Here is a 519,750-nt window from a genome sequence, read left to right as displayed (position 1 = left end):
GTCCCACTATTGGTACAACCATACGTCCAAATTCAAATTAAACGATAACTCCCACCACTGATACAGCAATACGACCAAATTCAAATGCAACGATCGGTCCCACTATTGGTACAACCATACGTCCAAATTCAAATTAAACGATAACTCCCACCACTGATACAGCAATACGACCAAATTCAAATGCAACGATCGGTCCCACTATTGGTACAACCATACGTCCAAATTCAAATTAAACGATAACTCCCACCACTGACACAGCAATACGACCAAATTCAAATACAACGATCGGTCCCACTATTGGTACAACCATACGTCCAAATTCAAATTAAACGATAACTCCCACCACTGATACAGCAATACGACCAAATTCAAATACAACGATCGGTCCCACTATTGGTACAACCATACGTCCAAATTCAAATTAAACGATAACTCCCACCACTGATACAGCAATACGACCAAATTCAAATGCAACGATCGGTCCCACTATTGGTACAACCATACGTCCAAATTCAAATTAAACGATAACTCCCACCACTGATACAGCAATACGTCCAAATTCAAATACAACGATCGGTCCCACTATTGGTACAACCATACGTCCAAATTCAAATTAAACGATAACTCCCACCACTGATACAGCAATACGTCCAAATTCAAATACAACGATCGGTCCCACTATTGGTACAACCATACGTCCAAATTCAAATTAAACGATAACTCCCACCACTGATACAGCAATACGTCCAAATTCAAATGCAACGATCGGTCCCACTATTGGTACAACCATACGTCCAAATTCAAATTAAACGATAACTCCCACCACTGATACAGCAATACGACCAAATTCAAATGCAACGATCGGTCCCACTATTGGTACAACCATACGTCCAAATTCAAATTAAACGATAACTCCCACCACTGATACAGCAATACGACCAACTTCAAATGCAACGATCGGTCCCACTATTGGTACAACCATACGTCCAAATTCAAATTAAACGATAACTCCCACCACTGATACAGCAATACGACCAAATTCAAATGCAACGATCGGTCCCACTATTGGTACAACCATACGTCCAAATTCAAATTAAACGATAACTCCCACCACTGATACAGCAATACGTCCAAATTCAAATACAACGATCGGTCCCACTATTGGTACAACCATACGTCCAAATTCAAATTAAACGATAACTCCCACCACTGATACAGCAATACGACCAAATTCAAATGCAACGATCGGTCCCACTATTGGTACAACCATACGTCCAAATTCAAATTAAACGATAACTCCCACCACTGATACAGCAATGAGTCCAAATTCAAATACAACGATCGGTCCCACTATTGGTACAACCATACGTCCAAATTCAAATTAAACGATAACTCCCACCACTGATACAGCAATACGTCCAAATTCAAATACAACGATCGGTCCCACTATTGGTACAACCATACGTCCAAATTCAAATTAAACGATAACTCCCACCACTGATACAGCAATACGACCAACTTCAAATGCAACGATCGGTCCCACTATTGGTACAACCATACGTCCAAATTCAAATTAAACGATAACTCCCACCACTGATACAGCAATACGACCAAATTCAAATGCAACGATCGGTCCCACTATTGGTACAACCATACGTCCAAATTCAAATTAAACGATAACTCCCACCACTGATACAGCAATACGTCCAAATTCAAATACAACGATCGGTCCCACTATTGGTACAACCATACGTCCAAATTCAAATTAAACGATAACTCCCACCACTGATACAGCAATACGACCAAATTCAAATGCAACGATCGGTCCCACTATTGGTACAACCATACGTCCAAATTCAAATTAAACGATAACTCCCACCACTGATACAGCAATACGACCAAATTCAAATGCAACGATCGGTCCCACTATTGGTACAACCATACGTCCAAATTCAAATTAAACGATAACTCCCACCACTGATACAGCAATACGACCAAATTCAAATGCAACGATCGGTCCCACTATTGGTACAACCATACGTCCAAATTCAAATTAAACGATAACTCCCACCACTGATACAGCAATACGACCAAATTCAAATGCAACGATCGGTCCCACTATTGGTACAACCATACGTCCAAATTCAAATTAAACGATAACTCCCACCACTGATACAGCAATACGACCAAATTCAAATGCAACGATCGGTCCCACTATTGGTACAACCATACGTCCAAATTCAAATTAAACGATAACTCCCACCACTGATACAGCAATACGACCAAATTCAAATGCAACGATCGGTCCCACTATTGGTACAACCATACGTCCAAATTCAAATGCAACGATAGGTCCCACTTCTGATACAACAATACGACCAACTTCAAATGCAACGATAACTCCCACTATTGTTACAACAATGCGACCAACTTCAAATGCAACGATAACTCCCACCACTGATACAGCAATACGACCAACTTCAAATGCAACGATAACTCCCACTATTGTTACAACAATGCGACCAACTTCAAATGCAACGATAACTCCCACTTCTGATACAACAATACGACCAACTTCAAATGCAACGATAACTCCCACCACTGATACAGCAATACGACCAACTTCAAATGCAACGATAACTCCCACTATTGTTACAACAATGCGACCAACTTCAAATGCAACGATAACTCCCACTTCTGATACAACAATACGACCAACTTCAAATGCAACGATAACTCCCACCACTGATACAGCAATACGACCAACTTTAAATGTAACAATAAGTCCCACTTCTGATACAACGATACGACCACAGTTAAATACAACGATAAGTCCAACTTCACATACAACAATCAATCCTACTTCGAATGCAACACTGATCTCAAGAAAAGGACGATTTATAGGTAGGCTATTTTTTCTATAAAATAATATGTGATATTATGATCTTTACAGATGAAATGTTATTTTGCAGTGCAAAGAACATATTAGAAATCAGGGCCCACGTCAGCGGGGAGTGGGGTGGCCATGCACCCTTCACTTTTTTGCGAAGCAATTATTTTAAATGCTGTAAATAAGGGGTAAGAAGCCTTGACCCCTTACTTTTTGGCCTTGGCTACCTCCCCAACTCTTAAATTTGTGGCACGGGCCCTGAAAATACACATTCGATCTCTAATGTTATCGACATTTTTACTGCAATACGCTAAGTTCATCAAATTTTCATGATGTCTCTTTATCTAATGACCAACGAGTTGTTGATAAGTTTCTACGAGTTGTTTCTGATGGAAATTCTTTCTTGAAGATTGTATTATTTACAAATTATTGTTTACAAAAGGAAAAGGAATCACCTGGATAAATATCCTTGCTAAAAATACTAATCCAGCACACTTCATAGCTATTGCTTAAATGTCTGCCACAAGTACTTTGATCACCCAGCAATTTGCGTTACATTTTATATATTTTATTCCTTTTCCGAAAAAATACTAATTCTGACCCCTTCCCCCTAGAACAATGTTGATAATTTAGAGAAATATCATAAAAGAAGCGCAAAAGAAAGTGCTTTCCAAAATCCTAACCCGTTTGATAGTAAACCAACATTGTTCTGTAGGGGAGAGGGGGATGATTGATTTTAACCTTGGAAACTGACGTGACGTCAGTTTACCAAAACTTTTGTAGACACCGCCGAGCAGAGGGGGCTGAGGAGGCTTAAGCCCCCCACTTTTTGCAAAAAATGCCAATTATTAAGTAATAAACTACCAGTAAAGGCTCTTTTTATTTGGTCTTAGCCCCCCCTCCATTTTTTAGACCCCCTACTTTTCTCAATGCTCCGCGGTGCCTGTTTGGCAGGGCGTGAACACAATGTCATTTGGGATATCCAATGTGGGAAGTGTCGCTAGACATACAAGTTTATAAAATAGGTATCAAATATTTCATATTATAGCTTAAACATTTCCCTTGCAATATCTACTGTTTAAAATTAATTATTGCGTAAAAATGTGACACAATCAATTAAATCTTACATAATCCGTTTTCAGATTTCATATCATGCGATTTCGAGTGTGGATTTTGTAACTGGAAGCCAAACAAAACAGACAGATTTAGACTAGATTGGACAAGACAGACTGGAAGTATGATGTCATACTATGCAGGGCCAATATTTGACCATACTACGGCTAAAAGTAAGCAATTAGCAACCTACAATGCATTTTAAACCTTTTCAGCCGACGTTTACCGTAAAGCGATAAACCAAAGCGTCAGTTAAAGCATTGAACCATCCATCATTGTTACCTAAATTTTATTTATACCAAGAAACCACATCCAGCATCCTTTCTAGCGATTCTTAGGAACTTTCGAACGAATTCTAATCTTAGAGGGCTTGTCAAGTAGTCTGTTTAAAGGGAAATGAGTGTAGATAACTCACAATTATTAGAAACTTTGAAGTCCTGTCAATCTTCTTTCTTCATTTGGGAAGAAAGCATTGACTTCACTTTAAATGTGGCAAATTGAAGGGACCATATCTAAATAGTCGATGGTTCTAGCATTTCGCCTTGTCTTGGAGAAATTAATCTTTTCAGGTGGTTACTATGCATCTTTTTAGGTGGTTATTATGCATTCACGGAAGCCTCCTTTCCAAGGCTAATGAATCACAACGCAACACTCTCCTCCCCTGCGATGCAATCAGATGGAAAGCCTAGATGCATTGATTTCTACTATCACATGATATCTAATGGCAAAGGTTCCCTAAACATCACTGTCGAATATGGTGGCATTAAGCAGATAGTCTTCAACGCAACTAGTAGCAGCGCTAATGGCTGGAACCGAGGGCAAGCAGTACTTGATATACCCTCCGGCTTTAACTTCACGGTTGGTATTAAACTTGATGTGAACTTTTTTCAGACATCTAGTCCATGGATTGTACGTTGCTCTCTAGAATTGAATAATTTTAAGCACCAAAGCACTGGTTCCCTTAATATCTAAATCAACTGCATCTATCTTCAACTTAAAAGGCAACCACCTGAACAAGAATACATTGATATCTAAAAGCAAAGTGAAAAATCTTCATAGCTGTTACTGTATTACTATGATGGAAGGACAAACAATTTGTTTACTTGTTATTGGCTTGCACTTTGACAATACATACAGCTCGAAACTTCCTTGAATGCAAGATTTCTTAAAATATTTCTGTAATTCTTTCTAACCACACGAGCCGTGAAAATAATACACCCTTCTATTAAGTTGAAGATGTGTGTACTTCGTAAAACTGGCCTTTTATTTGAAAAAAGACAGATGTCTTAAGGGCGCAGCCTTCTTACTCCCATTCATTCTCTTCAGCACGTTCATGGCACGGTTCTTTAAATTAAAGAGTATTGCTGAAAATATACCGATTTTTAGCATTTGTGATTAATGGGTATTGATTTCTTAATAGTGAATGATAATAGAAACATTTATACAGGGAAAGCCTTGTCAGAACCACATGTACTGTTATTTTCGAACAATGACATAGGTATATTTTCATATAATTTTGATCGTTTTTTATATCATTTCATTTAACTGGTTGCCAACGTCATATTTTCTTCGTTGTAATTGACATTAATACAACTTATGGCACATTGATATGCAGGTTCACTTCAAGAATATCCGATCAAAATTCTGGACTGGGGACGTAGCTGTTGACGACATACGCGTTTGGAATGCATCGTGTCCAAGGAAACCAGCAAGTACTCCATGTAAGTTTGACGCATCCATGTTTTCTCCTCTTGGCACCTTTTAACGCGAGGAGTTTTGTAGGAAAAAGGTGTAAGAAAAAGGCAAGTACAACTTGCCACGTCTTGGGGTATAAGATCATATCTTTTTAACATCATAAGATTTTATACGCAAAGCCTTATGCAATATACTCCTATTTTTCATACAAAACTTTACTTTAAAACCTGAGGCAAAATACTTTGCTAGCTTGGAAAATATTCAACCTTTCTGAATCAAGAGAATTCAAAGCAAGCATGAATATATGAAAAAATACGCTTCAGCTTCATAAAAGCGTATAGTGCTGACTTATTTTGCCTAAAATATTTAAAATTTTCTGCCACTTGACTTCAGATTACTGCTTGTAAGGTTTTTCATTCTCTGGAGCTAGTTGTTACGATTTCTTGTTAGCAGTTTGTGGAGAAAGTATAAATTAGCATATTGCTAAAACTAAACTGCACAACTGCTTGATTAAGCTCTCGCCAAAGAGGGGTTTAAGGGTGCGGAACCCAACCCCCAACACTTTGTCCTTCTGCACATTAAGGATTGTTGATGGGTAAAAGGAGCAATTTTTGTACTCTTCCTGTGACCTTTTTGCAACAATTGTGCAAAATTCGATTCGACCTTTAGTTACGAAGACAAGATCTGGTCGATAGGAGTCGCCTGTGATTAAAAAAGGTGATAGAAATGAAGGCAGGTCGGCGTAAAGTGAGCTGTTTCTAAGTGTTGAAAGAGTTTTAGCCAAATATAGAAGTACAGAATCATGTCTCCAGGCATACCTACCATGTTCAAGATAATTCTTGCAGCTAGAGACTATGTGCTGTAATGATTCTGATGGGAGACAGAAAGAGCAGGCAGATGACTGAGTAATTGACCATTTGCAGAGGTTTTTCCTAGTGGCAAGAGTGTTGTTTAGGTATTTTATGGTAAAGTTGTAAATGTTTTTCGGTAACTTTTGCTGGACACTAGACCAAAGTTGATTAGTTCCCTTAGAAGCAAATTTTAAGATGCACGAGATATTAAATCCTTAAGATGTAAGAACGTTTTCAATGCGGTTTTCGTGTTCACTTTGGATGGATTTGAGAACTTGTTTGCGATAAACGTCATATTGTATGTAATAATAATAATAATAATAATAATAATAATAATAATAATAATAATAATGTTGTATTGTTGGTTCCTACTTATGTAATGATTAGTTCTTTAATACCATTAGTGATTCATAGATCGTTTTCAACATTAATCAATTTTTATTAAACAACTATTTTATGGGGTATTCAACGGCTCCCTGATCGTTGGGATAAGAAAACACCAACGTTTACCCAACATTTATCTCTTATTTTTCGTTTCAGATTGAGTTCCATGCAACAATGAAGGCAGGGTATCGTCGCCACTGTCGTAGTGTGTTCATTAATAGAATTTCCTTCAGAGAGGGTATTTGTGGCAACGTTTGAGAAAGAAATCGACTTTACAATGCACCAGATGACGTCATTACAATGCATCAGATGACGTCATTACAATTTTTTAAATTTTTTACTGCAATGATCTTTTTTAATTGTTTAAATTAACATTTTTTAGTATTTTAATTATACGTGAGCTCGTTAATGCTTTTTTACTGCTTAACTGAATTTTCAGGCCTGAACAGTTGTTGTCTTTGCATGTTTTTCTAACAATTTATCCATACCATGCTGACAGAAAAGTGGCTATAATATCACTTTCAAGAAAATTTTGATTTCGAATTGTTTTGGAATCGTTTAATAACAGCTTTAACCGCTGTGAAGGCATATATTCTTGGTTATTTCCTGGTTATGTTACTTCGATGGTAACACACACCAATTGATACGTATGGAGGCAAGTAAATTTAGTTAGACAGGACTGCCTCTTAGATTCAATCTCTTTGTTTTTCGACAAGTTGGTGAAAATATGAACATACAATTAGAGTTATATCTTCCTAGACAGTTTGTTTCCTTTGCAAAAAGTACTCGGAACACCCAGCAATTTGTGTCTCATTCCTTTTCCAAAAAGAGTTACTACTTCCACCCCCTGCTCCCTAGAACAATGTTCATAGTTTAGACAAATATCATAAAAGAAGGTTATTCACAATTCCCTTAGAGAGGCTCTTCCTATTTGACCTTACAAACTGACGTTAGTGTTACAAGACTTTTGGCAAGCATTGTAATTTTCTTGCGTATGTCTAGATTCATGAAGGTTAACAATTGTGGATTTCCCTTAAAGGTAGTCTGTCCCCTATTGTGTTCAATTTTATTTTCACGGGAGTGAAATTCACGCACCGCTGAGCTTGATCGATAATTTAACGATTTAAACCAATCAGAGATAACTTTGATTCCAGAGCTTTTGAATCAAATGGCTGTGTTCCCGTTGTAGTGAAGATGTGGCTAGAAAAATTTGGTTCCCTGCTTGGTTTCTGCGACAGATATGTCAAAAGGAAAAACAAATGCTTTCATTATTATCATTCAATTCCAGTAATTAAATCTTCTTTCCATTTTCGATAGCCTTTTTCTTGCAGTTTCAAATGTCGTCCACTACCACAGCTAGGCCAGCCAAAGCGAGCAGTGTAATCCGTTAAGGCAGGATAAGCTATTGTTCACTTTAGCCAATCATTGAGGGGACAGATTGCCTGTAAGCATGCTTTCTCGTCCCAATAGTTTTTACTCGAGAGAAATAAATATTGTTATTGCATGCCATGTTCATTGTTTTCAATAACCATAGTTGAGTTGTATGCAATACTTTTGTGACTCTTGGGGATTTGATATAAGAAGAGTGCTTGTTTTTACTTCCCTAAAGGGCTAACGAAGTTCAAAGCTATAAACACGTAAACACTGCTAGCCGCGCCATTTTGCAGCAAGGCTTGTCCAGTGTGAAACATGGCACAGCTTAGGCGCACAAAAATGCCATTGGTGGCATTCAGTGCTATCTTAGCCTGTTTATGCTTGCAATGCTTTGGCATTCCGTTAGAAGAGAACACACTTAAAGAGTTAGGTAAAAACTTCGACAATAATGAACTTCGACAAGGTTAGTATTCTTTGTTTTTTTAGTATTCTCTGCGATATCAATAAAGTAAATGTAAACACTGCATTTGCTGTCCGTCAAATGACCAGCCTTTGTGATATGGCTGTTTTATCGACGAAAAATTTATCAGGCATAGTTTTAAAGTGATTTATTCGCTTTTAGCCGTGGTTCATGATTTTGAACCAGTGAGAGTTTGAGTTCGTTGTTGATGCTTGAATGATTTTGCAATCTTGGGGATGTAAATTTTATTGGTCGAAAGGAACTTGTCAATCAAGAACCTACCAATCAGCAGCACCTTTTGCCTGAACATCTGGTACCTGACATGTGCAAGATGATTTGGCCATATTAGGTGCTAGTCGTGCTATTGACTAAATTTGCGCTTCCGCTGCTTCTTAGCTGACTTCCAAACCAACATTTGCTGGATTTTTATTTCACTTTAATCGTAAGGCTTTCGCGATAAGAATAAATGACAGATTAAATGATAATTACTAAAGCTTCGAAATTTGAGGCGGAAAATGCAAGGGCATTTCTTGTGACTAGGACCATGGCACCTTCTGTGACTAGGCCCATTGATGCTAACTAACCCCTAGTCTGAGAATTTTATCAGGCGTATCAAACAAATCATTATATCTTTCTCTGGTAACTCGCTGTTTTTTATTTTTTTCAGAAGAAACAATTTGCTTTTAGTTAATCAAGTTGTTGAGAAAGATATGGGGAGAAAATAATTTTATCATAAATTAGCGGATAAATTAGCGGATAAGAATAAATGACAGATGACATATTGTAATTTGTCACTAGTGCGACAGCTTTGGAACTTCTTATCCTCGAAATAGGGTATTTAATAGGAGATTTAAGAGCACAGTAAATATGCTTTGTTTTAGCCGCTTACTGGTCCGAAGATATAGAGAACAGAAATGAAGATGACGAAGAAGTTGAAACGCTGTCCATAGATGATTCACATTCTGATAAAGGTATTGCTAAATCAACTTTTTAGCTTTGTAATGATCATGTAATGATATAAGAGAACTAGCTTAATTAAGAGAAATAAGCAACCGTTTGTTTTTCCGAATAGACAAAAGCAACCGCTCTGTAGTTTGTCGAATTATAAGATTCTTATGATGATAATAATAACGATCAGTTTTTCGTACCCAAAGCGTAAATCGATAAGAAACGAAACTGTGGAACAAGGAATGTCTTTTGATTTGAGGAATAACCTATGATGATTTAAAAAGGTTGAATTTCAGTAAGTTGTACTGTGCTTCGTGAAAATGCAAAAATGGATTCCGTTTTTATAATAATAATAATAATAATAGATATATTTATACAGGGTGAAACCTTTTCAGTGCCAGAGGCACTGTTATCAATGAGGGCCCTGTTATAAATAAAATTATTTACATGGTTAAAAATGAAAATTAATTACAAGTTAAAAATGAAAAGTTAAAAAATGAAAGTAATAAAGGGTAAAAATCGTTTTTAGCAAACAAGTTGCTGAGGAAATGTTCTTTTAATCGATTCTTGAATTGAACAATCGATGTTAATTGGCGGATGTCAATTGGGATGTCGTTGAAGCAGGAAGGGCCTTGGAAACGAAATGACGTTGCATGTATCCTTAGGAAATACATGCAACGGAGGAGGAGGCATTTTATATAGGTGGAAGCAAGCCTGTTTATTCCGTAAAAATGATGAAACTTGCTAGTCTGTACTGTCTCCTCCCTGTTCAAAAGGGAAGTTTTAAAGGCATTGTGTCCTTAAGAATCTTGCTGATCAACCCAGTTCCTATTGGGCGAACTTTAGAGTAACGAAGTGATGACGTCATAAAAATCTATTTTTAGATTTTCTGAATTTTGATCCCAGAACCTGAAAGAGCATCATGAAATACTTCTAAATATGCAAATCAGTTAAAGGCATTACGAATTAGGTGAGACATGGCCACTTGAGCACAGGCTCTTGCCCCATCAAACCTCTGTGATTTGGTCTCGGTACACAATAGCAGTAATCCGTTTGCAAACTTGAAATCTTTCATTGGCCATATCTCGCCCACTTTGGAACATATCTAACTAATTTTGCACAATTAGAGGTATTTTATGCCATTCTTTTAGATTATGCGGCCAAATTTTAGAAATTCTAAAATTAGATTTTTGGTGACGTCACACTTCGGTACTCAATGCAATAGGTAATTGTTCCATTCCGTTTTTTAACATCAGACCCCGATTTTCCTAGACGACACAAAAACGTAAACTATGAACACAGATCCAGTGCAATAAACACTAATTTTACTTTATTCAGACTTAGAAGAAGAGGTTTCTGCGATCGAGATGTCGAGAAGGAATTCAATGCGTCAAGGTAATGTTAAGCAACAACATTAAATCAATATCAAAGTATTTCTCTTCCTAGATATATTTCATAATTTTTAGAAAGATGGCCTTGAAATATTTCTCTTGGTAAAACATCTATTGAATCCATTAAAACTTATCTTAAAATGGAAGACTGTCTTTCGGCATATGGTCACTGTTGAGAAGACTGGTCTGTGTTTCAAATGCTTTATGGGAAAACTGGTCTGACCTCATCCCTGATGCAACGGTCTAGTCTCGATTTCGACATCTCTCTTGGGCTATTATCAACACAACCGCCCCATTTTGATAGAATGTGCTGGCTTAGTGTTATAGTTAGCTTAAAGTGTTATTTCTATATTTCAAAAGCACAACAGTCGTAAGGGCTCTGACAACTTGCTAGTGACAACCAGAGGCGAAGCCGAGAAAATTGCTTGGAGGGTTGAAGAGGTGATTTTTGCCAACAAAAAGGGCGTGTCTCACTTGTTAAGGGTTTTGTCAAAAGAAAAGTACTCTTACGTGCTACTTTTATGCGTTTATGTCTTAAAGCTCATGCTCCAGTGCCATACTTTGAAAGTTCAACTACACAGAAATGTTAATATGCTACAATTTTTGCAAAAAGTTTACGGAGTGTGAACAAAAATGTCATCTTTTACCCGGCAAAAATCCTTATGAGTAATACTGGGGGTGAGTAATACATACGATGAATAAAATACTGGGGGTACCACACCTACCACCACCCATAGCCCCTTTTGGCTACGCCCCTTGTGACAACTTGTTAGTATAACGCACAAGACACTTAATGACGTTATCACTTCAAAGATGCTTTTCAGTGCAATTTGTAGTTAAAATTTCCTTTCTTATTAATGCACTGCATGTTGGTAGTTTCTAAAGCCTTTCATTCTTTCAGGTAGCTGTTCGTCCCATCCATGCCGTAACAATGGCACCTGCATGAATTCTGCTAATGGACACATTTGCAGCTGCAGCAATGGATACACTGGCTTGCACTGTGAACAAGGTAGGGAGTATACATTTTTTAAGCGTAATTAATTTTTATTCCCCAGTCTCTCATTCAGTGGCACATGCTGCTTCTGGAAAATGCGGAGCTTGGGAGCTTCGCTACAGGCAAATTTTTGTATCTTTGTCCGTTATAGTCGCGAAAAAGGGGAAATTCTCTTTTGAACATAATGTACGCATCAAGCATCTTCTTTTAACTTTACATTTTCGGTGAACCGGCAAAATTCGGCCTAATTACAAAACATACATGCATAAAGCAACCCTGATGTCTTTCCTTTGGTGCAAGAGCCTCGGAAATAGCAAAAATAAAGTTAAAAGAAAAAAAGAGGCTTTGGTAGCCAGGATGCTTTTTGTCCAACCCTTGAACAGAGACTGTTGGCTTTGGTGACAGTTGGCATATTTCAGAATAATCAACATAACCCTTGAAGCAAATTAACCTATCAGTCCAGGAACTTTTTTTATCTAATTCTCATTCTTCAAAAGGGGCGCACAATTTCCAAAAAAGGGGTGCCAGACTTGCTTCAACTCGTTGAGGGAGGGGCAACTGCCCCTAGTTGACCCCCCCCCTTAAATCCGCTACTGGCTCAGATAGGACATTTGAAAAACCAGCTGATAATGAATACACCTTCAAAAGGGACTGTGTCCTTTCACAGAATGTGAAGTCTTCTTGTTGCATTCTTGTTGTTGCATAGCAACAATGTTGCAATAACACATTGTTGCTACAACAAGGAACTACTAGTTTTAGTAACAATAAAGTTTTACAAAATTAAGGTCTTTATACTATAATGTCATTTGTAGATTCCAAAAAGCCAGAGTGTCACGCCCATTACCTTTCTACGCTGCAGTAGCGTGCCCCGTCATAGCCTGTGCTCCAGACCCCTACTTTCAAGTTAGGGGTCTGGAACACAGACTAGCCCCGTCACTGATTCATTGTGCCAAATGTTGATGAAAGGGACCGTTTGATAAAGATTGCTTGTTTAGACTAAAATAGCAACCAATACACAATATGCATCTTCCAGCAGTGTTTGTGCTTTTGTACACTACTAAGCATTACTGTCCTGAAAATACAATTTATTACATTTTAGTTGTCGAGCACTGCTCATCGGATGCCTGTCTCAATGGGGGAACCTGCGTGAACCAAAGAGATGGATTCAGTTGTGTTTGTCCTCATGGCTACACTGGCCGCTACTGCTCTCAAGGTGTGTTTAGAAAAGTTTGATGTTTATAAAGATAATACAAAATCAAAACCGCTGAATGAAGCTGCTTGAACTGGGAAAATGTGTCAAGATTTTGCATATTTGTATTTCCTTGAATAAACACCAGGCAATCCTCTAATAGATACCCTCATAAAAGGGATTGTAATTTAGGGTTTTCTGTAATAATGTAAAATTTACAAGCAAATACATTCATGAAGAGAATTTTCATTCTACTCTGCTTACCTCTAGCGATTTTTGAAAACTTCCTGATTCTCCCCTGTCTGATGTTCCACTGCATACTGCTTCCTAAATGCATCTATAAGCATGTTCATAAAACTTATGAAGATTCTGAGAAGACTAGTCAATGCATTTTTGCGAACGATTTGAGTTAGTTGGTGAAATAATGAAATAACCTATGTATGTTAGCAAGTCTCTTCGTTTATGCTGTGCCTATATCATGCAAATCGTCTATAAGTAATTCTTATCATAGCCAGTATTGATCGATAAAAATTACTAAGCTTTTATGTTTATAACTTTTTCGTCATCCCGTTGAAGAAGCGTTGCACAATAACTAGTTCAGAAAAAGGTATACTCGCGTTTTCAATATTTAGTCCTAATGCCAGGAGCTGCACAATAAAACAACAAATTTCTTCATAACAGTTGCAACGAATCCGACTCCAACTCCAGATACGACTCCAGCTACTTGGAAAGACTCAATTGTAAACACAGTAGTGTCGACTACAAAACAAACGATGGATCCAAATCCGAATACAACAGTAGGTCCAACTCTTGGCTCAACATTGCAACCAAATCAAAATACAACGATTAGCACCAATCTTGGTACAACAATGCGACCAACTTCAAATACAACGATTGGTCCCACTCCTGATACAACAATACGACCAACTTCAAATACAACGATAGGTCCCATAGTTGGTACAACAATACGACCAAATTCAAATAAAACGATCGGTCCCACTTCTGATACAACAATACGACCAACTTCAAATACAACGATCGGTCCCACTTCTGATACAACAATACATCCAACTTCAAATACAACGATAGGTCCCATAGTTGGTACAACAATACGACCAAATTCAAATAAAACGATAACTCCCACCACTGATACAGCAATACGACCAACTTTAAATGTAACAATAAGTCCCACTTCTGATACAACGATACGACCACAGTTAAATACAACGATAAGTCCAACTTCACATACAACAATCAATCCTACTTCGAATGCAACACTGATCTCAAGTAAAGGACGATTTGTAGGTAGGCTATTTTTTCTATAAAATAATATTTGATATTATGATCTTTACAGATGAAATGCTACTTTGCTTTGCAGTGCAAAGAACATATTAGAAATCAGGGCCCACGCCAGCGGGGAGTGGGGTGGCCATGCACCCTTCACTTTTTTGCGAAGCAAGTAGTTTTAATGCTGTAGAATAAGGGGTAAGAAGCCTTGACCCCCTACTTTTTAGCCATGGCCTCCCTCCCCCACTTTCAAATTTGTGGCGCGGGCCCTGATAATACACATTCAATTTTTTATGTTTACTGCGATACGCTAAGTTCATCAAATTTTCAAGATGTCTCTTAATCTAATGACCAACGAGTTGATGATAAGTTTTTACGAGTTGTTTCTGATGGAAATTCTTTCTTGAAGATCGTATTATTTACAAATTATTGTTTACAGAAGGAAAAGGAATCACTTGGATAAATATCCTTAATAAAAATACTAATCCAGCACTCTTCATAGCTATTGCTAAAATGTCTGCCACAAGTACTTTGAACACCCAGGAATTTGCGTTACATTTTATATGTTTTATTCCTTTTCCGAAAAAATACTAATTCTGACCCCTTCCCCCTAGAATAATGTCGATAATTTAGAGAAATATCATAATGGAAGCGCAAAAGAAAGTGCTTCCAAAATCCTAACCCGTTTCATAGTAAACCAACATTGTTCCGTGGGGGAAAGGGGGATGATTGATTTTAACCTTGGAAACTGACGTGACGTCAGTTTTCCAAAACTTTTGCAGGCACCGCCGAGCAGAGGGGCTGAGGGGGCTTAAGCCCCCCCTTTTTTGCAAAAAATGCCAATTATTGAATAATAAACTACCAGTAAAGCCTCCTTTTATTTGGTTTTAGCCCCCCCCCCTCCATTTTTTTAGACCCTCTATTTTTCTCAACGCTCCGCGGTGCCTGTTTGGCAGGGCGTGAACACAATGTCATTTGGGATATCCAATGTGGGAAGTGTCGCTAGATTATAAAATAGGTATCAACTATTTCATATTATAGCTTTAACATTTCCCTTGCAATATCTACTGTTTAAAATTAATTATTGCGTAAAAATGTGACACAATCAATTAAATCTTACATAATCCGTTTTCAGATTTTATATCATGCGATTTCGAGTGTGGATTTTGTAACTGGAAGCCAAACAAAACAGACAGATTTAGACTAGATTGGACAAGACAGACTGGAAGTATGATGTCATACTATGCAGGGCCAATATTTGACCATACTACGGCTAAAAGTAAGCAATTAGCAACCTACAATGCATTTTAAACGTTTTCTGCCGACGTTTACCGTAAAGCGATAAACCAAAGGGTCAATTAAATCATTGAACCATCCATCATTGTTACCTAAATTTCATTTATACCAAGAAACCTCATCCAGCATCCTTTCTAGCGATTCTTAGGAACTTTCGAACGAATTCTAATCTTAAAGGGCTTGTCAAGTAATCTGTTTAAAGGGAAATGAGGGTAGATAACTCACAATTATAAGAAACTTTGAAGTCCTGCCAATTATCTTTCTTCATTTGAAAAGAAAGCATTGACTTCACTTTAAATGTGGCAAATTGAAGGGACCATATCTAAATAGTCGAGGGTTTTAGCATTTCTGCTTGTCTCGGAGAAATTAATCTTTTCAGGTGGTTACTATGCATCTTTTTAGGTGGTTATTATGCATTCACGGAAGCCTCCTTTCCAAGGCTAATGAATCACAACGCAACACTCTCCTCCCCTGCGATGCAATCAGACGGAAAGCCTAGATGCATTGATTTCTACTACCACATGATATCTAATGGCAAAGGTTCCCTAAACATCACTGTCGAATATAGTGGCATTAAGCAGATAGTCTTCAACGCAACTAGTAGCAGCGCTAATGGCTGGAACCGAGGGCAAGCAGTACTTGATATACCCTCAGGCATTAACTTCACGGTTGGTATAAAACTTGATGTGAACTTTTCTCAGTCATCTAGTCCATGGATTGTACGTTGCTCTCTAGAATTGAATAATTTCAAGCACCAAAGCACTGGTTCCCTTAATATCTAAATCAATTGCATCTATCTTCAACTTAAAAGGCAACTACCTGAACAAGAATACATTGATATCTAAAAGCAAAATAAAAAATCTTCATAGCTGTTACAGTATTACTATGATGGAAGGACAAACAATTTGTTCACTTGTTATTGGCTTGCACTTTGACAATACATACAGCTCGAAAATTCCTTGAATGCGAGATTTCTTAAAAGATTTCTGTAATTCTTTCTAACCACAAGATGTGTGTACTTCGTAAAACTGGCCTTTTAGTTGAAAAAAGACAGGTGTTTTAAGGGCGCAGCCTTCTTACTACCATTCATTCTCTTCAGCACGTTCATGGCACGGTTCCTTAAATATACCGATTTTTCGCATTTGTGATTAATGGGTATTAATTTCTTAATAGTGAATGATAAGGGAAACATTTATACAGGGTAAGCCTTGTCAGTACCACATGTACTGTTATCTTCGAACACTGACATAGGTATATTTTCATATGATTTTGATCGATTTTGGTTGCAATTGACATTGATACAACTTATGGCACATTGATATGCAGGCTCACTTCAAGAATATCCGATCAAAATTCTGGACTGGGGACGTAGCGGTTGACGACATACGCGTCTGGAATGGATCGTGTCCAAAGAAACCAGCAAGTACTCCATGTAAGTTTGCATTTTCTTTGACACATCCATGTTTTCTCCTCTTGGCACCTTTTAACGTGAGGATAAGATATTTAAAATTTTCTGCCTTTTGACTTCAGATTACTGCTTTTAAAGTTTTTCATTCTCTGGAGCTAGTTGTTACGACTTCTTGTTAGCAGTTTGTGTAGAAAATATAAATTAGCATATTACTAAAACTAAACTGCATAACTGCTTGATTAAGCTCTTTTCCCACAAGCAAGGGCGTCTCCAAAGAGGGGTTTAAGGGTGCGGTACCCCCCAAAACTTATCCATCGGCACATTAAGGATTGTTGCCGGGTAAAAGAAGCGATATTTTTACTCTTCCTGTAACTTTTTTGCAACAATTGAGACGTATTACATTTCTGTAGTAATTGAACATTCTAAATATGGCACTAGAAAAAAAAACTTTGAAACAGAGGCGCATGAAAGCAGCATAGAACAGTATCTATTTTAACCGCGCCCTTAAAGAATGAGATACGCCCTTTTTTTGCCGGCAAAAGACACTTTTTTATTTCTGCAACAAATTTGTTTAGCTTTGCTATCACCCCTGCCAACAAGCACTTGCTCACATTAATGTTTTTTCAATTTGTTGCTCGTATTCTAATTCAAAATAAGGATATGAACTTACGCAAATATGCCTTTTTGTGAAATAGTATCTTCTAGACTGTGCAATTTATAAACATTTTGGCTAGAATACATCCATAAATAGTAACAAAGCTTTTTATCATGTAAATGACCATTTCGCAAAATAAACTTGCCGAGATATACTTACGACATATATATGCTTGCAGTTTAACCGTAATTTGAACTGGCCAACCATGTGTCGAGAAACATTTAATTTTTGAACAGTTTGCTAGATTACTGTTCATTTTCAAAACAGCTGTATTAGCTTGCCCCATTGAAAAGAGAGCAAAGTTTTGTGAGTGGAAGCAGGCTACAAATGATAGCGGCAACTGGAAACTGAAGAGTCCCTATAACCGGGGGTATAGGAAATCAAACAATTTTGACGACACAGAAGAGGATAGCAGAAGGGGTTATGGGCGGCATCGGCCCATCAAAGGGCCGAGAAGAGCGCTCTCTGGCAAAGAAGGTAAGTTCCAACCTACAGGGGTTTAGTGGAAGTAGCCTTTTGCAGTCTGAACCTAGGAGCTATGTGGTTGGTAGTGGTAGCGGAGTAATGGTCAGTGCTTTTAAATAAAATTTAGGGATCTTGCGCGAAATATAACAGGGTCAGCTCAGCCTCCCTGAGCCCCATCAGCACTACCCCCACTAGACGGCTGATTGTCTCACTTCTTATTTCATATTATAAAGGGGCTTCGTAAAGCTCACCCCTGCCAGTCGCAATTACGGTGTATTGTTGTGTTATGTCATAGGTAGGACTTGGATCAAAATATTGGAGGTATGCAACTAACAGTTTCTTAATTTGACAGTTTTGTCAACTTAAAATGTCCTATATAGAAAATATAGAAAATGAAGAACGCAAGTAATTGCCTTCCTTTTCAATTAGCAGTTAGATCAAGAACCATGTTTTACCACGATGTTCATGTGCTAGCATGTTCTAGAATGCATACTCCAACAATCCAGTATTTCAAAACTCTAACAATTTGCCATTCCATATTTTTCATGTTTCAAGACAGCTTTAAATTCATTCTGTGTCTAGCTTAAACTGCCTCTTTAATTTTCTCCTCCGTATTATCTCTTTGTAGATTCCTTTGCATATTTTCGAGGTAGAAAATTTGCCAACACAGAGAAAGCAGTTCTTATAAGCAAAGTCATATCTTCCTTTGGTTCGACTTGCTTGCGTTTCTTTGCGCACATGTCTGGACAGCATGTAGGCAAACTTATAGTCAGCAAAGTGGATACCAAAGGTAGAACTGAGTTGTTGAAGATGGCTGGCAGCCAAAAAAAACGATGGTTTCAAGTAGATGTTAACTTATCCGCCGGAAAAGACTTTCAGGTTTTTCTTCATAATTGGCCTAACTGGTTCTTTAATATTGTACTCCATTTGTGACAGCAGGAGCAGGCTTGACACTTTGATTTCAGTTTTGAACCTCCTAAAACTAACTTGTTCTTCAACTTCGGGTATACACATCAAGAATAGTAGTTTATCGTTGTTCTACTTTCTGAGCAACAATTGATCTATCGAAAGCATAATATTTATAGATGTGTCACTTTTGCTGTGATGAAGCCCCGTATGCCGGGGCGAAATATTAGGCATAACTGATTGTTGTTCATTCTGTGTGTTTGTTGTTGTTCATTATCGCCGCGCTGTGATGTTACTTCTTTTCTACATTTTATCGATTTTTCGCCGCAAAATTTCCATCGGAGTCCGTCGAGCAGCTTTCTATCCTGGCCTTTCCTTCATTCATACATAATGTTTATACGCGGCGAAACGTGTGCCGTCAACAGAAACTCCAACGCAAGTTGAAAAGTGGCAGGACCAAGTGAAAATTTTTAAAACTGATAGCAAAAATTTCACAAATAGCTCTTTTGTCAAGGAAGTTATTTTGTTTGAAGTGGCATTTATTGCTTTAAAAGCTGGTGATGTGAACAAACAGTATTCCATCGACTGAGCAAATGATTGCCTTCCCCCCCCCCTCAATTCGAATGAGCCTCCTCCCTGGAAGGGTGTTTAGTCTACAAGTGATTATAATCTTCCCTTCTACTGGATCTTTTCAAAGTAACACATTGAGCTCTAATGATTGCTTTTTATTTGCATTGTTTATTTGGATTTTGATCTGTGATTCAAATTTTCAGTCTCAATTTGTTTTAGGTTGAAATCGCAGCATTTCAGGGAAAAAGAGCAACGATCGCAATTGATGACGTAGACGTAAGCCCAGGGACTTGCCGTGTTCCTAAACGTACGTAGTCCAGTATATAATTTCATATTCAATCCTTGGCTTGGTATAAGTGAATACCTTCAATACGTAAGAAATACGCCTGTTATTCTGTTCGAGAGGATGGTTTGCTTAGCCTGTGTCCCAGACCCCTAACTTGAAAGTAGAGATAGGGCTCTTGGACACAGGCTAGGTTTGCTATGCAGTGGGTGAAGGAAGTGCTTGTAAATAAGAAAACTTTTCATAACGAGGTCAGGTGGCCAGCTCATTACTCGCCAGTTCAGCCGGTACACCTCATCACGCTAGCCACGTGACCACTTACATGATGACAGGCTGTTTATTTTGTGGGGCAAAACGCTTTGAGGGAGGCCCAATGCTTGGGTCCCTTCTTACCCAAAGCAATACACCCCGAATACGCTTGATATGGACTTAAAATACATAAAATTTTCTTACTATATTTATACATTTTTTATTCTTATAAGAACAATTTTATAAGAACACGAGCTTCAAAACTGGTCAAAAGTTAAGAACAAATTTAGAACAAGCTGAGGCTGAGCTTCTGCAAAATGCAATTTTGAACAACGTTTTTTCTCAAAATCGAAGATATTTAGCCATGTGTGAGTGCTTTCTCGGTGAATATTCAAACCTGTTGGCAAATGAAGATTGTCTCATACATTTTGTTGGCAAATGAGGCCTGGCTACCTCCCTAGAGCGAACAAGTTAGCACTCGCATCATCAAATTAAGAACAAATTAAGAACAACTCAGCCTCAGATTTTCCAAAAAATTAAGAACAATCAGCCTGAACTTAAATCTACTGGTTCTTATAAAAAAGAGTGTAGTAAGACTATATGTATACTGTTAATATAAATGTTTGTCAAGCATCGTTAAACTTTTTCCGATGTTATTTTATCGTATTGTTTGCTACCTAGCTTCCGAAGGTAGTTTTAAGGCGGACACTGAAAAGGAATGCTTATCGTGCAATATCCTGGTACTTTCTTTCGATGTTACCACACCTTGTGAGCCCTACGCCTGGAATTATAGAGATATGGCGACTCTTTTCACTTAAATTGGCAACCCTTTGATCTTTAGTCAGCGACCTTTAACCACTGAATCATCCTCGCACAAAAGCTTAGGACTGGGACCCAGTTGTTTTGAGAGTCGTAGACTCTTACTCATCCTTATTCTGAAAATGTTAAGTTGTTCCTTATTTGGCAAAGTAAAGGTGTCTAGTGTCTAGAAGGAAGTACATTTTTCCGTTGAAATGTCAAAACATCTGTTACACTGCTTGCCAGACAAATCTTTAATAATGTAGCCAGCTAAACATTAGTATATATTTGCAATAACGAAAACGACTAGTTATATTGAGAAAAAGCTCTGATATGTTTTTTTTCGTTGTCCTCTGAATTATTGCACAAGTAAGTTAATTGTTCCTTTTTATTATTTTCTTTAATGACATTTGAATAATAGAGCTGTTTTATATTAACTATAAATCTCTCGTTCTTGTTAGGCCTGTTTTCTTGCGATTTTGAAGCTGGATCGTGTGGTTTGATGCAAGACGACATGGATGATTGTGACTGGAATATAACCACGACAAATAAAGGTTATTCTTTTCTTGAGTTTTTTTGAAAGAATTATTTGCCAAATTTTAAAAGGCAATAGTGCTGAATAAAGATATATAGAATTGTCCTTTTAGACTAAAAGAATTGTCCTGAAAGACTAAAAGGTGAAGGTGCCGGACTTGCTAATGCCCTTGTTTCTGAATGATCTTGGTAATGGTATAGACCACTGAAAAGGAAAAATATCACGACGAGGGCACAACAATGAAATAAAGTTTCTTTCTAGAAGAAGCTTTGCGCCCTCGTTGCAGTTTTACCCTGCCGCAGTGGTTGCCAGCTGCTGCAAAGAGCTTTAAAGAACATAAAAAGCTGCGAAGAACATGAAAAGGAATTTCGAGAACGCCTCCTTTCTCAGTCCATTAGAATTCGCATTTTAGAAAATCATGTCTTTAAAGTTTATCTGTTATTCGTTCTATTTGCGTGATTGTAGGCAAAGCTTTGCAATGGGACATTGATAGATGTCATCATGATCATGGAATTAAAAGAGAAATACACGACAGTATTGCATTATTAAGTAAGGAGCTGCATGTACCAAAGCCTGGAGGATGCTTGACTATTGATTACCACCTTGGAATGCATGACACTTGTGAACTAAAAGTAAGGCTTCTAGATAGCTCTCAGTCTTGGGAAGGGATGCATTATCCTCGACAGAAAGAGCGAATTTACTACAGAAAGTCAAAGAGTAATCGTGGAAAGATGCAAAGAGCCTTTATTACAATTCCACCTCCTCGAGGAGGATGTCCGTTAAGAAAGGTTAGTAGACGGTAGCCACTTCATTCTAAAATCCTATTCTTGCAATCTATTGCAAAAATTTTTGGTCCATTATAAAGATACCTAAACACGGGGGTAATAAACGGAAAAGCCAACATTTGCCTTTGAAATATATTGACCAGTTTTTTTCCATTTGCTCTCATTCTCTACTGGCTGCCCTCTGAAGGGTTTTGCATAACCTGAAAAATGACATCAAGTGTCTTAGCTTTGTGTCATATGCACTAGGTGCCTAGATCTCCTCCCCTTGAGGTAAATGTTGGGTGAGATAACGACAAACTTAGTGGATATGCACACAGGCTCAACCATTTCTTTTAAAATATTGATTTGGGAGGAGAGCATGTTGTCCTCAGCTCAAACATTTGGAAATAAGTTAGGATTGAGTTTAAACATGTCGCTATTATGCTTACAAAACTCGACACTTTTTAACATAACCTTAATCTTATTGGAAATTACTTTGAAATCTTATTGAATATGCCCTTTTATATTTTTTCCTCGGGCTCTTTCTTAGGTTTCCCTTGCACTATAAAAAGGATCATCATCTAATAATCAGAAATAAGTTCTTCGAATATATTTGAACTGAGAGACACTAGAATCCCGAAGGACACTTCTTAACTTCAATTTCTTGTACACAAAAATATTTACAAATGAAATTGCTTTGCAACCATTCGACTATTTTTGAAATAATATTCATAGAACTCTACGAAATATCTATTCTAGGAAAATTGCATTGTACCAATATTGGATAGTTTACCAGTTAATGTAGTTAAACTAGCAAATTCAGATGAATTTTTCAGTTCGTGTAAAACATTTCTCTTAGCTAATATTATGACCTTGGTGTCGTTAAATGAAATCATGATGATTATGATGCAGGCACCGCGGAGCGTTGAGAAAAGTGGGGTGTCTAAAAAAGTGGGGGCTAAAACCGAATAAAAAATGGCCTTTCTTGTGATCCGTTGGTAATTTTGTGCATTCTTGGCAAAAAGTGGGGGGGGGGGAGTAAAGCCCTCCCCAAGCCCCCTTCTCCACAGTGCCTGTGATGACAAGGCTTTCCTTTCAATTAATATTCAGTTTAGTAAGAATGTAACTGTTTTTATCTTTTGTAGATCGAAATCGAAGCTGAGCTAATTGATGGATATCATCGTCATTGTCATCAAGTGAATATTGACAAGATCATATTCCGTGACTCAATTTGTGGTAAAAAATAAAATAGATATGAACAGATGTTTTTTACTTTCTTAAAATCATTGAATAATGTTAATGAATATATAAATTATCAAATTAATTTTTGTAAACCTGTGGAATTTGTCTGTTATTTATGTATGATTTATGCAATAAGATGAACCAAGACTTAGCTTGTCTTCTTTTCTATCTGTAAATTCTTGCGACAGAATAGAAGTTTAACTTTTAAGACCTAGGTATGACCCGTTTACTGTCAAGCAAAGAGATCACAAAAATCGGCGACACGTCGATGACAAAAAATGTAGTTTTATTTTCAATTTCCTCCGAGTATGGATAATGATTTTGAAGCCTCGACTTTCGGTCAAGGAAGAAAACTATTATGGACAATAGTTGTGGAAATAACTGTAAAGATAATTATGAGCAGCTTTTGGTGAAGGGTTTTGCAAACATAATGGGTTTTTGAGCAGCTTTCGTTGGGAATTTAGGGGTTCGGGAATATTTCCGTACATCCTAAATCACAGTCAAAGAAAGGTGCAGTAGCCTTTTTATTTGAGAATGGGAATATGCATCTTCTATATAGGTCTTCTAGAATACTGAAGTTAATTAATAATTTCAATGTTATTTGCAATCTTGGTCTACCAACTTTATTATATTTGTCATAATTCAACGGCCGCTGCTAAATAAGCTTTTTATCAATTTGGTAGCCGCTACTTTCTATTAAGGTCAAAGCTGCTATTTTCTCAAGAATCGGAAATAAACATGAGAGAAAAGTCGCCTTACTTTACTTCTAATAATTATCTACTGTTAACTGTTGTCTCTTCAAATCAAAACACGCAATGACGAAATTCAAAGACAGCATTATGCGTAAACCTCGTACGTGCACATTTTGATCTCGATTTGGTAAACAGGAAAATTTTACTGACTTCTTTTATGCTTCAAATGTGTTGCAAATGTGTTTTTTGTTTGAGGCGATATGGAAGTGAGCTGAGCAAAGTTCAAAGAATTTATAAGGTACGTGTATGCAGCAGATTGCGGATTTTGCTTGCATCCCTGCGGGGAAAGTGATAAAATCTTTTGGTTCCCTTCCCTGCCACAATATAATTAACCTTGTGTAAACCATGTTTTATTTTGCTACATTGGGGAATCGGTATGAAAATCAGATTTTTGAACGCAGGTGCCAAAAGGAATTTTTATATCTGTTCTTATTCTTGCTCGAAGGACTTTTCTGATTAATTTGTGTTTCAAATTCAAGGTAAGCTAAGGAAAAGGCTTGGGGCAATTTACTTCCCATTTGTTTTGTTGTTGATTCTTGTTGTCTTGGAGCACATGCGCATTGGCAAAAGTCATAGGAGCCAATAGGGGGGTAGGGCATTCAGACCCATGGGGTTTTTAGAGGGTACTTCGGCCTACCATTGACTGAGTATTTTTAATGCAGAATAGATTTTATAATGCAGGGTCAAAATGCAGATACATGTACAAGGCGAATTTACAAATAATACAACTCTGAAAAATTCTACTTGTGTGCCATATGATAGGTAAATGGTGGTTTGCATGATGGAAAGCATGCCTGAAATCACCCTGTATGTGTTGGATCTGATTGATTACCATATTCTGCAAAAAGGTCCAAGTAACATCAAACGTGTTTAAGCAAAACAGTTCAGAGCAATGATGCATAAAGAAATTTTACACCAAATCCACAATGTCTTAATTAAATAAAAACTTAGCAGCCTGGTATTATGCCTTTGTCAATTTGGTCGAATTTTTTCATCCCTGCAAAACATGAAATGCTATTTGCTGCTCATATTCTATTTAGTAATTATTTTTGTTGAAAGATTTTTAATCTTAATAGTTATAAACTTTTTTCTAGCAAAAGCCTTGGCAAATTGAATATTCTAGACCTATTTCTAGAGCCTTATTCTAGACAGTAAAAATGGAAGATGGTATGCAGTTATTTGATTGTATTGTGATATGTGTTATTTCTAGCTGTTTGTTTCTTTTCTTATTTGTTTTCTATACATGAAGATGTATTGTTAGACTATTCATGTTAGCAACTTTCTGGATAACAATAAAGTGTTGATGTTTTTATGGAATTCCTATTTCTTTCTTTTTGGCAAATTTTTAGAGAGCATTTCTGGCTAAAAGTAAGCTTTCAAATAAAGGCACCTTGGATGCAGTTTTTCCTTTGGCATCTTCTTAGAAGCTCTCGCACAACTTGCATGCTTTGCAGTAGCTGTTTTTTCATGGAGGAGAAATGTGCTGTATTTTTGCACAGTACAATATTGGGTCAGTTTTAAAATTATAGTTGCAAAGCATACCGGTGTGCAAGAGCCTTTAGCATCTAGATTGTATAGAGAATGTATTGCTGGTTTTTATTTGGATTAACTCTTTTTGCATGTTTTTTCTGTATTAGTGTAATATTTTTAATTTTAATCCAGTGAGTCTGCTGTCAGATCAAGAAGATTCAGATGAGCAGAAACGCTCATCCAACGGAGAGCACACTGAAAGAATATTCCCATCACATAGAAATGGAAGGTGAGAAGAAGAACTGAATTCAAATATATTGATACCACACCTATCATAGTATTTGACTGAGACAAGAAAAAATTGATCAAATCTAAATTTGTTTGCTCAGAGCAGTCCTTTTCGTTTAGCGCGTGCGATCGCACCCGCACACGCCTGCACACGCGCAAGTTAAATTGCGCGTGCTTTTGACCACACGCGCAAACAGGTGTTTTTGCAGTTTTCTGTTAAAGGGCCTCTCCAGCCAAATTTTGCACTTGCATTTTATTGGCAATTTTTATAAAGAAGTTGAGCCTGCTGATCACGAATTCGTTATTTGTTTTTCGATATTTGTTTACAGTTTGTGAGATATAAGCTCTTGCATTTCGATAATTTAATTGAATTAACCGACAAAAATTTTTGGTTTGGTGACACTGTGACGCAATTTTGACGTCACAGTGTATTTCGGATAGTCTCGCCTCAAACCGAATCGAACGACGGCGATTCGCAAATTGAACATTGCAAGTGATGGTACGTTCAGTTCTGTTCCGCCAGCTTTTAGTTTGAGCATTTCAGACACCAATTCTGAAGCCTTTAGTTGTTCATCGTTTCTGGAGAACAACTGAAGTGAGAATTTCGATTAATGATACGCGAGGGAAGAGCTGGAATAGGAACTGGAACTGGATGCAGTTATCAACGCGTGACCATGAGTCCTTCACGCTTCGGTGGAAGATATACGAAATTCATGGCGAACGAGAGCCGCACATTGTGACGTCAGAATGTCACCAAACTGATTCGGCTTGTGTCGTTTTTTTCTCTCGGAAAGGTGCAACTTTAAAGCCTTACAACTTCTAAACTAATTGGAATTTTTCAAAAACAATGACTTTGTCATAATACACGCACCAGATTTTGACCACAATATGATTTTTCCAATTTTCGGGAGTGATGTTTGGCTTTTGACTGAGTGCTCCATTCAACTTAGCGTCTCGTCTTTCAGCTAAGTCGCCATTAGCATGTTAAGTGTAAAAACTGATTTCCTGTCAAAACGTAATTAGGCCCTGAAAGCAAGTAGCTGTTGGAAACAATTTTTACTTGCTCTTGTAACTTTGGAGAGTTACGACGACTTTTAAAAGATGGCTGCTAAGGGCAACAAAATCTGTTATGTATTGATTAATTGAGTTTTGCTCTTGCACGTATTCGAGTGGCTTTTTCCTTCTTGCTCCTTTTACCAATTTTATCAGGTTTGTACTTCAAATTTTCTTACAAGTGCGATCGCACGCGCAAATTTGTTTACATGTGCGATTTGCCACACACGCGTAATTTTGCTCACGAAAAGGACTGTCAGAGGTTAAGATATTGCAAGGGTTTGCTCAGAGGTTAAGGTCACAGACAACAAATCCAAGGTTTTGTGATATGGAGTGAACAGAGTGTCTTTAATTCCAGATGAACAAATTATGAGGTGTGGTCATATGAGAGAAAGGACCATGACACTACTTGATAAGCATAGCCTAAACCTTCACTCCAAAGCAACATTTGCAACTACAAATATTGTCACTAGCAAATCTTATTTTATCTTACTGTAATTTTTTAAGCTTATGCAGTCAAGGAACAAAGTCTTATAGAACCATTGGGCTAGGATGATTTTTGGGAGCAGGTTTGTCAATTTCCTGCAGGGTTATGACATGATATATTTGACCTAAATAGCTATTGATATCAATGCTGCATCTGAAAGGATAATCATTGTATATCTTTGCTCTATGCAATATTTCCACTTTACAACACCAGGGTTTGTCAAACTTTCATTTTTGCAAACCTTTTTTCTGAGTCTTTACAGGTTTATGACTTCTTTTCTCCAGCATTAAAATGATGTATTTCAGAGGAGAAATTCAAGAAATTTGCATGGTGTTGTGTTATCACATTTAGATTGTGGAAAATTTAGCCCTTAGTATTTTTGATAATCTATTTTACTATTTATAGGATTGGTTGTCTGTTGCCTTTGGCATCATTTATGGCTGCTCTTGGAGGTATCCTTTTTGGATATGATATTGGTGAGTTATTTCTGACCTAAAGTAGATCTGCATTTCAAGAATTTTTCTTCAGTATTGGCTAACTAGAATTCATTGGAATTTTATTGACAGTAAGCTATTTTATATGAATTTATTTGCTTGTTTCAGGCCGATAGTTTTTCCTCTGATGGGCTTGTCTCTGATGAGCTTGTCTCTGCAGCAACAAAAATTGTTTCCACAGGCAGTGCTTAAAATATGATTAAAACATAATATTTGAAGTTCGTGTTTGAGTAATACCCAAATTTGATTCTTTTTTAAATCAAAAGGGGATAAGAAACATTAGTTACTAAAGGGCTTTATTTTGCAACCCAGGGTTTGATCCAGAACTTCTTGAAGTTCTATGGCTAGTTTACAAAGAAAAGGCTTATAATAACAACCCTCATTATGTAATGTTACATTTGCTTTCCTCATATCAGCCTCTAGAAAGTAAAAGATGAACCCCATTGAAATGTTATATGTAGAGTAGTGCATGAAAAAGATACCACTTGTCCTGTTCTGACACTATGCAGATATAGAATTTGGGTTTTAACCTTTCTTGGCTTGTGTTACTATATAGCTTTACCAGTGTTTCCATCATATATCGTTTTGCTGCTTTGTGGAAAAAGTGGTTTGTTTGAATAGGTAACAGCTGCAGCTTTCTCAGTTTACAAGGAAGTCTGAAGAGACAAGGATTTAGATGATACCAGTCCTCACATCTATCTCACATAGCCTCAAATTTTTAGACATGTTCCCTTTGGCTGCCTGTTCATTCTGTAAAAAAGATGTCAGTAAGAAAACCTCAAATGTCACATGTTTCAAATCGACAGAGCCTAGCATAACAAAATTTTCCTGATTTAAGAAGTTTTACTTCTCATGCTCATTGTTTTTCCTGTTTCATTGTGAAAACCACCTCTTGCAGATGCAATTTTTCTAAAGGGTCAATTCTCTATTCAATGCCTAGGGCTATTATAAAATCTATACTTCTTTAAGACTGAGAGAATCTTCTCAAATTGTGGCATTTGTAAACTGTTTAGGCAAGGAAGGCACTCAATTTTTAGTGTTCGTCTATGTTTATTGTCTGCTAGAGGAACATTTGGAAGTGGGGTTGTTAATGCCCTTCAGAGGGCTAATCAGGAGCAAAGATACAAGGGGGGGGGTGAAAATAAACAGAGGAGCAGTTCAGTGGAGGATTTACAGTACCCTGTCAATCAATGAAAGCATCTTGTCTAATATCATTTTCCATCTCAGGGATAATATCTGGTGCGTTGCTGCAGCTCAGGGAATATTTCCATGTCAACTGTCACCAGCAGGAGATGATTGTCACTTCACTGATTATTGGTGGCCTCATTGCTTCTTTAGTTGGAGGTAGTGCTTATCTAATGTTTCGTTGCATAATTAATTATCATTTTGATTATGCATATTTAATAATGCATATATAATTATTCATTATCAACATGAATCATCATATGATGGATAAATTGAATCATAAAAGGAATCAATATATCATAAAGATGCAAACCTTTGTTTATTAATATAAGTTATAAGTTATTGTGAACTGACCATTTTGTAATTATTGATCAAATAATTCTACTCTCTTCAGACTTTGCCTTTATAAAAAGTAACGGTTAAAGTAAAAGCTCCATTCTTTTTTTTTGTTCAAAATTTTATTCAATTAGCAGTAATAGGTGGAAAAACTATGTGCATGCGATAAAGAAGTAGACAAATAGAAAAAAAATACGATTTCTCATTTGTAATTTGCTGGAAGGCCGTTCTTAGGTATGGAAGTACAATCAAAATTACAAAGAAAGGGAATCAAGAGTCTTGCGACCAGGGGTTATGAAATTTCGACTCGTTTAACATTCCGGCCACAAAATTAGCATTAGTATTTCACTTAGTAAATCAATTTTTCGGCCATTCTTTTCGAAATGAAATGATTAACAGCATCTGAACAAGTTTCTTTTATTATCCCCTTTGCAATTGCGCGTTTTTGTGGAAGAATTCCGAGATAATGATTCTCTCAAGAGAAAGACGAGGAATGTAGAAAGAATGAAAGTGAAGAAACGACAAGTGAAAATATAATATAACTCAAAGTTGTTTTTCCTAGGTCAAATAGTGGACCACTTTGGAAGAAGAAGAGCTATAATTTTGAACTCCTTATTTTTCACTGTTGGGGCGATGGTATTAGCATTCTCAAAAGCATACTCAACACTGGTATGTCCATGGCTATTTCATTGCTGTTGAAGGCAAAGACTTTATCGTTTATTTCCAAATTACTATACCCATTGAGATAAACTCGTGAGGGACCCCGCCCTTATTGAGCCAAAACAGTATACGTTCTATGAAAAGTTCCACTTATTCTGCCAGCAAATTATAATTTAGACTTTTTGTCTCTGGTATTTTCTCGACTTGTATTCGAAACTTAACAGAACATAAGTAATCACTGTTCAATAAACATTTATTCGTTCTTGAACTACTATTTGAAATTCATAAACCATTAAACATTACTTAGTTGTTAAAACACATTCAAAGTTTTACGTTCTTTCTTTACGTGATTTGTATGAGTTTAACCTACTCGTGGATGTGTAGATAAGAACGACTCTGAGCTGCCCATGCTTAATGCGAACTAGCCTAACATAAGATTACTGTATTAGATTAGTAACGTAGCATAAGATTACTGTGTTAGATTTGTAACCTAACATAAGATTATTGTGTTAGATTTGTAACGTAATATAAGATTACTGTATTTTTATCCTGATCAGATAATCGGAAGGTTGATGTTGGGCTTTGCTGTTTCTCTGTCTGCCATTGGTGAATGCATTTACATTTCAGAGATTGCACCACCGGTAAGAATTCGTTATCGAAATAACCTCTTCCCCTATCTTCGTTTTGAGTTGACTAATCGCCTTTGAACAGCCAGCCCTAACTCCTGTCACAGCCTGTAACAATATTGCTGGGTTGAAGCCACGGACCGAGATACCGGGGACCAAAAAACTTAAATTGCACAAGTAAAATGCTTCTATTTTGTAAATATTGCTGTTGTCATACTTATTTATCAGTCTTTGGTTGAAGCTTGTTAATCAATCTTGTATCTCAGTCTTTGGTTGAAGCTTAGCTGGCAAAGAAAATGTGTACAACCTCCCACACTATCTTCCGAATACAACCTCTACATCCGAGGCCTTGTAGCCAACAGCAGAAGGACGAGGCTGCAGTTTTACCAGGGGTGGCTCAACAATTCGAAATAAAACTATTTTCTAACAAAGGGTTAATGTAATTCGCAGAATAATTGGATGTCGATAACTGACGAATAAGGGCAGCAATAGGGTCCCTTTGATAGAGAATCATGACTGAAAGAATGATGAAAGCAAAGCAACAAGAATTTGATAAGTGAAATAAAAGTGCCCCTCGAATGAGCCATTTTTCTAAAACGAACGAAAACATGTCTCCAGGGTGCTGATTCAAGGGATTTGTTTAAGTTCAGTATGATGCAATTTATTTATGCGTTTTCGAGGCATTCCGTCACACTATACTTATCAGGGACAGAAATCCATTTGTCAGTTTTGGGTTAGGGCAAAACAAGCAACTTTACTTACAAAGGACAAAATTTACCGACAAAAACGCTGAAATGGGGTTTTGACTGACAATGAAGCAAAAAATGGGGCCCTCGCCCCCTCACAAGGCCAAAATTTCCGAAATTTCTTTCCCTGATACTTAACACCCACGCAAATGCGGGAAATGAATGACTTTCATCTTTTGTATTTAAGGCTCGACGGGGGTTACTTGTAAGCCTGAACGAACTTGGCATTGTTGTTGGGATTCTTCTTGCCTACTTGGTCAACTTTCTTCTGATCCAAAAGGAAAATGGATGGTAAGTATACATTTGCCAACAAAACCTGCTATTTGTTTACTCTTTATCCAAAACAGCTACTCAGAGATCAAATTGAATTTCGTGACATTTCGAAATTAACTCAAAAATCTAATTTATGCAGTCGTATCTACGCGAAAATCTTATGTAAAAATCGGCTTTCAGCTGTCCTTGACGCAAAAATCTTACCTGCTCAACTTTTCTATTCGTCATGTTCTTCCGCAAAATTCTTAACGTAGAAAGTTTGAAGTTTATATCGCCTTGGGTAAAGCATTAAAGTAATCAGCTTATTGAAGTAATCACAAGGTGTTTTTATTTTGCATTCATATAAAAATTCAAAATTTTGATTCATTTTTTTTGCTTGCTTCAGGATACCTCGGCGATTTTAATGAAGCTAATGATAGAGGCCTCTTTCTCCTCAATAAACATATCTTTGTTTTCAAATAGGCGCATTATGTTTGGTCTCTCAGCTATACCTGCGCTGCTCCAGGGCCTGGGTATGATGTTTCTCCCGTCAAGCCCAAGATGGCTGGTATCAATGCAAAACATACAGGAGGCAAGGATTTCAAATTTCTTTTTTTAGAAATTTATATTTTGAAGGGCAGGACTGAATGACAATGTTTGAAATCTTGAGAATGAGATGGGCTGTGATTGTAATTAATGTGAAAATATTTGAAAATTGATTTTATCTTCCAAACAATCTTTTGGTGGTACAAAACTTGAAAATGGCTTTGAAAAAGCAAACATTTGAGTAAACTAAAGCTTTTCGTCTGACACTCTTCAGAGTTTAAAACGTCAGAACATAGATCGAAAACTCTACGCTAGGAAATATATATACCCAGATTAGATAGACTAAAATAAACAGACTATTGTGACACAACTCTGAGTTTCATGTGTAAACAATCATCAGGTGTATAAAAGAACACAAGCTAACGGCAAGCAAGATATAACGGTGAAAACGAATAATCGAACACAATCAAACGAAGTTAATTGTGCAGAGTGATAAATCATAACAACTACATTCTAAGATCGAAAATTGCTAATCAAAAGTTTGTTTTGGTGTCTACATTGGCTTATAAATTCTGTTCTATTATTAAGTATTTTATTGTCCCCTAAAGATTGAATTATATAAAATTTTTCTGTCAGGCATAATTTACAAAAGTTGCTTCTAGCTGTGCTTTTTATTTTTTTTATTCTTTTTATTCTGTGTTTTTATACCCAGATTATATATTTCTTTATACATGAGAACTGAGAAGGGTTTTTACCCAATTACTTATTTCAGCTTCCTTCATTTGCCCCAAGAACTTTCCTTACCCCTGTTCATTGTTACCCCCGGACACAGATTCGTGTTTTGTAGTAAAATATATAAATAGTCCTTGCAGTGATTATTTAAACCAAAAAATATTAGAATCTGTAATCAGTGTACAAAACCTGTACCTATTTATTTATTTTGTCGTTGCTTCGTAGATTTTACTCTTCTCCCTTGCAGTGTTGATCGAACCGATCTCTACTTACTCGTTTTTTCTTGACAGCTTTTTCGGGGCTGCTTGTATCCACTGTCAGGGTTAATGCCCCAAGATATTGCCATTACAAAGCTTTCTGTCAACAAATATTTCATTTCAAAAATTTTAGGCCAGACTTGTGGTTGCTAAACTTTGGCCTAGCTGTGATGTAGACCATGAAATACAACGCATGAAGGCTTCTTTGAAAACTGAAAAGGTAACATAAAAACTTCGTCCTTCTAAATACTCTTATTCAAGGACGTGAAGCTCAGAATTGCCTTCTAGAACATTTCTTTTCTACATAATTAAGTGCGTACTGCTCTATACGGCAAAAATCACTTTAGAACATACCAATAAACAGAATCTTCATTAAATAACTCTTCATTTAATAACTCTTCATTAAATTTCTTTATCCTTGAGATCTGGAGGGTTGTTGATACTAAAATCATTGCTCGCTGCTATCAATTTTTTGATGCTGAATTTTGTATCTTTTATGGTAGGAGTACAAAATAACAGATCTTTTTAGCAAGAAAGAAAACATGAGGCTGCGAATGGTCATAGGGTGTGGAGTGGTGTTTTTCCAGCAGGTATGAATTACAGTAAATCCCTGCATATACGAACCTACAAAAATAAGAACCTAGAGGCTGTTTTCCTAAATTATGCACCTTGTAATAAAGAACCTGTTTCAGTGTGATAAAATTTAAAAGGTTCTTATCCCAAGGGCAAAAAATAGGGTTTTCAAAGGTCCTTATTTACTCCCAGATTTTTAAAGATGAGGTAGAATCACAATCGGTAAAAAAATGTTCAGTTGTGCATTTTCAGCATTTTATACACTTTAGCGAAAGAGAACTTTAAAATCACTTTGACTTTTTAACATAATTATATATAGCAAAATCCAATATGCTGAAAAATGAAATAAAAGCATTAGAATTCATAATTTTCAATTCCTGAGGAGGTATGAGATCATCTCCAGATCCATCCACTGTCATAGGCAGCCAGTGTGCTCAAATGTCTTCCTGTAAATATCTTTGTAATGTTGCATTAATAACATTGCCAAAAGGAAAAAACAGGGTTGAATGCATCTCTTGATAATGAATCCTAAAATTTTAGATAAGGATCCTGCGAATAAGAGCCTTCATACCCTGAAATTAATCCAAGTACCTTTCCAATAAGAACCTACTTCAGCCTGAACCTCAAAAAAGTAGGTTCTTATATGCGGGGATTTACTGTACCAACAGTACTAGTTTTTAGCTTGGAATTTCAGTCTTAAAATTGAAGTTGAGGTCCTAAACGTTTCATCAGCATTAATGTATGTTGGGCGGTACAACTTAAAACAGAAAATGTAAATCTAGGATCTGTGCTTATTGGAAAACAGATTTTACACAAGTAAATAGTTAGTTATGAATTCAAATCAAAGTCATTGTATTTTGCAACCGTTCTCAAAACCTAATTCTCACTTCAGATTGTTATCTATCAACAACCTATGCACCATATTTATTGGCTACACCCTTTTGTCCAGTTCAGTGTTCCTGTTTGTCCAATATCATGTAATTTTTAAGAGGGGAAGGGATCGATGTAAGATCTGTCCTTCTTGTATTCCGAGTTGGTGCTGAATAAATTTGTCAGCAGTGAAAAAATTGTAACTAGATAAAGCTGAGAAACGACAACTGCGAAACATATCTCCAAACTCTTTTCCTGTTATTTCAATAACCATTTAAAATTGTTTGTTCGAAGCTTTTTGTGCCAACCTTTCTTGTTGGTAGCAGTTAAACCGTATCGTGTACCATAACCAGCCATTTTGACAAACTTTTGTTTTACAGATAACTGGCCAGCCTACCGTTTTGTATTATGCTCCTGCGGTGTTTCAGTCACTTGGTTTCAAATCTAGCTCCTCCGCAACGCTGGCAACTGTTGGTCTTGGGGTTGTCAAGGTACTATTTTTACTATATCAAGTTCTACCATACAACTAACACTACATAGGAAATTTAGAACAAGATTTCATCTAGCTACAATCGTGCAAAGTTTGTATTATTGGATTTTCACGCAAGATGTCTATTTAGCCTGTAAAAGGCACGCTATTTGGTGTACAGTCCACTGCTGATCGCATTAAAGCTAATACTTGAAGTAGCAGCTTAGAATCGTTCTGTTCTATACATCAAGTAGCGTGCACAGCTCTGCTTATACGGCAACGAACACTTTGTAACAGACTGGTAAACAGTAATTTTCATTAGCTTAGAAGATTTACCTAGCAAACCAAGAAAAGTTGAATTAAGGAAACCATATTTATTTTTTTATTCATTTCGTTCGAAAAATCAAACTTGAATTACAAAAAGTCAATCATCTTTATCTGGCAGGGTTTTGAAAAAATAACAATATTTTTCAGAATTCTCTTCCAGATGAACACCAGTGTGAGCCTAGATTCACCTCACAGTTTCTGATTTCCATTTAAAGTACTTCAACAATGAGATTAGATTGGTACTTGTTTTAAGCAGGATAATTTTGCTCATTGTAAACGAAATGTATCCTTAAAGACTGGCGCTCGAGAAAAATGCAATTTAAAAGAATTAATAACCCTGACGTTTGATAAAAAATGCCAGGCAATCTGCATGACCAATCACTTGCAAACATTCTGCATAGACTAATTTCCTTCTGTCTAGACTTTTAGCATAGGAAGGCAATTTTAAACATAACTTTATATATTTTCCAGGCTTTAAAAACTTTAAGGCTTTGCTACCTCTCTTTTAGGTTGTTTTTACGACTTTCACTCTAATCAACGTCGATAAACTTGGTGAGCAATTTTTTTAGCCTGATGATAACATTTCAGGTGATGGTTTAACAGCTTTTATATCATCTCAAAAAGCCAACATAGGGCTGAGTAAATGCTGCGAAGCCAGGGAGCATTAGACTTACTCCGTGAGCCTCTGTTTTGCTACAGCCTCACTTCACAGACGCTACAAGAGAGGCTGTTTCAGAGTAGGGAGCATTACCTTGCATCCTGTAAAACGAACAACTTTCACAATATTAACTTTTTGAGTTATGCAAGTCAAAGAATATCACCTACTTGTTAGCTTAGCTTGTATTGTCCTAGTTTGCAAGGATTATCATTTTGTTCTTTGTTTAATGTTAATTTTATGCTTCCAAAACTGACTCTGTGTATATTACAGAAATAGGTCGAAAAATAGAGACTTAAAAAACTGAACTGAAACATTGTCTTACTGTTTCTGCAAGAGGATCCAGCCGACTATGGTGATTAGCTCTACCCATTTGTCAACGAATGCTCAGCCCATGCACCTCAGTAAATAACATCCTATTATTTGCTTATGTTTTTTATATTAAAATTTTCCTTCTATCGGTTGCTCGTAAAGCATTCCACTTTTTATATTCATAGGTCGTCGCCTTCTTCTTCTCCTGGGTGTCGGAATAATGACAGTGAGTTTGATGACCCTCAGTTGTGTCACCATCTCAGTCCATGATTTACAGACTCGGAATCCATGTGACAAAAAAGTTATTGGTGCGGGACATACCTACATCAGTGACCCAGCGTATGACCTCAAAAATCACTGCCATGACGTAAAAACTAAAAACTCAACTAATACTACAACGTTGACAAGGGACAGTGTTAAAAACCTCAGCCTTCGCTCCGTAAAAAGTACAGGTATCCCCAGGCCTAAAAGCAAAATGGTAAAGCTGCTAAACTGCACAATGAAGCATAAACATTTTTCGGCCAAGGAATCGAAGGAGCTACATCACCACTCACCAGCTTTGAAGTATGTCTGTCTCATATCGCTAATGGTTTTTGTTGCCGGCTATGCAATTGGATATGGGCCAAGTAAGTATATACTATCGCTGTTTAATTTGCTTGTGAGACGGGTAAGTGTACAATGATGGGTATGTTTAGAAACCTTACTGATAATGCTCTTTGTACGAATGTGACGGCGTTTCCTCTCTCTGGGTAGCGGCGATTAAATTTTTACTTTGCTATAGGTACATCTGTTGCTGGACGGAGCTACCCATCAACAAACTCATTTTCGCTGAAATTCATTGAAATATCTATATATTAAAAAAAGAACAATTCAGTACAAGTAAAATGTGAAGAAACAACATTGAGTTCTCATCAAATCACCAAAGCCAACTAATAACCAAACAAGTAGTAGATGACTATTCATCTTTAATGATTTTTCTTATAATATTGATCAGGCTATGAGAAACCCTTTTTGGTATTGTATTTAGCTTGGCTATTAATTATTTGACCTGCCTCAATTTGAATCTTAAGTATGATTGTCATAAATAGCAGGATTGATTTAGTATTTTAGTTGATCGAAGGCAACATTTGTTGTTTTTGTCAACCTCGTCTTCGTACCGTAAACGCTTCAATACGAGGTATACACATCCGTAAATTATTCGTGCAAAAAAAGTTGCATTATGTATTGACACTTCAAATGCCCCTAAATGAAAGCGCACTGTGATCTATAAACCTCATTTCAACCAGCCTGAGATAATTCATTTTGATTACTGGACTTTATTTAGGCTGGGCCAAACGCTTCCTGTTTCATGTGTTTGTTCTTTGACATGGATAGCATACCTTCCTCAAGAACATTCGGTCTGGAAAATATCAATTGCAATGTTAATATTTGTTTTCCAGTGTCCTGGCTGATTCTTACTGAAATATTTCCTGTTGGTGTAAAAGGCAGAGCAGTGGCAGCAGCGACAGTATTCAATTGGGGAACAAATATTCTTATATCGATGACGTTCTTGGAAGTGATAGGTATGTCTAGGAACCTTACTGATAATGCTCTTTGTACGAATATGACGGCCTTTTCCTCTCTCTGGGTAGCGGCGATGCAATTTGTACTTTCCCATAGGCAAGAGTACATCTCTTGCTGGACGGAGCTACCCATCATGCAACTCATTTTCAGATTCATTGAAATATCTATATGTTAAAGAAAAGAACAAATCAGTACAAGTAAAATGTGAAGAAACAACATTAAGTTTTCATCTGTCCATGACGTAGGTACAGCTGGATGTAAACGCCCTAACACTCCAAAGGCCGTATGGACTTTATTTTTTCTTGTAGTTAATGGAGCTGTAGTTTCCTATCACAGGCATAATGAAACACTTATATGTAATGCTGATAACGGAGCCTCCCCTCTCCTCCCCAACACCTCGCTCCAACTACCTTGATTCATGATCCAAGTATCCAGTACTGGTAGAAAATAAACTTTTATTGTTTTTTCCCTTTTGATAATTTAATTCAGTGGCGGACACCTGGGGGCGATGGGGGACAATATTTTGGAGGACAATGGTATTTTGTTCTAAAAAAGATGGGAAAATGTGACGTCATCTTATCAAAACAGTAGCCTTGCCCTCCCTCCCCAATATTTAACCATTTGTCCGCCCGTGATTTATTTCTAAAAGAAGGTTTATCAATGACTTTCATGGTTTTTATACTCAAGTGAATTTAGGCCAATTCGCCAACGGTTACGGTTCTGCTCAGCTTGTGTTTTTTTTGTTTTTACAGGCTCACTAGGACCCTCCATCACATTTATGATTTATTCAGTTCTCGGTTTCTTTGCAATGATCTTCGTTTATGGATTCGTTCCCGAGACGAAATGCAGAAGCCTTGAGCAAATATCTGACGAACTCAGTAAGAGGTAAGTGTTTGTTCAACGACGCTTATTTGGATGGCCAGTAGGTTTTGACACTGGGGTGATGTTCGAAGAAAGCAGCGAAAACTTCCTACTTTCCCGTTACTTTGCTGAAAGGAATATCCTGCGTTAAAACGCGGGTTTCTTCATGTCCCATCTGACTATATCCCACCAGTCAGCTGTTCAGAGTTAAGAATAGGCTTTTCATCCCGTTTATGATCGAGTAAGCAATGCGAATAAGCCATACATTGCCGATTGGATACGTAACAACAGGTCTTTTGTATAGTCCAACCAATGTTAAATTTAAATGGCCAGCGAAATTCGTCGGGACGTACTGCCTTTTAAGCCTTTCGTTGAACTTCAAGATTAAAGGTAAAAACAGTGCCATTTCGCTACATAATCTGAGGTCAGCAATTAACGTGGGAATGATGTTAAATAAATGGGAGGGGGTCATGGCCAAGTCTAAAGTTAAATAAACGGGAGTCTGAAGAAAAAGTATCGTTGAAATTTGATATTTTAGTCGGAAATTTTCGTCGATGGAACAGGGAGGTTGGAATAAGGAATGGGGGTTGTAAAAAATCTTAAAGTTGTTAACGGAGGCCTGTTTTTTACCGATCTCGGAGCACTTCAAGTACTCATTGCCTTATATAATGCTTATAATCTTTGTTTTCGAATGCAGATCAAGCTTCTGTCTTGGCAAAACACATTGCTTTCAGAGACCATCTCGCGGTCATCTCAGTATAATCGAGGATGCAGAACAGATTGATACACGAATGTGAGTGATCGATGTTCAAGTTGGTGGTACAACATGCAGCTTGTACTTTCATAGCAAGCACTCGCAGATTTGAGTTAGCCAGTTGGTTGGTCAAATGTGCCAATTGTTATCATCAAAAATGATAAGCAGTCAAAGTATTAGATGAAACATGCGACACAAAAGTTCCTAGATTTGCTATCTAAGTTACCTGTGCGAACTTAATAGTTGTCCTGAGATAGCCATGCCTTGCAGTTTGCTAGATTATCTGTCACAGTATTTGGTGCAGCAAAAGTTTCTAGATAGCTGTATCTTGCATCTTAGCAGACTTGTTGTTGCTCATGCGAGAGATAACCGTGCTTTGCAGTTTCATAGACTTGCTGTTGTTCAAGGTATATGTGTAAACTTGGAGGAGCGTATTTCACCAAAACTATATCTTGCATCTAAGTTTACCTTGCATCTTGGATGATTATTTGCTGTCCAAGTAATTGGATGACCCATTCCGAGGGGCAAATAACTCCACGAAAATCTCGTTCCCCTTTGGTTGCAATCCTTTTGTTTTAACTAAAGTCCATCCAATTGCAATTTGTCCTCCCTTTCTATACTTTCTGCATCACATACCATTAGAAGAGAGACCAACAAGGATCCTTTTTTGGGGACATTTACCTGAATTTTTATCAAGTTTATTGGGTCGTATCGATTATCCGGTGTAAGATTTAATGCAATAGTTACAGTGTTGTTCGCTAGAGAGCATCGTTTGACAAATAGTCGTTTTTTATACACCAATACAATGCAGTCTGGTTGCCATTTGGATTTGAGTAAAGAGCTAGAATTTTCAGGCTTCAGCTGATAGGCAGGAGTTCCTTTGTTGCCTAATTTCTATTCTGTGGTTGCATGTCAAAGAAAAAGGCTACCCGATGTTTTGTAATAGAAGACGACCTGAGACAACGACCTCGAGTTTATAATGAAATTTCAAGTAGTAGAAGGTAGACTGCAGTCTCCTTACCACAATTTTTAAGATTTTAGAAAAGATTGTAAAGTTTTTAGGGTTGTTTTTTTCAGCTTTTGGACTGTAAAAGGCCAGTATAATGGGGTTACCTTTCATCACAGTTTTAGTTTAAATAGGGATGGATTTACATTACATTCAATTATCAGATAAGAAAAGATGTACAGATTGGGGTTTTAGTTAGTATTTTCATAGACGTAGGAACAGGGAGCACAGGGGTAAAGACTTTCCAGAAATAGAACTAAAATACCTATTTGCAGTTCACGGAGATGCCCTTTTTGCCTACGTATGCCCTCTATGTTTTGAAATGCTTCCTACGTGTATGGGTATTTTGTATATATGTAGATGAGCTGTAAAGTTGTTTTGTATTTCACAGCTATGAGAATGTTGGTTTCCATTCTTGTTGTTGTTTTGAGAATTCTTTCTTTCCAAGCTCATTTGACACCTAATTTAATGCAATCGTTTATTCTAACGCTCTCAGTTAGAGTTTTTTGGTGTCAGATATATCTAAATACATCTTATATACGAAGATACAGAGGCTTCTTTGCCGAAGTGTAATAAGGCTTGAGTAGTGAGAGATCAACAGCGAGAGATAGCGTGCAACTCATAATGAGAATCATTATGAACTGACTAATGATTCTGAACAGCGATTGCAATATATACAAGCAGGAAGAATATCAAAGCATGATTAACATAATTTAGTATCTAGGTTCCAGTCTTATTGCAAGGGCCGGGGGAGGGAAGGGGGTAACTTCAATATGCACTTGTACGAAATTTTTTGGGGTATCATTTTTTAAGAAGAAAACAGATGTTGGGGTATAGATTTAGGTAAAATCAAACATAGTCATAAATTTTAGGGTTGATTTTAAGCATGACGTTAAATTTTGGGAAATCATTTTTATAAGAAAGGTAATATGTTTTCATTTACTTGATTGATTTGTTGGATTTTTGCAAATTTTAATGAAATTCAAGGGTACGCATTTCATATTTTATTTAATTTCTGGGATAGGGCTTTTAGATAATTTATAAATTTTAGAGTATGTTTTCATATTTCAAAAAGGCACAGCCCCGTCCTCTGCCAATTGAAAATTATATTATGCACACATATATAATTAACTATTAAATAAATTACATTAAATAAATGAATAATTAAACAATTAAATCGGGTGCATTTGGTCGTAGTACATAGTAAACTAAAACTAAAGCAAATCTGTTTGCATTAAAAGCTGTCAACACCTAAGTAAAAGAGTGAAATTGTTAGAGTTGTCTTAAGTCATCAGACAGATGTAGGGCTATGACCTATAACCTAAGTTATTTTGGTACCCCTGTGTACTTACGTCAAACTTATTATTAGCTTTTATCGCGTATGTTCAAATGAGTAATGTGAATCCCAGTATTCAAATTATTAGATTATTCTTTTACAACGTTCAAGTCAAAGACATGTAACTTTTAAGTGATATTTATCGTTATATTCCGTTAAGTTTGTCTTGTCGAACCTGCGTTTGTAAATAATATCGATTCATTATGACGAAATAAGAGTTTCACAAACATCTTTTTCTAGAAATAAACTTGACCGGTTTATATCAATTTTATTTTATTTCAAGCATTTACACGCCCAGTTAATCGAAAACACTGCTTAACAGGGGTCGATGTTGAGCTTTCAATAAAATCAAATAAAAAGGAAATTTTTTAAAAGCTAAGATAATATTTACAATATATAATTACCAAATACAGAATTAGATAAAGCTTGACTGAGGAGGGCGCCTTTCAGTTCAAAAGAGGGAGCTTGTTTAAAGGCAATTTATTCTAATTCTTTCAAACCCTGAGACGGTGTAGCTTCATGATCAACACATATGTTCATCTTTGGAACAGGGACATCGACAGTCAATGTGTGCAAGTTCATATTTAAGTCAAGTTCAGGATTGTTCTTATATAGGTTAGGAAAAAACAGGCGTACGACCTGGTAATGTTTTGTACGTAATAGTAGCTGTTTCATTCTTTGGCATATAGAAAATTGTAGGCCAATTAAGACACTTGATCATTTTTATAATAATCACCAATCACAGCTGCTTTGATGACTTTTCTAGCAGCTCTGTCTTACAGCTTTGGTAAAGTTTGCAATCCTGTCTCGCTGCAGCCTCCCCTTAGGAACAGCATTGACGGAAATGAGGCTCTAGAAGGGCATGACACATTTTCTTAGCGTGCCAATTTCAGTGCCATCACTAGCAAATGATGGGGACTCGGCTTTTTTGTCAGAAATCATTCTTTAGTTTTGTTGAGAACCTACAGCGATTGCTTGTGCCTTCATAACATCTTCTCTGGAACTATTCCTTTAACCGATCAAGGTAACTATAGATCACTGATGTCTTTCGCAGAATATGTAATGTAACTCTTGCATCATCAGTTTACATCAAGTTGCATTTCAGGATAGACCCTGGGAGATCGTTTCTATAACTTAGAAAAATAAGTGGACCAAGACATGAGCCTTGTGGCACATCATACTCTAATCTTTGAGAATTAAAGGATACAACGCCTTGGAAGATTGAGGCCTATGTTGCAGATAGGATCGAATAAAGGATGGCCATGCCCGAAAATTTCACATTTCTACAGGTTTTCAAGTAAAATTTGATGATCAATCGTATCAAATGCTTGTGGTAGATCAATAAATTCAAACGCAGTGTATTTCCCGTTATTCATATCAACACACCAATCGTCAGATTTTTTTGGCAAGCAGGTAAATACAGAGTACAAACTCATGAAGTCAGACTCATAAACGGAAAAGTTCCCGGTTGATAAGAATGGCTTCATTCTAAACTTACCTCCAATGCCAACAGAATCCGTAGTCATTTTGTGCGGCAGCAAAATTTATTTATAAGCATGAATAATTGATTATTCTGGTTGTATAAACTGGAAATTTTGCAACGTTATTCTGCTTTAGCAGGTCAGAACTAAATTTCAAATTTCTATAATTGTGTGTGACCTCTCTAGGTAAAACTGGTTTGCCCAGTTCTGCCTGCAATTTTTTATAGCAGTCTCAGCGACTGAGACTGTAATTTCGTACCTCTGCGGAGGATATGCGTAAATTGCATATGTCTGCGCAATCTTCATCGAAGTCTTTTCATTTAAAATTAGAAGCAGTTTTGGAAGTCTGTCCGATTGATAGTTCTTCTCAAGCTTCTTTTGGTGACCTATAACGGCTTCACCATTTCAGCAAGGCCGCAGAAAGTAAGAAGGCGGGTCACAGAAACTGGTCGTGTAAGTAGTAATTGTTTAAAGGACCTGACGACGCTTTTTTCTTCACGTTATTTTTGCTTCCGATAGGGCCTAAAAACACGTGCAAGTTGGCAGGGGTCTGTTTGTTCAATGTCGAAAGCAACGAAGGTCTAAGGCCAAGACATTTGTTAAACCGAATTTAAGAAACTTGTCCAAAGAAATGTTATAAACTCCTATTTTTCTCTTATTTTGTTATCTTTAGTCAATGTGCAAATATTATACTATCATAATAGGGCATCGACATGCGCGGAAGGAGGTCCCTAATTTCAAACAAGGTGCCAAGAGTATCAAAATCTTTTCAGGATCAAGCATTTTTAGTTGTTTATCCAAAATTCCTCTCTGTGCTCTAAACGTAACATGAGCTGTTCCTTTTCACTACCGATTTTACTCAGTTTTTCATTCATGACGAGTCTAGCATCTTCAGTGAAGTTATTGGTGGAGTTATTAAGTGTTGACAGGCTAGAAATAGAATGGTTGAAGTGGATTTAATGGCATCGTTATGTTAGCTATTTATTTGTAGATTTATTTATTTGTGTCTCTGATTTGCCAACATGTTATGGTTTACATTTCATTTCATTGCATAAGGTATATATATGACAAATTTATTTTTGCAATATAGGAAATTTGATAAATTGATTGCCGTAAAGCATTGTAGTTTCTAGGCCATATTTGCAATGATGGTTACCAGTGTTTGTGTTGCTTCGGTCGGTTGGAGCATTTTCCATTCCATTTGTTCTCTTGAAACATTGCCAACCTTTGTAATTTAATGTTGACTAAAAGAGGATTGAGGGAGAAAAAAGGAGAAAAGCTTGGATAAAGCAAACATATTAGCTAAAAGCTTTTTCGTCTGACACTCCTCAGAGCATAAAACGTCAGAATAAAGGCCGGAAAACTTGCGATCTGCTCCTTAGTATAAGATAAAATGACGTCTTCTGGATAGTCGTTGTCCAGAAAGATTGTTTTGAGTTTTTTCAGTTCAGCGTGTAGTTTAGATTTCAAGCAGATAATAAGTGCCCTTTGTACTAAAGTTTTGACAAGGTTGACTTTGCGTTGTTTTGGGCAAAATGAATTCCAGATTATGTACTGACCGGCAAAAGTGGGCTTGCGATATACACTGGTAAGAAATCCAGTGTTAGACTCTCGACCAAAACATCCAAAAATGGCTTCCTTTTCAAACCTTAACTAGAGGGCTGAGTGTAGGCTATTAAGGTGTTTTAGAAAGATATCACACTCAGCCTCTGTTTTGAAAATGGTATATGTGTCATCCACATACCGAAAATAGACACCTGGCTTTTGATCGCAGTCAAACAAACGTTCTTCATGAAAGCCAACAAAGATATTGGCCAAGGCAGGTCCCAGACAGCTACCCATAGCAACACCATCCTTTTATTGGTACATTTCATTGTTAAAACTGAATTCAACTGAACGTGTTGCAGTTTCCATCAGTTCAATGAATACTTCCTCTGGGAATGGTGGGCTATTAAGCTCGCTCTGCTACAAAGCGCCGGCACATATTTTGATGGTTTCACTCAAAGATCATTTGTGAAAAGACTACTAATGTTGAAAGAACACATAAAAGATATTTCGTTTTTTATGTTCAAGTTTTGCATAAACTCAGCAAACGTAGAAGAATCCTTGATGCAATGTTTTAAATATTTTTGAAGAACAGGGTCCAAAACTTCAGAAAGCCACTTAGCCAGTTTGTGTTGTGCTGAGCCAATCATAGACAAGATAGGTCTAAGTGGGACACTCGGCTTGTGTATTTTAGGGAGGCCATACATTTGTGGTCGTTTAGAGCCCGTGGGTCTTACATATTGTAAATTTCTGTAGCCAACACTTTTGAGTTGACCAGTTCCAACAAACATTTTTGGAGTTTAAGCTCTAGTTTGGCCATTTTGTCATGTGTTTGGACATCACCCAATTTAGCAAATTTTTCTTTGTCATGGAGAATTAGCTCCATTTTTCTGATGTAGTCCTTTTTGTTCAAAATCACCACTCCAGACTCTTTATCAGGTTTTGTAATAAAGATGTCATTGTTAGCACGTAGAGATTTTAGTGCTTGGAAATGTTCTCTATGCAGAAGAAAATCAGAGTGGTCAATGGGAGAGCCGCTATACGCATATGCCAAATCGCTTAGTCGGATCGTAATTTGTTGAATTCCAAAGGGTTAAAAATCTCATGTTTAGCAAGTTGAGCGTGTAAAATTTCGAATTCAGCAAAGAGTTCCTCTCTGTTGATTGTTTGGGGTGGGATAAAAAATTCAAGTCCATTACCTAAAACAAATGTTTCAGTATCAGAAAGAGAATAATCCGATAAATTGAAAATATGTTTTTTGGTATCGCTCAACATGCCACCGAAACGTTGCCTCACTTGCATACCAATATTCCTATTGTGTTTTTCTGTAGTATGTTTTAGTGTCCGCTGGTCAATTTCAGAAATGTAGCGGCAAAGTCGAAAATTGTCAAGGAATGTAAGAAATGGAGGTGTTTTAGACCATTGGCGTGTATACAGGTGTTTTTAGTTCAGAACATTGGTTTTTGCTTTCTGAATCTCATCTTGGAGAAAAGCGTGCTCAATGGTTGGGCTTTGTCTTACACCAGACTTGGAAATACGAGCGGTGATAAACTTTGGCACAACGCGGTTAAAGATAAAGATAAAGAGAACCTGGCCGTCCTCAGCTTACCTCTTAACTTCACCAGTTGGTTGAGATCCTCAATCTCCTGTTGTCGGTCTAGACCTGTAGGTCTAGAAACATTGTTGAAACAAGTGATTTTGCCACTGGTCAACATCTTTTAGACAACCCAGATTGTGCAAAACTCTATAATGATGACATGTTTCGGATAATTGGCAGAGCTCGGTCGTCCTTTCATCTAGCAGTTTTGGAATCGATCTACATACAAATGACAAAGCCGCCATTGTGTAGACAGAAGGAGTTCGTTTTCTCTCTTGGACTCCAGTGGTAATTTTTCTTTAGGCATGTGGCACTGATTGGTCAACTATACCGGTCTTGTGCTTGCCTTTTATTGATTGGCCTATTTGGATCCACAACTGGGTATATTTCTTTCATCGTGTTCTTTCGGAACTTTATTCTGACATTTTATGCTCTGAGGAGTGTCAGACGAAAAAGCTTTTAGTTAATATGTTGTGAAATGTTTGCTTTTTTCAAAGCCATTTTCAAGTTATGTACCACCAAAAAAGGAGAAAAGCTTGGATAAAGCACTCCAAACTGACACAATTAGCCCTACCCAAAGCCATTTGATGCACACAACTGAGTCAAAGAACAAACAAGTTTGTTTTTATGGGCATAGAAGGTAAAAACTAAGAAACCAATGTGTGAATGAAATTGTGAAATCCAAAGTGGAAAAATGAGAAAAAAGGAGATAAGGAGTAGTCATTATCACCTGGTTACAGCCTCAAAACGAGATGGGGGGGGGGGGGGTGGGGGTGGTTGTGTGTGCCCCTTGTATGTTTTGAGCAATTAGCTTGAAAATGGGTAGAAGATGATAAAAAAGCAACTCATTAGCCAGAAACCCAATAGAGACATTTCAGGGCTTTAACTCGGTTGACCTTTGAGGTTAGGCATTCTAGTAAGAGCTATAACCAGTCTGGTGTTATATCAAGGAAATTGATTTTTTCTCTAGATTGTTGAGCTCCAAATTTGATTGTTTTGTGCACGTTATTGGTATAAGTAAGGAATTTAGTGAGGGAAACTTCATCTTATTGCCATATCATGAAAATATCATCGATAAATTGTTTCCAGAGTAGAGGTTTCTCCCCTTTTGGGGCTGTAGAAAGGATATTTTGTTCATTAACGGACATAAAGATGTTTTCAAAGTTTGGGGCAAAAGGGGTACCCATGACAGTGCCATGTGACTGTAAATATGGCTTTACATTGAAGGAGAAATAATTTCCTTTTAATACAAATTCAAACATTTTTTATAGGTGTGTGGTTGGTAGGGGTAGTTCAGTGGCATAAAAATCAGTTAACACCATTATGTAGAGTAGAATGCCCTCATCCTGTGGTTTATTGGTATAAAGGGATTTAACATCCAGGGTATACAGAATGACACCAGGTGGAAAATTCTGTCTCTCTCTGAATATAATTTGGAGAAAATGATTGGTATCTTTGACATATGAGGGTATAGGTTAAACAATTTGTTTTAAGAGATGGTCCAGAAATTGGGGAGTCTCTCAGTGGGCAAACCGCACCCTGAGATTATTGGTCTGCCCGGTGTGAGGTTTGTGTATTTTAGGTAAAAGGTAGAATTCTGGGGTGCAGGGATGGTGGCTTGGTTCAAGGAAATCATAGAATTGCTGTGTGAAGATTTCTACTTAGGAGGTGTGTTAAGAACATTGTAATCATCAGGGTAGATAGCAGCTGTGTTCCATCACGGTCTAGTTTATGGTAGTGGAGAGGGTTGGACAGCTGATTGTTAGCTTCCTCAAGGTAAGTCTCCAGACCATAAAACAATGGCTCCCCCCTTTTTCAGCGGGTTTGATGATTAGGTCTTTGTGGGTGCGTAAGGTTTTTATGCTATCAGTTTCTATTCGGGTGAGGTTATTGGGTGTGTGGTTAGCAGCTGATCTTTTGATATTGTTGATATGAACAGAGATTTGATCAAAATATTGTTGTAATTGGGGGGAAACATCATCAGGGGGAGACATCATCAGGGGGGACCCAAAATGATTTCTTTCTAAAGGGTTGGATGGGCTGGGGGCTGGGGGGGGGGGGGCTGAGTCCCCAATTATTATCAAACTGCAGTATATTTCCTTTATAACAGTGTACTACTAATAATGATAATAATGATAATAGTGATACCAATTCTCCATTTCGGAGCAATTACTACTTACCACAATTGCAGTGAGGGTAGTAATACGGGTTGGTTATTGTTGTTTTTTTTCCCGAAATTGCAAAATTGTTCCACACATTTGTTTATGTTAATAACTAACTTTCGATTATTTTCCTGTAAGCTACCTATTTTTGGCAGATCGTTTTTGCAAATAGCGGCATTCCCACTTGTGCTCCACATGTTCTCCACACCTTCTGCATAAAGCATTTTCATGCTTTCCCTTGTAATTTGTCTTCCATTCGGTCATTTTTAATTTTAGTTTTAGTAGTTTTGCACCTTCATTCATCATTGTGTACTGAATGGGAAGCAGTACAACTCTTAGCCAACCACCCCCCACCCCCAATCCCCCCAATATTGTGAGAGGTTTCCCTCGAAGAATCAAGATGCATAAAAAGACGCTCTTGTTACGCTTTTGCCATCTCGGCAACAACTCCTTTTTCATGTAAAATAACTCACTTAAATGATAATATACAAACAAAAGATGATCAAGGGCTAAGAAAATGTGATAGGTTCATTCATTTAATTAAACACGAAAACAAGACAATGGATGCTAAATTGTCCAATCATATTAAAGGAGGCTATTCCTGTTACAATATGAATTTTTTTCCTGATGGCACTGATTGTAACAGCATTTGTGCTACATGGCAACATCATTGCTATGTTTAAACAATTAATAAGACAGAAATGGAAAACATTTTGAAATTGCATGAGTAAGAACAGAAGTAAGAAGACACTCTTTACGCTACAATGCCTGCCAAATGTCTTGGAACACTGACATCAATTTCCAAGGTCAAAATCAATCATCCCACTCTCCCCTACAGAACAATGTTGGTTTACTATCAAACGGGTTAAGATTTTAGGAAGTAATTTCTTTTGCGCTTCTTTTATGATATTTCTCTAAATCATCAACATTGTTTTAGGGGGAAGGGGGCGGAAGTAGCAATTTTTTTCATGAAAGGAATCAAAGATATCAAATGCAGCGTAAATTGCTGGGTGCTCCAATTACCTTTGGCAGGCATTGTACAGAGGATATTCATCAAAAACTGCTCTTCCAACTGATATTACAATTTGAAAACAAGTTTTTGGTGGTACAAAATTTAAAATGTCCTTGATAAAAAGCAATCATCAAACTGTGTAATTTTAAATGTGAGCTGTAACACATATATTTTAAATTGTCTGGTATTTCCTTTGCTAGAGCTAAAGAAGATGCAAAAGCTGGAAAACCGAATTAATTCAATCTTGTTTTCAAAACAATCAGGCCAAGCTGCAAAATTCTTTATTGGTGGCCACTTTTTTGCCACTGGAATTCCAGAAGAGTATTCTTATGTTAGAACCTCTGACCTCACTAAGGAATTTTCTGAATAATGTATGTATTATCCACCAAAGTGCTGTCAAATTGTTAATATTTCAATTTTTCCTCTGAACAGGGCCTGGCCGCGGCAGGCCTCATCATTCTTTCATTTGACGTTCCCTGGAGTGGTGCAGACGAAGTTAGCTGACACTAGCTTTCCCTCAGAAACAGGTATGGAAGTAGAAATTTTGTGTATAGAATAAATTGTTTCTATATTTTGTTGCAGGTAAACATATCATGCAACACTTTAATCTTGATTTGCCTACCCACCCCCGCCTTGGCACACAACTAGGCAAGACAAAGTGCAAATTTTGTCATATAGGCACAAGAAGGATCATTGCAACCCAAGTAGGGACTTTACCAGACCAACTTTTTCTAGACCAGTTTTTGGTGTAGAATTCGAATTTGGATGTTGATTGGGCTGGAGAAGACACTTTTCCGAGATACAGGGGGTTTTGTCCAAAAACTGGGATGCAGCCTGTGAACGAGCTAGCAATGGACACCCGAGCAACTTTTTCGAGACTAGCAGTGAGTGCAGAATTAAAAGCTAATGTTGATCGGGTGGGAGATGATGCTTTGTCCAAAAACTGGGATAAAGCCTCCTGAATATAATATGAATAGATCAAGTTGTATTTCTTATCCATGTTTAGCAAAAATATCATCTACAGTGGACCTAGAGTAGCACTGCTATCAGCACTTGGGCAATTGGCTTAGGGAGAGGGATGAAATTAGTTAATCAGTTTGACCTGTGATTTGTCTCACAACGTTCTAAACTGAAGCCATAACAGACTTATATAAATTTGCTTATTTTGTACATATTATAAATTTAAGATGATAAGCTGCCATGTCTGCCATGTCTTTATCATCTTCATCATAATCTGACTATAGTTCTTAATCATAGGATATAGGATCTTAATCAATAGTTCTTCTTTTATTTCTGGATGTGGCTATTCTATCTGGTCTCTAAAAGCTCCCAACATAGTTGGAGCATTGGATGTGCTTCCTTATGTTGAAACTGTGTGGAGGCATAAAGATGGAACTGCAGATTTTTGTCCGTTGCCAATGTTCTTTGAAAAGGCTTTCCTCTTGCATCATTCACAGTATCAAGTCATTTACCCTACACATCCATCAAATGTACTTCTCAAAATCTTTGAAAACATTGGCACTTGGCTCAAGACTGTAAAAACTAATCAGCAAAAACTTTTTTTTAAGGATATCAAGGGCCAATTAAAATAATCAATCATGAAGTTTATAGTCGGAAAAGATACAGTTGTTGAAACCATCGCAGATGACATGAAACCAATAGATATTATCAACGCAAAGGTCAATTCGATTGGCAGAGAGGTTGGTAGAAGTGGTATTATATTAATTTAATTGATGAAGAATGGTATCACAAGTTGTTTTAGTCTAATATCTTTATATATTTACAGGATAATTCCAACTCAGGCTTTCATTGTGACTTATGAATTATAGATATAAAAAAAATCCTTAGAGATGAAAGTAAGTTGTGTCCTATAGACATATCCCTGCAGTATTATTCTACTTTCTGAATAACAATAATATCTCCTAGGACAAAGATGATGCTTTCTTCATCGGTGACCTCGGTGATATCATCAATAAGATCAAGAAATTCAAGCAACACCTACCCAATGTTGAGCCATTCTATGGTAAGACACCTTTTAGGAAACTTCATGTCAACTTTTCATCTTTGTTTTTTCAAAGTATATGAAATTGCACCTTTTATGAAATTGCATGTGTAAAGGCAACAGGATTTTCAAAGACAATTAATAGAGAGTGCGGGAAAATGACCGCACTCTCTATTAATATTAATTGCATGTCGACTTTTCATCTTTTTTGCCAAAGTGTATGTTACTCAGGTCCTATCCAGTATTGAGGGACCAAAGTATTGGATAAAACTGCAATCAATATATAAATGTTTGAGTAGATATGCTCACCAACCTGATTTTTGTTATGAAAAGTAACTTCAAGTCTCGATTTAAGTAATATGAAATATTTGTTACAGACCTGTCAACTTAAAATTTTCCAAACATGGATATTTTCTATCACCAGAACTGATTGATTTGTAGAAAAAACATACCTATAAAACTTTGCACTAGGCAAAAATTTGTTATTTGTTATTTCCTAAACACTAACAAAATGTTTGTCAGAAAAAAATCATTGTATAATCATTTTTATAGTAAAAATACCACTGCTTAAGGAAAAGGGAGAAACAGGGAGAGGTTTTACAAAACCTGGAGACTGAGAGGTAGCAAGAAAAACCTGGAGTATACCCGCAAAACTTGGAGAGTTGACATGGCTGTTGTTATGAAAATGTTTGTTTAAATGATTTTTCATATGATGCTTGATGCTGTATAGGCCTAGCTGTGCATGTTGATGTATAGAACTTGACAGTCACATGACAGTGACAGTCAAGTGTGATGTTTAATCAAGTATCAGGGTTGTTAATATGCTAATAGTACATGCTTTCTTGTTTGCAGCTGTGAAATGCAACAATGAGCCTGCTGTGCTAAACCTTCTTAGTAACAATGGGCTTGGATTTGACTGTGCAAGTAAAGTTGAGATCCAGACAATGTTGAACCTTGGCGTATCACCAGATCGCATCATTTTTGCCAACCCCTGTAAGCAGACATCACACATCAAGTATGCAGCATCAAACAATGTCAGCATGATGACTTTTGATAATGAGCAAGAACTACATAAGATCAAAGCAAACTACCCGCATGCTCAGCTTGTTATACGGATTCAAGTAGATGATTCAAAATCTCTTTGCCAAGTAAGTAATGAAGTCACTACCTAAAAGTCAAAATCACTGGGTCAAAGTCAAAATCATTTTGCTAAGATAAAAGTCACTTTGGCAAAATCAAAATCACTTTGCCAAGGTCAAAATCAATTTTGCCAAGGTCAAAATCAATTCGCAAAGGTCAAAATAACTTTGCCAAAGACAAAATCAATTTTGCCTAGGTCAAAATCAATTCGCAAAGGTCAAAATAACTTTGCCAAAGTCAAAATCAATTTTGCCAAGGTCAAATCACTTTGCCTAGGTCAAAATCAATTCGCAAAGGTCAAAATAACTTTGCCAAGTTCAAGATCTCTTTGCAATCACCAAAATCACTTTGTGAAAGACAAAATCACTTTGCAAAAGATACATTCACTCTGCAAAGGTCAAGATCTTTTTGCAATCACCAAAATCACTTTACAAAAGTCAGAATCACTTTGCAAAAGAGAAAATCACTCTGCAAAGGTCAAGATCTTTTTGCAATCACCAAAATCACTTTACAAAGGTCAGAATCACTTTGCCAAGGTCAAGATTTCTTTACAAAGTCAAAATCACTTTTCAAAAGTCAAAATCACTTTGCAAAAGTCAAAATAACTTTGCCAAGCTCAAGATCTCTTTGCAATCACCAAAATCACTTTGTATAAGTCAGAATCACTTTGCAAAAGACCAAATCACTCTGCAAAGGTCAAGATCTCTTTTCAATCACCAAAATCACTTTGCAAAAATCAAAATCACTTTGCAATGCATATTTATTGTTTTGGTAGGCATATGCATCAAATGTCTGGCAACTGAAACTTTCAAGTTGAAACACGTTGCTAGTTTTTTGTTTGGGTATTCAAAAATCTGGTTTGGAACCCACCTGGACCAAAGTTACTATTGGTTCTGGTATCTGGCTTTGATTTTTTAATGATGCTCTCTGTAATTCTCTAATGCTAAAAATTTCTTCTCATCGCATAGATGTTGCACAATTACTGATCACTGTAAACATTTCTGGAATAAAAGTCTACAAAAATCCCCCAAATTTTTATCTTATAGCTTAGTGCCTGGAAAATGACTTATTGATGTAGATAGAATGAGCAAAGAGCTTCTTATTTTGTAAACTACTTACACAACAATGGGGAAACAGGTTTTGCCTGCAAACTGACACTCAGTTGCCTTGATGAGGGTGTTTTGCCAAGATTTATCAAAAGGCTCATTAATATGATACATGGGGCGGCTAGGCGTTCAGTTATAGAGCGAACAGACGGCATCAGAAAAAAATTATCAAGCCAGTGTACTTAGAGCAGTGAAGATTCTCTATTTGTTTTTATCCAACAAAAGCATGTCACACAGGAAGACCCCAAGTTATCTGAAATTAAGAATTTATCTTGTGTTTAGATATTTGGGTTTTTGTGTTAAATGATATGAGCCGAGTATCAATCATTACAACCTGCACATATACAGCCTATACCTTGATATTTTTAGTTGGGTGTCAAGTTTGGTGTTCCACAAGGGAAGACAAGACCTCTCTTGGAGGCTGCTAAAAGACTCCAGCTGAATGTTATTGGTGTCAGGTAAGCGTCAGGTTGCCGTCAGCAACACTTTGGACTGGTTGGAACATTTTAATGAGGCACCAACGCAAAATTTCGACCCCTGAAAATTGCAAAAAGATTTTGTTTAAATTAAATGGGGACAAAGGTTCTACCGAAAAATGGTTTTACATGCTTTATATCCCATACATGTTGTGTGAAATTAGCAACAGAAACTAGTACGATTGATATCCGACAATAATCGTGGAAGCTCTTGGGCGATGGGCTGCTCACGTCGATGAAATTGAAAAAGGTTTATATAAACAAGAAATAATTGAATCAGTCAAAAATAAAGTTTCGAACTGCTCCCAACTGGCCACTTCTAGGCCTACTAGGCATTAGATGCTATACTTTCCTGTTACAATGGTATTCAAACCTATGTTTAATAGAATTATATTACTCGCTAACCTGAACTGGTAAGAGCTTGTCAAGAATAGAAAATGTTTTTCCACATTCCTTATTTCTGCGACATGTTCGTTCAATATTGATTTGCTTTCAATTTTCAGCGAGCGCTCAAATCTTCTGGTATCAGCCTCTAGACAACCCGCACTCGCAGGCACTCGTACCCTTGCTTTGCTTCAACTTTCTTCCCCTAAATTGATCCTCTTTTCGGTATTTCAGACATCATTGAGCCTTTTTGTGATAGTGTTTGTTTTTCACATAACAAACTAGAACGACAAAACTTTTTTTTGGCGATGCCAATGTTTTTTGCGTTAATGCCTCTTTAAAATACGGTAAGTGGGGAAGAACGATATAGGCAGCCATCTTTAGGATTTATTGTCATGTTTAAAGCGGTTCCTCTTTTATATCTTTTTAGTTTTATTAAAATAATTATAATAATAATAGGTATAGGCCTGGCCATGATTTCACGTTGTTTGAAATTAGCAACAGAAAATAGTACAATTGTTGCTTTGCCAACTTGCCAACTTGTTGCTACCATTTTGGTTCCCCATAGTTCGCACACGTCACGTGATAGACCACGCATTCTAGCGCTACTATTTCTATGGGTATAGGCCTGGCCATAAGTCTTCTAACAGGAAGCAGTAAACAGCTCTCCTTGCAATATCCAGGTGGGCTTTTTGAAGGTTGATAAGAATAGAAGCAAAGGAAAATTGATTTCGAGAAGAGCAATTTTCTTTTCAAAGCAATTTAGAAGAGCAATCTGTAGCCCCTTCAGCATTTGAGGAGAGCTTGGAGGGGAGCAAGAGCTTTGGCTCTCTTCAAATGGCCAAGCCTGATTAGGTATAAAATGGCTAATGCTCTGTGTGAACAATCATCTTCACCGTGGAACTTAAGAAGTATAGTGCCACTATGATAGTGGCCAACATGTTATTCCTGCAGATTTTACTTTTTAAGGCATCTGCTTCTTGCTTCTGAACTGAATTTCTGCTAATCATGCTCACATTTGACTGACTGACCATTCTCTCATAGTTTTCACGTTGGTAGTGGCTGTTATGACTCAGAAGCTTTTTACTATGCTGTTAAGGCTGCAAGAAATGTGTTCAATGAGGGGGTGAGTGTTTTATGCTCAATAGCAAGCATTCCAGCCACGATTATATTTTGAGTAGCCTAAATTGGAAGTGTCACAATGTACTGGAAATATCCTTTCCGCTACAATATTTTATATGATTGTTTATTTAGCGAACACTTTTTACAACCGAAGAGAACGCCAGCGGTGTATTTACTTTCTGGTTTCTGGGATCCTTTCGAATTAGTTCATGCCCCCTCGGTAGCAGATTTGCTTCGAAGCTATAGTAAGCTCCCCCCTCCTAATTGTTTCCTGTTTAAGATAACTATAATATATTCGTCTTCAAAGATTTTTAGTAGCTTCTCAAATAAATCGTTTAGGAATCACTTGGTTTCAATTTCACATTGTTGGATATTGGAGGTGGCTTCCCTGGTGACAATGCTGCTGCGATTTCATTCGAAGAGGTAAAACATTTCTTATATTTTTAATTTGGTGAAACAGAAAAGATTTGAGCATAAGCATAGATTTAATCAAAATTATTTCTTCAAAAGCGAAATTTTCTCATATGAGAGTAGCAGCTTGATGATTAGCTGTCTATTGAACTAACATTGTTGAACTAATACTGTTTGTATCAAGATTGTTGCCTACCAGTCTGTTATTTCATATTATACAGTCCTCGGTGCTCCTTTAGGCATACCTGTATACACTTTAGCTTGAAAAACAGGACGATTCCAGATTGCAACTCCGAGTTTTACTCCTAATGCGATCAAACAAGAGCGTGTACTGTTCATGTCTACAGTAGGAAAATTAGCTGCTATAATTTTGTTTAAAAATTTATAAGTAAACTGATATTGGATCTCCCCTCTGTTACTCCACCTGTATCTTTATGTGTTTGCAATTACGAATGTGTATCTCCCACCCCCTATGTTATGGCCCCAGGTTAGTCATAGTTGATGCTCTCCGGGGTTTGGTTAATGTAAAGTGGCGTGTAGTTAATGGTATTTTAGTAACTTGCCATTTAACATTTAGAAATGTATAAAAACTCCCTCTATGCCTGAGTGACGTAATGCTTGATTCTGTTATTGCTTCAACAGTCTGCTGACCAGCTGAACCGTGCTTTTGCCAAATATTTCCCAGCCAACTGCGGAGTGAGAATCATTGCTGAGCCAGGAAGGTTTTATGTCTCCTCTGCCTACACCATTGTCTGCAATATAACATCGGTTAGGTCCATCACTGGTGAAAATTCATCCGAAAAGAGTAACCAGAAGGAGGTGGGCTCTTATTTAAGTTCTTATCTTTTCTCAAAAGGTTTATTGGTTCTGGATCCGGATATCCGGATAATCCGGATAGGTTCTGGATGTCATATACTTAGAAGAGCGCTCCCTAACCCTAGGCGACCTGTAATTCGTTAATGCAAGCAAAATAACTCCTCGAGGTGTATGACACAAGGTTAATCAGATTATCCTGACCCGATTCTTCAGTTTTGTCAGGTGTATTATTTGAACTTTAAGCTCTCGTCTTAGCATCACTGGTATGCAAATTAACTGATTTTCTGTCTTAATCTTTATGCGGGGATGTTTGCGGAAAATGTTAGGAAACGAAGTTTTAACATTTAGACTTCCTCTCGTATTTAATGAAGTGCTTCAACTTTCCATATAAACGAGATTTCCTTATATTTTCCCTTCCTGAAATTCGAAACTTCCTTTCACGCATATTTGGGGGAAAGCGTTGGAAACAACGTAAAATTTTTGTGAAATGCTTGTCCAACTCAGCTACAGAATGCTATAGCATTTAGCATGACCTAACCTTTACAATAAAATGCCCCCCCCCCCCGTAGACCTTTTGCAAAGCAGCACAATTTTTGTGTTGAACAATTAGATTATGCGATTCGAAAAAACACCAATTATGACAGAACACAGAATATATTTGACAAAACTTTCATAACATCATAAGTACTATTTGTTATCACTGGCAAACAGTGAGCCCACTACACCGCCCTCCGCAAAACCCCAGTGCAAATTAGCTTTGGAAAGACAAGAACGATGCTAACCTCAATGACGGAATGACGGAATGTATCAACGCGCCTACGCAGAGGTCACATGATTTGAATGTTACTAAGGTTCCTACGAAATGAAGTACCAAAATCAGTCGCACTCCTACGCGAGATAAACTGGCAATCCTGTGACAATCGCTGAATAGGGGGAGCCTGAAGGTCAAGAGGATCGAGACCCCCCTTTTGAAACAATATATCATCATTTGTCGATTGGAGCGTAGCGATGCCGTGTAAACAGAAGTAAATCCATTTCTGAATGAACGAGTATTTAAACTGGATAAAAACACTTCAAGTTACAAAATTTGTTTATAAATGTGTGTCCAGTGATACAAGATGATTCTGTTATCACGTAATTCTGTAATTTTCGTATCAGTTTTGGTCAGTGAATCAGAAACCAAATGAATCCGGTGTGAAGTGAACAGCTTTCTATGTTTAATGTTTTTTATGTTTGTTTTCCTTGCAGGGTTTCATGTACTATGTTAATGACGGTGTCTACGGGTCTTTCAACTGTATTCTTTTTGACCACAATTCTCCTGTTCCAGAGCCTCTTGAAGTGAGTCTCCATTCAATTTTTTTTTCTCTTTGGTTTTTTCAATAAGCAACTGTAGATGTTTTTGATGCCACCATTGTATGTAGTTGTCGTGACTTTTTGATAATTTCTTTTAGATTTCCCTTGCGTTGAGTGGATTATTAACGATACTAAAGTAATTTATCAAGTGGCCATATCTTGTTGGAATGCACTGCAGTTTTTGAAAGGTTAATTTACTTACTCGGGAATGAAATACCAATGCAATATAAAGGGCATAAAGCTCCCCCAAAAAAACTGCCATACACATCAGAAGGTCAGTCATGAGGCTACGTTCCCACATCACCGAGAGCGAGTTGGGCCGTTGGTGCATCGGCGCAATTCGCTCAACCTACCATAAAGAGGTTACTAAGGGAAGTTACACAATAACCCTCAAATATGATTGATAATTGGGAGGGAATGGACAGGAAACGCCTCTTTTTTCCACTAATAGCCGATGCACCAGTACTACCTAATAGCATCAACAAACGCTAAACGGCATAAAAGATGCCTAAAGGTATGAAAAGTTGTAACGATGCCGTAGAAGAAACTCAACACGCAAAGTTATACTGAAAAGGCATTTCATATAAAGAAACAAAATAGGGGAGGGAAGGCTGGGAAAATAAACAGCCTATTTGTATTGAGGCATCACCAAGCAAGGTGGGACCCACGCTTTGCCAAAACCTTAAATACCCCTAGATTAACCAAGGGATGAAAACGCCACGAAACACACATCTTACCCTAGTTATACAAATCAAGTTCTCAGGAGGCCGAAAGACTCCCCGCATTGCCAATAGACTAGTAGAGTAGATACAAGAAAAACGCGAGGAAGCGCGGCACAAGAAAACATAACGAATAAGTAATAACAAAAATAACTTCATTTAATCATCATTTAAATGAAAACAAGTGTAAAATCGTGGGCAAAAATGAGCGCCAGTATGCTTTGCATTTCTGCACGGGTTTGTGTTTCTACAAAAGAGTTCTCAAATGATTACGTCATACAAATCTACTTTTAGATTTATTTAAAATCAGATCCCATAACCTGAAAGAGTATTATAAAATACCGCTAAAATGTGCAATATCAGTTAAATGTGTTACGAATTGATTGAAATATGGCCTTCCCTAAAACGAGTTTAGCAAAACGACCAATGTTATCCTCGCGATCAAAGGACAACGAATGAAAAGGGAAGAGTTCCGAGTCTCCTTCTGCCTTTAAAAAGGAAGAATTAGCTTCTATATATTCTACATAATGGTGGCATGTATAACAAGGTTAGGATTGACTACACATGTATAACAAGGTTAGGATTGACTACACGGATTTGGCATGCCACAACAACTGCAGCTAAAATGGGTCGGGAAAAATTTTTATTGGTATGCCATCAAGTGGAATTTTTTCTATACGGATAACACCCACAATGTCTGCGAAATAACAATTTCGGTCCAACATCAATCTGCTTAGGAAATATCCTCTTTTGTGTTACTCTTTCAAAAATAAGTGAATGAATATATAATGCAACGCAAAATGCTGTAAGGTAAAGTATTTGTGGCAGGCATATATCTGTATTGTTCTACGTTTTAAAATTCTGATTGACTTCTACCATAAAGAAATGTGGTTTTAGAAGTAAATATCAAAACCAAATCGAATAAATGTTCACTAAGTATGTATTAAGCAAATGAACATTTATTAAAAAAGCAAGAGCTTATAGGTTGTTTACGTCAATTCTATATAATCAATGGGTTTCTTAGAGTTTCCTGTAAAATTGCAATAAACTTGCCATGAAATGTTGCTATGACCCTGTGTGCATATCAATGTTGACCAATTTGTTAACATTCATGAGCAATGTACCTTATTTGATTTTAATATACCTTATTTTAAACGTAAGCCCGTTTAAATTCGATGTTTTTGCATCTAGCCTTCTGAGGGAAGAAAACTGTTCCCATCAAGTATATGGGGACCAACCTGCGATTCAATGGATTGTATTAACAAGCGCACAATGCTTCCAGAAGTGAGTAGCCTTGCCTTTCTTTAGGAGCATGTTCACTCGCAAACATGTGCTTGTCTCCAACTTTAACCGCCAAGCATTTTCCATGGGCCTTTTCTCCATCATTTTGCTATTAGAAAGTAGACATTTGCAGTCTGTGTAATTTAATGTCGATTTGAGAAATAAATATAAGGTTTTTTTGTACCCCCAACTGTTATTTTCTTCAAAGAATCAAACATTAATTTCTACAAAGATAATTTTGCAAATATAATAAAGAGCTTCCATTGTGATGCTACGAAATTTAAAGTGTGCCTCCGTCCAGCGGTCTCGTGGTCACGCACTTATTCCAGCCCTGGAAAGAAGTCGTTGCATATTGTCGATGTTGAGGTTTCAGTGGCACAGCTTGTAACAATTGAGACATCCAGTTGGAGTGCAATGAAGAATGCATTTGAGAAGAAAACATGCCTGGAGCATTTTTAAAGCATTTTCTCTCCTTATACTCTAAGAGCTATTTTCAGAGTTTTAGAGTTCCTACTATAACCTTGATATACAACAGATTCAACTGATTTTGAAAATTTAGGAATATTTTGTGGTGTTTTCATGTTATGTTGTAAGAATTCTATTATTCTGAAAACCGATTTTTTGATGACATAACTTAACAATTCTTTGTCAATCGGGATAGATTTTTATCTTGAAAAGGTCACCAGAATATCATTATATTAATTCATTGTTTGCCATAGATGGAAGTCGGTGACTGGATATACTTTGTCAACATGGGTGCTTACACCTTATCTGCTGCTTCCACCTTTAATGGATTCATGAAGCCTCGTGTTCATTACGTAGTTGGTGAAATGCATAGCCCAGTACTTCGTCAGTACTATCGGCCGTTGAAAGAAAACCGAGGGCACGAATGCTTCATTTTGGAGGATAAACACAAGCTTGATCACGTAATTAAGTCAACAGAAAACATTTTTCTCATTTAAACAAACTGAACTGTGAGTGCGTGCCTAAATTTTCTCTATTTATGATAATCTTTTAAAATCCCTTGTGGTTTGGGTTAATTGAGATGGCGATTGCTCAAGAGAAAAAAACGGATGCTATCAAAATGACATTGACGATAAAAACAACCTCAAGATAGATAATAAAGGCCCAAATAGGCAAACGATATTTTTCGCTGAACGATCCTATTTGCCTTCTCTTGTACTGCAAAACGAATCACTGTTTCAATAATACCTTCTCTCGACATAGGGATTTCATTGTCTTTTCTTCACATAGATTGTTATCTGATAACTGAGCAAGTGCTATCGCTACTCAATCAGCCAAGCTTTGGAATGCTCCTATTCTTGTCCTTCAATTTTAAAGCCATCCTAAGTTTCAACATCCAGTAAGACTTTCATTTCGCAAGGTTTGGCAGTTAGCTTATGATTCTTGGTGATGATACTTTGCTAACTGGTAACCGTGTAATTGTTGTGCTTGTATTTGCATATCCTATATTTTGGATCAATAGTGTCGTTATAAAATGTGCCTGAAGATTCAGCACGATTGAAACTGTTGTCTCTTGAGTTTTTTCTTCTGAATTTTACGTGGATGAATGCGATGATGCTTTCTCGATTTTCCCCGTTTCTCTCCATCGTCAATTACAACTAGTCTTTTGATACGGAAAAATTTCAACAAGCAAAAGGCTATGCCTTTTCGTGGAGAAATTGGACCCTGGCGATTTTGTGCCATGGCAGAGGCAGTGTAAATGTCGTGCTATCGTTGGACTTGTGGTTGGATTGTTAATCAGACTGATAGTTGGACTGGTAGTTGGACTGATACTTGGACCTGATATTTGGACCTGATATTTGGACTGATATTTGGACTAATAGTTGGACTGATAATTGGACTAATAGTTGGACTGATAGTTGGACTGACAATTGGACTGATAGTTGGACTGACAATTGGACTGATAGTTAGACCGATAATTGGAATGATAATTAGACTGAGAGTTGGGCTGATAATCGGACTGATAATTGGGCTGAAAGTTGGACTGATAATTGGAATGATAGTTCGACTGATAATTGGACCTGATATTTGGACTGATAATCGGACTGATAATTGGGCTGAAAGTTGGCCTAATAATTGGAATGATAGTTGGCCTGATTATTGGACTGACCGGGGTAAATTGAGGAAGATGCCCGCTTTTCTTCGTGGCCCAGCCGATTATTGTTTTCAAAGCTTGCAGGATGAACAAAAGGATACCTATTCCACCCATCTTCGTCAACTTATTTGTCCATTTGTTCACCAAGAACGCTTTTTCCGTATGACCCAACAAAGACCCCGCTGTTTTCCTTTGAAAGCTGTAAGAGGTCTAATGCCGACCCTGACCTGGCAGATGAAGCAAAACAGGCCTAACTGGGCCCCCAGTTCATCGGCGGTCTGCCAACCGATCGTACCTTTGTGACTGCTAGAGCGCATTTCGCGTTTTGTCCCGACGCTTTTCACTGGCCATTTAAATTTACAATTGGCTGGACTATATAATAGAGACATTGCTACGTATCCAATCGGTTAATTCTCAATGTTTTCTCGATTATAAACGCGCTGCAAAGCCTGTTGTCAACTCTGAATGGTTAACTGACGGGACATAGTGTTTTTTGGCATTCTTCTCTACAATCAGCTATGCAACCACCGTATCCCGTGAGATGCAAATGCATGCGTTGCTAGTAATTGCGAACATTCACTTTCGGTATTCGGCTGCTTTGTGCTGCTTTGTTGTGCTGCTACGAGCCCTTCCCAAAAACTCGTAAGTATCTTTTCTATTTTTAATAAATTTTTTACAAATGCATAACCCTCACAGAAACTCTGTTCAAATAAATTTTCCTTGTAGGTAAGATAGACGATATTCATTTATGTTATCCACACGGCAAGTAAGAAGTACGCTGAAGGGGGTATTCAATTCTTGGAGAGAGATTCTCTAACTGAACTGAAGAGCTCAAGTCATTTGCATGTTACAATAAAAATCAGCAAATTTTGTGAATCATGAATAACAAGTTGACGGATGCCGATATGCCGAATGTCGAGTCACGGGTTTGTGGTTTTCCGAATGGTTTATTGACAAATGGCAGAATGCCGAAAGAGTGGAATGGTAGCAGTGGTGTAGTGCTATCAGAATAACAAGGGGGGCTCTTGCACAAAATGTTGCAAAAAACTATAGCAAAAGTAGAAATTTGCCAATTATTGGCATTTGCCCCCCCTGAGCCCCCTAGCTCTGCACCCCTGAATGGTAGATGCATGATCGCAAACCATGAAATGACTGATTGCAGAATGATAGATGATCGAATGACAAAATGATGTTTTACAGCGAAAATTGGCATTTGGAATTCACAAAATGAAGTTTGACACATCAGCGAATTACGCAATGGCATCTGGGGTTCGCTAAATTTTCTATTGCGTGAATGTAAAACTTCGGGATGCTGCATTTGCCGGATTCATGAAATGCAGTTCATGCATTCAAGATTTCGATTGCTTTTTTTGTCAAAAATGACACTCTTCATTTTCACGCAACAAATGATGATGAATGGCGCGAATCTCTCGCATAGAACGCTCAGAACGCACAGGCTGATGGATAACATTGCCAAATAATCAATTTCGATGAATTCAGATCAAGATAAAAAGTAAGAAAACAAACTGGTTATGATTCCAAGGTTCTCTCAATCAGTCATATCAGTGAAGCAACAATTTATATTCAAGCAAACGACTACTAAACGATATCCATAGTATATTCATGAAACATATTTAACCTTAATTCTGTACACGCGTTCGTGTTCCAATCGATAAATCAAACAATCTACATTCAAGCTATCCCTCAATCAAATCCATCCTCCCCGAATGCCTCGACGAATGCCCTTTATATACAACCCGGAAATAAACAAAACAATTCTTATTATTAACAGCGTGTCCTCCGCAGAGTCTTCATGTTTTCTAACACAGGCCACAGCGTGCCCATAAGTGCAAAAAATGGAAAAAACCATCTTAGCTAAGAATTATAGACTGATAGTGGCTGGGGGCTCGGTTTTTGAGGTTTAAAAAAATTTGGTTTTGAGGGTCTGGGCTGAATTTCCTTATTTGGTCATATTAAGCAAAATAACTGTTTCGACCAAAACTTGGCAAAAAATTATCGCCTGAAAGTGGTTAAGGGCTCGTTTGAAGCAGAATTTAAGGCTCTGGATGGTTAAGAAAAAACCTTTCAAAAAAACCTTTTAATTCTTCTCTACAATCAGCTACGTCACTACGGGATCCCATGAGAGGCGAGCGCATGCGCTTGGTAATTGCGAACATTTGTTTTTGGCATTCGGCTGCGTTTTTCTGTGTTCTTTTCGCAAAGACTTGTAAGTACAATTTCCTTATTATGTGTATATTTTTTACAAAAAATAGCCGTCTTTTTCAAGATTATTGACATTCTTTTCAGCTAAACTTTTCCTTGTAGGTAAAATGGAAGATAATAACCCGTAGACTTACCCTCAAGAAAATGAGGTTGAGATTAGTAGTGCAAATCAAATTAAGTCTCCCACGACTGCAAATTTAAACCAAACTCTTTCAGACATAAATTCAAATTTGAGCTGCATGTTAAGAATACTCATTAAGCTTGCATTGACGGATCCAGATGAACCCTTATGTAGTTTCTCGATCGCCCAACGGGCGTGAATTTTAGTCCACCGGACAAACTGACTTTTTCTCTACCCGGAGTTAGAAAAACTGTCCACCGGACATAAAGAGCAATCTTCCTCCACCGGAGTTTCCTAGACTGAGCCCACCGAGGATAGCGATAGTTTTCCCTCTCCCACTCGACTCTCTAGGGGTAAGCGCCCTCTAGGTCTTGCCTTATCATCTAAACATTCCAAGAAAGTGTGTTTCTCTGGAAATGGTAATTATGATGATGAGCTAAGTTTGCATGCACCAAGTGATGATGAATGTGCCATCTCCCTCTCTGATGCGGTTAACGACCTTTTATCGAACGAAAATCGAAGAAAGCCAACAGTCAACGAAAAGTCACTACGTGATAAGCTTGCCCAAGCACTCGAAACTCCATCAGATGTTGCTGATAATGTCGACCCCAAACTAGCCTCTTTATTAAACTCGCGTTGGGGTAAGGCTCTCCCTTCAGAGAAACTTTCTCCTATACTTGAGAAATATAACCGCCCTGAGAACTGCACAAACCTTTTTTCTATTAAGGTAAACAAAGAGGCATGGCAAAATTTGTCTGTGGATGAAAAACAACACGATCTTCGCTTGGCTAACTTGCAACAAACGTTTAAAAAAGTTGCCATTATTGTTTTACAAAACACTGACTATCTCCTTAGCTCAAAAGATTCTGATAGAGCAAGCATTGACAAACACGTTGCGAGTTCAGTTGATGCTCTTGCAAACCTTGGTCATGCCACAGCAAAAATTCCAACCCTAAGGCGTACTTCTATGAAACCAGCCCTAAAACAAGACTACCAGTCTCTTTGTACCAACCTCTCAGATTTACCGCAAAGCCCTTTTCTCTTTGGTGACGATTTCGGTAAAATTGTTAAAGACGTTAAAGAAGCAACAAAGATTGGTAAAGTTTTTAAACCAAACCCTAGATCAAATTTTCATTCTTCACCCTCAACATGGGGACATTTTACCCGCTCATACCCTACCAGGGCACCGATAAACAGCCAACCTTTTCAACAGCGTGATTTTTTATGGTCGGGCCATCAACGTCCTCCGTTCAGGAGAAAGCCCTACAAGAAACAATACTCCCAGAACCATCAAAACCAAACACAACACTGCCGAGAGAAACAGTCCTGAAAACATTAACAAATACTTTAACTGTAAGTGAATTTTTCCCTTTTCTACCAATGTTAACCAATCTTCTTAGTTGCGAATGTACAAACTTTAAAGCTGGCAGGGTTGCAACATTCATTTCTCAATGGAGACAATTACCTAGAGACAATGAAATACTCTCTTCTATTTCTGGGGTTCACATTGAATGTGACACGACCCCTGCTCAGGTAGCTTATAAGCCCACAAATTTCAGTGCAACTGAAAATAAATTATCGAAGCAGAAATTTTATCTCTCCTCTCCAAAGGTGTCTTGGAGAAGGCTATGTCTGAACCTCGTGAAATGGTCTCATCAATATTCTTAGTCCCTTAACCTGACGGAACATACCGTATGATTTTAAACTTGAAACAATTTAATACCAATGTTATCTATAGACATTTCAAAATGGATTCACTTAACGTTATACGAATTTGATATCACAAAACTGCTTCATGTCGTCAATAGACTTAAAAGATGCCTATTAGAGCATTTCTGTTGCTAAACCACATCGCAAGTTTCAGAGGTTTCATTTTGATGCTCAATTATACCAATATACGTGTTTGCCAAATGGCTTATCAAGTTGCCCACGTATATTTAACAAACTTCTTAAACCTGCACTAACCTATTTGCATACACAAGGCCACGTCATCGCTGCTTACTTAGATGATATCTATATCCAGGGTAACACCTTTGATGAATGCACAAAGCACTTACTGATACCATTGAGGTTTTCACAAGACTTGGTTTCGTCATTCATCCAGCGAAATCTGTGTTTCTGCCATCTAAGGAGAGTAAAATGCTTGGTTTCATCTTGAATTCTGAATCAATGTCTGTTACCCCTTCTCAGGATAAGAAAGATTCCATGCAATTGCTATGTAATCCTCCAGCGAACGTTCTTTTCAACACGATCTCTACTGCACAAATTTTAGGGAAAATAGTATCCCTATTTCCAGGTACCTTACATTGACCTTTATACTATAGGCTGATTGAACATAAAATTTATTAATTTATTAATGATTTTGTCGATTTTGAGAAAACATTGATATTTCAGAAAAGAAATTAAAAGGCACAGAAGTTACAGTTCTAAAAACAATTAAGAAATTCTGCGATTGACACTCTTTTTTACCAATTATCCATACAACATAAATCACAATCAATAATAATATATGTAATGATAATGATAAGTAATTTGTTTACAGTTGGCGTACTAGATGAAAGTCTAACAGCTATAAAGAAGCTAATTAAGGCCAACTATCTATGAAGAATCAGTAAAAAACGAATCTATGGTTCAATGGTAAAAAATGTTTAAGGTATTAATATTCTATATAAAATCTTACCCATCAATAAATATTTTACATAATCTACAGTCACATTCTACAGGGTGTGCTCTTAATTCGCTTTTAAATTATGCTAATGACTGGGACTCTCTGATACCGTAAGAGAGATTTTGCCACAACTTTTGACCTAAATATCTCACCGTCTCTATACCATAAGAATCTTGTCCTGGCCTTTGGAAAACCAAGAGTATTTTTATTTCGCCAATCATACTGTACATTTCTTGCTTCAAAAATCCACGCTGAAGGGGAATCAAAAATCAAGACATTGAAAAGCTCATGAATAAGGAAGTGATACTGAAAATTGCCAGGGATTCAGAAAGGTGCCATGTTGCGCGAAAGGTTGAGAGACAATGGCAATTAAGAAGAGACCTGATCAAGAAGGGAGATTTTGAAAAACTTGTGATATATTGTGATATATTCCTGTCAAAGATGCTCTCAAAGTTTGGAACGACTGATATTAGAGAACTCCTGACTATTTGTCGCCTTATAAAGTTTCTGCATGCGCACACAGTTTCTGCATACGCACGCAGAGAATTTCAATTCATTTTTGTCCCTGAGAAAAGGTTGATCTTGTAGACTTCGTAAGCAAGAGATAAAAGACGTCTTTTTGGGAGATTGCTTAATATATATAAGCATACAATCAAATCATATGCGCAGGCACATAACGTCATATAGTAATGGTAATAATAATAATAATAATTACTACATATCTGAAAAATTTTAACAAGAGGGAAATTCGCCAGAATGACGTGTTAAACTCATTCCTTTTTAATAGGGTATATCTGGCATCTGTTTAACATATTTTTTATGAGGTCTTGCCTACTTTGCTGTTTGAGAATCTTGAGAAGTTAGGGGCCTACAAAAATCAAAACGTGCGCTTCCTCCTCGCTGATGAAAATAAAAAACAAAGAAATTTACATTTTCCCTCAGTGGCTAATAAGAAATATTTATGTTATAAATTTGTATTGCTGTTCTCTTTTTGTTTCGCTTTATGTGTTTTTAATTTTTTTTGCCAAAATATAAAGCTATTTCAGATGGATTAAATCTATCTTACTACTAACATGATGGAATCAGCCAAAGATTTTGAAAAGGCAATCCAAGAAGCCGTGTGTAGAGCTATTGCAAGCCAAATGAAGATTCATAGCGATGCTGTGGAAAAGAAAATCTCAGATGCACTTACGACCCGTATAATGGAAATTGATACTAAAATAGAGAAGATGAGAGATGATCAAGAGAAAATAGAGAACAAAGTTTGATCATTTGATGGTTATTTTAGCAATCTCTGGAAAGAATATAACAAGATCGTTAAGGAGCACGAAGAGTTCCAAAAACAAGTCAAAGAAGGCCAGAGGAAAATCGAAGCTGCCCAGCAAAAATCGATGATCTCGAACAATACGGGCGTAAAACGATGGTTGAGATAAATGGCTTTCCCAGATTAGCAGAGGAAAATCCACTTACTCAGGAAAATCGCCTATCAGTAAATTAAAGGGCAGGAATCAGTGTAGAGTTTGCCTCGAGAAAGAAAAAGGATCAGTTCATAGACGCCAAAAAGAAATTGAGAAATGTTACCATCAAGGATTTCGGATTTAATTTAAAGGACAATGCTCAAGGTCAAGGTAAGATTTTCATCAACGAAAGTCTTACAGCAAAGCGTGAGTCGTTGATAAGGGAGCTTAAACTTAAAGACTCATTGCTAACAATGAGCCATTGCGCTACGCAAGCATCCCATAAGACAGTCTGAAATCAATTTTGATTAATCTGTAGAAGTTTACTGCCATTGTTTGGATCGTCGCCACGCTGGCAAAGGCTCATTGTTAGCAATGAGTCTTTAAGAAAGATGAACGTGGGTTCAAAACTATTTTCATTCACCGTAATGAAAATAGTCGCCCTATTCGCATTAAGGCCCCGTTTCCACGAGAGAAAAAGGAACGGATCCAAAAGATCCGGACCTTTTGGGTACGATATGGGTACGATCCACAAGCGTTTACACGAGATCGGATCCTAAACTATAAAGCGTTTACACGGGAACGGACCAAAATCGAATCTCCCGTTTAAAGCATGCGCAATGACAAGGTAATTGTTAATTTTCATTTTGGCGCGAGAATATCTTAGATGACATCATTTGCAAGCAACGATAAGCGTTCATTTTTACATTGACATAGGAGGAGACAGCTTTGTTGATGAAAATAGTTATGGATTATAATGCTGCTAAAATGCAGAATGGAGAACACTGGGGGACTGTTATGTCGAAATACGAAGACATTTTACTTAAATTTATTGAGACCTATCCAGAAACAGCAACAGAGGACTTTCCAAATAGCCAGGATAAAGAAAAAATTACAAGAGAAAAGGTGAAAAGAAAATAAAACAAGATGAAGACAGTTTCTTTGTTGTATGATGAGTGCTGCGTACAATTGAAATAGCCTCTATTGACCCCAGCAACAGTCTCGTTTTACTGCTGTGCCTTTGCGGATCCGTATCTTCCTGTCTACACGGCGCCGATGAAGGTACGGATCCAAATGGATTCGCTTTCGAATCGTACCCAAAAAGGTACGGATCTCTCCCAGAAAAGATACGGATCCTACCGTGCCCGTGTAAACGCAAGGCCTATCGTAGCCAATTTGGGTACGGATCTATGTGGATCCGTTCCCGTGTAAACGGGGCCTAAGACTATCCTTGATTTGAATAAAATTAATGAGTAATAATTTTAATTTTATCTGTCCGAATCCGAAATGTTTAAGAATCGTTAATGACGATCACCCTTCTATCTGTTGCGATTTATGCGATTCCTGGTTTCATTTCAAATGTTCCTCATTAACAAAGAAACCGATTTCAATCATTTTTGTTGGATAAAAGTCTTTAAAGCCATTGAGTCATGATAAAATGGATTGGGTATACCCTAAGTGCCAAAATCCGCTGAGTCATGATTTTCATGACTGCGATGCTATCGGTTGACCTGGAACTGGTCACATGAACTCACCTCGTACTGATTGACAAAACAATTTTCATCAATAGCAAGTTGTCAACAACGGATGCAAGTATCACGTGAAACAGCAGCGATCACGCCGAACCAAATGCCTATAGAGAAGGCCTATTTACCATGACTCAATGCCTTTAATGGTTTTGTTCTTTTTATTTAAAAAATTCGCTCCCTTTCCAATCCAATACAAACAATAGTTTGTTAAAATTGCTTCATGACTCAGCATGTTGGCCAGTCAAAAGTGGTAAAGCTTTTAATACTCTTAATATTTCAGACTTTAAACGGAATTGCTCTGTCTGCAACAAGAAGGTTCGTGACGTTGTTAATATTGGAGTTGTCATCAATGCTATTTCCATTTGCCATGTTAGTCTCTAAATGAATTGCTTGACCTAACTTTCAATTCAAATTTCACACGCCCCTGTCAAAATTCTTGCATTGACGTCAATGACTATCAACTTCTGGAAAAGTTAGAATTATGCAAATTAAATCTTTCCGAACATAATGGACGGCATGGTAACGACATAGATAATCATGTAAATTTTCATAACAATTTTGATTACTATTCAAATCATAAGTTTCATAAACTTATTAAGAATAATAGCTTATCTGGCAAGGATAGGTTCAGTATTATACACACCAATATATCCTCATTATTAGAAAATTTTGAAAGGCTGGAGAGCCTACTACTTGACCTAAGTTTAAACTTTGACATAGTAGCCCTAAGTGAAACGTGACATTTTAAATCTAAGGATGCCCGTTTTAAGAATCTCAATGTCCCTGGTTTCCATTCGTATATTGGACTTCAAGGCGGTAGTAAAAATGGTGGGTGTGGCTTTTTTATTAAAGACAGCTTAAACTTTCATAATAGAAATGACTTAACAAAGTCCTTTAAATCTGAGAAATGTGAATTTGAGGCGAAATGGGTTGAAATTGATAACGAAAAAGGCACTAATGTTAAGTATACCACAGTTCTCTCAGGAGTTATATATAATCATCCTCGTAGAGACCCAGCACAGTTTTTAGATTATCTTAACGTTACTCTAAAAAATTAATGAAAGAAAACAAGCTAATCATAGTTTCTGGAGATTTCAATCTTGATTTACTTGCATACGATAAATGGTCTACTGTAGAAAAGGATTGGTAATTTAATTTCCCAAATTTCAGACCACATGCCAAACTTTCTTATACTTAAAGGTAATGTGTCCATATAAAAGGACTGCGTATACCCAACATGTCAAGTAACATCAAAATAACGGTTTGCGATTGGTTAGTATTCTTGCGATGCAAAACTGCTCACATGAAAAGCTAACCTCGCAGCAGGATAGATAAACAGAACGACTGTAATGGCTGGGACGATGACATGAAAAATCACATGTTTCTGAAAACTCCCGCAGAGTTACTTGCTTTAGCTGGACACATTACCTTTAATAAAAAAGCAAGTAAAAGTAGACGTATACCACAGTTTGAACGAGATTTTAAGAAATTTAATATAAAGGATTATATTTCAGATATTAACTCAACAGATCTTTTGCCCCGTAATTTGACAGACCTAGACGGAAAGTTTCAGCATTTCTAAGACAACATTCTTAACTCTATTAACAAACATGCCCCCCTGAAAAAGATCTCAAATAGGCAAGCAAAACTTCGAAAAAAACCATGGATTACAAGTGGAATATTGAAATCTATTTCTATAAAAAATAAACTATACAAACGCTTTTTAAAGTCAAAAGACAAATTTTGGTATCAACGCTATAAATATTACAGGGATATGCTGAATCGCTTAATAAAGAATTATTGTAATTACTTCCAGGATTATTTCGAAAACTGCAAAAATAATGACAAGAAAACGTGGAATGGAATTAACGATTTATTAGGGAAAATGTCCAAGACAAAGTCATCTAACATTGTAATCAAAATAGGGAACAATATTATAAATAACCAAAAAACAGTTGCTAATAATTTCAATGATTTTTTACAATTAGAAAAATCCTAGGCCGCTGATTGGTAGAAACGTATCAGCTGTGAGCCTGTAACAACAACCATGCTTTTTTCATTCCAACAACTCAAGGAACTCAAACGATCGTATATTATTATCAATCTACCGGCTTATGAATTCGTTTGGTTTTAGAGATGGGAAAAGCAAAGTTTAAAGTTTCAAATGCTTATCGTGGCCGCCGAAGGCGTTCTTACAGAAAGTCTTCTGTTAGTAACTTGTTAGAAACTGCACAAGTTCCAAACCATATCGCTGGGCCTAACCCTTCGTCACAAGCGTCTGACAAGCCACATACATCAACCAGCGCTAAAAAGCTTGACTTTTTTGGAATATCACTAGATGTTAATGAGGAATGTAAAAGTCTTGACGATGATTGCTATTTTATTGTGCAAAAGAGCTCAATGTGCAAATTGATAGCGACAGTGCTTTGTCCAAAATGTTTCTCTTCTGGACTACGATTCGTCGTCACTGACAACAATGTATGTGGGTTTGCTGTAAAATGTGTTGTCATCTGTGATACTTGTGAGGATGTTATCATTGAACAGTACATGTGTGAGAGAATCGGTTCTGTTGCAACTTCACGTGTTCCATTTGAAATTAATACAAGGGCAGTTGTAGCCTTTAGAGGGATTGGATGTGGCCAGTCTGCAATGCAAAGCTGGTGTGGGACAATGAACATGCCAAATTGCTTGAGTCACACTGCCTATCAAACTGTTCAGTCAAAATTGAATGTGGCTACCAAGGAGACCTTCCTTGAAGTTAGCAAAACCGTGCAGCAGGCCATTGTCAAATCGTATGAGGAAGTTGGTGTCAAACCTGATTGTGAAGGCATACTAGAAATTGGTGTTTCTTATGATGGGAGCTGGCACAAAAGAGGACATTCTTCACACACAGGAATTGGTGTTGTTATTGACCTGCTTACAGGATTACCCATTGATTTTGAGGTGCTATCAAACTTTTGCCTCCAGTGCCAACTTGCTCCTTCTAGTGAGGATGAAAACTTTGATGATTGGCTACAAAAGCATTCTGAACATTGCTCAAAAAACTATGCAGGGTCTGCCAATTCTATGGAAATGGAGTGTGCCAGAAGGATTTGGGAACGATCAGAACAACAACACAAGCTCAGGTACACAACGATTTTATCAGATGGTGATAGCAAAACCTATGACAATCTTGTGCAAAAGAAAGTGTATGGTGATGCCATCCAAATTAATAAGGAAGAGTGTGTCAATCATGTGGCAAAGAGAATGGGAACAGCTTTAAATAACTTAGTCGCCCAAAGCAAGGCACAAAAACTTTCTATTTCTGGGAGAGGAAAGTTAACAAAAGATAAAATAATAAAAATACAGAATTATTATGGGCGGGCGATAAAGGACAATGCATCAGATGTGGCTCTCATGAAGAAACGAATTTTTGCTATCCTTTATCATTTGAGCTCCACCGATGAAATGCCAAAACATGTGCACTGCCCAGCAGGAGAAAAATCATGGTGTTTTTGGCAAAGGGCCCTTGCTAAAGGTGAAGCTCCAAGCAAGCACAAGGACCATGAAACACTGCCTCCTGAGATTGGGACTAAAATGGTTCCTATTTTTCAGAGACTTACAGATGAAAAACTTCTGAGTAGATGCTCTTCAAATAGAACCCAAAACAATAATGAATCACTGCATAATTTGATTTGGTCATTCTGTCCAAAGAGAATTTTTGTAGGGAGAATGACGGTGGAAAATGCAGTTTGCATGGCAATTTTGCAGTTCTCAATGGGCTCAACATTTAAAGAGGTCCTTTATAAAGTGCTAGTTTTGCCCCTGGTAGACATCTGCAAGATTTTTCCAGAAGAAAAGATCAGAAAAGGTTGCTGAAGTCTGATAAGGCTTCATGAAAAGATACAAAAAAGAAGCGCAAGCAGCGAAAATATCAAAAATCAAAGGCAGAACAGAAAAATATTGTCAAAGAAGGAGAAACATATAAAGCTGGCTCATTTGAGTAAAACATTGACTGTATTTAGTCATAAATGAGTGTTTAAAGAATAGTTTAAAACAATTTTTAAGTCTTATGATAGACATTTTACCAAACAATATGTTTAATCGTTGTTTTTCTAGCATTGTGATTTTCGTTAAACGGTATAATCAATAATAAGAATTAAACGTAGAAAATGATTACAAAATGTGGCAAACTGCATACCAATTTGATCCTTAGAAGCAGTAGAATGCAAGTATCTATGCTATAAACATGGATATAGTGCCTGTAACTTTGACATAAACAGGAAAAAAGGAAGACAACATCTGAAAATTGGCTCATTTCTCTTCAATGCCTAAAAAAATTTTATAAACTACCAATATTCAGTTTTAAAGTAGATACTTGCATTCTACAGAGTATGACCTTTAAAATGATGTATATATAAGTAACTTTTGAACTTCTTTTCTACCCCTAATTTTATTGCCAAGCTAATTGGTATGTTGTCTATTGTTTCAGCGTTTCCATGGTGACTAATTAAAGTTTCCAGATTTTGAAGCTGAATTAATAATCTACGCATTGAATTTTACTTTGTCACCAAAAATCACACAAATATGATATAAAATGAAGATTTTAGGTTTTCGCCTTGCGCCCTACCTTAAAGCCAGCTCCCCACTTGAGGTAACGAATTATCGCCCAATATCACTTCTTCCAATTTTTAACAAAGTGATTGAAAAACTGATGTTTGTGCGAGTTAGTACCTTGTTAGAGTCACGCAAAATTATTTTTAATCATCAATTCGGTTTTCAGAGAAACAAATCTACAATCCTTGCAATCTTAGATGTTTATGCAAAAATTGTTGATGCGGTTGAAAGCAAAAAATATTCATGTTGTATTTTCCTTGATTTCGCAAAAGCTTTTGATACTGTTGATCATGAAATTCTTCTTAAAAAATGGTATCAGGGGTATTGCCCTGGACTGGTTTCGCTCTCATCTCAAAGACAACTCAAAGAGTCTTCGTTGGGGGTGAACTTTTAAATAGTTTAAATATCACTTACGTTGTACCTCAAGGTAGTGTTTTAGGCCCCCTTCTATTTCTTTATTACATTTATGATATACCTAAATCATAACAAGGTTTCGATTTTCACCTCTTGCTGATGATACAAGCCTTTTTATGTCACATGAAAAATTGGAAACTCTTGAATCTGAAGCTAATAATGAGTTAGTTAAAATCTCTGATTGGCTGATTGCCAATAAGCTATCTCTGGATACAAAAAAATCTAATTTCTTAACTATTCCTCCACAAAAAAAGATGCTAAATCGAAAAATGGATATTTTCATAAACAATGAAAAACTAACTGAAGCACAGACTGTCAAATATCTAGGTGTTTTGATCGATAATAAATTAGCCTGGAAGGCTCATATTCAGCAGTCTAATTTAAAAATATCTAAAAGCATTGGTATATTAGCTTGCAAAAGGCACCATGCACCTAAAAAAATGTTTAAACATATATAATGCATTTACACAGCCACACGTTAAATATGGTATAAATAATTGGGGAGGGACCTACAAGACTGCTTTAGATCCTGTAAGAAAGAGCATGTAGCATGCTGTAAGGTTGATTACATTTTAGCCAAGAACAGATCACAGTCAACCTCTTTTTAACGAACTAAAACCTCTATGTCTTAATGACTGCTATAAAACAGAATGTGCCAAATTTATGCATGATTTTATTAATAATAAACTAGATAAAATCTTCTGTAATCTCTTCCAGCTAACAAAAAAAAACATAATATTTTAACTAGACAAACAACTTCTGACTTATTTGTACAGCCTGCGATAAGAACTAATATCAAGCATCAAAGTATTTTAAACAATGCAGTTAAAATCTGGAACAATATACCTTTTGATATAAGGCAATCTAATAATAAACGTACCTTTTCGAAGAAATATAAAGCATGGCTCCTAAACAACAGTGCTCGATCGGCTGATATTCATATTTGTATATAGTCTTTATTTAAAAATCCTTCTCAAATCCTTTGTAATAAACATCTGTATTTTGGCCTATTCGTTTTTGATCTTAATTTTAATTTTGAATAATAAACTAGCAAGTACCCTGATTTCCCAAACCTAATTCTATTATTTCCATTTTCATTAGTTCAATTTTGCTTAGTTTAATATTCTTATTTTATCTAATCTTATTTTCTTAGCTGTTGTTGTTATGTTACTATTAACATAGTTTGTTTCATTTATATCGCAAATTGTTGTTAAATTGTGTAAATGGCACTTGGCTCGATAGCTCTTCTGACTTTTTTCCAAGTGGCCTAAGCTTGCCTAATTAATATAAAATCGTATTATCAGCATATTGTAATTAGGGGTTCGAATAGAGTACCGAAGTGTGACGTCATCAAAAATCTATTTTTAGAATTTCTTAAATTTGGCCGCATAATCTAAAAGAACCGCATAAAATACCTCTCAATGTGCAAAATTAGTTAGATATGTTCCAAATTGGGCGAGATATGGCCAATGAAAGACTTCAAGTTTGCTAACGGATTACTGTTATTCTGGCCTGGTTCATAAAGTTATGAACCAAGACCAAATTATGGGGCAAAAGCCTGTGCTCCAGCGGCCAATTCGTAATGCCTTTAACTGATTTTGCATTTTTAGAGGTATTTCATGATGCTCTTTTAAGTTCTGGGATCAATATTCAGAAATTCTAATAATAGATTTTTATGACGTCATCACTTCGGTACTCTGTTATCAATATGAAATGAAATATGAAATGAAATGAAATGCAAACTAGAAACTATTTTACCACCAACAAATCAAAACTTTGAAAGCAATCTGTTGAAAGTAATCTACGATACTGTAAGCCATGTTTTGTTTGAAGGTAGCCATTACTTGATAGATCAAAATGCCGAGGATTGAGTTGGCTAAAAAGGAGATTCTCCTACTTGCTTCATTTGCCATCTCTACTGTGAATCCTACTGCATAAATTATAGAAAACAAGGTGCGACAGTCGAATAACATTATCGGATTGCGCTGACATCGCTTTTCTATTGGACCAGGTTAATTTTGAGTGATGTGAGCGCATGTGCCACTGGTAATTGCGAACATTCACCACTGACATTCGGCTGCGTTTTTTGTGTGAGCCCTTCGTTTGTAAGTACCTTTTCTTTTTTTGTATTACACTCATTTTTTTATGAGAAACAAAGGTCGAAATTGAGTACTCCAGTTTCTTAATGTTCTGGAAATTTCAAAACTCGTTGTTTCTTAAGAGTTTCTTACTTATGATGTCATGAATTTTATGTTTGGGGTTCCTTATATTTAATATTTCATGCTGGGAAGACATTTTTCGCAGAAGTTACATTTGATCTTCAGTATTCATTTGTAATGGATTGCGTCACAGATTCACACTACTCTGCTATGAGAACGGAGTCGTTTGAAAACGCTAATGAAAAGGGATACTTTCGAATACGCTCCGTATTGAATACGCTCCGTTTTCAGTGTGTACACCAAAAACGGAGACATTTGTATACGCTAACATCGGTAACAAATTACGTGCTTTGTAGCGTACTAAATCTAAAAAATTTTGAAATTGAGAATTCACAATGGACTTGTAGCTGTTACAACAAATTTTTTCACGATTCACTTTTATTTAATTTCATTTATAATGACGCCAATTTGTTGAGGATTCGTGAACGCCTCTTTCCAAAAATGAAGCCACCAACAGCGTTTTTGTTGGAATAGTGTGAACTCCTATCGTATTCACAGCGTATTCATATGAAAACGGATTAGTGTGAACGGACATCGTTTTCATCAACGAAAACGGAGCGAAACGAATACGGATTAGTGTCGACGTAGCTGCCTCCCGCCGGGCCGTATGTCTAATTTGCAATAATTAGTAACAATCGCATGGCACATCCAACAGGCTTATTGATCTTTAAAGGGCCTCTCCAGCCAAATTTTGCACTTGCATTTTAAGCTTTAAGCTTAATGATCTTTAAGCTTTAAATGACTTGAATCAGATTACACTGTGTTTTACGTTGACATAAACAATAAAAAGTCCTTTTTATAGTTTTGAGTACCACGACAGTCGTTTTCCCGCGCGTATTCTTCAACAGGGAAAAAGTTCACTGGACAATGTTCAGTCGTTTTGCCACCACCAATATTTTCTTGATGTCCATACTCTAAACAATTGAGCAATGTCCAGTGCGTGACCAATGTAAATGTCCAGTCGTTTTGCCGGGTCTTTAGTATGCCCCGCCATATGGGACAAAAGTCTATTATTCAAAATATATTGTGAGATTATAAATATATTGTTTAAATCTAATATAAATCTGTTGTACAATTCATATCGACTTTATTTCTCCTTACCTAAAGTGTGTCCACTTGACATTTATAAATTGTTGTCGGAAATTTCAGATATGTAAGGTCTGAATTTGTTTGCAATTATATAAGGTCTGAATTTGTCTGAATCTTCAGATTAGCTTAAAATGTATTTTAGAATATTTCTTGCAATCATCTAAAACTTTTTACTATTTCTTTGCATTCTTTTGCTACTTTTGATTATTCTTCAAATTGAATTCATTACTTTATGAGGCCCCCTAGACTTTGAGACCTTGGGCAATTTGCCCCTTTGCCCCCCCCCCCCCCCCTCTTGCCGGCCCTGTTCTCAATTAACTAATTTTTTTAAACCCAGTCCAGTAGCTGCTGTGCTGTTGTGTCAAATGGACCTGTTGAAGGACGTTACTCACTTGGAAGTTGTTTCTGACGACTTTCACATGAGCAAATTCATCGATGATCAAGCAAAATTATTCCAAAATGAGGTACGCGTTTTTTTAAAAGTTATGAAAATTTATTGGAATTTTCCAAGCGATATCCACTAATTTACTGAGGCAGAGTGCCTACCTAGGCTGAATGCCTAACTTCAAATCTTTACTGGCCATCTGTAAAACCTCTTAAAAGGGGGCTTTACCTACGTGAATTCGGTGTAGGCAGAAATGCTCAAAAATACGGCAACGGCGGATAAAATCAAAATTCTTCTTTTTATGGCAATGATACGACTAACGGCTAACAACAAGTTCGACAAATAACGACACGGCTTCAACAGGCACGACAAAACTAGCGACAGAGCTCCAAGCAGTACGACAAAACTTTCGACAAGACTACTCCTAACTTATGAAACAACCCTTTATATACCCTAAGCAAACCCTAAAATAATAATTACGTAATACAAAAAACATATTTACAGACGCTGATGCAATCACAGCACAATGATGCAATTGTCACGTCGTTACACATCTCTCACGCGATTGGAACTCGGAAATGATACCATATTTGTTACCCTGTGTTTTGGCGCTCTCGAACCCAGAGTAAATTTTTTTGTTAGAAAGCTTCAGAGAAGCTAGCAGTTGAATGTGAATGGTTGCCTATTGTTTCTGGCATGGAATTGCATTACATTATTAAATTCGAATTGGCGACTTCAGATGTCTTTTATTCGCGACCCTCGCAGCATTCTAGCAGATTATTAAGCGTTGCATATTGTGTGTGAGCGAACCATGAAAACGAGGCTACGATATTGATAGGTGTGGCAAATTGGAACTTATTATTATTATCTAAACGCTAGCGCACAGACGTATCTACACACTATTGAAAACATTCATTCGAACAAACTCTTGCGAAACGTCGTTGTATTGACATTCTCACGAAGATTAAATCTTATTCGAATCATTCTTGCTGTACTGTTTCTCTGATGATTTTATGGTATTTCTAAAGACAACCAGGTGATTTCTTTCCATATTTCTCTCGTTCGTCAAACTATCAAACTATTTATCTTACATTTATTCTGAATATATACAGTCCTCTAGAACTTAACTCTTGCGAACCACTCTGTGGTACTTTTTACCCTACAGCGTTTACGCTCTTTATGTTTATGTTTACGCTTGAATCTGATTCTAAGTGGGGTTTCTTAAATGGTCCATGAACCTCGACGGATTTCGCTGTTTACTTAGTTTGACGCTCTTTTCTTAGTTACAAATTGTTGTCTTTATCTTTTGGATTTTTATTACTCGTTGCATAAATCTGATGTCATGCCATGAACTATGAACTATGTCGCAAGAGGGTGAAGCAACGGACACTTCCGTACCTGAATTAATTCAACGCCCTAAACGAAGTAGAATTAGAGCTGGTTATCGTGCGCACACTAGTAAACTCTTAAACGATGCCAGGGACGAAATATATAGCGAAAGTCCTTCAATTTTGGTTCTTCAAAAACTATCAGTTTTCTTAAAGGAAAAATCGAACATTCTTAGGAAAATTGACGAAGAGGTGTTTCTTGAAACGAAGGACGATGATATCGAAAACGAAGTGATTCAATGCGAAGAAATTCAATCTGATATCTCCGGTTTATTAGTAGAAATTGAAGATAAACTGTCAGGTCTGAAACTTGAAAATGGAAGCCAATCAAATTCGGAAATATCTCGGCCAAACATATCTACTTCTACCAACTCTTCGTATGTTGATTCTGCAGCGAAATTACCAAAACTAGAGCTTCCTAAATTTTATGGAGATCCGAAGAAATGGATTGAATGGTGGGACTCTTTCGAAATTGTCCATAAAAGTGATGCTCTCTCACCGGCTAACAAATTCAGACATTTAAAGTCGTTGTTAGATGGTCCCGCTGCAAAATCTATATCAGGCATTCAAGTTACTGGCTCAAATTATGGTGAAGCTATTGAAATTCTGCAAAATCGTTTTGCGAACCGACAAATTATCATTAATGCTCACATGGAAAGTTTAATAAATCTGCCCCAAGTTTCATCGGAACGGGATCTCAAAAACTTGCGAAAACTGTATGATGAATTAGAAGTAAACATTCGAAGTTTGAAGTCATTAAAAGTAAATCTTAACGAATACGGAGCTCTTCTTATGCCCATGCTCATGAGTAAAATTCCTGAAAGTATAACTCTATTAGTTACAAAAGCTACCCAAAAAGACGATTGGAAAGTAGAAACAGTCTTAGAAATTTTGAAGTCTGAGCTTGAGGCAAGAGAACAATGTGGTCAATTAACCTCGCAGAAATCCAATGTTGCACAAAAAGAGGGCAGTTCAAGAAGTCGAAATTCTCATTTCTATGGAAATACTCATACAACCTCGGCACTTTTGAATAATGGTGCACAAATTACTTGCTCATTTTGCAAAAGTTCGCATTCTTCTGCTAAATGTAACGTAATTACGGATACCCGAGCGCGAAAGGAAATTCTGAAAAAGCAAGGTCGTTGCTTTGTTTGTCTAAAGAAAGGACATTTGTCCAGATATTGCCCCAGTAACATTCGCTGTTTTAATTGCCAGCAGAGACACCATCTTAGTGTTTGCGAAAACAAAGCACTCTTTCCGCCGCGCGCTAATGAAAGCCAAGGTGCAATATCGGCTAATCCGATAATTCCAACACAATCTAGCGCAGCACATCAGCAAAGAAGAACAGGAGATGTTGGCCAGGCAACAACTACAATGTTTGTTGACTGCAAAAATGCGGTTCTTTTACAGACAGCCAAGGCCTATATTTCAAGGGCCGAAAACCCCGGGCAAAGGACCGTCGCGCGTTTGATTTTTGACTCTGGAAGTCAACGGTCATACATATCGAAGAGGCTGAAGGACTTTCTAGCCCTTCCCAGTATTTCTCAAGAAACTCTCACGATAAATGGGTTTGGGTCCGACAGAGGAAATCTACAAACTTGCGATATTACGCAATTCTGTGTAACAAGTCCTTATAACGACCTTAATATGTATGTCAATGCTTATGTTGTACCCATTGTTTGTTCTCCACTGAAAAGCCAACCAATAAATTTTGCTGCCAGCAATTATCGACATCTTGAGGGGCTACCTCTAGCAGATTTTCCCGCCGAAAACAACGAGCAACTGGAGGTTGACGTGCTTATAGGCTCTGATTTTTATTGGCATTTTATGCAAGGTGGTTCGATACGGGGGGAGCCAGGATCTCCAATAGCACTAGAATCTACCCTGGGATGGATTTTGTCAGGACCTGTAGCTCAGTGCCCAGACATTTCGGCAACACACGCCAATTTCGTCCAATCAACTCATGTTCTGAATGTTATGCAAGATCAAACTTCCATTGAGGAGCAAGTTTCCAAATTTTGGACCTTGGAAAGTTTCGGAATATTAAAAAACGAATTGTCTGTTTACGAAGATTTCGAAGACGAAATTGAATTTTCAGAAGGCCGATATCAGGTTAAACTTCCTTGGAAAAAAGACCACCCAACTCTTCCCGACAATTTCGAGCTTTGCCAAAAACGTCTCATTGGGCTTTATTCTAAACTGAAAAAGAATAGAAAACTCTTGAACGATTATGATTCCATTATAAATGATCAAGAAAAGAGGGGTATTATTGAAAGAGTTGATTCTCATTTTGTTGGTGGAGTTGGAAAAACGCACTATATCCCTCATCACCCAGTTATTAGGGAGGATAAAGAAACCACCAAAGTGCGTTTGGTTTATGATGCCTCTGCGAAGGATAAAACTGGTGTTTCGTTAAATCAATGTCTTTACCCTGGACCGTGTTTGCTTAAAACTGTCGCTGAAATTATTGCAAGGTTTCGTCTAAACCCAATCGCTTTAACGTCAGATATTGAAAAAGCGTTCCATATGGTGTCAGTTCACCCATCTGATAGGGACGTTCTTCGTTTTCTCTGGGTAGACAGTTTAGATGACGAGCAGCCAAAAATTATTACTTACAGATTTTCTCGTGTTGTTTTTGGGATTACATGCTCACCGTTTCTGCTAAATGCAACCTTGAAAAAGCACATTGAAAGCTATTCTACAGATTACCCTGAGGTGTGTAATAAACTTCTTAATTCGCTTTATGCTGATGACGTAAACTCCGGAGGACATTCTATCGAAGAAGTTTTAAATCTTTATGAAATATCTAAAAACCTCATGCTTGAAGGAGGTTTTCGACTCCGAAAATGGCAGTCAAACTCTAAAGAAGTTAGGGACAAAATCGAAGATTTTGAATCCAATTCTAGCGAATGCATAGAAAACATTTTACCTACAACAGAAGAAAACCAATCTTTTGCGAAGTCAAGTTTATCTATGGAAGAAATTGATAACAAATCAAAATGTGTAAAGGTCTTAGGGCTAAACTGGGATCTCGAAGAGGATGTCTTTGAGTTCAAGCTGTCAGAACTTGCAAAGTTCGCTGCCGAATTGATTCCTACCAAGCGCAATGTATTGAGGCTAGTTGCAAAGGTATTCGATCCTCAAGGTTTCATTTCACCTGTGACTACTCCTCTGAAGGTGTTTTTACAGAAACTCTTTAAGGCAAAATTGTCTTGGGATGAAACATTACCTGAAGCACTTGACAAAGAATGGAAATTTCTCATCTCCAAATTAGATAAAGTAGAAACTATTTTTGTACCAAGGTACTATTTTGGTTCCATCGATGGGAAACCTGACCTCGTCGAACTTTTCGGCTTTTGCGATAGTTCTGAAAGTGCTTATGTAGCGTCGGTATATGCTAAGATAACTGTCAACGGAAAAAGTCACGTGAGCTTGGTTATGTCTAAATCAAGGGTAGCACCTTTATCTAAAACAACCATTCCAAGACTAGAGCTGCTAGCTTGTCTAACTCTTGCACGATTAATCGATTCTGTGGAAAATTCACTAAGTCCTGTTGTTAAAACTAAAGTGGTCAAATGTTGGACAGATTCGATTTCAGCACTCTATTGGATATTAGGAGAAGGAAAGGAATGGAAGATATTTGTTGAAAACCGTGTCCAAGAAATCAGAAAATTGGTCAATCCTAACCTCTGGTCACACTGCCCAGGAAAGGAAAATCCTGCAGATGTTCCTACTCGCAATTATGACGTCACGAAACTGCAAATGAATGATCTTTGGTGGTCAGGTCCAGAATGGTTAAAAGAAGATCCTGGAAATTGGCCTAACGTTGATCGTCAAGATGAAATGCCGCAGGAATGTCAAGAGGAAATCCGTAAAAATAATGTCTCACAGGAGAAGTCCAGCACGGTTTTGCTAGCTGATGCTGTGCAGAAAAATTCGTTGAGAAATGTAATCAAGTTAGAGAATTTCAGCAGCATTTCACGCCTCTATCGCGTTACTTCATACGTACTGCGTTTCCTTCATAACTGCAGAAAGAAAAGTCAAAAATTCGATGGAGAGCTTTCAGCTGAAGAGATGGCGAAGGCAGAATTGTTTTGGATCAAAGAAGTTCAAAATGATATTTCTAAACACGAGAACAAGCAGTTTGAACGACAACTAGGTATTTTCAAGGACGAAGTCGGAATTATTCGTTGCGGAGGTCGTCTTAGTAATGCAGACATTCCTTTTGAAAGCAAATTCCCAGCACTACTTCCCAGAGAAAATCATCTTACAAAGTTAGTGATACAGGATTGTCACAAGCATGTCTTTCACGGTGGCGTGAAGGAAACTCTTTTAGAATTACGTAGTCACTTTTGGATAGTAAAGGGACGTCAAGTTGTCAAGAAAGTTATCGGCAAGTGTACTCTCTGTAAAAGGTTACAAGGAATGTCCTATGGAAATCCTAAAACCGCGAACTTACCGAGCTTCAGAGTGGAAGATTCTTTCCCATTTACTTCAGTCGGAGTTGATTTTGCCGGCCCGTTGTATGTCAAGAGTGATCAGAAGCAGATGAAGAAGGTATACATCACGCTCTTCACATGTGCTACTTCTCGCGCTGTACACCTTGAACTAGTCGACGAATTATCAGCTGATGCGTTTCTAATGTGTTTTCGTCGATTTGCTGCACGTAGAGGCATACCGTCTCTAGTCGTATCAGACAACGCTATGACATTTAAATCTGCATCAAAGAGGCTCGTGAAACTATTTCAACTACCAGAATTAAGGAAATTTTTCGCAGAACGAAGAATCAGTTGGATGTATAATCTACCCAAGGCCCCTTGGTGGGGTGGGTTTTTTGAGAGATTGGTCAAAAGTACAAAATCGTGTCTGAAGAAGGTTGTAGGATCTGCAAAGTTAAATCGTAATGAGTTGAACACTGTTCTTGTCGAGATAGAAGCTGTCCTAAATTCGCGTCCTTTGACTCATTTGTATCCTGAAGATATCTCTGAGCCTTTAACACCATCACATCTACTTATGGGTAGACGTCTCATTTCCTTGCCTTATTCGGTAGCGAGAGATTCTGAAGATCAACAAGAATGGGGAACGAAAGAGAACCTAACTAAAAGAATAAAATATCTCTTGTTAACTCTCGAGCACTTTAAAGTACGTTGGAAGAAAGAATATTTATCAGAACTTCGCGAGCATCATCGCAATCTCAAACGCGATGAACATCGATCTTCCATACATCAAGGTGATATAGTCACCGTGCACAACGAAAATAAGTCTAATCGCCTATTCTGGAATCTCGGAAGAATCAAATCGTTGATTTTTGGAAGAGACAATGAAATTCGTGGTGCAAATGTACAACTGTCAAACGGAAACGTTATAGCTCGACCGTTACAGAAATTATTTCCACTCGAAGTGACATGCTCTGAACCTTTAGTTCCGTTACAAAGTCACGACATGAACAATTCTCTAAGGACACGACCCCTTCGAACAGCAGCAGTTGTTGGTGCGGAGAAGAGACGTTTAATTGACCAGTATTTAACTGGCCAAGGGGGGAGTGTGAGCGAACCATGAAAACGAGGCTACGATATTGATAGGTGTGGCAAATTGGAACTTATTATTATTATCTAAACGCTAGCGCACAGACGTATCTACACACTATTGAAAACATTCATTCGAACAAACTCTTGCGAAACGTCGTTGTATTGACATTCTCACGAAGATTAAATCTTATTCGAATCATTCTTGCTGTACTGTTTCTCTGATGATTTTATGGTATTTCTAAAGACAACCAGGTGATTTCTTTCCATATTTCTCTCGTTCGTCAAACTATCAAACTATTTATCTTACATTTATTCTGAATATATACAGTCCTCTAGAACTTAACTCTTGCGAACCACTCTGTGGTACTTTTTACCCTACAGCGTTTACGCTCTTTATGTTTATGTTTACGCTTGAATCTGATTCTAAGTGGGGTTTCTTAAATGTGACTTAATTTATGCTGTTCTAGAGCGGTCAGACCACTGTGTCGCGTGATCTTGTGACGTAAAGTGGTGGACATGTGACCTTGTGACGTAAGGGGAGGACACGAAGAAATGTTTTGATGTATTTGATGATGTATTTGATGATGGGTTTGATAAGGGTCATGCCAGGTAGCAATCGTGCAAATTGTGATAAAAGCATGAAACTTGGTAAAAATACAGAATTCGATATGTGCAACAAGATAGAATATAGATCCATTTTGGGAAAAAACCCTCGTACTATTTTTAGACTGGGGTTCTTGTGTCCAGTACTCAGAAGCCTTACTGGGTAAAATCATTAAGCCTTGGGAACCTCCTGGCAGAAGACCGGAAGTCATGTCCATCAGATTTAAAAAATTCGAATGTCGAAATTTTGCTGACCGTGCATTTTTCATGCTTCCAGTAAAGCGACTTCTGGTCAACCACCAGAATGTTTCCAAGGCTTAAAATGATCATTGGCCTTTGTTTTTATGATTTAAACTCTCATCGAGTTTGAAAAAACAGTTGGAGCAGTGGCGTAGCGTCCGGGTATTCAAGGTATTCAATGAATACCCTGAGATTTCTCAGAAAAAATATATTTATACAACGTTAAGTTATAATAACTTAAAATGCTTCGGGGCTATTGATTCTTGTTGAATTCGTTGCCTTCGATATAGTTCATTTTGTACAAGTACAAAATATCACGAAATTCATGGAAACAATAACGCTGTGAAGCATAGAGAAGCTGGGAGATCTTTGAAGCTAATTTTGAAGATTCGTATGTATGGAGATCGGTCATGAATACGCAGTGAATACCCTAGACGGTACTTCGACCAATCAAAATGCTCCTTTCCATGAATATTATTTACTGTTAATCAGCTAAAACAATGGTCCTGTACGCTGAGAAATATGCAGCATACAGCCTCAAAGCTGGTTCAAAATAGTCTCGCTTTGAGATCGATATAAACAGCTAATGGACGTCAGACCTGTTGGAGTGATGGATCTTCATCGAAAACAGTAAATATGGCAATGTCCGTATTACTGTTTAATAGTCATTCTCTCATTTGACCCCTAATCTGCCAACAGTGAAAGTGGAATGGAAAAGTAGGCTTCTACATAATACTACACTCAGATCTGTGCCCTTGAAATGCCAATTTTGTTATTGCTTGTCATTATGTGATAGAACAAGTAAATGCAGATAGGCTTGGATAATATCCTTATGCATTCATGGTGCATTCAGTTATATTTTTGGCCTATTTTGTTTGCATTATTCGAGCGCATTTATTTGCATTATTGTGCAGTCTCATCTCCTTACCTTCGATCCTTTCAAACATTAACTTGTATTGAAAAGATCACGATTATTCCTTGAAGAAAAAGTCTAGATTGCATGCCACAAACAATTTACGACTTATGTAATGCCCTTTGTGAATAATTTCTAAACTTTTGAAAGCCCTTTTGTATTAAGGTATCAGAGTAGGTGTTTACAGTTACTTCCTCTTTACATCAGATTCAACAACAACTATTGGGACATATTTCGACGAGTATATTTTTACTGACTTTCAATGATATGTTTTGATTTGAATTACTTGTGATGAAATGGTTAGTGGTAATTTGATGCAATAAATGAGTTTAAAGAGTGTATTTGCGTTGGGTTCTTTAGTATCGTTTTCATCTTGATCATAGTAATGCCCTGACAGTGTAGTACTTGCCAAACGAACCAAAAAGAAAATTAGATAAAATGTCAATAGCTAGTCCTTTTAATCTTCCTATTATCCCCTGTTTTCACCAAGCCCCCACCGAGCCACACCCTGCCTCACCCTTTTCTTTAATATAGAATACCCAGTTAAAAAAGTCACGCTACGCCACTGAGTTGGAGTGGACCAAATTCTCTTTACGGTTGCGTGTTTGTGGCTTTCCATAATATTGCCTTATAGTTTGATCTTTTGCGTAACTTATAATTGCTTTTAGCATTACTTATTGGCGCCATACTGGTCAATCCAAATCAAAGATATGGTCAAATCAAAGATGTGGTCAGAAACAACATTTTCAAGATAAGAATAACTTTTCGGTGAATGTTAGCTCCAGATAAAGAAATTGAAGAATGAACAATATCTTTCTGAATATTATTACCAGCAAATCAATCTTGCATCTTAAATGGCTTACAAAACAGTGGTTTAGTGGTCTTAGGAAGAATTCCTAGTAAGTGTATGTGGAACAAGCAATTTAGATATATAAACATGTTTATGATGTTATTTGATGTTCTCGTCTATTTCGTTGAGATAATATAAGCCAAAAGTATTTGCGGTAGATTTTATGCTATTGGTATTTTTCTTACGCGTAAAGTATGAAAAGCCTTTTAAACCCAGGTGTAATATGGTTGGTATCTTAACAGGTCTACAGATCAATAGTCACTTGAGTCAATGCTTGAGATCAATAGTCTCTTCTATCTTTAAGTATTTGTAATTACAAACATGCATTTTTTCCTCTCTATGTTTTGGCCCCGGAGTAAACAGAGTTAATGCTGCCCGGGGCATCATCTTTGTAGTGTATGTAAAGTAGCTTGTTATGTATCTTTTTGGAATATATAAAAAGTCAATGCTGTTATCAAGTAGATAATTCTCACACAACATTTAAAGAGGTATTCAGTTATTTTGTTATTCCACATTTCATACTTGAAACCAAAGTTTTTTGATATTTAAAGACTCAAAAACCTAAATATTTATATTTTCATTCCGAAAATCTCAATTATCTCATATTTCAAATACCCCTTATAGGGCCTCACATGTCCCAAACACTTCCTCGTCGCTCCATCTTGAGTCTGATGACATTCCTGAAGAGCTGTCGTGCAAATCGCAAGCTATAATTCTAACTACAACCGAATTCCCTCCGTTCGATTCAGTATACCACAATGTTGTTTTCGTTTCCACGCTTGGGATCGGGGCACGTGTCCACGACTTTACGTCAGCGCCTGAAACTCGTCTCCAGACCTCTCCGCCACGGAAATGGAGAAATTTCACACTTCTCGTGGTTAATGCGGCAAAACGAAAAGAAAAACACAGGTTTCGTTCCGATATTAAAAATCAGCACGATGAAAACTACTTTTCAACCGGTTTTCATTTTTCACTTCATTTCCCCTTTAAGATTGAGAAATTCTAAGAAAGATTATAAAATCGCCACATTTCTATTGGCTTCGTGTCTTTGTTTTAAGGGTCAAGGGGACGTTCTCAAACTGTGGCCTTGTGCCTTGTCGGCGTTATTATTGTTGCCAACATCTAACAACCCCCATTCTTTGTGCCTCCAAAATTCATTCAGTGTTGAATTAATTTCTTGATCTTTCAAAGATTCTAAAATGAAATATTCAACATATGTTTATGAAAAATTCAAGGCAATATTTAAAAATGTTATATTACGGTATAGATGGATACTCCCCAAGAATATCCAAGGCGTCCCAGCCCTTGTTGACGCTTCTTTGTTAAAAACTAGTGTGCCCCCTGGTTTATACCACCTTGACTCCCCTCCTCTTAAATGGCTACGGTCAAGCAAGGACCGCGGAGCAAACTACAGATTAAGGGGGCTAAAAGGTTTTAGGGGCGAAACATGCTAAAAGTCAAGAGCAGGCGATTTTTGGTATGATTTTAAGTACATTTTAGAAATCATCGGGAGCTGCTAAAGCCCCCGTAGGCCCCCGCTCCCGCGGTCCATGTGGTCAAATTACACTTTATTTTGACGCAGAAAGGTCACTTAGGCTTAGTCATTGTTCTAAAAAATACATGCGTTTTATTTTGGCTTATTGTTTGAAATTGCGCAAAGAAAGGAAAATTCCCGACTCTACGTTGCTGCCGTTTTATCAATGTTAAAAATGTGGCTACAAACCTCATTAATTGAAGTGCATGAAAAGAAAAGTTGGGTAGTACAATTGTTTCAATTTTCACGACGAAGGTACCTCTGTATTTCCCTGATTTCTTCTTTTTTGCTTCTTCTGGCTTTCCCTTTCAATTCCCTGCCATTTTTTATATTATTTTTTTTATGATTCTTTTCTTTTTTAAAAAAAGCATCTACAAATCTTTTCTTTTTTCCACACAGGGCAATGACGAACCCTTTTACGTTGGAAATGTTGGCAAAATACTTGAAAGAATTGCGTTTTTTAGAAAGTTTCTTCCAAATGTACAGCCATTCTTTGGTGGGTAATTGTTCATTACTTCAATTGCGAGCGTGCTTTTCAATCTGCTTGAAATTTAAATTGATTACAATTCATCACCTGCCACTGATAAATATTTTTTATTTCATTTAGCTGTAAAATGTGTTCCAGAGCGGCTCGTCTTAAAGTTGTTGAGTCATTATGGCCTCGGATTCGACTGTGCCAGTAAAAGTGAGATGGAGGCCGTATTAAACTTGGGTGTGTCACCAGATCGCATCATTTTTGCGCATACCGTCAAAATGGCATCGCATTTACGTTATGCAGCCGAGAACAAAGTTGCTATGATGACGTTTGACTGTGAAGATGAACTGCAGAAAATCAAAAAAATTTACCCGGATGCGGAACTGTTAATACGGATCCGTGTCGATGACTCGAAATCCCGGTACCAGGTAATTTGGTTCCCGAGATTCCCTAGATTTTGTTATTGTTATCGTTATTGATTTATTTACTGTGGGTATAAACAATTTACAGCTAGAATAAATACAATTTAGGACTGGATATTTATACTAGAAAATACTACCATAAGTGTTCCTGTCTGCTACATTGATTGCGTGGGAAAATCTAGCATTTTCTAGCCGCGCCCTCGCCATAACTTCCTTAAAACTGTACCCGCACCAGATATTTTATAAAATTGATTGCCGTGAATTCTCGATTAAGCCCCCGTGGGGCTTATTTATTTCAGATATTTTTGGATGGTGGGCTATTCGAGGGAAGCTTATACTATAATAGGTCTAGTTGTGCCTATTACTTTGAGTAGTCGTCAGAGCGAAGAGCAAACAGAAATATCGTGCGACTCGTAGTGAGAATATAAACTGACTAATCATTCTTAATTAAACAAAGGTTATATATAAGTGAAAGCGAGGTTAGCATAATGTCATGTGATATACAGTACTGCTACAATACGAGGGGGGGGGGGGGGGGCTTATACAATTATAGTAGACACCAAGAAGACATTATTAAAAGTTCTCGTTAATTTCAGAAGGAATTTCGTTATTAACATTTAATTAATGTATTAACAAAATTATGAATTTTGTGGTAATGCAATAAAACGCCAAAGGCAACCTCAGATGGCAACAATAAAAAAGTGAAGGGGGATTATTCGAGGATTTACGGTAGCAGTGGGGGCTTATTCGAGGGGGGCTTATTGACAATTTGTAGTTCTAGGGTGGAGCTTATTCGAAGGGGGGCTTTTCAAGGGGGGGGCAATTGGAGGATTTTCAGTATGTGTATAGGGTGTAAATCAATTAATCATTTCAATGAATCAGGCAATCAATCAATCAGAATCTTTATAAATGTATGAAAATGTTAGCTCAACAATAAATTGTTCAGTGTGTTTTTTGAATACGTTGGACAATGTATTGCGCATATATTTAATTTTTTTGCACGCATAATTTTTTCAGTTTGGGAAAAAGTTTGGAGTTGCTGCGGAAGACACCGAGGCATTACTCAAGTTAGCAAAGAAAAACAATCAGAATGTCATTGGTGTGAGGTACTCATAAAGAAAATGTATATTTTAAATCAACATAACTTTTTGAAAGAATATATTTCCTCTTTAATCGCAGTTGTTTGATACTAGATATTGGCTTTTGATTTATTAGTTATAATTTACTCTTCAGAAGACGGGCTTGGTAGGGTGACCATCAAATTTACACCCTCCATAACCAAAGCAATGTTGTGAGGATAGCAGTTTTCTGTTCTTTCTCGAGTTGGCACCCCCATTTTCCATGTGATCTTTACAATAATCGAATTGTAAAGATTTAGAGCGCAATTATCTTCTTTCTCTCTCAGCTTTACCCCCAAGTTAAGTAAAGTATTTACATATACAATAAAGTAAAGTATTGCGAGTATTTCTGGGCTCTGGCACCAAGATTATCTCAGCCTAAAAAACAAAGAAGGAACAATTTTTAAAATGCATTTAAAGTCTTAAACTACGACATTTTGCTTTTAATTTCACCAATCTGTTGTTTTTGTTGTTATCTCACAAATATCTCCGCCACTTTTTCTTAAAATACAATCTCTCAGATCAACCACAAAGTCCATTTTCATTTTGCGCAATGGAAATCACAAACTGACAAAGTCCATTTTCATTTTTAGTTTCCACGTTGGCAGTGATTGTGCCCATCCAACAATGTTTCGTAATGCCGTCAAAGCAGCAAGAACAGTTTTTGATGAAGCGGTATTTTTCTATTATTATGTGAAACAGTTACATCTTGACAAATAGGGGTACAAGGGATACGGATCAAGAGATAAGGGAGAAATAGATGATCATAGGGTGCTTGGAGACAGCAGGACTGGGAGCACAGGGGTTGTGGGTGAAATAAGAAAGGGAAACAGAAGGAGTAGGAAGAGTAGAGACAAACACCATTTAGTAATACAAAGATGTGGCTGAAAGATTGTCCTCAGTGAACAAATGTGCACAAGACGTGCCAAGGGTCTAATAAATTAAGTTTGAAAAGTAAAGAATATGTCCAACAAGTTGAAGTCTTAGAGTGTTTTCTTATGTAAAAATATCTCTATTCAAATCTTGTCTTTAATATATGTTTTTCGTAAGGCATACCTTCGTCGTTGAAAAAAGCCAACATTTACTAAAATTTTTGCTAACTTTTAAGGAAAACATGGGACTCAAGTTTTCAATTCTTGACATTGGTGGTGGCTTTCCTGGTGTAAAAAAGAAAGATAATCTTTTCAAAGAGGTACGTTACAGTATTAACTACATTCTACATTTAACAGAACACAAATTGTTTTATACACGTTTGGCTCAACATATTCCTTCCTTACATAAGCAACTGAGTCAAAAACTCTTTTTTTCCAAGATCGCAAATACTCTCCAGCAAGCACTTGCTGAGCATTTCCCACCATCTTTTGGTGTCAAAATTATTGCTGAACCTGGAAGATTCTACGTACAATCAGCGTTCACACTTGTGTCCCGAGTGTCTGCTGTTAAACATACTCCTGAAGTGAATGAAAATAAGACAGAAAACCAGGTAAGCTCCAAGAACCCTTTAAAGTTACATAATAAGAGTTTAAAATCTCAACAGATGCATTTCCATGATGTGAAAAACATACTTTCGTTATACCCTCTCCTTTCATCATGATTCGATGCTTTTAACCTTGATAAAGCGGCTTAACGTTACGTTTTCCATAAAAGCACGTGCGTATCCTTTACGTCATCAAAGAATTTGTTCGCCTTCCAGAACTTTGCATATTATCTCAATGATGGGCTTCATGGATCATTCTTCTACTATGACCCAGATCTTCCACCAAGGCCATTAAAGGTAAGAGCAAAAAAATCTGTAGGGAAATTTGACACAAGGTACAATTTTACCAAAGTAGGCTCTTGATTTTGGATTTAGTACCAACAAGAAATCTCGAAATCATTGGCTTTTGTAGAAAGTGCCATCCAAGTGAGGGTGCCAGGACAGAAAAGGCGCTGATATTAAAGAGTGTGACTGATAAGCTCCTCTAGTTAGCGTTTGCCTTTTTTCCTCTTCCTCATCTGACGTGTTGTGGGTGTGCCTATTGCGTCATTATTGGCCTATTCTAAATCAAGCAAAACTTCATAATGATCTCCTGCTATATCTCAATCCTTTTTTCCTTTAATCATTCTTTTTCGTCGCTGCATCCGACATTTAAAGGTAAATTCCCTCTAGAGTTACAGTCAATTAATCCCCACAAAGATTGATGAACAGTCTCTCCAAAAAACTTCATGCAAATTTTTTAGAGGCACTGCCATTCTGTGGCACAGCCATTCTGTGGCACAGCTGCTCTGCATACCAGAGTATATTTATAAAAAAGATATGGTTATTCGGAATATTACAGAAGTACATTTGTAGAAACAGACAAGCTATTCCATTCAGGGTTGGAAATTTGTCCGAAATATTATTACATTCTATATGACATATTGCTCCACGATTTATCAACGATACTTGATGCTTCTTAGTTTAGTCTGTGACATTTTGTAAAAAGGTACTTGCACTTTTAGTAAGCGATGCTTGCTTTAAGTTGCCAATCGCAACTCATATGAACTTTTGAGATAGAAGGAACTATAAGCCATTGGGGAGGGGGTTTATAAAAGTTTTATGATCTTGCTTCCATCGCTTTCAAGTCAATCACTTTTTAAACTAATGACTTTTTGGATTCAGTCTATCTTTAATACTTTTTCAGAGCAAGAAAGAGGAAACCTTGCATTTGTCTACTTTGTGGGGGCCAACATGTAGTCAACTGGACTTTATCGGTGAAGGATTTCGACTGCCAAAGGTAGGTTTTTTTAAATTGATTGCGTTCCTCAACAGTGGTGGCGCGAGCTACTGCAACTTGGCTCAGACGAACTAGGGTTACAGGTTAAACAGGTTTCATAAAGCAATTTATATTGTCTTTGTGAGTAGATCGGTTACAAAATTGGCATCCAAGTAATGTTTTTCATCACTAACAATCGATAGTACTGCTCGACCTGATAGTCATAAATAAGCATCATTTAGCAATAGTCGTAAATTAGTATGATTAATTATTTCAACTAAAGGGTTAGGGTTAGGGTTAGGTTTAGGGCTAGAGTTAGGAGTTAGGTAAACTAATTACGTCATCAGGCCGAGCAGTATGGAAACTAGACAATTCCATCGATAGCAAATTTTCAAAAACAAAGCTATGCAGCCTCAGGTTGATAAAGAGACTTATGAATAAAGTTTTTCGTTGGTTGGATGTTTGCCTTGCTTGGAAAGATGCTAGATGCTAAAAATTCATTCATATGTATTTTAATTCCTTCCTTGCAGATGGACAGTGGTGATTTGCTCATTTTTGAGGATATGGGGGCCTATAGTTTCTCGTGTGTCACCAATTTTAACGGCTATGGAGAAATCAAGATTGTTTATATCATCGCTGAGTCTGATGTCCAAAATTTAAAGAATGATTGTCTAAGACATATTTCATCAAGGAATATGAAAAAAGATACTTTTGAAAATATGCTGGAAAAGTTTACTTCAGAATCAAAGTAACAGGTACTGTTTTTTATCGATGTTGATGTGGGTGCTGATATTCAGTGATCACCTTTCATTAAGTATATTTCAATTTTACAATCCTTTACTTGATTTAAATATTCCTAGATTGTAAAAGAACAAAATTTTTGTCGAAAATATTGATATTTCCATTATTTTCGACGGCCTTTTCATCAATTATCAAGCAAATGGTGTATTATCCTGCTGTATCTCGACCTTGTTAGATAACAAAAAATTACTGATATCACTATGATATTAAAGTATATTTATGGTTGATGGTTTAGTGATAATCGGACTGAAGTTTCGTAATAGCAGAAATTTCAATATTATAAGCTTCATCAATTTTCTAGAGCAACATTTAGTACAATATTATCTTAAGAATTACTCTGGCAGTATTATTTGCCATACTAGCTTAGGATATTGATGCTCATTTTTAATAATCGAGAACCGCTACAATATTGAAAGAATAAATTCATCCGACTCTACCTAATCGATACGTGGTTTCAATTTTCGTGGAGTATTGCCAATACTTCACAGAAAGTCTTTTTCAAGCTTCTACTAACTTTTCCCAGAAAGATATTTGCAAAATTGTCATTGTACTTTTGCTGATTTGATTTCACTTCTTGTTTTTTAAATAATAATTATATTTGATTATAATTAAATTTTTTCAAAAGGAAATACGATTCTTAGCATATTGACATTATATTCATATGTCCGTCAGTACGATTATCTTTGATGCGACTTTCAACACTCTAACTCTATATTGATGATTTTTCTTTAATATACCAGCTATATATAAATAAAAATTTGTAATTATTTGCTGAATATATATATATATAAAATCAAAGAAAACACTTTCGTAAGACGTTTCGCTTTCGCTTCATCAGCAATAACTTTACAAAATCAGAGGAGCCTACTTATCAACCTAAATTACAATAGAACACTACAATACAATAGAAACCTAAGGGGCACCTGCCTAATACAATACATATTGTCAAATGTGTTAGAACGCAAACTGTTATGGGGAACTGGGAGAGAAGTGAAAAGAAAGGTAGAAGAAAGAATGTGATGGAGATGCTGGTGTTGGCTGTCTCACAAGAGATAGATGAAAGCCATAAAAGCAAAAAACAAAATAATGAGAAGATGAGCTATAAACAAAGAGCCGACATTAAAAATTAAAAATATATAAAAAAAAACTTTTAAAAATTTAAAACTGTAGAAGAATATATAAATGTCCTATGTATCTACCTGCCTAGTATTGAGACCCTTCGGAGAGAAAGTATTCAAGCGATATTGCCAAAAACTTTCTCTCCTCCTATCATTACCTGTTAACCTATCTATGACCTTAACACTTATGTCATTCAGGAACCCCTGATGTCTTTCCTCAGAAAAATGTCTGAAAAATTCCATCTGGGGCACTGAAGACCCTAAATTAAACACACGCCTTGTAATTATTAAACCTAAGCCTAAAAGGCGTGCATGTGCTACCTACATACTGGACTCCACAGACATTGCACTCAATTAAGTACACAACATTGGACGAGTCACAGTTAAACGAATAGTTGATCTTATATTCTTTACCTGTAGTGCTAGACTTAAAATTATCGCTGTTAGACATGACTTTACACACTTGACATCTGGACTTCTTACAACACGAACTTCCCCTGTTATTGTGTCCCTTCTCCCTCCCACTTGTAAGCCTAGCCCTCACCAAAATATCCTTAAGATTCTTACACCTCCTAAAAGCAACTACTGGTGGCACAGGAAACACCTCCTTGTGCTCTTCTGAACCAGTGAGCAAGGTATGGTGTTTCCTGGCAATGTTCCCCAAACCATTAAGTGTCGGATGGTATGTAGTCACGAGTGGAACCCTGTCAGCCCTCCCTTCGTTGGTTTTCCTACTTCCCGCATTTTCCAGAAGAGTCATCCTATCTAGCCTACGTACCCTATCTATTTGTTGATTAACAAGGGACTCTTCATACCCCCTATCCTTAAGCCATCCAGCGAGTTTACCTACATGTTCCTTAAACTGGCGATCATCTGAGCAAATCCTACGATACCTAAGAGCCTCACTATAGGGAGTCGCCTTCTTTGTATGCCAAGGGTGACAAGACTTCTTATGTAAGAACTGATGGGTAAGAACAGTTGGCTTACAAAATAAGTCGGTCATAAGGACTCCCCCCTCTCCTACTTTTACCGTGACATCTAAGAAACTAATAGATTCTGTAGAATGTTCACTGGTAAACTTAACTGTGTCGTGGCAACTGTTGAGATGGTCAATGAATAACTTCAGCCTATCCTCCCCGTGTGTCCAGATAAAGAAAATATCATCGATAAATCTCATCCAGACAAGGGACTTGTCGGCGAAGGTATCCATCAACCTCTCCTCTAACCTAGTCATAAAAAGATTGGCATAGGCCGGAGCGAACTTCGTGCCTATAGCCGTACCTAACTTCTGCTTATAAAACCTATCATTAAATTCAAAATAGTTATTCTCCAATACTAAGGAAGCGAGCCCAGCTAATGTGTCAGTAGCCACGCCTGGATTTTCCCGTCTATCCAGCGCCTCCCTTACGGCCTCTAAACCTTCCCCGTGTGGAATGCTAGGATAGAGTCCCACAACATCAACAGTGCATAAAATTGCCCCTTCTGGTATAGTTCCTATATTTCCTATCCTAGATAAAAAATGGTTAGTATCTTTAACATAATACTTACTGTGGCTAACCAACGGGTTGATGTGGTAGTCTAGATATTCTGAAACATGTTCGGTTAATGTACCACAATTTGAAATGACTGGACGCCCCTTAACATTACTAAGACCCTTATGAATCTTAGGCAACAAATAAAATCTACCTAACCTAGGATTGTTTACTTCTAAATAGCAAGCCACTTCATCTAACGCCGGGTCCGCCTCCCTTATTTCTTTTAACTTATCATTTATGGTCTTACCCAGTTTTACAGAGGGATCCACCTCAACCTCTTCATATACCTGCTTATCGTCTAATTGTCGGTTAGCCTCCATTATATAGTCCCCCCGATCCCAAATTACAACCGCTGAACCCTTATCTGCTTCTTTTCTAATTATGTCCTTATCCTTAGTCCTTAAATGGACTATCCGTCTAATTTGATTAGAAAACTAGAGTGAATGCAGTTGCAGATTCAAAAAGAAATTTCAGAGATATGGGCGGAGCTTCGAAAACCCTTTTTTAGACCACACCTTTCACTTTGGCGGGAAATCTGAACGGTGACAAAAATTTCTATACGGTGAAAGTAGGGTCGAAGCCTCTATGTACACCAGCTTTTAACTTAACACCACTTTGCAGATTAATCGAGTTTGATATATCTTGTATATTTAATGTTTATACGAGTTTCCAGTGTTCTCTGGTGACCAAAATGAAAGTCGATGCACCCCTAAACTCTCTCCAGACTATTGCTTTTTCGTTGTCCTCTTATCAGTTTGCGGACATATTCCCCCTGTTCCTTAGAATCTCTCTATACGATGCCAGCAATAAGTGCTAAAGATGCTAATGCCTTGACAATCATGTGTCTTAATTTTTTTTTACGAAATATAAGTGTGCCCCATTGATGACACTGTGAAAAGCAAAAATTTTCTTACCCATTTGATTGGTGGGGGTATGTCTTTAAAAGTACTTTCTTTCACACAAGGGATTTCTTGACAAATGAAATCTAACGTCATTGTTTCTAATGAAAGCCTCCCAGATGACTGCGAACAAGTGACAATTGAATATCCCAGATGACTGCGAGGAGCAGAAGGATGCATTTTTAACTAAAAAGTGGGAATTTGGCATTTTTAATGTCTCTTGAGAGTATTATTCACCAACAGATGTCTAACATCGTTTAATGAGTGACTGAATGCTACGCAAAATGGATAGCTGTTTGTGCAAGATCCTAGCAAAGGGTAGAGTTGAAGAAAGTAAACACTGATGCAGACCCAAAATGGTGGCTTCAAAGGGAGGGCATGGCCGCTGCATTCTCTTTGGGAGGCATACTATATAATGATTGTTAATAAACATCTTCCTACTTGATGGCCCCTCTATTTTGAAGCTCGTGGTGTGGCCTTTCACATAAATATGTTTTCAAAATGGCCAGCAACTACGCAACAACGCACTACAAGTAAGTCTAGGCTTGATGTTTATTGAATTGGGTGTTATTTCAAAAGTCGCAGTCCTTCGTTGGTATTATTGTATAAATTGTATTTTGGGTTTATTGACATCCTTGCGATTATGTGCTAGAGGAATGGAGACATCCTCGGTAGCTTTGAACATGCTTTTAGATTTTCACGCCTATTTGATTGGTTGGAGGGGAGGGGGGGGGGGGGTATATGATTTCTTGACAAATGAAATCTAACGTCATTGTTTCTGATGAAAGCCTCAGTGACCATTGAATATCACAGATGACTACGAGGAGGAGGAGAAGGATGCATTCTTAACTGAAAAGTGGGAAATTTGGCATTTTTAGTGTCTCTTGGGAGTATTATTCACCAACAGAGGTCTAACTTCGTTTAATGAGTGAATGAAAGAAAAAGTTTATCAGTTTGCAGAGACAGACTTTCCTACTTCAATTGAAGAACGAGCAAATGAAAGACCATCGAGACTGGAAGATTGAAACGTGTCAAACATCAACTAAGAATTGAAAACGGGATCCTAACCCAGGGCCGCTGGAGCCAGGGGGCCACGGGGGCACAGGCCCCCCTGTTTGCGAAAAGTATAAACAAGTGCCCCTTTTCGAAAAATATATTGCGTGTATTTTTAACTGCCAGATATTCTGCCTTTAGAAACTAAGTAAAATAACATAACTTTGGACGTTGTTGGAGGACCATTCACTGAAAATTCCTTAAATTTTTACTTGGTCTTGATGCAAGAAGCGCAAGCTCCTGTGATGAACAATATAAACTGCGAAGGAGACTGCCAGTTTCGCGAGAAAATTTATCTAGTATGTCTTCAGCAACAAACGCATTAGTGAAATGTCCGATCAAGTCCCCGGCGTCAGTTGGTCCAATGTATATCGTGTGTGTTCTTGAAAGTAAAAACTGCACCCCTATCTCTGATTCTGGGTTCAGTAAAGTGTACTCTATTATGTGCCTTTGCCAAAATTGTGTAACTTATTTTACTGAGAATATTTAAGCTTGAGCAGGAATTTTTGTTAAAATCAAATTTAGTGAACTCTACTTTTCACTGAGCATGTTAGAGCCATTCTTTTTCTTAAACTTATGTCTAGGCAAGTTAAAAAGCAGAGTTCACTAAATTTGCTTTTAACAATAATCCTTTATGGTTCTTGACATATATTTCAACAAAATCAGACATCTGTAAAACTTTAGCTGCGACATATTGCTTGCTTCACAACATTGTGTTCGATGTTTTTTATGAAGAAATGAAAAAGTTATGTCCCTGCAATGATTACATGCTAACAAAGACTTAAAAAAGACTTAAATTTCTTATCTAGGATTAGAACAATATACAAGACTAGACGTACTGCAAAATTTGTTGTACTTCAATATGCCATTGATTTACCCAAAAAATTATCTACAACATCATATCAGTAAATTCCTGCCCTTTTGTGCTTCCTCTGACTGATTAAGAATGCAATCCTATTTTCAAGATTCTATGTCCCTGAATTCTAGCTTTTTTCAAATTTTCGGAACTCACATATTATACGTTTGACCAACTGACTGAGCCACCCAGATCAATTTTAAGGAGAGTTAAAAACTTGTTTCGTTCATAAGACTGATGAGATAAACCTAATCAATGTTACAAATTGAATTTGCTATGCTAGTGAAGAATGTATCCGCACCTTCAGCCGATTGTGTGAAGATGACTTATCCATAAAATTTGTAGCTTTTGAAAAATATTCCATGGAGGCGAACAAATTTGTGTTTAAATGGGGATGGGAGGGTGCGAATACCAAGGGGGACTAAATTTTTAAATATATAAGTAAGAAAATTAAAATCATTATTCGAATGAGGCTGAAATTTTGTTTAGAAAGAGATAGGGACTGGAACTCGCTTTGAAGTACATAGAGACTAAGAATTCAAAACTTCCATTCAGTTCATATTTTTGGTTGGATTCGTTGGTATGTTGCAATAGATCTGAACATTTGTTGAGTATAATGCGCCTGCCACAAGTATGAAAGAAGGATGTGTGCCTCCTTCTTACCCAGGACCAAGTTCAATTACAATGCAAATTATAAAGAAAATAAGTACAGCGTATTGTAATAGAAGTATAAATCATACATGGAAGATCGATTTACAAGCTCAAAAAACTTTGAGGGCCATGAGATGGGAAGCTATAAAATTAATCAAAATTAAGAGTGCGTGGTCTCTAAATGGAGTACATAGCCATGTCTGCTTTCAGCAAAGATAAATTTCACTATATCCAACGTATGTAATTATTTTTATAAATGACTAAATTACTGTGAGGTCTGTACCATTTTTGGCACTTACTAAGGTTTCGGGAAAAAAATATTCGTGCCCTTTTTTTTCGTTTTGCCCCCCCCCCCCCCTGCTCAAACCTGCGTCCCGTGGCCCTGTAACCTGGTCGATCAGTTCTCCCACCATCTTTGCGAAGCCTAGTTGTCACCGAACACCACAACACGGCAAATTTTGGAATCGATCAAATGTACAGTTTACTCAAAACCAGGTTTTATTGGCCTAACATGTATGGCTATATTCGACAATTCACTTTAGGCTATGAAACATGCCAGCAAACAAAATGTGACACACGTCCCCTCAAAGCACCATTGATCCCAATGTTTGTTCCAAGCGCCTCTATGCAATTTATCTTTGTTGATTTACCATTCGTCCCTAAAGACACAAGTGGGTATCAGAACGTTTTTTCAAAATACATCCAAGCAATTTCTCTCAAAGACCAGACGGCCCACCCAAACCATCACCGACGCCTTGAAAAACAACGGATTTACATTCATGGTTCACCATATTATCTATCTATTAACCGACCAAGGTTCAAACGTTGATGGCCAGATTATGGCAGAGATTTGTAACATATTTGCAGTGCCTAATTTAGTGTGGTCTTGTACATTAATAGTGGTTTTGAAAGTCCAAACTGTAGTCTTGAAATCAGGAATTAGTAAGAGGATTCCCTTGAAATTGAAACGAGGTTTTTCGAATCTTTTCATTGAACCTTGCTTTGCCACTTGAATAGCTAAAGGATTCCCGGAATATTGTTTTCAGATTAACATAACGTCTGGAGTTGAATTAGCCAATATTTCAAATGACTCAAATATAGCAGTCCACCATTTACTGATGAGCAAGTCAGTATTTAATATGATTCTGTGAAAAGGCCACGGGCTATTTAATATCTACAAACTATTCAATATCTGCCATGAGTCTGCCTCGTTCCAATAGTTAGCCTTGTAGCCTCCTTTGAGATAATCTCAATATGGCCTATTGAATCTATCCTTGGAATGCTGAATGACTGCAGTAGTTCAGTTATTATGAAATTTAAATTCTATTTGACTATTTCCTTACATATTTAAAATGCTAAACTGGTTAAAGAAAACTGACGAAAGTGAAGAAAAGAAAAGGCTTTGTTCTAGTATAAATGAGGAAGTGCCTGAGAAGAAAACTGGGAATACATTATATTATAAAACATTATAAAACGGGGGGGGGGATAGAAAGTTAGCACCCAGAAGGACTGGGACGTGGAGAGTAATCCAAAAACGTCCAAATGGAGCAAATTTCGAGATCGAAAATACTCATGGTGAAAAGAAAGTTGTCCATCATGACAGGATAACACCAGTGCTGGAAAACGGGTTTAAGAACGAGCCGGTCATAAGAGAGCAAACGTCACTGAGTGAGGAAAGTGAGGGTTCATACATAGATTACTCAGATAGTGACAGTGATCCATCTATCAGTGACGGTGATCAGGATGAAGCTGAAATCGAAAATCAATCCACATCTGAAAAAGAAAATGAAGAAATAAATCGTGAAGTTCGCCGACGGCGTCAGAGACATGCCAGATATCTTCCAGACAGTATCCATTGGGGATCTTTGAAACTTTAACGACATTACCGTAGTACATTTGTTTATTCCCCCGTGATATTATTTAGAAGGGGGAAAATATAGGGCAGTTACCCCCGTCCCTAGTACTTGCCCTTGTACGTAGGATTTCGGTTAGGGGCTTCATTCTGTGGCAGTACTCGTATGATCCAAACCTTAACTCCTATTCGAATAGAGTAACACCCTTACACAGCTGGTTGAAAGAAAACCTTTCAAAAAACATTTCAATTTTTGGCAATCAGTAAATGTTTCAATTTTAACAGATGATGCAGTACACTCTTTTTTTATAAGAACCAGTAAATTTGAGTTCAGGCTGATTGTTTTTAATTTTTCCGAAAATCTGAGGCTGGATTGTTCTTATTTTGTTCTTAAATTTTATAGGGTATAAGCAGTTCGATTTCTAGCTTTTCGTTCTGGGGAGGTGTTCAGGCCTCTTTTGCCAACAAAGTGCGTAGAGACAAACTCAATTTGCCGCCATGTTTTATTATTCACCTAAAAAGCACCCACACATGGCTAAAAATCCTCGTTTCTGAGATAAAACGTTGTTCAAAATTTCATTTTACAGTAGCTTAGCCTCAGCTTGTTCTTAATTTGTTCTTAAATTTTGGCCCATTTTGAGGCTCGTGTTCTTATAAAATTGTTCTTATAAAAAAAAGCGTGTAATGCAGGGGGGTGCAATATGCAAACATATTTTATAAGGAAATTTGCAAAGTCTTTGTACACGAGTTCCTTATCTGTTTGGGTAAGTTCTGTGTAGCATGTGCTTCCCGGAACTGATTGTTATTGTATGTAATTTAATAATGTCATCGTCTCTATCTGAATCTTTGTACTCTGTTGTTTGTACCTTATGTCTGTTGTTCTGTCTTGATGTGTTGATTAACAAACTGTGATGTTGTATAGAATGATTAGATCTAAATTGTAAAGTTCAGTCAGTGCTTCCACTTTTAAGGAAATTTCCTCAGATTAAGGAAATTTTGTCCGTTTAAGGAAATTTTTAAGGAAATCGATATTTTGAGGAAATTTTAAGGAAATTTTAAATTTCATTTTTTATTTTAATTTTTTGTGATTCCTCGCTGTTGGATTGTCAGAACAGCTTTGTTAAATCGATTTGAAATGTGAAATTCCTTATGCACTGCTGTGCATAAGGAATTTCACCTTATTCTCACCTTATGCACCTTATTCTCAGATAATCCCTTTGGACTGCTGTGTTGTTGGCGTAGGTCAGCTACTGCTAACTATTTTTATCAGTCCACCATTCTTTGGTTAAAAAATGGTGGAGTTAAGCGAGTAGAAATGAAACGTAATTATGTTGAAGCGAAGGTAAAGCCTTCCAAAAAGTAATATGAACAAAAGTTTCATTATTCATGGCTTAGCAATCCCTACATTTAAGCAATGGTTGAAGAAGATAACTAATGACAGTGGCAAATTTCAACCTTAGTGCCAAGTGGGTAAGATGAAAGTATGCTGCTCTAAAGCAGCTCTAGCCATATATCAAGACCCTGCCCATAAAGAGGTTATGGCAAGGTCAGCAACACTGGAAACAACAAACAAGAAAATTGATTCCATGCCTGGCCCGAATGACAAGAAAGCCGCAAGGATGGAACTTAAAATTGCTAGTTTCATTGCAGAAAAAAATTTGCCTATCAATATATCCCAAGGATAAGACATTAGGCAGAGCCTAACTTGGAAAACAGAAGACAACAAACCTTATACGTCAAGTTCTATTTTTTAAGAGAAGGTTCTCCAAAGCTACAAGGTAACACGATCTCCTTGATCATTGACGAGAAAAAAGATCGATCTACACAAAGTCAGCTAGCAATTCTTGGTACATATTTTGATACTGAAAAATATCAGATGCACAGCATACTTATAGACATGAACTATAAGCTTATAGCTGAAATGAAGCTTCAATTTAACGAAAATCGCTATGTTCACTCTAAATTAAGTTTCGAACTTTCAAGAAAATATCCGAGGAAATTTCAAATTACGTCTGAGGAAATCTGAGGAAATTTCAGCCTCGTTTAAGGAAACCCGCATTGTCATTTTTGGAAGCACTGAGTTCAGTTGTTGGATTGAATATGACATGAACATATGAACTTGTATTTGTCTTCCTCGCTACATCTGTACAGTTGTGAGAATTAAATATTATGAGTTAATTTTTCTGTTATGGCAAATGTTATCCATTTCCATTCACGTATGAAAATTCATTGATAATGTTGTCGATTTTGAGAAAACATTGATGTTTCAGAAAAGAAATTAAAAGGCACAGAAGTTACAGTTCTAAAAACAATTAAGGAATTCTGCGATTGGCACTCGTTTTTACCAATCATCCATACAACATAAATCACAATCAATAATAATATATGTAATGATAATGATAAGTAGTTTGTTTACAGTTGGCGTACTAGATGAAAGTCTAACAGCTACATTAAGCTAATTAAGGCCAACTATCTATGAAGAATCAGTAAAAAACGAATCTATGGTTCAATGGTAAAAAATGTTTAAGGTATTAATATTCTATATAAAATCTTACCCATCAATAAATATTTTACATAATCTACAGTCACATTCTACAGGGTGTGCTCTTAATTCGCTTTTAAATTATGCTAATGATTGGGACTCTCTGATACCGTAAGAGAGATTTTGCCACAACTTTTGACCTAAATATCTCACCGTCTCTATTAATATTCTATATAAAATCTTACCCATCAATAAATATTTTACATAATCTACAGTCACATTCTACAGGGTGTGCTCTTAATTATTTTTTAAATGTTGCCAATGATTGGGACTCTCTGATACCGTAAGAGAGATTTTGCCACAGCTTTTGACCTAAATATCTCACAGTTTCTATACCATAAGAATCTTGTCTTGGCTTTTGGAATGCCAAGAGTATTTTTATCTCACAGATCATAATGTAAATTTTTTGCTTCAAAAATCCACGCTAAAGGGGAATCAAAAATCAAGACATTGAAAAGCCCATGAATAAGGAAGTGATACTGAAAATTGCCAGGGATTCAGAAAGGTGCCATGTTGCGCGAAAGGTTGTGATACAATGGCAATTAAGAAGAGACCTGATCAAGAAAAGGGATTCTGAAAAACTTGAAGCATGAAGAGCAAAAGTGTCCCAGATTCCAACAACATCACAGGAGAGTTTGAATGTGTCTGTAGATGTGTGTACAAGAACACATGCTGTTCTTGGTTGTTCGAAAAAACGACTCAGTGACAACGCTGGATGTAAAACAGAAAAAGGTATTTTAGATCGTCTCCTGAAGAATATTGAAGAGTTTGGGGAGCAGAAAAAAGTAACTCCTCGGGGTCTCTTGGAAAAACTCATCGATCGATCACAGGAAAAGTGGGAAAAGATGGAGCCAACTGAAACCATAATGAAGAATTATATTCCTGTCAAAGATGCTCTCAAAGTTTGGAACGACTGATATTAGAGAACTCCTGACTATTTGTTGCCTTAAAAAGCAACTGAAGGAGTACTTGAAGGGCTGACAGATTCGTATATTTAAACACGACCCTCTGGAAAAACAGCATTATATATAGTAATTATATTTTTCTTTAAATTCAATTTATGTATTTATTCTTAGTCAAGATTGTATTAGGGTAGCTGAAAGGTTGTTTCCTGTGAATCATTCTATGAGCTCCCTTCACATCTTCGGCAATTCCTGCAACAAGAACGTCGCGAGCATCATGGTTGCCACCGAGGCGGCATCATGGTTGCCACCGAAGGAGCAGTAAATTTTCGAATTTTTAAGGCTTCTAGTTTCCTGGAAAATGCACTCTTTCAAGCACAAATTGAACAGCAGATGAAAACAGCTGGTACAATTTCGCCGTGGTCTTGAGAAATACCATTTTGTCAGTTACTTCTGAAGCTAGGTAACAAGTGTAAATGGACTGTCAAGATTGTCAGGAAACATAACACGCCAAGCGGTACCAAACAATTTTGTAAAGTCACTTGAAGCAAGCGAGGACGCTTGTCCTTGAAGGGGAGAGTTATGTGAAAGGACAGAATTTCGTTAAGGAAATTTTTGCTTGTTTGCTGTTTGAATTTCATTTGCCTGATTGACTTTTGTTCGCATCTTGGCCAATTTCCATGTACATCCTGTCTTGCGATCAGCTCCTTTGTTCTGTTTTGTATAACTGTCCTAATTATCTTTATTGCTGTTGAGTAAAATATTTGTTGGCTTTTGTGAGTAATTCAGTCGTTGAATTTAGTCGTTAGAGTTTAGACGTGACTTCAGATGTTCCGATAGCCGTTGTTATTTCGAGAAGTTTAAAACATAACAGTTTTGCCGAAGTGATCCGTTTAGTCGTTGTTGAATTGGATGAAACTATAAGAACCGTCGAGCCAAGAAATCAGAACACGCTTATTGAATTTTGTACTTTCTTTCACTGCTGAATCTGCGAACACAAGCCTGTAAAACCCTCGTAAACTCGTGGTTTTACACAAGCAGCACTGGTTGTCAATTTAGATCCCTCTTTCCTTTTTAGCATGCCTTTTGAATGTTAAAAAAACTGGAGCTCATAGTGAATTGCAGTTGACGTTTCTACTGATAAACCTTAGGGGAAATGGGCACAAGACACAATTTTACCTAAAGAGGGCCTGGATTTTTCGATTTAGTGCCAACAAGAAATCTTCAAATCTTCAAATGTTTACCTTCATTCATATCAAGGAATATCATAATTAACCAACGGAACAACCACCGTTGCTTGATCCTTTATTGATTTTATGACATAAAGGTCTCTAGAATACCTGAAACGTTTTCATTATTATCATTGTTATCAGGGCCTCCGTCGAAGGGGGGCCGGGGGGGCCTTGGCCCCCCTCAACTTTTTTGCAAAACAATAGAGTTTTTTTCAAAATCTTTTACTATGGGTGTTTATTTTTTCCTTGCCCCCCCCCCCCCCACTTTTCAACTTTTGTCGGAGCCCATGGTTATTATAACCCTCTTGCAATGGATTTTAAAATTAGAACGTGTAGACAGACAGTCATTGCCTATTTCACAATCTTCAATTGCCTTTTTATAGAGGCAGTCATGTGGGACCTCGTGTCAAAGGGGAGTGTCACACAAGTGGCTCAGCGTCGACAGGCCTGTGGAGTTACAGGTAAAGGGGGAAGCAATAAACAGGGTGCATAAAATTAAGTAGCTAGGAGTAACGGTCGACGAAACCCTGACATGGAACCAACGGTACAAAAATCTAAACGTAAAATAAAAGATGGGTTGTCTTTGAATTGCAAACTAGAAACTATTTTACCCCAACAAACCAAAACTTTGTCTACAGGTGCAGCCGCTTAGCAGTTGAATTGTGCATTTTATGATACAAGCATGAAAGTTTGTACACGTACACGATTTGACATGCTGAATAAGATGAGATGCATACCCCAATTGAAAAATGCCCCCAAAAGCTATTTTTAGACAGGGGTAACTCTATTCAGTCCTCCGTCGGATCATCCTCCATATCTTATAAACTATGCAAGTTTTAAACCCGAAACTTAGCATTCCATGATACTGTAATCAAGTTTTGTTTGAAGGTAATTGAGAAGGAGATTCTCCTACTTGCTTCCTTTGCAATCTCTACTGTGAATCCTACTGCATAAATTATAAAAAGACAAAGGGGCGACAGTCGAATAACTTTATCCGGCTGCGCTGATATCGCTTTTCTATTGGACCAGGTTAATTTTGAGTGATGTGAGCGCATGTGCCACTGGTAATTGCGAACATTCACCACTGGCATTCGGTTGCGTTTTTTGTGTGAGCCCTTCGTATGTAAGTACCTTTTTTTCTTTGTATTACATTCGTTATTTTTATAAAGAAACAAAGGTCGACATTGAGTACTCCAGTTTCTCAATATTCTGGAAATTTCAATACTCGTTGTTTCTTAAGAGTTTCTTACTTATGATGTCATGAACTTTATGTTTGGGTTTCCTTATATTCAATTTTTCATGCTGGGAAGACATTTTTCGCAAATGTTACATTTGATTTTAAGCCCAATCTCCAGTGAGAAAAATGCGAAATGCGAAAAAGTTCGCGCGAAATACGTCTTAGGCATGCGCAGTAAACTTTTGCTGGGATTTCTCGCGAAGAATTTCTCTGCGAAAAAAAGTTAAAATGAGTTTAACTTTTTCGCTTTTCGCTTGCGAAATCCTTCAACAGCCAATCATATTCCGTATTCTTTTGTCACGCTTCCAAACTTTACATTCCAACGTCGTGAGGTCAACAAAAGCATTCAAAGGAATTTGTCGCGTGAAGTATTTCGCAGCGAAATTTCGCAAGACTTTTTCTCACTGGAGATTGGGCTTTAGAGCCTCTTCTTCTCTTTTACTCGACGACACTGGTAACGTGTTTTGAGAAACCAAGCGAAATTAGCGTTTTTTTTCTGCAATACTTTGGTCCCGTTCACACTGCTGCGTACGGATCACTTTTGATACGGATCAAGAGTGATACGGAGCAAGAGTGATACGGATCAAGAGTGATACGGAGCAAGAGTGATACGGATCAAGAGTGATACGGATCAAGAGTGATACGGAGCAAGAGTGATACGGAGCAAGAGTGATACGGATCAAGAGTGATACGGAGCAAGAGTGATACGGATCAAGAGTTATACGTATCAAGAGTGATACGAATCAAGAGTGATACGGAGCAAGAGTGATACGGATCAAGAGTGATACGGAGCAAGAGTGATACGGATCAAGAGTGATACGGAGCAAGAGTGATACGGAGCAAGAGTGATACGGAGCAAGAGTGATACGGAGCATGAGTGATACGGATCAAGAGTGATACGGAGCAAGAGTGATACGGAGCAAGAGTGATACGGAGCAAGAGTGATACGGAGCAAGAGTGATACGGATCAAGAGTGATACGGAGCAAGAGTGATACGGAGCAAGAGTGATACGGAGCAAGAGTGATACGGATCAAGAGTGATACGGATCAAGAGTGATACGGATCAAGAGTGATACGGATCAAGAGTGAAACGGATAGGTTGTGTTTACTCCGCATCGGATCACTTGTGCTACTATTAACACATATGTTTCATTCTACAATGATCCGTCCGCTGTGTGCTAAAGAAAAATGTGTAAAAAGTTATTTCAATTGCTGATTTTAAAAGACAAGTTCTATACCTCACGAGACAAGAAAGACAATTAATTACATTAAGTCTCATCAAAATTATAATTTATTGCTAGATTTTGGTTTACTATATTCTATTCATTTGTAGTCAGGGGCGGATTCAGGGTGTCGCACAGGTCGCACGGTAGACCGTCAGATTTTCAGAATTTAGTTTTAGTCTTCAGTCATTGAAATAAGGCAATCGTGTTTACCACAATCTTTTATTTTCCTCCTTACAAATAATACATTTTGCTCTCTTTACATAATAAACGCAGGACCGAACTTGGTCGATCTCACACGCAATGCCACAATTTAATTCAATATAGAAGAAATTCAAAGACAATCATAGACCGTAAACAGTATGATTTTTAAACATGTCGCCCGTGCCGCACAAATATGCAGGGCTCTCGGTTATGCAAATATTTTACCAAATCTCACCAATCAAAATTCAAGTTATCACATATTTGTGCGGCACGAAAAGTCTGTAAACACTATGTTAGATTACGATTGCTGGCAAGGGAAGAAAGTGGACGAGGTTGTAAGTTGTGAAAGGGAGGATTCCCAATTTTCTTTATCTATACGGAAGAGGTGCACAGGAAGTGTACACTTCTGAATCTCAAGATATTTTGTTTCAACTGCGTGTTCGATTTGCTGGAAAATGTGGAAAACCTTTTAAAGAGAAAAATGTTTGACTGAACAACTTGAACGTTTCAGGGCCTCAGTCCTAATTGCTCTAGTTCGGGGGGACTGGGCCCCCATCATGGCTCCGCTCTTGACCACGAGGGAGGCCCCCTAGACCGCCTGCTGGGCAGTGTTAATGTGCGACCGTCAACTTTTATTCAGTATCCGCCCCTGTATGTGATGGATTGCTCTTTAAGACCTATCACTCATACTTGTAGTTCTAGCTCTTGACTTCCTCAGTAAGATTCCACGTTCATTACTTGTATTAGCATAGCAATACTCTTTAAGACCAATTTATACTGTCAATGTAGGTTGACAAAAAAGGACAAAAAGTCCCTTTTTATTGTTTGAGTACCAAGACAGTCGTTTCTTAAAGTTGATAGTCAATTGCATGCTAAAATGAACGTCCGATATCAAAGGATGATTTGGCGTTTCCCATTATTAATAAGATATCCATATAAGGACATGGCGGTAATCAGACGCTACGTGACAAATTATTATTCAAAATATATTGTGAGATTATAAATATATTGTTTAAATCTAATATAAATCTGTTGTACAATTCCTATCGACTTAATTTCTCCTTACCTAAAGTGTGTCCACTTGACATTTATAAATTGTTGTCGGAAATTTCAAATATGTAAGGTCTGAATTTGTTTGCAAATATATTAGGTCTGAATTTGTCTCAATCTTTAGATTAGCTTAAAATGCATTTCAGAATATTTTTCGCAGTCATTTCTTGCAATCTTCGAAAACCTTTTACTATTTCCATGCAATCTTTTGCTACTTTTGATTACTTCCATTTTTCAAATTGAATTCATTACTTTATGAGGCCCCCTAGACCCCGAGGCCTTGGGGAAATTTGCCCCCTTGCCCCCCTCTTGGCGACCCGGTTCTCAATTAACTAGTTTTTTGAAACCCAGATCTCAAGCATTGTGCTGTTGTGTCAGATGGACCTGTTGAAGGACGTTACTCACTTGGAAGTTGTTTCTGACGACTTTCACATGAACAAGTTCATCGATGATCAAGCAAAATTATTCCAAAATGAGGTACGCTTTTTTTAAATGTTATGAAAATTTATTGGAAATTTCCGACCGATATCCACTAATTTACTGAGGCTGAATGCTTAACTTCAAATCTTTTCTGGTCATCTCTCACGCGATTGGAACTCGGAAATGATACCATATCCTATTTGTTACCTTGGGTTTTGACGCTCTCGAACCCAGGGTAAATTTGTTTGTTAGAAAGCTTCAGAGAAGCTAGCCGTTGCATGTGAATGGTTGCCTATTGTTTTTGGCGTGGAACTGCATTAAATTCGATTTGGCGACTTCAGATGTCTTTAATTCGCGACCCTCGCAGCATTCTAGCAGATTATTAAGCGTTGTATATTGTGACTTATTTTATGCTGTTCTCTAAAGGGGAAATGAAGTGGACAACGATTTCTTGTGCAATAATAAAGGTTCCCGTGCTGATTTTAAAACCGTTTGGATTTTTTATTATGTTGTTTGCGTAGTTTTTGAGTTATTAAATTTTTAAAGGTCGAAATTTGCCCTCACCGATGGCTGAGCGAGAACGCGGGCAGACCACTGTTTCACGTGACCTTGTGACATAAAGGGGTGGACACGAAGAAATGTTTTGATGTATTTGATGATGGGTTTGATAAGGGCCATGACAGGTAGCAATCGTGCAAATTGTGATAAAAGCATGAAATTTGGTGAAAATACAGACTTCGATATGCGCAACAAGATAGAATATATATATATTTTGGGAAAAAAACCCTCGTACTATTTTTAGACTGGGGTACTTGTGTCCAGTACTCAGTAGCCTTACTGTAAGGCCCTATAAGGGGTATTTGAAATATGAAATGATTGAGATTTTCGGGATGAAAATATAAATATTTAGGTTTTTGAGTCTTTAAATATGAAATAACTTTGGTTTCCAGTATGAAATGTGGAATAACAAAATAACTGAATACCTCTTTAAATGTTGTGTGAGAATTATCTAATTGATAACAGCATTGACAATTTATACATTGCAAAAAGTTACATAACAAGCTACTTTACATACACTACAATGGCGATGCCCCGGGCAGCATTAACTCTGTCTACTCCGGGGCCATAACATAGAGAGGAAAAAATGCATGTTTGTAATTACAAATACTTAAAGATAAAAGAGACTATTGATCTCAAGCATTGACTCAATGACTATTGATCTGTAGACCTGTTAAGATACCAACCATATTACACCTGGGTTTAAAAGGCTTTTCATACTTTACGTTTAACAAAAATACCAATAGCATAAAATCTACCGCAAATACTTTTGGCTGATATTATCTCAACGAAATAGACGAAAATACCAGATAGCATCATACAAATGTTTTTATCTACATTGCTTTATTAGGTTATTCTTATCTTGAAAATTTTGTTTTTGACCATACCTTTGATTTCAGTATGGCGCCAATAAGTAATGCTAAGTAAAAGTGATTATGCACGGCAATATTATGAAAAGCCACAAACACGCAACTGCAAATAGAATTTGGCCCACTGTAACTGTTTTTTTAAACTTGATGAAAGTTTAAATCATAAAAATAAATGCCACTGATCATTTTAAGCCTTAGAAACATACGGAATCTATTTGACTTTTTATGCATCCATTCTTTACACATTTTCAATGTTTGTGGCTGCAAAAATTGGTTTTGAAGACTTGGTCCATTTTGTATGTAAGTCGGTCCAACTTTTCAGAATGGAAGAATGAAGGCAGAATGGAACATTTGACAATTTCAAAATACTTTGCTTTGTTAATTTTGAAATATGAAATAATTGCAAGATATCACTATGAAATTTGAAATGACATCTTCCCCCTTATAGGGCCTCTACTGTGGTAAAATCCTTTCTTTTAGCTAAAAAGCCAAGAAACAAGGCAAACATAAACAATTTGACTTGCTGAATAAGACAAAAGTGGTCCCCACCCTAAGAAATATCCCTTGTGCTGTTCAGAATACCCCTTGTGTTCCCTGGCTTCTTTCTTTCTTGCTTCTTCTCGCTTTCTTTTTCAATTCCCTGCCATTCTTTATATTTTTGCTATGACTTTTTCCTTCTTTCATAAAAGCATTTACAAATTTTTCCTTTTTCCACACAGGGCAACGACGAGCCATTTTACGTTGGAAATGTTAGCGAAATACTTGAAAGAATTGCGTCTTTCAAGAAGTTTCTTCCAAATGTACAGCCATTCTATGGTGGGTAACTGTTCATTACTTCAAATCAATTGCGAGCGTGCTTTTACTTTTTTAGTTCCATCCGCTCAAAATTGATATTAATTACAATTCATCGCCTGCCACTGATAAATTTTTTATTTCATTCAGCTGTAAAATGTGTTCCAGCGCGGCTCGTCTTAAAGTTGTTGAGTCATTATGGCCTCGGATTCGACTGTGCCAGTAAAAGTGAGATGGAGGCCGTACTTAGCTTGGGTGTGTCGCCAGATCGCATCATTTTTGCGCATACCGTCAAAATGGCATCGCATTTACGTTATGCAGCCGAGAACAAAGTTGCTATGATGACGTTTGACTGTGAAGATGAACTGCATAAAATCAAAAAAATTTACCCGGATGCGGAACTGTTAATACGGATCCGTGTCGATGACTCGAAATCCCGGTTCAAGGTAATTAGGTTCCCGAGATTCCCTAGATTTTGTTATTGTTATCGTTATTGATTTATTTACAGTGGGTATAAACAATTTACACCTAGAATAAATACAATTTTGGACTGGATATTTATACTAGAAAATACTACCACAAGTGTTCCTGTCTGCTACATTGATTGCGTGGGAAAATCTAGCATTTTCTAGCCGCGCCCTCGTCATAACTTTTTCAAAGCTGTACCCGCACCAGATATTTTATAAAATTGATTCAACCTCAGATGGCAACGATAAACGAATCAAGGAGGGCTAATTCGACGATTAACAGTAGCAGTGGGGCTTTTTCGAGGAGGGGGTGCTTATTAACAATTTTCAGTTCTAGGGTGGAGCCTTTTTCAAAGGGGTACTTTTTCAAGGGGGGGGGGCGATCGAGGATTTACGGTATGTGCATAGGGCATAAATCAATTAATTATTTCAACGAATCAGGCAATCAATCAATCAGAATCTTTATAAATGTATGAAAATGTTTAGCTAAACAATAAATTGTTCAGTGTGTTTTTTGAATACGTTGGACAATGTATTGCGCATATATTTAATTTTTTTGCACAAATAATTTTTTCAGCTTGGGAAAAAGTTTGGAGTTGCTGCGGAAGACTCCGAGGCACTACTCAAGTTAGCAAAGAAAAACAATCAGAATGTCATTGGTGTGAGGTACTCATAAAGAAATGTATATTTTAAAGTGCATTTCACCTAATTTGGGATAGAGATTAAACCAACTGAAACAACTGCGCTGAGTTCAAATATCAAATTTAAAAAGCGTTTTGAGCAACGCAAGCCCTCGAAAAAGGCCCCCAAAGTCTCTGATTTTTGCCTCCAATCCGCGCATTTTATAGAGGTCTAGGCTTTAGTCTTTCATGACGTAGAAACCAGAACGTCTTTCGAAACCTTGCGAATTAGATTATGGCCGACTCTGATTCCGAAGCATCCAACATCTCGTCAAATCCTAGTTTCTTTACGGATCACGAATAAGTGGATGAAAGTTTAGATTATGAGCATGCGGGGACTGAAAACGTCGAAGCTGGGTGCTTAGAAGCTTACGCTGATGAACCAATGGCTGATGTGGAGTGGATGCAGAAATAGGAAATATGCTTATTTAGGCCCGTCTAGGACTATGTTATCGACTAAATCCGTTTTTAGGGACTAAAGTAAATTCATTCCGGATGATTTCTGGTTGTGAGAGAACAGGCTCGACTTCATATGACTCAGATCAGGGTAGGTCAGGTCTGACTGATTGCAAATAAAAATAAGCTGATAGGAATGCGGAGGGAGGAAAATATTGAAGGCTGATTGCAAAGAAAGCAAACTGATGAATGAATAAATCGCATAAACTTCATTGACGATCCTTGTATGCTTATTATGTCCATCCACATCTCTAAATATACCATTGAATATTCTCAGTACGTTTTACTTTGGTTCTGGTTTCTACGTCACAAAAAAGACTATGACCCAGTCCCCTTTTTGGCGCGGTTTGGTGCTCGCCAGACAGGGCAAATGCCACTTTTGCGCGCATACAACGGGAAAAGCAAAAGAAATAGCAAACTATCAATTCGATTTTCGTAAACAGCGCATCATAGTAAGGGATCGCAAAGTTTGCAATTTAGGTGATATACACTTTTAATCAACATACCTTTTTTGAAAGGATATTTCTGCTCTTTCATCGCAGTTGTTTTATACTAGATATTGGCTTTTGATAAATTAGTTATAATTTACTCTTCAGAAGACGGGCTTGGTAAGGTGACCATCAAATTTACACCCTCCATAACCAAAGCAATGTTGTGAGGATAGCATTTTTCCGTTTTTTCTCTAGTTGGTACCCCTTTTTTCCAAGTGGTCTTTACAACAATCGAATTGTAAAGATTTAGAGCGCAATTATCTTCTTTCTCTCTCAGCTTTACCCCCAAGTTAAATATTCAATAAAGTAAAGTATTGCGAGTATTTCTGGGCTCTGGCACCAAGAGTATCTCAGCCTAAAAAACAAAGAAGGAACAATTTTTAAAATGCATTTAAAGTCTTGAACAACGACATTTTGCTTTTAATTTCACCAATCTGTTGTTTTTGTTGTTATCCTATAAATATCTCCGCCACTTTTTCTTAAAATACACTCTTTCAGATCAACCACAAAGTCCATTTTCATTTTGCGCAATGGAAATCACAAAGTGACGAAGTCCATTTTCATTTTTAGTTTCCACGTTGGCAGTGATTGTGCCCATCCAACAATGTTTCGTAATGCCGTCAAAGCAGCAAGAACAGTTTTTGATGAAGCGGTATTTTTCTATTATTATGTGAAACAGTTACATATTGACAAATAGGGGTACAAGGGATACGGATCAAGAGATAAGGGAGAAATAGATGATCATAGGGTGCTTGGAGACAGCAGAACTGGGAGCACAAGGGTTGTGGGTTAAATAAGAAAGGGAAACAAAAGGAGAAGGAAGAGTAGAGACAAACACCATTTAGTAATACAAAGATGTGGCTGAAAGATTGTCCTCAGTGAACAAATGTGCACAAGACGTGCCAAGGGTCTAATAAATTAAGTTTGAAAAGTAAAGAATATGTCCAACAAGTTGAGGTCTGGGGCTGAATATATCCCCCTGGAGTGCAGGGGAGGGGATGCATGGGGTTGTTGCGATGCCCGTGTATCGTATCATGTTTAAGAGACTACCTTTTCACCTGACTATTGTTGAAAAGATAGTACCCCTGAGTCCTTCGTGCCCAGATCCTTGCGATAATTAGTGATCGACAAACTGGTTTGGAGAAAACAATTACAGTACATCGTTTTAGTGTAGCAAATCTAGTCTTTAATATATGTTTTTCGTAAAGCATACATTGGTCGTTGAAAAAAGCCAACATTTACTAAAATTTTTGCTAACTTTTAAGGAAAACATGGGACTCAAGTTTTCAATTCTCGACATTGGTGGTGGCTTTCCTGGTGTAAAAAAGAAAGATAATCTTTTCAAAGAGGTACGTTATGGTATTAACTACATTCTACATTCAATAGACCACAAATTGTTTTATACACGTTTGGCTTAACATCAGTGGCGTAGCTAGCCAAATAGCAGTGGTCATGCCCTCCCCTCAAATTTGAAAAAATATGGGTGTGGCCAAATTTTACCACGCCCAATTTTTTAGTTGATGATTTCCTTTTGAAAATTTTAATTTTAAGGCTTGTGACTTATAAAAAAAAATTTGATTAACTTTTGGAATTAGCTTTTCTTATTTCATGGCAATCATCTTGTTACACCATGAAATGACCTTTATCTTATAGCTGTGACACTGTTTTGGTTTGTTGGTAATTTATACAGACAATGTTCTGACAATTTCAAAACAGAACTGTACAAAAGACATTAAAAACGTTAGTTTAGTATAGTAGATAAACTTAGTTTAAATAAAAAATTGTGTTGTTCTTCTAATTTTCTTTCAATTTGCAGGCTGAAATACATTTGTAAATTTTAGAGATAAGCTAATATTTGTAAATGAAACAATAAATCACATGAAACTGAATGGGAGCTTTTTGGTCATCTTTTCCACAAATAGTCTTATTATCAATCTATTGAAGGTATTTTAAAGCCATCACGATTAACTAACTACTCCAATAGAACTGATAGATGAATAAAACAAATTGGCAAATTAATATGCAATGTAAATATTGATATGAAATATAGGAAGCTAAAATAATGGATAGGCCTAGTTGCAAAATGTTTTCTGCAAAGTTAGACTTAATAGAAAAATACCTTGCAAAATAAGTTTAGCTTAACAAAAACATTGATGTTTCCACATATAATAGTGGTAAATATCCACATGATTGGATTGCCCTTACCAAATCTAGCAAACAAGAGTTTCAAATGGAATAATTTGATCTTGTAAATTATCAAATACATGAAAAGTTATAATAAAGAAATAAAACTGTTTAACTAACAAGATCATCAACATGCTTGACTTGTCTCTGGTCAATTTATTTCAACAGCTATAAGTAGTAAAAAGGTACTTTCAACTACAAGTGAAGTCAGTAGAGCTTGAGTTTGACTTTGTAAAAACAGTGTTATTGCATATGATAATAAACAAAAAATTGAAGAATAACTTTAAGCAAGTTTTGGCATTCCCTATCCATTAACTACAATCTTATTGGCCTAATCATAATATGGTAACGATGCTTTTAAAGGGCTTAACAGTTTCTGAATATGCTGCTAAATGTCTGGAAAGTTTAAGCTCTCAAATCTGTTGGTTTGGAAAATAACACTGCTTTCTCCTCCATCCATCTCCAGTGAACAGCACCAAAATTTGGCATTCATTAAATCAAGAAGATTCTCTGCAAATGTTCAACTAGTAACAATTGATTACTGAAAAGCCTGAGAGTTTGGTTTGGTTGCATAAAATGATCCTGCTCGCTGATTTTATGTCCAAAAATGGCCTTTCGTGCCTGTCACTTCTCCACATAGTGCAACACCATTAAGGCTGAAAAACCCTGTCATTGCCATAAAATGTTTAGGAGATTAACACGAGTTGTGGCTGCTTGGCAATAAGCTATTCCTTGCCTTTTACTTACAGAGAATTACCTCCCAGCTCGTGGATCTAGGCATAGCAGCGCCGCCATCGATGCCTCGCATTCGCCTTCACGAAATAACACAGGACTACAGGACGGTTCTGATGATTATAATGATGGTCATGCCTTCTCGAAATGGCATGACTAGCCTTTGTTCTCTCCTGCGTCACTCCTATTGTTAGGCATGACCAAACATAGGGAACCAGCGTTATGGGCATGACTAAAACACAGGGTTTGGTCATGCTCATAGTTATGGGCATGACTAAATTGGAAACCCTCTGTTTTAGTCATGCCCGACAATGGAAGGGCGCCTTCGGAGGGCTCCATATTCTTGCGTGGAACCATAGGGCTCCAAAGGCGAATGGCCTGAGCTATTTCATCATGAGAATAGGACTATATTCTTATGAAAATATAATTTTTTGAAAAACGTTATCTCTGGAAATAGATGGTCATGCCCGGCATGACAAGCATGACCGCTAGCTACGCCACTGCTTAACATACTCTTTCCTTACATAAGCAACTGAGTCAAAAACGCTCCTTAACTGTAGCACTGAAAGTAAAATGATTATTTCATTTGTGCGTATAAAGTTTGTTCTTTATATATACTATTTGAAATATTTATTTTGATGTTTAACAAGTTGCTTAATTTTGTTACAGAGAGTGTTTTCACATTCTCGCATGCATATTGCTGTTCACTTTCCTCGAACGCTATAACTTGATTGCTATATGCAGGGCATTTGACGAAGGGGGCCAGAGATTCCACTTTTTTTCAAAACAACAGAGCTTTTTAAAAATTATGTTGTTATGATTATTAAAATCTCCCTTGCCCCCCTCCCCCTCCAATTTTCCAACCTGCGTTGGAACCCATGATATGCATGCTGCTTTGGCTTGTTATTAGAATGATACACATGTAGACGATATTCAGTTTATTTCACCATAGTCAATAGGACAAAATCTGGCCTGGAAGACTGTTCTGTTATTTTGTTCTCAAAGCGAACTTGGAAAAACATCTGTTCTTGTCATGTGACCCAAGGTATGGGACAAGATGAAACTTTACCTCAAAATGGCTGACGCAGAAGGTGGCACGCATTTGAACGATATTTTTGATGATATTTTAAAAGAAGGAAATTGTTGATTCCTTGTTCCTCTATTGAACAAAATTACTAACTGAATTGTGGACTATTTTCCTTTATACCTTTGTCTAAGATTTTGTTTCTTTTTGCAGAAAAGTGGAGGGAATGCTCCTTTCGCCCCCCTCCCTCCGCTCGTCTTCCCCCCTTCCGCAAGCCCTGACTGCAAAATTTAAACTGGTCATCCTGTATTATCACCTAAGAATATATTGAAAACACCCAAAACTGAACGGCAGTCGTACACGAGCAAAGAATAGGAACAAAAGGCAACCAGACCAGGACTTTTTCTAGTGACTATGATTCCATCAAGACTCAGCCCTCTACAAAACCATGGACTTGTTCTTTTTGATATTATGATACACAATTTTTTTCCAAGATCGCAAATACTCTCCAGCAAGCACTTGCTGAGCATTTCCCACCATCTTTTGGTGTCAAAATTATTGCTGAACCTGGAAGATTCTACGTACAATCAGCGTTCACACTTGTGTCCCGAGTGTCGGCTGTTAAACATACTCCTGAAGTGAATGGAAATAAGACAGAAAACCAGGTAAGCTCCAAGAACCCTTTAAAGATACATAATAAGAGTTAAAAATCTCAACAGATGCATTTCCATGATGTGAAAAACAAGCTTTCGTTATACCCTCACCTTTCATCATGATTCGATGCTTTTAACCTTAATATAGCAGCTTAACGTTACGTTTTCCATCAAAACACCTGCGTATCCGTTACGTCATCAAAGAATTTGTTCGCCTTCCAGAACTTTGTATATTATCTCAATGATGGCATACATGGATCATTCTTCTACTATGACCCAGACCTTCCACCAAGGCCATTAAAGGTAAGAGCAATAAAACTGTTTGAACACCGTGATACCTGTGTGAAATGGCTGTGAAAAATGCAAACATTTTATCCTTCTGCGCCAAATGAAACTGCTTTTGTGTAGACAGATGTGTTTGTTTTCAGCGTTAGTTCCAGTGCAAGAATTTCTGTAGGCATGCTGTACTGATTGGAAAACTAACTTAAAATTGCTTTGAAAAAAGCAAACGTTTTTGAAGATGTTACTGTTGTTGCTTCTAATGCCAGTTAAACAGAACTACTAATTGTCAATTGACCCTCTTTTCATCTTGGAATTTCTTTTTTGAATGTAAAAAAGGTCTGGAGCTCATTGTGAATTTCAGTTCTTCTGAGAAACTGTAGGGAAATTTGACACATGGTACAATTTTACCAAAGGAGGCTCTTGATTTTGGATTTAGTACCAACAAGAAATCTCGAAGTCATTGGCTTTTGTAGAAAGTACCATCCAAGTGAGGGTGCCAGGACAGAAAAGGCGCTGATATCAGAGAGTGTGACTGATAAGCTCCTCCAGTTAGCGTTTGCTTTTTTTCCTCTTCCTCATCTGACGTGCTGTGGGTGTGTCTATTGCGTCATTATTGGCTTGTTCTAGACCAAGCAAAACTTCATAATGATCTCCTGCTATATCTCAATGCTTATTATTGTTATCCTTCTTTTTCGTCCTTGCATCCGACATTGTAAAGCTAAATTCCCTTTAGAGTTACCGTCATAAAGTCCCCACAAAGATTGGTGAACAGTCTCTCCAAAAAAACTTCATGCAAATTTTTTAGAGGCACTGATGGATGAGATTCATTGGTGGCAATGCCACATCACTGAACTTTGCAAGAAACTTTCTAAGACTACCTGACCATTTACTGCTTCCTATTAAGCACAGTCATTCTGTGGCACAGCTGCTCTGCATACCAGAGTATATTTACAAAAAAGATATGGTTATTCGAAATATTATTACATTCTATATGAAATATTGCTCCACGATTTATCAACGATACTTGATGCTTCTTAGTTTAGTCTGTCACACTTAGCGATGTAAGCGATGCTTGCTTTAATTTGTCAATCGCAACTTCAATGAACTTTTGAGTTAGAAGGAATTATAAGCCATTGGGGAGGGGGTTTATAAAAGTTTTATGATCTTGCTTCCATCGCTTTCAAGTTATCACTTTTTAAACAAATAACTTTTTGGATTCAGTCTTTGTTTAATACCTTTTCAGAGCAAGAAAGAGGAAACCTTGCATTTGTCTACTTTGTGGGGGCCAACATGTAGTCAAACGGACTTGATCGGTGAAGGATTTCGACTGCCAAAGGTAGGTTTTTTAAATTTGATTGAATTCTACCCGAGGAGTAAATCACTCTAAGAAAATCTCGCACACCTTTTGTGAAAATCCTATTGTTTCTTCCTGAAGTTTGCCATTCTAAAGAGAGCATACCTAATATGAAGGTGTATTGATAACCACTTTTTTGGTGATAAAATGATTTTATGCAGTGTTAGACAGTGAAAGTGTCCTATGATAAAACGTTTGATTGTAATGGCCAGCAAACTTTACGTATTAAAATGAATATCTAAAGAATGATAACAAATGCTAGCCTGAATATACCTGACTGGAAAATAAAGAGCGTTGTCAGCAAAAATTTCCCGTGTATCCCTCTTCATCAAAATACCCCGAAAACACCCTATCTTCATCAAAATGTGTAGTGACAAGTTCTCCTTAAACAACCCAGATTTAGACAACCCAGATTGTGCAAAACTCTATAATGACGACATGTTTCGGATAATTGGCAGAGCCCGGTCGTCCTTCCATCTAGCAGTTTTGGAGTCGATCTATATAAAAACGAAAAAGCCGCCAGTGTGTAGACAGAAAGAGTTTGTTTTCTCTCTTGGACTCCATTGGTAATTTTTCTTTAGGCTCGCGGCACTGATTGGTCAACTTTACCGGTCTTGTGCTTGCGTTTTTCTGATTGGCCTATTTCGATCCACAACTGGGTTTTTATTTTCTATCGTGTTCTTTCGGAACCTTATTCTAACGTTTTATGCTCTGAGGAGTGTCAGACAAAAAAGCTTTTAGTATGTCGTAAAATGTTTGCTTTTTTCAAAGCCATTCTCCTTAAAATTATGTCAGGACAATTGATTGTTTTGATGTCATCATTTAATAACACTACTGCCTGGATGGGGCTGTGGCTCCTATTCAGCGTGAGTTGGAGCATTCGGGAACATATATCGGTGTTCAACTTGGCTCAGACGAACTAGGGGTAACAGTTTAAACAGGTTAAACAGGTTTCATAAAGCACTTTATATTGTCTTTGTGAGTAGATCGGTTACAAAATTGGCATCCAAGTAATGTTTTCCATCACTAACAATCGATGGAATTGTCTAGTTTCCATACTGCTCAACCTGATAGTCATAAATAAGCATGATTAATAGTCGTAAATTAGTATGATTAATTATTTCAACTAAAGGGTTAGGGTAAGGTTAAGGGTTAGGGTTAGGGTTAGGGTTACGGTTAGGTTTAGGATTAGGTTTAGGTTTAGTGTTAGGGTTAGGTTTATGGAAAACTAATTACGTCATCAGGTCGAGCAGTATGGAAACTAGGCGATTCCATCGATAGCAAATTTTCAAAAGCAAAGCGATTCAGCCTCAGGTTTATAAAGAGACTTATGAATAAAGTATTTCGTTGGTTGGATGTTGGCCTTGCATGGAAAGATGCTAGATGCTAAAAAATCATTCATATGTATTTTAATTCCTTCCTTGCAGATGGACAGTGGTGATTTGCTCATTTTTGAGGATATGGGGGCCTATAGTTTCTCGTGTGTCACCAATTTTAACGGCTATGGAGAAATCAAGATTGTTTATATCATCTCTGAGTCTGATGTCCAAAATTTAAGAAATGGTTGTCTTAGACATATTTCATCAAGGAATATGAAAAAAGATGCCTTTGAAAATATGCTGGAAAAGTTTACTTCAGAATCAATGTAACAGGTACTGTTTTTTATTGATGTTAATGTGGGTGCTGATATTCAGTGATCACCTTTCATTAAGTATATTTCAATTTTATAATCCTGTATTATCTACCGATTTAGAGTATAATTTTATGAAAATTAACTCATATCAGACTATATATCCTTAAGGACGTTATTAACCGTATTTACGATTCTATGCCAATACCTTAGTTAGAGAGTGACACTAAATGGGTACCATATATCCTCAAATAAGCCCTTTGGGTTGGGGCTAATTCATAAAGGGGGGAGAGGGCGTGGTTATGAAAATCTTCTCTAAGTTTCCATACAAGTAGCTCGCTTGGAAGCATTTTCAATTTTTTTAAGTTCATTTCATTCGAAATTTTTCTTGATTTAAATATTCCTAGATTGTAAAAGTAAAGTACATATCAAAGAACAAAATTTTTATCGAGAATATTGATATTTCTATTCTTTTCGACGGCCTCTTCGTCAATTATCAAGCAAATGGTGTATTTTCCTGTTTCATCTCGACTTTCTATATAGATATTCAGAAAATGGTTTATGGTTTTCTTAATGGCTTTTCTTCGGCAGTTTTACTATCATAGTGTCATTATATCCTGTCGCTTCCGTGAAAGCTGTGACTTAATTTCATGGTGCTCCTTCGCATGACCCACAATACCATCGTGCTCCTCTCGGTTATAAATAAAGTCTTTAATGAATTTTCTTCTTAAGGGATTCTCTTTTCGTTTCAAGACATTATTATTGCCAATGAAAACATTTCGGTCATGAGCACATTTTGCGTAATAAATTTTTCAAAAAGCACTTCTTGTCCTATTTCATCAACTATTTTTCAATAGCATTGTTCACCGCATAGCTTGCGACAAACAAATGGTTTAGAGAAAACCATCGATTAATTTCTTCCAACATAGATAGGAAGAAATATTCAACAATAGGCAATATTTGCGCATTAAGTTTCTTACAAGGCACAAATTGCCGAGAAAATCTCGTGGACTCCGACACAGGTTGGAAAGTGGGGACGGGGAGGGGGCAAGGGAGAATTTTGCACCCACAACAAACGATTTTGGAAAAATGCTCTATTTTTAAAATTGTTAAATTTTTTAAAATTGTTAAAATTTTTAAAATTAAAATTGTGCCTCGTGTCCATTTCTCCTAAAGTTTCTCAGTAGAAGCATCAACTGCAATTCACTATGAGCTCCAGATTTTTCTTAACATTCATAAGGCATGCTAAGATGGAGAGAGGGATCTAAATTTAAAAGTAACTGACAACCTGGTATTTTTCGAGACCACGGCGAAATTGTTGATTTTATCTGCTGTAAAAAGTTTTGCAAAAAGACAATAATTTTCAATAGGATTTGGAGGATAGCTTTAGTGAAATCTGCCTAAAAGAGTGCATTTTCCAGGGAACTAGAAGCATCACAATTCGAAAATTTCCTGCCCCTTCGGCGGCAACCATGGTGCCGCCTCAGGTAGTAACTATATATTTTGCCCGTCCCGATATAGAGATTTGACAAGACTATTAGAAAAGTCGGTCATTATCATACAGAGTTAGATTGACAAAATGTATTGCAGAGGTTTGTGACACCAGCTAAAAAGTTTCAGGCAATAATTTTTTAATCAGGTAAATTTGCATTACACAGGCCCCCCCCCCAACGAGGCTTGCCTCGCGACGGCCCTGCCTACTAAATGGGGCAAATCGAATTTTTTTCTGTCGGCAATTTGACACATCCAGCGTCGGCAGTTACGGAGAATATAAACTTCGGCACCTCGAAGGTTTGTCTCTAGCGCCACCCCTGAATTTTCTACCCAGCTATTAGCTATAGGCTATTAGCCTAAAGCGTTTACCTTTCTACAGGTACAAACAGCACAAATCGTCATCAAGCCCGTTTTGCATCATTTAACACCCATCAAACCCTGCTTCTTCATTGTCAAGACAGGAATTATCTCTTACCAGCCATTTTCTTTCGGAGAAACGAAGTATCTTTGAATTGATAATGCTAGGCATGGGAGCTAGTAGAAGGGAATGCACACCCAAAACTCCCACGTCTCCCACTTCTGTATTTTACTGAATTCAAGAAATCTTAAGAACTCAGATATTCATAAGGTAACTTTGCTGGCCACTGCCTTCTTTGATATTGTAAATAGGCAAATGAATTCGAATTTGGCGTCCAAATATTTCGTTTTTTGAAATTCTTCGTATTGGCATCTACTGATAAGATACACAGAGCGCGCGCTTCAGAGTTGATTTGCTGTTCATTTCAAATTCAATATCACAACCCCTGTTCCCCCAATTAACAGTACTTTCCCATGTAAATATCTTAACAAAAGTGTGTTCCTTTGTCCCAATCAATTTGCTAATCGTGAATTCAATATCACATAGTTAATGGGATTTATTACTTCTCAATGAAAAGAAACAGGAAGAAACAATTAACAGAGAGTTGAGGAGTTTCCAAAATTACAACATCACGATATAGGGCCTACCGGTTTTCTCGTACAATGGTGCAACCCCCGGATAATCTGTATGATTGCAAGGAAGTAAATGGTGATATTTTGCGATACCAAATGACGCGAGGGGGTTCTAATACTTCCCTGTACCGAAGTCTCCCTTCTGACGACCTAGAGACACATTTACTTTGATGCTGATGATGGGAACTGCCAAGACAACCTTACCTGCATCTACCAAGGTATTTAGCAGTTTTTTGCATTAACTCTCATTTTATGAAATTGCATACAAGTTAATATATTGAAATATTATTCATTAAACAAACTTTGGGTAAAACAGAATGTGTTTGCAGACTTGCTTCTGATCGTAGTTGCAAACCCAAACACGACACATTCTGCAAACACATTCTGCTGCAAGTTGACTGATAGACCCATTTCCTAAGATGCGAGCAGCAGTTTTTTGCACTAGTTGATCAAATAATTTCAGGCATTCAAACTGTAAGGAAGATTTTCAACAAAGTTTTGAGGGTCGTGCGGAAGGATCGGTGTTCCTATGTTCTATTTTAAACTTATCACTTGTTCCAATGCTCCAAAGTTCCTTTAAAGATGTTCACTGTTGAAATCCCTTTCACAGGCACCGCGGAGCAGGAGGGCTGGGGGGTTTAGCCTCCCCCACTTTTTGCCAAAAATGCAAATAATTAGCCAATGAATCGCCAACCAAGCCTCTTTTTATTTGGTTTCAGCCCCCGCCCATTTTTCTCAACGCTCCGCGGTACCTGTTTTCTCATTGCAAAGTGAATTCCATTTACAAAAAGATAGTTCAAGACTGTTGTATTTTCAATTAGGACCATTTTTCGCGCTTGTGGATTCCGTCAAACTAAAAATGGAAATTGCCAGATGGCATAGATACCATCGACGAGAACGTCACAATGCATAAAAGCTGAAACCTTGATATTCGTAGCCTGCGCGCAGTCTTTGCTGGACTGGACATAAGGGAAATATATTCCTCGTTCAGCAACAGCAACAGCAACAGCAGCAACAAAAGACTGCGCGCAGGCCACGATATTCTTAGTAAGAGACACACCAGTTTCTACAAAACGCTACTCTTTACAATTATATTTGTACCGTTGCTATGTAGGAGTATTGGTCATTGATCGGGCTTAATTGATAAGATGATCTTGATATTTGCTCTAGTCTAATTTGATTAGAAAACTAAAGCGAATGCAGTTCAGTTGCAGATTCAAAGAGAAATTTCAGAGATATGGGCGGAGCTTCGAAAACCCTTTTTTAGACCACACCCTTCACTTTGGCGGGAAATCTGAACGGTGACAAAAATTGCTTTACGGTGAAAGTAGGCTCGAAACCTCTATGTACACCAGCTTTTAACTTAACACCACTTTGCAGATTAATCTAGTTTGATATATCTTGTATATTTAATGTTTATACGAGTTTTCAGTGTTCTCTGGTGACCAAAATGAAAATCGATGTACCCCTGTACTCTCTCCAGACTTGCTTTTTTGTTGTCCCCTTAACAGTTTGAGGACATATTCCCCCTGTTCCTCAGAACCTCTCTGTACGATGCCAGCAATAAGTGCTAAAATATTAAAAGCCGTGGCAAACATGTGTCCTCAAAATGCTTCTTACGAAAAATAAATGTGTACCATTGATGAAATTGTGAAAAGCAAAAAATTTAACGCCCATGAGATTGGTGGGGTATGCTTTTTGAAGTAGTTTCTTCCACAAAAGGGATTTTTTGACAAATGAAATCTAACGTCATTGTTTCTAATGAAAGCCTCAGTGACCATTGAATATCCCAGATGATTACGAGAAGGAGGAGAAGAGTGCATTTTTAACTAAAAAGCGGGAAATTCGGCATTTTTTAGTATTTCTTGGGAGTATTGTTCACCAACAGAAGTCTAACATCGTTTAATGAGTGACTGAATGCTACGCGAAATGGATAGCTGTTTGTGCAAGATCCTACCAAAGAGTAGAGTTGAAAAAAGTAAACACTGATGCAGACCCAAAATGGTGGCTTCAAAGGGAGGGCATGGCCGCTGCATTCTCTTTGGGAGGCATACTTCATAATGATTGTTAATAAACATCTTCCTACTTGATGGCCCCTCTATTTTGAAGCTCGTGGTGTGGCCTTTCACATAAATATGTTTTCAAAATTGCCAGCAACTACGCAACAACGCACTACAAGTAAGTCTAGGCTTGATGTTTATTCAATTGGATGTTATTGGTAAAATTCGCAGTCCTTCGTTGGTATTATTGTATAAATTGTATTTTGGGTTTATTGACATCCTTGCGATGGTTTGCTAGATGAATGGAAACATCCTCGGTAGCTTTGAACACGATTTTAGATTTTTCTCAAAGGCATTTCAACTAAGGATCACATCCAGTTGATAAAATGCAGGCCTGTTATAGCCGGTGGACTAAATCCTGTCTTTATGGAGGGAGTCCTCTATGGAGCATGAACTCTTATTCGCAGCTACCAGCCATTTTTAAGGGAAAATACTCAATAGGCTTTGTTTATATTTATCTCTCAGTGTTAACGAAATTGTTAAACCACCCTATGCAATGGTCATCCAAGTCCCATAATGGTTTTACCAGTTCAAGATGCCTAAATCCCGATTCCGAGTGCGGAGAAAAGGAAATCCCATTCCCCAGTTTACTCCAGAAACCCCCGACAGGCGGACTGGCCTATCACTTGATCGTTCCATGAAAAATTTGTAGCTGCGACAGGCTTTGATGCCCTTCTAATGTTGCAAGTAATTTTGAATTCTGTAGCACAGGTAGAAAAACAAACTGCGCATGCTCTGAATAAGACCTAGTGGCCAAAAGACTGGTTATCTTTCGAGTTAACTGGTTATCTTTCGAGTTATAGGCAATAACAATCCCAATGGACATGTCCATGCAGCAGCCATTAGCTCTTTCTTTGCCCATTATTTTCTCCTTCGCAGTTGCGATTCGTCCGCGCAGTAGTACGAGTGCCTTATGGATTTGGGAAAGTCTATTCGCTTTAGACCTAAACTTTTTTTTAAAAGAAGACACCTTATAAGAACACTGAGGCTCGATTTCCCTAAAAATAAGAAAAAGCTAGAACATGCTCAGCTTCAGATGAGAAATTTAAAAAAAACAGTTCGCATTTTGAAATTTATGTCATGTCAACAGAACAAAACTATGCAATTTATAAGAAGTCAATGCTTCATTCTTAAACTTTACCCAGTAAAACGTCTTAGAAATCATATACACTATGTAACTTCTGAAATATTTGCAAAAAATCACTCTTAAAATAAGAACAATTTAAAGAACATTTGAGCCTAAAATTATCAAAATGTTAAGAACATCGAGGCTCGGCAAAAACTACCTGGTTCTTATTAAAAAAGGGTGTATCGAAACAGTTTTGTTTTCCTAGTCATTGTTTCAAACCCATACTCTATTTAGTATATTTCTGTATTCCTAATAACGGTGCTTTTCATTACAACACAGTGTTTAAAAAATGATGAAATTGTTATCCCATTCAACTTCCCCTAAATTTCATTAGCACTCAAACGAAAAAAAATTATAAACCCTTGCAGACGTATCCTTGTTTTTCAAACTCCGTAAATCCTGTAAAAGCATTACAGCATATCTGTGGTCTGCTGGAGTTGAAAATTCAAAATTTTATTTTATTTCTAGGATTAAATGTTTGTTTTTGTTCCTCTGTCTCAGCTTGTAAAAATATTATTGTCTATAGCTCATTGAGTTTTCTCAGGTCATGGAGTTTTCAAGACCGAGGTTGCAAAAACCTTGGAAATTCAATTCAAAAGCCAAAGCTCATTTGATGCAGAATAAGACCAAACGTTTTAGTAGAAATAACTTTGGAATAACAGCTCCAATTACAGGAACAAACTGTTGCATCATTCATATTTTCAAGTCTTCGTCCTTTTCATTTTATTCAAAAGTTTCTTTGGCAATTTCTTTAGCAACATCCGTCCTAGATCTGACCCCGCTGATACCAACAACATGCAGAAGACAGGACATATATTTTGCTGACTGTCTTTCGGCCTTTGCACAGGATAGTCGAGAGACGATTTTAGGAATTTATCTGGTCCATATTTTCTGAGTCAAGAAACTTGTTTGTTGCTCGAGAGCCAATCACCAATTGTTTGACCTAAGCCAATCAGAGTGTACTTCACCGCTGCAATCTTTAGCGCGAGTACAGGTGAGATTTGGTTTATCGAATCAGAAGCTGAGCTTGCCTTTGCAGCGGTACAGCTAGCCAGAGTTGTAAATAAATAAATATTGATAAATCTCTATTTCGGAGTAGTTACATTTACCCAAGTGTACTGGGGAAGTAACGCAGGTAGTGTTATGATCTTTAGTTTATAAGTTTGTCCACACCTTTTTGTATAATTCTAAATACTTTTGGATTATTTTTTGTCATGTTCGTAAGATTAGGCAAGTTTTTATTTTCAAATAGGGAGCATTCCCGCAAATGATCACTTGAGGTCTTTTAAATCTTTTTTTAATTTGAAAGTACCTATGCAATTGTTTACAGTGGACCTTTGCGATTGTTTTTTGTAACCAATGAAATGAAATTAGACAATCACTGATTCGGAAATTCGAAAGGCGAGGGACCCTGGCTCGAATCCTATCGGGGTTGGGCAACTCAAACGCTCTTTCTTTCGCTGGTAAATTTAGTTTATTCTTTGCGAGTCTTTTTCTTAGAATACTTTTTCGGAACCCCCTATTCAAAATCAGTGATACCGATTTTATTCAAAAAAATTTGCGTTTCCAACACAAAAGGGCGTGGCATCTCTTTCTGACAACATTTGCATAGGTCAGAATCCAGGCTGGATCCGCGCCTGAGTGTAGTCCCTCCCTATAACTTTTGTGACTGATTACAACGGCCCAAGTATGGGGGCGAAAATTTAAGATAGGCTTGCTAAGTTTCCCCGACAGGCATTTCAGAATCTTATTTTTCAGGATTTAAGTATTAAACCCTAAAACGAAAGTAAATTGTAAAACATTCTGTATAGGTACAAGCGAGGGTCCCCTGCAAGCGAAGCGAGCAGAAAATTTTTGCGACCACGCTTTTTAGAATAGCTAAAATGCATTTCAGAATATTTCTTACAGTCGTTTGCTTGCAGTCTTGTAAAACGTTTTAATTTTGTCTGAAATTTCAATCCCCTTCCCCTGAGGTACTTATTTTATTGCAAATTTGCACCTTTCTCAGACACCAACTTTGCCCCCTCTTGCCCCCCTCGCTACGCTACTGCTCTAGTTTAGCTGGGTAGAGAAACGAATGCAATCCAGCTAGCATGTGAATACAGTATTTCCCTTAGCTAGGCAAAGATGTTGACTTTGCAGTTGCGTCATGTTTGCTGGGTGGTTCTAAAATATCTTAGCTATTTCTTTCTTTATGCTTGTTTCTCGAATCAAGCCAAATAGATGCCCCCCCCCCCCCTGACTACCCTTTTTAGAAATAAGGGTGGGATTAAACTATCCATGAAGAGCCTACCAAAAAGGCTACAACCTCATAAAATTGTTTGAAATGAATAGCAAAGGTGGACATGGAATTTTCAACCTTGGGGCTTATTTCACTATTTCAAATCCATCAATCTATTCAAAACTGAATGCAGCACGTACAACAAAATTTGGAATAGCTCTGTGAATTGGCATCACCCGGGAGGAAATTGAAAATGATGTTTTGGATTTAAAATGTACTCGCAGCAGACTTTGGGCATTCTGTTGTGCTATTTATGGGTACACATGGAAGAATAACCTCGCAGTGCCATGGGATCGCGGCCTCTTTATCAAGCAGTTGATTACTTTGTAGTCCTCTTTAGAAATCCTTTTTCTCAGCAGCAAAGCTTCTCAGAGTAAACTTTCTATATCGTAAGGTCACCAAAGCTTTTGCTTCTGATATGCCGAATTCAATGATATTTTTGTAACTCTGTTTCTATGTACGAAATTGAATTTGCGGCTAAAAAAGCAAAACCAATATCGCCTATTTCGCACATTAAAGTGGCCCAAAGGGCTGGTTTGAATTTCTATGGGAATATGTATAGCTTTTCATGCGAGTGTCATTCTATGAACTAATATTTACCATCTTTATGTAACATTAAGTAAAAAATCTACGAACAGAATGCAAAAAAAATTGGCTGCATATCACGGACTGAGCCTAATAGCGGACTGGTAAGGACACTGGAATGCTACCGTATTCCAGATCAACAACAACATGTGCACTCAGGGGGCATTCATTCCATTATATCAATCATACCATCACGTGTCCAATCACACCAGTCTGATCAGCAGCAGGAATGGCTAGGTATTGTGGAGCAGGGAGGCAATGGAGTAGGCTTAAGCTCCTAAATTTTTGCCAAGATAGTAAAGAATTAAAAAAAATGAACTATCACTCTGGCCTCCTTTTATTCAATTATGACACCCCCATTTTCTCAACACTCTACTGTGCCTGTCCCTAGGAAAGTGATGCATATTTGGCTCTTGGATGAGTCTCTTAATAGAAGCTGTTTGATTTTAACGATTAAGCCCCCTTTTCGTTTCCGTATTATATGGAATTGATGTCTTTCTTTGAAATGCTGATAGCAAAATATTATGGATCTAAGTCAATTTTTCCAACAAACAAGACTTGTTTGAGCCCCCTGGCCTTTGGTGTCAGTTTCATAACGTTCTCAGGATTAAAAGAAAGTGACTGAGTTCCATTCTCCTTCGCATCTCTCCTCCGAAAAGCGCCCTAATACCCAGGGTAACGAGGCCTTTAAAACAAACCCAGGTTAGTTAATGAAACGATCAGTTAGAAGTTGCCTATGGGAAAATTGAGCCTGTATTGGTCCATTGGGAGGGCAAATGGAGGTATTTATCCCACGCATCACGTTTTGTTGCATAGGCCAAAATAGCAATAATCTATTGATATAAGATATTGCTTCAATTACGAAAAACCTAATGGCTTTTGTTCTAGATCTATTACTGTAGCTATGACTGTTGCTTTTTCAAACCAAGAGTTTAACTCCACGTTAACAACTGGTTAATTGGTTTTACTCAAATTTGAATACATACCTCAACAAATTAGAAATTACAGAAAATATAACTCTAGAGAAAGGCTATTTGACATGGTATATCTATTTGCTTCTCTAAATGTCTACAAACCGTTTAATATACGTTTGGACTAATTTTACTGTGTATATCCCATAAAATGTCAACGTTCAGAAGTATTTTTTTGTAGATTTGCCAACGCTATACAAATTGCGAAAAAACATAAAAAGCAAGATAATTTTGTCAATTTTGAAATTTTTCCATGATACTCGAAAGTATACTTCTCCATACTGTTTAAAGTTATTGTAATTGAAAAAGCAAAAGGGGCAAATAATGGTGCCAATAGCAAATGCCAAGGAGAAAATACCCTTGCAAATGTCGTAGAGAACTCAATAGTGGATCTTAAACCATTTCCAAAGGTCTTTATTGTCACAGTTGAGGGTACCCAATAGGACCCCTTGATTCCCGATTAGAGATACCAATAACCATAAAATAGATGGAATTAGCTTGGGAGTGATAGAGCACGGAGCTAGCCAAGTTGGAAAAGGAACAAAAAGGGTCCCCAGTCAAGAAGAACTGCTTCTTCTTAGGATCTGTTACAGTAAACTAACAAAAGTTCCATAAGAGTAAACTTTCCAAAATTGTTTCAACCTTTTTATTGCAAAACAGTGGGGGGGCTATAGCCTCTGCTAGTCCAATGGCTGCGCGGTGCCTGCCCGAATCCCGCTCATAAACTTTGCCTATTTGATTCCCAACTCCAAAAATGACGATTCCCCGAACATCATATTGGGTACCCCCACTCTTACCAAAAGCTCTTTAAATGCATTTGACATACATAAGCATAGCGAATCCGAAATTAGCCTGGGCCAGATTGATCAGAGCAGGCGCACAGGAAAGGAATTGAAAACTGCTCACGTGAAACGACTGCGCGCTACTCCAGGTTTTCACCAATTTGCAGAAAGGCGAAAACTGTTCACGTGTTTTTCTCTGTGCGAAATTTGATTGGTCAACCGCTCGTGGTCGAGTGGCTGTAAGGCACTTATACCTGTGTCAAATGCCTTTAATGTCACTGTTACCCAAAGTTTTGAAAAAGCCTTCATGACGGCATTATGATCAGAGGGTTGCAGAAATCTTTTACTTTAATTTTCAAATTCTGGCGGCAGTCTCACACGTTTTTTGCAAGAGCGACTTGCCCCACCACTTGAAGGGGATTTATGAATAAGAAAAATTATCACTCGAGAAAGCAATTTTATGGGGCGAAGTGCAAGAATTAAACTTTACTGAAAGATTGGGGTGGCATACCCCTTTTACCCCCATTTTGTTCGGATGCTGATAATTTTCAAGAACAAATTCATCAATTAGCTCATTTCTTACACAACTGAGCAAATGATCTGTTCAATGAAACCTGTGTAGAAAGCGGTATTTCTATGACAAGGCGCTCCATTCTTAAAGTGCTAAAGCTCAATACGGACCGATTTCTAAAGCCTGACACCTTTATCTGAAACGCAAATTGTGCAGCAAGGCTATGAATTCTACAAGGTTCCGTGAATCACAGTTTACGCTTTACCAAAGGGATCATCATGGTCGTTAGCTCACCTCTTCAAACTTAGATTTTGTGTTTTTAGGTCGTGCACATGAGAAGGTTACGAACTTATGGAAGAGAAAATCTGAGAATGCAAAAATTTCAAGATTATCAGAAGAATTAACTGGACGAACAAAATTACAAATAAAGAAATAAGGCAACAAGGTATGAAGAAACTATTCAATAATTGGTAAAAGCATATTATATTTATTGTCACGCAACATGAACTGCAGAAAATTCGAACACAAATGGGAAGTCTGAATAAGCAAATGAATGGATAAAATGTCCTATTCAAACGGTTTAAAGACTTTATCTATTAAAGGCAGGATCCAATAGGTAAGGTTGAAATCTCTGAATTTCTGAAGTCTTATGCTGTGTCTGTTTGATTCAGTTATATTGGACAATAGCTTTGAATTTTGCCATTCTTCCAAAATGGTATTTAATCTCTCTCAAAAACAGGAAATTCTACTAAAGGGGATCTAAAACCACTTCCAAGTTCATAACTTTCTATTCTTCATAGGCAAAAATGACGGCATTACATAGTATTGATCATAAAGTCTAACATTCTTTGCATAATAGATCTTTATTTTATTGTTTGACTTACAAATTTCTCTTTGTTTTGCTACTAGAGTTGATCTGGCAAATTTTCCAACTTCAAAACGAAACGATCAGTACTATCTTTGTAGTAAACAAGTATTAGATTATTGAAATAGTTTTGAAAACCGATAAAATATCTATGAGAACATTGCTTTAAATATATATGTAAGCCGACGTAAACTTTTCAATGATCATGTTTTCTTCAAGCAAAATTTCGCTTGCTGCTATGGACTAAAATCTATAAAACGGCTCAAACTTCCTTCGTTTTTATCTAGAATAAATATTTGAGTCCTTTTTCAATCATACATATTTTTTTATCTGAGTCTTTTTCATGTTGACAAAAGTATAAAATTTTCGTAAAATTCTTTTAATTCGACCGCATGATAATGTTTCCCAAATCCCTCCTAAATTTTTCTTTATATCTGTTGTTATTAATCTGAGTACTAAGTACCATGAACTCTGAAATAATTCCACCTAAACGAACAAGTGGCCCTCCCGACAATAAATCACAAACAATAGCAACGATTAAAAAGTATTACTTTTAGAAAATTAAAAAGGGGCCTCGGCTCATTAGCCGTTTGCACCGTTCAACCTCTCTTTTCCTCCTTTTTTAGGAATCTTCCAATAAAGTCTATATTTGTGTATACTTTCAGTCTCTCTCTCTCTCTCTCTTTGGTAGGTTTTTATACTATAACCAATGTCAACATATGATCATGTTAACAATGTTGTCTTGGATCTGCCTTTTCCAACTGCCTAACTCCTATAGTAACACTAGCTTCTTACACTTAATCTTACAATGCCTGCTAAAAGCACTTGCAACATCCAGTGATTTTTGTCAGGTTTCTATGTTTTTCATTCCTTTTCCCGAAGGCTGCTACTTTCTCCAAACCCATAGTCAATAGGAGAAGCAAACCCAAGTCATAGGAGAAACAAAGTCCAGAAAAGTTGCCAATCTTCCTCCGGCCAGGCATATCTTATTACAAAACCTTCCTTATTTTTAATGTGTTTTAAATTGGCGTTATCTGGAAATTGAGGGTACTCATCTAGTTTTAACCCCTTTTCCTGCAACTCTGTTTTTCCAAAACATTTTTAAAAATTATATTTTGTTTTCTATTATAGATATTTTTACAACAGATAAAAAGAAACTCCTTATGTCAATTAACAAAAACGGCGTGTCATAATTTAGATATATAAATTATGAAAAATTTTGGGCCTAAATTTTACGATGCAAAGCAGTTTTGTAACTAACTTAATATTAACAAACAGGAGGTTTATGAAAAATTATTATTTTTTAATTTTTGCCTGACTGTATTTTGAAAGCCCAAAGGCATTGGGATTTTTTATTTTTCCTTAAGTCTCCAAATATTCGGTCACCTTCATCAATTTTCTTTTGTTTCTACAACCTTCCTCCGACCAGTGGCCGTGGGGCCGTAATGTTTTCCTGACTCTGATGAGAAAGCGTACTCTCTAACTTTCTTCTCTTTGTTATAGTACCAACATTTTTCTAAGGGGGAGAAATGAATAGTTGAATTTACTGCTGAAACTGATGTTACTGTTCCAAGAATTTTGAAAGCGATTATATTTTATACAACGACCTTAAAATCAATAATCACAGAATTGCATGCGGGCACAACAACAACTATTCGATTCAATGGATTTACGCACTTGTAGTGCTATGAAATACCTGTTACATATAGAAAGCACTTTAGCTATGGTGATGACAACGTGAATCGCTAACAAGCGTCTTTATAACCTTTTAATTACAACAATAATAGTATAGACCTTATGATGACATAGACAAGGTGTGATTAACTATTGTTAAATGAGGAATGAGAATCAGATAGACACAAATTAAACGATTTTATTAACCAAGGTTGTTGAATAATGGAGTTCGGGTCCATGAATTGCAGTCGTATATTTCTTTAGCCTACAAAATGACGCTGGCAGCTTGTTTGAATGCACTAGCAAAACTCTTTACCTTCACTCTTGTTTGGTTGGCGAAAATGACGCAATGACGCAAAGACCGCCAACGGAGGCCTGAATATACAGGTGTACGGGGCAGCATGGTTACAGAGGCACCCGGGGCCTTAAAAGATGAACTGAGACAGGGCCCCCTTTGCGTACTACAAGGAAATCCCACCCAAGGATGTAGAGCATGTTAAAAACAATAGCACGTTGTAAAAATGACATTTTTCATAAACAAGGGGGAGGGCTGAGTTGTAAAAACGAAAGTTGAAGAGCTTTAATACTTTTCGAACTTGGTGAGTTGAACTTGGATATAAATATCGTTTGGAGCGCTTATAGTTCGGGACCCTTAATTAATTAACGAAGATGCTCTAAATGTATGGGGGTGTGGCTGTTGCTTCTTGGTAATGGGCTGGCGATGAAAAAGCTGTTATCGTGTTACATTTGAACATCTCTTCCTTGAGCTTCTGTTGGAGTTTTGGAAAATTTTTCGCTGAACACAGATTGTATGCATGGTTGCTATCTTGATGTCACTGTACTTGGAATATGTTCCTTTCACTGCCTCTCTCCTCTAAGACTCTGCGAAAGGAGTCGTCTACCGGTAAAATATAACAATATAGGAATCAGAAAACTCGTAAAATAAATTGATTTTTCAGTGTACATCGACCAGGGGTGCGATGCTGGAAAAAGCAAAGCAAGAAACTGTCTCGAAGAATAAAGGGATAAGTGAAAATCCACCAGCTTTTGGAATTAGCAAGAGGGGACGGAATCCCTTTCCAGCCCTATATAATCAATTAACACCTCTAACTTACAGCTAGTCTCCGCGATCCTTTTTTACCTCAAAATTGCATCGTGTGAATGAAACTCAAGCCCAGGGATCTGGTGTCGAAAAGAAACACGGAGAGCTCTCGGCAAAATAAAAAAATAAAAAATTTGAGACAGACAGGAGAGCTCAGCCCCTTTACCCCGCTAGCACTACAGCTCTGCCTAAATCTGGGATGCTGTTCTGTGAAATCTTCTCCTTATTGGTCCATCGCAGAGCCTCTTACCAAGGGTGTCAAGAGTGGCTAAGTACTTGTGTTATTAGTGGGATTTCGAAAACAAAGGAATTTGATCAGAATTTAATACGCTGGTTTAAACAACACAACTTTTCCTCCATCACAACCTGTATTTGCCCTAATAATTTGCATATTCTGATCCAGCTAAATTTTCTTTTATTTCGTCTTTATCGCATTACATTGTTTGCCTTCCTCTTCTTAAGTTAACGCACTTTACAATGAATCAACAGGCAACAATAAGTGTTCACAGCACATCCATACATAATTTCCTTCCCAGGTTATTTCTCTTCAATTCAAATTCACTAAGGCTTGTGGGCATTCATATTCCTTCGCCGGGCGATTTCCGGCTTTGTCGTGAACATACAGCCTTTGTTGCCGGTCGTTTTATTGTCCATTCGAAACTGCGCTGTATGTACGCCAGATAATAGGAGTTAGAGAGTCGGAGTGAATGAAATCAGTTCCAGCTTTGAGTGATTTTGGTGTTGTTTCAGAGTCTGTTATTGATGTCCCGATCATACAAAAAGGTTGGACAACATTTTGAAGGAGAATAGGATTTATACAAAGCAGGTATGGTTGATGTCAATCTTTTGTAGACCTTTACTTGATTTAACTTATTTTTTATGATCGTATCTTCTATTCAGTGCCCTCCAGTCTCCTGTATGTCATGGAGCTAGAAATTTGCCGAAAACGACATCATTTTTCTGACAGAGGCTCTTATTCTTACTGTTCTTTTGTAAATCCTTAAAAGTTTCTAAATCCTTTTGCTCGACTGAAGATCTCTCCGCAAAGTGACAATTATTTTATTGGCTCATGTACTCTTGTTTATATACCCACTGACAGAGATCTCGTAAGGAAAGCTAGAAAAAATCTGCTTGAACTTTTGAATTAAGAAAAAGAAGAGACAACGATAAGGGCTAAGCCCCATTGGTTTGAACCGTTGAATGCTTGAGTAAAGACCGTTGGATTTGGACTCAACCTTTTTTAGGGTTTGTCCTTATTAAAGCTATGGTTTCAAGGGTAGAATACAGGGCCTCCTACGAAGGGGGGGGGGCGGGGGGCCCTGGCCCCTCCACTTTTTTGCAAAACAATAGAGCTTTTTAAAAATTCTTATGTTTTGATTGTTAAAATCTCCCTTGCCCCCCCCCCCCTTTCCAACTTGCATCGGAGCCCATGGAATAAGCTTGAACGTGCTATTTAACTAGAAATGGAAACTTACAAACTCTGCTCGAAGTCTCATGATTATTAACTTAGGTGTTTTGTTAAAAAATCATCAATGTCGGACACTGCCTTTATCTACCCTCTGATTTGTTCAGGCGTAAACAGTAACATCCTTGCTTTCCGTTTTTCGTACGATTACGTCATGGCAGGTTCTCCTTTGAGAATCCAGCAGACAGCCCGGTTATTGTTGATATTTCCTTTTTTTGCAAGATTGACAGCAACACGTCTATAAAGGCTTTTCCACCGAACTCGATTGAAAATTTCTTTTTCTTTGAATCCCCTTTTTAACTTCAGACCAATAGAATATTAAGCCAGAAACCTTTATTTCTTTACTACCCCATAATTCTTTCGATCAGAAACAAAGGCACCCTGCCTCTCAAAACTTTGGAAAGCGCTTCACATCGAGCTCAAAGTGTCCGACAATGATCCAGTTTTTAAAACTGAAAGGAACCCTCATAATTCTTAGAAACAACCTTATACCATTTTACTGTCTTAGAGGTATCCAACTGAATAATCTGCTTCTCAACTAAATTTTCCTTCCAAAAGCTTATTTCTTATCTTTCGTCTTTGCCAAAAGCTTAATACATATTTTAATCAGGTTTGGTTACTCCGATTTTGTAAAGGCAGTATAGTTGTAGTTTTATGCATCGAAATTAGCGTCGAAGCTGCTGATTTTTGGGGAAACGAACCTGTATTTGTTCGAAGGACCGTTGGTTTTCAAAATTTGAATCAAATGCACATGCACAGTTAAAATCAATGGCGTTGATTTCACATCGCAAAATGTATTGTGCTGTAGGAGCATTCATGGCTCTTATGGGCATAAGACAGTATCGAATCAGAAGACGGTGAAAGTTTGAAGAAAAGGGTGTCATGAGACATTTGAGGAAGAAATACCTGGTTGTACTAATGTGCCCTATCGTCAAAACTGCTGACAAAATGCTGATTTGAATAGAGCTGTTTTGTGATTTGATTGGTTTAGCCAAAGCTATTTCTACGCTGATTGGCTAAGTTAAGACCAGAGTAAGCCCACATTGAACATGCTACTAGCTCGGACACGTATTCTGTGAGGGTTTTACATCGAAACCCTCTTAATTGTAGTAACTGATTTACTAATTTTTAAAAGAGGTTAAAAAGTTGGAATTTTTTACTGCGGAAACTGAGAGGCAAAGGGGCAAATTAAATGTAAAATTGTGCACCTTTTTAGAGATGACATGAAATTTAAATCGAGTTGCTTGAAACCCTATCCAAAATTATTGGCGGAAATTAAGGTTCTTGTTTTGGGAGGTCGGTAAGGGGCTCAAACCTAAAGTTTACCATCAAGACCAAAGACTTTTCATGAAATCAGGTGTTTGAAAACCCAAATTTCCAAAATGGATGCACAATGGTTGGACTTGAGCCCTCCAAAGGCCTTCCTTATGTCTGCCACCGTCTCGCATGGTTCTGAAGTGTCCGGAGGTATTTTTTTGCTTACTTTACAAATGATTAATCGGGCAAAATAGTCTAACGGAAAAGCTATTCTTGTCTCAAAGAACGATTCAGAATCCGGATGTTCGCTTTTCTATTTATCTTTCCAAGTCTTCAACGTCCGAATCAAATCAGAAGAGTCAAATCAAAATATATTCCCTTTAGCCAAATAGCGTTCACCTTCCCAACAACCAAACCATTCAATTCTCCCTTCAAAGTCAATAAAATCATGACATAACTTGTTTGTGATACTTCGAATTTTGTCTTTAAAGGCTTACTCTCACGAAAATTAGCCGTGAAGACTCTGGTCAAATTCCTTACAAAAGCTTGATCAAAACTACGATAAAAATCTTTCTCAGGCTAACACTGTGGGAACTTGCTAGAAGACTAAATAATGTGAACTAAATAAAACCTGAAATTTTAAATGATTCTTAAATCCATAATTGAATTTGTTTTTTAAAAGCGATAAAAAACAAGTGGAAGATACGATTTGTCCTCTTGTTTCCATTGTCTGGAACCATAACCAGACAATTTCTTTCAGGAAAACTTTTGGATATTCGACCAGGAATGAATAATGGCCCAATGCAATCATCTGTCCGGAAATGTCCAATTTTCTTTTAAGCGTTTTCGGAAACAATCATACATCATTTCTATCTTCTTTTGAAATATCATATATTCCTTACCTCATATATTCCTTACCTCGGCGTCTTGTCTATCTGGATGTTACCCTGGGTACCAGAGCCTCATGAATCCAGGGAGATGCGGCTGCGGTGGCAAAGAATGAGTGGGATGCGGAGAATGGGAAGGAAACATTTTTTTGTGTGACTAGTTCTTTGTTTCTGGTACCCAGAGCAGCTGAATTTCAGCCGATTCCTGCATTTTGAATATATTTTTGGAGGGATAATGCATCGGCTGTGACAATGTCATCAAAATTGTATGAAATCAAATACCAACTTAGTATTGTCACTTTTGTAAGAGATAGCACAAACTTTGTAGCATTTTCTACGTCGGCAACTAGAATGATTGTGGTATGAAACGAGTCCAAAATGAAGTAAACCCGGTATCGTAAACGGGGCCTGAAACAGACAAACTTGTTTTCAGAATTGTGCATATTATTTCCTGCTGCAGATAATAAAAGAAGAATAGAATGGCATTGAATGGACTGAATATGACGTCAATGGGACCGAAATCAAGACATTTAGAACAATGTACAAAAATATTCTTTGGGAATCTACAATACGTTGCCTTCATAAGTGGATTTCGTTTGAGAGTATCAGCCAGTTTCTCTTTAGGTAATCCAGACAGGAAAATATAATGAGTAACAGAGATGAGTAAAGATTAAGGAAACAGGCCCGGAGATATCCTCAATTTCTTGGTATGTGTCCTAAGGGCCATTGAAAAAATCGACTGTAAACCGTTATTCCGTTAGAAACGGAGAGATTCTTAGATATATTGCTTTCATTAGTGGAATTGCTGGAAACTGTCGAAGCTGCTAGTATTAAGGCAGTAATACATTGTTATATTATTTGATCCAATTGACAAATGAAAATATTTTTCCTGAAGTACATGGGATTCCTCGATATTGTATACACAATAGGCCCCGGAGGACATTAGATAGATAATAAATGTAATACCTTTGCCATTCAGGATTAAAAGTCTGATGAGAGCAAACCCTGCAACACACTGCAATTAAGGTGAACGAACATAGTTTGACCATTACTGGGAAACTGCAGACCTCCCCCATTCCCCAACCCACCTAAAGATAAAACTATAAATATCAATTAGGTTCCTTGCCGTTTTAGTACATTTCCAAAGTGTACGTTGCTACTTTTGTCACAGAAAATTGCTAGATATATTTGCATTTTTAAAGCCTGAAAATTATCAACATTTTACAGATCAAAATACGTTTGATTGTTTTGGAAAGTAACGCATGCAAGATTTTAGGCACATCTTGACCAGTTGTACTTGCCTTGACTACGGCATGCTGAAATGGTTCCGATTGACCACACACCTTTTGTAATATAAACTACCCAAATTTTCCTTAATGTTATATGTCTGCAAAGGTTGTGAACACCACAGAATAAAAAATACGTATTTCCTATTCTGTGTGAATACCTACGACGGTGCACGTGATCTAGCATTGGAAACAATGATACTTTCCAGTCGTTGTTCAGTTGTCAAATATTTGATGGCATCGCAACTCTTTCTACATAAGACCTGCTTTTGTCAACTTTCTGTTTGCTTGATTCCGATTACAGTGACTCTTTGCTTTCCCACCCCTTCGCAAACAAATGCTTAATTCATATTTTAATTAGTAAATATGTAAATCAACATTTTAATTTCCTCCAGTTCTAAGTAATTTCTTATTAAAAACATTGATACAGCAGTATGCAGACGTAGGCATTGATGCATTCAGATTCTTCAGAGGTTGGAACAAAACTAATCCTTAAATAAAAGTGCAAGATAAGCCTATTGATTACAGGCCTGGCATACTGTTTTTCTTCGGCTTTTGTGGAATTGAAGTTATTAGATTCTCTGCATTCACGAGTAATATTTTCCACGCAATTTTGGTAAGACATAGGAGCAAAGCTGCAGCCGGAGGGGCTAAAGGTGTAAAATTACACAACTTTCTCCCAATGGATGCAAATACCCAGTTCTTAAACTATAACGACAAGATAGCATTGATTGTGTGATACTAATCATGAGGAAATATGCCTTTTTTAACAAGAGAAGGATCTTCTCGACGAACACTGCTCAAAAGTTTGTAATGACTGAGCAGCTAAATAGGTATCATATCAAAGGGGTGTTAAGCAAAAAGTAACAAGCTTAGCCTGATAACCAGCCCATTATTCTAAAGGAATAATGGGCTGGTTATCAGGCTACAGCAAGCTATGCTCTTGGACCATAAGAGAAGGGCAAAAATATTGTTGAAATAGTTTTCTGCAAACTTTCTTTTTCAATTATTTCTTTCCTCGCTAGTCCATTCGTTTTATATGTTTTTGTGTTCTCTTTGCTGCTCCTCCCCCCCCCTCCCCCCTTCCACCTTTGTGTTCCTATTTAAAGTTCCGCTTGTCATAACTCCTTTTCCTTTTCTTTCTATTATTTCTTTTTCATCTATTTCAACGATTGCCTTTCTTTTCTATTTTCATTTCTTTTTTGTTCATTCTTCCTATAATTTTCTTGCAATTTCTTTTCCAATTCTCTGAATTATCCTCTTAAGTCTGGTAAACTAAAAATTTTTTTTCTCTAACTCATAATTAAATTTTTGCTGCATTGTCTTAACAAAACACTTTTTAGACCTATTCGATTTTAATTACTGCGTCATGAATAAAAACTGTTGTACAAGAAGAATTTTTATGAAAGTATGAAGAATCTTTATTTAAGTTCCTTCCATATCTTCCTGCCAATTAATTATCTGGTACCATGCTTCTGAAATCTACCGCACTCGAGCTTAACACGCCTTCATTCTCATCATACCTTTGTTTTTGTAAACTTAATTGGCATAAATCCCATTTACATACGACTATATTCTTGACTTTCTTGTTAACAAATATTGCTAGCACTTTTCTTTATATCATTTGCCGATAACTTTGTATTACTTTTATAACAATGCTTTGGGGACACAAAGGCAAACACGAATCTTTATAAACACTTGAAACTTAAATCTTTGCGACGATTCAACATGGAAGTTACTTTGCTTTTAAGCATATGCTTGCGTGATACATGCTGACGATGACCCTTCGGAATTAGCGCCAAAATAATCTCTTCCCACACGAGCCTAGCGCGTAACGCTAGCGAATTCTATTTGCTGCCACAGTCTAACAGGATATTAAAAACAGAGAGCAGCGCTCACTTGTCGAACTAGGCTTATCCAACTGACCTTGTTTTGCAGAAAAAACAATCCATGGCGTCAGAACGGAGAGTTGGTTTGCTTAATCGGCAAACGAGATTGTCACGAGCGAATTCTCATTACGGAGTCGTTGCAAACGGGCAGTTTCCGAGTCGCAGACAGCTTGAAGCAAGTATCAGCAGCTGCAAACCGACCGTTGTCGTTCAAAGCTTTGTTCTGCCAGAAAAGAAGCATAGCAAGGTATGTTTGATTCCTTTTCTCTTGCGTTATAGTGACTGTTAACAGAATTCAATGTTTAAATTTCGTCAGTTAACTATGTCCGAATGCGCACCATCATGTCACCATTCGGCAGCAGACGGTACCCGAATAAAAGCCGCTTTGGATATTCATATATTTTCTTGTTAAGGCGTAAAATAGCAATTTTAGAGGCCAAAAGTTAAAAGACCCTTGAAAAAATATAACCTAATGTTGTCGTACTTTTGAAAAAACGACTTTTAAAAAATTGTGTACTTTGAAAAAATTCAGAAAGTGCCAAATTTGTGCTTTGTTGGTGGATATTTCCAAATGGGATTCTGTCTCTACTTCAGGGTTATAAGGCACTTTCGTGCTTTTGTTAAATGTTTATATTTTGTCATGATGTTTACTGTTCGAAATTGCTGCTCCACTTTCCCTGAACCATTGAGCAAGCTGCCAATGTTTTTTAATGTTTCCTAACTGTGCAATGTAGTTTTACGTTGGCCTTAGTGAAGAACTTGTTCGCACAAGCGTAAACGTAGATTTGCTTCGGCTTTGAGCAGGATTGTAAGAAGGGCACCATTTGGTGCAAGATTCTGTAGATTGCGCAGTACAAAACTCTAGGCCGATACTTTATGTTACAATCATCAGAAGAGTAACGTTGGTGTAGCGGATGCTTAGTGTTTAGGAGGAAGGGATCTTGCCCGAATTGTTTAACTTTGTTGAGATGGAATTGCCCAAATCGAGTTTGAAATGCGATAAATTTTTCTTTATAAGGGGGCGGCAGCCTTCCTAGCCTCTACATCTCCTAGGTTCCTAAAGAGTAACATCTCTTTTTGTTAGCGTGCTCTTCGATCGATTATCACAATTATTACTTGCGTGATATATGAAGTCTATCAACTACTTGCATTTTGCATTCACAAGATTTCGAGATAATTTCTTCCTGCTAGCATATAAAAGAAATAATCATAAGTCGTTTTTTTATTCTGGCTTTTTCATACGTCTTTTCTGCGATAAAGACGTTACGTCTTTTCTGCGATAAAACTGTCAGACCTTGATGAAATATTTTACTTTTCTGCCGTAATGTCTAGTACTCTTTTTCATTCAAATGCTTTTACTTAGGATTCGTGTTTTATGTTTATGCTCATATCTACTGAAAAATCTCTGTGCACTCCAAATCTCAGATATCTGGTCGCTTTAATCTATTTTTAAACTCAGACACTTTATTTTTTGAGATATTTGTCGAGATGAAGCGAAGGACCTCTATTTCCTCTCTATTTTCCTCTTGTGTCGGCATCATCAAATTAATATCAAAGTTTATACAAGAAGAAACATTTAAAATTTGCCTGAATTTCATAGTCAAAATATTTACCATAAAGCCTTCTTTAACTTCAAGCCATGAATTTTGTGACGTAAATATTATCAATAAGAGATTAAAAAACAATCTTCGTGTTTTGAGTATTGATATTTCTGAACTAAACAACTTTATTTCAAAATATTTCATTATTCTTAAGATATTTTGACTAGGATCATACAAGATTGCTTCTGCAACATAAATAATTTGCAACAAACTCTGCGATAAAAAATGACTTTTCTGACAGTGCGCTCGATTGGTCAAATTTGGTCAATGATTGGCAGATTTATTTCAACCAATCAGATTCCTTAAATATACTAGCTTGAGTGCTGAACAATGTAATAGAATAAAACTAGGAATTTAAGTAAAATTGCGCTTGGCAATATCAACAGTTTTATTAACATAAGTTTTTCTAATGTTAATAAATTTATAGAGTTTTTATAGTATAATTTTTACTTAAATTATTACATTTTGCAATGATGCGTAACGCTTCGTGGAACATTTGGATATCAAAATTGACAAATTTGCTATAAAGCTGATTTATCTTCAATACGAATATGAATAAAGGCTTTTCATCTCATCCCTAATACAACTACTTCAAATTTAAATCTATGTAAAGCTATGAAGACAAGAGTCAGATATTCAATATTGCTCTATTTTTCATTTCATTTCATATATAAAATATTCATACATGATGAATCGTTTCAGTATATACAATTAAACCTGTACAGTAAACTGCTTTCCAAACGAGTTCTGTACGAGTATGAAGGGAGGGGCAGCTTAAATCTATAGAAGGTTTCCAATGATGGCATTAAGATGTTTGTAATTATGGTAGCATGAGGTCACAATCTTTTAAAAGTCATTCTTAAATTTCTGGTGGTAATTTACAATTTCACAAAATTTGTAATGAGTCTCGTATCATGTTTTTGCTATGATTAATCTATGCAACTGGTTGCCTTGGACTTTTTCCAGACTTGCGTCATCGTTGGTGTACAGTTTTTGATAATTCAAAAAACCACACCAATTTTTGATGAATTGTATCTTTTCAATGCCAATCATATTGGCGACATTTTCATGCTTGTACATCAGTTTTCATCCAGCTTGTATAACCATGGCCTCGTCATCATTTTCATTTTTGAATCAGATCTACAGGTGGTTTGGCCACAACATTGCATACACAACGAGTATGTTGTCTGCATTGTAAACATTCTTTGGAAAATAACCAGTAGTGAATACAAACTGATATTCTTGTGCTGGGAAAAACGCGATAGACATTCAATCGCTTGAACGTGTTTCCCACAAACCAATAGTTACACCAACGTGATAGATATGTTGTTATGAAATGTTAATACTGTGCTTATATGCCTAGTCTGCGATAAAGGAAAGTCGATTTATCTTCCCATGAGTCTTGAATGCATTAAGAAGTTACTACCTGGATACTAAGTAAGAAACTACGTCAGTGTCTTTCCAAAAGATGTTTCAGGTATAAGGGTTTGAATCATGAAGGCCGAAAGGGGACTAGGCCTAAGCTCCTCTAAACTTTTCGAGATGATAGACTCTGTCTTTGAGTTAATCCCGAAACCTTGCGATCTACTTAATTATCATTTAGTGTCTCTACAGTAACAGATATATGTTATTCTAACTTGTATTTTGTAGGGGTCTGTCCTTTACGGATTCCTTTATGGATTTAAAGTTGGCCTAAGCTGCCTATAGGTATGCTTCATGCACGTGCCACTAGATTAAAAGCAACCACAGACAGTTGTGCCCAGTGGCTAGCTTGTCTCCAATCTGCCGCTGCAAATTTATAAAGGAAACAAGAAACACGGATACGGGAGATTTCTAACATAGCTAACAGACATGAATGCCCTTTAAAAGGCTTTTAATATTTTGCATACGTGGCTACAGGTCCGTCGGAACCGGGGGGGGGCTGGAGGGCTGGAGCCCCCCAATAATTGTCAAACTGTAGTATGTTTCCTTTATAACGGTGTACTAAATGAGAAGGAAAACAATGGACAGCTCCCCCTCCCCCCTCAATATGAATTTCTCTCCGACGGCACTGGACTAGGGAAATAGATAGAACAAAATTTGCTGGCTAAGGAAAGCAGCCTTCAAAAATTTTTTTTGCATCATGGCAGGAAATGAAGACTTATACATCTGAAGTCAATGTGATAAAGCCTTCGATATCTTGATTGAAGTACCTATTTATTAGGTCCTCGTTATTCTTACACACTTGCAGTGGGTAGCCAAACTCTTCCACAGTTCATTGACAGTCTCTTACTTGCATGTGTGAATACTTACACACTAAACTAAAGCACAGAATGTGACTAAAGCTACCATCTTCAGGCACCGCGGTGCGTTGAGAAAAGTGGGGGGTCTAAGAAAACCAGGATGGCTAAAACCGTATAAAAAGAGGCTTTACTGGTAGTTTATTACTTAATCGTTAGCATTTTTTGCAAAAAATGGTGGGCTAAAGCCCCCCAGCCCCCCCCCCCCCTGCTCCGTGGTGCCTGATCTTTATGCATCGCATACAAAATTTTAGCACGGCAAAAGGTTAATAGAAATTTCACATGAGCTGTTTGCTCAGAAGTTTCAGTTACTGAGCATTTTGTTGACAAGTTGGCTTTATAACCGTCCTTCAACGGCAATCGTCAAAACTGCACACTTAGTAAGCGTGTTTGCAAAAGAGGCTTGTTTTGTAAAAGAGGCTTCCTTGCAAAAGTTCATTATAAGATTTAAAAGTATCAGAATAATAAAGAATCGGCACATTCAAAGATAAGCCCAAGCATAAATACGTATCAACATCAGGGTGTAGTGCTAGGGGTTTCAGGGGGCTGAGCCCCTTGTTGTTTCCGAAAATTGGCAAATCTCTATTTTTGCTTTTTTTCGCAACATTTTACGCAAGACCAACCCTTGGTATTTTGATAGCACTACATCACTGACATTTATAATGTTATTTCTACCAGGACGTGTTATAATACCAGACAACGTATTGTTGCAAACCTTATCTTCAGAAATGAGATTTGCTGTCCCACAAGCAATTGTTATGACCATGATATTGATAAATGAGACAATGACACTCGTCTAGATCCATTATCATTTCTCGTGGTCTTGGGAAACCTCTTTATGTCTGACCTTGAAACGATCTCATTAACTATTGCAACAGATGATGAAAAAATTAATTCAATAGACTCCAATTGAGATACAGTTATTTTTGTTTGATTTATCTCTAATTAGGCAAAAAGATAAGAAACTATAAAGTTCGATTCCACGTGTTGTTTTATCTCTCTGCTTTATTGCAAGATAACACAAATAATTGCCTTTTTTGGAAACCAATTTATTCATAATGAAAAAAATGGTCTCCTTAGTTAATTCAAATCGCCGTTGTTATCACGAAGTTTTAAAGAAAAGTTAGTTTATTAATTGGTTTTAATGAAAAGGGAAAACCGACAAAGGAATAAAGGGTAGATAAAACAGAAAAAAATAAGCCAAGAAGGAATCTTGTAGAGCTCCATATATGCTTGTATTTCACACCTTTTTTCTTCCGTACCTTTCATACAATAAAATTGCTAGAACACAGCTATTGCGATGAACTATTCAAACAACACGGATAGCCTGCTCTGCATATTTAGTGCGACCTCTCGGCCTCATCCCCATTTTGAACAGCAGCGATATCGAAATTGAAGTTGTTTGGGGGCGGTGGCTGTTTATGTTGCTATAAGGTCAGTACTTCGGCTGTCCGGGATTATCTAGTCTCCTTTAAGAAGGACTTTGCGAAAGATATACGGTGTCAAAGACACCTCTTTAAAGCAGTAGCAGAGACGTGTTGACCTCTGTTTCTCTTGTCGGTTTGCACAAATCTTTCTAACCTGTCTGACCTTTTAATTGCCCCAAAACCATGTAGTATTGCTTGGGCTTCCTTTAAATACTAATGCACTGTACTTCAAAAGGCTATAATCTCACCCAGGCCATAATCACACGCTGCCGACTTCTCCACTGACAATGAACCATCGTACTTCTCCCTTTAAGTTTCCTATCACGCATGCATGGATTCTGCGATAACTCGTTATCATTTGACGAGATATTTCCTTTATTCGTCATAAGCTAGTTAGTTGTTATTATCGGCTTATGTCACAATCTTGAAGTGTTCCTAAGAAGTGGCAACCGTGAAATTCAAAGAAAATTGAACAAAGATGAACGGAACATTTATCGGATGTGCCACTATATAACATTTGGTAGCCATCAATTTTTCTCGATTGATGGTCATCCTAGCATTGTCTTTTGAGCCATTAGTATAACAAGTTACACGCGACAAGTTAGTTACAAAAAGCCAGTCTGTTTTTCAAGGCAGTAAAAAGCAGAGTAGAATGTGCAGCAGCAACAACAGGTCTGTAGTGTCTCATTTCTTACACCTTAAGAAATTACTGTCTACTGTTGATTTGTTTTCTAATAGAAGACATCTATGCCAGGTCATCTCTCGTGATCCAGCTGTCTTCGTGCCTGATCAGACTTGGAGAAAACTACAAATTCCTCTAACGCTTTTAATTTTCTGGCTAATTTTATTGAATGGAGTTGCATCTTTTGCACTCTTTTACCTATACATTTTCTGCTCAACCACTTTAATTTGAATTTTTCTGTACTCCGCAGCTGCCTAATTTGTCAATTCATTAACCTCACTAGCACTTCTTTCCAAGCTGAGTGAAAATTTGTAGACTCAAAGAAGGTGGGATTCCTAAGACAGAGATGACTATCGTCCCTTCTTCTGCGAGTTTAAAATATTCTTACACCGAGGAAGCGCTCTTGTCAGGTCTATAGGGCTGGGAAAGGTTTCTTTTTTTTGTAAAATGACCTCAAAGAGGACCATGTAGAATAAAGTAGTTTACATAAGACATTGCTGCAGATCTCCCATAACACTTTCCAGTTTTCTCGAAGCTTTCTATAAGTTAAAACATGATCTTTCTAAATTCAGTAACAAACAACAACTAGAAATGCCTCTCTACATCCTCAAACATTTCCCCCTCCCCCTCCACCTTCCCCCTCACCAAGTTCTCGGCAGGATTGATTTTGTACTTCGTCTAAATTCGAGGATTACATTAAACTTTGCGACGTGGATTCTCCTATAATTTTGGAACTGTTTTTACATAACTAGAAGTTACTCGTGGGCGTTTCCTATGGATGAAATTAGCGTTCCCTGTTGGTAAAAAGGCGTTTTCTAACAGTGAAAAAGGCGTAGCCTAAACCGTTTCACTTCTTACCCCCTCCTACAGTCATCTTTGAAAAATAACCCTCAACACATGTTCCTAGCGCAACCTTTGAAAGCTACCCTCAACATGACGTGGATCTAAAAAGCCTGTAAACCTGATAAGAACGATTTGAAACGAAAACAGATTAGATGTAAGCCATGTGGGTTCATAAACAGAGTGACAGCGTACGTAGACGCATTCAATAAGAGTATTAGCCACAAGCGTATACAAACCCGCCTCTTTTGAGTATAAGGCTCATGCCTCGTTGTCATTAGTGGCCATGATTGAATCATTTACAATATCAGTTTCTTTCTTTTAACTGTATTTGTTTTATTGGTTTTCAATACCAAATTCACGGTACCTGAGTTGGATTAACAAACATAGGCGTGTTGGGGATAAGTCGTCTTTCAGAAGTCATATACTGAATTACTCCCACGAAATTATTACAATTACCGGTTTTCCTGCTTCAACCAGCAACAACAATCCTTGCCAAAAGTCTTGGTACACCAAGCTAAAATTTCGCAAAACTTAAGTAGCATCCCCCTCTCCTCCTTGAAACAATGTTGAATAACAACAGTTTCAAATCTTGAAATCCGTCCAATGTCACTTTATCAGCTAGGGTAAGTAATAGGTATCTCAACCATCATTGTTTTTGGGGGGAGGGGGGATATTTCTGTACCTTACGGCCGGAAACCTTTATTTTTTCAAAATCTTTCATTGGTCGCAGGGTGTTCCGAGGATTTTTGCCAAGAATTGAAGCTTTTCGGATCTTTCTTTCTAAAAGAAGAATTAGAAGAATTCTGTGGTTGCCATTTCTGTTTTCTCTATTTCCGACAGCACTCCAATGCATTGTAATAGGGAATAGTCATAAATAAGCATGATTAATAGTCATAAATTAGTATGATTAATTATTTCAAGTAAAGGGTTGGGTAAGGGTTAGGGTTAGGGTTAGGTTTAGGGTCAGCTTTAGGTTTAGGGTTAGGGTTAGGTTTAGGGTAAACTAATTACGTCATCAGTTCGAGAAGTATGGAACCTAGACTGCTCCTTGTAATAGCTTTCGTAACATCACGTAGCCTCACTTTTGTTTTTTAGCAGAATCAATGACATGAAAAGCACAGCTTCTCCTTAAATTGCGTCGTTTAAACTATTTTTGATATCCTTTTACTTCTGTTTGTTAACATCATTTGATCTGATACAAGCATACCTTAAACCCCTGTCTCATGTAACTTGACATCATATACCATTCTCTTGCATCGAGAAACTTTACACAAATTTATGCAATATTGTCCCAAGAAAAGTTTTTAAAGATTCAATGACGATCAATGTAAGGTTAGAAAGGCTCGTTCTTCTGCTGAAACTGTTTCCAAAGCTTCTGTTGTTTTCATTCACAAGCATCATGTCTTATGTTTGAAGTAAACAAGAATGCTAAACAAGTTTACCAAAATGGCTTAAAAGTAGCCATCAAAAAATTAAGCGTTCTGTGTCTTCGTCTCCTTAGATTTCGGCGCTTGGTTTGCTTATAATTGTCTTTATTTCGTTCTAAGAAAAGTTGTAACTTCATTATTTAAATGTTGAAACCAGGAATAGAATAATGAGGTCATCACTCTGTTCAAATGTTTAGATTTATGTCATCAGCAGTGAATTTAGATAGATTCTCCATTTATTTTTATCCTACAATATTTTAAAGCTTAAAAAGATGCTTGCTCTGTTTGTTTGTTTTTATAACTTCTGAGCAAATCTGTGAGAGCTTCAATCTTTTCAAAAATCCTCCTAGCCGCATTCATTTTCTTAACCCCTGTCTATAAAACACGCCTACCATATTGTCTAAAAATCAACAATCACTGGCTGGCAAGTCAAATGAGCACTGGCCTACAAGTTAAATACAGACCCCGTAAGCATCATTTCAGATAACAAGGGCAATTAAGAACCTGCTATTGTCTGTCTTCTTTACTTCTTTCTGTGGATTTGAATCCTTACCTTGGTTTTTCTCAAACCACCCTCAAATAAACCATTCATGGTTGAAATAATCATAATGCGGATCAGACAGTCTGCAGTTTGGTTGTTTATAGAATCGATGCCTTGATAGTTTTTCCAGATCAATCTTATCAAAACATAACGAACGGGTTGGTTTTAAATCGTTTGTACCAGTGTGGAGTATTGTCGTTTTGGCCACTAAGGAAGTAAACACTGGCGAATGCTCTCTTTAATCTCCTTATGCTTTCAGTTGGCTGATTCTGTTTGAACAAGTATGTTTTCCTTAAGATTTTCTTGCAAAATATTTATCCACGTTGCTGTAGCATCTGTCAGATATGCAGTGAATAGAATATCGCTCATGAAAACTGTTTTCATTTCAAGCAGCTTTATCTAGACCACTCATAGGTAAATGCCAAATAGTCATTAACACAATTTACTCAAGATTAGAATGTTCGCATATTCTTGATATGTGCACTTTTCTTATTATAAGAATGTTTTTATAAGAATATTAAGGTTCGAAATTGGTGATGTTTAAGAATGAATTGAGACTGATAGTTGACTCGGAGTTTTATCAACCGTTTGATTTTTTCTATCTGAGATTTTAAAGGGAAAAGACCCTAACAAACAACAAAGAATTCAGTGACTACTACGCAAAATGTTTGAGGTACACAAATCAAGATTGTATTAGTAAATCTACGTCGTATTATGAAGTTCTATTGTTTTATATAAGGGCTAGTATGCTTCATTTCCTAAAGTCTCTTCAAGATGAAAATAGACAAAAGTAGAATAAACATTTATCTGTTCTTGCCAGATTTGCATGCTGGGTAGATTAAGAAAGCTTCAAGAATAATTTTTGACTTAAAGTCACGAAACTTTAAAATACATTATGGTTCTGCAAAATTTCAGATATTTGTATAGAGAACAGTTTCTTTAAGAAATGAATCCACCCCTGAATTTTCTATTATTCCAAAACGCAAGCGATTTTCTAACACTGCAACCAAATGAAAGCAAAAGGGACTTCCTCGTGGTAGCAAGATCAACTATAAATTTTGGTGTCCTTCTAACATGGCAGACTGTTTCTTTTCAACCGCGTTGACATTTATGATTCAATAAGATTGACTAGAAAAGTATAAGCTAATCTGTATAGAATCAACTAAAAAAGATTTGATTTGGCAAATGTTGCAAAAAGGTGATAAATCTGAATTGACAGTGAATTCTTTTAACGTTTTCTTCCATCAGCACGTGATATTAATTTTTGCAAACCTTTATGTTATTGTCAGGCATTCTAAAACCTATACAGGAACAAATGACATTTCTGAAAATGATATTCTGATATATCTCCAAGCAGTCAAAATATTGCATTAGCTTCAATCCTTGACAAAAGTCCTTGGAACACCCTGCGACCAATGTAAGATTTTGAAGAAATAAAGGTTTCCGGCCTTAAGATACAGAAATATCTCCCCTCCCCCCAAAAATAATGTCGGTTGAAATACCTATTACTTACCCTAGCTGATAAAGTGACACTTGACGAATTTCAAGCTTTGAAACTGTTGTTATTCAACATTGTTTCAAGGGGGAGAGGGGGATTCTACTGAAGTTATGCGAAATTTTAGCTTGGTGACCAAGACTTTTGGCAAGGATAGCTTGGCTTTACATGAAGATGAGTAAAAGAAGAAGCTAGTAAAAACCCATTTAAGATTTGCTTTGCCTTTATTTTCATAAGGCCATAACACTTCTAGATTGATCACACCATGGGATACCAGTAGTTCTAGCATCATACCGATCAAGTTTTTATCATAAGCTCACAAGTTTACGTTGCCTTGCACTTGTTGTGTGATGTTTACAAAAGTACTTTGAAAGAAATTGAAAATGTCTTGGTGAAGATAATCGCAAAGATTAGAGTATTTTGACGAAAATTTGTCTAAGATTTAGAGATCATTTATAAAAGCTGGTATACTGGTGATACCTGAGTGAACTATTCCTTAGGTATGTATTCATCTTGTGCGTATATTAATGTTTTGTTCTTATTTTCGTTTGCTTTTTATTTGCGCTGCATTTGAAGATGGCGTCAAGACATTTTGCACTCTGATGTCAAGACATGATCTCATAGAACTCGATTTGTGGGATCTCTGTATATCAGGCGCCAATCAAACTTCGAACCCGGGTATGAAATATAAATTATGCACGCACGTTTCTTGAGGTTAGAGTCACTGCATAGTTTCAAACAATTGAGACGCTCCGATCAATTTTAGCAGACCATATATTATTCATGAGATTATTCAGGCTTATCTTCTCTCTTTAAATTGTGCCATTTCTTCCTTTACGTACACTCTATGATCGCGATCTGCGCATCCTCGTCTCTATAGCTTAAGTTCTCCTTAATAAATCTGCTCAATTAGCCTTCTTGTCTACTCAAGAACACTGAGTTGGTATCTTTGCAGATACAAGAAGTTGCATAGAAAGATTTCCAGGTATTTATTAGCTGCTATGTATTTCTTTATGAATAATAGATATGTGGTAAATTTTTGTAATTAGTGTTAAGTTGTTGTATATCGGTATTCTTTTATCGGTAATCTAAGACGTAAGTACATTTAGGTAGCATTAATAAAATTAATAAGCAATTGCGTATGTTATAGATGTTCAATTGCTATAAATTTCTCTTTTTCGGAGATCCGTTATTAAGTGGTACAATCACTTCCTAAAGTATTGGAACATTAACGTAAATTTTCAGAGGTAAATTCAGCCATCTCCCACTTTTCCTAGGAACAATGTTGATTTACTATAGAAAAAATAAAGGGTTATGAAATACGCTCTCTCTCGTTGCATGTGTGATAATTTTCCATGCTTTCAACATTGTTCTGAAGGGGAAAGGAGGACGGAAGAAGTAGCACTCGGGAAAAAAATGAAAAATAAAAAAGCACAACACAAAGTGTTAGATGTTCCAGATAATTTTGGCAATGATTATACATAAACAGACATGGAGTTCAGGAGAAAAAAATTCAAAGCTGCGTTCAACATGTACTGTCATTGCAATAAATCTAGAAAGGGTTGGGCGGGGCAGTTAGTTCAAGGCGAAAAAACTTCCACATATTTTCTCATAACCAAATTTTAGACCCTGTTTACAATGTGACAGCAAAATAGAACTGTTCCGTTTGGATCCGTTCGCCAACTGATACGGATATGCATTGCGTTGACAAGAGAACGGCTTGATCCTATCAGGTTTGGATCCGCTACAAAAGCGTTGGACCCGACTAACAGTAGTTCTCGTGTCAACAGCCAACAGTCATATCCAAACAGATCGGATACGAATTACAACAAATGGGAAGCTTTATGAAGTGACTCACGGAAAAGGACGCTTTACCTTCTCTCGTCGTTTTAAAGGGCACGTTGTGAAAAGAGCGCCATAGTTTTTTTAATGTGGATCTACAATGATCCTTAAAAGCGGGCACAAATGCAGTCCGAACGGAACCGGGCCACTCCACTCTTGTAGACAGGCTCACGAAGGCAAACTTTTTATTAGGAATCGTTTTTGCGTTGAGAAAAAGGATAAGATATCGTGAAATATGAAAAAGAGAATTTATATCGACACGCAATGCTATCTTTTAATTTGCCAAACACTACGTTATCTTTAAATGCTGCCAAGCCTTACTTTTTTCTTGATAAAATTGACAGATAATGCCTTATCTTGGAATTCTGAAAACAATCAGAAATGTTATGCTAATTCAACTATATCTAACCTGTCCTTGAACAAACAATATTTTTCAAATTTGACCATACTCTGTCTCTCTGATGGCTGTACATTCTGCAAAACTGTTTCGAGCGAAACTTCATTAGTTTCGAATCCAAAGCAGAATTAGACTTATACAAGCACTTCCTCTACAAACATGGATTAACCTGGTTTCTACTGGCATGAATGTGCTGTTTCTCTTGTAATGAAGAGAACTGAGTGCAAGAAGTCATCGACATAAAATAAAGGTACTCTTCCAACATAACCAAGTAGTCACTTTAATCCCTTTATAACTCTTTGCAGCTCTGTACTCAATAGTGGCTGGTTTTGTTATCCCAGGGTGCAAATTCTTTGTTTTTCGACGGACCAGGCTTTTTTTACATTGGTCACACCCATGTTTGAATTTCTTTACGGCAGCAGTGAGCGTTTTTAGTAAAAGAGAATTTAATGCTTGAAGTCTTCACAACAAGCTTTGTTTTAATTATATCTATATCTTTTAGCTATAAAGAATTTGTCAAAATGACAGTCTCTGTGACAGCTTATAAATGAACAAGCACGCATCTGGACTATTAAAAGCAGTCTTTCACCAACATCCATCTTTTATACTTGCTTGAGACTAAATTGCCATAGCAATATTGGTATTTTATCAGTTAGATTTCTCTGAGTTTTCCGATTTTCAACATTTTTTAAAAGGATGGTAAATCTAAGGGATCTTTTTAGCTATATCTTGTCTTTTTGCATTGATCTTCTCATGGCAGATCTTCATGCTTCAAGGTTGCCCATTTTATGCCTTGGTTTCTATTAATTAATATCGTTAGTCTAAAATGATCGCTGTTTGGTTTTTTTCTATAACGGACCATCTGCAAGAAATCAAAGAGGATTTCAATTAAGGACCGTTTGTCATATAGAATACGGCTGTAAAAGACAAAAAGCCAAGGTTGCTCGATTTATAAATTGATATCGGCTACCTTTGAGTTCATTTAGACATTGTCTGTGGACAACCGATCGCCTAACAGTACGGCTACTTTTAAATGAGCCTAAGAATCTGAAATTAAGTTTTGTGTCATTTTTATTGGTGTCTTGTGGAAGAAACGTGGCTTTTGGAATCCTTTGTTGCGCAAATTGGCAAAATTGCTTATATCTCTGATCTCTAAAGCCCGAAAGAAACCGTTGGTATTGTTTATATACTGGATGAATTGGTTTTCCTAAACTCTCGATCGTTCAATGACTGTTGTTGTAAATCAGCTAAACGTTAGCGTATCTCAGTAGGGTTGCCTGTCCTTATTCAATCCTTGTTAGGCGAATTTTGGATTTTTAGCGTCCTTCTAGAAACCTGAAGGTGCTTGGGTTTTCAGCAGGTTTTCCAGATTTGGCTTAAGACGAGCTGACGAATTCTGTGTGCGGGCAGTAGCTGTTCCTTGAAAAGGCGCGATAACAAGACCACTTTTGGAGAGCATTTAATGATTCTTTCAATCTTTTCTTCAATTTTACACTTTGAATAACCCTCTTTGCTCATCTGAATATGTTTTCTCCATTCGCTTTCTCTGACAGGGCATCAATTCATACGAAGACAAAAGATATGTTAATAGACATCGCGTATTGCTGAAAATTTTTCTGTCGAAAATTTTGCGGTCTAGAACTATGATCGACATCTTAATAGATTTTCCAAGTTAACTGTTTTTTTCCATTTAAGAAGTAAAATTTTGGAAGCGGCTTTTTAGTACATTTCATGTGATTATCTTCTTGACAATGAGGCTGGCAACAGCCTCGCAGTGAAGGGCACCTAGAAACATAGTGTAGGAATATTGCTCCTAGGTCATTCTCACAAAAGTGATAATATTGTTTTCATAGTATGTTCGATAAACTTCTCAGTCGTTTGTAAACACCCTGATTAACAAAGTCTTGCCTAATACTATTAAGTTGTCTCAAAGACAATTTAAATAGTACGGTAAGAAGCTGCTGAAGATTAGTGTCCACACACAGGTCAGAATTACAAGCAATGTTGTCTAATGATTGGATGAGAGCAACTAGCTATCAATGTATTTTTCTTTTTCGAGGCGGTGCGCTATGACAAAAGGAATTTTTCATCACAAGTGATTTACCATTCCATGCTTACAAAATTGATTTCCTCTCATATAGCGATTTTCGTTATATCATAAGGTGTAAAAATAGAAGATATTTATCTGGCTCAAATTATAGCCATGTCGGTATGAAATTCATAAAAGGGATCCTAAATGGAACAAAGTCGTATTGATTGAAATTTCCTTGCACCAAAACAGCATTTCCTGCCTTGCAAAATAAAATAAAGAGGGTTTTCTAGCAGCCTTGTTTTCACAAAATGAATGTAAGAAAAAGGTTTTTAGTTTTGCATCTTCTACCTTCGAAAAAATTGTCTTTTAAGGACAAACACCAAATGTTATTTTTATGATCGAGATACATAAATCAACTCTATGCAACTTCTCTAAGTAAAAAACTACGAAAAGCTATTGCAGTTTCTAGAAGTTTATAGTAAGTTAAAATATTTAAAACTGTTGAAGTAAACAAAAGTTGCTGCTATCTGGGTGACTGTCAATGGGACGGGTAAAAGCTTGCTTTCATGAGTAAAAATGTTGGAGTTTAAGTAAAAATTTCTTTGAGGGACCACATTTATAATGTACAGTGTTACTTTTTGCGTTTGCCGATGTATTTTCATCTCCTATTATTTTTAAATTCGGGGTATCTTTATATGTTGCAGTTCTTTGTCCTGCGAATGATGCTCCAATTAGTTGTGAGAATTTATCAGATGTTAATAGCTCCATTAACCTATTGCGTACAATGAAAAGCTTAGATTCTCAAGATGTTGTGGAATTAAAGAAATATTTTATTAGATTGGCTGTGATTGTGAAAATTTTATGCCTTTAGGGCTTCTGACTATCTAAACAGTGCTATTGAATTTTCGTCCATGTTCTGGATCGTTTACATAAGCAAACAAGGATCTAAAAATACGATATTTGATAAAAATAGTGTTAATATCCATTTGAAACTGTGTTCCAATGTTGATTTCTCTTTCAAAAATTCTTATTTGACAATTTTAAAATGAACCATAAGTTAGAAAAACTAGCAATACTTCTTAAAAATTATCTTTATGAAACGGGGGATCAGAAAGGGTTGCATATGAGTCTTGGATTTAAATGCTACATGGATGACATTTTCAAGTTGGTACGTGTAAGATGAGCTGAAGCCACAATTTTTGGAATTAATTTCACTTTTGGACTGTATTGGTGCAAAACTGCATTTCACTCTCTTCTCAGCCCATTGAGAAAGCAAATAAAAACTTATCGTTATAGTTCTTATCGTTATGATTCAATAAAACAGCTAAACAGTGAACCGTTGGTCATGAAAACATGCAGAGAGGTGAACTCTTTCTTCCTTTGCAAGAAAAGAAGAGCCGTGTATCTTTTCTGTAGAATAAGTTACAGTATCATGTTTTTGTTACGTTAACAAAGGATGGATTTGTAGAAAAGAATCAATGCGCTAGTCGCCAAAAGAATAGCATCTTGATAGCAGCATCAACCTAGATTTGTTTATTTGTCTAAATTTAAAAGACCTCTATTATTATATTTGATAATTGCTTTTGCTATTGAAATCGAAGCGTGCTAGGCCATGTACAGCTGGATCGTCCATTCAGTTGATACTGCCACGAATACAATAAACAAGAATAAGAAAGAATGTTTCAGTTTGCTGCAAGTGTTCTGCTTACGAGTTTGCTAGGTGAATACTGTCTCAATATAGTTGCCATTGGCAGCCTAAAGACACAACAAATTATCAGTAACAAACAAGAAGAGTCAATTTATAGCCCGTCTTAATGACAGCGGAAATCGTAAAGATACTTTCCTTTCATTAGGCACAGAAACCATGCTTGTAAAATCAAAGCAATTGCACAAAGGAAATATTTCTAAGGCAAACAAGGCTCACTGATCTTGAGCTTGCGTCTCTTTGGAGATTCGTTTGCGATTAAATACATTCCTACTGACCGTAGACACCACTTCTTAATATCTATAAAGTTTTGGCATAATTTTATAGGTTTTAGTGAGAAATTGAGGTTGTAAAAGAGCCATTGATCATCCCTTTCTGACCAACCCTGTTCCATAAAGATAATTTTTAAGAAGCATTGCTAGTTTTTCTATCTTATGATTCATTTTAAAATTATCAAATAAGAATTTTTGAAAGAGAAATCAACATTGGAACACAGTTTCAAATGGATATTAACACTATTTTTATCAAATATCGTATTTATAGATCATTGTTTGTTTATGTAAACGATCCAGAACATGGACGAAAATTCAATAGCACTGTTTAGATAGTCAGAAGCCCTAAAGGTATAAAATTCTCACAATCACAGCCATATTTCTTTAATCCCACTACATCTTGAGAATCTAAGCTTTTCATTGTACGCAATAGGTCAATGGAGCTATTAACATCTGATAAATTCTCACAACTAATTGAAGCATCATTCGCAGGACAAAGAACTGCAACATATAAAGATACCCCGAATTTAAAAATAATATGAGATGAAAATACATCGGCAAACGCAAAAAGTAACACTGTACATTATAATGTGGACCCTTAAAGAAATTTTTACTTGAACTCCAACATTTTGACTCACGAAAGCAAGCTTTTAGCCGTCGCATTAATAGTCACCCAGATACATACCTCGTAGAAAAATACAAAGAGACAACGTATGCCATAAAACATCCACGTTTTGGGCCTAATCCTACGCAACAACATTCGAATCAATATGAAGCACAAGTTTAGACATGGCCGTAAAAGGAGTACCATACCGTATTTCATAATTCACTTCCTTTAATGCCATTCCCAGTTGGACTGGAAAACCACTTAAATTCTTCTTTAAAAATTTCTAGGAAAGGGGTATCAGCCACCCCCCTGGCCTCAACAATTGAGATTTTTCCAACTAATTTTTTGCACTAGTAAGCTATGATATAAGATTTCCTGGTAGGGGTAAAGAGATTTTAAGGAAACAATTTCTGCTTGTTGTTTGAATTTAAAATTGTTAATGATTTGCCATTCTGGTAGACAGTGCAAAAAATTATGTTTAAGACCCTGAAATGTTTTACTATAACCTTCTTAATTTTGTGTTTAAGAGGCAACAAATACTTTATGGTTTAGGAAGTACGATTATTTCTAAAGGTCACTACAACTAAACCAAGTTATTCTGTAGCAATGGATCCCACCAACATATCGCAAGCTTTATTTTGAATGATTGATGTCAATCATTCTTTTCATCTTCTTATCTTTTTCTCTCCTATTTTTTATCTATTGTCTTTCCACCCCTAAATGAGAGACTCCACCTAACTGAGATAGATTCAACAGCAAGTCTTAGAAACGTCCGTATTGTATCACGACACAGACAAAAATTTTCTACCTAAAACTGGTTATACCATAGAGCCGATCCCGTCTGTCTCAAGCTTAAAACATACAAAGATCCTTTATAACTATCTATATATTTATCAACAAATTCACATCTGATAAGCTATCAAAACTCACACCTGATACGCTTTAAAACTTTATTCTCAATATCAAATTCAAAGCTTTAAAAATTTTGTGCATGAATCATATCGTTTTATTGAACCAACACAATCTCTATAACCATAGACAAGGTATTCGATTCAGCGGATGCTCCATTGAATTTGACTACAGCGATATCGCCATGTCAATCAAGAGGGTTTGCTATAATATTATTTAGGATATTGCTGGTGACAAAGCTTTTTCAAGTGGTCTGTTTAAACCCACTCCTGCAAAACAAGACTGAGCTGCATTTAAAGTGATTTTAATTGCTTTTTTGCGGATCCCTAGGCGGAGATGCGCTTCTTGAAATTATACACAGAAGCATCAATTTCAAACTTTAAAGTGATATACAAAATAGCTGGCGCGACAAATTGATTGAACTTGAATAGATTTATTCCATTTTAATTGCTTTAATAAACATATACTGGTTATTGGGTGGGCATTTGTTGATGTTTCATGAATCCAAAATAAAATCCGACAGGTTCAACGCGCCGTCTTCAAAGCTTTCCCCCACAATGCCGATTGTCTTTCATCAATACAAACACATTTCCCATCCCAAGAGCATAACCACGTGACACGTCTGTCAACCGTATTTACCCAGTGATTTAGTTGTCATTTCATGCTGTGTGCGTTTTGATTAGACCACTGCGCTTGTTATATTGACACGTGCGCAAGGAATAATGCATTGCGGTTTGAAATTTGTAAATTCACTTGAAGCAAAGTGTTTCCGAGACAAAATATTACGTAGATGATTAGTTCAAAGGCACCTTTCGACACTTGTTACCATGCACGTTTCAATTTTGCTTTGAAAAGCAACATCACTTTGTAATTTCCTGTCTATTATGTGGCTGTAACCATAGCTAGCATTTCTACAACCATTCCAAGCATAAAAGTAACTTTTGTGTAATGGAACCCCAAGATGCTTTAGAGTCACTTAAAAATTTAGATCCAAAGTGACGCATGCTTTTTGAAGATTTACTTAAAACTGTAACTTGTTTCTGTGTCGTCTTCTGCAAACTGTGTGTTGCTACTTAACTTAAAAAGCTACTTCATGTTTTCTTCTTAAGAAGCTGTACAGATAAATTTTTGCTTTTTTTACTAAAACTCCGCAACTTTCTTTCCTTAACTTTCTTAAAGCTCTGTAAAGAACTTGTCGATCCTCCGTGCAAAACATGTGCAGTTTATTTATTTATATCAAATCTCTGCAAATCATTTCAGTTTTTCTTCTGCCAATGATGTGCAAATGCATATTCTTTACAAAAGCATTGCAACTTGTCTCTTTTCGCATCTTCTTACAAAGCTTTTCAAATAATTCTGATTTTTACTCCACAAATGCTCAGTAACTTATTTTTCTTCAATATCTCAAATCTCTGTGACAAACTATTCGATAACTCTTACTAAAGATCCACCAAGTGTTTCTTTTTCTAAATATCTGCAAATGATTTTTCATTCCTTTATGCTGAAGCTCTGCAAATGAGTACAGGTTTCTTCACCAGAAGCGGATTAAAGCAAAATGCTGATAATATTCAGCGTTATTTTTTGCAGAACATAATCTCATGGAGTTAGAGTTCCATCAAATTCTTTCACAAATCTTGCACGGTTTTTATCGATGGTATTTATAATTAAACTTTTATAAGGTTTTCTTAAGATTATTTTGACATAGCCGAGCAATATTTTTTGCTGAGCCAAAAACCTAGCTTCAAGGAACCCAGTGCTTGCTCGTTGCGCATGAGCAAATCTATATTATTATGAGATTGTTGAGATGCCAAACATCTTGTGTCTCTAAGAACATTTCTCGTTGCTACAAATAAGCAAAATTTTACAAAATGCTTTGATATTTTATAAAACTTCAACATTTCAAGAATTACAGATCCTATCAATAGATAACTTGATTTCAGATATAACATGTTTATTCATAGATGATTTAATTATTATCGATATATGCCCAATCTTCTGTGGAAAGTGGCTTTTTGCATATTTCGTTTGAATCTTTCATATTTCGTTAAAATTTTTCTTGCAAATAGGCTACTGCAAAAGGTGCATAGTTATCCAGTATAGAATTCATTGCATTATATTCACACAAGTTCCACTTTTGCATTTTGCTTTAAAGAATATTTCTTAGCAGATCAGCACCGTTCTAATGCAGAAAAATTTCTTCAAAAAACGTCAACGGTAAGCTGCAATTATAGACCTTTATGTAAGATATTTTAATACTTTTTATAACTTATAGAAACATCGTAGCCAGCTCGCTTGAAACTGAATTCCTAGGACGTTAATAAGCAGCTGCTGTATAGATTATCTCTCAATTTAAGATTCTTTATGTGTATTAACCATTGCAGCAAGATATTTTTTGCATCAGACCTTCACCGTCTACTGTGCAACAATAACGTTGTACTGTGTTAATTCTAGAGCGGTCCTGCGATATCAAAGGAATATTTAATCAGTACTTATCACCGTGCGGAACGGGTAAGGACCGCTTCTTCCCTTCAGCGCTCGATCGCCAGCCGCGCGCACAGTTATCGGCAAGCCTTTCATGTGGCTTAGCAGCACACTGTCATTCCCAGTAAGCACAAAAACTCCTTGAAGCAGCTCAGCAGCCACAAAGAATTTTTTCACCTTAATGCGAAAGACGCGCGCTAGCGTCGTCCACTAATCCCTTCGAGAATTTTCTTCCATAACTCTTAAAAAATCAAAGAACATTCAATCGGTTGTAACATTGTCTAAACGCTTTTTGTGGTTTTTTTTGTTATTACGGAACAAGACAAAAGAAACATTTCGTCTGAGATCAAAGTGAATACATTATGACTATATTCTGTCCATGGTTCTTAAGACTTCACAGCATTGAATACAAGATCGGTGTGATTTGCTTTATGTAGCTTTTGCGGTTCCCTTCTTCAAACAAAGACCCAAGAATGATGAAAATTATTTACAAATGAATATACTTTCGCTATTGCCTGCGCCTCTCTTAAGAGGTAACAAGTACTTTTGTGCGATTATACTTCAGCTCTTCTTCAAATTTGCAAACTTAAATACATTACTTAGTACAGGAAAGCTCCGGTAGAAATGCTTTGCTTACCATGAGATGGATATTGGAATATCGGAACACAGGGAGTCAGAACAGGAGTTCTGTAGGCCGATGCAGCCAGATTTGAAATCTTCTAGGATAAAAAGTAAATAAGCATCAGTCGGATTTGCTGCTTGAGATTCTCATGCTGTCACTGACCAGTCCCATCGGAAGCTATTTTGATAAAAAAGTTTTTCACTCTGGAAGGCCAGTGCCCCTAGGCTGCCCCGAGTGCCCTTAAGCGCAACTACCAATTGCTTTTGATGTCATGAAAGTATTTTCTTATAATTTTATTCTTGAGAACTGTCGTTTTCTTTATGCTTTTGCAAAAAGCGCCTCTGGCTCAAATACTGCAAATGACGTCACTTGGTATATTTTCTAACGTTGCTTTATCGTAGCTGCATGCAAAAGAGCCATTTGTGACAAATATGTTTCCTGTGGTTTATGTGCCTTAAGGAAAGCCTTAAAGTAGCTGGAAGTGAATTTAAAAAAGGACGTAATCATAAAGGGTCTTTCAATCGAGTTCAAGTGCAAACGAGTATGAAGTCCCTATATTATGCAAATGAATAAAGATAGCTCAAAAATGAACCCTGATCAGACATTGGGAAGCTCTCCGCTTGTCTCAGTCATAAAACCCATGCTAATTTTGTGATAGCGTTACACATTGAAAGCGTTATCGTGATGTCTAACTCTTGAGTTCTCCTAATGTTAGCTTTTTACGAAAGTCTAGCCGCAATGAAATTACGTAATGCGCCCAGCGTTTAGTCTTGAAACCTCAATACTCCGCTATTGTCGGCAGCCGCGCACGTTCCAACACAGCGTGTGCGAATCTAGCAGTCCTTGTGGAAATATGCGCAAAAATGTACGGGTTGCGCAACTCGCAGATTGAGTTTCAATCCAGACCCCTAGGAGCTTTCATTTCATATATAATTGAACCAACAGGTGAGATGGTCGCAGTCTAGCGATACCTGCATCTTCATATAGACGCCTGCATATAATCGCTCACCGACAATCGAGTCTTGGAACACTGGTAAATGTAGTGTGTCTTGTATGAATACATATATAAAGCACCGTACTGGGCAAGGAAGCTATTAAAGCATAGTTTAGCGAATTCTCTTGGAACTTACAACGCAAATACTGGTTACCAGAAAACTGATTTATCGAACTTCGCAGATTTCATATAAGAGGTAGATTTGAGATTTCATTTAAGAGGAAGACGTTCGACTTATTCAGAGTGTTTCTTATATCAGACAGGTATGAACAATTTTAATCGTTAATACTTATGCTTTGTTAATCTAAATTTTTACTCGCTTTATAACATTTACATTAGCTAATTTTTTGTTAACTATGGTAAATATGCAGCAAATTAATTTGTGTGCTGTTGATCTTGATGATTTTGATATTATCAGGCAGAAAAATGAGTTTGTGCGAATGTTATTAAATCAAAATTCAGACTTGCGATGTTACTGTAAACATTGCAAATTTTGACTGAACGATGAATCTAGTTTTTGTGCAGATTCGAGCAATTCAAGCGAAACTATTGCTTCAGTTTGAATTTGAAGGAACATTTCTATTTGAAAGAACATCTTTGCCGTTTCCGTATTCCCATTTGGAACTATATTTTTTCTCGCGACTAAATGCAAAAACATTTCTGTGATAGTCGTTGTTTTGGAATGAAATTAAAACTTTATAATTTCATATTCCTTGCTAAGATATATCCGACCCTGCATAATCGCAGCAGTGGCGTTTACCCTTGTATTCAACGTGCAAAGACAATTGTTAGTGTATGTTCTCCACGAGTGTTTTTCTGCAGCTGGCTACAATATAAACACTCGACATCAACAGTTGCATTATTCAAAATTCTCGGATTAGACGGCTAATTCCTTCAAGCATTCGTGAGAACAATGGCTTTCTATAAAGTTGGCAAATATACAAGGACTTCACTATTAATCTTGTAACACTGGTTAGTTTTACGACAATGATTTTCTGTTTTGCCAAGACAAAATAAGACATGATTCATACTTAATCCTTAAAGATAAGAAATTCTCCAATTTATTGCCTTAAAAAGCCAATTCAGTCAAAGGATAACCTGCTAATTTAAGAATGTCTAGTAATACCAAAGCTTACAAAAAGCCAACAAAGTCTGATAAAATTTGAACGATTTCAAAACTCAATACTTGCTTGGTAAAGATGTTTAACCATCAAGCATTTTTTTCGTCGACCACTTGGCTAAGTAAGTTCTGCAAAAGAATTAAAGTTGCTCGTTGCAAGAAGATGTTAGCTTACACCGTGAAAGGGATCAATTTATGATAACACCCTCTAAAGATTTTATGCTTTTTCTTCGCAATATTTTTTCTTGAAATCTGGTTGCTTGGAGTCCATATTAGAACAATCTTTTTCTGCATTCATTCCCCAAGACTTTCCTCAACGGTTATTTCAATCTGATCTATTTTATATCTCTGCTTCAGTCACCTTCTTTTACTGTTAAGAACAAATACTTTTACCAAGATTTCAATACGTGAAATCTTGAGTTAAATTTCGGTTTTGAAGAGACTGCAGAATGTCTTTTTTAATCAGTTGTTGTGTCATGCCGTGCCACCTGATGAATTTTTCAATAAAAACGCTAGCATAGAATGGAGTATAGAAATCTGCATGATTTTATGAAATGTAGGTCTTTTGTATTCGTGACAGAAACATTTATTCGAAAAGATCTCAGAAAATTGAAGTATGTTCTAACCCGCTATGTTGTGTAGATTACGTCACAAACAGGTGCAACCTCTCTTGACAAGACATATCTAAAATGCAAGCGCGTGAACCCGCTTCAGACAAAACCAAACACCCACCCCCACTTCTTTACAAGCATTGTTAATGTCATTATCTTCACTTGAAAATCGTAATTTATGAAATATTAAATATCTTCAAATATTGCCGATAAAAATTTGCTTGGAAACATAACATAGTTGCTTTGTTTGCAGTTATATTGAAGCTTGAAAAGTTGCTGCCAAGGAATGTTTGCTTAGCAATCAATGAAAGCAGGACTTGAACTAAGTTTTGCAGACCACCAGGAATATCTTAATAATGTTTAAATTGCTTGCATATTCCGTAAAGCTCGTGGGAAAAGACGTTTTGTTAGCTTTAAGACCCGTAGTCACATCAGTGGTGTGTGTTCTCTACAAACTGGCTTGGACCAAAAATCTGGATACTCCCAAGTTAGGATCAAGGCCCTGGAAAGTCTTCTTCCAGGGTCCTTAATAAAGGTTTCTTCTCCATAGTTGGTTAAGGCATTCACACGTTATGAAAGGCAATCACTTTAGTAGGACATGTGGATGCAAGGGAGAAGCACGCAGCTTGTATAAAGGTGTGAGTTTAGTCCCCTCCTGCAACTTCTTCTGAGATTTTTGTTTCGTCTAGATTGGGCTTAATATACGGAACAAGTTGGTAAAGCTTGTAAATACATCTTGATGAAGCTTTTTTCGTGCAGCTACAAGATTCTGCCATTCTTTCTGGTTCAGCACTATTTTGAACATTAACTGTGATTCAGCAGATATATGGTCTTGAATGTTTTTATGTTCTTTGGAATATATTTGACACTCTGCATCTGGTCTTATTTTAAATCTTCGCTAGCACATCGTCAGCACCTCTAAATTTTTTCTACTCAAAGAATCATTGCATTTGCTATTTCGCAGATAGTGCCATCATCCATTTCGTCTTCAAAATTGAATTTTGAAACAGCATTTTATTATTGCCAAGGATGTTTGACAAAACTTTTTACTAACTTTTCACTCTTTTTTAAGTGTATCTACAGTCAATAGATATTTGCCTATCTAAGTTCTCCACAAGCAGAACAAGGTTAAGAACGATGCCAAACTGACCTGTTGTCCAATTCATGCATAGTAACTACATAATAGCATCAATCAATCTTTCTATTACAAAATTGAACAAATTTAGATAGGCTTTAAACCACCACTATAAATTCATTCATTTTTAAAGCAGAAATTAATACTTTTGAGCTCTAGGTTCCTTTATTACACCAAAATCTAATCTAAACCAGTTTTTGCACAGGTCGATTAGAGTTGTAAAATATATCAAACCTAGTTTTATGCCTGTGTTGTATCAACACTAGAAAGTATTCTGTATGGTCCAGGTCATACCATCAACTATATTTACAGCATAAAACTGGTATTTCCAATGACCTGACTATTTCTGCATTGGCTTCCGCTTCTTGCTTCTCCTATCTTTATCTCAGCGCGTCACCTAGACAAACGGCGCCAAAAGAAAAGCTTCTATTCCAAGACAAAAAGATATGCAATGCCTCTCCTTGCTTACATCAAATGTAGCATTGTGGAGTCAGTAGATACTGATTAATTGGAAGCCGCAGTACGTATTGTGATTAAGCAACAAGTATTCATTATCAAGGATTAGCACCTCAATTAGATCATTCCTAATACCAGTAGTTATCAGATAACATTGACCGTGCTTGAAATGAGTGTGGTGTTTCTACAAAACACTATCTGAATATAAAATGCACAGTGCAAACATTCCACATGACGGCACAAGCATCTGAAAGCTTCGTAATCCTTTGTTGGCACTTATATGTAAGAGTATTTTGCAAGTATGTTTGCCACTCGAAAGCTGATTGACTCAGTCCTGTCTTTAGTGATTGCTTCACATTACATGTGGCTGTTCTGCCTGCTTTAAGAGATATGCCTACAAAGCATTGTGGACAGTTATTCCTTGAAACTAAGATACGAGGAAATATTACATTGTGTTCAATGAGTTGACAGAATTTTCTGTACAGGGACTCAAGTTTTAAGAGAATCTTCTTGTAATGAAGCATTAACTACTTTTTCCTTAAATCAAGCAAGAGTTTGCAAACAGCGTTATTCTTAAACTGTTTAAGAATGCTTGAAAGAATACTGTAAAGAAGAATATTCTAAAGGATATGTTTAGGTGTGTAAAAAGCCAATTTTAGAGTAATCCTCTAGATGCTGCATAATTGCACATGAGAATGCCTTGAATTCTAGCAAGTCAGAAGAAACCAGAAACCTCAAAGGTTTAAATGAGTAAACAGATTTCCTCGAAGGTTTAAATGAGTTTCTCAAAGGTTTACATTTCATGAAAAAACAATTATCGTAAGTTTTTGTTCAAGAAACGAAGTATGAATCTGCTAAGCGCCCAAGTCTGATACGTTCATTAGCTTGCTATAAAGCTTATATTTTGAAATCCAAAAATTAGAGAGTAGCCATAACACTGGAAAATAAAGGTTTTATCTATAAGAATACTTCACAGCTTGATAAAGACATATAAGATCAATTACAAAAGTTTAACACTATAGCTATGGATATTTTAGAAAGACGTGTCTCTGGGAACAATATGAATTTGCTGTTTGAGTCAATCTCTACAAAGGAATATGTTTCAAGCCATATTGATAGGCTTTATAAATGTAAACAAAAGGAGCAACTCTTGTCCAATTTGTTCAGTTATCAACCACAGACAATTGCTGGAGTCCGATTTCTGTTTAGTACCACCACAGCTGCCTCCACATTGAAATACGAAAACAAACATACAATCGCCTTGGGTTATCACTTTTAACTGAATTTCAGTCCATTGGATCATTGCCACAATTACATTACCAAACTTGATGCGACTAACGGTATAAGATATGATTCGTGCAAACAACAGAGGACTGCGTCAAGATAACCGAAGGATTCAAAGTGAAACATTTAATATAATTTAACAAGCATTGAAGCTTGCTGATAAATTTCAATCAGATATTGACGCATCCGGTTTGTCAGAAATGAAACTGCTGACGAATGAATATAGTTTGTTCTGGTTGGTTAGCTATTGTGGTTGTATGATCGTTCAAAGTTTTATGTACTGAATGCCATGAAAGAACATGCAGTTTGTTATAGTTGTCTTATCTAACAATATCGCTACGGTTTAAAATGAAGATGTGGCTACAATGATGTGGCTACAACGAGGTTACCCCGCAGAGATATGAAATAATACGTCATATTTTTAGTATATTCACTTGTCTGGTGATGCTCTTTAAGTGAAACGATAGAGGATCAAGGACCTTAGTTTTCTGCTTGCAGCTGAAGCATTTCCTTCCAGGGCCCTTGGTTTCTGTATAAAATCAAAAATGCCAGCTTTATTTGTTGATAATGGAAGGTTTATCTTCTTGAGGAAGATAAACACTTTTAAAGCACTTGGTTTTAAGTCGATGGGTGACCTTAGTCAATAACCCGTATGCTCTTGTCGTTTTATGACATCGTAGAATCTATCATTGTTACTACAGCAGTTTATAAGCAACAAATTGCAAGAAAAGCCACAACCCGATCTTGTGAATTGCGTTTGACAATCACTTTAGTTCTTCCTGAATATGTCGATTCAATTTGTTCTAGCTGATCATGTCACGAACAGCAAACTGCCTTTGCGGTTTTATAATCGAAGAATCGCCTCGGTCTACCATATTTGCGCAGCTAACGTCATTGCGTTGGCAGGGTTTTCACCAGTTGCCAAGACAATGTATTTAAAGACCAACAATTCTTTCTCAATTGTAAGGTATGACCACCTGGTTTAAGGGTATTCAATTCAAATTTTCTCAGATTCTCTCACCTGAGGGCAAGAATTGCACCCAACTTGTAAAGAAAATTTTACAAAAGCGAACTAAGGCAATTGATGTTTGTTATTCATAGTAGAATGAGTAACGAGGTCGTTGATGGTTGAATGTTTACTGAGTTAAGTATATTTCCATTTTTAGGTCAAATTAGGCAGCGTGGAGGCAAAGGAAGTTTGCACAGTTGAGATGTCTGTAGAGGAGAGCTTGCAATTTTTCGACAACACAGTTGCTGCTTTGGATAGACATCCTAATAAACAAAACTATGAATCGGAGAGCGATCTTATATCCGAATTCGGTTACGGTTCCGGATACACGGAGTTGTCTGCAACAAGTGATGGTGAAGATCACCAAGCAAAGCAGTACGGGCCGGGAAACAGGCGGCGGAAATCAAGGCAGAACCGCAACCAGAGGCTGCAAAATGACCCAATTTTGGGTGATCTTGAATCGGATAGTACTAACGACGGACAACTATTCGGCAGTGAAATGACACCGCGCGTCAGAACGCGCACAAATTCCGGTCAGAGAAGGCAACGTGAGCGGCGAAGGCAACGAAGACAAAATGTCAGTAGGAATTCCTGGACGGATTCTGGGCTGTCACTTTCAAAGACAGACTCGCAACGAAGCAGTCACAGCGACATGTCTCCGATTAAGCGTGGGCGATCAAAAACAACTACTGCGTGCGTGAATCAAATTTCTGAAGTTTGTGCTCGAAATGTGAGAGAGGATGCTAGAGAAGAAACTCCGCAGAATAAAATATCGAGCGAGCAGGCAAAGGCTTCAACAGATAGCGGTGTCTCTTCGCCCGGACCGCTCCTCGACTCACCTGTGCGTAGGGTTGATAACTGTGGAGAAGAAGTCAGGGTTACAAGACAAGCAGGTGATGTACCGCACGAACCAGCCAGTCGGAAGAGCGACAGAAAAGAGCGAAATAGCCAAAAAATTTCATACGAACCACCTTCACATGAAGCAAAAGAGGAGCCACTGGCAAGTAGCTCTTTAGTTAATAGTTTGGACTCATCTTCAAAGAGCCTAGATAAACTTATGTTTGATATTAAGCCAACTAATTGGAAAGGCGTGGTAAATGGTACCTACACGCCAAAGGAGAAAGAGATCTTACACCAGGTTTTCCAAAACGCACAGAATTCTTCTCAAGTTGCTGAAAAGAGCACGTCTTCACCGCGTGATAGCAAGGCATCAAAGTTCCCTCTACCGGCACACCTCGATTACCCGTTCTGCATGTATCGTCAAGATGAAAAGAAAGCCAAAAAATCAAATGGCTTGATAAAAGGTTTGAGAAAGCTCAAGGCAGGAATAACAAACAAAAGAAATTCAGCTGCTTCTGGAAGCATATCGTGCGGTGAGAATTCGCCTCGCTCTGCAACTGATTCTGAAGAAATGCCACCATCAAGACCCGTAGACAAGAAAAAAAGCCTTTTAAAGCGAATTTTCAAGCAGAGTGGTGAATCGAAAGCAAGACGATCAAGCGCATTTCGTCGTGACAGGTATGGCAGTACACGGTCGTTTTCAGGGTCCGTCAGCCAACTTTTCTCGCGCGGCAACCGGGCTCGTTCCCAGTCAGTTGAAAACTTGAAGAACTGTATCCGGCGCGGTAGAGATTCTTTTATGAAGAGGTCAAATAGCTCAGTTTCATTGAACGCTAAAATGACAAGATCTTCAAGTGTAAGTTCGCTGATGGGAAGACGAAATGGGTTTACAAGGCAAGGCTCGATGGTGTCGATTGCCGGGAATTATTCACGTACAAACACTGCGTCAGCTTTCCGCCGATCAGATAGTGTGCGCTCTTTACATGGCGGCTACGATATTGCGACTCGTGTAATGCAAGCACGGGAAATGCACGATAGCTATTATGCCAGAGAAGATGATGGCCTACAAATGATGTCACATCAAACAGACTATAACATTCCAATCCGTGGCGGATGGAGGCCTGCATCTCGAATCTCTCGGAGAGAGCAAGACTTTTATGATGCATCGTCATATTACGATGAAAACGAGTTCCACAATTGCAATGACTGCTATGCGAGCGAGGAACCGTGTCCTCATTGGTACGATGAAACTTATTACGATGACAGTATATGTTACAATGACTATTACGAGCCCTCTTTCGATCATCATCATCATGACCCAAATAACATCTATTATTCACGCGTTACACTAGCAAATATGGACAATCGCCCTGTGAGACAGCATTTGCAGAGATATCCTAGCTACTCATCGATGTACAATCCGCGCGGACGACCGCAAAGTCAAATTTCAAGTTACTACTCACCCGCGAATAGTAGAAGAGACGAGAGGATGGTTATCGCACCACTGAGTGTGCAAGTAACTCACGAGCGCGTCGCCGCCAGGCGCCACCTCTCGACGACTGTTCCCGTGTGTGATACAATGGTATGAAAGAACCACGGAATTCACGAATAAATTATGTCCATCAAGATGAGATTTTCAATTGTCATCAAGAATGATATTTCCAAAATTTGAAACTTAAAATGAACGCTTTCAACAACTTGTCGATTTACCCTTAAATCCATGTATCTAAAATTTTAGTTTAAATTGTTAGCGAGAAGAATATTTATTGTTCTTGCGTCTGTACCATATTTAATACTGTAAATTGTCTAAATAAAAGTCTACAAGATGAAAGGTAAATCTTTTAGCCCCTTAAATATCCATTGCAATTTGTCCAAAAAAATACTCTTAAGTGGTTAAAATTTTTAGAATTTATGCTGAACAAATTTTTAGTTTTCAAAAGGAGAAATAATATTTAGCATGGAAAACATTTTTCTCAAGATAGAAAGTTTTGCAGGGAAAACTCTCCTCCAAATTCTCTATTTAATCCCTAACAACCAAAAACTCTCTATTTAGTAATCGTATTTCCTTTTGTGTTTTTGCCTTTGTTGACTTTTCGTTTGACTTTTTGGATTATAATGTAACTTCGGTAATAACAATAAAATTTCTAAAATCTAATTTTGGTGTCTTGTCATTACATTTCTAGTCTTCGGAAATCTTGAATTCTCTGCAAATTTATATTGAATTTTAATTTATTAATCTTTAAACTTTAAAAAATTGAATTGGTAAATTATGATTTTAACCAAGCAGAATTTTTTGTTACTAGAATGTACAAATTTTGTTTGTTCAAAAATACAGTTTTGAAAACTTTGCTGTCTTTATGATACCTATACTACGTATGGTGCCGTATTTATGATACCTATGCTAGTGGTGCCGTGGAGGAGGACTAAGGGGGGCTCAGTCCCCCCCCTTGTTACCAAGTGATTTCATATTTGGTTGGACGAATTCTGTGTTGGTAACCCTCTATTATAACGTAGATTTCTCATGAGTGAGCAAATTTTTATCAGTCTATTATTGTCATCGAATAATTTAAATGGTTTTTACACACAACGAAGAGTCTTTAACACAAATGCAAGTATTTTGGGTGTGGTAAGGGTGTGGTCAAGAGTGTGGCCTCTTGAATTTGCCTACAGCCCACCTTCATAACTTTTTAGAAAGGCACCTCTGCCCAGACTGGACCATTTATACTAGGATTTATGATGACAGACATTTTCCCCAATTCCAAAATTGCTTTATAGCTGTTTTTTTGCAATTAAACAAGTATCTTTGATATAATCACGAAATGGATGAAAAGATTGTGAAAAGATTGAAAGAAGTTCAGTTTTCTGCAGCACATTCAAGTCGACTCAAAATTCTTCTGCAAAATCTGAAGAAGACTTTCTTCTATTGTTTATTGCAAATTATCAAGGCTTTGTTCAAGGTTTTTTCATCAGAATTTGATATCGTCGAAAAATTTTTAGTGACTTACGCTTCAGGAAATCAAGAACATTCTATATTTGACTCTAATGAAATAATATTCAACAAAATATATCTAATGAAATAATATTTAACAAAAATGAAATATTCAAACAGTAGTAATAATCTTTAAACAAGGGTGTAATGAGGTTTTTTCCAACAAACGGTTATAACCAAGTTCACGTAAAAGAATAGAGTATAATAGAACTATTCATAATCTAATTGAAAAACAAAACAATATTCACAGACCATCAAATAAACTGAAGTCTTATTAGGGTGCCCTTGTAAACAGGCCTTTTTTTAAAGAAGCAACTCAATTTTCTATTTAATATTTAATAATGCAAAATTTATTGCAATTTTGGAGTTTTTAGCTTATACGATTATATTTTTATAAATTATACGTAGTTTGTGCAGAAAACTTGCAGCCAGTAGAATTTTTGACTTGCTCCACCCTCGAAATTCAAAAAAAATTTTCTTCTCCACATTTCAAGATTTAGAATTAAAACACTTTGAATATGAAAAAGCTTCAAAATTTACTCTAAAAATTGACTTATTAAGCGATCTAAAACAAATTGGTAAGTTTAAAAACATTCTAAATTTCCTTCTTTCAGGGGTTAGCACCGTATATTCTTTCTTCGTGAAAATCTTTCAGATCTCTTTGAACAACTTAGGGATTTCGTGAATAAACGATTTCGTTTCATCAAAAGTGAAGCAGCCTGTGTAGATATCTGTCAGGATTGATTTTTCCTAGATTTGAGTTTTCTTTTCTAGATATAATGGGATAGGAAAAAAGTTGCCCTGTCTTGTTTTCGAAGCATTTTGAGTTGGGATGATTTAAGGTTTCAGTGTATTCTTTGAAGGGAAAATTGACAAAATTGGTTATACTTTTTTACTGTTTTTAGACTTTTTTAGACTGTTTTTATTGTTCATGGAAGTGAAATCTCTCGTTGTTAGGAAATTTTTCTTGAAATGAATTGTTGTTAACGGACTTGTGCTAGCCTGAGAAATTTCTAACTTGTTCAAATAGACAACTTAGCAGCCTGTTAGGCAGAAAAAACTTGTGAAAATTCTGACTTGCTCAAAAAAGACATCTACCCAGTAGAAAGTGGGCGGGTATTTTGCAAACAGCCTATTAAGGTTGGCAAGAAAAAATGTGAATATTCACGGGTATGAATCGAAAAATTGCAACTCAATTGTCAAAGCGCCAGTAGTGTTGCCAGGTTGCTCTATTTCACTAGGCCATGATCTGTTAAAAACATCATCTCAATTCAAATTTTAATACCTTTGGAGAAAACACATGGTGCTTTTTCACGCTTTGTTGAATGAAGATAGACAAGAACACAATTGGAGGCGTTCCGTTATCATTAAAAACAATAGAACAGGTGGGTCAACGGACAGAGGTGATCAATAGGCCATAGGTGATAAGGCGGTCGATTCAGCCATCATGTTATTGCCTCCTTGATCCACTTTTATATCTTTATTTACATATGACTAAATCAAGCTCGTAATAACACAAGAATGCATAGATTTATGATCCTATTGTCCCGGTAATTAAGCAAGTAAATAAGCTATTCAAAACACAGATTTTTAAGTCACGCTCCCTTTTGTTCACGAGATACCAAGATTGTTTGAGCAATGATTTGCCCAGGAAAATTTGACGCCATATTTCCTGCCATATCTCTGCTTTAGCAGAATGGACAGCTTGATTTGTCATTGAATGGGCAGCAAGACAGCACGAGCCGTTCTTTCAACATAAAGAATAGCCCTAAAACATTGAAAAGATTTAATCTTTGCACAGCATGGTAAATGAACTGATAGTCCATGTTCTGGCTCCAATGTGAGCACTTTAAAAAACTACTGAAAGTAATAAACAAATTTATAACAAGCCATCATTTCACAGAAAAATACCTACTGACTAACTGATTTTCAAAGGATTTGACTTATTCATAATAATTCAACATTTATATGCATCTAATCGATTTACTTTAAAATTGACGATGTTATCTGTTGATCATGTTATTGATGATCAACAGAAAAACTATTTAATCTCCAAACTGTCAAGCAACCTCCATTCGTACCACATGCTACATATTCTGTGGTAGAAAACAAACTTGGACTAACCCAAAGCTACTACTTGTTATTATTTTTTCTTGATCTTTTTTTATTACTATGATTGTAATAGTTTCATTTTGAGACAACCGGCTAGAGTCAGTTACAAATTACCTATGCAATATAGAGATTTGCAATTGTAGTTTTAACTGGAATTCAAAATGAAAGGTTTCCATTAGTATATTTTACATAATAAATATTTTATATGTTGATTCTAAATTATTGTTACAAACCATGTAATTGGAGACGAGGATGAATTTTGAAGGTAGTAGAATTTCAAGAGGCAGAGATGAAAAGTCACGAGACAATGGAATTCAGTTCCAAAAGCCTTTGTTGTATTAGCCAACTTCTAATGCGACATATGCCCTTTGAGTATTTACTACTGTAATTAATAAATATCTTTTGTTAAAAATGGAAGTTTAGTGAAGTGAGCTGAGTTACCAAAAATTCCAGTTACGAACTGCATTATTTATTTGTAGAACAACTTTGCAGTTTATTTTACAATGAAATAATTTACTCTACGAGCACGGATTATGGCTTCTCAGAATGAGGTCGATAGTTTGATGCGCCCAGAAATTCTGAAAGAGCTGCAGGGCAGGGAGCAGAACACAAAAAATAGGTCAAATAGCAAATTGAAGAAAATTGCCTAATTTTCCCCGAGGACCCTGCTCTGACATCACTTGATGAAGCATTCAGAACCCAGTGACTTGTGCCAAAAGAATACACCAATGAAATACACATTAAAGTTTCCTTCTTCGCTTCTCTTCTACTTATGCTTCCATTTTCGAATGGCAATCAAACTACACTATCTTTAAAAAATTACGTCTGCAATAGTGTCTCAAAAAGATGTTTGTGGTTTGGAGGGTGCGACTTTGACAATAAGCAAAGTCAACTTTAACAGAATATTTAAATAAATTTTGAAATATCTATAATATTAACTGCATTTACAAATATCTCGTGATTTAAATACCAGTGCATTCAATAACATATCGAATCATCATGAACCATATCTTGAAATATCATTCTCGCTTTTACCCCAGTGGTATCTACTAGTAAGGCTTTTTGCTACTTTAAGAGATAGGTCCTGCAAAACAAAACAAAGTCTTGTAATCAACCTATTTAACTAGATGCAGCAAGAGGAGTTCTTTCTAATTAAACTACAGAAGAAGAACAAATATTGGCATACATTCAACTCTCTCAGATTCCCACAATAATTGTACACCCGGCGTTTTGCAAAGAAATTGAACCGTCTCCTATGTTGCCCATGTAAGGCAATGGTAGGTAATCTGTTTTACAAAGAAAATGCTATTTGAAATTACAAATACAATGGAATAACAAGGACACTTCTAATCCTGCATAAGCTGTTGTTTAAGCTCTTAAACCAATTAATTTTTACCTCCGATTTCATGGTTTTTCTAAAATAATCGATATTAGCTAGAACCTGTGCCAAACTCCCACACATTCCCACAGTCATCACGAGAAGTATTCCTCAATGAACCGCTTGCTGCAGAGATTGATGCATGAACCAAAGAGTGGGCAGTGCTGCTAGGCAGGAAACCTGCCGCCTCTTTTATTGTTCCGCAAGCCTACACTTTTAAATGCCTATTCTTCTATCAATTGCTTCAAGCAATCTGTGTAATGAGTTGTTTTTAAAAAACACTACTTTGTGGTATTGGTATATTGTATACTTGATTGATTCTCTGAATCTTGGCTTAAATACCCAAATTGATATACCTTAATGGCTGTAATAAAAAGATGCATTGTTTGTGTGGCAGGTTATGATAACGGAGAAAAACACTTTCTTAGGAAGAAGAATTCATAATGATGAAAGATATTTGCTTGTTAAATGTGTATGAAGGCTTCTGAGAATTATTGCATGAAAATGGACTCAATTTGCAGCACCTGCTTTAAGCAAATTGTTCTTACTTTGATAAGAAATATTTTGCTTTATGAGATCTATGAGAGTTGATCTACAAAAGGAAATCCATAATAGTTCCCTCAAGTAAGGCTGTAGTTTGCTCGCAGCAAAGCAGCAAATAACACTTCTTTGTTGTATAAATAAGTGGTCGAAATATTTGTTATGCATATGCATATGAATGATAGAACCAAGTGACAGTTGGGAATTTTGTAAGCCGGACTGGTTACAAATGTTATTGCAGCTGTTGAAGGGTCGATAGCGAAAGGACAGGGTTGCATCCTGAACAGAAAAACTTCAAATTTCACCCTTTTATTGAAATCAATTTTGAGAACTTCAGACAGAAACTCCATGTTTCATTTCCTATATGTTGCTTATTCCTTGCAAAACTATAGCTTTACATACCGCTATTTATAGGAATTGTGAATTGGGGGATTTCGGTTTCCGAGCCCCACCCCTCCACTTTTCATAAACATGATTCCAGAAGCTTGACCTGGAAGCCATAAAGGTCTTGGTAGGGTAGATAGATTTGTTGCAATTTTACGTAATTAACTGATAAATACTTGAATTAGATAAATGATGAGATAAATGCTTGAAATGTAGTAGTCAGATGATTTCTAGAAGTTTGAAATTACTACGACTTTTAGATGATATTCTTTATGATATAAGAATTGTCTGTGCCTTCAGCTAGTGTTACAGTGAAAGGAAAGTATAAATATATCTTTGAAAAGACAGGTCTTTTGATTATAACTCGGTAAATGTAGCAGTTGCTCCTTTCACTAGTCTTTATTTGAAATTAACAGGGAGCATGCGTTTTATCTTGCCACCTATTGTCGTTCAACAGCCAAAATATTGTCCAGTCGATGCATCATTTAGAATTGCAATCCTTTTAGTCTTTGGACAAGGCTATATAATCGCATGAATTGTTGGATGTCCTATCCATTGCCTAGTACCAGTGAAAAATGATATCAAAAGCGCTAGCTTTTCTTCATTATGTTTGTTAGCTGACTGGCTCCAGCTTAGTAAGGCCTTACAAATTTTAAACAAGGAAAGTAAACACAGCCATCCTACCTCTTGAAGGCAAAAGAAGTTGAAGAAGAAGGAATTTGGTAACCAAAACAAGTGCTCGTTTGTGAAGATGCACAATCTGTTGTGTTTTGTTTACATAAATTTTCAATAGATTTGTAAACATTTGACCAGTACATAATTTATTAAAGAAGTGGATGCTTGCACGCAACCAGCGACCTTTTTGCTTAGAAATATGCTTGATCAGCTTTGGTCATTTAAAGCCATCTTGATTCAGACTTTTTGTAATGAAGAGGCTTAGACGTCCTGAAAAATCAACAGATGTAAACAATGAAAACTTTACATTGCACTAGCTCTATTCTTGTTTTGCTAGACACCTTTGAAGACAAATGTTGTTTAGAAAAACCAGTCATTCAGAGTATCATAGACATTTTCCAATGAAACTTATTCGAGTTTGATTTACAGAACCCAATAATTCCGGTACATTTTTTGATTATAATATTCCTGTTTCACTTTCATGATTGGTTGAAAAACGTCACTGGTTTGCTAAAAAGTATTTGTTGGTTAATCAAGAAAACTCTTGAGAAATTATATTTTTATTTTGACACATAATACTAGTATGGATTTACTTATGGTCTAAAAATACATCATAAGGTAAGGATTTTGTGGTAGTGTTTTAGGTGTCCCTGCGCAGCCTAAACCCTGAGAGTCCCGCCTCTTTTTGAATTTTCCAAGATGGAAGACCGTTCTCCAACGTACGAAGAATTGTTGCATTCCTCACGTTATGATGGATGCTAGAATATATTTTTTCAAAAAGGATTTATCTCTGTATTCGTGGTAAGTTTTAAATATGAGTTTTTCTAGATTTTTGAGCTAGCATCGATAAGGTAGAATTCTGTATGCAGCAGTAGTTGCGTTTTTAGCACTGACACTTCTTAGGCCTTAGGCCTGAAATCGTTATGATGCTCAGCAGAGTCATATGCAGTTTGCAAAGAGCATCTTTCTTACGAAAGTTAAAATTTGGTAGACAGGAAAAACAGATTTGAGCTGTTTTAAATTCACGAGAGTGTTTTAAAACTCTGTTTTGAGAGCCGATATCTGTTAATGCTGCGAAGTCAACCTTGCTACTGTGTCCCATTTAAATTCATTTCAGGTATAATACCGAATAAGATTTTTCATCGAATCCAGTTTGATATGAATCACCATGTAATTTTGAATCTTTGTTATTTCTGATAAAAATTATTCTGCTTAACATATATTCTTGGAAATTATTAAGATTCTAAAGAACGGAACATAGGTGTTGTGCAACAAAAGACAAAATTTCTTAAGCTCAATCATATAAATTTAAATCATTTCAAACATAGCCTTTCAGTCGAACCCTTAATTTGATTTTTGTGAAAAATCGTGGTGACAAGTCTTCTTAATTGCATTTAATACCGTATCTTGTTCCACTAAATATTTGTCGCATTTAAAAATCAACAAAATAAACAAATTCTTTAAAAACAACAGTTGTATTTACAAATTCACAAAAATTACTATTCAACTCTGGCTATTCAAAATCAATTTCGTTTTATATTACTGTCTTTCAACAAAGTCACGAACTGTCTCTTAACTTTGTGATTCTTCTTGTGAAAGCTGATCTTTCCTCGCTAACGTTTATACTGAGAGGTGGTACTAGTTGTTGCTCTGTAACATAATCCTCATTTTTCAAATGAAAACTCAAATCTGCAGACTGTTCGCAGGGGCAAATCTGGTCGCAACAATCACACGAACACATTCTACACGAGTAGCAGTAATCAATGACATCGAGAAACGTCACATCTTCGCTTTGTTGGTCCACGAATTTTGCTTTTGGTTCTTCATAGAAGAAATCAAGTCCCTGCGTATGCAGAGCGTTGAAGCTTACTGATCTTCTTGCACGTTGGATATTGTCACTTTGCTCGTAATGCGAAAACAAACTGCCTCGTCGTCCGAATAACGAGGAGTAGCTGCTTGCGCGTTGAATTTTCTTATTGCCTTTTTTTGACAGAGAAAACTTTTTCTTTGGTGTTTTCACAGCTGAAGAGCGTCGGTTTTTCAGAAATGGACTCAGCGAACGTGAGCGGTTTCTTGTTTTTGATCTTTTTTTTAATTTCGATGATACCTCTCTGCAGCTGTCCATTGAGTAACGAGAATCCGTTTTCTCCGTTTTCGAATCTTGTTTTTCTGACGAAAACTTTCGGATTCCTCCGACAAATTTTCGGAAAAACTGACCAATCGTCTGTTTTGCTTTTGCGTGTCTTCTTTTCCACCCGTTTGATGAGATATCCCGGCCAATGTCCGAAAGTTCTTTCGTTGTTTCGTGAGAATTTTCGGGGTTTTTCAGTAGTTTTTGTAATATATCCAGTTCCTCGGCAGTGTAAAGCTCAGGATCGAATACTTGTTCGTTCAATTCTGCAGCGTCCTTCAATTCGCCGTTAAAACTCATACGCTGTATGGTTTCAGAAAGTTCTGCAATTTTCTTTTCAATCATCTGGTCATCGGTTTGTTTCGAAAATTCAGAATAACAGGAATCTATATTATTATCGTTTTTAAGCTTTTGGCTATCACCAAAAGACAGACTGCTGAATCTGCTGTTGTCAGAGTCAGATTTATCGCAACAGTATCCAGAATCTGACCATGATCCATTCCGAGTTTTACAAGCACCCGATTCTGATTTACCCATCTCGTACTGAAATCCACAAAATTTGCTGTCATAGATCGAACCGAAAACATCGTCAGCTGAATTTTCGTGCTCCTCTTCGTTGAAAGAATAAGAGCTTGAAATAGTGGATGATTCGTAGTTATTTTTTAATGAATAAGAATGACAAGGAGGTTTTAGCGGTTCGCAAAATCGCCTTTCATCCGGCTTTCCTAAGTTGCATTCAGTGAAAAATGAAGCTGGAAAAGTTCCAGTCTTTATTCTGCAGCCATTGGTACAATCAAGCTCTGTCCTGAAGCCGCACTTCTGAAGATCATGTCCGCATGTATGATAGGGGCTAGTTTCGCATGTTATGGAATGTCCTGAATCCATGACTTCTCTCGAACAACTACCAGTCAACACTGTCTGTAACCAGTTCTTGAACGCGATTTCCTTTCGACTGCTATCTGATGAATTTCCGTCCTGTTTTTCACTGTTATCAGTGCAGCTATCTCTTGGAAATGCACGATTACTTCTGCTAATCGCGTTTTCTTTGTTTAGCATCTGCTTGTAACTTGTTAATGTCTCGTCCAGAAATTGCAAGGTGTCTTCACACTCGTATGCTTTTGAGAGTCCTCGATTTGTTCTCATTGTCTTGTAGAACTGAAATGTGATAGAGAAAAAGCTTTTTAAAGGTGGCAGGGAAGTCAGCGGGCTGGAAAATCTGATTAAGTTAAACAATCATGTAATGAGTTTGGCGATAAGGCGCTGCTGGTCTGGGAAATACGAAGTGGGATGAATACAAGTGTAATAACAGCAACATAATTAGCTGTGAATAGAAATGTATTGAAGAAGTATGTATTCTTTTTTATTGGCTAGCCTGAAACCACGCTGAATATAAACTGAGTCACCTTTTGGCTATCATCCAAGGACTCATTCTTATTTGAGCAAAAAGCCTCAAATCTAAGTGAATAATTTTCTCCCTTTGTAAGCTTTCCTAATGTTTCATAGTATACTAGGATCAATCAGATATCTTACAAGACATAGAGATTACAGTACGTAATTATATCCTGATTTTAATTGAGACGTTCCTTCCTTGCGAGACGGCAAACATAATAATCATAAGTAGTGTAAGACAGGATCTTCAGAGCTGGTTAGATCATATCATTAGTAGCTGAATAAATGAAACGAATATATGTTTTGGCCTGCTCAGTTTGTTACTTCTTGTGTAAATGAAGTTTGATTAGCTCTTTTTGGTAGTAAATCCACAATGTTAGAAATAACAAAAGTCATTATCGTGGCGGAAAATCATTAGGGTTTTTTTATGAATAAGAATATTCTAAATTTTTTCCAGCCTCGATATTCTTAAGGATTTTTCTTTTTAAGCCTTTATATATTCTTAAAGTATTATCATTTTTTCAAATCTGTTATGCATAAGTTATGTCAATTTGCAGAATTACTTTATGTAAGTGTAAGATAATCCCAGCCGTATGTTGAATTTTTAAAGGATAATCGTGACAAACTGATTATACGAATTTGTTTGTGTGTGCAATTGGAAATAATAATATGGATGATTCCAGTAATCTTAATGGTTATGATTGAAGCGATTAGTATTTGTGATTCACATGATCATAATATTGATTGGTTGCTCTTGCTGTTATTTTGCAAAAAGCAATGAAAGATAGACCCAACGAAGCTATGATGTCATGATATAGGGATGGTAATAACAATAATAGTAATTATACCGTATTATGTACTAGGAGCATATTGCAAGGAGTTTCATTAATTAAACCACGTACAATTGTATACAACACAGTAGAGAGCATGACTCATCAGTCTATCAGTCGATTTCCATATGTAACCCAGTAAGAAGGCAGCTTTTCAAAACACACTGTACTACAGCTTCCACACGCGCCTCAGACTGGATCGACTAATGGCGCTTATACCTTGCAAAAACCGTCTACCAAAAACAATATGTAAAGCTCCCCAGTTCAATAATTAAGTTATCATTCGTATAATATGGTTTTAAGTCTCTTTTTTGAATGGAAGGCAGGTTTGGGCAGGACTTTTACCTTCATTTGTTTCCATGGTGGGCTCGATCTAATAACGGGAGGTGCAGTGTTACGGGATTAACACGGACTAAATTTAATAAGATCTTCCCTAATGTCAAATAGGCCATACAAAAGCTAAAAGTTATCTAAGTTTTATTGTTCAACATTATTTCAGCTGCTTATTGGGAATGTTTATTCAAAATTAACGATGAAGGATGCAAAAAACGTTTAGATTGAAACCCCTTCCGTAAACTGTCGGTAAACAAACTGAGAAGTTGACTCAATCGTAGCGTTCGAAAGTGTGACGTCACATGAAAATCTAATTTTAGAATTTTGTTATATTTCACTTTGTATCATGTTATGTTTCTGTGCTCTTAAAAGGCACCTCTTTAGCACGTGGTATTTAGAAATTTCAGCACAGGAATTAACAGCCAAAATAAAAAAATTAGTTCCATTCTCCAGCTCAGTTTTCTATAGAGAAGAGTGTAGTATCAGTGGCGTAGCGCAGTTTAGGGCACCCAAGCTCGATTCGATAACCAAATAATTAGGACTTCGCTCAACTTATTTTCAAAAACTTTAAAGCTCTCCGGCTGAAGCTTTTATAGCTCGGTTCCCTCTCGTTAACGAGAACAATTATCATTTTACATCTTTTGCGTTTGAAATTTTCTACACCCTTGGATGGGGCATTCTTGCAGACTGTAAAAAGGGGTCCCAGGCCTCAGTGTTTTCCTTACGGCTCTAGATGCCTCCGTTTTGCCGCTGTGTAGTATCATAGTTTAAAGCTTCCTGTCAGATCTGTTTTTTTACAGAAGGTTGCATGCTCCTTGTAATAAAAACGATTGGTTTGTGGCATCTGTTCCCGTTATTTACCCGCATCTAGTATAGGACTATACACAAAGGCACAGAATTTGTAAACCATTTCAACAAATACAGCATGTTCTCCTCCTATCCCGGCACCGTTTGATTACTTTTACACATTGCTACAATTGGTGATTATGCTTTTCGGGTTGCGTGTTTATCTCGCTGAATCGTGTGCACGAGCCCTCCCATTTCTGACGCATTGCCTTTGTAAACAGTAAGAAGTGATCGTGAATATAACTTTGCAAATAGAGCATTTTGCATTAAAGATGCTCTTGTGTTTTGATTGGAAATACCAGCAAAAAACAAAGCTGTTTGACGTAAAGCATCTTGAAAATCGTCGTATATTTGCGTTAAGGCGTATTCAATTCCCGTTTGTATATTTAACACCAGATGGCTTTGATTCTAAGAAACGTTGAGTGCGTTCGTTCGTTCGTACATGTCTAATAAAGAGTTTAAGATAAAGAAGTTTGACTCTGCGATTTCATGAAAAATTAAAGAAGAAAGGGAACCTCACATTGAAAAAAGGGAGCGGTGTCTGGTGCAGTGGATGGCCCCCTGAAAGACTAGATTTTGCGGAAAATTTCGGAGAATCTGTTGTTGTCGTGATTTAAGGAAGTTTTGAAAGAAGAGAGACTCGTTTTCAATATTGCAGTTCAAGCAGGAAATTTTTTTCTTTTGTAATTCTTCAGGGTGTTCAAGATACCTTGAGAAATTTAAGAAGGTCAAATTTGCAAGACTTCCTAATCCTATGCTTTAAAATTTAATGTTTATAGAAAAGAAATGTTCTTCATACTTTTTAGCTTCTATAGGTCTCTAGGTTCTCTGGGATTTCACGCCAATACAAATTTAGTGTGATACATATAACACATGATTCGTTTCAGATTATACTCAATATTTCCCATGTCTCAATATTTGCTTGGTAGCAATAATACCCAAGTCCTAAACGCAATACCAACATTAAGTTCCACGTTTTAAAAAGCAGTATCTTCTTTATAATGCTTGTATTTAGCCCAGAGTCCAGAAAAGTTGTTAACCTTCCTCCAGACATAAACATCCCAAAAGGCAAACCTTCCTCACAAATCAATAAAAAGTGGGCGTGGCTTGGGTGTGTCATAGAAGCTTCTATTGTTTTTCATCGACCTTCCTCCGGTCAGTGGCCGTGCGGCCGTAATGTTTTCCTGACTCTGATTTAGCCATGTCCAAATGCCAGCTCCATCGAGACCTTTGCTCCTCCCCACCTTTTTGCAAAGTAAAAGAGCTCATTTGCAAAATCTTCTGTTAAAAATCCTTAATTTTCCCTTGGCAAACCTACTTTCCGACTTGCGTCTTAGCCTACGCTTCAGATCTCTATATCTCCCAAGGCTTTAAATACTTGGTGATATCAACGTTCTCTGAATAGTGTTTTTGACGTCATTGCAAAGAAAAATTCACCCGGACAAACGCTCAGGGGATTGAAAAAAGTATCAGTCGTGGAAAACCCCGGTTTCAGGAAGCTGTTCATTTCCAGTTATAGTCAAGTCAAGTCAATTGTAAAGTCAAGAACTGCAAAAGGTTACCAACCAAAAAGAGTCGGGAATTCGAAAAATGCTAGCTCAGACGTTTTGTTACCATTTGCTTTGTTGAAGCAGAAACGATCTTCTTTATACTTCTAGAGATCCCTCATGTAATATACTGTAATTGATAGTATGATATTAGTGTATTATTTAGTATGAAAGGCCTATAGGAGACTCAGAATTGCCTTGAGTAGTGAATAATAACGGATGTTCTTGACCCCGTAATGAATTTTTTCCGAAGGGCAAATGAGTCTTATTAAAATCGGAAACATTTCAATAAGCTAAAGAATTTTGAGGGAATTTTTTTTAAATCTTTATGATATACGAGATTTTTATGGAGTGATTTTCCTCTTGAGTTTTTAAATTTTTACGTCATGATACAGCCAAACAGACATAACATATGAATAACAAAAGAGCTAATGTTTAAAATATGTGTATGCTAATCCAATAGATGGTTTCTCAAAGGCCTTGAGAAGTTATCTTTGAAACGATAACAACAGACACCGCGCAGCCATTGAGCTAGCAGTGGCTATAGCCCCCCCCCCCTCCCCCCTCGCATTTTTGCACTAAACGCTTTTCTATAAGGAACCTACCTTGAGGCCTAGTTCCAAAAGTTCCTTATTCGTAGACCTCAAATCATCAAATTGTAGTACCAAAAAATCCTTAATAGTTCCTTAATTTGTTTTGACTAAATAAGCCTTTACACTTAATAGAGAGAGGGGCGAGACAGCATATGCCGAGATTACTCAATGAAGCACTTGACACACGAATAGCAGACAATCTATGCAAGTATTGGCTGCAATGAATGCAACCAGCTTTTAGTTCTTGATACTTGCAGTTTTAAAAAATTTTCAAATCGAGAAGTTTCTTAGAGATTTCGTTTTCAGTAGTATAAGTTTTTTAAATATTTCGGCCTTCTACATGCAGGTTCCTTATAAAGTGGTTCCTTATAAAAAAAGCGTGTAATAGGTTAAAAATTTTAGAAAGGTTATTCTAACGCAACTTTGGAAGCTTTATCCTAGGGGATTTTAAGTAGTAGCGTAATTCTTGGCTGGAAATCCTTTTTTGTTCATTTACTAGGTGTTTTGTCTTGTTAAATGACATGATGCACCCGGTTAGCATGGTGTTTTATTATCCTCAAGCTAACTTTATCTTATTTCATAGTTATTGATATCTTTTCTGAATCAGACTGTTTATAAATAATCAGTGTAAATAAGCAAGTACTCCCTAAGAGGGGCGTTTTCCGGTGTACTAGAGGGCGTTTTCCGGTGTACTAAAAAATTTGGTTCCTCTCTTTTTAGTCCCCCCCCCCCCACTTTTAGACTGGTGTGCGGTGCCTGGATAAAATCTACATAAATTTGAAAACATTTTAGCATGAACAGTTGCTTATGTGAGTATCAGGTTGCTTGAAATTTTCCATAGAATGGTGATGATGAGGTTCTGCTTTCCTACAAAGCAGTGGTGCGGAGAATGAGGCTTGGGGGCTCAGCCTCCCTTGTTAATTTTAGTTAGTGTTTGTCTTTACTCTGTTTACTTCTAACTATAGCATTGAAATATTCCATGTGCCCCCTCCTTGGCTGTCTTAGATGCACCTTCAAACGTTTTTAAACTAAAATGAATGGAAGACTTTTACTGACGGTTGCATACAAAAGAATTTTTTTTAGAATGGAGAGGAAAATGAAGCTGGTAATCCTTTTCTTTGTTGTGCAGATCTAAAGTTGGCTTCACAGACAAGCTTAAACTTTTAAATCTTGTGCTTAGACTAGCCTCACACATGGAATCCTCCAAGAGCTTCAGTTCAATTCTAAGTGCCTGACCTGATTTCACCAGAAAACAGAAGAAAAAAGGTCGCCTTTGAAAGCCATAACAATCAAATTGTAATTGGATACAGCAAAAACAAACTGCATGTTATCAAAAACGAAATTTTTAGGCCGACTAATGCTCACTAATGAAGTTTGTCTACACATGAAAAGCATGGAAACATCTGCAGCCTTTAATTGGCTTAGATTGAAGACATTTAGCTTATCACATACAAACTTTTTCAAGTCACTAAGCCCCCGTGCTGTGCTTCTAATAGTATTACTGAGCGCCTCATTTCCTCATATTTTCAGGAGGAAAGCTAAATTGTAATCTCAAAAGTAATTCTCATTTATTTTTTCTTGACTATATTCATAGTTAGAAAATTAAAGTTGATATAAAGATTTGAATATATCAATGCAATTATTGCTGAAGCATTCATCCGATGAGTGAAGTCATGTACCGTTGTCCCTCAAGCCTCCATTCTTTCTCTGTGGTCATTTGAGAACTCCTTCTTCAAAAAGGTTTCCGCATAATATTGACTGTAATGTGAATACAATTTTTATTTCAAGAATAGGTTTTCAAATTTAACAAGGATTATGATGCTCATTTAGCTGACTCATCTGCTCTTCTGCTTTCTTACTTCACTTTTACTTCAGCTCGGATGATGTTGTTTCTAAAAGTCTAAAGATGTTGTGTCTAAATCTGACGTCATCTTTGCAACACTTTTTTGGCTGTGGAGATTTCATCCACACATTTCATCCACCCATTTCTTTTTGCAATACTTATTACTCAGGGGCGAAAACAAACTGTACCTGATAAACCCCAACGTATTGCTGAGAGTGAAATCTGCTCTCACTTTTTGCAAAATCTGTCATTTGCCCTAGTCTCTGTTAAAGCGAACCATTTCGTGTCAAAAACTGATGATAATCGATAACCAAAATGTTACGCTTTGTGTTTGTTGAATGGTTTTAGCAAACTTGTTATGTTAAATGAAATGAACAAAAGCAAAGACCTGCTCCTATGTGTAATCAAACAATTCGTGAAGGAATATATGATTAAGTGTGTGCGTTGATTATGATCGCAGTGGTTTCTGTAAGCAATCTTATCACGAATGTTTGTTACGTCACGTGGATATGTACACTTGAAATCTTCATCAAAATGTAACAAAATTTACCTAGTTGCTTTGTAGTTTCTAGCATGCTATAGATTTCAGTACAAGAAAGGCTTAATTGTCATGGAACTATGGCAGGTACCAATAAGGGAGATCATAGTTAGTTAGTTAGTTAGAAATACTGATGGTAACCGTTAGCTTTTCATGACTTTTTAACATAAGTATTCATTTATTCATCCAAAGCATGTTATATCAAGCTAAAAATTGATTCATGAACATATAAACTCCATTACTATTTGATTCTTGTATGATGGCGTTGCTTTCAAAATTGTTGTTCTTCATTGTTGCATGTCCGGATTTATTTAACCCGGTACATAGAAAATCAGATGAAACCGCAACTTTTTGTCAGGAACACATAAAACACTTAAATCATTATTATTTTGACAGAGAAAACCTCATTGCGATTAAAGTATTTTTTTTCCTGCTATTTTTCCATGAATATTTGACTAATCTAATGTTCCTAGATATTTTTCTTTTCCAAAGTTGTAAAAAATATGAGCTTCTGTGGTTTTTTCTTCCAGATCATTTGCCGAAAACAACAATGCTAGGCTCCGTGAAGTCCAGTATATGCATCATAACGAGGTTTGCAATTCAAGAGTTTATATTTTTAAGCAATGAATACATTCTGATTGTTACATTGAAAAGCATGGTAGTACTGTGTACCTAGAACCTGCAGATAACGACTGCATATAGCTTTTCGTGCTCAATCGACAGAGGCAATTGCTGTTGTAGTTTTTGGTGAGTTACAAGAATGTCAAGGACACCTCTATTCTATCAATTAGAAAAGATTTGATCCAAGATCAAAGAAACTAAAGAAAAAAATTCAAAAATTTGCATTTTTATGCCTTGGAGAAAATTTTGTTTTCGCTTGGTGAAAAGTAAAAAGAGCTTTGGCTTGCACTGTTAGTTATATATTATACTGAAGTCCAGCCTGGATATTGTGATCTATCGGTAACAAAAAATAAGAAATTCCCAGTTAGCCGGTAGAAATCACCAAACCAGACTAAAATTGTTCGAAAAGATCGTCAACATACCTTCGTTTCTATGCGTTGAATCACAAGTACTTCAGCTTCTTTCTCCGCCAGTACCTTAACTCATTCCAAGAAGCAACCCCTTTCGCAACTGAAAATCTGTCTGCACGTTATTCAACTCCGTTGCTCTCTTGCTTATTCCCACGACTGAATCCACACGAAGTATGAGAAAGCAGGTCTTTTATCTGTCCTCTGTGATCCCTGTGCCATCTGTCGCTCGACAAATTTCGGTATCACAGCGCCGCGCACTTAATTATTCATGCGAATCCCGGCTAGACGGAGCCAGCATTTTGCATGTCGTCGCTCATAGGTCCTTCGAAAACAATGCATTCTACCGGTAAAATAAAGTAGACTCTGGGCAAGCGCCGTGCCTGTTCATTTTGATACTTGCAGTATGGAAGTCACAAGGTTGTGTCCAGTTCTCTTGTTTTTTCTGTAATCCCCTAATAGACTCATGCAGAGCCTCGTTGTCGCTTCTTGTTCTCCATTTCAATGTCGCACGGAAATCGAATTGAAAATAGCTATAGGTGGTAGTCTGTGTTCTGTAAATTGACTTACAAACGAAACAACTAGTCTATCAATTTCACTTTCCCTGGTAATCGATGCAAATTTGACTATTGTAGTGTCCTAAGTAACAGGTTGCAACCCACTGTCACGAATCTATTGCCTGATTCCCCGGCATCGACTATGAGGGAAATAGTTTATTGATGATAATTTTTCATCTATTTCTTTGAATGGAAACGATTAATATCGTATTAATGCTTGGGTCACGTGTTAACACAACTCCTCTCAGTTTTTTATATCAATATCAGTAAAATCACTTTGCAGAGGAAAATGTGTAATCGAAAAGGTTTTTTGAGATTACATTTGAGAAAATGTGCTATCATCAATTTTTTTTTCTTATTAGATTCTTAAACTAAGAAAATGCAAAATCAGCGAGGGTATTGTAGAGAACCATGAATTAAAAATGTAACAAGAGTTTTACAGTTTAGGTAAAATATTCTTAACGATGGTTTACGGATATAAACCAATGCATTGAAGTATCCTGCCACAGTTTCTATTAGAAATCAACTCTTAAACTTTTAGTCCTAGCTACATTGAAAACATATTTCAACTTTATTTGCTTACTTCATGTAAACTCGATACAACTTATGCGCTATTACTAGGTCTGTCTTACTCAAGGCTTGCGATACTTAAAATTAACAAGACATTTAAGGAAATATTTCTTCTTTCTTCTACCTGTGTGTATTTGAACCACAAAGATTCACAAATAACAGAAACAGAAAAACTACCCACAACAGCATTAGCGACAACAACAACAGCAGCAGCAACAACAACAGCAACAACAAAAAACAACTTTAAATCGATGTAGCCTACTTGACGCGGGCAGTAACATACGCAAATGTTCAGCTAAAAATGAATATAATTGGATAAATCTTTAGGGCTTGTAAAAATGGTCGCTTTACCTGTTGATGAAAAGCACAAGCACGGTTTTCTACTATAGCTAGCATAAGTGTTTTGTAACAGCCTTTCTATTTCTTGCAAGAGACACTTGTCTTTGTATCGAGAAATAAGTGATTTATTGGTGCATTTCTTAGGGATGATAACTTTAGGTTTCTGTCTTACACCTCATTCCGGGCACTTCTATTTTACACTGGGTGCCAGCTTGTCTCTACTGGCATTACACGGGTCCCAAATAAAAATATTTCAACTAAAATGGGTTGTCTTATCTATATTTTCTCTTGTTTATTTTCTGCCAAGACTTAAAAATCTTCACTATTGAGAGTATCAAATGCAGACTCTCGAAGCAAAAGCATGTGAAAAATCAAACACAACCTTCCATATCTTCTTTATAATTAACTAAAGTTGCAACTGGAGAGATTTTAACCTTGAAAAAGGTTTCAACATTTAGTTAAAACATGGGAACTTATTTGTAGCAATTTTGACAAGACTGCGATAGATCTAAAGTCACAACGGACGCTTAATGGAAAATGCGAGGTCACTTAGTCCACCACTGGAAATAATGATAAGTAAATTGGTGCCAAACGGGAGAGTTGAAATCAGCGACGGGGTTCTATTGAGCCCTTCCGTGGCTTCTTTTTCAACAATTGTCTATCAATCTTACATTTCTCAAATCTTTAGAGTTTTTCAAGAGCGACATCACAAAAAAATTTTTTTTAGAATTTAGAATTCACATCTTTAGAATTCTTGGCGTTTGACCACATAACCTAATGAAAAGCATGAAAAACTTCTGAATATGCATAATCAGTTGAAGTATGTTATAAATCGAGTGAGATATGACCATTGAAAGATTTGAAGATTTGAAGTTATAAAAGAGGCCAAATTACAAAGGGTTTGATGGGGCAAGAGCCTGCGCTCATCTGGCCATATCTCTGCCAATTCGTAACAGCTTTAACTGATTCTTAGGGCTACTTTATGATGCTTTTTCATGTTATGGGAACAAAATTAAAATTTCTAAAATAAGACTTTTGTGGCGTCGTCACTTAAGGGGTATAACTTACAGCCAAATTTTAGTCATTTTCAAATAAGATTCTTTGTCGTAAACTTCTGACAAGGATTGATGTCTTCATAAAAAGATGCAATTGGGGAGAGAGAATAGGGAGCACTTTCTATTGGATTATCTAACCTGTTTAGAGAAATCCTTCTTTAAGCCATGTCTCTACACAGTTATTCTTTCAAAATGTTTTATTTTATATTCTTTTTATTCTACTTGTAATATTATAATTCCAATGTAGGTACTCTTTGATTTATGCATTTTCAGTTCAAGCATTATTGAATCTAAGAATAAAAACTGAACTAAAGCAATAACCCCATAAATCCTTACCCATTGGAAAGGGCCTGTGCTAATGCGGCCATTTTTTGCCAATTTTTAACACATTCAACTAAATTTGAACTTTTGTAAGCATTTCATTATGCTCTTTCAGGTTATGGGATCGAAATTTAGAAATCTAAAAGTGCATTTTCATGACGCCTTACTTAAGAACTCTTTTTAGAAACTGAATCTATCAATCTAAATTTATCTTATCTATTTTGAACTTCAAATGCAAACGAAAACATTTAATGTGAAGGGAGTGCGTTTAGGTAAAATCAAGGGAGAACATCCCCAGTTTGTAGTAAGCTACAAAAAACCCCAACGATTGCTATTCATTTCCATTTTGCCACATTAATCAGAGCGTTCTCGCCATTTGCTAAGAAGCATCGTCTCTTCACAAAGTCTTTGTTTTGGCATTGCCGGATAATGAAATCAACGTATTTATTAGTGCATTTCGTGACGTCCAACTTAATGAGGCTAAAGCCGACACGAGGCCAATAACCATCGGTCATTTCTCACATATTCACTTTTAATAGACAGTCGGCAATTGTATTTCAATAAGAAAACATATATCCTGTCTCCTAATTTCAATTGTAGGTTTCTAGCAAAGTTCCTTGCTTAAAAATACTGCAATGGTCATTTAATACAGATTAGCTTATGGAGAGGCAAATTGGCGGCGGTATGCCTTCAAAGGAATAAGCATAGAGTAGATCGCGTTCGACGCCATGTGGTCACAATTAATAAAATAACCCTTGCATTTTTCACATAAATATCGACTGCGTAGGACTAATTTATATGAAAAATCAAAGCTCTCAATCTGATAATTTGGAGGGGATGAGGTCAATCTATTGGATATTCATTTGCCTTAGAATTTATGTTCGATTTTTCGCTATCTACGATAACTAAGTCTCGTCATATTTTTAATGCTTTATGCTCACTCTTCAATGTTTTATCTTCATCTAAAGACAAATGTCAAATATTGACTTAATTCAGATATAGAATATTAAAACGAAAAGACTATAGGCGTGTATGACAATCTTGGCTGCCCGGGCACCGAAAAGACCAAAATAAACCACTATCTACTTTTGTTTTTCACTCCTTGTTTTTTTTTCAGCTAACAAAATTGAGGCTCTGGTAGCCATCCTGAAATTTGACTTTAAGAATTCTTTACAACGTAGAAATATCATTAAGCAGAGAACAGAAAGGTGATTATCATTTCCGAAGGGACATAACACTCCACGAAAATCTTGTACGCCTTTAGCAAACCTTTTGTCTCGAGAAAAATCCCCTGGAAATACCAAAAAATTATATTGTTCTAATAAATCTCGTACGCTGTTTAGAAAGAGTGATACACCTATCGATCATTCCTAAGGTAAAGCAGTCATCTTTGAAAACGTTCCTTGGAAAACAGTGAAAAAGGGTGGGGTCAGGGTGTGGCAACGAAAATCAAATTGTTTCCAGTATCCTTCGCAACGCTCCTCGCCCGCATGACTTCCAATTTTCCAGATTCTGCTATTCAGAATTTCCTTTCATCTTCTTGAATATGCTTTCATTGTTTTGCCTGTTACCGGGATATTAACCACTGGATAAAATAGTTCCCAATTTTAAAGATGATAAAGAAAAATTTCTGAATTCTCATACTTTAATTTAACTTGTGGCCTTTGTTTACAATACATATACAACATAAGTTATGTGGGATTTATGTTTTGCGATGGGAATTTAAATTGTTTGGTTTTGATTAGTTTTGTTTTAGACAGATAATCCATAAACTTTAATTACAGACATATTTCCTTTATAGCTGTTCTTGATGCAAAAGAAAATCATGATGAAACTAAATCTTGTATCTATATGATTTTTGATGATATTTTTTTCAAAAAGCTTGACAACAGAGTCCTATTCTATTTCCTAGTAAGCAAACATTTCTATGGCTTTGTGGTTGATAAAATTATCTTTTCTAAAACATTTGTAAACAATGCCTAATTAGACACGCCCTTTTGTTGAAGTTGTAGCTATGTCTGCTTCCTCTGCGAACGCCTTGACGCCCCTGAAGCAAATACATTGAATGTGAAGGCAGAACTTCCTTGTTTTCACTAGCCAACCTTTCCTAAAGTTGTTATTGAAAGCTGTACTTCGTTTGATGTCTTATGTCAATATTTATTGATTTTTAAGAGGTGAAATAGGAACCAGGCTTTTACTTGAAATAACGCCCTTGGAACGGAATTATTTTTCAAATTTAGTTATTATGGACAATTAAATAAGCTTGAAGTGAGACTTTGTCATTGAATATAGATGATTCTAAATAAATGTTTTGTATATTGTCCTTCTCGATGGGATAGAAAACCATCCTTCGATAAAAATATTAGCGGAGAAAATATTTTCACTACTTTTGAGCGCTTTTTATATGATTTGCATATGAATATTGAAGACGCAACAGTTAACTGTGGCACAATGCAGCATAATTTAAAAATTGTTACTATCCAGCAAGAAAACATAATATTAAATCAGGCTTTATTATACTATAAATTGTTATTAGCATCTTGCAATCAGCATTATTCAAATTGTGTAACCACCCCGCAAGAAAAAATTATATAAATTTGTCCTTTATAGTACAAAAAAAATTTGTATCTTCCAATCAGCATAATTGAAATATTGTAACTATCTCACAACACATTAATTACAACGTTATTTAAATAGTGCAACTATCCCACAAGAAAAAGATATATAAATTTGTGCTTTATTGTACGAAAAAATTTTGTAAGTATCTTCCAATCAGCATAATTGAAATATTGTAACTACCTCACACGAACACGCTATTTGCAATTTTGCTTTATGGTACAATAGTATTTTTCGCAGTTGCCTAAAATACAGCAAAATTGAAGTATTGTAGCTATTCCACAAGAAAGCATTATATACAATCGTACTTTATTGGACAATATAATATTTTCAAATATCCTTCAATACAGCATTACTGTAATATTGTATTATTCTAAAAAAAAGCAACATAATGGGTTATTGTAATCATCACAAAACAACATTCAATATTTCAACTATCACACATGCATTGAGTTACTATAGATATCAGACAATAAAACATTATTGTAGTGTTGTAATATTGGCAAACTCTTTATTGTAACTATCACCCAAATATCTGAAATATCATTGCTATATTATTGTAGCTATCCAACAAATTTATTATTACAATATCATCTTACAATTCCTCTGATTATAACTACGGAAAAATGACACGATTCTTGCCCCCAACCCTCCCCCACCCCCCCACCCCCCCCCCGAAACAACCCTTCTCTCAGAAGGGATTGACAAAAAATAAAATAGATTTGTCTATCAGGTTTTGGACACGATATTGTACTCTACTTTTGCTGATAGTGGCTAAAATGATTCACTTTGTTATCAGGCATTGCATAATTCTGTGGCATCAAGGGTTCTTTGTTAACCTACTTTGAGGTTTTGAAAAAAAGCTTTTTTTCAATTTCTCGCTTCTTTCGGAAGTATGACTCACCTTGTTGGTTTATACGTCCGATTGATGCATTCTTACGGTGGTCGAGGATAGGTTTAATAGCTTTTAGACTTCGAATCAATGATAAAGGATATAGATTTATTATAAAGGCTCGTTCTGAAACACCCAACAATTCAAGACTTTAATTTTCATTTCCTTTCTCAAATCATAAAATATTTATTCTACAACTCCACTCCCAATCTTTTCATTATTTTGACAGTTAAGGTAGATATCATACTATTCGGATAAGAAAAATATGCTTCTTAAATATTTATCACACATGCCAAAAAGCAACATGTTTCTTTAAATATCACAACACAAAATAACAATCAAAAGTCGACTGTTTCTTCTTTCTTTTTTATTTTCTGTATAAAGCTATATGTACAGCTCTATTTAGCAAAACTAATTTCTATTAATAACTTTTACATCCTTATCGATCTGTTTCAAGTTTGACTGAATAAAAATTTCCAAACGTTTTTGAATTCACTAAGATTATATGGCTTCTAGAAACATTCTTTCTTAAGAAAATCTCCAACAAAGAATCGAGAGAGCCAAAAAATTACATAAAACTCTTATAACCAGACTCTTATGACTCTAATAGTCAAATAACGTTACAAGATATCCTCGTTTTCTGTTTTATCTGATGGTGATTAAAGCCATAAGCTAATAGCGAGATGTTTGCTAGGATTAAAGAGACTTCGAATATTTCCCATGGATTAAAGAGCGTCATTGAACATAATCCATATAGTGATTGATAGCGAAATACTCCAAGTGGACGCGACAATATCTAAGTGCTCATAACTTCTTAGAATCGACTCTGATATCAGAGTAATCGCAGGAATTTCAAAGTCAATAAACCAAAAAATGACAATCTATTGTACCCCTTTTGCTGTTGATGTTAACATATTTTACTTATTTTTCGGAAAATGCGCTTCCAGAATGAAGATATTAATAATAACATAAAACTGAATTTGACATGCTTGATACTTTTATTAATTTTTTTTGGGAAGGTGAATTTGCTATTGGCAGTTGTCTTGAAGAATCTTTATCTACCATATTCTAAAAGCCTCGATTCCGTAGCTTTCAGTGCCATGAGATAATAAAAACAGTAGTATATTGATTCACTGTTTAGCACGTAAATAGGCTTTTTATCAATAGCTACTAATAACAGTATTTGATATTCAAGTCATTACCATACATGTTTATTCATCATTCTGTTGAACTTTGCTTCCAATGCTTTAGCTGAAGTTTTTGCGTTTATTTTACAAACTTTCATTAGATATATGCCTAAAATGGTGAAATTTTGTTTCCGATGTTTATGTTTATTTTACAAACTTTTATTTCACATATGCTCAAAATATCATCATTTCTCGTTGCTCGTTTAATGCTTCCCCATAAAATAGAGTTATTCGCTTTCTATATTTTTCAATTAGATTAAGTTTTGATTTGTTTTTTTTTCGTAGTCTCTTTTTCTTTAACGAGCATGCTTTCACAGTTTCTTGTTTATTTTCTTTCTCTCGTCCCTTTGGTTATTACCTTTTGTACTTAGCAGGTGAACTCAAATCTTAATTAAAAACCTATGATTTTCATTCATTAATATAATACCTAGAAGCTGTCTGTGACCTTTTCTCGTAGTTTTATCAATGTTCATTATATAACATTCAGAATATCGTCGCTAATTATTACGTTGAGTCAAATACTGCATTGCGCCGTTTTCATGGAGGAAAACAGACGCACCGAAGGAGCAAATAAATGAAAACATTTTAGAAGCCGAGCCAGCAGCTACGTGATTAATTTTCACGCGTGACTGCTTGCAAATATAGCAGTTTCTACACCATGTAATGAACAAATGGTTAATTGTCTTCTGGAAACAGGTACAGGTTGCTCAAAGCGGTTCTCAGTAGAGCGGTAAACTGATGAAATCTTAAAAATCCATGTTTAAAATTTTTCAATTTTGCTCGATGATATCTCAAAGCAAATAATATTAGCAAAAATCTGTTGCTGTTCAAGTTGAAACAAGTTCATAAATTTTGAAACCGACACCAACATACATAATTTGATATTAAAGAGGGTCGTTCGTTTGTAACTTAGTTGGATGGGTTCAACTGTTTTAACATTAAGGACTTCTTTATAAAGTTAATTTAGGCTAAAATTTGGTTCAAATGATATGGTTCAAATTAGCCAACTCTAGATATTGATTTATGATTTCATGGCTTAGGTGATTTATTACGTTAATTACAGCTAAATGGGAATCCCCCTTAACAGGCAATTTCAAAAAATTGGCAAAAATTATTTTACTGCTGTCGAAACCGAATTAAAGCAACCTTGAAAAAACGGACACTTTTCTTCGATGAACGAAAACTATGTTCCCACAAGTTTTGCTTAGCACTTAGGTTAAATATGAAAGATTTATTTAGGGATCAGGACATATTGAGACTATCAAGTATCCATCTTTAAGTAATAACCAACAATGTCTTTCTTATATACGCAAAATATTGTGTCACGGCAAACTCTCTTATATTCCTGAGAAATTTAAAACTTTACACCTCCATAGAGCTCTTAGGTAATGACGTCATCAAAATATTTGATAATTTTTCATTTGGACTGCCTAACCTAAATGGCATCATGAAATACTTCTAAGTGCACAAAATCAACCAAATTTGTCGTAAATTGGTTGAGATGTGGCCACACGAGCGCAGGCTTTTTCTGAACCATATGACTGCTATTTCATCTTCACGTATCAAGCCAGCATAACAGTATTTCTCTAGCAAATTTCTAATCTTTTAATTGCCATATCTGACCCAATTTTTATCATATTGAACCGACTTTCACATTTTCAGAGTTATTTCGAGGTGTTCTTTTAAGAAATGTGGTCAAAAACAGATCTCTTTATGATGTCACATAGAACAACACATGAAACAGCAAATATTTTAACGTTACAGGTCTCAGCATTGATTTCTAAACTTGATTACTGTTAATGAGCAGGGCGGAGACAAAATGCGTTACTTTATTCAGAGCTTAGGACATGTTTATTCTGAACATGGGAGCAAACAACTAGCATTTCACGCTATTTTTGCTGCATTGGAAATTTCCAATGAACGTGGAATAGTGATTCCTTGAAATGTTTGTTTCGACCACCAACTGAGAAGCACTATGTATAAACCTATGTGAGTCAGAACATGACTGCAATGCAGGTGGCGCGATTGCCCTACCATGAATGCAAAGACATTGCCAATAAACTAGTCTAGACTTATGCAGAATCGATATCATGTCTTCGAGCATACGTGAGCGCATGTTTGTATAAGCCAGGGGAATTTCCCAATGTGCTTCTACTTCTTCATACAAATATTTTCGTTTGCTATCTAGTAATGGAGATTTTCAATACTCTGTTGCTTCAACGATGTTTGATAGATAACAAAGCTGATTCGAAACACAATCAGTGCGTTTCATTGTCACATCCTTATCATTCCAGTTTTCCTAAGTACCTGAGCTGCTTACGTTTCTCGACTTTTCTAGCTTGTTTGCAATTCAAAGCTTACTAAAATTATACCACAGACCTCTCGAAACTGACATTTTCTTTTAATTGAATAACTCCTGACGTAAATTTGATGCATTAATTCAAAGGCTAACAAGGAACTAATTCGTTTTCTACGTTAAATTTAGGGCTTGAATTTTTTGAATACATTATTGAGTGGATACATTTAATTTTTTTTTTGGTCACTGCCTGAATAATTTCTTAATTTATTTTTACCTTCATCCCGGACACCTATTTCGAATGCTGAAGTTCTAATCGAAACATAACTGTCTGGTTGTCATTTTCTTTATGGTCATCAACCTTTCAGTCCTAAGTGCTGCTCCTACGATATCTGAGCAGCTTCTTTTTTCTACAATCGGAGTACAATATCTTGCCTTTGATAGTTCGCAGGGAAAATTGGTTTTACATGGGAATGAGTTTTAAACTTACGCTAACTTCCTACTACACTGTTTGGTTGAATTCGAAATAGGAATGTCGCAATGGTTGGCAAAGGAGACACATGCCCCCTCAATTCTTTGAAAAATGCTCCTCCTCTTAGAAGTGCCCACTTTTGAACTTTTGAAAAAGCGTCCTTTTCTGAAAAGCGCTGTACTTACCTATCTATGCCCCTCGAACTTTAAGGTAAAATTATTCAATTTCTCTGAAATTAATGGCTTACCAACATTCGTACAGCGTGTGATAGCTATACAGAAACGCTATACAGAAACGCTATACAGAAACGCTATACAGAAACGCTATACAGAAACGCTATACAGAAACGCTATACAGAAACATTCTAGTCTAGATGAGAAAAGAAGGCAGAATCAGTTTAAAAAAGCTCTCACGGAGGATGCCTGTAGGACTCTTGGCTGTCTTTTGGATTGACTTGGTCCAAAAACCTTTTTCTGGAAAAGATTTTATCAAGAGCATCCGGGTTGGCAGCCAGCATGGCCATAAAAGCGCAATCTTTCCAAGATCTGACATGCGTTTCCTCTGAAAATACCACTTTACCTTAGGCGAGCCGTGTTTTAAAGGGAATCCAGACATATCTTAGTATACAAAGCATTAAATGATTTAAATCGAAGTTTAAAGGGATTTGCTATCGCCTTTTTTGATACTCTACCAGCTCCCCCTGTTATTTGTAGAAATAATTTTTCCAAACTTTTAGGTAATCCTCTATTTGACCAAAAACTGCCCCTTTTGCGTGTCCCGTTATTTCAAAATGATGCCCCCTTTCTGTTGTGCTCAAGAATGCTGCCCCAAAAGAACGAGCTTTTGTAAATTGTATTGTAGATAGGTTTTAAAACATGGAAGAGCGCGCGTGTCTCAAAGAAGCATTCACCATTTATGAAAATTGATTTTTCTTTCCTTATCATTTTTTCAATTTTTTTTCGTTGATCTGGGCAATGAATCTTTCGACACGGGGTTCAACACGTTTACTGTCCTAAGCCCTAATTAATACTAGACAAAAAGCCCTAATTAATACTAGACAAAAAGGGATTTTACCCAATTACACTCGTCCTTGTTTACTTCTTGGTTTGCCACGATAGAAATTGCTTCGATAACTACATATACTTGATGTTCTGGTTATCAAATATATAAAGCTTTGCCTTAGCAGTTTCTTGGCAAGACTATTACCAAGAGGAACATTTTTATTCTTTATTCGTATAAACGTGAACAAAAAGTCACCACAGATTGCCTAATTTGATCCTTTCTTAAGCTGCTAAACCAGAAACTATGTGGTAAAGTTTCATTTCTTGGTTCTGGTTTCAAACAGGTGTCATAATCTTTGGTGACGATAAGATGATCCTTTTCACTGAAAATGTGATCGATTTATCAGTAAAACACGCTGCGAAATCTTGCTCATTTTCCTCTACGTCAACGGCGAGTCACAGCTAATTAAAATTTTGTTTTTGAGTTTCACACAAGCCATTCTTCGAAAAAAGCGCTGTTTATTTTCTATACTACTATTTTCTAGTTCCTCAATCAGGCAAAAGTTTGTGCTGTAAAGAAAAAATCGTTTCATCGTATTAAATTACTGCCTTTGATCATAACTGAGATTTAGAGGAATAGATTAAGCGACCAATGCAAGCTTACATTAATACTAACACTTTAACATTAGAAATCAATTAATGTGACAAACTTTTACAAAGCTTCCTTAAAGCAAGGCACGATAGTATAAATTTCTTACTTTTGTTGATGAATTCAAGCAATTTATTTGACAAAATTTCGCTCAGGCCAAGACAACCAGAAGATAGTTATACATTGTTATACATTAAAGGATTCTTGTCTAAACCTACTACAAAACAATTTCATTCTCATCTAGACACAGGTTACTATATTTTTGTGGCTAACGCTAAAATGCAATTATTTGAAATGTTAAGAATGACAATGTTTACAAACCTTTGCCCATCTTTTTTTTATTAGCCTTGCTTAAGTAAGTTTAAGACAAAAACATGCAAGCATGCTTTCAACAATACGCTGAGACCCCAAACAGCTAGTGACAACATTGTGAAATATAAAAGGCAGACAAAACTAAAGATATTTCTATATCTGAAACTTTTATTGAGAACAAAGACACGAAACTTTTTTAAGAGTTAGACACTTTGTTATCTTTAAGTAATTTAAACTTTTTCTCACATCAGAGTATACAATGAATCTATTCGAATAGAACAATTTTGTTGGAAAGTTGTGAATAAATGCCTACGGAATATCTTTATAGTAAGCTGGACAAATTAATCATCCCTGGGTATAATTTCTCATGACTTAATCGTTGTTTTCTTAATTTCCCATGTTTAAATTTCCCATTCAAATGTCTATTCAAGTGATGATAAAAAACATGAATTTTAAAAAGTCAGCCATTATAATCATAGTTAATTCTTCAGATGGTACAATTTTGATGAATTTCGACAAAGACGCAACACTTTCAAAAATCTTTTGACAAATCTGATGTCAATATGATGTTTGAGGGGATACAGCCAGTGTAAGAAATAATGGGGGCTTTTGGGGCCTCAATCCCCCGCCAAATAGGGGCTATCCTTGTGCTTCAGCTACGCCTCAGTATTTAGTGATCTTTTTTATTGTTTCTTTGTAACAGTTATGGATGTACTCTGAACAAATTATTTTTAATTTTTATTTGATTATAGCCAGCTGATTATTTTCATTCTTCTGAACGTTTATATAATTTTTTGCTTATTTAATAATTGGTCGATTTTCATGTTTAATTATTTTATTATTTTCTTCATATCCTCCGGATTGTATCTTTTATCTTCTTGTGAATAGCTGAAAGCACACATTTATTTTTTTATTTAAATAGGAATATTGTTCATAAGAATGTTCACAGTCAGAATCACAAAATTTTTGAAAATATTATAAGTATATTGCTAAGCCTCACTTCGATATTGGCGTCGCATTTTCAACAGTTGCCTGTTTTGCAATGTTCGTAACAGAGAATTACAAAAAGCAAAAAATGTATTACAAATATCGAGGCTGGAGAAAATTTATAGTTTTCTTATGAGTAAAATAGGTATAGTTGTAATTGGCGCATTGCCCCTTTGTCGTACCCTCTTTGCTTTCGACCATAGTCCCCGCATACTGAAGACATGTGGCCGTTCGCTACATTTGACTACCAAAGACTGTTAATAACTGCCATATTATTTTATAACATATTTGCTAGCTATGTTGAGAAATTTGAGACCACGAAAAAAGTCAAATTCCATTTTTCTGGTAGATGATAATATATCTAGACAAAGTGGTAGATGATAATATAATATATCTTTTGTCTAGATCTTATATTCGATTTTGTCTCGTTGTATTTTGGTACTAGAATATTATCATTTCAGACAACCAAATATATAATCTCATTAACGAAATTCCTTTAGAGTTTGGTGATGTTTTAAAAATTCTTTTCAAATACATTTTGGAGCCGATGAATATCCCAGGTTTCCTGTTCAATCGCAGGTCCACTGATTCACAGTGGCATCGAATAAACCGTCAACTAATTTAAATCCGAAGACTCAGTTTGCTTGAGTGAGATTCATGGCTGTGTAATCTGGATTAAGAGCATAATACATTCATACAAAAATGTAACTGAACCTCTCATTGAATGTATGGCAAAGATTAGTTGCGGTTATCTGGATCAAGGACATGACCGAGCCTCTTTTTCATCGATGATTAGTCCTTATAATCTAGATTAGGAAATGGGAGTTTCTTCTAAAACGGTTTTGTATGACCAGTACAATCGAAACGATCTCCCTGGACTAGAAACTCTACATTAATACTAGCGGGTGCACATATCACATCGATACTTTGATTTGAAATATATGACAAACTTTTAGGCCTATGTTTACCATTTCTGGAATATCAAATCTTTTTTCTTGCTGAACAAAAGAGGTGAACACGTACTCATTTCAGATATTCCCTTTCCTCTGACTAATATGTTGCCATTTCATAACTTTTTTTGCCGAGGTATAATACTTATTCAAACCCTTTTAACTGGCATGTTTAACGAAAGTAGATCTAGTCGATCTAGACAGCGTTTAAAAGTCATAACCGATTTGAAAGCTCTATAAACGAAAATTATATCAATAAAAGTTAATCTTTGCTTTTATTTTTAACAGTGTAATCACCCGCTTATACTTGCGTAGAAGTAAGGGTTGGGAGATCAATTATGTGAAAATTCAATAAAGTTTTGCTTCGTTTTTTTGTCCCTGATTCATTCATGCCTGTCATAACTCTATTTTGAACTCTCAACAGATATTTTTCGCGAAATAGTATTTCACAGAAAGGTATTCAAATAAACGTTATGTCAAGATATAGTTGACATTAATACACTGGCGAAATATGTTAACTTAGAAAATCGGCGTAATGAAAATCACCGTACTACCTTAAAGTTGCATGTTGCTCCTAAACTTCAACTTGTGATTTTCACCCTTTTGAGTGTGATTGTGAATCTTGATTATGATTATGAATCTTAATTACTATTGTTGAGCCATGATTAATCCTGATTAAATGATATTAAATGATAAAATACCTCCATTTCCGCTGAGTACTTGGGCGCGTCTCTCTTCCCTACGCAATCATTTTCAATGAGCACTACCAATTCATACGATGAATAGATAGATGTTCCTTTCATGTTTTTGCATCACCTCTTATAAATGCGGTACAATTACCTACAATGCCTGCCGAAAGTCATGCAACACTGACATCAATTTCCAAGGTCAAAATCAATTATCCCCCTCTCCCCTACAGAACAATGTTGGTTTACCATCAAAGGGGTTAGGATTTTAGGAAGCACTTTCTTTTGCGCTTCTTTTATAGTATTTCTCTAAATCATCAACATTTTTTTGGGGGGAAGGGGGCGGAAGTAGCAATTTTTTTCATGAAAGGAATGAAAGATATCAAATACAGCGTAAATTGGTGGGTGTTCCAAGTACTTTTGGCAGGCATTGTAGCATATTGGCGTTGGAGATAAGGAGATGCAGACAGATATGCTTTTTGATACGATGTTTTTCAATATGTGACATTTTGACGTAGAAACTACAAGTGAACAGTCTGCTCAAATAGTTTTTCATTATGTTCTTCAACTACTCAAAAAATTAGTTTTCCTCCGATTTCTCGTAAGACTCCCTTGATTCAGAGCAATAGGTCTCACAAAAGCGAATGCCGAAAAATTTTTCATTTTTTATATAGGTTAGAAAAAGCTCACTCAAAATTTTGGATTTGGGCAAGATAATATCATGGAATACTTTCCTATTACTAGTATTGCAGAATTGTAAAATGCCTCGAAATAACATCTTGTTCTGTATTAAATACTATCATATGGTGTCTATATTGCTAACAGTCCCGATATCCCCATTTGCGAGTCCTTCTGATTGTAATAACAGAATAAAGAATTAAGCATAACTCCACTTTTCTTTGTATACCACTTTTATCAGAAAATTGATATATATTAAAGCAACTAATTGTGCAATGCTCTATCAACACAACTAATATTTGAATTTACTCAAAACAGTAATAAATTAATACTATACGATAAATAATACCAATAAATTACGAGTATTTTATGATATTGATTAGTAATGCAGTTCCGTATCATCAACAAGAGTCATTGGATCTTTTCTAAATTTCTCAAATATTTCAAAAAATGTTTCGTTTTCTTCTCGATTGTTCGATCGCACTTGTCGAGCGCTGTTAGCCCGAAACAATTTCACTCTTTCTTTGCAGTTTCTTTTATTTTGTGCATCAGACGCCCGACGTGGCATTTTGTCCTTTTTGCTCGAATATTCCATACGGGCTTTTTCAATTTCTTCAACAACAGAGAAGCTGCTTGCCGACAAGCAGCAGTTACTCGTCGATCGCTGTATTTCATCCCTGATCATAGCATGAAGCGGTGAGTTCCCCGACGGTCTTCTTATTGCCCGGTCACCATTCACCTCTCGGAATGGCAAGCCGTGTTTCTTTTCCAACCCACTTTGCCTACGGTTCATTCTAGGGCTTTGTAATGAAGATTTTTGACTGGAACATTCGACAAACCGCCTGATGAAGTTCGGAAATTTGGAGGATCCCTTATTATTGTTGATTTTCTCCTTTTCTGCGTCCACGACTTCATTGTTTTGATTTCGACTAAATATTTTCGGCTTTTTAAGTCTGAGACGCTGTAGTTTGCCGTTCTTTTTTGCCGTTCTCCGACGCCCGTCGCAAGAACACTGTCCATCGTCGTCCGCTTTCAGTATTACAAACTTCAGGATCTCTCGCTCTTCTGGAGTATATGATGCCCATTCGGCACACAGGCTCTGTTCATTCAAACTCTGCCTAACATCATTCCTCTTGCGCCTTTTCAGCGTTGTTTCATGCGACAGCGATCGTTGAAGGGATGGGTGCCGTCTCCTGTTGTCCGGTGGCAAAGCGCTGTCCGTTTTATCATTCTCCGTATCCTCAATTGGATCTTCTATCATAGAAAAGCATCGAACTCGTCTGTCCGATCCAGATGTTCTTCTTAAACGACTAAAGATGTCCTTAATCAAAACATCAGTTGGTAAAACTGCGTCTTCCTCAATTAAGTCTCCCGCTGAAAATGTAGCATCCATCTTGGTTGATATACTGACTGATCTGGCTGATGTTCACGCGTCTCTTGGTTTTATCAGTCACCAATGGTATTCTTGGAATGGTTGTGGTATTGGCTCGGACCAACTTTGAGTGACCTCTAAACCCGGCTTTTGTCTGTAGAAAACGATTTAATCACATACAGTCTTATTACTACAAAAGCCTAACGCAGACACTGTTCACAAGGTCCGCGTATCAAATGTATGAACCATAATGACGTCAAAAACTATAATGAATTAGAAAATATCCTGCGTTATCGTGCCCTTACGTGTCTTTTCATTGTACTGTACAATTGCCGTAGCTTGAAATAACTCTGAGACAGCACAAATTTCATAAAGCCTGCTTGTGAAATTTCTCTTATCTATTGAAGAGGAGGTAGTTACGTCAATTTTCTGTTAACTTGTAACTTTAAAAGATAATGAAACGTTACTTAGGGCTATTGCTCATTAAAGGCCACTTTCATAACGGAAAATGATTGGTTCTCTTGCAGGAACAGGTAAATAAAGATGTCGATAAAACTAAAGAAAGGGGTTAAGCGTTAAAAAAGCCAAGGACAGCTATCGCCATTCCATTCAATGCTAGAACTTTTTGTGCAATTTTCATTCAGTGCCCGCAAATTCGTGAGGTATAAGAGCTGAAAATTCTTGAAAACAGTACCGGGAGTTCTTCAAAGCGAAATTGTTTGTATAAAACCAGAAGTTAATCTTTACGTGCGGAGTACGGAAATTCGAACTGGCTCTATCGGCACGTGCTTTAATCATGATGTATGAATCCCATAATGCATCACTCTATATGTCAGGATTTAACAGTTTTACAGGTTGCAAATAATTCAGAAATGTTTCAGTAAACAGTCGTATTCATAAGTCTATATGGCGAGGGGCTTGGAGATCTGCAATGCCCCCCTCCCCCTCCCTTAGATCAAAATATAACTTACATACAAGTAGTCTGGAATTTGTGTTGCTTGTATAAGTTCTCTGTGCAAGGCTTTGAAAGTCTAATGAAACTTGGTTACGAAGAAAAATCGTTCCATTACAAATTTTCAATGCTGAAACTCACCTGTGTTAGCGACGACAGCAGTATCGACAAAGATTTCGTCCTCCTTTGTGGCAAATCGACAGAGTAGGTGCTATGACTGCAAGTCGTCTGATGTATTTAGAACGTCGAATAACATAACAAGGCTAGCTGACATTCAAGCTGTTTGTGGCTGATGTAATCACTGGGCCCGTTGCCTATTAATATACTGTATGAAAGACAAAAGGGCCAGTATAATGAAATAAATCTAATACAGAATAGCTTTGAATATTGATTTCAAAGCAAAAATAAAAACCTTGTAATATTTTAAGGCAAGCTAATAAACTCAAATCTTTTGAATTCTAAATTGCATTGCCAAATCAGTGGGAAGGCAATACGAGTGCCAGCCCATGCGTAGGACGGGCTGTACACCATTACAATAACTGCACCCATCCTGCTGATTGGCAATCATTGATTGTCGCCAATCAGGAATGCCTTTGTACAGTCACTTAAAAATGCGGGAAAAACAGGTTTTGGTCTTCCTACGCAGAGGCACATCCTGGAGAAGTAGTAAACACCCCGCAAAGCTGCTTCCTGCCTTGTGAAAAATGCCCTTATATAGTGTTCTCTTCCTCGTTATTGTTCTTTTTTATTTTGTTGCTAACATTTCACAGTTTTCGTCATCTTTGGTCATATTCGATTTGAATGTTCCTTTCAGGAGCCATAGTCTATTGACTATGAAGGAGCCAATTTCAAAAACCATTCTTACATAGATAAAGAACTACCCAGAACCTGGGAAATAAGGAGGAACGAAATTGTTTCTCTTCCCAGTCTTCTAGACTCTGGTCCTAGGAAGGTAGCTTGAACAGGCATTGGAAAAGTTCTCGGGGGCTAAATAAGAACTCAGCGTACGTTAACCACGACCAATTTCTAAGAATTGGTTGCTTCCCTACGTCCATGGCTCCATAAAAAGCTTTTCACTTATCGACCTTCCAAGAGTCCGATTTTTTTATATATATCTATGGCAAAATATCCGTGCAGTGAGTGATATAACACTTTGATACTATATATTCAATTCTGTTTGTTTCTTCAGCTTTGACTGCCTCAGAAGTTTTATTAAAAGGGGACCGAACTCGAGGATGTCTTATTACTCGTAGTTATCATTGTAATTAATTGTTACAATAATCTTGGTCACTTTAGCTTTCACATGACAAGAAATTCTATGAAAATTTTGCTCCCCATAGACGAGGGCATTTCCGTAGAAAGTGAGCTCCACTTGTTTTGTGGGGCTTTTGGTATCACTGATGGTTTCGTGGAATTCGCTTGTCTGATATAGCTGAATTCAGCATAATTCTTTCATACATTGAGTTAACCACACAAGTCTATGCATATGTGGTTTAGAATGAAAAATGTGGTAAGACTTGGCACATTGCCTTGCCTACCCTATAATCAATGCACGTGGCAAAATATTCGATTCAAATGGTATGTGGCTTCCTTTCCTTTTGTTGTCTACACATTTTTGAACAAAATTTTACTTTGTACCCTTTCTGCTAGTGCCCAGACTCGCAAATCTATTTGCATTGGAGTTGCTTTGCAGCAAATGTAGAAATTATATAAGGTTCCTCATTATATAAGCTTCAAAGATAAAATTTTTGACAGAAAATAAAAGTAGCTGGTTTTAAGCTTCAAGATTTTGATATGAAAAGATTCTGAAGAAAAAAATAAATTAATTAAATTTTAGTTGCAAAACAAGATTTTTATCACATAGGAGACTTTTTTATATTCTTTCAATACTTTAATGGACTTCTGATAATAATGAGAACATTTTACAAGAATTCATAGGTACAGAAAAAGATAAATTTGGTGAAGTAATGTTATCTTTTCTTTGTAGACTTAAATTTATATTTTTTTTGAAAGTTTAGCGATTTTAGCAATTTCAGAAAGTAGAGAGCAGAAATTTAAACTGTGTAACTGTAATGATTACCTAATAATATCTAATAAAACATAGCAGCTTATTGCGTCCTATGATATCAGAAAAATCCATCAAATTATGTTAGTCGCGTGTGGTACTTTATTGAGTATTAAGAATATTTCACAGTCTTAATTATTTTTGTGCTTATCATTCACCAATTATTTTGTCCCTATAAATTTTTTTATTTTTACAAACAAACTTCAATCAAAATTTCAAATAAAATTAAGTACTCATTTCTTTGTTATTCAATTTTTAGATGTCACTTTACTTTTAACTTAATTTGAGACTTTATTTTCCTTTGGAACTATAATTTTTAAATAATTTTTAAAATAAAGCTTCTCGTCTATATTAAGTATTCTAGAATTCTGACTCCAGAATTTAAGAGAACATCGCATTATACCTCCAAATTTGCAAAATCAGTTGAATCTGCTGCAAATGGACTGAGAATTGCCACATAAGCATGAGCCTTTTCGGCTTTCTCCATCAAATCACCGAAATTTGCCCTGGTTCTAAAACTTATGAACAGGGCAAAAACAACAGTAATTCGTTAGCTAAACTTGTATCTTTTGCTGACCATATATCAGACAATACGAATATTTAAACAGGATAAAACGTCAACATAAGTATTGCTGTTTTCAATACTTGTCCTGCTTAACGAAAAGGAAAGAAATATTAAAAGCCTAATTTACAATTTCATAACTATGAATAAATAACGTGTTAAAAGTATATGATTAATATTAAAAGCCTAGTTTATCAAAGCTACTTCATTTCAAAAATAGATCCAGTTTTTCCTTAAAAACCTTTTTCGGCAGTTCTTATGTTTATAGGTAAATTGTTGTATAACTTTGTCCTCACGTAATAAAATCCCTTTAGCGCATATTCAGTTTTGATCCGTGGCAAAGTGGCTTAGCATTTGTTGTTTCTTGTGGTCTTGATGTGTTCATGCGTTGTGATGTGACTCTGCAAGGCATCACATATATCATTATTGTTATGCACCAGGACACAAGCTCGTTATATATTCAATTTTTTGGCGTTATTTTGTGTCATGGAGTTAGAATTCACAAAATTGTTTATGTCTTTTGATATATTTTTTGAAGTTTGAAACTTTTGTATGGGTCCTTTATCTGTTCGAGTAACGTGTCATTATTACTATCTTCCACATTATAAGCATATTTAAGACTTTTTGGATGAAACTTGTCGCGCTAACTTTTCAACGAAGATTTACACTACGCTTTTCCTTTTCTGGCTCCGAACCGAAAGAGATTAGATAAACATACAAAGTGCCTCGAACTGAAATAAGAAGAAGTTAAGTTCTACCATAGTTTTGATAGTGTTCGCAAGTGTGACAACACAAAGAATATATATTTAGAAGCTTTGACTTTTTGTATAATTTGTATAATTTGATTTGAAAAAAGCCTTTACACATGTGGCACTACCATAGCAAATTTGTTTTTTATTACTTTCGTTTCACATATTAAGAAGTATTCTATTATGCTCTTTAAGACTATGTGATCTAACTTTTTTTTTACATTGCAATAAAATTACAATACAAATTTACTAGTTACACTACCTACAAAATACTTAATGACATTACAAGGACGATGCCACTGGGTGCAAAATACTATGACTACTCCGTGGCATCGCAAAAAACTAAGACAACTTACATATGAATTACCAAAAGAAAAAAAACAAAGAACACTACAGTCTCTCTCTCAAATTAGATATCAGGCGAAAATGTTAGCGAAAAGCAGCAGGCAAGGTGTTTGCTGCAGTTTAAGTAATTTTGCGTTATCACAGATCTCACCTCATATATAATTTGAGACAGACTTTACATATTATAGTTAACTAAATATTACTATAAATATAACTAAAAAATAATCTAACTTTGAAAATTCTAAACAAGAGATTTTTGTTACGTAATCACTTTTGAACTCTATTTGGATAATATGAACAAATTTTGAAGAGAAAAGGAAATGCTGAATCAGATCGAATATTGTGTCAATCTTGAATTAGAGCAAAAAAGATTGTTAGCCACACCTTTCATATGTTTTGTTATCAGAGTGTTTTTCAAGTCTGCCTTTCTGGTCCATGCATTTGTCTAGGTCTCGTGCTAGAATTTTGCCATCTTTGCATTTATCTACTGACTACATCATCGTGTCGATCTTTTACCAGGGAGGTAAAACGCTACTGTTACTTACGTCATGAAGCACGACGCCGAAAAGAAGAGGTTGGGGCTCTTACCTGTTTTCATGGATACAAATTAAACACGGAATTTTGTTTATGATACTTTGATTAGTTTTGCATAAATGTTTATTGTAATTTTGTGACAAATCTTTCCTGCCACCGATGAAGGCCTTAGCTACAAAGTTAGTTTATAAAGTAATAAATACTTTCCACGCATTGAGAGAGTCCTACCCACAACATCATCACACACACTTAATATTCCATACAAATGCGCCAACAATGCGACACTGCAACTTGAAGCAAAAAACAGTTTACTTGATTTTATAAAGTGTCCGTTCTAACTTTGCTGAAATTTTTAACATTTTCAGAATTTGACAAATAAGTTAGCGATTTAAATACGTGCTTTTAAGAAATACTTTTTTAAATTAAGTTCAGTTTAGGAATTAACGTTTAATTGCAGGTTTGCGACCATTTTCTCTTTCTATCAATCTTATATGAGAAGGCATCGATTATGATACTGCCTATGTGTCTCTCTTTACAACCAAAGATCTGGGAGAGTTGTGGATACAGCCAGGGCCATCAAGAGCCTCCTTGGGTTTCTGGTTAAAACTTAAGCCTATCCCAACAAGGCATTCGAGGGCCATCTCGAGCTCACTTTTAGCTTTGAATGTGATTAACAATGTATTGTCGATAGGAAGACTGCATACAGACAGTTTCACACACGATATTTGTTTACATTCCACTAATAAGTTACAATACATACGACAGACAGACAACACTACTAACAAAAACTACTATACAACAATATAGGAAACGATACCCCGGATACCAAAAGACTGTGGCTACCCCCGGGGCCATTAAATAAAGTTAAAACTATAATCAATTGACTGTCTTAAACCATATGTCACAAGACTTTTTGCGATCAGAAATGGATAGGGGTGCAGACAGCACAAAAATATTAAATGATATAAGACCATATTCAAAATAGGCCTTGTGCACTGTAACTTTTTCATACACACTTGGAAATACATAAACTTTACTTCATCCCTCCAGCTGATACTCGTAGGATTTTCAGTGAATTTTTGAATGAAGTTAAAGTTTTTGGAAGATTAAGATGCCAGCTTCATTTGCTATTCACTCGATCTTTTTATAGTAAATGTTAAAGGTAACTCTGGGTCACTGACCATCGTAACCCCTTATCAGCTAAACACGGTAGGTGTCCTTCAAATTTGAAGGCCCAAGCAATCTCATGTTTATATTTTTGCAGGCTATGAAATCTTAAGCATAAGCTCAAATGAACTGATTCTTTTTAGTACAAACCTTTCGATTACCAGGTATCCATGCATCCGAAATTCTAAGCATTTCAACCCGTTTTTGGTGAAACCTAAAGAATTCTAATTTATATTAATCGTATGTATCTTAGTGAGTGTGGTTTTAGGATTATAATAAAGGCTAAACTTGAATTCCCATTCAATAGTAGCAACTTTTGAAAACCGTGCCAAAGTATTTTGATCTTATCATCATCTTATCTAGTTTCATTTCTGTTCTTCAATTTCAAAGAAGACCCGTCCTGTATCCTTCAAATGTCATCGATCTGGGATGTTCTGTACTTCTCGAAGATGTTATCGTCCATTTAAGATGTTATCTCCTTGAACCAATTTCCGTTAAACTACGCTACGAATTCAATTCAAACGTTGAAAAAATTTTCTCTTTGGCAGATGATACAAAATTTTATCGTTTCTCTTTCAATCATTGTCCAAAACAGCATTAGTTACAGCTCTTGAACACCAATCTTACATTATTTGCTTCATTTTTATTGCCAATGTTCATAGTGGTGAAAAGGTTTGAGGCAGGGCCTTGGGCAGCAAATGACGTCACTGTCATAATTTCTGAGAGCATTGATCTGACCATGATATATTTTGAAGTTAAAACATATTTCTTTTGTTCATTAATCAATAGACTGACGTTTTTTAAGAACTGTGCAACCACCATCAGTGTAAATTCATTATAAGAGACAAACCCAAACAAAATAGCTATAGGAAATGACATTTCTTCCAGCTCCCCCTCTTCCTGTGACGAGTCTTTCTTAAGTGGTTCTTTATTTAGCAGTCATATTCCACCACCAACGGAACATTGCTTGCAAGAAAACTTGCAGGCATCTAATAACAATACACATCTTGGTGTTAATTAAGTAACCCCTTCTGCCGTCACTGGTGAGTTTCCTTGTAGTGACAATTTTCCATAGAGTGGTGAACCTTGCCCATTCTTGACTTGAGGATTTACGAAGACAGAAAACTGATCCTTCTACCCATCTACAAAGTGTTTTACTGTCCAACCAAGAATCGTGACACCCCCATATTCCTTTCAGGTCCTTGATTCACCCTCCAATGTCATTTGATATTTTGCTGTGCCTTAAGTATTTTCATATCAATTCAACAGTGTCTTTATTGCCAAACCACATCCTTAATGCTTCAAAAGATTGAAATTCTTCATAAACAATTACTTATTCTCCACTATATCATGCTTTCAATTAAAACCTAATTTAGATTCGCATAAAGATACCTCATCGTTTAAGAATTTCATTCAAAAAATCAACGGACACCTCCACAAAAGAACGACTTTCTAACGCCTGCCATGTTCGCTCATCTTACATAGAAGAAACTATGTTCTGAAGCTTGGAGCATTCTTTGTTAGAAAAAAGAGGCTTTGTTCATGTGTTAAGATTTGTTAAAGTATCTTCTAAAGCCCCGGCAAAACGACTGGCATTTGGTTTTGACGTCTTAAAATCAATAAAAATTTTCATAAGCAAAGCTGCCTCTTCATCCGGCCAAACAAAATTTGTCCGCTTTTCTTTCGCACTTTTATTACCACAGTGGCATTTGTAGTTCCTTCGGTTGCCATTTTGAAAAAGTAATTAAGCACGCTTCTGCGCATGCTTCAAAATGAAAGTTCCGTTCTTTTTTCTGTAGTGTAAACGGGGTCCTACATTGGCCATGCACTGGACATTGTTCACTTTGTTCAGTGTGTGGACATCAAGTTTTGGTGGTGGCAAAACGACTGAACATTGTCCAGTGAACGTTTGCACTGTGGTAGGATGCGCGCGGGAAAACTGCGTCTGAAGAAGAGTTAGGCCTGCTAGGTTTATCACAACCACCGTACTCGTGCTCTCTGCCATCGCCTTTCTCATTGGAACTAAAGCTAACCTTTTCAGAAGACTCGTCGTTACTAATGAAATGCTTTTTTCTGCTCTCCGTCGAATTGAATATTAATGTTGTATTTGAATATGGGATATAAATTAACGCCAAATCCTGTGTTTGAATATGGGAGTTATAGTTGCGACAGTGTTCAGTAGAGTGGCAAAACGACTGGACATTTCTCTACAACATCTTTGAACAGAAACAATTTAATCCTGTCCACTGAACATTTTCGACAGACTTCAAAATCGACTCAACAACACTCAACACCATTGAACAAGACTGAACAAGGTGGAAAAACGGCGCAACATTTACGCTGGACATTTGTCCAGTGCATGTTCAGCGAAAATGTCCAGTCGTTTTGCCGGGGCTTAATCAACAGTTCATCTCCAAAAATGCAGCAAAAATGTATACAGTTGCAATATTTGAATTATGTACACATGACGATGCCACCATATGCAACTTTATTAGAATACTGCAAAAAAATGTGGGATTAGACCGTCTTTGCATTCTTGAACTTCAAAAATTCTCACCTAACGTTATGAAGACTAGACTTTAATGTTTGCTTAGAGACTTTGTTTAGAGGTTACTCTGGTGGTCTATTTTGCATTTTTTGACGAGATATGGTATCTGAATAAACCCTTTGGCGCAACTATGTACAGTTAAAAAGTAATTTTTTATTTACTTAGGGCCGAAGGACGAGAAACTGATAGAAGATCCATAGAAAGGAAATATAAGATGTAGAAGAGATCCATGAATCTGCTTGGTTCCAGTCTCACTCCCTTGTGCTCAGAGTAGCCACCAGTTCTGTAACTCTGTAAGTAAACTTGCATTACATTTGTGACATTATGTGTTTGGGGATTCATTATGGTCTTTTATATCTTTATATTTAGTTTTATATTGTTTTTTTTCATTATTTTGTTATAAAAAGGAATCGTAAACTTAATATGTTTAAAACAAAACGAAACCTTTCAAGGGGATATTATTACTGACATTTTGAGCATGCTAGATTGAGAGTATAAGTAAAAATTCATCCGCGCCAATAACTTGAGAGCTTCGGTGAACGGGCCTCCTATCAATTTTCTAGAGGGAGTTAAATCAACTTTTTAAGCTTATTATGCGAAATAGCTCTTCGGAGATTAGAAAACCTTGTAAATTGATGGATAGAAATGCATCAACTGGTACTTTATAAATGGAACAGGGCGTCTCTTGTTTATTTCTTAATCTAGAATCTTTAGTTACCCCTAGGAAAATTAAATTTTGGTGTCTATTCTAAAAATATAGGTGTGCCAAGTAAAAACTGTCAATTCGTTTTTTATGTGGTAGCTTTAATTTCCAACCTGGAATTTAATGTCAATTCCATCGCGGTGTGGTCTAAATCCTCGTGATATTTTGAAATACTTAAACTAAACGAAAAGAATAGAATCTAAATCTTCTAGATTAAGAGAAATTACGCAGGATTATGCTGATCATTATTATAATGCCAACAAGATTCAGCCGATCCTACGACAAGCAAGATTAGTTTTCAGCAATCAAAATTTTCATTAAGATTTCCTGATGGTCATTATTTTGCGATTTGATTTAATTTTCATGCGTTTACTCCTTGCTAATCATAATTCTTCAAATGACATTTGGATTTCGATTTTTTTGAATTTTTGTCATGAGAAGGAAAAAGAACAGCACAGTGAAACGAAGTACTAAGTTTTGCTCGCGGTTGATCTATTTCTTCTCTGAAGGCATGTTACTTACGAAAATTATAGCTTAGGACAATGATGGTGCCAAACCTTCGAACAGTCTTGGCCGGAGGCAAAATGAAGGTTATTTAGGCCACGCCTTTTTTACTGTAAATTTTACGTGAAGTTTGATCTACAACGAGATAAAGTTATTTGAGAAGAGTAATGCTTTAAATCGATTCCATTTTCAAGCAAACATTTTACAACATACTTAAAGCTTTTTCGTCTGACACTCCTCAGAGCATAAAACGTCAGAATAGGTTCCGAAAAAACACGATGGAAAAATATATACCCTGTTGTGGATCGAAATAGGCCAATCAGAAAAACGCAAGCACAAGATCGGTATAGTTGACCAATCAGTGCCGCGAGCCTAAAGAAAAATTACCAATGGAGTCCAAGAGAGAAAACGAACTCCTTTTGTCTACACAATGGCGGCTTTTTCGTTTTTATGTAGATTGACTCCAAAACTGCTAGATGGAAGGACGACCGGGCTCTGCCAATTATCCGAAACATGTCGTCATTATAGAGTTTTGCACAATCTGGGTTGTCTAAAAGATGTTGACCAATGGCAGAATCACTTGTTTTAACAGTGTTTCTAGACCTACAAGATCGAGGAGGCTGTTCTCTTTGAGGGGCAGTTTTGTTTCGTATGTTGGAAGGAACATGCTGTTTTATATGGAGTCCATTTAATGTCAAAGGAACATGTGTTCTTTTGACATTAGTAGTCTTTTCACAAATGTTCCTTTGAGTGAGACCATCAAAACATGTGCCGACGCTTTGTACCGGAGCGAGCTTAATAGCCCACCATTCCCAGAGGAAGTATTCATTGAACTGATGGAAACTGCGACACGTTCAGTTGAATTCAGTTTTAACAATGAAATGTACCAACAAAAGGATGGTGTCGCTATGGGTAGCCCTCTTGGACCTGCCTTGGCCAATATCTTTGTTGGCTTTCATGAAGAGCGTTTGTTCGACTACGACCAAAAGCCAGGTGTCTATTTTCGGTATGTGGATGACACATATACCATTTTCAAAACAGAGGCTGAGTGTGATATTTTTCTAAAACACCTAAATAGCCTACACCCAGCCCTCCAGTTTACGTTTGAAAAGGAAGAAAATGATTCCTTACCATTTTTAGATGTTTTGGTCGAAAGTCTAGCACTGGATTTCTTACCAGTGTATATCGCAAGCCTACTTTTACCGGTCAGTACATACGCTGGAATTCATTTTGCCCAAAACAACGCAAAGTCAACCTTGTCAAAACATTAGTACATAGGGCACTTATGATCTGCTCGAAATCTAAACTGCACGCTGAACTGGAAAAACTCAAAACGATCTTCTTGGACAACGGCTATCCTTAAGACGTCATTTTATCTTATACTTAGGAGAAGATCGCAAGTTTTTCGGCTGTTCAAAAGTTTGGTCCGCAAAAGTGCCCAGTTTATTTGAAACTACCATGGATTGGTAACACTTCCTTGCGATTCGAGAGTCAGATTAGGCAAGCCATAACCAATTGTTTCTTTGCTGTCAATCCTCGGATTGTTTACAGCACTAGGAGAGCCCTTCCATCCATTCAAAAGGATTGCATTCCTACCAAACAAAAAAGTTCCGTCATTTATGAATTTACGTGCCAGTGTGATTCTGGCTACGTAGGGCGCACAACCCAAAGATTGGGGGATAGGATAAAACAGCATGTTCCTTCCAACATACGAAACAAAACTGCCCCTCAAAGAGAACAGCCTCCTCGATCTTGTAGGTCTAGAAACACTGTTAAAACAAGTGATTCTGCCATTGGTCAACATCTTTTAGACAACCCAGATTGTGCAAAACTCTATAATGACGACATGTTTCGGATAATTGGCAGAGCCCGGTCGTCCTTCCATCTAGCAGTTTTGGAGTCAATCTACATAAAAACGAAAAAGCCGCCATTGTGTAGACAAAAGGAGTTCGTTTTCTCTCTTGGACTCCATTGGTAATTTTTCTTTAGGCTCGCGGCACTGATTGGTCAACTATACCGATCTTGTGCTTGCGTTTTTCTGATTGGCCTATTTCGATCCACAACAGGGTATATATTTTTCCATCGTGTTTTTTCGGAACCTATTCTGACGTTTTATGCTCTGAGGAGTGTCAGACGAAAAAGCTTTAAGTATGTTGTAAAATGTTTGCTTTTTTCAAAGCCATTTTCAAGCAAACGCTATCCCCTCGTATCATTGTGAAGAGCAGAAGAAGCAAATCTTTCTGTTGGCACAAGTCAGGAATTTTGTCATAATGTCGACAGATTTCAAAACGCCTAAATGAGAAGACGTCTTGCATGTGATGCCGTTTTGGCGCACTATATATTCTAAAGAGTTGCCTGATGATCGTATCAAGCTTGAAACTCGGAGTAGCAACTTAGAACCGTCTTGCTCTATACACCAAATAGCGTGTACAGCTCTGCCTATACGGTATCGACCACTTAATGACAGACCCGTTAACAGTAACTTGCATTAAATTCTCAAGTAAATGTTTAATTACGGCCACATCACACTATATTTGGGTCAGGTGAAAATGAAGGCACAAAAATTGACCAATTGCTTGACCAGTGCATTCTGTTTAGCTTATTTCAGACGCAAAGAGTAGAAAATAGACATGAAATCATTGTTTATATGAAGTTCCATTTCATCCCATTGATATGCCAAAATCTCATCAAAATTAAACTATTTCCTATTCATTACTTCATAAAAATATAAAAATATGCAAATAATTGTTTCTTAAAACCAGCGTCAAAATACTATTTGCCAAGATATTCCTTTGAATCTACATTGTCCAGCCTCCATCAATTATATATTTTTGCCCTGTTACAAATTCTGCCTCATCTGTTGCTAAGTAAACAGCCAAAGCAGCAATTTCCTCTGGTTTTCCTAATCTGCCACTCTTCTGACGCGTCTCAATGTATTGCTTCTTAACTGCAGCAGCATCCCCAGTGGCTGCAAATCTTTCATTTAATGATGGTGTGTCTATTGTCCCTTCAAAGAAAAAATTCTTGCTTAAGACAGAACCTTCAAACATATGCCAGAGCTTGACTGGCACACTAGTGCTACAAGGAATCCACAGATGATGTGTAAGTATACCTCTATGAGCATGCAGAACTTTAGACCAAAAAAGTCAGTTGACAGATAACATCAGGCACCGCAGAGCGTTGAGAAAAGTGGGGGGTCTAAAAAGTGGGGGGGGCTAAAACCGTATAAAAAGAGGCTTTTCTGATAGTTTGATACTTAATATTTGGCATTTTTTGCAAAAAGTGGGGGAGGGGGGTTTTAGCCCCCCCCCAGCCCCCCTGCTCCACGGTGCCTGAACATGCAGATAACATTTCAAATTCTGTCTATTACAAAACATGTGAAAGTCAAAGTAAACAGAAGTTTGATTGCTATATGATCCTATAGAGTATGAAACCCAGAGTAGCAACTTAGAACTGTTCTGTTCTACATGGCAAATAGCTTGGACAGCTGTACCTATGGTCCCGAGTACTTTATCACAGACAAGTAAACAGTTATTTTCAGTTTCAGAATATTGATTATACAACATCCATTTTATGTAAGCTTTCCTGCATTCTTGCAAGGCATTATATCGTTTTGTCATTCATCTCTGTTTCTATCATAATGTGTCATATTTTTTATTGGTTAGAAGAAATGATCTGGTTTGTATCTGCAAAAAATTGGTAAAAATCTTGGTATTTCCAGACCAGTAGAGTATTTCTAAAACAAGAATAGTTTATACCTGGGCAAATGCAGTTTACTCTGATGCCATCCTTAACAAAGTCAGCAGCCATACTTTTTGTTAAGCCTATAACAGCCCCCTTGGTTGAACTATAAATGCATCTGTTTGGCACAGCACTGTGACTGGATGCAACTGATGCCATGTTTATGATAACACCATTCTTGGCCGCTAGCATCTTTGGTAAAAAGACTTGGCATGTGTGGAACATGCTCTTAACATTGACGTCAAATATTTTGTCCCATTGTTGTTCGGTACTCTCTAGGATGCTTCCTGCATAGACCATCCCCGCAACATTTAATAAGACATCAACCTTTGGCAAAGTTGCTGCAAGTTTTTCAATGTCAGCTCTGTTTGTGACATCCAGCGTGTGTGTCTCAATACCTTAAAATTTAGAAAGATAGATTTTACCAAGATAAAATAAGAGAACTAAGATAGCCCTCGATTACGATTGTCTCGAAGCCTAACTAAAACCCCTCGATTTACCTCCCTTTTTGCATCCCCATTCTCGGTGGGACAAGTTCTGTTGTCCAAAACAAGACCACCTTTGACAAGAGCAAGCCATGACGAGGCGAATGAGTCATTGCTCTTACATTTCTATCATGTTTTAATAAGGTTGCTAGCTATTTCCCTTCACCAATTTCTGTGTTTTGTATGGTTTTGTATGGTTTTGAATGTCCTTTTCAGGGGTGAAGTGACCAATTCATGGTCTGTTTTTGGCATCAAATTTGATTGTTCTCAGCTATGCATGTTGGTAGAACCCATTGTTTGAGCGTTTTAATAATAGTTCAAATATAGATTACTTTGTCACTTCGCCTCCAAAAAGGGCTTGCAAAACACGGTGTTGGTGAAGGAAAAGTAGTTAGAAACCGCACTAAAGCATGATAGAGATGTAAGAGCAACGGCTCATTCGCCTCGTCAAGGCTTGCTCTAGTCAAAGGTGGTCTTGTTTTAGACAACACAGTCTATTCTACTAAGAATTGGGATGCGAAAAAGAAGGTAAATTGAAGGATTTTATTTAGGCTATCTTAGTTCTCTTATTTTATCTTGATTTAACATCATAGAATGAGTATTTTTAGAAAAACCAAAACTTGACTGTGCTAAATTTTGTTTAATATATAGTGATCCATGTCAAATAGTAGTTCACAAAATCTTTCTAGTCCCCTTTTGAAATTTCCATTCATCTATCAAGCCATTGTCAGATGCGACCTGCAAAGAAGAGGTGTTTGAATTGTTAGCAAAGACACTCACATATACTTTCTGGTGAGTTGCTTGTAGATAAAAATTAATATAAACAAAGGAAAAATTTATTTCAAGGAGAGCAACTTGCTTCATAGAGCAATCTGTAGCTTCCCTCGAGCATTTGAGAAGAGCCTGAAGGGGAGCAAGAGCTATGGCTCTTGTCAAATGGCAGGGCCTGCTATAGCCTAAGTCATAAAGGCATTTCAGCATGGCTATACTATGGACTGTGCATCATAATTTTTCATTTTAACAACTTGCAACAAAACTCATTCTAAATGATGAAAAAAATTCCAAATTTCCTGAATTTACAGTCATTTTCCTTGCCTGTCCTACAACATTAGGATATTGGAGAGCCTTATAAGTGAATGACCCGAGTTAAAAGAGGGGACGCTTTTATCAATTATCACCACAGCTTGTGCTGTCATGCCTGAATTCCAGTGGACTGAATGTTATTTGTAGAACTGGCATTTCAACTGAGGCAAATCACTCTGAGATTAAAGAATAAATTTTTTGATGTCCTACTCTGTGTCTTGTCTTGTCATGATTTTAGTGCATGAACATGACTTGACATGTTGGGTCAGGTGCAGAAAATCCTGGTTGCAACAAATTGATATCCATCCATATCCTTTCTATCCAAGGAATTTCTACTGGGTGGCAAATATAACACAATATTACCAACATAATATAACATAATTACACTGGTGTATTACATAATGTAACTATCCTTCTTTGCTTGGGCGTGTTTCACTAGAGATGTGTAAATGTTCTTAAAAACTTTACGAAACCTCCTGGCATTATTTGTAATAATCTATAAACTGCCTGGCTAAAATGATATTTTATCAATGATATCAATGATATTATTTGCTAGGTTGTGAGCCGTGCAGTCAAGAAGTTTAGGGGGTCTGGGGCTACAAAGAAAGACATGGTTTCCTGCAAGCTAAGAGAACAGAAATTTCTTGCAGTCATTTCTTGTAATTGTTTAAAGTTGTACATTTCAAAGGCATACATTTTAACATTTGATTAACTGCGATTCCCCCTTGAAGCCTTTGCCACCCAGTGAGTGAAAATCTCAGCTGAATAAGTGGCAAAATTGTTTCACTGGGTGGCAAAAATGCTGCCTAGTTAATGTGTTGAAAAAGGCTATGCATCTAACTAAGGTGTACATTTGAGCATACACATCATGCCAGATGCTGTAAAGTTTGATCTTTCCAGTAAATGGGTCCCCACATAATAATTTTCATCCTTCTTTCTACCTGCATTAAAACGAAATCTGCCACAAAGTCAGAGTTACATAGAATAGGCATAGTTAAGTCCTGTCATAAAAAACAAAGAAAGCTTTTGCTACAAATTCCAAGCACGATTTTTCACTAAACTTTCATATTCTCCAAATTTGAATTTTTTTATTTCTAGTCTTCCCATTGCAGATGACCTACTTATAACCTATTTGTACAGTCTGGTCCAGCATACTTACAATTGTACTTATATAATTTTGGATAGGCTCATAGCCTGTAGCAAAATCATACAGGGACCACACACACCACACCACATGAATGCCGCCTTTTAACACTTATGCAGCTAAAGATATGTGTGATTTTAAAATATTAGATATGGTACTCTTTCAAATACCGTAGAATGAAAAGCATAACTCTGAATAATGGAGTACACAAGGAAAGGGACAGTAATGTGCAGGGGGAGTTTGAAGGCGTCTTCCTGTCTGGGCGTGCTTTGACTACGATTTACAAACAACTGACCCGCGATTCCATTCAACTCCTTGATCTTTTCTCCATTCATATCAGATGCAATAACTCTTGCACCTTCTTTGGCAAATCTTTCAGCGCATGCCCTGCCAATGCCCTGAGCTGCGGCGGTGATGAACACAACTTTTGACGTTAATCGCCCAGCCATTTTAATTTTGCCTTCCCGTCTGAAAACCGCTCCGAGACCAGCCTCGTTCCTACATTTTATAGAAAAGAAAATTATAGAAAATTGGAAAATTGACACAGTTCTCCAGGAAAATATTTTCGAAGATAAATTGTTTAAAGTATGAAATGGCTAAATTTTTTGGGTTTGTTTCCTATGGGGATTCTATATTTTAAGAGAACCTGATATCTTTAAAGATTTGTTTTCTTCTAAGCTTGCTTATTTACTTCTCGAAGCATATGACTTTTTTCTTGGCGGCCTCGAAATGATGTATCCTAAATTTTCGGACACGAAAGTTGTTAACCTTGAAAATGGCGTGCTGTTATGACGTTGGGCGCGCATATTGTAAAAAGTTTTCGAGATAATACCGGCTGGAAGAAAAGTAAAGAGCTAGTTTAAGCTCAAAATCTGAATTGCAAAAATGTCAAGGCACAGAAATGTAAGAAATATGCGTTATGAAGACGGTAAGAGATGATTTGTTTTCACATTTTGATGATTGCGCGGCGAAAAGTTGCTGTTATAATTAGCAAAACTTTTATCATGAAGAATATTTAAAAGCTGGAAATCTTACGGATATTGCGATTATCGAAAAAAGGGAGTTATTTAAATAGAAATTGTATGTCACCGTTGAAAATCATAAGCTATTTAAAATTTCTAGACTGGAAACTTTATCGCGCGCCCGCAATATATTGCCTGCGTACCAAAAATTTATTTCCGCGCGATTACATTATTAACACTACAAATTTCTAAATGTGCGTGATTCCAGGCGCCCAGTCACAAACTCTCAAAATAAACTTGTCCGCGCAAGGAAGAAAGTTAAAAGTCTGCGAAGATTTTATGTTTAGATGACGTCATCCTGGACATTTTCTGGTAACGAAACATCTGTATTGGTTTCTACCTATTATGTATGTAATCTTGTTTTAGTCAAAAGCTACTTGACTCATGATGAGCCAATAGCAGCAACAGCCATTCCAAGATGGGATTTTTGTCTTGTGCAGAGATAAACCCCCAGCGCACATCAACTATCAACCATGGTTGCAGCTGCGCAATTTCTATTAAAATCATTCATCCAGCTGTTTTTCTCTGAAATGTATAACCAAACGTTACATATTTTTTTTGTAATTAGTCTCAGCCGCACAAAACTTTTATCTGTGCTATTTGGAAATGCCCAATTTTAATGGACATGAAACAGATCCCCTGCACGTCTTTCAAAAATTCCAATCTGGCAGCCATTAGGCTCTAGGGGGGACAAGCAAAAAAATTTTAGGCCATTCCCTTGTTACCACCAAAAAACTTCCTGTTTCCAATAAGGAAGACCAATTTTATCTGAAGTGAACACCCATGACTAACTTTTGGTTACCTAATGCCAGGTGCACACAAGAAATTTTAGCTGAGCTAAATATCACAGAAGGGAGAAAAAAATGTATGACTTGTCTTGATAAGGAGAAAACTGAATATTCTGTCTTCTTCCTAGCTGCCATCATCTTTCTGATCTTGTTTTTTATACAATTCCCTAATCATGGATTAATGCAATTTTTTAGGTACTTTGAAAAGGCAAATATTTAATAGATTCTTCTAACACTTTTCAGCACATAAAGTTGATTACATATTAATCAATATCCTTAGTTAAGAAAATGAAAACCTAGTTGTGGATTGAAATGAGCTAATCAGAAATAATATCCCTAAACTGTTTCTTTGTGACGGCACACTTTTTATATGCAAAAGTTATTTTTCATTCTTATGTAGCTTGGTTCTTGTTTAGATTGATCTAAATCTTAATCAGTTTTTAAAAGAACCACAGAGACCATGTTTTGGCTATAATTTTATTTATCTTGTATTATCTTTTTTTTCTTGAATCAGATTTTGTCTTCTTCATTGTTGAGCATATTGTATATATTGATGTAGTGGAACCTTAAGATGATAAAAAACTGAACTGTATAAATACAATAAAAATGTTCTTGCTGCAACCACTAAGTCTAGATAACACAAATGTCGCAAGCTTTAAAGATCTTTAATATGAAAATTCTGAACTAAATGTTATATATAATAATTGATATTTGAAATTCTTATTTTTTACTTTTTTACTTACTCAATTTCTTATAGTTCTAGAACCTATCTATAATTTGTTTTCATGCACTTGCCTTATATATATCTAAGTTAATTTTCCCTCCAGAACTGTCTTCTGATGAATATGGCATGTCATATGATGATTTAAAGAATTATGCCATTTCACCAGCTACAGGTTTGTTCTTTCTTTTCTACACTATAAATGAGATTGATAAACATGTACTCAAGTACCATGTAATTAGCACACTGAAAAAACCCCAATCTTCTATATCCTGATATCTCTGGTTATTTCCTTAATGTAATTGGTGACTTTGTCTACCTCTTTGTAGAAGGTTTTTTTCTAAAGAGTGAGATTTATTGAAGTGACAAAAAAAATTGTAGTAGTAAATGCAACTTTTAGTTTGAACATTTTCAATGATATCAAGCAGTCTTTGTATTGTAATATGGAAATAGGCCATGTGTGGCATTTGGCACATTTTGATTACTTTTTGTGTGCCATAGGAACGGCTTTTTTATCTGTATTTTCTCATTCCTGTTGTCAAGAACTATAGGATGCTGTTTTCAAAGAGACCTTTTGTGCCCAAAACTGAACAAAAACCAAGGAGATTGACTGAGAAACTTTTATTGTTCTTCATTAAAGATGTTGAGTCATCTTCTAAAGATGTATAGTTTAACTTAGTCTTTTATCTGCCATTAATATCCTGAGGATGCTGAATGCTCTCTCTAATGAAGAATTGGAGCCAGTGTTTTGAGAAAGAACCAGGCGTTGATTGCAGGCTACTTCCCCTTGGTATAATAGCTGTGAAGCATTCTTGTTGAACTACTTTGTGACAACCTTGTTAAAGCCCATTTGGGAATACTTTAACATCTTGGAAAACGACAGAGCTGCCTTTGAATTTAGTAACTTGGATTTACTGCTGCTTCAGAAATCTTCAAAACATAAGTAATTTGTAAGAAATTTTATGGCAAATTCTTGTTTTGTGCTTGCAGTGATTTGCATGCCTTGGACAATTTTGGCATGTGGGAGCATGCACCTTATATTACAAAGACTGCAAATGAAACTCAATATGCCCCAACTTAAATTGTCTTTGTATGTCATTTATTTTTTAAATGCATAATGATTCTCACTTTTTCAGAGGCAATGTTCACATACAGTAGATCAAGAAATGAAGACCACACATTGTCTTCATTTATGGATGACTCTACAACCAAAGAAGAAGATGACGACACAGATCAAGATGACAATGATGACCTTCTCGAAGATTCAACATCTAATTTCAAAATGCCGCAGCTTGATGACGTTAGTGCAGGTAATGCCTGTTAACTGTAAATTTGAATCATCTTCTTCTATTTCTGGATTATTTATTTTCACTTTAAACACCTGTTTGCAAGTCTATGTATATGGGCTTGTTTGTTTGTTAGATAAAATTAAATGCGAGTGACAAAATTTAGATTGTGACAAGATAAGCTGTTGGAGAGACATTTGTAAGCAAAAAAGCTTGATTAAGTACATTAGCCAGTTCCTTTCCTTGGGACCAGTTCATAACCTTGTTGCTGTCACTTGGCACCAGGCAAATTTTGTGTGATTATTTTTATAAAGAATAGGTTGAGAAAGAAACTTCGACTATGCATTTTTTATAACATGTCTTTCAGCACCTTTTTAACATTTTAACCAGGAGGGCAACTTCCCTCCAGTCCCTTTGACCTTCATTTGTTTTTGACAATAGAATATTGACCCCATTTGATAAGAAAAAAATTTGAGACCCTGCCTGAAGTTGACATCCTTCAGAAAAGGTTATGTTGTTTTTCAAAACTTGGGTTTGTCATGAAAAGTTACACTGCCTGCAGACATTGACTTTTTAACTTTTGCTTGAAGGAGTATGGACATAGAGTAAAAATGTCACACATGACATGTAGTTAAATTGTGCAATGTCGAGTTTCAGCTTGGGTTTTGGTAAAATCATAAGGTTGGAGCTATAATTGCTTTGTGACCTTTTTGATTCAAGTGAGATTGAGTTTTACTGTGTGCTTAACTTACTGCTATTTTATTGTACTTAAAGGCAATCAAAAGATATGAAAGTGGCTTAGGCCATATATAAATCAAAATTAGCCAATCAAGAAGCACCAAGTGAAGTTACACACACTGGTCTTTATCAATGTTCGATTGCAAGATATATTGAGTATCTGTTGATTACTTTGTCAAGGTTGATTGCAGAGGTTGTGTTAAAATTGTATTTAATTTTCTTGTATTCAAGAGCCAGTTCAAAAGTTCTACTTTCTTATTCAAGTTTGCCTAACTGGCACAGATTAAATCCTGCTCTTTGGTGCCACTGTTTTACTGAGAATGTATTGTTCTTTTCTTCTAGCCAAGTTACAATCTGGTCTTGAAGCACTTGAAGGAATATTGGGTGATAATTGTCACCAGCCAACTGCAGTTAATGCTCTGATGAAGTTCAACTATGATGTAGAGAAGGCTCTTGATGATATCTTAAGCAGAGGTAATAAATTTCTCTCTTATTGAAAGCAGTGTAGGAGAAGCGTGGCTTTCACACATCGAAGGGGCGCGAGGAAGTGCATTTAAAGTACAATAGATTTAAATACAACACTCGAACCGTATTTGCTGTGTTTCCTTAGGAAAGTTTCAACAGCAAATGAACATATTTCAACAGCATATGAACTCACCTTGTACTGATTCACAAAACAGTTTCTATTAATAGCAAGTTGTCAACAATGAATGCCAATATCACATGGGACTGCAGATCACACCGAAAACAAATAACCCTCTAGAAGGAAGGCCTATTCACCATGTCTCAATGCCTTTAAAGTTCAGGCATCTAATTTTCCAGTTTGAATAAAATTACTGTGATGAAATGTTTGAAGCTTTTAAAATATTCCGAAAGAGTTATTAAAACCAGGTAATAGAGAAGAGTGGGAAGGTTTTCAATAACCTACCCATTGACTTGCAAACTGAAGCATCATTTTTGAGATTCAAAGCATCCAGCAAGGACACAAACTTTGATTTTTAGTCATTTTCTTGTAATTTTAATCCTGTAAATATTTCAGCTTTTATCTGGGTAAATTTTTAACCTTTACGTTTGTAAACTTTACTTTGTAACATACAGGTCTTTGGTAACAAACAGTAATTTACTTACTGAACAAATTAACCTGTATGAATATCAAAGATTATTATTATTATTATGCACGTAAAAGAATAAACCGTTGCAAAATATGTGCATTTGTGATTGAGGTCTTCCATGACCAACCTTTTAGTTTTTAACACAATGAATATTTCCTGCTTATTGTTTATGGAATCTACCACTTCTGCTTCCTCGCTTTGAAGCAATTTGATAAATATCGTCCAACTTTTAAGATAACAACGTGTTTTCTTAAATTTTCCTGTTTAGTGAACTAATATATACTGTTCAATTTCCATTCACTTAAGTCGTTCTTTGTGATTTCGGTAGAGGACCCTTTGCTGTAAACTGTTGTTTTGAATTTTCACTGATCAGAAGTTGTCTTTTCATCAGGTGGACGTCAGACATTGAGTTCAGGCCCTTCATCAAGTACAAAGAAAAAAGGTGAGCATGATAGGAAGTTGCAAGCAATCATTTTATTTGATAGAATTCCAAGGCTTTGAAACTGGCTTTGAAAAAAAGGAAACTCGTCTGACACTCTTTAGAGTATAAAACATCAGAACATAGATCGCAAACTCTACAATAGGAAATGTTTAGACCAAGTTATAGAGTGAAAAGAGAGAAAAGGGATAGTACCGATAAAATCCATCAAAACATCACTTTTTGGATTATATTCCCGAAACTTTATTTCTTCAAGTATAAAAATTCTGTAGTAAAACTTTTTACCTTGCCTATAAGTAATTGGTTGCCTTCCGTTTCTTTTCATAATGGCTTTGTCTCTTCTCATCATTGGCACCGAATAAGGTAAGATTTAACAATTTCTATTATAAATAATGACACGTGTCAATCAGTATCATCTCCCTTTAAGGCTAAGCGCTCGCTGAAGGCAAATAACAAAGCTTTTAACAATAATTTTCACAAAAGTATGCCAGAAAGTAGCATAGGCACAAAGTCGGCTGCCCTAACAAGGGGCCAGTTAGGGAAGCTTGCGAATGGTTACATAATGAACCGTCCCATTGATTGTGAAGTAATTGCACTTGCGGCAGATGCATCACTCTTAACCTCGTTGAAAAACTGGAAACTAGAAAACGGCAAGTCAATTCTAACCACACCAGGGTCTGCAGGTAACGAAAAACTGGTTCAAATGCCAAAGTTAATGAAATCAACCCTCAGTTCGTTGGCAACGTTGGATGCAAAGGAAGCCGGAGGATTGAACATTGGCATTCAACAGTCCCCAAGCGAGTGCAAAGGATCATCACTAGAGAGTTTAAAGTCTTCCCCACAGCTTTTGAAGCAGTCCTTAAGTTCACTGGTTTTGGGACAGAATATTGAAACGAAGGGGAATGGTTCTGTCGCAGGATTAGCAACATCTTCAGAAAATGTGAATTCGACTCAGACAGAAAGTCTCTTAAAGCCACAGCGACCCGAGTGTGTTTTACAACCATCTCTCAAAACCTTGAACGACATAAGTTGTAGTAATGCTGGAAGTATCAGGACGCCACCAGTTAATAGCTTAGGTTCCTCTCATGCAAGTAGCCAAGGTCTTGAAAGTCTTATGAGAGCTTCACTTAGTAAGCTGGGCGATTCAAAACAAGCAAAAGAAACTTCTTCTCTATCTTCCCTTATGACGGCGCAAGAACCAGCGTCAAGGGATCTCAGCAGTTTGATGAAATCCTCATTAAAATCCCTCGGGGCCGCGCAGTTAGGAAAGGCACAAGGATCCGATAACCATGGGAGTTTGATATCAAGTCCCAATGCTGTTGCTACTGAAAGAAAATCACATGAAATAACAGGAAATTTACAGTTATTGAACAATTCAAGCTTGATTGGAGGTGAGCTGGAACATATCAAGGGTCATTGTAAAACCCCAATCACCGTGGGAAAGCTGGGAGACAAATTGGGGGAAAATCAGCACAAATTGAGCAATTTTCCTAATTATATGTCTGGAGAATCCCTGAGAGGAAGCCAAAGTGCGTTTAAAAGCAACAATACAGCCTCTTTTAGATCGGAAGATTCGCAAAAGACTAATTCACATGATTTAAATGCGCTCATGAAAACATCTTTAGGCACATTAGGGGCCCCGACATTGCTAGATACCGTAAAGGTAAAACAAGGACCTGTGTCCCTAAACAAAGATCGAGCGGACGCTACTGAAGGATCGCATGGAACCTCTTCATTAGAGTCTAGTAGAAGCATGACGGTACAGAAAGGGAGCAGCCCATCGCTAAGTGAGCTTGCCTCAAATGATCTACAGTCGTTTGGATCCAGACAGGCGAAAACATCAGGTATTTTCCCTTTGAAAAATGGTTTAATTGCTGGCAAAGAAGCTAAAGGTAGGGATATGATTGACGAGCTCATTCTACAGGATCCCTCTAAAAAACAGCAAAATGATGTATGTATGAGCAGCCTTCAGAATGACGTCACAAATGTAAATACCATTTCAGCAGCTTCTGAATCAAAAAGAGATTCATCACTAGAGACTGACGCTCAAACCATCCAATCGCAAACGAGCGTACCAAAGCCACCGCCAGGTCTAACAAGACAAGCATTATCCGCAAAGCAAGCGAATGCGTTGATTGACTCGTCAGGTCCAACAAATGCAATAGAACAGCCCATGGACTGGGATATGACGCTTCCACTTTCACTTGAGAATTCGGTTAAAAAACTCACTAATTGCCACCAGATACATTTACACACACAGGATTCGACACAATGTTTTAGCGATCATTCTAAAAATTTTCATGCAAACTCACCTACGGAAGAAAATTTACCACTAATCAAGAGATTTGGTCTAAAGCGACAATCAAGTGCGTTCGGCAAAGCCCTGGGCTCGCAATGTGCGCCTTCAAGCAAAATACCAAGAGTAGATAAAACAGTAACTTTGTTTACATTACCCTATGTTAATGATTTGAAATCGATCTTCAGAGACACACAGAAGCCTTCGTTCTTTAATTTTTCCACTCCGTCTCCGGATGATATTGTCAGATCAAAGCAGAATAACGCTTTTAAGGCTAAAGGTAGCATGGGGTTTGGATCACAGAGAAAGGCATATCCTGTCGTGTCTTGAAATGCAGGCTGAAATGCTTGTTTCTTTGGTAAACACCGCTGTGTCGTAATAAACAATTGCTGTGCTCCAAGAAGTGTTTTCTCAAGGTTTAACGGAAAATTTTAACTTAACTAAGGTTCGTTTGCTGGCGTGCATCAAAGGTAGGAAAGTTGTCATTAGATATGAAAGCACTGAAGTCTGGCTAATTCCGTGTTCTTTCCATTCAACTATTCGTTTTGCAACAAACAGTTTCTTCAACAAAGCCGTAAGATCTGAAGTTTCAAAATGCTTTGTGCCCGTCTTAACGTCATTTTGATGAAGACAAATACTAAATGCAATGAAGCTGTCGAATAAAAGCTTTACAATCATCGCATGTGTATTTCGAGGAAACCGTTTTTTCTGTTAATTTAAGTTAGCACATACATTGACTTTTTATCATTGTCATTTCAATATTTTTGTTCTTTTGCTTTTATATTTGTAAAAGATGTTAAAACTTGTCATTTTACAGAAGCTGTAAATAGTTGTGCAAAAATGTAACATAAGCTAAGTTGTATTACTTGCCTTCCCAACCCTGTAATTTAATTGAAAAATTGGAGTTATGTACTTGGTTGCTCTATATCGCATGTTTATCTGATGTGCAAATAACCAACAAAAAAACTGTGGGGCATCACTGTGGATCTTATGCAGGAGCCGAACTGTTCCGAAAAGCTAAAAAAACGAACACGATTTTTATAAACCATTGGTATTGAGATGAGGCGGGTCCATTCTATGCTTTATTTATGTGTCTGGATCATAGAATATTCAACCATTAATATTTGTTCAAGTTTACCATAAAGAACCGTTAGCAACTAAGGGTAAGATGGTCCTTAGAATATTTTACTATTATCAATCATAAGACTGAAGGTGGTATTCTCTCCTCATTTGGACCCTTATTTTTGGGCTGTCGGTGCGCCAATCGCAAAGACGGCCATAAATAAAACTCCAACCGTTTTTGAAGACGGTTGAGAAAAAGAAACAATGGCCGACTTCTTCCACCGACTAGCAACACCTCGTTCATGCAAAAATTGCAAGCCATTGGGCCATTATCTAATGCACAAAGAAAACAAGTAGAAGGTTAACATTGTATTAAAAAACCGGAAAGTACTAAGACATGGGTTAGGCCGGCAAGGTTGCAAGAAAGAACCTTTGCTCTCCACAGTCCAATTTCAGGTTGTCTTGCAACGTGTGAGGAAGAAACATATGCCAGCATAAAGTTTATGTACTCAAGGCCAATGCAGAATTGCACGCTTGTTGCCTTGGCTGTATAAAAGACACAATGTAATGCATACTCGATCACTGCTACAATAATCACAAACCCTACAATCATGCTATATGTGCCGAAACAAAAGGCACCGAAAAGGCGTGACCCTGTAACATATTATACGTGATTAAATTTCATGATAAACAAGTAAGGGTTGGCTTTTAATGCTAAATATGTACCCCCAACATATGTAGATTTGAAGGCTTTTGTGTACTCTCGGGGTTGACATAAAGGGACGTTCGTTTAGCCATTTCATTTTATATATAACAAATTACACGGCAACCTAAGGTCAGCACCCTCATTGTCAACAAGTTTTCGATATATGGCGATTTTCTTCCGATCATACTAAAGAACTACTGTAAATACGTATTTTTGGTCCTTTTCTTCCGTTTTATCATCCCCTGTTAGAAATCCCCTCATCCAATCAATACCCTTCGTCTATTTCAGCGAATAAGCCCTCTGTTCTGAACGGTCTTCTATAAACACTGTATAGATAAACTACAACGGAAATTAGAACACTAACATTGTCATTACTTTTCAAGAGAATTCCTCACAGCATAAAATCTGAGGCACTTTAGATAATAAATAAATATTAAATATAAATTAGAAATATTTTTCCAGTAACATATTTCTGGTAGACTTCTGTGAGTACCAAAGTGAATCCTGACATGGTTGAACTGCCTTTATTTGATGCCTCAGTTGTAGACATGAGCTTATTGAGGGGGAGGCGTAGGGGGAGGCATAGGGGGGAGGTGTAGTATTGGTCTTCCCCGAACATTATTGCTTCATTTGGTTAAAACTGCCCGAATGGGCGTGAATTTCTTATAATTTTGCCTGATTTTGCGGGGTGGTTGCTGCAGCCTCCAGCCGCTTGTCTGCTACGCCTATGGTTGTAGAGAGGAATACCGTAAAAGCTCTATTAATCCCCGGGAGGCTTATTTATTTTTTCAGTCCCGGAGGGGGGCTTATGAGAGAGAGGGGGCTTGTTAATAATTCGAAGTAAAGAATGTTATAAAAATTTTTCTTATAAAAATGTCATACAAATGTTCTCAAAAAAACTTTCCCAGAAGCTTCAAAAGTTTCTTAAGATTTAATTAATTTTAATGTCCACATCTTGTCAGTAGTTACCAGGATCATTTAAGACCCCTGGAATATCTCCTAAACTAATTTCGACTAAATTCTAAGGCGCACAAGTAAGTCGCTACATGGGCTGTAATTAATGCACATGATAAGATCATCACACCCGCATGTTTCCCACTAAATGCGCATGTTTCCTGTGTTTAGCAACAATGACTAAGGAGGGGGGTGTGTTAATAGAGAGGGGGGCTTAATAAGCTCTGTTACAAAGCCTGTTGTCAGTTTAAACAGCCATCAATTGAAGTTACAGCCATGCAATCAAGCATACAAGAAGACTGAAACTTGAGTACACTTTTGGTTATGACTATCCGTGTGGTAAAATCAGTGCACAAAAGAATTCGCTTGTTACAGTTCTTGATGTTAGCGGAAAGTCAGGGTTGTTTGTCTTACCTATTTTATTTTAATTATTAATATTTTCATTCCAGGACTTCCCTGAATTTGTGAAATTTGTTCTTCTATTTACTAAACCCATTCCTACCACATGCTTTTTATTGGTTTGGAATATTCTTGCGATTCTAGCATGGAAGATGCCTTTCCTTTTTTCCCCTGAAAATCTCAAGCCATTTTCTTTTATGTATTTTCGATTTGAAGTAAGAGGGTACAGATTTTTGTTGTTAGAAGGGTGAGTGGGGTTCTTTGGGGAGGTGTTATTTGACTACATACAACACTCTCTTACACAGCATCTTTGGTGTTGGGGCCACTTCTCTTGTGACGGTGCAAAATATACTAGCGGGTTCACACCACTCCCCCTCCCGCCCCTCTTTTCTCTAATTGGAGGGTCATGTTAGGGTAGTGTGGAGAGTGGTGTGTTGAAAATTCGAATATATTTATAATAATTCGAATTTCGAATTACTAATTCCAACATTCTCAAAGGTTGCCCTAAGTTTCCACCAAAGCTCTTTGTTTTTGAATTCTCAAGGCCCACTCTTCTCCATTTTTTGGTACACTTTACTCCTTGTTTTTGTTTCTTCCATAAAACAGCTCTGGAATTGATTTACTTCTTTCCCTAATCGAAACACCAACTTTAGACATCCAATTTTTTATACAGGAAAACACCCAGCCCTTGAAGAAAGTTGAATTTGTAGCGGCAAGAAAATGCCGAGCCAAATGTAACGTAGGACGGCAACTTCTCGAGATTTTTTCAAAGACCAAATTAAGAGCGTCTTGTGATCTTACTGATAAGTGATTTTTTTATGATCGTTGAGAAAGTTTGAAATTAGACTGATAACGTTAATATCTTGGCCCACCGTCCCTGTCTGTGATGCAATGATTTTTCAAAGATGGTGGCCATATTTACCGTAACTTTCGCTTGGCCAGAATTTCAGTTATCCAAGTAATACAGACGACAGATTTATCAACAATTTTATTATAGGACAGGGGAAGCTTCTTCTTCGTGAAGAACGCTTCCTTGCAAAAAAGCCGTGCTGATGTCGAAAGTGGGCAGTTAGGTGTGTGAGAGGTTTCCCTCGGAGAATCGAGATGCATAAAAAGACGCTCTTGTTACGCTTTTGCCATCTCGTCAACAACTCCCTTTTCATGTAAAATAACTCACTATATAATAATATACAAACAAGGCTAAGAAAATGTGATAGGTTCATTCATTTAATTACACACGAAAACGAGACTTCGGATACTAAATTGTCCAATCATATTAGAGAAGGCTATTCCTGTTACAGGTGGGGGGGAGGGGCGTAGGTGTTTCACTGTCGAATGCCAACCTCTTTAAGGGTTAACAATGCTGTTTTCTTGTCTATTGCAATCAAGTCCTTCGTTTCAGATACGAAAACTAGAAGTGATTATGGCGATAAATGGGATAGAGTTTCAGAACTCCCTGTTGGTGGTTTAACTTTGAATTACCACTACGACAACGTGTTACCATCAAAGCCAGCGCCTGGAAACGATTCGTACAAGAGGTCAATAAGCCTGTATGTATACTTGAATTGTGTCTTGCAATTGTGCATCTTCCATAGATCAATACTTATTGCTTTTTATTTAAGATGAAGGAACAAAATATAAGAAATTCATGTGTTGGAACTTATTAGACTTAAATACCACCGTTGATACCTTTATTGGAAATAACTCCCTGTTTTCAATCCTCATTACCACGATTTTTCAATGTAGCAGTTTTATGTTCCTTCTAGTTATCATATAGACTATTCAGCGTTAACAAGTTTTACCGGGGTTACTCAAAAAAACTACTAGTATCATGCCCGTATCCGAGTTACTAAGCTTTTTATAAGCAATTAAAAGCCTCAGCCACTTGTCATTGCCTATCCTGGGTTTCCGAATTTAAAAGGGTCATTTTAGGTTATTACCAATGTCATCAACTTTTCATAGTTACTGAGCTTTTCTATGTTAATTAAAAGCTACTGCTATTTGTGATGGCCTACTTTGGGTTGCCGAGTTTACCATAGTAATGAGAGGTTACTACCAGTGTCATAGCCTTTCCTGGATTACTAAGCTTTTCTAGGTTAGTTAAAAGTTACTGCTATTTGTGATGGCCTACTCTGGGTTGCCGAGTTTACCATAGTGATGAGAGGTTACTACCAGTGTCATAGCCTTTCCTGGATTACTAAGCTTTTCTAGGTTAGTTTAAAGTTACTGCTATTTGTGATGGCCTACCCTGGAATGCCGAAAGTTACCAGGGTAATTTAAGATTGTTACCAGTGTCATGGCATTTTCTGGTACACTTAAAGCTATTGCCATTTGTCATTGATAGTTCTGGGTTGCCAGGTTTACCAGGGTAAATTGAGGTTACTACTTGTGTCATCAACTTTTCTGGGTTACTAAGCTTTTCAAGGGTAGCTAAAAGTTACTGCTACTGGTTGAAGTTTTTTACCAGGGTAATTTGAGGTTACTATCAGTTACTATAGCGTAATTTGGACTACCAATATTTGCTTTCCTTAGTTAACTTTACAGAGCAACTTTTCTATAAGTTACTTTTTGTTATCATGGCGTTGAAATCAAAGTGTGTCTGTTTGTTTTGTTTTGCTTACGACATATGATGATGCTCTAACTGGAAGTCAAAGAAAAATTAAAGGCTTTTGACTTGCTTTATTTGTTTATATTTAGCAGCTTTTTTATCCTTGAAATCGTCGATGTAAATGTCTCATTGGAACCGTTAGCTGATATTCGTTTTATGATTGCTTTTTCGAATTCTTTCTACGAGCTTGAAACGACAAAAAGGAATAATGTCGTTTCGAATTTCGGGGTGTAATCGATTGATTCATAACTATGGTTGATTCAACTTTCGTTGCATTCGTCAATTTATTTGTTATTGCAAGCGGATACCAATTCAACTGTAACGATACTTTTAGACCAGCGTCTCCGAAATCGCGAAGGAAATTTAGCTCTACAGATTCGCCTCAAAACAAGGCAACAAATTTACTCGAAGTCAAAGAGAAGTCGCCCACTGACTTCTACTCACAAGCCGAGGATCGACGTTCAGCACCATCTTCAGTGACAACAACGCCAGTTGCAAGCAGAAGAACGCCAGTAAAGGCGAGAGACGTAAGTAATTTGTAAACTGAATTATTTTACTCTATAGAGGTGATACCCAAAAAGTAATGTAGCAGGACTGTGTTGCCTACTGTATAATCTGTCCATTTATTTTCAACAGATTTAACTCCTTTCCCACTTTTTGTACGAAAGTCGCACTTTGTTACCCTAAACACCTTTAAATAAAAGCAGATTGACCCGGCACAGTGCTTCGTCATGAATAATGCGATTAAATTTTTTAAAAGCCCAGAACTCCGCAATTTCATGAAAATCCGTAGATATGTTTGGTTGGTTTGCATCAACCTTTAAATACAGAATAAACATATATGTTGCTTATCTAAGAACAGCAGTAAAAGGGGAACAACTATCCTGGCAGAATTGTTACCAGCATGGGCACCACTGCAAATACGAAAACCTTCCCTAGAAAGTTTCTGTATGAAAATTTCCTAGCATGAAAAATTTAATAAAGAAACCTGAATGTAAAAATAAATGACATCATTATCAAGAAACTCTTAAGAAATTCTTAAAACGACGATTTTGTGGAATAAAGTTCCCAAAATATTTTATGTAACTTCAGGCACGACATAAGAACGCCTGGAAATTCTTTAAAATTTCTAGTATCTTTTGTCAAAATCCGATTATATGCAATCATAAATGGGTGCTTCTGCTCTTGATATTCAGATTCTGTAATTCCGGACTGGTTTATAGACAAGATTAGGACTTATGCTTTGCTATTCACTCTTTCTGTAGACTATGAATATTGAAGAAGAATATAAGAAAAGACAGGATGGCAAGGATCTTCTCAATCTGGTTGTCATAGGTATGTTTTAATATGGGTATAGCATAGACCTAGGCATCTTACGGCCGGCGGGTCACATCCGGGCCTTTCGACGTTTCTATCCGGCCCGAATGAGGATGTGGACAGTCAGAACATGAATTTTTGTAGGAGTACTTTCTCACTTTACCTACACCACAATTCTATATATATTTTAAAGATATTTACTCCATTAATCTGGTTACCAGTGGCAGTTGAAATAAAATATAATTTATTGCATTTCACATTGGGAGAATACGAAGATTGCACATAATAAGGTTCTCGATGGTTCAGCTCTAAAACACATTTCAGATTTCTGCTGTGGTCTCCTTTTCAGCATTAATTGCCAATCCCCGGTGTAATGGGTGCTAAATGTTTCTGGGAGGGGGGCGTTAGTATAGATCTTCCCGAATATTATTGCTTCATTGAGATAAATCTCTATCCGAATGGAGCATAAAATGCGAGAAATTTTTACTGATGAATTGGATACAGCCCTGTCAATCCCGATGTCTCTTACGCCTATTGTTTTCACCCGGCTTATGACAAGAAACTTTTATCAAACTGCCTTTAGTATTTGCTCCAAATTGAAAATTTTTTAAATACGATGTACGATAGTGCATGTACTGTCGTATTAACCTTGCTGTACATTGCAAAACTTTGCCAAATGCGAATATGATTTCAATTCTGTATAACCTACTTTGAAGCCAGGCCTAATTTCATGGCTCGGTCGTAACCAGTTTTATGGAAATATTTTGTAATAATAGTTTTATGTAAAAAATTCAAAATTGTGCTTTGATAAAACAGCTGCAACAATACCCCCGAGTAGATAACTTGCATCTTTTAGACTAAAACTAGAAAGATCCATAAAAGATGCACTTCATATTACGGACTATTATCATATTATTATATATCATATTATCACATATCATATTACCATAAATCCTGTTATCATATATAATTTTATCATATATCTATCATATGTCATTTTATCATATATCATTTTATCATATTACATTCAGCCTCATCGGTATCCTCTTTGAATTTTCGAAAGTCGATGTGATGTGACAAAACTTGTACAAGTAATTCTCCAAAGGACTCTCCTTAGAGCTTTTAGTAATTATGTCTCCTTAAGCACCCGGTACCCAGGGGAGTCACACGAACCTTTTATCTACGGGGAGGCCCATCTGCAGTTTTCAAATGTCTCCTAAAAGTATCAAAAAATATATTCAACAGACCAAAAACTATCAGCTAAAAAGTGTTGAAATTTCAAAAGTGTTGAAAACCCAGAAATTTCTAAATAGTCATGATTATTTAGACCGCTTCCTATAATAATATGTTAGTTTGTTCCCTTTTCAGGTACCCAAATCAGGTACACATTCACAAGGAAAATTCTTTCCCGTTATTATTAGATAGACACCCCTGTATATGAGAAGTTCCAGTGATCCTCCTGGGGTCAGGTACAATGAGGTTCCACTTTTCTTGAAGTCGATCAGAACGAAATGAGTTTTATTTTCGGGGGAGGAAGGTTGTTTGTTTTGTTCTTCCTCTACTAAACACACTGCCTCTTCATTGGCTACTCAACATTTTTCTTTAGTCCTCGCCTCCATCTTACAATGTTCTGTTCTATTCTTTTGTGGAGTTTTGCATTCTGATTGTATCGTACAGGGCATGTTGATGCTGGAAAGAGTACTTTGATGGGACATATTCTGTTTCGACTTGGCAACGTAACGAAGAAGGCAATGCATAAGTATCCTTTCGTGAAATCAATATGTTCAGGTGTTAGCGTAAATAGAATGAAATTAATCTACATGAAGGCTAAGAAAAATAATCAAGGGTTAGGAGCGTGCAAAGTAAATGTTGTGTAATTCAATTCATGAAACTAGAAAATTGTCAAAAGGGGGGACGCCGTCTCTTCGTTAATTGCAACGAAGAAGCAATAAACGGTAGTGAAGCTACGGCTTTGATCACCGGATTTATTTTTTATGGCATTGAAACACAGAACAAGAATTTAAACAAACAGAATTATTTGAAAGGATGGAGAAAGTAGATTTTGACGTACTCTCATTACTGAAATATTCATGAGTTCTTGGAATTCGCCACAGGGAAACCAGCGTGACACTTCAATGTTCTCAGCATGATCAACAATGTTGTTTTCTGATGAAGCGTGACCAAAACAACGCTAAAAGAAGGTTAAATTGCGGAAGTAGAACATAATAAAACCACACATAATTGTAAATGACGGGAGCGCAAAGTATGCAATAACATTTTGTTTAAATACATTTTATTTTCACATCTTGGTATGCAGCCCCAGTGGCGCAATGGACTAGCGCGTTGGACTTCTAATTCAAAGGTTGTGGGTTCGACTCCCATCTGGGGTGGTCGCTGCATGATTTTTACTCTTATAATTAAATTCGAGTTTACAGGTTTTATATCAGTATTTTAGATTCTACTTTCTTTTTTAATACTTTAACTGGTTGAAAAGAATTTTTTGGACCTAAAAGTTAGCTCTAAAATAAGAATGTTTAGTGTGTTTGTTTACCTCCCAGCTTTATGTTTTTTTCAAAGGATGGAAAGCCAAGAACTCACACTTTAATCTTTCCGATTGATAAAGGTTTATATTAAGCTATTTATAATCATGTTGATATTATTTTAATTTGTATAATATTATGTTTTTTATCTTATATTGAGTTATGTTTCCTTACGTTGTCTTATTTTATGTTACCACCGTACATTATATTTTGTTATATTAAATCATACAATATTATATACTATTATATGTTATTATATTACATCACATTATATTTTACTATATTATGTTATGTTATATTATAATTATTATTATTGTTATTATTATTATTATTATATTATACTATATCATATAATATGATAATTATTTCGTATTATTTCATATCATATATACTTTATTTTTATTCAATATCATATCATAGTATAACATGAACTGTTAATTGTAATGTTGTGATGTCCATTTTTTAGATATGTAAATCTCGAAACCCAAATAGCAGTGCTATACTATCATTTCTAGCTAATTAACAGAGGCTACTTGGGAGGAAAACCTATGTTATCCTTTAACATTTAAAACAGAAACGAAATGGAGTCGAAGAAGGCTGGCAAAGGTTCATTCGCATATGCTTGGGTTCTGGATGAAACTGAAGAGGAAAGAACGAGGTATTTTGTATGAGGAAACTTTATGATCAATCACAGCTGGGCAGAACAAAATTCTCAAAAAGGCCTTGATTGACAGAGTTTCCTCAATTAAGTTTATTATCATATTTGAATTATATATATATGTTTTTTGACTTTTTTTCCACATGTTAATCGTTATCAACTTTTCATACGCTGATGAATGTTTCTGTTTCTAAAAAAAATGTACATAGATAATTAGGACAGTGTTGTTCCTCTCTTTACGCTCAACCTCATGACAAAATGCTGCATTGCCAAACCAAGCAGAACAGCGTTTTTTATATGCATATGCAATAATCGTTTTTTAAAAAATGGCTATTTTATATTCTTTCAGGGGTATAACAATGGATGTCGCCATGACGACATTTGAAACCAAGACAAAATCAATAACGTTGATGGATGCACCTGGTCATAGGGATTTTATACCGAACATGATACAAGGGACGGCACAGGTTTGTTCTTATCATGACACTCTATAGAAAGATTCTCTTAGGAGATAGTTAACCAGTGGCGTAGCGCAGTTTAGGGCACCTTAGTTTGATAACCAAGGGCCCCCGACCAAGATGGGCCCCAAAATTATTTCTGTATCCATGTTTTTAAGACTTGAGCTCAAGTTCATCTCATTTTCAACATTGTTTACTGTTTTGTAATATGCAAGATGTCTAAAACTAGATGGATTTTAAATTGTTTTCGTCTCTTTCTTAGTTCTAAGGCTACAGATAATATATATTTGGACTACAGACCATAATGTATAGTATGTTAATCTATGCTGCTTAGTCATGTTTAATAATAGGTCTTTTTGCATAAGTATACCCCGTTGACATTAACAGTGCGATTTTTGTTGATTCCTTTTCAGGCTGATGTTGCTATACTGGTTGTTGATGCAAGTGTTGGGGAATTTGAGTCAGGCTTTGAGCAGGGTGGCCAGACGCGAGAGCACGCGCTTCTTGCACGTTCACTTGGAGTCAGTCAGATTGTTGTTGCAGTCAATAAAATGGACAATGTATGTTACACAATTAAAATAACTATAATTTCACCATTCTTTCATTCTCCGTTCACTCCTCATTCCGTACCTTTACTTCCATATTTTCTTTCTTTCTATTATTCTTCCTGTGTATCATAAAATATTTCTTTCCTTTTGCACTACGTCATCTCTTTATTTTCACGCTGGTGTTGTTCTATCAAACATTGTTTTGTGTATAACCTTCATCTGCACTCTCCACAGGTTGGTTGGTCTTCAGAACGATACCAAGACATCGTAGGGAAATTGAAAACGTTTCTGAAGCAGGCTGGCTTCAAGGTATAACTTGAATATATTAATCTGTCTGATTCATCAAAGTATTTACTCTTTCTATCAATGCAGAGCTCTCTAATCGGGCATTTTCTAAAAACTTTTTTTAGCAAAATGCGCCACAGCCTGTCTCTATACGCGCCAGACAATCAAAGTAAACACAGCGTCCGTGGTCCCAGTAAAACATGTTATTCCATTGGTCCATGGATGCCCAACCTATTAATACCAGTCTAAGCACTTTCAGCTTTCTGATAGCCCGGACGTCTTGCCAGTGCCCTTGGGCAGTGAATAATGGCTTTATAGCGAGGCACTGGAAAAATCTGAGCTGTTTGAAGTGATATTATTCGCTGAAAGATGTTATCATTTGCATCATTTGATCATGCTCATTCATTCTCTATACACAGGACAGTGATGTGGCGTATATTCCATGCAGCGGCATGACAGGTGAAAATCTCATTGAGAAGGCAAAAGAAGCCAAGCTGACGAGTTGGTATAACGGTGCATGCTTAACAGAACAAATTGGTACGAAACGAGTATTACCTATTAAGATTTATTCCATTTTTTTCAATCCTTTCCATGTTAAAAATTCACAACATACAATTTTCAGTTTGAATTACATTATTGATCAGAGTAAAACGTCAAAACAGCAGACACTAGGCACATACTATATAATTTTACAACGAGTTTGCACGTAAGAATCTTGTATGTGGGCTAATCGAGGAGAAAGCGCCCCTTTGTTTAAACTATATTTTTATATTGTGTTGTTTGCTATCTAGCTTGTGAAGGTAGTTTTTAGGACACTGAGAAGCTTATGCTTATCGAGCAGTGCCTCTCGAGATAACACCTCGTAATTGCTACACCTGCAATTACCGAGATTTGGCGACTCTCCTTTCTCTGAGGAAAAGTTTTGTCATGTTTTGGAAAGTTTTGAAAAGGACTCAAGCCACGAACCCTTGGGTCTGTAGTCAATGCCCCAACGGCTGAGCCATCCTCTCGCCCACTATGCAGTCAATTAGAGAAGAACTTCCTTTTTGTGTTTTTAGGGGAAAAGTAAAGGTTTTTCTGTAGGTCAGTCTCTCAGATTCACAAATTTGAGAAACGTCTCTTAAAGATCATAGTAATTTATTTTAAGACAGAGCAACCCAGCTGACCGTAATTTAAAAACATAAGTACTCATTTTGGATTGATATTTCAACCTTGATTAAATATAATCTCGCCTTCGTTTAAAAGAGTGTTGATAGGTAAGGTTTGGGATTTTTATTTTCAGGATTAATAACAACATCATTTATATTGTTTTGCAGACAAATTCAAGCCTCCTGATAGACCTATGGATAAGCCTTTTCGCTTGTGTGTTTCTGATGTGTATAAAGGTGGGTTATTTCATCATATGTGTCCGCAATGAGGTGTTCGATGATCGAGATACCAGTTAGCACTCTCGATCAATTTTTGTCAAGCACAACATGCTTGATTTTGTTCCATAGTATTAAAGCATTTATGTTACGAGGGTCACTCCGAAATTATTGAGATTTTCAAAATTCGCGCCAAATCCAACGTTATAAAACAGGTTTCCTTAAACTTACACATTTATAAGCGTTGTTTGCAAATTCTTGTCCATTTCCACTCAAAGATATCTTTTTAACAAACTTTTAAAAGAGGGGACTCTCGCTGTAAATTTCATTTTCGAAATGGAGCTTGAAAGACGCGATTTTCGCGCAATGATATATTACGATTTTAAAAAGGGATTAAAACAAGAGGAGTGTCTACAACAACTAGTTGCAACTTTTGAAGATCGTGCACCATCAAGGGCAACTGTTTTTCGATGGTTTGCAGAATTTAAACAAGGGAGGGAGAGTCTGAAAGACGACCCCCACCCGGGAAGACCACCAACGGCTGTGGTCCCAGAAACTATAGCTGCTGTAGAAAAGCTACTCAAAGAAGATGGCCGATTGACCTATGAAGTGATGCAGGAAAAAGTTGGCATTGGATCGACAGCATTAAATAAAATTTTGCATGATCATCTTGAAGTAAGAAAGGTTGCAGCTCGCTGGGTACCCCATTGCTTAACAGAGGCACAGAAAGAGCATCGGGTAAACTGGTGCCAATTTATGCTTGAAAAGTTTGATAGTGGAAGGTCCAAACGTGTGTATGACATCGTCACAGGTGATGAAAGTTGGATTTACCAATTTGACTCAGAAACGAAACGCCAGTCGTCAGTCTGGATCTTTCCGGGGGAGCACCCACCACAAAAATTCAAGCGCTCCAGAAGCGTCGGCAAAAAGATGGTCGCTTCTTTTTTTGGAAAAACGGGCCACGTGGCAACGATTCCTCTTGATGATCGCCGCACAGTTAACGTGGATTGGTATGTAAACCAGTGCATACCGAAAGTGCTAGATGCATGGCGAGAAAAACGTCCGAAAACTGGTTTGCGCGGGATCCTATGGCACCATGACAACGCATCAGCTCACACTGCAGCATTGACAGTTGACTTTCTGCACGAAAATTCCATTCAGTTAGTCACCCACCCACCATATTCACCCGACTTGGCACCTTGTGACTTTTTCCTTTTCCCTACCATCAAAGAAAAACTGCGTGGAACGAAATTTGATAGTCCGGATGAAGCCGTAGACGCGTTTAAAGAGGCGATTTCGGACCTTCCTGGTGACAAATGGACAAATTGTTTTTCTATTTGGTTTAATAGAATGAAACTTTGCGTAGATGCTAATGGAGAGTATTTTGAAAAGCTGTAAAAATTTGAGCCTATTCTCATAAGCCGTTTTTGAAAATCTCAATAATTTCGGAGTGACCCTCGTACCTGAAACAAGAGAAAACAAAACTTGGTGAGTGAAAGAACACTTTTTAAACTGCGAAAATTATTTTCATTTCCAAAGTTCTCAACATGCCATTGATTGAACAAGGCTTATTCGTCAAGCTATAATGATAGTAATTAAACATTCTGTCCGGAATTTGAATTTATTTGTGTAAAGTATCATTACATTTTGTTTCCAAAAGTCTTTGATATTGTATATTTGTGATATTTCTTTTAAAAAGCATGGCTGATCTGTCCAGTAGTATGTTCATGAATTTCGTCGCCACCAAACCAATATCCTGCTGACGATTTTTCTTCCCACTGCAAAATCAATAAAAAACTGATCGAGCTTTATGATTTTAGGTCAAAGTGGTGCATTCATTGTTGCTGGAAAAGTTGAGGCAGGCCATGTGCAGAATGGAGACAAAGTACTGTTAATGCCGGCTGGTGAACAAGGATCTATCAAAGGTACTCGGCCCCATCTTTGGTACTTTGTGCCTTAAAAGAAAATGACTTTATTTAAAGCTGGCGATAGTATTACGCGCAGGGTAAGGTAAATGTGATAGTCTGCCATTAGCCAAAGGCTACTCTACAGATTTTTAACGATACCCCCTGGGCGCTTTGCTCAACAACATACCCCCTGGGCGCTTTGCTCAACAGCATACCCCCTGGGCGCTTTGCTCAATAGCATACCCCCTGGGCGCTGTTGAGTATTGGATCATTAGTCCGTCCTACGCCTGAACCATTCCAGAAAAGAACCTGGCACGCCCCCGAATAAAAAAATCCATGCGCACGAAGAATACTTCGCAGTCTGGGGCTAATGAACATACATGTATGAGCTATGTAGACATGACCATACATACACTGCGCTGCAATCAGTAAATGCCCTGCCTATGACAAATATGAATGGCAATTAAAGTTTGAGGAGCAACATTCTTTAGGATATGTTGATGTATTTTAAGTTAACCTTCATCAAAGCTTTTTTCCAGCTGTTCAACAGTTGTTCGATTCTGCACCGAATCTTTTTGGGTCCATTGGTCTGTTTTATATATATTTTCTTAATCTGTTTTGTTATGGTTAAGGTTTAGGCAACGCAGTTGCTGTAACGCTAGATCTAAACACAGCTTTTTGTCATGCTTTATTATTGATTCTAGCCCTAGCTGTGCGGGAAACATCCGTGAAATGGGCTGCCGTTGGTGATCACGTGACTATGACAGTAACTGGTGTTGATGTTGCACACGTGAGGTACTTGGTATTAGATATACATGCTCTATTTGTTTGTATTTGATAGTAATCTGTTTACAGACCGTTTTCCGAAATTTGCGGTTCATGAATTTCAAGTCCTAATTTTCTATCAAACGAAAGATTGCCCCGTGGACACCTCTAATAAATAGTGGATGTTTCTTATTAGTACGTGGATCTTAGATTCTGAAACTGCAATAACACGAATATCCCGAATACATCTTTAGCAATTCAGACGGAATAATTCCGTCACACACTAGCTTATACCGGACCATAGGCTATCATGACGGGCTGTAGCGGGTCAGCTCGGTGTGTAGTCCATAGAACCGCATCGTGGCCGGTCAAACCTAACCCTGCCATAGCCTTAGGTTTGACTTTAAATTTCGAGTAAAACGAATTTTATCTCCTCCACAGTGTTGGAAGTGTCTTGTGTGATCCGTATATCCCAATTAAAGCTGCTTCACGGTTCACTGCTCGGATCGTTGTATTTAATGTGGAAATGCCAATAATTAAAGGATTTATGGTACGTACTTGCATTTTACTGGTACATTAGAATAACTGCAATTTGCGCACCTCAACTAATATGGTATCCCTTAGAATTCACAAACCATTGCATTACATGACCAACTTCAGCATTTTCTTTTTCCCCTAATATATGATCAAATTCAAATTGATTGCTTTTACACGGTCCTCGTAAAAGCAATGTATCCGTCTAAATATAAGAAACGCATAAACCTTGTCTCAAACTGCTGATAAATTCCTGATCTATACCATCAGACCCTTGCTTGTGATAGGCCTTGCGGTGGTGATAAGTGTGACTGATCACGTGAAGCGTATGTTCAAAGGAGGGCTAGCTAGCATAACTGATCACGAGAAACTCATTAGAAAAGTTCGCGAGCATAACTCATCCAGGGGTGGACAATTTCGGTAAAAAGGTGTTCCCCCGATGAAAGACCACTTTAAGTGGTCTCCCGCAGATTGCATGTGGTCTCCCAAAACGGAACTCTGATGACAGGGGTTGACATTCCCTTTAGAAAATTTGGTCACCCGGCGGTTACCCTGTGAAACGATAAGCGGTCTCCCGCAGATAAAACCGGTCCTGGGGGCGCGAGGATCGAATTGTCCACCCACCCCTGCTGATCACATGAAGCTCAGAAGAAAGGTGAACATACATAACTGATCAAAGGAAAATGACATCAGAGCCCAACACCACAGCGATGCTGCTCGTTTTATATGGATACATTTACCTAGAGGCTCTTCTTTTCCGCTAGGAAGCAAATAATCCGGACCCTCCTGTTATAACAGATTCAAGAATACTCACCCATAATTTATGCTCTGGTCCATAAGTATAAGGTCCCCTAAAATATAAGCACCCCTAAAACGGCAATAAACGTTAATAAATCTTTGATACCCTCTCTGGACGTTACCTGCGTCTGTATGGTCTGAAGAGTATCAGACAACAAGTATATAGGTATGTTTTGTTTCAGCTCTTTATACTCAAAGATAATCAGTTTTGATGCAAGTGCCTTTAAATTTACTTTTAGGTTGTATTTCACTGTCAAAGTCTTGGTGAAACAGCGACTATCACAAAGCTTGTCAGCACTCTTAATAAAAATACTGGAGAAATTGCACAAAAACGTCCACGGTTAGTTTCTTTATCTCCTTGCCCTTTTTGAGGTTAGACTTGGCTGATTTGATTTGTCAAAGGGTAGCAGATAATATTTTCAGTATATTGAAATGGTTTAGTATCTATATCGTTACTTTCTCGGTACGGGTACATTCTATATGCATTTGTTCTTCGACCCATTTTTCCTCAGATTTCTGTGTCTGCTTGTTTCTACCGTAAGTGCCTACGTAATACTTTACTCTTTGTTCAAGAATACTTGAAGGACATCCAAGCTTCCAGGCTTGTTTAGGCAAATAAGACTAGTAACATTTAATCGTGACCTTAGAAAAAGTCGATTGAATCATATTTCGTCAATAAAGAATTTCGTATTGCAACACTAATTGCAACACTGTTTTCCTTATGAAACACTAATTAATCCCTACACATCAATCAAATAACTTTTCATTCCAATGTATGGTTTTCAGTTCTACTATATGCTTCCTCGTAGGTTTCTTGGAAAGCACGCAAATGCCATCATACAGCTTCAAACTGCTCGGCCAGTTTGTGTTGAGTTATACAAAGACAATAAAGTTTTAGGTAGATTTATGCTTCGTTATGGAGGTAAAACCATAGCTGCTGGAGTTATAACAGAGGTGTGTTTGCCAAACTGCGTTTTTGATTGTTTCTCGAATTACCCTGTGTACCAGAATCTAAGAGAACAAAGTTAGTAAGAACAAGGCAGAAAAATTGCAACTTTCCTTACCCATTCCCATCGCAATTTCCCTCCCCTGTTCTTATTTCCTTTGTCTCCCTGGTACTCTGGTACCCAGGCCAATCTTGAAAGTAATCTTAATAATAATCATTACCATCATTTCAGCACCATATATTATTCATTGTCAGCTTTTTTATTCGTCGCCATCGTCGTCATAACCATGATCGTAATCACTAATCATCACGATCACCGCCATAACAATTACAATCATTATTTTGAATCATCAATGTCATCATCAATCATAATCGTCCCCGTCACCTAAATGATTACTAAAACCATCTAATAATCAAATCATCAAATCATTCAATCATTAATCAAATTATTCATGCTCACGTTTTATTTTGAAACACACAAGTTTTGTAAATCGTTATCCTTTAAAATGTGAAGTGTGAATTCTAAGTTTGAATGCTGCATCTAAGAGTATTTTTGAGTTAATCTGGTTTTAGTTTGATTTAATCAGCATTTCATTTTTTATGTTATATCTTAAGTCGTTATAGTTTTATGTCAACAACTTTTCTTTGTTTTTCAGATACGAAGGTCCTAAATACAAAATTATACGCTGTTTGGCAATGGATTCAAGAAAAGTATCAATCTTTAGACGTATTTTGAAATAATATCATTTATATTTTTTCTTCAAAACAACTAACTTAATTCGGATACATGAAAATACGCAGTTTGGATTGATAATTTCCTATTTCATTTTATCATATTTTGCTTGGCTTTTTTGTTGGTAATATTTTAACGCTTTTCCATTATATTTAATTCAACTGGTTGGAAAAGATCAGAAGCTGAATAAGATAAAGCTTTATTTACATAGAAAATGGATGATCCCTTGCTAAGTCATTCGTTATTTTTCACTTGTTTTGCAGGAAATTCTTTATTTTAATCAAGAAAACGGGTGATAGTACCCAGAATAACGCCCTTTTGAAAAGTTTGCAAATCGAGTAACAGCTATTGGACTTGATCGATGGCAACCCCTAGGTACTCCAGGTCTTCGCTTTGCTCCTTCGTCTTTAATTTAGATAGTTTTGATTCATTAGTATTTTGTTAAAGATAGTAACATGTATTTGTCACTTTTTAAGAATTGACCTTTTGCCTTTTAAGAATTGTTTCTTCGCCATTAAATCTGGTAGCACGAGAATCGTTGCAGAATTCCTCTCTTGACATTTTTGCTTTATGTAACAGGTCACACCTTGATGAGATTTTTGTAACTTAGATTTCTTTAGTCCCTTTGCCTTTTGCCTTTTAAGAATTGTTTCTTCGCTATTAAATCTGGTAGCATGAGAATCGTTGCAGAATTCCCCTCTTGACATTTTTGCTTTATGTAACAGGTCACACCTTGATTAAATTTTTGTAACTTAGAAATACTTTAGTCCAAGATTCCTTTAGCCCTTTTGACTTTCAGCAAAAATGTTGTGGTGTTTTTTCCTCATTACCTGAGACTTTAAGGACATCGCTAATTTGCCTTTATTATCAAATTATTCATGTACCTCTTATAATCAATCACTCGCTGTGTTTGACCTGAAAGTTGGTACACCTTTATATTTTTATAATTCGAAAAATGACCTTTTTCCAACACCTCAGTATAATAATTACATTTCTTTATTAGAATTCTCCCTTAATATTTATTTCACTCTATCATCGTAAGATAGACAAAATATCTTCATTCACAATCCACTGCAAAATAATTTTTCTGATGCATTATCTATTGTGCAATACCACCATTGTTTCTCAATGCTTGCTCCCTTAAGCAAGATAGCTTTCGGTTGTTTGATTTTTCCCAGTAATTAAAAGAATTTTGCATTTAATATGCATACATTCTAAGATTTTCGTTTACCTCAATGAACGCTTTGCATGATATGGTTTTATTTCTTGTAATGAGCTAAGCAAGTGTTGTATTGCATCAGTTTTGAATGGGACCATTTTTGCAACCCCCCTCCCTGACTTCTTTGTTTTCCATCTTACTGATATAGTTCATACCTTGAAAGAAAAAGATGGAATACTCCCAAAATCGATCTTAGTTTCTTCATCAGTTTTGAATGAGGCCAGTTTTGCAACCCCCCCCCCCCCGTCTTCTTTGTTTGTTACTTTACTGTAACTAGCTCATACCTTGAAAGAAAAAGATGGAATACTCCCAAAATCGATCTTAGTTTCTTCATCAGTTTTGAATGAGGCCAGTTTTGCAACCCCCCTCCCCCCCGTCTTCTTTGCTTGTTACTTTACTGTAACTAGCTCATACCTTGAAAGAAAAAGATGGGATACTACCAAAATTGATCTTAATTTCTTCCAAGGACAATTAGAAAATGACTTAGCAGAGACAAAAATAACACCTTAGTTATAGGAACGTTTTTATATTCTATTCCTTTTTTCCCAGTTCTGTTGTCCTATTGTATACAAGAGAAGGTGGTATTTGCAGTAAACTCAGGACCTGAATGGGTACTGCCTATTCCTTTGTTTAGGAAGAGTTTACTCCAGACAAGAAACGTTTAATTGTATCCATTCCACTTCACTTAAGCTTGAGATGCCCGATATAATTAATGCGTCAAAACAATTTATTTTGGTCATTTGATATTTAATACCAAGACAATATATACAAAGGATTTCTTACGTGTTTTTGAATTAAATGCTTAAGAATGACTTAAGCTTCTCCTTGATTACGTATCTCATTAGTATTTTGTAAAATTCCCTGGTCGTTTACTCTGCATCCAATGATGGGAGTCCCGTGTTTGGTGTTATAACCATATACTATCCAAACAGGGATTCGGAAGGCGTTTTGCAAAAGGAGCCATTAATCGAAGTATTCCTGGATGATGAATCTCTTTCTAAGGTTGGTTCCAGAGGGGAAAGCCTCATATTTGTAGACTCTGGGAACTCTAGATTTCCCCTGGATCAAGAACTCTGATTCCCAATATTTTATCAATCATTGCATTTTTTTATTAGACTTTGCATTGGAGTGGCAATTCGCTGAAAATGCCTTCCAAACCCCAGTATGGATAAAATTTGGAATATCTCATCATTATCTTCTGGTACTCAAGTAATTCGGGATATAGATAATCTGAGAGTCAATCCAATGTCAAACTGCTAATATTCTCCAACGAGGCTGGCCTCATCTATTTCCAGCATATGATGCATTACCCATAGTTGCTGATTATTTTCCAGTTCTGTTTCTGCCCTTTTCTCTGATCTGTTCTATCTGTTCTGTTCTGATCAGCTCTGCAGTCTTCGAATCTTTGAATTGGAAAGAAGCTTTAGTCCTAAATGTTTCGTCCAAAACCGATAAATTATGTTGATTCTTAAAGAGTTTAAGCTTACAAGTGTCCATTAGATGAATGAAATCATAGATCATAAAATCTTTGTAATTTGTATCTTAGAAATCTCTAATCTTACCGTAGAAAGGATAGAATTTTTCGAGAGGGGTTTCAGCATATTTCATATAGGAACTAAAGTATTTTAGTTAGAACCAAAAATATTTTTATAATTTTGGAGGGGCGCGGTTCCCTTAGTGCAGTGGTAGATATGACTCTGCTGTAGTGAAGGGCCGGAATACTTCTTTGCAAATTTTAATTTTCTCTAAATGTCACCCCTTAACGGGAAAGAAAAGCAAAATCTTGTCTAGAGTGATATGATCAAAATTGATACAATACATTTCTGCAAGGGGTCACAAAACGCAACAACAGCCTGACCTAAAATGACTCTGTGGAGGAGAGGGTGCAATGAATTTTTCAGCGCTCCAAAAATGGCGGCAAATATGGATTTCCTTTCGTTTGCATTTTCATTTGTGGTGTTAGCTGGTGGTGTTATTGGATATTTGAAAGCTGGTAAGCCTCTGTATATTTGATTAATTCCCCTGATTTTAATTACCTCGACCTTATATGTTTTGCTGGTTTATTTTACCATCCCAGATTAGCTCGCTTTAGCTCAGCTTTTCATTCATGTGATGCCTATTTAATTTGTTTTCAGAAGCTCCATACTTGCCAGCGTATAAGATGTTTAATCCTAGAGGATTATCATGTTTAATCCTGCTATTCTACTTCCCTGTTTAATTGCTTCCAAGGGCTTTTTTATCGATCTTTGCCCCTTTTCACTGGAGAACCAAGATGGCCTGCCTGGAATTTTTTTATGGAAGTTTTAATAAATTCGTTCTTCGAATAATGGCTTTCTAGTTATGTATAGTTGGTTCTATGCAAACAGCTAAGTATCAGTCAAAAATGAATTCTATACTTAAATTTTTGTACCAATTTTTATTTCTGACTGAATGTAATTTAGTCCACACTCGGTATAGTTGAAAAGTTAACTGAGAGATGAAATAGGCGATAGTAAGGAGCCAAAATGGATTCCGAGGCAGTTGCACTCCTGGGAAATTTTTGTAAAATTTCGAGTGCCCTCCTGCACACCTGAAGATGGGTGTGGGTTGGGCGTGATTTGGGTGTAGCTCAAATTAAAACGTTTTTTGAAATATGGCAAAACTAGTTTCTAAATTTGCTTGCAACTGAGATTGAAGGAAAGTGTGCAGTTGCACATGGGGGAGCATTGAAAAATGAGGCCACCTTTGTGTGAAGCAAGCAGAAAATTTTTATAAACACATTCTCTAGATTAGCTTGAAATTGCTTTTAACTATTTTTAAGCATACTTTTGTTACATTTGATGAATTCAATTATTTGTGGGGCTCCCTTGACCTTGAGGCATTTTACCCCCTGCCTTTTTGTGGTTGCCCTGCTTAGTGACCCTTTAGAATGATCATTTTTTTGCTTTTATAAATATTATATCTAAAACTATTCCTTTAATTGCCAAGCCTTGAGGGATTTTATTAACAGCCACATATGGAGTGGTAGGTAAGCATTGTACATTTCTCAATAATTGAATTTCCCTAAGATGTAAAATTGACGTAAACAGAAAATACGCCAGAAATAATATGCACATAGTAAAAAATTGCTGGGAAATTTTGCTCACACTCTGAAGTGCACATATGTCACAAATGCACCCTTGTCACTTGTCACAAATGCACCCTTGCACTCCAGGATAATAGTTTTTACATTCCTGAGATCTCGTGGAAAGCTGCTGTGAAGTCCAAGGGGGTTTTAGGTATCTGGAATCAGCAATAGGTCATTCTATCCAAAGTGTCCTTAAGTATGTTTTCAAAAGTTTGCTATTTGTTTCTTGCTGTGATCTCAACTTTATTACTTAGTCCAGTTTAAAATGTTAAATCATACAACACATGAGAAGATCAGTCTAGAAACATTTCTGGGAATTAACAAAGTGGTAAAATTTAAGCTTTCCATCTGCAACAAGTGAGAAAGTTTTCAACAAGTGTGGTTTTTTATCATTGGTTAAAAAATATACACCGTGTTGAAATCCAGTTAGAGCCAGTTGAGTAAATTGCAAACAATCAAGAAATCAAGAAAACAAAGTTATAAGACTATATATATCATTTGAAATTTTATTCGTCTGAAATCCTCTTCTGGAACTGTCAACTTTAAGAACATATATAACAGATTACCCTATGATAATAAATTCAAATTGCAAATTTGTACTATATATAACCTGTAAATTTTTATTGCGGGTATTAATTTTAAGGACCCTGCACATTTTTATTAATGGTGTTGTCAAGGTGTGTGAAAAATCAAATTTTCAGATACAATATTCTTTATTACCTTTAATTCTCAGTACAAAATTACAATCAAATTTTCAGATACAAAATTTAAATTCTTTGGGGTCAAACAGTAGTAAGGCCAACAGTGTTTGTTCTAACATTGAGTCAATTGATCTTGAGTTTTAAATTTCTTTTAATTTATTCAATGGGAGTTTCTGGATTCAAATGCTCAAATTCAATTTTTGCCATTGCTTAGAAAAAATATTTCCTATACTGCTGCATAACATTTACCTAGATCATAATCATAACAGCATGATTATCACCCCAAAAAGCTGATATAATTACTGTTTATTTCAGGAAGTACAATGTCCTTGATGTCTGGAATTGTCTTTGGACTGATTCTTGCATTGGGTGCCAGCCAGACTTCACACAATCCAAAAAATGTCTGGATCTCTCTGGGTAAACTTTTCTTATTCACATTTACAAATTCTTTATTTATTGTTCGTTGCTAAGAACTCCTTCAAACCCCCCCCCCCCCTCCCTCCTCTCAGAAAAGCAACTACCCTTCTTCTATACGCCAAATGTACTTAAGCCTAAGTTTCTTTCTGTTCTATTAAGACTTGACAGCAGAATAACCCTGAACATCTTTCAATTGGATAACGTAAGACTGAAACCACAACTGTTAATGATTTTGATCTCAGTACTCGAGTTATTTTTACAAAGAATGCTATGGTCAACAAAGGCTTTTTTCAGGCTGGTAATTTCTACTGGCTTTCTTATATCCACTGGGTTTTTTGGCTTCCTTTATATTTGCAATTGCCAAGATGATTATGTACTGACATTACTCTAGAACTAAAAGTCTGCTGAAATATTTTATTGTAATAAATTTATATTGAAATATTTCTTAATCTATTGTAATAAGAAAAACCACCTCGAATTGCACCAAAAAACATTTGAACAATCTTGTTGATTTGACTGTACATTTTTAGTTGGTAGAAATTGTTGTAACCAGGCAAAATGGTGACGAGAATCCAATGTTATGAGATAAATTTTTAAAATAAATCAAATAAAACGAATAATAATATTTTGCCCCAGCATACATAGCTTTATCAGAGTAAAAATCTATTTTTCTACTTTTTTCTGGCATTTCTTAATTATTTTAACTGGCATATCTTAATTTCTGGCATTAAACTTATTTGGTGAGCTTGTAAAAAGTCTTTTCTACATAATTTGGTTTGGCAAAATTTGGTTCAAAAGAGTTCAAAAGTATGACATCGTCAAAATATATTTTTAGTGTTTTTTTAATATTGACTACATAAGCTAAAAGATTACCAGAAGTACATCATAAGTGAGCAAAATATGTTGAATATGCCATAAATTAGATGAGATAGGGCCAATTAAACATTTGTAGTTTGATAATGGATCATGTTATGTTGGCTCTACTTTTGAAGTTATGAATAGAGACCAAATCATCAAGGTTTGATGAGGAAAGAACCTGTGCTCATGTGACCATATCTCAGTCTTGACAGATTTAAATGATTTTGCATATTAAATTGTATTTAAAGATGCTCTCCCAGGCTACAAGATTCAAATCTGAAAATTCTAAAAATAAACTTTTGTGACATCTTCTCTTAAAAACTCCATTGACAATGCTCCATAATTTTTGACACAACCATTCTTCTAAAGGGCTATTTGGTTGATAAGAACAAGATTGGGTCAATGTGTTAACTTTGAGTATATTATACATTTTAAAAAAAAGTCCAAAACCTCATAGCTACCATACTTGTACAAATAAATTTTCTAAAAAAACTGGCTGCAAGAGCAAAAAAAGGAATTACCAAACAGAAAATGTATTCAGGTTCATAGAATGCACAGCAACTTTCATTATTGCAATTTTGTTGCCGTCTAGTTGAAGTTTTATTTCTAGTTCCAAATGAAAGAACCTTATATCTCAAATGAAAGCTCCTCAATTCTGGATATTTGAAAAACTTGCTAATACACACATCTACTAATTGGCAACCAATCATGAAAAAATTACCTTTTGTTACCAGACATCTCAATGGCGAGATATAGATACCCAAATTTCATGTTTGAAGCAAGACAAGACATGTTTGAAGGTAAACATTGAAAAACTGAAATGAATACATGAGCAAAGCTTTTCAAATATTTATTCTAGCAATTATAGAGAATCTTCTCTATTATACTATTTTAAACAATGTAAATATAACGAAATAAAGTTTAAAAGAACAATAAAATACCGAGTCAAACTTAAAAGCATGTATTATCATTTAGTGTTTGTTTCATGGACACAAGTCAGTTTTCGTTGATAATGCGTTTAGCTGTCTCGATAATTTTGTCTCCAATATTTTCATTTTTGTTAATGAAAACAAATTCCACGTGATTTTTGATTGACGGATCATCGTCCTTCGAATAATCTTCCATTATCATCTTCATCGTTTCGTAAAAAACAATGGTCTGGCTGTTCCTTTCTTCCTCAGACATACCAACCTTCTTGTGGCTGCACATTTCTCTCAGGACATTAAGCGGCGTTGCGTATTCAATAGCGGCGTAAAAAGGACCTTCGTCAGAATCCACGCGGTAACACGAATGCACGTACTTTCTTTGCCGTATCCCACCGACATTTTCCCTGACTGGTTCAAGGTTCTCTGAATAGGAAATTCGCTTGTCGGCTTTGCTTATATCGTGGTGAATGGAACAATCGGCCGGGACCAGTATCAGCAGCTTGTCCAGTATACTGTCCTTGTTTTGGCTGCTTATTGTGTTATGTATGAATTTGGGCAAGACCTTTTTTAAGTAGCCGAAGTAGAAACCCCATCCTAGGCCTACCGCTGGGTTCCGTGCCCGTGCACGAAAGAACCAGGTTAAGTGAGAGACCAATGCAACCACGAGTGGCAGCTCCAATTTTGCCAAAGTGCTCACCGCTGCAGAAAGCAATCCGAATGAAATGCTGAGTATAAGATCCCTTGTAAGATTTTTTCTGTTGAACTCACAGTTTAAAGCAGTTTTTAACAATGCCCCTTTACGCCCTTTAAAAAGCAGCACATTTTGAAGCACGATTAAAACTCTAGAAAACAACACATACCCGGCAATTCCAGCAGTTCCTAACAACACCAATCTCAATTGGATTTCCATAATGACCGAGGAGAATTTGAGCACTTCTGTGATCACCTATGATTTGTCTTGGATGCTGTTGAAATCCTGTTCATATACAGTAAGATGTTTATAAAAGGGGATGTCCCGATTCCAGGGAAACTACTGAAAGTGTGTAAATAAGGGAAAGGCCACAATACTAGAAACTACTGAAAGCTTGACAATATTAGTTTCGTTTTACCAGCATGATATGATTTGTTTTCAATGAAAATGCGAGCGCTGGTAAATTCCCTGATTTATATTTTACAATAGATTCAAAAGTACTCTTAAAAAGTGAATAGCCTAATTTCTTTTTCATAATAAGTGGTTGACTTGCCCAAGTATCAGTTATTAGTCAAAGAAAAAGCAATAGATTTGAGAAAAAAGAACAAATTTGTAGTTTTTTCTTTGATCAATAACTGAGATTTGGGCAAGTCAAGATAAGTGGGGAAACCCATCAGATGCTGGGGGAAACCCCTCTTTTTTCCTAATTAAAAGGTGATCTCCCTGCACCTGTCTGGATATAACAGTTGGCAAAACGACTTGTTACGCGGGGAAAACTCTATATTTATTCCTACTTTGGTGCTTTCCAGATTTTTTAAAATCGACCCATTCACAATATCTCTAAATATAACTGCTTCTTACTGACTTCGGTTTGGTCCAAATTCTTTTTATAAAAATAATGTTTATAAGAATATTCAGGCTCAAAATCATCCCATCCGTAAGAACACAGTTTCACGTGTTTCTGTGTAGCTTTTTATTTAAACAGTAGTTTGTAATTGGGATTTAACTTGTGTTCAGAGGCGGACCCAGAGCAAACTTGAAGGAGGGGCAGTTGGTAGTGGGGGCGCTGAAAAAATTTAAAAATAGCTGACGAGAGTACGCTGTAAACAACAATTTCAGACCCATTTTCGGAATAAACAACATAGCTTTGAGGTAATCCTCGAAGCAAATTAACCTGTCGGTCTCAGATACTATTTCACCTGATTCTCATCCTTCAAAAGGGGCGCACAATTGCCAAAAAAGGGGCGCCAGACTTGCTTCAACTCGTCGAGGGAGGAGCAGCTGCCCCTAGTTGCCCCCCCCCTCCTTAAATCCGCCACTGCTTGTGTTCCATGTCTCACTGGAGTCATATTTATTATTGATTTGATGGAAATGAATCTTGTAGTTTTCTATACCGCTCGAGCCTAACTGCTCTTCACAGCACAACACGGGTCTTTGACTTCTTGAAAGTCAGTTTCAGAACTCTTTCTTCTGGAATTTTTACGAAGGAGTTTCCAATGTCAATTTGCATTCAAAGAATTCGTATATTTTGATATTTCCGTCCTTTTTCGGTGATTAACTTTTCTTGTTTTGCTCATGCCATCTCATTCATTGGCTCCAGTGTGTGCATCAGTCTGGCGGGTGTTCCCCCTTTTCCACGAATTCAAATCTTGGATTAAAATGAGGCCGCTTCGTCGTCCTTTTGTGCACTGTGCTATTATATAAAATCGCATACGGCCAAAAATTAAGACTCAAACCGCTACAGCATTTCTGTTCAAGATGATTTTGGCGATTTCTTACTGCTTATTTCAAGCATTGCTCCTGAATTTCTTCTCTGGCCTTCTTCTTGCTGTTGTCATGGACTACTCAAGGTGTAAGGGCAGTATGTCCTTCTTAGGCCGACATCAAAGTTTGAAACTTCTATTGATGCCAATCAATGTTTGGATGGAAAGAGTGCAAGATATTATCAATAGAATCGATAGAAAATGCTTGTTTTTTGTCACCTTCAAGTCCATGATTGATATTTTGGTACACTTAAACAACAATCCCACGATGAATTCACATTTCGGACAGACATGCCTTGCCCTGACCCCAATAAATACAATATTGTCACTCATGCTTATCGGCAGTGATATAGAAGCTGATATTGCTATGGGTGCTGCCTGGGGCTTTTACAGATATCTAAAAGTGACAGGAGAATTTTTAGAGGAGAGCATCAACCAGTCGAGGTACAGTTTCAAGCTGAACTTGTTGCCAAAAAGATTTATTCTGATTCCTTCCAATGGAAATGTCAGGGAAACTTTGACAGAGATGGATAAAAGGATTGAATTCACCGAGAACACAGCCTCTCTGAAACTTGATTCAAATGGTACAAAATTGAGACCTTATTTTCAAAGTGTGCACCAGATTTCTCCTGAATTTGGTGAGTTCGATGAATTCTACTGTATCATTGAACAGGCTGCGAGTGCCAAATCCGTGCACGACCTTGCTCTAAAAGGATTTCTTTCAAAAAATGCAACAAAGAGAACAATGAGATGGTTTTACGATATATTGCAAATGTATCTTGATTCAGACATTGCTACCAGAACTAAATTTGAATTGATTTTCTTCAGTGGAAATGACTGTGATGTTGTCAACTCCATAGTAGAAAGAAGGACTCTCTGTTTGAATAACAAGTCTCTATGAAGTTTATTTTGTTAGTTATTTAGGAACTTGACAACCATATTCAGAATCATCATCTTTGCAATTCCTTTAAAAATGCTTAGCTCTGGTATCTCATTATACCAAATGGTTGTCTATCAAAAAGGTGTTTTGGATATGTACTGCACAAAGACTTGAATCTGGCTCACCATGCCTTATGGACCACGTGAGAGAAAAGAATTTAAGGCAATAGAAACTGCTAAATCTCAGAAGAAATGTTTGAACAGATATAAAGAGCTAGTATGGCTAATCAGCTGTTTTTTTCTTTCAAAATTAATAACTACCCCTTATCAATTAGTGTATTATTCTTCAATTTTGAAGGCCTTTGTGATGTGCCTTTAGGATTTCCCACCTTTTCAATTTACCCCCTTCTGCATTTCTCTTTTGTTTCAAATTTGAAAAAATCTTCTGTATTCATATTCCGTTAAGCCCACCAATCTCCTTTGAGATGCTGTGCTTTAGACAAGTTTTTCCCAAATTTTCAAATTGTGTTGGTTTTTCCTACACAAATCCTTCAGTCACCCCAGTTCATGTCTCTTTAAGGCTCAAGGTTTTTCTGCTTCTCAAACAACTGTAAACTGATAAATATTTATACCAAGTTTATTAGGCATCCCCAACTGCTGTTCATTATAAGTTTTATGCACTAGAAAACAATACAGCTGGACTTTTCTCTGTTTTTGAGCATGGAGGTTGCCATATGTTATCAGAGAACAAAAAGAGCTTTTTTGCTTTTTAACACTTATTCTCATTTGTGTTTCTGAGAATTCTTTTATAACTTTGCATTTTGATAATCATGTATAACTTTTGTTTAATTTTTTCATATTTTCACATTATCAAAAGTAACATGATAAATTCTACATAAGAGCTTTTTGTGTACCCTCTATGAGCTGTATTAATTTGTACTCTATGGCTTTAGTCCTCCATTTTTTGAGTTACTTGAGGATGTCAAACAATTTCACAAAGTAGTGTGAAAACATGCTCACCGACTCGTTATTATCTATCTTCTTACTGGTGTTAATGTTTGCAGATCTCAGGGGTTTTGCCAGTCAGAAAAGCTTGAGTGGACAGGATATAGAAGGATTAAACAACATCCCTCAAATTTCAAGAAGTAGCTGAAAACCCCTTTGTTACCAATTCGATTGAATTTCAATACTTTAGAAACAATGTATTCATCAAAGCCGAAACAAAGAAACGCAAGGTTCCTTCTTAAACATTTGTCGTATCGAAATCTCTGGAGTTTGACACGATTACGCTTTGGCTGGTTATAAGGAGCCCCGTTATTGCAAACTTTAAAGTACCTTTCCTAAAACTAGTCCATAGTGACGAAGGCTTGCCAAGGCAACAAGAGAAAGAGAAAGACCAAAGAGAGAATGATTTTGTATGACTGATTAGACACAATAGGTGAAATCAAAGTATTTTTTTCTTCAACCCAGACCATCTTTTGGCCACACCCAATTTTCACATCCAGACAAGTTTGAGCATTTTCTGTAAGAATTGGTTATCATTTTTGTTGAAATTATCCCATCGCTCATTTTCCTCTTAAGAGTTTAGAAACATTCACTAACGCCATGGGTAAATGGAAACCATTTTAAATTCAGTCTAAACGCGATAAGAAAATAATGAGAGGGTTGAAATTTTTGGAAAGTATTTTTTGTGACCGTGGATCCATGATTTTGAAACTTCCTTTACACTTGTCATGGGCGTTCGCAATTGGTACAATCCGCGTTCCCTGCAGCTTTTTCATGCAACAGTTTTTGAAATGCTGGTACTAGAGGGACACATTTACCTTGACAATAATTGCCAAACTGTCCTCTTTGCAGCTGCATCTGTGATTCTCTGCGTCGTAATGGGTATGCGATTCTTCAAGACAGGCAAAGTTATGCCAGCTGGTATGGTATTTTTCCTCAGGTATGTTTTATTTCCATAATATCATTTGTTTCTACTCACATAATATTATCAGTTTATCATTAGTATCATCATCAGCATTTGAATCATCCATAATCATCATAATCATCATGACATAAACACCATCAAGCATCAGTATAATCATAATATGCAAGCAATCTTTTGGTGGTACAAATCTTAAAAGTGGCTTTGAAAAAAGCAAACATTTGAGTATACTGAAGCTTTTCGTCTGGCACAGTATAAAACGTCAGAACATCAAACGTCAGATTGAACACTTTACTCTAGTATAGGGAATATATTTACTCATCACCATAACACAAAAAAGAATCTTTGTCAGTCAAGCATCATCAATCATAACCGTCGCCATGATCGTCACAATCGCCATGATCGTCGCAATCGCCATGATCGTCACAATCACCATGATCATAACCGTCGCCATGATCGTCACAATCGCCATGATCGTCATAATCGCCATGATCATAACCGTCGCCATGATCATAACCGTCGCCATGATCGTCACAATCGCCATGATCATAACCGTCGCCATGATCGTCACAATCGCCATGATCGTCACAATCGCCATGATCATAACCGTCGCCATGATCGTCACAATCGCCATGATCGTCATAATCGCCATGATCATAACCGTCGCCATGGTCGTCACAATCGCCATGATCGTCACAATCGCCATGATCATAACCGTCGCCATGATCGTCACAATCGCCATGATCGTCACAATCGCCATGATCATAACCGTTGCCATGATCGTCGCAATCGCCATGATCGTCACAATCGCCATGATTGTCACAATCGCCATGATCGTCACAATCGCCATGATCGTCACAATCGCCATGATCGTCGCAATCGCCATGATCGTCACAATCGCCATGATCGTGGCGATCATCATGATCGTATTATTCCTTGTTCTGTTCAGACATTGATTATTCCCCTCTTCTGTACCAATAATCAGCATATCGAGTAATTTGGTGATATTTTGTCACATCTGCCTGTGCATAAACCCCTTTTATATACTTCATCCTTTTTGAGTATAAAGATCTTCATCAGTCCCATCAACGCTCTAAGTTTTTCTTCCTTTGTCCTATGTTCTTTCATTGTTTTTGATGAGTGGTTTCTTTGTTCCAGCATTGGCTCGATTTTAAGGCATGCCTACAACTATTACCACTGACTGATTAACGAAACCGCATAGAATTCCTCGTATGTAAGTTTTGATATTTCAATAAAATCTCTAACGACATGTCCTTTAATTTTGTACAATCTGCCTTTCATAGTATGTTTGTTCACTGTCAGTCGTCTCCCTTTGCGCTTTAATTTTACTACATACAGGATATCGAGTGAAAAGTAAGCGAAACCATGGAGCATGATCAAAAGTTCTGGTTCGTGCAACAGAAGTATCCAGTTGTTGTAGTCCAATAAATTTTTATACAAATTTTGGGCCACACAACACATTGCATCAGTCAACCTAAATTTCGATTATTCAAAGAAATCGTTTCATATAAGCCAGCTTACAATGAACTAAATGCGTACTGCCAACGTTTTCAGCTCCTTGTCCGTCGGTCATTTCTGGTAGGCGTTGGCATGCGCCCTATACAGAGCTCTAGAGTCGATGCTGGCATTAGCGTTTTCCCGTTGACGTTTGCGTCTTGAACTTGACGTTTTGACTATGACGACTTGACGTTTGCGTCTTGACCTTGACGTCTTGTCCATGACGTCTTGCCATTGAGATCTTGATGCTGAAGTTTTGACGTTGGCATTTTGACGTTTGCGTTTGACGTTGAAAATCTGAAAATCCGGATGTATGTCTTAGCTGGGCGTGAACTTTGCTCTTCTCGTCTGATTTGCCAATAATTCTCACAAATTTCAATACTTCTTATGAGAAGTTGTTATATGCCGTAGCACCAAACCATCGGCTGCATGGGGGCGCTGGATTCAAATATCAGAAAGATTTAATAGAACAGAAAATGAAAATCTATGTTTGTTAGAAATAATATTTGATTGCGATTGATAGAAATAATTTTCATCAAAATCAATTTATACATTGAGACAAAAAGTATAAATTCAATTCAATTGAAGAATGTTTCAATTCGGTACATTAAACTCATGATCGTAATGTTTGCAGCTCTCAGCATAACATGTCACTTTTACATTGTGACAAAAGTAGCTGCCGTTGCTACTCCACAGTTATTGTCTTTTTGAGACATCAAGACGTAGCCATCATTTCCCCAATATGTGGACCAAGAGTTCTTTATCAGCCAGTACGGCTCCCCATTCAGCACTCCGTATCCGACAGCAAGAACCGCGTGGTCCAGCGAGTCGGGAGTGTTACCTGAAATACAACTATCTGAATTTTACCGCGCGTCATTATTATTAACGTACATTTGTCTGTGATTTATGAATAGATCTGTCATCTGCAACAACGTTACAACTTTCCCACTTTGTATGCCTGCTTTTGGAATGCTCTTTTGATAATAGATAAAAGAGCCATCTTCTTGTCGGTTCTTATTGGCTGCCCGTCAAACCCATTTAAACGACTAGCTTTATAGAGCACCCACGCTCCTCAAATATACAGTGACAAGAACATGGGACGTGCTTTCCTTATAACTTTATCTTGGTGAACTACTGTAAACCCTTATATTGCCCCCTTCCGCTTCGTATAAGCCCCTACGCAATATGCCCCCGCCTTGTTAGTATACTTATATGCCTCAATCCTAGAATAACCCCCTTGAAACGGTAGAAGATGGCTTTTTTGCCTGATTGTTCTTTTCATGGAAACAACACATTCACATTAAGATTCAAAGCGATACTACCTAACCCTGGAACCAAAGCAAAACTTGATCAGCTGTTTAAAGACACATATGTTAGAAATTCGAATTCTCGACATGCGTAACGTCTATAATGCTTTTTAGTAGATTTAAATTTCCTAAGTAGTTTTTGAATTTGAAAAAAAATCTAAATAGTAGCATATCCTTTTCTAGAGCGGACCCATATATTGTTATGTATTACCTTTGATACAGAAAAGATGTTAGTTATCATATTTAAAGATCGACATATTTGTGTTTTATTAAAATAAGTAAAGGGACCTGGATCTCTTTCATGTTTTGTTCATCTTTTGATGAAATGAAACCTGTTACGTTTATAATGGGGGTCAAAAATAAATTGCAAATGGTAAAAATAAATTGTTAAGGGTAAATGATTGTTAGGATTTCTATACGTGAAAAAGATAATGGAAAAAAATAATCGTAATGGAAAGTATTAGCTACGTACCGCACTTTGGCTCGTAATAAACGCCGTGTGAATAGAAAGATAGTGATAAATGAGAGGCGTCAATTCCAACTGATACTGGCCCTTTCATTGCTATCGCCTCTTTCAATTGGTTCATGTCCCCGGAAGTGATGTTTACGTATCCAGTCAGCTTTGCACCAATCACAACTTCTTTATTGTTGAAATGACAATACCCATTCTAGAAAAAGATATGAATCTTCTGTTTCAATCAAACACAATGCGGCAAATTTCTATCTACGAGGTTTTATTTTTGACAGATTTTTAGACACTGTTAGAAACTTTGAACATATAATCCGTACATGTGTTCTTTGAATTTTGTGACATTTTTGCTTAATTGCTGTTCTGTGAGGGTGTTTATTCCTGTGCCCTATTGACCCTAGCAAGGATACTGAATACATGATTCTGATACATGATTCTAAGATCTGACCTCCTAATCATCCTTTGGATAATGGGAATTATCTGCTCCCATAATCCTTTGCAAAATCAGTATACCAAGAGTACTGTAGTTACTTTATCTCAAAAGCTTACGACTATGATTATTTTTAAATTCTGTACAACCGATTTACGCTGTTGACGTGATAATGTATCTACTCTATAGTTATATAAAGTATGGCTGATAGTATTAAAGACCAACTGTCAACCAGAAAAAATCTCTATAATTTACAGGGTCTTCTCTCGTTTTTCATCTTGTTTGTCTGTGTCAGAAAATAATTTTGCGTAGCGTCACTCTGTTTACAAACAAACGTAGAATGCATCCTGCCGTTTGACCACGTGACAAATTTCGATTTCTCCTATGCGGTGGTTCATTTCTGTTTTCATTATGGGTAAGTCGGATTTTTCAAAAGTGGGGCAATTTCTTCTGATCCTAAGAAATCTGAGTTATGCACGTATGACAGTATGCATGTGCTTTTCACTAATTTCCATGTTATGTTAGATTCTGCATACCTCCGCAGGTACTTTTGATCAGCAACACCCCTTTTGGAAGACACTTACCGCTCCAAGGTAGCCGCCATAACTGTCCTCTGTCGCTAAACCACCGTGCTTCATAATCCACTGGTACGATCTGAAGTCTTCACCCCCGTCACATCCATTATTCCCAAAGCCCCATGAGCAATCGACAAGATTTTGTTGAGACAACCGCACCAGTTTTCCAGTCTAGAATAAAAATTATATTAGTTTGACACATGCGGCATCGTGCTGTTTGAGTTTTGGGTTGAAGGCAAAAGTCTGAATTTTTTAATATTATAGAGGTGTATACGATTTGTAGGAGTCGATAAACAACCTTTTTGCCTAAACAATAATTTAAAATATTTACAACCTGGTCGAATAACTTCATTGCTTGGGGAACATTGAGATTTCAATCCCCTCTTTTTCTGTCAGGTTTTTCATTCCCATGATTGATTTCATATCTAATTCTATATTCCCTGTATGCAGCAAACTAAACAAGCATTTTTGAGAATCTCTTGGTCTTAACATTGTCACAGTTCTTTGTCTAGTGGCTCAGTGGTTAAAGCGCTTGCTGGATCATCGTAGTTCATCGAGAATAAACTTCTTTTCTATTGACTATGACGGAACGTGGTGACTTCGAATCTAGCTAGGGAAGTTAGAAGCAGCAAAGGATGGAATTGGCAACCCTGCCTACAATCGTCCACAAAAATTGCGAGACTGCTTTTCATTCCCACCTCGCAATAATGTCAAAGTCTGTTTGGCGTATTTTACCAAAAAGAAAACCTATCGAAATTAGATAAAACAACATTAATTTTGGAGTCAAAGTTTCCCATTATGTGTCAGTCAAAGGTATTACCTTTAGAAATAGAGCACCTTCTATTGTCCCTGTTGTTCCAAAACTCCAACATGAGCCGCAAACAGCTTGGTCCTTCACAGGTGTAACGGCCCCTACGGGTTGAAAAAACTGAATATTTAAATGCCATAATTCAAAATACCTAAGACGCAATTAGAAAGGGTCTGGTGAATCAATCAATTATCTATTTTTGTAGATAATCTCCCAAGGTCCTGACTAATGGTCTGTTATTTCTATCAGTTTCAACAAGGCAAAAAACACAAAACCGATAGCTTCTCTCTCCGTCGCAAGGATGAGAAAAGCTTTGAAAAGGGGTGTCCTCTGAGTATCCATCCTTCTTCTTACGTATGTTATCGTACCAAGTGGTTCTATAGCCCATTTGAAAATGCTATCAGCGATTGCAGAACACATTGTTATCCATCCTGTGCACATCTTTCTAAAAATGTATCATTAAGCCCCGTTCAAACGCTCTCGACTTTTCACTCGACTACTCTAGATTTTTGTCGAGAGTAAAAGTCGAGAGCGTTTGAACACCTTGTTGAGAGCAGTCGAGCGAAGTCGAGAGCAGTCGAAAGCAGTCGAGCGAAGTTTGAACACGTTTAAAAAAGTCGAGCGGAGTCACACAACATTCCTATTGTTCAAGGTGTTGTTCAGCGTTGTCGAGAGCGTTTGAACACCTTGCTCAACAAAGTCGAGCGTGCGCATGCGTTCTTCTGATTTTCTGATTTTGCCCGCCAAAACACAAAACAGCGAAGTTCGTATTGTTGCAATCGAAATAGAGGACGAATCATTCACAGTTTACAGCATTGTCTTTCTGCCTTCTCAAGAATTCGGTTTAGGAGAAAGTGACAGTGAAAATGGCGATGACAGTCTGGAGGATCTTGACGAGAGCGCAAAAACTGTCCTCCTCCAGCTGTTGTACAAATCAAAAAGAAAAACGAAAGCCTCTTGCGAAATCCGGAAGAAATCACCAAAGACTGAGTCGAAAGGGAAAAATGGACTCACGAAGAAATGGACTCAACGAAGCGCCAAGTTGTCAGTATGCTTTCACAGCATCTTGCCACTTCGCAGGAGGGATTTTATAATCAAACAGAAATCGAGTGAAAAGTCGAGAGCGTTTGAACACCCCCCGCTCGACTACACTCAACACTGCTCGACAACGCTCAACAAAAATCGAGAGTAGTCGAGTGAAAGTCGAGGGCGTTTGAACAAGGCTTTAGCTATGAAATGATTAGCCTAGTTAAGTCTCTTGAAAAAACGGCTGTTCTTTCATAAATTTATCAAAGACTCAATTTTTAAAATAAAATTCAGCACATTTTACACGTTTACTTTTTGTGGGAAGTGGTAAAAACATGCAAAAAAGGCCTAAATCTTGCTACGAGGCACGTTTGTTGTGATATGAATATGACAACAAACGTTCTTGAATTCTCATTGGCTAATGAGGTATGGAGAATGTTGATCGCTCAGCCAACCAAGATTTGATCCATTCAAGAGAATAACCTCATATGATAATATTCATTATCTGTTATGCTGATTCTCGTATCCAGTGCTAGGCAGAACATTACGAAGCTTTTATTAAAATAGCAGACATTCAAAGAGAAAGAATTTTAACGCACATGAATGTTTGTTTTTTTGTCGACAGTTCTGGTATATCAAGATGCTTGTTCTTGCCCCTGCTATAGGAAACTGGTCGCAATTGGACTAGAAAGCGTGATGGTCTGTCTCATTGAGGAAACCAATAAAGACGAAAGAAACTGACGTGCCACACGAAAACCCGACCCTTTTTCTGAAAAGGTTGTCAGAACTTAGCGTTTATGTACCGAGGAAGAATAAACACAATTCTGTGCTCTGCTTGTGCACTGACCTTTGCAAATGCCTCGTTTGCAAAAAGAAAGAACTTACCACGCAGCCTCCAGTTCATTGTTTCTGGGATTTCATGAGGCTTCAGTACTGGCTTGAATTCTTTGCCCCCGTTGTATTTGCCATCAGATTTCTTTTTCCCACGCAACTTGCGCAGTTCATTGGGGGTTTGATCAGCGAGGTGGTTGACTTTTACTTTGTAGGTTAGTCCTTTACGGTTTGTGGAATGAATGAACCTTGAAGAAAAATCCCAGAAACAAATGGTGATCATACGGTAAAAAAGGGGAAGATGTCGATGAAAAGAAGAAGAATCGATTTGCCATGCCCAAACCAAACCTTTTTGGTTTTTTTTTCAGAGAAAGCAGTTCGAGTCTAACTTCTCCATACTTATGCAGCCATCCACTAAAATTGCTCTTTTGAAAAAGTAATAGTGAAAGCAATTGGCCTGCTAGCAACGCAGGGTTACTGAAACTTCCTTCCCCCTACAATCATATTATCAAGTGTGCTTACAAAGCCAAATTTTCTCTAGGCCCCCTAGAATTTTTATCTTTTGCCGTATGTCCCTGGTATGTTGCTTCTTTGCCCCTTTTTGATAAGAGCTTTGGAATAAATTGTAAGTGTTGCTTTTTTACATTCGCTTGTTTACAAAAAACACTGCTAACACATTTTGTCTGTCAAAAATAGATCAAATATTTAACTTTCTGTGCATCTCTTTCTACTTGTACATACACTGTTCTATAAACTAGCATAGTTGAATGAAGTCAGGGATAGCTAGTTTCCAACTCGCTACTCCTTATAGTCAATGATATTCAAATATTCATGAAATTTGATAAAAAGAGAAATACCTTTAGATAGTGACCTCTTCTTTGTTGATGTGGTATAGATCACGTGACCAGTACTTACCGATGTTATTACTCAAATAATATTGCTAAATAACCATATTCGAAAGTAGCTCACCTCAGATTGTGCCTGAAAATGTGCAATCTTTTATGATATTCATCGATTCCCTGGTTTATATAATCCTTCTTGTATTTTGTTGTGAAATCGCTGAACATAGGATGCAGATGCTCATCGTTGGTTGGATGAATGAATTCTTGCATCGGATTGACTACAATGTTTGCCTCGTGACCCGGTCCAGGGAAACCCCCGCACTCGATATCTAAAATGATGCAGTCACAAAAAACGCTCTGGAATAGCTATTGTTACCGCTAGGTGCAAGCTGAAATCTACTGCTATAGGCAGGTTAACTACAATAAAACCTCCAAACAACGGAGGACTAAGAGCAAAGTCCATATAAAGTGACTAAGTATTATGCAAAAAAACTAGTTACAAGATAACCACAGGTTTTCCTTCCCTGCACATTTGTTCTCGTCCTGTGGCGTTGTTATGGTAATGATTTTCTATTTGGTAACGATATCGTGCTTTTTGTGGCGCCTGCCCCTTCCATTCGTCGTTACCCAAAACCTGGAAAGGTCCAACATGGAACAAGTCAGGGAATATTTTATTGAATTTCTTCAGGTCAAGGAAAAGTCAGGGAAACTTTTCAGGCAATCTGCCTTTTTGGATTAATAAACGTTTTTTATCTTTATCAAGGTCAATTTTTTATCTGTGCTGTGACCTATCTTCATAGGCAAGATTTATGATAAAAAGGGCATAGAAGCAGCAAATCATTTGTTGTTGGAAAAACATGGAGGGGGCATGTGCTCCCAAACCCCTTCCGAAACCCCCTCCCAAACCTTCTCCCAAATCCTATGCCATTTTCTATTGAATTTGGAGAAAAACCGGTACTTCCTTACTCTTTACGAACACTGGTTAATTATTATGTATGTAAGTATGGACTATGACATGAGCAAACGCACCTTTGATCGGAACATCGAACACCGTATCATTGTATTCAGTCATGTAGGAATCATACGTTATCTTATAATCATCATAATGTGAGCCGTATAGCGAATCGAAGCCAAGCATCTCATAGTAGACTGGAGATCGTGCAGTTTTCGTGACGTATACAGTATACGTGTTCACTTTGCTGCCCATCTCGTTGACCAGACGCCAGCTTTCCACGTACTGTCCTTTGTAACTAACCATGCCTGTGAACTAGATGAAAAATGGAAATAGGAAAGCGTCACGACACAACACAGGTACAACAGTGCCCTTGGTCTGTTGCGATAAACAGTAGAAAAGGGTAATGAGCGGGAGGCGCACTAGCGTAGCCACTCTGGTTTTATTTGGAGGGCAAAGGCAGCTTGAGTGAGGGGAAAATTGGAGTCCACACCTTTTGAAACGCCGGAAAATGCTCTTTTTTAAAAAAAATTTGCCATTGGGGGGGGGCGTCCCGTTCGCTACGGCACTTGGGAAGAGGGGTATTAAGGCTCTGGCACACAGAGTATCAGAACAATCAACAGCTTTAAAGGAGGAACTAATCAAGACTGCACGTTACGTTTAGGGAGAACAAGTTAAGAAATCCAGATGTCAAAATGGTATACTGAGTGGCCAGTTTTTTTGGTAGGCCTATTAAAATGAATTTCTAGAGAAATCATGTTGGATCATTTGTGTCATGAAGTTTTAAGGCAAATTTATCTTAAATCTTTGGAGTATTTGGCTTTATTTCATGTCAATTCTGAAAAATTTGCAGTTAAATATAAAGTGGCCCCATCTATAACACATAATTGGAATATTTTTCGGCATATGACCACGGACCGTTTTCACCCGACTGCATGGCACCATGCAAGTCTATGAACAGTAGAGAGATATACAGTACAAACCTCATGTATTATGAGACTAGAAATGTATTACCCCTGCCTTTAAACCCCAGCCCACTGTCCCCCGGCTCATAATCTTGTGGGTATCTCGATTTAGTGTGGTACACCCCTCCTTCTGTTCGTATGAAGAGATAGCAAAATTTGATGCTAGCAGTTAGTGATATTCAATCAAAGTTTCCAAACTTGCCTTCGTTTTTACAAACCTGAAAGTTGCCTGTATCTGGTAGCGATGCTTGTGGCGTTACTTTTCCTTCCTTTGTTCCATTTATTTGAAAACATGACTTCTTGTTGACTACTTTTTCGTCTGTCATTGGTGATAGTTTGAAAATCTGTCCGAAGTCTCCTTTGTCACTTCTCTGTATAACGGCATCCATTCCTGGAATTTATTCATAAATTGTATATACTATCTCCCTGTGACAGTTGATACACTAAGATGCCTAATAAACCTCGTCCATCCAACCCCCCTTTTTCCCCGCTTAATAATTTCTGCCTAGGGCCGGTGCAATATGCGTTTTGGTACCCTATGCAAAAGTGTAACATTGTGAAACGCAATGTGTTTCAAATCAAGTGATTTCATCGTAGTGCGATATTATGACAAATTATAATTAATAAATAGAACACAATGCTTTTTTTTGTTTAAAATTTCACACTTTTTAATCAAGAAAACTTTGGAGTCGCCATTAATGTTGTACTTTTTTGCATAAACTTAACAAGGGAAATCACAGCACCGCTTCTTGTTAGTACCTCCTTGTTAGAAATAGTTCGATTGTTCTTTACATTCTGAACATTATGAATCAGAACATTTGTGTTCCCAGACCAGGTCGCATGCTAAATTCCACCATTTGTTTCAGTTCCCTGTCTTTTAAAAGTTTAGGTACGTTTTTGTATAAGCAAAATTGTTATGCGTTTCTGTACCAGGACCGTTTTGCATGCTAAATTCCACCATTCGTTTTGGTACCCTATTGTTTAAGTGCTTGGGTACGATTTTGCATAACCAAAATTGCCATGCGTTTGAGTACCCGGACCGAAATGAATAAGGTTACCGAAACGCATATGACACCGGCGCCACCATTTCTAAACCTAAGGGGCCAGCAGTGTAAAGAAATTATTCCTAGCCCCCGTTGTTCCAAAAATGTTTGCTGATGTCGTTTTACTGTTGATTTAGGCTTAGTGTATTCGTTTGTAAACTACAGGTCTATCTGTATATAAATTAGTGCTCATTTAAAACTTTAAAAGCGTGGGGGTCATCGCATGGCCCCCTTTGCGCGGGCCTTGCTGTGACATTTGCCATTCTTAGTTGCCTGTAGTAGACGCCTCTACCCTGCTTATTGATTTTTTAAAAATTTCCAACTCCTTCGCTTTAATAGGGGTGCCCCCCTTTTATTACTTATTTAGGCATTGACCTTGGAGTTTCACCTGAAAAATTTTTTTTCACAAGTTCTATATATCTTGTTATGGCTCTAAAACTTTTCTTCTATCAAGGCCTCTGACGACGGGGGCTGGGGGCATGCCCCTACTTTTTTGCAAAACAATATAGTTTTTTCAAAATTTTCAAAATTTTTAAAAACTTTTCAACCTGTTTCGGAGCCCATGTTTATTGTCAATTGATGCTCTCCTTTGCCTTTTGCATCTTTAAAACATAGCAACTTTCTTAACACAATCCCGTCCTTGAGATTCCGATCCCCTGTCTTTAACCCTCTCTATTGGGCAGGTTAGATAAAGCTGTTGCCCCTTGAGGAGAAATTACCAACCATGTGATCCTGTTATTTTATCAAAGCCATTATTATTCAAAGAGATTTCTGAGCATTATCAAATTACCATGAATATATGCTGAACAATTCTTAGGACAGGGATACGATTTGCATTCGTGAGGCAAATGACTCCATTAAAATCTTTGGTGGAAATCTCACTGTTGTATTTGTAAAGCCCTAGAAATCCTTTCTTTCGTGGAAATCTTTCCTATGCTACTTGCAAAAGTGAATTGCCCTTCGTTTGCAACGTAACACACATGGCAGAATACACCCAAAGCGTACTTATGAACCTGTTTGCTCGATTATGATTCCTGTCAATTCTCAAATACCCTATGTTTTTTATGAATTAAGATTGATACCTCCATAAAAGTCTATCCTGCTTCGGTTTTTGACTCCATCAAACCATGCCGCAAATGGCTCCTCAATCTGTGCATACGGCAGCCTTAGAACACCTGTCACTGCATACCTGACACCCCAGAATGGAGGAGTTAGGGGTGCATTATCCTCAGTTCTGGTAGGCACCCCAAAAACTGACGATGCCTGAGCAATGAGCAAAACAAACCAAATTTTTGGCATCTTCGTCGCTTCAGCTTGTCGCATTTCTATCATGGCTGACTATCAGTCAAAAGTATTGTTTTCTTGATAAACACATGAGGTGGTCATGTGATTCTCGAGGTATAGACACTTCCGGGTTAGGACCTTTCGTGCAGAACTATTGAATTGTGATTTAATGACGTCATACCTCGCAATAATTTTTAACTTTGAACACATATCCAGAAAGTGGATCATGAAATGCTACTTATTGTGCAAATCCAGCTAAATCCTTTACAAATGTGTTTTTCATCATACCTTCCACACTCCCACCACTCTGCTTCCACCTAGCGAAATAAATTTTAATTTGTTATTAACACTCTTTGTTCTACACTCTTTTTTGTAAGAGCACAACCCCATAATTGGTCAACAGAAGTTCAGAACAAATAAGAACAAGCTGAGGCTGAGCTACTATAAAATGTAATTTTGAACAATGTCAATGTTTCATTTCAAAAACGAAACGTTTTTTGCCATCTAGGGGTGCCATCGGTGAATTTTCAAACTTGTCGGCAAATAGGGGATGTCTCACTCGCTTTGTTGGCAACAAGGCCTGAACACCTCACTAGAGTGCAATAGCTAGCAATTACACTGTCTACTATCGAATAATTAAGGGGGAAAATTAAGAACAATCTAGCCACGGATTTTCGAAAAAATTGATATATACGGGTGTATGGATTCATGCATACTTGGCAAGCTACGGCAGAGTTGGCGCCAGAAATTATCCGACAGAGGGGCTGGAGCTTCCGACAGGGGGCTAAAATGACTAAAATAAGCAGTTTTCGTACGTTATTTTGTCAAATTTGCTCCGACAATAACCTAAAATTTCCTCCGTTGGGGAGGCTAGATGCTTCCGACGAAGGGGCTATAGCCCCCCTAGCCCTCCCCTGGCGCCACCACTGAGCTACGGTGGTATCCTTCCGTAAGATTTTGCTTGTAAAACATTAATTTTGTGTTTAAAACGGTGATTAAACAATACGAAAGCCACTTTTTAGGTCATTGGCTGAATATTTTTCCTCAAAACAAATGCTCAATGCGAGTGTAAAACTGCTGGCACGTGACTCGGTATGAACACCACACGATGAAAAACAGCACTGTTTACGATACCTTGTATACCAGAGCCGCATAAATTCGAGCGTGGAAATTAGAAGATACGAGTGGAAAATGGGGGAATGTTCGAAATTGCGCTGCTCTGGTACCTAGGTACCCGGAGTTCCTGAGCGTCAAGTGGGGGCGATGAGGAAACATGGCGTTGAGGGAGAGTGCAGAGGAAGAGAGGAGAGATCATTCTCCGTTGTAATACTTTTTTTTGCGTGGTTACCAGAATCTGCGTGGGCTACTGCATCAGGGCAAGATGCATTATGCCAAACGCTGCGTCACATGACGACAACATCAAATCATTCTCACAACTGCTTTGAAGATGAATATAACTTTGAGGAGGAAAATTTGGGATTATACCCACGCATGCGCAAATACAAAAGTAACATGAAATGTTTCAGGTAGTCTACAATCTTTTTGTGTTCCTCTTCCGTTCAGACGTTCATCTTCCGTTTTTATTGAAGGAAACCACTTTATTTTGGACAAGAATCGAAAATAATGAGCCCACGCAGAAAAATTGGAAATGTGAAGTTTCAATTTATCTGCGTGGCCTACCTCATCTGCCCCTTGTCTAAGTCTACAACTTGTCACTGTTCTTAATGCTTCAAATCGATGAGAACTATCGTATTATCAACGTTTTTGATGAAAAATTGCTATATTTTGGACAAGAATCGAAAATAATGAGCCCACGCAGAAAAATTGGAAATGTGAAGTTTCAATTTATCTGCGTGGCCTACCTTATCTGCCCCCTGTCTAAGTCTACAACTTGTCACTGTTCTTAATGCTTCAAATCGATGAGAACTATCGTATTATCAACGTTTTTGATAAAAAGTTGCTATATTTTGGACAAGAATCGAAAATAATGAGCCCACGCAGAAAAATTGGAAATGTGAAGTTTCAATTTATCTGCGTGGCCTACCTCATCTGCCCCTTGTCTAAGTCTACAACTTGTCACTGTTCTTAATGCTTCAAATCGATGAGAACTATCGTATTATCAACGTTTTTGATGAAAAATTGCTATATTTTGGACAAGAATCGAAAATAATGAGCCCACGCAGAAAAATTGGAAATGTGAAGTTTCAATTTATCTGCGTGGCCTACCTTATCTGCCCCCTGTCTAAGTCTACAACTTGTCACTGTTCTTAATGCTTCAAATCGATGAGAACTATCGTATTATCAACGTTTTTGATAAAAAGTTGCTATATTTTGGACAAGAATCGAAAATAATGAGCCCACGCAGAAAAATTGGAAATGTGAAGTTTCAATTTATCTGCGTGGCCTACCTCATCTGCCCCTTGTCTAAGTCTACAACTTGTCACTGTTCTTAATGCTTCAAATCGATGAGAACTATCCTATTATCAATGTTTTTGATAAAAAGTTGCTATATTTTGGACAAGAATCGAAAATAATGAGCCCACGCAGAAAAATTGGAAATGTAAAGTTTCAATTTATCTGCGTGGCCTACCTTACCTGCCCCCTGTCTAAGTCTTCAAGTTGTCACTGTTCTTAATGCTTCAAATCGATAAGAACTATCGTATCATCAACGTTTTTGATAAAAAGTTGCTATATTTTGGACAAGAATCGAAAATAATGAGCCCACGCAGAAAAATTGGAAATGTGAAGTTTCAATTTATCTGCGTGGCCTACCTTATCTGCCCCCTGTCTAAGTCTACAAGTTGTCACTGTTCTTAATGCTTCAAATCGATGAGAACTATCCTATTATCAATGTTTTTGATAAAAAGTTGCTATATATTGGACAAGAATCGAAAATAATGAGCCCACGCAGAAAAATTGGAAATGTAAAGTTTCAATTTATCTGCGTGGCCTACCTTACCTGCCCCCTGTCTAAGTCTTCAAGTTGTCACTGTTCTTAATGCTTCAAATCGATAAGAACTATCGTATCATCAACGTTTTTGATAAAAAGTTGCTATATTTTGGACAAGAATCGAAAATAATGAGCCCACGCAGAAAAATTGGAAATGTGAAGTTTCAATTTATCTGCGTGGCCTACCTCATCTGCCCCTTGTCCAAGTCTACAACTTGTCACTGTTCTTAATGCTTCAAATCGATGAGAACTATCCTATTATCAATGTTTTTGATAAAAAGTTGCTATATTTTGGACAAGAATCGAAAATAAAGAGCCCACGCAGAAAAATTGGAAATGTGAAGTTTCAATTTATCTGCGTGGCCTACCTTATCTGCCCCCCTGTCTAAGTCTACAAGTTGTCACTGTTCTTAATGCTTCAAATCGATGAGAACTATCGTATTATCAACGATTTTGATAAAAAATTGCTATATTTTGGACAAGAATCGAAAATAATGAGCCCACGCAGGAAAATTGGAAATGTGAAGTTTCAATTTATCTGCGTGGCCTACCTTATCTGCCCCTTGTCCAAGTCTACAACTTGTCACTGTTCTTAATGCTTCAAATCGATGAGAACTATCGTATTATCAACGTTTTTGATAAAAAGTTGCTATATTTTGGAAAAGAATCGAAAATAATGAGCCCACGCAGAAAAATTGGAAATGTGAAGTTTCAATTTATCTGCGTGGCCTACCTCATCTGCCCCTTGTCTAAGTCTACAACTTGTCACTGTTCTTAATGCTTCAAATCGATGAGAACTATCCTATTATCAATGTTTTTGATAAAAAGTTGCTATATTTTGGACAAGAATCGAAAATAATGAGCCCACGCAGAAAAATTGGAAATGTAAAGTTTCAATTTATCTGCGTGGCCTACCTTACCTGCCCCCTGTCTAAGTCTTCAAGTTGTCACTGTTCTTAATGCTTCAAATCGATAAGAACTATCGTATCATCAACGTTTTTGATAAAAAGTTGCTATATTTTGGACAAGAATCGAAAATAATGAGCCCACGCAGAAAAATTGGAAATGTGAAGTTTCAATTTATCTGCGTGGCCTACCTTATCTGCCCCCTGTCTAAGTCTACAAGTTGTCACTGTTCTTAATGCTTCAAATCGATGAGAACTATCCTATTATCAATGTTTTTGATAAAAAGTTGCTATATATTGGACAAGAATCGAAAATAATGAGCCCACGCAGAAAAATTGGAAATGTAAAGTTTCAATTTATCTGCGTGGCCTACCTTACCTGCCCCCTGTCTAAGTCTTCAAGTTGTCACTGTTCTTAATGCTTCAAATCGATAAGAACTATCGTATCATCAACGTTTTTGATAAAAAGTTGCTATATTTTGGACAAGAATCGAAAATAATGAGCCCACGCAGAAAAATTGGAAATGTGAAGTTTCAATTTATCTGCGTGGCCTACCTCATCTGCCCCTTGTCCAAGTCTACAACTTGTCACTGTTCTTAATGCTTCAAATCGATGAGAACTATCCTATTATCAATGTTTTTGATAAAAAGTTGCTATATTTTGGACAAGAATCGAAAATAAAGAGCCCACGCAGAAAAATTGGAAATGTGAAGTTTCAATTTATCTGCGTGGCCTACCTTATCTGCCCCCCTGTCTAAGTCTACAAGTTGTCACTGTTCTTAATGCTTCAAATCGATGAGAACTATCGTATTATCAACGATTTTGATAAAAAATTGCTATATTTTGGACAAGAATCGAAAATAATGAGCCCACGCAGGAAAATTGGAAATGTGAAGTTTCAATTTATCTGCGTGGCCTACCTTATCTGCCCCTTGTCCAAGTCTACAACTTGTCACTGTTCTTAATGCTTCAAATCGATGAGAACTATCGTATTATCAACGTTTTTGATGAAAAATTGCTATATTTTGGACAAGAATCGAAAATAATGAGCCCACGCAGAAAAATTGGAAATGTGAAGTTTCAATTTATCTGCGTGGCCTACCTCATCTGCCCCTTGTCCAAGTCTACAACTTGTCACTGTTCTTAATGCTTCAAATCGATGAGAACTATCCTATTATCAATGTTTTTGATAAAAAGTTGCTATATTTTGGACAAGAATCGAAAATAAAGAGCCCACGCAGAAAAATTGGAAATGTGAAGTTTCAATTTATCTGCGTGGCCTACCTTATCTGCCCCCCTGTCTAAGTCTACAAGTTGTCACTGTTCTTAATGCTTCAAATCGATGAGAACTATCGTATTATCAACGATTTTGATAAAAAATTGCTATATTTTGGACAAGAATCGAAAATAATGAGCCCACGCAGGAAAATTGGAAATGTGAAGTTTCAATTTATCTGCGTGGCCTACCTTATCTGCCCCCTGTCTAAGTCTACAAGTTGTCACTGTTCTTAATGCTTCAAATCGATGAGAACTATCGTATTATCAACGTTTTTGATAAAAAGTTGCTATATTTTGGACAAGAATCGAAAATAATGAGCCCACGCAGGAAAATTGGAAATGTGAAGTTTCAATTTATCTGCGTGGCCTACCTTATCTGCCCCCTGTCTAAGTCTACAAGTTGTCACTGTTCTTAATGCTTCAAATCGATGAGAACTATCGTATTATCAACGTTTTTGATAAAAAGTTGCTATATTTTGGAAAAGAATCGAAAATAATGAGCCCACGCAGAAAAATTGGAAATGTGAAGTTTCAATTTATCTGCGTGGCCTACCTTATCTGCCCCCCTGTCTAAGTCTACAACTTGTCACTGTTCTTAATGCTTCAAATCGATGAGAACTATCATATTATCAACGTTTTTGATGAAAAATTGCTATATTTTGGACAAGAATCGAAAATAATGAGCCCACTCAGGAAAATTGGAAATGTGAAGTTTCAATTTATCTGCGTGGCCTACCTTATCTGCCCCCCTGTCTAAGTCTAAAACTTGTCACTGTTCTTAATGCTTCAAATCGATGAGAACTATCGTATTATCAACGTTTTTGATAAAAAATTGCTATATTTTGGACAAGAATCGAAATTAATGAGCCCACGCAGAAAAATTGGAAATGTAAAGTTTCAATTTATCTGCGTGGCCTACCTTACCTGCCCCCTGTCTAAGTCTACAAGTTGTCACTGTTCTTAATGCTTCAAATCCATGAGAACTATACTATTATCAATGTTTTTGATAAAAAGTTGCTATATTTTAGACAAAAATCGAGAATAATGAGCCCACGCAGAAAAATTGGAAATGTGAAGTTTCAATTTATCTGCGTGGCCTACCTTATCTGCCCCCTGTCTAAGTCTACAAGTTGTCACTGTTCTTAATGCTTCAAATCGATGAGAACTATCGTATTATCAACGTTTTTGATAAAAAGTTGCTATATTTTGGAAAAGAATCGAAAATAATGAGCCCACGCAGAAAAATTGGAAATGTGAAGTTTCAATTTATCTGCGTGGCCTACCTTATCTGCCCCCCTGTCTAAGTCTACAACTTGTCACTGTTCTTAATGCTTCAAATCGATGAGAACTATCATATTATCAACGTTTTTGATGAAAAATTGCTATATTTTGGACAAGAATCGAAAATAATGAGCCCACGCAGGAAAATTGGAAATGTGAAGTTTCAATTTATCTGCGTGGCCTACCTTACCTGCCCCCCTGTCTAAGTCTAAAACTTGTCACTGTTCTTAATGCTTCAAATCGATGAGAACTATCATATTATCAACGTTTTTGATAAAAAGTTGTTATATTTTGGACAAGAATCGAAAATAATGAGCCCACGCAGAAAAATTGGAAATGTAAAATTTCAATTTTATCTGCGTGGCCTACCTTACCTGCCCCCCTGTCTAAGTCTAAAACTTGTCACTGTTCTTAATGCTTCAAATCGATGAGAACTATCATATTATCAACGTTTTTGATAAAAAGTTGTTATATTTTGGACAAGAATCGAAATTAATGATCCCACTCAGAAAAATTGGAAATGTGAAGTTTCAATTTATCTGCGTGGCCTATCTTATCTGTATTGATTGGGGCTTTTTAATTTCAGTAGTCAGCTTTTGCCATATTTTTTGGTTAATAAATCTAATGGTCTCAGTACCATGTGTTGTTGCACTTCTCTGTACCTCTCTGTACCAGTGCTGTTCTTCCACTGGGTAAAATAACGTTGCTGTTTGCTCGAAATTCATATTTTAGGTTTCTAGTAACAAAGACATCCACTATAAATGCCGGATTCAGGTTATTGACAGTTTTATGTATCCCAGCCAAGAATAGCTGTAAATCTATTTGGTGAAGAGACACTGATTCTGTTTTATTAAATAAGGACTCTTTCTGTTATAGTAAGTAATTGATCAAAATTGGAAGTGCTATCTTTGCATATGATTTGAAGAGCACATTCATGAATCTTGTTTACCGTAAAAGCTCAATTAAGCCCCCTCTCTATTTAGCCCCCCTTTCTAATGAACCAATCTTTTAGGCAGAAATTTGAAATAAGCCCCCACTCTCTATTAAGCCCCCCCCCCCCCCCCAATTTTTATACAAGAAAGACTACAGAGTAAAGTGCAATGATTTAGTGATAGCTTATGATGTATTTCGTCGTAATATTGCCAATTTTTTAATTTCATGTGTTTGAGAGTGATATTGATTCTTTTAAAGCATTACCAGATGATGATGTTTTGCAGGAAGATATTGCTGATTTGATTATTTATTCAGACGAAGATGAGGAAAGACTCAAAATTTCATTGAATTCCATGATTTAAGGATTAGATTTCTGCCACTGTTCTGTTATACATTTTCGTTTTTAGACATAAACCAGAAAGCTACAGAAAAATAAAAATCATTATTGTATCCTTGATCTTGTTTTTTGATATTAGCCCCCCTCCCTCCCCAATAAGCCCCACTCTCTATTAAGCCCCCCCCCTAGGACCCCGAAAATTAAATAAGCCCCCGGGGGCTTAATAGAGCTTTTACGGTATTTCATTATTTGAATTACTACCATAGAACATCCACAGAAGTAGGCAATAACTAAAATTAGACATTATGAGGGAGTTCATTGCTAGAACTAGTTGAGGTGCAGCCATTAATGTTGATATGCGATTTACAGCAAGAAGTTTTTGACTGGCCTTTTTGCAGAGGTTTGCAGGGATTGGAAGCTTAACATTTTGTCGAAGGTTATTCTAAGAAGTGTTTATTTGGTACTCTCTTTTATCAGATTTATACAGAGACCCCTTTATCTTTTTTCCGAATATTAGAAGATGTCATTTTTCTTCGTTCATTTTCATGTAACTATCCTCAAACCATTGTGATAACAAGCAAGCGTTTCTTTCGAGTGATTCTAATATTACGTGCAGATCGGATCCACAAAGAAAGATAGTAGTATCATCCACATAATTACATAGAAAGTAGAGAGTAGGACAAAGAACTACAAAGTATATGGTTGCAAATCCCTATTCTAAGCGTAGAAAGGTGTAAAGGTTTTCGAGATTGGGATTGGTTAACTCACATTGTATTCTTTGTTGTACCTTTTAGTGCAAACCGTCTCCATTCCACACCCTTACTATACATCATGGGCACATGCTCTGCACTTTGTTTCCCCATTTTTGCTGCTATATGCATAACCAAAAATTACACTTGAAATGCTTAGGTGCCTTACGAACTGAGCAAAGAGAGCAGGGAATGACTTTTTGAAGCCATGTTCTAAAATTTCTCCATGCAATCTGCTTTTAGAAACATCAAAACAACCAACTCGCAACCAGGGCCACCAAGTAGGGAAACAGGGGAAATCGCCTTTGAGGGTTTCGGGGGCCTCAAAAAGTAAAACATTTCATTTCCAAAATGCAATAAATCAAATACTAATTACAAAAGAAGCGATAAAAAAAGGTACGCCAAAAAAGAACAACGTTTTAAACGATGGCAAGAAAATGACTGCAATAAATGTTCGGAAATGTATTTTAAGACAATCGAAAGCGCGTGGTAGCAAAAATTTAGCAAAAATCCTGCCCTCTATCCCTAGGGCCTCTAGCTCCTTTCGGCGGCACAGCTCACAACAATTCCAAAACATATCTATGAAATTATTGCTCTATATCAGGGCTTGTAAAAACAATCTTTTCAATATCTTTGGCATTTTATAGAAACTTTGCTAGGATGCCCCTTAATGCAGGCGTCCACCACTCTAGTGATGGAATCTTCGTCCTTGTATGCACAAAAAGATATGAAACAATACACTTTTATAAGAATACCTAATTTTTTGATGAGCTTCAATATTCTTTAATTTTTTTATTATGAGCCTAAGATTATTCCTAAATTAATTTTAAGCGAAATAAGGTATAACTGGATTGCATTATAGTTTTAAGGACTTCAAGACCAGATACGTCTTTTCAAGACATAAATACGTCTATTTCAAGACAGCGTGAAACACAGACTTGTTTTGCTTTCCAAAAGACTCAAAAAAACAAAAAATTTAATTTTTGGTGAAGTTTGAGCCTTGTGCTCTTCTTAGATTATTCTTAAATTTCAGAGATTTTTAGCCTCAATGTTCTTATAGACTTTATTCTTATAACAAAAAGTGTATACACCATATCTGTACTGAGACCTGTTCCTGCTCTTTTGACGCATTACTATAATGACAAACATGATCCAAGTTGTATCACTGCGTAAGACTGTTTGGTGGTGCCAAGTGCAATAAGGCTGCGTTTGACATTACGCTGATGTAAAGTGGCCCACTAAGACTAAAAACAGTTTTAATCATTGCACAAAACCGTCTCAATGCTGCTACCCTGGGTACCAAAGCCACAAAATTTGAGCGCTTAACTAGAGACCCATTTTAAGGAACGTCCTCCGCTTATACACTCGTATCTTCTAATTTCCGCGCTCGAATTTATGTTGCTCTGGTACCAGTGTACAATACTGCACAAAGTGGTAATTACTACACCTTAATATTACCATTTTTTTATGATAGTTGGAAGGTAATTTTTTTGAGCAACTTCTACCTAGTAGTATTTTTTTAATTTTATTATGTAAATCTTTAAATTGGCCCCTCCCTCTTTTGGTAGTTTGTTAATTATAGTAAGAGCAAATTGAAGAGAAGGGCTTAAACAAGGGTGGGAAAAAAAAGAATCATCTGAAAATTGAAATTAATTAGCCCATTATCAAAGGCTCTTTTAGTTTTTCAATTCACTATGAGAATTGAACATTTCTAAAAAATCGATGTTTACATCAATGTCAAAAGCATTTTGGAATTTCTTTTTATTTATTTACCTTCATTTCTCCAAATATGTTCAATTTATCATGGATAAGAATCCGCATAATACGATTAGGGGCTTATTCAATGGCAGGGGCCATCGCGACCACGCCTTTAAGCTTAGCTTGCATTTATTTATTTATTTTAAACCTTTTACATTTCCAGGCGTAATTTTGTTTCTTTTAACAAATCCTGATTTAAATTGAAATTTATTACTTAATAAGACACCAGTCTTTAGTTTAGCTTAGGATACATTTCAGAAATTTTCTTACAGTAATTTTCTTGCAATTGTTTAAAAAATTTACCTTTGCATTTGTTATGTTTGTTGATTCCTTTCTTAAAAAAGAACTACATTATGAAACATTACAAACAGGGACGCCGGAGAATGGGGCGTGAGGGTCAACCGCCCCTGTTGCCTTTTGATAGGAGGGGCAAGAGGGGCCAGCGTGCCCATTTGATTAAAGTACCCTTGAAACCGCCCCATTGTAAAAATCAGAGAGATTCCGTTGAAATTCTGATTGCAGTGCTCAATTCATGACGACATTTCTCAAAACTTGTAAAATAAATCCTTATGCCAAAGTTAGCCAAATTTCAAGATACGAACAGAAGATTGAAATAAAATGTCAGTTAGTAGTTAGTAGGAGGAATGAGTAGAAGCTGAAAATTATTTTCAAAGGCCCTTTACTCAAGCTTGTCCCCTTGCTCTTAAGTCGTTCTAATTCCAGTGTCCATGATAACAGACCTTGAGAACCTGGGACAAAACTGCTCCTGCTCCCCCTTGCAGCCATTTTAGAAGTCGGAATCAAATTTGAGGACCTTAGAGATGCCTTTTATAAATTTCTTGAAATAAAATTATAATTTAGAAAAAGTGTATATCAGCATTTTTCTCCGTGAGGTCTTATACTTAATTACTCTCCCTAAGAAATCAAATCAAGTCATAGTATTTACAACGCACAAAGAGATGTTATTTTCCAAAATATTGATTTCCAAAATTATTTTATCTCGTTAGTTTATTTTACTAATTTGTGGCCGAATGTATGTGCTATCAATCTTGGACTAAAATGTTGTATCTTTCTTTTCTTTCTCGATTAAAAACCTTTGGGGGATTGAAAAAAATTTTAATCCAGGGCGAGAGCTTTTTTGAAGAGAACCTCTGTTGTAAGATTTTATGACATTATGCAAGGTACAGGCGCCAAAATAGCTTTCGCATGGGCTGCATGCAGAGCGCCCTCTGTTATGCAAATTAGATGATCCAGACGCAAAAAAAGATTTGGAGTGGGCCCACGCAGATTTGGTTGCCACGCAAATTCTAGTATCACACCGTAGCTTGCAAGTTTCCGAAATATTACACTGCAACGCAACGAGACTGAACAACAACAAACACACATAAATCAGTTATGGCTAATATTTTGCCCCGGCATACGGGGCTTTACAGAGCAAAAGTAAACAAACTAAACAATTACAAATTTTTCTGAAATATGTTCTGTATATATTTTATCCGGAAATCTACCAAAAATACCATGCAAAACTAATACTCAGAGGTCTTAGAAAAAATTAATAACATTAAGTTGTGGAAAATCAATTTTAAGAAGACCCGAGCCTCAAATTACCAAAAAATCAAGAACTTCGAGCCTCTGCAAAAGTTTTCTGGATCATATAGAAAAACGAGTGTTAGAGAACATATTACAATTTAAGAAACGTAAAACTTGACAGAACGGTAATTTGATTTATAACCCTACATAATAGACAGGAAATTTTGCAAAACCATCTAGCAAACTGCCTTAACGAATTTGTTAAAGTTTGAATCATGAAAGTAAAAGCCACTGATCATTTCAAGTCTTGGGTACATTCCGGCAAATGACCGGAAGAAATATTTTAGAAAGCGTTATAAATTTTGATCTTCGAAGTTTTCAAATCTGATTTTATCAGAAAGAGCTTGCAAAATTGAGTAAAAATACTTGTTTCCTGCCGTATTATATTATTATTATTATTGAAACCGTCACAAAGAACTACTTTTATTAGACATTGGTACTTGTACCCAGGCTACTGTTGGGTATCGCAGTATAACCTTACAACTATGCACGTTTTACCACTGAAACTTTGTTTTTGAAGGACAGTTCGTATATTTGTGATTGTCTTCCTATGTTTCCATCAGCGATCATAACCAATGAAAAGTTAAGGCACGCCATTCAAACCAACAAGCACATATTTTGGTCGACGAGACATGTCCGTGCTTGTTGGCACGTTAAACTAATTTCTGCATGGAAAACAGTTGATTCTGCGCGCAGGCTAGACTTTGTCCCTCTGTTTCACCATCTCAAGGTCAGGCATTACAACAAACGAGGGGTGAATCACTGCTAAAAATCTCGTACACCTTTCACAAATTACCAAAAAAAATCTCTAGAATCTCTTAAAAATTGCTGAAATCTTGAAATCTTCAAAATAAATCATGAAATCTAAGAAACCTTATCAAAATCTTAAAATTACTGAAAAAATATTGGATCCTTGAAAAGAAATCTTATAATCTAGAAAAGAAATTTTGAAATCTCAAAATGTTTTGGCAGTGTCTGAAAGATTCTGCCAAATACTGGAATATTCGAAACTTATTTGAAACGAATCTTTGAAAAAATCTTTGCAGTTTTTAAATTAATGTCTCACATCAAGCACCTTTGCTTCTGTTCACCTGTCCAAAAATAGCTAGCCTCGATCTGACTCTGAAACTCGATGTATTGTCACCAAAATGATGACGTCACAAAATTATTTTCAAATTTCTTAATCTTGACTGTAACTCCCAAAAAAGCATTATGAAATACCTCTCAATGTACAAAATCAGTTGAATATGTTACAAATTGGCTGAGACATGGCCATATGAGCACAGGCTTTTTCCAACAACACAAACTTAATTTTGTCTTGGTTCATAACTTTATGAACCAGGCCATAATAACAGCAATCTGTTTGCAAACTTGCAATCTTTCATTGGCCATATCTCGCCCGATTTTGAACATAATTTTGTATATTGAGAGAAATTTGTGCCGTTCTGAATTAAGAAGTTTTACAAATTGTTTTTCGATATCAGCTACAAAACTTCCAACACCAACATAAACAAGTTCTTTTTTCAGCATCAAGTATTGAATCCCCCCCCCCTCCGGGGGGTTGGGTTAATCAAATTATGACAGTAACCATTTTAAAGCAGCAGTTTCATCCTTGCTAGAAATTCGTTTCTGTTTGGTGCAAAGGTTCCGAAAAAATCTATTGCAGAATGAACAATTATCTTACTGTGCACTGTTGGGTAAGAAACTGTCATCTGGATATCATAGTTGTCATAATCAACTTCCTAAATCGCAGAACTTTCATCTAAAAGCCAAAAATCTTTAAGATCTTGCTTTTAACAATGAAATGTCAGATTCAAAAAAATCCCGAAATCTCATGAAAAATCCCAAAATCTTCTGCCTCAGCATAATCGAAGAAGAAGTGACATCGTACGATAGGCCTTGCATGAGTACTGATATGACCAGGGGCGGACGCAGAAAAAATCATGACGATGGCACAAGAAAAGTGGGGCCCCGGGAAATTTTTTTTGGGTGACCACGCCCTCTGGTCTTTCGGAAACGCCCAGTCTGAGCACACAGAGACCGGTATAGCTTTTATACCCAAAATAGTTACATTTAGCGCAAAGCTGTCACCGCTTCTGTCGTTTTATCATTAAATAATACTGGCTCTATGTTTACAACTTGCAAACAAATAACGATGCAAACTGATGTAGGCTAGTCACTGGACGCACTTAAATACACTCTTTTTTTTTATAAGAACCAGTAAATTTAAGTTCAGGCTGACTGTTCTTAATTTTTTCGAAAATCTGAGGCTGGATTGTTCTTAATTTGTTCTTGAATTAAGAGGGTGTAAGCAGCGCTATTGCTAGCTTTTTCGCTCTAAGGAGGTGTTCAGGTCTCAATTGCCAACAAAGTGAGTGAGACAGCCTTAATTTGCTGACAAATTTGAATATTCACCGAAAAAGCACCCACACATCGCTAAAAATCCTCGATTTTGAGAAAAAACGTTGTTCAAAATTGCATTTTGCAGAAGCTCAGCCTCAGCTTGTTTTTAATTTGTTCTAAACTTTTGACCAGTTTTAAGGCTCGTGTTCTTATAAAATTGTTCTTATAAAAAAGAGTATATCTTGTTATTCTATCTTGTTTGCGGATTTGTTAACTGGAAGATGATGTCATCCCCCGCTCCCCCTACTGAACGCTAGTTGCTTGCAAGGGGCCTACGATCTGGATGCGTTTCCACGAAATTATACAATGAAGGTTTGGGCCAACACAACAGCTCCTTCTGTGAATCAGTGCGGAAACCATTTGAACTTGTCATACAATTACTTCTAGCAATGTTTCCCTTTTACTTATATGTGAGTGTTACGCTTTTTGTGCCACGGGAAGTTTCGCAGTCGTGTCTTTGCGCTTCATTTCATTGCAGCTGCCTTTCTGCGCGGTTTTGCGGCTTTTGGACCTCTTATAATAGAGTTCAAAAATGATGACAGCACGAAAATTGAGTTACGACTTGGCAAAAATATGACCACATTTGCATTGGCTCTTTCCCATCAAACCTCTGTACTTTGGTCTCTGTTCATAACTTTATGACTTTAGACATATTTGGCCAATTTTGCGTATTTGAAAGTATTTCATAGTGATCTTTTATGTTATGTTATGTTAAAATTCAACAATTCTAAAAGTAGGTTTTTGCTGACATCTTACTTCAGAACTCTATAGGTCCCTCTGTATTGGACCATAGTCTATAGAAACGCTTCTATTGACTATGATTGGACGTAGTTGGTTCGGCTGCTTCGAGTATCTCATCTGTTCATATCCAGATCATGGGACATCACGATTGTGAACAAAATTGAAGTTTCTTTATCAGTCGAGGTCAGGTTTATCCTTTTTTCTGCTTTTTCGCTATTATTTAACTGCAAACAAAGATACAATCAGCACCTCTCTAAAAATTAAGCACGAGATTTTCATGAGCAGTTTACTTTTCTGTGCAAATCAAGAAGGATATCGAAAAATCAAAAACGAATCTTTTGTCGTGTAAAAGTTTAGGGTACCTAGTTGTAATCTTCAAACTTGTGAAACATGCAAAAACAAATAAATTTTTCCTTTTTTCTCCAACACGACATTTACTTCAGATGCGTGGTAAAGCTCCGGTCTTGTGTCCTTAAATAAGAGAATAAACATCGAGGAAACAACGTACGTTCATTTAGGCGGTGACAAGGAAACACAATTGTAATTGTATCAAGAATATACCCATAAATCCATCATATCAAAAGTTCAGGGTATCTGAAATTTCGGTAAATTCGAAGTAGGAGGTAAGTTTTCTATACAGAGTAAAAACAGCACTGGGCCAAGAACAATACCTTGAGGTACACCATAAAAGATGGTTAGTTTTCAGATGTCTTTGCAAAGTCTACTAAGATACAGCATGACATTTTTCTTTCGACTTCTTTCGGTTGCATGTGTATTTGATTTATGTTTTAGAAACGAAACTGGTGTTTCGTAAGAATAATAGTTTTTTGAGAAAGTTAATTATTCTACTAAACACTATTTTTTCAAATCCTTTGCTGGTTGCGTTTAATGCAGACTTCGCCTTGAACAACGTTTTCTTCTTATAAAATGCCACAGTTGTTAAGCAAACGCTTGTTGCAAAATATTATAGGTTATTTGGCTGGAACAAGTCTTATAAACGAGAAAATGCCGATGTGTCAAGACACTGTGGTCTAGAGACAAAAGGCCAGAAAACCTGCCTATACACGAATCTCATACACTGATCTTGTTTACCGTAAAAGACAAATATCTTATTTAAGCCATGAAACCACAGTTCAAGACCCGAAATGACATTAATCATTAGTCCTACCCAGATAAACGAATTTCTTCCTGGTAATTTAGAAAAAACTTCCTAGTGCATTACTATAGATAGCTTGTGACTGGTTACCAAAGCCGTAGTTTTTCACAACTTGTTTATGTGACGCTTCTCAGAACAGAAAATGAATACTGGGCATATACTTCTGTGCTGCATTCTTCTTCAGGCACTGGCCTACACGCGAAGCATGGATGGAAATCAAGATCTGGGTTCCTTAGGTAATGAGAAACACTTTCTTGTTTAACACTCTCCTTTAGCTTTTCGTTACTATATATAAGAATGAATCAAAGATATCATGAATTATGAATAGATAGTGAGAACTGCAGAAATCTTTCTGGTTGACGTGTGTTTTACCCAGCAGTACGCGAGTCCTTTCCAAGAAACTTCAAGTTTATTACAAGGATCTATAGCGAATAAGGAGAATCTGCATTATTAAGGAGAATCTTCAATAATAGAAGAGCCTTAATGCCAAACTTGCAATTGCATATTATGTTAGATATTTTATTCAAACTTAGGATTTTTATCATAAACTGTACTTTGTATTCATTTTATAGAAACTTGTTTGATGTATTTTGTTTAGAAAGTTGGCCTTAATCAGCTTATATTTACGAGAACAAACTGCCAACTTTAAATCAAAGAATTAACAGTAAAAAATATGCATTAATAAGAAGAATCTGCAGTAATAAGGAGAATATGCAGTTACAAGGAGGGACCTGCATGAATAACTATATCTTTCCAACAATCATCAAGTTTGTTGAAATTTTTAGTGCGAGAATGAAGTACAAAAAAGTCCGGTGCCAAAAGTGTCGGTGGTTTGATTTTCGGTGCAAAAGATTTCGCTGAATAAAGAAATGAAACACTTTATGTAAGTTATTTCTATCTTCAACATAAAAGTACCTGGAACCAGGCGCGGATACAGAAAAAATGGGATTAGGAGTTCTGATCGATTGTGGGTTAAAAATTGAGGCATCGAAATTGAAAGTGCTGGAACGTTAGAAAGAAAGGATAAAGATAAATTATGAAGAGACAAATAAGAACTCAGATTTCTAAGATGTAGATGACAAAAGAGAAGAAAGTGAAGATGAGCTAGATATCTTATTTGTTGGTGATGAAGGAGAGCCAAAAACTGCTAATTGATTTTTATTGGAAGTAAGTTTTTTGCTAGTTAGGAAATCCATCGGTGTAAAGCGAGATTTTTCTAGCGTTTGTAAATTTTGGTAAAAAAAATTCTGTTTCAAACAGATTTGTTGGGATTAACTTTCGATTGTCGTTCTTCACCGAAAATAAATTCCACTGAAATTTTTATTACATAAAATGGAAAAAAACTACGTTGATCTAAAACGGCCAAAGCACTAGCTTTATTCACGGGACAGTTGTATATTTCAATTTATCACTGGTCACTTTTAAACTTTCATGGCAAACGGTGCCGTGAAGTGAAGACATAACATAATGTTGAAGACAAGAAACCACTGCAAGACACAGAGAACAAACAACCACGAACACAAGTAAACTAATGGTAGCAATATCACGTCCCGGCATATGGGTGAGACACGTCCACAGCTTTAGAGAATGAGACATGTCGTTTTTGTCGGCAAAAGTCATTATTGTTCCCCTCCAAAAACTTTTTGGCTTCGCCCGCTTGTAGATAATGCTATACCCTTTTCTACACCCGTATATGCAAAGTCTTAATTCAAGACATGGATAAGTCGCATTGGATAGTATACTCTCGTTAAGTGGGACACTCAAGAAACCAAGCAAAAGTGTACTACTTGGCGGGCGTCCTACTTATCCCAATACTTGAAAAGGGCAAGCATGTTCAAGGGACCAGGGAAATATGTACTACATTGCAGGCGTCCTACTTATCCGGGGTCCCACTTAACGAGAGTGTACTGCATTGAAAAGAGATTATTAGAAGTTAGTTTTATTCAGAAATTTATTCTCAATTATAGGTTCTCCTGACTCTGACCTGGATAAACCACTGCAAGCTACAATGGAACAGCGTTTCAAGAATATGGAGATGACAGTGCGCAGGTTTGAGGCAGCTTTCGATGGATTGACAAAGGTCATCAGTATGAAGAAAGTCGACATCCAAAGTCGTGTTCGAGTGCTTGAGAAGAAGGTCGCTCAATTATCGAAAACACCATGGATGATGAAGAGGTTCACATACGAGTTTCCAACGTTGACGAAATCTCCACTGTCCGCAGCTAATTCTAACAGCTACCGAATACCAGCTGCTTTGTTGCCAAAGAATACAAACGCTGTTATCGTTGCTATCAAGTGTTCCAGTTGGAGAGAAAGGGGGTTGTCTCCAACGATGTCCATAACCTTGCAACAGAAAGGCAACACAGATGCAGGCAAAACAACACTGGATGCACCCATGAATGACTTCTACTACGAAATATTGATGCCTTGGGATGGCTCCTATGGTAACACAATTGATATCATGGTCAACGGTAACTCCCCGAATATCTACTCGATTCGATTGGTGGGTTACATCGCATAAGGAACTTATTTGACGAACAATTTCAATTTTTCTTGTCCTAATATTTCATAGAAGAAGGGCCTAAATTTTGGGGATATTTTGTTAAAAAGATGTGTACGAGAAATTGGAAATCTGGCGTTCCATTTACTTGGCATTATCTTCATACTTGCTTTTTTGCGTGATTAAAATTCAAATGTCTATTCAAGTAATCTTGCTTATTGATAAAGACTTCTCTTTTGGCTGCGGGAGTAGCCATAGATGCAGGGCCATCGCTACTAGAGGCATAGGGGTGTAACAAACTTCCAGAAATCACAAGTATTTTTGGAGCTTCATCGGTGAATATTTTCGAACTTGTCGGTAAATACTAGATGCCACGCTAATTATTTTGGCAAATACGACCGGGATACCCTCTTAGGCAAATTAACGAGCGATAGCCCTGCATATATGCATGAGGTTGGCTTGAATCATGGAAATGGTTTGAATAGATAAATACAGTAGGAGCAGCACATGCAAAGATGTATAAGGGGTAATTTAGGGGCAGAAAGGCATAACTCTCTAAGAGTTGCTGCTACGAACACATTGTCCGATGCAAAGGGAGCGTAGATTATGAAGAACTGAATAAAGGGTACAGGACCCGTGAACAAAGGTGACATGATAGAGCGCATGGTTCGATCGTATTCATGGTATGGTTCTTGCTCGAGTTTGTCCACCCTAGCCGACATCTACAGCTACGTGGTTGGGGGGGGGGGGAGGGGCAGGGAATTAAAGATATAGCTTTCTGACAAATTATTCCAAGTTTTAAGAGGGCTATAGGTACTCTGCTTCCTTGGCCACTGTGTTCCTGAACCCGGAGTAAAGCCTTTGTCGTCCATGGTGAATGACTATTTATATGCACAGGGCCCGCACCCCTGATCCTAAACTGGAGGGACCGCAATGTGAAAATGTTTCCTCTTACCCCCTCTAGCCTTAATTATGGCAAACATTTTTCTGACAATATATCTACATAAACTATCTATATAAACTTTAATTAGCGTATTTATTTGGTTATAAGCCGCGGCTTATAACTATTTTTGGCACCAAGGCCGTAGCGAGGCAATCCTTGTTGGGGCGAGAAGGGGGGGGGGGGTGTGTGGTCTACAAATTTGCCCGATTAAAACATATTTGCCTGAAATTCTTTAGTTGCTGTCGCATACCTCTGCAATGCATGTTGTCAATCTAACTCTGTATATAATTCGTAACTTTCATTTTTATATGATAATAACGGACTTTCCTAATAGTTTTGTCAAACCTGCACACCGGGATGGGGAGAGGATATAATTACCATGGTTGCCGCCGAAGGAGGAGAAAGTGTTCGTATTTTGATGCTTCCAGTTCCCTGGAAAATGCACTCTTTTGATAAAATTTTACTAAAGCAATCCTCCTAGTCCTATTGAAAAATTCTTTAATTTTTGCAAACAAATTGAGCAACTGGTACAATTCACCGTGGTCTTGAAAAATACCATGTTGACAGTTACTTCTAAAGCTAGGTAACAAGCAGCACTGGTTATCAATTTAGATCGCTCTTTCCATCTTAGCAAGCCTTTTGAATAATAAAAAAATCTGGAGCTCATAGTGAATTGCAGTTGATGCTTCTACCGAGAAACTTTAGGGGTAATGGACACAAGACACCATTTTACCTAAAGAGGGCATGAATTTTTAGATTTAGTGCCAACAAGAAGTCCTCAAACTTCAAATTATTAGTTTGTTTACCTTTATTCGTATCAAGGAATATCATATTTAACCAACGGAGCAACTACCTTTGCTTGATCGTTTATTGATTTTTATGACATGAAGGTCTCTGAAATACCTAAAGTGTTTCTTCCACCGAACGGATTTTACCTGAAATTTCCTATTGAGATACTATTGGGAGGGGGTGTGACACAGTTTTTGCAGATATAAAAAGTCAATCTAGCAAATGACTCTCTCCCAAGGAAGTCCTATTGACATATTCTCATTGAAATGTTCCACCTAACAATCCTCAGCCTGGCCTAATACTTTAAGAAAAAAAGGTAACCACTTGAAAGGAATCCAATCTTATTTTAATAGTGACCAATCGTGCCCCACTTTAGGTAAATGAAAATTACCACTGTTTCCATGAAAAGTCGCCACCTAAATAAATTTAATACAACGAAAATGATTTGTGCCCGAAATCCCCGACCCGGACCTCTTCGAAGGAGCAAAAAATTTTATTCTGAAAGTGAGGTTAGGAGGCTTCCATCTAACAAATCAAGGAAAACAGATGTTTATCGCCGCAAATTTTGTTGCAGCAATGAGGAAAAAAATTGTTAGCTGTGACTGATGATTCCTGAATTAAACCAATAGAATGGCTACTCAGAGTGTCTGTTCCTGCTTTGGTAATTTGAGGCCGAGATATAAAAGGCTTGTCGACAAAATATATCCGTCAGACCCACAAATGGGCCTAGTCAACTCGAACATGGCGAAGCTAACATTTTACACACTTTCAGCTCCAGAGAAGCTTGACAGAATCGGCGATTACATTTACTCAAAGCTAAATAATTATCTCTATCGCAGGAAGACATCGTAAGTTATTCCGTTTACAGTTAATGCTGTCTAAGTCTACCTTGTGCATTGCGTCTTCGTTTTTGTCTCGCCAGCCCTGTGAATTGTTAGAGTGTTTGAAGGGTAGAATCGATGAGATCCAAATCTGAATAGCAATAAGTAATTCACATGTTCAGATGGACTATGTGCTACAAATATTAGTCTGGTAATACCTGGTGCGTGGAGAGATAGTGGGAATTAAACAACAAAAATATTTAAGAATGCCAGCAGATAATTGTTCATGAAGCTTCAGACCAACAATTTTTTTTAAATTTACACCTGAATGCTTTCAATCTTCATGAATAAGCTCCAAAAATGCTACAAAAGTTGTAATGGAGTAAGGGTTGGCATGACAATGTGGTAGAGCAATTCTTTTTCACTTCATTGACAGATGTTTGATTCAAGGTTACACAATGTTTGTTTCAAAATTATTTCAAAGAGCGTTTCCTCCTTTTCCAGAAGTTTGCATGTTATTGAAATGGCAACCCATCATTTTTAGGGGCTATGTTTTAAGGCAAGAACCCCCACTTTATGGGAACTGTGCGCTACTATGCTCGTGGCCCTATTATGCAGTCCAGGATGGAGTCCATCTATTCTTTCAGTGCTCACTCTTTCACCTTGCTCACTCTTTCACAAGAACCCTGTCACCAACAGCTCATCAACCTTCACAGATCTTTTAAACTTTGAAATGCTCTACTATCTTCCTGTTTCCCAGACTCCAATAACCTGTGTTTATCAAAACTAAAATCAACAAACTTGACTTTTCCTGATTCCTTTCTTCTCTTTAATCCAAGGCTTTCCTCTTAGCTCATTAAAAAAATCTAGGGTCAAATTGAAACTCATCTTTAGAAATACCTTGCCCAAAGAAAGAGAATTGCTACTATGCATTTATTTTCTGCCATGAGTAGGTTACTACCCTGGCGTGTATTACAAAATATCATAAAAGACCTGACTGTTTGAGGCGGGCGATCTCCCGCGTGAATCTCCACACTCGCCTCGGGCTAGCGCTCACCTCAATGTGAGTTCGCACATTAACCACCCGCCTTGGTCTTCCTTTCATTTCTCAACACCTCTTGAAGTAAAACTAAAAGATTGATAGGAACTTGATCCTCTATGTTTTGACTTCGAAATAACATTAATTACCTTTCAATCTCTCAGGAAGTCATCTGCTCCTGTAAACTGGTGAACTACTTTACAAGTAACGCGGAAAAAAAACAAACCTTTTGTAAATGCAATAGGGAAGAGAATCCTTCAAATGGTTTCATTTTCACCAGAATGCTATTTCGAAGGCCAATTGAAATTTCATTTGACAGGGTTGCCTCTAAGGTATTCATAATATTCCTAACACATGAAACCCAAATATTTTCAACATGGTGAGCAACCAGAAAGATCGACTGTTGACCTAAGAACTTACGTTGAAAAATACGACAAAGAAGCTGTACTTTGAAGAAAAAATGAGGAGATAGATGGAAAGAAGGTGGTGACGTTTGTTTGGTGCAAACTTGGTGCTAAATAACTTTAAGTAGTTTATGAACAGCTGTGGTTTCTTATAACTGGCCATAATGTTAATTAAAGCATACAGGAGATCCCCCACTGAAAGATATAACTTTTTAAGGACCAGTGAGAAACTGTCATTTCTCGAAATCTTTTAATCTTAAAACTTCCAGTAGTAGCTGAATTTATTAGTTTCACTTAATAAAATATGTGATGTTCCTGTGATAACGAGCTCGGAAATAACAAGCCTTCATGTACTTGAACATCAAAATGACAGTTTTCCAATGAATGCTAGTTTGTACTAATGTTATAACAAAATCACACTATCTGATTATTTACTTTTGATTCTATTGAAATCTTGTTAGTGAGAATGTTGTTTATTTATATACCTTTATTGACGATTTTCAAGAGACTAAAAATTGCCTGCCTGACTTTATTGAGGAGAGTGATGTACCGCTTGCCTGCTAAAATGCTCACGGCCAGGCCTGTAGGCATGCTATATGGTTTTGAGTTAAGGGATATCAGCAACACAATCTTGTTGTTTTAAGCAATCTTGTTCAATGATGATATTTTTCAGCATTTGTGTTCAATGATCATATTTTCCAGCATTTGTGTTCAATGATTATATTTTCCAGCATTTGTTCTCTGCATTTGGTTTGTGATTCACTTCTGGCCAGACAAAAACTGATTTGGTATTTAGGAATTAAGTTGGTATTAGCATTTTCAGTTTACTCCATCCTGATAAATGTGATTCTTTTGATTGCACCTTAGGTTTGTTCTAATTTCAATACAAGCAATGGATCATTTGCTTTTGGCATGCAGATCTTCAAGTCTTAACATGTTTGTTGAAAGTTTTCTTAGGATGGTCAACACTTTGCTAGAATCTTCACAGCCAGACCTTCAAATTGCAGCAACATCATCAGTAAGTTAACATGTCTTAAATTTTTATTGTTTCATTAGTTACAGCTTGGTCTATTTTAAAATCCGTGTTTCTTTACAAGACCAGAATCGGCATACCTAAACAGTGCATCATCTTTATAAATTTCTTTTGCATAAATGCTTTGCAGGCTCAGCAGCTCCTTACTGTTTAGTTTGGATGAGAGAGCTGGAGTCTAGCTACAAAACATATTCATCTGTGCTTTTTCACCCCTTAAATAATCATGTTATCAAGTTAAATTTATTTTGCTGTTGTTAACTCAAGTTAAATAACTACTTTATTGTTTCAAGTTTACATATACAAATATATATGGGTAACCAAATTCTCTCTAGTTCACAAAGTTTGCAAACATTGAAGAGGACACTCCATCATACCACAGACGTTATGACTTTTTTGTTTCAAAGTTCAGTGAAATGTGCTGGAGCAGTCATCAAAATGAGGCAATCAGAAAAAGGTACGCATATACTTTTAAATGCTGACTTTATAGGAAATAACTAATTTACCAAAATGCTGATCTGTTCTAGAGAGCTTCAAAGCATTGGCATGTGTTTTGCTTTAATTTTCAACAACTCCTTCTCTTTGATATCACTTCATTTATCAGTTTCCTTCAAATTATGTGATATGAAATTTACTACTGATTTTAATGTGCATTTCTGCATATTGCTTACTTAATTAAAAAATGTATATATTCAAACTACTAGAAATTGCTAATCTTTGTGTGCTTGTTATTCAGATAAGTGAATGTGAATGGCTATAGTAAAAAGCTATGTGATCTCCAAATGTGTCCTCTTATATCAAAATATTGATTTTTACATTGTTGAACAGCATTTCTTGATGCAGATCAGAGGCAGATCCAGACTACAGCAACCTATGCAGAAGCATAAGTCAGATTTTCACAACAACAAAATAAAATAGAAACTGTCAAAAATTTTAATCAATAGTTTCTTTGGCAAATTCTTCAGCAACGTCCGGCCTAGATCTGCCCCCGTTGATACCAACAACATGCAGAAGACAGCAGGGTATATACTTTGCTGACTACCTCTCTGCCTCTGCACAGAATAGTCGAGTGGCGATTTTAGGCATTTATCTGGTCCGTATTTTCTGAATCCAATCTCCTCGAGAGCCAATCACCGCTTGCTTGACCTCTGCAAACGTCTTGCAAGCCAATCAGAGTGTACTTCACCTCTGCAATCTTTGGCGGGAGCATAGGTGAGATTTGATTTAGCAAATCAGAAGCTGAGCTTGCCTCTGCAGCGGCACAGCCAACCAATAGGAATCAGAGTTGACCTATGCAATTGTTGACAGTGGACCTATGCAATTGTTTGTTACAGCCAATGAAATGGCAATTGACAATCGCTGCTTCACCCCCTGCTAATCTGCTAAGGAAGGAACGTGTGTTCTGTTGTCTTGTGATATTATCACTGTGTTTGAAAAGTGGAGGGCCCTGGTTCGAATCCTACCGGAGTAGGTTTTCTCAATACCTTTTTTCTTCTAATTGCAGATAAATTTAATCTTCTCTTTGTGAGTTGTTTCCTTAGAATTTCTTTCTTGAATCCCCTATTCAATATCAGAGATACTAATTTTATTGAGAAAAGTTTGGGCGTTTCCAACACAAAAGGGCGTGGCTTCTCTTTCTAACAACCTTTGCATTGCATAGGTCAGAATTCAGGCTGGATCCGCGCCTGCAGATTTCATTCAATCTTTTGTTTTGGCACTAAATCTGAATCTCTGAATGGAAGTGTTCTGGTCCTTGGCTTCTATTGTCCTTACCATTTATCTTTGATTTAATGCCAAGCACTTGAATCAATTTCAGACTTTTGCAAGGGAGGCATGGGCTTGTTTTAAAAGTTAGCAATTTTGCAAAACACTTCACGCTTTGGTATCTTTGTCTTTGATTGGCAGGGTGCTTTTTCAAGAGAGGGGCCCTTATTTAATTTAAAGTCATTTGCACGGGTGCACCTAATTGATGATAATTGAAGCATAAATTGTAAAGGCAAAGTATGACTATTGTATGTGTCCTTTGGTTTTAGTTTAAAAGCATCAGGTATCAAAGGATTACAGGGCGTTGTTCGCAAAACTGTGAAGGATGAGCTCCAGGTATGTGGTTCTAAAACACTGTCATACAAAATTTGTGATATGTACTTGCGTTGTGAACAATAATTCCACCTTAAAGATATGTTGCATTTTAAATCACTTCCCTCTGCCCTTTTTTACTTTTGTATAGAACTTTGAGAGTAAACTTTGTTTTTAAAAATGAGTGTTATCAAGATTCCTTTATTTTAGGTAAATATATGGGATGATATTCACATGTGTAAGATTATACCATCACTGATGTACAATATTGATGTCAAAGCTGGTCGGTAAGTAGCAGTAAATAATTGGTAACAGGCCTAGTTTAGTCTAGCAGACCTCTTTTAATTAACTACGCTCCAGGTTGGTTGTTCGAAAGCAAATGGTCTCGTTTCATTTCATAGCCACATTGGGGTAAACATACACAACCTAAGCAAGTTATATTTTGGAGTTGAAGAGCCTGTGTCGTGAATAACTCACTCTTCAGGGGATGTAGTGATATTTCAACAACAGGCATGTAGTATTTACAGACGCCAAAATTGACAAATTATCCAAAGTTCGAATAGGAACGAGGTTAATGGAAACGAGAATAATTCTGGTACGTATTTTATAACCTCTGGTTTATAGCTTCTGATTAGGTACCCGATTTGAGTTTTTCAATCCACTTTGAAGCTTTTAAACCTATCGGCTGCAAGATGCTGTTCATCTCACAAACTTAGGAAATTAAAAAATTAAATATGCTCTTTCGCCATTAAAATCCACATATTTTCACAAAATCCACAAAATCCATGAGGACTAAACTCCACATTTTTTCACGACAGGAACAAAATTTGCGATAGCATCTTTTTGATAAACACCCAAAAGTGGATGCCTTAGTTTTACCAAAAATTACCAATGCTCCACCTTTTAAGTGCCGTCCTCTTTTTGACCCCTCCATTTCTTAAGGGCCACCTTCTTTAGGCTCTCAATTTTTTAGGCGCCGCCCTCTTTTAAGTTCCTCAGTCTTTTGAGCACTGCCTTATTTTTTGTTCCTTCATCCTTCAAGCGCCGCTATCTTTTTAGCTTCTCCCTCTTTTTGGCGTCTCCCTCTTTCGAACATCCTCTGTGAGATGCAGCCTTTGTCGAATATTCCGTATTTTAGGCAAAGAAAGCTGACCGGCAGTGTGGAGGCATTGTCGAACTCGAGAGATGAATGTCAGCACGACCCAGAATACTTGGCAGAATCGTGTTTGAGGGAAATTTTCAGCCGGGCAACATTCGGAAACATCACTGCTGCGCTGAAGCCAATGTTTGAGTAAGTTTCATTTGAACGACATTGATTGATTAATATATATTGATTATAATTTGAAAGAGAAGAAGGATTACAGAAAACGAGGGGGGTTCCCTGGATTTTTATAAGCTGATGTATTTAAGTATAAAGATAAGAATAATTGCTGAAAATTTTGTATCATCTGATATGCAAAATGCTATTGAAAATCAGGTCAAAGTTCTAATAACAGTTATTTTGAATTTTTTAATAATTTAATTGACTTATGATAATACTCGAATTTTTAACAGTTTTTTTTCTTTTTTTATATTATATAAAATTTTTTACAATACATGCTTACGTCTACATCCTACTACTCTTCCTAATTACTTTAAAAAGTGTACACAATGATGTACTATACTAGAGGGACGGGACCACAGGGAGCAAAAGACAATGACTATCCTGTGGCCATTAACATAAAAAGTATATAACAAGTAACAGCTAAATGAAACAATTACAGACACCTACAAATACTATTAATTACTGATAACTACTAGAATCCGTTTCACATTGGATGTTCGTTCAGCATATGAGAGGGGTGCTGGAGAACAGGAACCACGGGCGACGGAACAAAAGACAGCAGCCACTGATCCCTCTCTAGGGTCCTCATTGCCCAGCAAACTGTACATGCGCTGCCAGGTCAAGGTTCCAGATTCTACGATATTGATGGTCTGATATGCTTCTGATTTGTTTTAAAACGAATTATGATCCATGTGCCTAACATCAGATGTGAAACGGACTCACAAAAGAAACGGGATTTTTAACAGTTCATTTTCTCTAAGTGAACAAATCTTTCATACCCAGAACTCACTGGTTTTTGTTTTAGGTACCTGGATACAAGAGAAATGTGGATTCCAAATGACTTTGCATCGCATTGCTTTGTTCTTGTAATGTACTCAATTCAGGTAACTATTGCAAAAACTACAAGTTTATTTGCTACAAAACTCATTTACAAAAATAGTTCAGTCATGTTAACAGCTTTAATGAGATTATTTGTATTTTTTATCCGGTGACATTTGTAATGCTTCAAAACACGGTATTTTTGCGCAGGCAAACATTCTAGTGATGAGCTGTCAAAGAGATGCGTAGTGAAGATTTCTTTTAGTCCCAGCGCAAGCCATTCATCATCATAGAAAGTCTTACCACCCCCCATTCAGTCTTCCCCCCAATACGCTTTGTTTTACTGGATATTGAGGCGAAGCTAATTGGAGACCACGATGTCAGTTGAAGTCAAAAGTATTTTTAAATTGTCTTTTCTCTGACAAACCTGCATCCTTGTATCCTAGTCTCTCATTAATACTCGCATCTACATTATTCATCTTTTTTGTCATCCCAGCCTCTTTGCCATTCAAGCCTCTTTATTATTCTTGCTTCACCTATAACCCCCTCTTACTTTGCAGTCCCAAAAGTAACCCTAACTCGTATTTCTTCACCGTTAAAGATAGAATAATTTGTTTCGTATCTTTTTTTTTGCACCAGCATTCAACTTTCCAAAAATAAATGTTGATTGTTATTTTGTTAAAAATAAATGGCTTGAAACACCTTCGAGAGCGTGGGTTAAAACATCTTCATCACAAAGCCCATCTTGTGAGATATTTTTTCTCTTTGCAGAATCAATATTCGTATAAAGTTATTGAAAGCTTGCTGCATCATCTCGACGACAAATCGGAGTGGGATCCCAACATGAAAGCCAGTATTATCGAAGTATTGTCAGCTGTTGTTAGCGTCCCTAGTGGTGGTTCTATTGGTAAGGAAATGCTTGTAGCGCATACAGTTTCTAAGGGATTTTATTCATATACAGCGAATTTTTCCTATAGGACATATCCTAGTAACTGACACCTCCAGACAGCGGCCAAATGTAAGGAACGGACACCACCAAACAGCGGACACTTCCGAAAACGGACACCTCAAAACAGTGGGCACTTCAAAACAGCAAAAATCTTAAAATAACGGGCAAATGAATGCTTTCGAGAATACAAAAATCCCCAAAAAATCTCCCCTGTGATCAGTGCCTGTGATATTTTTTCTATTTATTTTAAAAACTTGGAATAACTATTTACCTAAATTATTGCCCACGAAGTACTAAACAACCTTACACGGACGGAATATCTCATGACATCCCCTTGGAATTGTACCTGAATCTGATTATAGCTAATATTATCACATGAAAAATTTAAATGCGATCAGTTAAGGAATTTAATGCCAAACTCTGCACTCTGGGTTCTGGATATCTGCAATAGCAATCGCAACCAAGTATATTTGATTTTATTTTTTTAACCAATGCCTTAGCATTTCTTTAAGATTTTTCGCAACAATGGCTTATTTTTTTGCATAATTTTTTCTGCTTCATACTTTTCTTGTTGAGAACATTTAATACAATTCATATGTAAATTCTCAGGACCCTCTGTTCTTGAAGTTTTCAATACGTTGCTGAAACATTTGGAAATTTCAGTGGATCATGAACTCGATTCAAATAGCCAACGAAAGGTATGCTCTTTTGGTTGTTCTTTATTTCTAAAACGTTCCATGGCATCAGAAGTTTAATGTATCGCAAGCACGTACTTCTCGTAGTCAACATAACAAAGGGCGGGAATGGCCCAACAAGAACATCTCAGGTTACCACATAAACAAATTCTTGGTTCTCTGGTTTTTTCATAATTGTCTGTCTCCTGTTTATTCTTATTCCATGCACTTACTTTGCTGCTTTTTTGGTTCCACAAGAACTATAGAATTCGGTTTTTGAAATTCAAAAATGTAAAAGAGTGCAAAAATCTACAAAAAGTTTTATACAGCAGATGTTTCAGTTAACAAAACGATTCTAGCCAACATAACCAATAACAAGTAATGTTTAACATAGCTAACAAAAAACAATAAATATGAAGCGAAACAAAAGAATAACGGTACTTAGGAAGATTAGAAGCAGTTTTACATTAAAATGACAAAGATTTCCACAAAACTATCTCAGCTTGCAAACTGCAAAAAGACTCACAATGCCTGCCAAAAGTACTTGGAACACCCACTAATTTACGCTGCATTTGATATCTTTTATCCCTTTAATGAAAAAAATTGCTACTTCCGCCCCCTTCCCCCTCAAACAATGTTGATGATTTAGAGAAATATCATAAAAGAAGCGCAAAAGAAAGTGCGTCCTAAAATCCTAGCCCGTTTGATAGTAAACCAACATTGTTCTGTAAGGGAGAGGGGGATGATTGGTTTTGACCTTTGAAATTGATGTCAGTGTTCCAAGACTTTTGGCAGGCATTGCATCTACCCGATGTTGGAGTCCACCCGATGTTCTCTCATCTCTAGCCCTCTTAACACATAATATTGACATTAACGATATTGAATGGGTTTTCAATTTGGGACTACCGAGTTGCATAAATCTTCTGCAGTTCTACAAAGCATTTTAGTGAATCAACTCTTTGAAATGGCCGAGATGAGAAAGGATATTTGGCTGGTGTAATAACGAATTTTTCTCCTTCTAGGATGGGAGAGAACAGTTGATCAAAGCTGCTATTATCAGGACTGCAGGTAAGAAATACTAATGCTTCTAATGTATCTTGGAGTACTAATGCTTCTTTGTTGTTAAGATGTTTCCTCTTGCAAGTACAAATGTTTTCTTCTTGTTGGAAAAAACAGAAAATCCAATTATTTGTCTGTGTGTGCAAATGTGATTCACTTTGTGTAATCGTAAACAACTTCTGTCTAAGAATATTGATTCACACCAAACGGTTTTCTGCAAAAATAGGCAATAGTTTAGTCCTGAAAGCTTTTCCCGATGTTTAAGTCTTTGTGACTTGACAACCCGTTTGCATTTGCCTGCTAGTTCTGGCCTCACAGATAACCATTATTTGAAAGTCCTATCATGGGCAGCCATTAACGGTCATTAAGCATCAAAGGCGGTAATTTTTCAGCATCTTTTCACGCAGAATGGAAAGCCACTTTAGTGTTTTTAATTTTTAGGGGATTTTTCACATGCCCTTCCTGGGTACCAACGCGTCGAGGTGATGACATTCATAGCTGCAAAAATACCAGGTCTAAATGCACCAGAGTCAACAAGGAAGAGTTTGTGCATTGGATCAAACGAAGACCTGATGCTCAATAAAACGTGAGTAATTTCAGCATTCGATGAAATAGAACTTGAATAACTTAAACATACAAAACAGATTCTCCTAGGCTATAGATTCTTAAACTCTAGTTTTTCACAAGATGGTATTAAGATTTCAGGTCCTAAATGCAACAGATAGGAAATGTTTAGCTCTGATCAAACGATCCAACATTTCACCCAACATTTCGCCCAACATGTTGGATCGCTTGACCGGGGCTTTATGGTTCTCCCATTATGTTCCACAGATAGGCGATAAACTCATACTTTGCTCAATCGATTCAACATAAAAAAGCCGGCATGCTTCGAAGTATAGCGATTTTTGTAGAAAAACAGATTATTTTCAACATTTCATTTTGTAAATCTTAGCGGAGAGCTAAATTCAGGGGCTCTCTTATCAAAAACTTGAAATGAATGGAAATGCAAAGAAAATCCACTGCTATCAATAGATTCTTTAAAATCGATTTTGAGATTTCAGTTTGAAGTGGGTGAGCTTTTGAAGAAAAAAAACGGCATCATCGTTATTTCAAACGTTTGTTCTGAGTTAGGTTGAGGTGCATGTTGGTAACAAAGTATTATCTAAAAATATTAACAAACATTTTGTTTTTCTTAGAGATGAAAGCATTTCTGTTCATCAGACACAGATGTTCAGAGTTCTTCTCGCGGTAGGTACAACATAAAAACAAGTTAAGCATCAGAATATTTAAGTTTTTAATTAAAGTTTCATGTATTATATTCGTTTACTTTGATATTAGTGTTTATACTGGAATAAGGATGATTTTTCAGACAGTCGATATTAAATTTGTTTATGTTGCTATGTACCTGGACGGGCGCAATAGGTTTATAAACGGTTGAGCCTATGACCCAATTGACTTTTAGCAATTTATTCAATAGATAGTACGCAAGCTCTGAGTTTAGTCAAACGAATCCTCAAAATGCGATTATAAAATAAGTGTTTGGTCATTTCCTGTTACTGCAGGTTGCAGAGAAGCACATCAACATGCCGTTTCAGTCCACACTTCCAGCTAGCTTTCTGGATTTTCTTCTAAGAGGTTTCGTGCAAGCAGATCAAGGTAAGTTTCTGGATGACTGTTTGTATTCCATTTGTAAAAATATGAAATGTCTTTCTGAGTCGTTAAGAAAAGTGTTCATGACCTTACTTCTATCTTTTTTATTTGATTTCTATTTTACTGAATCAATTCCCATCCAGCTTATTCTAGTTACCAGCCCTTTTTATCACCAAATTTATAACCGAAAATGTGAATGCATTCCTACAAGAGAGTTTAAGCTGAATTACAATGACTTGTTGCTATGCGTTATCTGAGCACAACAATGTGTAACTGGCCTTGGAACCTGGCAGTAAAATTATTCATGGTCCTACTAATGAAAGTTGACCCGCACATTATCACCTGCACAATGTTATCAACCTGACGAGCAATCAAGCTTAATAGCATGTTTTCTTAACTCTGCAAAGAAAAAGCATTTAAGATTGTTTTTGAATAGTTTGATTTGCTGTTGAATTAATTCATATTAAATTAAACTAATTGCTTTGATTCGTAGTTTAATGTTACATAAGTAATCTATGTATCTTATACTTACCAGTAAAAAAAGTATCATTAGTGTAAAGAGTGATTTATTTCTTTTTTAGATGTTCGACTTTTTGCTCTAAAAGTATTTGCAAACCTTCTTGATCGTCAGAACAATTCCCAAAAAATTGACAAATTAATGTGAGTTGTCTTAATAGAACCTCTTTTGATGTTCGTTTCGTTGTCTTTTTCTCGATTCTTTAGTTTTTCATGCTTATTTTATGCAATTATTTGGTTTATCAGTGTTGCATTTTACGTGGCTTTTAGATTAACGTCAAAACAAACATATACACGAATGAAGATTGATAATGGCCTATTGGAATTTTCTTAAGACAGAAATACGGTCAAGCCTGTTGAAAATTTTGTGAGCGACTGATAGCATAAGACTGCAAGGACTGAACTGGCACTTTAAACCTTAGTTTAATGTTCATTTTCAAGATCTACATTGACTTTTATCGTTTTTTGTACATTAACATTCTAGCTTTTCTAAATAGTCAAAGCTACACCCTAAGATAATCTAAGGATACGCCTTAGGATTATTGTATTTGTTTCTTTGTTTTATTTGTTTCTTTGCTTTTCTTGATAAGCGTTCTCCGTCTATATTCTTACCTGAGTTAATTCTGCTATCTTTGAGTAATTTGGTGCCAAATCCACTTCATACCCTTCTCCTATTTCAAATGGTTTTATACTTTAGATCACCAATAAATTTATTCAGTACTGACATACTCCAGTGAATTTGTCTGCCTTATGTTGTTCTTAACACTTTCAACAGCGACAAGGTTGCTGATGCTGAAACAGAACTGGAATTTTCAATCGAAAGATGCACAAAGAAAGACTCTGTTTTCATTCGCAAGGTATTACCTTAATTTCGCGGTTAAGTTAGTAATCCATCGCTGTATTTATCTGGATCACAACTGTAGCGTTTATGTTTTAAAACGAGTTGTAGCTTTTTTGATTAATCCAGGGGGCATCTTATTTTGATTGTATAGAGAAAGACTTGCAGGTCTTTCTTTCTGCAGAGCATTGGATTTCTTTTTAATTTAGGCCGGTATTTAATATGATTCCAGGTTTTCTGTTATGTATTAACAAGTACTTTGTCCATTCTATTTAAGTCGAAGCCTACTACATGCTATACTGTTAGCCTACTACTAGTCGGACCTAAGCATGCTAATATTTTATATTTTTAAGCAGCACTTGCCCAAGGAAAAAGTTAGGAAAGTGTTTGTGATTGTCTTCTGATTTTATACTTTTGATTGTGACTATATTTCTATTTTCATTTCAAAAACTAGCTGTTTCAAAATTAATAGTTATATTTAAGCTTTCAATTTTTACTAGCAAAATTTTCGATCAAAGGCACAATGGAAGGTCGACGCTTTTTCTTAAAATCACAATTAAACGTCTTTGTTTATAAAAAGTGTTGAAAATTGTTCTGCTTTCTGACCAACGATTCAATTCAGCAAGTCACCTTGTTTTGATGTTTTTTGTATCCATCCATTCAACTAAAAACAGGAAAGTTTCTCTGAAAGTAGGAGTTTCTAGCTAAAGATCTATTTTGAAAATTGAACTCATTATTTTAGGTTTGCTATTACAATTTTCCCTCCGTTTTCTAGAACTCACAACAGACATACTTCTACTTGTACCAAACAGCCAAAGCGATCTCTAACACATATGTCAATTACCGTGTTATATCGAAAATCATATGTTTATTGGCTCTGGAGTTTGGGGAAGCTGAAGTTATTGTCGAACTGGCTGGATTCGTTTTCGGACTACAAGTAAGAGCTGATTTTTGTATATTGCTTTTCAGAATAAAGAATATTGCGCCCAACTCAAGATATTCTAATACAACATATAGTCTTTTGTCTTTATTTACCTTTTCCCTTTGTCTTAATCATTTGTTTCTTGCTTGCTACATCATGCTATTTTGTAGTCACCGTCTTGTTTTTATCTGCCTTTCCTCCACTTCCATTTATTTCTTGTTAACAAATGATTATGTTTTCTGTTTTGTTTCTGCCATGCCATTCTTTTCTTATTCTACCCTTCTTTCGTAATTTTTTCTTCGTTCTTTCCATCTTTCACTAATTTTTCTTATTAATTTGACTAATAGCCTTCTAAATAACTGGTTTATAACCTTCGTTGTACATGATATATTTCAAACGCTGCTCTTAGCAAAACTTTTACCAAATTGTTTTTAATAATTAATTTGAAAGTGAAATTGTGAGATTGATTTTTTAACAGAAGATTTTTTTTGTCTATATCTTACCCTCATGTTAAATGTTCCATAATTTTTCCTATTGATTAAGACCAACGATCCTTTTAATTATCCCTAAATAATAACTTATTGTTTAAAATTTTTTGATAAATCATTCTCTACCTAGGATTTAGCTAAGAAAGAAGACACTAATCAGACGATGGGACAAAAAATCTGCATCCACTCTACTGTTTCCATGGCACTTAGAGTAATCTGCGATCTTACTGCAATTGGTGATTTAAGACAGCATTTCTTGCAGGTATATTCATTTTCATATACTTTTATGTAATATTATATTATATCTATTTCATATACTTTTATCATACACATGGTGTGATTTTATGTATCTTTTGCTCCAAGGAGAAAAGCAGGAACGGGATGTGCTCCTGCCGTCATGTTCAAGGCACCCAGGATAACAAATACTTTCTGCATTTTATAAACAGACACAAAAATACCCAATAATTACAATTTTTAGTATGGCAATATTTCTATGAATCATTTTACAGCTATTTCTATACGTCAATAACTTTTGTAAGAACAGTGCACCTGTATGAATTATCAGCCAGCAGAGGAACCCAAAGATTTTGTTGTTTTAGCAAGAGAATACTGTAAGAAAATACATGGAGAATAAATTGTGGTTAGTTGCTGCTGTAGGTTTTAATTCATAGCCAATGTCAAACTTTGTGTTTCCTACTTCAAAGATATAGGCCATTACACGGCATTTCAGTAACTGCCGAATCGATGACATCGAATTATTTCCAACAGGATGGGATACAATGAACAGCTTAAAATATAAGATGTTTCTCATAGAAAGTCCTTTTTCCGTCAAGGTTTTCTTTCTTTTTCAAGGTTATGGCTCGAAGGAAAGAACATTATCCATTCTTGTTACCAAGCAACGCTCTAAGTGTTGAACTTAGCCTCGATTCTACGCACAAACTATCCGACTTTGCGTATTTTGACCGCCATCTTGTTATCAACACACTAAAGATGAGTGGATACGATACAAGTCCTATCGATATACCGTATAACCCATCGCCTATACCAGGTTCGTGTGCTTGGTGATTTTATTTCATGTAATAAGTATATATACACATAAAAGTTCGTTTTAATGTTTACGCGGATGATCGGCACATCCAATGACCGGCTAAAGCTAGTTCTACCCAATGACTGGGTCATGCTTTTGTTCTCAACCTTCTCACTAACGGTTGAGATTTTCTGGCAATACTTTTTCTTGCTTTTCTTGGTTTTTCTTGACCTGTTTCATTGTCCTTAAGGTGTTTTCTTAGATAAGAGAAGTTACGAGCATGCAGACATGTTTTCATCCCTTGGTCGTCTTCAATGACTTTGTGTTTGTCGTGACATTTGACATCTATTGAATGAAATGATCTAAGGAAAACTAATCTTTTTCTTTATGACGGACAAAATTGTCCATCGAGTTTTTTGTTACCTCCTAAGAATTTATGACCAGTAATTTTATAACCCTTTATAAACGATCTGCTGAAATGCATTTTCAGACATTTTTTTAGAGACAAGCTGTTAAAAAATTAAATAGTAATTTTTTTCTTAGCTCGCACATCATCCGTGGCTTCTCTTGCTGATACTCTCCCAATGCTGCGACATGAATCATCTGGAAGTTTCCCTTCTATTCCTGCCAAGGTAATATAGTTTTCTTACAAAAAGTTACACTGAAGGACCAACAATTGGAGCTTTCAAGAGAACAAAACACCGAATTATCAAAAACGCGAATTGTTAATGGCTAACACTGTTGCCCAACGCCACAGAGAGCAGACATGTATTGGTTCAAAGCCTCCAAACCTTTCAAGCTGTCAAGCAACAAGAGAAATTAATAAGAATTAAATTTAGGGGCCAAGAAGTCATAGGTACCTTAAAAATTAGTATTTGCTCCAAATAGATAAAGTCATAAGTATAACAAAGTCAAATTATAGTTTTCTCACAGTGGCAAGAAGAATGATTAGTATTGTTTCTTTCTCTCTAAGTTTCAAATGTTGTACAGGTTTTTTTTTTCAAGCGATTAAAAACTAACACAATAGAATATGCCATTCATACCCAAAAAAGACACATGGTCACCGAGTTCTGGCTATGAATGGTACTAAAATATACAACATTAAATTATACTTACTAACAAAAAGAAATGAACACAATAATTAGAAAGATTAAAAAGTACCATAGTAGCCTCAGTAATAACGCTATTTTCTATCACATTACAACAGGGGTTTCCATATAGAAAAGATTGTACAGGAGCTGCTTCAAATCTCAGAAGAAAACTTTGTAGACTTGTTCTTGGTATTTGAGATCTTAGGAGAGCTGATCGCCGATTGGTGAATAAACAGGAGATATAACGCTTAAATAAGATGCTATGTAGATAAGATGATAATAGAAATAACAGAAGCCTGTGGGCTGCTAATAGGTCTTCTGGTTTCAGAACGTAATTCCCGCTTCGATATCAAATGTATGTCTTCCGAAAGTTTGCGTAAAATATTTATATTTAGTGTTAATTACATTTATTTTGTTTCTTATTCTAGATTGAGACTAAAAAGATTACATATGAGGATCTGAAAAACACTTTAAGTGAGTAGCAGTGCTTTTATTTCTATTTCATCTCAGTTGCATGAGATTTGAATTGCAAAGCTGAAAGAGTATCTTTAAATATAAAAGGTGTACGCATCTTATTTGCAGCTTTTTTTATCTGAAATATCTGGAGAAAACAAACAATTTTCATAAAATTATGGGTTTTTTCTCCTTCCTCTCATGCCAAAATTAGATGTAGACTTCTTATAATCGATTTCTGTATGCATCAAATATCAACATTGATTCGCGGGACAACTAGAAGGAGGAGAGGTGTATCTGGCTTTTTCTGAAATACTTCAAAATTTCTGTCTGTGAAATACTTTTTATCTCAAAAACTTTATGTTCCTATCTTTCCTCTTTCTTAAATATCTTTCTTGAAATAAGCATAAAAACACCAACAGTAATGCTCAGTAGCCTGCACCCTTGTCCTGCCTCTTGATTTGTACAAACGGTAATCATTGCAGCCTGGCGACGTCCATTGGTGTAAATGAGAACATAAAACTAATGTGAAAAGTCTCAAATGTGGCTATCTAAATCAATGTCTTGCTCTGTAGCGTCGTACAGAAATGTAATTTTATCTCAGTCCAAAACAAACCAGTGCCCTCTCAGCACCAAGTTCAGGCTACTTATTATAAATCAGAAAATCTGCAGTTATTAAACGACCTTAGGCCTCGAACAATGGACAGAGTGTGAATACGGGATGACACAAATAGGCTACTTGATGCCATGTCATCCTTTTCACAACATTTTGAACTTTTCTTGTACATACAAAAGGTTTCTCATTCTATCTTCAGACAATTTATGCGAAATGTGGTTTCCACAACCATCCCTATTTTATCCAGCATTATACAATGCAATCCTTTTAACAGGACGCGATGAAAACAAAAAGCCTCCGACAGCATTGAATTTCAATAAAGCCACCTTCGAAGAGATTGCAACTCATTCAGACAGAATTGTGAGAAATATATTAATTTATTATTGACTGCTTTGAAGTTTTATCTTGTTTTCTTAAAAAATCTGATAATATTGTCAGTATTATTGATATTTTTATCGCTAATGAAAATTAGCATACTCTATTTGGTAGAGTCTTAACATTAGTATTTCAGTTAGCTTTCATTGTAGATACAATAGCCATTCTTTCTTATTTAACTATCAGACCTTTTTTAAAACGTCAAAACAAACGAATTTAGAAAAGAGTTCAGTCGAATCTCGTTAAGTCGTACCCCGGATATGTCGCTTTTTTCTTAAATCGGCTTGATTTTTAATTTCCATTGGATTTTTCTACATTACCGTAAATCCTCGAATTAGCCCCCTGGGGGCTTATTTATTTTTGATATTTTTGGATGGGGGCTTATTCGAGGGGGGGTCTTATACAAGGGGGGGGGGCTTATAAAATTATTGTAGACATTAAGAAGACATTATTAAAAGACCTCGTTTATTTTAATAGAAAGTTCTTTATGAGCATTTAATTAATTACTACCAAAAGTGTGAATTTGTTGTGGTAATTCAATAAAACGCCATAGGCAACCTCAGATAGCAAAAATCATCAAATTGAGGGGTCCAATTTGAGAATTTACGGTAGCAGTGGGAGCTTATTCGAGGGGGGGACTTATTGACAATTTGTAGTTCTAGGGTGGGGGCTTATTCAAAGGGGGGGGGGGCAATTCGAGGATTTACGGTATTCAATTAAAATGTCGTATTCCGGATAAGTCATACAATCGCTAAGTCAGATCATTTCCTCATCCTTTTGATGGTCTGACTTAATGGAATTCAACGGTACCAGAAAATATTGTGGCAGAAGGACCTAAGGCGGAGTTTTTGCTGTATAATTTTATTCTTAGTTCTTAAATCATGGTTTGGAGAGGTAAATCATGGTAAATGATGATACTTTCTTTTAAAACAATGCTTCTTATAGCGTAATTGATCAATTTTTTTGGATTTGTCTTACTAGCATAGCGACAGTCAAACAAAAATTGCAAGAGTTTTGGAAACAGTGTGCAGGTGAGTATTATTTGAAATATTTTGATTTCGATTGGGCTTATATTTACTTAAACCTACTAGGAAAAATGCACCTGTTTTTAGAAAAAAATCTTTATTCTTAATTCCTTAGAAGGCATGTTTACGTTTGGGTACAGTTATTAACGTATTTTGTAACTTACGCTTACCAGAAATCTCGGCTGAGTTAAAGGCAATATTTTTAAAACCGGCCTAATATCGTACTGCATGAAAATACAAAACACAATCGATTTCTCAAGACAGCTGCCACTAAGCATGCCGTTTGCGCAAGAGCCTTTAATAAAGTGTTTCCAACAGGCAAAATGAGAACATTTTCTAAAGTTTACTTTTAGGTAGTATGGTTGAAGGAGACTTTTTGCTGATTTGAAAACCCTATCAAAGCCTTACTTTTTTTTAAGATTATATTTAAGTATTGTAGAAATTTCAATACTTGATGTTACCACCGATTTCTTGCAGAAGAGTCTCTGGATTTCGCAAATAGGCTACGAGGATTTCTTATAAACCATTTCTTATAGTAAATAATTATGCCATAAATGGTTAATTGTTGAAGTATGATTTTTTTAATCGACATAAGATTTAATCGATTAAATTTTAGTTCTTTGCTAATTTCGATTAATTAACGGGTCTGAAAAAATTGTCCTGGGATTTAAATTCTTTGCTAATTTTTAACCGAAATGCAAAGTTTGGCAGATTTCACACAATTTAGATTTGAGAAAGCCTGTTGTTAGTTGCGAGTCAGGTATAAAATGGCATCAAAAGTAAGAAACCCATCTTATACATACAATGCCGTTTATTGTAAAAGAGATGTTTTGTTGTGAAAATAGCATTCTAATAGCATAGCTAAAAAATCATACTGGCGATATGTTACACAAAAGAAAGATTCCTTCTCGATCCTTTTTTTAAACAGATTCATTTCTTTTTTTACACAGGAACACTGGACCAAGGAAACCTGATCTTGGAAATGACTTGTTTACAATAAAATTACCGAGCCTGTACATTTATTAGCCTATTTGGTAGAAAACTTAGTTTTTAGCTTATTGTATAAAGACTGGTGAAAAGTTTGTGACAGTATTCAATATAATATTATGTTTTGGTTTGCTGTCATAAATGTTGGACCGTATAGAAATAGAGATACAAATTTTAATTTAATGCTTTATATCATGTAATTGATTTTAATTTAAATAGTCGACTATGAATTGCAGTCATTTGCAATATTGAATCTCAGTCTATGTTTCTAAATGCATTTCTTATCTCTTTTTACAATGTTAATCTTCCAATAAATAAAATCCATAATCCATAAACAGATGCTTTGTTCATATGTTTATTCTTCAACTAGCGAGACTGTGTGCAACGAAATATTTTCAATCAAAATATACAACTACTTCAAAATCGGTTACAACTGTTTCAATTTCAGCGCAAGACTCTACATAGTAATGTAGGCCAAGATGTGATATATAGAGCTTGCACAGTGTGTATAATTACGCTATCTCTCACGAACACCAACAAGATCCCGTTTCAACGATAAGGTATAGAATAAAATTGTTACAACAATGTATTGCACTTACACGGAGACATTGATGAATTCAGGCTAACATGACGACACCCACCAATATTGCATTAAGTAAAATAAGACCTTGCCATATTTTGTGTTGATTGACAAGGAAGCCGGTTTTAAAGAACAGAATTGCTTCTCTCTTGATTCATGCTTAGAATAGGGTCTAAAATGTTAAAACAAAGAAATTAGCAATGTGAACATCGAGACTAGATATTAGCAATAAGCAATGTGAAAGTATGGATAAACCGTATGGATAAACCCAGAACCACTTGGAAGTGCATATGGAGATATGTCAGTAATAACTGCAATTTTCTTTTTACTTTTTTTGAATAAACCTCCTGTGTTATTGGCCTTATTTTCTGGATTAAAGGACGAGTACAAAATCTCATTTACTGGTTACAATTGTTCGCCAAAATGCTGTCATTTGAACGAAAATGCCAAGAAAGACATTCAAAAAACTCATTCGTTTACCATGGAAGTCTCGAATGCCATTTTGTTTCTCTCAAATGAGATAAGGTAAACAAATTCGTCAGCACAGAGCATTAGGACTGTTGACACGCATTCACTTGACTATGTTTTGCATACAGTAAAATAAATATAAGCAAAAGAGACTTCTCTCGTGTATTGTCAGAATGTTCGATTTAGAAGTACTTATAAAAATCAATGCAACGCAAGCCCCAGGCCTGAAATGAAAATCGATCTTTCTCGAACATAAATACTTTTGTGTGAAAAGTTTTGTCATATTGTTTGCTGACATTATTGATTTCTGTGTTTTCTTGCTCTTAGAAAGAGCTTCAAAAGACACGCAATAGTCGAACCTCTGTAGTCCAAATGAGTGCCAAGCAAGGTGAATTTTCAATCTGTGCACAAATGGAATTGGGTGACCAGGCTGCTTGACAACATTTTTCATCCATTAAATTGTTATCAGTGTTTATAAGAATATAATGGTGGGGAGTAGTGTTATCTCCGTAATTACTGAGATAGTCAGCCCGAAAGGGAAATTTGGCGGAGAAAAGGTCTTCTGCGGGCAGCGAAATTTCACAGCCTGCCTACGCTTCTAACTTTCGCCCCAAGATTAAAAGAAGCAACGAAATTCTAAACATCTAAAATTCAAAGTTAATGCAAACAGTCAGCTCCATTTCCCACATTAGAATTTTAAAGACATCGCCTTTTTGATACATCTGTTATTGCTCATTTTTCTAATACATCTTTTATTGCTCGTGATTTTACCAGCTATCTAATCAATTCTTGCAGTTGATCCCCATGTTATAATGAGACTATACATTACTTAAATGGGAAGTACGTTTAAATATTTATGTTATGCCATGTTGATACAATTAAAACTTTTTAGTCTACAGCTACAGCAACAACATTTCCATAAACTGGCCTGGGTCCTAGTTGTTGTTTATACGTCTCTATGGCGCGGATACCAATTGTGGCGAAGAAATGTTCATTTGGAGAAAAGTTATAAATCATTTCATTATAGAAGCTGATTTTTCATATTGAAGGAAACCCTTGATACAGTTTATTAATATCGCTTATTAGTTGCTTCAGTGGTGGACTTTCCTGTTTGCAAATTTAAAAGATGCATGCACGAGATTAGGCCACCTTAAGCATATCTTCGCGTTGACAACTGGAATTAAACAAATACGATCGCTCATTCTTGCTAGTACAGAGGAAAATAGATATTAGAGGCGTCCCTACTTTGCTATCGCCTCTCGGAATAGCCTGCAGTACAAAAATTTGGAAAGATGGGCCTAGAAAGAGGTTTGTTTACTATATCCTATTCTGTGTTTTCATGCTTATGTAGATAGATTCCAAAACTGTTAAATGAAACGATGATCGGGGTCTACCAATATTCCAAAAAACCGCGCTATTATGTAGACAGAAGGAGTTCATTTTCACCTTAGGACTTCATTGGTGCCTATATCATATTCACGAATATGGTATTTCTATTCATAACACAGAGGCCTATCGCAATGCAACATGATTTCAGTAACAGAAAGGATAAATGGATAAACGAATCAGTGAACATTAACCAATGGAATATTATTAAATTTAATTACTGTTCTAGTTGCAAGCTTCTGAAAAAATGTAGAAAACTGATACACTCAACTTCTGATAGCATATACCATGAAAGCATACAACATTTTGAGAATTGTGTAAATAGAACTCTGTTTCAGTCCTATATGATTTTCATTGCATATTGGTGTTGATTTTCAAAATGTGTTCTAGCATGATGATCTAACAAGGCAAGAATCTAGGGTGATTGATTCCTTCATTCAGTGTGCAGCAATAACAATTATTCTAGCAAAAGCTTCTTGCTTCATTTAGTTTAACTTTTTGTTTTATATATAATCTCTCTAAAAGGTCTAGGTGATGTTAAAGATGAGCTGCAGATGTTCATAGAGTCACAGAAAAGAAAAGTGGACAGTGATAAAAGAGAGTTGATGAAAGCTCAAGATGCACTAAGTCCAAGAGACAACCAGGTTACAATAAGCATTTCTTACTGTCCAATTTGTAATTTTCACCCTGCTTGCTGAAAGCAAGTGACCCTTCAATGGGTCTCCTAAATAGATTTCTTATAGATGACACACATATCACATCCATTTTAAACCTGTGGTCACTTAGAGTTCCTTGCAAGTAGCATTGAACGTACCACAAGTGACAGAGCATGAAATCAATTCAGGTTTTTCAATGGAGACAATTGAAGGGATCCAAGTGATTTAATGCAAGTCTTTCTTGCACATTGATTTGATTTAATTAAATGACGCTTTAACAATTTCACTGCTCATAACTGTTTATTGAACAATCTAACAGCTTTATGTCTATGATGTTCATTGCTGTATCAGAATTATTGATTATTTTTTACAGCCTAGTAGAATTTCAGACAATGCATCACAACAAGGTCACAAGTTCAGGTACTTTTTATCCATTTATTAACATAAAATAATTTATTTCAAGCTGTTTTTTAAGGATATGTATCATGGAGGATAAATCAATCTCTGTTTTCAGACAGAACACAAGCTGAAATATAATATTGAGCATGTTTAGTTTAAAGAACTTCAATTATTCAATTATTTAGTTTAAAGAACAGTAATGTTTCCATAGAGTGTAAGCTAAAAAATCCATTTTTCTGTTCAGCCTTTTTATTTTCTAGCAACAAGTCTGCAGATGCAGAAGCTGGTATGTAACTGCTTCACAATTTGCATACAGATAACAGATTCAAATTTATGATTAGAATTATTTTATCTAAGTGTGCTGTATTTCAGAGAAAATTGTGTCATGTTTAGTTTCAAGTTTTTTTTATTTTCAGTTTCTTTCTTTTTTCCAAGAAATGCTAAAATTTAGCATAACACATGAAATAGGACACATTAGGGTAAAAACATGTCAAATGTAATCATTATCTCCTTAGTTCCCAAAATTATTGGGAATACTGAACTGCAACCAGTTGTAGGATTTATTATGTTAGATGTGGTTCCACTTGCCTGTTATATATCTTTTGTACTATATTTTAAAGCATAAGACATCTGATCATGATAGTGCATTGTTTGTAGTACTATTGGACTGGAGATAAAGGAGGTGAAATGTTTCCTAACTAGCATATGTTTCTCACAATAATGATGACGTTATGCTAAAAACAGGGACAGAAATTGTGGGGTTGTAGGAGGGCAGGGCAGATCCCCTTTTAGCTTTTGCTGATTTAGCAGTTTAAACATAGTTTTATTGCTTTTGTGGGTAAATTTTGTCATTAGTTGGCAAATTTGCTTGGTTTTGGAGCAGAATGAAAAACATTGCTGCCTTTACCTGAAAAACTGAATTTCCACCTCTGCCAAAAAGATAGGTTGCTTAGTTGTTAAGGCATAATCAACAAAATTCAGCTAAAGTTACTTTAGCTAAAAACTGATACTGATAGTTGCATATTCAAGAGCTCCAGATATGTGAATCGCAATAAATTGTCAAATGAAAGAGAACATTAAAGCAATGTTCTTTTTTCTTGGCAGTCTTGCAGCCTTCTTTGAAGGCTAGATAGAGTCATCAGGCCCAATGATATGCAGATATTTGAAATTGTGCACATAAAGTTACTAACAACAATAAGACACTGCTTGTAAAAATTTTATAAGCTCACTAGGAATATCTACCTTGTGTGCATCTAAAAATACTCCAATGTTATGTTTTTACATAAACTGATATACAAATTGATTTTAGACTATCAATCTGGTTTACCGCTTGGACAATATGAACTTAGAAAAAAGGCCATGAGAGATGAGAGAGTCAGGGATTACAAGAAATATGCTGCTGAGGTGATACATATTTCTTTTGTCCATGCTAATTACATTTTGAAATCATATTTTTTGATTTGAAATCATAGTATTGATTTGAAATCATAGTATTGATTTGAAATCATAGTATTGATTTGAAATCATAGTATTTTGTGCTCAGTCTTTTCGATAGATTTCTGCAAATAGATAAACTCTTGTGTCATTATTACCAATTTTTTATTTTGCTAGACAATCTAAAGAAAAAAGGTTTGAATACCTCATGAACATCCAGTCTATATAATTTTGATTGACAAGCTTCCAATATATCAAAGCTTTAAGCTATTTGTCTATTGTGTAGATGGACTTTTGTTCGACTATACTTTGATAGAAAAATTTCATTGTCTGTTAAAGAAGTTTTCATTGATAATCCATGCTTCTATATATGATATTCCTGCTACATATATACATGAAATTTTTAAAATCTTTACAGAAAGAGTTACGGAGGACTGGGAAAATAGATCCATCTCTTTTGGAAGGTGCCAGTCCTAGAGCAGGCAACAGAAAGGTAGGTTTTGTTGCCATTTTTATGATTATATCAATTTATAATTATTCTGTGTTAAGAAATCTGGCACTCTTGAAAATTACTTGAAGATAAATGGTCAGATTATAATAATTAGATGAATGGGTTAGATATTACCAGATCTATTACATAGACCCATTAGAATACAGACTGACACTGTTGTCTTTAGTATTTAACAAGTTGGTACTTTTGTACTCTATATCTTCAGTAACAGTTGATATTCTGATTGGGTTTTTTGATTGCTTCTGTTTTCATAAAAATTTTTTAGTTATGCTTACTCAATTTTGTAGGCAAGAGATGAAACTTCCAGGCGGAGTGAAGGTCTGTATTTTTTTGCTTTGTGTTCTACTATTTGAGACAACCGATTCATACTTTGTGCAATATTCAATTTAAGCGTGTTTAGCATCAATATTGTCTTGCCGTCCTTGTTCATTAAAAGAAAAATTATCAGGGTCTGTCTGAAAGCACTCTTGTTTTTTATTAGAAAACCTTTTGTTGGCTCGTTTGACTTCAGTGCTACCTATCGCCTATTTTAAAATCCGCAAATTACACGATCGCCCCTCCTATATTCTATTAATGGATTGACATGTGCAGACCCCCCTCCCTTGTCATGATGGTTTCCCATGGCATACACTTCCACTCTAATAGGTGTTATGACCTGTAGTAACAACTAGTAATTCACGTGTATGTAGGCCATCTTTTAATCCCTCACAAAATACAGATGTGGGGAACTGGGTCTAGTAAATAATGATACTTAGAATAATAGGATATGACATCTCCCTTTCTGACATCTCCATATGACCTCATGGTTGTTACTACAGGTCATAACAATAGGCACTTTTCATTTGTATGTGTGACATACAAGAGTGACTTTTGTACTTTTTTTACTCTCAACAACATTTTGGTGAAAGATTCTCCTTATGTCACATCTATTCTAAATTACTGCTTCCCTCTTAGTCACCACTCCTGATATTGTGGATGCGTATGCTGCTCTTCTGAGAAAAAAGCGTGCCGAAGAAAGGGCATACAGGTATGCGAAGTTTCTTTATTTTATCAACTGCAATTTATCGCACTGCAGAAGCATTTTGTTGCCTTATTGTGTAAAGTAAAGTACACATGAAGTCACATTTTCAAAATGTTGCACTTGCTTTTGAACGACAACCAGGGCTACTCTTGTTTTGAGCGACAATCAGAACAAATCTTTGATTAGCTTAGAGATTTTAATTCTCAATATCATATTGACCAATCAGAACTCTAGAATTTGACAACAAACGTGTCATCCTACTAGATTTCGAAAGCCTATTCTATACGTTCATTGTTTTGTGTGTTGGTATAAACAGGGCCTAGATCTAGCTGCAATGCACGTTTTATCCGATTCTTGAACTATGATTGGTTAATACGATCTGGAAAATGTAAGTTTTTGAGCCAGTCAAAGATTTAGAACTTATGCTTATGTAGAGTTGATGAAATACGCATGGAATAAGTCAACCTTATGAGCATACAGTCAACACATTTCTATATGCATCACTGAACTACCCTGGGGATTAGTAAATATTATTTGTATGTTAGTTATTACTTGTTATCGCTTCAACTATTGCTTTTGTTTTTAGAGAGAATTATGACGATCCAGAAGTGACAAATGACAGGCAAGTTTTAACCCGTTGTAATTTGTATACGGCAATTCTTTTAATACACCTTTCATTGCTTGCGTATTTGCTATGTCTTTTTAGTTGCTTGATTATTGCCAAACGAGGTTGTCTTTCATCCAGATATTTTAAAATCTTTCAAATTAAAATAAAAATGCCAGGGTTATTAAGAGTCAATATTTTTCTTAACTCTTGGCAAACGTTTGACAACAATAACAGTCATTAGTATTTTCTGATGCTCAACTATTCAAAATTTTAGGTACTCCTTTTTTAAACATCTTTTGGACGTTTCATGGTCTAAAAAATATCAGCCCTTTAACTTTAAATATATCACTGAAGCGTTTAAATAATGAAAATATCACTGAAACAAGTGACAAAGTAAATATTTTTGTAGCAAGAGGCTTAAAGATGTAATTTTTAAAACTTTGCAACTATTTGATTTTCTACTACAGGAGGGTGCGATTCGACGATTCGGAAAATGAAACTTACAGTTCAAGGTATGACGTGTTACAACTCAAATTACAACGCCTGATCAGGTTTGCGCAATTTTAGGGCAAACAATTAGGCTGTTTAAGACACCATTTTCTTGTTGACGAAGAACGATTCCAAAAAGTTAAAACTTGATCATCAAAATGCTGCATTTTCTATCTATTAATTTCAGTAGATAAAGTGATTATGTCCTGTTATTGAGCTAGGCTGTTTTCAGCTTAGAATGGAAAGGTTATCAAATATAGAAAATTGCATGGACACAATCTTTCTGATGTAATCTCAAGCAGTATACACTATACAGTGTCAGATGCGATCCATAAAGATATTTATCTTTCAAAGATAAACAGTGATCAACTAGGTGTTGTAATAAGAAAATGTGCAATAGAAAAAATTGGTTAAGGGCACGTTTTAGTGGTTGATGACCTTAGGGACATATTACGGTGTCTTTAGTTATAAATTCTGATGCATGATGCACTCGACAAGAGTATTCTCCCCCAAATATGATGTCTCATAAGTGCCCCTTGACGAGTATGTATTTTCATCTTTTTCTTGCGCTCACCATTCTTATCAACTCCTGTTATGTCTTAAATATGTTATTTTATTTCATGATATACGTAGATATAATTTATTTTTATCAACTTTTATAAGTATGTTATTTTTATTTTTTCTCTTTGCTGCAGACCCCCGCCTAATATTAACGACGAAGAACTGTTCCAATGGGTAAGGATTTATGGAGTGATTGCTTATAGAGTTCAGATTTTATTTTCAAGTGCAATACAGCACAGTCAGTATAACGTTGTCACTATAAACCCTAAAACATAAAACCTATTGTACTAACAGTACTAAGAGTACCAGCATTGACATTAGGATATTTCTACAAAACAGACTAAAAACACAGATGAAAAGAACCAAAAAATATTACTGTATAGAGGCATGTCTTAGGGGACGATCTATCTAAATAGTTAAGATTATCGATAAGAACAAGTATTGCGAATTTATTCGAAACAACTTTCCCTGCAAAAAGTATGTGTATTACTCTATCTTCAATGAACGTTTTTGCAGAATTAGCAATTTTCGGCTGTTGATTGTATCCGTTAGTTGAAAATTGAACTTTCCGTGTTTCTAAAGCCAGAGAACAACTTTTACTGAAAAGTACATTATACCCATAGGATATCAAGTTTACTGTCTTGAATGTTATATTTCACCCCAATTTTGTTTTTATGGCACAAAAGCTGGTCCAATCAATTTGCGATGCAATTAAAATGATACAGTCACGTGGTTTTGGGACAAGTATAGTTACAGGGTTGAATTTGACTGCATCTAATTGACTTTTTAAATTTTTCATAACACAAATTTGACAGTGGAGGACGAATAATCAATCTATAGAGCTAAAGTTTTTCACGCATTTATTGCCATTTGTGTATATCGAAGCAATGTACTCGACAAATTTAATTCTATTGCTTCTTGTTTATATCACAAATCGAGTAATTTGTTGTTCCATTTCGCTTATTTCAGGCCAGGGAAAAAGCAAAATCGGGTCGTCGTCAACACAGCGCTGGAAATGTTAAGTGAGTCAAAATTTTGATGCTTTTTGTGTTCATGGCCTAGCAATTAATTAACGATCAGAAAATGTTACTGTTTGCCAAGATGTTAAAGAGTTTTCGATGTGTTATACAGGGCTGTACACACAGGTAGGTGAGATTCAACTTGACCTAGAAACATGGTTTAGAAACATTGGAAATAAATTTGGTTTTTTCAAACCATACATTTCGATCTTGCCAGCTGTATTTTCAATTCTGAGATGAGTCTACCGCAGCATGGCCTTTTCACGGATTTTGCCGGACAAAATACCAATGTTCTACACCTTTCAGAAAAGAACCAGTGAAATTCACAAAAAACAAGATTTCCTTTTGAGCTGCATTTCGAATTTCTCAATTACCAACACTAAAGAAAATTAAATATGATCAATGAATCTTGAGCAGAAAAGCTCTTGAAAAAATTTATTGTTAATGATTTTTTTATCTTATTATTTTCTGCTATTTTTCACCTTCCTCTCTCTCTTTTTTCGACAACTTCCCCCCTTATTTTCATTCCATACAAACATCAAAAAATTGAAGTTACCTTCACCTTAAAAATATTTTCTCTCTTTTATGATTTATCATTATTAATTTATAAAATCTGCACCATAAACATCTTACCCATCATTGTCTTTTGATATTAGTAGAACCCATCAAATAAAATTATGAAATAAGTTTTTCTTTGCCTTATAATTCTTACTTTAATTTAAAGCGTGAAAACTTTCTCATTAAGTAAAACATCTTACCAATGATTGACTTTTGTCATTTATGCAACCTATCTGATTTTGTTTCTATTGATCTTCTTTCATTCAGTATATGAACTTTTCTGCAGTCAAAATTTTGCGATCCTTTCATTCCAAGATTCTGATTCAAATGTCGCGAGTTTTGAGTTTAAGCAAGTTTTATAGAAAATCATCTGATTGTGACGTAAAATTGATGAATTGCGTCACAATAGGATTGTGGATATGGCTTTTGTACAGCGCTTTTTTAGCTGTGGAATATCAAAGTGTATTTAAAGACTATCTCTCCTGTCTAGTTTTGTGGTCTTTGATAACGATTTTTTCCACGTTTGCTACTTCCAATAACAAACTCCATATATTTCCAATGGATCTGCAATACTTCGATTCTAACAATTTTTCCATATTTGCTAATTATGATAACAAACTCCATACATTTCCAATGGATCTGCAATACTTTGATTATAACGAATTTTCCACATTTACTACTTCCAATAACAAACTCCATACATTTCCAATGGATCTGCAATACTTCGATAATAACCAATTTTCCACATTTGCTACTTCCAATAACAAACTCCATACATTTCCAATGGATCTGCAATACTACCATTATAACGATTTAATCCACATTTGCTCCTTCCAATAACAAACTCAATACATTTCCAATGGTTCTGCAATACTTCGATTATAACGATTTTTCCACATATGCTACTTCCAATAACAAACTCCATACATTTCCAATGGATCTGCAATACTTCGATTATAACGATTTTTCCACATATGCTACTTCCAATAACAAACTCAATACATTTCCAATGGATCTGCAATACTTCGATTATAACGATTTTTGCACATTTGCTACTTGCAATAACAAACTCCATAAATTTCCAATGGATCTGCAATACTTCGATTATAACGATTTTTGCACATTTGCTACTTCCAATAGCAAACTCCATACATTTCCAATGGATCTGCAATACTACGATGGTAACGATTTTTCCACATTTGCTACTTCCAATAACAAACTCCATACATTTCCAATGGATCTGCAATACTACGATGGTAACGATTTTTGCACATGTGCTACTTCCAATAACAAACTCCATACATTTCCAATGGATCTGCAATACTTCGAATATAACAATTTTTGCACATTTGCTCCTTCCAATAACAAACTCCATAAATTTCCAATGGATCTGCAATACTTCGATTATAACGATTTTTGCACATTTGCTCCTTCCAATAACAAACTCCATAACTTTCCAATGGCTCTGCAATACTTCGATTATAACGATTTTTGCACATTTGCTCCTTCCAATAACAAACTCCATACATTTCCAATGGATCTGCAATACCACGATTATAACGAATTTTCCATATTTGCTCCTTCCAATAACAAACTCCATAAATTTCCAATGGATCTGCAATACTTCGATTATAACGATTTTTGCAAATTTGCTCCTTCCAATAACAAACTCCATAACTTTCCAATGGCTCTGCAATACTTTGCTTATAACGATTTTTGCACATTTGCTACTTCAAATAACATACTCCATACATTTCCAATGGATCTGCAATACTTCGATTATAACAATTTTTGCACATTTGCTCCTTCCAATAACAAACTCCATAAATTTCCAATGGATCTGCAATACTACGATGGTAACGATTTTTCCACATTTGCTACTTCCAATAACAAACTCCATACATTTCCAATGGATCTGCAATACTACGATGGTAACGATTTTTGCACATGTGCTACTTCCAATAACAAACTCCATACATTTCCAATGGATCTGCAATACTTCGATTATAACAATTTTTGCACATTTGCTCCTTCCAATAACAAACTCCATAAATTTCCAATGGATCTGCAATACTTCGATTATAACGATTTTTGCAAATTTGCTCCTTCCAATAACAAACTCCATAACTTTCCAATGGCTCTGCAATACTTTGATTATAACGATTTTTGCACATTTGCTACTTCAAATAACATACTCCATACATTTCCAATGGATCTGTAATATTTCGGTTATAACGAATTTTCCATATTTGCTACTTCCAATAACAAACTCCATACATTTCCAATGGATCCGTAATATTTCGATTATAACAACTTTTCCACGTTTGCTACTTCCAATAACAAACTCCATACATTTTCAATGGATCTGCAATTCTTCGATTCTAACGAATTTTTCATATTTGCTACTTCCAATAACAAACTCCATACATTTCCAATGGATCTGCAATACTTCGATTATAACAACTTTTTCCACATTTGCTACTTCCAATAACAAACTCCATACATTCCCCATTGATCTGCAATACTTCGATTATAACGAATTTTCCATATTTTCTACTTCCAATAACAAACTCCATACATTTCCAATGGATCTGCAATACTTCGATTATAACGATTTTTGCACATTTGCTCCTTCCAATAACAAACTCCATACATTTCCAATGGATCTGCAATACTTCGATTATAACGATTTTTGCACATTTGCTCCTTCCAATAACAAACTCCATAACTTTCCAATGGCTCTGCAATACTTCGATTATAACGATTTTTGCACATTTGCTCCTTCCAATAACAAACTCCATACATTTCCAATGGATCTGCAATACCACGATTATAACGAATTTTCCATATTTGCTACTTCAAATAACATACTCCATACATTTCCAATGGATCTGTAATATTTCGATTATAACGAATTTTCCATATTTGCTACTTCCAATAACAAACTCCATACATTTCCAATGGATCTGTAATATTTCGATTATAACAACTTTTCCACGTTTGCTACTTCCAATAACAAACTCCATACATTTCCAATGGATCTGCAATTCTTCGATTCTAACGAATTTTCCATATTTGCTACTTCCAATAACAAACTCCATACATTTCCAATGGATCTGCAATACTTCGATTATAACAACTTTTTCCACATTTGCTTCTTCCAATAACAAACTCCATACATTTCCAATTGATCTGCAATACTTCGATTATAACGAATTTTCCATATTTGCTACTTCCAATAACAAACTCCATACATTTCCAATTGATCTGCAATACTACGATTATAACGAATTTTCCATCTTTGCTACTTCCAATAACATACTCCATACATTTCCAATGGCTCTGCAATACTTCGATTATAACGATTTTTGCACATTTGCTCCTTCCAATAACAAACTCCCTACATTTCCAATGGATCTGCAATACCACGATTATAACGAATTTTCCATATTTGCTACTTCAAATAACATACTCCATACATTTCCAATGGATCTGTAATATTTCGGTTATAACGAATTTTCCATATTTGCTACTTCCAATAACAAACTCCATACATTTCCAATGGATCTGTAATATTTCGATTATAACAACTTTTCCACGTTTGCTACTTCCAATAACAAACTCCATACATTTCCAATGGATCTGCAATTCTTCGATTCTAACGAATTTTCCATATTTGCTACTTCCAATAACAAACTCCATACATTTCCAATGGATCTGCAATACTTCGATTATAACAACTTTTTCCACATTTGCTACTTCCAATAACAAACTCCATACATTTCCAATTGATCTGCAATACTTCGATTCTAACGAATTTTCCATATTTGCTACTTCCAATAACAAACTCCATACATTTCCAATGGATCTGCAATTCTTCGATTCTAACGAATTTTCCATATTTGCTACTTCCAATAACAAACTCCATACATTTCCAAAGGATCTGCAATACTTCGATTATAACAACTTTTTCCACATTTGCTACTTCCAATAACAAACTCCATACATTTCCAATGGATCTGCAATTCTTCGATTCTAACGAATTTTCCATATTTGCTCCTTCCAATAACAAACTCCATAACTTTCCAATGGCTCTGCAATACTTCGATTATAACGATTTTTGCACATTTGCTCCTTCCAATAACAAACTCCATACATTTCCAATGGATCTGCAATACCACGATTATAACGAATTTTCCATATTTGCTACTTCAAATAACATACTCCATACATTTCCAATGGATCTGTAATATTTCGATTATAACGAATTTTCCATATTTGCTACTTCCAATAACAAACTCCATAACTTTCCAATGGCTCTGCAATACTTCGATTATAACGATTTTTGCACATTTGCTCCTTCCAATAACAAACTCCATACATTTCCAATGGATATGCAATACCACGATTATAACGAATTTTCCATATTTGCTACTTCAAATAACATACTCCATACATTTCCAATGGATCTGTAATATTTCGATTATAACGAATTTTCCATATTTGCTAGTTCCAATAACAAACTCCATACATTTCCAATGGATCTGTAATATTTCGATTATAACAACTTTTCCACGTTTGCTACTTCCAATAACAAACTCCATACATTTCCAATGGATCTGCAATTCTTCGATTCTAACGAATTTTCCATATTTGCTACTTCCAATAACAAACTCCATACATTTCCAATGGATCTGCAATACTTCGATTATAACAACTTTTTCCACATTTGCTTCTTCCAATAACAAACTCCATACATTTTCAATTGATCTGCAATACTTCGATTATAACGAGTTTTCCATATTTGCTACTTCCAATAACAAACTCCATACATTTCCAATGGATCTGCAATACTACGATTATAACGAATTTTCCATCTTTGCTACTTCCAATAACATACTCCATACATTTCCAATGGACCTGCAATACCACGATTATAACGAATTTTTTAATATTTGCTACTTCCAATAACATACTCCATACATTTCCAATGGATCTGCAATACCACGATTATAACGAATTTTCCATATTTGCTACTTCCAATAACATACTCCATACATTTCCAATGGATCTGCAACACCACGATTATAACGAATTTTCCACATTTGCTACTTCCAATAACAAACTCCATACATTTCCAATGGATCTGCAATACCACGATTATAACGATTTTTCCATATTTGCTACTTCCAATAACATACTCCATACATTTCCAATGGATCTGCAATACCACGATTAGAACGAATTTTCCACATTTGCTACTTCCAATAACATACTCCATACATTTCCAATGGATCTGCAATACCACGGTTATAACGAATTTTCCAAAATTGCTACTTCAAATAACAAACTCCATACATTTCCAATGGATCTGCAATACCACGATTATAACGAATTTTCCATATTTGCTACTTCCAATAACATACTCCATACATTTCCAATGGATCTGCAATACCACGATTATAACGAATTTTCCACATTTGCTACTTCCAATAACAAACTCCATACATTTCCAATGGATCTGCAATACCACGATTATAACGAATTTTCCATATTTGCTACTTCCAATAACATACTCCATACATTTCCAATTGATCTGCAATACTTCGATTCTAACGAATTTTCCATATTTGCTACTTCCAATAACATACTCCATACATTTCCAATGGATCTGCAATACCACGATTATAAAGAATTTTCCACATTTGCTACTTCCAATAACAAACTCCATACATTTCCAATGGATCTGCAATACCACGATTATAACGAATTTTCCATATTTGCTACTTCCAATAACATACTCTATACATTTCCAATTGATCTGCAATACTTCGATTATAACGAATTTTCCATATTTGCTACTTCCAATAACAAACTCCATACATTTCCAATGGATCTGCAATACCACGATTATAACGAATTTTCCACATTTGCTACTTCCAATAACAAACTCCATTCATTTCCAGTGGATCTGCAATACCACGATTATAACGAATTTTCCATATTTGCTACTTCCAATAACATACTCCATACATTTCCAATTGATCTGCAATACTTCGATTATAACGAATTTTCCATATTTGCTACTTCCAATAACATACTCCATACATTTCCAATTGATCTGCAATACTTCGATTATAACGAATTTTCCATATTTGCTACTTCCAATAACATACTCCATACATTTCCAATTGATCTGCAATACTTCGATTATAACGAATTTTCCATATTTGCTACTTCCAATAACAAACTCCATACATTTCCAATGGATCTGCAATACCACGATTATAACGAATTTTCCACATTTGCTACTTCCAATAACAAACTCCATTCATTTCCAGTGGATCTGCAATACCATGATTATAACGAATTTTCCATATTTGCTACTTCCAATAACATACTCCATACATTTCCAATTGATCTGCAATACTTCGATTATAACGAATTTTCCATATTTGCTACTTCCAATAACAAACTCCATACATTTCCAATGGATCTGCAATACCACGATTATAACGAATTTTCCACATTTGCTACTTCCAATAACAAACTCCATTCATTTCCAGTGGATCTGCAATACCACGATTATAACGAATTTTCCATATTTGCTACTTCCAATAACATACTCCATACATTTCCAATTGATCTGCAATACTTCGATTATAACGAATTTTCCATATTTGCTACTTCCAATAACAAACTCCATACATTTCCAATGGATCTGCAATACCACGATTATAACGAATTTTCCACATTTGCTACTTCCAATAACAAACTCCATTCATTTCCAGTGGATCTGCAATACCACGATTATAACGAATTTTCCATCTTTGCTACATCCAATAACATACTCCATACATTTCCAATTGATCTGCAATACTTCGATTATAACGAATTTTCCATATTTGCTACTTCAAATAACATACTCCATACATTTCCAATGGATCTGTAATATTTCGATTATAACGAATTTTCCATATTTGCTACTTCCAATAACAAACTCCATACATTTCCAATGGATCTGCAATACTTCGATTATAACAACTTTTTCCACATTTGCTTCTTCCAATAACAAACTCCATACATTTCCAATAGATCTGCAATACTTCGATTATAACCAATTTTCCATATTTGCTACTTCCAATAACAAACTCCATACATTTCCAATGGATCTGCAATACCACGATTATAACGAATTTTCCATATTTGCTACTTCCAATAACATACTCCATACATTTCCAATGGATCTGCAATACCACGATTATAACGAATTTTCCACATTTGCTACTTCCAATAACAAACTCCATACATTTCCAATGGATCTGCAATACCACGATTATAACGAATTTTCCATATTTGCTACTTCCAATAACATACTCCATACATTTCCAATGGATCTGTAATATTTCGATTATAACAACTTTTCCACGTTTGCTACTTTCAATAACAAACTCCATACATTTCCAATGGATCTGCAATTCTTTGATTCTAACGAATTTTCCATATTTGCTACTTCCAATAACATACTCCATACATTTCCAATGGATCTGTAATATTTCGATTATAACAACTTTTCCACGTTTGCTACTTTCAATAACAAACTCCATACATTTCCAATGGATCTGCAATTCTTTGATTCTAACGAATTTTCCATATTTGCTACTTCCGATAACAAACTCCATACATTTCCAATGGATCTGCAATACTTCGATTATAACAACTTTTTCCACATTTGCTACTTCCAATAACAAACTCCATACATTTCCAATTGATCTGCAATACTTCGATTATAACGAATTTTCCATATTTGCTACTTCCAATAACAAACTCCATACATTTGCAATGGATCTGCAATACTTCGATTATAACGATTTTTGCACATTTGCTCCTTCCAATAACAAACTCCATAAATTTCCAATGGATCTGCAATACTTCGATTATAACCAATTTTCCATATTTGCTACTTCCAATAACAAACTCCATACATTTCCAATGGATCTGCAATACCACGATTATAACGAATTTTCCATATTTGCTACTTCCAATAACATACTCCATACATTTCCAATGGATCTGCAATACCACGATTATAACGAATTTTCCACATTTGCTACTTCCAATAACAAACTCCATACATTTCCAATTGATCTGCAATACTTCGATTATAACGAATTTTCCATATTTGCTACTTCCAATAACAAACTCCATACATTTCCAATGGATCTGCAATACCACGATTATAACGAATTTTCCACATTTGCTACTTCCAATAACAAACTCCATTCATTTCCAGTGGATCTGCAATACCACGATTATAACGAATTTTCCATCTTTGCTACATCCAATAACATACTCCATACATTTCCAATTGATCTGCAATACTTCGATTATAACGAATTTTCCATATTTGCTACTTCAAATAACATACTCCATACATTTCCAATGGATCTGTAATATTTCGATTATAACGAATTTTCCATATTTGCTACTTCCAATAACAAACTCCATACATTTCCAATGGATCTGCAATACTTCGATTATAACAACTTTTTCCACATTTGCTTCTTCCAATAACAAACTCCATACATTTCCAATAGATCTGCAATACTTCGATTATAACCAATTTTCCATATTTGCTACTTCCAATAACAAACTCCATACATTTCCAATGGATCTGCAATACCACGATTATAACGAATTTTCCATATTTGCTACTTCCAATAACATACTCCATACATTTCCAATGGATCTGCAATACCACGATTATAACGAATTTTCCACATTTGCTACTTCCAATAACAAACTCCATACATTTCCAATGGATCTGCAATACCACGATTATAACGAATTTTCCATATTTGCTACTTCCAATAACATACTCCATACATTTCCAATGGATCTGTAATATTTCGATTATAACAACTTTTCCACGTTTGCTACTTTCAATAACAAACTCCATACATTTCCAATGGATCTGCAATTCTTTGATTCTAACGAATTTTCCATATTTGCTACTTCCAATAACATACTCCATACATTTCCAATGGATCTGTAATATTTCGATTATAACAACTTTTCCACGTTTGCTACTTTCAATAACAAACTCCATACATTTCCAATGGATCTGCAATTCTTTGATTCTAACGAATTTTCCATATTTGCTACTTCCGATAACAAACTCCATACATTTCCAATGGATCTGCAATACTTCGATTATAACAACTTTTTCCACATTTGCTACTTCCAATAACAAACTCCATACATTTCCAATTGATCTGCAATACTTCGATTATAACGAATTTTCCATATTTGCTACTTCCAATAACAAACTCCATACATTTGCAATGGATCTGCAATACTTCGATTATAACGATTTTTGCACATTTGCTCCTTCCAATAACAAACTCCATAAATTTCCAATGGATCTGCAATACTTCGATTATAACGAATTTTCCATCTTTGCTACTTCCAATAACATACTCCATACATTTCCAATGGATCTGCAATACCACGATTACAACGAATTTTTTTATATTTGCTACTTCCAATAACATACTCCATACATTTCCAATGGATCTGCAATACCACGATTATAACGAATTTTCCATATTTGCTACTTCCAATAACATACTCCATACATTTCCAATGCATCTGCAATACCACGATCATAACGAATTTTCCACATTTGCTACTTCCAATAACAAACTCCATACATTTCCAGTGGATCTGCAATACCACGATTATAACGAATTTTCCATATTTGCTACTTCCAATAACATACTCCATACATTTCCAATGGATCTGCAATACTTCGATTCTAACGATTTTTCCATATTTGCTACTTCCAATAACATACTCCATACATTTCCAATGGATCTGCAATACCACGATTAGAACGAATTTTCCACATTTGCTACTTCCAATAACATACTCCATACATTTCCAATGGATCTGCAATACCACGATTATAACGAATTTTCCATATTTGCTACTTCCAATAACAAACTCCATACATTTCCAATGGATCTGCAATACTTCGATTCTAACGATTTTTCCATATTTGCTACTTCCAATAACAATCTCCATTACGCCAATATTTCAAACATTTTAATTCATCTTTTAGAGAATTTGAATTTTGATATTTCTTCAATCTTCTCTTGTGCTTTTTAAAACATAGATTTTTTGTAATCTTCGTTACTGGATTAAATTTAGTTATAAAATAAGTTTTTCTTTGCCTTGTGATTCTTACTTCAATTTAATGTGAGAAAACTTTCTCATTAAGTAAAAGATCTTGCCAATCATTGACTTTTGCCATTTATGGAACCCATCTGATTTTGTTTCTATTGATGTTCTTGCAGTCAGTATATAAACTTTTCTGCAGTCAAAATCTTGCGATCCTTTTATTCCAAGATTCTGATTCAAATGTCGCGAGTTTTGAGTTTAAGCAAATTTTAAAGAAAATCATCTGATTGTGACGTAAAATTGATGAATTGCGTCACAATAGGATTGTTGATATGGCTTTTGTACAGCGCTTTTTTTCCATGGATTATCAAAGTGTATTTAAAGAGTATCTCTCCTGTCTAATTTTGTGGTGTTTGATTACGATCATTGAAATGCCAGTATGATATGGGGCAACTAATTGCTTCTTACTGGCCTCATTGCCATTATATAGCTGCAATACTTTATGGACAATACAGTACAACGCAATTGACTGCAATAAATTATTTCTTCTTTGCTGTGCATAACCATAGTTATCAAACCGACATATTTCCGATTTCATTGCAATAATACGATTATAACGAATTTTCCATCTTTGCTACTTCCAATAACATACTCCATACATTTCCAATTGATCTGCAATACTTCGATTATAACGATTTTTCCACATTTGCTACTTCTAATAACAAACTCCATATATTTCCAATGGATCTGCAACACTTCGATTATAACAACTTTTCCACGTTTGCTACTTCCAATAACAAACTCCATATATTTCCAATGGTTCTGCAATACCACGATTATAACGAATTTTCCACATTTGCTACTTCCAATAACAAAGTCCATACATTTCCAATTGATCTGCAATACTTCGATTATAACGAATTTTCCACATTTGCTACTTCCAATAACAAACTCAATAAATTTCCAATTGATCTGCAATACTTCGATTATAACGATTTTTTCCAAATTTGCTACTTCCAATAACAAACTCCATACATTTCCAATTGATCTGCAATACTTCGATTATAACGATTTTTGCACATTTGGTACTTCCAATAATAAACTCCATACATTTCCAATTGATCTGCAATACTTCGATTATAACGAATTTTCCACATTTGCTACTTCCAATAACAAACTCAATAAATATCCAATTGATCTGCAATACTTCGATTATAACGATTTTTTCCAAATTTGCTACTTCCAATAACAAACTCCATACATTTCCAATTGATCTGCAATACTTCGATTATAACGATTTTTGCACATTTGGTACTTCCAATAATAAACTCCATACATTTCCAATTGATCTGCAATACTTCGATTATAACGAATTTTCCACATTTGCTACTTCCAATAACAAACTCAATACATTTCCAATTGATCTGCAATACTTCGATTATAACGAATTTTCCACATTTGCTACTTCCAATAATAAACTCCATACATTTCCAATTGATCTCCAATACTTCGATTATAACGAATTTTCCACATTTGCTACTTCCAATAACAAACTCAATACATTTCCAATTGATCTGCAATACTTCGATTATAACGAATTTTCCACATTTGCTACTTCCAATAACAAACTCAATACATTTCCAATTGATCTGCAATACTACGATTATAACGAATTTTCCATCTTTGCTACTTCCAATAACATACTCCATACATTTCCAATGGCTCTGCAATACTTCGATTATAACGATTTTTGCACATTTGCTCCTTCCAATAACAAACTCCATACATTTCCAATGGATCTGCAATACCACGATTATAACGAATTTTCCATATTTGCTACTTCAAATAACATACTCCATACATTTCCAATGGATCTGTAATATTTCGGTTATAACGAATTTTCCATATTTGCTACTTCCAATAACAAACTCCATACATTTCCAATGGATCTGTAATATTTCGATTATAACAACTTTTCCACGTTTGCTACTTCCAATAACAAACTCCATACATTTCCAATGGTTCTGCAATTCTTCGATTCGAACGAATTTTCCATATTTGCTACTTCCAATAACAAACTCCATACATTTCCAATGGATCTGCAATATTTCGATTATAACAACTTTTTCCACATTTGCTACTTCCAATAACAAACTCCATACATTTCCAATTGATCTGCAATACTTCGATTATAACGAATTTTCCATATTTGCTACTTCCAATAACAAACTCCATACATTTCCAATGGATCTGCAATTCTTCGATTCTAACGAATTTTCCATATTTGCTACTTCCAATAACAAACTCCATACATTTCCAAAGGATCTGCAATACTTCGATTATAACAACTTTTTCCACATTTGCTACTTCCAATAACAAACTCCATACATTTCCAATGGATCTGCAATACTTCGAATATAACGATTTTTGCACATTTACTCCTTCCAATAACAAACTCCATAAATTTCCAATGGATCTGCAATACTTCGATTATAACGATTTTTGCACATTTGCTCCTTCCAATAACAAACTCCATAACTTTCCAATGGCTCTGCAATACTTCGATTATAACGATTTTTGCACATTTGCTCCTTCCAATAACAAACTCCATACATTTCCAATGGATCTGCAATACCACGATTATAACGAATTTTCCATATTTGCTACTTCAAATAACATACTCCATACATTTCCAATGGATCTGTAATATTTCGATTATAACGAATTTTCCATATTTGCTACTTCCAATAACAAACTCCATACATTTCCAATGGATCTGTATTATTTCGATTATAACAACTTTTTCCACATTTGCTACTTCCAATAACAAACTCCATACATTTCCAATGGATCTGCAATACTTCGATTATAACGATTTTTGCACATTTGCTCCTTCCAATAACAAACTCCATAAATTTCCAATGGATCTGCAATACTTCGATTATAACGATTTTTGCACATTTGCTCCTTCCAATAACAAACTCCATAACTTTCCAATGGCTCTGCAATACTTCGATTATAACGATTTTTGCACATTTGCTCCTTCCAATAACAAACTCCATACATTTCCAATGGATCTGCAATACCACGATTATAACGAATTTTCCATATTTGCTACTTCAAATAACATACTCCATACATTTCCAATGGATCTGTAATATTTCGATTATAACGAATTTTCCATATTTGCTACTTCCAATAACAAACTCCATAACTTTCCAATGGCTCTGCAATACTTCGATTATAACAATTTTTGCACATTTGCTCCTTCCAATAACAAACTCCATACATTTCCAATGGATCTGCAATACCACGATTATAACGAATTTTCCATATTTGCTAATTCAAATAACATACTCCATACATTTCCAATGGATCTGTAATATTTCGATTATAACGAATTTTCCATATTTGCTACTTCCAATAACAAACTCCATACATTTCCAATGGATCTGTAATATTTCGATTATAACAACTTTTCCACGTTTGCTACTTCCAATAACAAACTCCATACATTTCCAATGGATCTGCAATTCTTCGATTCTAACGAATTTTCCATATTTGCTACTTCCAATAACAAACTCCATACATTTCCAATGGATCTGCAATACTTCGATTATAACAACTTTTTCCACATTTGCTTCTTCCAATAACAAACTCCATACATTTCCAATTGATCTGCAATACTTCGATTATAACGAATTTTCCATATTTGCTACTTCCAATAACAAACTCCATACATTTCCAATGGATCTGCAATACTACGATTATAACGAATTTTCCATCTTTGCTACTTCCAATAACATACTCCATACATTTCCAATGGACCTGCAATACCACGATTATAACGAATTTTTTAATATTTGCTACTTCCAATAACATACTCCATACATTTCCAATGGATCTGCAATACCACGATTATAACGAATTTTCCATATTTGCTACTTCCAATAACATACTCCATACATTTCCAATCGATCTGCAACACCACGATTATAACGAATTTTCCACATTTGCTACTTCCAATAACAAACTCCATACATTTCCAATGGATCTGCAATACCACGATTATAACGATTTTTCCATATTTGCTACTTCCAATAACATACTCCATACATTTCCAATGGATCTGCAATACCACGATTAGAACGAATTTTCCACATTTGCTACTTCCAATAACACACTCCATACATTTCCAATGGATCTGCAATACCACGATTATAACGAATTTTCCACAATTGCTACTTCCAATAACAAACTCCATACATTTCCAATGGATCTGCGATACCACGATTATAACGAATTTTCCATATTTGCTACTTCCAATAACATACTCAATACATTTCCAATGGATCTGCAATACTTCGATTCTAACGATTTTTCCATATTTGCTACTTCCAATAACATACTCCATACATTTCCAATGGATCTGCAATACCACGATTAGAACGAATTTTCCACATTTGCTACTTCCAATAACATACTCCATACATTTCCAATGGATCTGCAATACCACGATTATAACGAATTTTCCATATTTGCTACTTCCAATAACAAACTCCATACATTTCCAATGGATCTGCAATACTTCGATTCTAACGATTTTTCCATATTTGCTACTTCCAATAACAATCTCCATTACGCCAATATTTCAAACATTTTAATTCATCTTTTAGAGAATTTGAATTTTGACATTTCTTCAACCTTCTCTTGTGCTTTTTAAAACATAGATTTTTTGTAATCTTTGTTACTGGATTAAATTTAGTTATAAAATAAGTTTTTCTTTGCCTTGTGATTCTTACTTTAATTTAATGTGTGAAAACTTTCTCATTAAGTAAAAGATCTTACCAATCATTGACTTTTGCCATTTATGGAACCCATCTGATTTTGTTTCTATTGATGTTCTTGCAGTCAGTATATAAACTTTTCTGCAGTCAAAATCTTGCGATCCTTTCATTCCAAGATTCTGATTCAAATGTCGCGAGTTTTGAGTTTAAGCAAATTTTAAAGAAAATCATCTGATTGTGACGTAAAATTGATGAATTGCGTCACAATAGGATTGTGGATATGGCTTTTGTACAGCGCTTTTTTCCATGGATTATCAAAGTGTATTTAAAGAGTATCTCTCCTGTCTAATTTTGTGGTATTTGATTACGATCATTGAAATGCCAGTATGATATGGGGCAACTAATTGCTTCTTACTGGCCTCATTGCCATTATATAGCTTCAATACTTTATGGGCAATACAGTACAACGCAATTGACTGCAATAAATTCTTTCTTGTTTCCCGTGCCTAACCATAGTTACCAAACCGACCTATTTCCGATTTCATTGCAATAATACGATTGTAACAATTTTTTCCACGTTTGCTACTTCCAATAAAAAACTCCATGCATTTCCAATGGATTTGCAATACTTTGATTATAACGAATTTTCCACATTTGCTACTTCAAATAACAAACGCCATACATTTCCAATGGATCTGCAATACTTCGATTCTAACGATTTTTGCACATTTGCTACTTCCAATAACAAACTCCTTACATTTCCAATGGATCTGCAATACTTCGATTATAACAACTTTTTCCACGTTTGCTACTTCCAATAACAAACTCCATACATTTCCAATGGATCTGCAATACTTCGATTATCACAACTTTTTCCACATTTGCTTCTTCCAATAACAAACTCCATACATTTCCAATGGATCTGCAATACTTCGATTATAACGAATTTTCCATATTTGCTACTTCAACAAACTCCATACATTTCCAATCGATCTGCAATACTTCGATTCTAACGATTTTTGCACATTTGCTACTTCCAATAACAAACTCCATACATTTCCAATGGATCTGCAATACTTCGATTATAACAACTTTTTCCACATTTGCTACTTCCAATAACAAACTCTATACATTTCCAATGGATCTGCTATACTTCGATTATAACGAATTTTCCATATTTGCTACTTCAAATAACAAACTCCATACATTTCCAATCGATCTGCAATACTTCGATTCTAACGATTTTTGCACATTTGCTACTTCCAATAACAAACTCCATACATTTCCAATGGATCTGCAATACTTCGATTATCACAACTTTTTCCACATTTGCTTCTTCCAATAACAAACTCCATACATTTCCAATGGATCTGCAATACTTCGATTATAACGAATTTTCCATATTTGCTACTTCAACAAACTCCATACATTTCCAATCGATCTGCAATACTTCGATTCTAACGATTTTTGCACATTTGCTACTTCCAATAACAAACTCCATACATTTCCAATGGATCTGCAATACTTCGATTATAACAACTTTTTCCACATTTGCTACTTCCAATAACAAACTCTATACATTTCCAATGGATCTGCAATACTTCGATTATAACGAATTTTCCATATTTGCTACTTCAAATAACAAACTCCATACATTTCCAATCGATCTGCAATACTTCGATTCTAACGATTTTTGCACATTTGCTACTTCCAATAACAAACTCCATACATTTCCAATGGATCTGCAATACTTCGATTATCACAACTTTTTCCACATTTGCTACTTCCAATAACAAACTCCATACATTTCCAATGGATCTGCAATACTTCGATTCTAACGATTTTTGAACATTTGCTACTTCCAATAACAAACTCCATACATTTCCAATGGATCAGCAATACTTCGATTATAACGAATTTTCTATATTTGCTACTTCAAATAACAAACCCCATACATTTCCAATCGATCTGCAATACTTCGATTCTAACGATTTTTGCACATTTGCTACTTCCAATAACAAACTCCATACATTTCAAATGGATCTGCAATACTTCGATTCTAACGATTTTTGCACATTTGCTACTTCCAATAAAAAACTCCATACATTTCCAATGGATCTGCAATACTTCGATTCTAACGATTTTTGCACATTTGCTACTTCCAATAACAAACTCCATACATTTCCAATGGATCTGCAATACTTCGATTCTAACGATTTTTGCACATTTGCTACTTCCAATAACAAACTCCTTACATTTCCAATGGATCTGCAATACTTCGATTCTAACGATTTTTGCACATTTGCTACTTCCAATAACAAAATCCACACATTTCCAATGGATCTGTAAGACCTCGATTATAACGATTTTTTTCACATTTGCTGATTCCAATAACAAACTCCATACATTTCCAATGGATCAGCAATACTTCGATTATAACGAATTTTCCACATTTGCGACTTCCAATAACAAACTCCATTTTTTCCAAAAAATCTGCAATACTTCAATTATAACGAATTTTCCAAATTTGCTCCTTCCAATAACAAACTCCATACATTTCCAATGGATCTGCAATACTACGATGGTAACGATCTTTTCCACATTTGCTACTTCCAATAACAAATTCCATACATTTCAAATGGAGCTGCAATACTACCATTAAAACGATTTTTTTCCACGTTTGCTACTTCCAATAACAAACTCCATACATTTCAAATGGATCTGCAATAGTACGATGGTAACGATTTTTCCACATTTGCTACTTCCAATAACAAACTCCATTCATTTCCAATGGATCTGCAATACTACCATTATAATAATTTTATCCACATTTGCTAATTCCAAAAAAAAACTCCATATATTGCCAATGGATCTGCAATACTTCGATTATAACGATTTTTGCACATTTCCTCCTTTCAATAACAAACTCCATAAATTTCCAATGGCTCTGCAATTCTTCGATTATAACGACTTTTTCCATATTTGCTACTTCCAATAACAAACTCCACACATTTCCAATGGATCTGTAAGACCTCGATTATAACGATTTTTTTTGACATTTGCTGATTCCGATAACAAACTCCATACATTTCCAATGGATCAGCAATACTTCGATTCTAACGATTTTTGCACATTTGCTACTTCCAATAAAAAACTCCATACATTTCCAATGGATCTGCAATACTTCGATTCTAACGATTTTTGCACATTTGCTACTTCCAATAACAAACTCCATACATTTCCAATGGATCTGCAATACTTCGATTCTAACGATTTTTGCACATTTGCTACTTCCAATAACAAACTCCTTACATTTCCAATGGATCTGCAATACTTCGATTCTAACGATTTTTGCACATTTGCTACTTCCAATAACAAAATCCACACATTTCCAATGGATCTGTAAGACCTCGATTATAACGATTTTTTTCACATTTGCTGATTCCAATAACAAACTCCATACATTTCCAATGGATCAGCAATACTTCGATTATAACGAATTTTCCACATTTGCGACTTCCAATAACAAACTCCATTTTTTCCAAAAAATCTGCAATACTTCAATTATAACGAATTTTCCAAATTTGCTCCTTCCAATAACAAACTCCATACATTTCCAATGGATCTGCAATACTACGATGGTAACGATCTTTTCCACATTTGCTACTTCCAATAACAAATTCCATACATTTCAAATGGAGCTGCAATACTACCATTAAAACGATTTTTTTCCACGTTTGCTACTTCCAATAACAAACTCCATACATTTCAAATGGATCTGCAATAGTACGATGGTAACGATTTTTCCACATTTGCTACTTCCAATAACAAACTCCATTCATTTCCAATGGATCTGCAATACTACCATTATAATAATTTTATCCACATTTGCTAATTCCAAAAAAAAACTCCATATATTGCCAATGGATCTGCAATACTTCGATTATAACGATTTTTGCACATTTCCTCCTTTCAATAACAAACTCCATAAATTTCCAATGGCTCTGCAATTCTTCGATTATAACGACTTTTTCCATATTTGCTACTTCCAATAACAAACTCCACACATTTCCAATGGATCTGTAAGACCTCGATTATAACGATTTTTTTTGACATTTGCTGATTCCGATAACAAACTCCATACATTTCCAATGGATCAGCAATACTTCGATTATAACGAATTTTCCATATTTGCTACTTCAAATAACAAACCCCATACATTTCCAATCGATCTGCAATACTTCGATTCTAACGATTTTTGCACATTTGCTACTTCCAATAACAAAATCCACACATTTCCAATGGATCTGTAAGACCTCGATTATAACGATTTTTTTCACATTTGCTGATTCCAATAACAAACTCCATACATTTCCAATGGATCAGCAATACTTCGATTCTAACGATTTTTGCACATTTGCTACTTCCAATAACAAACTCCTTACATTTCCAATGGATCTGCAATACTTCGATTCTAACGATTTTTGCACATTTGCTACTTCCAATAACAAAATCCACACATTTCCAATGGATCTGTAAGACCTCGATTATAACGATTTTTTTCACATTTGCTGATTCCAATAACAAACTCCATACATTTCCAATGGATCAGCAATACTTCGATTATAACGAATTTTCCACATTTGCGACTTCCAATAACAAACTCCATTTTTTCCAAAAAATCTGCAATACTTCAATTATAACGAATTTTCCAAATTTGCTCCTTCCAATAACAAACTCCATACATTTCCAATGGATCTGCAATACTACGATGGTAACGATCTTTTCCACATTTGCTACTTCCAATAACAAATTCCATACATTTCAAATGGAGCTGCAATACTACCATTAAAACGATTTTTTTCCACGTTTGCTACTTCCAATAACAAACTCCATACATTTCAAATGGATCTGCAATAGTACGATGGTAACGATTTTTCCACATTTGCTACTTCCAATAACAAACTCCATTCATTTCCAATGGATCTGCAATACTACCATTCTAATAATTTTATCCACATTTGCTAATTCCAAAAAAAAACTCCATATATTGCCAATGGATCTGCAATACTTCGATTATAACGATTTTTGCACATTTCCTCCTTTCAATAACAAACTCCATAAATTTCCAATGGCTCTGCAATTCTTCGATTATAACGACTTTTTCCATATTTGCTACTTCCAATAACAAACTCCACACATTTCCAATGGATCTGTAAGACCTCGATTATAACGATTTTTTTCACATTTGCTGATTCCAATAACAAACTCCATACATTTCCAATGGATCAGCAATACTTCGATTATAACGAATTTTCCACATTTGCTACTTCCAATAACAAACTCCATACATTTCCAATGGATCAGCAATACTTCGATTATAACAACTTTTTCCACATTTGCTACTTCCAATAACAAACTCCATACATTTCCAATGGATCTGCAATACTTCGATTATAACGAATTTTCCATATTTGCTACTTCAAATAACAAACTCCATACATTTCCAATCGATCTGCAATACTTCGATTCTAACGATTTTTGCACATTTGCTACTTCCAATAACAAACTCCATACATTTCCAATGGATCTGCAATACTTCGATTATCACAACTTTTTCCACATTTGCTACTTCCAATAACAAACTCCATACATTTCCAATGGATCTGCAATACTTCGATTCTAACGATTTTTGAACATTTGCTACTTCCAATAACAAACTCCATACATTTCCAATGGATCAGCAATACTTCGATTATAACGAATTTTCCATATTTGCTACTTCAAATAACAAACCCCATACATTTCCAATCGATCTGCAATACTTCGATTCTAACGATTTTTGCACATTTGCTACTTCCAATAACAAAATCCACACATTTCCAATGGATCTGTAAGACCTCGATTATAACGATTTTTTTCACATTTGCTGATTCCAATAACAAACTCCATACATTTCCAATGGATCAGCAATACTTCGATTATAACGAATTTTCCACATTTGCTACTTCCAATAACAAACTCCATACATTTCCAATGGATCAGCAATACTTCGATTATAACAACTTTTTCCACATTTGCTACTTCCAATAACAAACTCCATGCATTTCCAATGGATCTGCAATACTTCGATTCTAACGATTTTTGCACATTTGCTACTTCCAATAACAAACTCCATACATTTCCAATGGATCTGCAATACTTCGATTCTGACGATTTTTGCACATTTGCTACTTCCAATAAAAAACTCCATACATTTCCAATGGATCTGCAATACTTCGATTCTAACAATTTTTGCACATTTGCTACTTCCAATAACAAACTCCATACATTTCAAATGGATCTGCAATACTTCGATTCTAACGATTTTTGCACATTTGCTACTTCCAATAAAAAACTCCATACATTTCCAATGGATCTGCAATACTTCGATTCTAACGATTTTTGCACATTTGCTACTTCCAATAACAAACTCCATACATTTCCAATGGATCTGCAATACTTCGATTCTAACGATTTTTGCACATTTGCTACTTCCAATAACAAACTCCTTACATTTCCAATGGATCTGCAATACTTCGATTCTAACGATTTTTGCACATTTGCTACTTCCAATAACAAAATCCACACATTTCCAATGGATCTGTAAGACCTCGATTATAACGATTTTTTTCACATTTGCTGATTCCAATAACAAACTCCATACATTTCCAATGGATCAGCAATACTTCGATTATAACGAATTTTCCACATTTGCGACTTCCAATAACAAACTCCATTTTTTCCAAAAAATCTGCAATACTTCAATTATAACGAATTTTCCAAATTTGCTCCTTCCAATAACAAACTCCATACATTTCCAATGGATCTGCAATACTACGATGGTAACGATCTTTTCCACATTTGCTACTTCCAATAACAAATTCCATACATTTCAAATGGAGCTGCAATACTACCATTAAAACGATTTTTTTCCACGTTTGCTACTTCCAATAACAAACTCCATACATTTCCAATGGATCTGCAATAGTACGATGGTAACGATTTTTCCACATTTGCTACTTCCAATAACAAACTCCATTCATTTCCAATGGATCTGCAATACTACCATTATAATAATTTTATCCACATTTGCTAATTCCAAAAACAAACTCCATATATTGCCAATGGATCTGCAATACTTCGATTATAACGATTTTTGCACATTTCCTCCTTTCAATAACAAACTCCATAAATTTCCAATGGCTCTGCAATTCTTCGATTATAACGACTTTTTCCATATTTGCTACTTCCAATAACAAACTCCACACATTTCCAATGGATCTGTAAGACCTCGATTATAACGATTTTTTTTGACATTTGCTGATTCCGATAACAAACTCCATACATTTCCAATGGATCAGCAATACTTCGATTATAACGAATTTTCCATATTTGCTACTTCAAATAACAAACCCCATACATTTCCAATCGATCTGCAATACTTCGATTCTAACGATTTTTGCACATTTGCTACTTCCAATAACAAAATCCACACATTTCCAATGGATCTGTAAGACCTGGATTATAACGATTTTTTTCACATTTGCTGATTCCAATAACAAACTCCATACATTTCCAATGGATCAGCAATACTTCGATTATAACGAATTTTCCACATTTGCTACTTCCAATAACAAACTCCATACATTTCCAATGGATCAGCAATACTTCGATTATAACAACCTTTTCCACATTTGCTACTTCCAATAACAAACTCCATGCATTTCCAATGGATCTGCAATACTTCGATTCTAACGATTTTTGCACATTTGCTACTTCCAATAACAAACTCCATACATTTCCAATGGATCTGCAATACTTCGATTCTGACGATTTTTGCACATTTGCTACTTCCAATAAAAAACTCCATACATTTCCAATGGATCTGCAATACTTCGATTCTAACGATTTTTGCACATTTGCTACTTCCAATAACAAACTCCATACATTTCAAATGGATCTGCAATACTTCGATTCTAACGATTTTTGCACATTTGCTACTTCCAATAAAAAACTCCATACATTTCCAATGGATCTGCAATACTTCGATTCTAACGATTTTTGCACATTTGCTACTTCCAATAACAAACTCCATACATTTCCAATGGATCTGCAATACTTCGATTCTAACGATTTTTGCACATTTGCTACTTCCAATAACAAACTCCTTACATTTCCAATGGATCTGCAATACTTCGATTCTAACGATTTTTGCACATTTGCTACTTCCAATAACAAAATCCACACATTTCCAATGGATCTGTAAGACCTCGATTATAACGATTTTTTTCACATTTGCTGATTCCAATAACAAACTCCATACATTTCCAATGGATCAGCAATACTTCGATTATAACGAATTTTCCACATTTGCGACTTCCAATAACAAACTCCATTTTTTCCAATGGATCTGCAATACTTCAATTATAACGAATTTTCCAAATTTGCTCCTTCCAATAACAAACTCCATACATTTCCAATGGATCTGCAATACTACGATGGTAACGATCTTTTCCACATTTGCTACTTCCAATAACAAATTCCATACATTTCAAATGGAGCTGCAATACTACCATTAAAACGATTTTTTTCCACGTTTGCTACTTCCAATAACAAACTCCATACATTTCCAATGGATCTGCAATAGTACGATGGTAACGATTTTTCCACATTTGCTACTTCCAATAACAAACTCCATTCATTTCCAATGGATCTGCAATACTACCATTATAATAATTTCATCCACATTTGCTAATTCCAAAAACAAACTCCATATATTGCCAATGGATCTGCAATACTTCGATTATAACGATTTTTGCACATTTCCTCCTTTCAATAACAAACTCCATAAATTTCCAATGGCTCTGCAATTCTTCGATTATAACGACTTTTTCCATATTTGCTACTTCCAATAACAAACTCCACACATTTCCAATGGATCTGTAAGACCTCGATTATAACGATTTTTTTTGACATTTGCTGATTCCAATAACAAACTCCATACATTTCCAATGGATCAGCAATACTTCGATTATAACGAATTTTCCACATTTGCTACTTCCAATAACAAACTCCATTTTTTTCCAATGGATCTGCAATACTTCAATTATAACGAATTTTCCAAATTTGCTACTTCCAATAACAAACTCCATACATTTCCAATGGATTTGCAATACCTCGATTATAACGATTTTTGCACATTTGCTCCTTTCAATAACAAACTCCATAAATTTCCAATGGATCTGCAATACTTCGATTATAACGAATTTTCCACATTTGCTACTTCCAATAACAAACTCCATACATTTCCAATGGATCTGCAATACTTCGATTATAACGAATTTTCCATATTTGCTACCTCCAATAACAAACTCCACTAGGCCAATATTTCAAACATTTTAATTCATTTTTTAGAGAATTTTAATTTTGATATTTTCTGAACCTTCTCTTGTGCTTTTTACAAGATAGATTTTTTGTAATCTTCGTTACTAGATTAAGTTTAGTTATAAAATAAGTTTTTCTTTGCCTTGTAATTCTTACTTTAATTTAATGTGTGAAAACTTTCTCATTAAGTAAAAGATCTTACCAACGATTGACTTTTGCCACTTATGGAACCCATCTGATTTTGTTTCTCTTGATGTTCTCTCAGTCAGTATATAAACTTTTCTGCAGTCAAAATTTTGCGATCCTTTCATTCCAAGATTCTGATTCAAATGTCGCGAGTTTTGAGTTGAAGCAAGTTTTATAGAAAATCATCTGATTGTGACGTAAAATTAATGAATTGCGTCACAATAGGATTGTGGCTATGGCTTTTGTACAGCGCTTTTTCAGCCGGGGATTATCAAAGTGTATTTAAAGAGTATCTCTCCTGTCTAATTTTGTGGTCTTTGGTTACGATCATTGAAATGCCAGTATGATATGGGGCAACTAATTGCTTCTTACTGGCCTAATTGCCATTATATAGCTTCAATACATTATGGGCAATATAGTACAACGCAATTGACTGTATTAAATTCTTTCTTGTTTGCTGTGCATAACCATAGTTATCAAACCGACATATTTCGGATTTCAGTGCAACAATACGATTGTAACAATTTTTTCCATATTTGCTACTTCCAATAACAAACTCCATACATTTCCAATGGATCTGCAATTCTTCGATTATAACGACTTTTTCCATATTTGCTACTTCCAATAACAAACTCCACACATTTCCAATGGATCTGTAAGACCTCAATTATAACGATTCTTTTCACATTTGCTGATTCCAATAACAAACTCCATACATTTCCAATGAATCTGCAATACTTCGATTATAACGAATTTTCCACATTTGCTACTTCCAATAACAAACTCCATATATTTCCAATGGATCTGCAATACTTCGATTACAACGAATTTTCCACATATGCTACTTCCAATAACAAACTCCATACATTTCCAATGGATCTGCAATACTACGATGGTAACGATATTTTCCACATTTGCTACTTCCAATAACAAACTCCATACATTTCCAATGGAGCTGCAATACTTCGATTATAACGAATTTTCCATATTTGCTACTTCAAATAACAAACTCCATACATTTCCAATGGATCTGCAATACTTCGATTATAACGACTTTTTCCACATTTGCTACTTCCAATAACAAACTCCATACATTTCCAATGGCTCTGAAATTCTTCGATTATAACGACTTTTTCCACATTTGCTACTTCCAATAACAAACTCCATACATTTCCAATGGATCTGCAATACTTCGATTATAACGATTTTTCCATATTTGCTACTTCCAATAACAAACTCCATACATTTCCAATGGCTCTGAAATTCTTCGATTATAACGACTTTTTCCACATTTGCTACTTCCAATAACAAACTCCATACATTTCCAATGGATCTGCAATACTTCGATTATAACGATTTTTCCATATTTGCTACTTCAAATAACAAACTCCATACATTTCCAATGGATCTGCAATACTTCGATTATAACGAATTTTCCACATTTGCTACTTCCAATAACAAACTCCATACATTTCCAATGGATCTGTAAGACCTAAATTATAACGATTTTTTTCACATTTGCTGATTCCAATAACAAACTCCATACATTTCCAATGAATCTGCAATACTTCGATTATAACGAAATTTCCACATTTGCTCCTTCCAATAACAAACTCCATACATTTCCAATGGATCTGCAATACTACGATGGTAACGATCTTTTCCACATTTGCTACTTCCAATAACAAACTCCATACATTGCCAATGGATCTGCAATACTTCGATTATAACGAATTTTCCATATTTGCTACTTCCAATAACAAACTCCATACATTTCCAATGGATCTGCAATATTTCGATTATAACGAATTTTCCACATTTCCTACTTCCAATAACAAACTCCATACATTTCCAATGGATCTGTAAGACCTCGATTATAACGATTTTTTCCACATTTGCTACTTCCAATAACTAACTCTATACATTTCCAATGGATCTGTAAGACCTCGATTATAACGATTTTTTTCATATTTGCTGATTCCAATAACAAACTACATACATTTCCAATTGATCTGCAATTCTTCGATTATAACGATTTTTCCATATTTGCTACTTCCAATAACAAACTCCATATATTTCCAATGGATCTGCAATACTTCGATTATAACGATTTTTCCATATTTGCTACTTCCAATAACAAACTCCATACATTTCCAATGGATCTGCAATACTTCGATTATAACGAATTTTCCACATTTGCTACTTCCAATAACAAACTCCATACATTTCCAATGGATCTGCAATACTTCGATTATAACGAATTTTCCATATTTGCTACCTCCAATAACAAACTGCACTAGGCCAATATTTCAAACATTTTAATTCATTTTTTAGAGAATTTTAATTTTGATATTTTCTCAACCTTCTCTTGTGCTTTTTAAAAGATAGATTTTTTGTAATCTTCGTTACTAGATTAAGTTTAGTTATAAAATAAGTTTTTCTTTGCCTTGTAATTCTTACTTTAATTTAATGTGTGAAAACTTTCTCATTAAGTAAAAGATTTTACCAATGATTGACTTTTGCCACTTATGGAACCCATCTGATTTTGTTTCTATTGATGTTCTTTCAGTCAGTATATAAACTTTTCTGCAGTCAAAATTTTGCGATCCTTTCATTCCAAGATTCTGATTCAAATGTCGCGAGTTTTGAGTTGAAGCAAGTTTTATAGAAAATCATCTGATTGTGACGTAAAATTGATGAATTGCGTCACAATAGGATTGTGGCTATGGCTTTTGTACAGCGCTTTTTCAGCCGGGGATTATCAAAGTGTATTTAAAGAGTATCTCTCCTGTCTAATTTTGTGGTCTTTGATTACGATCATTGAAATGCCAGTATGATATGGGGCAACTAATTGCTTCTTACTGGCCTAATTGCCATTATATAGCTTCAATACTTTATGGGCAATATAGTACAACGCAATTGACTGTATTAAATTCTTTCTTGTTTGCTGTGCATAACCATAGTTATCAAACCGACATATTTCCGATTTCAGTGCAACAATACGATTGTAACAATTTTTTCCATATTTGCTACTTCCAATAACAAACTCCATACATTTCCAATGGATCTGCAATTCCTCGATTATAACGAATTTTCCACATTTGCTACTTCCAATAACAAACTCCATACATTTCCAATGGATCTGCAATACTTCGATTATAACGAATTTTCCACATTTGCTACTTCCAATAACAAACTCCATATATTTCCAATGGATCTGCAATACTTCGATTACAACGAATTTTCCACATTTGCTCCTTCCAATAACAAACTCCATACATTTCCAATGGATCTGTAAGACCTCAATTATAACGATTTTTTTCACATTTGCTGATTCCAATAACAAACTCCATACATTTCCAATGAATCTGCAATACTTCGATTATAACGAATTTTCCACATTTGCTACTTCCAATAACAAACTCCATATATTTCCAATGGATCTGCAATACTTCGATTACAACGAATTTTCCACATTTGCTCCTTCCAATAACAAACTCCATACATTTCCAATGGATCTGCAATACTACCATTATAACGATTTTTTCCACATATGCTACTTCCAATAACAAACTCCATACATTTCCAATGGATCTGCAATACTACGATGGTAACGATCTTTTCCACATTTGCTACTTCCAATAGCAAACTCCATACATTTCCAACAGATCTGCAATACTTCGATTATAACGAATTTTCCATATTTGCTACTTCCAATAACAAACTCCATACATTTCCAATGGCTCTGCAATTCTTCGATTATAACGACTTTTTCCACATTTGCTACTTCCAATAACAAACTCCATACATTTCCAATGGATCTGCAATACTTCGATTATAACGATTTTTCCATATTTGCTACTTCAAATAACAAACTCCATACATTTCCAATGGATCTGCAATACTTCGATTATAACGAATTTTCCACATTTGCTACTTCCAATAACAAACTCCATACATTTCCAATGGATCTGCAATACTTCGATTACAACGATTTTTCCACATTTGCTCCTTCCAATAACAAACTCCATACATTTCCAATGGATCTGCAATACTACCATTATAACGATTTTTTCCACATATGCTACTTCCAATAACAAACTCCATACATTTCCAATGGATCTGCAATACTACGATGGTAACGATCTTTTCCACATTTGCTACTTCCAATAACAAACTCCATACATTTCCAATGGAGCTGCAATACTACCATTATAACGATTTTTTTCCACGTTTGCTACTTCCAATAGCAAACTCCATACATTTCCAACAGATCTGCAATACTTCGATTATAACGAATTTTCCATATTTGCTACTTCCAATAACAAACTCCATACATTTCCAATGGCTCTGCAATTCTTCGATTATAACGACTTTTTCCACATTTGCTACTTCCAATAACAAACTCCATACATTTCCAATGGATCTGCAATACTTCGATTATAACGATTTTTCCATATTTGCTACTTCAAATAACAAACTCCATACATTTCCAATGGATCTGCAATACTTCGATTATAACGAATTTTCCACATTTGCTACTTCCAATAACAAACTCCATACATTTCCAATGGATCTGTAAGACCTAAATTATAACGATTTTTTTCACATTTGCTGATTCCAATAACAAACTCCATACATTTCCAATGAATCTGCAATACTTCGATTATAACGAATTTTCCACATTTGCTCCTTCCAATAACAAACTCCATACATTTCCAATGGATCTGCAATACTACGATGGTAACGATCTTTTCCACATTTGCTACTTCCAATAACAAACTCCATACATTGCCAATGGATCTGCAATACTTCGATTATAACGAATTTTCCATATTTGCTACTTCCAATAACAAACTCCATACATTTCCAATGGATCTGCAATATTTCGATTATAACGAATTTTCCACATTTCCTACTTCCAATAACAAACTCCATACATTTCCAATGGATCTGTAAGACCTCGATTATAACGATTTTTTCCACATTTGCTACTTCCAATAACTAACTCTATACATTTCCAATGGATCTGTAAGACCTCGATTATAACGATTTTTTTCATATTTGCTGATTCCAATAACAAACTACATACATTTCCAATGGATCTGCAATTCTTCGATTATAACGATTTTTCCATATTTGCTACTTCCAATAACAAACTCCATATATTTCCAATGGATCTGCAATACTTCGATTATAACGATTTTTCCATATTTGCTACTTCCAATAACAAACTCCATACATTTCCAATGGATCTGCAATACTTCGATTATAACGAATTTTCCACATTTGCTACTTCCAATAACAAACTCCATACATTTCCAATGGATCTGCAATACTTCGATTATAACGAATTTTCCATATTTGCTACCTCCAATAACAAACTGCACTAGGCCAATTTTTCAAACATTTTAATTCATTTTTTAGAGAATTTTAATTTTGATATTTTCTCAACCTTCTCTTGTGCTTTTTAAAAGATAGATTTTTTGTAATCTTCGTTACTAGATTAAGTTTAGTTATAAAATAAGTTTTTCTTTGCCTTGTAATTCTTACTTTAATTTAATGTGTGAAAACTTTCTCATTAAGTAAAAGATTTTACCAATGATTGACTTTTGCCACTTATGGAACCCATCTGATTTTGTTTCTATTGATGTTCTTTCAGTCAGTATATAAACTTTTCTGCAGTCAAAATTTTGCGATCCTTTCATTCCAAGATTCTGATTCAAATGTCGCGAGTTTTGAGTTGAAGCAAGTTTTATAGAAAATCATCTGATTGTGACGTAAAATTGATGAATTGCGTCACAATAGGATTGTGGCTATGGCTTTTGTACAGCGCTTTTTCAGCCGGGGATTATCAAAGTGTATTTAAAGAGTATCTCTCCTGTCTAATTTTGTGGTCTTTGGTTACGATCATTGAAATGCCAGTATGATATGGGGCAACTAATTGCTTCTTATTTGCCTCATTGCCATTATATAGCTTCAATACATTATGGGCAATATAGTACAACGCAATTGACTGTATTAAATTCTTTCTTTTTTGCTGTGCATAACCATAGTTATCAAACCGACATATTTCCGATTTCAGTGCAACAATACGATTGTAACAATTTTTTCCATATTTGCTACTTCCAATAACAAACTCCATACATTTCCAATGGATCTGCAATTCTTCGATTATAACGACTTTTTCCATATTTGCTACTTCCAATAACAAACTCCACACATTTCCAATGGATCTGTAAGACCTCAATTATAACGATTTTTTTCACATTTGCTGATTCCAATAACAAACTCCATACATTTCCAATGAATCTGCAATACTTCGATTATAACGAATTTTCCACATTTGCTACTTCCAATAACAAACTCCATATATTTCCAATGGATCTGCAATACTTCGATTACAACGAATTTTCCACATTTGCTCCTTCCAATAACAAACTCCATACATTTCCAATGGATCTGCAATACTACCATTATAACGATTTTTTCCACATTTGCTACTTCCAATAGCAAACTCCATACATTTCCAACAGATCTGCAATACTTCGATTATAACGAATTTTCCATATTTGCTACTTCCAATAACAAACTCCATACATTTCCAATGGCTCTGCAATTCTTCGATTATAACGACTTTTTCCACATTTGCTACTTCCAATAACAAACTCCATACATTTCCAATGGATCTGCAATACTTCGATTATAACGATTTTTCCATATTTGCTACTTCAAATAACAAACTCCATACATTTCCAATGGATCTGCAATACTTCGATTATAACGAATTTTCCACATTTGCTACTTCAAATAACAAACTCCATACATTTCCAATGGATCTGCAATACTTCGATTACAACGATTTTTCCACATTTAATCCTTCCAATAACAAACTCCATACATTTCCAATGGATCTGCAATACTACCATTATAACGATTTTTTCCACATATGCTACTTCCAATAACAAACTCCATACATTTCCAATGGATCTGCAATACTACGATGGTAACGATCTTTTCCACATTTGCTACTTCCAATAACAAACTCCATACATTTCCAATGGAGCTGCAATACTACCATTATAACGATTTTTTTCCACGTTTGCTACTTCCAATAGCAAACTCCATACATTTCCAACAGATCTGCAATACTTCGATTATAACGAATTTTCCATATTTGCTACTTCCAATAACAAACTCCATACATTTCCATTGGCTCTGCAATTCTTCGATTATAACGACTTTTTCCACATTTGCTACTTCCAATAACAAACTCCATACATTTCCAATGGATCTGCAATACTTCGATTATAACGATTTTTCCATATTTGCTACTTCAAATAACAAACTCCATACATTTCCAATGGATCTGCAATACTTCGATTATAACGAATTTTCCACATTTGCTACTTCAAATAACAAACTCCATACATTTCCAATGGATCTGCAATACTTCGATTACAACGATTTTTCCACATTTAATCCTTCCAATAACAAACTCCATACATTTCCAATGGATCTGCAATACTACCATTATAACGATTTTTTCCACATATGCTACTTCCAATAACAAACTCCATACATTTCCAATGGATCTGCAATACTACGATGGTAACGATCTTTTCCACATTTGCTACTTCCAATAACAAACTCCATACATTTCCAATGGAGCTGCAATACTACCATTATAACGATTTTTTTCCACGTTTGCTACTTCCAATAGCAAACTCCATACATTTCCAACAGATCTGCAATACTTCGATTATAACGAATTTTCCATATTTGCTACTTCCAATAACAAACTCCATACATTTCCAATGGCTCTGCAATTCTTCGATTATAACGACTTTTTCCACATTTGCTACTTCCAATAACAAACTCCATACATTTCCAATGGATCTGCAATACTTCGATTATAACGATTTTTCCATATTTGCTACTTCAAATAACAAACTCCATACATTTCCAATGGATCTGCAATACTTCGATTATAACGAATTTTCTACATTTGCTACTTCCAATAACAAACTCCATACATTTCCAATGGATCGGTAAGACCTCAATTATAACGATTTTTTTCACATTTGCTGATTCCAATAACAAACTCCATACATTTCCAATGAATCTGCAATACTTCGATTATAACGAATTTTCCACATTTGCTCCTTCCAATAACAAACTCCATACATTTCCAATGGATCTGCAATACTACGATGGTAACGATCTTTTCCACATTTGCTACTTCCAATAACAAACTCCATACATTGCCAATGGATCTGCAATACTTCGATTATAACGAATTTTCCATATTTGTTACTTCCAATAACAAACTCCATACATTTCCAATGGATCTGCAATATTTCGATTATAACGAATTTTCCACATTTCCTACTTCCAATAACAAACTCCATACATTTCCAATGGATCTGTAAGACCTCGATTATAACGATTTTTTCCACATTTGCTACTTCCAATAACTAACTCCATACATTTCCAATGGATCTGTAAGACCTCGATTATAACGATTTTTTTCATATTTGCTGATTCCAATAACAAACTACATACATTTCCAATGGATCTGCAATTCTTCGATTACAACGAATTTTCCACATTTGCTCCTTCCAATAACAAACTCCAAACATTTCCAATGGATCTGCAATACTACCATTATAACGATTTTTTCCACATATGCTACTTCCAATAACAAACTCCATACATTTCCAACAGATCTGCAATACTTCGATTATAACGAATTTTCCATATTTGCTACTTCCAATAACAAACTCCATACATTTCCAATAGCTCTGCAATTCTTCGATTATAACGACTTTTTCCATATTTGCTACTTCAAATATGGATCTGTAAGACCTCGATTATAACGATTTTTTCCACATTTGCTACTTCCAATAACTAACTCCATACATTTCCAATGGATCTGTAAGACCTCGATTATAACGATTTTTTTCATATTTGCTGATTCCAATAACAAACTCCATACATTTCCAATAGCTCTGCAATTCTTCGATTATAACGACTTTTTCCACATTTGCTACTTCCAATAACAAACTCCATACATTTCCAATCGATCTGCAATACTTCGATTATAACGATTTTTCCATATTTGCTACTTCAAATAACAAACTCCATACATTTCCAATGGATCTGCAATACTACCATTATAACGATTTTTTCCACATATGCTACTTCCAATAACAAACTCCATACATTTCCAACAGATCTGCAATACTTCGATTATAACGAATTTTCCATATTTGCTACTTCCAATAACAAACTCCATACATTTCCAATGGATCTGCAATACTTCGATTATAACGATTTTTCCATATTTGCTACTTCAAATAACAAACTCCATACATTTCCAATGGATCTGCAATACTTCGATTATAACGAATTTTCCACATTTGCTACTTCCAATAACAAACTCCATACATTTCCAATGGATCTGTAAGACCTCAATTATAACGATTTTTTTCACATTTGCTGATTCCAATAACAAACTCCATACATTTCCAATGAATCTGCAATACTTCGATTATAACGAATTTTCCACATTTGCTCCTTCCAATAACAAACTCCATAAATTTCCAATGGATCTGCAATACTACGATGGTAACGATCTTTTCCACATTTGCTACTTCCAATAACAAACTCCATACATTGCCAATGGATCTGCAATACTTCGATTATAACGAATTTTCCATATTTGCTACTTCCAATAACAAACTCCATACATTTCCAATGGATCTGCAATATTTCGATTATAACGAATTTTCCACATTTCCTACTTCCAATAACAAACTCCATACATTTCCAATGGATCTGTAAGACCTCGATTATAACGATTTTTTCCACATTTGCTACTTCCAATAACTAACTCCATACATTTCCAATGGATCTGTAAGACCTCGATTATAACGATTTTTTTCATATTTGCTGATTCCAATAACAAACTCCATACATTTCCAATAGCTCTGCAATTCTTCGATTATAACGACTTTTTCCACATTTGCTACTTCCAATAACAAACTCCATACATTTCCAATGGATCTGCAATACTTCGATTATAACGATTTTTCCATATTTGCTACTTCAAATAACAAACTCCATACATTTCCAATGGATCTGCAATACTTCGATTATAACGAATTTTCCACATTTGCTACTTCCAATAACAAACTCCATACATTTCCAATGGATCTGTAAGACCTCAATTATAACGATTTTTTTCACATTTGCTGATTCCAATAACAAACTCCATACATTTCCAATGAATCTGCAATACTTCGATTATAACGAATTTTCCACATTTGCTCCTTCCAATAACAAACTCCATACATTTCCAATGGATCTGCAATACTACGATGGTAACGATCTTTTCCACATTTGCTACTTCCAATAACAAACTCCATACATTGCCAATGGATCTGCAATACTTCGATTATAACGAATTTTCCATATTTGCTACTTCCAATAACAAACTCCATACATTTTCAATGGATCTGCAATATTTCGATTATAACGAATTTTCCACATTTCCTACTTCCAATAACAAACTCCATACATTTCCAATGGATCTGTAAGACCTCGATTATAACGATTTTTTCCACATTTGCTACTTCCAATAACTAACTCCATACATTTCCAATGGATCTGTAAGACCTCGATTATAACGATTTTTTTCATATTTGCTGATTCCAATAACAAACTACATACATTTCCAATGGATCTGCAATTCTTCGATTATAACGATTTTTCCATATTTGCTACTTCCAATAACAAACTCCATATATTTCCAATGGATCTGCAATACTTCGATTATAACGATTTTTCCATATTTGCTACTTCCAATAACAAACTCTATACATTTCCAATGGATCTGCAATACTTCGATTATAACGAATTTTCCATATTTGCTACCTCCAATAACAAAGTCCACTAGGCCAATATTTCAAACATTTTAATTCATTTTTTAGAGAATTTTAATTTTGATTTTTTCTCAACCTTCTCTTGTGCTTTTTAAAAGATAGATTTTTTGTTATCTTCGTTACTAGATTAAATTTAGTTATAAAAGAAGTTTTTCTTTGCCTTGTAATTTTTACTTTAATTTAATGTGTGAAAACTTTCTCATTAAGTAAAAGATCTTACCAATCATTGACTTTTGCCATTTATGGAACCCATCTGATTTTGTTTCTATTGATGTTCTTGCAGTCAGTATATAAACTTTTCTGCAGTCAAAATTTTGCGATCCTTTCATTCCAAGATTCTGATTCAAATGTCGCGAGTTTTGAGTTTAAGCAAGTTTTATAGAAAATCATCTGATTGTGACGTAAAATTAATGAATTGCGTCACAATAGGATTGTGGCTATGGCTTTTGTACAGCGCTTTTTCAGCCGGGGATTATCAAAGTGTATTTAAAGAGTATCTCTCCTGTCTAATTTTGTGGTCTTTGATTACGATCATTGAAATGCCAGTATGATATGGGGCAACTAATTGCTTCTTACTGGCCTAATTGCCATTATATAGCTTCAATACTTTATGGGCAATATAGTACAACGCAATTGACTGTATTAAATTCTTTCTTGTTTGCTGTGCATAACCATAGTTATCAAACCGACATATTTCCGATTTCAGTGCAACAATACGATTGTAACAATTTTTTCCATATTTGCTACTTCCAATAACAAACTCCATACATTTCCAATGGATCTGCAATTCCTCGATTATAACGAATTTTCCACATTTGCTACTTCCAATAACAAACTCCATACATTTCCAATGGATCTGCAATACTTCGATTATAACGAATTTTCCACATTTGCTACTTCCAATAACAAACTCCATACATTTCCAATGGATCTGCAATACTTCGATTATAACGAATTTTCCACATTTGCTACTTCCAATAACAAACTCCATACATTTCCAATGGATCTGCAATACTTCGATTATAACGAATTTTCCATAATTGCTACTTCCAATAACAAACTCCATTCATTTCCAATAAATCTGCAATACTTCGATTATAACGAATTTTCCACATTTGCTACTTCCAATAATAAACTCCATACATTTTCAATAAATCTGCAATACTTCGATTATAACGAATATTCCACATTTGCTACTTCCAATAACAAACTCCATATATTTCCAATGGATCTGCAATACTTCGATTATAACGAATTTTCCACATTTGCTACTTCCAATAACAAACTCCATATATTTCCAATGGATCTGCAATACTTCGATTATAACGAATTTTCCATAATTGCTACTTCCAATAACAAACTCCATTCATTTCAAATAAATCTGCAATACTTCGATTATAACGAATTTTCCACATTTGCTACTTCCAATAACAAACTCCATTCATTTCCAATAAATCTGCAATACTTCGATTATAACGAATTTTCCACATTTGCTACTTCCAATAACAAACACCATTCATCTCCAATAAATCTGCAATACTTCGATTATAACGAATTTTCCATATTTGCTACTTCCAATAACGAACTTCATACATTTCCAATGGATCTGCAATACTTTGACTATAACGAATTTTCCATATTTGCTACTTCCAATAACAAACTCCAAACATTTCCAATGGATCTGCAATACTTCAACTATAACGAATTTTCCATATTTGCTACTTCCAATAACAAACTCCATACATTTCCAATGGATCTGCAATACTTCGACTATAACGAATTTTCCATCTTTGCTACTTCCAATAGCAAACTCCATACATTTCCAATGGATCTCCAATACTTCGACTATAACGAATTTTCCATCTTTGCTACTTCCAATAACAAACTCCATACATTTCCAATGGATCTCCAATACTTCGACTATAACGAATTTTCCATCTTTGCTACTTCCAATAGCAAACTCCATACATTTCCAATGGATCTCCAATACTTCGACTATAACGAATTTTCCATCTTTGCTACTTCCAATAACAAACTCCATACATTTCCAATGGATCTCCAATACTTCGACTATAACGAATTTTCCATCTTTGCTACTTCCAATAGCAAACTCCATACATTTCCAATGGATTTCCAATACTTCGACTATAACGAATTTTCCATCTTTGCTACTTCCAATAACAAACTCCATACATTTCCAATGGATCTCCAATACTTCGACTATAACGAATTTTCCATCTTTGCTACTTCCAATAGCAAACTCCATAAATTTCCAATGGATCTGCAATACTTCGACTATAACGAATTTTCCATCTTTGCTACTTCCAATAACAAACTCCAAAACTCCATACATTTTCAATGGATCTGCAATACTTCGACTATAACGAATTTTCCATATTTGCTACTTCCAATAACAAACTCCATACATTTCCAATGGATCTGCAATGCTTCGATTATAACGAATTTTCCATATTTGCTACTTCCAATAACAAACTCCATACATTTCCAATGGATCTGCAATATTTCGATTATAACGAATTTTCCACATTTCCTACTTCCAATAACAAACTCCATACATTTCCAATGGATCTGTAAGACCTCGATTATAACGATTTTTTCCACATTTGCTACTTCCAATAAATAACTCCATACATTTCCAATGGATCTGTAAGACCTCGATTATAACGATTTTTTTCATATTTGCTGATTCCAATAACAAACTCCATACATTTCCAATAGCTCTGCAATTCTTCGATTATAACGACTTTTTCCACATTTGCTACTTCCAATAACAAACTCCATACATTTCCAATGGATCTGCAATACTTCGATTATAACGATTTTTCCATATTTGCTACTTCAAATAACAAACTCCATTCATTTCCAATGGATCTGCAATACTTCGATTATAACGAATTTTCCACATTTGCTACTTCCAATAACAAACTCCATACATTTCCAATGGATCTGTAAGACCTCAATTATAACGATTTTTTTCACATTTGCTGATTCCAATAACAAACTCCATACATTTCCAATGAATCTGCAATACTTCGATTATAACGAATTTTCCACATTTGCTCCTTCCAATAACAAACTCCATACATTTCCAATGGATCTGCAATACTACGATGGTAACGATCTTTTCCACATTTGCTACTTCCAATAACAAACTCCATACATTGCCAATGGATCTGCAATACTTCGATTATAACGAATTTTCCATATTTGCTACTTCCAATAACAAACTCCATACATTTTCAATGGATCTGCAATATTTCGATTATAAAATAATTTTCCACATTTCCTACTTCCAATAACAAACTCCATACATTTCCAATGGATCTGTAAGACCTCGATTATAACGATTTTTTCCACATTTGCTACTTCCAATAACTAACTCCATACATTTCCAATGGATCTGTAAGACCTCGATTATAACGATTTTTTTCATATTTGCTGATTCCAATAACAAACTACATACATTTCCAATGGATCTGCAATTCTTCGATTATAACGATTTTTCCATATTTGCTACTTCCAATAACAAACTCCATATATTTCCAATGGATCTGCAATACTTCGATTATAACGATTTTTCCATATTTGCTACTTCCAATAACAAACTCTATACATTTCCAATGGATCTGCAATACTTCGATTATAACGAATTTTCCATATTTGCTACCTCCAATAACAAAGTCCACTAGGCCAATATTTCAAACATTTTAATTCATTTTTTAGAGAATTTTAATTTTGATTTTTTCTCAACCTTCTCTTGTGCTTTTTAAAAGATAGATTTTTTGTAATCTTCGTTACTAGATTAAATTTAGTTATAAAAGAAGTTTTTCTTTGCCTTGTAATTTTTACTTTAATTTAATGTGTGAAAACTTTCTCATTAAGTAAAAGATCTTACCAATCATTGACTTTTGCCATTTATGGAACCCATCTGATTTTGTTTCTATTGATGTTCTTGCAGTCAGTATATAAACTTTTCTGCAGTCAAAATTTTGCGATCCTTTCATTCCAAGATTCTGATTCAAATGTCGCGAGTTTTGAGTTTAAGCAAGTTTTATAGAAAATCATCTGATTGTGACGTAAAATTAATGAATTGCGTCACAATAGGATTGTGGCTATGGCTTTTGTACAGCGCTTTTTCAGCCGGGGATTATCAAAGTGTATTTAAAGAGTATCTCTCCTGTCTAATTTTGTGGTCTTTGATTACGATCATTGAAATGCCAGTATGATATGGGGCAACTAATTGCTTCTTACTGGCCTAATTGCCATTATATAGCTTCAATACTTTATGGGCAATATAGTACAACGCAATTGACTGTATTAAATTCTTTCTTGTTTGCTGTGCATAACCATAGTTATCAAACCGACATATTTCCGATTTCAGTGCAACAATACGATTGTAACAATTTTTTCCATATTTGCTACTTCCAATAACAAACTCCATACATTTCCAATGGATCTGCAATTCCTCGATTATAACGAATTTTCCACATTTGCTACTTCCAATAACAAACTCCATACATTTCCAATGGATCTGCAATACTTCGATTATAACGAATTTTCCACATTTGCTACTTCCAATAACAAACTCCATACATTTCCAATGGATCTGCAATACTTCGATTATAACGAATTTTCCACATTTGCTACTTCCAATAACAAACTCCATACATTTCCAATGGATCTGCAATACTTCGATTATAACGAATTTTCCATAATTGCTACTTCCAATAACAAACTCCATTCATTTCCAATAAATCTGCAATACTTCGATTATAACGAATTTTCCACATTTGCTACTTCCAATAACAAACTCCATTCATTTCCAATAAATCTGCAATACTTCGATTATAACGAATTTTCCACATTTGCTACTTCCAATAACAAACTCCATACATTTCCAATGGATCTGCAATACTTCGATTATAACGAATTTTCCACATTTGCTACTTCCAATAACAAACTCCATACATTTCCAATGGATCTGCAATACTTCGATTATAACGAATTTTCCATAATTGCTACTTCCACAACAAACTCCATTCATTTCCAATAAATCTGCAATACTTCGATTATAACGAATTTTCCACATTTGCTACTTCCAATAATAAACTCCATACATTTTCAATAAATCTGCAATACTTCGATTATAACGAATATTCCACATTTGCTACTTCCAATAACAAACTCCATATATTTCCAATGGATCTGCAATACTTCGATTATAACGAATTTTCCACATTTGCTACTTCCAATAACAAACTCCATATATTTCCAATGGATCTGCAATACTTCGATTATAACGAATTTTCCATAATTGCTACTTCCAATAACAAACTCCATTCATTTCCAATAAATCTGCAATACTTCGATTATAACGAATTTTCCACATTTGCTACTTCCAATAACAAACTCCATTCATTTCCAATAAATCTGCAATACTTCGATTATAACGAATTTTCCACATTTGCTACTTCCAATAACAAACACCATTCATTTCCAATAAATCTGCAATACTTCGATTATAACGAATTTTCCATATTTGCTACTTCCAATAACGAACTTCATACATTTCCAATGGATCTGCAATACTTTGACTATAACGAATTTTCCATATTTGCTACTTCCAATAACAAACTCCAAACATTTCCAATGGATCTGCAATACTTCGACTATAACGAATTTTCCATATTTGCTACTTCCAATAACAAACTCCATACATTTCCAATGGATCTGCAATACTTCGACTATAACGAATTTTCCATCTTTGCTACTTCCAATAGCAAACTCCATACATTTCCAATGGATCTCCAATACTTCGACTATAACGAATTTTCCATCTTTGCTACTTCCAATAACAAACTCCATACATTTCCAATGGATCTGCAATACTTCGACTATAACGAATTTTCCATCTTTGCTACTTCCAATAGCAAACTCCATACATTTCCAATGGATCTCCAATACTTCGACTATAACGAATTTTCCATATTTGCTACTTCCAATAACAAACTCCATACATTTCCAATGGATCTGCAATACTTCGACTATAACGAATTTTCCATCTTTGCTACTTCCAATAACAAACTCCATACATTTCCAATGGATCTCCAATACTTCGACTATAACGAATTTTCCATCTTTGCTACTTCCAATAGCAAACTCCATACATTTCCAATGGATCTCCAATACTTCGACTATAACGAATTTTCCATCTTTGCTACTTCCAATAACAAACTCCATACATTTCCAATGGATCTGCAATACTTCGACTATAACGAATTTTCCATCTTTGCTACTTCCAATAGCAAACTCCATACAATTCCAATGGATCTGCAATACTTCGATTATAACGATTTTTCCATATTTGCTACTTCAAATAACAAACTCCATACATTTCCAATGGATCTGCAATACTTCGATTATAACGAATTTTCCACATTTGCTACTTCCAATAACAAACTCCATACATTTCCAATGGATCTGCAATTCCTCGATTATAACGAATTTTCCACATTTGCTACTTCCAATAACAAACTCCATACATTTCCAATGGATCTGCAATACTTCGATTATAACGAATTTTCCACATTTGCTACTTCCAATAACAAACTCCATACATTTCCAATGGATCTGCAATACTTCGATTATAACGAATTTTCCACATTTGCTACTTCCAATAACAAACTCCATACATTTCCAATGGATCTGCAATACTTCGATTATAACGAATTTTCCATAATTGCTACTTCCAATAACAAACTCCATTCATTTCCAATAAATCTGCAATACTTCGATTATAACGAATTTTCCACATTTGCTACTTCCAATAACAAACTCCATTCATTTCCAATAAATCTGCAATACTTCGATTATAACGAATTTTCCACATTTGCTACTTCCAATAACAAACTCCATACATTTCCAATGGATCTGCAATACTTCGATTATAACGAATTTTCCACATTTGCTACTTCCAATAACAAACTCCATACATTTCCAATGGATCTGCAATACTTCGATTATAACGAATTTTCCATAATTGCTACTTCCACAACAAACTCCATTCATTTCCAATAAATCTGCAATACTTCGATTATAACGAATTTTCCACATTTGCTACTTCCAATAATAAACTCCATACATTTTCAATAAATCTGCAATACTTCGATTATAACGAATATTCCACATTTGCTACTTCCAATAACAAACTCCATATATTTCCAATGGATCTGCAATACTTCGATTATAACGAATTTTCCACATTTGCTACTTCCAATAACAAACTCCATATATTTCCAATGGATCTGCAATACTTCGATTATAACGAATTTTCCATAATTGCTACTTCCAATAACAAACTCCATTCATTTCCAATAAATCTGCAATACTTCGATTATAACGAATTTTCCACATTTGCTACTTCCAATAACAAACTCCATTTATTTCCAATGAATCTGCAATACTTCGATTATAACGAATTTTCCACATTTGCTCCTTCCAATAACAAACTCCATACATTTCCAATGGATCTGCAATACTACGATGGTAACGATCTTTTCCACATTTGCTACTTCCAATAACAAACTCCATACATTGCCAATGGATCTGCAATACTTCGATTATAACGAATTTTCCATATTTGTTACTTCCAATAACAAACTCGATACATTTCCAATGGATCTGCAATATTTCGATTATAACGAATTTTCCACATTTCCTACTTCCAATAACAAACTCCATACATTTCCAATGGATCTGTAAGACCTCGATTATAACGATTTTTTCCACATTTGCTACTTCCAATAACTAACTCCATACATTTCCAATGGATCTGTAAGACCTCGATTATAACGATTTTTTTCATATTTGCTGATTCCAATAACAAACTACATACATTTCCAATGGATCTGCAATTCTTCGATTATAACGATTTTGCTACTTCCAATAACAAACTCCATATATTTCCAATGGATCTGCAATACTTCGATTACAACGAATTTTCCACATTTGCTCCTTCCAATAACAAACTCCAAACATTTCCAATGGATCTGCAATACTACCATTATAACGATTTTTTCCACATATGCTACTTCCAATAACAAACTCCATACATTTCCAACAGATCTGCAATACTTCGATTATAACGAATTTTCCATTTTTGCTACTTCCAATAACAAACTCCATACATTTCCAATAGCTCTGCAATTCTTCGATTATAACGACTTTTTCCATATTTGCTACTTCAAATATGGATCTGTAAGACCTCGATTATAACGATTTTTTCCACATTTGCTACTTCCAATAACTAACTCCATACATTTCCAATGGATCTGTAAGACCTCGATTATAACGATTTTTTTCATATTTGCTGATTCCAATAACAAACTCCATACATTTCCAATAGCTCTGCAATTCTTCGATTATAACGACTTTTTCCACATTTGCTACTTCCAATAACAAACTCCATACATTTCCAATCGATCTGCAATACTTCGATTATAACGATTTTTCCATATTTGCTACTTCAAATAACAAACTCCATACATTTCCAATGGATCTGCAATACTACCATTATAACGATTTTTTCCACATATGCTACTTCCAATAACAAACTCCATACATTTCCAACAGATCTGCAATACTTCGATTATAACGAATTTTCCATATTTGCTACTTCCAATAACAAACTCCATACATTTCCAATGGATCTGCAATACTTCGATTATAACGATTTTTCCATATTTGCTACTTCAAATAACAAACTCCATACATTTCCAATGGATCTGCAATACTTCGATTATAACGAATTTTCCACAGTTGCTACTTCCAATAACAAACTCCATACATTTCCAATGGATCTGTAAGACCTCAATTATAACGATTTTTTTCACATTTGCTGATTCCAATAACAAACTCCATACATTTCCAATGAATCTGCAATACTTCGATTATAACGAATTTTCCACATTTGCTCCTTCCAATAACAAACTCCATACATTTCCAATGGATCTGCAATACTACGATGGTAACGATCTTTTCCACATTTGCTACTTCCAATAACAAACTCCATACATTGCCAATGGATCTGCAATACTTCGATTATAACGAATTTTCCATATTTGCTACTTCCAATAACAAACTCCATACATTTCCAATGGATCTGCAATATTTCGATTATAACGAATTTTCCACATTTCCTACTTCCAATAACAAACTCCATACATTTCCAATGGATCTGTAAGACCTCGATTATAACGATTTTTTCCACATTTGCTACTTCCAATAACTAACTCCATACATTTCCAATGGATCTGTAAGACCTCGATTATAACGATTTTTTTCATATTTGCTGATTCCAATAACAAACTCCATACATTTCCAATAGCTCTGCAATTCTTCGATTATAACGACTTTTTCCACATTTGCTACTTCCAATAACAAACTCCATACATTTCCAATGGATCTGCAATACTTCGATTATAACGATTTTTCCATATTTGCTACTTCAAATAACAAACTCCATACATTTCCAATGGATCTGCAATACTTCGATTATAACGAATTTTCCACATTTGCTACTTCCAATAACAAACTCCATACATTTCCAATGGATCTGTAAGACCTCAATTATAACGATTTTTTTCACATTTGCTGATTCCAATAACAAACTCCATACATTTCCAATGAATCTGCAATACTTCGATTATAACGAATTTTCCACATTTGCTCCTTCCAATAACAAACTCCATACATTTCCAATGGATCTGCAATACTACGATGGTAACGATCTTTTCCACATTTGCTACTTCCAATAACAAACTCCATTCATTGCCAATGGATCTGCAATACTTCGATTATAACGAATTTTCCATATTTGCTACTTCCAATAACAAACTCCATACATTTTCAATGGATCTGCAATATTTCGATTATAACGAATTTTCCACATTTGCTACTTCCAATAACAAACTCCATACATTTCCAATGGATCTGCAATACTTCGATTATAACGATTTTTCCATATTTGCTACTTCAAATAACAAACTCCATACATTTCCAATGGATCTGCAATACTTCGATTATAACGAATTTTCCACAGTTGCTACTTCCAATAACAAACTCCATACATTTCCAATGGATCTGTAAGACCTCAATTATAACGATTTTTTTCACATTTGCTGATTCCAATAACAAACTCCATACATTTCCAATGAATCTGCAATACTTCGATTATAACGAATTTTCCACATTTGCTCCTTCCAATAACAAACTCCATACATTTCCAATGGATCTGCAATACTACGATGGTAACGATCTTTTCCACATTTGCTACTTCCAATAACAAACTCCATACATTGCCAATGGATCTGCAATACTTCGATTATAACGAATTTTCCATATTTGCTACTTCCAATAACAAACTCCATACATTTCCAATGGATCTGCAATATTTCGATTATAACGAATTTTCCACATTTCCTACTTCCAATAACAAACTCCATACATTTCCAATGGATCTGTAAGACCTCGATTATAACGATTTTTTCCACATTTGCTACTTCCAATAACTAACTCTATACATTTCCAATGGATCTGTAAGACCTCGATTATAACGATTTTTTTCATATTTGCTGATTCCAATAACAAACTCCATACATTTCCAATAGCTCTGCAATTCTTCGATTATAACGACTTTTTCCACATTTGCTACTTCCAATAACAAACTCCATACATTTCCAATGGATCTGCAATACTTCGATTATAACGATTTTTCCATATTTGCTACTTCAAATAACAAACTCCATACATTTCCAATGGATCTGCAATACTTCGATTATAACGAATTTTCCACATTTGCTACTTCCAATAACAAACTCCATACATTTCCAATGGATCTGTAAGACCTCAATTATAACGATTTTTTTCACATTTGCTGATTCCAATAACAAACTCCATACATTTCCAATGAATCTGCAATACTTCGATTATAACGAATTTTCCACATTTGCTCCTTCCAATAACAAACTCCATACATTTCCAATGGATCTGCAATACTACGATGGTAACGATCTTTTCCACATTTGCTACTTCCAATAACAAACTCCATACATTGCCAATGGATCTGCAATACTTCGATTATAACGAATTTTCCATATTTGCTACTTCCAATAACAAACTCCATACATTTTCAATGGATCTGCAATATTTCGATTATAACGAATTTTCCACATTTCCTACTTCCAATAACAAACTCCATACATTTCCAATGGATCTGTAAGACCTCGATTATAACGATTTTTTCCACATTTGCTACTTCCAATAACTAACTCCATACATTTCCAATGGATCTGTAAGACCTCGATTATAACGATTTTTTTCATATTTGCTGATTCCAATAACAAACTACATACATTTCCAATGGATCTGCAATTCTTCGATTATAACGATTTTTCCATATTTGCTACTTCCAATAACAAACTCCATATATTTCCAATGGATCTGCAATACTTCGATTATAACGATTTTTCCATATTTGCTACTTCCAATAACAAACTCTATACATTTCCAATGGATCTGCAATACTTCGATTATAACGAATTTTCCATATTTGCTACCTCCAATAACAAAGTCCACTAGGCCAATATTTCAAACATTTTAATTCATTTTTTAGAGAATTTTAATTTTGATTTTTTCTCAACCTTCTCTTGTGCTTTTTAAAAGATAGATTTTTTGTAATCTTCGTTACTAGATTAAATTTAGTTATAAAAGAAGTTTTTCTTTGCCTTGTAATTTTTACTTTAATTTAATGTGTGAAAACTTTCTCATTAAGTAAAAGATCTTACCAATCATTGACTTTTGCCATTTATGGAACCCATCTGATTTTGTTTCTATTGATGTTCTTGCAGTCAGTATATAAACTTTTCTGCAGTCAAAATTTTGCGATCCTTTCATTCCAAGATTCTGATTCAAATGTCGCGAGTTTTGAGTTTAAGCAAGTTTTATAGAAAATCATCTGATTGTGACGTAAAATTAATGAATTGCGTCACAATAGGATTGTGGCTATGGCTTTTGTACAGCGCTTTTTCAGCCGGGGATTATCAAAGTGTATTTAAAGAGTATCTCTCCTGTCTAATTTTGTGGTCTTTGATTACGATCATTGAAATGCCAGTATGATATGGGGCAACTAATTGCTTCTTACTGGCCTAATTGCCATTATATAGCTTCAATACTTTATGGGCAATATAGTACAACGCAATTGACTGTATTAAATTCTTTCTTGTTTGCTGTGCATAACCATAGTTATCAAACCGACATATTTCCGATTTCAGTGCAACAATACGATTGTAACAATTTTTTCCATATTTGCTACTTCCAATAACAAACTCCATACATTTCCAATGGATCTGCAATTCCTCGATTATAACGAATTTTCCACATTTGCTACTTCCAATAACAAACTCCATACATTTCCAATGGATCTGCAATACTTCGATTATAACGAATTTTCCACATTTGCTACTTCCAATAACAAACTCCATACATTTCCAATGGATCTGCAATACTTCGATTATAACGAATTTTCCACATTTGCTACTTCCAATAACAAACTCCATACATTTCCAATGGATCTGCAATACTTCGATTATAACGAATTTTCCATAATTGCTACTTCCAATAACAAACTCCATTCATTTCCAATAAATCTGCAATACTTCGATTATAACGAATTTTCCACATTTGCTACTTCCAATAATAAACTCCATACATTTTCAATAAATCTGCAATACTTCGATTATAACGAATATTCCACATTTGCTACTTCCAATAACAAACTCCATATATTTCCAATGCATCTGCAATACTTCGATTATAACGAATTTTCCACATTTGCTACTTCCAATAACAAACTCCATATATTTCCAATGGATCTGCAATACTTCGATTATAACGAATTTTCCATAATTGCTACTTCCAATAACAAACTCCATTCATTTCCAATAAATCTGCAATACTTCGATTATAACGAATTTTCCACATTTGCTACTTCCAATAACAAACTCCATTCATTTCCAATAAATCTGCAATACTTCGATTATAACGAATTTTCCACATTTGCTACTTCCAATAACAAACACCATTCATCTCCAATAAATCTGCAATACTTCGATTATAACGAATTTTCCATATTTGCTACTTCCAATAACGAACTTCATACATTTCCAATGGATCTGCAATACTTTGACTATAACGAATTTTCCATATTTGCTACTTCCAATAACAAACTCCAAACATTTCCAATGGATCTGCAATACTTCGACTATAACGAATTTTCCATATTTGCTACTTCCAATAACAAACTCCATACATTTCCAATGGATCTGCAATACTTCGACTATAACGAATTTTCCATCTTTGCTACTTCCAATAGCAAACTCCATACATTTCCAATGGATCTCCAATACTTCGACTATAACGAATTTTCCATCTTTGCTACTTCCAATAACAAACTCCATACATTTCCAATGGATCTCCAATACTTCGACTATAACGAATTTTCCATCTTTGCTACTTCCAATAGCAAACTCCATACATTTCCAATGGATCTCCAATACTTCGACTATAACGAATTTTCCATCTTTGCTACTTCCAATAACAAACTCCATACATTTCCAATGGATCTCCAATACTTCGACTATAACGAATTTTCCATCTTTGCTACTTCCAATAGCAAACTCCATACATTTCCAATGGATTTCCAATACTTCGACTATAACGAATTTTCCATCTTTGCTACTTCCAATAACAAACTCCATACATTTCCAATGGATCTCCAATACTTCGACTATAACGAATTTTCCATCTTTGCTACTTCCAATAGCAAACTCCATAAATTTCCAATGGATCTGCAATACTTCGACTATAACGAATTTTCCATCTTTGCTACTTCCAATAACAAACTCCAAAACTCCATACATTTTCAATGGATCTGCAATACTTCGACTATAACGAATTTTCCATATTTGCTACTTCCAATAACAAACTCCATACATTTCCAATGGATCTGCAATGCTTCGATTATAACGAATTTTCCATATTTGCTACTTCCAATAACAAACTCCATACATTTCCAATGGATCTGCAATATTTCGATTATAACGAATTTTCCACATTTCCTACTTCCAATAACAAACTCCATACATTTCCAATGGATCTGTAAGACCTCGATTATAACGATTTTTTCCACATTTGCTACTTCCAATAACTAACTCCATACATTTCCAATGGATCTGTAAGACCTCGATTATAACGATTTTTTTCATATTTGCTGATTCCAATAACAAACTCCATACATTTCCAATAGCTCTGCAATTCTTCGATTATAACGACTTTTTCCACATTTGCTACTTCCAATAACAAACTCCATACATTTCCAATGGATCTGCAATACTTCGATTATAACGATTTTTCCATATTTGCTACTTCAAATAACAAACTCCATACATTTCCAATGGATCTGCAATACTTCGATTATAACGAATTTTCCACATTTGCTACTTCCAATAACAAACTCCATACATTTCCAATGGATCTGTAAGACCTCAATTATAACGATTTTTTTCACATTTGCTGATTCCAATAACAAACTCCATACATTTCCAATGAATCTGCAATACTTCGATTATAACGAATTTTCCACATTTGCTCCTTCCAATAACAAACTCCATACATTTCCAATGGATCTGCAATACTACGATGGTAACGATCTTTTCCACATTTGCTACTTCCAATAACAAACTCCATACATTGCCAATGGATCTGCAATACTTCGATTATAACGAATTTTCCATATTTGCTACTTCCAATAACAAACTCCATACATTTTCAATGGATCTGCAATATTTCGATTATAAAATAATTTTCCACATTTCCTACTTCCAATAACAAACTCCATACATTTCCAATGGATCTGTAAGACCTCGATTATAACGATTTTTTCCACATTTGCTACTTCCAATAACTAACTCCATACATTTCCAATGGATCTGTAAGACCTCGATTATAACGATTTTTTTCATATTTGCTGATTCCAATAACAAACTACATACATTTCCAATGGATCTGCAATTCTTCGATTATAACGATTTTTCCATATTTGCTACTTCCAATAACAAACTCCATATATTTCCAATGGATCTGCAATACTTCGATTATAACGATTTTTCCATATTTGCTACTTCCAATAACAAACTCTATACATTTCCAATGGATCTGCAATACTTCGATTATAACGAATTTTCCATATTTGCTACCTCCAATAACAAAGTCCACTAGGCCAATATTTCAAACATTTTAATTCATTTTTTAGAGAATTTTAATTTTGATTTTTTCTCAACCTTCTCTTGTGCTTTTTAAAAGATAGATTTTTTGTAATCTTCGTTACTAGATTAAATTTAGTTATAAAAGAAGTTTTTCTTTGCCTTGTAATTTTTACTTTAATTTAATGTGTGAAAACTTTCTCATTAAGTAAAAGATCTTACCAATCATTGACTTTTGCCATTTATGGAACCCATCTGATTTTGTTTCTATTGATGTTCTTGCAGTCAGTATATAAACTTTTCTGCAGTCAAAATTTTGCGATCCTTTCATTCCAAGATTCTGATTCAAATGTCGCGAGTTTTGAGTTTAAGCAAGTTTTATAGAAAATCATCTGATTGTGACGTAAAATTGATGAATTGCGTCACAATAGGATTGTGGCTATGGCTTTTGTACAGCGCTTTTTCAGCCGGGGATTATCAAAGTGTATTTAAAGAGTATCTCTCCTGTCTAATTTTGTGGTCTTTGATTACGATCATTGAAATGCCAGTATGATATGGGGCAACTAATTGCTTCTTACTGGCCTAATTGCCATTATATAGCTTCAATACTTTATGGGCAATATAGTACAACGCAATTGACTGTATTAAATTCTTTCTTGTTTGCTGTGCATAACCATAGTTATCAAACCGACATATTTCCGATTTCAGTGCAACAATACGATTGTAACAATTTTTTCCATATTTGCTACTTCCAATAACAAACTCCATACATTTCCAATGGATCTGCAATTCCTCGATTATAACGAATTTTCCACATTTGCTACTTCCAATAACAAACTCCATACATTTCCAATGGATCTGCAATACTTCGATTATAACGAATTTTCCACATTTGCTACTTCCAATAACAAACTCCATACATTTCCAATGGATCTGCAATACTTCGATTATAACGAATTTTCCACATTTGCTACTTCCAATAACAAACTCCATACATTTCCAATGGATCTGCAATACTTCGATTATAACGAATTTTCCATAATTGCTACTTCCAATAACAAACTCCATTCATTTCCAATAAATCTGCAATACTTCGATTATAACGAATTTTCCACATTTGCTACTTCCAATAACAAACTCCATTCATTTCCAATAAATCTGCAATACTTCGATTATAACGAATTTTCCACATTTGCTACTTCCAATAACAAACTCCATACATTTCCAATGGATCTGCAATACTTCGATTATAACGAATTTTCCACATTTGCTACTTCCAATAACAAACTCCATACATTTCCAATGGATCTGCAATACTTCGATTATAACGAATTTTCCATAATTGCTACTTCCACAACAAACTCCATTCATTTCCAATAAATCTGCAATACTTCGATTATAACGAATTTTCCACATTTGCTAATTCCAATAATAAACTCCATACATTTTCAATAAATCTGCAATACTTCGATTATAACGAATATTCCACATTTGCTACTTCCAATAACAAACTCCATATATTTCCAATGGATCTGCAATACTTCGATTATAACGAATTTTCCACATTTGCTACTTCCAATAACAAACTCCATATATTTCCAATGGATCTGCAATACTTCGATTATAACGAATTTTCCATAATTGCTACTTCCAATAACAAACTCCATTCATTTCCAATAAATCTGCAATACTTCGATTATAACGAATTTTCCACATTTGCTACTTCCAATAACAAACTCCATTCATTTCCAATAAATCTGCAATACTTCGATTATAACGAATTTTCCACATTTGCTACTTCCAATAACAAACACCATTCATTTCCAATAAATCTGCAATACTTCGATTATAACGAATTTTCCATATTTGCTACTTCCAATAACGAACTTCATACATTTCCAATGGATCTGCAATACTTTGACTATAACGAATTTTCCATAATTGCTACTTCCAATAACAAACTCCATTCATTTCCAATAAATCTGCAATACTTCGATTATAACGAATTTTCCACATTTGCTACTTCCAATAACAAACTCCATTCATTTCCAATAAATCTGCAATACTTCGATTATAACGAATTTTCCACATTTGCTACTTCCAATAACAAACTCCATACATTTCCAATGGATCTGCAATACTTCGATTATAACGAATTTTCCACATTTGCTACTTCCAATAACAAACTCCATACATTTCCAATGGATCTGCAATACTTCGATTATAACGAATTTTCCATAATTGCTACTTCCACAACAAACTCCATTCATTTCCAATAAATCTGCAATACTTCGATTATAACGAATTTTCCACATTTGCTAATTCCAATAACAAACTCCATACATTTCCAATGGATCTCCAATACTTCGACTATAACGAATTTTCCATCTTTGCTACTTCCAATAGCAAACTCCATAAATTTCCAATGGATCTGCAATACTTCGACTATAACGAATTTTCCATCTTTGCTACTTCCAATAACAAACTCCATACATTTCCAATGGATCTGCAATACTTCGACTATAACGAATTTTCCATATTTGCTACTTCCAATAACAAACTCCATACATTTCCAATGGATCTGCAATACTTCGATTATAACGAATTTTCCATAATTGCTACTTCCAATAACAAACTCCATTCATTTCCAATAAATCTGCAATACTTCGATTATAACGAATTTTCCACATTTGCTACTTCCAATAATAAACTCCATACATTTTCAATAAATCTGCAATACTTCGATTATAACGAATATTCCACATTTGCTACTTCCAATAACAAACTCCATATATTTCCAATGGATCTGCAATACTTCGATTATAACGAATTTTCCACATTTGCTACTTCCAATAACAAACTCCATTCATTTCCAATAAATCTGCAATACTTCGATTATAACGAATTTTCCACATTTGCTACTTCCAATTACAAACTCCATAAATTTGCAATGGATCTGCAATACTTCGATTATAACAATTTTTGCACATTTGCTACTTCCAATAACAAACTCCATTCATTTCCAATAAATCTGCAATACTTCGATTATAACGAATTTTCCACATTTGCTACTTCCAATAACAAACTCCATACATTTCCAATGGATCTGCAATATTTCGATTATAACGAATTTTCCATAATTGCTACTTCCAATAACAAATTCATAGATTTCCAATGGATTTGCAATACTTCGATTATAACGATTTTTGCACATTTGCTACTTCCAATAACCAACTCCATACATTTCCAATGAATCTGCAATACTTCGATTATAACGATTTTTACACATTTGCTACTTCCAATAACAAACTCCATATATTTCCAATGGGTCTGCAATACTTCGATTCTAACGATCTTTTCCACATTTGCTACTTCCAATAACTAACTCCATACATTTCCAATGGATCTGCAATACTGAGATTATAACGATTTTGCCATGTTTGCTACTTTCAATAACAAACTCCATACATTTCCAATGGATCTGTAAGACCTCGATTATAACGATTTTTTTCACATTTGCTGATTCCAATAACAAACCCCATACATTTCCTATGGATCTGCAATACTTCGACATATTTGCTACTTCCAATAACAAACTCCATACATTTCCAATGGAGCTGCATTACTACCATTATAACGATTTTTTTCCACGTTTGCTACTTCCAATAACAAACTCCATACATTTCCAATGGATCTGCAATAGTACGATGGTAACGATTTTTCCACATTTGCTACTTCCAATAACAAACTCCATATATTTCCAATGGGTCTGCAATACTTCGATTATAACGATTTTTCCATCTTTGCTACTTCCAATAACAAACTCCATACATTTCCAATGGATCTCCAATACTTCGACTATAACGAATTTTCCATCTTTGCTACTTCCAATAGCAAACTCCATACATTTCCAATGGATCTCCAATACTTCGACTATAACGAATTTTCCATCTTTGCTACTTCCAATAACAAACTCCATACATTTCCAATGGATCTCCAATACTTCGACTATAACGAATTTTCCATCTTTGCTACTTCCAATAGCAAACTCCATACATTTCCAATGGATTTCCAATACTTCGACTATAACGAATTTTCCATCTTTGCTACTTCCAATAACAAACTCCATACATTTCCAATGGATCTCCAATACTTCGACTATAACGAATTTTCCATCTTTGCTACTTCCAATAGCAAACTCCATACATTTCCAATGGATCTGCAATACTTCGACTATAACGAATTTTCCATATTTGCTACTTCCAATAACAAACTCCATACATTTCCAATGGATCTGCAATACTTCGATTATAACGAATTTTCCATAATTGCTACTTCCAATAACAAACTCCATTCATTTCCAATAAATCTGCAATACTTCGATTATAACGAATTTTCCACATTTGCTACTTCCAATAATAAACTCCATACATTTTCAATAAATCTGCAATACTTCGATTATAACGAATATTCCACATTTGCTACTTCCAATAACAAACTCCATATATTTCCAATGGATCTGCAATACTTCGATTATAACGAATTTTCCACATTTGCTACTTCCAATAACAAACTCCATTCATTTCCAATAAATCTGCAATACTTCGATTATAACGAATTTTCCACATTTGCTACTTCCAATTACAAACTCCATAAATTTGCAATGGATCTGCAATACTTCGATTATAACAATTTTTGCACATTTGCTACTTCCAATAACAAACTCCATTCATTTCCAATAAATCTGCAATACTTCGATTATAACGAATTTTCCACATTTGCTACTTCCAATAACAAACTCCATACATTTCCAATGGATCTGCAATATTTCGATTATAACGAATTTTCCATAATTGCTACTTCCAATAACAAATTCATAGATTTCCAATGGATTTGCAATACTTCGATTATAACGATTTTTGCACATTTGCTACTTCCAATAACCAACTCCATACATTTCCAATGAATCTGCAATACTTCGATTATAACGATTTTTACACATTTGCTACTTCCAATAACAAACTCCATATATTTCCAATGGGTCTGCAATACTTCGATTCTAACGATCTTTTCCACATTTGCTACTTCCAATAACTAACTCCATACATTTCCAATGGATCTGCAATACTGAGATTATAACGATTTTGCCATGTTTGCTACTTTCAATAACAAACTCCATACATTTCCAATGGATCTGTAAGACCTCGATTATAACGATTTTTTTCACATTTGCTGATTCCAATAACAAACCCCATACATTTCCTATGGATCTGCAATACTTCGACATATTTGCTACTTCCAATAACAAACTCCATACATTTCCAATGGAGCTGCATTACTACCATTATAACGATTTTTTTCCACGTTTGCTACTTCCAATAACAAACTCCATACATTTCCAATGGATCTGCAATAGTACGATGGTAACGATTTTTCCACATTTGCTACTTCCAATAACAAACTCCATACATTTCCAATGGATCTGCAATACTTCGATTATAACGAATTTTCCATAATTGCTACTTCCAATAACAAACTCCATTCATTTCCAATAAATCTGCAATACTTCGATTATAACGAATTTTCCACATTTGCTACTTCCAATAATAAACTCCATACATTTTCAATAAATCTGCAATACTTCGATTATAACGAATATTCCACATTTGCTACTTCCAATAACAAACTCCATATATTTCCAATGGATCTGCAATACTTCGATTATAACGAATTTTCCACATTTGCTACTTCCAATAACAAACTCCATTCATTTCCAATAAATCTGCAATACTTCGATTATAACGAATTTTCCACATTTGCTACTTCCAATTACAAACTCCATAAATTTGCAATGGATCTGCAATACTTCGATTATAACAATTTTTGCACATTTGCTACTTCCAATAACAAACTCCATTCATTTCCAATAAATCTGCAATACTTCGATTATAACGAATTTTCCACATTTGCTACTTCCAATAACAAACTCCATACATTTCCAATGGATCTGCAATATTTCGATTATAACGAATTTTCCATAATTGCTACTTCCAATAACAAATTCATAGATTTCCAATGGATTTGCAATACTTCGATTATAACGATTTTTGCACATTTGCTACTTCCAATAACCAACTCCATACATTTCCAATGAATCTGCAATACTTCGATTATAACGATTTTTACACATTTGCTACTTCCAATAACAAACTCCATATATTTCCAATGGGTCTGCAATACTTCGATTCTAACGATCTTTTCCACATTTGCTACTTCCAATAACTAACTCCATACATTTCCAATGGATCTGCAATACTGAGATTATAACGATTTTGCCATGTTTGCTACTTTCAATAACAAACTCCATACATTTCCAATGGATCTGTAAGACCTCGATTATAACGATTTTTTTCACATTTGCTGATTCCAATAACAAACCCCATACATTTCCTATGGATCTGCAATACTTCGACATATTTGCTACTTCCAATAACAAACTCCATACATTTCCAATGGAGCTGCATTACTACCATTATAACGATTTTTTTCCACGTTTGCTACTTCCAATAACAAACTCCATACATTTCCAATGGATCTGCAATAGTACGATGGTAACGATTTTTCCACATTTGCTACTTCCAATAACAAACTCCATATATTTCCAATGGGTCTGCAATACTTCGATTATAACGATTTTTCCATCTTTGCTACTTCCAATAACAAACTCCATACATTTCCAATGGATCTCCAATACTTCGACTATAACGAATTTTCCATCTTTGCTACTTCCAATAGCAAACTCCATACATTTCCAATGGATCTCCAATACTTCGACTATAACGAATTTTCCATCTTTGCTACTTCCAATAACAAACTCCATACATTTCCAATGGATCTCCAATACTTCGACTATAACGAATTTTCCATCTTTGCTACTTCCAATAGCAAACTCCATACATTTCCAATGGATTTCCAATACTTCGACTATAACGAATTTTCCATCTTTGCTACTTCCAATAACAAACTCCATACATTTCCAATGGATCTCCAATACTTCGACTATAACGAATTTTCCATCTTTGCTACTTCCAATAGCAAACTCCATAAATTTCCAATGGATCTGCAATACTTCGACTATAACGAATTTTCCATCTTTGCTACTTCCAATAACAAACTCCATACATTTCCAATGGATCTGCAATACTTCGACTATAACGAATTTTCCATATTTGCTACTTCCAATAACAAACTCCATACATTTCCAATGGATCTGCAATACTTCGATTATAACGAATTTTCCATAATTGCTACTTCCAATAACAAACTCCATTCATTTCCAATAAATCTGCAATACTTCGATTATAACGAATTTTCCACATTTGCTACTTCCAATAATAAACTCCATACATTTTCAATAAATCTGCAATACTTCGATTATAACGAATATTCCACATTTGCTACTTCCAATAACAAACTCCATATATTTCCAATGGATCTGCAATACTTCGATTATAACGAATTTTCCACATTTGCTACTTCCAATTACAAACTCCATAAATTTGCAATGGATCTGCAATACTTCGATTATAACAATTTTTGCACATTTGCTACTTCCAATAACAAACTCCATTCATTTCCAATAAATCTGCAATACTTCGATTATAACGAATTTTCCACATTTGCTACTTCCAATAACAAACTCCATACATTTCCAATGGATCTGCAATATTTCGATTATAACGAATTTTCCATAATTGCTACTTCCAATAACAAATTCATAGATTTCCAATGGATTTGCAATACTTCGATTATAACGATTTTTGCACATTTGCTACTTCCAATAACCAACTCCATACATTTCCAATGAATCTGCAATACTTCGATTATAACGATTTTTACACATTTGCTACTTCCAATAACAAACTCCATATATTTCCAATGGGTCTGCAATACTTCGATTCTAACGATCTTTTCCACATTTGCTACTTCCAATAACTAACTCCATACATTTCCAATGGATCTGCAATACTGAGATTATAACGATTTTGCCATGTTTGCTACTTTCAATAACAAACTCCATACATTTCCAATGGATCTGTAAGACCTCGATTATAACGATTTTTTTCACATTTGCTGATTCCAATAACAAACCCCATACATTTCCTATGGATCTGCAATACTTCGACATATTTGCTACTTCCAATAACAAACTCCATACATTTCCAATGGAGCTGCATTACTACCATTATAACGATTTTTTTCCACGTTTGCTACTTCCAATAACAAACTCCATACATTTCCAATGGATCTGCAATAGTACGATGGTAACGATTTTTCCACATTTGCTACTTCCAATAACAAACTCCATATATTTCCAATGGGTCTGCAATACTTCGATTATAACGATTTTTCCATATTTGCTACTTACAATAACAAACTCCATACATTTCCAATGGATCTGCTATACTTCGATTATAACGAATTTTCCACATTTGCTACTTCCAATAACAAACTCCATACATTTCCAATGGATCTGCAATACTTCGATTATAACGAATTTTCCATATTTGCTACCTCCAATAACAAACTCCATACATTTCCAATGGATCTGCAATACTTCGATTATAACGAATTTTCCACATTTGCTCCTTCCAATAACAAACTCCATACATTTCCAATGGATCTGCAATACTACCATTATAACGGTTTTTTCCACATTTGCTACTTCCAATAACAAACTCCATACATTTCCAATGGATTCGCAATACCTCGATTATAACGATTTTTGCACATTTGCTCCTTTCAATAAAAAACTCCATAAATTTCCAATGGATCTGCAATTCTTCGATTATAACGACTTTTTCCATATTTGCTACTTCCAATAACAAACTCCATACATTTCCAATGGATCTGCAATACTTCGATTATAACGATTTTTCCACATTTGCGACTTCCAATAACAAACTCCATACATTTCCAATGGATCTGCAGTACTTCGATTATAACGATTTTTCCATCTTTGCTACTTCCAATAACAAACTCCATACATTTCCAATGGATCTCCAATACTTCGACTATAACGAATTTTCCATCTTTGCTACTTCCAATAGCAAACTCCATACATTTCCAATGGATCTCCAATACTTCGACTATAACGAATTTTCCATCTTTGCTACTTCCAATAACAAACTCCATACATTTCCAATGGATCTCCAATACTTCGACTATAACGAATTTTCCACATTTGCTCCTTCCAATAACAAACTCCATACATTTCCAATGGATCTGCAATACTACCATTATAACGGTTTTTTCCACATTTGCTACTTCCAATAACAAACTCCATACATTTCCAATGGATTCGCAATACCTCGATTATAACGATTTTTGCACATTTGCTCCTTTCAATAAAAAACTCCATAAATTTCCAATGGATCTGCAATTCTTCGATTATAACGACTTTTTCCATATTTGCTACTTCCAATAACAAACTCCATACATTTCCAATGGATCTGCAATACTTCGATTATAACGATTTTTCCACATTTGCGACTTCCAATAACAAACTCCATACATTTCCAATGGATCTGCAGTACTTCGATTATAACGAATTTTCCATATTTGCTACTTCCAATAACAAACTCCATACATTTCCAATGGATCTGCAATACTACCATTATAACGGTTTTTTCCACATTTGCTACTTCCAATAACAAACTCCATACATTTCCAATGGATTTGCAATACCTCGATTATAACGATTTTTGCACATTTGCTCCTTTCAATAAAAAACTCCATAAATTTCCAATGGATCTGCAATTCTTCGATTATAACGACTTTTTCCATATTTGCTACTTCCAATAACAAACTCCATACATTTCCAATGGATCTGCAATACTTCGATTATAACGATTTTTCCACATTTGCTACTTCCAATAACAAACTCCATACATTTCCAATGGATCTGCTATACTTCGATTATAACGAATTTTCCACATTTGCTACTTCCAATAACAAACTCCATACATTTCCAATGGATCTGCAATACTTCGATTATAACGAATTTTCCATATTTGCTACCTCCAATAACAAACTCCATACATTTCCAATGGATCTGCAATACTTCGATTATAACGAATTTTCCACATTTGCTCCTTCCAATAACAAACTCCATACATTTCCAATGGATCTGCAATACTACCATTATAACGGTTTTTTCCACATTTGCTACTTCCAATAACAAACTCCATACATTTCCAATGGATTCGCAATACCTCGATTATAACGATTTTTGCACATTTGCTCCTTTCAATAAAAAACTCCATAAATTTCCAATGGATCTGCAATTCTTCGATTATAACGACTTTTTCCATATTTGCTACTTCCAATAACAAACTCCATACATTTCCAATGGATCTGCAATACTTCGATTATAACGATTTTTCCACATTTGCTACTTCCAATAACAAACTCCATACATTTCCAATGGATCTGCAGTACTTCGATTATAACGAATTTTCCATATTTGCTACTTCCAATAACAAACTCCATACATTTCCAATGGATCTGCAATACTTCGATTATAACGATTTTTCCACATTTGCTACTTCCAATAACAAACTCCATACATTTCCAATGGATCTGCAATACTACCATTATAACGGTTTTTTCCACATTTGCTACTTCCAATAACAAACTCCATACATTTCCAATGGATTTGCAATACCTCGATTATAACGATTTTTGCACATTTGCTCCTTTCAATAAAAAACTCCATAAATTTCCAATGGATCTGCAATTCTTCGATTATAACGACTTTTTCCATATTTGCTACTTCCAATAACAAACTCCATACATTTCCAATGGATCTGCAATACTTCGATTATAACGATTTTTCCACATTTGCTACTTCCAATAACAAACTCCATACATTTCCAATGGATCTGCAGTACTTCGATTATAACGAATTTTCCATATTTGCTACTTCCAATAACAAACTCCATACATTTCCAATGGATCTGCAGTACTTCGATTATAACGAATTTTCCATATTTTCTACTTCCAATAACAAACTCCATACATTTCCAATGGATCTGCAATACTTCGATTATAACGAATTTTCCACATTTGCTACTTCCAATAACAAACTCCATACATTTCCAATGGATCTGCAATACTACCATTATAACGATTTTTTCCACATATGCTACTTCCAATAACAAACTCCATACATTTCCAATGGATTTGCAATACCTCGATTATAACGATTTTTGCACATTTGCTCCTTTCAATAACAAAGTCCATAAATTTCCAATGGATTTGCAATACCTCAATTATAACGATTTTTTTCACATTTGCTGATTTATAATAACAAACTCCATACATTTCCAATGAATCTGCAATACTTCGATTATAACGAATTTTCCACATTTGCTCCTTCCAATAACAAACTCCATACATTTCCAATGGATCTGCAATACTACGATGGTAACGATCTTTTCCACATTTGCTACTTCCAATAACAAACTCCATACATTGCCAATGGATCTGCAATACTTCGATTATAACGAATTTTCCATATTTGCTACTTCCAATAACAAACTCCATACATTTCCAATGGATCTGCAATATTTCGATTATAACGAATTTTCCACATTTCCTACTTCCAATAACAAACTCCATACATTTCCAATGGATCTGTAAGACCTCGATTATAACGATTTTTTTCATATTTGCTGATTCCAATAACAAACTCCATACATTTCCAATAGCTCTGCAATTCTTCGATTATAACGACTTTTTCCACATTTGCTACTTCCAATAACAAACTCCATACATTTCCAATGGATCTGCAATACTTCGATTATAACGATTTTTCCATATTTGCTACTTCAAATAACAAACTCCATACATTTCCAATGGATCTGCAATACTTCGATTATAACGAATTTTCCACATTTGCTACTTCCAATAACAAACTCCATACATTTCCAATGGATCTGTAAGACCTCAATGATAACGATTTTTTTCACATTTGCTGATTCCAATAACAAACTCCATACATTTCCAATGAATCTGCAATACTTCGATTATAACGAATTTTCCACATTTGCTCCTTCCAATAACAAACTCCATACATTTCCAATGGATCTGCAATACTACGATGGTAACGATCTTTTCCACATTTGCTACTTCCAATAACAAACTCCATACATTTCCAATGGATCTGCAATACTTCGATTATAACGAATTTTCCATATTTGCTACCTCCAATAACAAACTCCACTAGGCCAATATTTCAAACATTTTAATTCATTTTTTAGAGAATTTTAATTTTGTTATTTTCTCAACCTTCTCTTGTGCTTTTTAAAAGATAGATTTTTTGTAATCTTCGTTACTAGATTTAATTTAGTTATAAAATAAGTTTTTATTTGCCTTGTAATTCTTACTTTATTTTAATGTGTGAAAACTTTCTCATTAAGTAAAAGCTCTTACCAATGACTGACTTTTGCCACTTATGGAACCCATCTGATTTTGTTTCTATTGATGTTCTTTCAGTCAGTATATAAACTTTTCTGCAGTCAAAATTTTGCGATCCTTTCATTCCAAGATTCTGATTCAAATGTCGCGAGTTTTGAGTTTAAGCAAGTTTTATAGAAAATCATCTGATTGTGACGTAAAATTGATGAATTGCGTCACAATAGGATTGTGGCTATGGCTTTTGTACAGCGCTTTTTCAGCCGGGGATTATCAAAGTTTATTTAAAGAGTATCTCTCCTGTCTAATTTTGTGGTCTTTGATTACGATCATTGAAATGCCAGTATAATATGGGGAAACTAATTGCTTCTTACTGGCCTCATTGCCATTATATAGCTTCAATACTTCATGGGCAATGCAGTACAATGCAATTGTCTGTATTAAATTCTTTCTTTTTTGCTGTGCCTAACCATAGTTATCAAACCGACATATTTCTGATTTCATCGCAACAATACGATTGTAACAATTTTTTCCACGTTTGCTACTTCCAATAACAATCTCCATATTTTTCCACATTTGCTACTTCCAATAAGAAACTCCATAAATTTGCAATTGATCTGCAATACTTCGATTATAACGATTTTTGCACATTTGCTACTTGCAATAACAAACTCCATACATTCCCAATTGATCTGCATACTTCGATTATAACGATTTTTGCACATTTGCTACTTCCAATAACAAACTCCATACATTCCCAATTGATCTGCAATACTTCGATTATAACGATTTTTGCACATTTGCTACTTCCAATAACAAACTCCATACATTTCCAATGGATCTGCATTTCTTTTATTATAACGATTTTTCCACATTTGCTACTTCCAATAACAAACTCCATAAATTTTTCATGGATCTGCAATAATACGGTTGTAACAACTTTTTCCACGTTTGCTACGTCCAATAAGAAACTCCATACATTTCCAATGGATCTGCAATGCTACGATAGTAACGATTTTTCCACATTTGCTACTTCCAATAACAAACTCCATAAATTTCCAATGGATCTGCAATACTTCGATTATAACATCTTTTCCACATTTGCTACTTCCAACAACAAACTCCATACATTTCCAATGGATCTGCAATACTTCGATTATAACAATTTTTCCATATTTGCTACTTCCAATAAGAAACTCCATAAATTTGCAATTGATCTGAGAATACTTCGATTATAACGATTTTTGCACATTTGCTACTTCCAATAACAAACTCCATACATTTCCAATTGATCTGCAATACTTCGATTATAACGAATTTTCCATATTTGCTACTTCCAATAACACACTCCTTTAGGCCAATATTTCAAACATTTTAATTCATTTTTTAGAGAATTTGATATTTGATATTTCTTCAACCTTCTCTTGTGCTTTTTAAAACATAGATTTTTTGTTATCTTCGTTACTAGATTAAATTTAGTTATAAAATAAGTTTTTCTTTGCCTTGTAATTCTTACTTTAATTTAATGTGTGAAAACTTTCTCATTAAGTAAAAGATCTTACCAATGATTGACTTTTGCCATATATGGAACCCATCTGATTTTGTTTCTATTGATGTTCTTTCAGTCAGTATATAAACTTTTCTGCAGTCAAAATTTTGCGATAATTTCATTCCAAGATTCTGATTCAAATGTCGCGAGTTTTGAGTTTAAGCAAGTTTTATAGAAAATCATCTGATTGTGACGTAAAATTGATGAATTGCGTCACAATAGGATTGTGGATATGGCTTTTGTACAGCGCTTTTTTTCCATGGATTATCAAAGTGTATTTAAAGAGTATCTCTCCTGTCTAGTTTTGTGGTCTTTGATTACGATCATTGAAATGCCAGTATAATATGGGGCAACTAATTGCTTCTTACTGGCCTCATTGCCATTATATAGCTTCAATACTTCATGGGCAATGCAGTACAACGCAATTGTCTGCAATAAATTCTTTCTTGTTTGCTGTGCCTAACCATAGTTATCAAACCGACATATTTCCGATTTCATCGCAACAATACGATTGTAACAATTTTTTCCACGTTTGCTACTTCCAATAACAATCTCCATATTTTTCCACATTTGCTACTTCCAATAAGAAACTCCATAAATTTGCAATTGATCTGCAATACTTCGATTATAACGATTTTTGCACATTTGCTACTTGCAATAACAAACTCCATACATTCCCAATTGATCTGCATACTTCGATTATAACGATTTTTGCACATTTGCTACTTCCAATAACAAACTCCATACATTCCCAATTGATCTGCAATACTTCGATTATAACGATTTTTGCACATTTGCTACTTCCAATAACAAACTCCATACATTTCCAATGGATTATTATAACGATTTTTCCACATTTGCTACTTCCAATAACAAACTCCATAAATTTTTCATGGATCTGCAATAATACGGTTGTAACGATTTTTGCACATTTGCTACTTCCAATAACAAACTCCATACATTTCCAATGGATCTGCAATACTACGATAGTAACGATTTTTCCACATTTGCTACTTCCAATAACGAACTCCATACATTTCCAATGGATCTGCAATACTACGATGGTAACGATTTTTGCACATTTGCTACTTCCAATAACAAACTCCATACATTTCCAATGGGTCTGCAATACTTCGATTATAACAATTTTTGCACATTTGCTACTTCCAATAACAAACTCCATACATTTCCAATGGTTCTGCAATACTCCAATCATAACGATTTTTCCACATTTGCTACTTCCAATAACAAACTCCATACATTTCCAATGGATCTGCAACACTTCGATTATAACGATTTTTGCACATTTGCTACTTCCAATAACAAACTCCATAAATTTCCAATGGATCTGCAATACTACGATAGTAACGATTTTTGCACATTTGCTACTTCCAATAACAAACTCCATACATTTCCAATGGATCTGCAATACTTCGATTATAACGATTTTTCCACATTTGCTACTTCCAATAACAAACTCCATACATTTCTAATGGATCTGCAATACTTCGATTATAACGATTTTTCCACATTTGCTACTTCCAATAACAAACTCCATACATTGCCAATGAATCTGCAATACTTCGATTGTAACGAATTTTCCATATTTGCTACTTCAAATAACGAATTACATACATTTCCAATAGATCTGCAATACTTTGATTATAACAACTTTTTCCACATTTGCTACTTCCAATAACGAACTACATACATTTCCAATAGATCTGCAATACTTTGATTATAACAACTTTTTCCACATTTGCTACTTCCAATAACAAACTCCATACATTGCCAATGAATCTGCAATACTTCGATTGTAACGATTTTTCCATATTTCTTACTTCCAATAACAAACTCCATACATTTCCAATGGATCTGCATTTCTTCGATTATAACGAATTTTCCAAATTTGCTACTTCCAATAACAAACTCCATACATTTCCAATGGGTCTGCAATACTTCGATTATAACGATTTTTCCACATTTGCTACTTCCAATAACAAACTCTATAAATTTCCAATGGATCTGCAATACTTCGATTATAACATCTTTTCCACATTTGCTACTTCCAATAACAAACTCCATACATTTCCAATGGATCTGCAATACTACCATTATAACGATTTTTCCATATTTCTTACTTCCAATAACAAACTCCATACATTTCCAATGGATCTGCATTTCTTCGATTATAACGAATTTTCCAAATTTGCTACTTCCAATAACAAACTCCATACATTTCCAATGGGTCTGCAATACTTCGATTATAACATCTTTTCCACATTTGCTACTTCCAATAACAAACTCCATACATTTCCAATGGATCTGCAATACTACTATTATAACGATTTTTCCATATTTCTTACTTCCAATAACAAACTCCATACATTTCCAATGGATCTGCATTTCTTCGATTATAACGATTTTTCCACATTTGGTACTTCCAATAACAAACTCCATAAATATTTAATGGACCTGCAATAATACGGTTGTAACAACTTTTTCCACATTTGCTACTTCCAATAACGAACTCCATACATTTCCAATGGATCTGCAATACTTTGATTATAACGACTTTTGCACATTTGCTACTTCCAATAACGAACTACATGCATTTCCAATGGATCTGCAATTCTTTGATTATAACGAATTTTCCACATTTGCTACTTCCAATAACAAACTCCATACATTTCCAATGGATCTGCAATACTTCGATTATAACGAATTTTCCACATTTGCTCCTTCCAATAACAAACTCCATACATTTCCAATGGATCTGCAATACTTCGATTATAACGAATTTTCCATAATTGCTACTTCCAATAACAAACTCCATTCATTTCCAATGGATCTGCAATACTTCGATTATAACATCTTTTCCACATTTGCTACTTCCAACAACAAACTCCATACATTTCCAATGGATCTGCAATACTTCGATTATAACATCTTTTCCACATTTGCTACTTCCAACAACAAACTCCATACATTTCCAATGGATCTGCAATACTTCGATTATAACAATTTTTCCACATTTGCTACTTCCAATAAGAAACTCCATAAATTTGCAATTGATCTGCAATACTTCGATTATAACGATTTTTGCACATTTGCTACTTCTAATAACAAACTCCATACATTTCCAATTGATCTGCAATACTTCGATTATAACGAATTTTCCATATTTGCTACTTCCAATAACAAACTCCATTCATTTCCAATGGATCTGCAATACTTCGATTATAACGATTTTTCCACATTTGCTACTTCCAATAACAAACTCCATACATTTCCAATGGATCTGCTATACTTCGATTATAACGAATTTTCCACATTTGCTACTTCCAATAACAAACTCCATACATTTCCAATGGATCTGCAATACTTCGATTATAACGAATTTTCCATATTTGCTACCTCCAATAACAAACTCCATACATTTCCAATGGATCTGCAATACTTCGATTATAACGAATTTTCCACATTTGCTCCTTCCAATAACAAACTCCATACATTTCCAATGGATCTGCAATACTACCATTATAACGGTTTTTTCCACATTTGCTACTTCCAATAACAAACTCCATACATTTCCAATGGATTCGCAATACCTCGATTATAACGATTTTTGCACATTTGCTCCTTTCAATAAAAAACTCCATAAATTTCCAATGGATCTGCAATTCTTCGATTATAACGACTTTTTCCATATTTGCTACTTCCAATAACAAACTCCATACATTTCCAATGGATCTGCAATACTTCGATTATAACGATTTTTCCACATTTGCTACTTCCAATAACAAACTCCATACATTTCCAATGGATCTGCAGTACTTCGATTATAACGAATTTTCCATATTTGCTACTTCCAATAACAAACTCCATACATTTCCAATGGATCTGCAATACTTCGATAATAACGATTTTTCCACATTTGCTACTTCCAATAACAAACTCCATACATTTCCAATTGATCTGCAATACTACCATTATAACGGTTTTTTCCACATTTGCTACTTCCAATAACAAACTCCATACATTTCCAATGGATTTGCAATACCTCGATTATAACGATTTTTGCACATTTGCTCCTTTCAATAAAAAACTCCATAAATTTCCAATGGATCTGCAATTCTTCGATTATAACGACTTTTTCCATATTTGCTACTTCCAATAACAAACTCCATACATTTCCAATGGATCTGCAATACTTCGATTATAACGATTTTTCCACATTTGCTACTTCCAATAACAAACTCCATACATTTCCAATGGATCTGCAGTACTTCGATTATAACGAATTTTCCATATTTGCTACTTCCAATAACAAACTCCATACATTTCCAATGGATCTGCAGTACTTCGATTATAACGAATTTTCCATATTTTCTACTTCCAATAACAAACTCCATACATTTCCAATGGATCTGCAATACTTCGATTATAACGAATTTTCCACATTTGCTACTTCCAATAACAAACTCCATACATTTCCAATGGATCTGCAATACTACCATTATAACGATTTTTTCCACATATGCTACTTCCAATAACAAACTCCATACATTTCCAATGGATTTGCAATACCTCGATTATAACGATTTTTGCACATTTGCTCCTTTCAATAACAAAGTCCATAAATTTCCAATGGATTTGCAATACCTCAATTATAACGATTTTTTTCACATTTGCTGATTTATAATAACAAACTCCATACATTTCCAATGAATCTGCAATACTTCGATTATAACGAATTTTCCACATTTGCTCCTTCCAATAACAAACTCCATACATTTCCAATGGATCTGCAATACTACGATGGTAACGATCTTTTCCACATTTGCTACTTCCAATAACAAACTCCATACATTGCCAATGGATCTGCAATACTTCGATTATAACGAATTTTCCATATTTGCTACTTCCAATAACAAACTCCATACATTTCCAATGGATCTGCAATATTTCGATTATAACGAATTTTCCACATTTCCTACTTCCAATAACAAACTCCATACATTTCCAATGGATCTGTAAGACCTCGATTATAACGATTTTTTCCACATTTGCTACTTCCAATAACTAACTCCATACATTTCCAATGGATCTGTAAGACCTCGATTATAACGATTTTTTTCACATTTGCTGATTCCAATAACAAACTCCATACATTTCCAATAGCTCTGCAATTCTTCGATTATAACGACTTTTTCCACATTTGCTACTTCCAATAACAAACTCCATACATTTCCAATGGATCTGCAATACTTCGATTATAACGATTTTTCCATATTTGCTACTTCAAATAACAAACTCCATACATTTCCAATGGATCTGCAATACTTCGATTATAACGAATTTTCCACATTTGCTACTTCCAATAACAAACTCCATACATTTCCAATGGATCTGTAAGACCTCAATGATAACGATTTTTTTCACATTTGCTGATTCCAATAACAAACTCCATACATTTCCAATGAATCTGCAATACTTCGATTATAACGAATTTTCCACATTTGCTCCTTCCAATAACAAACTCCATACATTTCCAATGGATCTGCAATACTACGATGGTAACGATCTTTTCCACATTTGCTACTTCCAATAACAAACTCCATACATTTCCAATGGATCTGCAATACTTCGATTATAACGAATTTTCCATATTTGCTACCTCCAATAACAAACTCCACTAGGCCAATATTTCAAACATTTTAATTCATTTTTTAGAGAATTTTAATTTTGTTATTTTCTCAACCTTCTCTTGTGCTTTTTAAAAGATAGATTTTTTGTAATCTTCGTTACTAGATTTAATTTAGTTATAAAATAAGTTTTTCTTTGCCTTGTAATTCTTACTTTAATTTAATGTGTGAAAACTTTCTCATTAAGTAAAAGATCTTACCAATGACTGACTTTTGCCACTTATGGAACCCATCTGATTTTGTTTCTATTGATGTTCTTTCAGTCAGTATATAAACTTTTCTGCAGTCAAAATTTTGCGATCCTTTCATTCCAAGATTCTGATTCAAATGTCGCGAGTTTTGAGTTTAAGCAAGTTTTATAGAAAATCATCTGATTGTGACGTAAAATTGATGAATTGCGTCACAATAGGATTGTGGCTATGGCTTTTGTACAGCGCTTTTTCAGCCGGGGATTATCAAAGTTTATTTAAAGAGTATCTCTCCTGTCTAATTTTGTGGTCTTTGATTACGATCATTGAAATGCCAGTATAATATGGGGCAACTAATTGCTTCTTACTGGCCTCATTGCCATTATATAGCTTCAATACTTCATGGGCAATGCAGTACAATGCAATTGTCTGTATTAAATTCTTTCTTTTTTGCTGTGCCTAACCATAGTTATCAAACCGACATATTTCTGATTTCATCGCAACAATACGATTGTAACAATTTTTTCCACGTTTGCTACTTCCAATAACAATCTCCATATTTTTCCACATTTGCTACTTCCAATAAGAAACTCCATAAATTTGCAATTGATCTGCAATACTTCGATTATAACGATTTTTGCACATTTGCTACTTGCAATAACAAACTCCATACATTCCCAATTGATCTGCATACTTCGATTATAACGATTTTTGCACATTTGCTACTTCCAATAACAAACTCCATACATTCCCAATTGATCTGCAATACTTCGATTATAACGATTTTTGCACATTTGCTACTTCCAATAACAAACTCCATACATTTCCAATGGATCTGCATTTCTTTTATTATAACGATTTTTCCACATTTGCTACTTCCAATAACAAACTCCATAAATTTTTCATGGATCTGCAATAATACGGTTGTAACAACTTTTTCCACGTTTGCTACTTCCAATAAGAAACTCCATACATTTCCAATGGATCTGCAATACTACGATAGTAACGATTTTTCCACATTTGCTACTTCCAATAACGAACTCCATACATTTCCAATGGATCTGCAATGCTACGATGGTAACGATTTTTGCACATTTGCTACTTCCAATAACAAACTCCATACATTTCCAATGGGTCTGCAATACTTCGATTATAACAATTTTTGCACATTTGCTACTTCCAATAACAAACTCCATACATTTCCAATGGTTCTGCAATACTCCAATTATAACGATTTTTCCACATTTGCTACTTCCAATAACAAACTCCATACATTTCCAATGGATCTGCAACACTTCGATTATAACGATTTTTGCACATTTGCTACTTCCAATAACAAACTCCATAAATTTCCAATGGATCTGCAATACTACGATAGTAACGATTTTTGCACATTTGCTACTTCCAATAACAAACTCCATACATTTCCAATGGATCTGCAATACTTCGATTATAACGATTTTTCCACATTTGCTACTTCCAATAACAAACTCCATACATTTCTAATGGATCTGCAATACTTCGATTATAACGATTTTTCCACATTTGCTACTTCCAATAACAAACTCCATACATTTCCAATGGATCTGCAATACTACGATAGTAACGATTTTTCCACATTTGCTACTTCCAATAACGAACTCCATACATTTCCAATGGATCTGCAATACTACGATGGTAACGATTTTTGCACATTTGCTACTTCCAATAACAAACTCCATACATTTCCAATGGGTCTGCAATACTTCGATTATAACAATTTTTGCACATTTGCTACTTCCAATAACAAACTCCATACATTTCCAATGGTTCTGCAATACTCCAATTATAACGATTTTTCCACATTTGCTACTTCCAATAACAAACTCCATACATTTCCAATGGATCTGCAACACTTCGATTATAACGATTTTTGCACATTTGCTACTTCCAATAACAAACTCCATAAATTTCCAATGGATCTGCAATACTACGATAGTAACGATTTTTGCACATTTGCTACTTCCAATAACAAACTCCATACATTTCCAATGGATCTGCAATACTTCGATTATAACGATTTTTCCACATTTGCTACTTCCAATAACAAACTCCATACATTTCTAATGGATCTGCAATACTTCGATTATAACGATTTTTCCACATTTGCTACTTCCAATAACAAACTCCATACATTGCCAATGAATCTGCAATACTTCGATTGTAACGAATTTTCCATATTTGCTACTTCAAATAACGAATTACATACATTTCCAATAGATCTGCAATACTTCGATTATAACAACTTTTTCCACATTTGCTACTTCCAATAACGAACTACATACATTTCCAATAGATCTGCAATACTTTGATTATAACAACTTTTTCCACATTTGCTACTTCCAATAACAAACTCCATACATTGCCAATGAATCTGCAATACTTCGATTGTAACGATTTTTCCATATTTCTTACTTCCAATAACAAACTCCATACATTTCCAATGGATCTGCATTTCTTCGATTATAACGAATTTTCCAAATTTGCTACTTCCAATAACAAACTCCATACATTTCCAATGGGTCTGCAATACTTCGATTATAACGATTTTTCCACATTTGCTACTTCCAATAACAAACTCTATAAATTTCCAATGGATCTGCAATACTTCGATTATAACATCTTTTCCACATTTGCTACTTCCAATAACAAACTCCATACATTTCCAATGGATCTGCAATACTACCATTATAACGATTTTTCCATATTTCTTACTTCCAATAACAAACTCCATACATTTCCAATGGATCTGCATTTCTTCGATTATAACGAATTTTCCAAATTTGCTACTTCCAATAACAAACTCCATACATTTCCAATGGGTCTGCAATACTTCGATTATAACATCTTTTCCACATTTGCTACTTCCAATAACAAACTCCATACATTTCCAATGGATCTGCAATACTACTATTATAACGATTTTTCCATATTTCTTACTTCCAATAACAAACTCCATACATTTCCAATGGATCTGCATTTCTTCGATTATAACGATTTTTCCACATTTGGTACTTCCAATAACAAACTCCATAAATATTTAATGGACCTGCAATAATACGGTTGTAACAACTTTTTCCACATTTGCTACTTCCAATAACGAACTCCATACATTTCCAATGGATCTGCAATACTTTGATTATAACGACTTTTGCACATTTGCTACTTCCAATAACGAACTACATGCATTTCCAATGGATCTGCAATTCTTTGATTATTTCGAATTTTCCACATTTGCTACTTCCAATAACAAACTCCATACATTTCCAATGGATCTGCAATACTTCGATTATAACGAATTTTCCATATTTGCTACTTCCAATAACCAACTCCATACATTTCCAATGGATCTGCAATACTTCGATTATAACGATTTTTCCATATTTCTTACTTCCAATAACAAACTCCATACATTTCCAATGGATCTGCATTTCTTCGATTATAACGAATTTTCCAAATTTGCTACTTCCAATAACAAACTCCATACATTTCCAATGGGTCTGCAATACTTCGATTATAACGATTTTTCCACATTTGCTACTTCCAATAACAAACTCTATAAATTTCCAATGGATCTGCAATACTTCGATTATAACATCTTTTCCACATTTGCTACTTCCAATAACAAACTCCATACATTTCCAATGGATCTGCAATACTACCATTATAACGATTTTTCCATATTTCTTACTTCCAATAACAAACTCCATACATTTCCAATGGATCTGCATTTCTTCGATTATAACGAATTTTCCAAATTTGCTACTTCCAATAACAAACTCCATACATTTCCAATGGGTCTGCAATACTTCGATTATAACATCTTTTCCACATTTGCTACTTCCAATAACAAACTCCATACATTTCCAATGGATCTGCAATACTACTATTATAACGATTTTTCCATATTTCTTACTTCCAATAACAAACTCCATACATTTCCAATGGATCTGCATTTCTTCGATTATAACGATTTTTCCATATTTGCTACTTCCAATAACCAACTCCATACATTTCCAATGGATCTGCAATTCTTCGATTATAACGATTTTTCACATTCGCTACTTCCAATAACCAACTCTATAAATATCAAATTGATCTGCAATACTAAGATTGTAATAATTTTTTCCACATTTGTTTCTTTCAATCACCAACCTGACACATTCTGTTTGCAATTTCCAATGACAATGCAAGTTTGTACCACCGATTAATTAATCTGCTGTGTTTCTCAAATGCTGCGATTGTATGAGAGGCGTCTTCGTTTGTAATTTTTATCGGTTTTCTCGTTATATTTTCATTGATACTGCAATTTTTCGACAATGGCAAATTTGTCAGCTTTTCTTTTTTGTGAAATCTATTTTTTTCTCCAAATAACGTATGATGCTATGTTAATGATATTTATTTTTTTACCTTAAAAGGTCTTTCTTTATGCTTGATAGGTATTTCTATAATCCGCACAACACTAGGCTTATAACACTTATTTCGTCCATATTTTTCATTTATGATAGAAATTTCTATTCAGCAAATTTGGAAAAACTTTAAGTGAAATCCTGCTTTGTAGTTCCTTTGTATGTTTTGTCTTTGCAATTATATTGCATTGATAGTTAATATTCTTTTGAATTTTCTCTTCCTTTGGTTTTTTTTATAAGCCAACTATTTTGCTCGAAAAAAAGTTTTCCATTTGTTGTCTCACCCAAATTTGCCACCCAATCAGATAAAGCAAATGGGCTTAAAGGCCGCAGTTACGGGTATCTTTTAATTCCTGCTGAATTAACAACTTTCATTATTTATTTAAGGACCTTAGTCTGAAGTTCTCCATATTTTTCGTCGAAATAGCACTAATCTTCCCCGATACATAAAGTGTGGCTCTCGAACTGCCTTTTTGTCAACATTTTTGTCTTTTTTTATTTTTTTGACAAATCTTTACGTCTGCAACCTGTTATTCCACCACTTTTGTAAGATCGTTAGCTAATTGTTAATAGATCTACCTTTTTTGTTCGATGCATTGGCAGGATCAAGCTGGCTGCTAGCTAGAATCCGTTTCACTTGCAATGTTGATTTCTTTCTCCAATTTTTTCATGCAGTTTTTGTGGTACATTTTATTCCTTTTTGTTAGTAAATTTCACAACTAGCAATACTGTGATGGTATTAGCGGGTTGGGGAATATTTTCGTTTGTTTCTTTATAAATAAAGCTTCTTATTTGCGCGATTGTTGTAAATTTTTTTTGAGAATTTTAGGTTATTTGTCTAGACAAAAATATAAAATAATACACATGAACTGGCTTATATATTTATTAATTGTAGAAAACAATATGTACTGGTTTGAATTGTTTCAACTTAAGCGATAAAGCAGAAAATTGCTCCATCAGAAACTAGGCTTTTGCGACGAGTGAACCAGTAATATTGAGATTTTATAATCATCAGGGGCAATTTTGCCTGCTGGTGTATTGGAAGACATCGCTTATTTTATCTTTTAAAGCCCCAGGAAGAAGATACTAACATTAGTAATACACACAGGCTCAGTCCAACTGATTCTTTCCGTACTGTTCCGTACTTCCCAACCTTTTCCGTACTGTTTTTAACGTAACTGTCATGCCTTAAAGCATACAAGCTTAAAAAGAAATGAAAAGAATGGCACCCAAAGCTTCCATGATAAAAATGCAAGAAGGTAGACAAAAAATGCTCAGACGATCTATGTTTAAGGAAGTAAAGAGGGTGAGAGGGTCCAGCCTCTGTTGATCCCCCACCTTAAGCCACCTTACATACAAAGTTGTAAGAACAGCACACCTTGCTTTAGCGGTTTATTTTTGAAACCTTCACGAACCACAAGACTCTCATGTATTAAAATAATGATCCATTGAATTAGGTTTAGTTAAATTGATAGACACATAGAGCTAATTGCATCCAACAATTGACGAACAATCAAGAGAACCCAACAAAAAAAGGTCATGGATAAATGCTATCAAATTAATCACGAGCGACGGCCATAATCTGTGCAGATATAACAATCTTGCTGAGTTAACAAAGAAGCAAATATTCTGTGTAAAACAAACCCTGATTTCATTTTGTTTAATGATCATAAAGATGTTAATTATTTCGTTTGTAAAGCGACAAAAGTTTGTTCTTTTGTTTTTGAATAGCTGAATAATATCCGTAAAACTTATTACTTTATAATAATTCTAAAATAAAAGCTTAAGAGACTGTAGATAAATAAAGTTTATTGATGGATTAAATTATATTTAGTATTTTATAATGACTGGTTCTGCGGAAGGCAAAACTTTTAGACCGACCCCAAACCAAACGGAAAAGGATGGCGTTATACGTGCTGCGAGATGCAGTTCTAGTTATTGAAAAAAGAAAGTTACTAAAATTATTAAAATTATCTAAGAGCTGTAAGCATAATAAAAGCTCCCATAGAAGAGTCGAGTGATGTAAACGATTAAGACTAGCGTCAAAAGGATTAGCAATTAAACTCACCTCCCTTTATTCGTATGTTGCCTTAGAATGATATCTTACCAGTGCACAAAATGCAAAAAATGTGTCTGCATTGGTGAAACTTCCTTCTTTCCATTTAATTCTCTGCTGCATTTCGCGTCTCCGCGCAGTACGAGCCGAACCGAATAATGGCGGCCTGTATCTAAATTTGCTGCAAGTATACAATCATGTGACGTCACATTAATCAAAATCGTCACGGATTATCAAGATGGCGGCCGGGCCTCCTTTTGGTTTTAGATAATCAGGCAACTGGTTTTTAAGGCTTTGTATATTATTGAATAACAGTTTCCTGTGATAATGAAAAATAAAAATAAGGCAGTGACAAGTTGACTAGATTTAACAATAAATGATAATTGATATGCTTGCAAAATCTGGTACTTTTTGCGGTTTATCGTTTTCAAAGATGAATTCAATTTACAGTGTTGATCGGCTTATATGGATAGCTATCATATGATAATGATTATTTGCTTCTAGATCTGAAAAGCCAAACGATGTTGATGAAGGGGCTAGTACGAGAGCAAAATCAGTTCCTCCAAGCACCACTGCTGGGATTTTTGGAGGTATAACGATTTCTCTTTGCTTTTTAGGTATCCTATTTCTATTGATACTTTTTAGATTTTTATAATAACAGATCATGACAAAATAATAAAAAAAGAGGTATAACAATTTGATGTTCTCTATAACTACAATCTTTGTTAGAAAAAGGTCTGGGATTTTTATTGAAAAAGTAATGCCATATACTTGTGTCAAATGGGTAGGGCCTAGCTTGTTGCTACCATCATGTCCTTTCCCCGAGGTCTTTGTTTGGAGAAGTGATTGAAAATAAATTGAAGTGCACACACAAGCGACAAAATACTAAGAGAGATGGTTGGGTTGAAACTATATTTTTAACGTATCTCGGCATTTTTGGCCAGATGTTGTAATTTGCAAACTCGAAAAAAGGATATTGTAACCACCAACAATATAATTTTGTCATTAATGTGTTACTTTTGGAATCTTTTGACTTATATTCTATCCTGTGTTGTCAAGTCTTTTGAAAAAAACATCTAAAATATTTCAGGGATAGTAGCAAATTCAACTTAAAACTGCCTCGTGTCTTCTTGAATCAATCAGATATGCATTCATTATCGAGCTAGCAAATTATACATAAAGCAAATAGTTTTAAGCAAACAGGCACTAAAACTCTATTCAAATATTTGTGTTTATTTGACTTAAATTTTGGAGACTTTTTGGAACTGTGTTGGCTGGCTAGCATTGTCTTTGATAGATTCTTCCTAGTTTCCAGCATTGTAAGCACGTCTTGTTGCATAGGTATGAATGGATGGTAAACGAGAAAGCAAGCTGGAAGCTTGTTTTTCAGGCATATATACGGCAGAACAAAAACAAAGCAATAGAGTTCTTTTTTGTATCAATTCTAGCATCAAAAGGGACTTTTTCTTGGGATCATGTGTGCTGTTTCTTTCGAAAACTACAAAGGTAAAGAATAACAAAGCAAGATATTATTGCGTCTTGTGCCTGGGTGGCAACTATAGTTTAATTATTCCTTGCATCAGATTTTAGATCGACTTTTCGTTTCCTTTTTTACAGACGGGGGTGGTACTGTTGATGAGTCAAGACGGCGGAAGGAGCAGTACAAGAAGGACTTGGAAATGCAAATCAAAGAAAAAGAAGAACAAAAGTACAGGTATATATTCAAATTAATTCAATTTTCATTTCATTGTCTATTTGGAAAAAAAAATTTCCATATGGTTCTATGCACCTTCTCTTCCTAATTGTCACATTAAAATACTGTGTCCAATAAGTAATACTATTTCGACGCCAGCAGACACTTTATCGTAAACAATTGTCCAATTTAATATTTCTCGCTAAGTTATATCACATTTTAGGAACTTTTTCTATCTCAAGCCCTCTGATATAATGATGTTCCAGCCTTTGTCTTTTTTTAAAAACAAATTCTTGATGTTGCTGTGAATTTGTTCGACTCAATAGTACGCTTCTTTATTTTAGAGAAAAACTGAAAAAACTTGGAAGAATCACATCCTCTGACGAATTAAATATTATCACGGTAGGTTTCTTGTACCAGATAGGCTGCCATGAACAAAGTGGCAAATAGAGGCACTTATGAAAATTAATTTCTTTATTTTTTTTCTTATCAGCTTGTATTTCAATGACTATTTACTGTCATCTATTTTCAAATGATTAATATTTAAGTTTGAAGGTGAGACGATCTCTTGCCCAAACTTTCTAGTTAATTAGTATAAAAAATTGCTGCAGTTGATCTCGGTTATGTTTTCGTCACCAAATTATAAACGTGGAAAAGTCAAATATACGCGTATCAAACATTGCTTAATCAAATCTTTGTATCGTTGGAATATCGGTTACCACTCTGGGTTGCTTTTTTAAATAAAGCTCGTGTTTTTTGTCATGGTATTAATACTGACCTTTGTTTAAGTTTATTTGAATTAAACTTGTCAATTTACTCTTCAACATGAATCCCATACTGTTTATATGCTCATGAATCCACGTATACTCCATATTCTGTGCTATGGAAATCGCTGTTTACCGATCTGTTATAAAGGGCTCAATGCCTTGATGGCGTAGCTGGACACTTTTGGACGATCGCATTAAGTGTGAAACTCGGAGAAGAAACCAATGTATATGAATCGCCCTGTTCTATACACCAGAAGCATTTTCTGTTATTTATCAAACAGCACTTGAAATGTTCATGTATTGCAATTTGCTTTCGAAATAGTGTTCTGAAGTTAAAGATAAATGATGTTATTCATTTTGACAGAAAAAAGAAGAGTCAACTACAAATAATAAGCCTGTGACGTCAGAAAACCATACAGAAGACCGCTATGTTGAACCAACCTCAGGAAGTCGATCGGGCAGTAGAAGCTATGGAAGACCTCGTTATGAAGATGATCATCATGATCCTCGTTTGGGTTATCAAGGATATCCAGGAATGCCGTATCGAGGTATGGGTGGATATGACCCGTACATGCAAATGATGCCGGGAAGATTTGACCCAAGGATGGATCCGTATTTGATGCAAAATCCCGGATATGCTGGGTTTCCAGGCTACTCCGGTATGATGTACGGTCCGAGTGCTGGTATGATGCCTAGGCCTGATAGATTTGACGACCGAGGAAGAAATGGAGACTTTGGGGGCGGACGTACTTCACGTAAGCTTACTATTTTCTCTCTGGTGTTTGATGTATCCTGTTATAACTTCTCTGTGTTCTAAAAAACGTTTAATGCCAATTCTTTACGTTCACGAGTATTAAGGCCTTTGAAATATATCTTTACTAACTGTTTGGAAGGAACAGGAAGTATAAAAAACTGTTAAGTACAGTATAGTATAAAACTTATACCTTATAAAACTTCTAAAGTATAAAACAGTATAAAACTTAACAATCTTATTACTCTCAAAATCGTGGAGATTTTCTAAAGAGGCTTGACAGGAAAGCCATCTATTGGGTGAAGGGGCGTGTAATGCATCTGAAACGAGCCGGGGGCAAAGTAAATTGAAGGTACTTTAACAGCGCTTATGTAGAGGGGTATCTCAGAGGAGAGATTTAAAAGAGAAAATGTCATCATTTTTAACTAAACTCCTTCAAAGCGAGTTATACAAAACTGTTCTAAATTATTTCAACTTCGGAATTCTTTCATCAGATATGAATAAATTTCCTTTACAATTTTACCATTTAAAATGATTTAAGAAAACCTAAAAAAGAGCTCGCCAAATCTGTGTTTTACTGCCTGTTCACATTGCTCTTTTAGATTGATTATCCATCGATTAGAAGTGATCCCAGATATCTGTTCCTTAATGTTTTAACACCTATGTTTTATCTTTGGAAGAACTGATCTTATTTTTTGAATGAATGAGGTTATCAGTAACGATAGGCTCAATCTTTCGAAAGTTTAAAAACAACCCCACCCGAACTTAAAAAGCTAAGATATCTGAAATTTTCAATTTAAATTTTCCCAGCCACTCAAAGGAGTTTATACATTGAAATCCACTGAATACTGCAACACTGCACTCGGCTTGCAGATTACATGTAAGCTGGACACTGAAGAAGTTTCTGTTTCAAAACTTGTTTTGACTTCGGCTTTTCAAGGAAGTTTCATCGCTGGATATTGATCTTAAAAATTTAAGCAACACGTAAGAAACTTTTGGTAGCTGAATAGCCAAAAAAATTGAGAAATAGTCTACCCGCTCAAAACTTTAGTTTCTTAAAAAAAAGAAGATTGATATTGTATTTAAATTTTATTTAGTTATATCTAGTGACATTTTATATTTTCTTTTTATTTCTTGTTAAAGGTAGAGATAGTCAGGCGCGGAATCTGAAGAGTCCGCGTATTGAAGGTAAGAAATGCGAATTCCCCGATCGTTTTAAAAAGATCTAGAAAAAATTTCATTTTCTTCTGTGATCGCTTTACTAAATTATTTTAAGCAAGAATTTAGCAAGTTATTTAGGAATTTAAGGATTTGGGAGTTTAGTAATTATTTTTTTAATTGAGCAGCCGTAGTTCAGATAACAAAGCAAAATTGAGCCCTTTCCCCACCCCAGCGAAAATAAAATGTCAGAAAGGGCATCTGCTCTACTTTTCTCCACATATTGAAGTTCGGTGTTTAAAGTGCTTTTGTTCTTTTAAAACTTTTTTATAAACCCCCCTCCCCCGAATAACCAGCCGGTACCCGCCCTAAGACATCTGGGCTGGTATTTTCAATACACGTCGTTCGTACTTGTAGCTGCGCCATCTTGTATAACCGGGGGTGTAGCTCAGTGGTAGAGCGCTCGCTTTGCATGCGAGAGGCCCGGGGTTCGAAACCCCGCACCTCCACAGGGTTAATTTTCATGTTTTTTCTGTTAAAAGTTCAGAATTTTTCTTTGGATTTTAAAAGACCATGTGTAAAGATGACTTTACATTTGATCTCAGAAATTTTTTTGCGTTGTCAGCAATGTAACACGTCATCTTCATATGCCTTTATTTCATAACAGGCTTCACTATTCCTTGAGTTCTAATCAGTTTCTTGCCCCCACTGTCTACAGATCGTCAGTTACCCTCCCCCCCCTTCCCCCTCACCAAGATAGCTTGCCAGTGTTTTCACTGCCTTTCGTAAGATTCCCAAAGCACTTCCTTTTCATTTAATGCAACTTACCTGCCTTTAGCACCGGTACAAGAGACGGTGTCCGTAAGAACCAGTGAAGTGAAATCGAAGCATTCACCTCGAAGTGTAGCGGTAACTGCTGGGGTTTTCGGTGACGACACTCCTGATAAGGGAGCCGAAAGAGCTGCTAAAATTGCCTATCAAGAAGAACTCAGAAAACAGGTAAATGATACTATCAAATCTATTTTTCAAATATAGACGTATTGATGTACAGATTTCTGTGGTGGAAATTTGCACATGTGTATGGCTGGCAAAAATCAAACCTTTGCAAACCTTGGCAAAAATTTCCTGGCTGTGATTAACCAAACAGTAAAATAAAGTCGTCAACCTATTTTTTTCCAAAGTCTTCTTGCTATAAAGCAATTCTCAAATCTTGTCATCAACTATTCCTGACACGTTGACATCAACTCTTCTCTAACTTACCTTTACAGATGCAAGAAAAACAAGCTGCAAAGGAAAAAGAGAAGAGAGAGCGTGAAAGGTATTGTTCAACAATTATCATATCTTTGTTTATACATTCCTCGTTAACTACTTTCATGTTTCTTAATATGTCATTGAATTTCAATAGAGACTTCTTCTGTGAAGCCCACTTAGAAACGCGACTTTAAGATAAAAGCGAGCATGCTAACAATAGAAATCGTTGCTGCAAGCACCGACATAATCAGATTGATACTTAAATTAGTATTAAAGATTTGCATTGGTCGCAATAAAACCTCGCACAGTTCTAGTATTTATAAGTTTCTTTGTCACGCTTAATGCTTTTTTAATTGGGCATGGAATGTCTGTAAAGTGGGTTGACATACCAAAGCAATTTAAATCTGAACACCCTGTCATACCCGGTTTCTTTACCCTTTTTAGCCTAAATATAACCTACCTTTATACCGTATTTTATCGCTTCGTAACTGTAACCTCATAAATGCCGTCTTTCCTCACTTTGCAATATTTACCCCTTTCTCCATCCCTGATGTTAATTTTTTTTGCTTAAAGGATGCTTCTTTTGACACTTTATTATAGTTCCTAACCTAAATGCTACTCTACAAGGTATTGATTACACCCTATACCTGCTACCACTTTTCAAGATTAAGATACCTAGAGATTTTCCCTCCAACAGTAAGAAGAAGGTTTTTTCTCCCAGCAAAAATGGCACCGAATTTCGGTTTACGTGTATTCGTTTTCATATGATTGTTGTCCTCTTTTTTCTTTTTAGGTATGAGGCAAAGATGGAGGCCGAGATGGCAAAGTATGACCCTTGGGGGCGGGCTGGGGGCGGTGCTCCTGTCAAGGACCAATCAGGCCATCTTGTTGGTATGTTTCTATCATGCAACTCTTAAAATAATTTTCTCAGAACTTTTTTATGAAGTTTTCTAGAGTAACATGTTAAGTCCTCTGTCCCATTCATTCTCCCATTTTTGAAATCAGATATAATTTTTCACCTATTTTACCAATTTAAGGTCTGTTTGACAATGGATATTTCTATAATAAGCATTGTTATCATTTTTAACAGCATTAAGGATATTTTGCTGAATCCTCCGTATTTCAAATTTCCATCGCATCTCCTTTCTTCACAGCCGACTTGAGAACATTACACAAATATAATGAAGATGGAGTCGTCGTATCTCCAAGAGGCGATGTAAATTCTGACGGCAATTTGGCCAACTTACCCAAAGACAGTCCAGTATTAGCAGCCTTGAATGGTTTTCAGAACATTGCAAACTCATCTCCAAATGCGTCTCCACGTGGTTGGTATATGTTCCATTATAAAACTTATCACTGAGAGAGCCATCAAGCACGTTTTATATGTATGATGTTTACACAAAGTTTTGAAATCAAAACGTAGAGCTTCATTTAGAATCTGTCTGCCCTCACGTAAGACAGTTTATGGCCTTTAAATCTCTCCTCAGTGTGCAAATGAAACAAAATTTTAGTGAGATTTAAAGGTCTCAAAATTTAAAGGTCTCAAAATCAATTGCTAACTAGTAATAGCCAATTAAGTCAATTTCAATTTAACCGATATTGTAGCTAATTGTTTATAAAAATGTTATCTTTCGAGTTCATATTTTTCAGGTTTTTTTTCTTTTTAGTGTTTCGTTATAAAATTATACGTATATTATTTCAACAATTGCTTATGAGCTTTATGAGTTATCTATTCTAAAAAGCTTTCCAGCTAATGTTTTGCTTTTTTTATTTAAATATCATATCTTTTCGATCTGTTTATTCTAACTGATCAAAAATTCTCTTGCCCAATTTACTCTCTTTTTCTCTCTTTTTTTCTCTCTTTTCTCTCTCTTTTTTCTACAGATACTTCGAAATGCATAGATCTTTAAACTTTTAAAAAAATCTATACTTTTGTATACTTTAGAGAATTAGTTCCTTGTTTATACCTGTATTTTGTGTAAATAATTTTAATTTCCGTCCTAAAGTGATTAGTTTCAAAGAAGTAAAAGAAGGTGCAGTAATTTTTTAAAATTCATAACTTCAGGAAACTTTGAAAACCAGGCTCAAGGAAGGGGGGCTGCTTTGATGGAACTCCAAGGAATACAGAAGGTAGTCTGCAGACCTTACAATCTATTATGAAATCTCACTTCCATTGTATATTCTTCATTATGCTAAGCAGTACGCTTCCATCATTGATTGTTGAACAATTTGCAGAAATATCGAATATTAAGTTTATATGAGTATTGTTTCCTAGAAGTATCAAAGGACCCACGATATAAGGTCATTTTGCGATAATTGGTTCTATATTCGGATCATTTCTTTTCGAATTGAAAGAATATAAATGCAGATTTCTTGATGAAGGATTGAAGCGTAACTGAAGCCAAGCCATGCAATGCCAGCGATGAAAGTTTGCATTCCGTGTGGTTATGATTCAAGTATCTACTCAATGTTTGAAATTGAAATTAGGCCAAGAATATTGTAGAGAAAATACCTAGAATAATATGGTTAACAGACCTTTAATAGTTTCCAAACTGATCAAAACAACCCTATTATAATGTTGAAGTAATATAGAAAATATTAATATCGAATTAGGACGTGAAATTTGTTGTAAAAAGATCTGGAATGATATTGAATACCCGGCATGATATTGAGAATATACCTGGACTTTTTAAAGTTTCAAAAGTCATTTTGTCGTCAGTTCGATTCTGTCTAAAATAAACAGATTATTATCTTTATTATGAAATATCATTCTGATTTTGTGATTCTTGCTGTTTTCACTACAGTTAAATTCTTATAAGAGCTTATTAAAACACTCAGTGCCTGTTTGTCGTACCTCATTCAAGTTTCTTGGCATTGCGTTGATTCTGTTCTAAACGTTTCAGAACCCTACCCAGAAAAAAGAACAGCAAAGTTACCAGGATTTTCTGAGGCAGCAGGTGAGCATAGCATAATTCAAAACGTGATATTGCACAATGATATATTTCAAGATAATTTTTTACTGACCTTCTTCGGTTCACTTTTCAGATCGAGGAGAAAAAGCGTATAAAAGATGAGGAAGAGAGGAAGCAGAAAGAAGAGGAAGATAAAGAGGTATATTAACTACTTTTTATCACTGCATCAAGGTTGGTATGTAAAAAACTGAAAATATATTTAGTTTATTTCAGCTATTAAGAATTTATTCTGTAATCATGATGACATCATCTGAAGAAAAGAACTATGATACAATAACTTCAGACTCAGAGTTAAGATAAGGGATGACTAAATGAATAAGAGAGGGCCTTCTGGAAGCATTAAAGTTGAGGATACCTCGATGTTTTAAGATTTGAAAGTGTTGCATTGTAGCAGCTTTTATGTTGCAGATTTTCTGTTTTCACTAGAACCGAAGACTTGAAGAGCAAAGGATCAAAATGGAGCAGGAATTTCTTATTGAGCAGGAGAAAGAAAGACGGAAAGAGGAAGAAGTGTGTATCTACCATATTAATTTTTAGCCTACAATATTTTTTATTTTTTTATAGCGTCGACCTAACCTTCTCATCTCTGGTAGAACTGACCATTCTATCATGTTCTGTTGGCCAGCATCAACTGCCTTTAAATTAAAAACAGGTTTTTCCATTGATTATTGTAGAAGTTATTGGCTGTATTTAACGAGCTATTGATTTTGTTACAGGTTCGCCAGAAGAACGATGAGATGAGAAAAGTTGCAGAGCTAAAAAGACAGGAAGCTGAGAAGGAGAGAAAGGAAATCGAAGCTGATAGATTTAAATCCATTCTGAAAAGATCCTCAGAGCTCAAACAACAGTCAATAGAAACGGTATGCTTTTTCATCAAGGTTCCGGATTACACTTGTCTTGTAGCTTTTATAGTATATGTGTTGTTATTATAAAGGCTCTTTCTTGCTCATTCTCTTAGCATTGATTTGCTTTAATGTGATACTTTATAGCAAGGCTATTAGCAAAGTTTTCTTTCATTTTCTCTTGACGTTCAGATATTGTGCGAGGCATAGATTTGGAGCACTTTTGTATCTGTATTTGTATTTGTTACATCCTAGCTTCCAAAAGTAGTTTTAAGGACAATGAGAAGCTACGCTCACCGCGCAGTGTTCTGGTCCTTCCTCTTGATGTGACCACATCTATTGATTCCCACGCCTGGAATTACAGAGAGCTGGCTACTCTCCTCAATCTAAGTGTCACTTTAACCGCTGAGACCTCCTTATGCCTCTGAGGTCTTCTTCTTGCCTTTATTCTCTCTTAGTATGCTACCAAATATTAATGGAATTTGTACATCAAAGTAGGTTATATAGATGAAACAAAAAAGCACCTCAATATTTTATCAATTAACAATGTGCGACGTTCGCCAACGATTCGTATATTTGGAGATGTCTCGAAATAATTTTGCCTGTCATTAGTGACTCGAATTTCTAATTAAAATCTATGGAAAAATAATATTTTCTTGAAGAGCTCGTATTCTCTGAATCATGTTTCTTCAGAAAGGCAACTTCTACCATGTATGTTACTATTTCAGATAGGAGGAAGAGTTCGGTTCAGATTTGTTGAAGAAAGCAAAAAAACTTTGCGATACTTCTAATTCTGTACGATAGCAATCGCTCTGATGACAAAATTGCATTCGACAGAATATGAATTGCAAATTTTTTGTATCTTATTCAACCTTTTCTTGATGCCCTTAACATAAGAGCGTTCAATAAATCTTTCCCTTCCTTTTTCAAATTCTAGAGCAACAGGCCAAGCTCACCGCCTATTCCTGCCCTACAGAACCATGTGAGTACTTTTTAAAATTACAAACAGACTATTAAAAGCCTTTCTTCTTCGTGGGTAAGGATACTTTGTTCGTTATTTTCGTGCCAGCCTCCTTTGCAGATTCCTAATCAGCAGCGGAGAGTTCTTTACGGTTGCTAACGAAGTATCGACTGAAGTGATTTCTACTTAGAAATTCAATTTTTGCCTTCCTTTCAGTCACGAACAGAATACAACAGACCTGCATCTCGTCAACTCCCAACTCTTGCAAAGAAACAAACAACAGAGGTAAATTTTGCCCTCATTCACAAATATTTATCATTTCGTGTTTGGTAAGCCATCTTTCAGTTTTTTGCTGAAAATTTCTTAGAATTGTTACACACGTGAAAACCCCATATGTGATGGTTTTGTGTGTTCTTTTTCAGTATTGTCAATCAACTGTGGTTAAAATTATTTTTCGACTGCTTAAATCACATATATGTTTCTATTTGACTTACAAGGAATTTTATGTGTCTTTGCTATGTAGGCAGAGCAAATTATAACACTTGGCTTAAATAAGAGTTACATATTTGAAATAAATCTTTCATTTGTCTTATATTTTCCAATTTATAAGGTATAAACCTGATTTGCAACCCTAGGGGTAGATGTTGATGCTCTTCCAAGTTATGGCTTCACAATATTCCAAAAATAGATTTTTGATGACCTCGCATTCTGCTCGTCCATTATCAATATGCTACAGTGCTTATCAATTTCTTTCATCAACACCTCGCATTGCCTTCTTGCTCAAAGTAACATGAATTTGCACTACCAATCTATAGCATTGAAGTTTGTATCTTAATGCCAAGGATGGTTCCTTGTTTAGAGATTTTACGCTGGTAGCTTGTTCATTTAACATGTAAACTTTTATTAGTTTCAGCAACAAGATCATGTAAGACCAGTTTCTCGCCCCATTCCGACTCTCACCAAACAACAAAATATAGAGGTAAGATTTTGTAACTCTCAGCGAATGTTTGTTATATTGAGTAAATCTCACAAGTATATATGTTATTACTGCAACCCGAGTTAAAATTCTTTTCTCACCTCACCTTACATTATGGAATGTGTATATTGTTAAGTGAATACCCCTTTTATAATTATTACTTTGATAATGTAACATTCAAATTATAAAATAAGCTGTAGACTTCGTGAGCAAGAGATAAACTCGTCTGTTTTCGAGATTGCTTAATATATAAGAATACCATCAAATGATATGCGCAGGCACATGACGTCATACAGTAATGGTAATAATAATAATAATAATAATAATAACTACTACATAAGCTGTAAAATGGTTTTTAAGAATAGGACATTTTGTATTTCTTTCATACCCATCCCGATTTCATAGTCAATTTTGAAAGCCTTTTTAATGACGTTATTTCCGCTAGATGCATATGGAGTCCCAAGCAACGCGAGTCAGCAACCCTCCTTCCCGCCAATATGATCAATCAAAAGTGACGATCGACCATTTTCAGTCTTCTAAATCGAATACAAATGAACAAGCAGATGTTGACATGCAGTATTTGAATATTATTCGCCAACAGCTGCTTCGGGGAAACTCCGAGATAGGCGAGTCTTTCAGCTTTAGTTATGATGCCATAGCAATTTTTAAAAAATACTGGAAAAATGCCTTAGCCAAGGGCACTTGTTTTGTAAGAGCGTTCGATCTCATTCGGTTGCCTTGGAGTCAGTATGCTTTGATTTTGTATCAGATCCTGTACACATAGCGTAGAATGAACTCACTTACTTCTTATGTTCCGTATTTCTTGCAAATGGTAATGACAGCAAAAGAATATTGAATTTAGCTGCCATTTCGGAATTCCCCCCTTAATTCAGTTAGAGCTTTAAGGTAAACATCAACCAATGATTTGCTTGAGTTCAATCGGAAATAGCTAAGGTCCTTAGAGGACATCTCTCGCCAAATTAGTCTATGCATCCTCACATCATAGGAAGCTTTTAGTGTAGTGGCACAAGGCACTCTGCCAACCCATTATGAAGCCCTTTGCCTTTAATATATATTTAAATCACAAATTACCAAGCAACGTTTGGCAGAGAACGGACAAGAAAGTCCCGTTTCTTCCAAGTTAAGAACCGAAGCTCCAGTCCTACATCAGGTTCCCTAAATGTTGATATGTGGCAAAAATTGTATTCTTAAGGAGCCAAGTCTATCACACAACCAGTAAGAGCAGTTTAATCGAGTTCAAGAGTATTTCACAAGCAAAACTGATCATATCTAGACGTTCAGAGCTGACTATCACCTTGTTCAATTGCATCCATGAACTGTATGACATTTTAGTCTAAGTTTTTTTCTTTTTAGAAGGGGCAAACTCAGGACAAACATCGTCGCAAACTCACGTGATAAAACAGTTGGCAGTATTACGAAAACAGCTTAGTACAGAGGAGCAAAAAGTGCAAAAAGAGCTGGAGAAAAACGTAGTGAGTTTTGTTGATATTGTTGGACAGGAATAATGCTTAGTTCTATGTTTTGGAATCTTGTCTTTAAGATTTTCTACTTGCGCATCTGTATGGAAGTACTAAAATTAACTCAGCTTGTGGCCTCGCTGATTTTTATTATAACAAAAAGAAATTTTTATGTAACGTCAACATTGACTTTGTGACTTCAAACATGGAGCTCAGAAATAAGGATTGTGCTACCGGTTTTCCTGCTTGGGATGAGAAAGTTTTAAATCTAATTCATGACTAACAGACATGGAAGTTTTTATGGTATTATCTTCAAACTGTGTTGTTCTTCGTCAAATTTCCTTGCTACTGCTCGCTGTTCCGTCACTTATGTATTTCCTCAATGACTATTTGCTCTGAAATGGTCAAGGTACACTCCCGAGCAGTGATCTAAAGTGTTCTTTTCTTTTACAATTCTTTTTCCAATGTATTTATCATGCTTTTACGTTGATTCCTTAAGGAAAAGTATCAAGAAACAAAGACAAAAGCGAAAAGGTAATCTTTATACTACAGCTGAGTCGATCTAAAAGCATGAAACTTTGTTGTGGATACGGCATGACTTGTCCTTGAATAAATTCGATCTGCTCTGAAATTTATTCTGTTGAAAGATTTTGTTTTGATCAATTGATTCTGTCTAAGCTTTGTAACATCGTCAATCTCTTTGACTTCGCATTCTAAGGCTGTGCATTTTCGTCTACATAGATTGATGAAAATCTCTTTAGAAGAAGATCGTCTTAACTATAACAAAAGTGGAATTTAACTGCATTCTATGTAAAGATGAACTCGTAATCATGATCACACTTTCACTTCAGCATAACGAAACAGAAAAGTGAAGATCGTGCAGATATTTTCGAAAAAGCGAGAATTCGTCGTGGATCAGCAAAGAGAAGAACGGTATTCATTTGCCCATATATTATTTTGTTCATGGATCCTTCTTATAATATTCTGATGCGAAGCAAGGTTGATTGAAAAAAGATTTTCTGTGACAATGAATGCTAGGAGTTTTATAGCAGACATGTCTGTACTGGTTCCTGTAGCCTAATCAATGAATTTGTCTGTTATCTCTGAGACCTTTCATCGACGATGTTTCAAATATTACAACCAACCCGTTCAATGTCCACAAAAAGACAAAAACTTCTTTATTGCCTTAATTACAAAGATTTTGTCTTTTCGTTGTTTTTGTTTCCACCTTCTAATGTGTGGACGTCATTACAAATTCACAATAAAAAATAATTCGCCAATCAGTCGTGTATGTTATTTCTGCAATGAGTGATCGCAGAAACCAAAGGCCTGTTATTCTAAGCAAGGTATTCGTGGTTTATTTCATGATCATTTTTTACGCTTTAGATAACTATTATTGATTTGTTTTTTGAACAATTTTTATTTTGTCTCTTTGCACAGGCAGCGAAACATGCAGATCAATTCAATAAACTGGCAGGTAATGGACTTCAAATGATGGTTATTATCAACGTCTTTAATCATAACAATCAAAAGAATTATCTTGTGATTACAATCGTCATCAATCATCTTCAATCATTGATCGTTGGTCATGAATCGCAAATCATCAAAAGTGTCATCATTGAATGAGATCACTCCACAATGTATTGCCTTTTCAATATTTCTAATGCATCAGTTTTAAAAAGCGTTTCGTTTGATATGCTTTATCCTTTCATCTCCAGATGCATCATCTGTAATAGACTTGAAATTGCCAAACAAGCAGGTCACTGTGAGTGAGCTTGACCTACAGCAAAGAGAATTTATCAGGTATGTACCAGCCTTTAAGCATTTGGAGTGGTAAGCTTGTGTTAGGATGGATACCCTGGGTACCAAACCCGTGGAATTCTGAAGGGGAGAAAAATTTAAAAGGGAAATTGAAAGTAGAGACAAATATAGAAAGAGAAGCGAGATATTTCGCCTTTATTTTTTCTCCTCTCCCCCTTTCTACGTAAAATTTACCTCTCCTTCCGATTCACTGGGCTCTTCTTCCCAGTGTACTGCCAATATAACTTAATATTGAAACTACTAACACTTTCTCCTGTGGATGGCACTTGTAAGATAGATAAGTACATGAATCAATACAATTTGGAATATATTAGAGAGGCCTAGCGATATTTGTATATATTGTGAAGTTTTTAAACCACAGAGTTAAATTATTGAGATGTCGCTTTTCTCGTACAAAATTTCCATTCAGGCTTACAAATTGTGCCCAGGTTTCTTGCAGGTTGTGTTACTTATCCATGGTTCATGCCATTTTTGTTTCTTGTGTGCTTCAACATTTCATCCTTATGTTTATCGAAAGGTGAAAGTAGCACATAGATTTAAGGAAACAGGAATCCTATGTAAAGTTTAAAGCACTGGGGCATTATCCTTGCCATTTTTTGACATTTCCTTCGTGTTTCTAGGCTACAGGAACAAAAGCTCCATGCACTGCGCGAAGCAATCAAAGACACCTCTGATTTCTTGATGGTAAACATTGACAACGACAAAACATCGTCTTCTAAAGTGGTAACGTAAACATTTGCTGTTTCTTATCTTGCTAGTATTTTGTATCTGGGTTAATGTTCTTCATTTCGTAAACATTGCCTGAGTTTTTTTAACTCCATTCTCTTTTTTCTTAAACTTTCGTCTTTTCTGAGGCATCGGCAAGAAATTTATTTTAGTCATTTCATGTTTACTTGGTTTTTGTACTGTATAATTAGCAGTTCCAAATATGCATTCTCAAAATCAACTAAGCAGTTCCAAGAAAAGAGAGCAAGAAGGTGCAGCTTCTTGATCTCCCTCTATTTATATCACTCCTACTTCTTGATGCCATATTTTCTCCTTCGCTCTGCCCCTTTCTGTTTCTTGATGCCCCTTTTTCTTTTCTGTCACACATTCTACCTCTTTCTTCAAGCCACCCCTTTTCTCTCATTGCAACCCCCTTCTCCTTCACGCTACCACCTCTTACCTTTTCAAACCAATATCTTTTTTATTATGCTTCCTGCAGTTTACCTGAAGTGGTATTTCATGTTTGATTAATTTTACAGTAAGCCTATTTGAGATAATTTGGCCCTGCTCTTTAAGATGACTGCTTTTTCTACAGCGGAGATCAAGTAAGCAATCGTTATTAGAATCGGACAGTCAGTTTATAAAAATGGATGATCAGTCAGTGAGATTAAACTCAAGACTTTCAACTGCTCAATCGAATCGCCGCTACTTGCATGCTGAAGATAGTCTTGAGGTAAATTTGATGTCTAACCAAAATAGTTGTTTGATGTTTTTTCACTTTGAAAATAGATTATGCTCCTTTTGAATCATAAAACTACTTTTATTGCGAAATTCTAATCTTTCATAAAGTTATAACGCTTAAAAAGGAAGCCCCTTCCAAGAAAATCCGATAATAACACGGACGAATCAATTTGGGGACACTGCTACGTCATAATAATTGGTTTTAGTTTGCCGTGAATTTCTTACTAGCTCGAAAATTATTTTACATTTGAATAGAATTTTAGTATCGCCCTTAAAGTGTGATTGTTTGAAAGACAGAAGACAGAGTTAACCATCTGTGAAAAAATATACTGAAAATTATCCTTCGGAAGGTTTTAACTTCTTTCTTATCTCTATACGTAACAGTTGCATTTTCACAAGCAATTTTTTATGCAAACTAACAGTTCCTCGTATCGTTAAAACACCATAAAACCAATCACACAGAGCCTTGTGTTTGAGGTTGCATTTATCAAGTTGGTAACAGCGCTAGTGTGTAATGATATCTTTCGCTCACACACATAAATTTTGATAAAGATGATCATAACAGAACAAATGTTGAATGACAGTGACATGGCATGTTAAAAATCAAACTGTGCAGTCGAAACCCTAATCATTCATCAAAAGACCATTTCTAATACATATATATCTAGTTCTTGAGCAATTTTTCCTTTTTGTAATACATTTTTGTAATACTAAGCAATACATTTTACAGGAGCCATACGAATCAAGAGCGAAAACACCTGGTGGCTATTCGATAGGCTCTATGACGTCACAAGCAATTGAAGAAATGGCAGCGAAAAACGAAGAACGATTGAAAAGTTTGCAAGCAGAAGGCGGAAGAGATGGTAAGCTAAGTTTATTTGTTTATGTTATTTGAAAAGGGCTTTGAAAAAAGTCAACATTCTATAGCATACGAAATTTTTTCGTCTCACATTCCTCAGAGTGTAAAACGTCAGAAAAAGGTTTCGAAAGAACACGATGAAATATATATACCCAGTTGTGGATCGAAATCTATGTAGTCGAGAATCAGAAAAACGCAAGTACAAGGCCTGTATAATTGTCTAATCAGTACTGAGTTCTTACAGGAAAATCACTAGAGAAAATATCAAAGTCCTACACAATATCGGCTTTTACGTTTGTATGTGAATCAATTCCAAAACAGCTAGATGAAGCGACAACTGGGCTCTGCCAAATATCTTAAGCATGTCGTCATTATAGAGTTTTGCACAATATGGGTTGTCTAAAAAGTGTTGTTGTCCGATGGCAGAATCACTTGATTTAACGGTGTTTCTGGGCCTACAAGATCGAGGTGCCTGTTCTCTTTGAGGGGCAATTTTGTTTCTTGTGTTGGATAGAACATGTTGTTTTATCCTCTTCTCCAATCTTTGGATTGTGCGTTTTACGTATCCAGAATCACGTAAGACTGTGTAGGAAATATTGCGACTGTTAAACTATGGTGCTACTTGCATTTCTGATGCAGTCTGGCTTGCATCTATTCTCGCTGCCTTTTCCCTCTTCATTGCTAGCACTGCATCCCAATTTGCTGCCTGGCTAAAAGAAACTGGCTGAATTGAATCTTTCAGTTGGAATTGAATCGCCATGAAAACATTTCCAATGTCCGCAAACATTATCAAAAATCTGTGAATCTAAGCTAGGCTAGTATCCACTCTTTAACATGTTCCCACAGTTATTAATGTTTAGATATCTCATCATGTAAGAATTCGTCGATAAAGAGATGGTTTTCTTGACAGTTTTGCCGAATGTCTTCACTTTTATATCATTTGCAGTTGCAACCCCTGAAGACCCAGAAGATATCATCGATAAATATCTCAGATCATCAAGTCAAAGGTAAATTTCAAGTTCTAATTTTTTTAAATCGTGTCTACTATTTACTTTTAAATCGAACATAGAAAACAAACGAGTGTATTGAAGAAGGATTTGAGCCCTGCACACAAAGATACTACAGCATATTTCAAAGGTTATGTCTCCAAAACTACTTCTTTTGAAAATGACACTTCAAAGAAATACCTTTTCGGAGTCTCCAAGACCAGTGGTAAAATGGTTTTATTTAGTGCAAGCCAGTTCTCTAATCCACAATGGCTATCAGCGTGAAATAAAGGTCTTTTGATACCACAAAACATGAGGACGGCGCCGAAAAGGACAAAAAACCTTTGTCTTCTTGTAGTGCCCTAACTTATGGCACTGGCGACCAGTCTATGCCATTCTGTCCTACTGTCCGTACTCCTAATGAGTTCCAACTTTGATTTGCCACTCCATTTTACAATTCTCGGAAAGAATGTGATCCTTTGTCTTCCTCTTGCCCTTTTCCCTTCTATCTTTTCCATAACTGTTTGCTTTCCTATTTCGTCTTTCTGCATGCAGTGTCCAAGGAACTGTATAAAAAAATTAAAACATTACATGTGACGTTTCAATTTTCCCCTGCTTTTTCAAATTAACTTTTCTCTTGTGTTATAACCGAGGCAGAATTTTTGTCCGATTAGCCATTTTTTATACTGGCGTCAAAAGAAATGATAAGATTTCCTGAAGATATGCGATGTAGTATCACCTCTATATAACTACTGACAAATCAATAGTTACTGAATAACCCTGAAATTGAAATTTCCTACTTCATTCATAGGGGGAGCAGGCCTCAAACAGGCCAATCTGAAAAGAGTTTACCTTCAAACACAGCTTTGAAATAACTATATAACACCACAATTGGATTAACTAACAAGTATCGATTTGAACTTCTTTGCTATGTGGTAGCTTCGTTTTCCAGTGTTTGTTTCCAGGTGTTTTGAATCACCATGAAAGTTAAGGCTAAACCTTCGCAGAGCAGTATTTTGCTGTTGTAATGTGTGCTTAGTAAAGTAGAATATTGTACATCATATAGTTTATTTATTTCCATCTAATTTTAAACCAGATTCGATGTTATGTGACCGTTTGATAATTTCGTGACTATTTTCGCTACCTCTCCGTTCCATTCGTATCCTACATATCTTTCTCAAAAAATTGAAATCTCTAATTGAAATGCCTCTAACGAATTTCTACAAATTTTTCTTGCAATGTTACATTTTCCGTATTATAATTAAACTTCTTAAGTCTATATATAAAATATTTGTTTTTCACATCTTTTCACTAAGAATGTTTAAGATTTAATGAAGTTTTGACTGGACAGCTCGTGAAAATATGGCCATGTTTACATCGAAGGAAGGTGTTGCATGTATGCTAGGCTATACTCACTGTTCTTGAAAGGTTGCTTCTGGCGCAGTCCTAACAGCATTCCTTGTAATCTAGGGAAAAAAGCTATTTGAGTATGGAAAGTTACAATTATCATAAGCTTGTCTAATTAAAGATAAGTATCTCATCGACTTCTTGTGTATGAAATAAGTTAAGTAAAAGATGTTGAACAAATAAAGGTTATTTTTACACAGAAATGCGTAATTTAGTGTGAAAATTATACGGTCAGTGTCTTGTGAATATGATAAAATATCAAAGTTAGAAAAAGATACGGGTCTGTAGTTTGTATTTAATTACTACCTTTGATTTTTATAATAATAAAAACAGCCAACAGTATAAAAAATATCACCATACAGATCTATACCTCAAACAAAAATGCATATTTTTTGACGAAATTTTTACTTAAATAAGCTTTTAAATTGATCCTTTCTATCCAAAAGAACCTTTGAATTAAGGGATTAGGGTTTTAGTCAGCAAAATCACACATAATTCTTCGATTAAAAGTTGGCCTTAGAAAACATATATCCTTAGCAAACATGGAAATTTTTGAAGAAAATATTTAGACTAATACCTCCTAAAATTCGTTCCTTGTATCGAAACAGGACCAATGAATCATTGGGTCAGTGATTTATTAGCTTAAAAACCAAAAAAAAGTGGAAATACTCTGGTCAATTTTGATGAAAAGTAAAGGCTATAGCCTTAGAAAATATGGAAATTTTCGAAGAAATTATTTAGACTAATACCTCCTAAAATTCGTTCCTTGTATCGAAAGAAGACCAATGAGTCATTGGATCGGTAATTTATTGGCTTAAAAACCCAAAAAAAGGGGGAAATACTCTGGTCAATTTTAGATGAAAAGTAAAGGTTATAGCCTTAGAAAATATGGAAATTTTTGAAGAAATTATTTAGACTAATACCTCCTAAAATTCGATCCTTGTATCGAATGAAGACCAATGAGTCATTGGGTCGGTGATTTATTAGCTTAAAAACCCAAAAAAGGGGGAAATACTCTGGTCAATTTTTGATGAAAAGTAAAGGTTATAGCCTTAGAAAATATGGAAATTTTCGAAGAAATTATTTAGACTAATACCTCCTAAAATTCGATCCTTGTATCGAATGAAGACCAATGAGTCATTGGGTCGGTGATTTATTAGCTTAAAAACCCAAAAAAAGGGGGAAATACTTTGGTCAATTTTGATGAAAAGTAAAGGCTATAGCCTTAGAAAATATGGAAATTTTCGAAGAAATTATTTAGACTAATACCTCCTAAAATTCGTTCCTTGTATCGAAAGAAGACCAATGAGTCATTGGGTCGGTGATTTATTGGCTTAAAAACCCAAAAAAGGGGGAAATACTCTGGTCAATTTTTGATGAAAAGTAAAGGTTATAGCCTTAGAAAATTTTGAAATTTTTGAAGAAATTATTGAGACTAAAACCTCCAAAAATTCGTTCCTTGTATCGAAACAAGACCAATGAATCATTGGGTCGGTGATTCATTAGCTTAAAAACCCAAAAAAAGGGGGAAATACTCTGGTCAATTTTTGATGAAAAGTAAAGGCTATAGCCTTAGAAAATATGGAAATTTTCGAAGAAATTATTTAGACTAATACCTCCTAAAATTCGATCCTTGTATCGAATGAAGACCAATGAGTCATTGGGTCGGTGATTTATTAGCTTAAAAACCCAAAAAAAGATGAAATACTCTGGTCAATTTTTGATGAAAAGTAAAGGTTATAGCCTTAGAAAATATGGAAATTTTCGAAGAAATTATTTAGACTAATACCTCCTAAAATTCGATCCTTGTATCGAATGAAGACCAATGAGTCATTGGGTCGGTGATTTATTAGCTTAAAAACCCAAAAAAAGGGGGAAATACTTTGGTCAATTTTTGATGAAAAGTAAAGGTTATAGCCTTAGAAAATATAGAAATTTTTGAAGAAATTATTTAGACTAATACCTCCTAAAATTCGTTCCTTGTATCGAAACAGGACCAATGAATCATTGGGTCAGTGATTTATTAGCTTAAAAACCCAAAAAAGGGGGAAATACTCTGGTCAATTTTCGATGAAAAGTAAAGGCTATAGCCTTAGAAAATATGGAAATTTTCGAAGAAATTATTTAGACTAATACCTCCTAAAATTCGTTCCTTGTATCGAAAGAAGACCAATGAGTCATTGGGTCGGTGATTTATTAGCTTAAAAACCCAAAAAAAGGGGGAAATACTCTGGTCAATTTTTGATGAAAAGTAAAGGTTATAGCCTTAGAAAATATGGAAATTTTCGAAGAAATTATTTAGACTAATACCTCCTAAAATTCGTTCCTTGTATCGAAAGAAGACCAATGAGTCATTGGGTCGGTGATTTATTAGCTTAAAAACCCAAAAAAAGGGGGAAATACTCTGGTCAATTTTTGATGAAAAGTAAAGGTTATAGCCTTAGAAAATATGGAAATTTTCGAAGAAATTATTTAGACTAATACCTCCTAAAATTCGTTCCTTGTATCGAAAGAAGACCAATGAGTCATTGGGTCGGTGATTTATTAGCTTAAAAACCCAAAAAAAGGGGGAAATACTCTGTTCAATTTTTGATGAAAAGTAAAGGTTATAGCCTTAGAAAATATGGAAATTTTCGAAAAAATTATTTAGACTAATACCTCCTAAAATTCGTTCCTTGTATCGAAACAGGACCAATGAATCATTGGGTCAGTGATTCATTAGCTTAAAAACCCAAAAAAGGGGGAAATACTCTGGTCAATTTTTGATGAAAAGTAAAGGCTATAGCCTTAGAAAATATGGAAATTTTTGAAGAAATTATTTAGACTAAAACCTCCTAAAATTCGTTCCTTGTATCGAAAGAAGACCAATGAGTTATTGGGCTGGTGATTTATTAGCTTAAAAACCCAAAAAAGGGGGAGATACTCTGGTCAATTTTTGATGAAAAGTAAAGGTTATAGCCTTAGAAAATATGGAAATTTTTGAAGAAATTATTTAGACTAATACCTCCTAAAATTCGTTCCTTGTATCGAAAGAAGACCAATGAGTCATTGGATCGGTAATTTATTAGCTTAAAAACCCAAAAAAAGGGGAAAATATTCCGGCCAATTTTCGATGAAAAGTAAAGGTTATAGCCTTAGAAAATATGGAAATTTTCGAAAAAATTATTTAGACTAATACCTCCTAAAATTCGTTCCTTGTATCGAAACAGGACCAATGAATCATTGGGTCAGTGATTCATTAGCTTAAAAACCCAAAAAAGGGGGAAATACTCTGGTCAATTTTTGATGAAAAGTAAAGGCTATAGCCTTAGAAAATATGGAAATTTTTGAAGAAATTATTTAGACTAAAACCTCCTAAAATTCGTTTCTTGTATCGAAAGAAGACCAATGAGTTATTGGGCTGGTGATTTATTAGCTTAAAAACCCAAAAAAGGGGGAGATACTCTGGTCAATTTTTGATGAAAAGTAAAGGTTATAGCCTTAGAAAATATGGAAATTTTTGAAGAAATTATTTAGACTAATACCTCCTAAAATTCGTTCCTTGTATCGAAAGAAGACCAATGAGTCATTGGGTCGGTGATTTATTAGCTTAAAAACCCAAAAAAAGGGGGAAATACTCTGTTCAATTTTTGATGAAAAGTAAAGGTTATAGCCTTAGAAAATATGGAAATTTTCGAAAAAATTATTTAGACTAATACCTCCTAAAATTCGTTCCTTGTATCGAAACAGGACCAATGAATCATTGGGTCAGTGATTCATTAGCTTAAAAACCCAAAAAAGGGGGAAATACTCTGGTCAATTTTTGATGAAAAGTAAAGGCTATAGCCTTAGAAAATATGGAAATTTTTGAAGAAATTATTTAGACTAAAACCTCCTAAAATTCGTTCCTTGTATCGAAAGAAGACCAATGAGTTATTGGGCTGGTGATTTATTAGCTTAAAAACCCAAAAAAGGGGGAGATACTCTGGTCAATTTTTGATGAAAAGTAAAGGTTATAGCCTTAGAAAATATGGAAATTTTTGAAGAAATTATTTAGACTAATACCTCCTAAAATTCGTTCCTTGTATCGAAAGAAGACCAATGAGTCATTGGATCGGTAATTTATTAGCTTAAAAACCCAAAAAAAGGGGAAAATATTCCGGCCAATTTTCGATGAAAAGTAAAGGTTATAGCCTTAGAAAATATGAAAATTTTTGAAGAAATTATTTCGACTAAAACCTCCTAAAATTCGTTCCTTGTATCGAAAGAAGACCAATGAGTCATTGGGTCGGTGATTTATTAGCTTAAAAACCCAAAAAAGAGGGAAACACTCTGGTCAATTTTTGATGAAAAGTAAAGGTTATAGCCTTAGAAAATATGGAAATTTTCGAAGAAATTATTTAGACTAATACCTCCTAAAATTCGTTCCTTGTATCGAAAGAAGACCAATGAGTCATTGGGTCGGTAATTTATTAGCTTAAAAACCCAAAAAAGGGGGAAATACTCTGGTAAATTTTTGATGAAAAGTAAAGGTTATAGCCTTAGAAAATATGGAAATTTTCGAAGAAATTATTTAGACTAATACCTCCTAAAATTCGTTCCTTGTATCGAAAGAAGACCAAAGAGTCTTTGGGTCGGTAATTTATTAGCTTAAAAACCCAAAAAAGGGGGAAATACTCTGGTCAATTTTTGATGAAAAGTAAAGGTTATAGCCTTAGAAAATATGGAAATTTTCGAAGAAATTATTTAGACTAATACCTCCTAAAATTCGTTCCTTGTATCAAAAGAAGACCAAAGAGTCTTTGGGTCGGTAATTTATTAGCTTAAAAACCCAAAAAAGGGGGAAATACTCTGGTCAACTTTTAATGAAAAGTAAAGGTTATAGCCTGAGAAAATATGGAAATTTTTGAAGAAATTATTTCGACTAAAACCTCCTAAAATTCGTTCCTTGTATCGAAAGAAGACCAATGAGTCATTGGGTCGGTGATTTATTAGCTTAAAAACCCAAAAAAAGGGGGAAATACTCTGTTCAATTTTTGATGAAAAGTAAAGGTTATAGCCTTAGAAAATATGGAAATTTTCGAAAAAATTATTTAGACTAATACCTCCTAAAATTCGTTCCTTGTATCGAAACAGGACCAATGAATCATTGGGTCAGTGATTCATTAGCTTAAAAACCCAAAAAAGGGGGAAATACTCTGGTCAATTTTTGATGAAAAGTAAAGGCTATAGCCTTAGAAAATATGGAAATTTTTGAAGAAATTATTTAGACTAAAACCTCCTAAAATTCGTTCCTTGTATCGAAAGAAGACCAATGAGTTATTGGGCTGGTGATTTATTAGCTTAAAAACCCAAAAAAGGGGGAGATACTCTGGTCAATTTTTGATGAAAAGTAAAGGTTATAGCCTTAGAAAATATGGAAATTTTTGAAGAAATTATTTAGACTAATACCTCCTAAAATTCGTTCCTTGTATCGAAAGAAGACCAATGAGTCATTGGATCGGTAATTTATTAGCTTAAAAACCCAAAAAAAGGGGAAAATATTCCGGCCAATTTTCGATGAAAAGTAAAGGTTATAGCCTTAGAAAATATGGAAATTTTCGAAAAAATTATTTAGACTAATACCTCCTAAAATTCGTTCCTTGTATCGAAACAGGACCAATGAATCATTGGGTCAGTGATTCATTAGCTTAAAAACCCAAAAAAGGGGGAAATACTCTGGTCAATTTTTGATGAAAAGTAAAGGCTATAGCCTTAGAAAATATGGAAATTTTTGAAGAAATTATTTAGACTAAAACCTCCTAAAATTCGTTTCTTGTATCGAAAGAAGACCAATGAGTTATTGGGCTGGTGATTTATTAGCTTAAAAACCCAAAAAAGGGGGAGATACTCTGGTCAATTTTTGATGAAAAGTAAAGGTTATAGCCTTAGAAAATATGGAAATTTTTGAAGAAATTATTTAGACTAATACCTCCTAAAATTCGTTCCTTGTATCGAAAGAAGACCAATGAGTCATTGGGTCGGTGATTTATTAGCTTAAAAACCCAAAAAAAGGGGGAAATACTCTGTTCAATTTTTGATGAAAAGTAAAGGTTATAGCCTTAGAAAATATGGAAATTTTCGAAAAAATTATTTAGACTAATACCTCCTAAAATTCGTTCCTTGTATCGAAACAGGACCAATGAATCATTGGGTCAGTGATTCATTAGCTTAAAAACCCAAAAAAGGGGGAAATACTCTGGTCAATTTTTGATGAAAAGTAAAGGCTATAGCCTTAGAAAATATGGAAATTTTTGAAGAAATTATTTAGACTAAAACCTCCTAAAATTCGTTCCTTGTATCGAAAGAAGACCAATGAGTTATTGGGCTGGTGATTTATTAGCTTAAAAACCCAAAAAAGGGGGAGATACTCTGGTCAATTTTTGATGAAAAGTAAAGGTTATAGCCTTAGAAAATATGGAAATTTTTGAAGAAATTATTTAGACTAATACCTCCTAAAATTCGTTCCTTGTATCGAAAGAAGACCAATGAGTCATTGGATCGGTAATTTATTAGCTTAAAAACCCAAAAAAAGGGGAAAATATTCCGGCCAATTTTCGATGAAAAGTAAAGGTTATAGCCTTAGAAAATATGAAAATTTTTGAAGAAATTATTTCGACTAAAACCTCCTAAAATTCGTTCCTTGTATCGAAAGAAGACCAATGAGTCATTGGGTCGGTGATTTATTAGCTTAAAAACCCAAAAAAGAGGGAAACACTCTGGTCAATTTTTGATGAAAAGTAAAGGTTATAGCCTTAGAAAATATGGAAATTTTCGAAGAAATTATTTAGACTAATACCTCCTAAAATTCGTTCCTTGTATCGAAAGAAGACCAATGAGTCATTGGGTCGGTAATTTATTAGCTTAAAAACCCAAAAAAGGGGGAAATACTCTGGTAAATTTTTGATGAAAAGTAAAGGTTATAGCCTTAGAAAATATGGAAATTTTCGAAGAAATTATTTAGACTAATACCTCCTAAAATTCGTTCCTTGTATCGAAAGAAGACCAAAGAGTCTTTGGGTCGGTAATTTATTAGCTTAAAAACCCAAAAAAGGGGGAAATACTCTGGTCAATTTTTGATGAAAAGTAAAGGTTATAGCCTTAGAAAATATGGAAATTTTCGAAGAAATTATTTAGACTAATACCTCCTAAAATTCGTTCCTTGTATCAAAAGAAGACCAAAGAGTCTTTGGGTCGGTAATTTATTAGCTTAAAAACCCAAAAAAGGGGGAAATACTCTGGTCAACTTTTAATGAAAAGTAAAGGTTATAGCCTGAGAAAATATGGAAATTTTTGAAGAAATTATTTCGACTAAAACCTCCTAAAATTCGATCCTTGTATCGAAACAAGACCAATGAATCATTGGGTAGGTGATTTATTAGCTTAAAAACCCAAAAAAGGGGGAAATACTCTGGTCAATTTTTGATGAAAAGTTAAGGTTATAGCCTTAGAAAATATGGAAATTTTTGAAGAAATTATTTCGACTAAAACCTCCTAAAACTCGTTCCTTGTATCGAAAGAAGACCAATGAGTCATTGGGTCGGTGATTTATTAGCTTAAAAACCCAAAAAAGGGGGAAATACTCTGGTCAATTCTTGATGAAAAGTAAAGGTTATAGCCTTAGAAATTTTGGAAATTTTGGAAGAAATTATTTCGACTAAAACCTCCTAAAATTCGTTCCTTTTATCGAAACAAGACCAATGAGTCATTGGGTCGGTGATTCATTAGCTTAAAAACCCAAAAAAGGGGGAAATACTCTGGTCAATTTTTGATGAAAAGTAAAGGCTATAGCCTTAGAAAATATGGAAATTTTTGAAGAAATTATTTCGACTAAAACCTCCTAAAATTCGTTCCTTGTATCGAAACAAGACCAATGAGTCATTGGGTCGTTGATTTATTAGCTTAAAAACCCAAAAAAGGGGGAAATACTCTGGTCAATTTTTGATGAAAAGTAAAGGTTATAGCCTTAGAAAATATGGAAATTTTTGAAGAAATTATTTCGACTAGAACCTCCTAAAATTCGTTCCTTGTATCGAAAGAAGGCCAATGAGTCATTGGGTCGGTAATTTATTAGCTTAAAAACCCAAAAAAAGGGGAAATACTCTAGTCAATTTTTGATGAAAAGTAAAGGCTATAGCCTTAGAAATTATGAAAATTTTCGAAGAAATTATTTAGACTAATACCTCCTAAAATTCGTTTCTTGTATCGAAAGAAGACCAATGAGTCATTGGGTCGGTGATTTATTAGCTTAAAAACCCAAAAAAGGTGAAATACTCTGGACAATTTTTGATGAAAAGTAAAGGTTATAGCCTTAGAAAATATGGAAATTTTTGAAGAGATTATTTAGACTAATACCTCTTAAAATTCGTTCCTTGTATCGAAAGAAGACCATTGAGTCATTGGATCTGTAATTTATTAGCTTAAAAACCCAAAAAAAGGGGGAAATACTCCGGTCAATTTTCGATGAAAACTAAAGGTTATAGCCTTAGAAAATATGGCAATTTTTGAAGAAATTATTTAGACTAATACCTCTTAAAATTCGTTCCTTGTATCGAAAGAAGACCATTGAGTCATTGGATCTGTAATTTATTAGCTTAAAAACCCAAAAAAAGGGGGAAATACTCCGGTCAATTTTCGATGAAAACTAAAGGTTATAGCCTTAGAAAATATGGCAATTTTTGAAGAAATTATTTAGACTAATACCTCCTAAAATTCGTTCCTTGTATCGAAAGAAGCCCAATGAGTCATTGGGTCGGTAATTTATTAGCTTAAAAACCCAAAAAAAGGGGAAATACTCTGGTCAATTTTTGATGAAAAGTAAAGGTTATAGCCTTAGAAAATATGGAAATTTTTGAAGAAATTATTTAGACTAATACCTCCTAAAATTCGTTCCTTGTATCGAAAGAAGACCAATGAGTCATTGGGTCGGTGATTTATTAGCTTAAAAACCCAAAAAAGGGGAAATACTCTGGACAATTTTTGATGAAAAGTAAAGGTTATAGCCTTAGAAAATATGGAAATTTTTGAAGAGATTATTTAGACTAATACCTCTTAAAATTCGTTCCTTGTATCGAAAGAAGACCATTGAGTCATTGGATCTGTAATTTATTAGCTTAAAAACCCAAAAAAAGGGGGAAATACTCCGGTCAATTTTCGATGAAAACTAAAGGTTATAGCCTTAGAAAATATGGCAATTTTTGAAGAAATTATTTAGACTAATACCTCTTAAAATTCGTTCCTTGTATCGAAAGAAGACCATTGAGTCATTGGATCTGTAATTTATTAGCTTAAAAACCCAAAAAAAGGGGGAAATACTCCGGTCAATTTTCGATGAAAACTAAAGGTTATAGCCTTAGAAAATATGGCAATTTTTGAAGAAATTATTTAGACTAATACCTCCTAAAATTCGTTCCTTGTATCGAAAGAAGCCCAATGAGTCATTGGGTCGGTAATTTATTAGCTTAAAAACCCAAAAAAAGGGGAAATACTCTGGTCAATTTTTGATGAAAAGTAAAGGTTATAGCCTTAGAAAATATGGAAATTTTTGAAGAAATTATTTAGACTAATACCTCCTAAAATTCGTTCCTTGTATCGAAAGAAGACCAATGAGTCATTGGGTCGGTAATTTATTGGCTTAAAAACCCAAAAAAAGGGGAAATACTCTGGTCAATTTTTGATGAAAAGTAAAGGTTATAGCCTTAGAAAATATGGAAATTTTTGAAGAAATTATTTAGACTAATATCTCCTAAAATTCGTTCCTTGTATCGAAAGAAGCCCAATGAGTCATTGGGTCGGTAATTTATTAGCTTAACAACCCAAAAAGGGGGAAATACTCTGGTCAATTTTTGATGAAAAGTAAAGGTTATAGCCTTAGAAAATATGGAAATTTTCGAAGAACTTATTTAGACTAATATATCCTAAAATTCGTTCCTTGTATCGAAAGAAGACCAATGATTCATTGGGTCGGTGATTTATTAGCTTAAAAACCCAAAAAAAGGGGAAATACTCTGGTCAATTTTTGATGAAAAATAAAGGTTATAGCCTTAGAAAATATGGAAATTTTTGAAGAGATTATTTAGACTAATACCTCCTAAAATTCGTTCCTTGTATCGAAAGAAGACCAATGAGTCATTGGGTCGGTAATTTATTAGCTTAAAAACCCAAAAAAAGGGGAAATACTCTGGTCAATTTTTGATGAAAAGTAAAGGCTATAGCCTTAGAAAATATGGAAATTTTCGAAGAAATTATTTAGACTAATACCTCCTAAAATTCGTTCCTTGTATCGAAAGAAGACCAATGAGTCATTGGGTCGGTGATTTATTAGCTTAAAAACCCAAAAAAGGGGAAATACTCTGGACAATTTTTGATGAAAAGTAAAGGTTATAGCCTTAGAAAATATGGAAATTTTTGAAGAGATTATTTAGACTAATACCTCCTAAAATTCGTCCCTTGTATCGAAAGAAGACCATTGAGTCATTGGATCTGTAATTTATTAGCTTAAAAACCCAAAAAAAGGGGGAAATACTCCGGTCAATTTTCGATGAAAACTAAAGGTTATAGCCTTAGAAAATATGGCAATTTTTGAAGAAATTATTTAGACTAATACCTCCTAAAATTCGTTCCTTGTATCGAAAGAAGCCCAATGAGTCATTGGGTCGGTAATTTATTAGCTTAAAAACCCAAAAAAGGGGAAATACTCTGGTCAATTTTTGATGAAAAGTAAAGGTTATAGCCTTAGAAAATATGGAAATTTTTGAAGAAATTATTTAGACTAATACCTCCTAAAATTCGTTCCTTGTATCGAAAGAAGACCAATGAGTCATTGGGTCGGTAATTTATTGGCTTAAAAACCCAAAAAAAGGGGAAATACTCTGGTCAATTTTTGATGAAAAGTAAAGGTTATAGCCTTAGAAAATATGGAAATTTTTGAAGAAATTATTTAGACTAATATCTCCTAAAATTCGTTCCTTGTATCGAAAGAAGCCCAATGAGTCATTGGGTCGGTAATTTATTAGCTTAAAAACCCAAAAAGGGGGAAATACTCTGGTCAATTTTTGATGAAAAGTAAAGGTTATAGCCTTAGAAAATATGGAAATTTTCGAAGAAATTATTTAGACTTATTTATCCTAAAATTCGTTCCTTGTATCGAAAAAAGACCAATGAGTCATTGGATCTGTAATTTATTAGCTTAAAAACCCAAAAAAAGGGGAAATACTCTGGTCAATTTTTGATGAAAAGTAAAGGTTATAGCCTTAGAAAATATGGAAATTTTTGAAGAAATTATTTAGACTAATACCTCCTAAAATTCGTTCCTTGTATCGAAAGAAGCCCAATGAGTCATTGGGTCGGTGATTTATTAGCTTAAAAACCGAAAAAAAGGGGAAATACTCTGGTCAATTTTTGATGAAAAGTAAAGGTTATAGCCTTAGAAAATATGGAAATTTTTGAAGAAATTATTTAGACTAATACCTCCTAAAATTCGTTCCTTGTATCGAAAGAAAACCAATGAGTCATTGGGTCGGTGATTTATTAGCTTAAGGTAGCCAGCTACAGTCATTTTGCTGGGAACATAATATTTTTCAAAAAAAAATTTTTTTCAATAGTCTGCTTCTTTAAATATTAAAGAACCCTTTCGAGAAATATTTTTGTAATATATGAAGTTTTTGGGGGTAAAACCCTTGCATTCCGTGGAGGAATAAACATCAATATCCTTAGCAACAATGTTTTTCCGTTGCTAGGCATATAAATCTTTATTTTACCCCAGGATTGTCTGTCGCTTCCTTACAATTTCAAGTGCCCTTATGAATTGGAGGTTTTCCATATACGAGGTTTTCCAAAGACAGGCTTGAAGTAGCTAAATCTGTCCTAGTTTATCACTTTTTTATACCTGTTCTCCACGAAAGCTTAATTGCGGTGTTTCTCAGGCGTTGTGATAAATTCGAAGATATCGAAAAGAAAAATGAAGACTCGTGTGATTGCTAGGAGAAAGGCAAAGAAGAGAAAGGTTTGCAACGTAGATATTTTCAGAGATAAATCAAGAACTGATGATGCAAACGATAGAACTGAGGCTAGGCCCGGACCTTCCCATCAAACGGAATGCGAAACAGAGATTGTAGAAGGACAATGTTCTAGCCCAAAACAACACAAAAATATATTCAAAAGAGTGGAAAATGTTTCTAAGAAGAAACTTCTCAATTCATATTTCATGAAAATGAGTCCAATAAAGAAAAGCCATTTGACTAGAAAACGGGCCGCAGAAATTGGATCGCAAAGTCAGGAAAAACTGAGATGGCAAAACGTTACTCTCTTCTGCCTTTAAACAATCTCAATGAATGCATTCAAAGTGCTGCTATTTGTAACAATTGTAAGAGCCCCAAAAGCAGACTTTCTTTGCTGGAAGTTAAAGCAGAAAGAAAAGGGTTAGCACAGAAGCTTGTCATCTAGTGCAACCTATGCTCAAGCAAGTCTAACTTTTCTACCAGCTCAAAGAGTGGAGCTCATGAGCCTTTTGAGATCAATGTAAGGTCCGCACATTGTGCATCATCTCAAGGGTTTGGTCATGCTGGATTAACAAGACTTTGTGCTTCTTTAGACCTACCAAAGCCCATACATCATAAGCCTTATGATAAAATTATCAGGGATCTTTCTGGCAATGCCCAGAGATTAGCTGAAAGAAAAATGATGGATGCAGCAGCTAAGCTTGTGCAAATAACAAAGGAGGAGGACCCATCAAATATTGAAGAGTCTTCAGAGGGCCAAATTATTGCCAATGTAGCTGTCACTGTTGATGGTACTTGGCAACGAAGAGGAGTTGTCTTTATTTTATCAGTGAGAACAGGAGAGGTTCTTGATTATGAAGTCAGAACAAAATATTGCCAAGAATGTGTTTATCACGAGAAGGATAATAAAAATGGCAAGTTTTATCAAGACTGGTTGGCTAGCCATACCAGTAAGTGCTGCATAAATCACCAAGGCTCTTCTGATAGCATGGAGACAGCAAGTGCAGTGGATATGTTTCTGCGCTCAATAGAAACAAGGTCCTTAAAATATGGCACTTTTGTTGGTGATGGTGACACAGACTGTTTTGGAAATGTAAAGGAGGAATGCTACAAGAAATATGGTGACCAGTATATTGTAACCAAAGAAGAATGTGTAGGGCATATTCAAAAGAGACTTGGCACAGCTCTTCGCACGTATAAAGTAACAATGAAGGGCAAAAAGTTAAAAGATGGAAAAACAGTTGGTGGAAAAGGTCGCCTGACTGACAAAGTCATTGATAGAATGCAGAATTTTTTTGGCCAAGCAATAAGAAATAATTCTGGCTTGAAAGAAAGCACGAAGAAGGAAATTTTGGCCATTCTGAAGCATATGGTAAAAGATGACACTCTTTCTCTTGACCAGCAGCATGAAAGATTCATCAAGTTGGTGCAAATTCTGGAGTCAAAGGGAATGTTATGATAATGATAAAAGACTACCATCTGCATTCTATGAAGAATTGAAGCCAATTTTCCACAGATTGTCTGCTGATGCATTGCTGGGCAGATGTTTGCTTGGTTTAACACAAAATCAAAACGAATCCATAAATGGCATTCTTTGGAGCAAATGTCCCAAACGAAAGTTTTGTGGGAGGCAGAAATTGCTGCTAGCTGTCGGTGAAACAGTTTGCGAATTCAATACTGGAGCAGCTTCTCTGGAGGAAATCTTGAATGAATCAAAGATTAAATCAACATCCAATTCCTTAATTATATTGAGGGACATGGATTCAAAAAGGCTGAAAAATGCTGCAAAAAAAGTTTCATCAAAGGCCCGACTACAGCGAAGAAAACTAAGAGCAAAGAGAAAAGGTGCTGTTGAAAAGGCAACAAGCTACATTTCTGGTGCATTTGGTCTTCACAAAACACCAGAATTAGATCTGCATAAAGGATTTGAAATTATTTATCAGCAAAGTGAGACTGTTGAGCCTGAGATAAAATTTATTGACGAGAAAAATATTTTGTTAGTTAAAGTAGAGACATTACAGTAACATTACAGTAGCGACCCCCCATCTTGTTTTTGCCAAACAATTAGACAATAAAATTCATTTATTAAAGTCTTATTTTTTATAAATTTTGATAAAACTGACATAATACAGTTCCACTTAGCCAGTATCTAGCTATCCAGTAACAAAGAATCTTTTATATTGCTAAAAGGTGTTCTACTAACTTTAAGGCTAGTTTTCTCAAAACTTGATTTTTGCATTCTGCCGTTACTCTGCAGACTCTATCTTTTGCTTAGATTAAGGTATCATGCTGAATTTTTGACACAATGTGTATTTTTTGAAGCTTTATGACATGACTGTTTTGAATTACTTCTTTACTACTGCTGAAATGAGGTATTTTGTAAAAACAGTTTTTTTAAGGTATCAACCCCCGTCTTTGAAATTGTTGAATTTTAATACAGTCATTTCACAAAGAGTTGAAAAAGTAACATTTTCCATTTTATTTGGGAATAATATCTTTTGTGGTTCTTGAGATATATTCTGCAGACCTGTTTTAACATATTTTTGTCCTGACATTACCCCCGTCTAAATAACAAATCTTTTCAAAAAATAGAGACATATTTATATTTTACAATCTTTGATCTACATACCTAGAAAATTTCGACTTCATATCTTAAACGGTTCACACATAACATTGTTTTAAAGTAGAACGACGATTTTTATAGTGACAGTAGCCGGCCACCTTAAAAACCCAAAAAAGGGGGAAATACTCTGGTCAATTTTTGATGAAAAGTAAAGGTTATAGCCTTAGAAAATATGGAAATTTTTGAAGAAATTATTTAGACTAATACCTCCTAAAATTCGTTCCTTGTATCGAAAGAAGACCAATGAGTCATTGGGTCGGTGATTTATTAGCTTAAAAACCGAAAAAAAGGGGAAATACTCTGGTCAATTTTTGATGAAAAGTAAAGGTTATAGCCTTAGAAAATATGGAAATTTTTGAAGAAATTATTTAGACTAATACCTCCTAAAATTCGTTCCTTGTATCGAAAGAAGACCAATGAGTCATTGGGTCGGTGATTTATTAGCTTAAAAACCGAAAAAAAGGGGGAAATACTCTGGTCAATTTTTGATGAAAAGTAAAGGTTATAGCCTTAGAAAATATGGAAATTTTCGAAGAAATTATTTAGACTAATACCTCCTAAAATTCGTTCCTTGTATCGAAAGAAGACCAATGAGTCATTGGGTCGGTGATTTATTAGCTTAAAAACCGAAAAAAAGGGGAAATACTCTGGTCAATTTTTGATGAAAAGTAAAGGTTATAGCCTTAGAAAATATGGAAATTTTCGAAGAAATTATTTAGACTAATACCTCCTAAAATTCGTTCCTTGTATCGAAAGAAGACCAATGAGTCATTGGGTCAGTGATTTATTAGCTTAAAAACCCAAAAAAAGGGGAAATACTCTGGTCAATTTTTGATGAAAAGTAAAGGTTATAGCCTTAGAAAATATGGAAATTTTCGAAGAAATTATTTAGACTAATACCTCCTAAAATTCGTTCCTTGTATCGAATGAAAACCAATGAGTCATTGGGTCAGTGATTTATTAGCTTAAAAACCCAAAAAAAGGGGAAATACTCTGGTCAATTTTTGATGAAAAGTAAAGGTTAAAGCCTTAGAAAATATGGAAATTTTCGAAGAAATTATTTAGACTAATACCTCCTAAAATTCGTTCCTTGTATCGAATGAAAACCAATGAGTCATTGGGTCAGTGATTTATTAGCTTAAAAACCCAAAAAAAGGGGAAATACTCTGGTCAATTTTTGATGAAAAGTAAAGGTTATAGCCTTAGAAAATATGGAAATTTTTGAAGAAATTATTTAGACTAATACCTCCTAAAATTCGTTCCTTGTATCGAAAGAAGACCAATGAGTCATTGGGTCAGTGATTTATTAGCTTAAAAACCCAAAAAAAGGGGAAATACTCTGGTCAATTTTTGATGAAAAGTAAAGGTTATAGCCTTAGAAAATATGGAAATTTTCGAAGAAATTATTTAGACTAATACCTCCTAAAATTCGTTCCTTGTATCGAATGAAAACCAATGAGTCATTGGGTCAGTGATTTATTAGCTTAAAAACCCAAAAAAAGGGGAAATACTCTGGTCAATTTTTGATGAAAAGTAAAGGTTAAAGCCTTAGAAAATATGGAAATTTTCGAAGAAATTATTTAGACTAATACCTCCTAAAATTCGTTCCTTGTATCGAATGAAAACCAATGAGTCATTGGGTCAGTGATTTATTAGCTTAAAAACCCAAAAAAAGGGGAAATACTCTGGTCAATTTTTGATGAAAAGTAAAGGTTATAGCCTTAGAAAATATGGAAATTTTTGAAGAAATTATTTAGACTAATACCTCCTAAAATTCGTTCCTTGTATCGAAAGAAGACCAATGAGTCATTGGGTCGGTGATTTATTAGCTTAAAAACCCAAAAAAAGGGGAAAGACTCTGGTCATTTTTTGATGAAAAGTAAAGGTTATAGCCTTAGAAAATATGGAAATTTTCGAAGAAATTATTTAGACTAATACCTCCTAAAATTCGTTCCTTGTATCGAAAGAAGACCAATGAGTCATTGGGTCGGTGATTTATTAGCTTAAAAACCCAAAAAAAGGGGAAATACTCTGGTCAATTTTTGATGAAAAGTAAAGGTTATAGCCTTAGAAAATATGGAAATTTTCGAAGAAATTATTTAGACTAATACCTCCTAAAATTCGTTCCTTGTATCGAAAGAAGACCAATGAGTCATTGGGTCGGTGATTTATTAGCTTAAAAACCCAAAAAAAGGGGAAATACTCTGGTCAATTTTTGATGAAAAGTAAAGGTTAAAGCCTTAGAAAATATGGAAATTTTCGAAGAAATTATTTAGACTAATACCTCCTAAAATTCGTTCCTTGTATCGAATGAAAACCAATGAGTCATTGGGTCAGTGATTTATTAGCTTAAAAACCCAAAAAAGGGGAAATACTCTGGACAATTTTTGATGAAAAGTAAAGGTTAAAGCCTTAGAAAATATGGAAATTTTCGAAGAAATTATTTAGACTAATACCTCCTAAAATTCGTTCCTTGTATCGAATGAAAACCAATGAGTCATTGGGTCGGTAATTTATTGGCTTAAAAACCCAAAAAAAGGGGAAATACTCTGGTCAATTTTTGATGAAAAGTAAAGGTTAAAGCCTTAGTAAATATGGAAATTTTCGAAGAAATTATTTAGACTAATACCTCCTAAAATTCGTTCCTTGTATCGAAAGAAGACCAATGAGTCATTGGGTCGGTGATTTATTAGCTTAAAAACCCAAAAAAGGGGAAATACTCTGGACAATTTTTGATGAAAAGTAAAGGTTATAGCCTTAGAAAATATGGAAATTTTTGAAGAAATTATTTAGACTAATACCTCCTAAAATTCGTTCCTTGTATCGAAAGAAGACCAATGAGTCATTGGGTCGGTGATTTATTAGCTTAAAAACCCAAAAAAAGGGGAAATACTCTGGTCAATTTTTGATGAAATGTAAAGGTTATAGCCTTAGAAAATATGAAAATTTTCAAAGAAATTATTTAGACTAATACCTTCTAAAATTCGTTCCTTGTATCGAAAGAAGACCAATGAGTCATTGGGTTGGTAATTTATTAGCTTAAAAACCCAAGAAAGGGGGAAATACTCTGGTCAATTTTTGATGAAAAGTAAAGGTTATAGCCTTAGAAAATATGGAAATTTTCAAAGAAATTATTTCGACTAAAACCTCCTAAAATTCGTTCCTTGTATCGAAAGAAGACGAATGAGTCATTGGGTCGGTAATTTATCAGCTTAAAAACCCTAAAAAGGGGGAAAGACTCTGGTCAATTTTTGATGAAAAGTAAAGGTTATAGCCTTAGAAAATATGAAAATTTTTGAAGAAAATATTTCGACTAAAACCTCCTAAAATTCGTTCCTTGTATCGAAAAAAGACCAATGAGTCATTGGGTCAGTGATTTATTAGCTTAAAAACCCAAAAAAGGGGGAAATACTCTAGTCAATTTTTGATGAAAAGTAAAGGTAATAGCCTTAGAAAATATGGAAATTTTCGAAGAAATTATTGAGACTAATACCTCCTAAAATTCCCTCCTTGAATCGAAAAAAGACCAATGAGTCATTGGGTCGCTGATTTATTAGCTTAAAAGGCAGGAAAAAAGGGGTAAAATACTCTGGTCAATTTTCGATGAAAAGTAAAGGTTATAGCCTTAGAAAATATAGAAATTTTTGAAGAAATTAATTAGTCTAATACCTCCAAAAATTCGCTTCTTGTATCGAAAAAAAACCAATGAGTCATTGGGTTGGTGATTTATTAGCTCAAAAGACCAGAAAAAATGAGAAAATACTCTGGTCAATTTTTGATGAAAAGTAAAGGCTATAGCCTTAGAAAATATGGAAATTTTTCAAGAAATTATTTCGAATAATAACTCCTAAAATTCGTTCCTTGTATCGAAAAAAGACCAATGAGTCATTGGGTCGGCGATTTATTAGCTTGAAAACCCGAAAAAAAGGGAAAAAACTCTGGTCAATTTTTGATGAAAAGTAAAGGCTATAGCCTTAGGAAATATAGAAATTTTTGAAGAAATTAATTAGTCTAATACCTCCAAAGTTCGTTTCTTGTATCGAAAAAAGACCAATGAGTCATTGGGTCGCTGATTTATTAGCTTAAAAACCAGAAAAAGGGGGTAAAATACTCTGGTCAATTTTCGATGAAAAGTAAAGGCTATAGCCTTAGAAAATATAGAAATTTTTGAAGAAATTAATTGGTCTAATACCTCCAAAAATTCGTTTCTTGTATCGAAAAAAGACCAATGAGTCATTGGGTCGCTGATTTATTAGCTTAAAAACCAGAAAAAGGGGGTAAAATACTCTGGTCAATTTTCGATGAAAAGTAAAGGCTATAGCCTTAGAAAATATAGAAATTTTTGAAGAAATTAATTAGTCTAATACCTCCAAAAATTCGTTTCTTGTATCGAAAAAAGACCAATGAGTCATTGGGTCGGTTATTTATTAGCTTAAAAACCAGAAAAAGGGGGTAAAATACTCTGGTTAATTTTCGATGAAAAGTAAAGGCTATAGCCTTAGAAAATATAGAAATTTTTGAAGAAATTAATTAGTCTAATACCTCCAAAAATTCGTTTGTTGTATCGAAAAAAGACCAATGAGTCATTGGGTCGCTGATTTATTAGCTTAAAAACCAGAAAAAGGGGGTAAAATACTCTGGTCAATTTTCGATGAAAAGTAAAGGCTATAGCCTTAGAAAATATAGAAATTTTTGAAGAAATTAATTAGTCTAATACCTCCAAAAATTCGTTTCTTGTATCGAAAAAAGACCAATGAGTCATTGGGTCGCTGATTTATTAGCTTAAAAACCAGAAAAAGGGGGTAAAATACTCTGGTCAATTTTCGATGAAAAGTAAAGGCTATAGCCTTAGAAAATATAGAAATTTTTGAAGAAATTAATTAGTCTAATACCTCCAAAAATTCGATCCTTGTATCGAATGAAGACCAATGAGTCATTGGGTCGGTAATTTATCAGCCTAAAAACCCAAAAAAAGGGGAAATACTCTGGTCAATTTTCGATGAAAAGTAAAGGCTATAGCCTTAGAAAATATAGAAATTTTTGAAGAAATTATTTAGCCTAATACCTCCTTAAATTCGTTTCTTGTATCGAAAAAAGACCAATGAGTCATTGGGTCGCTGATTTATTAGCTTAAAAACCAGAAAAAGGGGGTAAAATACTCTGGTCAATTTTCGATGAAAAGTAAAGGCTATAGCCTTAGAAAATATAGAAATTTTTGAAGAAATTAATTAGTCTAATACCTCCAAAAATTCGTTTCTTGTATCGAAAAAAGACCAATGAGTCATTGGGTCGGTTATTTATTAGCTTAAAAACCAGAAAAAGGGGGTAAAATACTCTGGTCAATTTTCGATGAAAAGTAAAGGCTATAGCCTTAGAAAATATAGAAATTTTTGAAGAAATTAATTAGTCTAATACCTCCAAAAATTCGATCCTTGTATCGAATGAAGACCAATGAGTCATTGGGTCGGTAATTTATCAGCTTAAAAACCCAAAAAAAGGGGAAATACTCTGGTCAATTTTCGATGAAAAGTAAAGGCTATAGCCTTAGAAAATATAGAAATTTTTGAAGAAATTAATTAGTCTAATACCTCCAAAAATTCGTTTCTTGTATCGAAAAAAGACCAATGAGTCATTGGGTCGGTTATTTATTAGCTTAAAAACCAGAAAAAGGGGGTAAAATACTCTGGTCAATTTTCGATGAAAAGTAAAGGCTATAGCCTTAGAAAATATGGAAATTTTTGAAGAAATTATTTAGCCTAATACCTCCTTAAATTCGTTTCTTGTATCGAAAAAAGACCAATGAGTCATTGGGTCGCTGATTTATTAGCTTAAAAACCAGAAAAAGGGGGTAAAATACTCTGGTCAATTTTCGATGAAAAGTAAAGGCTATAGCCTTAGAAAATATAGAAATTTTTGAAGAAATTAATTAGTCTAATACCTCCAAAAATTCGTTTCTTGTATCGAAAAAAGACCAATGAGTCATTGGGTCGCTGATTTATTAGCTTAAAAACCAGAAAAAGGGGGTAAAATACTCTGGTCAATTTTCGATGAAAAGTAAAGGCTATAGCCTTAGAAAATATAGAAATTTTTGAAGAAATTAATTAGTCTAATACCTCCAAAAATTCGTTTCTTGTATCGAAAAAAGACCAATGAGTCATTGGGTCGGTTATTTATTAGCTTAAAAACCAGAAAAAGGGGGTATAATACTCTGGTCAATTTTCGATGAAAAGTAAAGGCTATAGCCTTAGAAAATATAGAAATTTTTGAAGAAATTATTTAGCCTAATACCTCCTAAAATTCGTTCCTTGAATCGAAAGAAGACCAATGAGTCATTGGGTCGGTAATTTATTAGCTTAAAAACCCGAAAAAAGGGGGAAAATAATCTGGTTAATTTTCGATGAAAAGAAAAGGCTATAGCCTTAGAAAATATGGAAATTTTTGAAGAAATTATTTAGCCAAATACCTCCTAAAATTCGTTCCTTGAATTGAAAGAAGACCAATGAGTCATTGGGTCGCTGATTTATTAGCTTAAAAGACCAGAAAAAGGGGGAAAATACTCTGGTCAATTTTCGATGAAAAGTAAAGGCTATAGCCTTAGAAAACATGGAAATTTTTGAAGAAATTATTTAGACTTATACCTCCTAAAATTCGTTCTTTGAATCAAAAGAAGACCAATGAATCTTTGCGTCGGTGATTCATTAGCTTAAAAACCCGAAAAAAGGGGGAAAATAATCTGGTTAATTTTCGATCAAAAGTAAAGGCTATAGCCTTAGAAAATATGAAAATTTTTGAAGAAATTATTAAGACTAATACCTCCTAAAACTCGTTCTTTGTATCAAAAGAAAACCAATGAATCTTTGCGTCGGTGATTGTTTAGGTTAAAAACCCGAAAAAAGGGGGAAAATAATCTGGTTAATTTTCGATGAAAAGAAAAGGCTATAGCCTTAGAAAATATGGAAATTTTTGAAGAAATTATTTAGACTAATACCTCTTAAAATTCGTTCTTTGAATCAAAAGAAGACCAATGAGTCATTGGGTTGCTGATTTATTAGCTTAAAAGACCAGAAAAAGGGGGAAAATACTCTGGTCAATTTTCGAAGAAAAGTAAAGGCTATAGCCTTAGAAAACATGGAAATTTTTGAAGAAATTATTTAGACTTATACCTCTTAAAATTCGTTCTTTGTATCAAAAGAAGACCAATGAGTCATTGGGTTGGTGATTTATTAGCTTAAAAACCCAAAAAAAGGGGGAAAGTACTCTGGTCAATTTTCAAAGAAAAGTAAAGGCTATAGCCTTAGAAAACATGGAAATTTTTGAAGAAATTATTTAGACTTATACCTCCTAAAACTCGTTCTTTGTATCAAAAGAAGACCAATGAGTCATTGGGTTGGTGATGTATTAGCTTAAAAACACGAAAAAAGGGGAAATACTCTGGTCAATTTTCGAAGAAAAGTAAAGGCTATAGCCTTAGAAAATATAGAAATTTTTGAAGAAATTAATTAGTCTAATACCTCCAAAAATTCGATCCTTGTATCGAATGAAGACCAATGAGTCATTGGGTCGGTAATTTATCAGCTTAAAAACCCAAAAAAAGGGGAAATACTCTGGTCAATTTTCGATGAAAAGTAAAGGCTATAGCCTTAGAAAACATAGAAATTTTTGAAGAAATTAATTAGTCTAATACCTCCAAAAATTCGTTTCTTGTATCGAAAAAAGACCAATGAGTCATTGGGTCGGTTATTTATTAGCTTAAAAACCAGAAAAAGGGGGTAAAATACTCTGGTCAATTTTCGATGAAAAGTAAAGGCTATAGCCTTAGAAAATATAGAAATTTTTGAAGAAATTAATTAGTCTAATACCTCCAAAAATTCGTTTCTTGTATCGAAAAAAGACCAATGAGTCATTGGGTCGGTTATTTATTAGCTTAAAAACCAGAAAAAGGGGGTAAAATACTCTGGTCAATTTTCGATGAAAAGTAAAGGCTATAGCCTTAGAAAATATGGAAATTTTTGAAGAAATTATTTAGCCTAATACCTCCTTAAATTCGTTTCTTGTATCGAAAAAAGACCAATGAGTCATTGGGTCGCTGATTTATTAGCTTAAAAACCAGAAAAAGGGGGTAAAATACTCTGGTCAATTTTCGATGAAAAGTAAAGGCTATAGCCTTAGAAAATATAGAAATTTTTGAAGAAATTAATTTGTCTAATACCTCCAAAAATTCGTTTCTTGTATCGAAAAAAGACCAATGAGTCATTGGGTCGCTGATTTATTAGCTTAAAAACCAGAAAAAGGGGGTAAAATACTCTGGTCAATTTTCGATGAAAAGTAAAGGCTATAGCCTTAGAAAATATAGAAATTTTTGAAGAAATTAATTAGTCTAATACCTCCAAAAATTCGTTTCTTGTATCGAAAAAAGACCAATGAGTCATTGGGTCGGTTATTTATTAGCTTAAAAACCAGAAAAAGGGGGTATAATACTCTGGTCAATTTTCGATGAAAAGTAAAGGCTATAGCCTTAGAAAATATAGAAATTTTTGAAGAAATTATTTAGCCTAATACCTCCTAAAATTCGTTCCTTGAATCGAAAGAAGACCAATGAGTCATTGGGTCGGTAATTTATTAGCTTAAAAACCCGAAAAAAGGGGGAAAATAATCTGGTTAATTTTCGATGAAAAGAAAAGGCTATAGCCTTAGAAAATATGGAAATTTTTGAAGAAATTATTTAGCCAAATACCTCCTAAAATTCGTTCCTTGAATTGAAAGAAGACCAATGAGTCATTGGGTCGCTGATTTATTAGCTTAAAAGACCAGAAAAAGGGGGAAATACTCTGGTCAATTTTCGATGAAAAGTAAAGGCTATAGCCTTAGAAAACATGGAAATTTTTGAAGAAATTATTTAGACTTATACCTCCTAAAATTCGTTCTTTGAATCAAAAGAAGACCAATGAATCTTTGCGTCGGTGATTCATTAGCTTAAAAACCCGAAAAAAGGGGGAAAATAATCTGGTTAATTTTCGATCAAAAGTAAAGGCTATAGCCTTAGAAAATATGAAAATTTTTGAAGAAATTATTAAGACTAATACCTCCTAAAATTCGTTCTTTGTATCAAAAGAAAACCAATGAATCTTTGCGTCGGTGATTGTTTAGGTTAAAAACCCGAAAAAAGGGGGAAAATAATCTGGTTAATTTTCGATGAAAAGAAAAGGCTATAGCCTTAGAAAATATGGAAATTTTTGAAGAAATTATTTAGACTAATACCTCCTAAAATTCGTTCTTTGAATCAAAAGAAGACCAATGAGTCATTGGGTTGCTGATTTATTAGCTTAAAAGACCAGAAAAAGGGGGAAAATACTCTGGTCAATTTTCGAAGAAAAGTAAAGGCTATAGCCTTAGAAAACATGGAAATTTTTGAAGAAATTATTTAGACTTATACCTCTTAAAATTCGTTCTTTGTATCAAAAGAAGACCAATGAGTCATTGGGTTGGTGATTTATTAGCTTAAAAACCCAAAAAAAGGGGGAAAGTACTCTGGTCAATTTTCAAAGAAAAGTAAAGGCTATAGCCTTAGAAAACATGGAAATTTTTGAAGAAATTATTTAGACTTATACCTCCTAAAACTCGTTCTTTGTATCAAAAGAAGACCAATGAGTCATTGGGTTGGTGATGTATTAGCTTAAAAACACGAAAAAAGGGGAAATACTCTGGTCAATTTTCGAAGAAAAGTAAAGGCTATAGCCTTAGAAAATATGGAAATTTTAGAAGAAATTATTTAGACTTATACCTCCTAAAATTCGTTCTTTGTATCAAAAGAAGACCAATGAGTCATTGGGTTGGTGATTTTTTAGCTTAAAGACCAGAAAAAGGGGGAAAATACTCAGGTCAATTTTTGATGAAAAGTAAGGGCTATTGGCTTAAAAAATTTGGAATGTTTTGAAGCAAATTTTTTAGACAAATACCTCTTATAATGTCTTTCATATAACTAAAGAAGACCAATGAATCAACGGGTCAGGGATTAATTGGCCTAAGCGCCCGAGAAATGACACAGAGTTCTCTGGTTAATTTTTGATGACAAATAATAGCTAAGGGCTTACAAGATGAAAATTTTCGAGGGAAATATTTTAATCTAATACCTCTTTTTTTTTCTTTTTAACGAAAGAAAACCAATAAATCATCGGGTCGCAAACGTTTGAACGGAAACAGTCACTTGTGGTAGAATTGCTGTTGAATAACTTAAATGGAGGAGCTAGGTCCTTTTCTTAACTAGCAATATTTGGTGCTCCGATGATAAAACAGTTATGATTGGTTGAGCACTTCTGGAAAAATTAAGAACAAAACAATGATATAAACTCATACCTTTATGCGTATTTGTCGTAGACTCAAGACGTGCTAGATTTCTTTTGGCTGTACTCAGGGTCAGAAAGCTTTGCAGAGAAGCTGCTCTGACAGACATGTTTTAATCAGCAGTAACCAAAGACGTAGGAACATCACTGGAAACATTTGTATTGCGTATCTGCTGCTCGACCATTTTTCACGAATAATTTTAGAAGAATTCAGCGAGGCAAGGGCTAATACATGGGTGTCTGATATCCGTCAAATTGTGCTTTTCTACTCTTATGTGCCACTCAACGTCTGTTTGCTATAATACTTGTTGAGCGTAATACTCTTTGACAAAATCAGGTATCGCAGCAATGCCAACCACACTGAAATATAGGCCTAATCCGAGTTATCGCGAAATAATATAGGGCCTATTCCAAACACGCACAATATGCCTTTCCAATGATCCTATACACACAAAGCTTTTTTGCACCAGCCCCTAGCTTCCCATGGTCTACTGTTCAACTATTCCCAAAGGCATCAAAGGCAGCATGTGAAGGCTGAAAACAAGAATAAAAACACGAGCCTAAAAACACAATCAGCTGTAAACACCAAGTAATTTCGAATTCTAAAATCTTCATCTGGTCACCATTGTTGCTCGATGTACGGTAAAAAAGTTTCAAAATTCACCAACTTGTAAAAACGCGTGAAGTTTATATTATTTTATATTTTACATTAAATATACCCAGCGTATTTGCTGAAGAATTGACCCTGTGTCAAACACTCGTTATGAAATACTTTCTGCACCATTGGCCACGATTATAATAAGGTATTCTTAATGTCAGGAGTGGTGACAAGGGAAGGGAGGGAGGGCTTAAGCATTTTAGTTAGCCTCCCCATCGGCAGCCAATCTATTTTGGCTTTCCCAATACCGTCGGCACTTGATAAACTTCCTCAAGTTTGCAGAAGGACGGAATGGCATCTAACATCGACATGAAAATATCCATGGCAGGTTTATGATTTTTCTTTTTGACTCGCCTTCGGCACCCTGCTTGTAATTCAGGCAAAGCGAGCAGAGATTTTTTTTTTATTTTTTGCTACCTAGCATCCGAAGGAAGTTTTAAGGACACTGAGAAGCTATACTTATCGAGCAGTGTCCTGGTCCTTCCTCTCGATGTGACCACAACTTGTGATTCCTACGCCTGGAACTACAGAGAGCTGGCGATTCTCCCCACTCTGGGTGAAAGTTTAGTGATGCCAGAGACTCAAACCACGGACCCTTGGGTCTGTAGTCAGCGCCTCTAACAACTGAGCATTTGGATCAGGTTCTCGACCGATTCAGCAAAATGTAACCTAAAAGCAGAATTATTTGATAATGATTCTGAGCCTTTAAGTGCTACTCTTGGGATTGAACACATGTCACGTAATTGCTCCGTTTTTATTTTATTGGCTCACTAAACTATATTTTCTAAACTATACACTCTTTTCTTCACCTTTTCATTCTTGGATGCCGAATCATTCAATGAACTGCACTATTTGGAGGCTATTGATGTATGCCTTGCAGAAATAGGTAGAATACTTAATGATATATCGCATTCACCTTTAGAAAATACAGAAAAGCTTTTCTGGATGCTGCATATTGTCGAAATTCGCAAGCAAGGGAGGAATAGATACAAAACAGACGTGAATTTTATTCAGTTAAAACTTCTTCCAGAAATTTTAAAAAAGTACCTTGTTCTTGAAATAAATGATGTAACAATTGTAGAAATTGTGCGTAGGAACAAAAATCAACCAAGACGACGCTCAGAAATTGTGAAAGTGCTTATAATCTAGCTTTTGGCTCCATTATCTTCTATTTGAGGCAGAAAGATCACTCTCAGCTCAGCGGAGAATAGAAAGTTACCTGCAAAATAGTATGGCGAAACGGAGATACAACAATTAACTTGACGATGCTTTATTCTCATCAGAAAAGAGTTGATGTAATATATTTGAAAAGGGTTTCAAAAAACTTTGTACAGCACAACGATAGAAACGAGCAATATTTTGGTGAATTCTAAGTAAGGTTTTTTATCCAGGTCTTATCCAATTCTGTCTTCTAGTTAACAATGGCTACTCAGTTCAAAAATTGTATACTTAAAGCTTGTTTTCTTTGCTTTGCTTGCCTAAGAAAATCCTATGACATTGTTTCAAATAAACATGAGTAACTGACTTGTCAAGCTGTTTCGCTCGATTGCTATTGGAGCTAAACAAGAATTTAAATTTTTTCAATGGGCGTGCTTCTCAATTGCCCTTTCTATTGAAGTGCCCATCACCCACTTTTTTGGCACGCTCCTACCCTCCGTTTGAATGTATTAGTTTAAACGCTCAAGCTGAACTTGAATGTTCTCTGTTGTAACTCATACACGCAGATACGCACACCTTTTGCAAAACAATTTATCAGAAAAATTTATGTTTGGGTAAGGAGTCATGCATATTCCAATTGTTAATTGTTACAAGACTTACAAGCCTTCAAACCACAATAATACACACAGCAAAATGTATGAATCAGCAATAGATTAATTACGATTCAAGGATATCTGGATACTTTTATTTAGAAGTTCAAATAAACAAATACAAGTAATTAAATACATTTAAAGAATTCTCAAAAAATATTTTTGAGATACAATCTTGTTGATTTCTGTTCTCGATAACTTCTAACAGGATTTCCATACATCTGTGGAGTTGCAAGTCTTCTTTCGAATTTCAGAACTTTGTTAATCTACAAAAAAGAATCAAGGAAAATAAATAATTATGAATGATAAATGTTTTATTTATTAAATAATTTACGTTTAAAATGTTACATCACATACTACTAACGTTTCAATCTAAAAGCAGAACAGCCCACCGGGACATCGAGAAATTTCCCGTTGCACCCTTTGCCCTCAAGCTATTTTTTTCAAACTAAAAGTGATTACAACCATCAAATGACTTCTTGAAAGTACATTTGCATAAAATGTTTAGCTTCACTTTCAAATTAAACAAAATTGAGATTAATCGCAAGGCTTCCTGATTCCTGTTATTGTAAACTTCGTGGATGACTAAAGGTTGATCAGAAGATTTAGCAACCTTGTCTGAAATCCTTGAAAAGAACACACTTTTCGTTATTGACAGCAGTAACATAACTGTGGTAGCAGCCAAAGCCAGAAGGCCTACTCTCACTACAAACCTGGTTAGCTTGTAATTTTTTTCAAGCAAGTGCGCAGTACTTGAATAAATTCCATACCTTGATGGTGTAGAGGGGGTTTTCACTAGCTGGCTTGCAGACATTAGTCAATTTTTCCAACATTAAAAGTTAAACTTGCCAAAAGGAGGTTTTTACTAACATCCCCAAAGTGTAATAGAAAAAGTTTATCAACTTCGTGGTAGCAAAGGGCTGGGTAGACATTACTTCTTACCTTTAGCTTTTCAAGCTAATACTCAAACTCCACCCCGCACAAAAACTCCATTCGACGACATTTTCAATGATAGGTGTAGCCTTACCTTTCCATCGACCGCCCTGACGGTTCACTTCGTTTGCGAAGGCATGCTTCGATTGCTTTCAAGCCAACCGTACATATATATTTGGTGTATACTTGTAAATTATGGAATTGTATGTATACATCTGTTCAAATGAGACAATCTTTATCGTGCCTGGCAACAATAAATTCACTTTCCAAACAGAAAACATCATCACACTTCTCCCCCATTCCCATACTGTAGTCCAACAAGATTTTCCAATTTCTAAGTAATGAATATTGCACAAGGAAAGACCTCTATCTCAGAACTAAAAACAATACACTTTTTAACTTTATTGAATTCTATACTCTCTCAGCTGCAAAATAAACTGAACCACGCAGCAAAATCGAGTCACACAAGTGTAACACTTTCTTGGCGTTGTTACCAAAATCTGCGTTGGCTTTCTAGGTCTTATTTGGAAAAAAGGAACAAAGTCATTTTAAAAAAATTTCTAACCCAGGACCTTTAAAAAGAGCTTCAAAAATTTGAAAAAGTTGCTAAAAAGTTACTTGGCTTTATAATACGAAAAAAACTAATAAATACCTTTCTGTAGCCTTCTCAAGACATTTCTGTCAGCCTCCAAGTGATTTCTAAAATAAAAATTCATGAACATTAAAAAACTATGACCTTCAAAAACATTAAAAAATTCCAAAGTTAGATAAAAATAAATTTTCTCTCCAAATAATGTGATTAGCTTTATAATATGTTTTAAACACCACTAGAACTATTCTAGACAGTTTTCTAGGAAATAATTTCAAAAAAAAAATGCACACATTTTTAAAAAAACTGTGTGACCCCGGACCTGTCCAAAAAGTTGAAAAATCTGAAAAGTTTGCAAAGATTTTCTTCGCTTTAAGCGCCTATAACTGTGTGAAAATATATTCTCAACACAATTGGAAGCCTCTGTGACCCTGGACCTGTCAAAAAAGTTTAAAAATCTGACAATTTTCAAAAAATTTGTTTGCTCGAAACACCTTCTAGTGCGTCAAAAAACCATCCAAAACAATAATAGAAGTGTTTTCGATGAATTTCTAGGTCATATTTCGAAAAAAACGACCAAAGTCATTTTTCAAAAAATCTCTGGCCCGGACATGCAAGAAAGGTTCAAAAATCTGACCATTTTCAAAACATTTTTTTCCTCGAAACACCTTCCAATGCGTGAAAATACCCTCCTAGCAATAATAGAAGTATTTTCAATGTATTTCTAGGTCATATTTGGAAAAAACCAACTAAGTCATTTTTCAAAAAAAATTCCGACTCAGGACCTGTAAAAGTTTTTAAAGATTTGAAAAAGTTGCAAAAAAAGACTTGGCTTTATAATACGAAAAAACTAATAAATACCTTCCTGTAGCCTTCTCAAGACATTTCTGTTAGCTTCCAAGTGATATCTGAAGAAAAACTCGTGAAAATTGAAACACTATGACCTGCAAAAAGATTCGAAAATTCCAAAGATTGATAAAAATAAATTTTCTCTCCAAACAATCTGATTAGCCATATGTCCTAAACAACACTAAAACTATTCTAGACAGTTTTTCTAGCAAATATTTAAAAAAAAGAAACGCATACATTTTTAAAAAACTTTGTGACCCCAGACCTGTCAAAAAGGTTGAAAAATCTGAAAATTTTGCAAAAATTATTTTTCTTGAAACGCCTTGAAATGCATGAAAATATGTTCCGAGCACCATAAGAAATATTTTTGATGAATTTCTAAGTCATATTTGGAAAAAATTAGCAAAGTCATTTTTCAATAAAACCGTGACCCAGGACATATAAAAAAGTTCAAAAATCTGAAAGTTTTGCAAAAAATATGTTTCTTGAAATTCCTTGAAATGCATGAAAATATGTTCCAAACACCATTAAAAATATTTTTGAAAAATCTGGAAGTTTAAAAAATAATTTTTGTTTGAAACGCTTTGAAATGGGTGAAAATATGTTCCGAACACCATTAGAAATATTTTTGATGAATTTCTAGGTCATATTTCGAAAAAATTTGCTGTCATTTTTCAAAAAATCTGTGACACAAGATCGGTCAAAAATGTTCTAAAATCTGAAAATTTTGTGAAAAATTTTTTTTTTCTTGAACGCCTTGAAATGCACGAAAATATGTTCCGAACACCATTAGAAATGCTTTTGATGAAATTCTAGATCGTATTTCGTAATAAGGATTTAAGTCATTTTTCCCAAAATCTCTGGTCCCAGACCTGTCAAAAAAGTGTAAAAATCTTAAAATTTTGAGAAAAGGTTTTCTCTTTTAAAACACCTTCTAATGCGTGAAAATACGATCTAAACACCATTAGAAATGCTTTTGATGAATTTCTAGGTCATATTTCGAAAAAATGAGCAAAGTCATTTTTCAAAAAATCTCTGGTCCGGGACCTGTCAAACAAGTATGAAAATCAGAAAATTTTGAGAAAAGGTTTTTTCTTTCAAAACACATTCTAATGCGTGAGAATACGATCTAAACACCATTAGAAATGCTTGTGATGATTTTCTAGGTCATATTTCGAAAATATGAGCAAAGTCATTTTTTCAAAAAATCTGTGACACAGGACATATAAAAAAAGACCAAAAATCTGAAAGTTTTGCAAAAATGTTTTTCGTTTGAAACGCATTGAAATGGGTGAAAATATGTTCCGAACACCATTAGAAATGTTTTTGATGAGATTCTAGATCATATTTCGTAATAAGGAATTAAGTCATTTTTCAAAAAATCTCTGGTACCAGACCTGTCAAAAAAGTATAAAAATCTGAAAATTTTGAGAAAAGGTTTTTTCTTTCAAAACACCTTGTAATGCAAAAAATACGCTCTAAACACCATTAGAAATGCTTTTGATGAATTTTTAAGTCATATTTGGAAAAAATGAGAAAAGTCAACATATCAAAAAAGTTCAGAAATTTGAAAATTATGAAAAAAAATTTTGTTCTTGAAACGCCTTGAAATGCATGAAATTATGTTCCGAACGCCATTAGAAATGGTTTTGATGAAATGCTAGATCATATTTCGTAATATGGAATTAAGTCATTTTTCAAAAAATCTTTGGACCCAGACCTGTCAAAAAAGTATAAAAATCTGAAAATTATGAAAATTTTTTTGTTTCTTGAAACGCTTTGAAATGCATGCAAATATGTTCCGAACGCCATTAGCAATGCTTTTGATGAAATTCTAGATCATATTTCGTAATAAGGAATTAAGTCATTTTTCAAAAAATCTCTGGTCCCAGACCGGGCAAAAAAGTATAGAAATCTGAAAATTATGAAAAATTTTTTTTTCTTGAAACGTTTTTAAATGCATGAAAATATGTTTCGAATACCATTAAAAAAGTTTTTGATGAAAGTTATATTTGAAAATCGTTAGTGTTTTTATGTAAAACTTGTAACGTAAAATGAAACGATATCCGTTTCTGAATAGATGATGATCGGTTGACAAAGAACTTCTAGTTCGAAAATGCACCAGTGTTTTTAAATTGTTCCAACCCTTTAATTTCGGAAGCTCCAAATAAGTTAAAATTTGCTTTAGTGATTATAATTCTTAAATATTGATCTGGAAGTCAATTTTAAGAAAAACATTAAAAATGTTTACTTGCTGTCGATCCTTATTCACGATACATTTCAGTCATTTTGTAAAATCAGATTTGACAACTAGAAGTCCTTTACATTCTCTGGCATTTTTAATGGTGGCCCATAGATGAAAAACGAAAATTTAAAGATTTTTCAAAACAACTCCACGTTTCTAACAATTACGGTGGGATTTACTTTGGGTTGCCCTAATTCATCAAAAATAAATCCCACTGAAATTGTTGATCTTCAATGTATCTTATGATTTGTTGGAATAGGAATCATGTTCTTTGTGATTTTTCCTATCTTCTTTTAAATCATAATATTTAATGAAACGAATCTTGTTACTAATATTATCTATATTTTAAAGATATATTTTCTGCCTTTGCCAACATGCCCTTCATATTACCGGTGAAGAAATCTTGACTAGAAATTATCCAAACATAATAGATAAAAACTGCAAAAGACATCAAGCAATAATTTGTTTTGATAGAAACATTAATTCATTCATTTTTTAATATATATATATAAACAAGAAATAGTAACGAATGCAAAATTTTGAACATTAAAAACATCGATTTTTCATGAATTACGGGTTAAAATTAGTTTGTATCGACTACCATATTCTTTCTAATATAAGCCTTGATTAAAATTGAAATTATTTGCACGTTTTGACGAAGTTTATAATCAAGGGCGGCTTATCAACGAGGGTGTAGTTTTAAACCAGGTATCTCTGCCTGGCTTTGATACGTGGACACGGCTTTAAACGGACATGCTTACATTTTTTTGATTAAACCGATTTGCTACAGATTTCAATCTTCTTATAATCGAATAAATATGGTGATATGAAAACTTGTATGAGACGAATTTAATTCCTCAAATATGGTCCGACCATTTTAATAAAAAGAATGCAGCGCTTCCCTGGCAATCCAAAAAGATTGAGACGCAAAAATAGTCGCTTAGATGATCTAAAAAGTAAAATGTCACATAAGAAACTCCCCTTCTGTTTTGAGAGTGTTCTGCTAAAGGTTTTCGAAGGAAGGCTAATGTCAGGATAAACACTTGACTTGACTGTGGACAACTACCCTGTGTACGCGAGCCACATAAACTCAAGCGCGGAAAAAGAAGATAGGAGTGGAGTAGCGGAGGAGCGTCCAGCTAGACTTTAGTGGAATATGTGATCAGAAATTCTGAGTAAATCTATTTTCAGATAATCAGGGTCTTATAATCGAGATAAAAATAAGCGAGCAAACATTATATAGATTGCATTGATCTATTGTGTAAATTACACAGGGCCTTTTCGCTTCTCTGACTAAATAGCCAACGCCTGAGCTGAATAACGCCTGAACTGAATACTCTACCCAAAGTCAACTTGAATATCAGCCTAGGATCGCACATGCAGCGAGCACTAACTTTGTACTGAAAACAATCCCTGAACATCACTAAAATCAGAGCAAATATTCATTGAGCAATCTATTTATCTGTGTATCAGCAAAGTATCTGTGAAAAATCTGCATTTATTGCTTATTATGCATAATTCAGAAGAAAAATGACAGCATCTCCTTGCTAATAGTGGTACCACGAAATTCAGCCTAGAAAATTAGTTGACGTATGAATATACTGCGGCTTGTACGCAGCCCTAAAGCCAGATGTTTCTCTATACTAGACGACTTTCCTCTAAATCTATATACACTCTACTTTGACGAATTATATGTAGGTTCGTAAATTAACAATGTCCTAGAGGAAATTCAGTAATTTCTCAGTTTTCATTGACAGGGCTGAGTACAATTCTTCTCCCAGGAACAGTATTTGATCTTCTTCTAGATTGTTGTAGCGCTTCAGGGCTTGATGTCACCTAAACGAAAACGCAAAACGAATATCACGATAGAACACCTGTTTATACGAGGCTGTGTATTGTACCCAGAAATGTCGGGTAGGCTGGCACTTTCATTTCTTGAATAAAGTCTTTATGACTTTTAACTGGTGTAGGTTTTCCGAAAATCACGTTATTGGTTGTTGACTTCTTCTTGAGAAAAAATTTTTTTAAGCTCCTAGAACGACATTGCCCCAAATCCTTTTGGCTAAAGAGGTTCATGGCCAGCATCTTCTTTGACCCATTTGGAGAGTGTGGCAAAAAGTAGCAAAAAGCATAAAAAGCGCGAGCTCAGCAATTTCAATTAAGCATCACGTACAATAATGGTAATTTTATGTTGGAGAAATCGAACCTTTTAAAGGCTTCAATACTAAGACTGCAAGGCGAGTTTCATACAATGTATTCGGTTTCCGAGTAACGATTAAATAAAATTCTGGCTAAGATATAAAATCTAAATATTTTACCAACCGGAGAAAGGTATGATACATCAATACATTTTGCTGGAGATGGAGAGAATTCTGCGTGAGGGCTCCATTGATTTTCCTTATCTAAAATAAAAATTGACAACCATAATGAGCTGCAAAACTTTAAACTACGAATTCACTAGCATCATGATGACCTTTCTATTATCTTTGCATCTAGGATATATTTGCGAGCCTGTCTTTTGAAATGATCATAGAAGAAAAAAGGTGATTGGGTGCATTTGAAATGATCTAATGCACCTGAGCAGAAGTACGAACAATTCTTTGGCCATAATTAACAAGCAATATCATAAATTTTGGGTAATTGATTTTTAACACCATTGATCTTGGTTTATGAAACCTATGGACATACAAGAAAATAACAGAGTGTTACCTTTACATGGAGAGCCAATACTTTTCCTTGCTTTAGCAAATTTTTTTCTTAGAGCATTCGCAATGACATCTGCTGGATCTTGTGATGACGACTGGCGATTTTGCGACCTTACTTTTAATGGTGTACCTCCAGGTGATCTGCAATATAATATAAGAAACTGTAATTTTAATACAATATGTATATATTACTAACCATGACATAAAAAAATTAAGTTCATTTCATTTCATGTTTTTTCACTTCATATTGATAATTCAAACTTTTAATTACAATATGTAGGCTTAGGAAACTTGGAAAAACTCAGAAGAGCTATCAAGCCAAGTGCCCTTTACACAATTTAATAGCAATTTGCAATATAAATGAAACAAATTATGTTAATAGTAACATATCAACAACAGCTAAGAAAATAATGCTAAGTTTAAAGCAAAGATTATGTTAAGAAAAGTTTGACACAACTTAGATTATGATAAAGGTTTGGCATGACATGCAGGTGCATAAAATTTGGAATGCATTGACAGTTACCTAACAATTCTTATATGGTTTTTTTGAATTTAGATTTAAGGAAAAGATAACATGATACAAAAGCCTGTTCATCGTTGGTTACCTTTCAACATTTGCGGCCTTCAATTTCACAGCTGACAGTCCAGCTAAAACATCAGCCATGGAGGGAACGCCATTCTCCTGTGCTTTTGACTTCATCAAATTCTTTGGTTTCTGATTGAGACAGAACAAAGCAAAAACTAGCGACTTTCAGCAAAAAGTATGATTGTATTGAATTCTAAATATGTGAAGGTCTGCTATGTTAAACAGCAAAGTTTGGTATTTAGAATGTCAATCATATCTTTTGTTGACTACAAAAAGATGCTATTATCTAATCGTTTTGTTTGCTTTCTTTGCTGGATAGACTGAATTTTAATTTTATATTGCACAACTATTGGATGATAGGCTTGATCTATAGTTAAAGATTTCTCTCAATGCAATAGCATGCTTTTATCCTTGCACAAACTCTTTAACAAGAAAGCAAGTCTTTTATTTTAATAAGATGACATCATATTTCCTCATTGTTCAATAACAAAAGACTATTGCCCTCTAAAGTATTGGGGGCAACCACCCCCTTGCCCCAAAGGAGTCTGCCACTTGACAAAATAAAGCAAAGACAAAATAAGCATTTTTGGTTAAAGTTACTGTGATAAAAATAAAATAGTTCTGAAAACATCCCAAGAGATGACCCATGAAAAAAATAAAAGAAATCAAGAGTTATGTAAGCAATAGACAGTTTAAATAGAAATAGAAATTCTTCACTAGCATCTAGACTGAGCAAAAAATTCAATGGAACATACATTTATTTTAGGTGGGATTTTTGGTACAACTGGTGGGGGAGGTGGTGGAGGCGTAGCAGGTATCATCTGTGGAGGTAGTGGTGGTGGCGGCGGTGCTATTGTTGTCACTTGCTCTGAAACAACAAAAGGAATCAAATTCAGAAAATACCTGGTTAACTGGCCAAGACTAAAAAATATATATATACAGTAATACTTTGAATTAACCCAGAATCTGGATAAAAAGCTGTGCTTTTAAAAAAGTTCTTTCGTGTTAAATTCTGTTATCTTGAGAAATTGTTTTATCTTTGCAAAATTTATCATTACTCAATCATTTGCATTATATGCCTGTTTGCCTTAAAGTGAATGGCCTCGGTTCAAGGCTGGTTCTACTAATAATCTTCAGTTCACTGCAATTCAGCCACGAATGGAAAGCTTTGATGATAGTTGATGAAAGAAAATCTTCATGGACATTACATTATGTATTTTGACTGAATGATTATCACATCTATTTTTGGCAAACAGTAAATTTTTCTGGGATCTCTACTTTTAACGCAAGTCAATTGAATTAACACTTGATTTATGAACTACAAAAATTTATGAACAAAACAGAGTGATACTGTGCACAAAAACAGAGGCTAAGATTTATATGCAACTTTAGTGGTATACCTACCTGGTGTTTTTTCTTGATGTGAAACAATCATTGCTATTTGTGCACGTAAATCTGCAAGTTCATCTTCTAAGGCAGCTATCTTTTTTACAGATGTTTCCTTTTCTCTCAACTTTTTCCCCTTCTTTAGGCATCTTGGTGGTCCAGTCAGTTCATCGGAAGAAACATTGCTGATTTCACTAAGGCCAGAGCTATCGAGGGTAACTCTTGTGATAACTCCACTTTTATTATCAGACCCTTCCTCTTCAAAACCATTCCAAGTAAAAAGTTCTAAATCAGCAAGCCCTAGTTCTGGCATCTGTGACTTTATTGTACTCACATTGTCCTCTAGAAAGTTTTTTGCTTTACTCATCATTCTCTTGGATCCAGCAAATATCTTTGAAATAGAAAGACAATCAAACAAAACACAAAATTGCATCACTGAACTGTGCAGTTATATTCTAATCAATTAGCCCCATGCAAAAGCAAAAGCCCCATGAATTAGCTTGGATAAGAAACCTATTTTGTCCTAAGTATCAGGGCAGTGGACTCAAATTTTTTGATTCTCTCAAGTGTCCTGGGCATGTTGTCACAAATTTTATTAGAGCGTTTAATGCATCAATCAATCATTAGCTTTGTATCCTCAGTTAACACATCTTTGGTTAACATGTATTCAAAAATATTGCAAACACGTATATAGCTTGGTTATATCAAAATAAAATATGAATTTGCATTCTATATATACTTCTACCTATTTCAATTTTTTCTTAGATCTTAGAATAAATATCTACCTCAAAATATGCTCTTTTTGCAGGTTGCAATGGCAGATTGCTTGCTATCATCCTGACCAAACTTCTGTTTCTAAATTTTCTCCTTCTCCTATCATTTGTGTGACAGAAGATGCTACTCCCCATCATACGGACGATACTTTTCCTGGATTTTCTGTACCATGGTTTTTGTAGAGGTTTTCTCATCAGAACCAATGGTTTCTCCTTTGAATAAACATATTTTTTGTAACATTAGGTAGGTGGTACGTAGTGAATACTTATTTGAGTTAAACTTGTCATTTTAGGTGAAATAGAATGAATATTTTAGGCTGTTTTGTCTTCCTTACTAGAAAACATCTGAAAGCTTGAAAAAATTCTCGAAGACTTGATAGTAGGCCTACACATGATGGATGAGCATACACATTACATAAAAGGTGCAGCAACAAATTTTATAGAATCAGAATAACAGGAAACCAGTTGTCATATTGACAATGATGTCATATAGTGTTACAATAATCATGAAGATTCATTAAAAACTACTTTTTACAATAGATGTTATGAAAATTTGCAGTTTGCAATCGATATTTTCTTTTCCTGTTAATCAAGAAATGTTTAAAATGAATCTTGAGACAACTTTCAACTAAGGTCTAGTCAGACTTTTATAAGACAAATCAAAATAAAAAAGCAAACCTCGCTTTCTGCATCGTCATCTTCACTTTTTCCCAGATTCAGAGATTGCAAAATCTCTTTCAGATAATTGATAGACTGCTCCATTAAAAATATTCCAGCGAAAATAATCGTGTGCATTGGAAATTTTAGGACAGTTTTCAAATTTTGGTGCTTCAGCCTCGGAATAACAAAAAAACTGGGCTCTAGTAAACGGAAAAATTTATTGAGCCAATCAGATTTTGCCTTGAAGATTCAAGCCAATCAGATTCTTCGATGGTTTTTAAGATAGCAAATCATAATTCGCGAGGCAGAATTCAAAATTCAGAAAACGAGAAAATCAGCAGGCTTCGTGTAGATAAAGACGATTGAATTTTGCTAGTACATACTACTTCTTTTGCATCAAGTAGAAACTTATAATTCTGTAGAGGAAAGTAAACATGGATGTCCTCAGTGTTGTCGATCATCTTCATTCACTTGCTGTCAATCCAAGAAACCGAGCCGGTATTGTCAAGGTATGGATGATTGGAAAATTCAAACGGCCTAACTACTGATTAGGTTCAGTATTTTTGATTTTTATTCCAAAAATTAAATTTTTTCAAGATTCTATGAATGCTCATTAAATAATTTTTTTACAGGACCAAGGGTGCTTGCCCGGGCTTGTTCTCTTTCTCGACAATGAAGACAAGCAAGTGATTTTAAAAGCAGTTAAGGTAAGAAAAATTTTGGTGGTGTCCTTCTTTTGGTGGGGTGACGATTTCTTTATGATAAAGCCGTTTTAAAGACTGTTACCAATTTAAAGAAAATATACATATAAAAATACAAAAAAAATTGGCAGGCCTATCTAAAAATCCGAAAATTGTTTGTCAGTTTCAAACTACTGGAAGTTATTTTGGAGATTGAAATCAAATGAACTAGTTAGCAAGAAGAAGAAAATCAATATGAATATGAAGAAAGTGTTTCTCAGAACTTTTGAATCATAGCATATACTCAAAAAATTGTCTTTGTAAGGGGGTATGTATTGCTCTGGGTATGTTTGGCACCCACCCCTCCACTTCGTATTTCAGTGCTTACAAAGGGAAGGTCTTGGTACTGCTGTTTTCTAGTGCATTTACCTCCCTTTTTCATTTGAAAAGTGCTTATGATTTTGTCGGATTAGTCCGTCCTCGTGCTTGCTTATGTGCTTGCTTATGTGCTTGCTTACTTAGTAAATAATTTATTTTCAGACTTTATATCTCCTTGCACAACACTCACCAAACAGACAAACAATGAAAGATGAACTTGGAATGCTGGAGAGTCTAAAGTCGCTGTTCTCAGAGTAAGTAGTAATGATAGATGATTCGAGCAAGTGCCAATTACACTCCTTTTTTATAAGAATTTTCAAACTTGTTGGCGAATAAGGGACGTTTCACTAACTTTGCTGGCAACTGGGGCCTCAACACTCCTCCAGAGCACACTAGCTAGCCATTTCGCTAGTTACGCTCTAAAAATTCAAGAAGAAATTAAAAACAATCGGGCCTTGAATTTTCTAAAAAGAATGAACAGCCAGCCTGAACTTCAAGTTAGTGATTATTTTGCTTTTCAGCTAAAATACTATATCGAAACATTGCCCCTCTGACGGTTTTGCTTTTATATTTTCAAATTTATATTCACATTCTTACTCTAAAAATTGCATTACACTCGAGCTAAATTCAGACATCCAGTATACAAAGACATTCAGTATACAAAGACGTAATTTTTGGTTCGGTTAAATAGTATGAAATAAGTTTCCCAACTTTGATTTAAAAATGAAAACAACAAGCAACTATGATTAGTTTAATACTGCTTTCAATTCTTAACACTTTTCTATATAACAAATTAAACAAGATGACAACCAGTGAGAAAAAGCTTACATATTTGATAGCAAAAGAATACTTTCTTTCTGAGAATAAGAGCCAATGTTTCAACAAACCCATGGATGGCTGTTTTCATTATCAAATACTATAAGCTCATCCAGAATAATTTTATTTCCCACTTTAGCACCAAGCTTTAAATAAGCACCCTGTTGGATTTTGGAGAAAAACGACCAATGGATGTTTTTCTTGTTTTTGATCAAAAATTGTGTTGTTTGTTTCATGTATTGTATCAAATGAACCCCCTCACGAAAGAGACCAAGCAATGAATATGCCTTTTCCTCTTTAAGGAGAAGCCCCCCCCCCCCCTATTTTTAATATCAAGTTTATAATCACCTATATAAGCCCAGTGATTCATCCTATTTGTGCAGCCTGTTACTTGGCCATGTTTTTATTCGTCTCATTTGGTTTTCAGGTCCAATGCAGAGATAAGAAAATATGCAAAAGAAACTCATGAAATTCTCACTGGAAATCGATCGTTAAGGTTTACAAATTTTATTACCAGATACTGTTTCAAACCATGTATAGAACAGATCTACTTTATGTATGTTACTGCTTGGATTTTAAGGGAGTGGTTAATGATGGCACGATCAGTGACAAAGCAAAGGCGTCTGAAGTCCTAAATGAAAAGTTGAAACGGGCTGCAAGAAAGTCCCATTCAACGCTGTAGAGTATGCAAAAATTATACTTTTTCTTGTTAACTCTAACTGTGAAGAAATCCATTAGCTTTTAAAAAGTAGATGAACTTTAGTAAAGTCTTAAAAACATGGATATAAAAATAATTTGGGCCCCTTTGGTGGGGTGCCCTTAGTTATGAACTAAGGTGCCCTGAACTGCGATAAGCCCATGGACACTGAAAGAATGGCTATCAAATTTCCAATATTGGTCATTAAATTTTAGTTGCTTATTTAGTTATTATTATCATTTCATAAATTCCTCTTAATTTTAAAAATCTTTACATCGCCATTAGGAAGCAAGGTTCAGAAAGAAGCACTGCCTACTTCGGTCTTGGAACTTCAAATGGACGCGCCAAAGTTATTACTCTTCAAATTCGTGGCTTACACCAAGCGACGCGTAAAATCTGCGAAGAGCAACTGCTTCAAGTCAAGGGAGTCATAAGTTTTACTTTCAGTTTACCAAAAGCTCGCTGCATTGTGCGCGTGAAGCCGACTGTTCAAGCTGAGATACTCTGCGACAAGATTGCTGAAACGAAGATTATGTCTGCACAACAGATAATAAAGAACGATTCGGGCGAAGAGGTGGGTTTTTCTTTCTACCTTAATTATGCTCAAGAAATTAAAAAGGTTTTCGCTTGGAAAAAGACGAAGGAAGGCAATGTTTAAAATCGTTTTATGCTATAACGCTGTCTTTGTCGCTGGAAGTTGCACCAGATGAGAATCAATTGTCACAAGCCCTTACAAACTTGATCTAAAACGTGGTAAGAAAAAGTCGGGAAAAATCAAGGCAGGTGAAATATTTGTCACTTTCAAATACTTAGTGACCTTTCCATGGCTCAAATATCAAGCATCCAAAAATTGGTAACCATGTAAATATGGTGCTACGATCAGCATGTAGTTTTCACCGTAGCCATTAACGTCATCACCGCCAAATACATGCAAAATTTATAACAAACAGTGTAGGGATTGTCATTATGTCCATCTAAAATAGATTTTGCTCGAAGGGAAACACGAGGCTATATCTTCAATCCTTTTAACATCACTTTTCCCTACAGCTTAATCTACACTCTTTTCATAAGAACAATTTTATAAGAACACGAGCCTCAAAATTGGTCAAAAGTTAAGAATAAATTAAGAACAAGCTGAGGCTGAGCTTCTGCAAAATGCAATTTTGAACAGAGTTTTTCTCAAAATCGAGGATTTTTAGCCATGTGTGAGTGCTTTTTCGCTGAATATTCAAATGAAGCAAGTGTCGGCAAATGAAGGTTGTCTCACTTGCTTTGTTGGCCAATGAGTCCTGACTACCTCCCTATAGCGAGAAATCTAGCGTTCGCACTGCTTACATCCGTTGTACATCTCGCACAGTTGCGCATCAAGCAATCAACTTTTTTATGTAGAATAAGATAGCGAAGAGAAAAATATACGCTCTGAACTACACCATTTACCTGCAGTTGTCTCTGAACCTTCTTTTTAAATTTGGAATTTCCAGTTGTCTTCTTGTTACTTTTCGTATAGTCGATGATTTGGAAAGCCTAGTTCTCCTTGAAACGATTTCAATGACTGAACGTGAAGAGCTGTTCATTCGGTAGGCCCTACAGAGTTTGGATGTGACAGCCATTGTTTAGCATCAACAAAACTTACGCGTATGCTTATAGATTGATGCATAAATTTTGAAGTTTCTCCTTATGAGGGGCCCGATCTTCAACTTTTTGAAGGGGCCCGTTGGCGATCGCCACCTAGCAACCCGGGCCAGTCCGCCCCTGTAATCACAGCATTTAGTCGAAACTATTATATTTATATATATCATGGTTGCATATATAAACCAGAACTTCGCACTCTTCTCATTTCATGACACGCACGTTTCTTCAGACAAATGCTGTTTCATCTCCCAAACAATTAGTATTCAACAGAGGGTAATTATACGCTTTCCTGAGGATGTGCTTTAACATAACTAGTCTTTTTTTGCACAAAAATTGTTCATAGAGGTGGCGTCTTCAAATGACCTACAACTCGCGCTAATAACCACCTATATTTTTTTGTTCTTTTTCGCCGACAATTTATAGGGTTGGTCAAAACAACCCAGAAACAAGGTTGAAATGAGAGGAAATTGAATTCATTGTTTATTTCGGCTGCAGATATAAGTAGAATCGCAAATGACAAATAGCAAGTTGTTCACTGTGCTTTTCTCGTTATGGCAATTTGATCAGCATGGAAGTCCAGTTTATTGTCGAAAAACTGTCTACTTTTACTTTTTTAGATGACGTCATTTGGTAACATGATTAGCTTAATTCGATTTTAAAATATTCAAGTCCGGTTGGAAGCAGAATGTCAAATGCGGTTTTCGGCGCAAAAAAATCGATGATAAAATTACACGTTGGGTTGTGGCTCGGATGACGGATCTAAATTTGATGATGTAGATCTTTTTGCAAAGCCGACAAACAGGGCCGTCGCGAGGCATGCCTTGTTGGGGGTGGGGAGGGGGGTGTAGACTACAAATTTACCCGAATAAAGATAATTTTCTGAAACTCTCAGGTTGCTGTCACAAACCTCTGCAATACATTTTGTCAATCCAACTGTGTGGTATATAATTCGCAACTTTCATTTTAAAATGGTATTAACGGACTTTCCTAATAGTTTTGCCAAATCTGTATACCTGAACAGGCAAAGGATATAACTACTCGAGACGGCACCATGGTTGCCGCCGAAGGACTAGAAAATTTTCGTATTTTGATGCTTCTAACTCCCTGGAAAGTGCATTCTTTTAAGCAAATTTCACTAAAAAAATCCTTTTTATCATATTGAAAATTATTTTTCTTGTCCTTCTTGCAAACAAAGTGAGCTGCAGATAAAAACAACTGGTACAATTTTGCCGTGGTCTTGAAAAATTCCATGTTGTCAGTTACTTCAAAAGCTAGGTAACAAGCAGCACTTGTTGCCAATTTAGATCCTCTATCCATCTTAGCATTCCTTTCGAATGTTAAAGAAATCTGGAGCTGATTGCAAATTGCAGTTGACGCATCTACCTAGAAACTTTAGGAGAAATAGACACAAGGCCTGGGTTTTTAGATTTTGTGCCAACAAGAAATCTTCAAATCATTTGTTTGTTTACCTTCATTCATATCAAGGAATATCATGTTTAGCCAAAGGAGCAACTACCTTTGCTTGATCCTTTATTTATCTAAAGACATGAAGGTCGCTGAAATACCTCAAGTGTTTCTTCCACTGGGTGGATTTTACCTGAAATTTCCTATTGAGAAACTATTGGGGGTGGGGGGAGCGACGCCCCTGCCGACAAATGAAGTAACAGATCATTATTATGCCATTTTTTATCTTACTTTCTTTTAATGAACATAGTCTTGGGTCGAATGTAATGTATAACTACATGCGACCCTCCCTATAATGAAATCTACCAATACTCTCTGAAATAGATGGGCTTACGTGAACTCCCTCAGTATTTTCACAATTGACAGCTTAATTCAATTCTTTTCCGACTTGATTTTCGACACAATTTTACCCTTTATGTTTCCAGCAGTTGCCACAAATACATTTTTAACCCGCATTTATTTAAAATGCGTCACTGTGCCTTGGTCACATAGGTAGGACCCTCTCCACTATACCTCTCCTCAATCCATGGCTTTCTAACGTTTCATCATTTAAATTCTCTTTGAAATGTTTTCTTTTCAAAGTGTTACCATAATTTTTATTTGTTGTAGCACTGTTTAATTTAATAATGAATTGCAACTAATCTTTGCAAGCTGTTCGTTAAATTTCTCTAGAAAAATTTCCAGTTTTTATCGCGCTTCCATTCAAATCTTTACCCTAGCAGTCTGTATTTTACCTTTTCAGGTCGTGTTGTCATTCGGCAAAGGCCCAGTTGTAAGCAAAGAGAAGGAGCAGGACCAAAGAGAATTACCAGACTACTTACCAGAAGATGAAGAAAATACTGAACCTTCTGATAAGGTAACTTTTGAAATATCGTTTCTTCGGGTATAACATTTGGATTCAAACCACCTCAGGGAAGAGTGGTTTTCGTCAATATACAGTGTTTGTCCACAAATATACTATAGCTTCAAGTCAACCAAAAAAGTAATTCCACGTAGGGATAGAAATTGTTCGTGTTTGGGTAGCAAGAATTAACCATTTTCTTTCAAGGCTACAACAGACTACTAAAGGGGCTTAAGCTGTCTTTCAATCAAAAATTGACCAATCTGTGAACGTGATTCAACTCACACGCTTATTGAGTGGAAGATTGCATTTAACTATGGGCACTTCTAGACTGTTACATTCCGCAATACTTCTTCGAACTTTGGAGGGCTTCAGACCATTTATTTATTATGCTTATTATAAATATAAAGATGGTATTAAATTATATGATACATTGATGGGAGGGGGCTGATCTTGCATAGATATTGTCATTGTTTAAAGGCAATCTGTCTCGTTGTGGATTGGTTAACGAGAACAATAGCTGGAACAATAGCCTAAACACGATTCCAGCGCTCCACCATTTTTTTACAATGCGATAAATTAAAGAGGGACTGGGAACAATAAAAAATCCCTTTGTTCTTATAATCAACCAACGTCGTGACAGATTGCCTTTAAATTGAAGACGCTGAAAGTAAAAGAAAGCAATTGCATATTGCGCGAGTATTCTAAAGTTTGATCATTTTGTTGGATTTCTGATTCGCAAGAAGTCTTTGTAAATGAGTAGTTTTAGAAAATTTGCTTGAATTCTCTAAATATCGAATTGAACTTCTTTTCTTTTTAAGACGATTGCCAGGACAGGCCAAAAAACAACATCAAATGGCGGATGGCTTTCAGGCTTCTCCAATTTTATTAGTAACTCATTGTATTGGTAAAACTTGTTGTACATTGACTCTTTGTGGTTAAAGCTATTTTTTCATTTCATTTAACAAATTGATATCATTATTTTCTGACAGACAACTTATATATCTTGAAGTTTCAAAGCTAACACTCCAGTTTTAGATATAAATTAATTTTTTGATCAAACGAAAATTCCCGCAGTCCTTTGGAACATTCACGTTTTTCAAAAGAAAGCCCTTTTTAGCCCAGCGTTCAGACCTGCTTAGCTTTTTCCTTACTTCAACACTAAAGCTTTCTTAACATAAGATTGGAAAGTGCATGCTGTCGTAAACCAAGTCTAGCGTCAAGTTTGGTAGATCTTTTCATGGGCCACAACGGGCTACAATCTTTGATTTCTTTTCCCATTTAAGAATACGTTTCTTTCAGGAATTTAGAACTAGCAAAGATCTTCTTTTAAACCTTCCTTTAAAGCCTACTGGGTCAACTGAACCTTTTTCTTCTCATTTAAAAATAAAATGAATTATATTGGGGGCTAAGTAAAAAGTTACCTTGATCCCAATTCCAGGTCTCTAGTCTGAAACTAGGAAGAGAAATGGTAATCTTACTTCTTCTAGCATGTTTTGTTTTAAGAAATTTGTTATATGTATGCGTCTTTTATATAAAGCTTAGTTTTATTTTATTATATCTTATCTGCTTTTTCCATTAGCAATTATCTGTACATAATACCGTTAGTCAAATTGCTTCAATCGAATTGAGAATTAAAACGATGATATTAATATGTGCGCACTTTTTTTAGAATCCGATGTCTTCTTTTTGGTGTTTTATTAAGAAGGATTCATATATTAATAATCGTGGAGGGAGGTTGGAACAGAATTGTGGAGTTTGATTTGCCCGACATGTGTTTTAGACTTGGAGCCATTCCTAATGTGCCTCTTCAATTCTGTAGCTTGCTAAAAACATTTCATTTAGGATTAGTTTAAATAAAATGGTTTTAAAAATTCATAGGATAATTAGTAATTAAAAATAAATAACTGGCAGAGAATGGCTTATCCTAAACTATTATATTTTTTAAAGAGTTATCATATGTAGATTATTTGTCACTATTCCAGAAAAAATCAGGCATTTCAGAAGAACACGTCTATTGTAGAGTAATGTATTCGTTACCGAAGTTGAGAACGGATCTAAAACCGAAGCCAGGCCATTCCCTTGAACAACAAGTACAGCTAAAAACATCATCAACATGGGATGAGCATAACATCGTCAACCTAAGGGCCGGGCATTAGATCCCGTATTTTCAACATGGGTTCATTGCCCGTCTACGCCTAAATCGTAGGTTTATTAACGACACGCTTCTTCCCCATCTTCTTTATCTTTCTTGTTGTCCCTTTCTGCCTTGATTGTCTGCAGTTTATCAAGCACCTCCTTCAAGTACTTGATGTAGTCACAGGTTTGCTTCAAAGTCTCCAATTTCGAGACCCGCTTCTGCTGCTTTCTTAGATTAGGCACTAGCTCTTTGAGTCGCAAATAAGCTTTCTGCTCGATGGCACGTTGTGAGCTTCGTACTTTGTTCCTCTGCATTTTTATGGAATCGTACGATTCAGAATTGTTCGAGTTTGCATCTAGTACTCCTACGGTGCCTGAAATCGAAATTCATAAAGTGATCGCATCGTATAACAATCACTGACGAATCAGATTAGATCAAGTCTACCCTAGGGCTCTTCTGCAATCGGCATGCTTTGCGGCGATATTTTAAGCTGGCCTAATATCGTACTGTATCAAAATAACCAAATACAGTCCATTTCCCCTGCATAAAAAATAGCTTCCACAAAGTACGCCTTTAACGTTGCCAGAAATGCAAGGCAAGGTAGGACTAGAAGTAATGGACAAACGTAAGAAAACAGCAGAGTTCCAAAGTGTGACGTCAAAAAAATTACCAAATTTTGGAAGTTCGAAATAGGTTGAATCTATTGCAAATTGCACGAGATAAAATATGTGAAAGTACTGGGATTGCTTCATCAAAATTTAGACTTCAAACAAAATTACAGTGCTTTATTTGGAAAGAGCATGTGCCCGCGTGTCAGTATTTGAAGTTTGTTTACAAATAAATAAATTTCGATGACATCGATAACAATTTGAATAAAATTGCAAATGAGTAAAATTATTGAAAAATTTGCGCATTTTAAACGATGAAATTATAAATCGTCTCGCGGGCAACATTTCAATTTATCACAGGCCGGGACTGCCTTTCTTGCCATATTTGGATATCGTCCCCCATATCACCCCATTTCTAGTTGTTTTCACGCTTCCAAAACCTATTTCATGCAAACCAAAAATAATACCTCGTGCAACACCATCTCCGGCCTGCTGGCTTTGCTGTAAAACATTGCAACAGAAAGTCACAGTTTTCTGGCTTTGACAGGCAGTGGAAACTTCATTGCTACATCGACTCGGACCACCATTGATCCCCGCATCCATTTTTTGAATATATCTCTTTTTAGCGGATCTCTGACACTTCTTCCAACCAAAACGATGTTCTGTCGAATATTTCTTGCGCTTCAACTTTCAGGGGGCTCAACATAGAACGTGCTCGATTGGTTTCTTTCTCATATGGGCACATTGTTATTGTCAGAAAAGTATTATTGTAAGGATTTAATAGTATCTGAGAATTTTAAGATCCAGAAACTACAACTAGCGTGATTTAAAGTACAAGGTACAGCTGTTTACCAAAAGGCTTAGGTGTGTGAATTGGTCTTCCTGTTTGAAGGAATAAACCTCAAAGGTTCACAATCTACCATTCTCTCCAAATAGGGGTTGTAGCAACTAGATTTTAAACTTCTCCTTACAGATTACATCTTTGGTCAATTCGATAACATCAATCAAGATTCATTGTTTAAATGGACTCCAATAAAAGTTTGAAAGTTTGAGGGGCAATTGCAATTTTAGAATCACAACAAAATACTTCGCAAAAACTTTTGTTTGGACATAAAAGAAGGGGTTGCATCATCCTCTGAAAATCAAGCAGAAAACAAACTTTTTTACAAAATTTGCTACAGCAAAACAAATCTTCCTAAAGTAAAAATAATTTTGAATGCAAAGGTACAGAAATTGAACATCCGGGACTTGGCATGAGTTCCTTAAAAAAATATTAACTTACTTCTGCCAATATCGGAATGAAACCCTAATACCGCCAGTAACAAAGCCGGGGGTAGGGGGGATTTACACTGTTCATACGATTTCTTTTTCAAAAAGATCAATTTCAGTTTAAGAAAGGTTTCAACAATTGTTCAAATCTCTTCTTAGGACCAGCAAATAACGACTAGATTGTGAAAGGAAACTTTTCATAAATTATCATTTTAAAAGAATATTTGCTTTTTACTTTCGTCTGACATTCATCCGAAAAGATAAATAATTATTATACTTTGAGGTATGTCAGACGAATAGGTTAATTATGTTCTAAAATGTTTGCGTTTTTCAAAGCCATATATAATCTATTGATTGTCTTTAGAATGATCATAGAGCACAAAACTCGTGAAATTCACGCATCGTTGAGCTTGATTGGTAATCAAACGCTTTAAGCTGTTGGCGGGATAAGCTATTGTTCATGTTAGCCAATCATTCCGGGAACAGATTGCCTTTAAGTTGTGTTATTCGAAGAATAATTATCTGATTAAGCTCGTCCTTTTCTCAATCTGCTCAGTTAGCAAAGTTGAATATTTTATTGGCCTGCCAGATATCGCCCAATTAACAAAATATTTTCCTGCTTAACCAGACTTGAGGGCATTTCATGGTATTCTTTTAGCATGTGTGATAAAAAGTAAAAAACAAAAATTGTGTGTATTACGGTTTTTTAATATATTTGGTCATAATAGAAGTTATGACGTCACGCTTTAAAACTCTTGGTCGATTATCTGACCTCGCTTTAGCTACATGATAACAGAAACAGTCCCAAAATGCATTGCGGCACAGTTCATGCCGTCTTCTTGAGGCAAAATGGCCGACATTATAGATATCGATGTAGACGACCAGGATTTCCATGAAGACGAGGGAGATGACGATCTTAGAAAACTAAAGTCATCAGTAACTAAAAGAAAAGGTAGAGGCTTTAAAGATTCTTCTTCTAATAGAGACAAGGGAGCTTACGAGTCAATTGCTGATGAAGAAAGCGGTGGAGACTTTGGACCGGCGCGTTCAGTTGAAGGTTGGATATTGTTCATAACCAATGTTCATGAAGAAGCTCAAGAAGATGATATTCGAGATGTTTTTGCAGAATACGGAGAGATTAAAAATGCGCATTTAAATCTGGACAGGAGAACTGGTTTCCTAAAAGGATACGCTCTCGTTGAGTATGAAACATTCAAAGAAGCTCAGAGTGCATTAGAGGCATTGAATGGAGCAGAGTTGTTGGGGCAGAAGATAAACGTGGATTGGGCCTTTGTCAGAGGACCCTACGGTAGCAAAAAGCCGAGCAGAAGAGAGAGGAAGAGATAAACTTTCACAACTTTTTACGACAGTTTTCGGTTTGAAACTTTGAACACCTTGAGAAACACTAGTCCCGAGAAAAACCGCCTTAGAATGTTGGCGTCTGAGAAAACTTGTGAATGTTACTGTGTTCAACAAACAGAAGAAAACGAGCATGTAAGGGCATGAGAGGGGAAGTTTCCTATCTTTTCTTACATCTGCTAAAGGCCATTAACATGTACAAACTTTGCTTCTGTGTTGTAAAGAAAGTATAGCAAACTTTATTGTCGCTTTGGTCATTATTTGACAGGACAGATTATTTTTCTCTAATATCGCCTACTCTATTTGAAAAAAACTTTGCAGAAATTATTGTTTAAACAGTTGCCATGATGGCTAACAAGACACAACTTATTGTCAAGGGTTTTTTGTAGTCAAGACTTTAAGATAATAAAAAATATCCCAACTTTTTATGTATTCTATGTATAAATTTGCATTTGTTATTCTTTTGAAACCACACTGCTATGAAATTTATGGATTGCACTGCTCTAAAAAAATAATGAATGTACAAATTTGATGATATTTGCACTGTGTGTACCCCAATCTTGCAGTGTATGACAAATGCATGCACAAGATCAGTTTAGTTCTACACACAAACATTTAAAAATTACACCTCAAATTTACAAAAAAATTGTTGTAGAAAATTTGCATTCACTATCATTGGAAAAAGGAGGTTTGCACCCAGAAAATGGGCCTAAAATGATCACAAAAAGCAAGCTCTCCACAAGAGTTTTCCTATTCAGCACACTGGCTGTTCCCTAATTAGTGTCATGAATACATTTGTTATCAAAGCAACTTATGAAATAGCCAAAAGTGACTGCATTTAACAGTCTTGAACCCTTAGTGACTTGACATTATTTTGGCAATTAACCAATAAAGTACTGATTTGCAAGTCCCATTAGGTTGAAAGTTGCAATGTTTTGCCTTCAGTTAATCTTGAAACTTTTTTAAGATTACAAGCTAAAACATTGGCAGTTATAATCTCAAAGTTATTGACAACAAATTAAACTTTGAAATTATCTATCCAAGCTAAATACAGGTCTAGAAAATGACCATGAATACAATATTACATTTATTCTGAAATTATTACCCACAATCTACAAATAATAGTGATTAACAAGAACATTTAGCTGACCCTTTTAATCCAGTGAAAACATTTAAATTGTCCCTATGACAGTTAAATTTTGATGATTTAGGGTAAATGCTTGCATTAAAAATGCTGAAGTCTGTGGGTCAGCAATACCAATTGGCTTTCTTGTGAACCACAACATATTGAAAATACTGATAACAGTTATTGCTAAACTAAATAGGGTTGATAACAAAAAAGCTTTAATGAGCTAAAATATTTTGACATGCCAATCATATAAGGTTACAGGGTTGGCAGATTAAAAGGGTTTGTTTATCATCTTTACATTCTTGGAATTAGCTCTTTTAATAGTCAAAAAGCTCTTTTAAGGCCAAATGAAACACCTTCAGGGGTTAATGTAGCAGAATATGTCACTTCTCAGCAATCCATATGGAAAAGATATGAAATTCCTGATGCCTTGTCTTTCTGACGCATTGTCTTACTTAGTTTGACTAATCAGTTTTTTTTAATTGGTATGTATCGATTGACAGCTTTTTTATCAAAAACATTTGTTGGCCATTAATTATCATAGACTTCAGGCCAGATATAATTATAAGCACAACTGACTGCACTACTGACTCTTAAATTTTTTCAATTATCAAAAAACGTATGTGCTGTTTCACAAATCTGGAAACATGTTAAGTACAACTGTTCTGTATTTTATCAATCTTGAAAGCATTTAGTAAAATAATAGGGCATTGGTGGGAACTTTGTAATATTCTATGGGGCCTGCTCTTGAAACTTACAAAACAGGTTTTAGCAAGTTCATTTGCACATTCTAAAGACACTTCAATAATTTTTCAAAAATGAATTGTTTTTAATTATAAAAATCATTATCTATCCCAGTACATAAGCATGGAGAAAATTTCCATGTTGTTATCTTTTCAACACATCCAGTAGGACATACCAAATTATTTCATGAACAAAATAGGTTAGATATCTTAGTTGAGAATAAATATGTGATTTTAAAAAGACATGCCTGTAAGATATATTATTTTACGAGGTGGCAGAAATCTAACACTAGCAAATATTTTGGTTCAAAGTGTTAGGTACTTTTAAACTTTCAACAGATAGTTTAAAAATCATAAAAAATTAGGAAGGTGGTTCATACTGAATTTAAAACATTTGTCTCTCACTTGTCATAAACATAATACTGTTCTAATACTTCTTCAAACTCCTTGAACAGTTATCAAGTCCCTCTAGCATGATCAGACTTGATTTATTTAATTTCTGTCCTTCAGACTTAAACATTATATTGATACATATGAATGATATGACTGAGCTTAACTTTACAAAGAGTGAAGAAGATGCTCTTTGACTTTTTATCATATATAGTTTGATTTATTCAAAATTCAATGAAATCCTCTTTTGTAAAACAGGAACTTTGTTGACACTTAAGCAGTCCTGGTAATATGAAATCTGGCGGCGTGCTGGTAATCGCACGCAAAAATGCGCAATCCATAAAGTGGAGACATGATTTTTATGAAGATGTGTTTGAAAAAGCGTATGAGGTTTCCATAAAGCCAAAATGTTTTTATGCGATTTTAGAAGAAGTTTCTTGAAAACAAAATGATTTAACAAAAAAGGATACTGTTTTTAGGCCCTGTTGCCATTACTAGAGAACGGACTCGAGTGAATCTGTTTTAGACTTTTAGTTTCAACAATATGCTGAAAAATTGTGTCATTTGATACCAAACTGAAGTTATTCAAAAACGCTTTTCAAAGTGGAGCCATCCAAAACGCAATCATTCGAAAACTGAGTCATTCAATCTCAGTTTCAAAAAGAGCTCAAGAGAAGGATATGTGAACGGACAATTATAGAGTAATGGGAACACGCACATTATCGTTTTGAACAAAACAGAGTGGCCCAAGGTAATGTGTTCAAGAACATACAAAAAGAACGAAGAGTGAGAACAGAGACACACAAAAACGAAGTAATCAAAACCGGGCTCAATGGAAAAAAAGTAAAGAATTAAAATGTTTCCGGGAATGCCATCGATATAACCCACACAAAAGAAATTAAAAATTGCTTTAGAGAAAATAAAAAAGAAAATAAAAAAAAAAGAGAAAAAGGATAATCATTTGAAACATGGAACTGTGCGTGCGATAGAAAGCAGGCCTCGGGAGTTTTAGGTGTGTGTGGAGGCGTGCGCATGCGATCGCATGCCTTATATTACCAGGACCTCAAAAGATGTACTTGCCTAAAAGGTAATTTTCTCCAGACAAATGTATTGTCTGAGACAATTGTGTTGAAATTTTAAATAATGATCCTCAAAATTTGGTATCAAAATAACACATAAATTCTAATTCAATTTCTTCCTAAAATACCTAGTTACCAATCACCATTTTTACGAGTACTTCTGCTTTTTGCACCCTTGTTTTCATTCTCCCAGCCATTACCCCATTCATCATTTGCCTCCCATCCATCATTATCACCCCATCCATCAGCATCCCACCCATCAGAATTCCCTTTCTTTGTTGCTTGTACTTTTGCGGCTGCCTGAAATGGGTTTTCATTAGAAGATGCAGACAAGCTACCATACCCTCCTTGGGACTGTATTTTTGCTGGTTCCATATTGTCGTTGATTGTATAGCTCTCCTGAATGTCTTTATCTTGAATAGTTTTGTTAACATTGTAAGCACCAGAAACAAATGATTGCAAATTGAACCACCCCTTTTGACTAGCAGATTGGACCTAAAATTGAAAAAGGCACAACATTTTTCTAAATATGATTATCATATGATTAAAAAAAGTGATAATTAAAAGCTTATAAAGATAAGACATATGTAGAAATCAATGACCAAGATTTATCATAAAAAATGATGTCAATGGACCTTATGAAGGGTCTTTATTATTCATCTTAGCAAAATGTCAAAATTAATTTTTTTTTCTAGGCCAATTTGCTTACCTAGACCTTGCTATTCAGTGGTGATTATATGAAGGATTATACTATAAGGGATTATTGTAAAATCTATATCTTGAAGATGCTGTTGAGCATTCAGAGGGATAATGTTGAACATTTAATATATTTAACTGCAAACAGTGTAAATTTTTCAAAGCCAAAGTGATTGGAAATTTATCAACAAAGTGTTAGAATTAGGAGCCTTATGTTTTCTGGAAGAATCCTTGATATCTAAGAACAACTTTGCTAAATTCCATTCCGTTGAATGAATTGATCTGTATTAAAGGACAAAATGATAAAGAATGCCAGGTTAGAAAGAGAGGCTTCATCATGAGCAGCCTAATTTTATTTCCCTTGATTCTCTTTATGATTAAAATCTTAACTGAAAAACACTAGAAATTGAAAACAGACAATTTGCCACAACATGACTCCTCTTTAGGGAACCTGTAAATCCTAGCTTAAATTTTTTGGTTTTTTTTCAAAACTTAAAACTTTTTGAAAATTCTGCTCATTTTACCTTAAATTTTTCATCCATTTAAATTATAGAAGAAAGTTCCTGAAAATTAGTTTGCAAAAACTCAGCCATTGAAATAAACCCACCTTTGATGCGAAACCCGACATAGTACTTGTCATGTCATCTAACACTTTTCCTTCATTCACCTGAAGAATTAAGCATGGCCATAATATCATATTTAGCAGCATTAAAGGTTACTTGAAACCTTGAGGTTTTGATGCCAAAGTACTATTTGTCTCCTGATTATATTAATTGCTAAACTGAACCGCTTGCTCATCAGCTCCTGCCCAAAAACTCAGCAGTATTTACATTTAAAACATCTTTACAACAGTAGCATGAAATTTCATAATTTTTCCAACAACAAATAAATTTCAAATAATTAATATGTTAAAATTATAATATGTTTAATCATACAGACATTTTTTCCAAAAAAATGTTTTTCTTGAATTGATGTATATAATGATGTAAAATCCTATAATATGATGTAAAATTTAAGCTGTATTTTGGTAATGCTAGACCATGAATATCAAATATGAATATTTATCTATATTTTTGCCAACTAAATATCAAAGACAGACTTGCAATAATCTATTTTTGTCCATTAAACAGAGTATGGTAAAACTCTTTCAAACATTTGTTTAAAACAACTTTTGTCTATTGAAGTTTTCACAGATGCCAACAATGGTACAAAAATGAGAAGAAACTTGTCACCATTTGAGAAGCAATAAGCTGTACCAATTATTAGAATTTCACCTTTTGAGAGGCAGGTTTGATAACTGATTCATTGACTGCAGTTCCTATCTTGGCTGCCTGCAATAATTAGAAATCTACAGTCAAGCAAAAGTAAGGAAAATAAAGATAGCCAAGAAAAAATATTCAATATAAAAAACAAATCAAGTCTATTTAGTAACAACTACACTTAAAAAGAATCTTCAATGGCAAGTTCTCCTTCAAATTTCATTCTACTGAAAAAACTCTCTGATCTTAAAGTTTCTCAATTACTAGACCATCAAGAATAAAGCAAACCAGTTGTATACCTTATCTGTTGCTACATTGGCAATCTGTTGAGCTCCACTTGCAAATACTGACCAGCCCTATAACAAAATGAGACACCATCAAACATAAGCAAATCATTCATAACATCTACAAATATTTTTGTTATGGTTTTCAAAGGACCAGCTTTGCTTTAAATGCATCTCAGAATATTGCTTGCAGTTATTTCCTGCAATTGTCTAGAATGTTGTACTATTATTATGTACACTTTTGCTATGTTTTAATTCCAATCTTAAAATGGAATTCACTACTTTATGAGGCCCCCCCTAGACCTCAAGGTCATGGGTCGATTTGCCTCCCCTTGTCCCTATGTCCTGATGTGACTAGACAAACCTGTCCTGGTTCCTTTCAGAACAAACAAATTGGTCAGCAGAGATGGAAAAAATCATGTTGTACTATTATTAGGTATAATTGTAATCTTAAAATGGAACACCACTACTTTATGAGCCCCCCCCCCCCCCCCTAGGTCATGGGTCAATTGGCCTCTTCTTGTCCTTATTCCTTTCAGAACAAACAAATTGGTCAGGAGAGGTGGAAAAAATAATTTTTTTCTACCAACATATTACATTTTCATTCAAATAGATTACACAGAAGTGAGTGATTCAGTCTATATTACAAAATATTTTTACTCATTCTTTGTGCATAAAAACAGACTGAAGAAAATTGTTTACAAACATATAAAAAAATCTGAAAAACTCACAGTCTGAAGAGATGAAAGTGCAGTGTCCCAACCTGTTAATGGAAAATACAGTGTAATCAACAATAGAAAATGCTGAGATGATATTGAAATTATCATTATTGTATGTTATTATTTTAACCATGTCAAAATAAATAGCTACAATATTGGAAATGTAATTGTTAACAAGGTGTGAACTGAAAAAAGGAATCAGAGATAGTCATTGTAAATGGCATCAAAATTTAGAGAGCATTATATATCACAAAACATCAAGATAGCTCAGAGAGACATTCAACAAAGCTTCTCTTTTTGACAAAAATTAAAATTTTTGTGATTTTTGATCAAATGGAACTAAAAGTGGATAAGATGTGTATTGTGAAACCTTAACATTGAATCCCTAACAACACAACTAATATGATTAGTTGAAAACTTGGAAGTATGTTTCTTTTCAGGGAGAAGCAGATAATCCATTATACAAAATTTCTCCTGGGTCATCAACATAATAAGTTAGCAGACCTGTCAAAGTTACATGAGTGAGTTTATTTGAAATGGTTGCGGAAATTTGTAGGCTGCTATGTGATCTCCAACCATGGTACCGGAGCACAGAGCACAAAAAATCAGAAGGAGAATGGAGATCCCTTCCCAATTTCTTAGGCTCTAGTGCCCACAGTATGTGGTCTCAAAGCCATGACAGATTCGGAATTAACCCTGATATGATATGGGGACGTGACCCTTAGAAGATCTTGTTCATCATGCCCTCTAGTTCTTCGGAAACGCCTACTTTGGGTAAATTGGGTAAAGTGTTACATCCTGTTACAAACACTTTGTACAGGTCATCATTACCATTTGTGAACCATTGGATGCTTCCAAATCGTCTTTCCCTCTAATAAAAGGGAGATTATTGTCCTATGTACATTTTTGTAAAAATTATTGGGTTTCATAGTTGCAATAGAACTAGCCTGTGATTCGTGTAGGCAAGAAACAATGAGACTGAACTGGATCTCAGATAAAAATTGCACCATTTAACTTGTAGAGATTTGCTGTTATTGTCATTTTCTTTCCTGTAGATAGGCCTTGTTAGGAACTAGGATTTTTGCAAGGATTTGGGAGACAGCTACATAAAATTGAATAAACCAAAACTTCATTGCAGATTGTGCGAGAATTCTAGGTTGATGGGTGTGAGCATGATAACAGGCCGTAATGGGTGTGTCTCAATGGGTGGGTGCAAAATATGTGATACTTGGAAGGCCTGAGTTAAGATATCAGCAGGCCAGTTCTTTCAATGCTATCTTAGCTTTCAGTGTTGCAAGGAGCAATATATTCCTATCTTGATAAACAGTAAGTGACCATTCAAATCATTGGTTAAACTAGAGCCCTTAATTGCAATAACAGTCTTGCGGCCAAACACTCTAACCAGTTGGTCACTCATTAACCCAGCTTTGGAAACAGATTGAAGCATTTTATAAACTTTCTATACTATGAATGGAAATCTCAAGCCAATTTAGTTGGAAAGTTGGCCAGCCTTTCTTGGAAGAAAGTTTTGAACAATGCTGGGTCCCTGGTGAACATCTTACTTTTTTTAGCTATATTTTACCCAATACATAAGAAGAAGATTTTGAAGAAGATTTTCATATTTCTTGCCATGATACCTGATTCATCCTTTTTCCTGTCATTAGCGGGGGTGTTACCAAATCCAACATATTTTCCACCTTGGCTTGGATGCAATCCTCTGTGAAAAATATAATTTTAGATTATGCATGTAACTGTATAACACAGAAAACTCAAACAATGCAGCATTTTTACATCATTATCAAAATCATGTAAAGTTCAGCCTTCAATCTCAAGTTGATTAGAAACCGTTGCAAAATAAATCGCGGGTCCAATGTGAATCAAATACTTCTGGGGGCTAAAGAAAATTGACTGCAACTTTTGTACAAATTGATGTTTGAGTTGGATGAAACCCCAAATCCCCAGCCATAACATGCCTGGAAAGACATGTATCAAACTGAGAAAGACTTAAATCTCCTCGGGACACAAACAAGCCATTTAAAGTTCTTTCAAGTAATGAGCTCAAGTTACTTTTTTACACAAGAAAACCCGGCTCCGGTATCTTAATTACTTTTCTTTTTTGAAGTACCAGGCCCTGGTGGCCCCTAGCATGATTTCAGTATTTCATTTTACTGTTTAGGAAATCAAACAGTGGGCTCAAACTGAGTGTATGCTACTGTGTATGCTACTGTGGCAACAATATTGTCTAAAACATATTGGATTTTTGTCAAAAAGGGTCATGAAAAACAAAACAGGTATATTCTAACTATCCATTTACTTCTATTTCAAGATCAAATGCTGTAAACAGTTCCAATGATAATTTAAAAATTCATTTGGCTTCTTGTGAATGCATTATAATGTCCAAAACTCTAAACTAAAAGCAATGGTTTTCTCTTATCACTTTTTTCTGTCTTTTCATGTGAAAAAACCAACTTCTGGTAGATAATATTCGGAAATTAAAAGAAGCACATGACCAGGCCTGGCCGTAAGAATTTTAACAGGGGAGCAGTAAACAGCTTTTCTAGAAGTATTCAGGTGAGCTATATTAATAGAAACAAAGGAAAAATTGATTTCAAGGAGAGCAAATTTTTTTTGAACAATGTAGGAGAGCAATCTCTAGCTCCTCTCCAGGGTTTGAGGAGAGCCTGGAGGGGAGCAAGAGCTATGGCTCTCCTCAAATGGCCAGGCCTGCATGACAATACTTACTCTGGTCTCGTAGCATTTTCCTGCTGTCTTTTGGCAAAAAAGTCACTTTTCTGTGCATCAATTTCACGTCTGGAAAATTTAAACATGAGAAAGATCAATGATAAACCAAAGTGTTATTTTAACAAAGAAATGCAACTTCTAAATTATTTAGGAAACAGTAGCCTAGCCTCACTGTCTGTTTGTATCTAATATAGTTCACAGTTTTTCAAATCTGTGAGCTATATTAGATACAAAGCTTTTCAAATCTGGGGACATATCTACGCATAAAAGGGGATCTCTGTAAGCTGCAAATAAACACTTCACCAATATTTCTAGAAAGTGACAGGAACATGTGTCTCTTGTCCTCCCTTGTTTTTATGTTCTTAGGGGCTATAAACATTTCTTTGCTAATAGAAGCTTACATGGATTAGGATAGTTCTGGTCTGTTCTGCATCTTAACAGGTCACTGTTAGTAATGCTGTCTTCTATGATAACTATGCTTATTTTCTCATTATTAGCAACGAAATTGCAATTAAGATACAAAAAAGTATGAACCTCACCACTTACGAAACCTCACAAGTAAGATGCATATTTCATTTCTTGGGCAACGCACAAGAAAATAATTCATTTCTACAGTCCCTGCCTTGCTTTTTATCATTGCAAAACTTGAAAGAACAAGCAGGAATTTCCCACGGTATGAGAACTCCATTAACACACTATCCTCGGTATATCACGTGACTCACACAACAGAGAATGATAAATAAGGCGAGAAATTCACCTAAAAGCCACAAAGGCGCAAATCATCTAAGAAAGACACAACGTTGAAACTTGCTCTTCCCATGTTTATTTTCGAGAACGAACATAGTGCAAAATAGCCCATCTGTTTTACACCATTTTGCACATCTTTTAAACCAGCACTTCCTCAATTTCAATGAAAAACCAGCTTGACGTGAGAAAGCTAAACATGTTGGAGTATAAGCAGCATCAGGCCAATGAGTAAATATCAAGGCCGTTTTTAACAACCACTAACGTGTCGAAACGCCATAACCAACAGCATAGTCATTTTTAGGGCTTCAGCGCCGGAAGGGGGTTCAAGCCTTAGTTCTTTTAATAAGGTAAATCCAATTGGAGACACGTAGGCAACGCACAATTATCGCTTATTGTGCAGTACAAAGATACAACAGCCAAACTAATGAGAGACCGCCAACCCACAATGCTACTCTGGGTACCAGAAAACATAAACCCCGGTGAGGAAATTGGAGAGAGAAGAGCGGGGACACGGGAGCGTAATGGGCATCGTGCGTGCCTCAGTCATCTATGTAGCCAAGCGTGCAGCAGCAACTGAGTTTTACGAGGGCATTGTGGTTAACCCGATCAAAACGAAGATGGCAGTAGGGCTAAATTAACGCGACGTTTGATTCAGTTTGACAACTTTTTTAATATAGACGAAAATAGATTTCAATTATCGATTTAAAGTAACAAAGAATAAGAATCAAAATGATGGAAACAAATGACAATATCGTTTGCGCGAAAGGATCCAAGTGCATCATGTTTGAAAATGACTTTGATATTCCTCAGAAGAAAAACATTCAGAGTAATACATTTTTGACCCTGATTGGTTTGTCTGTAAAACTTGAATGGCTGCTAGAGTGTCGCTAGGGATAGTTCTGAAACAAGGAATCGGGGAGCGCGGAATTAGGGAACAGGGAACCGGAGAATCTCTAAAAGGGGGAACCAAGATAAATTTTGAAAATCAAGAAAACCTAGACCGACAACTTAAAGCCGTACAGAAACCACACATAACTTGATGACACAAACTTATATTTTTGTCTGGCAACAAAGGAGCATCAAAACAAATAGTGTTGCTCAGGCTAGGCGGCAAAAGAGTGGAGTGTTTCTCTAAATAAAGTCTCTAAATAAAGCAAGCTCATTCAATACTTAGAAGAAAATCATAATCCCACGTTCCTTAAGAAAAAGCTTCAAGCCATCGGCAATTTTTTTCATTGAAGATCTCTTCAGTGAAATTTCTTATAAATAATTCAAAAATGTAGGTCAAGGCTTGTGAAATCATGTGAATAAAAGCGAGTAGTTTAACAGAAATCCCAACGAAATGCGTGGTTTTACTATAAATACCTTGATTGACTACATTCATTGCCGCATGTCAGTGTGTGACAGACGACCTTGTGCATCTAAAAACAAATATTCTGCTGGAAAAATTATTTACTTCCCTGCTGGTTTTTCAAATTTCACAGTGCAAAATGACGTTGTAAATAATGGGATATGATGTTAATAACGTGGGAAGAAGTTTATAGAAATATTTCCAAAGAAAAAGCAGGACTGCTTTCGTAGTTACAACGAGGACGTTTCACAACTAAAATCAATTCGTTCTGCAAGTGTTTGGTGATAAAACTATAAAAAATCATGTTTGTCTATTGTTTTCTAGACTGTGACAACGGCAACTGCAGTTACCCGTGAAAAGGTCAAGATTGTTAATCATAAAAACTAACTTTATCATTTCGCTAAATGTTATTTGATAACATTTGATAACATTGATATTTGATAACTGTTTGTTAATAAAACTATAGTTAATTATGTCTGTCTATTGCTTTCTTGACTGGAAAACGGCAAGGTCAAGATTGTTAATAATAAAAATTAACTTTATCATTTCGCTAAATGTTATTTGATAACATTTGATAACATTGATATTTGATAACTGTTTGTTAATAAAACTATAGTTAATTATGTCTGTCTATTGCTTTCTTGACTGGAAAACGGCAAGGTCAAGACTGTTAAGAATACAAATTAACTTTCATAATTCTTAAAATGTTATTTGATAACAGAAATACATTTACGCATAAAATGATACTTCAGAGTAAAGATTCCAGGGCTTTATATAGACCACGTGACCTGTAGCTTTCTGTCAATAGGAGAATCCATAAAAACAAATGCAATAGGACTCAGCGCTAGGCAGGGATCTTAAACTAACACGCTGCCAATTTGCTTGGCGCTGCACTGTTAAAGCATGCAGGAATGAAAGGTGATTGAGTTCGATATAGATAGATAGATAGATAGATAGATAGATAGATAGATAGATAGATAGATAGATAGATAGATAGATAGATAGATAGATAGATAGATAGATAGATAGATAGATAGATAGATAGATAGATAGATAGATAGATAGATAGATAGATAGATAGATAGATAGATAGATAGATAGATAGATAGATAGATAGATAGATAGATAGATAGATAGATAGATAGATAGATAGATAGATAAACTTTATTTACAGAGGATAAACCTGGTTAGCCTAATAACTAATCTTCCCCAGGGTCCTCAGGATATAAACAATAATCACCTTACGAATTATCCTATAAGAGAAAAGATGCAGCTTAGTGTTAAATTTTCCTTTGAAACATCTTCTGATGCTGGACATTAAAAAGACCAATCCTGTTCACAAACTAGTGACGTCATAAATAAACTTTATAAGCATTTTATCGAATATTCATGTTCTAGTCTCGCTTGTTCTATTAACAGTACCTCAGTCAATCAGAATTGATTATCAGTGGACCATGAGTGAAACATAATTGAGTAGGATCCTTTGAGTGTCTCGTGAAGCACCGTACTTCACTCAGAAGTTGATTTACTTAGAAGCATGGCGACTTTTACTAAGCTTCCATCATCTCCACGAATAAGAAATGGGTGTGTAAAAGATGCTACATCGTTTATTGGATTTTTCCTAGACTCTCAGAATAAAGTTACGTAACTATTACGTAATCTGATATGTTAATATAGAGAAATGTTTCGGAAATTGAATTTGAAGGCATAAATGAGCTATTTCATGAGGATTTAGGAAAGTTTTTGCTCATCAAAAGACAGCAAAAAACGTCAATATGCTCAGCCAAAGAGAATCAACGGCCGAATTTTAACAACTAAACCTGTTACAAAGTAAGGTTCCAATAATTTAATAGCTAGGGGGCAATCGGAAAAATATAAATAAATTATATCTTGCAAAAGCCTTTAACGTCAGAAAAAGGTGGAAGCCTTGAGCTCTTTTTGACCTAAAATCACTGATGGCAGAGTTCAGAAAACGCTTCAAACTGTCTCTTGTATTGACATGTTTCTTCACTATGTCACTGAAGACAGTCTCAAAAACCAGCCCGTCCCTTCTTTGGATAAAGAAAGCGTTAATTTTCATCTATCCATTTTAAACTTTCATCAATCCACTTGTGAGGATTTTCCTCAGGTTTGTAACATTATTATTAGCAAAATAGATGATCGTATAATCAGGATATTTGGTCATATTTGACTCATTTACGTCAACACGTCATTAAAAAATCCAAGTCCGAGGATGGAGCCTTGTGGAACACAAAAATAAAGTGTTGAGGTTCGGGTAGTACGTATTTGTAGTTCACTCGCGCTTTCCGATTAAAAAAGTAATTATCTAGGCAGGCTTCCTGCCGTCAATGTCATATGATGAGAGCTTCGCAACCAATTTAGAATGTAGAATGGCTTATGGTATCAAAGGCGTTTATACGACCATCAAACATAGCCCTGACAAGGCGTTTTTGGACCACATTGTTCCGGTATTATCTAGCAGTGCTGTAAATCCGGCCCACATTATATCCGGCAGTAAAAATGCAGCATTTCCGGATTTTATTTACTACACAAAATAGGGAAAAAAGGGGGATAATTGCACTCTATAAAAAGCAAAGACAAGATACAGATTATTTGCATATTTATATAAATTTGCCAAGAAGCATAACCGTTAGCGGGATGAGATCAAAAGGTTTATCTTAGACCTAGGAATTCTTCAACTGTAGTTTAATCGTTCTATTCACGTGTTCGGTTGTTTATTGGATTCTACCCTGGGTCATTGCCATCAAATAACGTGTGCAGCAAAATCGGCACGCAATTGGATGAAGATATTAGAGAAGAGAATACACTTCACTGATGACCCAATGAGGGGCATTCCAAATTAAAAAGTACCTACAGCAACAAAGAGAATGGACAGACTAACAAGAAAGGTGGTTAGCAGCAATAGAAAATCCCGGCGAAGGAATCTTCAGTTATCTACCCTTTTGCTAAGTGAGTTATGGCATTTCTCTGCGACAAATGGTCACTTTTCACTGAAAAAATCTCAGACAACCAAAAACAATGAAGGACTTGATGTGAAAATTGTTGACCTTCATCGATATCATTCAACAACGGCTGAGCAGCGATCGACACTACTGAGCATATCGAGTGTGGTTGTTGTCTGTAGGCAAACGAGACAAATATTGCACCAAGGAATTATGTTGGGGATCGTTCAGCCTGGATTTCAACGAAACCTTATTTCACATTAAGGAGCAAACAAGTATAGCTGGTTCAGGATTTAAAACTACATGAACCGTAGTTACTTAAGAAATGCAAGAACTTTCTAAATCGTTGTTTGCACAAGAAGCCCCCAAAAGAGGAGTTGGAATTTGGATCTTTTCCAAGATTTTGGATTTTGGATTAGCCCAAGAGAAATAAATCATTATTATAGACGAAAGCAAAAGAGAACCTAAGTTGTAACGTCAGAAAGGTCCTTTTATTTACGATCTGGGCTACATAATCTAAAAATGCGATTTCAGTCAAATCGGCTAAGATATGACCAGTGTAAGACGCACAGTTTGCTAAGAAATTGCAGTGGCTTTGGCACAGTTAATAAATACCAACACAGAGCAAATTAAGTTATTTGATTCAAGCTAGGCTCTGCGCTTGTGACTAGATCTCATGTAATTTAGGGTCGATACAGCTGCCCTTTCCATTTTTAGGGAATGGTTCTCTTTAAATTCAATTAATTTAGATTCAAATTTTGTACGTAAATTCTAAAAATATAACTTTATGACGTCAGAATTGAGATACGCTTTTGTGATTTTATAAAGTTTAACCTCTACTTCAATTTTTCGTTCGCTCTTGCCTGCGCTGTTAATCACCTAATCTAATTGGCTCCTCAAAGTTCGCACTGGTTCGCACAAAGTCGCTTTGGGACCAGGATCACGACCTCCTGCCAATGCAAATGAAGTTTTTTCTCTGCGATCAAAGCGATCTCAAAATACAAATGCGCACGCTCGGTCACAGGGCGAGCGCAAACAAAAATATTGAAGTGAAGGCCGGGCTCATGTCTAGCGAAAAGCGCATATCTAGCGAAAGGTGTCTAGCAAAAAACATCTAGCGAAAATTGATAGATTTTTCGTGCCCCTCTTTTTCAGCTTAAGCGGCTTACTAATTAATTAGGCCTATATTTGAACTGTCAATTTAGCCTATCAAGAAAAATATTTCCTTCTTAAAGGTCTCTTAGTATGCAAGGAAAAACTTACTTTGACATTCCAAGAAAACTTTCTAAATCTTCCGCAGTATTCGGGTGAGGGCTGTGTGTGCGGTCTGATGACGTCAATTTACTGGCGAGGGCTGGGGTCGACTGAGAATGATGGAAATTGCTAGCTGGGGCTTTGTAATCCTTCGCAGCGGATGTTGCTTCTGACCAGCTGCGCCCTTCGGCTAATGCTATTATCTATAAAGGAACATGCCAAACATGACAAATCATTAAGACCATGTGATTTTAATGTTCCCAAAGAACACTATGTTAAACACACTAAAATTAGAAAATATTCTCAGATACTTTCCGCCACAATATTGTTTAACCGATACAACGGCAATGAAGGCATCTTTAGCTCTTTTTTTGTTTTGGTTTCCACTAGTAATAAAAGAGAATCGTGTTTTTTTGGGATAACTATCAACTGGTAACTAAACCAATTGGATACCATATGGCGTGTAAAACAGGACGGATAAAGGTTTCAACTCTGATTGTTTTACCAAGATCTTGACAAGCTTTCTGCTACATCGAAGCTGACGGTGATATTGTAGAAAATGGGAAGAAATACTTCTGGGTGCTATTTATGATACCATGCTGGACAATATGTTGTTGGTTGAACTTATAATATCTACTTTTTAGTCTAAGTACACAATTTTTATCAGTTTTTGCTCCCGTCATTCTTGATTTTGCCAAGCCCTAACGCTTCATAAAACATGAAAACCAGTCTTTATTGATTTCCTTCTCTAGTTTGCGCTTTTTTAGACAAATATCGTAAAGAACATAACTGGTCAAACACCTTGTTAATCGAACAAAAGAAAAACAAAATAATTGTTTTTTCTCGAGACCATTCAGGGTCGGTACTAGATCCCAGAGAGTACTTGCGTGTCAGAATATAAGATCTTGAGAATTTCTATAAACAATAATTTTAAACATCGACTATGACCATAGCCTGCATGCACACTCTGTTGAAAAGTTTCTCCCCGTTTCATTTTGTCAACAGAGTCTGCACGCAGGCTATTGTGACCACGGCTCTGTTATTTACTAAAACTTTGCAATATAGCCTGCTTCACTCGAACAATCTTAACCAACTTTTCCTTTACCGAAATAGAGGCAAAACTGGCAAGGGGATAGAAGTTACAATAAACATATCTGACTGAAAATTAACAATATGCAAATGAAACTGAAAACTCTATAAAAGGTCAAGAATATCAAGTAAAATTGAATGCTTTTTAGTATATAATCTAAACTCGTAATGGAAAATAGGTCTATAGTGACATCGCTGAACTTATTAGCAAAGTAACTTAATATTTCTAAATGGTTGAAGAAAGGACTTGCCAATTTACTTGGAATCCAATAAATAAAGAACTGGAATATACATTGTGTTAGAAAAGGATGATAAATAATGGATTTGTAGCAAGGCGTAGAAGGTTGGAAATGGGAAAAAGTAGAGCAGCTGGAGGTCCACAAGATAAAAGAAAAGCCACGAAACAGTTTCAAGGAAGAGCAGGGGATTTTCACAAGGTAGGGTGACCTGGTAATGCTGGTGGATAAATTGCGTAAAAATACGAAGTCAGGCTTCAAGCTGTAACTATAACTGTATTTTCGACAAGCCAATGGCTATATCAGGCACGGCAGTGCCGAGGGGCCGTAGCCCCCCTCCCGCACCTTTTCGCTAAGACAAGATATCAAGGTTATGGCACTAAAGATAATGGTGGAAAACTACGTAAGGAGCTCCCCCCTCACATTTCTAGAGTCCCCACTCAAAAATGTGCTCCGATGTCCCTGTATATGTGAATTAGCCAAAAGAAACACCATACTACAGTACGAAACAGCAGAGCTGGTTCACAAAATTGGCTGATTCCATAGAGGGTTAGCTTTTTAAAATAACCTTTACTCTTGTAATTTTGCCTAAAACTGCTCGACCTCATGGTCGGTGCATCACTTCTGTAAAGAGTCTTTCAAATTGCAGAAGCTATTTTTTCATAGATTATAAGAGCAAATAAGCACCGCGGTGTTGTTATTCACTTATTTCGCAAAAAATCTATCTCAGTTTGCGAAACTTTGTCCAATTATAGAAAACTAGCTGTCGAGAACTCCAAGTTATCGAAAACATCAAGCCGCCAACTACAGAAGATCCCCGCAACTGAAAACCTACTTCTTCAACAGTAGGGCTGTTCTTTGGTTTAGAGCTTCCGTTAATTGCGTATGGAAATCGCCTGGTATAAGCTTTTTCTTTTGCTTCTCGTCTAACAGATGCATTATAATAATGAACTTGTTCGGTGATGTCAGGCTAAAGGGGTGACTCGTGACAATAGATGATCTAATAAATACCTTTTAACATAAAAGACTACCGGTGGGTTCTTAATATTCAAGTCTCTTTTTGCGGGAATTCATCTTAAATGAGCTGTACACACTATTACATATCTTTTTTTCCTACAGTGATTACGACATAATCTGTAGAGTCCTTAAGAATATGCTTAAGAATATGAGATTTTACCAAGAACATTGCTTTCAGGAGATGAGAGATATGACCCATGGTCCCCAGAAACATGTACCTAATACCAGACGAATTCAAGTGATCACCCTTTCCATGTCTCGTTGTCAAACTCACGAACTCGGTACCACAACTCATCCTTCCTCCCTAGATCTTGTAAACTTTGGAAAACTCAACACTCGTTTTGCTTTTCTTACTATATTAACCTGTCTTCATTCAAGACTAAAATTAACAAGCTTGATCCTTCCTCCCTCTTCAAACACCTCCCTTCTTTCCAATTTCAGGGCTTCACTTTTGGCCCTCAGAACTTTTCCTTACATCGCCAACCATAAAAGTTTTTTGAAGCCCAAAAACGGATGCTATAATTCAACCACGTATACAGCTATAATGAAAGAGCATATTGTTGGTCGGCCATTTGGCAACAGATGAGCGATGCCACCGATTAAATCATTTAGCTGGCAATTTTCAAGATATTGATTCGACCGTAGTTTAATAGCAGCATCACTGCATTTCAAATTCATTTGAGGATATGGTTAAACTGTGCGTGAATTGCTCAGTGATTAGGGTCACAGACTACGGAGCCAAGGGTCTGGGGTTCGAGTCCCTGAAAATATCAAACTTTCATCCAGGGTGAGGGGAATTACCAGGCGTTAGAATCATGAGGTGTGGTCACATTGAGGGGAAGGACCAGTATATTGCTCCATAAGCATAGCTATTAGTGTCCTAGAAACTACCTTCGGATGGTAGGTAGAAACAAATAAAAAAACAAAAAGGTAAAACTGTATGTTTTGTAAAAGGAATTGTATGGATAGGACGAGATTACTGAAAATGACGTCATGTCTGTATACTTTTAGAGGCTCAGAACAGCAAAACCAGGAAAGATGAGATTTTCTACGCAAGGTGAAAGGAACAGAGAGTAGCTTTGACACTGAGTACCTGGAAAAGAGATTTCCTTCAGGAGAAATCTGGGTATACATACTTTGTCCCTGTAAAGGGCAGCTGCTTTTGTGTTATATTTCTCATGAATTGACATTCCCTCTCTGTAATCTGGCTGATTTTTGAAGAAGTTTTTAGCCTTTCCATTTCCACCCACCTGCCAATAGAAGTTTGCATCAATAGTTGAAAATAGTTTTGTTATTTTACATGTATATCACTAAAGAAGCCAATTAATGATTTTCCAATGAATTATGTTTGACAAAGCGTGCATTTTATCTATTATATATTTGTAAAAATTAATCAAATTAAATGTATCTATTATAATGGACATTAAACTTAAAGGCTCCATAATTTAAAAAGAATATCACCTTACAGTGAGATAGAAAATCACCAAAGTGTTGTAACAGAGTCCAGATCCTTGCTACAAATTATTTCCAACAACGTCCTTATAATTAGCATAGAGTTCACCACAATGGAATCTGATAAACAAAGCCCTTCAAACATTAATCCTGTTTTTGGACCAACTGTAAAGCTGTTGACATCACTTACTTTCATTTTTTCAACTTCAATATCTTTCCATTTATCCATAGTGACTGACCTTACAAAGCTACAAAACAAATACAGCATCTCTACCATCCATTCTTGAAAAAAAACAAAATTCTCAAACTTTTCAAAAACAATCTCTGATACCAGCTAACTAAATACTGGGTTCAAAATCTTGGAATAAAGTTGAATCCAAAAAAGGAAATTTGTGATTTGCTTCTTCAAAATAGAGATTTTCTTTGAAAGAGGACAGTAGGGTTAGCATGCACCAGCAGCAGTGTGTGGTCACATTACCCACATCAAGACATTTCTGTCCAACAGCAAAGGCTGATAGATTTTACATTTTAAAACATTAAAATATTTTGCATACATTTTAAAAAAGAAAGAGACAAGAATTGTGCCTAAGGATTGGGAAATTAGAAACCAATTGTGATATCAGGATACAATTTTATACCATCCAAAAATCAAGTGAAATCAATTTGAAGGCATTAGAACAAGCTCCTATCTGCGGCACATGAAAAAGCCTATATTTGGTTAATGAGATGCAAAGTAATCAATAGCTAATACAATAATAACTATGAATTTTAGTGAATGAATTGCAAAATCAAATAACAGGTATATGTATATGCAGATATCTCTAACCGAGAAACAGAGAACAGAGCCCCAACTCCCAATTCATACCTTAAAGCATTACACAATTTGACCTTTTCTTGATTTAATGCCCATTGCATTTGATGTGTTAAGATCTTGAGGAGTTAGCTTATCAAAAATAGGACAAGCTTTTGATTTTTGCAAAGATCAATGAATAAAATAAAGTGACATGATCATTATAAATGGAAGGGTTCTTACCTTAGGTGTACACCAAGTCCTCGATGTTTTCCTGAGCAGTCTAGACAAATCCATATTCCATAGGTAACACTAACCCATTGTGGGTTGTGTCCTCCACATTCAAAACATGTCTAAAAAAACAGTTTAGTTAATTAACAAAATTTTATCTGGCGCAACTTATGAGAAAGCGTGGGTGTAAAAGAGAAGATGCAGGTATCCATAATGAACAAAAGAGGCAAATGCCTGTAAGAGGGCACTAGTCATGGACAAGACGCATGGTGGCAGAGCATTCTCAGTACTTCCACTAGGTAATGATTAGCTCTTTAGTTTATAAGCAAACAACCTACAACTTTTAGCATAACAATCAAGTGTGTTACAAAAAATATGGGTCCATATGAGTATACATTGCATTCTTCCAATTAAGATGTCAGCTAGTTTTGTTACACTTCAAACTAGAATAAATCAGACACAACAATTCAATCTGAGTACCAGGTTTTTTTACTGGTGTCAGGATGACCTTCAAACAGATCAACTGTGTCCACAAAATAGATTTTTTTTGTCACATTACATTTTGTTTAATATTTCATATTAAAAGAAAAACAAAGTGAAAGCCTTTATAATATAGGTGTTTTTATACTTTGTATGGAAAAGCACTCTTCAACTTAGGCATTGGCAACTTAACAAATGTACACACATCATCATCGCGCTAATGCAAAGTAAAGTAGCTGTAAAATAGCCTTGCGGCTTCCTTATCATTTTATCAGTGGGATAAAGCAGAATTAGAGTTGATTAGATGTCTAATTCATTAAAGATAATGAAAAACTTAACAGAAATAAATTTTCATGTAGGAAATTTCTAATGAAATCCTTTCTGACTGCTTTGAAAAATAGACATAACCATGCCAGCTGGAAAATCTAATCTGATAAGAACCTTACTGATAACAGGCATGTTGATTAACACTTAATTTGGTAAAATTCAGTGTTAATTAAAACATTTAAGTTAGAAAGTCTTGTCCAGTAAAACAAGAAGGCCTGATGGAAACTTGGATGACAGCTAGAGAAAAACCCAACTTTGGTGTTTATTTAAATGGTACCTTTCAATTAAATTTGTTTACATTTAATGACTAAACAAAAAGATATAACAATTTTGATCTTAAACATAGTAAATGAATTTTAAGTAGTTTTGTCTCCCTATTTAAACTGTAAAAATATTGAGTTATAGCCAGACAGGGACATCAAAATATCAGTGCCTTCTATTCCATAATATTTCCTACAGACCCTGAAAGCTGACGCTCCACAATTTCTAATTACTGAAATCTCAATAAATTAAACTCTGGCAAGAAAAAATTCCTGTTTATTAGGTAATGTCATGTCCATAAGCTAAGTGTTAAAATCGGACATTTTGAGCCCAAAATCATGACTTTTGTTTTACACCACATAAAACCTCAGGGACAACATTGAACAGCTAAATGTTTCTGGCTGTAGCTTCTTTGAGCTTTAAAAAATTGTATAAAACCACTTAGTGAAGTGGAAATAGCATAATGATTCATAATTTATGCACTGAGTTTTGCAAATCAAAAGAGCAATGTTTAATCTGAGGTCGTTCTAGAGCCACAAAATGAGACAGGGTTAGTTGCGCCAACTATATTCTGCTGCACTCAAATCAGCTGAATTTAATCAAGTTAAAAATAGCTCTTCTTTTGCGCCTTACTCTTGAAAGTAATAGGTTCGGCACATGAGAAGTTCAACATTTAATCTCTAGGCCTAACATATTGCAGTCTAATTTGTTGTAAGAAATCTTGTCTTTGAGAAATGGACTGGAGAATTTTAAGGATTTTGAAATGCTTATTTATTATAAGCAAAAAAGAAGAATTGGTAAGCTAGAAATAAAAGTGAAAGCATCATGTGACAGATTTTTTGAAATACTGTTTATTATAAAAAGTGCCCAGTTCCCTTCTCAGAACAATCTTATATCTCTTGCCTGTCTTTATGTTTTCTTGCTCTAAGCAGCCCTGTGAAACTGAGGGCTGTACATTCAGTGTCAGAATGTATACAATCAGTTCCAAAAAAACAAACAAAACAAGAAATAAAAAAAGAAGATACACTAAAAGATGATAGTAGTTGGAAATTTAAAAATACCACCGATTATGGTCAGTGTGGGGAAAAAATGCACATGGCGATTTTTGGAGAAAAAATGCACACCTAGTTCTACAGCGCTGTGGAAGGGTAACCAACAGTCTGAGATATGGCATGATAAACCAAACCTTTGATGATAGTTTCAATGAATACCAAACCCAAAAATAGTGCGCTTCTGTTTTTCATAGTGTACTTGAAAAGTGGAAGCTCCAATTCATGATCATATGGAGTTCAATTTCTCAGCTCATTGACGGCATTTCATTGACTGCTTTATGAATGGATGGCCATTTATGGTTGTTAATGGACCACATCTGGGCTACTTTGAAAATAAACAAAATAAAATTCAAAAAGTGTGAATTGTGAGGGAGGAAGGGAAAATTTTTAAAAAATGCACACTTTTTCCCCACACTGACCATAACATTTAGCATAAAAAGTGTCCTCTTTCAAAGATAATTTTAACTATAAAGCTATAAAAGAGATGTGAGCAAGCAAACTTTCAATGTCAGAGAGATAGCTGGTTTCTAGTTTTTTTAGAAATAGAAGGCCAGCATATGGGAAATATACGCTTTGAAAAGTTGGTACTTGGTAAAATTAGAGCCAGCGCCACTGATCCTAAACTGAAGGGGCCAGCAGTGCAATGAAAGATTCCTCTTACCTTCTCTAGCCCCAAAAATTTTTCTGACACTGTTTTATTCATCGACTTTGGTTCAATGAATTTATTTTAACCTAAAGATTCATATTTCTAAAATAACTTTAAAATAACAGCTGTTTTAATCTTTTGTTTTCAAAAAGTGGAAAGGCCATGAACCCCCCCCCCCCCCCCTCCCGGCCATCCCTGTGGCGTGGGCTCTGAAAATCCGTTACAATCTTCCAGTTGTACCTTACAGTGAATGCTTGATGACTCGGCACACAAATAAAAACAAAAAAACTTCATCACAATTGTGTTCCCCTGCAAATTAGGAAATAAAGGTGACAGAAATTCTAAATTCATAAACTTCTTCCTGATAAAGTTGTAATACATATAATTACTGACTTTGAGAGAATGAAAAGCATCAGTTTCCATTTCTTCCTTCTCAAAAGGTTATTTTAACTACGTGGCATTGAAATAACACGAAACAGGGCATTAGCAATCGAGTCAGGCGATTGGCCTAAGGCCTAATCGCCTCAACTTTGTGACAACAATTCAAAACAATGGATAAACTTACATTATTCCCATCTTTAACTTTCAGGTCTTTCAAAACTCTTCGAGTCCTTGGACTGGCCATTATTGAATTATAGAGAAGTATATTCTGATTAACTATTTTTCTGTGATTTGTGTACCAAATCTTTCCTGATAAAAAATTATCTCACCGGTGAGTTTCACTACCACGCATGCGTAGATCATCGTGTGACCTTGTCTTCCGTAGGATACGTGTTCATATGACGTAATCGAAGACACCAAGGACAACATAACAGGTGGACAGTAAACTAAAATAAGAGATCGAAAACGTCGTAGAGGGAGGGAATGATACAACGTTGACTTCGTTAACGGCATCTTCATAGATTCGAGGCAGCAACATTCAAAGGCAACTTAAGACAGAAGATTTTAGATATAATAAATTTCTTCCTTTAAAATTATTTTATCAACACAGGAAGTTGAAGAGAAGTCCAAAGTTGTAAAAGTTGGGACTGGGCCTCCATTGTAAAGGCCAAAGATAGACCCTTTCAACAATTCGCAAAGCCCAGTACATTTACTTTTCATATTCGTATTCGGGCAAGACCCATACCTAGCCCCCCCCCCCCCTAAAAGTTTTTCCCTCTTTACTTTAAAAATTGTAGCAACATGACAAGACGCTTTAATACAGTGGTTATGCCAAAAATACGCAGTATGTACAACCTTTTCTGGAAAAGGTTGGATAATAATAAAAATCATTATAATGAAAACTTTTCATTTTCAATTCAATTAAAAATACAATTACAAATCTCACTATTACAAAGGTAATTTGCAATTGGCTAGCCTGGGTTTCCAAAGAAAAAGACTATTACAAGCACAATAATAATAATAATAATAATAATAATAATGTATGAGAAGTTTGAATATGAAATGAGTGAAGAAATAGATAAGGATCTATCGTGGAAATGGGTGCTACAAAGTGACCTTTAAGTTCAAACTGAGGCACTAATATTTGCACAGGAACAAGCTTTAAGAACCAATTATATTAAGAATAAAATCGATAAAACCAATGAAAGTTCAATATGTAGGTTGTTCGGGAAAAAAGAGGAGAGTGTGCAACATCTGACATGCGAATGTAAAACACTAGCCCAGCGGGAGTACAAGAGAAGGCATGACAATATTGCTAAGCTCATACATTGGAAGTTGTGTGAGAAGTATGGATTTGAAAGGAAAGATATATGGTATAAACATTGCCCAGATGAGAACGATAACGATAGAGAACGATAAAGTAAAACTAACATGGGATATAAACATCCAATGCGATGATGTTATTGAGGCTAGAAGGCCGGACTTCATACTAGTAGAGAAGAAGACAAAATCGTGTATAATTATTGACGTTGCAGTCCCAGGCAATATTAGGGTCTTTGACAAAGAAAGGGAAAAAATTGAGAAGTATCAGAACTTGAAAAGGGAACTGATAAGGCTTTGGTCACTGAAAAAAGCGCCCTTTTGTACCAGGTTGTACCAGTAGTTGTAGGGAAAATGGGTTGTGTTAGCAAAAGCTTCAGTGGATGGATTGAAAAATTTGGAAAGAAGTAGGTATAGGTTATAGTTAAAAGATGTTTTAATATTTTCACACCAAGACGACTATTTTCTCTACTTTCTAGTCAAGGAAGCCAGCCTGAGCTACATTGAATCGACATAATTTGCAACAACGTTCTTCTTCTTTCCATTTTTTATCTGAGTTTTAAACTGGGCAAGATTTGATGACTCTTTTATTTCTCTGGACAACTTATGCCATAAATTTCCCACTAGATATAAAATAGTTTCTTTTCCAAAGATGGTAGTTCCGACTTTTGGAAGATGCATTTGGCTTCCGTTCCTCAGGCTGTATTGGGGGACATTTAGCAATAAATATGTCATCCATAAATGCTGGATTAAGGTTACTATGTGTCTTATACATCTCAGTCATGAGAAGCTGTAAATTCTTTGTGTGAATTTTTACAGCATTGTCCTTTTTTTAAAAGTGTTGTAAAATCAGAATTTTCATCTTTATAGGCGATTCGTAATGCCATCTCATGGAAATGATTAATTGTATTATAAAAGCGTCTCTCACAGAACATCCATATAAGAGGACAGTAGTTGAGCTGAGAAAGGCCTTCATAACTTGTTTTAGTTTTACAGTATCCATATACTTGGCGATAGGGGATAGATCATGTAAAGTATCGTTAAGTATATGGATACTATAAAACTTTTGTTTAGCTCTTTTGTATAGGGATATTACTTGTGTTGTGAAGGATAAAGTCTTATCTAATAAAATAACCAGTAATTTTTCTTCTGAACTCTCAGCAGTTACTTCATTGTCAATTCTTATCGATAGGTTGGTGTTCTTTATGCTGCTGAAAAACATCAGGTGGCATTTATCTCCATTTAATTTCATGTAATTGTCCCAGAACCATTTAGATAAAATGGTAATATCATTTTATAACATTCTAATTATTTCATTGTGCATATGATCACTGATGTATATAGTTGTGTCATCAGCATAGTTACAAATCGACTGCAAGACACAAACATAAATAAATCGTTAATATGAATGTTGAAAAGGAGAGGCCCGAGGACAGAACACTGAGGCACTCCATGGTTTATTTCCTTCCATTCACTATAAGATCCATTAACGTAAACACGTTGCTTTGTAGAATTCAGAAAGCTATATATGAAATTTAAAGCTTTTCTTGTGAAACCATATGCCTCTAGTTTAGCAATTAATAGATCGTGGTTTAAGCAATCGAATGCTTTGGAGAGATCTACGAAAATAGCCCCTGTGTTCATTCTGTTGCCCAATGCCTTTTAGCAGTTTTCAACAAAACGTAACAAGGCATGCTGTGTACTATGCCCTTTCCTAAAACCACAGATTAGAGTATTTAGAAAGGTATTAGTATATGGAATTAAATCAGAATTAGAATTGGAAGGCAACAGACTTTGCTGTCATTCTCTTTGCCCCAATTGACAGTATTTGCTTTAAGCGAAGCTTCTCAACTAGGCAGGTATACTGTCTGAATGAACATTACTACACATCAAAGAATTTAAAGCTATTTTAGTTTCAAGTTTTTGATAATGACAGCTCATCTCTCTCTCTAGAGCAAATTTCAAAGCTGGATGGCTTAATAGCCGTAGTGTCCGCTTTAAACAGCCATGAGACGTTTAGTAACAATCATATTTAATGAGGTCTACTTGCATTTTGTCGTGTAGAGTTATAATCAAAATATGTAGAAATGTAAAGTTTATATGAAAACATGTTGGATATCTGCTGCTATTACTGGTACGCTTGATATCTTATTTTTGAAACCCTTATTCCAGCGCCCTAAATAAGTCAAAGGTTCCTTTCTTATACACCATCTTGGTTCTTTAGGCTGATGTATGTACATCATCTTGGTTCCCGTTGCATCTTTTTGTTTTTTATCGCACTTTGCGCTCCATAACAATTTTCGTTTCCCTTTAGCTTTTACCTACTTTAAAATTTCTTCTTGGGAAAATTGTCTATTTCAATCACATTCCTTGTAATGGTATCACCACCCCCAGAACATGGCAATGATCATAAAGGCCCGATGTAGCTGAAATACAAGTTAAACCACTACAACTCTCTTGGCTCGTTTGTGTCCTTTATCATTGTACAGAAAGGATGTTGCTTAACAAGGAATATGAAATCAAACCCCGTTCAATTCCTCAAAAGATTAAAAAAAAGAAATTAAAAAACTGTATTATTGCTCTAAGTTGTCTCGCCAGAATTTCCGACATGGGGAGGCTGTGGAGCAGTAGGGCTTTAGAACCTCACCTTTTGCTAAAAATAAAAGAAATTAAACAATGAATCTCCAGTCAAGTCTCTTTTTATTTCGGTTTTAGCTCCCCTCCACTTACCTTTTGACCCCCCCCCCCCACTTTCCTGAACACTCCGCGGTCCCTGGATTTATCGAAATGTTGTTTCTTGAGTACAGCGAACATTAACAAAAAGACACGACGAAAGTCAGTTCAACAGGGATAGTAAATAGATTAACCCTCGTTCTTCCGTTTTCAGAAAAACGTGGTTTTTCAGTGGCGTCGTTTGATCCTCCTGACTAGGGCGGGTGGAGGCTCATCAAGAGAAAAATTTACCGACAAAAACACCACCCTACAAGCTACGCCCCGGTTTTTATTAATAAAAGATTGAGCATATGAAGAGGCGTCGGAAGGGCACGGGCAAAAGGGGGATCTGCTAAACCCTGTGTACGGCAGATTTTGGAGATAGCACGAGCTACACTCTTTTTTATAAGAACCAGTAAATTTAAGCTCAGGCTGACTGTTCTTAATTTTTTCGAAAATCTGAGGCTGGATTGTTCTTAATTTGTTCTTAAATTAAGAGGGTGTAAGCAGTGCTATTGCTAGCTTGTTCGCTCTAAGGAGGTGTTCAGGCCTCATTTGCCAACAAAGTGAGTGAGACAGCCTTAATTTGCTGACCAAAAAGCACCCACATATCGCTAAAAATGCTTGATTTTGAGAAAAAACGTTGTTCAAAATTGCATTTTGCAGAAGCTCAGCCTACGCTTGTTCTTAATTTGCTCTTAACTTTTGACCAGTTTTGAGGCTCGTGTTCTTATAAAATTGTTCTTATAAAAAAGAGAGTGTGAAATGCTTTTTGTCTCATATACCTCGGGATATAAACGTCAGAATAATGATTGAAACTAATTAGGAAATTCATTCTAGACCCCGATTGAAAGTAACGTGAGAGAAAGAACGGTGCCTTTGAATTCTTTCTCTTTACACAAGTCAAAAATTCCTCTTTCGTGGACTTTCACAGCTCCCTGCCAAGGTTTTGGAAAGGAGGTATATTACAGAAAGGTGCGATTGACAGTTAATCACTGTTCCTCTATGATTGAAATACTCAGTAGAAGCTACAATGCAAATGCCTTGAGATTTGCAAGAAACAAATCACTGTAATAATGAAATTTCTTTATCTTTAGAACCCCCCTCCCCCTTTGATCCCAATTTTAGCAATGCTTAGACAGATATGGTTGTCAAATGAAAGCCGACAGTGGCGAAGTGTATTTATAGCCTAGCAGTGTTCCGTTGTGTGTCTGCTTACGTAGAGTACTTAAATACATTGAAGAACACCATCTGTCTAATAACTCTGTGACGTCATTCACCGAGGAGTTCACTTCTGCAAATGTTTGAAAACCAGAACCGCATATTAGCAATGTTGAGGGAATCTTAGCAGCCCATTTGGCTGAAAATAACGATATCATAAGAATCTTATCAAATACTTGACATTGATAAGTCATTTTCGTCTCATGAAGCGAATGAGATCGTATTTTTAGCGTGCAAAATGCAAATCTCGATTTATCAAGCAATAGATACGCTTGTTATTTCGAAATGATTGTATAGGGTGGCAGCAACTGTTTGTTTAGATTTCAAAATTTCGACATGTATGCCGGATTTTGTTTATGAACTAGCTGCTCGACATTGATTGACCACGTGTTTTCAATGCCAAGCAAACTTACTAATAGTGCTTTGATATGCTTGGCAAATAATCTCACCTGCAGATAGAGCATTTTTCGATATCTTTATCTTTGAAATTTTATCAAATTTCCGCTTATTTGTATAAGAGTCTCGAGCACAATATGAAACTTTTAGCTAAATACATTGTACACGGAAAAGATGCATTGATTCCTTCTTGTCTTAATTCATATCAATTAATGCTTTCAAGGTATCAACTTACATATTTGATTAAGAGTGCTTCAATGTTACCCGTCTAGGTAGTACTTTTTCGCAATTTCTATTTGTTATTCTCATCTCATTTCAGGTTTCTATTTATCAGCAGCATTATCCTTCCCTGTTCAATAGGTGCAATGTTCTTATAATATACAACAACATTGTAAAATAGTTTTCCTCTAACAGAAAGCAATAAATGTCGATTTAACCGATCTGCCTTATAGTGCATTGTGCCGTAAAGACAGATACGTATATATGAAAATGAAATTGACTGTTAACCGGTCTGTCATTAAGTGGTCGATACCGTATAGGCGGAGCTGTACACGCCTTTGGTGTATAGAACAAGACGGTTGTAAGTTGCTACTCCAAGTTTCATGTTAAATGCGATTATCCATTGCATAATGCGATAATATGATCCCATGTAGAGTGAAACTCGGAGCAGCAACTTAGAATCGCTCTGTCTATATACCAAAAGCGTAAGACCCTATATAAACATAATGAAAATGATGATGTTTTATACAATAATGCGTATTGGCATTCAAAGCTTCTATCATTACGACTCCATATGACTAGAAACAAATGATTAGACTAGTGTGAATTTAAAATAATGACAATTGCTAAAGAGCGGTTATAAGAATGTTGATCGATGGAGTGGGCTACAAAAAGCTAGCCACAATCCCAAGAGGAGACTGTGATGAGAACATTCCTAGTTCCAAGTAATATTCTCGACAATAGTTTTCGCCAATCGCCATTTTCTTCTTCTTCTCCTTTGTATTTAATTTGCTTTTTTTCTTCTAAATCGTCATCAACTTCTTCTTCCTTTTTCTCCTATTCTTCTTCTTCTTCTTCTTTTTCCACTTCTTCTTTTTTTTCCTCTTCTTCTTTTCTTTCTCCTTCTTTTTCCTCTTTACCTTCTTTCTTCTTTCTTTCTTCTTCTACTTTCACTTCTTCTTTTTCGCTTCTTCTTACTCTTCTTTTCCATTTTTCTCTTTTCTTCCTTATCTTCTACTGTTCTTTCTTTTAATTTACTTTCTTTTTCTTTTCTTTTTCTCTTTATCTTCTTTTTCTTTGTCTCATTTGCTTAATCTTTGTCTTATATACTCCCTTGTTATAGAAAGTCAGCTATTTGAGTAAATGGTCAACGCATCCTTGATTCATAGCTGTCGTTTTTCCCATGATTTTTTTCACCCACCCGTTTTTTCTTCATGGAATATTTCCATCTGCACACAAAAAGCCAACTTGCGGACATGCTTTTGAAAAATACTGTTGTGAACCTAACGAAATGATAAAACAACGTTTCCTCGTTGGAGGGACTGTTGCATCTAATGATACTAAATGCTTTTCTACAAATGTCAATGATTCAAATTTATGATGAAAAATGTAATTTAAAAGTCATGGTGAAGAATGATCCAAATGAATGTTAATCTGTGATTGCGTGTGGGATAAGCAGTTGTTGTTGCTATCGAGGTCGTGAGTTTGACAACCCAATCGGAAAATTCTGCCTTAAAAATGAGTTTTTGGCCATCAACAAAGTGCCTAGCGGGCAAATTTTTAAACTTCTCGGCAGACTAAAGATGGCCCACCAAATTCATCAGCAAATGAGATCTAGACATCCCCTGAGTACAATAGCTAGCGATGACGCTTGCAATGAATGAAATGTAGTTGAAACGCGAATAGGAAAACTATTTAGAGGTGTTAGCAAGGCTAATAGCACACTTTCAAAAGTCTTTCTTTCCGATATTCCTAAAAATGGACCGAATATAAACCATAGACGAAATGCAGCAATTTTAGACGCTGCTCGCAAAAAAATTTAAACGGACAAATTTTAGTTAAGCATCGGCGACTGCTTTCATGTCAACATTTGCGTTCATATCTTAGATTATCGCATGCAGTCTAAAACGCGGTACTTTCCACTGACAAGAATTATAGAATAGTTCTGGAGTAACTATTTATTTCTAATGATGAACCGTTTTTTGCGATTTCAAAGTAATTTGCCGCATTGCAATTTAACGATTTCACATAAAGATCATCGGATAAAGAATTAGATGCGGCGTAAATTGACATATTCACGTTAAATGTTCAGTCTGATTGAGAATATTAGCGTGAAATCCTATTGCAATAAACCAGCTTGTTTACTCCTGTTGCAGTGTCAATAGCCTCTTCCAATTGTAATCCGACATTGTGAGAATCGTATAAATAATGGAATAATAGCAATTGAAAATGTAAAGAAAATTTGCCCTGATTTATGACTATTTTTACGAATAAGAAAGACCCGTGTAAGCATCTTGAAGTTTCGTAATAGAAAAGGAAGGCGCCTTGTCAAACTACCAGGGGGATATGAGAGAAATCCTTACGGCTATCTCAATGCTGCCTCATTTACAGATTTTCAAATTTTTTGCAGCTGACGTATTGCCAAAAACCCAAAGGCGCAATCATATGTGGTTTAATTCAAATCAGGGAGAAGTACGAACAGTTCATTTCACATGAGCTGTGTACATGAATTACAGACGGGCAAATAAAATCACTCTGCGGAAATCTCGTAAACTTATGGCTGAAACTTTGCTGTTTTTTTAGATACTTCATAGAAATCCTCTCGATTTGGTAGTATTCTAGTGATAGAAATCACACTATGCAATATTAAATTGACCTCGTCAGAGAAGTCCCTGGGAGGGGATTGGGGTTTGGGGAATGCGACACCCCGTTGGAAAATATGTTATTGTAAAAGCGAGTAGTTTTCACTACATAGGGGTTCTTAAATTTTCAGATTTGCTGGAAAACAAAGTATAGTTCACACATTTTGTCAGCAATTGGAATCGGAGCATGCAATCTAGTACAAATGAGGCAACTAAAGACATTTATAATTTCTGCATCACCTTTAATCAATATCTAAGGCTAAAGGCTGTCAATTTTAAAATATTTTATGTTACGTGCCAAACTCACCATGACCAAAAACAGAAGAAGCCTTATATTATTAAGTTAAAAGGGTTTGTTAAGATATCCGTGCGTCCCACAAGCCTCAAATCTGTCTTCAATGCTTAAAATAACAGGCCAAATATGGTACATTGACAGACAAATTGAAATCCATATCGATTAGGCTCTAGATGTCATTAGGTACATTTGCTATGAGCCAATTTCTCACAATCTGTCCTAAATTCAAAAATTTTAATAGGAATTATTGAAATAGAGAGTGGAGATTAGAGGTAACATGTAAAAATGACAAATTATTCTCATTTAAAAATTATCTCTTCAATTTGAAACTTCAAGTTTGTTTGTAATTAAAAATAGGTTGAAAATTTCAAGTTTTTTTGTAAACTGAGTTAACTGTCAGAAGGATAACACAACAAGAAGCAGGAATCAAGTTATTGCTGTAGCAAGAAGGGGAGGAGAGCGTCATCAAGATACGAACGGAGCGCGTCATCAGTTGAAGTACCCTGTAATTTCGGAAATGAGTTTGGCACTATCAAACTTGCTATTTTTGCAGTGAAGACACGAATCAAAAAAACTGATGCTTTGCCAAATAAGAAGGTCATGACGCTGATGATGTAGAAGGAAAAATCAGATGAGATCACCTTTGAGCTATTTGTCTGTAATAGTATTATTCATTCTCAGCGAGAAGGCGTTAGAATGCCTCAGTCTGTATTAAATGGCTACAGATCATCATTTTCAATCAATTAGCTTTTTTTAAGAAAAGCTCATCCATTGCAATGACATTTTAATTGTTTATTATGAGGGTGTGCCTGATTGATAGGCTTTTTGAAAATTATCAATTAATCCAATGTTTCTCATTTTCCCATTCTTATTTCAACCTTTATCATTTTGATCAACCAGAGATTCCTAACTTCAGCTTCTGATTTTAACATGATTCAAATATAACATGCATGTTTCTAAGCAAATGATTAATAAGTAAACAACTATATAATTGCTTTTTACATACAAGGTCATTTGAATTACAATAATGGAAAAATCTATTTCCTCTGTTGTAAAGATCTTTGAGTTTCTCATATCTTATGTTGCTTCAATTAGCCTCTGTTAAGGCTGTGATAAAACACCTGCCTGTGGCCAGTTTGCGAAAGGACATTAAAATGCATTTTGGTGATAGAATTAACCTATACTTCAAAGTGCATCATTTCTTTGTCGAGAAGAACAGGACGAGCATCGAAGTATTCTAAATCTTGTACAGGAAAGGTTGTTGGTGACCAAATTTTCACCAAAGATTTAAGTGGGAATCGCAAGAAGAGAAAATTTCATCGGTTTAGCATTTTTTTAGTCAAAAGCTTCAATGCAGGCATGGCTGTTGAGAACTTCTATGCTTAAAATGGACTGTAGCTCTAGCCTTTACGATCTTAAAATCGAGTCTAAGATTAACAAAAGAAAATTCAAAAGTAATATCAAAAGCAAACATGAGCTGTTTTGAAAAGACACATAAGCATTTTTTAATCATGCTTACATTCTGCCACTTCTATTTTTTCTACTTCTCCAATTCTTTTGCTTATAGATTCTTTTTTTCACGGAGACATGCGGTAATCTACAGGTTTGACAATCGATGTTACCTTTAAGCAGGAATTTATATGCAACTATAGTCTTTCTAGCAATGATTTATCAAGTCATCTAGGTAGATACATTCTTTTTGGCTTCACTATCGCAGAAAATGCGTTAATCGAAGACAAAAGAGATAGCTAATGACTTAATGGTTAGTTCTTTTTAACATATTCTCTTCTGTGTTATTCTAGCAAATCAATTTATGAACTCTAGCAAAATTTTATCCAAAAACTTGAAAATTTTGTACTTGTATAAACCTGTCCTGCAAAACCGTCGGCACACTATTTTAGTCCTCTTCTTTAAATCAACACTAAGTAAAAGGACAGAGCCGTAGTCTCACCTGAATAAAAATCTATCTGCTCTGATGATTTTTCAATACTTTTGGAAAGTTCGGGAGATTTTTGTAAACTCAAATCAGGGTGCAGAAATACGGGGTTTCGGGCAGAATAACTATATAACGTAAACTATATCATTAGCGCTATAAATTTACTTTTGTTAATTAGCTTCTGTTAATCATTCTTAGTTTCAAAACTCAATGCTATTTAGGTTGATAATCAAAATCTCAGCGCTTTGAGCAGTGTGTGCCCACCAAACGCCTGTTTGGGGAGTAATTAAAACATTGTGTGGTGCGAAGGAAAAGATTTCCAGACAGCAATTCTCGTGAGAACATCCAGAACCAGAACGGAAATGGATTTCTATATGACGTCATGAAGAGTCAAGCTTGAAACGTTGTACCAAATATTCATTTCTTGTACAAAGGCGAAATTTTATCATGTTTTGTTCATTTTCGACGTGCAACACGCACAAGTTCATTGATTATCAATTCTATATGACACGCTTGCGATTGAAAGCTTTTATCTAATTCAACTTTGAACAATATCAGTTTTGGCGATGTTACATTTTCTTTCTTAGCTATCTATAACTTCTGCTAAAAATATTTTTCTGTTTATTTGTTGAAATGAATGTTTAAAATATTGCAAAAATTAGAAAGATTTCCTCTGATATTTAATACAGGATTATATTGAGTACGATTATATTTATAGTGGTGACTCCTGCTCTCAGAAGCAAATCTTGATAGTATGTTCTGGATGCCACTGAAGCATCGTTGCAAACTATGATACTTTCGAAAACTAGGATATATTTTGTAAATTTATTTTTCTAAATCTATAAGCTACATTAATAGGAAGATATTTATATAATGGCCTTACCACCTTGAATCTAGGTCAAGCTTGAAAGGTTATGCAGATTTCCACAATGAGATGAGATAAAATGAGATGAGATAAAATGAGATGAAATGAGATGAGATGAGCTGAGATGAGCTGAGCTAAGATGAGATGACAAAGGCTAAAAGTTTCTCATTTGACATTTTTAATCAACAAAAGTTGTTGCTTGTATTTCAGTTTTCCCCTGTATTTGCCGTGCAATGTCAAAGTCATCTTTTTTGTTTTGATTGTTGTTTTGATTTGAATGTGATTTTGCGACATATAAAAAACATCGAACAACCTCACTCATAAGCAAAGACTTGCTGCGTATGTTGGCATTCTGACCAGTTTACAACACAGTTCAGCATTTGGTTTTCAGCGCATTGACTTAATACAAGCAGATTAACGCTACTCTGTTGAACAAGTTCATTATACCGTAGGTTTTATGATGAGAGAATTAATCTTGACAGTCTTTGTTCATATCTGGATGAACAGGATTTATCTGTAAAAATCAATCATTATTCGCAACTCTCATCGAGTTGAAATTGATTGTGATAAAACTTAAAACTTTGCTAAAGAACAATTTCTAAATGATTTCAAGTTCTGATATAAGCATTAATCGATAGTGTAGAAAACCGCTCTGAGTAAAAAAAATCGAGTTTGAATTTTGGAATAAGGGCACCAATGACAAAGATGTCAGAATCAAAAGGATAAGAATTATCCAAAGAGCCAAGAAGGTTTATATTCAGCAAACTAATAAAAAAGAGGGAAGGTAAAGCAATAAATGCATTCAATTTCATCGATTAAATGCTTTTTACCATATTTCATGATGGAAAGTACTTCAAATTGTTGCCGTATTAAACACTTTTAAGCAGCAAACATCGAAGAGCATATCAATGGCCAAATCAAAGACTCTGGAACCCTACTCTTTCTGCATATTACCCCCCGGAAAGTGCATCCGTAGCTCACTCATGAGAAAAATACGGAAATTTGCCCAGTTAATTGCTTAAACGTGTTCTGAATGCTCTCGTGAAGTTTGAAAGGAATTCAAGTTACAACGTGCGCATAAATTAATAATGAGCAACTGGGTATTTATGGAGAGGTCTCTGCTGTCTGTGGGATAGACGACAAGCGGAGCAGTCAAGTCAACTCATAAACGTCACTACACGAAACGCACTTGATATCAAAATGGCAAAACAGATGCTAACTCATTTGGCAGTGGTTTTCATCTTGGCTCTAGGTCTTTTAGTTTCATCGACAAATGCCTTCTCATCACAGACTAATATGTGGCAAGGAAAAAGATCATTTCAGGCAGTAAGTGTATGAATCATATTTTATGCTTTCATTCATCATAATGTAAGATCATGATAGTATTGTATACCTTCATTCAAGTGTATTCAGTATTTTAGGTCAGTTTTGATGATGTTCGCAGACATTCTGCTAGCTGCAACCTTTTCAGAATTATACCTATTATAATTTGCTTTTGCCTATTAAATATCTTTTATGGTTTCTGGACTTGTCATGAGCCATAGGCATATAGTTTGATAAATAAAAAGTATGTGAAAAGAAAAAACCTTCAAGTTTGGTCGCTCTTATATTGAAGTCCTCTCAACACGTGTTTTGTCATATTTTTTGTCATAAATCTTTATCTATTTTTCAAAAACTCCAGTGCTTTAAAATTCCAAAGTGAATTGACATTTCGATGGCATTGCAGTCGCCGGTGACAAAAAAATTAATTTGGCTTGGTTTGATGACCTTATAGTCAGTTGATGTTGATATAGGTCACAAACAAGACATCACCATAGAAGAACTGTTAAAAAAGCTTTTTTTGAAAAATTAAAAATTTTCTCTCCAAACAAATTGCCACGCATTTTCTCTCCACGAAAATTCAGGAACTCAAAGTAATTTGCAAAAGGCATTTATACACAGCTAGAAAATTACAAATCTTTATATAAGAACGCAAATTTTATTGACGATTTTTCAAATAAAAAAGAGTTTTCTTACGTATTTGCTTATTTGTAATGTCAAAGCGTTTATATTGAATGAACCTCACAAGATGCTTCTCACCCAGGAGTCTCATCATTGCATCGTCTATTAAGAATTAGGATTATTTCAAATTAGCCTAGATTTTGCTTCAAAAACTCCAACTTTTGTGCAATCAATTCTTGGCTTTTAAATGATCTTTATTCAAAATCAATTCTTCGTAAATTAATAATAACTAGTTAAAGAATAAACTGGAGGTTTTTTAGATTCGAATTCATTTGAAAAATGCCTCTTTTTCACTGTGGAGAGTTGTTTTTTCAATAGACGCTGCTTTTCAATAGGTCATTTTTACAACATAGAAAGAACTTAAATGCTTCATCAATACGTCATAAAAGTATTTTGCTTTCAGGAAAGAAGAGCTGCAGTAACCAAGCAAACAATTTGCAGCATGTGTCAAAAGCACTGCGCTGAACGAAAATACGTAGCACAGTACCATCAGATACATAAAGATGCCGACTTAGAAGACGGGGAGAGACGAGAGAAAGGTTTTGCAGGTTTTTGAATGTCAGCACAATATATATTGACTTTTGAAAGCTTGTTTAATAAAATCTTGATGCCGATTGTATGAATTCAGTTGATTTCCGAGAAAAGATATCCAAAAGGTATATAATTGTGTTTTTTTTGCTGAATGCGTGCCTCTACTTTCTTCATACCCTTTTTAAAGCAATATATTTTGTTTCTAATTCTTGTTTATACATCAAATAGCAGCATCGAATTATTTTCATCGCTATTTAGATTTGCAAACTAGATTTGAAGATAAAAATTAGCTGAAGGGGTATTCGTTTATAAATAGTTTTGAAATAAAATGAAACCAAATTCAAATTTCAAAATCTAAAAGTTGTGTTACGAAGACTACACCATAAAGTAAGTTCGTTTCAATCTAGTGAAATATGTTCTACGTGATAAATCCGATGGAAATGATCAAGAAATATTTGTGTGCACAATTATTTAATTTCTTTTTCATTAAAAACAACTGAAACAACTTAACAAAGGCCATTTGAATGCCTCCCCCAGTCAATTAAAAGCAGATAACACAAAATTTACAAAATCGTTCGAGTTGGTGACGATCAAGATATACTGTGTGTAAAGTCACTTGATTATCCGATTCATTGTGAATAGCGATATCATTTGTAAGACGTTAACAATGCTAGGATTGAACTCCCATACCTCCTTCCGCTTTACATTTTCAGCCCTGCATCTATTTGCTTATTTATTAGCCATTTTTATACCATAACGACATCAGTTGAAAACATGCTGCTTGAGTCTTGCTTTAAAAATTCATGAAATTTTAAGAAAAATTTGAAAGAGTAATGAATTGTCTTCATGAAAAACCATACACTCCCGAACAAGCCATTTAGGGGCTGATTAACGTAAGCAGCTTTTAGATGAGGGCTAATTCGAGAGAATTCTTACGAGGAGGTCTGTTCAAGGATTTTAGCCAGTTAACATTGCAGCCTATAAGCAATAACAAGGCTCAGAGACAAGCCTTGTGGGATTTAAAAAGTCACAATAACAGTAAGCAAAACAGGCAAAATCGTAATGCCAAGCAAGTCAATAGCTAATGGAGTTTGCAATTTACAATAGAAATTTTCAACAAGTTCTATAAGGGCGACACTGAAGAAATTATTGTTGTCAAAATTATATTACATTTTAAGGTTGTCTTTTTTAAAAGTACAAGTATTATTTTATTTCAAAAGCCAAACAACTCTAAAAATATACGAAAATAGCTGGTGCTGCCTGTCATTCGACTTTTGCTTTTTTCAAAATGTTTTTCATAACTTCGTCAAGTTCAGTAAACGGGTCAGCATTTTTTAATCAACAAATTCATACAATCGGTGAGGTCAGCCAAGAACTTAAACCTGCTGCAAATATACTGTTAGGAGGTTTACAATCCTAAAGCTATATGGAAAACAATAAATGAGGTTTTACATAGGAACTCAAATCACACTGTTACTCAAGCCATCACTTTTGAAGGCACAAAACTGAAATCACCCTCAAAAATTAATTTCAGAAGCATTCAACAAACATTTTATAACGGTTGGACCTAAGTCAGCGGAGAAAATTGTACGTCAGCCTTCCGATGACCCTCTTAAGGTTACGGTAAACCATTTTTCGATTTCTTCAGATTCTAGTAGCCGGACATTTTACGGACACAACGATACCATGTTTGAAACTAACAGAAGTTTTGAAAATTGCGAAAAACCCCTGTAAACGAAAGTTTCCATAATTTCTTTATCAAAGTTTTTAGTTGAGGTCTGAAAATCTCTTGACCTGTTAAGCCGATTATCGTTGCCTTGCGGTTGTGGTCGCATGTCTCATTTACAACATCGCATGACACATCCATGCATCTCATGTACAACTGTGTTTATCTAAACCGGCTTATTAAAAAAAAGCTTCAAGTGACTTGACACTGTGGTTCACGAAGTGTACCTTGCAAGTGCGATCAGTAAAATCCCGTTTCCTCAGGACTCACAATCTCTCTATCTATATACAGGTACGAAAAAGCTATTTTGTACCCAAGGAACCAATCGAATGGCTCAAAAATTTTCACACGGCAGGGACAGATGTCGGGTAACATGTCTGCAAATTTTTGTATTTGCTCTGGTCCGTCTTTTATATCCAAATACAACTGTGGGAGGGAAGAAGAAATTGTTTGCCAATTTTTGACAAGGTATAGATTTAAGGAGAAGTAAAATTTGAAAATCCTGAGACATAATTTGGTAGCTCGGGAACTGCACTTTCTGCTGATTCAAGTCAGATTTTGCTACCACAAACGCAAGGGTACAAAATAGCTTTTGAAGGTGGTACACTTTTTTAAGCAATCAATTTGCCTGGAAAATATAATTTTACAAAATTGCAAATTATTTTTAAATGGCTGGAATCACCACATTCTTGTGCATCGAATGATATATAGTTTTATCCGATTCCGTTAATAATTTGGCTTTTGGGGAGAGAAAACCAAATATCGTGTCCAAAACGTTTACCGTAACCTTAAGTAACTTGGAAATAAAGCCAGAGGAACCGAATTCAAACTACTGCCAGTAAGCGTAGGGTATGTAGCTAGAAGGTGCTATGAGAGGTTTGAGTAACTCGAAGTCTCCTGGTGCTGATAGAATCCCTGTCAAAACTCTGAAAGATGCCATAAACTTAGTCGAAACCACTGACACTGATAGACAATGCATCCTTAGAAAGGGATATTTTCCCCCAGATCTGGAAACTAGCTAGAGTAACAGCTAATTATAAGATGGGCATGGGAACAGATGTAAGCAGTTACCAGCCTATCTCAGTGCTGTAAGTTGTGTCGAGAAAGCTAGAAAAGACTGTACACGATCAACTAATGAAATATCTAAAGGAGCACAACAGGCTTTGTTTGAACCAGTTTGCGTTCCAAAAACTGCACAGGGCAGTAACATGTCCATTGAATGTTATAGACCAACGGTTCAAGAACTCTGACAAAGGGAAAATAAACTTGAATATGTTCCTTGATCTCAGAAAAGCATTCGATACCGTCGACCATAAAATTCTATTGTCGAAGTTACTTGAATATGGTGCCGAGGGTACTTCCCACAGCTGTTTCACGTCTTATCTGACCAATAGGGAGCAGTTCTGTTATTTTGATGGATCCACTTCTAGCAGAAGCAGCATTGAGTGTGGTTTTCCGCAGTGCTCGTGTTTGGTTCCCTTGCTTTAAATACTATACATTTATGATTTTCAGAATTGTCTAGAGAGCACGATCCCAAGCATGTATGCTGATGATACATGTGTGAATATCGCATCAGAAAATCTGAATGGACTCCTAACAGATTTGAACAACGAGCTGGAAAATATATCGAATTGGATGAGGATTAACAACCTTAGTCTGAATACCAGCAAAAGCGAATCTATGGTTATAGGCCATAGGCGACAACCAAACAAAGTAGGTAATGATTTGCCAGATCTTGAAAAACATCCATCCGCAAAGGAAACTTGATCAAGTCTACAAAGCTTTCTATGAAAGCAATCTTCGCTATGGCAACATTGTTTGGAATGCTCTCCCCAACACCAAACTATCCCAACTGCAACGATAACAGACAAGGGCAAAAAAGCTAATAGTGAATGCCAAGTTTAAGGACGGGTGGACTTGTAAATGGCTCACTGTGAAGTCTTTGATCTCCTTTGTCCAAAGAGTCATGACAGATAAAATCTTATATGACCTCTGTCCCGAAAATCTTCGCCATAAATTCACAAAAAGATCCACGATTTCTGAGTATGGAACCAGCAATCGTTGAGATCTCCAAATTCCCAATATTAGGTTACAATATGCGACGCAAAGTTTCTACTTACCTGGTGTCTAAAACTGAAATAAAATCCCTGGTAACATTCGAGAAAAAGAATCAATCGCTCGTTTTAGAACAAGTTTTAAAGAGTATCTTTTGAACCTTTTACAGGACCCAAACACGACCCCTTGGTAGAGCAGCGATCTTTGTTATTATAACTTAACAAATATTATTATTAGGTTAATTAGTAATTAATAGCTGAAAGGTGTGCCGTGTATAAATATTGATAAAATGAAGAAATGCAAATGAAATATTTACAATTAACGGCCCAGCTGAGCATCTAAAACCTAAACACAATATCAGTAATAAGAGCATATGTTTGCCCAACTTTCTTTTCAACTCGCCAAAAAGTGGTTCAGTTGTTCAGTAGGCCAAGTTACTTTAGAGCTGGCGAAACAAGTACGCCCTGGACCGCCGACAGAGGGAGTAGCCGGGGCAAGTGTCCCGAGGCCCGGGCCCATTCTGAGGCCCGGTAATATGAAACTCTATTAGTTGTCATATTCTGGAATCTATACTTGTTGTCAAGCAAGGGGACAACACGCATGGTTGTGCTGGGGCCCGGACTCGCTCTTGGCGACCCTAGATAGATAAGCCAAAACAAATGGGCACTATTAAGATATTGTGGCTGGGACGGCAGACGGAAGGGGTTTTTAGCCCACTTTGTTAATTTGTCGCGATTTTTTGGAAAAATTGAAACTTGACAATTCTAATTTCTGGAAAATTTGCAAAAATTTCTAAAAAATTTTATGCTTTCAACACAGCTCTCCACGGCCTCCCTTCCCTACTTAAAAAGTGTTTGCAACAATCATTCTGTCCTAGCTTAACAACTTTTGGCAAAATCAATGAGTCAGATCTAAGTAAGAATTGCTGAATTACAGGATCTAAGATACCCACGCTCTTATTATACTTTCTCTCTTCAGATATATCATTGATGCCGTCCAACACGGGCTGAGAAGAGATTCATTGTGTTTTCGACATTGGTGGATGTCTCACGCTTTATGATCATGATCGTCCAAAACACAATAGAAGACGTCCCACAATTCATCGCTTTTACTTGAACACCTCGAGTTGAAATTTTCTGTGTGCGAATTCTCCGTTCCGGGTTGACTTAATTGATTTTGTATCTCGCCATCCATGGATCTTTCTCAAAAATGGACTTTAGAATTGAAATCTTCATCTTCAAATTAGTTTATAATGAAAAAATCATGTTGTTTGGACCGTTCGGTCGCGAGTTACTTTGTTTTGAATATTTAGATATTTCTTTAGATTTGACCGGAATTTGCTGCTGCAGCGAAACAATTTCACTAGAGTCAGCCCGGGCTGAGTGAGCCTGGGTTGAGTCAACCCGGGCTGAGTGGGCCCGGGTTGAGTCAGCCCAGGCTGAGTGGGCCGTGTTTAAGTCAGCCCGGACTAAGTGGGTATTATCATACTTTATCTTATTCACACACTTTATCTTACTCTATCGATTTTGCATCGATAGAATTTGCGATATAAAATAAAAAAACTCAGCAAGAGGATCAGCCATATTTTCCGTGCGCTTTACAAATTCACTCGTCCCACCTTGTTTCTGCCCAATCACCACTTATTTGCATATTCTAAGGGTACGTTTCTGCCCAATCACCACTTGAATAAAAGTTATTCAGCATGAAATTATCTTTCAAAAGAGGTACATACTATGTGGTTTTAGCAACATTAAAATTTTGAACCAGTATTGATCAGTGTGCCATAATGGTATTTGCCCAAATAAGGAATTCCCATTGTCCAATTGATGGGGCTTTTTCTCTGGTCATTTCCAACTTAGTATAGAACATCTGTGCCAAATTACAGCGTTACATATGGGAATATGTGTTCTGGATACCATAGCCCCACTGTAAGGGTTTTTGAGCCCAGTCACGCAAAGAGTGAAGATGATCATTCAGAAAAGAAGATTATGGACATTGCTTTATCAGGAAGTAGAGGAGGAACAAAAACAAGATGGAAAGATCTCCATTCATTTCAATTTCATTTTCATTTTTTCATCCATGGGAATATGTTATAATGTTATTTCAGGAACCATTTTTGTCAGGGCTAGATCGTTTTTATATCTAATTCTACTACACTACTTGACTAGTTTTCAGAACTACATTCATTATAAGTTAAGCTAAAAACATGTTTTGCTTAGATGAGTAGCTTCAATCAA

At 35.6% G+C, this 519,750-nt stretch overlaps 23 protein-coding genes, 2 long non-coding RNA genes and 2 other non-coding genes across 44 annotated transcripts; 19 read left to right on the top strand and 8 right to left on the bottom strand.

Annotated features, from left to right (window-relative positions):
• The first annotated feature begins 2,420 nt into the window (after nucleotides 1-2,420).
• On the top strand, nucleotides 2,421-7,564 carry LOC148959558 (uncharacterized). Its single transcript, XM_089110129.1, has 5 exons — nucleotides 2,421-2,904; nucleotides 4,033-4,176; nucleotides 4,596-4,861; nucleotides 5,619-5,724; nucleotides 7,090-7,564. The coding sequence occupies exons 1-5, from the start codon at nucleotides 2,421-2,423 to the stop codon at nucleotides 7,092-7,094; spliced, it is 1,005 nt and encodes a 334-aa protein (XP_088966255.1). The 3' UTR covers nucleotides 7,095-7,564.
• A 4,305-nt stretch (nucleotides 7,565-11,869) lies between these two features.
• On the top strand, nucleotides 11,870-23,894 carry LOC135688713 (uncharacterized). Its single transcript, XM_089109914.1, has 12 exons — nucleotides 11,870-12,115; nucleotides 13,200-13,313; nucleotides 13,971-14,594; nucleotides 15,712-15,855; nucleotides 16,275-16,540; nucleotides 17,199-17,304; nucleotides 18,203-18,412; nucleotides 19,029-19,279; nucleotides 20,096-20,183; nucleotides 21,668-21,760; nucleotides 22,207-22,529; nucleotides 23,651-23,894. The coding sequence occupies exons 1-12, from the start codon at nucleotides 12,049-12,051 to the stop codon at nucleotides 23,750-23,752; spliced, it is 2,388 nt and encodes a 795-aa protein (XP_088966040.1). The 5' UTR covers nucleotides 11,870-12,048; the 3' UTR covers nucleotides 23,753-23,894.
• Nucleotides 23,895-24,600: 706 nt separating this feature from the next.
• LOC135688711 (solute carrier family 2, facilitated glucose transporter member 12) lies at nucleotides 24,601-41,431 on the top strand. Its single transcript, XM_065205669.2, has 17 exons — nucleotides 24,601-24,737; nucleotides 25,594-25,666; nucleotides 26,162-26,258; nucleotides 28,203-28,273; nucleotides 29,519-29,635; nucleotides 30,375-30,481; nucleotides 31,030-31,113; nucleotides 32,032-32,135; nucleotides 32,580-32,688; nucleotides 33,765-33,851; nucleotides 34,135-34,221; nucleotides 35,455-35,565; nucleotides 36,380-36,422; nucleotides 37,023-37,463; nucleotides 38,277-38,399; nucleotides 39,153-39,285; nucleotides 39,959-41,431. The coding sequence occupies exons 2-17, from the start codon at nucleotides 25,657-25,659 to the stop codon at nucleotides 40,056-40,058; spliced, it is 1,824 nt and encodes a 607-aa protein (XP_065061741.2). The 5' UTR covers nucleotides 24,601-24,737; nucleotides 25,594-25,656; the 3' UTR covers nucleotides 40,059-41,431.
• Nucleotides 41,432-44,131: 2,700 nt separating this feature from the next.
• Nucleotides 44,132-62,491, top strand: LOC135688714 (ornithine decarboxylase). Its single transcript, XM_065205672.2, has 12 exons — nucleotides 44,132-44,291; nucleotides 50,587-50,681; nucleotides 51,723-51,854; nucleotides 52,081-52,177; nucleotides 53,009-53,304; nucleotides 54,772-54,860; nucleotides 56,307-56,388; nucleotides 56,724-56,807; nucleotides 57,438-57,614; nucleotides 58,860-58,949; nucleotides 60,875-60,967; nucleotides 61,684-62,491. The coding sequence occupies exons 3-12, from the start codon at nucleotides 51,753-51,755 to the stop codon at nucleotides 61,924-61,926; spliced, it is 1,353 nt and encodes a 450-aa protein (XP_065061744.2). The 5' UTR covers nucleotides 44,132-44,291; nucleotides 50,587-50,681; nucleotides 51,723-51,752; the 3' UTR covers nucleotides 61,927-62,491.
• Nucleotides 62,492-62,641: 150 nt separating this feature from the next.
• Nucleotides 62,642-140,610, top strand: LOC135688709 (ornithine decarboxylase). Of its 7 annotated transcripts, XM_089109897.1 has the most exons (23): nucleotides 62,642-63,725; nucleotides 63,810-65,310; nucleotides 79,737-79,863; nucleotides 91,240-91,336; nucleotides 91,448-91,743; nucleotides 92,755-92,843; nucleotides 93,449-93,530; nucleotides 93,964-94,047; nucleotides 94,168-94,338; nucleotides 94,549-94,629; nucleotides 95,519-95,611; nucleotides 113,097-113,222; nucleotides 115,312-115,408; nucleotides 115,535-115,830; nucleotides 116,429-116,517; nucleotides 118,049-118,130; nucleotides 118,744-118,827; nucleotides 121,913-122,083; nucleotides 122,294-122,374; nucleotides 123,597-123,689; nucleotides 125,135-128,039; nucleotides 136,464-136,585; nucleotides 140,532-140,610. In XM_089109897.1, the coding sequence occupies exons 3-21, from the start codon at nucleotides 79,765-79,767 to the stop codon at nucleotides 125,354-125,356; spliced, it is 2,433 nt and encodes an 810-aa protein (XP_088966023.1). In that variant the 5' UTR covers nucleotides 62,642-63,725; nucleotides 63,810-65,310; nucleotides 79,737-79,764; the 3' UTR covers nucleotides 125,357-128,039; nucleotides 136,464-136,585; nucleotides 140,532-140,610. The 7 variants fall into 7 exon arrangements, with proteins under 7 accessions (XP_088966023.1, XP_088966022.1, XP_088966021.1 ...); XM_089109896.1 differs by having other exon boundaries at nucleotides 62,642-65,310; XM_089109895.1 differs by lacking the exons at nucleotides 62,642-63,725; nucleotides 63,810-65,310 and adding an exon at nucleotides 75,848-78,196.
• Nucleotides 66,757-75,696, top strand: LOC148959557 (uncharacterized). Of its 2 annotated transcripts, none has more exons than XM_089109916.1 (2): nucleotides 66,757-69,723; nucleotides 71,362-75,696. In XM_089109916.1, the coding sequence occupies exon 2, from the start codon at nucleotides 73,218-73,220 to the stop codon at nucleotides 74,937-74,939; it is 1,722 nt and encodes a 573-aa protein (XP_088966042.1). In that variant the 5' UTR covers nucleotides 66,757-69,723; nucleotides 71,362-73,217; the 3' UTR covers nucleotides 74,940-75,696. The 2 variants fall into 2 exon arrangements, with proteins under 2 accessions (XP_088966042.1, XP_088966041.1); XM_089109915.1 differs by having other exon boundaries at nucleotides 66,757-70,009; nucleotides 70,777-75,696.
• Nucleotides 140,349-178,582, top strand: LOC148959556 (uncharacterized). Of its 5 annotated transcripts, none has more exons than XM_065205654.2 (3): nucleotides 140,349-140,607; nucleotides 146,615-146,812; nucleotides 174,494-178,581. In XM_065205654.2, exons 2-3 carry the CDS (start codon nucleotides 146,627-146,629, stop codon nucleotides 176,762-176,764), a joined length of 2,457 nt encoding a protein of 818 aa, XP_065061726.2. In that variant the 5' UTR covers nucleotides 140,349-140,607; nucleotides 146,615-146,626; the 3' UTR covers nucleotides 176,765-178,581. The 5 variants fall into 5 exon arrangements, with proteins under 5 accessions (XP_065061726.2, XP_065061730.2, XP_065061734.2 ...); XM_065205658.2 differs by lacking the exon at nucleotides 140,349-140,607 and adding an exon at nucleotides 143,050-144,097 and having other exon boundaries at nucleotides 174,494-178,582; XM_065205662.2 differs by lacking the exons at nucleotides 140,349-140,607; nucleotides 146,615-146,812 and adding an exon at nucleotides 146,834-152,544 and having other exon boundaries at nucleotides 174,494-178,580.
• Nucleotides 178,583-181,230: 2,648 nt separating this feature from the next.
• On the top strand, nucleotides 181,231-220,487 carry LOC135688781 (uncharacterized). Its single transcript, XR_010516425.2, has 3 exons — nucleotides 181,231-184,055; nucleotides 193,835-193,895; nucleotides 220,360-220,487. It is a non-coding gene; the product is annotated as an uncharacterized LOC135688781 (long non-coding RNA).
• Nucleotides 184,539-194,686, bottom strand: LOC135688779 (uncharacterized). Its single transcript, XM_065205775.2, has 2 exons — nucleotides 194,348-194,686; nucleotides 184,539-186,540 (listed from the first exon to the last, which is right to left on the bottom strand). Exon 2 carries the CDS (start codon nucleotides 186,526-186,528, stop codon nucleotides 184,813-184,815), a length of 1,716 nt encoding a protein of 571 aa, XP_065061847.2. The 5' UTR covers nucleotides 186,529-186,540; nucleotides 194,348-194,686; the 3' UTR covers nucleotides 184,539-184,812.
• LOC135689075 (uncharacterized) lies at nucleotides 209,867-212,497 on the bottom strand. Its single transcript, XM_065206189.2, has 2 exons — nucleotides 212,366-212,497; nucleotides 209,867-211,426 (listed from the first exon to the last, which is right to left on the bottom strand). The coding sequence occupies exon 2, from the start codon at nucleotides 211,291-211,293 to the stop codon at nucleotides 210,280-210,282; it is 1,014 nt and encodes a 337-aa protein (XP_065062261.2). The 5' UTR covers nucleotides 211,294-211,426; nucleotides 212,366-212,497; the 3' UTR covers nucleotides 209,867-210,279.
• Nucleotides 220,488-224,037: 3,550 nt separating the features above from the next.
• Nucleotides 224,038-228,333, bottom strand: LOC135688780 (dehydrogenase/reductase SDR family member 6). The gene is made up of 3 exons (XM_065205776.2): nucleotides 228,150-228,333; nucleotides 225,160-225,540; nucleotides 224,038-224,408 (listed from the first exon to the last, which is right to left on the bottom strand). The coding sequence occupies exons 1-3, from the start codon at nucleotides 228,301-228,303 to the stop codon at nucleotides 224,200-224,202; spliced, it is 744 nt and encodes a 247-aa protein (XP_065061848.2). The 5' UTR covers nucleotides 228,304-228,333; the 3' UTR covers nucleotides 224,038-224,199.
• A 258-nt stretch (nucleotides 228,334-228,591) lies between these two features.
• On the top strand, nucleotides 228,592-256,869 carry LOC135688777 (HBS1-like protein). 4 transcript variants are annotated; one of them, XM_089110284.1, is made up of 22 exons: nucleotides 228,599-228,782; nucleotides 230,492-230,560; nucleotides 231,522-231,695; nucleotides 232,752-232,883; nucleotides 233,913-233,963; nucleotides 240,780-240,927; nucleotides 242,320-242,512; nucleotides 243,251-243,320; nucleotides 244,980-245,061; nucleotides 246,417-246,500; nucleotides 246,850-246,967; nucleotides 247,372-247,518; nucleotides 247,741-247,815; nucleotides 248,211-248,328; nucleotides 249,108-249,176; nucleotides 250,976-251,080; nucleotides 251,767-251,857; nucleotides 252,269-252,377; nucleotides 253,399-253,499; nucleotides 253,969-254,113; nucleotides 254,762-254,816; nucleotides 255,102-256,869. In XM_089110284.1, exons 1-21 carry the CDS (start codon nucleotides 228,740-228,742, stop codon nucleotides 254,774-254,776), a joined length of 2,139 nt encoding a protein of 712 aa, XP_088966410.1. In that variant the 5' UTR covers nucleotides 228,599-228,739; the 3' UTR covers nucleotides 254,777-254,816; nucleotides 255,102-256,869. The 4 variants fall into 4 exon arrangements, with proteins under 4 accessions (XP_065061844.2, XP_088966410.1, XP_065061846.2 ...); XM_065205774.2 differs by having other exon boundaries at nucleotides 254,762-256,869; XM_065205772.2 differs by lacking the exons at nucleotides 240,780-240,927; nucleotides 242,320-242,512; nucleotides 243,251-243,320; ... (12 more) ...; nucleotides 254,762-254,816; nucleotides 255,102-256,869 and adding an exon at nucleotides 234,329-238,590 and having other exon boundaries at nucleotides 228,592-228,782.
• Nucleotides 245,619-245,692, top strand: Trnar-ucu (transfer RNA arginine (anticodon UCU)). The gene has a single exon. It is a non-coding gene; the product is annotated as a tRNA-Arg (tRNA).
• A 1,026-nt stretch (nucleotides 256,870-257,895) lies between the features above and the next one.
• Nucleotides 257,896-268,590, top strand: LOC135688697 (transmembrane protein 14C). The gene is made up of 4 exons (XM_065205614.2): nucleotides 257,896-258,050; nucleotides 260,180-260,281; nucleotides 267,256-267,343; nucleotides 268,484-268,590. The coding sequence occupies exons 1-4, from the start codon at nucleotides 257,921-257,923 to the stop codon at nucleotides 268,524-268,526; spliced, it is 363 nt and encodes a 120-aa protein (XP_065061686.1). The 5' UTR covers nucleotides 257,896-257,920; the 3' UTR covers nucleotides 268,527-268,590.
• LOC135688698 (stimulator of interferon genes protein) lies at nucleotides 261,961-263,018 on the bottom strand. The gene has a single exon (XM_065205615.2). The coding sequence runs from the start codon at nucleotides 262,973-262,975 to the stop codon at nucleotides 262,136-262,138; it is 840 nt and encodes a 279-aa protein (XP_065061687.2). The 5' UTR covers nucleotides 262,976-263,018; the 3' UTR covers nucleotides 261,961-262,135.
• On the top strand, nucleotides 264,393-266,372 carry LOC148959555 (stimulator of interferon genes protein-like). The gene has a single exon (XM_089110285.1). The coding sequence runs from the start codon at nucleotides 264,515-264,517 to the stop codon at nucleotides 265,418-265,420; it is 906 nt and encodes a 301-aa protein (XP_088966411.1). The 5' UTR covers nucleotides 264,393-264,514; the 3' UTR covers nucleotides 265,421-266,372.
• A 742-nt stretch (nucleotides 268,591-269,332) lies between the features above and the next one.
• LOC135688695 (cathepsin L-like peptidase) lies at nucleotides 269,333-279,446 on the bottom strand. The gene is made up of 9 exons (XM_065205612.2): nucleotides 279,174-279,446; nucleotides 277,267-277,439; nucleotides 276,161-276,398; nucleotides 275,259-275,460; nucleotides 274,344-274,537; nucleotides 272,445-272,536; nucleotides 271,634-271,795; nucleotides 270,623-270,818; nucleotides 269,333-269,684 (listed from the first exon to the last, which is right to left on the bottom strand). The coding sequence occupies exons 1-9, from the start codon at nucleotides 279,421-279,423 to the stop codon at nucleotides 269,500-269,502; spliced, it is 1,692 nt and encodes a 563-aa protein (XP_065061684.2). The 5' UTR covers nucleotides 279,424-279,446; the 3' UTR covers nucleotides 269,333-269,499.
• Nucleotides 279,447-295,481: 16,035 nt separating this feature from the next.
• LOC135688696 (uncharacterized) lies at nucleotides 295,482-298,166 on the top strand. The gene is made up of 2 exons (XM_065205613.2): nucleotides 295,482-295,693; nucleotides 297,425-298,166. The coding sequence occupies exons 1-2, from the start codon at nucleotides 295,600-295,602 to the stop codon at nucleotides 297,976-297,978; spliced, it is 648 nt and encodes a 215-aa protein (XP_065061685.2). The 5' UTR covers nucleotides 295,482-295,599; the 3' UTR covers nucleotides 297,979-298,166.
• Nucleotides 298,167-300,185: 2,019 nt separating this feature from the next.
• LOC135688694 (protein EFR3 homolog B) lies at nucleotides 300,186-320,206 on the top strand. The gene is made up of 23 exons (XM_065205611.2): nucleotides 300,186-300,537; nucleotides 302,821-302,971; nucleotides 303,319-303,440; nucleotides 305,017-305,083; nucleotides 305,270-305,346; nucleotides 306,198-306,350; nucleotides 307,189-307,267; nucleotides 307,974-308,109; nucleotides 308,761-308,849; nucleotides 309,848-309,893; nucleotides 310,326-310,470; nucleotides 311,081-311,132; nucleotides 311,447-311,540; nucleotides 312,116-312,194; nucleotides 312,826-312,907; nucleotides 313,664-313,825; nucleotides 314,429-314,560; nucleotides 315,151-315,346; nucleotides 315,869-315,957; nucleotides 316,845-316,890; nucleotides 317,760-317,845; nucleotides 318,842-318,891; nucleotides 319,836-320,206. Exons 1-23 carry the CDS (start codon nucleotides 300,320-300,322, stop codon nucleotides 319,909-319,911), a joined length of 2,427 nt encoding a protein of 808 aa, XP_065061683.2. The 5' UTR covers nucleotides 300,186-300,319; the 3' UTR covers nucleotides 319,912-320,206.
• A 1,464-nt stretch (nucleotides 320,207-321,670) lies between these two features.
• On the top strand, nucleotides 321,671-425,936 carry LOC135688693 (uncharacterized). Of its 2 annotated transcripts, none has more exons than XM_065205610.2 (40): nucleotides 321,671-322,228; nucleotides 322,832-322,950; nucleotides 323,336-323,382; nucleotides 323,622-323,647; nucleotides 324,671-324,765; nucleotides 325,214-325,288; nucleotides 325,594-325,624; nucleotides 326,261-326,333; nucleotides 326,914-326,949; nucleotides 327,402-327,446; nucleotides 328,119-328,158; nucleotides 328,954-329,006; nucleotides 407,357-407,442; nucleotides 408,470-408,566; nucleotides 408,890-408,947; nucleotides 409,677-410,067; nucleotides 411,207-411,251; nucleotides 412,060-412,220; nucleotides 412,490-412,539; nucleotides 413,266-413,363; nucleotides 413,627-413,797; nucleotides 414,538-414,602; nucleotides 415,376-415,429; nucleotides 415,518-415,583; nucleotides 415,871-415,954; nucleotides 416,161-416,304; nucleotides 417,224-417,268; nucleotides 417,464-417,532; nucleotides 418,155-418,226; nucleotides 418,669-418,849; nucleotides 419,598-419,713; nucleotides 420,201-420,235; nucleotides 420,553-420,634; nucleotides 421,142-421,178; nucleotides 421,420-421,504; nucleotides 422,143-422,245; nucleotides 422,823-422,960; nucleotides 423,699-423,831; nucleotides 424,774-424,834; nucleotides 425,625-425,936. In XM_065205610.2, the coding sequence occupies exons 1-40, from the start codon at nucleotides 322,213-322,215 to the stop codon at nucleotides 425,686-425,688; spliced, it is 3,447 nt and encodes a 1,148-aa protein (XP_065061682.2). In that variant the 5' UTR covers nucleotides 321,671-322,212; the 3' UTR covers nucleotides 425,689-425,936. The 2 variants fall into 2 exon arrangements, with proteins under 2 accessions (XP_065061682.2, XP_065061681.2); XM_065205609.2 differs by having other exon boundaries at nucleotides 321,673-322,228; nucleotides 419,598-419,716.
• Nucleotides 411,659-411,730, top strand: Trnaa-ugc (transfer RNA alanine (anticodon UGC)). The gene has a single exon. It is a non-coding gene; the product is annotated as a tRNA-Ala (tRNA).
• A 32,665-nt stretch (nucleotides 425,937-458,601) lies between the features above and the next one.
• Nucleotides 458,602-464,640, bottom strand: LOC135688821 (mitochondrial fission regulator 2). The gene is made up of 8 exons (XM_065205846.2): nucleotides 464,411-464,640; nucleotides 463,745-463,945; nucleotides 462,978-463,350; nucleotides 462,329-462,441; nucleotides 461,593-461,702; nucleotides 460,992-461,128; nucleotides 460,605-460,684; nucleotides 458,602-460,118 (listed from the first exon to the last, which is right to left on the bottom strand). The coding sequence occupies exons 1-8, from the start codon at nucleotides 464,525-464,527 to the stop codon at nucleotides 460,023-460,025; spliced, it is 1,227 nt and encodes a 408-aa protein (XP_065061918.2). The 5' UTR covers nucleotides 464,528-464,640; the 3' UTR covers nucleotides 458,602-460,022.
• Nucleotides 464,641-464,695: 55 nt separating this feature from the next.
• Nucleotides 464,696-472,552, top strand: LOC135688822 (armadillo repeat-containing protein 1). Its single transcript, XM_065205847.2, has 7 exons — nucleotides 464,696-464,901; nucleotides 465,025-465,099; nucleotides 465,613-465,704; nucleotides 466,694-466,762; nucleotides 467,249-467,537; nucleotides 470,802-470,915; nucleotides 471,722-472,552. Exons 1-7 carry the CDS (start codon nucleotides 464,827-464,829, stop codon nucleotides 471,809-471,811), a joined length of 804 nt encoding a protein of 267 aa, XP_065061919.1. The 5' UTR covers nucleotides 464,696-464,826; the 3' UTR covers nucleotides 471,812-472,552.
• Nucleotides 472,553-472,640: 88 nt separating this feature from the next.
• On the bottom strand, nucleotides 472,641-475,613 carry LOC135688825 (uncharacterized). The gene is made up of 2 exons (XM_065205849.2): nucleotides 474,116-475,613; nucleotides 472,641-473,413 (listed from the first exon to the last, which is right to left on the bottom strand). Exons 1-2 carry the CDS (start codon nucleotides 474,249-474,251, stop codon nucleotides 473,115-473,117), a joined length of 435 nt encoding a protein of 144 aa, XP_065061921.2. The 5' UTR covers nucleotides 474,252-475,613; the 3' UTR covers nucleotides 472,641-473,114.
• A 119-nt stretch (nucleotides 475,614-475,732) lies between these two features.
• On the top strand, nucleotides 475,733-476,750 carry LOC135688823 (RNA-binding protein 8A). Its single transcript, XM_065205848.2, has one exon. The coding sequence runs from the start codon at nucleotides 475,767-475,769 to the stop codon at nucleotides 476,262-476,264; it is 498 nt and encodes a 165-aa protein (XP_065061920.2). The 5' UTR covers nucleotides 475,733-475,766; the 3' UTR covers nucleotides 476,265-476,750.
• Nucleotides 476,751-478,193: 1,443 nt separating this feature from the next.
• Nucleotides 478,194-499,948, bottom strand: LOC135688820 (ADP-ribosylation factor GTPase-activating protein 1). 3 transcript variants are annotated; one of them, XM_065205844.2, is made up of 12 exons: nucleotides 499,779-499,948; nucleotides 496,460-496,569; nucleotides 495,617-495,674; nucleotides 495,111-495,224; nucleotides 491,642-491,835; nucleotides 485,318-485,386; nucleotides 484,213-484,292; nucleotides 482,588-482,619; nucleotides 481,872-481,928; nucleotides 481,588-481,644; nucleotides 480,921-480,980; nucleotides 478,194-480,112 (listed from the first exon to the last, which is right to left on the bottom strand). In XM_065205844.2, exons 1-12 carry the CDS (start codon nucleotides 499,836-499,838, stop codon nucleotides 479,750-479,752), a joined length of 1,254 nt encoding a protein of 417 aa, XP_065061916.1. In that variant the 5' UTR covers nucleotides 499,839-499,948; the 3' UTR covers nucleotides 478,194-479,749. The 3 variants fall into 3 exon arrangements, with proteins under 3 accessions (XP_065061916.1, XP_088966075.1, XP_065061917.1); XM_089109949.1 differs by lacking the exon at nucleotides 499,779-499,948 and adding an exon at nucleotides 498,702-499,328; XM_065205845.2 differs by lacking the exon at nucleotides 499,779-499,948 and adding an exon at nucleotides 498,640-498,658.
• A 12,372-nt stretch (nucleotides 499,949-512,320) lies between these two features.
• On the top strand, nucleotides 512,321-513,865 carry LOC135689121 (uncharacterized). The gene is made up of 2 exons (XR_010516477.2): nucleotides 512,321-512,526; nucleotides 513,605-513,865. It is a non-coding gene; the product is annotated as an uncharacterized LOC135689121 (long non-coding RNA).
• The last annotated feature ends 5,885 nt before the right edge of the window (nucleotides 513,866-519,750 follow it).

Source organism: Rhopilema esculentum, chromosome 9 (genome assembly GCF_057945365.1).
Source record: "Rhopilema esculentum isolate cy_ngs chromosome 9, ASM5794536v1, whole genome shotgun sequence".
Taxonomy (NCBI): domain Eukaryota; kingdom Metazoa; phylum Cnidaria; class Scyphozoa; order Rhizostomeae; family Rhizostomatidae; genus Rhopilema; species Rhopilema esculentum.
Note: the sequence above shows the minus strand (reverse complement) of the source record. Positions and strands in the feature narration are given on the sequence as shown.

Excerpts from the sequence above, each read along its gene's own strand:
- LOC135688694 (XM_065205611.2), top strand. The coding sequence starts at position 300,320 with ATGGCTACTCAGAGTGTCTGTTCCTGCTTTGGTAATTTGAGGCCGAGA. Across the intron at positions 312,195-312,825 it reads CAAAAAATTGACAAATTAAT|CGACAAGGTTGCTGATGCTG; the intron begins GTGAGTTGTCTT and ends CACTTTCAACAG. Across the intron at positions 315,347-315,868 it reads TAACCCATCGCCTATACCAG|CTCGCACATCATCCGTGGCT; the intron begins GTTCGTGTGCTT and ends TTTTTTTCTTAG.
- LOC148959556 (XM_065205658.2), top strand. The coding sequence starts at position 146,627 with ATGGCGTCAGAACGGAGAGTTGGTTTGCTTAATCGGCAAACGAGATTG. Across the intron at positions 146,813-174,493 it reads CAGAAAAGAAGCATAGCAAG|GTCAAATTAGGCAGCGTGGA; the intron begins GTATGTTTGATT and ends TTCCATTTTTAG.
- LOC135688822 (XM_065205847.2), top strand. The coding sequence starts at position 464,827 with ATGGATGTCCTCAGTGTTGTCGATCATCTTCATTCACTTGCTGTCAAT. Across the intron at positions 465,705-466,693 it reads CTAAAGTCGCTGTTCTCAGA|GTCCAATGCAGAGATAAGAA; the intron begins GTAAGTAGTAAT and ends TTTGGTTTTCAG. Across the intron at positions 466,763-467,248 it reads ACTGGAAATCGATCGTTAAG|GAAGCAAGGTTCAGAAAGAA; the intron begins GTTTACAAATTT and ends CATCGCCATTAG.
- LOC135688709 (XM_089109893.1), top strand. The coding sequence starts at position 81,146 with ATGTCGCAAGAGGGTGAAGCAACGGACACTTCCGTACCTGAATTAATT.
- LOC135688693 (XM_065205609.2), top strand. Across the intron at positions 408,948-409,676 it reads ACGAATTAAATATTATCACG|AAAAAAGAAGAGTCAACTAC; the intron begins GTAGGTTTCTTG and ends TCATTTTGACAG. Across the intron at positions 421,179-421,419 it reads TCAATTCAATAAACTGGCAG|ATGCATCATCTGTAATAGAC; the intron begins GTAATGGACTTC and ends TTTCATCTCCAG.
- LOC135689075 (XM_065206189.2), bottom strand. The coding sequence starts at position 211,293 with ATGGATGCTACATTTTCAGCGGGAGACTTAATTGAGGAAGACGCAGTT.
- LOC135688713 (XM_089109914.1), top strand. The coding sequence starts at position 12,049 with ATGAATTCTGCTAATGGACACATTTGCAGCTGCAGCAATGGATACACT. Across the intron at positions 18,413-19,028 it reads AGCGCTCTCTGGCAAAGAAG|ATTCCTTTGCATATTTTCGA; the intron begins GTAAGTTCCAAC and ends ATCTCTTTGTAG. Across the intron at positions 21,761-22,206 it reads TATAACCACGACAAATAAAG|GCAAAGCTTTGCAATGGGAC; the intron begins GTTATTCTTTTC and ends GCGTGATTGTAG.
- LOC148959558 (XM_089110129.1), top strand. The coding sequence starts at position 2,421 with ATGCGACCAACTTCAAATGCAACGATAACTCCCACCACTGATACAGCA. Across the intron at positions 4,177-4,595 it reads TGACCATACTACGGCTAAAA|GTGGTTATTATGCATTCACG; the intron begins GTAAGCAATTAG and ends GCATCTTTTTAG. Across the intron at positions 4,862-5,618 it reads CCTCCGGCTTTAACTTCACG|GTTCACTTCAAGAATATCCG; the intron begins GTTGGTATTAAA and ends ATTGATATGCAG.
- LOC135688696 (XM_065205613.2), top strand. The coding sequence starts at position 295,600 with ATGAATACTGGGCATATACTTCTGTGCTGCATTCTTCTTCAGGCACTG. Across the intron at positions 295,694-297,424 it reads TCAAGATCTGGGTTCCTTAG|GTTCTCCTGACTCTGACCTG; the intron begins GTAATGAGAAAC and ends TCTCAATTATAG.
- LOC135688825 (XM_065205849.2), bottom strand. The coding sequence starts at position 474,251 with ATGGATGCGGGGATCAATGGTGGTCCGAGTCGATGTAGCAATGAAGTT. Across the intron at positions 473,414-474,115 it reads CGGAGATGGTGTTGCACGAG|GCACCGTAGGAGTACTAGAT; the intron begins GTATTATTTTTG and ends TTTCGATTTCAG.
- LOC135688777 (XM_065205772.2), top strand. The coding sequence starts at position 228,740 with ATGTCAAGGCACAGAAATGTAAGAAATATGCGTTATGAAGACG. Across the intron at positions 232,884-233,912 it reads TGATGATATCTTAAGCAGAG|GTGGACGTCAGACATTGAGT; the intron begins GTAATAAATTTC and ends TCTTTTCATCAG. Across the intron at positions 233,964-234,328 it reads ATCAAGTACAAAGAAAAAAG|ATTTAACAATTTCTATTATA; the intron begins GTGAGCATGATA and ends GAATAAGGTAAG.
- LOC135688714 (XM_065205672.2), top strand. The coding sequence starts at position 51,753 with ATGAAGTTTATAGTCGGAAAAGATACAGTTGTTGAAACCATCGCAGAT. Across the intron at positions 56,389-56,723 it reads GAAATGTGTTCAATGAGGGG|GAATCACTTGGTTTCAATTT; the intron begins GTGAGTGTTTTA and ends TAAATCGTTTAG. Across the intron at positions 56,808-57,437 it reads CTGCGATTTCATTCGAAGAG|TCTGCTGACCAGCTGAACCG; the intron begins GTAAAACATTTC and ends TTGCTTCAACAG.
- LOC148959555 (XM_089110285.1), top strand. The coding sequence starts at position 264,515 with ATGATTTTGGCGATTTCTTACTGCTTATTTCAAGCATTGCTCCTGAAT.
- LOC135688697 (XM_065205614.2), top strand. The coding sequence starts at position 257,921 with ATGACTCTGTGGAGGAGAGGGTGCAATGAATTTTTCAGCGCTCCAAAA. Across the intron at positions 260,282-267,255 it reads AAATGTCTGGATCTCTCTGG|CTGCATCTGTGATTCTCTGC; the intron begins GTAAACTTTTCT and ends TCCTCTTTGCAG. Across the intron at positions 267,344-268,483 it reads GGTATGGTATTTTTCCTCAG|CATTGGCTCGATTTTAAGGC; the intron begins GTATGTTTTATT and ends TCTTTGTTCCAG.
- LOC135688711 (XM_065205669.2), top strand. Across the intron at positions 29,636-30,374 it reads CATTGCTTCTTTAGTTGGAG|GTCAAATAGTGGACCACTTT; the intron begins GTAGTGCTTATC and ends TGTTTTTCCTAG. Across the intron at positions 39,286-39,958 it reads TCTGACGAACTCAGTAAGAG|ATCAAGCTTCTGTCTTGGCA; the intron begins GTAAGTGTTTGT and ends TTTCGAATGCAG.
- LOC135688823 (XM_065205848.2), top strand. The coding sequence starts at position 475,767 with ATGGCCGACATTATAGATATCGATGTAGACGACCAGGATTTCCATGAA.
- LOC135688820 (XM_065205844.2), bottom strand. The coding sequence starts at position 499,838 with ATGGCCAGTCCAAGGACTCGAAGAGTTTTGAAAGACCTGAAAGTTAAA. Across the intron at positions 496,570-499,778 it reads AAGTTAAAGATGGGAATAAT|ACATGTTTTGAATGTGGAGG; the intron begins GTAAGTTTATCC and ends CTGTTTTTTTAG. Across the intron at positions 495,225-495,616 it reads TTGAAGTTGAAAAAATGAAA|GTGGGTGGAAATGGAAAGGC; the intron begins GTAAGTGATGTC and ends TTCTATTGGCAG.
- LOC135688698 (XM_065205615.2), bottom strand. The coding sequence starts at position 262,975 with ATGGAAATCCAATTGAGATTGGTGTTGTTAGGAACTGCTGGAATTGCC.
- LOC135688821 (XM_065205846.2), bottom strand. The coding sequence starts at position 464,527 with ATGCACACGATTATTTTCGCTGGAATATTTTTAATGGAGCAGTCTATC. Across the intron at positions 463,351-463,744 it reads CAAAAAGAGCATATTTTGAG|ATATTTGCTGGATCCAAGAG; the intron begins GTAGATATTTAT and ends TCTATTTCAAAG. Across the intron at positions 461,129-461,592 it reads AAGGCCGCAAATGTTGAAAG|ATCACCTGGAGGTACACCAT; the intron begins GTAACCAACGAT and ends ATTATATTGCAG.
- LOC135688695 (XM_065205612.2), bottom strand. The coding sequence starts at position 279,423 with ATGATAGAAATGCGACAAGCTGAAGCGACGAAGATGCCAAAAATTTGG. Across the intron at positions 271,796-272,444 it reads AAGGTGCTCTATTTCTAAAG|ACTGGAAAACTGGTGCGGTT; the intron begins GTAATACCTTTG and ends TTTTTATTCTAG. Across the intron at positions 269,685-270,622 it reads TTATTACGAGCCAAAGTGCG|GTAACACTCCCGACTCGCTG; the intron begins GTACGTAGCTAA and ends GTTGTATTTCAG.
- LOC135688780 (XM_065205776.2), bottom strand. The coding sequence starts at position 228,303 with ATGGCTGGGCGATTAACGTCAAAAGTTGTGTTCATCACCGCCGCAGCT. Across the intron at positions 225,541-228,149 it reads GGAGTTGAATGGAATCGCGG|GTATTGAGACACACACGCTG; the intron begins GTCAGTTGTTTG and ends CTAAATTTTAAG. Across the intron at positions 224,409-225,159 it reads AGTAAACTGCATTTGCCCAG|GGACAATAGACACACCATCA; the intron begins GTATAAACTATT and ends TTTTCTTTGAAG.
- LOC135688779 (XM_065205775.2), bottom strand. The coding sequence starts at position 186,528 with ATGAGAACAAATCGAGGACTCTCAAAAGCATACGAGTGTGAAGACACC.
- LOC148959557 (XM_089109916.1), top strand. The coding sequence starts at position 73,218 with ATGGGAAAAGCAAAGTTTAAAGTTTCAAATGCTTATCGTGGCCGCCGA.